Raw genomic sequence first — 569028 nt, forward strand, 5'->3', positions numbered from 1 at the left:
TGAACGCCCCCCTGTGGGTTACAATCGTTTGGGCCTCAGCTGTTTTCTCATCTACTGGAAGCTGCTGGTAGGCTTGTGCCAGATCCAGCTTCCCGAATATCTTTGACCCCGCCAGGGCGGCCAGGACATGGCTGACTACAGGCACTGGGTAAGGGTTGTCTTGGAGCGCCTTGTTGATCGTGCACTTATAGTCGGCACATATCCTCACGTCTCCATTTGGTTTGACCGGGGTCACTATGGGGGTCTCCCACATGGCGTAGTCCACCGGCTCAAGGACCCCTTGTGCTACCAGGTGGTCCAACTCCGCCTCGATTTTGGGCTTCAAGGCGAAGGGGACTCTCCTGGCCTTCAGCCGGATCGGTCTGACCGTTGGGTCGAGCGGTAGGGAGATGGCCGGGCCCTTATAGCTGCCCAGCGATCCATCAAATACCTCGGGGAACTCCCCGCACACCTCCCCGAATCCCCCAGCTGAGGCCTTTTGTGCCACCTCTATGCGGATTCCAAGGGGCCCGAACCACGTGAGGCCCAACAGGGTGGAAAGCTTTGGCTTCACCACTAGGATGTCTAGCGGGCCCCTGAACGCTCCCCGCTCCACTTGCACCTGGGTCCACCCCGCAACCTGTACTGGGTTCCGCTGAAAGTCCCGTAGGATTAGGTTGGCCGGCCGCAATGGTACCCTCCGGTTGGGGCACAACCTTCTCAGGGTCTCCTCCGAAATTATCGAAATGGAGGAGCCTGAGTCCACCTCCATGGTGCATGGGGCCCCTTCTATCTGGACCACCATCTCAATCTTATTGGGGGTGGAACTGGGCAAGTTCAGTACCTGGAGCTCGGTGGAGGCGGTGGAGTGGAACTCTGCAGCCTCGTGGTGCGCGGTTGGTCGGCTGCGGCTGGACTTGGCTCGGCAAGCCCGTGCTATATGGCTGGTCTTCCCGCAGTTCCGGCAGTCCCAGGTCCTGTAATGGCAGTCGCGGCGGTCGTGGAAGTCGCCGCAGCTGGCGCATTTCACTTTCTTGTTGTTGCGCTGGTTCGGTCTTTCGTTCGCTCGGGGGCGCGGTGGAGCTCTGGCGGCGGGTCCTGCGGAGCGGTGCATCTGGAATGCTTCTCCCTCGTCCTGGTGATGGAGGTCCAGCTCCTCGTGGTGGACGGCTTCTGACTTTGCCCTCGGGAAGGTCCGGGACGTGCGCTCGAAGGCCACGGCCTCGCTGAAGGCGGCCTGTAGGGTAAGCTCTTCCTTAGCGAAGAGCTTTTGCTGAAGCCTCTCGTCGCGGAGGCCCCAGGCAAAGCGATCGGCCAGGGTTTCTTCCAAGTTCGGGAAGTTGCAGCTCCCGGCGATCTGGCGTAGGGCGGCCAGGTAGTCTGCGGCTGATTCTCCCTGGGCCTGGTCCCTCTTGTGAAAGAGGAACCGACGGGCCACCCGCGATGGCTGTGGCAGGAAATGGCCCGTGAGGAGTCGGACGACCTCCCCGTAAGTCTTCTCCGTGAGGCGGTCGGGGGCAGAGAGACCCTTTGGGATCTCAAAGGTGGCGGCCCCACAGACGCTCAGAAGCACGTCCCGCTTCATGCTGTCCTCGGTTACGCGATTCGCCCTCAGGTAGCAATCGACTCTCTCCGAATAGGACTCCCATCCCTCGGGATTCGTGTGGTCGAAGGCTTCAATGTGACCGGTGTTTCCGCTGGGGCTGGCCATGCCGGCGGTCGTTGCGAAGTAGCGATGAGGCGATGTAGCGATGTAGCGGGGTGATGCTCGGTTGCCCGTGAGTCTCCTCCGTAGCCCTGTGATCGTCGGGCTAGAATCCCATCCTCGTCGCCACTGTAATGTACCAGACTTGGAGACGAGCGTAGGGCAACATGGTTTATTGTAAGGTACAAAACAAGATGGAGACTGGAGAACATGCGGTCCGGGGCCGCCTATATACAGTGCCGGAACTATTCGCCCTGCTGGCCGGTCCTATGACGGCCAGCCATATTTCCCGCCACGGGCTGTGATTGGTGGCTGACCCTGGCTCAGTGCGGAGGCTTCTGGGTGTCCCCAGTAGCCTCCACTGTTTGGGCGGACTTATGCTATTACGATATATCGTTATAACGAAATGGTTACGTTATAACGAAATGGTGGCGTTCGGCGAACGCCATATGTAACAAGAGTGTTGGACTGGATGGGCCACTGGCCTGATCCAACATGGCTTTTCTTATGTTCTTATGGCAACTCTGTGACCCAGAGTGTTGGACTGGATGGGCCACTGGCCTGACCCAACATGGCTTCTCTTATGTTCTTATGGCCACTGTGTGAGACAGAGTGTTGGACTGGATGGGCCACTGGCCTGACCCAACATGGTTTCTCTTATGTTCTTATGGCCACTGTGTGAGACAGAGTGTTGGGCTGGATGGGTCATTGGCCTGACCCAACATGGCTTTTCTTATGTTCTTATGGCCACTGTGTGAGACAGAGTGTTGGACTGGATGGGCCATTGGCCTGACCCAACATGGCTTCTCTTATGTTCTTATGGTCACTGTGTGACACAGCGTGTTGGACTGGATGGGCCACTGGCCTGATCCAGCATGGCTTCTCTTATGGCCACTGTGTGACACTGGATGGGCCATTTGGCCTGATCCAACATGGCTTCTCTTATGTTCTTATGGCCACTGTGTGACACAGAGTGTTGGACTGGATGGGCCACTGGCCTGATCCACCATGGCTTCTCTTATGTTCTTATGGCCACTGTGTGACACAGAGTGTTGGACTGGATGGGCCATTGGCCTGATCCAACATGGCTTCTCTTATGTTCTTATGGCCACTGTGTGACACAGAGTGTTAGACTGAATGGGCCACTGGCCTGATCCAACATGGCTTCTCTTATGTTCTTATGGCCACTGTGTGACACAGAGTGTTGGACTGGATGGGCCACTGGCCTGATCCAACATGGCTTCTCTTATGTTCTTATGGCCACTGTGTGACCCAGAGTGTTGGACTGGATGGGCCACTGGCCTGATCTAACATGGCTTCTCTTATGTTCTTATGGCCACTGTGTGACATAGAGTGTTGGACTGGATGGGCCACTGGCCTGATCCAACATGGCTTCTCTTATGTTCTTATGGCCACTGTGTGACCCAGAGTGTTGGACTGGATGGGCCATTGGCCTGATCCAACATGGCTTCTCTTATGTTCTTATGGCCACAGTGTGACACAGAGTGTTGGACTGGATGGGCCATTGGCCTGATCCAACATGGCTTCTCTTATGTTCTTATGGCCACTGTGTGACACAGAGTGTTGGAGTGGATGGGCCACTGGCCTGATCCAACATGGCTTCTCTTATGTTCTTATGGCCACTGTGTGACACAGAGTGTTGGACTGGTTGGGCCATTGGCCTGACCCAACATGGCTTCTCTTATGTTCTTATGGCCACTGCATCACACAGAGTGTTGGACTGGATGGGCCATTGGCCTGACCCAACATGGCTTCTCTTATGTTCTTATGGCCACTGTGTGACACAGAGTGTTGGACTGGATGGGCCATTGGCCTGACCCAACATGGCTTCTCATGTTCTTATGGCCACTGTGTGACACAGAGTGTTGGGCTGGATGGGTCATTGGCCTGATCCAACATGGCTTCTCTTATGTTCTTTAGGTTCACCTTCCAAAGCAGCTGACCTGGATAGCCCAGGCAAGCCCAATCTCATCAGATCTTGGACACTAAGCAGGGTCAACTCTAGCAAGTGCTTGGATGGGAGACCTCCTTAGAATACCAGCAGTTAGGAGGCGGGGGAGGGATTTATTCAACCATCTCTCTGAATATCCACCAGGCCCCCAGTAGGGTTCATGCACCAGAGGTCTCCATGACTTTCATACTTGCTCTCTCTTATACACTCTCTCTCATACACTCTCTCTCCCTCACCCTCTCCCTCTCTCTCACTCACTCACCCATACACACACAGATATTATCAAATGCAAAAAAATACCAAAAAGCAAACAACCTCCCCCCCAAAAAACCCCCCCAAAGTAGCTGTTTTATCCACAGGGATTTATCTCTGTAATCTGTTCAGTCATAATTCTGGGAGATCCCCAGGCCCCCCTGTGGAGGCTGAGAGCCAGTTTGGTGTAGTGGTTAAGTGTGTGGACTCTTATCTGGGACAACGGGGTTTGATTCCCCCACTCCACCACTTGCAGCTGCTGGAATGGCCTCGGGTCAGCCATTGCTCTGGCAGAGTTGTCCCTGAAATGGCAGCTTTTGTGAGAGCTCTCCCCGGTTTGGTGTAGCGGTTAAGTGTGCGGATTCTTATCTGGGAGAACCGGGTTTGATTCCCCACTCCTCCACTTGCACCTGCTGGAATGGCCTTGGGTCAGCCATAGCCCTGGCAGAGGTTGTCCTTGAAAGGGCAGCTGCTGTGAGAGCCCTCTCCAGCCCCACCCACCTCACAGGGTGTCTGTTGTGGGGGAGGAAGGTAAAGGAGATTGTGAGCCGCTCTGAGACTCTTCGGAGTGGAGGGCGGGATATAAATCCAATATCATCTTCTTCTTCTTCTTCTCAGCTCCACCTGCCTCACAGGGTGTCTGTTGTGGGGGAGGAAGATATTAATTAATTCATTCATTCATTTCAATTTTTAGCCGTAGAACAGGCTCAGGGTGCGTAACATCATAAAAACAGTCAACCCTAAAACCACAGAGGCCAGATGGACGTCTCTGGGGCTGGGCAATACCAAAAGTTGTTGGGTTGCTGATCATAAGGACCTACGGGGCTCATACAGGGAGAGGCGGTCCCGAAGTTCTCACAGTCACTGGCCCCTGGCCGTAGGGCTTTAAAGGTAAAGGAGATTGTGAGTCCCTCTGAGACTCTGAGATTTGGAGAGGAGAGTGGAATATAAATCCAATATCATCATCTTCTTCTATAACCAGCCATCCCCTAGTTCCTTAAACCCAGGGATAACGCCAGGATAATGAGAGAAAATGTTAACATTTTCAGGTTCAAAAACCAAGGCCCTCTTTGTCCGATTCACCGGGGTGTGTCCTTGATCAGAGAGGACATCAAGGCAATATCGCCCAGCCCCTGAGAAGACCCCTAGCACACACCCACACCGTCCTCCTCACCCACCCCTGCCCCTGATGGAGGAATGCCATAGCTATGCGGGCAAACGAGCACGGTATTGATGGGGAAATCGACAAGGCCCGGGGGCTAGCAGGCAGCCAGGGAGAAAGGGGGATCGAATGCTATTGATTGGGACAATTTGACTCCAAGGACGTAAGGGGGAGGAAGTAATTAATGGGAACGCGGCCACGTGTGTGGGGCTGAGGCCCCTCGACTGTGAGAACTGGCCTGTCCCTTTATGGGATGGGAGGGAGGGGACAGTATAGGGTTATAAAGTGCGTTCATCACTCGACGGCCCTCAGAATGCCAGGATGTCTGGGGCCAGCTTCCTGTCCACACAGGTAAGGCCTTGGAGAGATGTGGATGATTTGGGCTGGTGGGGATGGTTTTCCCTCCAAAGTGGGGTCCAAAAAATTAGAACCAGGGTTACCCCCTTTTTGAAAACAGAGGCAGAGCCATAAATCCCAAGAGTTGCCATGGAAATTTTCAAATAACCAAGAGTTTTGTGGCATCCAGAAGACTAATGCGTTGATGGAAGGGGGGACCAAAATTTCAGGGGTGGCCAAACTGTGGCTCAGGAGCCACATGTGGCTTTTTGACACATATTCTGTGGCTCTTGAAGCCCTCACCACCCCCATCAGCCGGCTTGGAGAATGCATTTAAAGTTAAAGTGGCTTTCTTTCTACCTTTCCCCCCTTCCTGCCCGCTTGCCGTCCTGTCCAGCGGCTCTTGAACACCTGACGTTCATGTTTTGCGGCTCTCAAACATTTGATGTCTATCTATGTGGCTCTTACATTAAGCAAATCTGGCCACCCTTGTCATAGTGGTTAAGTGTGCGGACTCTTATCTGGGAGAACCAGGTTCAATTACCCACTCCTCCACTTGCACCTGCTAGCATGGCCTTGGGTCAGCCATAGCTCTGGCAGAGGTTGTCCTTGAAAGGGCAGCTGCTGTGAGAGCCCTCTCCAGCCCCACCCACCTCACAGAGTGTCTGTTGAAGATAAAGGAGATTGTGAGCCGCTCTGAGACTCTTCGGAGTGGAGGGCGGGATATAAATCCAATATCTTCATCTACCTCACAGGGTGTCTGTTGGGGAGGAAGGGAAAGGAGATTGTGAGCTGCTCTGAGACTCTTCGGAGTGGAGGGCGGGATATAAATCCAATATCATCATCTACCTCACAGGGTGTCTGTTGGGGAGGAAGGGAAAGGAGATTGTGAGCCACTCTGAGACTCTTCGGAGTGGAGGGCGGGATATAAATCCAATATCTTCATCTACCTCACAGGGTGTCTGTTGTGGGGGAGGAAGGGAAAGGAGATTGTGAGCCGCTCTGAGACTCTTCGGAGTGGAGGGCGGGATATAAATCCAATATCTTCATCTACCTCACAGGGTGTCTGTTGTGGGGGAGGAAGGGAAAGGCGATTGTGAGCCGCTCTGAGACTCTTCGGAGTGGAGGGCGGGATATAAATCCAATATCATCATCTACCTCACAGGGTGTCTGTTGGGGAGGAAGGGAAAGGAGATTGTGAGCCACTCCGAGACTCTTCGGAGTGGAGGGCGGGATATAAATCCAATATCATCATCGTCCATGCAGACCAATTGGGATGGAGCAGGCCATAGTTTCCCAAACCTCACAACCACAGGGAATCTTTGGCTCCCTCTATGTCGTTAGGTTGTTTTTAAATTTATTATTTTTATTATTCAAAATATAATCCCTCGAGGAAAAGGGAATGGGGGGGGAAAGGTAGAGGGTAGTTTGGAAAAGTCCAGAGTGGCTAGGCTAGCAGGCAATTAATGTTTCAGATACTGTGTCAGGAGAAAAGCTGGCTGGAAAGTGTTTTAAATAAATTAGATTTATATTTAAAAATGTTAAAACACCACAGCAGAGGCAGCGAGTGTTGCCAGAGGAGATCACGCTAGAAGAAACAGAGCTGGATTTTTACCCCACACTTCACTCTAAGTTTTGGAGAGGCTTACAATCTCCTTCCCTTCCTCTTCGCACAGCAGCCACCCTGTGAGGAAGGCGGGGCTGAAATAGCTCTGAGGGAACTGCTCTTGAGAGAACAGTTCTGAGGGGAGAACTGGGGCTGACCCAAGGTCACCCAGTCGGCTGCATGTGGAGGAGGAGTGGGGAATCAAACCCGGGTCTCCCAGATTAGAGTTTGCCACTCTTAACCACTACACCACACTGGCCAGAGTGGTGAGAATGATCGACTAGGATCTTGGAGGCCCATGTTCAAATCCCCACTCTGCCATGGAAGCTTGCTGGGTGACCTTGGGCCAGTCACACAGCCTCACCTACCTTTCAGGGTTGTTGTGAGGATAAGACGAAGGAGAGGAGAATGATGTGAGTTGCTCTGGGCCCCCGTTGGAGAGAAATTTTAAACGGCGTTTAAAAAATAAAGACTAAATATCTTCCAGAATTATAGTGGATCTCCATACTACAGTGATCAGCTTCTCTAGAGAAAATAGCTGCTTTAGAAGGTGGACTCTCTGGCATTATACCCTACTGAGGTCTCTTCCTTCCCTAAACCCAGACCCCTCTAGGCTGCACCCCCAAAGCTCTAGGAATTTCCCAGTCTAGAGTTGGCAACCCTAGGGCAGGAGGAGCATAAAGAGAAGCAATTAAAGGGAAAAGAAGAGGTAATTTTGGATTTATGAGGGTATTATGGAGTCCAGGAAATGATTGGGCTTAGGCAGCAACACAAGAGGGGGGAAAACACTCTAGACCGGGCGGGGGGGGGCGGGGCAAACTGCGGCTTGGGAGCCACATGTGGATCTTTCATATGTATAGTGTGGCTCTTGAAGCCCCCACCACCCTGTATTCTTGGTGCTTGGGGGGCAACAGAGGGAGGGCTTCTAGTGTCCTGGCCCCACTTGTTGACTTCCTGATGGCACTAGGTTTTTTGGCCACTGTGTGACACAGAGTGTTGGACTGGATGGGCCATTGGCCTGATCCAAGATGGCTTCTCTTATGTTCTTATGGCCACTGCGTGACACAGAGTGTTGGACTGAATGGGCCATTGGCCTGATCCAAGATGGCTTCTCTTATGTTCTTATGGCCACTGTGTGACACAGAGTGTTGGACTGGATGGGCCATTGGCCTGATCCAAGATGGCTTCTCTTATGTTCTTACCCTGTCAGTCAGCTTGGAGAGGGCATTTCTCTCTTTAAATCACTTCTCCATGTCAAGCTTGAAAAATGCATTTAAAGTTAAAGTTGCTTTCTTTCCACCTCTCTCTTTCCCCCATCTATTAGCCTTCCTTCCTTCCCTCCCTCCCTCCCTCTCTTCCTTGCAGCTCTCAAACATTTAACGTTCATGTCTTGCGGCTCTCTGACTTTATTCTATGTGGCTCTTACTTTAAGCAAGTTGGGCTCACCCCTGCTCTAGACAGATTTGAAGGGTTTTTTTGTACCTGACAGCCATACATCAATTTAATCTCCTGCCTAGAATCTTGGGTAGTTTAGTTGGAAGAGGAAACTGAGAATGCTACCACTTTGATTTCTTGTCCTTTTTATTTTGTTTGTATATTGGTGGGTGTGTCTGTACCTGGAAGTCATGGCGACCTCTGGTGACTGACCCCATTAGGGGCCTGGAGGATATTCAGAGAGGTGGCTGAATAAATCCTGCCCCTGCCTCTTGACTGGGTATTTCAAGGACAGTCTCCCATCCAAATACTGACCAGAGTCGACCCTTCTTAGTTTCCAAGAACTCTGAGAAAACGGGGACTGCCCCAAGGTCACCCAGCTGGCTGCATGTGGAGAAGGAGTGGAAAATCAAACCCAGTTCTCCCAGCTTAGAGTCCACCACTCCTAACCACTACGCCAGGGGTGGCCAAACTGCGGCTCGGGAGGCACACGTGGCTCTTTCACACATATTGTGTGGCTCTCAAAGCCCCCACTGTCCCGTCGGCCTGCTTGAAGAAGGCATTTAAAGAATCACTTTTCCAAGCTGGCTTGGAGAATTCATTTACACTTAAAGTTGCTTCTTTCCCTCTTCTCCTTCCCCCATCTATTTAAGGCGCTGCTGGACTCCTTTTTTTCTACTGCTACAGACGGAATAACGCAACTACCCACCTTGGAAATCAATTGTCATTTGGGGAAATCGCCAGCCCCCACCGAGAAGTTGGGAACCCCACCTCCCGCCCCTCCATTAATTTAATTTCGTCTGCCCACCTGCCTGTCTTCCCCAGTCTATCTATCTGTCTTTTCGGTCATCCATCCACTCTGGTGTGACCGAGAACAAAGAAATGCATGCAACTGGCCGAGCCAATTAGGGATCCCAGTCGCTGAAGGAATCGCTTCCAATGAATCGCTTTTTGATGTCTCTGCCAGGGCAAATTGATCCACGGCTAAATGGGCATGAAATTGCGCCTCCTTTTAGCTTTCCATTAACTGTGGCGGAAAAGCATAAGGTCAATGGACAGTCCTTTCCCCCTTTCGTTTGTCCTGAGAAACAGTCATCGGGATGCAAAGACTCAGCCAGGGACTGGTTGGTTGTAGGGTTGCCAATCTCCAGTTGGGGGCAGCAGATCCACTGGTTTGGAGCCCCCACCCCTGCTTCAGAGTTATCAGAAAGTGTGGGGGGGAATGTCCGCTGAGCACTCAATTATACCCTATTGGGACTGGTTCCCTGTAGGGTATAACGGAGAATTGATCTGTGGGTATCTGGGGCTCTGGAGGGGCTATTTTTTTTTTTTAGTTAGAGGCACCACATTTTCAGCATAGCATCTTGTGCCTCACCTGAACACCTCCCCCAAGTTTCAAAAGTATTGGACCAGGGGATCCAATTCTATGAGCCCTCCAAGAAGGTGCCCCTATCCTTTATTATTTCCAGTGGAGGGAAAACATTTAAAAGGTGTGAGGTCCCTTTAAATGTGATGGCCAGGACTCCTTTTGGAGTTCAATTATGCCTGTCACAACCTTTCTCCTGGCTCCACCCCACTAAGTCTCCTGGCCCCACCCCCAAAGTCCCCAGATATTTCTTAAATTGGACTTGGCAACCCTACTCGACATTAGGCGATATAATAATTGAGTCCCACACTGCAATGTGTCTCAGCACAAGCAATCCATACGAAGTCCCCAGGGTTTTATTACTTGGTTTCAATTTTTCAGTCTTCCACACAGTGGTGTGGGCTCTTCGATCAGTCATCAGTTGGATAGAATGCTGACTTGATCCCATTGATTATATTGATTTGGATAAGTTGTAATATAAAGGGGGAAAAATCAGGAAATTAGGAGGAACGGTTTTTGGAGGTTCACACATAACTTGATTAAAGAGATTCATAAGTAAAACTGAAATTAATTTGGCATCCGAATTAACTTGATTGAAGAGCCCATACCACTGTAGAACAGGGGTGTGCTGGATGGGGCTGATGGGAGTTGTAGGCAAAAAAAACATCTGGAGAACTACCGTTGGCCACCCCTGCTGTAGAAGACTGAAAAATTGAAACTAAGTAATTAAAACTTGGGGTCATAAGAACATAAGAGAAGCCATGTTGGATCAGGTCAATGGCCTATCCAGTCCAACACTCTGTGTCACACGGTGGCCAAAAAACCCAAGTGCCATCAAGAGGTCCACCAGTGGGGCTAGAAGCCCTTCCACTGTGCCCTCCAAGTAGTCTTTGTATGGACTACTTGGGCTGAGACACATTGCAGCGTGGGACTCAATTATTATATTGCCTAGTGTCAGGTTGTTTATTGTTCAAACCATCACTCCATATTTTGCATTATATAACCCTACTACAGTATCAGATGAAGTCAGTATCAGATGAAGTCAGCCATCTCATACAGCATCCTATTTCCCACTGGCTAACCAGATAGCTCTGGGAAGCCCACAAATGGGACACGGAGGCAATAGTCTCCCTCTTTCCTTGGTTTCCTGGATACAAATTGAACACCAGACTCATGCAGAGACGCAAGAGGGACCCTCTTCTGAGGGTAAAGCATTCTATTACGATTCTAACTACCCTGCCTAGGAGGCTGATTGGGAAGGGACCATACCAGAGCAGCCACTCAAGTAAAGAGGCAACAGGCAGCCTCCTTGAAGGGTGGGCAAGTTCTACAGCATTTCCATGCCACAAAAGGTGTGTGTGTGCGTGAAGTGTCAATCGCTTCCAATTTATGGCAGCCCTATGAATTAATTACCTCCAAAATGTCTAGCCTGGAGAGGAGGCGGCTGAGAGGTGATATGATCACCATCTTCAAGTCCTTAAAGGGCTGTCCTATAGAGGATGGGGTGGAATTGTTTTCTGTGGCCCCGGAAGTTAGGGCAAGAACCAACAGGTTGAAATTAAATCAAGAGTTTCCGGCTCAACATTAGGAAGAACTTCCTGACCATTAGAGTGATTCCTCAGTGGAACAGGCTTTCTTGGGAGGTGGTGGGCTCTCCTTCTTTGGAGGTTTTTAAACAGAGGCTAGATGGCCATCTGACAGCAATGAAGATCCTGTGAATTTAGGGGGAGGTGTTTGTGAGTTTCCTGCATTGTGCAGGGGGTTGGACTAGATGACCCTAGAGATTCCTTCCAACTCTATGATTCTGTGTCCAGTCGTTAAGAAGAAGACCGCAGATTTATACTCTGCCCTTCTCTCTGAATCAGAGTCTCAGAGTGGTCACAATCTCCTTTACCTTCTCCCCCCACAACAGGCACCCTGTGAGATAGCTGGAGCTGAGAGGACTCTCACAGCAGCTGCCCTTTCAAGGACAACTCTGTGAGAGCTATGGCTGACCCAAGGCCATTCCAGCAGCTGCAAGTGGAGGAGTGGGGAATCAAACCCGGTTCTCCCAGATAAGAGTTTGTGCACTTAACCGCTACAGCAGACTGGCTCTCTTAACAACTTTACTCAAGGCTGTGGCTTCCTTTACAGAGTCGATCCATACGTTGTCTCTTCCTCTTTTCATGCTGAACATAAGAACCTCACAGAAGCCATATTGGATCAAGCTAATGACCTTTCCAGTCCAACACTCTGTGTCACACAGCGGAACCCCTTACAGCAGGTAAAACACCTTTGGGTGAAGAAGGATTTCCCTTTATCCATTCTAAACCTACTGCCCAGTTCCATTGAGTGTCCACAAAAGTTCTTGTCTTGTGGGAAAGGGAGAGAAAAAAGTCATTCTTTCTCTACCTTCTTTATCCCATGCATAATTTTGTAAACCTCTGTCACGTCTCTTCTCAGAGCCCTAACCGCTTTAACCTTCTTCAGAGGGAAAGTGTTCCATCCCCTTAATAATTTTATTTGCCCTTTTTTTTGCATCGTTTCCGGTGCTATAATATCTTCTTTGAAGTGCGGTGACCAGAACTGTACACAGTATTCCAAATGGGGCCGCGCCATCAAAATATATAGGGCGATTACGATACTGGCTGATACGTTTTCAATTCCCTTCCTAATAACCCCCAGCAAATTGTCGGCCTTTTTTATTACAGTCACACACTGCCTCGACTCCTTCAGTGAGTTATCTACCATGACTCCAAGATCTCTCTCCTGGTCAGTTACCACCAGTTCAAACCCCATCAACATGTTCTTATAGTTAGGATTTTTGACTCCAATGTGCATCACTTTTCACTTGCCCACATAGAACCTCATTTGCCACATTGATGCCCACTTGTCCAGCCTCAACAGATCCCTCTAGAGCAAGGGTCCCTAACTCCCGGGCCGTGGACCAGTACCGGTCCATAGCCTGTTAGCAACCAGGCCATGAGTTGTATAATTATTTCATTATATATTACAATGTAATAATAATAACAAGACGAAGACATTGGGATTATATCCTGGCCTCCACTTTGAATTTCAGAGTCTCAGAGCAGCTCACAATCTCCTTTACCTTCCTCTCCCACAACAGACACCCTGTGAGGTAGATGAAGATATTGGATTTATATCCCGCCCTACACTCTGAAGAGTCTCAGAGCGGCTCACAATCTCCTTTCTCTTCCTCCCCCCACAACAGACACCCTGTGAGGTAGATGAAGATATTAGATTTATATCCTGCCCTCCACTCCGAAGAGTCTCAGAGCGGCTCACAATCTCCTTTCCCTTCCTCCCCCACAACAGACACCCTGTGAGGTAGATGAAGATATTGGATTTATATCCCGCCCTCCACTCCGAAGAGTCTCAGAGCGGCTCACAATCTCCTTTCCCTTCCTCCCCCACAACAGACACCCTGTGAGGTAGATGAAGATATTGGATTTATATCCCGCCCTCCACTCCGAAGAGTCTCAGAGCGGCTCACAATCTCCTTTACCTTCCTCTCCCACAACAGACACCCCGTGAGGTAGGTAGGTGGGGCTGAGAGAGCTCTCCCCAGAAGCTGCCCTTTCAAGGACAGAGTCTCAGAGCGGCTCACAATTTCCTTTCCCTTCCTCCCTCACAACAGACACCCTGTGAGGTAGGTGGGGCTGAGAGAGCTCTCCCAGAAGCTGCCCTTTCAAGGACAGAGTCTCAGAGTGGCTCACAATCTCCTTTACCTTCCTCCCTCACAACAGACACCCTGTGAGGTAGATGAAGATATTGGATTTATATCCCGCCCTCCACTCTGAAGAGTCTCAGAGCGGCTCACAATCTCCTTTCTCTTCCTCCCCCCACAACAGACACCCTGTGAGGTAGATGAAGATATTGGATTTATATCCCGCCCTCCACTCCGAAGAGTCTCAGAGCGGCTCACAATCTCCTTTCCCTTCCTCCCCCACAACAGACACCCTGTGAGGTAGATGAAGATATTGGATTTATATCCCGCCCTCCACTCCGAAGAGTCTCAGAGCGGCTCACAATCTCCTTTACCTTCCTCTCCCACAACAGACACCCCGTGAGGTAGGTAGGTGGGGCTGAGAGAGCTCTCCCCAGAAGCTGCCCTTTCAAGGACAGAGTCTCAGAGCGGCTCACAATTTCCTTTCCCTTCCTCCCTCACAACAGACACCCTGTGAGGTAGGTGGGGCTGAGAGAGCTCTCCCAGAAGCTGCCCTTTCAAGGACAGAGTCTCAGAGTGGCTCACAATCTCCTTTACCTTCCTCCCTCACAACAGACACCCTGTGAGGTAGATGAAGATATTGGATTTATATCCCGCCCTCCACTCTGAAGAGTCTCAGAGTGGCTCACAATCTCCTTTCCCTTCCTCCCTCACAACAGACACCCTATGAGGTAGGTGGGGCTGAGAGAGCTCTCCCAGAAGCTGCCCTTTCAAGGACAGAGTCTCAGAGCAGCTCACAATCTCCTTTAGCTTCCTCCCTCACAACAGACACCCTGTGAGGTAGGTGGGGCTGAGAGAGCTCTCCCAGAAGCTGCCCTTTCAAGGACAGTCTCAGAGCAGCTCACAATCTCCTTTACCTTCCTCCCTCACAACAGACACCCTGTGAGGTAGGTGGGGCTGAGAGAGCTCTCCCAGAAGCTGCCCTTTCAAGGACAGAGTCTCAGAGCAGCTCACAATCTCCTTTACCTTCCTCCCTCACAACAGACACCCTGTGAGGTAGGTGGGGCTGAGAGAGCTCTCCCAGAAGCTGCCCTTTCAAGGACAGAGTCTCAGAGCAGCTCACAATCTCCTTTACCTTCCTCCCTCACAACAGACACCCTGTGAGGTAGGTGGGGCTGAGAGAGCTCTCCCAGAAGCTGCCCTTTCAAGGACAGAGCAGCTCACAACCTCCTTTACCTTCCTCCCTCACAACAGACACCCTGTGAGGTAGGTGGGGCTGAGAGAGCTCTCCCAGAAGCTGCCCTTTCAAGGATAGAGTCTCAGAGTGGCTCACAATCTCCTTTACCTTCCTCCCCCACAACAGACACCCTGTGAGGTGGGTGGGGCTGGAGAGGGCTCTCACAGCAGCTGCCCTTTCAAGGACAACCTCTGCCAGAGCTATGGCTGACCCAAGGCCATTCCAGCAGGTGCAAGTGGAGGAGTGAGGAATCAAACCCGGTTCTTCCAGATAAGAGTCCGCACACTTAACCACCACACCAAACTAATAGAAATAAAGTGCACAATTGTATAATCCCAAAATCATTACTCCCCCACCCCACCCCACCCCCAGTCCATGGAAAAATTGTCTTCCACAAAACTGGTCCCTGGTCCTAAAAAGGTTTGGGACCACTGCTCTAGAGTGCTTCATAGTCCTCCCTGGTTCTCACCGCCCTGAACAACTTAGTGTCATCTGCAAACTTAGCTACTTCACTGCTTCCTCCCAACTCCAAATCATAAATGAACAAGTTTAAAAGCACCGGCTCTAGTACTGAGCCCTGCTTACCACCTTCCACTGTGAAAACTGCCCATTTATACTCACTGCCTGTCTCCTGTTAATTAACTGGATTTTAATCCGCAAGAGGAGTTGTCCTCTTATCCCCTGGCTGCTGAGTTTACTTGATAAAGTTCTTGACGAAGAACTTTATCAAAAGCTTTCTGGAAGTCCAGGTAAACAACATGTATTGATCAGCCTTGTCCACATATTTGTTCACCCCCTCAAAGATTACAGGTTAGTGAGAGAAGATCTTCCTTTACAGAATCCATGCTGATTCTTCCTCAATAGCTTTTGTTCATCCATGTGCCTGCTAATTCTTTCCTTAATAACAGGTTCCACCAATTTAACCAGTATCAATGTTAGACTGACTAGCCTGTAATCTAGGATTGCCAATCCCCATTGGGGGGCAGGTTTGGAGGCCCATCTCCCACTTAAGGGTTATCAGAAAGCGGGAGGGGGGAAATATCCACGAGACACTCCATTATTTCCTATGGAGAACAAACATGTGGACAAGGGAGACCCGATAGATATTGTTTACCTTGATTTCCAGAAAGCTTTTCCATAAAGTTCCTCATCAAAGGCTCCTTAGTAAGCTCGAGAGTCATGGAGTAAAAGGACAGGTCCTCTTGTGGATCAAAAACTGGCTAATTAATAGGAAGCAGAGAGTGAGAATAAATGGAAGGTCTTCGTAGTGGAGGACGGTAAGCAGTGGAGCGCCGCAGGGCTCAGTACTGGGTCCCATGCTCTTTAACTTGTCCATAAATGATTTGGAGTTGAGAGTAAGCAGTGAAGTGGCCAGGTTTGCAGATGACACTAAATTGTTCAGGGTGGTGAGAACCAGAGAGGATTGTGAGGAACTCCAAAGGGATCTGTTGAGGCTGGGTGAGTGGGCGTCAACGTTGCAGATGAGGTTCAATGTGGCCAAGTGCAAAGTAATGCACATTGGGGCCAAGAATCCCAGCTGCAAATACAAGTTGATGGGGTGTGAACTGGCAGAGACTGACCGAGAGAGAGATCTTGGGGTCGTGGTAGATAACTCACTGAAAATGTCAAGACAGTGTGCGATTGCAATAAAAAAGGCCAACGCCATGCTGGGAATTATTAGGAAGGGAATTGAAAACAAATCAGCCAGTATCATAATGCCCCTGTATAAATCGATGGTGTGGTCTCATTTGGAATACTGTGTGCATTTCTGGTCACCGCACCTCAAAAAGGATATTATAGCATTGGAAAATGTGCAGAAAAGGGCAACTAGAATGATTAAAGGTTTGGAACACTTTCCCTACGAAGAAAGGTTAAAACGCTTGGGGCTCTTTAGCTTGGAGAAAAGTCGACTGCGGGGTGACATGATAGAGGTTTACAAGCTTATGCATGGGATGGAGAAAGTAGAGAAAGAAGTCGTTTCCTCCCTTTCTCACAATACAAGAACTCGTGGGCATTCAATTAAATTGCTGAGCAGTCAGGTTAAAATGGATAAAAGGAAATGCATCTTCACCCAACGGGTGATTAACATGTGGAATTCACTGCCACAGGAGGTGGCGGCTACAAGCATAGCCAGCTTGGCGTTGGCCTTTTTTAATTGCAATCGCACACTGTCTTGACATTTTCAGTGAGTTATCTGCCATGACCCCAAGATCTCTCTCTTAGGGTATAATGGAGAATTGATCTGTGGTGGCTGTTTTTTGAGGTAGAGGCACCAAATTTTCAGCATAGCATCTGATGCCTCTCCTCAAACCCCACCCCCAAGTTTCAAAAAGATTGGACCAGGGAGTCCAATTTTATGAGCCCCTAAAGAAGGTGCCCCATCCTTCATTATTTCCAATGGAAGGAAGGCATTTAAAAGGTGTGTGGTCCATTTAAATGTGATGGCCAGAACTCCCTTTGGAGTTCAATTATGCTTGTCACACCCTTGCACTTGGCTCCACCCCCAATGTCTACTGGCTCCACTCCCAAAGTCCCCAGATATTTCTTCGGTTGGACCTGGCAACCCTAAATTTCTCAGATCTCTCTGGAACCTTTTTAAAAAGATGGGGGTTACATTAGCTTCCTTCCAGTCCTCAGGAATGGAGGCAGATTTCAGCGACAGACTGCATATTTTTGTTGAAAGATCCACACGTTCACCTTTGAGTTCTTTCAGAACTCTTGGATGTATGTCATCTGGGCCTGGTGATTTGTCAGTTTTTAATCGGTCCATCTCTCATCACCTCAATCCGACGCAGGTCTTTCAATAAGCCTCCCAAAAATCAGCAGTTCTGGAGTGGGCAAACACTTTTCATCTTCCACAGTGAAGACACTTTTCATCTTCCACAGTATTCAATGCCTCTTCCATTTCACTATCATTGCTAAAGGATTGCTTCCTTCAGCTTTTCCGTCCACAAAGGACAGAACGATCGAACTGCACAGATATGGCAGAGCTGCCCCCCCGTAGAGGAGGCTGGTTGGAAAGAGGCAAAACCAGAGCAATAACTCATGCAGAGATCCAGCAGGCAACCTCTTTGGATGGCTAAGCACTCCGAGCTCTTGAGAGCTTTTCATGAGCACGTGAAATGATGTCTTGTGGAAGGCTGTTTCAACTGACTGCATTTGAACCCGGCACTCACTCTGTCTCTCTTTTTGCAGGCTTCCCACAACCGCAGCGCGATTGTCACACCACAGCCCCCCCTGGGTAGCCGCTGCTTCCCCTGCTTCTGTCTGATATGTTTGATATTAGGTTGTTCTATTGGGTATCCAACTAAATATCAAACATATTCTGACGGCGTCAGGTTTGTGTCGACGGCCACCTCCCAGCTGGGACCCATCTCTGGACCGACACTGAAGGCATCCCATCATCTGAAACCTCGGCGTCATGACCTCTCACTCTTCCCAGCACTAGGAGTTTATCAAAGGATCAGAGATGGGGGCGGGAGGGAGATGCAGCTGTGTAACCTTTCAAACCATGGTGCTTCCCAGAAGTTCAAGTCAAGTTGCACCTTTAAGACCAATGAAGTTTTATTCAGAATGTAAGGTTTGGTGTGCTCTAAGCACACTTCATCAGACGAGGAATCAGGTACAGTGAGCAGAGCAACATATAACAGGGGAGGGACGGTGGCTCAGTGGTAGAGCATCTGCTTGGTAAGCAGAAGGTTCCAGGTTCAATCCCCGGCATCTCCAAAAAGGGGTCCAGGCAAAATGGTGTGAAAAACCTCAGCTTGAGACCCTGGAGAGCCGCTGCCAGTCTGAGTAGACAATACTGACTTTGATGGACCTTTGAGGGTCTGATTCAGTAGAAGGCAGCTTCATATGTTCATAGCTGGTAGGCAGCGGTTTAGAATGCAAAATGGTACAAATTTTGGCTAATTAATAGGAAACAGAGAGTGAGTATAAATGGGCAGTCTTCGCAGTGGAGGACGGTAAGCAGTGGGGTGCCGCAGGGCTCAGTACTGGGTCCCATGCTCTTTAACTTGTCCATAAATGATTTGGAGTTGAGAGTAAGCAGTGAAGTGGCCAAGTTTGCAGATGACACCAAATTGTTCAGGGTGGTGAGAACCAGAGAGGATTGTGAGGGAGTCCGAAGGGATCTGTTGAGGCTGGGTGAGTGGGCGTCAACGTTGCAGATGAGGTTCAATGTGGCCAAGTGCAAAGTAATGCACATTGGGGCCAAGAATCCCAGCTACAAATACAAGTTGATGGGGTGTGAACTGGCAGAGACGGATCAAGAGAGAGATCTTGGGGTCGTTGTAGATAACTTACTGAAAATGTCAAGACAGTGTGCGTTTGCAATAAAAAAAGGCCAACGGCATGCTGGAAATTATTAGGAAGGGAATTGAAAACAAATCAGCCAGTATCATAATGCCCCTGTATAAATCGATGGTGTGGTCTCATTTGGAATACTGTGTACAGTTCTGGTCATCGCACCTCAAAAAGGATATTATAGCATTGGAAAAAGTGCAGAAAAGGGCAACTAGAATGATTAAAGGTTTGGAACACTTTCCCTATGAATAAAGGTTAAAACGCTTGGGGCTCTTTAGCTTGGAGAAACGTCGACTGCGGGGTGACATGATAGAGGTTTATAAGATTATGCAAGGGATGGAGAAAGTAGAGAAAGAAGTACTTTTCTCCCTTTCTCACAATACAAGAACTCGTGGGCTTTCAATTAAATTGCTGAGCAGTTGGGTTGGAACGGACAAAAGGAAGTACTTCTTCACCCACCAGGTGATTAACATGTGGAATTCACTGCCACAGGAGGTGGCGGCGGCTACAAGCATAGCCAACTTCAAGAGGGTTTTGGATAAAAATATGGAGCAGAGGTCCATCAGTGGCTATTCTCCACAGCATATTATTGGAACTGTCTGGGGCAGTGATGCTCAGTATTCTTGGTGCTTTGCGGGGGTGGGCAAAGTGGAAGAGCTTCTAGCCCCACTTGTGAACCTCCTTTCTTTTTTGGCCACTGTGTGACCCAGAGTGTTGGACTGGATGGGCCACTGGCCTGACCCAAATGGCTTCTCTTATGTTCTTAATGACAGAATAGTGAAATTAACAAACTGAGCAAACCTTTGACCTGGGTAACATGAGCGTGAGAAACCAATAAAACAGTAACAGGTCAAATTGTGAGAATGCCCACTTGGATCTACTTCCCGGAAGTGTTCTCAGTGAGTGACCTGCACTCAGTGCTTGAGTCTGCCCTAGCTAGGGTTGCCAAGTCTAATTCAAGAAATATCTGGGGACTTTGGGGGTGGAGCCAGGAGACTTTGGGGGTGGAGCCAGGAGACTTTGGGGGTGGAGCCAGGAGATGTTGGGGGTGGAGCCAGGAGGTGGTGGTGGTGGAGCCAGGAGACTTTGGGGGTGGAGCCAGGAGACTTTGGGGGTGGAGCCAGGAGCAAGGTTGTGATAAGCGTCGTTGAACTCCAAAGGGCGTTCTGGCCATCACATTTAAAGGGACCACTCACCTTTTAAATGCTTTCCCTCCACTGGAAAGAATGAAGGATAGGGGCACCTTCCCTTGGGGCTCATAGAAATTGACCCTCTGGCCCAAAGTTTTTGAAACTTGGAGGATGTTTTGAGGAGAGGCATCGGATGCTATGCGGAAAGTTTGCTGCCTCTACCTCAAGAAACAGGCCTCCCCACGGATCAATTCTCCGTTATACCCTATGGGAATCGGCCTCCACAGAGAATAATGGAGTGCCCAGCAGACATTTCCCTCCCACTCCTGCTTCCTGATGACCCCAAAGCGGGGGGAGGGCCTCCAAACCAGGGGATCCCCTGCCCCCACCTGGGGGTTGACAGGAGAAACCCCTACGGTCCCGTGACATAAAGAGAAATTCTTAAACGCAGAATGAAAATATTAATAATATTTCAAAACCCTCTCATACAACAGATATATTCAATAAACATACCCCGATGTGCAAAACACCCATACTAAGTGCAGCGGAAGGACATAAATGAAATCATTTAAAGACACACAGTCTTAACATGTATCCTTCCGCTTTTGAAGAATCCTCGGTCCGGGAGCTCCTGAGGAGACCACGTGCTAGTTCAAGAGCCAGTATTTTCAATAAGTCTTGTACACGGCAGTCTTGAAACACAGCGACAAGGTAGTACTTTGAATCCCCTCATTTCACTAGAAGCTTTGACCAGCTTTCCAATAGTAAACCAAATAGGGTTGCCAATCCCCAGGTGGGGGCAGGGGATCCCCCGGTTAGGAGGCCCTCCCCCCACTTCATGTTCATCAGAAAGGGGCGGGGGGAGGGAAATGTCTGCTGGGAACTCTATTATTCCCTATGGAGACCCGTTCCGAGAGGAAATAATGGCAAATTGATCCGCAGGTATCTGGGGCTCTGGGGGTGGGGTGCTGTTTTTTGAGGTAGAGACACCAAATTTTCATCACAGCATCCAGTGCCTCTCCACAAAATAATCCTCAAGTTTCAAAAAGATTGGACCGGGGGATCCAATTCTATGAGCCCCCAAAGAAGGTGCCCCTATCCATTATTTCCTATGGAAGGAATTTAAAACGTGCGCAGTCCCTTTCAATGTGATGGCCAGAACTCCCTTTGGAGTTCAGTTATGCTTGTCACACCCTTGCTCCTGGCTCCACCCCCAATGTCACTTGGCTCCACCCCCAAAGTCTCCTGGCTCCACTTCCAAAGTCAGAGCATGACAAGATTCCAACATTTTCACACACAATCAAGTTACCATCTCCAAGGTCTTCCTGCCAAGTAGATACTCTCCCTACTCAGCCACAGGCCCTTGGGCTTTAAATTCCAGCCTGAAGGGGGCATGAAGCAAGCGGGGCTCGGACAGCATTGTCTAAACAAATGAACGTTTTGGGCAGAGGGAGAATCAGGGCCTCACCACCTGTCCAGATTTAGGAACAGAATGCAGCCGGCCTTGGATGAATGCTCACTCTCCTTCCCTGGGCACAGCGGGTGGGCGGAGGTGCGGAATTGTTCTGGAGCTATTTAAAGAAGTGGAGGACGTGTCGGCAGGACAGGGACCTGGGTGGGTTTTGCAGCCGAGGGTTTCGGCACTAGGGGCACAGACACAGACTGCTAACTTTAGCAGTCCAACCCTGCAGTCATGGGCTAGGCCAGGGGTGGCCAAACTTGCTTAATGTAGGAGCCACGTAGAATAAATGTCAGATGACTGAGAGCCACAAGACACGAATGTCAGATGTCTGAGAGCCATAAGACACGAATGTCAGATGTCCGAGAGCCACAAGACACGAATGTCAGATGTCCGAGAGCCTCAAGACACGAATGTCAGATGTCCGAGAGCCACAAGACATGAATGTCAGATGTCCGAGAGCCACAAGACACGAATGTCAGATGTCTGAGAGCCTCAAGACACGAATGTCAGATGTCTGAGAGCCACGAGACACGAATGTCAGATGTCTGAGAGTCACGAGACACGAATGTCAGATGTCTGAGAGCCTCAAGACACGAATGTCAGATGTCCGAGAGCCTCAAGACACGAATGTCAGATGTCCGAGAGCCACAAGACACGAATGTCAGATGTCCGAGAGCCACAAGACACGAATGTCAGATGTCCGAGAGCCTCAAGACACGAATGTCAGATGTCTGAGAGCCACAAGACACGAATGTCAGATGTCTGAGAGCCTCAAGACACGAATGTCAGATGTCTGAGAGCCACGAGACACGAATGTCAGATGTCTGAGAGCCACGAGACACGAATGTCAGATGTCTGAGAGCCACAAGACACGAATGTCAGATGTCTGAGAGCCTCAAGACATGAACGTCAGATGTTTGAGAGCGGCAAGACAGGAAGGAAGAGAGGGAGGGAGGGGGGGAAGCAAATAGATGGAGGAGGGAGAGGTAGAAAGAAAGCAACTTTAACTGTATAAATGCACTCTCCAAACTGCCGGCTGGTTTGGCTTGGACAAGGGGTTTGAAGAGACAAATGCCTTCTCCAAGCTGGCTGACAGGGCAGTGGGGGCTTCAAGAGCCACGCAATATGTGTGAAAGAGCTACATGTGGCTCCCGAGCCACAGTTTGGCCACCCCTGGGCTAGACTGACACAGCAGAACAAGGCGGTACAGTCCTCAGGGGTGGACTGTACCACTTCAGACGGCAGTGTGGGGAAGCGTTGTGCCAAACTATCCCTTACGTTTAAAAGCCCTCACATGTCGAAAACCAGAGAGAAGGCTGTGATGGGCCTTTTGTCAGAAGAACAGACTGGTGATGTCTCTTGCTAAGTCCTCCAAGACTACAAACACCATAGAGCAGAGGTGCCAAACTGATCGGTTATGAGGGCCGGATCTGACATAAATGTGACCTTGTCGGGCCGGGCCATGTGTGTCATAAAATGTCATGCCAGGTAGGGGAGGTAGAAACTTTATAAAGGACACAGACAAACACACACACTCGACCTAATCCACCTCACTGGCTTGTTGAGCCTCAGACAACAGAAGGAAGAGAGGCTCGGCTCAGTAGCTCTGCTGTACAATTGAGAAAGCCTGGCAAAGCTAATTCTCCTTCCCTCACATCCTCCCCCAAGGGAGGATCTTTGCTCTGAAGCGCCTGTGCAATTGAGCAAGTCTGTGATGCAGAAGGAAGCAAGAGAAGGAGAAGGAAGCAGACAACAGTGAGTGGCTCACGGGCCTGGTAGGAGCCTTCCGGGGGCCTGATTTGGCCCTCGGGCCACATGTTTGACATCTCTGCCATAGAGCAAGCTAGATAGCTAGCTTCATATCAATTTCCTTCCTGTTCTGTTGTCACTCACCCTCTCTGATTGGTAGGATGTAATCGCAGGGAACTTCCTTCTTCCTGTTCTCCTTTCTTCTTCTTTCTTCTCTTCATGCATCAGGAGAAATAGCATGGTGTCTCTCATCTTCAACTGAGCTAAGCAGATGGCCTACTACAATCCAAAGCCATCCAGTTAGCTAGAATAGTTTGGACACTCTTTCTCTCCACTACAGATATATGTTATGTTTTCTTTTTACAATTACACCAGCATTGGTTTCTTAATGTAAAGCAAGAGCTCTCTGTGCAGTTTGTGAGATAGTGTGGTAACCATTAAACTAAGCCACGCTGTGTTGAAGGAGCTGGGCATGTTTAGCCTGTAGAGGAAGTGACTGACAGATGATATGATCACCATCTTCAAGTACTTGAAGGGCTGTCATCTAGAGGATGGTGTGGAATTGTTTTCTGTGGCCCCAGAAGGTAGGACCAGAACCAGCGGGTTGAAATTAAATCAGAAGAGTTTCCGGCTCAACATTAGGAAGAACTTCCTGACCGTTAGAGCGATTCCTCAGTGGAACAGGCTTCCTCGGGAGGTGGTGGGCTCTCCTTCCTTGGAGGTTTTTAAACAGAGGCTAGGTGGTCATCTGACAGCAATGCGGATCCTGTGAATTTAGGGGGAGGTGTTTGTGAGTTTCCTGCATTGTGCAGGGGGTTGGACTAGATGACCCTGGAGGTCCCTTCCAACTCTATGATTCTGTGACCTTCCTGACAGAGTGGTTCCTCAGTGGAACAGGCTTCCTCGGGAGGTGGTGGGCTCTCCTTCCTTGGAGGTTTTTCAACAGAGGCTAGATGGCCATCTGACAGCAATGCGGATCCTTTGAATTTAGGGGGAGGTATTTGTGAGTTTCCTGCATTTTGCAGGGGTTTGGACTAGATGACCCTGGAGGTCCCTTCCAACTCTATGATTCTATGCTGTGCTGAAGCTCAGAAAGGAGCACTCCACTAACTGAAGGTAAGGACGGCTGCCTGACCCGTCCAGCCATCCTAAAACTTTTCTCCTTGCTTTGCTAGTTTTTTACTTGTGGGGTTGACACTGTTTTCAAAGGACGGCTGCCTGACCCGTCCAGCCATCCTAAAACTTTTCTCCTTGCTTTGCTAGTTTTTTACTTGTGGGGTTGACACTGTTTTCAAAAATGTTGCCTTCCACCTGTACACACCTGCAGTCTGAAGTGGTACAGTCCATTCTCAGGCTTCTACCACCTGCTGCATGGGTAGATGCAGCTATCCCCAATACACTGGACCTCAAAGCAAAGAATAGGCTACCTAATGGTTTCATGCATTCATGTGTACCTGCAATCTGAAATCAGAAAAGAGAATGCCGGGCAGCAGGAGTTTGAGAAGCAATATAGTCAAAGGCCACACAAAGCTCAAATGGTGAGGAAAGGCATATCAGTAGGTTAAGGTTGCCAAGTCCAATTAAAAATATATCTGGGGGCTTTGGGGGTGGAGTCAGGAGGCTTTGGGGGTGGAGCCAGAAGCAAGATTGTGATAAGCATAACTGAACTCCAAAGGGAGCTCTGGCCATCACATTTAAAGGGACCGCACACGTTTTAGTCGCCTTCCCGCCACTGGAAATAATAAAGGATAGGGGCACCTTCGTTTGGGGCTCATAGAATTGGACCCCCTTGTCCAATCCTTTGGAAACTTGGAGGGTGTTTTGAAGAAAGGCACCAGATGCTATGTTGCAAATTTGGTGCCTCTACCTCAAAAAACCAGCCCCCACAGAGTCCCAGATACCTTCAGATCAATTCTCCATTATTCCCTATGGGAATCGGTCTTGATAGGGAATAATGGAGTGCCCAGCAGACAGTTCACTCCCCACCCCCCTGCTTTCTGATGACCCTGAAGCGGGGGAATGGCCTCCAAATCGGGGGATCCCCTGCCCCCACCTGGGATTGGCAACCCTACAGTGGGTGCTAGAATTGTGCAGGGGGTGGACTAGATGATCCTGGAGGTCTTTTCTGACTCTATGATTCTATTCATGTGCTTCTGGGAGAAATAAAGACACATGAGAGCCATGAACGCAGTTCACCTGCTTCCATCCAGAGCAGCTCCTGTTTCCTTGAAAAATGCCATCTGAGTGGCATGGTTGTATGGACGCAAGGTTGTTTTATTGTCTCCTACGCCACTGGAAAGGTCATTGGAGGGTGTGTGTGATCAGGTGACCTCATGTGACCCTCCTCAGCTGATGCCAAGAATAGCCTGACCCTTCCCAGGGCAGCTGGGGTTTCCCCACTCTGGAAATGCCACGAGAATTGAGCCGAGCACGCCACACCAGGACCAGGCCCGGCCGGTCGCTTTCCAGGGTCCTAGGACGACAACAGAGAACAAGGAGGTCTTTGGCACATGTATCCATCTTTTTGTCTCCACATGCAAACTGCAAGGACGGAGGGGAGCCCGACTCAGAGACGAAAGCAGAAATACAAGCAAGAGACCTGGATTGCCAACTATGCGCCAGTCCCCGCTGCCAAAACCCATACGTAAGATGTGAAAAGGGAGGTGCCACCAGAAGTCCCGCCCTCTCATTCCAGATGTGTGGGAACTGGCCAGTGCCTTGGAGAACAGCCCTAGAGATTCCCTATGTCCCCCCTTGGCACCCAACTCAATGTAGTGGTAGTGCCCAGTTATATGGGGGTGACCAAGGCCTCTGGAATTTTGTTTCCCTGGTCCACAGTCTCTTAAATGCTGCAGCAACACATTTGGAAGGAAAGGTTCTTCCTCCACTGTTCACAGCGGAGAGAGCTAACAGCAGTAACCATGGGGATTTTTGTAGAAAAAGCCCAGCAAGAACTCATTTGCATATTAGGCCACACCCTTGACATCACCATTGTTTCACACAGGGCTTTTTGGTAGAAAAAGTCCAGCAAGAACTCATTTGCATATTAGGCCACACCCTTGGCATCACCATTGTTTCACACAGGGCTTTTTGGTAGAAAAAGTCCAGCAAGAACGCATTTGCGTATTAGGCCACACTCTCTGACATCACCATTGTTTCACACAGGGCTTTTTGGTAGAGAAAGTCCAGCAAGAATGCATTTGCATATTAGGCCACACCCTTGACATCACCATTGTTTCACACAGGGCTTTTTGGTAGAGAAAGTCCAGCAAGAATGCATTTGCATATTAGGCCACACCCTTGACATCACCATTGATTCACACAGGGCTTTTTGGTAGAGAAAGTCCAGCAAGAACTCTTTTGCATATTGGACCACCCCCTTGACATCACCATTGTTTCACACAAGGCTTTTTGGTAGAGAAAGTCCAGCAAGAACTCATTTGCATATTAGGCTACACTCTATGATGTCACCATTGTTTCACACAGGGGTTTTTGGTAGAGAAAGTACAGCAATAACTCATTTGCATATTAGGCCACACCCTTGATATCACCATTGATTCACACAAGGCTTTTTGGTAGAGAAAGTCCAGCAAGAACTCATTTGCATATTAGGCCACACTCTCTGACATCACCATTGTTTCACACAGGGCTTTTTGGTACCATCGCTCTGACTATACCGACTTTTGTTGGCAGGGTGACGTCTCTACTTTTTATTGTACAGCCCAGGTTCGCCATAGCGGTCCTCCCAAGGAGCAAACGTCTTTTGATTTCATGACTGCTGCTCAGGCCGAGCTCTGTTTCCCTCACTAGTCTTGGAGGACAAGACTGGCTGGGCATGTGTTAACAGAACCGCAGGGCTTAAGCCACCTGGCAGGCTGCGAAAAGATGGGAGGGGACGGAGCTCTTTGCTGGAACAAAGCAACGCCCCCCCCTCCCGCTCCCAGCCCTGGCCAACTTCTCCAGCCTGGGGCTTTCTATAAGTGGCTCCCAGCTGCTCCCCGGGGAGCCCAAATATGGCCACGGCCCTGGAGTCGCTCTGCAAGCATCCTCCACACCCGCAGGCCGGCGCTGGGACAATAGGTCCCTGCGGAGGGACATTTTGGGAGCACAGGGAGGTGAGACGCTCCACCCCCAGTGGCCCAAGAAAGGCAAAGCCCCCTATAAAGGGCACTATAAAGGGCAGAGAGGCAGCGAGGAAGTCGCTCACTCCTCGGCCGGCTCTTGCTCTCCCGTGCCCCGCACGGACAGTTCTCTCCGGTCGCGTCTTTCGCACCCGCACCCGCCGCCATGGAGGCCATCAAGAAGAAGATGCAGATGCTCAAGCTGGACAAAGAGAATGCCCTGGACCGGGCAGAGCAGGCTGAGTCCGAACAGAAGCAAGCTGAAGAGAGGAGCAAGCAGGTAGGGGCGGGGCCGGCTCTGCCACGAGGCGAGCTAGGTGACTGTCTAGGGCGCCGGCCTTCTGGGGGCGCCGTATTGGAGGTCCCCCGTGTGACTCGGTGACATTATCGGTGTGGGGGGCACCAGAAGTTAGCCTTGCCTAGCGTGCCAGACAGTCTAGGGCTAGCTCTGGGGAGGGGTTTACTGGATTAGGGCCGCTGGGCTGAGCTGGAACTAGAGCCCTGGAGAATGGGGTGGGGGCAAGGGAGGTTTCCATACGAAGGGTCCGTTGCCTTTGCAAGAGGCACCACGGCTCAGTGGTAGAGCGTGCAGAAGGTCTCAGGTTCACTCCCTGGCATCTTCAGTTGAAAGGAAGAGGCAGCAGGTGACGCAGAAGACCTCTGCGGGAGCCCTGGAGAGCAGCTGCCTGCCTGAGTAGGGGCTGCGGCTCAGTGACAGAACTCTTACTTTGCGCGCAGAAGGTCCCAGGTTCAATCCCCGGCATCTCCAGATGAAAATCACCAAGTGGTAGGTGACGTGACAGAACTCTGAGACTCTGGAGCGCTGCTGAGTAGGGCTCAGTAGTAGAGCATCTGTTGGCATACATGTTTTGGGGAGGGATGGTGGCTCAGTGGCAGAGCATCTGCTTGGGAAGCAGAAGGTCCCACGTTCAATCCCTGGCATCTCCAACTAAAAAGGGTCCAGGCAAATAGGTGTGAAAAGCCTCAGCTTGAGACCCTGGAGAGCCGCTGCCAGTCTGAGAAGACAATACTGACTTCGATGGACCGAGGGTCTGATTCAGTATAAGGCAGCTTCATATGTTCGTATGTTCATGGTTCAATCCCCATCATCCCCAGTTAAAAAGGACCAGGCAGTAGGTGATGAGAAAGACCTCTCCTGAGACCCTGGAGAGCTGCTGCCAGTCTGAGCAGGGTTCAGTGGTAGAGTGCTCAGTGCTTGGCATGCAAAAAGTCCCAAGTTCAACCCCTGGTAGGGTTGCCAATCCCCAGGTGGAGGCAGGGGCTCCCCCAGTTTGGAGGGCCTCCCCCCACTTCAAGGTCATCTGGAAGTGGGGAGGGGGGAGGGAAATGTCTGCTGGGCACTCCATTATTCCCTATGGAGGCTGATTCCCCTAGGGCAGGGGTGGCCAAACTGTGGCTCGGGAGCCACGTGTGGCCCTTTCACACGTATTGTGCGGCTCTTGAAGCCTCCATCGCTCTGTCAGCCAGCTTGGAGAAGGCACTTGGTTGGTTGGCTTGGAGAATGCATTTAAAGTTAAAGTTGCTTTCTTTCCACTTCTCCCTCCCCCATCTATTTGCCTGCCTGCCTTCTGCCCTTCCAGCCTTCCTGATTTCCTGTCTTGTGGCTCTCAAACATTTGACATTCGTGTCTTACGGCTCTCAAACATCTGACAGTGTGGCTCTTACACTAAGCAAGTTTGGCCACCCCTGCCCTAGGGTATTATGAATTGATCCACGGGCATCTGGGTTCTGGAGGAGCTGTTTTTTGAGGCAGAGGCACCAAATTTGCAACACGGCATCCAGAACCGCTTCTCAAAACATCCCCCAAGTTTCAAAAAGATTGGACCGGGGGGTCCCATTCTATGAGCCCCCAAAAGAAGATGCCCCTATCCATTATTTCCAACATAGGGAAGGCATATAAAAGGTGTGCGGTCCCTTTAAATGTGAAGGCCTTTGGAGTTCTATCGTGCTTCTCACACCCTTGCTCCTGGTCCCACCCCCAAAGTCTCCTGGCTCCACCCCCTACGTCCCCAGATATTTCTTGAATTAGACTTGGCAACCCTAACCCCTGGAGTCTCCAGTTAAAAGATCCAGGCAGTAAGTGAAGGGAAAGACTTCCACATGAAATCCTGCATAGACACAGTCCTCTGATGGAGATACATGCTGCCCTTTCTAAGACGATTCCATCACCCCACCCCCAGGCCCCCAACCACTGTATTCAGAGATTTAACTTTTTGAGTTTCTGGGGAGGGAGTCCAGCCATGGGGAATAACAATACTAGCAATTCATGCTTACATTCCATTATACCCTATGGAGACTGATTCCCGTAGGGTATAATGGAGAATTGATCCACAGTTATCTGGGAGAGCTGTTCCTTGAGTTAGATGCACCAAATTTGCAGCATAGCATCTGGTGCCTCTCCTCAAAGGACCTTCCAAGTTTCAAAAGGATTGGACCAGGGGGTCCTATTCTAAGAGCCCCCCAAAAGGTGCCCCTAGCCATTATTTTCAATGGAGGGAAGGCATTTAAAAGGTGTGTGATCGCTTTAAATGTGATGGCCAGAACTCCCTTTGGAGTTCAGTGATGCTTGTCACACCCTGGCTCTTGGCTTCACCCTCAATGTCTCCTGGCTCCACCCCCAAAGTATCCTGGCTCCACCTCCAAAGTCTCTAGATATTTCTTGAATGGGACTTGGCATCCGTACCCCCCAAGCACCAAGAATACAGGGCATCACTGCCCCAGATAGAGAGTTCCAATAAAAAATAAGAACTGCCTCCAGTCACCCAGGATAGCTATAGCATACAGTATGAGCTTGAAGCTTTGAAGAGCAAAATGCCTATGCTCAGAGGCCTCCTTGATGATTCACAGCAACCAGCACTAGAACTCAGAACAGAAAGCTGATTTTCCCAGGACTCCTGATGGCAAGTCCTGGTTTAGATTAAACCAGGGCTCTTTTTTTGTAGAAAAAGTCCAGCAGTGACTCAGTTGCATATTAGGCCACACCCCCTGACGTCACCATTGTTTCACACAGGGCTTTTTGTAGAAAAAGCCCAACAGGAACTCAGTTGCATATTAGGCCACACCCCCTGAAGTCACCATTGTTTCACACGGGGCTTTTTGTAGAAAAAGCCCAACAGGAACTCAGTTGCCTATTAGGCCACACACCCCTGACGTCACCGTTGTTTCACACGGGGTTTTTTGTAGAAAAAGCCCAACAGGAACTCAGTTGCATATTAGGCCACACCCCCTGACATCACCATTGTTTCACACGGGGCTTTTTGTAGAAAAAGCCCAACAGGAACTCAGTTGCATATTAGGCCACACCCCCTGACATCACCATTGTTTCACACGGGGCTTTTTGTAGAAAAAGCCCAACAGGAACTCAGTTGCATATTAGGCCACACCCCCTGACATCACCATTGTTTCACACGAGGTTTTTTGTAGAAAAAGCCCAACAGGAACTCAGTTGCATATTAGGCCACACCCCCTGACGTCACCATTGTTTCACACGGGGCTTTTTGTAGAAAAAGCCCAACAGGAACTCAGTTGCATATTAGGACACACCCCCTGACGTCACCATTGTTTCACACGGGGCTTTTTGTAGAAAAAGCCCAACAGGGACTCAGTTGCCTATTAGGCCACACCCCCTGACATCACCATTGTTTCACACGGGGCTTTTTGTAGAAAAAGTCCAACAGGGACTCAGTTGCCTATTAGGCCACACCCCCTGACGTCACCATTGTTTCACACGAGGCTTTTTCAGGGCCGTAGCCAGGATTTCATGTTTGGTGGCGCTCACTGTAGGATTTGTTGTTGGGGGCGGGGGGGCCACCTGGTTTGGCAGCCCAGGTTTCTCCACACTGTAAGCTGCCTTGAATCCCACAGGCTAACCCCCCCTTTGTGTCTGGGCAGTCACAGCAGCTCTGCTCCCTCCACCCCTTTCTTATGTGCCCCTCTCTCGGAGAGACAGAGACCTCTTGACTCTCTCTCCTGCTCCCCTTTGCTCTGCACCCTGTGTTAGAGAAGGGGAGGGGGGGAAAGCGGAAAGACCATCAGCAATGCTACTACTTGTTCAGAGCGGTGGTAAGCAAAGGGGACAGATTGGGGGCCCTCCAGTGGAGGGGCCATATAGTTGGAAGGGGGGTTGAAAGGATGGGCCTGGCCCCTCCCAGGCCCCACAGTAGCTACTGTAGCAGGTAAATAACGAAGCCCCACACATTGCTTGCTTTGAAGCGAGGTATTTTACTTTGACATCAAAGCAGAACTTGTCAGCATAAGCTCAAGATGACTAAGTTCAAATCATCAGCCTTCTGACCATTTTTATTCATCCCCAAAACAAGCAGACAAAGCCCCCTCTTATCTAATTCAAATGCTCCACCTCCTGCTTTCCTTCCAGTAATTTCTTGTCGTTTTCCCCTGCTCTGTCCCTCTGTGTTATCAGCAAGAAGCTCCTTCTCTGTGGGGCCCCTGTTATCCTGGAGTCACACCCTCAGCCTGTCTGGTTTTAACAGTTTAGCAGAAGCTCCTCTTAGAGGCCTCTCAACAGTCACTCTAAATGTTGCGTCAGACATTCTCTTTTGAAGGCACAACCATATTTTCCATTATTATTATTATTATTGAGGTATTCATTAATTATTCAGGGGTCCCTCTTCATTACGGGCCTGGGTTTTTTGCATATTAGGCCACACCCCCTGACACCAAGCCAGCCGGAACTGTGTTCCTGTGTGCTCCTGTTTAAAAAACAAAACCCTGGGTCAAACTGTCCAGCTCCCCTCTTTCCTGGTTGTGGGTCCGAGGAGAGGCAGGGAGAGGAGGCTGAAAGAATCTGCGTGCGAGCCGGGTCCCTCGCTTCTCCAACGGGTTCCAGTTTCACATTCCTCGAGGCTGACAAAGGGATGGCAAACAACAGAGGGAAAGGCCAGTGCGGCTGTGCTCCGGATGACTCCAGAGTGACCAAAGTGCTGACAATAGGACAGGAAGGGGCATAGGAGGCTCAGCGTTCTGTATTTCCAGTCAGGCCTGGTTTATTTTGAGCTGGGTATTCAAGAACTCGGGTCAGCCCTTCCTGAACTGCACAAGCCGAGGGTTTGAAGACAGTAGGGATCGAAGAAGAACATTTATGCTCCCCACTTTTCACCCTCAAAGATTTCCAGGTAGCTTACAAGGTGTTAAGGAGCCCCGTGGCACAGAGTGATAAAGCTGCAGTACTGCTGTCCTAAGCTCTGCTCATGACCTGAGTTCGATCCCGGTGGAAGCTGGGTTCAGGTAGCCGGCTCGAGGTTGACTCAGCCTTCCATCATTCCGAGGTCGGTACCCAGCTTGCGGGGGGGGGGGGAAGCGTAGATGACTGGGGAAGGCAAGGGCAAACTAGCCCGTAAAAAAAAAAAGTCTGCCGTGAAAACATCGTGATGCCACGTAACCCCAAAGGGTAGCACAGGGGATTACCTTTTTACCTTTTACAACTTGTTAAAATTGTATCAAAGATTGACAATAGCTAATAAATCAGACTTCACAAAGGATTTTATTCATTCATGTATACCTTGCCTTTCTCCCCAGTGGGAACCAGAAATGGCTTGCAGTAGGGGTGGCCAAACTTGCTTAATGTAAGAGTCACGTAGAATAATTGTTTGAGAGCTGTAAGATATGAATGTCAGATGTTTGAGAGCTGAGAGGGAGGGAGGGAGGGAGGGAGGGAGGGAAGGAAGGAAGGAAGGAAGGAAGGAAGGAAGGAAGGAAGGAAGGAAGGAAGGAAGGAAGGAAGGAAGGAAGGAAGGGAGGGAGGGAGGGAGGGAAGGAAGGAAGGAAGGAAGGAAGGAAGGAAGGAAGGAAGGAAGGAAGGAAGGAAGGAAGGAAGAAAAATAGATGGGAAGGAGGAGAGAGGGAGAGATGGAAAGAAAGCAGCTTTAACTGTAAATGCATTCTCCAAGCCACCAGGCAGCATGGCTTGGAGAAGTTATTTAAAGAGAGAGATGCCTTCTCCAAGCCAGGTGACGGGGTGGTGGTGGCTTTGAGAGCTACACAATAATAGAGGCACATGTGGCTCCCGAGCCGCACTTTGGCCACCCTGTTTACATTGTTCTCTCTCCCATTTTATAACTGTTGTTTTGTCAGCTGCTTTGAGTTTTGCAAGGCAGAAAGGTGGCTTGTACATGTTTTAAATCAGTATCTTCCTAGCAAACTTGTGAGGTAGGCTAAGCTGAGATCTGCTGCCCCATACTCTACCTTTCCCAGGGTCCACCTCCAAACCTCCAGGAATTCCTGTACCCTGAATTCCCAACCCTACATGGCAGTAGGGCAGTTCTTTATGTTCTTATTGCATACTTTGCATTGGTTCTGGTTGATCCATTTCAGTTCTGTAAATGTGTAGGATCCACTGTGGGTTGACACACCTTGCAGTTTTGGGTCAGGCGGCTGAGAAGCACTGACCCATTGGAACTCTCTAAAATGCCCTAAAAGCTCAAATGAAGACAAAAATCTCCGTGCCGCACCCCCAGCCCCTCTTTAGGCTGGTGCACTTCTGTATTTACATTGCTAGATTTCGAAACGTTAAATAGAAAATGAACAACTGTGACAACTTGACTTAAACAAATGAGAAAGGAGGCTGAACATCCCCAACCCCCCCCCAGACATTATGGACAGTCTTAAGTCAATGCCACAGGTAGGGTTGCCAATCGCCAGGTGGGGGCAGGGGATCCCCCAGTTTGGAGGCCCTCCCCCTGCTTCAGGGCCATCAGAAAGCAGGGGGGGAGGGAAATGTCTCCTGGGCACTCCATTATTCCCTATGGAGACCAATTTCCATACTTAATAATGGATAATTGATCCGCAGGTATCTGGAGCTCTGCGGGGGCTGCTTTTTCAGGTCGAGGCACCAAATTTGCAAATTTCGAAAAGGTTGGTCCAGGGGTTCCAATTCTATGAGCCCCAAAAGAAGGTGCCCCTATCCTTCATTATTCCCAGTGAAGGGAAGGCATGAAAAGGTATGTGGTCTCTTTCAATGTGATGGCCAGAACTCCCTCTAGAGTTCAATTATGCTTGTCACAACCTTGTTCCTGGCTCCACCCCCAATGTCTCCTGGCTCCACCCCCAAAGTCCCCAGATATTTCTTGAATTGAACCTGGCAACCCTAACCAAATTCCTGCTTCCCTGGACCAATTGCCAGCCCCCTGATGGTTTGAATGACCCAATGACGTTCTAGCACAAGAATATAGTAGGCCCTACTGGGCCAGCTCCTCAGTCTTGGTTTGCCTATTACCATGTTGTAATCACTATTAAAGAGCTGTAATCAACTGCAACTAAGCCTCCCCATGTATCGAACCCACTATTTAACACTATGCTTTCTTCAAGACTGCTTATTATGCCATGTGAGCCAAAACCCACTTCATCACATGCGTGAAGTGCTGTTGGCACAGATATATATACCCAGGGCTTTTTTTTGAGCAGGAATGCAGTTCTGGCTGGCTTGGTGTTAGGGGGTGTGGCCTAGGGTTGCCAATCCCCAGGTGGGGGCAGGGGATCCCCCGGTTTGGAGGCCCTCCCCCTGCTTCAGGGTCATCAGAAAGCGGGGGGAGGGGAGGGAAATGTCTGCTGGGAACTCTGTTATTCCCTATGGAGATTTATTCCCATAGAAAATAATGGAGAATTGATCCGCGGGTATCTGGGGCTCTGGGGGGGGGGTTGTTTTTTTAGATAGAGGCACCAAATTTTCAGTACAGCATCTAGTGCCTCTCCCCAATATATCCCCTAAGTTTCAAAACGATTGGACCAGGGGGTCCAATTCTATGAGCCTCAAAAGAAGGTGCCCTTATCCTTCATTATTTCCTATGGAAGGAAGGCATTGAAAAGGTGTGCCGTCCCATTAAATGTGATGGCCAGAATTCCCTTCGGAGGTCAATTATGCATGTCACAGCCCTGATCTTGGCTCCACCCCTAATGTCTCCTGGCTCCACCCCCAAAGTCTCCTGGCTCCACCCCCAAAGCCCCCAGATATTTCTTGAATTGGACTTGGCAACCCTAGTGTGGCCTAATATGCAAATAATTTGGCGCTTGGGGGTCACAACAGCAGGGCTTCTAGTGCCCTGGTCCCACTCGTGGACCTCCTGATGGCACTTGGGGTTTTTTTGACTACTGTGTGACAGAGTGTTGGACTGGATGAGCCATTGGCCTGATTCAACATGACTTCTCATGTTCTTATGTCTGGGGCAAGTGATGCTCTGTATTCTTGGTGCTTGGCGGGGCGGCAACAGGGGGAGGGCTTCTAGTGTCCTGGTCCCACTGGTGGACCTCCTGATGGCACTTGGGGGTTTTTGGCCACTGTGTGACACAGAGTGTTGGACTGGATGGGCCGCTGGCCTGATCCAACATGGCTTCTCTTATGCTCTTATGGCCACTGTGTGACACAGAGTGTTGGACTGGAGGGGCCATTGGCCGGATCCAACATGGCTTCTCTTGTGTTCTTATGTGACACAGAGTGTTGGACTGGATGGGCCATTGGCCTGATCCAACATGGCTTCTCTTATGTTCTTATGGCCACTGTGTGACACAGAGTATTGGACTGGAGAGGCCATTGGCCTGATCCAACATGGCTTCTCTTGTGTTCTTATGTGACACAGAGTGTTGGACTGGATGGGCCATTGGCCTGATCCAACATGGCTTCTCTTATATTCTTATGGCCACTGTGTGACACAGAGTGTTGGACTGGATGGGCTATTGGCCTGATCCAACATGGCTTCTCTTATGTTCTTATGGCCACTGTGTGACACAGAGTGTTGGACTGGATGGGCCATTGGCCTGATCCAACATGGCTTCTCTTATGTTCTTATGGCCACTGTGTGACACAGAGTGTTGGACTGGAAGGGCCATTGGCCTGATCCAACATGGCTTCTCTTATGTTCTTATGCCCACTGTGTGACACAGAGTATTGGACTGGAGAGGCCATTGGCCGGATCCAACATGGCTTCTCTTGTGTTCTTATGTGACACAGAGTGTTGGACTGGATGGGCCACTGGCCTGATCCAACATGGCTTCTCTTATGTTCTTATGGCCACTGTGTGACACAGAGTATTGGACTGGAGAGGCCATTGGCCTGATCCAACATGGCTTCTCTTGTGTTCTTATGTGACACAGAGTGTTGGACTGGATGGGCCATTGGCCTGATCCAACATGGCTTCTCTTATGTTCCTATGGCCACTGTGTGACACAGAGTGTTGGACTGGATGGGCCATTGGCCTGATCCAACATGGCTTCTCTTATGTTCTTATGGCCACTGTGTGAGACAGAGTGTTGGACTGGATGGGCCATTGGCCTGATCCAACATGGCTTCTCTTATGTTCTTATGGCCACTGTGTGAGACAGAGTGTTGGACTGGATGGGCCATTGGCCTGATCCAACATGGCTTCTCTTATGTTCTTATGGCCACTGTGTGACACAGAGTGTTGGACTGGATGGGCCATTGGCCTGATCCAACATGGCTTCTCTTATGTTCTTATGCCCACTGTGTGACACAGAGTATTGGACTGGAGAGGCCATTGGCCGGATCCAACATGGCTTCTCTTGTGTTCTTATGTGACACAGAGTGTTGGACTGGATGGGCCATTGGCCTGATCCAACATGGCTTCTCTCATGTTCTTATGGCCACTGTGTGACACAGAGTGTTGGACTGGATGGGCCATTGGCCTGATCCAACATGGCTTCTCTCATGCTCTTATGGCCACTGTGTGACACAGAGTGTTGGACTGGATGGGCCATTGGCCTGATCCAACATGCCTTCTCTTATGCTCTTATGGCCACTGTGTGACACAGAGTATTGGACTGGAGAGGCCATTGGCCTGATCCAACATGGCTTCTCTTGTGTTCTTATGTGACACAGAGTATTGGACTGGAGAGGCCATTGGCCTGATCCAACATGGCTTCTCTTGTGTTCTTATGTGACACAGAGTATTGGACTGGAGAGGCCATTGGCCTGATCCAACATGGCTTCTCTTGTGTTCTTATGTGACACAGAGTATTGGACTGGAGAGGCCATTGGCCTGATCCAACATGGCTTCTCTTGTGTTCTTATGTGACACAGAGTATTGGACTGGAGAGGCCATTGGCCTGATCCAACATGGCTTCTCTTGTGTTCTTATGTGACACAGAGTGTTGGACTGGATGGGCCATTGGCCTGATCCAACATGGCTTCTCTTCTGTTCTTATGTGACACAGAGTGTTGGACTGGATGGGCCATTGGCCTGATCCAACATGGCTTCTCTTCTGTTCTTATGTGACACAGAGTGTTGGACTGGATGGGCCATTGGCCTGATCCAACATGGCTTCTCTTATGTTCTTATGTGACACAGAGTATTGGACTGGAGAGGCCATTGGCCTGATCCTACATGGCTTCTCTTGTGTTCTTATGTGACACAGAGTGTTGGACTGGAGGGGCCACTGGCCTGATCCAACATGGCTTCTCTTCTGTTCTTATGTGACACAGAGTATTGGACTGGAGAGGCCATTGGCCTGATCCTACATGGCTTCTCTTGTGTTCTTATGTGACACAGAGTGTTGGACTGGAGGGGCCACTGGCCTGATCCAACATGGCTTCTCTTCTGTTCTTATGTGACACAGAGTGTTGGACTGGATGGGCCATTGGCCTGATCCAACATGGCTTCTCTTATGTTCTTATGAATTCCTGCTGGGCTTTTTCTGCAAAAAAAAAAAAAAAAAGCCCTGAATATACCCAAACCTACAAACCTAAGAAGAGGGGTTTGTTGTTTCAAAGACATGCCTGAAGTTTCCCAAGAAAAGGTGTGTGACTTTACAATGCACACCACAAATGCAAATGAGATCCAGTCAATCCACTCAGAGCGGGTGTGGGCCAGCCCCAACAGCTGAATTAACAAACTGGGATGAACAGGAAACCATGTACATAGGGAGGGACAATTATTTTCTCTAGAGAACGAACCACTCCAGTCCTGTTGAGACAGTCCAGGTCTAAGAATATAAAATCTGCACTTGAATTCCTAATCAAGCAGCTTCTTGCTGGCACCTCCCTTTTGAAATCTGTGTGATACTAAGGGAGGATTTAATCAGGGGTGTTGAACAGAGGGCCGGATCTGACATAAATGAGACCTTGTCGGGCCGGACCATGTGTGTACCTATTTAAGTTTAAGTATCAGAGATACAAGCTTTTTAAAGGACACAGACAAACACGACTAAATATATATATATATTTAAAAACTGAAAACATGCTTAAAACATTAGCACTTGTCAGTCTTAAATGTGCTTTCTTTGTATTTCTCCCATGGGATCCAGGGAACTGGGCAAAGGAAGCTCGGGCTCTTTCCCTTCCTCCTCCCCAGAGGAACCAGGAGGAGGAGCCTCAACCAATGGAGAAAACTGAGGTTTTGCTCTGTAGCTCCTGTGCGGTTGAGCAAGCCTTGCAAAGCAAGCTGTGATGCAGAAGGAAGCAAGAGAGAGGGAGAAGGAAGCAGACAAGAGCCAGTAGCTTGGGGGCCTGATAGGAGTAGTTTGGGGGCCTAAATCAGCCCCCAGGCCTCATGTTTGACACCCCTGGTTTAAATATTAGGATACATCTGAGGAGTATGGAAAGAAAGTGAACAGGTATTCTATGCTGTGTCAATGCCCTCTTTCTATCTTTCTTGCTCATCCTGTAGTTGGAAGATGAACTGGCTGCCATGCAGAAGAAGCTGAAGGGGACAGAGGATGAACTGGACAAATATTCTGAGGCTCTCAAAGACGCACAGGAGAAGCTGGAGGTGGCTGAGAAGAAGGCCGCAGATGTACGTACCGCGGGAGGGGGGGTTGACAGCTATGTCTGAGAGGCACATGCGATAATTCACTAATTCACTTTTTAGGTGGGAGTTGGGGTACTGCTGTTGGGGTGATGGTAACGTGCTCCATATGGAGAGGGGCCTAGAAAAGGTGGCCTAAACAAAGCTCGTCTCGTCCCCCCCCAGTTGGCTAGCCGCGGTCAACGGGCATCCTTAAGAATCATACTGCTACAGCACCAACCCCAAATCAGACTTTTCCCTGCAGCCACTGTGGCCGGACCTGCCTGTCCCGCATTGGTCTTGTCAGCCACCAGCGAGCCTGCAGCAGACATGGACTACTGCACCTTTCTTAAATCTTCGTTCGCGTAGTCAAGCCGAGAGAGAGAGAATGTGGTATATTAGAACAGGGTCCCCATTGCCTTTCTGAGCCTGTGGACACCTTTGGAATCTGATGGTGGGTGCAAATACAAAATGGCTGCCACAGGAGGTGGGGCTAGTAACAAAATGGCTACCACAGGAGACATGGCCAATTACAAAATGGCTGCCACAGGAGGCAAGGCCAATCACAAAATGGCCACCACAGAAGACATGGCCGATCACAAAATGGCTGCCACAGAAGGTGAGGCCAATCGCAAAATTGCTGCCAGAGGAGTTGGTGTGCAACCACAGAGGAGGTGCAGTGTACCCACAAAATGGCTGCCAGAGGAGGCAGAACTAACTTGAAGTATGGAAACAAATCAGCAAGCAGAGAAACCCCCCCCCCCACCAAAGGCAGTACAAACAGTCCAATAATATTCAATTGAATATTAACTTGAATAGGAACTCACCGTTTGAGGCACAAGCTCTGTTAAACATGATACTTTTGAAAATGAAGATATTATTTAAAAATAATTTCTTGCATACAGACAGCTTGTTACTAGTCACACGGTGAAGACCCTTTTGCTGTGGTAGCAGCTGCTGCCGAAACCACTTAAAAAAAAATCTGCACAGCTAATGAAATCTCCAACAATCAATTAGAAGGCTTGCTGGATAAAAGCCCTACCTGGCTCCACCCCTCTTCTAAAAGCACTTGGCAGGTGCCGGAAAAGATATTGCTGGGCACCATGTGGGGACCTCTTGTATTAGGGTTGCCAGCCTCCAGGTGGGGCCTGGAGATCTCCAGCTTTTACAACTGATCTCCAGCTGGCAGAGATCAGCTCCCCTGGAGAAAATGGCTGTTTTGAAGGATCGACTCTATGACGGGCCAGCAATGGGAAGCTGAGAGGTGGGTTAGGCTGAGAGATAATGTCTGTCTGGCCTTTAGTCACACATGTTCAAAAAAGGGGATGCTGATTGCTGAATTTATAACAATATACCAGCCATGTTTTAACTGGATCTTTGGTCACTCAGCACAATGGGTCCATGAAAATTTTGTTCCCCTAGTTCTCGCCACCCCCCACTCCAAGGTGGAGAGCCAGTTTGGTGCGTAGAGAGCCAGTTTGGTGCAGTGGTTAAGTGTGTGGACTCTTATCTGGGAGAACCGGGTTTGATTCCCCACTCCTCCACTTACAGCTGCTGGAATGGCCTTGGGTCGGCCATAGCTTTCACAAGAGTTGTCCTTGAAAGGGCAGCTTTTGTGAAAGCTCTCTCAGCCCCACCTGCCTCACAGGGCGTCTGTTGTGGGGGAAGAAGATTTAGGAGATTGTAAGCCGTTCTGATTCTCTGATTCAGAGAGACGGGAGGGGTATAAATCTGCAGTCTTCTTGTTCTTCTTGTTGTTCTTCAATTCTTTGTTAGTTAATTAATGCAGAAAAAGAGAGAAAAGGATCAAACAACTGTCCTAAAGTCCTGTGGTGTTTTGGATGGAGCAAGCGGGTCACATCCTTCCATACCCTGACCTCTGTGGCCAGAAAAATGGAAAGTGCTGGAAGCTCCAGCCAAGGGAAAGGAAATGCTCTTGTTCTGAAAATAGCCTTATCTTTTCCAACAAACTTTGCGGTCAGGCCGATGACTGAAGCCTCACCAAACGGCCGCTGAACTTTTGCACAAGACTAACGTAGCCCCAGCTCCACCCCACTATCTTTAGATGGGGTTTCTCCTTGAAAACTCTGCGCTCTCACTTCAACTTTCCATGTCAATGCAAACTGACTAACTCGGCTAATAACCACAGTGAACACAGAACACTTGCTTGCATGCCTCGACTTTGCCAGTCGCCTGTGGCAAACTGTTGCCAGCTTCTGGGGGGGGGGGGGGGGCGGGCTGAAGATTTCCCAGAATAAGAATTACGGTACATCTTCCTTCCAGATCCCAGAGATCAGTTTCCCTGAAGAGAATGGCACTTTTGAAGGGTAGACCCCCCCACACACACATACACTGAGGTCCCTCTATGGGTGTCAAACTTGTTTGTTATGAGGGCTGGATCTGACATAAATGAGAACTTGGCTGGGCCCTGTGTGTACTTATTTAAGATTAGGTAGCAGAGATATAAACTTTATCAAAGACACAGACAAACATGACTAAGGATTATTTAAAAAAAAAAACCCTTAAAATGAAACATGCTTAAAACATTTAGCACTTGTTGGTCTTAAAGGTGCTTCTTTGTATTTCTCCCATGGGATCCTGAGAAATGGGTAAAGGAAGAGAGAAAGCCCCCAGATATTTCTTGAGTCGAACTTGGCAACCCTAGTTTTGGGGTCCTTCCTCAGGGGACCAGGAGGGGGAGGAGCCTCAACCAATGGAGAAAACCAAGGTTTTGCTCTGTTGCTCCTGTGCGATTGAGCGAACCCTGTAAAGCAAGAAGGAAGCAAGAAAGAGGGAGAAGGAAGCAGACAAGAGCCATTTGCTCGGGGTCCTGATAGGAGCCCTCCGGGGGACTGATTCGTCCCCCGAGCTGCGTGTTTGACACCCTTGGTCTAGGATTACCAACCTCCAGGTGGGACCTGGAGATTCCCCACTATTACAGTTGATCTCCAGATGGCCGAGATCAGTTCCCCTGGAGAAAATGGCTGCTTCGGAGGGTGGACTCTAGGCCACTGTACCCTGCTGAGGTCTCCCCTCCCCTCCTCAAACCCTGGTGTCCACAGGCTTCACCCCCAAAATCTCCAGGTATATTCTCCACCCAGAGCTCATTGGTAAAGCATGCATTTTGCACGCAGAAGGTCCCAGGTACAACTGGCATGACCTCCGGCTTAAGCATTTCAGGCTGAGGAAATTGTCTCCGAATACCAGGAGCGGCTGTCAGTCAGTGAAGATAGTCTGGAGCAGGTTAGCGCTGCTGAAGTGGAGAGGAGTTTCCTTTTCCAGTCAGTCAGTGAGTCTTGAGGTACCTTCAAGCAGGGCCAGTTCCAGGTTTTGGGTAGGGTTGCCAATCCCCAGGTGGGGGCAGGGGACCCCCCAGTTTGGAGGCCCTCCCCCTGCTTCAGAGTCATCAGAAAGATGGGAGGGAGGGAAATGTCTGCTGGGCATTCCCTTATTCCCTATGGAGATTGATTCCCTTAGGGTTAGGGTTGCCAAGTCCAATTTAAGAAATATCTGGGGACTTTGGGGGTGGAGCCAGGAGACATTGGGGCGGAGCCGAGAGCAAGGGTGTGACAAGCATAATTGAACTTCAAGGGAGTTCTGGCCATCACATTTAAAGGGACTGCACAAATTTTTAAATGCTGTCCTTCCATAGGAAATAATGGATTGGGGCACCTTCTTTTGGGGCTCATAGACTTGGACCCCCTGGTCCAATCTTTTTGAAACTTGGAAGGTATTTTGGGGAGAGGCACTAGATGCTATACTGAAAATTTGGTGCCTCTATCTCAAAAAACAGCCCCCCCCAGAGCCCCCGATACCCGCGGATCAATTCCCCATCATTCCCTATGGGAATCGTTCATAGAGGTGCATGATGGCTCTGGGGGCGGGTCTTCCTGTTCATAGAGGTGCATGATGGCTCTGGGGGTGGGGAGGGGGGAAGGCTGTAAAACCGTGGGATCCCCCTCTGGGACGTGGGGATTGGGAAGCCTACTTAGGGTATAATGGAGAATGGATCTGTAGGTATCTGGGACTTGTGGGGGGCTGTTCTTTGAGGTAGAGGCACCAAATTCACAGCACAGCATCCAAAGCCTCTCCCCAACAGACTCTCCAAGTTTCAAACAGATTGGACCAAGGGGTCCAATTCTATGAGCTCCCAAAGAAGCCACCCTTATCCTTCATTCTTTCCAACAGAGGGAAGGCATTTTAAAAGTGTGCGGTCCCTTTAAATGTGATGGCCAGAACTCCCTTTGGAGTTCAGCCATATTTGTCACAACCTTGCTCCTGGCTCCACCCCCAAAGCCCCCAGATATTTCTTGAGTCGAACTTGGCAACCCTAGTTTTGGGGTCCCCCTGGAGCAGAGAGTTCACAGGACCCCACCTCCCCACCACCAAGCACCGCTGGGGCCCTCCTTTCTTAACTCTCACTCGCCTGCCTGTGTGTCCTTTTCCTGCCGGCTAGCGTTGCCAGCTCTGGGATGTAGGGTTGCCAAGTACCTCTGTTAGGGTTGCCAATCCCCAGGTAGGGGCAGGGGATCCCCCGGTTTGGAGGCCCTCCCCCCGCTTCAGGGTCATCAGAAAGCAGGGGAAGAGAAGGGAAATGTCTGCTGGGAACTCTGTTATTCCCTATGGAGATTTATTCCCATAGAAAATCATGGAGAATTGATCCGTGGGTATCTGGGGCTCGGGGGGGGGCTGTTTTGGGGGGTAGAGGCACCAAATTTTCAGTATACCATCTAGTGCCTCTCCCCAAAATACCCCCCAAGTTTCAAAAAGATTGGACCTGGGGGTCCAATTCTATGAGCCCCAAAAGAAGGTGCCCCTATCCTTCATGATTTCCTATGGATGGAAGGAATTGAAAAGGTGTGCCGTCCCTTTAAATGTGATGGCCAGAACTCCCTTTGGAGTTCAATTATGCTTGTCACAGCCTTGATCTTGACTCCACCCCTAATGTCTCCTGGCTCCACCCCCAAAGCCCCCAGATATTTCTTGAATTGGACTTGGCAACCCTAACCTCTGTGTCTCAAGTGGGGGACTATCTTTGCGCGCGCATTGCATGCTTGGCACAATGACGTCACCTGGAAGTGACATTGTCGCGCTAGAAAACATTGCGCCGGCGTCCACTCTAGGCGTTTCCAGGAAAACTCTATGGTCTTCCCCGGACGCTTTAGCCATTTGGGACGGAGAAAACCCTATGGTACCTATTGTACCATAAAGCTTTCCCTCCCAAATGGCTATAGCATCCGGGAAAACCATCGTTTTCCTGGAAACACCTAGAGTGGACGCCGTGCAGTGTCGCTGGCATGATGACGTCACTCCCGGGTGATGTCATCGTGCATGATGACGTCACTTCCGGGTGAGGTCCCCCCCACCGGCTCAATGTGGGCCAGCGGGTTGGGAACCTCCCAGGCAGGGGAACCCCCGCCCGGACTGGAGGGTTGGCAGCCTTACTGGGGTGGGAACTACCTGGAGCAGGAGTGTCAAACATACGGCCCGTGGGCAGGATCTGGCCCCCACAGGGTTCCAATCAGCCCCTCCAACAACTGGTTGTTGTCTGCTTCATTCTCTCTTGCCTGCTTTGTCTGGTTGCCATTTTGTGTTTCTCTCCTGCACTAAGCAGCCAGTAAAGCAACCTCTCCCTGCTCTTTCCCTCTTCCCCCTCCCTTTTCCCAAAGGGAGAAGGAGGGAGGAGGAGCATCAGCCAATGAAGGAGCTTGGCTCTATAGCTCTGCTGTATTGATTAAGTTTGCCATACTCAACCAATCATCCTGCAGAGTTACTGAGCCTAGCCTCTCTTCCTTTTAGTGAATGAAGCTCCTCCCTCTCCTTGTCCCTTGGGAAAGGAAGGAAAGAGCTCCAGCTTCCTTTTCCTAGTCTTTACCATCAGGAGAGATACAAAGAAAGCACTTTTAAGGCTAGCGACGTTTTATTGAAGGTATGAGCTTTTTGCCTTGCTACACACACAGAAAGAGTGACTTTTGTTGGGCTTGTTATGGGTACAACTGGGTTCCCCTTCTCTTTTTCACTGTATTCATGCCCTCCAGTCTTTCTCAGTAGGAAAGCACGTGAACTATTTAGAAGAACAAGAACAAGTCAGCATTAGGCTGAGAGTGTGTGTGCAGCCCAAGTTTACTCAGCAAATTTCCCTTAATTTTTCTTTGACATTTTCCTATGATTGGTGATCTTGAACTTAGACCACCCAGATAGTAAGTAGGCAGATACTGAGCACTGTACATGGCTGTCTCTCTGTTCTTGCACTGCCACATAGGAGTTGTAGTTATTTTTCTGGGGAAGACTACAGTTTTGTAGACAAGCACATAGCCCTCAGTCTGTGCCATGGTGCCTTCCCATGTTCTTGACTAGCACATGAAACAGCTTCTGCACAAAAACTTACAATGCCCAGCTGCTTCATATTTTCCTCTGGGTCTTAGGCTCAAAGCATTGACGATGAGATCTTTGTATTGAATGTCCATAAATCAAAAGTAGGCTTGCAACTTACAAATGTGCACACCTGAACAACATATTCAAGATTGGTACGGCACAGACATTGTCTGCAGTTTTTGATGCAATAATTCGTAGCAAGAGGTGACATTTATCAGAGGCTGTAAAACAAAATATTGCAAGCGTGCTAATGTTTTAAGCACGTTCTATTTTAAGTTAAAAAATATCTTTAATTGTGTTTGTGCCCTTTATAAAGTTTATATGTCCGCTACACACACGGCCCGGTCCAACAATGTCTCATTTATGTCAAATCTGGCCCTCATAACAAATGAGATTGACATCCCTGACCTGGAGGGTTTTTCTTTGGGGGTGGGGGTGGAGCCTGGGGACTGCAGGCTTTGAGGAGGGATCTCAGGCAGAGGACAATGCCAGTGTCCAAAGCAGGGGAACTGATAGGGTTGCCAATCCCCAGTTGAGGGCAGGGGATCCCCTGGTTTGGGGACCCTCCTCCCACTTCAGTGTTATCAGAAAGCGAGGGGGGAGGGAAATGTCTGCTGAGCACTCCACTATACCCTATGGAGACCAATTTCCATAGAGCAGGGGTGGCCAACGGTAGCTCTTCGGATGTTTTTTTTGCCTACAACTCCCATCAGCCCCAGTCATCAGCCATGCTGGCTGGGGCTGATGGGAGTTGTAGGCAAAAAACATCCGGAGAGCTACCGTTGGCCGCCCCTGCCATAGAGTATAACAGAGAATTGATCCATGGGTATCTGGGGCTGGGCTGGCAGTGCCACGAGGCAAACTAAGTGATAGCCTAGGCCACTGGTCTCCTGGAGGTGCCAAACTGAGCTACCCCCGTGTGACTCAGTGATGTTATCGGTGTGGTGAGGGGGGCACCAGAATTTAGCCTTGCCTAGTGTTCCAGACAGTGTAGGGCTGGTCCTGGCTCGGGAGGGGGGGGGGGACTGTTTTTTGAGGCAGAGGCACCAGATTTTCAGCATAGCATCTGGTGCCTCTCCTCAAGAACCCCCCTTCCCCAAAGTTTCAAAAAGATTTGACCAAGGGGTCCAGTTCTACGAACCGCAAAATAAGGCACCCTCATCCTACATTATTTCTAATGGATGGAAGGCATTTCTAATGAAGGGAGTGCGGTCCCTTTAAATGTGATGGGCGGAACTCCCTTCAGAGTTCAGTTGTGATTGTCGCCTTGCCTCTGGCTCCACCCCAGAGTCTCCTGGCTCCACCCCCAAAATGCCCAGATTTTCCCTCAGTCAGACCCGGCAACCTTAGGAACTGATCTTTGTTGTCTAGAGATCAGTCATGACAGCAGAACAGTTATTTGTGTTAACATATTTTGCAGAAAATGCCTTCTGTATAGGAATTGGACTCTCAGTGGTGAGCTTTATATTCTGTGACACAGGAAAGTTTTTTCCATGTGGAACTGCTGCGTGTGAAGAATTAATTACGAATGCTATGCTAGTACTAAATATTGATTTAATGAGCACATATATAAAATAATAACCGTGGGATGGAATTAATACAAAAACAATGATTGATTAGTTTATTAAGAAGATTTTGGAAGAAGGTTTTGGATTTATATCCCGCCCTGTACCCTGAATCTCAGAGTCTCAGAGCAGTCACAATCTCCTCTACCTTCCCCTCGCCCCCCACAACAAATACCCTGTGAGGTAGGTGGGGCTGAGAGTGCTTTTACAGCAGCTGTCTTTTCAAGGACAGCTTCTATGGAAGCTATGGCTGACCCAAGGCCATCTCAGCAAGTGCAAGTGGAGGAGTGGGGAATCAAACCCGGTTCTCCCAGATAAGAGTCTACACACTTAACCACTACACCATTCAGAAGAAGAAGGTACTAGATTTATACCCTGCTCTTCACTTTAAATCTCAGAGTCTCAGAACGGTCACGGTCTCCTTTACCTTCCTCCCCCACAACAGACACCCTGTGAGGTAGATGAAGATATTGGATTTATATCCCGCCCTCCACTCCGAAGAGTCTCAGAGCGGCTCACAATCTCCTTTACCTTCCTCCTCCACAACAGACACCCTGTGAGGTAGATTAAGATATTGGATTTATATCCCGCCCTCCACTCCAAAGAGCCTCAGAGCGGCTCACAATCTCCTTTACCTTCCTCTCCCAAAACAGACACCCTGTGAGGTAGATGAAGATATTGGATTTATATCCTGCCCTCCACTCCGAAGAGTCTCAGAGCAGCTCACAATCTCCTTTACCTTCTTCCCCCACAACAGACACCCTGTGAGGTAAATGGGGCTGGGGGAGCTCTTAATAGCAGCTGCCCTTTCAAGGACAACCTCTGCCAGAGCTATGGCTGACCCGAGGCCATTCCAGCACCTGCAGGTGGAGGAGTGGGGACTCAAACCCCATTCTTCCACATAAGGGTCTATGCACTTAGCCACTACACCAAATTGGCTCTGGGCACAGTGTTTTTCCTATATCTTGTTGAGCCCACCTGGAGGTTTAGCAGTCCTATTGCCAGGTCGTGAGCCCTGTCAGCCAATGCTTACACCTGTCTGCAGTCCTACCTCAGGAGCAATGGGGAGAGTGTCCAGCAGGGAGCACGGCTAGTGAAGTGCTGGTGAGTGGGGCAATCAGCAGCTGTGGGCCCTGTCATAACCCTGGGCCCTTGGCAACTGCCCCTCCTCAGTGTACGCCCTGCCATCAAGTTTTTATTCTAGGATCACCTTTTGTGGGCTTCATGCTAGTCAAAGAACTTGGGTGCCTTGCAAGAGCCATGAAACTCAGGTACACGTTTTGCTGCAACAGGTGAACATGTCTACTCTTTGGAAATTCCTCCAAAGCAGCTATTTTCTCCAGGGGACCTGATCTCTATCATCTGTAGGTTTGCTGGGTCCACTTTGGAAAATGTGGGTGGATTCAGGAGAGGGTGGGGCTTGGTGAGGGGAGGGGCCTCAACATAGTACAGTGCCATAGACTCCACCCCTCAATGCAGCCATTTTCTCCAGGGGAGCTGATCTCGGCCAGCTGGAGTTCAGTTGTAAAAGCAGATCTCCAGGCTCCACCTGGAGGCTGAGAATACAATCCGAGCGAGGTCACTATAATGGATAACACAACAAAAAATGCAAGCTAGTGACCAGTTTACTAAGAAGTATATAGAAATCAGCACTGCCTTCGCACCATCCTCAACATCCACTGGAGTGACTTTGTGACCAACACTGAAGTCCTCAAGCGGGCAGAGGTTACAAGCATCGAGGCACTGCTGTTGAAGACACAGCTGCGCTGGGCAGGGCATATCTCCAGGATGGAAAACCACCGCCTTCCCAAGATTGCTCTGTATGGCGAACTCTCCACCGGCCATCGAAATAGAGGGGCACCAAAGAAGAGGTACAAGGACTCCTTGAAGAAATCCCTTGGCACCTGTTGCATTAACCATCACCAGTGGTCTGACCTAGCCTCAGATCGCAAAGCATGGAGGCACACCATCCACCAGGCTGTCTCTTCCTTTGAGAACGCACGCATAGCTGGTCTTGAGGACAAAAGGAGATTGAGGAAGAATCGTACTGCTGCAGCACCAACCCCAAATCAGACTTTTCCCTGCAGCCACTGTGGCCGGACCTGCCTGTCCCGCATTGGTCTTGTCAGCCACCAGCGAGCCTGCAGCAGACGTGGACTACTGCACCTTTCTTAAATCTTCGTTCGCGAAGTCAAGCCGAGAGATATAGAAATCATTCCAAATGTCCAAAACATGTGTATTCAAGTCCCAAAGTAGTGTGGTGACAAGCCAATATATTAAGTACTTGTTTCTTTCCAGTCTTCATCAGACCTGGGACCAATATTGATTAAGTTATATAGATTCTTTACACAATTTTCAAAAAAGAGGGACACAGAGCGTCTCCAGCAGCAATTTCACATCGGCTACAGCTCAATATGTGGCTTCTTGCGCTGTAGCCGATGTGAAATTGCTGCTGGAGACGCTCTGCGTCCCTCTTTTTTGAAAATAATAATAATAATAAATTTTATTTATACCCCGCCCTCCCCGCCGAGGCAATTGTGTAAAGAATCTATATAACTTAATCAATATTTGGACTGATTTCTATATACTTCTTAGTAAATTGGTCACTAGGTTGCATTTTTTGTTGTGTTATCCACCTGGAGGCTGGCATCTGGAGATCAGTTCCTTCCATTTTGCGTGTAACTGCTTGGGGTCACACAAAGCCCCTGCTACTGAAGGAAGCTTTGAGTCACCCATACCTCGGAGTTCAGCAAAGAACGAAACCTTGGGACTGCTCAGAGATTGACGCTCTGGTGTTCGGCCTAAGCAGACTCCAAATCGGTGCTGTCCCGATGCCTGGGCTGGGATGGGAAAGGTACGCCATGCCCCCCCACCCCCGCTCCCTCCCAAACCCACAATTCTTGTATTGATGACAGTGGTCTCTAGGAAAACAGTGGCATTGGGTTTCTCTTGGCATGAGGGCTGCCCCATTCATCAAATGGCAAAGGGCTGTCAGCGCCCTGCGCAGCTGTTGCCTGGCATTAAGAGGGGATTATCTGTACAGATTTATCGCCTGGAAATATTTGACAGACATCTGAGTGCTGGCCACCTCTGAAGAGCCCTCCCTTCCGGGGCCTGTTCGATTGAGCTGGAAAAAGCACAGAGGAGGGCGATTAGGGTTGCCAAGTCCGATTCAAGAAATATCTGGGGACTTTGGGGAAGGAGCCAGGAGATATTGGGGGTGGAGCCAGGGGCATAATTGAACTCTAAAGGGAGTGACGAGCTTAAGTGAACTCCAAAGGGAGTTCTGGCCGTCACATTTTAAGGGACCGCATACCTTTTAAACATCTTCTGTCTGCTGGAAATAACGGATAGGGGCACCTTCTTTGGGGGCTCATAGGATTGGACCCCCTGGTCCAATCTTTTTGAAACTTGGAGGGTGTTTTGGGGAGAGGCACTGGATGCTATGCTGCAAATGTGGTGCCTCTACCTCAAAAACAGCCCTCCTGAGTCCCAGATACCCATGGATCAATTCTCCATTATACCTTATGGGAATCAGCCCAACAGACATTTCCCTCCCTCCCCGCGTTTTTTGGTGACCGTGAAGTGGGGGGAAGGCCTCCAAACGGAGGGATCTCCTGCCCCCACCTGGGGATTGCGCAACCCGCAAAAAAAGAATCACGGCAATTATAGGCCGAGAAATCCAAAGCGCAAGGCTTTCCGTGAAAGCCAGCCTCCGTGCAACCAACAAACTCACTAAACAATATAAGAATTAACAAAAGCGTATATTAGTTCACGAAAGACCGTACAATTAGTCCTTAACAAAATAGGGAACGTGTTCGCCAAGAATCAATCCAGTCTTTATAGCAATCATCGTTCAGGGTTCCAGTACGACCTTGTTCTTTTCGGCCTTCTGGATCGCTGGCTGCATATATTGAGAGGCATTGATCATCTGCTACTGTTTGCTGATGATGCTGCACTTGTCTCCCACTCGGTATCAGCTCTGCAGCATATGACGTCCTATTCGGCCTAGAAGTTAGTCCGAAGAAGACAGAAGTTCTCCACCAGCCTGCACCCCAGGAAGATTATCACCCTCCTTGCATCACTGTGGGTGAATCAGTTTTGAAGACAGTCCAGCAGTTCAGCTACCTGGGGTGCATCATCTCCTCAGACGCCAAGATCGACAAGGAGATTGACAACAGGCTGGCAAAGGCAAACCGTGCATTTGGCCGACTGCATAAAAGAGTGCGGAGCAACAAGCATCTGAAAAAAGGCACAAAGATCAATGTTTACAAAGCGGTTGTGATGACAACCCTCATCTACGGCTCCGAATTGTGGGTGTTATACCGTCATCACCTGCGACTCCTTGAGTGCTTTCATCAGCGCTGCCTTCGCACCATCCTCAACATCCACTGGAGTGACTTTGTGACCAACACTGAAGTCCTCAAGCGGGCGGAGGTTACAAGCATCGAGGCATTGCTGTTGAAGACACAGCTGCACTGGGCAGGGCATATCTCCAGGATGGAAAACCACCGCCCTCCCAAGATTGCCCTGTATGGCGAACTTTCCACCGGCCATCGAAATAGAGGGGCACCAAAGAAGAGGTTCAAGGACTCCTTGAAGAAATCCCTTGGTACCCGTTGCATTAACCATCACCAGTGGTCTGACCTAGCCTCAGATCGCAAAGCATGGAGGCACACCATCCACCAGGCTGTCTCTTCCTTTGGTCTTGAGGACAAAAGGAGATTGAGGAAGAATCGCACTGCTACAGCACCAACCCCAAATCAGACTTTTCCCTGCAGCCACTGTGGCCGGACCTGCCTGTCCCGCATTGGTCTTGTCAGCCACCAGCGAGCCTGCAGCAGACGTGGACTACTGCACCTTTCTTAAATCTTCGTTCGCGAAGTCAAGCCGAGAGAGAGAGATCATCTGCGCAACTATTTCACCAGGATTCCTTGGAATGAACTGAGCAATGATTGCTATAAAGACTGGATTGATTCTTGGTGAACACGCTCCCTGTTTTGTTAAGGTCTAATTGTATGGTCTTTCATGAACTAATATACGCTTTTTTAATTCTTATAACGTTTAGTGAGTTTGTTGGTTGCACGGAGGCTGGTTTTCACGGAAAGCCTTGCGCTTTGGATTTCTCTGCCCGCTTGGGAATTGGCAACCTAAGGTCAACCAAGATGACGAGGGGTTTGGAGCACCTTCCACATGAGGAAAGACTGAAGGGACTGGGATTCTTCAGTTTAGAAAAGAGATGACCAAGGGGGGGGGGGGGAGGATACGATAGACATTTATAAAATAATGCACAGGCTAGAGAACGCTGACAAAGAAGAACTGTTTCTCCCTCTCTCAAAATATTAGAACTCGAGGGCATCCGATGGCACTGATGGGCAGTAGGTTCAGGAGCGACAAAAGGAAATCCTGCTTTACAAAGAGAGTACAAAGCAGTAGACAAGTGCACCTTTAAGACCAACAAAGTTTTATTCAGAATGTAAGCTTTCGTATGCTCTTAAGCAGACTTCATCAGACAGAATGGGAATGGCAAACAGCAGTTCTTAATATAAGTGGGCAGTGAGTTGGTACGTAGAATCATGGGAATGTTTTTAGCAGATCAAAAGAATCACAAATAGGGATCTGTGTTTGTTAGAACAAAGCAGGGCTGAAACAACACTGGAGGGTGATCAAAAGCGGACTGCTGTTGTAGGTGCGAAGTGCCATAAATCAAGGTAACATTCAGGCTTTGTTTAAATAGAAACCATGCCCTCTGTATGGCTCACAATTTTCTTTACCACAGGAATAAACAATTTAAGAAAGGGGATTAGACAGATTCGTGGTGGTAAGTCAGTCAACAGCCCTCATTAAAACTGCAGTTGCCAACTTCCAGGTGATGCAGGGAAATTAGCTAAAAACCTCTGTGAAGACCAGCCTCCTATCATATACAAAATACAAATTTACTTACAAGTGAGAAATGGCACAATTATACACAGTTGATGATACAAATAATTGATGCCAAATAAGGAACCTCAATGGCCCTGCCCGCAGTCATTTACGAGACGTATCAATGTCCACAATTCCTTATCAGTTGGGGGCAGGTCACGATTCCGATGTTGCAGTTTCCCACGGAGACCGAGGCGCCTATCGTTGGAATCATCTCTGTTCATCTAAGGATTTCCATGTGTCCTGAAGCCGGCCAGGAGAGGGGGCCAGAGAACACATTCCTTTCCCAGAAGACCAACGTTTTTTCCCTCTTGTTAATACAACAGTTGGCTGAAGAATGTAAGAAGCGCCCTGCTGGATTAGACAAAAAGTCAAGGGAGGCCAGCCTCCGGGTGGAATGTGGGAATCACCAAGAATCAGGGCTTTTTTTGAGCAGGAACACAGTTCTGGCTGGCAAGGCATCAGAGGGTGTGGCCTAATATGCAAACGGAACAGTGGCGACATCATGGGGTGTGGCCTAAGATGCAAATGAGTTCCTGCTGGACTTTTTCTACCAAAAAAGCCCTGCCAGGAATTATAGCTCCTTCCCAGACTACAGAGATCAGTTCCCTTGGAGAAGGTGGATGTATTGGAAGGTGGACTCTATGTAGGGTTTCCAATCCCCAGACGGGGGCAGGGGATCTCCCGTTTTGGAGGCCCTCCAGCACTTCCGGGTCATCGGAAAGCGAAGCGGGGGGGGGGGGGAGGAAATGTTTGCTGGGCGCCTACTATTCCTATGGAGATTGATTTCCATAGGGTGTCATGGAGAATTGATCTGCGGGTATCTGGGGCTCTGGGGGTGCTGTTTTTTTGAGGTAGAGGCACCAAATTTGCAGCATAGCATCCAGTGCCTCTCCCCAAAACACCCTCCAAGTTTCAAAAGGGTTGGATGAGGAGGTCCAATTCTACGAGCCCCCAAAGAAGGTGCCCCTATCCCTCATTCTTTCCAGTGGAGGGAAGGCGTTTAAAAGGTGTGCGGTCCCTTTCGATGTGATGGCCAGAACTCCCTTTGGAGTTCAATTCTGCTTGTCACAACCTTGCTCCGTCCACCCCCAGTGTCTCCTGGCTCCACCCTCAATGTCTCCTGGCTCCACCCCCAGTGTCTCCTGGCTCCACCCTCAATGTCTCCTGGCTCCACCCTCAATGTCTCCTGGCTCCACCCCCAGTGTCTCCTGGCTCCACGCTCAATGTCTCCTGGCTCCACCCTCAATGTCCCCAGATATTTCTTGAATTGGACTTGGCAGCCCTAGCTCTATGGCACTCCTTGTCCTCTCCAGGAATTTCCCAGCCTGGATCTGGCAACCCGACTTCCCCACCCCTCACTGGTGGCCAGGTAGCAACCCACTGAGGCTTTTTTTTGCAGCAGGAACTCCTTTGCATATTAGGCATATTGCATATTTGCATGTAGCCCGTCCTCTGTCCTGGCCCCTACCTGGTGGAACAAGCTCCCATTGGAGATTAGGGCCCTGCAGGGACTGTTGCCGTTCCGCAGGGCCTGTCAGACAGAGCTGTTCCGCCAGGCATTCAACTGAGGTGGTGGACATTTTGTTATCCTGTGGCTTCCCTGCTGAGGGCCCCATGGCTTCCCAATCCCCAGGTGGGGACAGGGGATCCCCCGGTTTGGGGGCCCTCCTCCCGCTTCAGGGTCATCAGAAAGTGTGTGTGGGGGGGAAAATGACTGTCGGGCACTCCATTATTTCCTATGGAGGCCAATTCCCATAGGGAATAATGGAGAATGAATCTGTGGGTATCTGGGGCTCTGGGGGGGGGCTGTTTTTTGAGGTAAAGGCACCAAATTTGCAGCACAGCATCCAACACCTCTCCTCAAAAGACCCCCCCTCCCCAAGTTTCAAAAAGATTCGACCAGGGGGTCCAATTCTATGAGCCCCAAAAGAAGGTGCCCCTATCCTTCATTATTTCCAATGGAGGGGAGGCATTTAAAAGGCGTGCGGTCCCTTTCGATGTGATGGCCAGAACTCCCTTTGGAGTCCCATGATGCTTGTCACAACCTCGCTCCTGGCTCCACCCCCAAAGTCTCCTGGCTCCACCCCCCAACGTCCTCAGATTTTTCTTGAATTGGACTTGGCAACCCTAAGTGCCCCCGATGAAATTTGTCAGCCCATTTATCTTATACCAGCTGGGGGGTGTATGGAAGGAGTGGAGGCAACTGATACCACCAACTGCAGAATTGGAGTTCGTTTTTAGACTGCTGTATTGTTTTTAGATTGTATACTGTTTTATTATATGTATCTGATTTTAACCTTGGCTTATCGACTGTTGTGACCCGCTCAGAGCCCATGCGGGAAAGGCTGGGCCATACATCAATAATAATAAATAAATAAATTGCTAGCTAGCTTACAGGGCTTTTCATACAGGGCCTAATGTAAGCTCCAGGAGGACTGGCTACATCAGGGGTGTGCCCCAGGGATGGAATTCTAGCAGGAGCTCTTTTGCCTATTAGGCCACGCCCCCTGGTGTAGCCAATCCTCCAAGAGCTTACAAAAATATGCAAAGGAGTTCTGACTAGAAAAATCTGGGGACTTTGGGGGTGGAGCCAGGAGACTTTGGGGGTGGAGCCAGGAGCAAGCTTGTAAAATCTTGGAGGATTGGCTACCTCAGGGTTGTGTGGCCTGAAATGCAAAGGAGCTCCTGCTAGAATTCCACCCCTGGTGTGGCCTAATATGCAAAGGATATTCCTGCTACAAGAAAAGCCCAGTGATTCAAATGTTAAGCCAGAGAGACCCATTTCCCACAGCCGGATGCTTCTGCGAAGCCCACGATCAGGGCACGAAAGCCAAGCCCTCCCCTAGCAACCGGAAGTCACCGATTGACTGAGTGCTTCCCCAAGTTGTTTCATTTCTCCCTCCCCCATCACAAAGAAAGGAAGAGACCTCTGGACGAAAGGGGAATGTTCCCACGGCTCGGGGTTCATTCCAAGTACTGTTCCCGAGGATTTCCCCATTAATGTGTGGAGGGGGGAAAAATCTCGTTTTTCTTACGATTGAAGGGGAATCTTTGGAGTGGCTGCGGGAGGGGAGTGTGGCTGTGTGGAAACTGTCTCTCCACAGACACTTTGGGGAGGGGAACAGAGCTAAATGCCGCTTTAAAAAAAATGTCCATAGGGCAGCTTACAGGGTTGCCATCCTCCAGGTGGCCGAGGACCGAATCTACATGTTTTTTGAGGGGGCAAAATTAAAAAATGGTGCCCTCTCAGGGGCCTATTCTACCTTATGGGCTTACAGAATAGAATGGACTCCATACCCAATTTGGCGCCCCCCCCCCCACTTCCAGTGGCGCCCAGGACAAGCACCCCCTTCTGCCCTCACCCAGATCCACCCCTGAGGTGGCGCCTGGAGACGGTAACAGAGATCAGTTCCTCTTAGGGCTACCAAGTTTCTCCTGCCCAGGAGGTTCCCAACCCGCCGGCGCAATGTGGACCGGCGGGGGGAACCTCCCCCGAAATCGCCAGCGTGATGACGTCAACCGCGAGTGATGTCATTGTGCCAGCGATGTCACACGCCAGCCGCTCTAGGCATTCCGGGAAAACTCTATGGTTTTCTCAGACGCTCTAGTATTTTGGAAGGGAAAACTCTATGGTACCATAGACTTGGCAACCCTAGTTCCTCTGGAGAAAATGGCTGCTTTGAAGGTGGACTCTATGGCGTTATACCGTGCTCGGGTCCCTCCCCTCCCCAAACCCCACCCTCTGCAGCAGGGCTGGCCCTAAACTGTCTGGCACCTTAGGAAAGGCTAACTTCTGGCGTCCCCCCCGTTCACTGATAACGTCACTGAGTCACATGGGGGTGTGCCCAATTTTCAGCCCAGAAGGTTGGCGCCCTAGGCATTCTCCTACTTTGCCTAATGGCAGGGCCTGCCGTTCCGTGGGCTCCACATCCAAAACCTCCAGGTGTCCCCCCACGTACAGCTGGCAGCACTGTGCTCATCTCCACACCGCTGACTACTGCTGCCACGTTTTGGTGCTATTGTGTGAAGGCAACCACTGTTGGAACACCAGGGCTTTTTTTTTGTAACAGGAACTCCTTTGCATATTAGGCCACACCCCTCTTATGTAGCCAATCCTCCAAGAGTTTACAGGAGTCTTCTTACAGGGCCTACTATAAGCTCTTGGAGGATTGGCTACATCAGGGGTGTGTGGCCTAATATGCAAAGGAGTTCTGACTACAAAAAAAGCCCTAGGACATGGGCGGCCAACGGTAGCTCTCCCCTTCGGCGGGGAGGGCGGGATATAAATAAAATGATGAATGAATGACTGATGAGATGTTTTTTGCCTACAACTCCCATCAGCCCCAGCCAGCATGGCCAATGGCTGGGGCTGATGGGAGTTGTAGGCAAAAAAAAACTTCTGGAGAGCTACCGTTGGCCACCCCTGCCCTCGGAGGACCTATTTAGTCATCTGGGTAATAGCCACTGATAGAATCTACATTAATTTTTTCCGACCCCCAGTTCAAATGTGGATTGCAGATTTGGGAAAGGGCTCCCAGCCTCAGGCTGGGAAATACTTGGAGATTTCAGGGGTGGAATGTGACAAGGGCAAGGTCTGGGGCATAATCAAAGAAAGAGAAGAGATAAATAAATAACGCCATGGAGTCCAACTTTCATTTTCTCTAGGGGAACTGAGAGTCACCTGGAGATCAGTTGTAACAGTGGGAGATCTCCAGCCACCACCTGGAGGTTGGCAACTCTAATTTGGGAGCAGGAAAAGAACTAGCAATACGTTGAATAAACTGAGTAGGGCCAATATGGACATGTGTGCACCTGAGGGAGTAGTGCAATTAGTGGATGACAGGACTTTTTTGCAGCAGGAACTCCTTACATATTAGGCCACACACCCCTGATGTAGCCAATCCTCCTGGAGCTTACAGGGCTCTTTGTACAGTAAGCTCCAGGAGGATTGGCTACAGCAGGGGTGTGCGGCCTAATATGCAAACGAGTCCCTGCTACAAAAAAGCCCTGAGGCCTCCTGCCCTTGAAACCTGGAGCCGGCCCTGATAATAAACAGGGAAACCTTTCTGCATTGATCCATTCACATGATACACACATGGGATTGAGGTAGGGTTGCCAAGTCTTTCCCCCCTGCCCCGGCCACTGGTAGGGGATGGGGGGGTGAAGTTGCCATTTCCAGGTGGGAAAACGCTTGGAGATTTGGGGGGGGGGGAGCCTGGGGAGGCCACAAAGTCCACCTCCTAAAGCATCCATTTTCTCCAGGGGAACTGATCTTTGTAGTCTGGAGATGAGCTGGAACAGATTTTGAGTCCAGTGGCACCTTTAAGACTCACAAAAGTTTACTCATGAAAACTCATACCTCGAATAAGCTTTTGTCGGTCTTCATTCATTCATTCATTCATTCATTCATTCATTCATTCATTTATTTAATGGACTTATATCCCGCCCTTCTCACCGAAGTGTCTCAGGGCGGCTTACAGCATAATAATTCACATAATTCAATTAAAACGTTTACAAGTACAATTAAAACCATAATTAATAAAACAAGATAAAATAAAACCAGCGGTCTGTAGTAGCATTTTGTTCCACCCAGAGATGTTCTCATTATCAGTTATAGGCCTGCCGGAAGAGGGCTGTCTTACAGGCCCTGCGGAACTGGCCTAGGTCCCGCAGGGCCCGCACCTCCTCCGGCAGCTGGTTCCACCAATAAGGTGCCGCTATTGAGAAGGCCCGGTCCTATTTATTTCAAGGTGCCACTGGGCTCAAAATCCATTCTGCGGCTTCAGACCAACGAGCTGCCCACCTGGAGACAAACTGTGATTCCAGAGGCTCCCCAGGTCCCACCTGGAGGCTGGCATTCCCAGCTTGGGAACAGGGCTCTAGGAGCTTCCGTGGGCTATGAGGAAACTCCCGCTTCACCATTTATTTCTGTGAAGCCCCACCAAGCTAGCCTTCGCTAACAAGGCATGCTGGGAAAAGTCCGGCCAAGTTTGACCCTGGCACAATGGGATGAGTCATGAAGGAAGCTTGGCAAGGTCTGTATCGATTACCCAGTGCCGGATTAAACCTTGTGGAAGCCCCGAGGCCAGGGGTGGGGAACAGTGGCGCTCCAGATGTTTTTTGCCTACAACTCCCATCAGCACCAGCCATTGGCCATGCTGGCTGGGGCTGATGGGAGTTGTAGGGGGGGGGGAAACGTCTGGAGAGCCACTGTTCCCACCCCTGCCCTAGGCGGTCGAAATCTTGGGGGCCCCCTCACAAATTATCTCAGAGTCAGAGCGCCTGCCCTACCACCCACGGCCCCCCACTGCAGCCTACAGGCACTTTTCTTAAAAGCCTCTTTTACTAAGCTGGGGGTGGGGGGAGAGGCAGAGAGTAGGGTTGCCAATCCCCAGGTGGGGGCAGGGGATCCCCCAGTTTGGAGGCCCTCCCCCCGTTTCAGGGTCGTCAGAAAGCGGGGGGAGGGGAGGGAAATGTCTGCTGGGAACTCTGTTATTCCCTATGGAGATTTATTCCCATAGAAAATCATGAAGAATTGATCTGTGGGTATCTGGGGCTCTGGGGGGACTGTTTTTTGGGGTAGAGGCACCAAATGTTCAGTATAGCATCTAGTGCCTCTCCCAAAAAATACCCCCCAAGTTTCAAAAAGAATTCTATGAGCCAATTCTATGAGCCCCAAAAGAAGGTGCCCCTATCCTTCATTATTTCCTATGGAAGGAAGGAAGGAATTGAAAAGGTGTGCGGTCCCTTTAAATGTGATGGCCAGAACTCCCTTTGGAGTTCAATTATGCTTGTCACAGCCCTGATCTTGGCTCCACCCCTAATGTTTCCTGGCTCCACCCCTAATGTTTCCTGGCTCCACCCCCAAAGTCTCCTGGCTCCACCCCCAAAGCCCCCAGATATTTCTTGAATTGGACTTGACAACCCTAGCAGAGAGAGGCAAACTTGGCAACAACGCCAGCAGCAGCCACACAAAGCAAATTGGGAAAACTGGGAGGGGGAAGCCAGCCCAGGGCCCCTAAAGGTGTAAGGACCCATAGGCCAATGCCTACATGGCCTAATTGTTAATCCAGCTCTGCGATCACCCCAGTATTGACCACGAGGTATAATATAGTTTGATGGGTCAGATCGTTAAAAACTGGTAGGTTAGCAACGCTGGAGGCACGGGAGTCAGGAGAGAACTTCGCAGCTTGCTCCTTGAGCATTTGAACCGTTTTAGACAGCGAGACGCTCCTCCTCGAGGACTCCAGGCCGGCCCGTGCCAAGGAATGTGTTACTAGCTGGTGCTAATTGCAAAGTCAGGCGAAGGATTGCTGTGCTGACCGCAGCAAGGAAGGAATAAGACTTGACAGATGCGAGGGCTTTACGGGAGACATTCAGCCGGCTTCCTCCGGGCCTGTCCAGATGGCAGCTCCTCTCCACCCCCCACCGCACGGCTGTATTTATTACCACAGTGCTAAGTCCAGAGTCGGGGGAAGAGAACTCAAGGAAGAGATACCAAGCGATATGCGTCACCCTGGCTGAGCATAACGCAGCCAGAGATTACTTGTCTCGAGTGTTTTTAATAAGTCGATATTTTGTCTTATTCTGCAGTTTTTGGCGTTTGGGGGGGGGGGTATTCCAGTTTGAGCCAGTTTGGTGTAGTGGTTAAGAGCGGTGGACTCTAATCGGGAGAACTGGGTTGGTTCCCCACTTCTCCACATGCAGCCAGTTGGGTGACCTTGGGCCAGTCACAAGTTCTCTCAAGAGCAGCTCTCTCGGCCTCACCTACTTCACAGGGTGTCTGCCGTAGGGAGAGGAAAGGAAGGAGAGGAAAGCAAGCCGCACTGAGATTCTGAGTGAAGGGTGGGGTATAAACCCAATCTCCTTCTCTTCCTCCTCTTCTTCCTTTATGTGTAGTACCAAAACCTCTTTAAACTGAGGCCTTTTCTCAACAGTTCTATGGGCTTTGCCGCAGATTTGCCTGTGATCACAAACAGGAAGGCTAGAAGAGCTAGATTGGAGTCCAATACCACCTTAAGAGGCCAGCAAAATATTGGGGTGTAGCTTTTAAAAGCCAAAGGTCCATTTGACAGATACTTGCTTTACCCTCGAAAGTTTATACTGCTCAGATCTTGTTAGTATCTATGGTGCTACAGGACTCAGTTCTAGCTTTTCTACTGTAGACTGATTATGTTGTTAGCCGCCCTGAGCCTGCTTCGGCGGGGAGGGCGGGATACAAATAAAAATTGATTGATTGATTGATTGACTGACATGGTTACCCTCTTCGTGAAGGCTAGAAATTCTTTTATAGAACCGAATGATTTTCAGGAGGCTGGATTCTGCAGTTTTCCTGCTTGCCTACAGAACGGGGACATGGACAGAACTTCGGACAATCTCTCCTTTTTTGGACTAGCGCAGGGGTGGCGAACCCATGAGGGCCGGATCTGACATAAATGAGACCTTGAGGGCCTTGTCAGGTTAGGCCGAGCCATATCGAGTTGGGCCATGTGTGTACCTTTTAAACATTAAGTAGCAGATTTATACATTTTATAAAGAACACAGACAAACACAAATATTTTTTTAAAAAAAAACGTAAAGCATGCTTAAAATGTTAGCACTCATTGGTCTTAAGGATGCTTTCTTTGTGTTTCTCCCATGGGGTTCAGGGAACTGGGCAAAGGAAGCTCTGGCTCAGGGGACTGGGGGGGGGGAGCCTCAGCCAATGGAGAAAATAGAGGTTTTGCTCAGTAGCTCCTGAGCAATTGAACAAGCCTTGCAAAACGAGCTGTGGTGCAGAAGGAAGCAAGAGAGAGGGAGAAAGAAGCAGATGACAGCCGGTTGCTTGGGGGCCTGATAGGAGCCCTCCGGAGGCCTGATTCAGGCCCCGAACTGCATGCTTGACACTGCTGGACTAGTGCAAAGCCTCTTTACATCTCGGGGTGTGGGGTGTGCATGCCAGCAATACTGGTCAATGTATCTGACCCTTGAGAAAACTCTCAGAGGGGAGGACGTCCAGGTTTTCCAAGATGACTTCTAGAAGCAGGAGTGGTTGCGAGAGGAAACATGAACTGATTCAACAAACCAGGAGTGTGGGGGGAAAAGGAGAAGGAACCATGCTGCTGTTTGAACAAGCTCTGTTTCTTTTTCTGCCGGCTTCGCTTCAGCAGTCAAATTCTTGTGTGTCTTCACACTGACCTGTCAGCGACTGCTGTTCCTCTCTGCTGCGCCCTCCTCTTGAGAAGAATACTCGTGCCCAGTTCAGTGTCGTTCTGCAGACAGTGAAAGATGAGGGAAGGTCAAAAAGGGCTCTCAGTCCCGACTGCATCTGGGTTGCCATCTGCCAGCTGTGAACTGGCAGAGACTGACCAAGAGAGAGATCTTGGGGTCGTGGTAGAGAACTCACTGAAAATGTCAAGACAGTGTGCGATTGCAATAAAAAAGGCCAACGCCAAGCTGCGAATTATTAGGAAGGGCACTGAAAACAAATCAGCCAGTATCATAATGCCCCTGTATAAATCGATGGTGCGGTCTCATTTGGAGTACTGTGTGCAGTTCTGGTCGCCGCACCTCAAAAAGGATATTATAACATTGTAAAAAGTCCAGAAAAGGGCAACTAGAATGATTAAAGGGTTGGAACACTTTCCCTACGAAGAAAGGTTAAAACGCTTGGGGCTCTTTAGCTTGGAGAAACGTCGACTACGGGGTGACATGATAGAGGTTGACAAGATTATGCATGGGATGGAGAAAGTAGAGAAAGAAGGACTTTTCTCCCTTTCTCACAATACAAGAACTCGTGGGCACTCGATGAAATTGCTGAGCAGTCGGGTTAGAACGGATAAAAGGAAGTACTTCTTCACCCAAAGGGTGATTAACATGTGGAATTCACTGCCACAGGAGGTAGTGGCGGCTACAGGCATAGCCAGCTTCAAGAGGGGGTTAGATAAAAATATGGAGCAGAGGTCCATCAGTGGCTATTAGCCACAGTGTGTGTGTGTGTGTGTGTATGTATATGTATGCCACTGTGTGACACAGAGTGTTGGACTGGATGGGCCATTGGCCTGATCCAACATGGCTTCTCTTATGTTCTTATACATTCCTGGAGATTTGAGGGAGGCATGGAGGAGGGGAAAGACGTGGACCTTATGGATGTAATCGGGGGGGGTTTTGTAGCAGGAACTCCTTTGCATATTAGGCCACACATGTAGCCAATCCTCCAAGAGCTGACAGGGCTCTTAGTACAGGACCTACTGTAAGCTCTTGGAGGATTGGCTACATCAGGGGTGTGTGGCCTAATATGCAAAGGAGTTCCAGCTACAAGAAAAGCCCTGGATGTAATGCCATAAAGTCCATCGGAGAACTGATCTCTGTAGACTGGAGATGAGGTGTGATTCTGGGGAATCTCCAGGCCCCACCTGGAAGTTGGTAACCCTAGTCCAGAAATTAGGGTTGCCAGCCTCAAGGTGGGGCCTGGAGATCTCATGCTTTTACAACTGATCTCCAGCTGGCAGAGATCAGCTCCCTGGGAGAAAATGGCTGCTTTAAAGGGTGACGTTGTACTATGCTGAGCCCCCTCCCCTCCCCAAACCCCTCCCTGAAGTCTCCAGTTATTTTCCAACACAGACCTGACAACTCTACAGACGGAGCTACACACAGCTCTGAATCAGGCTGCGTTCTCTCTTTTGAGCACTCCAAGAGAAGGAGCAAGTGAACTACCGCTGGATCTTCCAGGAGTAACGTAATACCACCGAACTCTTGCTTGCGAAATGAGAATCCCACACAGTAACTCAGGCGGGAAAGCATCAGAAACTGATTTCTCAGCTTTCCGCTGCAGAAAGGAAAGCGACAGGCCTACGGAGGGGCGTGTGTGCGCATTTGTGTGTTTTGCGTGTGCGCAGTGCGGGCAGGACCTCACTGGAATGGAATGTTACCCAGCCCGGCTCCTTCCCCCAGCAAAAGCCCCAGATGATACTTTGCAAAGGTTAATTCTGCTTCTCTTGCCCATATATGTACCTAATTGCTCTCCAAGCACTTCAGGCTTCACTTCCTATCTGGAGTTCTCAGTCAGTTGCTGGTTAACAGGCAACCTGCCCCATTCGGAGCCAAACAGCGCAAGAATAGGAAAGATCTGAAAAGTGGCTCAAAAACGAGACGATTAGGGGGCCGAGTAACTGAGGTTACAAAAGGTGGTCGGTGAAGATGGGAAGCCGTGTCAATCTGTCCACAGCAGTAGAAGAGAGCGACCGTCCAGAAGTTTAAATACTACTAAAATTTGTGGCAGAGGATGAACTTTCGTGAGTCACCACCAACCACCATCGCCAACAGTGGCCCTGTAAAGGCCGATGCTGGGAGAAGATCCGTCAGCCTTCACGGCTTTCAGCCCACAGTTTCACAATGACGGTGCACCGACTCGTTCCTTCAAGTGGCGTGAACAGCAATCCTGCTGACGCCCTGAAGTATTTTGCTGCCCTAGTGACACTAATGATTTATTTTGACCTCCATTAAGATCGTTTGCAGAGATGTGCCTTCCTAATGATGGCTGCTAGGCAGAGCCTCTTCTGTTGTGGTGCCTCTGCTTTAGAACTGTCTCCTCACAGTCCTTTGCCCGGTTTATCTAGCTCCAGCTGTATGAGTTAAGAGAGACATCAAGTGGTTCCCCACTTATGGCGACCTTACTAGCCATGGTGACTAAGAGGAATCTCCACATTCAGGGGCATTGCGCCTCTGAATCCCAGAGCCAGGAGGCAACATCAGGGGAAGGCCTCAGCCTCCATGCCCTGTTATTGGCCTCCAGAGGAACTGGTTGAGGCCACTGTGTGAGGCAGGAGGCTGGACTGGATGGACCCTCACTGGTCTGATCCAGCAGGGCTCTTCTGATGTTCTTATGAGGGGAAGGCCTTGGACTCTCTGCCCTGTGGTTGTCCCTCCAGAGGAACTGGTTGAGGCCACTGTGTGAGACAGGATGCTGGACTCGATGGACCACTGGTCTGATCCAGCAGGGCTCTTCTGATGTTCTTATAAGGGGAAGGCCTCGGCCTCTACACCCTGTTGTTGGCCTTCCAGAAGAACTGCCTGGCCTCTGTGTGAGGAAGGATGCTGGACTGGATGGACCACTGGTCTGATCCAGCAGGGCTCTTCTGATGTTCTTCTGTCCTCTCATTAACAGCCTTGTTCAGGTCTTGCAAACTGAGGGCTGTGGCTTCCTTCAGTGAGTCAACCCATCTAATGTTGGAACTCTTTTCCTGCTGCCTTTAACCTTTTCTAGCATGACTGGCTTTCACAATGACTCTTGTCTTCTCATAATGTGACCAAAATACAATAGCCTCAGTTTGGTCATTTCAGCTTCCAAGGAGAGCTCAGGCTTGGTTTGGTCTAGATCCCACTGATTGGTCTTGTTGGCAATCCATGATACCCATAAATCTCTCCTCTAAGACCACATTTCAGATGAATCTTCTTCCTGCCAGCTTTCTTCATTGTCCAACTTTCACACACATACATAGTAACGGGGAATCCTATCGTTTGAATTATCTTGATCGTCAACAAGCTATCCTTAAGAATCTTTTCTAAGTCTTTCATGGCTGCCTAACCCAGTTTCAATCTACTTCTGATTTCTTGGCTGCATGACTGAACCAAGAAACAGAAAATCTTAATCTCAGTTTCTTCATTATCAACCTTTAGATTGTATAATTCTCCAAGTCATTACTTTTGTCCTCTTGATGTTCAGCATTGGCATTCAACTTTCAGCAGTCTTCATTTCAAGTTGTCATGTTTTCTGCCAGTAATGAAGTGTCACCTGCATATCTCAGTTTGTTGATGTTCCTTCCACCAATTCTCACTCCACCTTCGTCCAAATTTGAATCCAGTTTTCCTTATGATCTGTTTTGCATATAAATTGAAGAGATAGGGAGATAAAATACATCCTGGTCTAACACCTTTGCTGAATTGAAACATTCTCTTTCTCTGGTGTGGAGAGCCAGTTTGGTGCAGTGATTAAGTGTGAGGACTCTTTTCTGGGAGAACCGGGTTTAATTCCCCACTCCTCCACTTGTACCTACTGGAATGGCCTTGGGTCAGCCATAGCTCTGGCAGAGGTTGTCCTTGAAAGGGCAGTTTATGTGAGAACCTCTCCAGCCCCACCCACCTCACAGGGTGTCTGTTGTGGGGGAGGAAGGGAAAGGAGATTGTGAGCCGCTCTGAGATTCTTCAGAGTGGAGGGTGGGATATAATCCATCTACCTCACAGGATGTCTGTTGTGGGGGAGGAAGGGAAAGGAGATTGTGAGCCACTCTGAGACTCTTCGGAGTGGAGGGTGGGATATAAATCCAATATCTTCTTCTTATTTCTCCATATTCTTTCCTAGCAGTAGCTTCTTGTCCAGAGTACAGGCTGCACATCAAAACAATCAGATGCCATGGCACCATCATTTCTTTTAAAACCGAGCATAGCTTTTCATGATCCACACAGTCCAAAACTTTGGTGTAATCTGTGTAACTTTTTTTCTTCTGAAATTCTCTGCAGCAGCAACCAACATAAATCTGAAACATGGTTTCTAGTGCTTCTTCCTTTTCTGAATCCACTTGAAAACCTGGCATATCTCATTGTGTATATGGTAGCAGTCTATGTTGTAAGATTTTGAGCAGCACGTTAATTGCATGCAAAATTAATGTGATGGCTCGATAGTTGCTGCAGTCTTTGATGTCTCCCTTTTTTTCTGAATCGGAACGTCCAGTGATCGTTTCCAATCTGTGAGCCATTATTTTATTTTCCTTATTTATTGATGTATTCTTGTTAAGATTTTGATGGAGTTTCTTTTGTCTTGGAATAGCTCTATTGATATCCCATCTACTCCTGGTGATTTGTTTGTTTGCTGTGGAGCTTTTATCTAACAAAAATTGCAGGTTCTTTTTTCCAAAAGAATTGTGTCTATTAATTCTATGTTTGTTCTGTTTTTATGACCAGATGTTTTATTATATGTTGTAAATTTACAACAAATTGTTTTATTATATGTTATAAATAAATTTAATTATAATAACAGTCTTCTTTAGCATTAGCTTTCAAGAAAAAAAAATGCTTCTCCCCTCTTAGGAGTGCTCCTCTTTAGTGCGGCTCTGACTACAATTTCCTTGTAGTTTTTAAAAATAGACTTTATTGTGGCGTTTGGTTTCAGGCCTTCTCATTTTATTCTTTTATTCCTTTATTTCCCTACAATACATTTTATTGTTCAGCTGAGGCATCTTGCATCTGAGGGGACGTCAGCAGGACATAAGTAGTTTCACAGAAACTTCGGTGCCTAAAGATTGCAGGTTCTTCCCAGCGCAGTTCCTCATGTGTGTTCACTATGAAGTTAAGAGCCCCGTGGCACAGAGTGGTAAAACTGCAGTACTGCAGTCGGAGCCCTCTGCTCACGACCTGCGTTCGATCCCAGCGGAAGGTGGTTCAGGTAGCTGGCTCCAGGTTGACTCAGCCTTCCATCCTTCCGAGGTCAGTCAAATGAGTACCCAGCTTGCTCGGGGGAAAGTGTAGATGACTGGGGAAGGCAATGGCAAACCACCCCGTAAAAAGTCTGCCGTGAAAACGTTGTGAAAGCAACATCACCCCAGAGTTGACAATGACTGGTGCTTGCACAGGGGGACTACCTTGACCTTTTTAAACCTCTGTAATCTCAATGGGTTTTCCCCTCACTGGTCAACAGGTGGTAGCAGCCCCTCCTTCCTTTTCTAGCTCCATTCTTTCCTCAAGCACCACCTTGTAATCAAACCTCCTCGTTGCTTGCAATAGGGCCTGTTCCCAGGTCAGCTTGCAACAGGCAGGGCACGCAGGTTTACTCAAAAGAAGTAAACCGCTTTATCCAAGGGGGCTTACTCCCAGGCAGGGGTCATTTTGTAGAAAAAGAGGTGCTGGAGCTCATTGGCACAACCCATTGGCGTATGCCACATACCCCCTAGCATCACCGGAAGGTGTACTAAATTCTGTCAGCTCAGCATCTATCTTAAAACGCTTCTTGAAATATAATAGTCATAATAAGATGTTCCTCCCATCATACTTTTTACATTTCTTTCTCCTATGTGGCTATGGTGGTCTGATGAAGATTTCCACCTGTCTGCGTTATATGTTTTGGTTATTTTCTCATTTTTTGTGGGGAGAAATATTAGAAAGTTTGCCAGATCTTAAGAGCAGTGTTCCCTCTAGGCCGAGTTAGCGTGAGCTAGCTCACAGACTTTTAGCCTCCGGCTCACAAATTTTTGTCTTTTTTGTTCAGTTGCAGTCGATTCTGACTCTTTGCGACCCCATGGACAAAGTCACGCCAGGCCCTCCTGTCTTCCACCATCCTTTGCTTAGAGAAAATGGCCCCACAGCACAATAATTTATGCAGTAGCTCACAACTTTTATACCAGTAGCTCACAAAGCGGAATTTTTTTGCTCACAAGACTCTGCAGCTTAGAAGGAACATTCCTTGAAGAGTTCAATAATTTATGCCGTAGCTCACAACTTTTATACCAGTAGCTCACAAAGTGGAATTTTTTTGCTCACAAGACTCTGCAGCTTAGAAGGAATATTCCTTTAAGAGTTCAATAATTTATGCCGTAGCTCACAACTTTTATACCAGTAGCTCACAAAGCAGAATTTTTTGCTCACAAGACTCTGCAGCTTAGAAGGAACATTCCTTTAAGAGTTCAGCAAAATTCTCACAGGGGGTTTGAACAATGGAGCCCAGAAGCAAGTATTTGGGGGAATAAGAACATAAGAGAAGCCATGTTAGATCAGGCCATTGGCCCATCCAGATATTTGGGGGAAGATATTTGGGGGAATAAGAACATAAGAGAAGCCATGTTAGATCAGGCCATTGGCCCATCCAGTCCAACATTCTGTGTCACACAGCGGCCAAATATATATATATATATATATATACACACACACACACACACTGTGGCTAATAGCCACTGATGGACCTCTGCTCCATATTTTTATCTAACCCCCTCTTGAAGGTGGCTATGCTTGTGGCTAAGAAAGAAAGAGTACAATAAAAGAGTGGGTAAGAAAGAAAGAGTACAATAAAATTTAGAGATTCTGGAGCTCTGCTCTGCTCCTGTGAGCTCCTGCCCAAAAGGAGGCCTGCTCCCAGGTAAGAGAATGTAAGGTGTGATCCTCAGCGCCACAGAGGCGAAGCTACCATCTTGCAGCACTGGAGATGGGAAGAATGTCATTGGCTCCAGGAGGCCGGCGCCCGCCCCCATAGCAACCCCGCGTTCGGGCCCTGAGCCGAGGGAGCCGCCCTCATCCGGGGCTTTCGCGCGGGGCGGCGTGACGTCACCGGGCGGGGCCCTGCGGGGCGGTGCCGGGACTGGGGGGGAGGGGCGGGTTCCGGTATTTCAGGGCGGGGCGCGAGGGTTGTCGGGAGAGGCGGCGGCGCGGACAGACTCGAGCGGGCAGAGAGCAGCAGCAGTCATGGCCGGGGCGACCACCATCGAGGCGGTGAAGCGCAAGATCCAGGTGCTGCAGCAGCACGCCGACGAGGCGGACGAGCGAGCCGAGAGGCTGCAGCGGGAAGCCGAGGCCGAGCGCCGCGCCCGGGAGCAGGTAAGGGAGGCGGCAGCCGAGGAGAGGAGCGCCCCGTCGAAAGGAAGGAGAAAAGCGGAGGGGGTTGGTTGGCGGGAGGGAGCCTCTTCGCCTGCTCCCAGAATCCTTTGCGCTTGGCCGGAGCGTGGCTTCTTGCTCTGCCCAAAGAATCCTTTGGCGGGGTAGCCTCGCCTGCCCCCAGAATCCTTTGCGGTTGGCCTGAGTGAGGCTTCCCTCCCTGCTCCCAGAGTCCTTTCTGCTGGTTCTAAGTGTTTGCCAGCCCCCAGACTCCTTTGTGTTTGGCCTAATGTGGCTTTTCTCTCTGTGCCCAGAATCCTTTGGTGGGGCAGCATTGCCTTTACCCAGAATCCTTTGCGCTTGGGTGGAATGTGGCTTCTTGACCTGCCTTCAGAATCCTTTGGCGGGGTAGCATTGCCTGTCCCCAGAATCCTTCACGGTTGGCCTGTGTTAGGTTTTCCTCTCTGCTCCCAGAGTCCTTTGGGGGTGTCTTTGCCAGCCTCCAGATGCCTTTGTGTGTGGCCTTCTGAGCCCAGAATACTTCGGCGGGGCAGCATTGCTTTTACCCGGAATCCTTTGTGCTTGGCCTGAGTTTGGTTCCCTTTCCTGCCCCTGAGAGTCCTTTGGGGGTGGCCTTGCCTGCCCCCAAAAGCCTTTGTGCTTGGCCTGAGTTTTGGTTTCCCTGTACTAGGCCTGAGTTTCAGCCCTTGGGGTCTGATCCAAAGTTTCTTTAATCTTCAGTTCGACGCCAGCCATTCTGCAGTTTCCTCCTCCATGCTGTGTCGTTCACTCTCAAGTTTCCTTTTCTCCCCTGCCCCAGAGGTCTTTAGTGTGGTTCACGAGGTCTTTAGTGTGGTTCACGACTGTTGAACATGGAGGTTCTTTTCTTGGATGCTGTGTGTTTGTTGCTTGTGATAGACCTTCTTGCTGTAGCTTTTTTTGCTTTTTTTCAGTGAGGATTCTCTGATTAGGTCAAGCCAAATATCTGACTCTCGGTTTCTGGTTTTCAGCAGCAGGGTGTGAATCCATTTTGCTGTACTCTTGTTTGTTCTGGTGTGTGGAGGCAGATGTTGGCTGAATGTTATTAGTCACAAAGGTTGATAGTACTTGCCCAACTGGTTGCTGTAAATGTAACCTAATTCTTTATAAGAATTGCCCCTTCTGGCTCAGACCAAAGGTTCGTCTTGCCCACGGAGGCCCACCAAAAGACCTGAAGCATTGCACAAAGGCCTGTTCATCTCCTCCGGTGGAGGTCTTTCCCCTCCCCTTCTGTGTATCTGTCAGGGGCTTAGCAATGTCCCTGTAATGCTCACAAGCAGTGCCCCCCAAAAAAGTAGCAGCATTCCCCATCCCAATATCTGATCAGGGGTATGCTGCTTCTAGGCATGAAGGTTCCCTCTAGTTATATTTAATTATAGCCTTTTGTGCTCTTCTCCAAGAACTTGTGTAATGCCTTTGCGTTTTTAAAAAAGGCTACGTAGCCAGTGGCTATTCCAACACTGTAATAGTGAAATCTTGAACTTAATTATGTGCTGTTTGAACGTGAGGGCCTGTGAGATCTGATAGGCAAGATGGGGAAATGGCTGAAGGATGGGTGGGGCACCACCGAAAGGGGAGTGCCTCTGGGTCAAGGGCAGGCAGAACAGCCTGGCACTCCAATCGGGGTGTTCTGGGGCCAGAGAAATCATGCAGAAACTGACTTGGAACCAGCAGAATGTAGTAATGGGGAGGGGAGGTTAATGCTAAAGAGAGGGCTCAGGACCATTTTTTTGTATGCAGAAGATCCCAGGTTAAGAAGACTGCAGATTTATACCCTGCCCTGCGGCTTACAATCTCCTAGATCTTCTCCCCCCACAACAGACACCCTCTGAGGGAAGTGGGGCTGAAAGGGCTTTCACAGCAGCTGCCCTTTCAAGGACAACTCCTGCGAGAGCAACGGCTGACTCAAGGCCATGCCAGCAGCTGCAAGTGGAGGAGTGGGGGATCAAACCCTGTTCTCCCAGATAAGAGTCCGCACACTTAACCAATACACCAGACTGGCTCTCTAAGCACGCTTCCTGTTACCAGACAAAGGAGGTGTTGGCCTGAATCTGTACAAACGGCTTCGTTCTGGGGGTTCTCTAAATGGGGTGATTATTCGAGGGGGCGGGGAGGAGATGTCTGCTCTTGGCGTCTCATCGCGTGGTCATTTGAGGCACTCGCCCTCTTAATGGCGTTGGGCAGTTCACAGTAACAGCAGTTAGTGGGGACTGTGGGGTGGGGCTGCGTTCAAACTGGCTGCAGGGACCTCGAGGGAGGGACTTCCTGATGACACCATCAGGAAGGAAGGGGGGCGGTCAGGGAGAGAACAGTGCTAGCTAGCATGGGGCTCTCTTTGTTCATGATGCCTTGGGGAAAGAGACATCCCTTAACATCAGTGTGTGTGTAGGGAGGGGGGGGGATGAGGCCAAGAGTGAGGGGTTTCTCAGCGCCCTTGGAAAGGCGCTTCCGGGAAAAGTGAGCTCCTCGAACGGATCTGGGTTGCAACTGGTGGCTTTCCTGCTGCCTGTTCAGGAAATGAAGTGGCGGTTGAGGTTGGAAGCCAGGGAGGGATGGGCGGGGATGAGAGAGAGGCGCTGACCCTGGCTGCTTGGTTAGAAGGAACTTGGGAGAGGGGCAGGGAAGATAGGCTGAGTTGCTTTTTCCTGCTGCTGCTGCACCCCGTTTCCCATGGAGTGCAATCCTGGTGGGTGGCCCCTGGGCTCCGAATTGGGAAATCAGGAGAACTTGTTGGGCAAGGAGGCATTTTGCCGTTGAGTGGGGGGGGCGGGGCCAAGGCTCAGCAGCAGAGCATCTGCTTGGCATGCAGAAGGTCCCTGCTTTTGTCCCTGGCAGTTCCAGTTTTTTAAAATGGATCTGGCTCGGTGTGTGTGAGAGAGATCTGGCTCTGTGTCCGTGCGAAGTGCCCTCAAGTGGTTTCCAGCTCAGAGTGAGCCTATGAATGAATGTTTTCTGAAGCCTCCTATCATTCACAGCCTTGCTCAAGTCTTGCAAGCCGAGGGCTGTGGCTTCCTTCATTAAGGCAATCTATCTTGGCCGTCGTCTTTTCCTGCTGCCTTTGACTTCTCCGAATGTTATTGGCTTTTTCATTGACTCTTGCTTTCTCATACTGTGCCCTTGGTTGAAACATTTTAGCTTCTTGGGAGCGTTCAGGCTTGATTTCATCTACAACAGGGGTAACTAAACTGCTTCGGGAGCCGCATGTGGCTCTGTCAGCTCTCTCTGTTGGCCGGCTTGGAGAAGTTGTTTGTCTTTTTAAATCCCTTATCCAAGCCCAGCCAGCCAGCAGCTTGGAGAATGCCGTTAAAGTTGCTTTCTTTCTACCTCTCTGCCCCCCATCTATTTGCCTCCATTCCTCCCTCCCTCAAACATCTGACATTCTATGTGGCGCTTACGTTACATAAGAGAAGCCATGTTGGATCAAGCCTATGGCTCGTCCAGTCCAACACTCTTGTCACACAGTGGCCAAAAAACCCAGGAGGTCCACCAGTGGGGCCAGGACATTAGAAGCCCTCACATTGTTGTCCCTCCCAAGCAACAAGAATCCAGAGCATCACTGCCCCAGACAGAGAGCTCCAACAATACGCTGTGGCTAATAGTCACTAATGGACCTCTGCTCCATAGGTTTATCGAATCCCCTTTTGAAGCTGGTTATGCTTATAGCCGCCACCCCTGTGAGTTTGATCAGCCCTGTTCTAGAATGCACTGATTTGTCTTTTGGGCAGTATATGGAATCCGTAAAACTCTCCTGCGACACATTTCAAATGAATCCGCTTTCTTTCTGTCTGCTTTCTTCATTGTCCAACTTTCACATCCATACATAGTGATGTGGAACACCATGGCATGAATTAACTTGATGTTGGTTGCCAGTGACACATCCTTACATAAGAATCTTTTCTAGCTCTTTCATGGCTGGCAGTAGGGGATGTGAAAGAGTAGGAGTATGCTAAATTTAATGGGCTAGTGCAGGGGCGTTGAACTCATTTGTTATGAGGGCTGGATTTGACATAAATGAGACCTTGTGGGGCCGAGCCATGTGTATCATAAAATGTAATGCCAGGTAGTCGACATATAAACTTTATAAAGGGCACAGACACACAACTAAAGATATTTTTTTTTGCTTAAAATAAAACATGCTTAAAATATTAGCCCACTTGCAATGTTTTGCTTTACAGTCTCTGATAAATGTTACCTCTTGCTATGAATTATTGCATCAAAAACTGCAGACAGTGTCTGTGCTGTACCAGTCTTGAATATGTGCTGTTCAGGTGTGCACATCTGTAAGTTACAAACCTACTTTTGATTCATTGACATACATTACCGACATCTCATGGTCAATGCTTTGAGCCTAAGACCCAGAGGAACATGAAGCGGCTGGGCATTGTGATCTTTTGTACAGAAGTTGCTTCATGTACTAGTCAAGAACATGCGAAGGCACCATGGCACAGACTGAGGGCTATGTGCTTGTCTACAAAACTATAATTTCCCCCAGAAAAATGACTACATCTAAAAAAACCCAAAACTTCCCCCCAAAAACCAACTACAAGAACAGAGAGACAGCCATGTACAGTGGTCAGTGTCAGCCTACTATCTGGGAAGTCTAAATTCAAGACCCCCAATCAAAGGAAAATGTGAAAGAAAAAAATAAGGAAAATTTGCAGGGGAAACCTGGGGTGGAACACACTCTCAGCCTAATGCTGATCTCTCTCTTCTAAATAGTTCACATGCTTTCCTATCGAGAAAGACTGGAGGGCATGAGTGCAGTGACAAAGAGGAGGGGAACCCAGTTACAAGCCCAACAAAACTCTCTCTCTAGCAAGGCAAAAAGCTCATACCTTCACTAAAATGTTGATAGTCTTAAAAGCACTCGTAGCTCTTCTGATGTTGCTAGTCTTAAAAGCACTCGTAGCTCTCCTGAACTGGGCAAAGGAAGCTCTGACTTTTTCTTTTCTTCCCTGGGGCACGAGGAGGGGGAGGAGCCTCAGCCATTCATTAGAAGGAAGAGAGGCTTGTCTCAGTAGCTCTGCAGTGATTAATTGAGCCTGGCAAACTTAATCACCCAGCAGAGCTATAGAGCCAAGCTCCCTCGTTGGCTGAGGCTGCTCCTCCCTTTGGGAAAAGGGTGTGGGGGGGGGGGGAGAGGGAAAGACTGCTTTGCTGCTCTGGCTTATCTGGGGAGAAACTCAAAATGGCGGCCGAAAAAAGCAGGCAAGGGAAAATGAAGCGGATGACCGCCAGTTGCTGGAGGGCCTGATTGGAGCCCTCTGCGGGCCTGATCCGGCATGCGGGCCGTATGCTTGACACCCCTGGGCAAGTGGTCTGGTTCAGTATAAGGCAGCTTCATGTTTTCTTGCGTGGCAAGTTCCAAACATGAAAGGGAGACAAAAACTTGTTTGCTGCTTCAGCCATCTGAGTCTTTGGTGTTTGATGGGCCAGCTTTTCCCATGAGTCTTGTCCAGAGAGATGAGATGGAGTTCTGGATAAGCAAAATTCGGCTTCATTTACTTTCTTATATGTACGTTCCTATATATATTGAGCAGAGGTCTATTGGTGGCTGTTAGCCACAACATATAGATGGGCCGCTGTGTCTAAGGCGGTGATATTCAGTATTCTTGGTGCTTGGGGGGCAACAGCAGAGAGGGCTTCTGGAGTTCCGGCCCTGCTGTTGGACCTCCTAATGGCCCTCGGGTTTTGGCCACTGTGTGACACACAGAGTTGGACTGGGTGGGGCTGTTGGCCTGATCCAGCATGGCTTCTCTTATGTTCTAACTTTAACTGTGGTTCAAGCAGGTGCTGCTTGGGAGTAAGGAATGCTGTGTGGAAACCACCGGTCAGCCTTTTCCTGCCTTCTTTCTCTCCCGGCAAAGCAGCGAACCCAGTATCACCAGTCTGGCCTCCCAAGAACTACAGGTGTAGATTTGCTTCATGGGCGCAGTTCACAATTTGATACTTTATCACCTGCCATTGGGCTCTCGGTTCAGGAGCTGCTCGGCAGGAAATCGTGTTTTTGCTTAGCAGCTGATCTGACACCTGATTACCTGCGAGGCGAAGCGTTGAGACTTAAGGAGCTGTATGTTTGCAGTCTCTAAGGTGTGGATCTGAAGCACTTTGGTCTCATTCCACAACCTTGGCTGAACTGCCTTACCTGTCTTTTTTAAGATTCAGAACACTAGTTTCCTGCATGCCACCAGTCTCTAATCGGAGTAGTATGTGATCGGTGCATGTTTGCTGTCTGCTGAACTTACTAAAAAATCAAACAAATGCATATCACTTTGAAGATGATAGTGGATTTATATCCCGCCCTCCACTCTGAATTTCAGAGGGGCTCACAATCTCCTCTACCTTCCTCCCCCACAACAGACACCCTGTGAGGTGAGTGGGGCTGAGAGAGCTCTCCCAGAAGCTGCCCTTTCAAGGACAACCCCTGCCAGAGCTATGGCTGGCCCAAGGCCATTCCAGCAGCTGCAAGCGGAGGAGTGGGGAATCAAACCCGGTTCTCCCAGATAAGAGTCCGCACATTTAACCACTACACCAAACATGCCAAATATTGTTTCTTGTGTGCATTTGGCAGCGCCCTTCCAGTTTCAGACCTGCCTGTTCAAATAGCTCCAGAAACAAAAAAAAAAAAATCTGGTTTCTGTATTTATCCTCACTGTGATTCCCCTGTTTATACTATGCTCAAATAGCTCAGCTTAGGGCTTGGCTTGTCAGCATTTGGGAACTGAGAATGGCTGGCCACAGTCAGAACTTGGTTGGGAGACACACACACACCCCAAACCAAAAGGTTTTAATAGATGTTACCTTGAAGCAGCCTGGTTAGTCCCCGTTTAGCCAGAGCTCATCAGATCTCAGCAGGGTTGGATGGGAGACCACCAAGTAAGGCCTGGGTTGGGATGTGGAAGGAAATGGCAAGCTACCCCAGCTTATCTCTTGCTTGAAATGCTCTATGGCAAGGGTGGCCAAAATGCAGCTGCTGGAATGGCCTTGGGTTAGCCATAGCTATGGCAGGGGTTGTCCTTGAAAGGGCAGCTTCTGGAAGAGCTCTCTCGGCCCCGCACATTTTGTGTGGCTCTCGAAGCCCTCACTGTCCCATCGGCCCGCTTAGAGAAGGCATTTGTCTCTCGAAATCACTTCTGCGCGCCAAGCCAGCCAGAGTCTTGATGAATGTGTTTAAAGTCAAAAGCTGCTTTCTTTCCACCTCCTCCTTCTTCCCCCGTCTATTTGCTTTCTTTACACCTACCTTCCTTCCTGTCTTGTGGCTCTCAAACATTTGACGTTCGTTCTGTGTGCATTTGAACAAGTTTGGCCACCCTTGCTCTACGGTTTGGGGTCCCCCTGAGTTGGTTGTGATCTGTTGGCGTGTCCTCCTTCTGCCTTTTCCCCTCATGAGGCTGGAAAGTTGCCTTGAGAAAAGGGACTTCCCTTTTGGGATGAGGGAGCCATCTACGTTTGACTTCCAAGTCCCAACTGGATGGGACTGGTCTTTACAGAAAGAGAGCAGATCAGCATTCTCCGGTATGATGAAAATGAGTTGGGCTGGGCATAAAACAGAAAACATTGCTCTGGGATGGCCCCGGCTAGCCGAATAAAGTCTTGGAAGCTAAGCAGGGTCAGCCCTGGATGGTACTTGGATGGAAGACTATCTAGGACTGGGGTGTTGCACTCATTTGTTATGAAGAAGATATTGGATTTATATCCCGCCCTCCACTCCGAAGAGTCTCAGAGCGGCTCACAATCTCCTTTCCCTTCCTCCCCCGCAACAGACACCCTGTGAGGTAGATGAAGATACTGGATTTATATCCCGCCCTCCACTCCGAAGAGTCTCCGAGCGGCTCACAATCTCCTTTACCTTCCTCCCCCACAACAGACACCCTGTGAGGTGGGTGGGGCTGGAGAGGGCTCTCACAGCAGCTGCCCTTTCAAGGACAACCTATGCCAGAGCTATGGCTGACCCAAGGCCATTCCAGCAGCTGCAAGTGGAGGAGTGGGGAATCAAACCCGCTTCTCCCAGATAAGAGTCTGCACACTTAACCACTACACCAAACTGGCTCTCCTGAATGAGGGCTGAATCTGACATAAATGTGGCCTTGTCGGGCTGGGCCACGTGTGTCATAAAATGTAAAGGCAGGTAGCAGAGAGAGAAACTTTATAAAGGACACGGACAAACACAATTAAAGATTTTTACAGAAACTTCTTAAAACGTTATTAAAACGTTGGCACTCGTTCATCTTAAAGGTGCTTTCTTTGCATCTCTCCCATGCAATCCAGGGAACTGGGCAAAGGCAGCTCTGGCTCTTTCCTTTCTTCCCCAGGGGACCAGGAGGGGTAGGAGCCTCAGCCAATAGAAGGAAGGGAGGCTTGGCTCAATAGTTCTGCTCTGTGATTGAGAGAGTCTGGCAAAGCAAGCTCTCTCTCTCTCCTCCCCAAGGGAGGAGCCTCAGCCAATGGAGAAAATAGAGGCTTTGCTCTGTAGCTGCTGTGCGTTTGAACAAGCTGTGCTGCAGAAAGAAGCAGAGAGGGAGAAGGGAGCAGATGACAGCCAGTTGCTCTTGGGCCTGATAGGAGCCCTCTGGGGGCCTGATTTGGCCCCCGGGCCACATGTTTGACGCCCCTGGCTAGGAAGTCTGGCGCTGTTATGCAGAGGCAAGAAATAATGAAGCACAGCTCTTTGTCCCTTGACTTGAAAACCCTTGAAGGGTTGCTGTAAGTTAGCTGTGAGTTGAAGAGGTTTTCCATCCCCAGCCTTAAAAAGATAGGTCGGGTTTTAGATTGCGCCGCTTTACACTGAATGATTGAAAGGTGGAATGCATTGCCGGAGGATATAGCGATGGCCACAGGAATAAGCAGATTCAAAAGAGGATTAGATAGGCTTATCCGCCATTAATCTATCACTGGCTACTGGCCATGGTAACTGAGTGGAACTTCACATTCAGAGGCACTAAGCCTTTAAGTCCCAGAGCCTTGAGGCAACCTCAGGAGAAGGCCTCGGCCTCTCTGCCCTGTTGTTGGCCCTCCAGAGGAACTGGTTGAGGCCACTGTGTGAGGCAGGAGGCTGGACTAGATGGACCCTCACTGGTCTGATCCAGCAGGGCTCTTCTGATGTTCTTATGAGGAGAAGGCCTCAGCCTCTCTGCCCTGTTGGCCCTCCAGAGGAACTGGTTGAGGCCACTGTGGGAGACAGGAGGCTGGACTAGATGGACCCTCACTGGTCTGATCCAGCAGGGCTCTTTTGATGTTCTTATGAGGGGAAGGCCTCGGCCTCTCTGCCCTGTTGTTGGCCCTCCAGAGGAACTGGTTGAGGCCACTGTGTGAGGCAGGAGGCTGGACTAGATGGACCCTCACTGGTCTGATCCAGCAGGGCTCTTTTGATGTTCTTATGAGGGGAAGGCCTCGGCCTCTCTGCCCTGTTGTTGGCCCTCCAGAGGAACTGGTTGAGGCCACTGTGTGAGACACGATGCTGAACTAGATGGACCCTCACTGGTCTGATCCAGCAGGGCTCTTTTGATGTTCTTATGAGGCGAAGGCCTCGGCCTCCATATCCTGTTGTCGGCCCTCCAGAGGAACTGGTTGAGGGCATTGTTTGAGGCAGGATGCTGGACTAGATGGAGCCTCACTGATCTGATCCAGCAGGGCTCTTCTGAAGCTCTTATGAGGGGAAGGCCTCGGCCTCTCTGCCCTGTTGTTGGCCCTCCAGAGGAACTGGTTGAGGCCATTGTGTGAGGCAGGATGCTGGACTAGATGGAGCCTCACTGATCTGATCCAGCAGGGCTCTTCTGAAGCTCTTATGAGGGAAAGGCCTCGGCCTCTCTGCCCTGTTGTCGGCCCTCCAGAGGAACTGGTTGAGGCCTCTGTGTGAGGCAGGAGGCTGGACTAGATGGCCCCTCACTGGTCTGATCCAGCAGGGCTCTTCTGATGTTCTTATGAGGGAAAGGCCTCGGCCTCTCTGCCCTGTTGTTGGCCCTCCAGAGGAACTGGTTGGCTACTGTGTGAGACAGGAAGCTGAACTAGATAGTCCGTTCCAGCTGGGCTCTTTATGTTCTTATTCTCCTTCCGCAAATGCAAACTGCTGAAAGATCTGGGTTAAAATACATGTTTTTTAGCTCAGAGTTGGCTCCTGAAATGAGATGCAAGAATCAGAGGTGCCAGAAATGGTAACTGAAAATTGCACAAATGTTTAAGGAGCAAAGTCTTGGTTTCCTCTGGTCCAGAGGTGGCCAGACTGCAGTTCGGGAGCCACAGGTGGCTCTTTCACACAGATTGTGTGGCTTCTGAAGCCCCCACTACCCCTTTGGCTGGCTTGGAGAAGGCATTTGTCTCTTGAAATCATTTCTCCAAGGCAGCCGGTGGCTTGGAGAATGCATTTAAAGTTGCTTTCTTTCCAACTCTCTCCCCATCTGTTTTCCTGCTTACTTTCAAACAGCTGACGTTCATGTTTTCTGGCAATCGAAAACTGACGTTTATTCTATGTGGCTCTTAAATTAAGCAAGTTTCGGCATCTCTGCTCCGAGGCGTGCTTGCTAGGGTCTCTCAGTGCCGGGGGCTGGGACCGAGAGTAGATGCTCGCTTCTCTTTGGATGAAGGCTGACCTACTCCTATTGAATCCAGCCCAATGTTAATAATTAAAAAGTACAGAATACACAGTCAATAGTCAAGTATCGGTGAGGTTGGCCGGGCCAGACAAAGGAAATCTAATCGATTTACCTGTCAAGTAGAAAAGAGCAGGAGTCCAGTAGCACCTTAAAGACTCAACAAAATTCGTGGCAGGGTGTGAGCTTTTGTGAGTCACCGCAGCTGTATCTGAAGAAGTAAGCAGTGACTCACGAAAGCTCATCCCCCTGGGCCAAATTTTTTCATTTTTGGGGTGCTGCTGGTCTCAGTGGTCTTGTGACCACTCTGGGATTCAGAGTATAGGGCAGGATTTAAATCCAATATCATCATTTTCTTCTTTTCCACTGCTGCAGACAGACTAACGTGGTTCCCTGTCGAGTATTTTTGAAGCAAGGAATGTCAACAGGGCCGCTGCTTATGCCATTTGAAGAAACAAGTCGGTGCACCTCTGTTATGAAACTGTAGACTGAAAGCCATGAGCACTGGTGAAACTTCCCCCAGCATCAGCCTTTAGAGCAGGGTTGTCAAACATCTGGCCTGGGGGCCAAATCAAGCCCTCGGAAGGCTCCTATCAGGCCCAGGAGCAACTGACTGTCATCTGCTTCCTTCTTCCTCTCTTGCTTCCTTCTGTGTCACAACTTCCTTAGCAAATCCTCTATTTTCTCCGTTGGCTGAGGCTCCTCCCTTGAGGAGGAAGAGCTTGCATTGCCAGGCTCTCTCAATGGCACAGCAGAGCTAATGAGCCAAGCTTCTCTTCCTTCTATTGGCTGAGGCTCCTCCTCCTGGTCCCCTGGGGAAGGAAGGAAAGAGCCAGAGCTTCCTTTGCCCAGTGCCCTGGATCCCGTGAGAGAAATACAAAGGAAACACCTTTAAGACCAGTGAGTGCTAATATTTTAAACATGGTTTAGAGCAGGGGTCCTCAAACTTTTTAAATAGGGGGCCAGTTCACTGTCCCTCAGACTGTTGGAGGGCCGGACTGCCGTTACTGTACAAGGCCGTGGGCCGTCAGTTCGCCGTCTTCTGCATCTCTCTTCCTTCCCCACACCACACACCCCGGCCTGGGAACTCACCTCACCTCGGTATCACCTCACACTGTCTCCGCCACCTCAGCCCAGTGCTGGAAGTGTGCGTTGCTAACGCGAGTTTAGGTCGAATGTCACTTCCAGTCTGATTTTGCCATAACCCGGCGGGCCGCATAAACGTCCTCAGCGGGCCGCAGCTTGAGGACCCCTGGTTTAGAGGGTTTAAAAAAAAAAAAATCTTGAATTGTGTTTGTCTGTATCCTTTATAAAGCTTATATCCCTACTACCTAATCTTAAATAAATACACATATGGCCCAGCCCAATATGGCCCGCCCTGCCAAGGTCTCATTTATATCAGATCCGGCCCTCATAACAAATGAATTTGACGCCCCTGCTTTAGAGAAGAAGGAGATATTGGTATATCCTGCCCTCCACTCCGAAGAGTCTCAGAGCGGCTCACAATCTCCTTTCCCTTCCTCCCCCACAACAGACACCCTGTGAGGTAGATAAAAATATTGGATTTATATCCTGCCCTCCACTCCGAAGAGTATCAGAGCAGCTCACAATCTCCTTTACCTTCCTCCCCCACAACAGACACCCTGTGAGGCAGATGAAGATATTGGATTTATATCCCGCCCTCCACTCTGAGTCTCAGAGCAGCTCACAATCTCCTTTCCCTTCCTCCCCCACAACAGATACCCTGTGAGGTGGGTGGGGCTGAGAGGGCTCTCACAGCAGCTGCCCTTTCAAGGACAACCTCTGAACATATGAACATATGAAGCTGCCTTATACTGAATCAGACCCTCGGTCCATCAAGTCAGTATTGTCTACTCAGACTGGCAATGGCTCTCCAGGGTCTCAAGCTGAGGTTTTCCACACCTATTTGCCTGGACCCTTTTTAGTGGAGATGCCGGGGATTGAACCTGGGACCTTCTGCTTACCAAGCAGATGCTCTGCCACTGAGCCACTGTCCCTCCCCTCTGCTAGAGCTATGGCTGACCGAAGGCCATTCCAGCAGCTGCAAGTGGAGGAGTGGGGAATCAAACCCGGTTCTCCCACATAAGAGTCCATGCACTTAACCACTACACCAAACTGGCCACGGGGGTGGGTGGGGGGTGGGGTGAGGTGGATCAAGTCCCCGTGAATCAGGGAAGGTCCACGATCCCCCTCCCTTGCCTCTGCTTTCTGGTGGGAGGAGTGGAAGGCGGGGAAAGGTCTGCCCCTGTTTTGTGGGATCCCAACCCCCTCGTTGCTCAAGAGCAGGTTGCCAGCTCTGGAGTCATTCGAGCAACGCCTAATAGAGTGATACGAATACAGCATTGACGACTCTTCATGACACATGCAGAAATGGCAGCGAGTCACTAAAGATCTTTCAGGATAAGAACGAGTCATAAAACCTGCAGACCGTAGGCCTCCACTTGGGGCATATATTTAAGTGGAAGGAAAGCCCAAGTCGGTGATTAAGAAAAGCAAACGTTCAGCATTTAAATGCAGCTGATTCTGCCGGCTGGTTTCTTCCTGCCTGGAGAAGCAAGCAGCTTTATGAAGCCAAGAGGAAAAGCTGCACTCTGCTGCAATGCTTGGTGTGTGTGTGTGTGTGTGTGTGTGTGTGTGTGTGTGTGTTAAGGAGGCCTTGCCTTTGCTGACAAATGACACCACCATGGGGTGGGGAGCCACCACCTGTGCAGGGGCACCTTTAGTTGGACTGTAGCCACATAGTGGCTTGATATGCCAACGTCAAATGCCGGGTGAATTGGTTACCCACGGTTCTGGTTCTCTTCCAGCTTCGTTGAGGGCCGACGCCGAAAGCAAAGAACCACTCCTGGAAAAAATGCTCTGCCTCAGCCTTCTTCAGCTGTAGGCTCTAATCCAGAGGTTAAACCTGCTTTTACTAGTTTAGCGTCGCTGACGTGCGGCAGGATGTTCGTTTTGTAGCTCTAAAGATGCTGGTGATGGTACATAGAGCAGACCTGGCCTGGTTTTCTCGCAGCCCTTCAGACACCCCCCAGCCAGCTGCGCTGTACGTCTAAGAACATAAGAGAAGCCATGTTGGGAGCAGGCCAGTGTGCCGCACCGTGGCCAAAACCCAGGTGCCGTCAGGAGGTCCAGCCGTGGTCCTGGAGGTCCGTTCTTGCCCCCGAGCACCAAGAATGCAGAGCATCACTGCACCACACAGGATGTTCCATCTAGACCAGGAGTGTCAAATATGTAGTCTGGGGGCCGAATTGGCCCCCCCAGAGGGTTCCTATCAGGCCCCCGATGACTGGCTGTCACCTGCTTCCTTCTCCGTCTCTCTTGCTTCCTTCTGCATCACAGCTTGCTTTGCCAGGCTTGCTCAATCACACAGGAGCTACAAAGCAAAGCCTCTGTCTTCTCCATTGGCTGAGGCGCCTTCCTTGGGGAAGAAGCGGGGAGGGATAGCTTGCTTCACCAGGCTCTTTCAGTTGCACAGAAAGGCTACTGAGCCAAGGCTCTCTTCCTTCTATTGGCTGAGGCTCCTTCCCCTCCTGGTCCCCTGGGGAAGGAAGGAAAGAGCCAGAGCTTCCTTTGCCTGGTTCCCTCAATCCCACAGGAGAGATACAAAGAAAGCACCTCTAAGACGAACGAGTGCTAACGTTTTCAGCGTGTTTTAAGTTTTTTTTAAAAAGCAACACTTTAATTGTGTTTGTGCCCATTATAAAGTTTATATCTCTGCTGCCTGATCTTACATAGGTACACACATGGCTCAGCCCGACATGGCCTGGCCCAACAAGGCCGCATTTATGTCAGATCTGGCCCTCATTGAGAGCCAGTTTGGTGCAGTGGTTAAGTGTATAGACTCTTATCTGGGAGAACCGGGTTTGATTCCCCACTCTTCCACTTGTAGCTGCTGGAATGGCCTTGGGTCAGCCATAGCTCTGGCAGGGTTGTCCTTGAAAAGGCAGCTGCTGTAAGAGCCCTCTCAGCCCCACCTACCTCACAGGGTGTGTGTTTTGGGGGGGAGAAGATATAGGAGATTGTAAGCGGCTCTGAGTCTGATTCAGAGAGAAGGGCGGGGTATAAATCTGCAAACTTCTTCATCATAACAAATGGGTTCAACACCCCTGATTCTAGACCTTGTGGCTAACAGCCACTGATGGACCTCTGCCCCATATTTTCATCCGATCCCCTCTTGAAGCTGTTTATGCTTACAGCCGCCACCCCTTCTCCTGGCAGTAGGTTCCATGTATTAATTGTCCAGAAGCCCTTTGGGGGTAGGGAGTACAAAAGAGGCACACAAAAGAACCAGGGAACGGAACAGATGCTGGGACTCCTGGTCGTGAGTCTTCTGTGCGAAACCTGGTAGCCTTTCTTGAGTCTGAATGATGTCATTTATTCTCTCCCCCCCCCCCCCCGCCGCCTTTTGGGGGAGTGGGCGGGGAGAGGGGGAAGCCTATTCCTGTGGGGTGATTAGCAATTCTGTGCTTAGGGGAAGCATAAGATGGCCAAGCAGCTTGGAGTGGATTAAGAGGCGGGCGAGGCTTCAATTCCCAAGTCGTTAATTTTTTTTTTCTTGGAAAAGCTTTTGACCTGTGTGCCCCTGACTTGGCCGATGCTGGCACAGAAGGCTTCTGTGTTCATGGAGTCTCAGTTCCCTTTTATTCTTCTGCGAGTACAGTAAGAAGGGGATAAGATTTAACCCCCCCTCCCAACGGCTTTAAGCCAGGAGTTCCCAACCCCTGATCCATGGACCAGTACTGGTCTCTGACCTGTTAGCAACTGGGCTGTGAGTTGTAGAATTATTCCATTATATATTACAATGTAGTAATAACAATAAGACACTAGATTTATATCTTTCCCTCCACTCCAAATCTCAGAGTGGCTCACAGTCTCTTTTATCTTCCTCCCCCGCAACAGACACCCTGTGAGGTAGGTGGGGGCTGAGAGAGCTCTGACAGAAGCTGTCCTTTCAAGCACAACCTACTGCAATAGCTATGGCTGACCCAAGGCCATTCCAGCAGGTGCAAGTGGAGGAGTGGGGGAATCAAACCCGGTTCTCCCAGATAAGAGTCCGCACGCTTAACCACCAACACCAAAATGAAGTGCACAGTTGTATCGTCCCAAAACCGACGTCGCGCCCCCCCCCCCCAAAGTGGAAAAATTGTCTTCCACAAAACTGGTCCCTGGTGCCAAAAAGATTGGGGACCACTGCTTTAAGCCATCTAGAACAAAGCAGGAGTGAAGTATCGCCTTTAAGGCCTTTAAGAATGGAAGCTTCCGTGCGCTCTAAGCACGCTTTATCAGACAATAGAGTTGAATGGCAACCAGTCCTAAATATAGAGGCTGTGGGTTAGTATGTAGAGTCATGGAAATGTTTTTAACAGATTAAAAGAATCACGAGTTGGGGTCTGGTGTTTGCTAGTTAGTGCTAACTGGGCTGAAACGACAACAAAAGGCAATACAAAGTGGATTGATGTCCATGTACTAAACCCATTAGTTATCCTGAGGCGAAGTGGAACAAAAGAGAATCCGCCGTGATGTTTCCGTTGCTCAGTCTCTGGGTTAAAATGAAGGCATGGGTTACTTAGAGGTTGGATTTGAACACGAAACGCACATATAAACATAATTCTAGTTTGCCATTAGGAAAAAAAAGAATACATTAAAATATAGCGGAAGATGGGTTAGCATGTGTAACGAGATAAACAGCCAGTATCCCTATTTGAATATGTCAATACAAAGAACATTATAATGATACACTATTCTAAAAGAGAGCTACATTGGAATGCTGTGGATATGTAGCTATATCTGGTGAAAGTTTAACCCCAACTGTCAACTCTCGCCCTGGGCCTCGGGGAAGGTGGCAAAAACCCTTAAACCGGGTAGCGAATATATCTAATCCGTCTCTTCCCTTCCCCCCTCTGGGTTGGGAAGGACGGCCTCCGCTCTTCTGGGAAAAGGAGCCCCGTCAGCAGACCCTTTAGCCAAGAAGGAAGATTTATAGCGAGCTCTCCTTCGGCTGTGCGAGGGAGACAGGGAGTCTAGAGAAGGAGGCAATCTGTCCATCTCCTTCGCTCTTCGGTCCCTCCTCCTCCAAAAAATTCCCTTTCAGGCTTTTTGAGAGCCCTCCAGTTGCACACGGGCTGATCCCTGGGAGTCTTGAATGGCTGTATGAAAGTGCGTGTGGGGGTGGGGCAAGTACAAAGCGGAGGGGGGGGGGTTTCCTGAAACTGTGAGCAGTGCAGGACTCCCTTGACCCACAGCTTCATGAGAGCACCGGGTCGTTAAAGCACATATCCAGCTGGGCCAGCTTCTCCTTCAGTGGCAGGCCGTCTGCTCTTGAGAAGCCCATATGAAGCTGCCTCATTCTGAATCTTAAGAGCCCCGTGGCGCAGAGTGCTAAAGCTGCAGCATTGCAGTCCTGAGCTCTGCTCACGACCCGAGTTCGATCCCTGGCGGAAGCTGGGTTTTCAGGTAGCCGGCTCGAGGTTGACTCAGCCTTTCCATCCTTTCGAGGTCGGTCAAATGAGTACCCAGCTTGCTGGGGGGAAAGTGTAGATGAAGAAGAAGATATTGGATTTATATCCCGCCCTCCACTCCGAAGAGGCTCAGAGCGGCTCACAATTTCCTTTCCCTTCCTCCCCCACAACAGACACCCTGTGAGGTGGGTGGGGCTGGAGAGGGCTCTCACAGCAGCTGCCCTTTCAAGGACAACCTCTGCCAGAGCTATGGCTGACCCAAGGCCATGCTAGTAGCTGCAAGTGGAGGAGTGGGGAATCAAACCTGGTTCTCCCAGATAAGAGTCCGCACACTTAACCACTACACCAAACTGGCTCTCCTAGTTTGACTGGGGAAGGCAATGGCAAACCACCCCGTAAAAAAGTCTGCCGTGAAAATGTTGTGAAAGCAATGTCACCCCAGAGTCAGAAACGACTGGTGCTTGCACAGGGGACCTTTGCTTTCCTATAATGAATCAGACCCTAGGTCCATTGAAGTCAGTATTGTCTACTCAGACTGGCAGCGGCTCTCCAGGGCCTCAAGCTGAGATTTTTCACACCTGTTTGCCTGGACCCTTTTTAGTTGGAGATGTCGAGGATTGAACCTTGGGACCTTCTGCTTACCAAGCAGATTCTCTACCACTGAGCCACTGTCCCTCCCCAAGTGCAGTGTGAAGACAATAGCGCACCCTCCCAGGAATCATAGAGTTGGAAGAGGCCATACAAGCCACCTAGTCCAACCCCCTGCTCAATGCAGGATCAGCCTAAAGCTGGGGTGTCGAACTCATTTGTTATGAGGGCCGGATCTGACATAAATGAGGGCTTGTCAGGCCTGGGCCATGTGTGTTTCTATTTAAGATTAGGTAGCAGAGATATACACTTTATAAAGGGCACAGACAAAACACAAAGATTTTTAAAAACCCTTAAAATGAAACGTGTTTAAAACATTAGCACTTGTTAGTCTTAGAGGTACTTTCTTTATATTACTCCCATGTGATCCAGGGAACTGGGCAGAGGAAGCTCTGGCTTTTTCTTTTGGTCCCCAGGGGACCAGGAGGGAGGAGTCTCAGTCAAAAGAAGGAAGAGAGGTTTGGCTTAGTAGTTCTACTGTGTGATTGAGGGAGCCTGGCAAAGCAAGTACTCCCTCCCCTTCCTTACAGGAGGTGCCTCAGCCAGTGGACAAACAGCAGTTTTGGTCTGTAGTTCCTGTGCGATTGAGCAAGCCTGGCAAAGCAAGCTGTTACGCAGACGAAAGCAAGAGAGAGGGAGAAGAAAGCAGATGACAGGCAGTTGCTCAGGGGCCTGATCAGAGCCCTCCAGGTGCTGAATCCAGCCCCCATGCCGCATGTTTGACACCCCAGACCTAAAGCATCACTCTTTTATTTCAGCCTCCCTGGCAACCAGAATTAAACGCTGCAGTAAACTGAGGTTCTATCTAGCATTTATTTTATTTACTTCATGTGTACCCTGACTTTTCCCCAGTGGGGACTGAAAGCAGATAAGAAATTTTTCTCCCATTTTATTCCCACAACAACCCAGTGAGGAAGAGCGGGTGGACTCAAGTTCAGCAGCACCTTGAGAATCAACAAGATTTTCAGGGTGTAAGCTTTCCAGAGTCAAAGAACCTTTTGTCATGGTCTGAAAATTTAGTGGGTTTTTTAAGGTGCTACAGGGCTTGAAACTAACCGTTCCAACCCTCTGAACTTCTGAGGTAGGCAAGGCTGAGATCGTGTGACTGGCCCAAGATCACTGCAAGCCTCCATGGCAGAGTGAGGATTCGAACCTGGGCTTTCCAGATAGTAGTCCAACACTGTACTACACTTGCTCTTTAGTGTTGACTTTATAGCCATACTAAAGAGAGCGCCAGTTTGGTGTAGTGGTTAAGAATGGCGGACTCTGCTCTGAAGAACTGGGTTTGATTCCCCACTCTTCCACATGCAGCTGCTGGTGTGACCTTGGGTTAGTCACAGTTCTCTCAAGAGCAGTTCTCAGAGCTCCCTCAGCCTTGCCTACCTCACAAGGTGTCTCTTGTGGGGAGAAGGAAAGGAAGGCGATCCTAAGCTGCTCTGAGACTCAGTGAACGGCGGGGTATAAATGTAGTCTCTTCTTCCAGCCATTGGTAGACTTTTTTTGCTTGCTGTTTCCTTCTTGAAAGCTATTGGCGATCACCATAACTTCTGGTGGTAGACCGCAGCTACGATAAATAAGTGGTTTTGGTACAGGGGTTAGTCTTTTGTGAAAGCATCTTTAAAAGAGCTGGGGGTAGGACCATGGTAAATCATGGTCATACCATGTCTTGTTAGCCTCCCTGAGCCTGCTTCGGCGGGGAGGGCGGGATACAAATAAAATTTATTATTATTATTATTATTGGAGAAGGGAAGAAAATGGCTTCTTTTCGTCCCCTTTCCTCCTCGCTCCCCGTTCTTTACTTGCTAGAGCAGTGGTGACCTGCCTTTTTGGAGCCTGTCAGCACATTTGGAACTCTGACAGGAAATGGCGCCTCCTCCAAAATGGCTGCCACAGGAGGCGGAACCCAGTGCAATACCTTCGTCCTTTTGCCAAAGCATCTCATGGCAGCTGTGTTTTGAACAGGTGTGTTTGTGTTAAGGGCTGTCATGAAGCTGCCTTATTCAGAATCTGATTTTTGGCATTATTTATACCTGTCCTCCTTATCTGCTAGTGGCTGGGATTGTCATGGAACAAGCCCCGCCTTACAGTGGCTCCACCTACTTCCTGAAAAGCTTGTTGGGCGCCACCTTGAGGAACCTTGTGCAGTGCCAAGCTTTATGGGGCAAGAAGCCAAATTCCTTTGTCTTTGCGGGGGGGGGGGGAGTCAAAAATAACACATCACTGCCTGGGGTTTCCTTGATGATGGTTCAAGCAATCTGGTTTATTACGGTCATAAGACCAGCCAGGATAAAAACAGATAAAAAGTCAGTTGATACATAAAAAGTAAAATCACATAAAAAGGAGATTTTTAAAACTCTGATTCATTTTTCAGCAGTTAGCACAAGGGTAGTCAAACTTTGGCTTGGGAACCACATGTGGCTCTTTCGTACATATTGTGTGGCTCTCAAAGCCCCTACTGCCTTGTCAGCTGGCTTGAAGAAGGCATTTCTCTTTTTAAATCACTTTTCCATGCCAAGCCAGCTGGCATATTTGGAAAATTTATTTCAAGTGGCTTTCTTTCAACCTCTTCCCCCATCTATTTGCTTTCTTTTCTTCCTTCCTTCCTTCCTTCCTTCCTTCCTTCCTTCCTTCCTTCCTTCCTTCCTTCCTTCCTTCCTTCCTTCCTTCCTTCCTTCCTTCCTTCCTTCCTTCCTTCCTTCCTTCCTTCCTTCCTTCCTTCCTTCCTCTGATGTTCATGTCTTGTGGCTCTCAAACATCTGATGTTTATACTCTATTGCTCTTATGTTAAGCAAGTTTGGCCACCCCTGCCACCTGGATTTAGTATTTCCTTAAACAATTTTGCTTTCTGAGAGCTAGCACACAAAATTTTGCTACCTCCTAAGATACACATTTCTGACTATTTTCTGACAGGATTTCAGGGCTGAAGTCAATGTAATATTTTAGTGGCTTAAATCTGGAGAGTAATCGGCTAAGTATTGTGTTTTTTTTTCTTGATAATATTCAGTCTTAAGACAGGGGTGGCCAAGCTCATTCACACATATTGGGGGGCTCTTGAAGCCCCCACTGCCTGTTTGCCTGTCTTGGAAAAGGCATATGTCTCTTTAAATCACCAAACCAAGCCAGCTGGGGGCTTGGAGAATGCATTTAAAGTTGCTTTCTTTGCCCCTTTCCCTCTGTCTCCCCATCTTATCTGCTTTCCTTCCTTCTGGATCTCAAACATCAGATGTCTTGTGGCTCTCAAACGTATGACATTTATTCTCTGTGGCTCTCACATTGAGCAAGTTTGGCCACCGCTGTTCTAAGAGTATATGTGTAATAGACTCAACCACATCACAAGGATAACAGGCGCTGCTGCATAGGCAGGTGAGAAAAATCCACCCTGTAAAACAGTGGAGGGAAATGCATTGGGTCGTGCTCTTGAAAAGGCTCATCTGTATCTTTCATAAGTAATATCTGAAAGATATTTCAAACTCCCGTAACTTAGAGAAGTATTGCCTCATCGTTTTGGGACTGTATATCAGTTAATCAAGATGGGAGAACATCCCTTAACTCAGTGCCTTCTATGCTGGTCTGAGTGGCTGCTGGATCTACTCTGGTTTCTCTTCAGATTGCGTAAATCTTTTTTGGGGTGGCTGCCGGCAAGCCTGATTTGTGGATGGAAGCTGCTTGTGGAATGGCAGGACACTGGGGTGCTTCGAAGAGGCTCAGCATAAGCAGTTCGTGAATAACTTGTAGGCACTTCCTTCGGATCACACACGTCGTTGTCCTCTCTGCAGCTTCTGGCGTTCAAATGTAACCAGCTGCCGTTGAGTCAGGCACCCGGGAGGTATCTGGTTCACAGTGCCGGAGGGCCTCCGATCGGACCGACAAGCAGTCTGGTTTCTGGTCAGGCCCTGTGGTCAGGGAGGGTGATTCCCTTATCTCCCGCCCTCCCTGAGGGCTTGTGGCTTTGCATTGACCTGTGAGCTGTACTTGCGTGTTGCGACACAAGGCAGAGAACCTCGGAGCAACCTTCTCTCTGGATGCCTCGTTGGTGCTGTCTGGGGCTTAACGGCAGGAGGAGATGGTATCAATGTGGTTATGCCAGGAATTGGGCAATTGAAACAGGGCTGTGCATGTTCTCGACTAGAAATTCTGTGTTTGAGCAGCTCAGATTGGTGTAACAGTTACAGAATGCTGGAGGAGGGCTTGGGAGATCTGGGTTCGAATCCCCGTTCTATCACGAAAGCTTGCTGGATGATCGTGGGCTGGTCACACACTTTCAGCCTAAGCTACCTCACCGGGCTGTAACATTGAGAGGGGAGAATGATTTAAGGCGCTTTGAGCCTCTGTTGAAGTGAGACGTGGGGTATAAATGAAGTAAAAGTAAATTCTACGAACAGGAAAGCTCTCCGTTATCACCAGCTAGGTTTGGTGATTTTGCCAGCAGGGAAGGGGAACTACAGAGTAGAAGATGACAAAGAGTTGGATTTATAACCCACCCTTCGCTTGGCATCTCAGAGCAGCTTACAGTCTCCTTTCCCTTCCCGCAACAGTCACCCTGTGAGGTTGGCGGAGCTGAGAGAGCTCTGAGAGAACTGCTGTTGAGAGCACGGCTGTGAGAGAACTGGGACTGACCCAGGGTCACCCAGCAGCTGCAAGTGGAGAATCAACCCTGGTTCTCCAGATTAGAGTTTGCTGCTCTTAACCACTACATTAAACTGGCTCTAGTATAGAACTACACTAGAAACACACACCCCCGCCCCCAACCACTAGGCAGTTTTACAGCCGGTATTGAGGGCATATGTTCAAGCCTCCCTTTGTGTAGGTGTTCTTTGGAAACTTTAAAGCCATGGAAAAAATAAAATTCATCAAGTAGTTACTCATTAAACCAGGGTATGGAAACAAAGGCCAAGATTGCCATCTCCTGGAGATTTGGGGATGGAATCTAAGGAGGGAGGGACTTCAACGGGATATGATGCCATAGAGTCCGCCTCCTAAAGCAGCCATTTTCTCTAAGGCAGGGGTGGCCAAATTTGCTTCACGTATGAGCCACGTAGAATAAATGTCAGCTGTTTGAGACCCGCAAGACATGAATGTAAGACGTTTGAGAGCCATAAAGACATGAACGAAGGAAGGTAGAAAGGCAGGCAAATAGGTGAGGCGACGGAGAGGTGGAAAGAAAGCAACTGTAACTTTGCATTCTTCGAGCTGCCTGCTGGCTTGGAGAAGTGCTTTAAAAAGACGAATGCCTTCCCCAAGCCAGCTGACAGGGCGGTGGGGGCTTTGAGAGCCACATGTGGCTCCCGAGCTGCAGTTTGGCCACCCCTGCTCTAAGGGAACTGATCTGTTCTCTGGGGATCTGTTGTAATTCCGGTAGATCTTCCGGGCCTACCAGGAGGCCTTGCTGTGGTATTGCCACCTGGCACTGGTAGTCAGAGGTTGACTGCCTGAATATGGAGGTTCCCTTCAGTCACCGTGACCAGTAGCCACTAATGGGCCTCATCCTCCATGCATGATCCGTAGGCCCTCAGCCGAACCTTCCGGCACAGAACAGCCGCGATAAAACGGGACAACCCTCAGCTCCTTTGAGGAAGAGAAGACTGCAGATTTATACCCCGCCCTTCTCTCTGAATCAGAGACTCAGAGCTGCTTACAGTCTCCTATATCTTCTCCTCCCCATCAACAGACACCCTGTGAGGTGGGTGGGGCTGAGAGGGCTCTCCCAGCAGCTGCCCTTTCGAGGACAACTCCTGCAATAGCTATGACTAACCCAAGGCCATTCCAGCAGCTGCAAGAGAAGGAGTGGGGAATCAAACCCGGTTCTCCCAGATAAGACTTAAGCACTACACCAAACTGGCTCGTAAGCAGAAGGCGTTTGGTCCTCGGGATTCCACAGCCAGGGCATGACCATGCAGCTGAACCATCCATTTCGCTCCCATCCAGCTTGCCCGCCTTCTGCGTGGTAGCAGCTGGACATGACGTGAAACTGAAGCTGATGCAGATCGTGCACGGGAGAGGGAGAGACACCCCCCCCCTCTCTCCCGCCCATTCCACTTGCCCGTCTTGGAGACAGCGGCACCGAACCAGCTGCGGCTCCGACTGGCACCCTGGTACAGAATCCCGGAGGGCGAACTGTGGGGGCCCTGTTAGAACATCTGCGGGCGAGCCGGCACTTTCCATGACCTCAGCTCGAAGCTATTTGCACCAAAGCGGAGTCTCCTTGTCTAGAATTTGGCTGGGTGGGGGGGATGGGGTGGGGTCTGCCTTCTGGGCTGAAACGCGGAGCTGACTAATGCTGCCTTGCTGAGTCCAGTCTTCCCCAGAGAAGGTTGTGTCGGTCCGTTAACAGAGAAAGCACCAGCCGCGCAATACCTTTCTGTTCCAACCGATGAAGCTGCCACAAATTGCAGAATAGCGGGGGTCGTTTTGTAGAAAAAGAGGTGCCGGGGCTCGTTCGCACAACTTATTTCCATATGTCACACACCCTTGACATCGCTGGAAGGTGTACTAAATTATATCAGCTCAGCATCTGCCTCGAAGTGTAATTGTCATAATAAAGCCTTACTCCCATCTTACTTTTTAAATTACTTTCTCCAATGTGGCCACAGTGGCTTGATGATGATTTCAGTCTGTCTGCTTTATATGTTTTGGTTATTTTCCCATTTTTGTGCGTGGGGGGGGGGAAATAGAAAGTTTGCCAAATCTTAAGAGTTCAGTAGAATTCTCACACAGGGAGTTTGAACAATGGAGCCCAGAAGCAAGTATTTTGGGGGGGGAGTAAGAAAGAAAGAGCACAATAAAATTTAGAGGTTCCGGAGCTCTGCTCCGGCCCAAAATGAGGTCTGCAGAACAGACTGTTGAGTTCCTTAGGGCTCTTCAGTAGGTTGGATGTTCACTTTAAAGGGGGAGGAGAGATCCAGGTGGGTCGCCGTGTTGAACGGAAGCAACAGAACAAAGTAGGAGTCCAATAAGCACCTTTAAGGCCAACAAAGTTTTTTTCAGAAAGTAAGCTTTTGTATGCATGGATACCCCATTCCATTGTCTGAAGAAGACCATGGATTTATAACCAGAGTCTAAGAGCGGCTTACAATCTCCTTTATCCTCTTTCCCCACAACAGACACCCTGTGAGGCGGGTGGGGCTGAGAGGGCTCTCACAGCAGCTGCCCTTTCAAGGACAACTCCTGCGAGAGCTATGGCTGGCCCAAGGCCATTCCAGCAGGTGCAAGTGGAGGAGTGGGGAATCGAACCCGGTTCTCCCAGGTTAGAGTCTGCACACCTAACCACTACACCAAACTGACCTGAAGTATGCATGCATACAAAAGCTTACATTCTGAATAAAACTTTGTGTTGGTCTTAAAGGTGCTACTGGACTCCTACTTTGTTCTAAAGAGTGAGGGGAGAGATTGGGCTTTTGCAAAGTACCCTACAATCAGCAAGTCAGCAGCTTTCCTCTTCCTCGAAATGGTGACCAGGAAGGTTTGCAGACCTAATTAGATTAAATGGCGCTCCGTGTAAAATAGACTCCCATGATGGATGGAAGGCTGATGGAGCAGAGAAGCAAAAAAAAAAAAAAAGACCTCTTTTCCCCTCGGAGAATATGAAAAGCCCACAGTTAATCATGTCCCTCCCTGGCAGTAATTGGAACTCGCAAGCCCCTTGTAAGGAAGGGACAGAGCAGCGGATAGCGTTGATGAAGCTGCATGAATTTCCAGCCGAAGGAAGCATTCTGGGGAACTTGAACCAGCAGTGGGCAAATTGTGTCCCTCTGGTTCTAAGAGTCTCTCGGACCATTCCTGTGTACAATTTGGGAACAAATCTCTTTGCTGTCAAGCCTGCTTTGTTCCAAGGTGCAGAAGATGCTCTATTAGCCGTTGCAAAATACCCATTTGTCACTTTAACGAAGCCACACGTGCTCGGATATTACCAAATAGCCTTTGTAAGTTCTGCCAGGGGTCCTCAACCTTTTTGAGGCCGTGAGCACCATTGGAATTCTGACCCAGGGTGGTGGGCACAGTCACAAAATGGCCGCCACGGGAGGCAGCGTCGCGTACCAAGAGAAAGCCGAAGTTCAGTAGAGGGGGGGGAACGTAAAAAAATACTCCGAGAAAGATAGAAGACCGTAGATTTATACCCCGCCCTTCTCTCAGAGTGGCTTACAATCTCCTTTATCCTCTTCACCCACAACAGACACCCTGTGAGGCGGGTGGTGTTGAGAGGGCTCTTCCAGCAGCTGCCCTTTCAAGGACAACTCCTACGAGAGCTATGGCTGACCCAAGGCCATTCCAGCAGCTGCAAGTGGAGGAGTGAACATTAGAGAAGCCATGTTGGATCAGGCCAATGGCCCATCCAGTCCAACACTGTATCACACAGTGGCCAAAATACGCGCATGCGCTAATAGCCACTGATGGACCTCTGCTCCATATTTTTATCCGATCCCCTCTTGAAGTTGGCTATTTTATCCAGTCCCCTCTTGAAGCGGGGAATCAAACCTGGTTCTCCCAGATAAGAGTCTGCACACTTAACCGCTTCACCAAACTGGGAGATAAGGGAGAAAGAATAGAACTCTGTGGTAGCTGGTACTGCTCAAACGTTATTTTAATCTGTACAACCAAAATGCTTGGTGGGCACCAAGAAAGGTGTTGGCAGCTATCTCAACGGAGCTAGCCACCGCAAATTTGAGATGATTGGAGGGAAAGGGAATGAAATAGCTGAACTGACAGGGATGCTGTCCAGTCAGCAGTTACACAGATCTTGCCGTCTTCCTAGCTTGTGTTAATAGACCTGCCTAATGAGGAAAGCAGACGGAGCTAACCAGAAGCAGGGCGGTGACCGGCTTCAGAGTTTTGAAGTTGGCAGAAGAAGGATTGTGTGGTAGTTCCAACAAGAATGAACTAAAAAGAGCAGCAAGCCAGTTAAGGACATTGGCAGGAAGAATGTGGATTATAAATTGCAAAGGTTCCAGTTGAGCAGCGATGGTGGGGCTCCACCCGTTAATTCCTCAGAAGCAACACATGCATTTGTGCCCAATCATTCGTGCTTCCTGAGCCCTGGAACAAGCAAGCCACAAATTGGCGGCTGCCTGTCTTGGGTAGCAAGTGGAAACGCCGGCCCTCGCTCTCCGTGCTGCCCTTCCTCTGGGGTACCAGATGTATCCTGCCTTCTTTCCTTCTGGGGTGCCAAACACTTCCCTGTCGCTGTTCTGCCACTGAAAAACTTCCTGGCCTGTAAAACCAGTTCTTTATGTTGCCCACCCATCTGAAATGTGGGAGGGAGGATTCCATGTGCGAATGGCACACGGTTCTGAAGATGAAGATGATACTGGAATTATCTCCTGTCCTCCACTCCGAGGAGTCTCAGAGCGGCTCACAATTTCCTTTCCCTCCCTCCCCCACAACAGACAGCTTGTGAGGTAGATGAAGATTTATATCCTGCCCTCTACTCCGAGGAGTCTCAGAGCCGCTCACAATCTCCTTTACCTTCCTCCCCCACAACAGACACCCTGTGAGGTAGATGAAGATATTGGATTCATATCCCGCCCTCCACTCCGAAGAGTCTCAGAGCAACTCACAATCTCCTTTACCTCCCTCCCCCACAACAGACACCCTGTGAGGTAGATGAAGATATTGGATTCATATCCCGCCCTCCACTCCGAGGAGTCTCAAAGCGGCTCACAATCTCCTTTCCCTTCCCCCCCCCACAACAGACAGCCTGTGAGGTAAATGAAGATATTGGATTTATATCCCGCCCTCCACTCCGAAGTGTCTCAGAGCGGCTCACAATCTCTTTACCTTCCTCCCCCACAACAGACAGCCTGTGAGGTAGATGAAGATATTGGATTTATATCCCGCCCTCTACTCCAAAGAGTCTCAGAGCCGCTCACAATCTCCTTTACCTTCCTCCCCCACAACAGACACCCTGTGAGGTAGATGAAGATATAATAATAATAATACCTTTTATTTATATCCCGCCCTCCCCGCCGAGGCAGGCTCAGGACGGCTAACAACATTAATCAATATAACAAATGATACAATACTTTAACAGTAGATAAAAATATTGGATTTATATCCCGCCCTCCACTCCGAAGAATCTCAGAGCCGCTCACAATCTCCTTTCCCTTCTTCCCCCACAACAGACACCCTGTGAGGTAGATGAAGGTGTTGGATTTATATCCCGCCCTCCACTCCGAAGAGTCTCAGAGCCGCTCACAATCTCCTTTACCTTCCTCCCCCACAACAGACAGCCTGTGAAGTGGGTGGAGCTGAGAGAGCTCTCACAGCAGCTGCCCTTTCAAGGGCTCTGCCTTGGGCTATGGCTGACCCAAGGCCATGCCAGCAGGTGCAAGTGGAGGAGTGGGGATTCAAACCCGGTTCTCCCAGATAAGAGTCTGCACACTTAACCACTACGCCAAACTGGCTCTTCTGATTGCTTCCCTCCTGGTTTTCATGAGACAAGAGGTTACAGTGGGGAAAACCCTTCTGGTTTCCAGTTTCTAATGGGAAATGAATGCTGTGGTGGAAAAGCGCGCTCCCCGAACTTGGGTTATAGTTTACGTACTTTGCAGCTGCATTCTAGTGGCAAAGATGTAGTTAAGAGGTTGTGAGCAGCTAGCTCAGGGGTGGCTAGGCTGCGGCTCAGGAGCCACGTATAGTTTTTTTGCACAAAGTGTGGGGCTCTCAAAAAACCCCAGCACCCCGTCGGCTGACTTGGAGAAGGCATTTTTCCTCTTTAAATCACTTCTCCAAGTCAGCTGGCCGCTTGGAAAATGCATTAAAAAGTTTCTTTCTTTCCACTTCTCTTTCTCTCATCCCTCCCCATCTATTTTCTTTCCCTCTTTCTTCTGTGTGGCTCTTACATTAAGCACGTTTGGCCATCCCTGTGGCAGCACTAACTGTCCTTGTAATCTGGGGGGGAAATCATAGTAAAAATAGATGAAATATTTTCAAGGTTGAGAGCCAGCATGGTTGTAGTGGTTAGTGTTGGACTAGGACCTGGGAAGACCCAGATTCGAATTGCTGCTCTGCCAGAGAAACTTGCTGGGTGACCTTGAGCCAGTCACACACTCTCAGCCTAACCTACCATACAGAGTTGTCATGTGGATAAAACAGGAGAGGAGGACAGGGTAAGCTGCTGAGGGGGGCCCCCCCCTTGGGGAGAAATGCAGGGTATAGTTTAAGTGAAATAAAAATAAAGATTTGGAAACATTTCCTGCCTGGTTACCTAGAGGCCGTTTCTGTTCACCATAGGCGAGTGACTCATCATAAGTCAGCACTAATACGGCTTTTGGTTTTGGGTGCAGAGGCTTCTGTCCCCTCAGGAATTCCAGCTTACAAAGCCGTCACAAACGCACCCTCCTTTCTTGCATCAGTGAATTTTTTTTATTTCTCCTTTCCCTTTGCCAGCAGAACTGGGAAGAATGTAGATCAGGGGTGACAAGCTCATTTGTTATGAGGGCCGGATCTGAGATAAATGAGGTCTTGTCGGGCCAGGCCGTGTGTATACCTATTTAAGATTAGGTAGCAGTGATAAAAACTTTATAAAGGACATAGATAAACGCAATTTAAAAAACAAACAAACGTAAAACATGCTTAAAACATTCGCTCTTGTTGGTCTTAAAGGTACTTTCTTTGTATTTCTCCCATGGGATCGAGGGAACTGGGCAAAGGAAGCTCTGGCTCGTTCCTTTCTTCCCCAGGAGCGGGAGGAGCCTCAGCCAATAGAAGGAAGAGAGACTTGGCTCAGTAGCTCTGCTGACTGATTGAGAGAGCCTGGAAAAACAAGCTCTGCCTTCTCCCAAGGGAGGAGGCTCAGCCAATGGAGAAAATAGAGGCTTTGCTCTATAGCTGCTGTGCGATTGAGCAAGCCTTGCAAAGCACGCTCTTGTGCAGAAGGAAGCAGATGACAGCCAATTGCTCAGGGGCCTGATAGGAGCCCTCTCAGGGCCTGATTTGGCCCCTGGGCTGCATGTTCGACACCTCTGGTGTAGATGCAACCCTGGCCCTTGTGCTGTGGCTGATTGCTGTGACTTGCCTGGATAATCTTGGGAAAGCTGAACGGCTGCCCATGCATGGTCGGAAGGTTGGCGTTTCACCTCCTTTGCAGACTGGTGGCTGTTTATTGGCTCCTTAAAACTATGGTTTGTAGACCTTGAAAAAGGGCTCATAAAGGGCTGAGTAACTTTCCTGTGTTGATTGCACGGCGATGGGTGTGACCGGATCATTCATCGTACTTGGAGGTGCTGCAGATCAGCTCTTTCAAGGAGAGCCCCATGCTGTGTCTCTGCATGAGTTGCTGATCAAGAAAGTATGCCCGGATCGTGGCGTTTTGTGGTCGAGAGATGACTGGCTGTCTCACCGGCTCAAGCAGCTGTGCAGCTGGTTGTTTATGTATTAAAAACCTTATTCACACTCTGCTTTACTCCGTGGGGGCCCAAAGCAGATTACACCATCTTTGCCTTCTCTCCCTTTAGCCTCGCAACATCGCCACTCTTAACCGCTATACCAAACTGGTTCTTTGCGAACGAGAGCGGCACGTGCTTCGAATTTTACTCCAGGCCAGCTTCGTGCTCCGGCAGTCGGAAATCTGGGGGACCCAAAATGGAGTCATTGATTGGTCTCATAGGGTAATAACCAGTGTTCCCTCTAAGCTGCGGAGCCTTGTGAGCAAAAATTCTGCTTTGTGAGCTATTGGCGTTCAACTCGTGAGCTGCTGCATAAATTAGAGTGCTCTGGGGTCATCCTTTCTGAGCAAAGACAAAAACGTGTGAGCTGGAGGTTAAAAATCTGTGAGCTGGCTCACACGGACTCAGCTTAGTGGGGACGCTGGTCATCCCCTGCTAAAGAAACAGGCCAACTGTCTGATGTTGAGAGATCCGGGTGGGCAGCCGTGTTGGTCTGAAGCAGTAGAACAAAGCAAGAGTCAAAGCTGCACCTCTAAGACCAAAGAAGTTTTATTCAGAATGTAAGCTTTTGTGTGCTAGAAGCACGCTTCATCAGACAGTGGGATGGAACAGCAAGCAGTTAACATAAGCGAACAAACACCAGACCCCAACTTGTGACTGTTAATCTGCTAAAAACATTTCCATGACTCTGCGTACTAACTCACTGCCCACTTTATATTTAGGACTGCTTGCCATTCCATACTTTTGCCTGACGAAGTGTGCTTCTAGCGCACGAAAGCTTACGTTCTGAATAAAACAGCTGTTCTACTGCAAAACGGATAAAAGGAAGTACTTCTTCACCCAAAGGGTGATTAGCATGTGGAATTCGCTGCCACGGGGTGGCGGCGGCTACAGGCATAGCCAGCTTCAAGAGGGGGTTAGATAAAAATATGGAGCAGAGGTCCATCAGTGGCTATTAGCCACTGTGTGTGTGTGTGTGTGTGTGTATATATATAAATTTTGGCCACTGTGTGACACAGAGTGTTGGACTGGATGGGCCATTTGCCTGATCCAACATGGCTTCTCTTATGTTCAAAAGAACTTCAAGAACAGGATGGAGAGAGAAATTGCTGAATTACAAATTATTATGAAACTTGGAACAAACACCTTCCCAGGATTGAACAGGGATGTGGGTTTTTTTATCTCATTGCATGTGCTAAACCCACTCTCACTGACTATAGCTATACATCCGCAGTATTCTAATGTATTTCTCTTTTAGAGTAGCGTATCGGAATAATGTGGTTTTTTTGCATTGTCATACTCAAATAAGGGATATCGGGGCCCTGTTCACACAGTGTGTTGAGTCCGTGTTAAACTGACCTGGTTCTGTTCCGAATATCTTTGTTCCGGATATTATCGATCAGACTGTCATACTGCAATTCAAATCGTTCTGCGGTGAAACCGTCTTCACCATGCAGTTCTTTTCCCCCCCTCCATTATTATGCACATGCATGCATGTGCACATAGGTTAAACCATTATGCGGTTATGCGCACATCGCTAAGTAGTAGGGAAAAAATGGTGACGGTAAACCGGATGTCTGAGGCTCCTTTTGCTCTGGGAAAGCCTTCAGACATCCGGAAGTTGGTTAATATCGCAGCAGAACTATCCAGACGGAGAAAACTACAAAGTGAAAACAGAGAACTCAAAAAACACCGCAAAGGAGCAGGTACCAAAATCTGGTTCTGAGAAGAATTGGGTAGGGGGTGGGGACCACGAGTTAATACCGGGAGGCAGAGGTTTCTATCTGATCAGCCGCTTTAAATCCAGAAGGAAACAGCAGCGACATCTGATTATACTGTGCGTCTGAACATGGCCTGGCTGTTTATTTCGTTACATATACTAACCCATCTTCCACTGTATTTCAATGTATCTTTTTTTTATAATGGCAAACTATATGATGTTTAAAGCTCTTGAGAAACTATTGCCCTCAAGTTAAGAAGAAGATGATGATATTGAATTTATATCCCGCCCTCCACTCCGAAGAGTCTCAGAGCGGCTCACAATCTCCTTTATTTAAAATGTATTTTAATGTTTATGTTGTGTTTATTGTTGCATCATGGTGTGACCCGCCATGTCCTGTAAGCCACCCTGAGCCTGCTTCGGCGGGGAGGGCGGGGTATAAATAAAAACTTATTATTATTATCTTCCTCCCCTACAACAGTCACCCTGTGAGGTGGGTAGGGCTGAGAGGGCTCTCACAGCACTGCCCTTTCAAGGATAACCTCTGCCAGGGCTATGGCTGACCCAAGGCCATGCCAGCAGGTGCAAGTGGAGGAGTGGGGAATCAAACCCCAGTTCTCCCAGATAAGAGTCTGCACACTTAACCACTACACCAAACTGGCTCTTCAGAACAACAAACTCTTACTTATGGCACTTTACACCTAATGCCTTCAGTCTGCTCTTTGTCACCCTTGGTTGTTGTTTCAGCCCACTTTAACAACACTGACAAACAGATCCCAATTTGTGATTCTTTTAACCTTCTAAGAAACATTTCCGTGACTCTGCAAACTAACTCACTGCCCGCTTTCTCTATATTTAGGACCGTATTGCCATTGCATATTTTTGTCCTACGAAGCATGCTTAGAGCACACGAAAGCTTCCATTCTGAATAAAACTTAGTCGGTCTTAAAAGGCGCCACTTGTCTACTCCTTGGTGGAATAAAACTTTGCTGGTCTTAAAGGTGCAACTTGACGCCTGATGTTGAAATCAGCAGCGGGGGTTGCTTAACTTCCACACGGCCCCCCTGGGGTGCATTCCATGCCTTCGGAAACTCCTCCTCCTGTGGAGCTTGGAGAAAGGCGGGCCTGGCGGTGGCTCCCCTCCCCCCAACCTCCTTACCCTTTCTGTGTAACTTGGCCTGTTCTGCTGATGAAACTGGGTGAGGTTTGCTGAAGGAGGAGGGAGCTCAGGAGACACAGCCTTGCCCCAAGGTAAACAGCTCCCGTCCCTGGTTTTGCAAACACCAGGAGGAGGGCGAGGCCCTGCAGTCTCTGCCGCTGTATGGGAACAAGGAGTTACGATCCACTTCTTTTCTCTCCCTGGGGGGAAGCCCTGTCCCCTTTCCCACGCCTGCCTGCACAAGACCATCGCTCTCTCTTCCTGCGTTCTTTGTGGCCAGAGTTCCCCTCCTGCTGGGAAGGGGGGGGGGGGGTTAGCTGTTGCTTGGACCAGCGGAAACGGCAGTGGGAATCCGGGAAGCGATCTTGGAGAGCCAGCTTTGCTTTGGGATAGGGTTGCCAAGGAATATCTGGGGACTTTGGGGGTGGGGCCAGGAGACATTGGGGGCGGGGCCAGGAGCGAGGGTGTGATGAGCATCACTGAACTCCAAAGGGAGTTCTGGCCAGCAAATTTAGAGGGACTGTACACCTTTTAAATGCCTGGAAATAATGAAGGATAGGGACACCTTTGGGGGCTCATAGAATTGGACCTTCTGGTCCAGTCCTTTTGAAACTTGGGGGGTATTTTGAGGAGAGGCATTGGATGCTGTGCTAAAAATTTGGTGCTTCTACCTAAAAAAAAGCCCCGCCCTCCCCCCAGATAACCGTAGATCAATTCTCCATTATATTCTATGAGAATCGGTCTCCATAGGGAATAATGGAATGCCCAGCAGACAGTTTCCTTCCCCCACCCCCTGCTTTCAGATGACCCTGAAACAGGGGGAGTGCCTCCAAACGGGGGATCCTCTGCCCCCACCTGGGGATTGGCAACCCTGCTTTTGGAGCTCAGTGGGGAACTTATAGTGGTCTCTTTGCAGTGACCACCGGACTTCAGGGCCTGTCCCTGCCGTATATGGCTTTGCGGGCACCACTGTCACTCCCCCTCTTTGGGGCTTTGTAGCCAAAACAGCAGCTTTCAGTTCACTGCTGGAATTGCCTCTCCCAAGTCTTTGCGGTTGAACAGGATGCGTCTCCTCTTCCCTCCCCCCAGTCTCCAGGAAATGACTGCAAGCATTTTCCCCTAAGTTTTCTCCCTTTCTCACGATACAGGAATTCATGGGCACTCAATGAAATTGCTGAGCAGTTGGGTTAGAACTGATAAAAGGAAGTACTTCTTCACCCAAAGGGTGATTAACATGTGGACTTCACTGCCACAGGAGGTGGCGGCGGCTGCAAGCATAGCCAGCTTCAAGAGGGGAGTGGAGAAACATATGGAGCAGAGGTCCATCAGTGGCTATTAGCCACAGCGTATTGTTGGAACTCTCTGTCTGGGGCAGTGATGCTCTTTATTCTTGGTGCTGGGTGGGGGCAACAGTGTGAGGGATTCTAGTATTCTGGCCCCACTGATGGACCTCCTGATGGCACCTGGGTTTTTTGTGACAGAGTGTTGGACTGGATGGGGCATTGGCATGGCTTCTCTTACATTCTTATGAGGGTGTCTTCCTCAAAGCCCCTTTTCCTCATCAGCCTGTCCTTGGGTGGTGTTGGCTTCCCATCTCTCATCCAGAGGGAGTTCCCTCGGGAACCGGAGCTGGAGGGGCATGGAGATTTCCCTCAACGGCAGTTCCCTCTGTTCATTGGCCGTCCTTCCTCTTCTGTCCCTTCCCCGGGGGAGGGGGGGAAGTTCCATCTCATTTGCATTTCTTGGACCTTGCTGCAATTCAGGGAAGCCCCTGTTGTGGAGGAAGGAAAAGGATCCAGAGGAGGCAGCCAGCCCAGAAGCAGAGAATGCTTCCTTGATCTTTAAGAGAACATAAGAGAAGCCATGTTGAATCAGGCCAGTGGCCCATCCAGTCCAACACTCTGTCACACAGTGACCAAAACCCCCCAAGTGCCATCAGGAAGTCCACCAGTGGGGCCAGGACACGAGAAGCCCTCCCCCTCCCAAGCACCAAGAATACAGAGCATCACTTGCCCCAGACATAAGAACATAAGAGAAGCCATGTTGGATCAGGCCAATGGCCCATCCAGTCCAACAGTCTGCATCACACAGTGGCCAAAAAACCCAGGTGCCATCAGGAGGTCCATAAACAATATCAGTGCACAGTCCAAGTCCACCGGTGGGGCCAGGACACTAGAAGCCCTCCCACTGTTGCCCGTCCCAGGCACCCAGAATACAGAGCATCACTGCCCCAGACAGAGACTACCAATGATAAGCTGTGGCTAATACCCACTGATGGACCTCTGCTCCAGATCTTTATCCAGTCCCCTCTTGAAGCTGGCTATGCTTGTAGCTGCCGCCACCTCCTCTGGCAGTGAATTCCATGTGTTAATCGCCCTTTGGGTGAAGAAGGGCTTCCTTCTATCTGTTCTAACCTGTCTCGCTCAGCAATTTCATGGAGTGCCCATGAATTTTCATATTGCGAGAAAGGGAGTAAAACCGTTCGAATATCCTGGGAGGCTGTTGCTGCCACCCCTTATTGGGGCACTGCGGCTCGAAGAGCGGCAGGGCGGACAGTCTTTCTGCAAGCGAATCTCCGCCAGCTTTTTGAGATCCAGCCGCGTCAGTCGGTTCTCCTCCCTGCCTGCGCGTTAGGGGGGAATCCTACAACAAAAGCCTTTTGCTTGGCAGGAGAGGTTTCTGCATTGGAAGATGATTTTTTTTCTTAGATCTTTGCGGCAAGCTGAACTCTGACTGGGGCGGGACCGTGGACGAGGCCTGCGTGGCTTGGCAGAACTGACACGAGGCAGTGCCACGTCTCTAATAAGAAATGTCATTACAGCAGTGTTTTAGCAGTAAGCGTAGTGCAAAAGCAGCAGCAGCAGCTGCCCAGGGAGGTGGAGAGCTCCTCTTCACTAGCCGTCTTTGAGCACCGGCTCGACTAACACTTGTCGGGGATGCTCTGTATCGGGTGGCCAGACTGCAGCTCAGGAGCCAAATGTGGCTCTTTCGCACATACTGTGTGATTCTCAGTCTCAGAGCGGCTCACAATCTCCTTTCCCTTCCTCCCCCACAGCAGTCACCCTGTGAGGTGGGTGGGGCTGAGAGAGCTCTCCCAGAAGCTGCCCTTTCAAGGAAAGAACGGCCTACAATCTTCTTTACCTTCCTCCCCCATAACAGACACCCTGTGAGGTGGGTGGGGCTGAGAGAGCTCTCCCAGAAGCTGCCCTTCCAAGGGCAACTCTGCAAGAGCTACGGCTGACCCAAGGCCATTCCAGCAGGTGCAAGTGGAGGAGTGGGGAATCAAACCTTGGTTCTCCCAGATAAGAGAGCTATGGCTGACCCAAGGCCATTCCAGCAGGTGCAAGTGGAGGAGTGGGGGATCGAACCTCGGTTCTCCCAGATCAGAGAGCTATGGCTGACCCAAGGCCATTCCAGCAGGTGCAAGTGAAGGAGTGGGGAATCAAACCCGGTTCTCCCAGATAAGAGAGCTATGGCTGACCCAAGGCCATTCCAGCAGCTGCAAGTGAAGGAGTGGGGAATCAAACCCGGTTCTCCCAGATAAGAGAGCTATGGCTGACCCACAGCCATTCCAGCAGCTGCAAGTGAAGGAGTGGGGGATCGAACCTCGGTTCTCCCAGATCAGAGAGCTATGGCTGACCCAAGGCCATTCCAGCAGGTGCAAGTGGAGGAGTGGGGGATCGAACCTCGGTTCTCCCAGATCAGAGAGCTATGGCTGACCCAAGGCCATTCCAGCAGGTGCAAGTGAAGGAGTGGGGAATCAAACCCGGTTCTCCCAGATAAGAGAGTTATGGCTGACCCAAGGCCATTCCAGCAGCTGCAAGTGAAGGAGTGGGGAATCAAACCCGGTTCTCCCAGATAAGAGAGCTATGGCTGACCCTGGCCATTCCAGCAGGTGCAAGTGGAGGAGTGGAGAATCAAATCCGGTTCTCCCAGATAAGAGAGCTATGGCTGACCCAAGGCCATTCCAGCAGGTGCAAGTGGAGGAGTGGGGGATCGAACCTTGGTTCTCCCAGATCAGAGAGCTATGGCTGACCCAAGGCCATTCCAGCAGGTGCAAGTGGAGGAGTGGGGAATCAAACCTTGGTTCTCCCAGATAAGAGAGCTATGGCTGACCCAAGGCCATTCCAGCAGGTGCAAGTGGAGGAGTGGGGGATCGAACCTCGGTTCTCCCAGATCAGAGAGCTATGGCTGACCCAAGGCCATTCCAGCAGGTGCAAGTGAAGGAGTGGGGAATCAAACCCGGTTCTCCCAGATAAGAGAGTTATGGCTGACCCAAGGCCATTCCAGCAGCTGCAAGTGAAGGAGTGGGGAATCAAACCCGGTTCTCCCAGATAAGAGAGCTATGGCTGACCCTGGCCATTCCAGCAGGTGCAAGTGGAGGAGTGGGGAATCAAACCTTGGTTCTCCCAGATAAGAGAGCTATGGCTGACCCAAGGCCATTCCAGCAGGTGCAAGTGGAGGAGTGGGGAATCAAACCCCAGTTCTCCCAGGTAAGAGTCTGCGCGCTTAACCACTACACCAAACTGGCTCTCGTTAAGGGCAATGGGCGACTTCCTTCTTGGCCTAATTTAGCAGCAGGGTAGTGTGTGTGTGTGTGTGGGGCTCATTTGAATACTTCTCTGCAGGGATGGAATTCTAGCAAGAGCTCCTTTGCATATTAGGCCACACACCCCTGATGCAGCCAATCCTCCCGAGAGCTTGCAAGGCTCTTTTTTGTAAGCTCTTGGAGGATTGGCTACATCATGGGGGTGTGGTCTAATATGCAAAGGAGCTCCTGCTGGAATTCCAACCCTGCTTCTTTCCCACCTGTGCCTGGTGGCACCTGTCAAAAGGAGTCAAACCAGACCAGGAAGCAGATTCCAGTCTCCCGACTGGCCTTGAAGAGCCTCGGAGAGCTCTGGCGCTTCGGCTCCTGGGGTGTTCTGTCACATTTGATCGATGGCCGTGACTTTCTCCTGCTGTTTCCTCTTCTGTGTCTGCCGGCTGCCCCAGTTGTCAGGGTTGGGCACCATGTTTAAAGTCTGCGCTTGGGTAGTCCTGCACCTGGAACAGCTGAACTCAGCAGCTTGTGTACTCAAACATGCAGATTGGCTCAGCAATTCTGCATAATTCTGTTTCCTGGTTTGGGGAGGCGGGTGAATTGTAATATAGCCCCAAGCGGGACCTGACTTGGCCCAGTTTTGGGGTCCTGCGAGGTTGGTCATGTGGGCTGGGTGAGGGGTGTGGCCTGAGTTGGCCGCTGTTGCGGTGAGGGGGTGGTTGCTGTGCCCCACCCCCATGCCTCCTTTTCCCAGTTTGGTGTAGTGGTTAAGTGCGTGGACTCTTATCTGGGAGAACCGGGTTTGATTCCCCACTCCTCCACTTGCAGCTGCTGGCATGGCCTTGGGTCAGCCGTCGCTCTTGCAGAGTTGTCCTTGAAAGGGCAGCTTCTGTCAGAGCTCTTTCAGGCCTGCGTTCCTCACAGGGTGTCTGTTGTGGGGAAGGGAAGGTAAAGGAGATTGTGAGCCGTTCAGAGACTCCTTTGGGTGGTGAAGGGTGGGGTGTGTGTGTAAACTCAGTCTCCTCTTCTCTTTCTGCTAGTGGCCTTCAAAGATCCTCCCAGTATGTTGATAAAGTGGTAGCCCTGTGACTGGATCTCTCTACTTGTAGGCCCCGGTATCTTGCCTCAAAAAGTCAGGCCGGATCTGATGGTGACTCTCCGAAACAGAAACCCATGAGGAAATAATCCTGCTAAATTAAAGGTCTGATCCGTGCCCGGCTTGCTGAAGACCCTCTGCCCCAACAAGAAGTGTTTAAGCCAGTTCTCTGGCTTACAAAAATCTAGAAATATAGAGCGGGAAGGGGTAATCTAGTCCAATCTCTTCCACAGTGCAAGAAATTCAGAGCTGCCTCTCCCCTCTCCAGTGTCCTCCTTGTATCCTCAGAGGAAGGCAACCCCCCCCCCCCTCCCAGAAACACTAGGCCAGGGGGGTGGCCAGACTGTGGCTCAGGAGCCACATGTGGCTCTTTCACTCACATTCTGTGGCACTTGAAGCCAAAGCATCCATCGGCTGGCTTGGAGAAGGCATTTCTCTCTTTAAATCACTTCTCGACACCAAGCCGCCCAGTGGCTTGGAGAACGCATTTAAAGTTGCTTTCTTTCCATCTCCCTCCCCCATCTATTTTCCTTCCTTCCCTTCCTCCCTCAAACATCTGACATTCATCTCTTGCGGCTCTCAAACATCTAATGTTTATTCTGTGTGGCTCTTACGTTAAGTGAGTTTGGCCACCCCTGCGCTAGGCCAATCTGACCTGCAGGACAATTCATTCCTGATCCCAAAGCTCATCTGTTCCTGTCCCTTCCGCAGGGTCGGCCTAAATTCCCAGGATCGGCGTTGCCGTCAGGTGGCTTTCCAGCTTCTGCTTCAAAACCTCTGAAGAATCAATGTGCTTTAGAGACATGAGATCAAGAAACTTTATTTGAGGGAAAGGGCAGGGGAAACATGCCAGTGAGATAATTAAACTATAGCTAACAAAACATTTCGTGTGATAAGATACGCAGGAAACTTGGTTACAAAATTCTATCCAATTGTACTGTTATAAATAAAATATATATATCTCAGGTTTCCATTAATCGATTTCATACCCGTCTGTGAGAATCAACTATCACTCGAAATTCTTAGCACTTCCTCGTCTGGTTTAATTAGGGCTGCCAGTCATAAGAACATAAGGGAAGCCATGTTGGATCAGGCCAATGGCCTATCCAGTCCAACACTCTGAGTCACACAGTGGCCATAAGAACATAAGAGAAGCCATGTTGGATCAGGCCAAAGGCCCGTCCAGTCAAACACTCTGTGTCACACAGTGGCCATAAGAACATAAGAGAAGCCATGTTGGATCAGGCCAATGGCCCGTCCAGTCCAACACTCTGTGTCACACAGTGGCCATAAGAACATAAGAGAAGCCATGTTGGATCAGGCCAATGGCCCGTCCAGTCCAACACTCTGTGTCACACAGTGGCCATAAGAGAAGCCATGTTGGATCAGGCCAATGGCCCGTCCAGTCCAACACTCTGTGTCACACAGTGGCCATAAGAACATAAGAGAAGCCATGTTGGATCAGGCCAATGGCCTATCCAGTCCAACACTCTGTGTCACACAGTGGCCAAAAAACCCAGGTGCCATCAGGAGGTCTATCAGTGGGGCCAGGACACTAGAAGCCCTCTCACTGTTGCCCCCTCCAAGCACCAAGAATACAGAGCATCACTTGCCTCAGACAGAATTCCAACGATAAGCTGTGGCTAATAGCCACTGATGGACCTCTGCTCCATATGCTTATCCAATCCCCTCTTGAAGCTGGCAATGCTTGTAGCCGCCACCACCTCCTGTGGCAGAAAGTTCCATGTGTTCGTCACCCTTTGGGTGAAGAAGTCCTTCCTTTTATCTGTTCTAACCCGACTGTTGGAAAACACCTGGAGATTTGGGGGTGGAGCCAAGAGAGGGCGGGGTTTGGAGCAGGGAGCGGTCTCAGCATGGTCCAATGCCATACCATAGAGTCCACCCTTCAAAGCAGCCATTTTCTCCAAGGGAAATGCCATTTTTACCAGCCATTTTCTCCGGCTGGAGATTGGTTTTAAAAGCAGGAGATTCCCAGACCCCACCTGGAGGCCGGCAACCCTAGGTTTAATCTTATTCCAGTATACAAATAAGGATGCTATGCCTGTTACATGGTTCCGTGACCGTCCCAACATTTCTTGCATTCCAGTATCTTCATTTTTAACAATTTCTTTTTAACGGTGGACTTAAAGGGAAGCCACGTCCCCTCCTGTGTGACAAGTTCTCTCCTCCTCTTCCCTCAGGCTGAAGCAGAAGTGGCTTCCCTGAACCGCCGCATCCAACTGGTGGAGGAGGAGCTGGACCGAGCTCAGGAGCGCCTTGCGACGGCCTTGCAGAAGCTGGAGGAAGCTGAGAAAGCTGCAGACGAGAGCGAGAGGTAAGGGCTGGGGAAGAACGGGAGCTGCTTGTGCCTGGTTTCAACGGAGAGGATAAATTGCTTGCTACACCGCATCACCCTCCAGGTAGTAGTTCACATAATGGAAGGTTCCTCTACAATTAAAAAGAATCCTTGCATGCAGAAAACTGGCATGTCGGAGAGAAGGGTTTTGGCCCACCGTTCGTGACACGCTAGCTTTCTGTGCAGGGGTTTTGGTTCACCTTTCCTGACACACTAGCTTTCTGCATGCAGGAGTTTTGGCTCCTCTCTGCAATTAAGAAAAGTCCTCACCTGTAGAAACCTGCTGTTCTGTGTGCAGGGAATTTGGTTCGCCTTTCCTGACACACTAGCTTTCTGCATGCAGGAGTTTTGGCTCCTCTCTGCAATTAAGAAAAGTCCTCACCTGTAGAAACCTGCTGTTCTTTGTGCAGGGAATTTGGTTCGCCTTTCCTGACACACTAGCTTTCTGCATGCAGGTGTTTTGCCTCCTCCATGCAATTAAGAAAAGTCCTCACCTGTAGAAACCTGCTGTTCTGTGTGCAGGGAATTTGGTTCGCCTTTCCTGACACACTAGCTTCTGCATGCAGGAGTTTTGGCTCCTCTCTGCAATTAAAAAAAGTCCTCACCTGTAGAAACCTGCTGTTCTGTGTGCAGGGAATTTGGTTTGCCTTTCCTGACACACTAGCTTTCTGCATGCAGGAGTTTGCCTCCTCCATGCAATTAAGAAAAGTCCTCACCTGTAGAAACCTGCTGTTCTGTGTGCAGGGAATTTGGTTCGCCTTTCCTGACACACTAGCTTTCTGCATGCAGGAGTTTTGCCTCCTCCATGCAATTAAGAAAAGTCCTCATCTGTAGAAACCTGCTGTTCTGTGTGCAGGGAATTTGGTTCGCCTTTCCTGACACACTAGCTTTCTGCATGCAGGAGTTTTGCCACCTCCATGCAACTAAGAAAAGTCCTCACCTGTAGAAACCTGCTGTTCTGTGTGCAGGGAATTTGGTTCACCTTTCCTGACACACTAGCTTTCTGCGTGCCGGAGTTTTGGCTCCTCCCTGCAATTAAGGAATCCTCACATGTGGAAAACTGCATTTGGAAAAAAGGATTTCGGTTAGTTCACCTTTCCTGACGCACCAGCTTTCTGTGAGCGGGAATTCTTAAAATTTGCTCACCTGCAGTCACTCAAGCCATTTTGAAAAGCAGTACGGCTGAAATAAAGGGTTTTACTAGTTAGATACCGCCCTTGAGCTCTACAGCCTATCAGGCCCTTTAAAAAAAAAAAGAAAGAAATCCCTTTTTGTGCATTCTGAACTTGCAGAAAGCCTCGTTTTGCATCTGCCCTTCTGTCAGTCTCAGAGGGACGATGCACCTCTGACAGCACTGAAGCATTGTGTGCTTCCCTTAACCTCTAGCAGGAGCTTGCTATGCTGCCTCTTGAAAGTCCCACGCGGATTTCTCACAGCCCTTTCTGAGTTCTCGGCCATCAAGAGTAGGTGCTCTAAGGTTCCATTGCAGCTTAGCTTTTAGTATCCCGGTTATGAGGCTGTGGAATAATGTGGCCTTGAACTCGCAATGCCTCGTTGAATTTCAGAGGACGGTGCTTGATTTGGGACTAGGGGGAGGTACTGGTAATGACTGAGGAGAACCTCCACATTCAGAGGCACTCAGCCTCTGAATCCCACAGCCAGGAGGCGACGTCAGGGCCTCTCTGCCCTGTTGTTGGTCCTCCAGAGGAACTGGTTGAGGCCACTGTGAGGCAGGAGGCTGGACTAGATGGACCCTCACTGGTCTGATCCAGCAGGTCTCTTCTGATGTTCTTCTGAGGGGAAGGCCTCCGCCTTTCTGCCCTGTTGTTGGCCCTCCGGAGGAACTGGTCGAGGCCATTGTGTGAGGCAGGATGCTGGACTAGATGGACCCTCACTGGTCTGATCCAGCAGGGCTCTTCTGATGTTCTTCTGAGGGAAGTCCTTGACCTCTCTGCCCTGTTGTTGGCCCTCCAGAGGAAATGGCTGAGGCCAATGTGTGAGACAGGATGCTGGACTAGATGGACCCCCACTGGTCTGATCCAGCAGGGCTCTTCTGATGTTCTTCTGAGGGGAAGACCTTGACCTCTCTGCCCTGTTGTTGGCGCTCCAGAGGAACTGGTTGAGGCCACTGTGTGAGACAGGATGCTGGACTAGATGGACCCTCACTGGTCTGAAAACAGCAGGGCTGTTATTCTTATGAAGGCCTCAGCCTCTCTGCCCTGTTGTTGGCGCTCCAGAGGAATTGGTTGAGGCTACTTTGTGAGGCAGGATGCTGGACTAAATAAACCCTCACTGGTCTGATCCAGCAGGGCTCTTCTGATGTTCTTCTGAGGGAAGTCCTTGACCTCTCTGCCCTGTTGTTGGCCCTGCAGAGGAAATTGCTGAGGCCAATGTGTGAGACAGGATGCTGGACTAGATGGACCCCCACTGGTCTGATCCAGCAGGGCTTTTCTGATGTTCTTCTGAGGGGAAGACCTTGACCTCTCTGTCCTGTTGTTGGCGCTCCAGAGGAACTGGTTGAGGCCACTGTGTGAGACAGGATGCTGGACTAGATGGACCCTCACTGGTCTGATCCACCAGGGCTCTTCTGATGTTCTTATGAGGGGAAGGCGTCAGCCTCTCTGCCCAATTGTTGGCCCTCCAGAGGAACTGGTCGAGACCGCTGTGTGAGACAGGATGCTGGACGAGATGGACCACTTGCCTGATCTAGCAGGGCTGCTGTTATGTACTGACTGTACTCTGAGCTGCCTTTGAATCGAATGCCTCTACAGCAGGAGGAAGTTCCGTACTGTTGATATTTGCCTCCAGCCAGAGCTGGGACTCCTTGGCATGTTCTGATACTAGTAGGCGGGGCTTTCCCAGAAGCCCTGCAGTAGAGGTGAAGTTCTCCCCACCTCAAAGAAACTGGGAACAATGGTCATCTTGGAACCGGCCACTTAATTGGAGCAGCATAGCGGCCAAGGGGCTTCTTGTAGGAATGTTTGGTAGTCTAGAAAGGAGGGAGCAGAAAACTGCCTTCTCTCAGTCTAGAAAGGAGAGAGCAGAAAACTACCTTCTCTCTTTTCATCTTAATGTGACCGAAGATGCCTGGGACCAGTGTTCCCTCTAAGCTGAGTTATGTGAGCTAAAAAGGTAAAGGTAGTCCCTCTGTGCAAGCACCAGTTGTTTCCGACTCTGGGGTGACGTCGCATCACGACGTTTTCACGGCAGACTTTTTACGGGGTGGTTTGCCACTGCCTTCCCCAGTCATCTACGCTTTCCCCCCCAGCAAGCTGGACACTCATTTTACCGACCTCGGAAGGATGGAAGGCTGAGTCGACCTTGAGCCGGCTACCTGAGCCCAGCTTCTGCCGGGATTGAACTCAGGTCGTGGGCAGAGAGCTTGGACTGCTGTACTGCAGCTTTACCACTCTGTACCACGGGGCTCCTAGCGTGAGCTAGCTCACAGTTTTTTAGTCTCCGGCTCACACATTTTGTCTTTGCGCAGGAAAAATGGCCCCAGAGCAACATAAGTTGTGCAGTAGCTCACAGCTTTAATGCCAGTAGGTCATAAAGTAGAACTTTTGCTCACAAGACCCCACAGCTTACAAGGGAGTGTTGCCTGGGACCTTCATACCAATGGGACTACCTAGGCCCCCATACTCCTTAGGCCATCCTCTTGGGGCTTTTGGCAGGTGCCCAGCCCCTAGATGGTTCAGTTAGCTGTTACCAGGGGAAGGGCCTTCTCTGTCAAGGCCCCCTGTCCTGTGGAATGCAGTTTGCGGTGACTCGCATCCTGTGGGATTCACTTAGTTTCCCACAGGGCTTGCATGGCCACATTGTTTAGGTTGGTCCTTTGGAGGGTAATTAGATGTTTCCAGCCGGTTGGATAGCGGCATGATGCAGAGTTAAATAGCTAAATATCTTTACTTATTATCTGATTTTGGTGATCCACTACATGGGGCTATCCTTGACCCTGACTCGGAAACGTCAGCTAGTGCAGAACACTGCAGCGCAGCTGTTAATGGGGCTCCCTCAATGGGGGCACATTCAACCAGTGCTGAAAGAGCTGTACTGGCTACCTATTGTGTTCGAGTCTGTTTCAAGGTGTTGGTATTGACTTTTAAAGCCCTATATGATCGGGGGCTGCCTTTCTCCATATGTTCCCCAGAGAGCACTGCATTCAGGGACACAACATCAATTGTCTATCCCCGGACCAAGGGAGGCCAGGCTGTGTTCCACAGGGGCCAGGGCCTTCTCAGTGGTAGCACCAGAAATGTGGAATGCCCTTTCAGAGGCCATAAGGGCCCTGCGGGATCTCTCCCAATTCCACAAGGCCTGCAAAACTGAACTATTTTGACAGGCCTTTAACACCTAAACCGGGAGAGGACTGCCACCCTACACTGCTGAGGAATTACGATCATTACGGGATCACTGTTAGAAAAGGAAGAACAAGCTGACTATCCCTGGGCCAAAGGAGGCGAAACTGCAGAACACCCGCGCACGGGCCTTCTCTGTTGCAGCTCCGTGCCTGTGGAACCAGCTCCCGGAAGAGGTGCGGGCCCTGCGGAGCCTAGACCAATTCCGCAGGGCCTGCAAGACCATCCTTTTTAGGCAGGCCTTTGCGGACTGCTGACAAAGGATGGCCGATCAATCCATCAAAATGATTCTATTTAGTGACCCTGCCACTATACAAATGGACGGAATAGCGCCAGGAACATCATTGCTGCTGTTAAATTATTAACCGGAATGGTTTAGATATTGCTGATTTAAATTATTATATCATTTTAATGCTGTTTTAAAAACTTACTCTATACTGTATAACTGTTTTAAACATTTACCGTATTCTGTATAATTTTTTATTTGAATCTGTTGTGAGCCACCCTGAGCCTGCTTAGGCGGGATATAAATAAAATTTATTATTATAAGATCCCGCCTATGCCGTAGTCGAACGGCACCTTAAAATGTTTTAATTGTATTTTATTGTTTTTAAACTGTAATTATAGATGTTTGAACTGATCGTCAGCCGCCCTGAGTCCTCTTGCAGAGAGGGCGGGATAAAAGTCTAAAGTAATAAAGAAATACATTCCGTTGGTTTTTAACTTAAGTTTTTGACGTTGCTGTGAAACCCTTCGGGTGAACGGTGGCTAAAAGAATGAAAATGAGCAGGCAGCAAGATACTCCCGCTGTAGGCCAGCTGGCGTACCCAAGATGCTTGGCTGCCTGCGTGGCCACGCCCAGGGTTTGCATTGCATTGCAAACTCGGGAGGCCGTGCCACTTGCGCGCGCAGCCTTGGGCGGCGTCCCTCGCTAGGGCAGACGTTCAACGGTCTCCACTCTTGTCTCGGGCAGGGGCATGAAGGTCATTGAGAACAGAGCCCTGAAAGATGAGGAGAAGATGGAGCTGCAGGAGATCCAGCTGAAGGAGGCCAAGCACATTGCCGAGGAGGCTGACAGGAAGTACGAGGAGGTGAGCGTCTCGAACCCTGTGCGCCCGCCTGGGGGACGTGGGACCCTCTACCATGCTAGCAGCTCAGTTTGTGCACTGGCGATTGGGATTGGCGCTAGCATGCCATGAGGGTGGGGCAGCTGCCACCCCCGGACTTCCCCGGCGCCTGCCTGCGCCTGTGCTTTCAGTTGCCCGCCGTCGTTGAGGAAGGGCATACGTGAGTGAGGCACACAGTGGCCCTCCTGGTGCCCACAGCGGCAGCACTCCTGGCTGCACGCGTCGGCTGGTACTGTTGGGGAAAGGGTACCCAAGGACCTGAGCTAGATGGTGGGAAGGCTTGCAAGCTGGGAAAGGAGGCACAAGCAGATGGGGGCCTGCAGGTGTAGGGGTGGAAGACGGGGCATGCAGGGAGACCTGGTGGTGGGCAGGGCGGGGAGGCCATGGGTGCTGTCTTCCCAGGGTCCCAAAACACCAGGGCCACAATGGCAGTCAATTCTAGCTGATTGTGGGTCCAACCATCAGACTTTCAGTGGGTTCTTCCAGTCAAGGGACCTGTCCTGCCCAGGGGAGAGAGAGAGAAAGCGTGAGAGAGTAGGCCTCTTAAATATCTCCAGCCAGTTTGGTGTAGTGGTTAAGCGGGCGGACTCTTATCTGGGAGAACCGGGTTTGATTCCCCCACTCCTCCACTTGTACCTGCTGGAATGGCCTTGGGTCAGCCATAGCTCTTGCAGAGTTGTCCTTGAAAGGGCAGCTTCTGGGCTCTCTCAGGCCTGCCTACCTCCCGGGTTGTCTGTTGTGGGGTGGGAAAGGAAAGTAAAGGAGATTGTCGGCTGCTCTGAGACTCTGTCCTTGAAAGGGCAGCTTCTGGGAGAGCTCTCTCAGCCCCACCTACCTCACAGGGTGTCTGTTGTGGGGGGGGAGGAAAGTAAAGGAGATTGTCGGCTGCTCTGAGACTCTGTCCTTGAAAGGGCAGCTTCTGGGAGAGCTCTCTCAGCCCCACCTACCTCACAAGGTGTCTCTTTTGGGTGGGGGGGGGGGAAGATAAAGGAGATTGTGAGCTGCTCTGAGATTCTGAGTGAAGGGTAAGATATAAATCCAATATCATCATCATCTTGTTCTTCTTCCCTACTGCCATTGAGTGCTGGCTGGGAGGCACGTTCAGAAAACTTACTGGACTGAACGCTCGGCTCACAAAGCCCTGTGCGGCGGCCTAGCCTACCGTGGCTCACGGAGCTGCCTCAGCCGTACGCCCAAGGTGCGCGTGTGTCTCCCCTGGCTGACCTTTCCTCCGCCTTCCTCAGGTTGCCCGTAAACTGGTGATCATCGAGGGAGACCTGGAGCGTACCGAGGAGAGGGCCGAGCTGGCAGAGTCGTGAGTATCCTAGTGCTCGGAGTTCCTTCCCTCTCTCGTGGGGCGTCTCTCGGCTGCATGGAAGCTGACGTCGGGCGGCTGTGCTTGCAAACCCGGTGAAACAAGGCCTGAAGCGTGGGGCGCCTGGGCTTTAGAAGCTGTGCCACCCCCTCCTCCTCCCCTCCCCCAAAGGGTTGTGGCGGTTTTGACTTTCCCAGTCGTTTCTTGTGGGGCGAATTCTTTCTCTCAGCTCGCCTTTTTTGAGGCACGGAGGATGCGGCCTCCTGGCAACATTCCCGGCTGGGTGAGCTTGAATGCTTTTTTGGCAAGCCTGGCGGGGGTACGCACACACGGATTGGATTTCTGCGACTCGCCACCAGCTCCGCGCTGAAGACTTGAAAGCAATCCTCTGAATTCAGAAAATCCTCTTAATTTCCTCCTAACTTCAGAAAATCCTCCTAATTTCAGAAAATTGTCCTCCTTTTTTTTTTCCTTTCCCCTTTCTTGGGTTGGTGATAACGAAAAGCCAACTGACAGATTTGGAAAGGGATGCTAAAATCACTCTCTGAAGGGTGCAAAATGAAGCAATGGCGCTGTGGAATGTTCCACTATTTCAGATGAGGGGGAGACGCACACACACATGCCCTGCGTGAAATCCATGGCGGGCAAGGCAGAGCTTTCTTTAGGGCTGGGTTAGTTCTCCCCCCCACCCCCGGTGAAGGCGTGTCCTCCATGGAGGTGGGGATGGTGTTTAAGAACGGTTGTGGTTACCACCACACCAACAGTGGTACTGTCCAGGGCTTTTTGTTGTAGCAGGGACTCCTTTGCTTATTAGGCCACGCCCTCCTGATGTAGCCAATCCCCCAAGAGCTTACAGTAAGCCCTGTATGCTCTTGGAGGATTGGCTACATCAGGGGTGTGTGGCCCAGGGATGGAATTCTAGCAGGAGCTCCTTTGCATATTAGGCCACACCCCCTGATGTAGCCAATCCCCCAAGAGCTTACAGTAAGCTCTGTAAGAAGAACCCTGTAAGCTCGTGGAGGATTGGCCACATCGAGGGTTTCTGGCCTAATGTGCAAAGGAGTTCCTCCTACAAAAAAACCCAAAACCCTGCTGGGAACTGTAGTTTGATGACGTTGCCGAGAATTTTCTGCAAAAGATCCCCCAACTATAATCTGGAAAAGATCCCCAAATTATAATCTCCAGAATTCTTGCAAAGGGGGGACTTCATGTTTTGGGGAGGGACGGTGGCTCAGTGGTAGAGCATCTGCTTGGGAAGCAGAAGGTCCCAGGTTCAATCCCCAGCATCTCCAAAAAAGGGTCCAGGCAAATAGGTGTGAAAAACCTCAGCTTGAGACCCTGGAGAGCCGCTGCCAGTCTGAGAAGACAATACTGACTTTGATGGACCGAGGGTCTGATTCAGTATAAGGCAGCTACATATGTCCATATGTTAAACCAGGTTAGTGCAGATCTGAGCAGGCAAATCACTCCATTTACACTAAACAGCGTAGAGACTGCCCGAATATGCAAAGGAGTTTCTGCTACAAAAAAAAAGCCGCGGCCAGAATTCTCCAGCGTCATGCTGAGTCGTGGGGGCAGACGGTTCTTCTGTCTCCAGCGTGGGAGCTCGCCAAGCACTAAGAAGCCAGAAGGGGGGCTCCTTTTCCCTAGCAGGGCAGGCAGCTGACTTTAAAAAAAAAAAAATGGCGGATTCCCTCCGCTCCATGGAGGCGGCTCTGTCCTGGGACCATTGCAGTAGAGCGGGCCTCCAGGCTTGTGCCGGAAGGAGCCTCCCTGGGCCGCCGGGCAGGGAGCGGCTGCCACGGCCGTGGAGCCCAGATGCTGCAGGTTTTTGGGAGGGGCGGGGGCCGTCTGCAGCAGCAGGGTGGTCCCGCATTCCAGATGGTGGGGCTACGTCAGGTCTGCGCCACATCTGGTTCCCTGATGCCTGAGTAGTGGGAGCGGGGGGGAGGAATGCCAAGCATTTCTTCACGGGGCTTGCCCGGGAGGGGGAATGGGAGAGGACAAAAGTATAGCTTCAATTACCTGTACCTTCCAGGAGCGCAGGGCGGGGGGGGGCTGTCAGTTTTCCCAGCCGCCCCTGCTCTCTAAACGCGAGGGTCTTCCATAGTTGCGAGCTATGAAGGCAAGCTTATTTTTACGGGCTTTTCAGAGACACGGATGATAACGTTGCTGAAAGATTAACGCTAAATGTCTGGCCGTTCTCTCCCTTCATCCTGTGCCTGCCTCTTAAAAACTGGGCGACATGGTGGCTGGTAAAATACATATATGCAAGCATGGCTTTTTTTTTTTTTTTGAGCAGCAACGCCGTTCCGGCTGGCTCGGCATCTGGGGGTGTGGCCTGATATGCAAAGGAGTTCCTGTTGGGCTGTTTAAACAAACAAACAAGAAAAGCCCGTGTGAAACAATATACTTTGAATAGATATAGGCAGGGCTGTTTTTTTGTAGAAAAAGCCCAGCAGGAACTCGCTTGCATATTAGGCCACACCTCCTGACACCAAGCCAGCTGAAACTGTGTTTCTGTGCATTCCTGCTCAAAAAAAAAAGCCCTGGATATTGATGTAACCAGTCCTCCTGGAGCTTACAGTAGACCCTGTACTAAGAGCCCTGTAAGCTCTTGGAGGATTGGCTACATCAGGGGTGTGTGGCCCAGGGATGGAATTCTAGCAGGAGCTCCTTTGAATATTAGGCCACACCCCCTGATGTAGCCAGTCCTCCTGGAGCTTACAGTAGGCCCTGTGCGAAGAGCCCTGTAAGCTCTTGGAGGATTGGCTACATCAGGGGTGTGTGGCCCAGGGATGGAATTCTAGCAGGAGCTCCTTTGAATATTAGGCCACACCCCCTGATGTAGCCAGTCCTCCTGGAGCTTACAGTAGGCCCTGAACTAAGAGCCCTGCAAGCTCTTGGAGAATTGGCTACAATAGGGGTTTATATATTTCCTCCTCACCTCCAAGACTCTGCCATGGGACCTGTCTCATTTCATGTCCTTTACCAGGGATGGCCAAACTTAATGTAAGAGCCAACCAGAACAGACGTCATGTTAAGAGCTGTAAGGAGGGAAGGAAGGCAAATAGATGCGAGGGAGGGAGAGGTGGAAAGAAAACAACTTTAACTTGAAGCGCATTCTCGAAGCCACCATCTGGCTCGGCTTGGAGAAATGATTTAAGGATAACAGATGCCTTTTTTCAAGCTGGCCAGCAGGGAGATGGGGTCTTCAAGAGCCACCCAATATGGGTGAAAGAGCCACAGTTTTGGCCACCCTCCGGGCTAGCCCGAACTCTCCAGATCGAGGGTCTCTTTTACTCGCATTGGAAAGAGCCCGCACAAGGGTAGGGTTGCCAATCCCCAGACGGGGGCAGGGTCATCAGAAAGTGGGGGGGGGGGAAATGTCTGCTGGGCACTCCATTATTCCCTATGGAGACTAATTCCCATAGAGAATAATGGAGAATTGATCCGCAGGTATGTGGGGCCCTGGGGGTGCTGTTCATTGAGCTAGAGGCACCAGATGTGCAGCAGCGCATCCAGCATCTCTCAAAAGACCCTCCAAGTTGCAAAAAGATTGGACCAGGGGGTCCACCTCAAAGAAGGTGCCCCTGTCCTTCGTTATTTCCAATGAAGGGAAGACGCTCAAAAGGCGTGCGGCCCCTTTAAATGTGATGGCCGGAACTCCCTTTGGAGTTCAATTCTGCTTGTCACAACCTTGCTCCAGGCTCCGCCCCCAGTGTCTCCTGGCTCCACCCCCAAAGTCCCCAGATATTTCTTGAATTGGACTTGGCAACCCTACACAGGGGGGATGTCCGGATGGCCCACCGCACATGCTCCTTTTGCTTTTGCACTTCTGGGCCTTGCGTAGCCAGCTCCTCCCCCCCCCCCCCCACGTAGCATGCGGCCTCGTGGCGTTGCACCGCTTCCACCCCCCTCCCCATCACAAACCTCCTCCTCCTCTGCCCCACCGCAGCATGCATGTTGTGACCGCCTTTTTTCCCCTCTTCTCCCCCCCCCCTCCCCTGTTTTGATGGCTTCGCTCTGTGAATTTTGTTGCTCTCCTTTCGACGGCCGCTCCCTCACCTGTCCCCTGTCCTCGCGGTCCTCCTTAACAGCCATTGCCGGGAGCTGGAGGAGCAGATCCGGTTGATGGACCAAAACTTGAAGTTCCTTGCTCAGGCTGAAGAAAAGGTACTAATCCTTCCCTCTCCCTCGAGTCCTGAGCCTCCCTAACCTGGTTTTTTTTTCCCCTTTCCCCCTCCCTTCCACACCTCGTAACGCCTTCGAGTGCTCCTTTGCCTCCCCTTTCCCTTTCCTGCTTCTCCGAACGCTCCGCTCGCTCTCCTCTCGCCGACTCGGCTCGTTTTTTACTTCCCGTCAAGCAGGTGCCGACGGGGCTGCTCCTCGGCCTGGCCGGCTTCTTCCGAAAGGGCAGCGAGGCGCGGCGGGTTCCTTCCGAGGCCGGATCCAGCGCTACAGGCAGCTCCCCCCCCCCGCCATCCCTGCTGCTTGCAGACTTTGTAGCCTCGCGGTGCCGACAGCCTTGATTTTGCTTCCCTCTCTGGCCTTTTGTGTGCCGTGCTGCGTAGGGGAGAGGGGACTCTTTTTGTCATTGCCCTCCCCCCCTGGGCTCTTTCTCCTGCTATCCAAGGGACAGTGCCCAAAGCATGGAGTCGTGCGTGTGGGGCGTCGTGTGCAAGAAGCACCTTTGTGGCTGCGGGAGGCACCCGATTTCAACTTCAGCTGCATAGGAAGGGCCTACTCTGCATTGGCCCCTAGTCGCCCTCAGGAGAGGGGCCGTGCCTCAGTGGCAGAGCAGCTGCTTGGCAATTCAGGATGTCCCAGGCTCAGTTCCCAGCATGCCGAGTTGAGTAGAAGAAGGTGGTTTTGGATTTATATTCCGCCCTATACTCTGAATCTCAGAGTCTCAGAGCGGTCACAATCTCCTTTACCTTCCCCTTCCCCCACAACGGACACCCTGTGAGGTAGGTGGGGCTGAGAGCGCTTTTACAGCAGCTGCCCTTTCAAGGACAGCCTCTATGAAAGCTCTGGCTGACCCAAGGCCATCTCAGCAGGTGCAAATGGAGGAATGGGGAATCAAACCCGGTTCTCCCAGCTAAGAGTCCGCGCACTTAACCACAACACCAAACTGACTCTCACCAGGTGATGTCAAAGACCTCAGCCTGAGGCCCTGAAGAGCTCTTGCTGATCTGGATACGAGGTCCTGGCCCTGAGGAGCCGAGGGGTCAGTTCAGTACAGGGCAACTGCATATGTTCCTAAGGGAGTAGCCGTGGCTCAGTGGTAGAGTGCCCGTTTTGCACGCAGGAAGTCTCAGGTTCAGTCTGTGGCATCCCATGGAAGACAGCTAGATTACCCAATGCTCGATGCCAGAATCACCGAGTTGGAAGGGCCCTCCAGGGTCATCTAGTCTGACCCCCTGCACAATGCAGAAAATTCACGAATACCTCCCCCCACACTCCCCTGGTGACCCTTGGTCCACACCCAGAAAGGCTGGGGAAAAAAAACCCCTCCAGGATTCCTGACCAAACTGGCCTGGAAAAAGCTGCTTACTTGACCCCTAAACGGTGATCAGCGTTTCCCCCGGGACATGTAAGAAAGGGCCATGAGAACGAAGCCCTAATGCAACCCTTCTTGCCCCCCCCCCCCCCCCCCCCATGATCAGACACCTCCACATGGTTGCGGTCCTCTCGACAACCGTAAGGGCTAGAAACCTGCTTTTTGAGAAAGAGCTGTCCTTGAACTCGCAGCTGCGACGATGCCTCCAGGGCCTGACTACACAGTCAGCAAAGCAGAGCATCGGGCCGGCTCCTGTAGCCCTGGGTCCCAAAGAGCCGGTCCCTCTTCTGCGACTTGGACCCCGTCGCCGGCCTCCGTCGACCCTGTCACCTGATGGTCACCGCAGTCTCTCCATTCCATACATTCACTCTCTTCTCTCTTTTCTCCTATCCTCTTTGGTTCCCACCCTTCCCTTTCCTCCCAACTTCTTTTGTTTTTTTTTGTCTCGCTCTTCCCCCCCTCTCCCTTGCAAACGTTTTGCAGTAAGTGCTCAGAGCTGGAAGAAGAATTGAAGAATGTCACCAACAATCTCAAGTCTCTTGAGGCTCAGGCTGAGAAGGTAGGGTGTCTTCCCCCGTGGCTGCTGGGGAGGCCTTTGGGCCCAGGAATCGTCCTGGAGATTTTCCCTTGAATACCAGAAGCGCTACACATGGGGTTGTGTAAGCTGCCCACCGAGTGGAAGGGGTCAGCCTTTGGCTCCGTGTAATGCAGCTTTTACTTTCCATACCAAGAATCCCCATGTTTAAGTCTTTAGTGGGTGGAATTCTAGCAGGAGCTCCTTTGCATATTAGGCCGCACCCCCCGATGTAGCCAATCCTCCAAGAGCTTACAAAAAAAAGTTACACACCCCTGATGTAGCCAGTCCTCTTTTTTGTAAGCTGTTGGAGGATTGGCTACATCAGGGAGGGTGTGGCTCTTTTTTTGTAAGCTGTTGGAGGATTGGCTACATCAGGGAGGGTGTGGCTCTTTTTTTGTAAGCTGTTGGAGGATTGGCTACATCAGGGAGGGTGTGGCTCTTTTTTTTGTAAGCTGTTGGAGGATTGGCTACATCAGGGAGGGTGTGGCTCTTTTTTTGTAAGCTGTTGGAGGATTGGCTACATCAGGGAGGGTGTGGCTCTTTTTTTGTAAGCTGTTGGAGGATTGGCTACATCGGGGGGGGGGGTGCGGCCTAATATGCAAAGGAGCTCCTGCTAGAATTCCACCCTTGGCCTTTAGTATCTCTGGTTAGGAGCAATGCTCCCTCTAAGCTGCGGAGTCCTGTGAGCAAAAATTCTACTTTGTGAGCTACCGGCTTTCAAGCTGTGAGCGAGCGCTTCGGCCACTGCATCAATTAGTTTGCTCCGAGGCCATTTTTCCTGAGCTAAGACAAAACTGTGTGAGTCAGAGGCTAAAAAACTGATCTAGCTCACACTAACTCAGTTTAGAGGGAACACTAGTTAGGGGGATCTCTGCCAGTGGGAGAGCTGCCGCCGGGTTGTGGTGGTATTATTATTATTATTATTATTTATTCCACCTGTAGCCAAAGCTCTCAGAGTGGTTTGCAATATGAATAAAATAAATAAAAGCAAAAAATGTTGCCCTGACCTAGGTAGTCCAGGCGAGCTCGAAATCTGGCAAGTATTTGGATGGGGACTTCCCAAAGAATACCTGGAGAGGGAGGCAGAGGCAGGCCCCTATTGGGGCATGGCGGACCTTCAGGCTCGCCAGAGGTTGCTGTGTCTTCCAGACACACACACAAAATGCAAAAATAACACACATACCCTCAACCCCCCCCCCCATTAAAAGTTAAAAATTAGTGGCATGGCTTGCTGTAAAGCAGGGGTGGTTAAACTTGCTTGACATAAGAGCCTCATAGAATAAATGTCAGACGTTTGAGAGTTGCAACGTCAGATGTTTGAGGGAAGGCAGGCAGGCAAACAGATTTGGGGGGAGGGAGAGGTGGAGCAGCTTTAACTTTAAATGCCTTCTCCAAGCTACGGACTGGCTTGGCTTGGAGAAGTGATTTAAAGAGACAAACGCGGTGGCGGCTTCGAGAGCCACGCAATAGGTGTGAAAGAGCTGCGTGTGGCTTCCGAGCCACAGTATGGCCACCCCTGATATAAAGCAGTGTCACAGTCCGCCATCTCCCGAAGGTCAAAATCGAAAGCCGCAAAAGATTCTCGCTGCCCCGCTGCTGGGCCGTGCCTTGTGCGGACTTCTGATTGAGTGGGAATTTATGGCGCAAAACACTTGCCATGCCATAGCAACCCCCCCCCCCCCGATGTACCTACAGTGTTCTCCCTCTATACCATTGACATGTGACGTTGCTTTATAGCAAGCGTTGCCTCTGAGATGTATGGGAAAGCACACTCGATGATTTGCTTTTAAGTCCAAACGGTTTGGAAACCCAGCTTCCTGCCTCTTCTTTAAACCAAGGAAAATGAGGAAGCCAGTGGTGGTGATCAGAGTGTTGGGTCATGACTCAGAAGAGAGGCGTAAAATATCTAGAGATGTTGAAGCCTCAGAGAAAACCATTTCCCTCCTTTAGGAAATAGCTATCCAAATTTACGTTGGACTTTATTTTTTAGAGCTAACTGTTGTTGATGCGGTAGACTCTTACCTAAAACGTTCTGTGCTGTCTGTTGAGTAAATGTTGGGAAACACTTCATTCATTCCAGAGAGAAATAATTTCACTGAATTATTTCCATAAATTTCCCAGGTTTTTTGATCAGAATACTAAACATTAACTTCATCCCACCCATTTTTCTGTTTTCTTTTTTTTTACCCCAGACGGTCACATCTTTAGCTGGGAATATCTTGGACATATATAAATATATGAAGCTGCCTTCTACTGAATCAGACCCTCGGTCCATCAAAGTCAGTATTGTCTACTCAGACTGGCAGCGGCTCTCCAGGGTCTCAAGCTGAGGTTTTTCACACCTATTTGCCTGGACCCTTTTTAGTTGGAGACGCTGGGGATTGAACCTGGGACCTTTTGCTTACCAAGTAGATGCTCTACCACTGAGCCACCATTCCTCCCCAATTCAAATAGCCCTTTAGGAACTCACTGGCTTGACCTGTGGGTTAGTCCCAGTCTCTTGGCTACAGAGGGTGTTTGAAGTACAAGATAAGGAGACTAAAGAGTGGGGCCCATAGCTTGGTGGTAGAGCATCTGCTTGGCATGCAGAAGGTCCCAGGTTCAATCCCCGGCCTCTCCAGTTAAAAATTCCAGGAGTAGGTGATGTGAAAAATCTCGACCTGAGACCCTGGAGAACAGCTGCCAGTTTGGGTAGAGGCCATGGATGAGTAGTAGAGCATCTGCTTTGCAAGCAGAAGATCCCAGGTTCAGTCCCTGGGGTTTCCAGTTAAAAGACTAGGCAGTGGTAGGTGATGGGGAGGGATGGTGGCGCAGTGGTAGAGCATCTGTTTGGTAAGCAGAAGGTCTCGGGTTCAATCCCCGGCATCTCCCACTAAAAAGGGTCCAGGCAAGTAGGCGTTCAAAAACCTCAGCTTGAGACCCTGGAGAGCCACTGCCAGTCTGAATAGACAAGACTGACTTCGATGGACCAAGGGTCTGATTCAGTATAAGGCAGCTTCATGTGTTCATATCTCCACCTGGGACCTGGAGAGCCGCTGCCAGTCTGAATAGCTTGAATAGTGTGAAGGAGCTTTTTGTGAGGTTTCCTGCATTGCGCAAGGGGCTGGACTAGATGACTCTAAGAGGTCCCTTCCAACTCCATGGTTAAGTGAAGCCGCTTTCTACTCAATCAGTAGAGTTGGAAGGGACCTTTTAGGGTCATCTAGGGTCATTTTAGGGTCGCCTCACAAAAAGCTCCTTCACACACATCCATCCCCAGTTGTCCCCTGCTCCATGCCCAGAAGATGGCAAAAACCTCCAGGGTCCTTCGCCAAAGTGGCTTGGACAAAAATTGCTAGCAGACCCCCAAAGCTGCAGTCAGCATTTCCCTGGGTGTGTAAGGGAGGGCTACAAGAACTAAGCACTGATGCAACCCTTCTCGCCCTCCCTTTCATGATCTGCTCAATTCAGCGTTGCTGTCAGATGGCCATCTAGCCTCTGTTTCAAAACCTCCAAAGGAGGAGAGCCCACCACCTCCTGAGGAAGCCTGTTCCACTGAGGGAACTGCTCAGAACGTCAGGACGTTTTTCCTAATGTTTAGCTGGGCATTCTTTTGAAGCAGTTTCAGCCTGTTGGTTCTGGGATGAGTGGGATCGGGGCTTTTTTTTTTTGTAGCAGGAACTCCTTTGCATATTTAGCTACACCCACCCCGATGTAGCCAATCCTCCCAAAGCTTACAGGGCTCTTCTTACAAGGAGAGCCAGTTTGGTGTAGTGGTTAGGTGTGCGGACTCTTATCTGGGAGAACCGGGTTTGATTCCCCACTCCTCCACTTGCAGCTGCTGGAATGGCTTTGGGTCAGCCATAGCCATGGCAGAGGTTGTCCTTGAAAGGGCAGCTGCTGTGAGAGCCCTCTCCAGCCCCACCCACCTCACAGGGTGTCTGTTGTGGGGGAGGAAGGTAAAGGAGATTGTGAGCCGCTCTGAGACTCTTCAGAGTGGAGGGTGGGATATAAATCCAATGTCGTCATCTTCAGAGAGCCAGTTTGGTGTAGTGGTTAAGTGTGCGGACTCTTATCTGGGAGAACCAGGTTTGATTCCCCACTCCTCCACTTGCCTTGGGTCAGCCATAGCTGTGGCGGAGGTTGTCCTTGAAAGGGCAGCTGCTGGGAGAGCCCTCTCCAGCCCCACCCACCTCACAGGGTGTCTGTTGTGGGGGAGGAAGGGAAAGGAGATTGTGAGCTGCTCTGAGACTCTTCGGAGTGGAGGGCGGGATATAAATCCAATATCATCATCATCATCTTCTTCTCTTGGAAGATTGGCTATTTCAGGGGTGCGTGGCCTAATATGCAAAGGAGTGCCTGCTACAAAAAAACTCCCTTGAGTGGGATCGTATGAATCTGTTCCTTAGTTGAAAGAAGACTTGGTTAAAGGGAATCCTCGGCTCTAGCCCAAGGTGGGCTGGGCTCTCCTGAGCTCTTTGGATGGCGGACAGGATGAAATGTGCCGGTTTCCAAAGCCTTGGACCTTCCTGTTACGCTTGTGCAATTCCCAAGAGACTGGCGGGATATGAAAAGAAAAGAAATAGAGGGCCCTAAGATGACCAAATCAAAAGCAGAGCTGATACCAATCTCACTGTCCACTGCTAGGCTAGCTATTGCAGCCAAGTGGATAGATCACTCCTCTCCCAAGTATAAACGTTTGGCACCAGAAGATACGGGAGCAGTTCGTTATGTACCAGCTGGATCACAGTCTCTCCAGTTCATCACCCAACCAATATCAAAACAAAGTTGTAGCGATATGGTATCCTCTGTTAGAATATATGGCCAAACGCGGTGGTGTTCCAAAAAAAAAAATCTCTGTCACAGAAGCTTGATATATTTTTTAGCTTTGCAAGAAGTTTCTGCTGTCGTAAACAAAAGTACTAAAAGTCTCTTGCTTTCGTCTTAGTTTCCCTTTGTGTTTTATGTTACCTCAATAAATGTAAAAAAAAAAATTAAAAAAGAAAAGAAATAGAGAAGTTCTGCCGTGAGGTTTGTCGATGAACGGGCTGCTTTGCTCAGGGCCTCAACGAAGTTCTCTTTCCCCCCTTTCTTGTCCCCAGTACTCCCAGAAAGAGGACAAGTATGAAGAGGAGATCAAGATCTTGACTGACAAGCTCAAGGAGGTAAGAGGTTGGTGTGAGGGCTTGTCATGACCCAGATTGGGGCGGGAGGGGGGTGCCACCTGACGCTGCCCCCACTCTGGAATTGAGGACCCCTTGGGAAGGCCAAGAGCCCCCTCCCAAAACCCTTCAGGTTATCCTTCACTTTGGCCAAGAAAATTGGCGTGTAGACCAGGCGGAGTAACAGAGAACAACAAAAGGGGTTTATTTTACACAGGAAAATCAGTTACAGGCAAGTGAACACAGAAGGTGCTTAAAACTATATAGTAACGTGGGTGAAGGAAAATTAACATAAAGTCCCTAATGTGACTAGGCTGAATTGTCCCTCATCTGTTAGGCCACCAGGCCTCGGCCTGCTCACTCTCTCCCTCAGAGGAAGGGTCTCCCTCCTAGATAGCAACCGTCCTTCCTGCTTGACCTCTCAGTAGGAAAGGACAGTGTCTGTCTCCTGAGAGAGCTCTTAACCAATTCCCCTCAGACCCTGCTTGGATGCCGATGGGCTGAAACCAGTGCCAAGCATTCTGGGGATAGTAGGATGTTTTTTCCCTACTGTGACACAGGCTTCACAGGCTCCCTAGGCCCGCTAGGCTCTGTCTCACAGGACAGCACAGATCACGGCAGGGCTGGTAGGCATCTCCGCAGTGGACACAAAGAGCATGTGTGTGCATGCTAGAAGGAGGGGCCATCGATGTTTAAAGTCTCCAGGTCCCTCCCCGTCCATCTCCAGAGGGACAGTCGGCCACCCGATGTTCCCTTCCATCCTTTGTAGCAGGTCTGGTCGGTTTCCTGACCGCTTCTCCTCCTCCTCGCAGGCTGAGACTCGGGCCGAGTTTGCAGAGAGATCAGTAGCCAAGCTGGAGAAGACCATCGATGACTTGGAAGGTAAGTTCAGACAGAGATGCCAAACTGGTGGCTGTCGGGAGCCGCTTTGTCGATTTACAGAACTTCGCTTAGTGTCCCCGAAAAACCATATGCGGTAGAATGGAGTAATTAGACTGGCGTTTGTATACCCTGTGGCAATGAGCAGCCAAACGAATTCATCCCAATCCCAGCTTGTTGAGACCTGATTGGGCCCCAGATAGGGCTGTCAAGTCCCCGGTCCGGGCGGGGGTTCCCCCACCTGGGAGGTTCCCAATCCACTGGCTCGCATTGCGCCGGCAGGTGAAACCTCCTCCTACGTCACTGGCACAACAGCGTTATCCGGAAGTGATGTCATGTCAGTGATGTTGCTCAGCGGCCACTCTAGGCGCCGGGAAAACACTATGGTTTTCTCGGGCGCTCTAGCCATTTGGGAGGGGAAACTCTATGGTACAATAGGTACCATAGAGTTTTCCCCTCCCAAACGGCTAGAGCATCTGGGAAAACGATACCTTTTATACATTAGGTATGTCGACCTGCCAGGTGTGGGCATTAGCTTTTTTGCCCCTTTTCTTGGCATTGAAGCATCCAGTTTGGTCAGATCAGCTGCAGAGGGCATCCTCCCGCCCACTGCATCGTCCCCCTTCCCCCGAACATATATTTTTTTGAAATGAGTTAAATTATAAATTACGGATGAGCTCTGTTCTGTGTGAGGATGGAAGGTTCAACTCAGACAGCTCCTTGGTAGGGATCGGCAGCTGGAGGCCCTTGGCCACTTCTGGTTCTCGAAATGTGACATTTGGCTGTTGAATCTCTAGCTCGGAACCATACGCTGAAGGAGCTAATTGGCAGGGGTCGTAGGACTACCAGCTAGCTCTCTACGTAGAATTAGTCCTTTAGCGGCCCTATTGCAGAACCGGTTGTCGTCGGCCAGGGCCCTGTTTGAGAATCACGGAATCATAGAGTTGGAAGGGACCTCCAGGGTCATCTAGTCCAACCCCCTGCACAATGTAGGAAACTCACAAACACCTCCCCCTAATTTCACAGGATCTTCATCGCTGTCAGATGGCCATCTAGCCTAATGTAGCTTACAAAAAAGAACAACCAAACTGGGAACTGAATGTTTGGGCTATAAAACTAGACCCAACGGGGACTAAGTTTCTCCAGCTGTACTGTCAGCTGCTGAGCGTACCTTAGCTTGTAACAGGCCCAACCGCATGTAGAAATCGTTTTGAACATGGCAACGGTACTGTGACACTCCTGATTTCCATGCCTCCTGCTTCTGGGGGGAGGGCATCAGTCGGCTTGCACCTGCACTCTCAACTCCTAATGGGTTAGACCAGAGCTTTTTTTGTAGCAGGAACTCCTTTGCGTATTAGGCCACGCCCCCTGATGTAGCCAATCCCCCAAGAGCTTACAGAGCTTTTCTCATGGGGCCTACTGTAAGCTCCAGGAGGACTGGCTACATCAGAGGTGTGTGGCCTAATACGCAAAGGAGGTCCTGCTAGAATTCCTTACAGGGCTCTTCTCACAGGGCCTACTGTAAGCTCCAGGAGGACTGGCTACATCAGAGGTGTGTGGCCTAATACGCAAAGGAGTTTCTGCTACAAAAAAAGAGCCCTGGATTAGACAGGTGTCGCCATGTTTTTGAGACGTCTTACTCGCTGAAAGAGTGCCTTCTGTTCTGTGGGACCTTTGGGCTGGATCCCGTGGATCCCTTCCGCTAAAAAGCATTGCTGCCCTGGAATCATAGAGTTGAGAGGAACTTCCAGGGTCGTCTAGTCCAACCCCTTTGCACAGTGCCAGAAATTCACAAATACCTCTTGGGCCAAGAAGCACCTTCCATCGGGGGAGAGAGCCACTGCTGGCTGATCTGTAGGATCTGGCCCATAGGGGTCTCTTTTCAGGTGGTCGCTTAAGAAACAAAATTCTGTTTTGGGAAGTGGCTTTGAAACCTTGAGCTTCAGTTCCTCAAACTTGGCATTTTTGGCGCTTTAAATGTAATGACTCCTGGAATGTTTTCTAGTTGGGGAGGGACGGTGGCTCAGCGGTAGAGCATCTGCTTGGGAAGCAGAAGGTCCCAGGTTCAATCCCTGGCATCTCCAAAAAAGGGTCCAGGCAAATAGGTGTGAAAAACCTCAGCTTGAGACCCTGGAGAGCCGCTGCCAGTCTGAGAAGACAATGCTGACTTTGATGGACCAAGGGTCTGTTTCAGTATAAGGCAGCTTCATATGTTCATAGTCCTTTAATATTCTCCCTCCTCTCCACCCCCCCCCCCCCCAAAAAAAATTGAATGATTTGCAATGTTTTATCCAAATGGGTTCTAGAATGTGGTGGGACGTTTGGGAAGTTGGAAGTATTGAATCTGACATGGATACCCTCAAAGTTAGATAACGTGCTGGGTATTTATTTTTTTTAATCGCTTCTCACAAAGATTCCCAAAGCGCTTTGCAATAAAATCATAACATAATTTGCTAAATATAGAATGTAATTGCTTAAACAGAACGTAGAACGGAGTGCTTAAAACATGCCATCCACGATTATCGTCTAACAGCTGTGAGGGCATAACAGAATGCTTTAAAAGACCATATAGGAACAGTCCGGCGATCAAAGAATTGGAGAAAATCCAAAGGGCAGGGGTGAAATGGGAATAACAAAAAAGTGAATCTCCTCAAAAGGCCCGAGGAAAGTGGAGTCTCTTCATTGGCTCCAAAATAGATACGTGGATGAAGGGAGAGTTTGGGCTGGATTACTTGGATGATCGCCAGATCTGGGTGAATAACTGGGGGTGGTTTTAGAGAAGGGACTCTGCATCTCCTCCAGGAATGGAGGAAGGTATAGCAGAGCCTCCAGGGGAAGGTATAACAGGGCAAATCAGGTGTGGCAGGGCCTTTGGGGTAAACCAGGGGGCTGTACTCCCAACATGTAGAATCGTAGAGTTGAAAGGGACCTCCAGGGTCATCTAGACCAACCCCTGCACAGTGCAGGAAATTCGCAAATACCGCCCCCCTCCACACACACACATCCTCATTCTTCAGTGATGCCTGCTCCATGCCCAGAAGATGGCAAAAACCTCCAGGACCCTTTGCCAATCTGGAGACCCCTGACCTGGAGAAAAATGGCTGGCTGACCCCAAAGTGGTGATGAGCATTTCCCTAGGCTTGTGAGAAAGGGCCCCAAGAACTAAGCCTGGATGCAACCCTTCCTGCCCTCCTTTGCCTGATCTGCCTAATTCATAGGATCCGCATTGCTGTCCGATGCCCATCTAGCCTCTGTTTAAAAACCTCCAAAGAAGGAGAGCCCACCACCTCCCGAGGAAGCCTGTTCCACTGAGGAACTGCTCTGACGGTCAGGAAGTTCTTCCCCCTAAATTCACAGGATCTGCATTGCTGTCAGATGGCCATCTAGCCTCTGTTTAAAAACCTCCAAGGAAGGAGAGCCCACCACCTCCCGAGGAAGCCTGTTCCACTGAGGAACCGCTCTGACGGTCAGGAAGTTCTTCCCCCTAAATTCACAGGATCTGCATTGCTGTCAGGAGGCCATCTAGCCTCTGTTGAAAAACCTCCAAGGAAGGAGAGCCCACCACCTCCCGAGGAAGCCTGTTCCACTGAGGAACCGCTCTAACGGTCAAGAAGTTCTTCCTAAAGTTTAGCTGGAAACCCTTTAGACTTAATTCCAATGCGGTGGTTCTGGTCCGACCTTCCTGGACAACAGAAAACAACTCCCGCTATCCTCTTATTTGACAGGCCTTCAAGTACTTGAAGATGGCGATCCTATCACCTCTCAGCCGCCTCCTCTCCAGGCTAAACATCCCCAGCTCCTTCAGCCTTTCCTCATAGGACTTGGTCTCCAGACCTCTCACCATCTTTGTTGCCCTCCTCTGGACCCGTTCCAGCTTGTCCATATCTTTCTTAAATTGTAGTGCCCCAAACTGTCCCTCTGCTAATCCCCTTAGTCTTGGGTCATTTAGGCCTTAAATTGAGGACAGCCATGATAAGGCAACCAGTGCCGGTAGAATGCTCCCTCAGTGAGGTGCTAGACAGTAGATCAGCAGCCACACATTGTGCTGTTTAGAATTCCTGACACAGGTTTTTGAATATATGCCCACGTACGGTGTGTTGCAATTAACCCAGATGGGATTGGCACACTTCAACTGTGGCTGGATCCTTCCTCCAAGAGTTTACAGTAGGCCCTGTAAGAAGAGTCCTGTAAGCTCAAGGTCCTACTGTAAGCTCTTGGAGGAATGGCTACATCAGGGGTGTGTGGCCTAATATGCAAAGGAGTTCCTGATGCAAAAAACAAAAGCACTGCGCAGCACCACGTCGGTTTCCTAGAGGCCTCTTCAAAGCGGCATATAAAACCAAGACGAACACAGAGCAGTCGCAAGCAGTTCTGCACCGTGAAACGGTCAGAGCAAGGGAAGAAAAACAGCCTGAGTAAACTTGTCAGAGGCACCTAAAAGCTCTTTCAGAACACGGAAGGTTCCCCATAACCCATTCCTGTTCAGGAGTTTGTGTCCACTCATTTTCCAGACAGTCTCTTTGTTCTGCCTCATAATCTGGGACGAGATTCCCCGCCCCCCCCCCAGCCCAAGAAACCACAAAAAGGAGAGATCTGTTTCTTCCTAACAGTAATAGTTTCCAGCAGTGGTGGGAGGCAGACCTCCCCCTCCCTCAAAGCCACACGAAATGCCACTCGTAGCAACTTGGCCTCTGCGAATGGAACTCAGCTGGCCGCTTTCCCGCCGTTTGACCAGCGGGATCGAGAGCTCCCGTTTTGCGGCCAGCCCTCTGGTGTCCCTCGAACTCGAAACGGCGCCTGGTCTGTGCCATGTGCCGCTGATCATCCCCCTCCCCTCCCGCCTTTCTCTCAGTCCTTTGTCGCTTCTGTGCCTGATGCGTGGACCGCACGCCCTCTTCCCTTCCCTTTTTTTAGATGAGCTGTATGCCCAGAAACTGAAGTACAAAGCCATTAGCGAGGAGTTGGACCACGCCCTCAATGACATGACTTCCATGTAAATAACAGTGCTTGGGCCGGGGCGGGGGGGAAACGGGGCTTGCGTGTCGACTCTCTGCTTGAGCGTGTCTTTGTGTGCTGCAGCAAGGGGGGGATACATGGCGGGAGGGGAGAATCATCACCGGGCGGCCTTGTGGGCACTGTGGCGACGGGCGGGGCCGGGTGAGGCTATGCTGCTGGCTTGCCAGTTCAGTTTTCCCTGCTGCCTTTCGGATCGGCGTTTCTTTATCGATGCAAAAGGAGACTTGCGGCACGCAGTGAGTTTTGTTAAGGAAGGTCCCCGGTGCGTTTTGGTAACGTGCAGCCCACGCTTGCTGATAAGAGAGGCTTCACATTTCACTTTGGCCATTGTTAATTTACAACCAGGGTTTTTTTTTTGTAGCAGGAACTCCTTTGCGTATTAGGCCACACCTGCCTGATGTAGCCAATCCAAAGGATTGCAAAGGACTTCCTGTGGCAAAAAAGCCCCGGCTTTACCACTTCTGCTATCCGTTCATCTCCCCTGTGGGTGGAGAAGATGATGATACTGGATTTGTATCCTGCCCTTCACTTTGTGAGCGCTCTGAGACTCAGAGATTCAGTCTTCTTTACCTTCTTCCCTCACAACAGGATACCCTATGAGGTGGGCGGGGCTGAGAGAGCTCTCACAGAAGCTGCCCTTTCAAGGACAGCTCTGCGAGAGCTATGGCTGACCCAAGGCCATTCCAGCAAGTACAAGTGGAGGAGTGGGGGGATCAAACCCGGTTCTCCCAGATAAGAGTCAGCCCACTTAACCACTACACCCAACTGGCTCTCTAGCAGATCCAAGGTACATCATACAAGGCACCTTGGCTGACATATGCAAGTTATTTTAGTGTTAATAGATTTTTATTTGAGTTTTTAAGGGGATACAGAATAGAAAAGGGAAAGGAGATAAAATGTGTAAAAATGTAACAACCGACAGGATGTACAGGGTAATTATATATATATTAAGGACATTCTTTGGTCAGAATGTATACATATACAACGACCACAAAAAGTAAGACAATATAGCTTTAAAACTACGACATAATATATATGGCTTGACTTACGATTATACTTGGCATCATAGCTTAAAGACATGAATGATGCACATGGATGCAAGTTATTGAACTGTTTGAGGCTCAGAATACAAGCCCTTGTATGCAGATTTTCCCAGTATTTATAGTGAGGACACCCGAACCAATTTAAATACTGTATGGCAGGAGTGGCCAACTGTAGCTCTCCAGATGTTTTTTTGCCTACAACTCCCCATCAGCCCCAGCCATTGGCCATGCTGGCTGGGGCTGATGGGAGTTGTAGGCAACAAAAACATCTGGAGAGCTATCGTTGGCCACCCCTGCTGTATGGTTTAGCTGCTGCTGCTGCATTCTTTCCTCTCCCCACCATCACCCCAGCATCTGCTTACCTGTGCAGGTGTGGTGGGCCGCTTCTGAATGTAGGATTAATATTATTGATAGTCCGTCTCACAGGGACTCAGGGCAGATTGCGCAGTGAGTCAACGCAGTCCACAAAGTAGGCCGTTCAATAAACAGCGCATTAGATTGCAGAAGCCTAGAACCATCCAGAAATCGAACAGATAGAACTGAAGCATTGCCCTCAGTGTTAACATGGCACATTAAACGGTGCAGAAGTCACACCCTTCGCGTACAGTAAGAATCACAGCAACGTGACGGGAGTTTAGGTCAGCACTACGTTTGGCAGCCGGAACACCACCCTGGAGAGAGACTGCACAGACCAAAATGCATTGGGGATTTTGAGGACCACACATTCTAACCTTCTGTGCATCTAGCAGTCTTCCTCTTGCGTTGGGTTTTGGGGGAAGTTTCCTTCCGTGTCTTTTTCTCCCGAACCGTATCGCCACTGCTTTGTGCCTTTTAGCGGTCTCTTGGGTTTGGTTTGGACCTTTGGCCGCTCCAGGCTAGCCTACCGGGTTGGTTCCGTTCTGCTGGCTGAGGCTCCTTCTGTCGGGTGCCCTCCGAGAATAGTTTTGCTGAGACCGAGGATTTGAGCTGTGCTGTATACGTGTTTGTGGAAGACGGCTTGGCCGAGGGCTGGGGCGGGGGGGGGGGACTTGCTTGAGTCCGACCTTTGAAGTGTTTGGCTTGACATAACCAGCTGCCTCCCTGCCTTGCGTTTGGTTTGTGGATTTGGTTTTAACCTTCCTTCTAACCCTAGAATGCCCCCCTCTTCCAGTCTCTCCTGGCTTGCTTTTTCTCCGAGCCTTTCTGTGCCCAAGCCCTCTGGGCTTCCTTAAACCTGATATCTTTTTTTTGTCTTCCCCCCCCCCTTTCATACAGATAAGATTTGTGATTCCAAAATACCACTTAAAGGCTTGGCCTCTGCACCTACTCTCTTCTCTCACTCCTTTTTTCACTTTGTCTTCCCTTCCCGTTGGCCGAAGTTCTCCCGCTCCGGGCCGCACACGCACCTCTCTCTCTCTGAGCCGCCCTGGGAACAAACATCCTCCATGTCCCCGGGGGTGTGTGTGACCTCACCAGTAGCTGGAGTCCTCTCCGCCCCTCCTCTTCCAGCCGGGCTGTGCTGTCTCTGAAACAAAGCCGTCTTTGTGACTTCCAACGTTGCCGGAGCCTTCTGGGCGCGGAGGTGCTCCTCTGACCATACAGCTGTGGGGAGGGGGGGGGGGGCTGGGAGGGTGCCAGATTCCTGTCCGCACAGCCGACGGGGCCTGCCGTTTCCCAGGGCGGGATGTTGGCACCACGTAGTAAGCGGTGGCAGCGAGAGACACGCAGCTGGGATTGGGCGCTTCCCGGCACTGCACTGATGTAGCGTCTCTCGCGCCGTGTGGCTTTGGCCAACCAGTTTGTAACCGTCGGTGGAATGTAATACAGACACTCTGCACTAAAACGGCAGCCCTGGCTTTGGATTTTCCTCCCCCCACCCCCACCTCCAAACAGCATATTTGTTGCCAAGCCCCCATTCCCAGCTGTTGTGGGTGGGCGTTCCAAGTTGGTGAAACACGGGTGGTTCTGCACGCTTTTTTAAAAAAAAAAATCCCTCTTGGGACTTGCTACACAGGCCTTGTGCCAAATTCAGTTCAGGAAGGAGATACCAACCAATGGGCAGTGACTCAACAGAAGAGCATCTTCTTGGCTCGCGGGAGGCCCCCCACCCCCGGTTCAGTCGCCAGCAGCCTCAAAGGAATTGGGTGGGAGGCAGTGTTCCCTCTGAGCTGCGGAGTCTTGTGAGCAAAAATTCTACTTGGTGAGCCGCTGGCATTCAGGTGGTGAGCTGCTGCGTAAATGAGTCTGCTCGGGTCATCTTTCCTGAGCCGAGACGAAAATGTGTGCGCCGGAGGCTAAAAATCTGTGAGCTGGCTCACGCGGACTCAGCTTAGAGGGAACACTGCTGGGAGGTGACATCAAAAACTTCAGCCCAAGGCTCTGGAAGAGTTGCCACCCGTCTGAGCAGACAGCGCTGACCTTGATGGACTGAGAGTCCGATTTGGCATAAGGCACGCGTGGCCAACGGTAGCTCTCCAGATGTTTTTTGTCTACAACTCCCCATCAGCCCAGCCATCGGCCGTGCTGGCTGGGGCTGATGGGAGTTGTTGGCAAAAAACATCTGGAGAGCTACCGTTGACCACCCCTGGCATAAGGCATGTACAAGCTGGAAAGAAGCATTAAGCCCTGCCAAAAAGAAGGCCCACGAACAGTGTTGCGGACTTGGGGGCCAGTGTGATGGAGCTAAGGAAGGTGGCCATTAATGGCGTTCCCTTGTTTGCAGCAGGCCCATCTTTGAACGCCTGAAGCTTTGGAGGTAAGAACTTAAGAGAAGCCATGTTGGATCAGGCCATCATCCCATCCAGTCCAACACTGTGCGTGTCACACAGTGGCCAAAAAACCCAGGTGCCATCTGTTGGTCCGCCAGTGGGGCCAGGACACTAGAAGCCCTCCCACTGTTGCCCCTCCCAGCACCAAGAATCCAGAGCATCACTGCCCCAGACAGAGAGTTCCAACAACATGCTGTGGCTAAGAACATAAGAGAAGCCATGTTGGATCAGGCCAGTGGCCCATCCAGTCCAACACTCTGTGTCACACAAAAAACCCAAGTGCCATCGGGAGGTCCACCAGTGGGGCCAGGACACTAGAAGCCCTCCCACTGTTGCCCCTCCCAGCACCAAGAATCCAGAGCATCACTGCCCCAGACAGAGAGTTCCAACAACATGCTGTGGCTAAGAACATAAGAGAAGCCATGTTGGATCAGGCCAGTGGCCCATCCAGTCCAACACTCTGTGTCACACAAAAAACCCAAGTGCCATCGGGAGGTCCACCAGTGGGGCCAGGACACTAGAAGCCCTCCCACTGTTGCCCCTCCCAGCACCAAGAATACAGAGTATCACTGCCCCAGACAGTTCCAACAACGTGCTGTGGCTAAGAGCATAAGAGAAGCCATGTTGGATCAGGCCAATGGCCCTTCCAGCCCAACACTGTGTGTATCACACAGTGGCCAAAAAAACCAGGTGCCATCAGGAAGTCCACCAGTGGGGCCAGGACACTGGAAACCCTCCCACTGTGCCCCCCCCCAAGCACCAAGGATACAGAGCATCACTTGCCCCAGGCAGAGTTCCAACAATACGCTGTGGCTAATAGCCACTGATAGATCTCTGCTCCATATTTTTATCCAATCCCCTTTTGAAGCTGGCTATACTTGTAGCCGCCGCCACCTCCTGTGGTGGTGAATTCCATAAATGGAGATGTTTTAAGAACTCCCTGAAGCACCCCGCTGCTTCTTTTGGAAGTGGGATGCTCGGCTAGGTAGCTGGCTTTGGAAGTCAGGTATGCTTGAAACGTGGGGTCCTTGGTCTCCCCTAACGGCTGCCGAAATGAGTCTAGGCTTTAAATTAGAAACTCAAATGAGTCATGTGCTGAAAGCGGTTAGCATGACTTGCTGTTGCAGCAAATTGATGAAACATACTAGTAACAAAGTCGAAATGAAAGGGGGACCCGAGTACGGCAGTGAGCATCTAAAGGGGCCACTGATAATCTTGCAACATGCATAGACAAAAATGTCCTTTATTCATTTGCAGTCTGGCCCCGTTGCCACAAAGAGCAAAATCAACGCACATCAGCGGTCCCTTTAAATGCCCATTGGATTGCCCTTTCATGTTTACTTTGGGTTGTGCGCAGGCTGGAATTCTAGCGGGAACTCCTCTGCATATTAGGCCACACACTCCTGATGTAGCCAGTCCTCCTCGAGCTTACAAAAAAGAGCCTTGTAAGCTCTTGGGCGATTGGTTACAGGGGGTGTGTGGCCTAATACGCAAAGGAGCTCCTGCTAGAATTCCACCCCTGGTCGTGCGTAACCTGTTACTACTTTGTCAAGTCACGTTATCCCTTTCAGTACTTAACATGGTGTTAGTTTTGGGGTTCTGCCTGCCTTCGCGCCGTGGTACCTCTTGTTTATTTCCATTGTGCTGCAAATTAAGCATAACGGCTTTGCAGCCCACCCTTCTGTCCTCTGCACAGAATGAAGCTGGATCTTGCAGAGCTGTTCCTCCAGTGGTGACCACTTTCCACCCATTCAGCAAGCTCCCCTAGATGCAGGGGGCTCAGGCCTTCTGCATCCGAGCGAAGCGTTTTGTGCCGAAGGGGGGAGAGGTGCCATTTGCAAACTAGCTCTGCGGGATTCGGCCCAAAAGGAGGCCGTCTAGGTTTCAGAGAAGATCCCTTGCACTAAGCTAAGCCTGGCCATTTGCTTGTCTGGTGGGCAAAAACCTCCCCCCCCCCCCCTGTCCTTGAAAAATTGGGGAGCAGGAAAGGGGGAGAAAAGGCATCCACAATGACACTCTAGGAATTTCCCCGTGTGTCTTTGGTCTTTACCATAAAGATTAGGGGGAATTCTTAGCATGTCAACCTGGGACTGACAAGCTCTGTGGGCCCCATCGTCAGAATCTCCTGTCATTGGCCAAGACAGTACTGGCAACTCTACCCTATGCTGCCTGGTGGGTTACCTTGACGTAAGACAGCAGGAAACTTTACAGGGTCTCCATCCAAACTGGGAGCATCATGCTGGCTTTCGAGGTACCTGAGAACAACCTTAATTCCATCACGGCGGGTGGGGGGGTGGTATACACTGATAGATTAATCCTACCCTACAACCTGTTAAGTGTCAGTCATGGGCCTTAAAGGAAAGTAGTAAGTACTTCAGACATGAGCCCAGTGCTTCTCCTGCTGTCGGATAACCACATTTCAGCACATGTGAGATTGGCATGGCTTCGCACAGTGCTACCTTGCTTGGTGCTAGGAAGAGAAAATGAAGCTGTGGCACTCTTTCCCCCACACCGAGGCTCCGTACACAACCACGTGCACTTGTACAGTCACAGTTGCGAACGAGGGATGGTAGCTCAGTGGTAGAGCATCTGCTTGGTAAGAAGATCCCAGGTTCAATCCCCAGCATCTCCCAACTAAAAAGGGTCCAGGCAAGTAGGTGTGAAAAACCTCAGCTCGAGACCCTGGAGAGCCGCTGCCAGTCTGAGTAGACAAGACTGACTTCGATGGACTGCGGGTCTGATTCAGTATAAGGCAGCTTCATATGTTCATATATGTTGGGGAGGGACGGTGGCTCAGTGCTAGAGCATCTGCTTGGTAAGAAGAAGGTCCCAGGCTCAATCCCCGGCATCTCCAACTAAAACGGGTCTAGGTAAATAGGCATGAAAAACCTCAGCTTGAGACCCTGGAGAGCTGCTGCCAGTCTGAGTAGACAATACTGACTTTGATGGACTGAGAGTCTGATTCAGTAGAAGGCAACTTTGTATGTTCATATGTTCAAATGGAAAGTAACATGTCCAGAAGAGGCCATTTTACTCCATGGTTGAAGGTAATGCAAGAAAGGCCTGGGGAGGTATACAGGAGCCGAACGATACACGTGTCTGATTCATGCCTAGACCCTGCATTTGTCCAGCAAACACTACCCGTATTGATCTGGGCCTCCTTTGTGTGCAGTGTCTCCCCCTCGTATCTTTCAAGGGGATTCAATTACGCCTTTAGTCTTTAGTCACATCCACAGGAGAGGTTGGCTTCACACACACCCTGTATGGGTAGGCAGTCCTGTTCCGGAGAGGAAGATGGTAACTTAATTCCATCCTTGACACTGGGGTAGGGTGGGGGCGGGTCCGGATCCTGAAGCGCTGAACCTTTTGGTGGGTTTGGAGATCATTCAGCAGTGTTGACCGAGGAGGGGGGTGGGAATGCCCCGACATGTTTGTCAGCTTGGAAGGAGAGGCTAAAACTTTTTTTTTAAAAAAAAAAACTAGCCTGCCTGTCTGCACATTCCCTACACTCTGTGGTGCCATGGAGCCTGACAACACTTTTCCTGGTGCTCGTGTGTCAAAAGGAAGTGCCACACTGCTATTTTTAGAAAGTGGGTGGGCCGCACGGGGCTTTCACCCAGCAAGGCATTTGATTGGCTGTACAGATTTATTTATTTTTTAAAATGTTGCTTTGGGAGCAGCTGCCCCCGCAACACAAGGGCCTTCATGTGTGACTGAGGGGAAGCTGTGGCGGCCATTTTGTGCCTGGCTTCGCCTCCTCTGGCCGCCATTTTGTGGCTGCACCTGCTGCGCTGTGTCAGCATTCCATCGGACCCGCAGGCTGGAAAAGGTTGTGAGGGCCCTTGCCCTGCGTTATCCATTGCTTGAAAGAGAGAGTAACAAGAAGAGAATCCAACCTGAGGTAGCTCTGAATTTCTTTAGGTGGGTCGCTGGGCCATTCCAAGATGAGACCGGGGAGCTTAGAGGGCTGGCTTTCCATTACTGCTGGGCTGTCCTTGGGCCTATATCTGTGTCCCCTCCCTGCTCTAAAACTAGAAGTTGTTGCATATCCTACAGTAGTTTCTTAGTAGCAAAGATCTGTTTCAAGTGGATGCTGCGGGCCTTTCTGTCCTAGGTTTTACATTGAGCGTTTGCCTTGCCGGTTAGACAGTCCGAGATTATTTGGATCTGTCTCCATCCCCACCCCCACCCGATGGGGTGCTTGTGGCGCTTGCAGGCTCCTTATGACCATGAGGACTTCCCTTGATGCCACAGCCCCAGTAGAGAGAACTTGGATTTGGGAGTGTTGCTTCCAGAGAGCCTGCATTTCTGTGGATCTCATCAGCACTGGAGGAGGTAGAAAAAAAAAAGTAGGTTTTTATACACACACCCCATTCACTTCCCATAGGAGTCTCAGAATGGCTTACAATCACTTTCCTTTTCTCTCCCCACAGCAGAAACACTGTGAGGCGGGTGGCACTGAGAGAGCTCTGAGAGAACTGACCTTGAGAGAACTGGTGACTGACCTAAGGTCTCCCAGCTGGCCGCATGTAAAGGAGTGGGGATCAAACCTGGCTCTCTAGAGTCCACCAGACTGCTACACCAAACTGGCTAAGAAGCAGCTTTGGCTTTTTCTTATTAGCAATATAAATCAAGCCCCCAAGCAAAAAGAAATAGCAATATAACTACAGCGGTGGCAAGTCTAGAGATAAGCCTCTATAAAAGCTTTCCAAATATCTAAAAATACATCCATGCACACTTGAAGAAGAATTGCAGATTTATACCCCGCCCTTCTCTTTGAATCAGAGACTCAGAGCGCCTTACAATCTCTTCTCTCTTCTCCCCCCCCCCCAACAGACACCCTATGAGGTGGGGGGGCTGAGAGGGCTCTCACAGCAGCTGCCCTTTCAAAGACAACTCATACGAGAGCTATGGCTGACCCAAGGCCATTCCGGCAGCTGACAGCGGAGCAGTGGGGAATCAAACCCAGTTTCTCCCAGATAAAAGTCCACGAACTTAACCACTACACCAGACTGGCTCTCTTGCTGTACATTCAGATATTAACATTGTAAGGTTCTCAATCCATTGGGTTTCTGGATGTGGGCATTTCCAGCGTTGTAATTGAAGTCCTAGGCTTTTCCGGTCTCATATCCCAGAAGTTAAGCAGGATAGGCCCTGGTTAGTCTTTGGATGGGAGGCCACCAAGGCAGTCCAGGGTCGCTATGTAACGGCAGGCAATGGCAAAACCACTTCTGAGCATCTCTTGCCTTGAAAACAGTACAGGGTCATAAGCTGAGAGTCAGCATGGCGTAGTGGTTAAGAGCAGCGGACTCTAATGGGGCTCCCTCGATGGGAGCACATTTGGCCAGTGCTGAAAGAGCTACCCTGGCTACCTATTGTGTTCTAAGACCGTTTCAAGGTGTTGGTATTGACCTTTAAAGCCCTTTATGGTCGGGGGCCTTATGGGACCGCTTTTCTCCACATGTTCCCTAGAGAGCACTGCATTCAGGGACACAAAACCTACTGTCCATCCCTGGACCAAAGGAGGACAGGCTATGTTCCACACGGGCTAGGGCCTTCTTGGTGGCAGCACCAGAAATGTGGAATGCCTTCCCCGGGGGCCATAAGGGCCCTGTGGGATCTCTCTACTTTCCGCAGGGCCTGTAAAACCGAATTATTTCGACAGGCCTTTAACATCTAAACTGGAAGAGGACTGCCGCCCTACATCACTAAAGAGCTACGATTATTATAGGATCACTATCAGGAAAGAAAGAGCCTGCCTATATTGAAGTTGTACAGCACCATGGAATGTTTTAATTGTAATCGTATCTTACTGGTTTTAAACTGTAACTATAAATGTCTGAACTGACTATTAGCCGCCCTGAGTCTGCTTGCAGAGAGGGCGGGATAGAAATGTAAAGTAATAAATAATAATCTGGAGATTTGATTCCCCACCTCCTCCGTGTGAAGGCAGCTGGGTGACCTTGAGCGAGTCGACTGCGGGGTGACATGATAGAAGTTTACAAGATAATGCATGGGATGGAGAAAGTAGAGAAAGAAGTACTTTTCTCCCTTTCTCACAATACAAGAACTCGTGGGCATTTGATGAAATTGCTGAGCAGACAGGTTAAAACAGATAAAAGGAAGTACTTCTTCACCCAAAGGGTGATTAACATGTGGAATTCACTGCCACAGGAGGTGGTGGTGGCCACAATCATAGCCACCTTCAAGAAGGGGTTAGATAAAAATATGGAGCAGAGGTCCATCAGTGGCTATTAGCCACTGTGTGTGTATATATATATTTTTGGCCGCTGTGTGACACAGAATGTTGGACTGGATGGGCCATTGGCCTGATCTAACATGGCTTCTCTTATGTTCTTATGAGTCCCAGTTCTCAGCACCGCCTACCTCACAAGCTGCCTGCCTTGGGGAGAGGAAGGGAAGGCCATGGAAAGCCGCTTTGAGGCTTCTTCTGGTAGAGAAAAGTGGGGTATAAAAACCAGCTCTTCATAAAGGTGGCTGCGGCTGGAGGAGATTTTCCATCACCAATCTAAGTCGGTAAGGGTGCGGAGGGTCCATTTCATAGGCCATGAGTTAGTCTCCAGGAGACTGGCAAGTGGCTTCAGAAGTGCATTCGCATCAAAAATCAGTGAATATTCTATTAACAGAATTGATCTTCCCAGAAGGACCAAACAACTGGACAGGCCTGCAGCATGTATTGAAAAGACACCTTAAGAGCCAGTTTGGTGTAGTTAAGTGCGCGGACTCTTATCTGGGAGAACCGGGTTTGATTCCCCCACTCCTCCACTTGCACCTGCTGGAATGGCCTTGGGTCAGCCATCGCTCTTGTAGAGTTGTCCTTGAAATGGCAACTTCTGTCAGAGCTCTCTCAGCCCCACCCACCTCATAGGGCGTCTGTTGTAAGGAAGGAAAGGTAAAGGAAATTGTGAGCCACTCTGAGATTCAGAGTGAAGGACGGGGTATAAATCCAGTATCTTCCTCATCATCTTCTCATGTGAGTTACGCGTGCTGCTGGACTTGAGGTAGAGCATTTCCAGGTCTGCCACGACCACTACAAAAGAGGAATTCAAGGGTCTTGGCTGGCACCAAAAATGAGCTCTGCGGCTTTCCCATGCCACTCTTCCTCTGGGAGGGCTGGGCTGAACCATTTTTGGGGAGGAGCAGAGTGAATGGCTTGCATACCGAAGTGCCCTGGTGTAATTCGCAAGACACTTCCAGTTTTGTTAAATCCTTCGGCTTTGGCCTGCTCTCCCCCAGAGCAGCTGCCCAGTCGAACAGATAATCCTGGACTTAAAACGGGTCAGTGGTCTTTTGGGCTGCTGGATGTGTCACACGCCCCCTTTCCCCCCTGTAGCTGGGAGCACTGAACTGTGTTGTTGAATCGATAGTTCCTTTTAAAAACGCCAAATAGCCCGAGCAACGTCCTGTTAGTCGCCTGTGGCCGTTTGAGTGGCAGTTGAGTGGTAATTGGGCTGAGCAGAAGGGGCTAGAGCAGCGGTGTCAGACTCATTTGTTATGAGGGCCGGATCGGACATAAATGAGACACTGGGCCATTTCGGGTTGGGCCAAACCATGTTGAGCCGGGCCATGTGTGTACCTGTATAAGATTAGGTAGCAGAGAGATAAATTTTATAAAAACACCCAAATACAAAAATATATATTTAAAAAACTTAACATGCTTAAAACGTTAGCACTCGTTGGTCTTAAAGATGCTTTCTTTGTATTTCTCCCATGGGATTCAGGGAACCGGGCAAAGGAAGCGCTGGCTCTTTCCTTCCCTCCCTGGGGGGCTAGGAAGGGGAGGAGCCTCTGCCAATAGAAAGAAGAGAGGCTTGGCTCTGTCGCTCTGCTGCAACTGAGAGAGCCTGGCAAAGCAAGCTATTCCTTTCCCCTTCCTCCCCAAGGAAGGAGCCTCAGCCAGTGGAGAAAACGGAGGTTTTGCTCTGTAGCGCCTGTGCAGTCAAGCAAGCCTTGCAAATTAAGCTATTATGCAGAGAGAAGCAAGGTATAGGGAGAAGGAAGCAGATGACAGGCAGTTGCTCAGGGGCCTGATTCGGCCCCCAGGCCGCATGTTTGACACCCCAGGGCTAGAGCTTTCTGAAGGGGAACCACAAGTCAGGGTGGTGTCATGCCACAGTCCCTTCGTGGCCCCTTAACTTGATCCTGTTTGTCGCTCCTGGGGAGGGCAACACTGCTGTCCTCCATCCTTGCTTATCTTCGGCATCAAACACATGGCTTCTAGATTCCGGGCAAGGGCTGCTGGTACGCATGGGCACAGACGTGCCGCGTCACGATGAACAAACCCAAAGACACCCTCTCGGCTGACTGGACTCTTCTTCCGGCTCGTTATCTTTGGCAACCCAGTTGCTTCCCCCTTCCTGCCCCTCTCCCTACAAAGCCGCATCAAAAGATTACGGGACGGAAGAATGAAGCAAGGGACCAGCACGCGCGGGGTGGGGGGGTGGGGCAAGTACTCCCGCCTACCAAGTTGGCATCTGCGTAGGGGCAGCTGCCAGCCTCCCCGGGGAGTTTTGCTCTGGAAGGACGCAATGGTCCCGGGTAACTCATGAAATTGCTGAGGGTATCCGTGCGAAGATAGATCAAGATGGGCAGCCATGTTTGTATCCCTGCAGCAGCAGAAGGGAGCACCTTAAAGACTTATCAAAATTTGCGGTGAGCTTTTGTGAGTCACTGCTCCCCTTTTTTTCTTTCTAGCACACACACGCAAGACAGGCTTTATTGGCATATGTAAGAATATAAAGGTAAAGAAAGAGCCCCGTGGCACAGAGTGGTAAAGCTGCAGTACTGCAGTCGGAGCCCTTTGTTCACGACCTGAGTTCGATCCCAGCAGAAGCTGGGTTCAGGTAGCTGGCTCCAGATTGACCTAGCCTTCCATCCTTCCGAGGTCGGTAAAATGAGTCCCCTGCTTGCTGGGGGGAAAGCGTAGATGACTGGGGAAGGCAATGGCAAACCACCCCGTAAAAAGTCTGCTGTGAAAACGTTGCGAAAGCAACGTCACCCCAGAGTCGGAAAAGACTGGTGCTTGAAGAGGGGACTGACTACCTCTTTACCTTTTTTTATAAGAATATAAGATAGAGTGTCAGCCAGGTTACATATTAAAAGAATACAAAATCCATACAGAATAAAATTAGGTTTGCAAGATAAAAACAAAGTAGCAACATAGTAAAACCTGATACATAGTACTAGTCACGACAAGTAACCCTAGCTCTATAAAAAAATTTCTGCTACTAATTCAGTTATTTCCGGATTATGAAGCAAAAAAAACCACCTTAAAATCATCAGAAATCCTCTAAAATTTGGGCCAGTATGGGGTGTAAAAGATCCCAGCGGGATGCCAAATAGAGAGGACACTGGAGAAGACCATGGGTGACAGTCTCAACACAATCCATCTTACAGGGACAGCACCAACCTGAATAGGGAGTCCCTTGGAATCTGCCAAATAAAATGGCTGACGGAAGGGCATTAAATCTGACCAAGGAAAAGGCTCTGCGCAAATTTGGAACTAGAAGTTGATAGAGGTACACAGCTACGTAGCTACAGTTAGGGGATGTGCCTCTCTGAAATGGCAGAGTGTTCTGGGCCATGTTCTTTCTTTCTGCTCCTGTAGAGCATTGGCCTCCAATGGATGGATCACGGCCTAATCTTCTGCCAGTTTGGTGTAGTGGTTAAGTGTGTGAACTCTTTATCTGGGAGAACCGGGTTTGATCCCCCTACTCTTCCACTTGCACCTGCTGGAATGGCCTTGGGTCAGCTGTAGCTCTTGCAGGAGTTGTCTGTCAAAGGGCAGCTTCTCTCAGTCCTACACACCTCACAGGGTGTCTGTTGTGGGGAAGGAAAGTATAGGAGATTGTAAGCCACTCTGAGACACTGACTCCCGAGATAAGGGCGGGGTATAAATCTACAGTCGTCATCTTTTGATCAAAGACTGAGGCAATGCGGCAAGCAGATTGTCCCATGTGAATAGAATAGAGTTGCTGGGGGGGGGGGGAGGTTGAGGGGGGGTAGTGTGTGTCACTTCCTTTATAAGCAGGATATGCCAAAATTCCCGGGGGGGGGGAGGGGGCGGTGTTCAATGGCGAAGCCTCTGGTTCGCATACAGAATGTCCCAGGTTTAATCCCTGGCATCGCCAATTAAAAGGATCAGGTAGCAGGTGACGGGAAAGACCTCAGCCTGAGACCCTGGAGAGCTGCTGCCGGTCTCAGTAGGGTCTGTGTGGCTGAGTGGCAGAACCTCTGCTTGGCACGCAGAAGGTCCCCGGTTCAATCCCTGCCATTTCTTAGTCAAAAAGACCAGGCAGTAGGTGATGGGAAAGGCCTCTACCTGAGACCCTGGAGAGCTGCAGCGAGTCTCAACAGGGGCAATAGCTCAGTGGAACGGGCTCTGCTGGGCACGTAGAAGGTCCCAGGTTCAGTCCCTGGCATTTCCAGGTAAATGGATCAGGTAGCAGGTGATGGGAAAGACGACTGGAAAACCTGGAGATCAGCTGCAGGCCTGAGTAGTCAAGCCTGATCTCAATGGAGCGATGGTCTGATTCAGCGTAAGGGAGCCTCACAAGTCCCAGACCAGTTGTCCCCTGCCCTCCAGAGCAGAGGTGGCCAAACTGTGGCTCGGGAACCACATGTGGATCTTTTGCACATATTATGTGGCTCTTGAAGCCCCCACTGTCCTGTCAGCTGGCTTGGAGAAGGCACTTGTCTCTTTAAATCATTTCTCCAGGCCAGCAAGTGGGTTGGAGAATGGATTTAAAGTTGCTTTCTTTCCACACCTCCCTCCCAGCCTTCCTTCCTTCCTTCCTTCCTTCCTTCCTGTGTGGTGGTGAAGTGTGCGGACTCTTACCTGGGAAACCGGGTTTGATTCCCCACTTCTCCACAAGCACTTGATGATGAAATGGCCTTGCGTCAGCTATAGCTCTGGCAGAAGTTGTCCTTGAAAGGACAGCTGCTCTGAGAGCCCTCTCAGCCCCACCCACCTCACAGGGTGTCTGTTGTGGGGGGAGAAGAGAGAGGAGATTGTAAACCGCTTTGAGTCTCTGATTCAGAGAGAAGGGCAGGGTATAAATCAATTCTTCCTTCCTTCCTTCCGGTGCAATGGTTAAGTGTGCGGACTCTTACCTGGGAGAACCGGGTTTGATTCCCCACTTCTCCACATGCACTTGCTGATGAATTGGCTTTGGGTCAGCCATAGCTCTGGCAGAAGTTGTCCTTGAAAGGGCAGCTGCTCTGAGAGCCCTCTCAGCCCCACCCACCTTCCAGGGTGTCTGTTGTGGGGGGAGAAGAGAGAGGAGATTGTAAGCCGCTCTGAGTCTCTGATTCAGGGAGAAGGGTGGGGTATAAATGTGCAATCCTTCCTTCCTTCCTTCCTTCCTTCCTTCCTTCCTTCCTTCCTTCCTTCCTTCCTTCCTTCCTTCCTTCCTTCCTTCCTTCCCTGATGTTTATTCTGTGTGACTCTTACGTTAAGAAAGTTTGGCCACCTCTGCTGCAGAGCATCTGCTAACTCTAAAGAAAGGGATGTGGGCAAAGCTGCCCGTATACAGTAACCGAGGTTAATGGCGGGCTGTGGATATAACCGCTGTGAAGCCTCCCGGCAGAGAGGTAAGAAAAGGAAATCCTCTGGCTCTTTACCCCTCCCCCCCCCCCCCCGACAGCATGCATCAGCTAATCTGTTAAAGCGCTTAATCCAGTCCACTCAACCCCTTCACTCCTCTAATTCTTTAAAACATATAACTTTCTCTCCTGGCTTTCCTTTGGTTGATACTGCTCTTCTTGAGCCAGTTTGGTGTAGTGCTTAAGTGTGCGGGCTCTTATCTGGAAGAACCGGGTTTGATTCCCCACTCCTCCACTTGGCAGCTGCTGGAAGGGCCTTGGGTCAGCCAGAGCTCTCTTATCTGGAAGAACCGGGTTTGATTCCCCACTCCTCCACTTGGCAGCTGCTGGAATGGCCTTGGGTCAGCCAGAGCTCTCTTATCTGGAAGAACTGGGTTTGATTTCCCCACTCCTCCACTTGGCAGCTGCTGGAATGGCCTTAGGTCAGCCAGAGCTCTCTTATCTGGAAGAACCGGGTTTGATTCCCCACTCCTCCACTTGGCAGCTGCTGGAAGGGCCTTGGGTCAGCCAGAGCTCTCTCAGAGCTGTCCTTGAAAGGGCAGGTGCTGTGAGAGCTCTCTCAGCCCCACCCACCACACAGGGAAGAAGATAAAGGAGACTGTAAGCTGCTTTGATTCAGAGAGAAGGGCGGGAAAGAAATCTAGTCGTCTTCTGCTTCTTGATCCCCCTCTCCCATCCCCTGTGTTGGTCTGGCCCTTTCCTATAAAGGCAAGCTTCCTTGCCTAAACCCTGCAGGGCTGGCCCGGGTCGCTGCGACGGGAGGAGCCGGTCTCTAGTCCTCAACTAACTTCCCTTTCTCTCTCTTTTTTTTCCTCTCTTTCTCATTCTCCCCCCATAATCTCCATCTCCTCCTCCTCCTCCCTCCTCCACGCTGCCGTCGCAGAGCGTCTGTACAGCCAACTTGAGAAAAACCGCCTCCTCGCTCACGAACTGAAGTTAACGCTGCATGATCTCTGTGACTAAGGAAGGGGGGGGGGTCCCGCTAATTCTCTTTTAAAACCCGGCTTGTTGCGAGTTCCCGGGGGAGGGGGGGGGACGGACCCCCATTGGATGCAGTTGAAACCAGAACGCACTTTTTAAAAAAGAAAAAAAAAATTTCCTTTGGCAGACTTTAACCAGGGCACCGGCTGTGCTTCCCTTTCGTAACGTACTTAAGTTTTGTAAGAGCTTTTTCTATATCTGTATTTAAAAAAAAAAATCACCACTTGTTTGAAGTGCAGTCAGCCACTCGTGAAAGTTGACCTGGACCTGGCCTTTCCAGTAGCTTCCACCTGCTTTTTTTCGGAAGCTGGAACAGCCCTGGCCTCTCCCTTTTTCTGCTGTCGAGGGGGGGGGGGGGGAGCCGTGCCACGGACTTTCCCACTCAGCTAGCTACTTCTGTCGACCCCTTTCCAGTCATCCGTAGTGGTATCTTCTGTACTCCGATGCTGTTTTCTTTCTGTAGGCTCTTATTTGCATGGACCGGCTAACGGAGTTGTTATTCTTTCCTGTAACAATAAACCACTGGCCCACTTTGTACGTGCCTTCGGGCTGTCTTTTCATCTCTGTGCTCGATCGTGTTAGCGACCAGACCGGGGGCGGGGGGGAAAATGGTCTGCAGAAGAGGCCGGGTACTTACCTGCCGCTGGCGTCGCCTCTCCCAGCAACGACGGTGATCTGGACCACGGGAACATGTAGGAAGCATGTTTCTTTTTCGTGTGGCGGGAGAAGAAATGAAAGCTCCGGGGAACGCACCCCTGCCCTCCAACTGTTCACCAGGCCTGGCTTGGAAGGCTGCTTCTGGCCCTTCTGTGTCACGAAGGCCTGGAAGCTTCTATTGGGAAACTTGGGTGTGCACGCTGTCTGATCCGCTCTCAGCTCCCCGCTGCACGCTTCTGCGCATGGGTGGTTGTGTACGAGGGCATCCCCTTTTTGCTAACATCGTCGAGGCCCGGATTTTGTTGAGATGTCTTGCCCCATTGGGTTTCTCATCCCGAGTTCAAATCCCGCTTGCTCAGATCTGATTTCTCCTCCTTTTCCTGTTTCCCCTGCATCTTTGGAACCCGCATAAGGTTCGTTTCCCTCCCATTGTGGACAAGGGGTTCGGAAACTACTTCTGGACCCCGATAACGATTGGATCACAAACCCGTGCATGCCATTTTGGCTGAGGAGTCCCTTTTGAAACACAAGAGCTTAACCTCTCCTGGTGGCTGGTGCTCGGCAGGATTGCGTGGCTGGGATTCACAGATGGCATGAAAGGCGTTTCCTTCAAGGGAGCAGAGGAGGAAACCATTAAGGGCCACGACTGAACGTAGCAGAAAACCTTGCAAGGCGTGGCATAAGGCGAAGGGTTTGGACCAGGGATGGCCAAACTTGTTTAACGTAAGAGCCACAAAGAATAAACGTCAAATGTTTGAGAGCCACTAGACATGAATGTCACATGTTTCAGAGCTGCAGGGAAAAGGAAGGAAGTGAAAGCAAATAGATAGGGGAGGGGAAGAGGTGGAAATAAAGCAACTTTAACATTTAATGAATTTTCCGAGCCAGCCGATGGGGTGGTGGGGCTTAAAGAGCCACACAATATGTATTGAAGAGCCACATGTGGCTCGCGAGCCACAGTTTGGCCACCCCTGGTTTGGACCAATACTCCAAGCTGTGGAGGCTCGTGAGCAAAGATTCTACTCTATGAGCGGCTGGCGTTCAAGCTGTGAGCTACTGCAGGAATTAGTTTGTTCTGGGGCCGTTTTCCCTGAGCTGAGGCAAAAACATGTTAGCTAGAGGCTAAAAAAGCCGTGAGCTAGCTCATGCTAACTCCACTTAGAGGGAACGCTGGTTTGGACTCACAAGAACCGGCGCTGTTTTACAAAAGGCCTCTTAAGCCCTTATGGCTATGAATACATACCAGAAACGCAAGGCTTTTTTTGTAGCAGGAACTCCCTTGCCTGTTTGGCCACACACCCCGATGTAACCAATCCTCCAAGAGCTTACAGGGCTCTTAGTACAAGGCCTACTGCAAGCTCCTGGAGGTGTGGTCTAATATGCAAAGGAGTTCTAGTTTGGTGTAGTGGTTAAATGCGTGGACCGGGTTTGATTCCCTACTCCTCCACTTGCACCTGCTGGCATGGCCTTGGGTCAGTCATAGCTCTCGCAGAGTTGTCCTTGAAAGGGCAGCTGCTGTGAGAGCTCTTTCAGCCCCACCCACCTCACAGGGTGTCTGTTGTGGGGGAGGAAGGGAAAAGAGATTGTGAGCCGCTCTGAGACTCTTTGGAGTGGAGGGCGGGATATAAATCCAATATCTTCATCTACCTCACAGGGTGTCTGTTGCGGGGGAGGAAGGTAAAGGAGATTGTGAGCCGCTCTGAGATTCGGAGTGGAGGGCGGGATATAAATCCAATATATAGATCCATCTTCTTCCTGCTACAAAAAAAAGTCCTGCCGGAAAGTGTGTCAGTGACACCTGTTCCGAGAGACTGGAGGGGTCAGACTTTATTTTTAAGGGAAATGCAGTTTGTCCCTCTGTGCGATTCACAGGAAAACAGACTACATTGAACCAAAACCGGAAACTTAAAATCTGTCCCCGTGCCAATTCCTTGGTGCTAAAGCTTACAGTCCCAAGCACAGGGCGTCCATTACGGCAGCGGGAAGGGAGGGTGGATGAGTTCTAAGCATAGCTGCATGCAGGTACGTCGAGAACGGTCACAGCGGCCGAGGATGGAAATACTAGTGGGTTTTTTTGTGGGGGGGGAGTGCACAAACCACACCCTTGCAAGTGAACGCTTTCTATGGCTGCACAGCTGTGACAAGCACCATGGTTGGGGTGGGCGGAGCGTGGATGAGCCAAGTTCGGGCAGTATCCCTTAAGCCTCGGGGCTAACCGAAACTCTCGTCTCTTTCTTCCCCAGATAAACTGAAATGCACCAAAGAGGAGCATCTCTGCACACAAAGGATGTTGGACCAGACCCTCCTCGACCTGAACGACATGTAAAAGACCCGCCAGCCAGCCAGCCAGCCAGCCAGCTTCCCCTTGCTCTCCCCTTTCCCCCCCCCCCCCAAAACTGCCTTTTTTTGTAGCCACTCGAACAGCGAGATCTCTGCTGGGGCAGGCTGTCGTCTTAAAAGCTGACCTCTAACCCTTGGAGGGGGTCGGGGTCAAAGGTTTAAAAAAAAACGCCACAACCATTGTTGCCAACTTAACCAAAATGCCAATCCACGCCCGTCTCCAAGGCTTACGGGCCACTGGGGTGGGTGGGCGAAGCCCCCCCCCCCCAGCAGTTCTATTAAGGGAAAACAAAAACAAAAAAAATCTGCGCACAAAACACAAATGCTCTTTTTTTAGGGAGGGCGTATCTGAGATGTAAACTTTTTGTAATAAACTGGGGGCGGGGCGTGTTTTTAGCGAACATTCCATGTGACTCCCAAAGCTCATAAAGCTGAAGGGCTAATTCTGGACTAATTCTGCTCTCTCTTACTCTCCCCCCCGCCACACCCATTGGATCACCAGCTTTATCAGGGGGTAGCTAATCTCTCTGTCCTCCCCCCCCTCCCCTCGAAGAGAAGGAAGCCTCACCTGTCTTTGGAATTCGCTAGGGGGAGCTCACCTCTGCACAAAATCAGTCTTTTCGACTTTTTTGGAATCTCAGAATCTTTGATTCGAGCGATGTTGCGGGTTTGGGGGTGGTGGCGGTGGTGGTATTTTTTTTTTTTTTTGCCAAAGTACAATATTAACTCCTGTGCTTTAAGGCTATCGCTAGTATGGAAAAACAGCCGTATCATTAATATGAAATTTCTTTTCTTTTTTTTTTAAATCTGCCATTCTCTTCCCCCGCCAACACATTCCTTACCTGTTCTCTGGGCACGTCCTCAGGTGCCCTCTTTCTTCGGTCACCATCTCGAGTTCTGTCACACCTGGTCAGTAAGTAAACTGCGATTCCCTGGCCTGCCTCATTCGATCCAGGAACTCTTCCCCCCCCCCCCCCCCCAGCTAGGCTTTCGCTTTCTCTGTGCTTGGTAAAAGCTTCGTAGCTTCTGCGTGGAGGCTGGAGGGGGCAGGGGGAGGATTTGGTCACGGCAAGGGCGGGGCTTCTCCCCCCCTCCTCCACCCCCCAGCCGGGAGCTATCTTAACTGTCTTAACTACACACGAAAAAAAAACAAAACTGGATGCCAGCTACCGTGTCGCTCTCGTGACTCTTGATCCGTCAAGGCGTTCTCGCATTTGTGTAACCCTCCCGTGGCTCGACAGAGGGAAAAAGCGCTCTGGCTGCGGTAGCTTTTGGGGCCAGCGTGGAGAAATAAGGAACCATATCAAGTGTTTTGATACTAAAAAAAAAGAAAGAAGAAAAACCTCTTTGTCTTTTATTGTGTCTTATATTTTTTTGGAAATAAACAGATGCATTCCCTCCATTGTTCTGTGTTATTAAACCTTTAGATCAGAAACGGTTGTAGAATTGTATGAGTTGGAAGGGACCTCCAGAGCCATCTAGTCCAGGGGTGGCCAAACTGTGGCTCGGGAGCCACATGTGGCTCTTTCACATGTACTGTGTGGCTCTCAACGCCCCCATCAGTTTGGAGAGCCAGTTTGGTGTAGTGGTTAAGTGTGCGGACTCTTATCTGGGAGAACCGGGTTTGATTCCCCACTCCTCCACTTGCACCTGCTAGCATGGCCTTGGGTCAGCCACAGCTATTGCTGTAGGTTGTGCTTGAAAGGACAGCTTCTGTCAGAGCTCTCTCAGCCCCCACCTACCTCACAGGGTGTCTGTTGTGGGGGAGGAAGGTAAAGGAGATTGTGAGCCGCTCTGAGACTCTTCGGAGTGGAGGGCGGGATATAAATCCAATATCTTCATCTACCTCACAGGGTGTCTATTGTGGGGGAGGAAGGGAAAGGAGATGGTGAGCCACTCTGAGACTCTTTGGAGTGGAGGGCGGGATATAAATCCAATATCTTCATCTGCCTCACAGGATGTCTGTTGTGGGGGAGGAAGGTAAAGGAGATCGTGAGCCGCTGTGAGACTCTTCGGAGTGGAGGGCGGGATATAAATCCAATATCTTCATCTACCTCACAGGGTGTCTGTTGTGGGGGAGGAAGGGAAAGGAGATTGTGAGCCACTCTGAGACTCTTCGGAGTGGAGGGCAGGATATAAATGCAGTATCTTCATCTGCCTCACAGGGTGTCTGTTGTGGGGGAAGAAGGTAAAGGAGATTGTGAGCCGCTGTGAGACTCTTCGGAGTGGAGGGTGGGATATAAATCCAATATCTTCATCTACCTCACAGGGTGTCTGTTGTGGGGGAGGAAGGGAAAGGAGATTGTGAGCCGCTCTGAGACTCTTTGGAGTGGAGGGCGGGATGTAAATCCAATATCTTCATCTACCTCACAGGGTGTCTGTTGTGGGGGAGGAAGGTAACGGAGATTGTGAGCTGCTCTGAGACTCTCTGGAGTGGAGGGCGGGATATAAATCCAATATCTTCTTCTTTATACCCTGTTGGCTGGCTAGGAAAAGGCATTTCTCTCTTTAAATCACTTCTCCAAGCCAAGCCAGCCAACAGTTTGGAGAATGCACTTAAAGGTAATGTTGGTTTCTTTCCACCTCCTCTCCCCCGTCCATTTGCCTGCGTTCTTTCCTTTCTGTCTTGCGGCTCCCCAACACCTGATGTTCGTGTCTTGTGCCTCTCAAACCCCTGACCTTTATTCTGTGTAGCTCTTACGTTAAGCAAGTTTGGCTACCCCTGATCTAGTCTAACCCCCTGCACAATGGAGGGAATTCACAAGCGCCTTCCCCCCACACACCCCAGTGACTTCTGCTCCTTGCCTAGAAGATGGCAAGAAACCTCCGGGATCCCTGGCCAAACTAGACCAGTAAAAAATTGCTGCCTAACTCCCAAAGTGTCGATCAGCATTTCCGTGGGCATGCAAGAAAGAGCCACGAGAACCGAACACTGATGCAACCCGTCCTGTCCTCCCTCTCATGATCTGCCTAAGCTCACAGAATCAGCATTGCTGTCGGATGGCCATCCAGCTTCTGTTTGAAAACTTCCGAGGAAGGAGAGCCAACCACCTCCCCAGGAAGCCTGTTCCACCGAGGAACTGCTCTGTTAGGAAGCTCTTCCCATTGTTTAACTGAGAATTCTTGCTTTAATGTCAACCCATTGGTTCTGTGGCAACAGAAAACAGTACGAGAACTTGTGGACATTAAATGAAATTGCTGAGCAGTTGGGTTAGAACTGATAAAAGATCGTCCTTCACCCAAAGGGTGATTTAACACATGGCATTCACTGCCACAGGAGATGGAGGCAGCTACAAGCATAGACTGCTTCAAGAGGGGATTGGATAAGCATATGGAGCAGAGGTCCATCAGTGGCTCTTAGCCATAGCGTATTGTTGGAACTCTGCCTGGGGCAGTGAGGCTCTGTATTCTTGGTGTTTGGTGGTGGGGGGGCACAGTGGGAGGTCTAATGTCCTGGCCCCACTGATGGACCTCCTGATGGCACTTGGGTTTTTTGTCCACTGTGTGACACACTGGTGGACTGGATGGGCCTTTGGCCTGATCCAACATGGCTTCTCTTATGTTCTTATGGCCCCTGTGTGACACAGAGCGTTAGACTGGATGGGCTATTGGCCTGTTCCAACATGGCTTTTCTTATGTTCTTATGGCCACTGTGTGACACAGAGTGGTGGACTGGATGGGCCACTGGCCTGATCCAACATGGCTTCTCTATGGCCCCTGTGTGACACAGAGCGTTAGACTGGATGGGCCATTGGCCTGTTCCAACATGGCTTTTCTTATGTTCTTATGGCCACTGTGTGACAGAGTGTTGGACTGGATGGGCCATTGGCTTCCAACATGGCTTCTCTTATGTTCTTATGGCCACTGTGTGACACAGAGTGGTGGACTGGATGGGCCACTGGCCTGATCCAACATGGCTTTTCTTATGTTCTTATGGCCACTGTGTGACACAGAGTGTTGGACTGGATGGGCCACTGGCCTGATCCAACATGGCTTCTCTTCTGTTCTTATGTGACACAGAGTGGTGGGCTGGATGGGCCATTGGCCTGATCCAACATGGCTTCTCTTATGTAAAACAACTCTGCGTCATGCTTTATATGACAGCCCTTCAAGTACTTGGAAGATGATGATCCTATCACTACTTTTCTTCCTTTTTTTCTCGAATGTTGCTGTGGCGACAGCCGCTGCCAAAGGCTGCCCTTGCAGTGCCAATTCAAAATTGGGGACCCCCGCCAACTCCCTCTGAGTGGATCAGCACTGGTGCTACGGAAGCCCACCAGGAGAGCGGCCACAGTCTCAGCCTAACCTACCTCACAGGGTTGTTGTGAGGGTGAAACAAGAGAGGAGAATGATACAAGCTGCTTTGGCACAGATCCTGAGGAGTTAGGTATGTTAGCCTATTGCTGCAAAATAGTAAGAGTCCAATGAGGTAGGTTGGGCTGAGTGAGTGACTGGTCGCCCTGTGAGAGCCAATTTGGTGCAGTGGTTAAGTGCGCAGACTCTTATCTGGGAGAACTGGGCTTGATTCCTGCACTCCTCCACTTGCAGCTGCTGGAATGGCCTTGGGTCAGCCATAGCTTTGGCAGAGGTTGTCCTTGAAAGGGCAGCTGCTGTGAGTCCTCTCAGCCCCACCCACCTCACAGGGTTTCTGTTGTGGGGGAGGAAGATAAAGGAGATTGTGAGCCACTGAGATTGGTTGTGTGTTGGGGGGGGGGGGGGTAGAAACCCAGTATCTTTTCCTTGGGCACTATTGGTGATCCAAACCTGGGTCTCTTCATCAGACGCATCTGTCAAAGAGAGCTGTGTTTCTGAAAAACTTACGCTACAGTAAAATTCGTTATTCGTAAAAGTGCTACTGAGCTCTTTACTATTTTGGTGAGAATGAGCAAGATGCAAGAAGAAAGGTAAAGCACACAAATGAATTATATATGTTCAGGTGGGGAAATCACTGACTTTTAAAACCACCAGCACTTTCCTGCAACAAGCAACCTCAATACAGACACAAACTTAGCTAAACTGCCCTACAACCCACTAGGATTGCCAGGTCCGAGTTGGGAAACAGTTGGAAATTTGGGGGGGAGACTTCAATGGGCTAATGCCAGGGTCCACCTTCCAAAGCTGACATTTCCTCCAGGTCGACTGGAGATCAGCTGGAAATCTCCAGCCACCACCTGAAGGTTGGCAAGCCTACAGCTGACCCTTCCGCCTCAAAAGCGTGGGCGGGCGTAACACCAGCCTTTTATCCTCATCCGTACGGAATGACGTAAGACGGCCAGTCAACCTCATCAAAGACCCGGATGATATACACGCTTCGCCTACTCAAGGCGGGGTGGAGGAGAAAGGCCTCCTAAAGAAGCGCATGCGCGTAGAAGAACAGGCGACGCGCGCGAGCCTCTCCGGCATGCGCACAGCTATGCCGCGCGCGTGGTAACGAAGAAGCGGCAAAAGGAGTTTGCAGCCTGCCGCCATTTTCTTCCAGCTCCGCTCTTCGCGGACGATGACGAGGCTGAGCGCCTCCGGGCTGGGCTGGGTCCCAGCGGCCGGGGCGGGTGTTTTCTTATTTGTTCTCGCGGCTCTGGTGGTGGGGCCGGCCGGTGCCTACAAGCTGAATGTGCCGAAGGTCCTGCTGCCTTTCAGCCGGGACAAGCGCGTCCCTTTCGTTTTGGGCGCCGAGGGCGGTTGTTACTCCTGGTGAGGGGAGGGGCCGTTGAGTATGAAGGAGGGGGGCGTGGTCAAGGGCGGGGCTTGAGCAGATTTATGAATGAGGGCGTTAGTAATAGGGTAGGGGAGAGAGAGGTTGTCGCTGGTGCTTTTGGTTGCCAACCTCCAGGTCGCGCCTGGATTTCTCCCGGGATTTTAATTGCTTTCCACATTAGTGCGATCAGGCCCCCCAGAGAAATGGCAGCATTGAAGGGTGGACTCTATACTTAAGACACCCTGCTGATCCTCCTCCCTAAACTCTTTCCTCCCCATGTAGATAGATCCAAGTGGGCAGCCGTGTTGGTCTGAAGCAGTAGAATAAAGTAGGAGTCAAGTGGTATCTTTAAGACCAACAAAGTTTTATTGAAAGTAGGAGTCCAGTGGCACCTTTAAGACCAACAAAGTTTTATTCAGAATGTAAGTTTTCGTGTGCATGCACAGGAAAGCTTACATTCTGAATAAGACTTCGTTGGTCTTAATGGTACACCTTGACTCCTACTTTGTTCTTTCCTCCCCAGATGCTCAAGACCCGCCCTGCAACAAACAGGAATAGTTAGCAATCGTTAGCACTTTAGCAATAGTTAGCACTTTAAATGTAGCAGCAGATTTCTGCAGCCGGTGAAACCGGTAAAGCTGTAGATTCTGGAAAGAGAAAAGAAAGTTGCTTCCGTACTAGGGTTGCCAAAACCAATTTGAGAAATACCTGGGGACTTTGGAGGTGGAGCCTGAAGACATTGGGGGTGGAGCCAAGACTTACGTTGCGGGAAGCATGACTGAGCACCAGAGGGAGTTCTGGCCATCATATTTAAAGGGACCGCACACCTTTTAAATGCATTCCCTCTATTGGAAATAATGATAGGGGCACCTTCTTTGGGGGTTCATAGAATTGGACATCCTGGTCCAATCTTTTTGAAACTTGGTGGGTGTTTTGAGGAGAGGCACTGGATGCTATGCTGAAAATGTGGTGCCTCTGTCTCAAAAAACAGCCCTCCCTGGAGTCCCAGACACCCACAGATCAATTCTCCATTATACCCTATGGGAATTGGTCTCCATAGGGAATAATAGAGTTCCCAGTAGGCATTTCCCTCCCCTCACCAGTTTATGAAGCAGGAGGAGGGCCTCCAAAGCTGGGGATCCCCAGCCCCCACTTGGGGATTTAGCAGCACTACCGGAAACGCCAGCCGATGGATTTGTTAACAAAAAGGCTCCTTGTGAAATACTCAAATATTCATTAATAACTCATTATTATTATTATTATTATTATTAGATTCACCAAGCTGATTTTTTATTTACAAACCCACCTGGGGATGGACAACAGATGGGAACACACTGAAGCTGATCTCCACGCAGTCTCGGAGATCAGTTCGCCTGGAGAAAATGGCTGCTTTGGAAGTTGGCCTCTATAGTATTATATATTCTGTTGGAAGTTCCTTCCCTCCCCAAACTCTGTCCCCCTCAGGCCGCACCCCAAAAATCTCCAGATATTTCCCAGCCCAGAGTTGGCAGTCCTATATGGAACTTTACTGCTACCTTCTTCCAAAATATTAGAACTCAGGGCTGGGCATCCAGTGAAGCTGGTAGGATGATAGTGAAGCTGATTCAGGATGGATACTTCTTTACGCAGTGAGTGGTTAAATTAGAATTCACTGCTAGGGGATGTGGTGATGGCCACAGGCATAGGTGGCTTTAAATGAGGATTGGGTAGATTGATGGAGGACAAGTGTATCAGTGGCTGCTAGTCATGGTGACTAAGGGGTACCTCCACAATCAGTAGCGTTGCCCAGTCCAATTCAAGAAATATCTGGGGGTGGAGCCAGGAGACTTTGGGGGTGGAGCCAGGAGCAAGGTTGTGACAAGCATCATTGAACTCCAAAGGGAGTTCTGGCCATCACATTTAAAGGGACGGCACACCTTTGAAATGCCTTCCCTCCACTGGAAATAATGAAGGATAGGGGCACCTTCTTTGGGGGCTCATAGAATCGAACCCCCTTGTCCAATCCTTTTGAAACTTGGAGGGTATTTGGGGGAGAGGTGCTGGATGCTATGCTGCAAATTTGGTACCCCTACCTAAAAAAAAGCCCCCCCCAGAGCCCGATACCCACGAATCAATTGGTTTCCATAGGGATAATGAAGTGCCCAGCAGACATCCCCCCCACTTTCTGATGACCCTAAAGCAGGGGGAGGGCCTCCAAACCATGGGATCCCCTGCCCCCCCCCCCCCGAGGATTGGCAACCCTAACATTCAGAGGTAGTGAACCTCTGAATCCCAGAGCCAGGAGGCCACATCAGGGGAAGGCCTCGGCCTCTGCTCCTTGTTGCTGGCTCTCCAGAAAAACTGGTTGGCAGCTGTGCGAGACACGGTGCTGGACTAGATGGATCACTGGTGTGATTCTGCAGGCCTCTTCTTTTGTCAGAGAAGTTTTTGGAGGAGAGGGCTGTTGTTGGTGAATAGGATTGACACCAGTGCTCCTTCTAAGCTGTGGAATCTGTGAGCAAAAATTTTACTTTGTGAGCTACTGGCATTCAAGTTGTGAGCTACTGCATAAATTAGTTTGTTCTGGGGCCATCCTTGATGAGCTAAGACAAAAATGTGTGAGCCAGAGATTTAAAAAGCTGTGAGCCAGCTCACGCTCAGAGAGAACACTGGTTGACACACACACACACACACACACACACACCCGGTTAACATCTAGAGATCTCCCATTATTACAATTGATCTCCAGGTAACGAAGATCAGGTTCCCAGGAGAAAATGGCTGCTTTGGAGGGATATGGTATACCAGGGGTGGCCAAACTTGCTTAACATAAGAGCCACATGGAATAAATGTCAGAAGCTTGAGAGCCGCAAGATTTTACTTTAACGATACTGTTCAAATAGCCAATTTGGCTCTGAGCAGAGAGAGCTGCGAGACATGAACATCAGATGTTTGAGGAGGGAAGGAAGGTAGGCATATGGGGGAGGTGGAAAGAAAGCAACTTTAACTTTAAATTAATTCTCTAACTGCCAGCTGGCTTTACTTGGAGGAGTAATTTAAAGAGACAAATGCCTTCTCCAAGCTGGCCAATGGGGTGGTGGAGACTTCAAGAGCCACACAATATGTGTGAAAGAGCCACATGTTGCTCCCGAGCTACAGTTTACCCACCCCTGTGAAGGGCCGAATTAACCAGTCCAAGTGAGATTAGTAAAAGGGAACACAGGCTGTGGCAAATCAAATGCAAGACTGTTATCAGGCAGGCAAAAAGGGACTATGAGGAGCATATTGCAAAAAACATAAAGACCAACAATAAAACTTTCTTCAAATATATTAGAAGTAGGAAACCAGCCAGGGAGGCAGTGGGGCCCTTGGATGACCATGGGGTAAAAGGATTACTGAAGGAGGATAGGGAAATGGCTGAGAAGCTAAATGAATTTTTTGCCTCCGTCTTCACTGTAGAAGACGAGAACTTTTTGCCCGCCCCAGAACCACTAATTTTGGAAGGGGTGTTGAAAGACCTGAGTCAGATTGAGGTGACAAAAGAGGAGGTCCTACAACTGATAGACAAATTAAAAACTAATAAGTCACCGGGTCCGGATGGCATACATCCGAGAGTTCTGAAGGAACTCAAAGTTGAACTTGTGGATCTTCTAACAAAAATCTGTAATCTTTCATTGAAATCTGCCTCCATTCCTGAGGACTGGAAGGTAGCAAATGTCACCCCCATCTTTAAAAAAGGTTCCAGAGGAGATCCGGGAAATTACAGGCCAGTCAGTCTGACTTCAATACCGGGAAAGTTGGTAGAAACCATTATCAAGGACAGAATGAGTAGGCACATTGATGAACACGGGTTATTGAGGAAGACTCAGCATGGGTTCTGCAAGGGAAGATCTTGCCTCACTAACCTGTTGCATTTCTTTGAGGGGGTGAACAAACATGTGGACAAAGGAGACCCGATAGATGTTGTTTACCTTGACTTCCAGAAAGCTTTTGATAAAGTTCCTCATCAAAGGCTCCTTAGAAAGCTTGAGAATCATGGAGTAAAAGGACAGGTCCTCTTGTGGATCAAAAACTGGCTGAGTAATAGGAAGCAGAGAGTGAGTATAAATGGGCAGTCTTCGCAGTGGAGGACGGTAAGCAGTGGGGTGCCGCAGGGCTCGGTACTGGGTCCCATGCTCTTTAACTTGTTCATAAATGATTTAGAGTTGGGAGTGAGCAGTGAAGTGGCCAAGTTTGCGGATGACACTAAATTGTTCAGGGTGGTGAGAACCAGAGAGGATTGTGAGGAACTCCAAAGGGATCTGTTGAGGCTGGGTGAGTGGGCGTCAACGTGGCAGATGCGGTTCAATGTGGCCAAGTGCAAAGTAATGCACATTGGGGCTAAGAATCCCAGCTACAAATACAAGTTGATGGGGTGTGAACTGGCAGAGACTGATCAAGAGAGAGATCTTGGGGTCATGATAGATAACTCACTGAAAGTGTCAAGACAGTGTGCGTTTGCAATAAAAAAGGCCAATGCCATGCTGGGAATTATTAGGAAGGGAATTGAAAACAAATCAGCCAGTATCATAATGCCCCTGTATAAATCGATGGTGCGGTCTCATTTGGAGTACTGTGTGCAGTTCTGGTCGCCGCACCTCAAAAAGGATATTATAGCTTTAGAGAAGGTGCAGAGAAGGGCAACTAGAATGATTAAAGGGCTGGAGCACTTTCCCTATGAAGAAAGGTTGAAACGCTTGGGACTCTTTAGCTTGGAGAAACGTCGACTGCGGGGTGACATGATAGAGGTTTACAAGATAATGCATGGAATGGAGAAAGTAGAGAAAGAAGTACTTTTCTCCCTTTCTCACAATACAAGAACTCGTGGGCATTCGATGAAATTGCTGAGCAGACAGGTTAAGACGGATAAAAGGAAGTACTTCTTCACCCAAAGGGTGATTAACACGTGGAATTCACTGCCACAGGAGGTGGTGGCGGCCACAAGTATAGCCACCTTCAAGATGGGTTTAGATAAAAATATGGAGCACAGGTCCATCAGTGGCTATTAGCCACAGTGTATGTGTGTATATAACATTTTTTGCACTGTGTGACACAGAGTGTTGGACTTGATGGGCCGCTGGCCTGATCCAACATGGCTTCTCTTATGTTCTTATGTTCTTAACAATTAGGCCAACTAGGCACTGGCCTATGGGCCCCCACACCTTTAGGGGCCCCTGGCCAGCTTCCCCCCCCCCCAGTTTCCCCCCTACTTGCAGCCCTTCCATCCTGCACACACAGCCAGCAACTGAGCAGCTCTTTGCCCAACTTGTCTGGTGTGGCTGCTGCTGGTGTCATTGCTAAGTTTTCTCTCCCTGCCTCTCCCCCACAGGTTTGTCAAAGGGGCTTTTGAGAAGGTGCCTGTATGCTGCAGTGGGGGCCACGGGTGGTAGGGGCAAGTGCTCCGACTCAGAATTTGCAAGGGGCCCCCCAAGATTTTGACTGTCTAGGGGCCTCCACAGGGTTTAATCTGGCACTGCTCCTGTGGTATACTCTGCTGAGGTCCCTCCCATCCCCAAACCCCACCCACCCCAGGCTCCTCCCTCCCCCAAAATCTCCAGGTATTTCCCAAACCAGAGCTGGCAACCGTACTAGAAAATTACCAAAAGGGAATGGACCTCTAACTGGCTGACAGGCAATAAAGTGGGGAGGGGCCTCTCTGTTCTCCTTTGTGGGCCTTCTGAGGCATCTGGTGTCATAAACAGGCTGCCAGACTAAATGACACTTGGTTCTGATTAGACAGACATTTTCACCCCTGTTCTCATACCACTGATAGCCGCCTTTCTATGCAATTCCCCTTACCCCCACCAATTACAAATTCCTGAATGCTTTGTTGACAGATTCTGCTGGTGAAGCCGCGTCTGTCCGTTGCAGCGAAAATTTTTAAAAAGGCTTGCAACAAAAACAGATTTATTGAATAAAGTTCTGTGACTTACCAGAGCCCACTTCAGCATGCGCACTTGCTTATATGGGTAGACAGAATTGTGAAAAGTGGCTTAAAAAGCCATGAAAGGCAAGAGGCATAGCTTGTGACTTTCCTATGCAAAACTCGAAGGCATACTAAGACAAGCATAGAGAGAGCATTCATGAGAGCCATATGACAGTCTACCTAGTTATATTGAAGTGTTTAGCTTGGGGGTCCCCAACACGTTGACTGTTGGGCTTTGGTTCCAGGAAAAAAAGCTCACAGAAAAACCTCACGGACATAAATGCTCACAGGAAAAAAGCCCATACAGAAAAAGCCCATACGGAAAGAAGCCCACATGAAAAAATAGCATATAAAGCACCATAGACATTTATAATTGTGGATAACCATGCATCTCCATTTATGAGAATGAACAGGTATTATCTAGATTTTATGTTGTTATTTTAGGATCAAAATATATTATACTCTCATGCAACAATTTGTTGAGCTCGGAGAAGAAGAACGTGCCCCACTCATCAAGACAAGAGCAGCCAGGCAGGACGCACTGTCCTCCAAGCCCGGCTTCACTTGTAAGGGCCTCACCAACACGCCATCCAGCCACTCACAGCTTCCCGGGTCTGTGACCCGGGAAGCCGAGAGCTGTGGGATGGGGGGTGGGGTGGGTGAGTTGGCACCCCAGGCCGCCTCCTACCTCTTCTACTCCCACGTGTCAGCTATTTGGCAAGCCAGGTCCCTCTGCAGTCCATCAAATATACAAATAGCTTAGCAAAAATATTATTTAATTATACTTCATAAAAATCACAACACAAATTGTTGCATGTGAATATAATATATTTGATCCTAAAATAACATAAAATGTAGATAATACCTGTTCATTCTCATAAATGGAGGTGCATGGTTATGCACAATTAGAAATGGCTATGGTGCTTTACACAGTATTTTTCCATGTGGGCTTCTTTCCATGCGGGCTTTTTTCCATGTGGGCATTTTTCCATGTGGGATTTTTTCCTGTGAGTATTTATGGCCGTGAGGTTTTTCTGTGAGCTTTATTCCTGTGGGCTGTTTTCCGGTTACCACATAGAAACTACAGAGCAAAGCCTCTATTTTCTCCGCTGGCTGACAAGCACACGAAGCAACTTATGTACAAAGTCTTCCAATGCCAAGCCATTTCGTGTTTTCCCCTGGGTCTTAGGCTCAAAGACCATGACCTTAGGCATTGACCATGAGATTTCTGTGATGAATCTCAGTAAATCAAAAGTAGATTTGCAACTTACACACACAAATTGTGTTTGTGTCCTTTATAAAGTTTATATCTTCACTACCTGGCATTACATTTTATGACACATATGGCCTGACCCGACAAGGTATCATTTATGTCAGATCCAGCCCTCATAACAATTGAATTTGACACCCCTGGTTTAACGTGTCACACTTAAAGGAGAGCCAGTTTGGTGTAGCGGTTAAGTGCACGGACTCTTACCTGGGAGAACCAGGTTTGATTCCATACTCCTCCACTTACAGCTGCTAGAATGGCCTTGGGCCAGCCATAGCTCTCACAGGACTTGTCCTTGAAAGGGCAGCTGCTGTGAGAGCCCTCTCAGCCCCACCCACCTCACAGGGTGTCTGTTGCAGGGGGAGAAGATATAGGAGATTGTAAGCCGCTCTGAGTCTCTGATTCAGAGAGAAGGGCAGGGTATAAATCTGCAGTCTTCTTATTCTTAAATGCTTACACTTCATTTCAGCTCTATTTCTGCTTGTTTTCAGATTCCTGCAACCCCAGTGCTATTGCATTGCTTATTAGGCACCTCTGCCTATTAAAAGCATTGATTTGTACTGCGAGTCACAGTGAGATAAATCAAACAAAGAGAGCATCACTGCGCCTGTTCTGTTTTGTAGGGACTCCACGCGCCACGATACCGTCACCATTGAGCCCATGTATGAGAACGGCACCGCTTGCTCGTGGAGAGCTTTGCTGACGACGTGCTCTACACAGGCGACAAAGTTAGCCAGCGTTGTTATAGCCGAAGAGATAGGTGGGTGGCGTAAAGGAAATGACAGGGGATTTAATTAGTAATGATAGGAAGGATGGGGTGGGGTAGAATCTAGTGCAGGTGTCCCCAGCCTTTTTGAGCATGCGGGGACTTTTGGAGTCCTGGCAGGGTGGTGGACACAAGAACAAAATGGCTGCCGCAGGAGGGCAGAGCCAACCACAGAATTTTAGGAAGCGAGGTTAGGCCTAATTCTATTTAGTGATTTCTCAACATTTGAGGCAGGAGCTCTGCTTGACAAGATGCCATTTAGTCTGCATCAGAAGTCATGCAGGGCACAAGCGCCACCTAGGGCTGCCAGTCCCCAGCTGGGGCAGGGAAAAAGGTAAAGAAACCCTCCGCGAAAACCAGCCCCCACAAATAATAATGCAGAAAAGTTATAAGCTATCCTAAACAGTTCATTCCAGTATAAGTATAAGAGTCAATTCATAAGGGGCCACAAACCCACACCCAGTCACTTGAGTACAAATAAATGTCCAAACTTTCAAAAAGGTGCAGGTAGTAGTTCCCACAGTAGAGTCATCCATGGAGCACATGGCTTCCGAAAGTTCTAACGTCATATAGCAAGGCACGATGAAATGAACGCGACGCAGCAGTACTTGATCCGTCGTTTCGCTATAGCTTCTACGAGTTAGGAAGTGTCCTTATAGATCAGTTGCGGTTGATCCTACATGTTTACTTAGAGGTGGATCTCATTCCATTCAAGGCAGGCTTGCTCCCCAGTAAATATCAGGGTTACCAAAGAGCCTGCTTTGAATGGAATGAGATCCACCTCTAAGTAAACATGCAGGATCAACTCTAACTGATCTATAAGGACACTTCCTAACTCGTAGAAGCTATAGCGAAACGACGGATCAAGTACTGCCGCGTCGCGTTCATTTCATCGTGCCTTGCTGTACGACGTTAGAACTTTCGGAAGCCATGTGCTCCGTGGATGACTCTACCATGGGAACTACTACCTGCACCTTTTTGAAAGTTTGGACATTTATTTGTATTTAGGTGACTGGGTGTGGGTTTGTGGCCCCTTATGAATTGACTGTTATACTGGAACAAACTGTTTTCTACATTATTATTTGTGGAGGCTGGTTTTCACGGAGGGTTTCTTTACCTTTTTCCCTGCTCCATTATCCACGTAGCTCTCTGTTGGTTTGCACAATCCCCAGTTGGGGGGCAGGGGATTCCCTGGTTTGGAGGTCCTCCCACCACATAAGGGTCATTAGAAAGCGGGGAGGGGGAGGGAAATGTCTGCTGGGCACTCCCATTATTCCTTGTGGAGAGTGATTCCCATAGGGTATAATAGAGAATTGATCTGGGGGTGCTATTTTTTAAGATAGAGGCACCAAATTCGCAGCATAGCATCTGGTGCCTCTCCTGAAAACACCCGCCAAGATTCATTATTTTTCATTATTTCCAGTGGAGGGGAGGCATTTAAAAGGTGTGCTGGCCCTTTAAATGTGATGGCCAGAACTCCCTTTGGAGTTCAATCATGCTTGTCACAACCTTGTTCCTGGCTCCACCCCCATGTCTCCTGGCTCCACCCCCAAAGTGCCCAGAGATTTCTTGAGTCGGGACAGGCAACCCTAGTGCCACCTGATCCTCCTCACTTTGTAAAAACACTTGGTGGGTGCCAGGAAAGGTGTTGGTTGCTGCCATTGCACCCTTGGGCACCATCTTGGGGACCCCTGGTCTAGTGTAAGAATGATTTTCAGTGTCTCACGCCACATATTACAGCCAGAAAAAATCCTTCTTTTAAATGTTGCTTCTCCTTTATGTGAATCTTCTCGCTGTTTTTGTTTTTCTTCTTTCTCACCAAATTTCCCCCATGAAATTATGCATCTTTCGACATCATGTGTGCGTTGGTAAATCAGCGTTATATACTGAATGAACCTGATAAATTGCGCGTGCCTGTATGTGTCATTGTGGGTTTAAAAAGTAGCTCAGAGTCCATAGTACAAACAAATCTATCAAAACCAACAAGAGAGAAGCAGAGCACTACAATCCCTACCAGAAATGTAAATAAATAAATTGCTTTCGTTGCTGAATTAGCTCAGCTAGCCCGTCCACTGATGATGATGTTCCCGTGGGAGTTCACAATCAAAACAACATAATTCCCCACCTCCCAAATCAATAAAACATTTTAAAACAACTTCAAAGCGACCTCCGAGAAAAAAAAAATACTTTCAGTTTGCTTGCTTGAGAGCCAATGAAGGCACCTGGAGTTGTGTACAGCTGAAAGAGATAGAGATGCAGAACACTGAGCATGTACAGTGTGCCTTTTTGCATTTAAGAACATAAGAGAAGCCATGTTGGATCAGTCCAATGGCCCATCCAGTCCAACACTCTGTGTCACATAAGAACATAAGAGAAGCCATGTTGGATCAGGCCAATGGCCCCTCCAGTCCAACACTCTGTGTCACATAAGAACATAAGAGAAGCCATGTTGGATCAGTCCAATGGCCCATCCAGTCCAACACTCTTAGTCACATAAGAACAGAAGAGAAGCCATGTTGGATCAGGCCAATGGCCCATCCAGTCCAACACTCTGTGTCACATAAGAGAAGCCATGTTGGATCAGTCCAATGGCCCATCCAGTCCAACACTCTGTGTCACAGAAGAACATAAGAGAAGCCATGTTGGATCAGTCCAATGGCCCATCCAGTCCAACACTCTGTGTCACACAGTGGCCATAAGAACATAAGAGAAGCCATGTTGGATCAGGCCAGTGGCCCATCCAGTCCAACACTCTGTGTCACACAGTGGCCATAAGAGTATAAGAGAAGCCATGTTGGATCAGGCCAAAGGCCCATCCAGTCCAACACTCTGTGTCACATAGTGGCCATAAGAACAGAAGAGAAGCCACATTGGATCAGGCCAGTGGCCCATCCAGTCCAACACTCTGTGTCACACAGTGGCCATAAGAACATAAGAGAAGCCATGCTGGATCAGGCCAGTGGCCCATCCAGTCCAACACTCTGTGTCACATAAGAACATAAGAGAAGCCATGTTGGATCAGGCCAATGGCCCATCCAGTCCAACACTCTGTGTCACACAGTGGCCATAAGAACATAAGAGAAGCCATGCTGGATCAGGCCAGTGGCCCCTCCAGTCCAACACTCTGTGTCACACAGTGGCCAAAACCCCCAGGTGCCATCAGGAAGTCCTCACACTGTTGCCCCTCCCAAGCACCAAGAATACAGAGCATCACTGCCCCTGACAGAGAGTTCCAACAATATGCTGTGGCTAAGAGCCACTGATGGACCTCTGCTCTGACGGACTTTAAAAGTGTAACCATCAGCACCCCTTTAATATATCAGAGCTGATGGTCGTCTAAGAGGAGGAGGTATTCAGCTTGGAGATCTGTGATCTACCTAGCAATGCATCCCACCAGTCATGTATAGTGACTTTGCAGGATCTCAGTAACCCTCCTGTATATGCTGCCTGCCAAAAGAATAAGCCTGTCAAATAGCAGGCAGGCTACGATACTTGCTTAGCACCAGGCTGGCTATGGCTCAGCCCTGACATCCCATCAGGCTTTCTGCTCTTCAACAGAGCAGCACCGTGAAAGCCCCAGGAGAGTCATTATCACAGCAAAAGTGCTTTTAAAAAAAAAATAATAATCCCAAGGCACCGCTTTAATTGATTAATTGCACCAGTTCTTAATTGACCAAGATTGCGGCTCCAACGTTTAGAAATTCAAAGTTAAGCCCTCAGTATTTTCCCCTGGAAAAATAGACAGCAATGGCTTGTTTCCGTGCTTCAGCACTCCACGAAAGGGGGAGTGGAGCAGGACAACAGCAAACGCAGTCCCAGTGATTCATAGTCTCAGAATGTGCTTATCACAAATTTCCATTGACTTGCGATTTGAAGTTTCCCCACAAACTCAGGGTGGCTTTCCCTCCCCCCCCCCCCACCCCAAAGCATTCAGGAAAGTCACACGGGGCTCCTATGGTACATTGTATTAATGGACCGCACGCTTTTATTCTCTCTCACTTCCCAGGGTTTGATTCCCCACTCCTCCACTTGCAGCTGCTGGAATGGCCTTGGGTCAGCCATAGCTCTCACAGAACTGTCCTTGAAAGGGCAGCTTCTGGGAGAGCTCTGTACCTCACAGGGTGTCTACTGCAGGGAAGGAAGGTAAAGGAGATTGTGAGCCACTCTGAGATTCAAAGTGAAGGGCAAGGTACAAACCCAGTATCGTATTTTTCTTCAGTGACAGGCCGCTTGCTGCGTTGCGACGTCATTGTGGACCTCATAGACCATGTGGAGATCATCTCCCGAACCCGAGAGATTTATGTTGAAGATTCCCCACTGGAGCTCAGTGTGAGGGCTCTGGATGCCGAAGGTACCATATCTGGGGAGCTCATAGTAATAATGAATGTTGCTTCTGAGGAAAAGAGCCCCATTGCACTCCACCTTTTACCCTCAGTCTTGTCCAGTGCCCAGCCATCAGGAGACTAGAAAGAGGGCTAACATTCCAGAAAGCATTTAGTTGATGTATTTTGCTCTTTGGCTCCATAAAGGCTGGAGTCATCCCACAGAATTGTGATGGTGGTGTCTTCCGCAGGTGCAAAGAGCCTTCCTCTGAGGCAAGAGATTCTGTTAGGAGGCAAAGCTCCTTGTGCCAGGAGAGATGCTACTGTTCGAGGAACAGATGTGTGGCTTCATCTCAGAAATGCAATGGACAATACAACCTCTGTTTTTACAGAATGTTGTAACATAGCTCCTTCCCTGTGCCATAAATTATGCTTGTGTCTTTTTCCCTCTGCTGCTTCTGAGAATGTTTGGATATACATTCTTCTCTGTTGTAGACTAAAGGAGCATGTTATGGGGAATGGTTTTGAAGCTGGTGGACTTCCTTCCTTCCTTCCTTGAATAGATTCATGGAGGAAAAAGGGATTTCTTTCTTTCTTTCTTTCTTTCTTGATTGGATAGATTTGTGGAGGAAAAAGATTCTTTCTTTCTTTCTTTCTTTCTTTCTTTCTTTCTTTCTTTCTTTCTTTCTTTCTTTCTTTCTTTCTTTCTTTCTTTCTTTCTTTCTTTCTTTCTTTCTTTCTTTCTTTCTTTCTTTCTTTCTTTCTTTCTGGATTGGATAGATTCATGGAGGAACAGGGATCCTCTCTCCCGCCCTCACATAAAATGGAACACTTTGTAGTTAGTGCAGGTGATCACAAAGATTAAACTTCATGTTTCCTTAAGTTGTATATAGGAAATGGACAAAGAGAACTTTTCCGGTTTGCCACAGAATGGGGTCATGATCATTACTTAAAATAGCTTCAAGGGGTGCCTAGACTTGAAACAAAGGTGCTTGAAGGCCTGTATTGTCCAGCCCGCCGGCAGAGATCCTCCAGTCCTGCTCTCTGTGGTCCCACTGGCAGAGAATATAAAAAGAGCCTGCTGGACCAGTGGTCTCTCTAGTCCGGCACCCTGCTACACACAGTGGCCAATCAGTTGCCCTGAAAGGTCAACAGGCAAGACGCAGAGACCAAGGCCATTCCCTCATGTAACCTCCTAGCACCAGGTTTCAGTTACTGAATACCGAATAAAGAATACTGTCTCTGAATATACATGTTGCCTTTACTCACCATGGCTATTAGTTATTGATGGGCCTATCCTCCATGAATCTAACTGACTTTTAAAGCTGACTGCTCACGGCCATCACTATATCCACTGGCAGTGAATTTTACAATTTAATTACTCAAGAAAGTACTTCCTTTTGTTTGTCCTGAACTTACCGCCCATTGACTGGACCTCATGGAGCTTTAGTCAGATCTAACCAGGCGCTTCTTACATTTTTCTTACATTCTCAGATTATTCCAGAAGTTACCCATAACTCTTCCACGCAAGCCTCAGCTCTGCTCTCATTACATACGTAATGCCTTTTACCAACCATACCTTTCAAAATTCAAGCTAAGCTAGTGCTTATTTGATGTTCCATCTACAGGGAACACATTCAGTAGCTTGGAAGGGATGGAATTTGAATGGAGCATCGCCAAGGACGATGAGATGGAAAACTTGGAGCTGTCCAGCAAGATTAGGTAAAAAAGACCCTGGATAAACAATATGGGGGGAAAGATACAGAAAGCTTGGCGCGATCTAGCAAGTGGAGGGATGTGGCTTCATTCCATACCCGCTTCGGGTTCCTTGAGCATCTCTGAGCAACTCTAACTTGTGATAGGTTATTCATTTACTCCCATCCAAGTACACTCTGGTTTGTAGAGTACAAAAAAGATTGGCCCTCGCCATGATGATCTTACGGTCTCACATTTGACATAAGGGTGGCAGCAAGGGTGGGATTTTAGCAGGAGCTCCTTTGCCTATTAGGCCATGCCCCCCTGATGTAGCCAGTCCTCCTGTTGTGTCTGGCGTTCTTCCCGGAAGGTACAGCCCAGCGCGCCTGTGGGCGGTGCCTAGAAGGGACGAACACAGCCCGCTTATGACGATCAGTGGCGGGAAGTTTAGCTGGCCAGGATTGGACCTGACCAGGAAGTAGGTTGTTCCAGGAAATGTATATAACAGGGGACCCGGCCACGCCATGTTGTCTTTGTGATGTACTCGCTAATAAAGCATGTTGCCGTCTGAACGTCTCCGACTTCAGTACATTACACCTCCCAAGAGCTTACAAGGCTCTTTTTTAATAAGCTTTTGGAGGATAGGCTACATCAGGGATGTGTGGCCTAATATGCAAAGGAGCTCCTGCTAGAATTCCACCCCTGTAGCCAATCCTCCAAGAGCTTACAGGGCTCTTGGTACAGGGCCTACTGTAAGCTCTTGGAGGATTGGCTACATCAGGGGGTGTGTGGCCTAGTATGCAAAGGAGCTGCTTCTAGAATTCCACCCCTGTAGCCAGTCCTCCAAGAGCTTACAGGGCTCTTCATACAGGGCCTACTGTAAGCTCCAGGAGGACTGGCTACATCAGGGATGTGTGGCCTAATATGCAAAGGAGCTCCTGCTAGAATTCCACCCCTGGGTGGCAGCAAAGGGAGGTGGAAACAGATATGCCTTTGTAGAGGTAATTTCAGTTTGAACAGGGGCTAAAGGCTTTGAGGGAAGGGTGGATCCTGAAGGATTCCAAGGAAGCAGAGAAGTAGTATTATAGCCAAGTGTTCTGAGAAGCACTTCCTGGCACAAGATGCTGCAAGGGAGGGAGGGCGTAGTTGCCTGATGGGGCAGGTATACCTTTATTTGGAGGCTGGATTTCCTTCGCTGGATATCTCTGTGCATGCTTTCATGTAGCTGATTGCAGATTTTCCCCCCACCTTCCTCTTCACACAGCAGCCACTTGCAACCCACAGAAAAGACATTGCCATGGGGACACCAGAACTCCACGCCCCAAAAGTTCCCAGGCGCAGAGGGCTGAAGCATTGCAGGGTGGGGGTGGAGTGGAATGGGATAAAACCATCCCCACCTCGCTACTGAACCCACCTGAAAGGCTGGCAGGAGAAGAATGGTGGAGGAAGAACTTCTTTGTTGTACAAACATCCCCCTCTTCAACCCACACCGGATGGCTTTTTGTCCACAGCAGTCTCATGAATACCAGCAGTGCCTTGTGGGAGGTCACGGATGGCTGATGTGTGTGCAGGGGTAGGTAGGGAAAGGTTCATGACTGTCTGTCGCGTGCACAGCCGTAGGATTTCTTGGGAGGTGGTGGGCGGGGAGGTTTTTAAGCAGGGGCTGGATGGCCACCTGACAGCAATGGTGATTCTGTGAATTTAGACCGATCGTGAGAGGGAGGACAGGAAGGGTTGCATCAGAGCTTCGTTCTCGTGGTCCTTTCTTACCCGCCCAGGGAAATGCTGATCAATACTTTCAGGAAGCAATTTTTCTGCAGGCCAGTTTGACCAGGGATCCTGGGTTGGTTTGTTTTTTGTTTTTGCCATCTGCTGGGCATGGAGCAAGGGTTACTGTGTGTGTCGTGGGGGTGTTATTGTATAGGATTGGAGTATAAGATTCCTGCCGGGCTCATTGGAGCCAGGAGAGCAGAGCTTGGGGACTTGGGAACAATGGACAGTAGGATCCAAATACCTGCTGTCCTACACCAATCACAGCCTCCCTGCCTGTTCGAATGAGCCAATGGCATGCTTTCGTGGGAACCGGGAGTTGTATATAGGCTTGGCCTTGTTGGAGTGGCCCTTACCATGCTGCTTCTAATAAAGAGCTGCTATCCCTGCTACCTCATCGCCTCGATGCTTTGAACACATTATATTATAGGGGGGAAAGTATTTTGAATTTCCCACATTGTGCAGGGGGTTGGACAAGATGACCCTGGAGGTCCCTTCTAACTCTGTGATTCTATGCTTTAATCCAACATCTGGGATAAGAAATGTATGATGTCTTGGCATTTGTCCTGACGAACGACAGATATCACTAAGAAGAGACATAGTAAGTATGAACAATATACAATTTTCTCTCTATTTTTCTGTTATATACATTCAGTCTTCTTCATCAGATGCTTTCCATTGGTATAAGCTAAGGACTGAGTCCCTGAGAAAAGGTCGAGTGGGAGCATGTTAAAGCAATTTTGCCGCACACTGAAGACTAAATATATATATAACAGGAAAAAAAACAGAAAATAATTGTCATAGTAGCATATAGGGATGGAACACGTCTTTTGTAAGTTAATAACAGTCCATAATCTGAGGAAGATCATCTTCAAAACGAAGCACAGAAATCTGGAACCTTCATCCCCATTTTTGTTGGACTGTACTTTCGGGCTCCGTAGTGATATTCTGAGAAGGTTGCTTGCAGTCTGTTTAAGTCCCACGCTATATGTAGTTTTATTGTAATATAAAAATGCTGGTAACTAATTGTAATTGTAAGCCGCCCTGAGCCACTTTTGTGGAAAGGGCAGGATATAAATCATAAATAAATAAATAAATAAAATAAAAAATTTTCTTGAGTCAGCCAAAAACATGAAAATTGAGTAATAGTAACCACAAGTGAGATTGTATTTAAAATTTCTTTATTGTTTAGTGCCAATTAACCACGTTTTTTTTCCTGTATATTGTTCTGACAAACAACAGTCCATGAATTGGAAAGTAGGTAGAGAAACAGTAAACACTTGTCATTAATATTATTTTTTGTTTAAAAAAAGAAACCGTAAACACAATGACACCTTGTTACGTTTGCCGTTTTGCTGGACTTTACTAGGGAGCCATGTGGGAGAGGCAAGGATTGCTGGCAATACTCCCTCTAAGCTGTAGAGTCTTGTGAGCAAAAAATCTGCTTTGTGAGCTACTGGTATTAAAGTTGTGAGTTACTGCATTAATCAGTTTGCTCTTCGGCCGTTTTTCCTGAGCTAAGACAAAAAAGCTAGCTCACACTCGCTCAGCTTAGAACAGGAGTGTCAAACGCAGCCTGAGGGCCAAATCAGGCCCTTGGAGGGGTCCTATAAGGCCCCCAAGCAACTGGCTGTCATCTGCTTCCTTCTCTCTCTCGTTTGCTTCCTTCTGCATAACAACTTGCTTTGCCAGGCTCTCTCAATCGCACAGCAGAGCTACTGAGCCTAGCCTCTCTTCCTTCTACTGGCTGAGGCTCCTGGTCCCCTGGGGAAGGAAGGAAAGCACCAGAGCTTCCTTGCCCAGTTCCCTGGATCCCATGGGAGAGATACAAAGAAAGCACCTTTAAGACCAATGAGTGCTAATATTTTAAGCATGGTTTAAGTTTAAAAAAAAAATCTTTAATTGTGTTTGTCTGTATCCTTTATAAAGCTTATATCCCTACTACCTAAACTTAAATAGGTACACACATGGCCCAGCCCAACATGGCCTGCCCTTCCAAGGTCTCATTTATATCAGATCCGGCCCTAATAGCAAATGAGTTCAACACCCCTGCTTTAAAGGGCCACTGGGGAGGGGTATTTTAAGCTTAAGTTTAAGTTAAAAAAAAAAAAAGCTTTAAGGTTGTTGTTTTTTTTAAAAAATAAAACTTTGTGTTTGTCTGTGTCCTTTATAAAGTTTATATCTCTGCTACCTAGTCTTAAATAGGAACACATGTGGCCCGACCCAACATGACTCGGCCCAGCAAAGTCTCATTTATGTCAAATCCGGCCTGTATAACGAATGATTTTGACATCCCTGACTTAGAGGGAACACTGATTGCCCAGCCCATCTCCTGTAGCCAAGCCCTTACAGACATGCATGAATTGTGGCCTGATCGCTTTCGTTTTCTGTTTTCCCCACTCCTAATCCCACGCGATCTCATATCTGAATTTTGTGGTGGGACTTCAAATGTGCCTTTAATCCAATAACAGTGAAAGAGTTACTTGGAAAAAAGTAGCACCTTAAAAGTCCCAACAAGATGTCCGGGGCATGAATTTTCGAGAGCCACAGCTCTCTTCTGCTACTGTAGACCCGCCTCCCCAGAGCTACTTCACAGTGGCAGGATCGTGAAGACAGAGCTTGGTTCTTTTTGTAAACATCCAACCTGGTCTCTTTAGGATTTTAAAATATTCCGAAGCAGAATATTCTCCGCCGGACTACATCGTCGAGATGGAAAGAGAGGAGAAACAAGGAGACAGAATTCTGGTCTCAGGAATAAAGACAGGCGCAGCGGTCGTAAAAGTCCGAATACAGGAGCTGACGTACAAGGTGGGTTCTCTCTCTGCTGACCGAAGGAGACTGGTACTCAGACGGCAGCCCAGGGTGAGGCCTATGGAGGCTGGAGGCAGTGAATCCTTTTCAAGGGTTTTAACAAAAGATGAAGATACTGAATTTATATCCCACCCTTCGCTCTGAGAGGAGCCCCGTGGCGCAGAGTGGTAAAGCTGCAGTACTGCAGTCGGAGCCCTCTGCTCACGACCTGAGTTCGATCCCAGCAAAAGCTGGTTCAGGTAGCCGGCTCCAGGTTGACTCAGCCTTCCATTCTTCCGAGGTCGGTCAAATGAGGACCCAGCTTGCTGAGGGGAAAGTGTAGATGACTGGGGAAGGCAATGGCAAACCACCCCGTAAAAAGTCTGCCATGAAAACGTTGTGAAAGCGGCGTCACCCCAGAGTCGGAAACGACTGGTGCTTGCACAGGGGACTTTTCCTTTCCTTTTTTCCTTCACTCTGAATCTCAGAGCGGCTCACAATCTCCTTTCCCTTCCTCCCCCACAACAGACACGCTGTGAGGTGGGTGGGACTGAGAAGGCTGTCCCAGAACCTGCCCTTTCAAGGACAACCTAGTGCAAGAGCTATGGCTGACCCAAGGCCATTCCAGCAGTTGCAAGTGGAGGAGTGGGGAATCAAACACATTTCTCCCAGATAAGAGTCCACACACTTAACCACTCCACCAAACTGGCTCTGAAACCAACTACTCTGCCAAGCTAAATGTGGAACTTCCCTCCATCAGAAGGAGCCTTTAGCATTCCCGGAAGGCGAGGGAATAAAAAGCGGCAGCATCAGTCAGTCTTCATTTCACTTGGGAAGAATGAAATAATTCTGATGAGTGAAATCACTATAGCTGGTTGGTGTGCTTCTCTCTGTTTGCTCACTCTCTGATCTCTTTTTTCATCAGAAAGTAGCGGCCGCCTTGGTACGTCTGCTGGTTCTGGAGAACATATTCTTAATACCCTCCTACGACGTCTCCCTATTGGTCGGAGCTTACATTAGGTACAGAGTTGGCAAAGTAGTTCAGGGGAAGATCACAGGTACGCCCATCAGTCATTTTTGCATTTTCCTGTATATGTGGACAGTCTGTTCCAAATGAGACTTACAGTGGAGTCCTCAGTAGAACTGTGCTCTTCTCAGCCCATTGACTTCAGTGGCCTTAGAAAAGCATAAACCTGCTTAGGATTGCAGTTAGGCTGATTCCACACTCACCTCGCATAGGGGCAGGCTTCCGTTTCTGTGCGGAGCAAGCTGGTGATTTCACACCAGTTTCTCTGCGCCGCCATTTTGCACGGGGCAACCCGTGATTCGCCACACCTCAGGGTGGACCTGTGTTTTCAGGTTTACACTGCAGCATGGCAAATCACGGGTTTGCCCCGCGCAAAATGGCAGCGCGGAGCAACTGATGCAAAATTGTCAGCTTGCTCCGCACAGAAACGGAAGCCTGCCCCAGAGAAATGTGAATGCGGAATCAGCCTTAGTCTATATCAGGGGTGGCCAAACTGTGGCTCAGGAGCCACATGTGGCTCTTTCACACACATTGTGTGGCTCTTGAAGCCCCCACCGCCCCATCGGCTGTCTTGGAGAAGGCATTTGTCTCTTTAAATCACTTCTCCAAGCCAACCAGCCAGTAGCTTGGAGAATGCATTTATAGTTAAAGTTGCTTTCTTTTCACCTCTCCCTCCCATCACCTATTTTCCTTCCTTCCTTCCTTCTGGCTCTCAAACATCTGTTCATGTCTTGCGGCTCTCAAACATCTGACATTTATTCTATGTGGCTCTTACATTAAGTAAGTTTGGACACCCCTGGTCTATATAATACCCTTAGTCAGTGGTGTTCAGCCTTTCTGGACCTAGGACTCATTTAGCTGCTACATAGTTTAGCTTCTAGATCTATTGTTTTTCTTTCTGTGTGATTGATTTATTTAAAACATGCTTCTGCTGCCTTTCCACCCGATCAGCAGGGTCCCCAAGACAGTGCACATGAAAACATTTGAACAACAACATTTCAAATTATATAATCTGTAAAAAACAACAACAACAACCAGAAGAATCAGGGAGGAGGCCAATTGTCATTATTTTGGGTTATGTTAGACAAAGCCAAAAAAGTCTTCACCCACTGACAGAAGACACCAGCAGAGGGAGGCAGACAAATCTCCCTGGGGAGGGAGTCACAAAGTTTTGGTGCTATGACAGAGAAGGCCCTTCCTTGGGTTGCCCAGGGCTTTTTTTGTAGCAGGAACTCCTTTGCATATTAGGCCACACCCCTCTTGTGTTGCCAATCCTCCCAAGAGCTTACAGGGAGGATTGTCTACATCAGGGGGGGCGTGACCTAATATGCAAAGGAGTTCCTGCTAAAAAAAAAAGCCCTGGGGTTGCCACCCGTCTAGCCTCTGCGGATGGCTAGAATGAACAGTTAGATTCTTTGGGGAGAAGAAAGTTGTTGTATCCATTTGTTTCCATGGCTGGCCTGTGAGCACTTCAGTGCCAAAAAGCAGCATAAGAATGTTTTGATAAATAATAAAGCGGAGGGCGATCGTAGGCCATGGCTTCTGTGCTCTTCTTCCGGGAGGCTGAATTGAGGGGGGTTTTTTTGGGTGGGAGGGAGAGACTCTTTAAGGAATATGCTTGTTGTAGCAACTCTGGCAGTGAAGAATCAATTGAGGTTAAGAACATAAGAGAAGCCATGTTGGATCAGTCCAATGGCCCATCCAGCAACACTCTGTCACACAGTAGCCAAAAAACCAGGTGCCATCAGGAGGTCCACCAGTGGGGCCAGGACACCAGAAGTCCTCCCACTTTACTCTGCTCTGATAAGACCTCACCTGGAGTCTTGTGTTCACTTTTGGGCACCATGTTTTAAGAAGGATATAGACAAGCTGGAATGGGTCCAGAGGAGGGCGACGAAGATGGTGAGGCATCTGGAGACCAAGTCCTTTGAGGAAAGGTTGAAGGAGCTGGGCATGTTTAGCCTGGAGAGGAGCCGGCTGAGAGGTGATATGATCACCGTCTTCAAGTACTAGAAGGACTGTCCTATAGAGGATGGTGTGGAATTGTTTTCTGCGGCCCCGGAAGGTAAGACCAGAACCAGTGGGTTGAAATTAAATCAAAAGAGTTTCCGGCTCAACATTAGGAAGAACTTCTTGACTGTTAGAGCGGTTCCTCAGTGGAACAGGCTTCCTCGGGAGGTGGTGGGCTCTCCTTCCTTGGAGGTTTTAAAACAGAGGCTAGATGGCCATCTGACAGCAATGAAGATCCTGTGAATTTAGGGGGAGGTATTTGTGAGTTTCCTGAATTGTGCAGGGGGTTGGACTAGATGACCCTAGAGGTCCCTTCCAACTCTATGATTCTATGCCGCCCCAAGCATAAATAGCCGCAGACAAAGAGTTCCATCAATACGCTGTGACAAATAACCACTGATGGATCTCTGCTCTAGGGCCGTCCCTAGACTGCCTGGCACCTTAGGTGAAGCTAACTTCTGGTGCCCCTCCCCTGCACTGATAACATCACCAAGTCACATGGGAGTACCCAATTTGGCATCCGCAGAAGGCCAGCACCCTAGGCAGTTGCCTAGTTTGCCTAGTGGCAGCCCTGCTCTGCTCCATATGTTTATCCAATCCCCTCTTGAAGCCGGCTATGCCTATAGCCGCCACCACCTCCTGTGGCAGTGAATTCCACGTGTTAATCACCCTTTGGGTGAAGAAGGACTTCCTTTTATCTGTTCTAACCCAACCGCTCAGCGATTTCATGGACTGCCCACGAGTTCTCCAACTGCTTTCTCCTACAGAGGCAGAGCTGCCTCTGGAACATTACGAACTCCAGCTGCGGGATGAACTGAAGGCGTCTGGTGCATCCGACCTCCTCCCGGTCGCCGAACTGAATGTGGAAACAGCCACCGTCACCGCCATGCAGCTGGGACAGGTTAACCTCGTCTTTGTCCACAAAAGTATCCTTACAAGCTCGCTCTTCCCTGCCTAAACATCCTCGTCCCACCGGAAGGGCCGAGGGCACCCTGTTGTCGAGCGGAGTCCGATCCCTCTTTCTTTTCTACTCTCCCACTTTACCATGAAGCTGAATTCCTTAAGAGAGAAAAATAAGACATCCACATGCGAGCAGCCTCCGGACTTCCTAATTGCAGCATATATGTCGTCGAGGCTGGATTTTTGGGTAAATGATTCCCTCCTACTTAATCCGTACCCAGCTCCAGTATATGCTTGTTTGTTCACCAGTGGAGAGGATGATGTGGGTGTTGGTATCAGCAAGGTTTTTGGGGTAGAAAAAGCCCAGCAGGAGCTCATTTGCATATTAGGCCACACACCCCGACGCCAGGCCAGCTCAAAGAAAAACCCCTGTGGTATCAGTGTGTATTTGGCACTTCTCTTGCGAGCCAAATGGAGAAGGGCGGAGATGGGCATACCCACTGAAAATGTTCAGGAAATTGTGATTCAGCGATCGAGGCATGCAACTGTTAACTCGCTTCATATCTGTTGGGTTGAGGGGTTCAAATTCCGTGTGACCTCTAGCTAACATGGAGCTGAGTTCTGTAGCAAAAAATATATATATATCCTGGGAGGGATTATATCTCATTAGTAAAGCTTATGTTTTATATACAGAAAGTACCAAGTTCTGTCACTGATGTACCATTTAAGAACATAAGAGAAGCCATGTTGGATCAGGCCAGTAGCCCATCCAGTCCAACACTCTGTGTCACATAAGAACATGAGAGAAGCCATGTTGGATCAGGCCAATGGCCCATCCAGTCCAACACTCTGTGTCACATAAGAACATAAGAGAAGCCATGTTGGATCAGGCCAACGGCCCATCAAGTCCAACACTCTGTGTCACACAGTGGCAAAAAATGTTATATACACACATACACTGTGGCTAATAGCCACTGATGGACCTCTGCTCCATATTTTTATCTAAACCCCTCTTGAAGGTGGCTATACTTGTGGCCGCCACCACCTCCTGTGGCAGTGAATTCCACATGTTAATCACCCTTTGGGTGAAGAAGTACTTCCTTTTATCCGTTTTAACCTGTCTGCTCAGCAATTTCATCGAATGCCCACGAGTTCTTGTATTGTGAGAAAGGGAGAAAAGTACTTCTTTCTCTACTTTCTCCATTCCATGCATTATCTTGTAAACCTCTATCATGTCACCCCGCAGTCGACGTTTCTCCAAGCTAAAGAGTCCCAAGCGTTTCAACCTTTCTTCATAGGGAAAGTGCTCCAGCCCTTTAATCATTCTAGTTGCCCTTCTCTGCACCTTCTCTAAAGCTATAATATCCTTTTTGAGGTGTGGCGACCAGAACTGCACACAGTACTCCAAATGAGACCGCACCATCGATTTATACAGGGGCATTATGATACTGGCTGATTTGTTTTCAATTCCCTTCCTAATAATTCCCAGCATGGCATTGGCCTTTTTTATTGCAAACGCACACTGTCTTGACACTTTCAGTGAGTTATCTATCATGACCCCAAGATCTCTCTCTTGATCAGTCTCTGCCAGTTCACACCCCATCAACTTGTATTTGTAGCTGGGATTCTTAGCCCCAATGTGCATTACTTTGCACTTGGCCACATTGAACCGCATCTGCCACATTGACGCCCACTCACCCAGCCTCAACAGATCCCTTTGGAGTTCCTCACAATCCTCTCTGGTTCTCACCACCCTGAACAATTTAGTGTCATCCGCAAACTTGGCCACTTCACTGCTCACTCCCAACTCTAAATCATTTATGAACAAGTTAAAGAGCATGGGACCCAGTACCGAGCCCTGCGGCACCCCACTGCTTACCGTCCTCCACTGCGAAGACTGCCCATTTATACTCACTCTCTGCTTCCTATTAGTCAGCCAGTTTTTGATCCACAAGAGGACCTGTCCTTTTACTCCATGATTCTCAAGCTTTCTAAGGAGCCTTTGATGAGGAACTTTATCAAAAGCTTTCTGGAAGTCAAGGTAAACAACATCTATTGGGTCTCCTTTGTCCACATGTTTGTTCACCCCCTCAAAGAAATGCAACAGGTTAGTGAGGCAAGATCTTCCCTTGCAGAACCCATGCTGAGTCTTCCTCAATAACCCGTGTTCATCAATGTGCCTACTCATTCTGTCCTTGATAATGGTTTCTACCAACTTTCCCGGTATTGAAGTCAGACTGACTGGCCTGTAATTTCCCGGATCTCCTCTGGAACCTTTTTTAAAGATGGGGGTGACATTTGCTACCTTCCAGTCCTCAGGAATGGAGGCAGATTTCAATGAAAGATTACAGATTTTTGTTAGAAGATCCACAAGTTCAACTTTGAGTTCAACATAAGAACATAAGAGAAGCCATGTTGGATCAGGCCAATAGCCCATCCAGTCCAACACTCTGTGTCACACAGGGGCCAAAAAAAAATAAAAAATCAGGCGCCATCAGGAAGTCCACCAGTGGGGCCAGAACTCCAGAAGCCCTCCCACTGTGACCCCCCCAGCACCAAGAGTACAGAACATCACTGCCCAGACAGAGAGGTTCAATCTATGTTGTTATTCAATCGCACAGTTGAGTCCAACTCTTTGCGACCCCATGGACAAAGTCACGCTAGGCCCTCCTGTCTTCCACCTTCCACCATCCTCCGAAGTCTGCTCAAATTCATGTTTGTTACATCAGTAACACTGTCCAGCCATCTCATCTTTTGCCGTCCTTTTCTTCTTTTGCCTTCTGTCTTTCCCAGCATCAGGGTCTTCTCCAGGGAGTGCTCCCTTCTCATTGGGTGGCCAAAGTATTTGAGCTTCACCTTCAGCATCTGACCTTCCAGGAAACAGTCTGGGATGATTTCCCTTAGGACTGATTGATTTTATCTTCTTGCAGTCCAAGGGACTCTCAAGATTCTTCTCCAGCACCACATCTCAAAAGCATATATTCTTCTGCGCTTGGCCTTCCTTATAGTCCAGCTCTCACAGCCATACATTGCTACTGGGAATACCGTCGCTTTGACTGTACGGACTTTTGTTGGCAGGGTGATGTCTCTACTTTTTATTATACTTCCCAGGTTCACCATAGCTGTCCTCCCAAGGAGCAAACATCTTTTAATTTCATGGCTACAGTCACCATCTGTAGTGATTTTGGATCCCAGAAATGTGAAGTCTGTCACGACTTCCATGTCTTCCCCTTCTATTTGCCAAGGTGTGATGGGGCCAGATGCCATGATCTTAGTTTTTTTAATGTTGAATTTCAAGCCTACTTTTGTGCTCTCCTCTTTCACCTTCAACAAGAGGTTCTTTAGGTCCTCCTCACTTTCTGCCATTAGAGTGGTGTCATCTGTATATCTGAGGTTGTTGATGTTCCTCCCGGCAATCTTAATTCTGGCTTCTGCTTCATCCAGGACAACATTCCATATGATGTACTCTGCATATAAATTAAATAAGCAGGGTGACAATATATATCCTAGTCGAACTCCTTTTCCTATTCTAAACCAATCAGTTGTTCCATATCCCGTTCTGACAGTTGCTTCTTGACCCTTATACAGGTTTCTCAGGAGACATGTGAGGTGGTCTGGTACTCCCATTTCTTTAAGGACTTACCACAGTTTGTTGTGATCCACACAATCAAAGACTTTAGCGTAGTCAATGAAACAGAAATAGATGTTTTTCTGATACTCCCGTGCTTTCTCCATAGGCCATCGAAAGTTGGCAATTTGATCTCTAGTTCCTCTACCTCTCCGAAACCCAGCTTGAACTTCTGGTAGTTCCCGATCTACATACTGCTGAAGCCTAGCTTGTAGGATCTTTAACATGACCTATCTATACCCTTCAATCTATACCCTGTGGCTAATAGCCACTGATGGACCTCTGCTCCGTATATTTCAGTCCCCTCTTGAAGCTTTCTGTGCTTGTAGCTGCCACCACCTCCTGTGGCAGTGAATTTAAAGGATCACTGATAGCTGGGCTAGATAAAAGAGAGAAACTGCCACCTGGATAACAGGGTTGGGCTACATAGATCAGGGAGGGGTGTAGCTCAGTGATAGAGCATCGGCTTGGCATGCAGAAGGTCCCAGGTTCAGTCCCCAGCATCTCCTGTGAAAGGTAGAGGGTAGGGTTGCCAAGTCCAATTCAAGAAATATCTGGAAACTTTGGGAGTGGAGCCAGGGACAAGGTTGTGACAAGCATAACTATACTCCAAAGGGAGTTCTGGCCATCATATTGAAAGGGACCGCACGCTTTCTAAATGTATTGGAAATAATGATGGATAGGAGCACCTTCTTTTGGGGCTCTTAATTTGACCCCCTGGTCCAATCCTTTTGAAACTTGGAGGGTTTTTTGGGGAGAGGCACTAGATGCTATGCTGAAAAGTTGGTGCCTCTACCTCAAAAAACAGCCCCCCCCCCCAGAGTTCCAGACAACTGCGGATCAATTCTCAGTGATACCCTATGGGAATCAATCTCCATAGGGAATAATTGAGTTCCCAGCAGACATTTCCCTCCCCCCCCCCCACTTTCTGATGACCCTGAAGTGGGGGGAGGGCCTCCAAACTGGAGGATCCCCTGTCCCCACCTGGGGATTGGCAGCCCTAGTAGAAGGTGATGTGAAAGAGCTCTGCCTGAGCTGCTGGGAAGACTCTGTCTGTCTGAGTAGACAGTGCTGATCTTCATGGGCAAGTGGTCTAAGAACGTAAGAGAGGCCCTGTTGGATCAGACCAGTGGCCCATCCCATCCAACACTCTGTGTCACACAGTGGCCAAAAACCAAGTGCCGTCAGGAGATCCACCAGCGGGGCCAGAGCTCCAGAAGCCCTCCCTCAGTGGCCTGCAAGGCACTAAGAACACAGAGCATCACTGCCCCAGACTTAGCATTTCTTCTGTACCTTATGGCTCATAGCAACTGATGCCTGTAGCCACCATCACGTCTTGTGGCAGTGAATCCCACATGTTAATTCCTCATTGGGTAAAGAAGCATTTGATTTAGTGTGAGTTCTGATTTTAGTACACAGCAGTTGCATATATTCGATAGTCTGATGCTATAAGGCAGGGGTGTCGAACTCATTTGTTACATGGGCCGGATCTGACATAAATGAGACCTTGTTGGGCCGGGCCGTGTCAGGTTGGGCTGAGCCATGTCAGGCCGGGCCATGTGTGTACCTATGTAAGATTAGGTAGCAGAGATATAAATTTTATAAAGAACACAGACAAACACAGATATATATATTTTTAAAAAACTTAAAACGTTAGCACTTATTGGTCTTAAAGATGCTTTCTTTGTATTTCTCCCATGGGTTCCAGGGAACTGGGCAAAGGAAACTCTGACTCTTTCCTTCCTTCCCCAGAGGACTGGGAGAGGGGGGAGCCTCAGCCAACAGAAGAGAGAGAGGCTTGGCTTAGTACCTCTGCTGTACAATTGAGAGAGCCTGGCAAAGCATACGCTTCCTCCCCCCTTCCTTCTCAAGGGAGGAGCCTCAGCCAGAGGAGAAAATAGAGGCTTTACTCTGTAACTCTGTGATTGAGCAAGCCTGGCAAAGGAAGCTGTGATGCAGAAGGAAGCAAGAGAGAGGGAGAAGGAAGCAGAGCACAGCCAGTCGCTCGGGGGCCTGATAGGAGCCCTCCGGGGGCCTGACTTGGCCCCTGGGCCGCATGTTTGACATTCCTGCTATAAGGGGAATCATACGTGATCCCTCTTTTTTGTTGAGGGCTACTTCCTACTGGAAACAGACTGCACACATATGCGTACATCAGTGTAAATGTAAGCATATTATGTTCATGCACCTATCCACGCAGCTCTTCTGTTGAATGGTCTAGGTGCTGCTCCCGTTTTAGAGGGGAGTAGAACGGCTGCCACATTCCAGGAATAATGTCTGTTATTATAAAGTGTAGCATTTAAAAAGATAAGTGCTTGTGCTTTCAGCAGAGCAGCTGAAGGAATCATCAAGTGGGCCATGGACCAATGTAGGTAATCAGTTCTGTGGCTGCCCAAGCAAACGTCATCGTGGACCATGCATGAGCTCACTGCCAAATATTGTTAGTAATCGTTAAAAATCACCCCATAATTTTTAAAACTTTTTTTTATTGGCTCCCTTCGGACTATCGCCTGTAGGTTTCTCAGTCCAGCCCGGAAACAGGTGGATCCTCGAAGTGAAACGAGCATACGCCATCACAGTTGAAGTGTATGATAAGTCAAGCTCTAAGATCTACCCATCTGATGTGAGTAGGTGCAAAAAAAAAGCTCAGGAGCTCCCAGAATCAAAGGTTGATTTGCAGTAGAATCACAGAGTTGGATGGGGCCCTAGAGGCCATCTAGTCCCACCCCCTGCTCAATGCAGGATCAGCCAAGAGCATCCCTGACAAGGGTTCGTCCAGCTGCTGCTTCAAGACTGCCAGCGAGAGGGAGCTCACCACCTCCCCAGGTGGCTGATCCATACTGTAAAAAAATTTTCCTAATATCCAGCCATACAGTCCTATGCATACCGACTCAGTCCTGTGCGTATTCCCGCTGCGTTCAGCTGGACTTACTTGTAGGTAGATGCTTTGCAGAAACAGCGAGGGAGTTTTCCTTGCCTGAGCTTCTCACTTGGATAGGGTAGCCAACGTCTGGGAGCCAGTTTGGTGTAGGGTTTAAGTGCGAAGAAGAAGAAGAAGATGGGGATATTGGATTTATATCCCGCCCTCCACTCCGAAGAGTCTCAGAGCGGCTCACAATCTCCTTTCCCTTCCTCCCCCACAACAGACACCCTGTGAGGTGGGTGGGGCTGAGAGGACTCTCACAGCAGCTGCCCTTTCAAGGACAACTCCTACGAGAGCTATGGCTGACCCAAGACCATGCCAGCAGGTGCAAGTGGAGGAGTGGGGAATCGAACCCGGTTCTCCCAGATCAGAGTCCGTGCACTTCACCACTACACCAAACTGGCTCTCTATTGGATGTATATCCTGCCCTTCACTCCGAATCTCAGAGTGGCTCACAATCTCCTTTCCCTTCCTTCCCCACAACAGACACCCTGTGAGGTGGGTGGGGCTGAGAGGGCTCTCAAAGCAGCTGCCCTTTCAAGGACAGAGTCTCAGAGCGGCCTACAATCTCCTTTCCCTTCCTCCCCCACAACAGACACCCTGTGAGGTGGGTGGGGCTGAGAGGGCTCTCACAGCAGCTGCCCTTTCAAGGACAACCTCTGCCAGAGCTATGGCTGACCCAAGGCCATGCTAGCAGGTGCAAGTGGAGGAGTGGGGAATCAAACCTGGTTCTCCCACACAAGAGTCCGCACACTTAACCACTACACCAAACTGGCTCTCAGGCTTCTGGAATTCTGGCCCAGCTAGTGGATCACTTTTTTGGCGGGGGAGGGGGAAGAGGGAGGGTGCCCCCCACAACAGACACGCTGTGAGGTGGGTGGGGCTGAGAGGGCTCTCACAACAGCTGCCCTTTCAAGGACAACCTCTGCCTGAGCTATGGCTGACCCAAGGCCATGCTAGCAGGTGCAAATGGAGGAGTGGGGAATCAAACCCGGTTCTCCCAGATAAGAGACCGCACACTTAACCACTACACCAAACTTGCTCTTATCTGGGAGAACCGGGTTTGATTCCGCACTCCTCCACTTGCAATGCTGGAATGGCCTTGGGTCAGCCATAGCTCTCGCAGGAGTTCTTCTTGAAAGGGCAGCTGCTGTAAGAGCCCCCTCAGCCCCACCCACCTCACAGCGTGTCTGTTGTGGGGGACGAAGATAGAGGAGATTGTGAGCCACTCTGAGTGGAGGGCGGGATATAAATCCAGTATCTTCTTCACCTGGAGATCTTCTCCTATTGCAACTGATCTCCAGATGACCAAGATCAGTTCCCCTGGAGAAAATGGCGACTCTAAGGAGTGGACTTTATTTGGAGGGTGGACTCAGTGGTATTCTACCCTCCTGAAATCCCTCCCCAGACCCCACCCTCCCCAGGCTCCACCCCGAAACCTCCAGGTGTTTCTCAACCCAGAGCTGGCAAAACGAAGGGCCCCAGTCATTGGATGCACACCCTCTGTTGTTTGGAACACTATTTTGACCCCGCAAGCTTCCCTTCCAAGCTTAGGGACAAATCACTCATTCTGAATTTCATTGGGTTGTGCTGGATCTGACTCACTTTCCCTGCAGGAAAAGCAGGGCCGGTGCCAGGCTTTCTGACACCCTAGGCGAATCACCCACTAGTTCCCCCCATTATTTAAAAAAAAATAATAAAGGGGAAATGAAGAGCGCCAAACTTGAAACTTTTCGCATTTGTAATTTAATGGTTTTTAATTTTTTTTTCCAAAAAGTTGTGATAAGTTATTAAAAAATTGTGAGAATTAAGCGCTTGCCGGCCATGCCAGGAAGGAGGGTGGTGGGATAGGATGAGGTGGGAGGCCAAGTCACACATCAGGGACAGCGGGGGGGTGGCTTGGCTTTGTTGAAGCAGCTTGGTGATGGGAGAGGACAAGGTGACAGCGGTCAGGAGCCGGAGTCATGTGTCGGAGAGGGGGCGCCCCCTGAACCAGGTGGCACACTAGGCGACTGCCTGCTTTGCCTATTCCCACACACCGGCCCTGAGGAAAAGGAATTTTTTAAGGGGAACCTAAACCCAACTTGCCAAAATTTGTAACACGTAGTTTGGCTCTAAGCAGGGGTGGAATTCTAGGAGGTGCTCCTTTGCATATCAGGCCACACACACACCCCTGAGGAAGCCAATCCTTCAAGAGCTTACAAAAAAAGGAGCCTTGTAAGCTCTTGGAGGATTGGCTACATCAGGGGTGCGTGGCCTAATATGCAAAGGAGCTCCTGCTAGAATTCCACCCCTGGCTTTTAGAACCAAGCTGCCTGATGCCAGGGCTGACACCCATCACGGTTCTATTCGTCTATGTCCTTTTTGGTGCACCTCTGAGAAAGGAATTCAGGAGCCACCAAGCTTTTTGTTTTTCCGGCAACGTAATTTTCCTCCATTTTTGCAGAACCTTAGAATAACACACCAATTTCCCATGGAACATTTTGAGGAGGTCACGTCTTCGGTGAACGGCACCTACCACATAGTTCGGATTCTGAAAGACGGGATCAGCGTTATAAAAGCCACTCTGGTGTCTGTTCTCCTTCAGGTAAAGAAAAACAATGATTGCAAAAAAAGAAGGAATGTTTCCCTTGTCTGGGCAGGAAAAAATGACAGAGCCTTAAAAAAATAGATGCTGGACCTAGGAATGTGATGTACATGTCTGACTCTGCACACTGCGATATTTCTTTCCTGGATTGCACAATGCTGGGAATTATTAGGAAGGGGAATTGAAAACAGGGGATCTGTTGAGGCTGGGTGAGTGGGCGTCAACGTGGCAGATGCGGTTCAATGTGGCCAAGTGCAAAGTAATGCACATTGGGGCCAAGAATCCCAGCTACAGATACAAGTTGATGGGGTGTGAACTGGCAGAGACTGACCAGAGAGAGATCTTGGGGTCGTGGTAGAGAACTCACTGAAAATGTCAAGACAGTGTGCGACTGCAATAAAAAAGGCCAACGCCATGCTGGGAATTATTAGGAAGGAAACTGAAAACAAATCAGCAAGTATCATAATGCCCCTGTATAAATCGATGGTGAGGTCTCATTTGGAATACTGTGTACAATTCTGGTCATCGCACCTCAAAAAGGATATTATAGCATTGGAAAAAGTGCAGAAAAGGGCAACTAGAATGATTAAAGGGTTGGAACACTTTCCCTATGAAGAAAGGTTAAAACGCTTGGGGCTCTTTAGCTTGGAGAAACGTCGACTGCAGGGTGACATGATAGAGGTTTACAACATAATGCATGGGATGGAGAAAGTAGAGAAAGAAGTCCTTTTCTCCCTTTCTCACAATACAAGAACTCGTGGGCATTCGATGAAATTGCTGAGCAGTCAGGTTAAAACAGATAAAAGGAAGTACTTCTTCACCCAAAGGGTGATTAACATGTGGAATTCACTGCCACAGGAGGTGGTGGCGGCTACAAGCATAGACAGCTTCAAGAGGGGGTTAGATAAAAATATGGAGCAGAGGTCCATCAGGGGCTATTAGCCACAGTGTGTATATATGTGTTTATATATATATAACATTTTTGGCCACTGTGTGACACAGAATGTTGGACTGGATGGGCCATTGGCCTGATCCAACATGGCTTCTCTTATCACTGCCCCACACAGTTCCAACAATATGCTGTGGCTAATAGCCATTGATGGACCTTTGCTCCAGATGTTTATCCAATCCCCTTAAGAGAGACCCCAAGATCTCTCTCTTGATCAGTCTCTGCCAGTTCACACCCCATCAACTTGTATTTGGATAGGGGCACCTTCTTTGGGGGCTCATAGAATCGAACCCCCTTGTCCAATCTTTTGGAAACTTGGAGGGTATTTGGGGGAGAGGTGCTGGATGCTATGCTGCAAATTTGGTACCCCTACCTCAAAAGAAAGCCCCCCCCCCGAGCCCCAGATACCCTTTACCTTTTACCTCTGAACATTCGGGTCCTCACTTTCCTTGTTCTTCTGCTTCAGAGTGGCTTGGAAGACTTCTTACTGACTCCAATCAGCCACGAACAAGAAGTGAAGATTTATCTTCCCATCCAGCTGACGCCCTCCTCTTTGGCCTTCCCACACCATCCTCTGGACATCTTATATCGGCACAGAGTGCAGGTGAAGTTGACCATGCCGCAAAGAAACAAATCTAGGGATGCCTTATATTTAGATCCACCCGTGGGCGCCGGTACCACTTCAGAGGTGAACTGAGGCCATCGAAAAAATGAAGCACAGGCCGGGACCTGATTGGGCCTGGAGTGCAACAGGACCTCGACGATCTCATTCCCGTGAAATAAAATTGCCTGGTCCTGCTGCACTGCGGGCCTGGTCAGGATCTAGGCGTCGTAAGTCAGCCTGAGCTGGAGATGCCTGAGTCTGACAGTTCTCTCTCTGACAAAGAGCTGCCTAGATTCCTGACAGGGGTGGAATTCTAACAGGAGCTCCTTTGCATATTAAGCCACACCCCCTGGTGTAGCCAATCCTCCGAGAGCTTACAAGGCTCTTTTTTGTAAGCTCTCGGAGGATTGGCTACATCAGGGGTGTGTGGCCTAATACGCAAAGGTGCTCCTGCTAGAATTCCACCCCTGAGTATCCTGACCTCGAACCTGTACTGACCCAGCTACCCAATTCTGACTACTGGACTGGACTGACCTCTCTGCTCTCTGGTGCCCCGACTTCAACCGGACTCTTGAATCCTGCTGCTGCCTTATTTGCTGCACACCCCTGCCTAGCCCTTTGGGACAACCAGACCATCACACTAGCAGCATTTTTTTTAAATGGCCTGAGTTCAGCTCTCAAATGGCACTCTTTAACATCTAGTTTGGCTCTTTTTTGACGTTTTTATATTACCATCTCCTGGTGAATAAAATGGCATTCTGTGTAATACAGTAGAACAGGAGTCCCTAACGTGCTGCCCACGTGCCAGCACCTTTTTTGCCCACCAAGTGTTTTTTGAATGCGGGCATAGAATCAGAAACACAGAGCTGGGAGGTGCTATAGAGGTCATCGAGTCCAGCCCCCTGCTCAATGAAGGACCAGCCTAGAGCACCCCTGACAAGTGTCTGTCCTGCTGCTGCTTAAAGACCACCAAGGAGGCTGCTGATTCCACTGTTGAACAACTCTTACTGTAAAAAGGGTTTCCCTAATATCCAGCCGGTACCTTCCTGCCCTTAATTTAGACCCATTCTTACGAGTCCTCTCCTCTGCTGCCAATAGGCACAGCTCCTGGCTCTCATTAAAGATTTTTATTGCGCGTGTGAGGAATTATCCATGGCCTACTTCATAAAGTTTCAGCAACCGCACAGCATACAAGAAAGCAACACCTGGCTTCAATTTTTATATATATTTACTTCTGAATGTGAGGAAGGAAGGGAGGAAGGAAGGAAGGAAGGAAGGAAAGGAGGGAGGAAGGAAGGAAAGGAGGGAGGGAGGAAGGAAAGGAGGGAGGGAGGAAGGAAAGGAGGGAGGGAGGGAGGAAAGGAAGGAAGGGAAGGAAGGAAAGGAGGGAGGAAAGGAAGGAAGGAAGGAAAGGAGGGAGGGAGGAAGGAAAGGAAGGAGGGAGGAAAGGAAGGAAGGAAGATGGGGGAGGGAGAAGTGGAATGAAAAGAATTTTAACTTTAAATGCATTCTCAAAGCCACTAGCTGATTTGGCTTGGCAAAGCGATTTAAAGAGAGAAATGCCTTCTCCAAGCCAGTTGACGGGGTGAGGGCTTTGGGAGCCACACAATAGGTGTGGAAAAGCCACAGTTTGGCCACCCCTGGCCTAGAGCATCCCTGACAGGTGTTTGTCCAGCCGCTGCTTGAAGACTGCCAGTGGGGGAGAAGCTCGCCACCTCCCTCGGTAGCAGATTCCACTGACGAACAGCTCTCAAGAGTTTTTTTCTGATATCCAGCTGGTAACTTTCCACATGAAACCCTTGATTGCGAGTCCTCTCCTCTCTCTGCTGCCAACAAGAACGGCTCCCTGCCCTCCTCTAAGTGACAGCCCTTCAGATACTTCAAGAGAGCCATCCTGTCCCCCCTCGACCTCAGGGCCAGGTGGCGCATGTCAGGTTTCTGATGTTTATAGTATAATGCAGATAGCAGCTTCATGTGAAGTATTCTACCTTCGCAAATAGAGTGATAGTCTGAAAACACAACGGAACTTGATTCTGACTATAGACAATCGACCTGCATGGGTAAAATGCTTAATGTACCTAACTGGGACTTCTGTTGAGGTTATCAGATCTTTACAGTTTTAATGTATCTTTCCAATTCAGATGGAAGCTGATAGTTATCATTGCATCAAATTTTGTTTACAGTTTTAAAAACATTTATGTTCCTATCAAAACCTGGCCAGAATCTTTCTGGTTACTGTCCACCCGTGCAAGGAACTCTCACCATACCACCAGCAGCACTAGCTGTTGAGGTTACAAGGAAACAGGGCAGGTTTAAAATAAGGACATAGAATATAAGAACGTAAGAGAAGTCATGTTGGATCAGGCCAATGGCCCATCCAGTCCAACACTCTGTGTCACACAGTGGCAAAAAAAAAAAAAAAATGCCATCAAGAGGTCTACCACTGGGGCTAGAAGCCCTTCCACTGTGCCCCCCTCCCAAGCACCAAGAATACAGAGCATTACTGCCCCAAACAGAGTTCCAACGATAAACTGTTGCTAATAGCCACTGATGGACCTCTGCTCCATTTGCTTATCCAATCTCCTCTTGAAGCTGGCTATGCTTGCAGCCACCACCACCTCCTGTGATAGTGAATTCCATGTGTTAATCACGCTTTGGGTGAAGAAGAACTAACTCGCTTTTATCCGTTCTAACCCAACTGCTCAGCAATTTCATTGAATGCCCACGAGTTCTTGTATTGTGAGAAAGGGAGAAATGGCTGGACTCATGAGGAAAGGGCTCATGTAAAGGGACATCCAGCAGAATAAGCGTTTCTGTTCTTTTCAGATGTGTGTCAGATGCCTAAAAATGAGGGCAGATACTTCCAGATGTTCTTAGCTAGCTCAGTATGCATACTTATTTTGTTCGTGTGCAAGATGATTTTTTTAAACAAAATGTTTTTAAACAAAATCAGCCAGTATCATAATGCCCCTGTATAAATCGATGGTGTGGTCTCATTTGGAGTACTGTGTGCAGTTCTGGTCGCCGCACCTCAAAAAGGATATTATAGCATTGGAGAAAGTTCAGAAAAGGGCAACTAGAATGATTAAAGGGCTGGAACACCTTCCTTATGAAGAAAGGTTGAAACGCTTAGGGCTCTTTAGCTTGGAGAAACGTCGACTGAGGGGTGACATGATAGAGGTTTACAAGATAATGCATGGGATGGAGAAAGTAGAGAAAGAAGTACTTTTCTCCCTTTCTCACAATACGAGAACTCGTGGGCATTCGATGAAATTGCTGAGCAGACAGGTTAAAACGGATAAAAGGAAGTACTTCTTCACCCAAAGGGTGATTAACATGTGGAATTCACTGCCACAGGAGGTGGTGGCGGCCACAAGCATGGCCACCTTCAAGAGGGGGTTAGATAAAAATATGGAGCAGAGGTCCATCAGTGGCTATTAGCCACAGTGTGTGGTGTGTGTGTGTGTGTGTATATATATATATATATATTTGGCCACTGTGTGACACAGAATGTTGGACTGGATGGGCCATTGGCCTGATCTAACATGGCTTCTCTTATGTTCTTATGTTTAAGCAGAGCTTCTGCCTCACAGGTTGAAGCGTTCCTGTTAGGGTTACTCATGACCTCACTTGCTGACCGATTTGTGCTTGACTGCCTCCAGCAGCAGACATTTTGTCATTGGCTCCGCCTCCTGTGGCAGCCATTTTGTGGTTGCACCTACCACCCTGTGTCAGAATTCCAGAAGTGCCCAGAGGTTGAAATAGGACATTGAATATTTCTGTGAATTTCTTCTCATTCAAAGGAATTGCAAATGGTCAGTCGTTTCCACTCGGTCCCCATTACATAGGTCACTGGTAGTGGAGCTGTTTTCTGAGTCACAGAAACATATGCAAACATTTTCACTAAGGGGCACTGCGGTTTCTCATCTGGAGGTACACACATAGCTTATCTGTTTCACCTTCTTCCTGTGACCAGGATCCTTGTGTGTATTGTTTTTGGTTTTGTCTTCCCCATTTGTCACAGGTCACAGGAGGCAGCGGCAACTTCACATGGACCTCTTCCAACCAGACGGTGGCCACCGTCACTGTGAAAGGGGTGGTCACAGCAGGGGCAGTCCAGGGACAAAGCGCAGTGCAGGCTAGAGATGTCCAGAATCCTTTCCATTTTGGAGAGATACAGGCAAGTCTCTAGCAGAGTTGCCGGCACTGCTTTAGTGTAAATGGAATGGTTTGCCTGGTCTAATCTGCACTAGCCTGGTTTAACATAAAGTTCCCCCTCGCAAGAATTCTGGGGATTTTAGTTTGAGGATCTTCTACAGAGAATTCTCGGCAATGTCATCAAACTACAGTTCCCAGCAGGGCTTTTTTTTGTAGCAGGAACTCCTTTGCCTATTAGGCCACACACCCCTGATGTAGCCAACCCTCCAAGAGCTTACAGGGATCTTAGAACAGGGCCTACTGTAAAGCTCCAGGAGGATTGGCTACATCAGGGGGGGCGTGGCCTAATATGCAAAGGAGTTCCTGCTACAACGAAAAGCCCTAGTTCCCAGGATTTTTTCATGTAAGCTTTGATAGCTAAAAGTTATTTTAAACCACTGTACATTTGCAGCGTGGCTAGGGCTTCTGAGGACAGATAATATCCTTTGCGTTCCTTGTACAAGGAGCTGTAACATGAAAAGGCTACCTTCTGCTCAAATTTCCCCTCCCTCCCCCCTCAGCAGCTGCTGGTTATGCATTCAGAACTTCAGACATTACGTAAGGAAACATCTGTGTATGCTTAATGGTTAAGGAAAATATGAACATTTTGGGGCTAAGTTAACCGAATTTCTGTATCAAGATAAGCTGCATTCTGCCCAGCAGAGTGCTAATCAAGCAAATTTTTGCTTCTTTTGTGCTTAGTTTGCATGATTTTTTTTTCGCTTTATCACCGAGCAGCAGGAAAAAAATTATGCAGGGCACTCTAGCCCCTCCCCAGTTCTCCTGAGCGACCCATTGGCTTTGAAGACCCAACTGAGTCATTTTAATGGCTAAAAACTTCCTTTAAAAAAACCCCAAACCCCTGGATTGTCAAGGAACTGGATTTTGTATTCACTACCAGATCCTGGACCTTTTCCTGTGTTCCTCTTGTCAGATCTTGGCACCCTAGGCAAGGTTTATTTCTGGCGCCCAGCCCCTCCCCCAGCCCCGCCACTGTCACGGAGTCATATGGAGGGCACCAGGTTTGGTCCCCCCAGAAGGCTGGCGCCCTAGGCAGTTGTCTAGTTTGCCTAGTGGCAGGGGCAGCCCCGGATCGTGGAAGCTAAGCAGGGTTGGCTCTGGTTACTGTTCGGATGGGAGGCCACCAAGGAACACCAGGGTCGTGATGGGGAGGCGGGCAATGGCAAACCACCTCTGAATGTCTCTTGCCTTGAAAACCCTACAGCGTCACCGTAAGTCAGCTGAAGCTTGAGAGCACCTTGCACACAGAGACACAGAACTGCGCTTGCACACTTGCGCAAACACACACACTGCTCAGCTATCCCTACTCAGAGAGCCAGTTTGGTTGCTACTCGAGAGCCAGTTTGGTGCAGTGGTTAAGTGTGCGGACTCTTATCTGGGAGAACCGGGTTTGATTCCCTACTCCTCCACTTGCAGCTGCTAGCATGGCCTTGGGTCAGCCATAGCTCTGGCAGAGGTTGTCCTTGAAAGGGCAGCTGCTGTGAGAGCCCTCTCAGCCCCACCTACCTCACAGGGTGTCTCTTGTAGGGGGAGAAGATATAGGAGATTATCGGCTGCTCTGAGACTCTGTCTTTGAAAGGGCAGTTCTTGTAAGAGCTCTCTTAGCCCCACCTACCTCACAGGGTGTCTGTTGTGGCGGAGGGGGGGAGGTAAAGGAGATTGTGACCTCCCTGAGACTCTTGAGATTCAAAATATAGGGCGGGATATAACTCCAATATCATCATCAACTTCTTCTTCCTCCTGGCAGGAAGGCACCTAGAGCTGAGGAGTAGACGATGGAGGGATTGGAAAGAAAGCCCCTACTTCATGATAGCTGGGAGGCCCATTTAAGGCCCTCTTTTAGAAGGATATCCATAACATACACTGAGAGCCAGGATGGCAGAGGGCAGCGTTTCCCATCTGCAGGGTCATGACTCAGCACCGGGCCACGCAAGCCTCAATGCCAGGTCGCCCAGGGGCAGCCCGACAGCCCCCTCCCCTCTTGTGCTCCAGCCCCTGCCCCCTTCCTATTTATGTTTGGCACCCCACTCCAGCTCCTGCCCCCCACATCGCCGCCTGTAGCACTCTGTGAGCGTCCAGGCGGAGGACGCTCAGAGAGCACTACAGAGACTGTTAGCTGGCCAGAAGCCCTCCCCCGTCCCTCTCTGATGTTTGGATGGTGTTGTGTCTTGCATTTCAATCCCGAAACTACAACACAGCGGACGCTATGGAGGTGGCCAGTGGAAGTCCACTGGTCCCCGGATGTAGCTCCGCAAATACGCTCCGCCAATCAAGATCTGTGGCGGGAAGTTTAACTGGCCAGGATTGGACCTGGCCAGACTGAGGGTTGTTCCGGAGTATGTATATAATCGGGAGCCAGCCCGTGTTGCCCTGCCTTGTGACGTACTCGCTAATAAAGCATGTTGCCTTCAACACGTCTCGTCACTCAGTACGTTACAGATGGAAACCTCAAAGAGGGGATGGGAAAGCTCCTAGCCAGCGCACAGTCTCTGTATTGCTCCCTGAGTGTCCTCTGCCTGGACCACGGGGGAAAAGTTTGGGAAACGCTGGCATAGAGGATCATGTGGGACTAGGATCCTGGGTGACCCAGGTTCAGATAGATCCCCGCTGCTACCATAGAAGCGTGTTGGGTGCACTTGGGCCTGTCACATACTCTCAGCCTGACCTACCTCAAATGGTTGTTATGAGAAACACGGAGGAAAGAAGAATTATGAAAAACTCCCAAATGAATATATTATACTTACCCAATGCAGAATATATTATACTTACCCAATATATTATACTTACCCAATGCAGCTAGATCATTCTCATTCTGCGTGTGTTGGGGGGGGGGGGGGAGGTGGGATCTTTCTGAGGTTGGAGACCTTCAAACGCATCGAGGGTAAATTTATTGAGTACGAAAAGAAGCCATATTGAACTTGTTTGAGCAGTATGCAAACTTCATAAGGCTTTGGTTGCTACTTGGATTTGCTGCTTTTTTCTTTTAAAGTTAAAGGTGCAAACACCAGTCGTTTCCGACTCTGGGGTGATGTCACATCACATTTTCACAGCAGACTTTGTTACGGGGTGGTTTGCCGTTGCCTTCCCCAGTCATCTACACTTTCCCCCCAGCAAGCTGGGTACTCCTTTGACCGATCTCGGAAGGATGGAAGTCTGAGTCAACCTCGAGCCGGCTACCTGAACCCAGCTTCCACCGGGATCGAACTCAGGCCGTGAGCAGAGAGCTCAGACTGCAGTACTGCGGCTTAGCACTCTGCGCCAGAAGGCTCTACTCGGATTTGCTTACAGTTTGTAATTATGCTAGTTAGATAGGCTGTTTAGTTGTTTTGTTGTGAAAACTGTTCAAAATTTAAAAAAATTTTTTTTAAAAAGAGCTCCCTTGGGGCATTCCAGTCCTTACCTGACTTATCCCTCCTTTCCCTGGGGTTTTGGCTGTTCCATGGTTCCTCAGGTGCACGTGCTGAAGCTCTCAAAGATGGAGTTCCTGCCATTCCATGCGGACGCCGAGATCGGGCAGATCTTGGAGGCCCCGCTCATGATGTATCACACGGTGAAGGAGACGGGAGAGACCATCAACTTCACCGACTGCTCCCTCTTAGCCCTGGTGGTCAGCATGGACAAGCAAGGGGTGTTTGCCTTGGATGAAGAGGGTAAAAGGGTAGCTTTCTCTGCTCCTCGCCCCCGCCCTCACATACAAACATCACTTTGTCCACACATCACAAATACGGCTCTGGTGGCCGCTGTTCGGATTACCGCATTCAGAAAATCCTGGTGCAAAACCAGAGGCCAGGTCTCAAAGAGACCATTGCCTGCAGCCACCCAGCCTTGCGGAACTAAACTCTTCTAGCTGCGGAAGGGAGAAATGAGAGCCAGAGCGTGAGGAGGAGGACTGCTGCTCAGCGGCAAAGCACTTACTTTCCGGGGGGGGAGGGTTGTAGAAAAAGCCTGGCAGGAACTCATTTGCATATTAGTCCCCACCCCCTGATGCCAAACCAGCCGGAACTGTGGTCCTGTGCTCAGGGCTGGCTCGCCCACTAGGCAAACGAGGCAGTTGCCTAGGGCATCAGGAGGGTGGAGGTGCCGAATTGGGCTCCCCCCAGTGTCCCTCCTCCGCCCACCCTCACCGCCACCACTTGACCCTCCTTTCCCTTCCCATCCCTTTGTCGCCGCCCGCCCCTCCTTTCCCTTCCCATCCCTTCGCCACTGTCCACCCTTCCTTTCCTTTCCCATCTCTTTGTCGCCGCTCGCCCCTCCTTTCCCTTCCCATCCCTTTGTCGCCGCCCGCCCCTCCTTTCCCTTCCCATCCCTTCACCACTGTCCACCCTTCCTTTCCTTTCCCATCTCTTTGTCGCCGCTCGCCCCTCCTTTCCCTTCCCATCCCTTTGTCGCCGCCTGCCCCTCCTTTCCCTTCCCATCCCTTCGCCACTGTCCACCCTTCCTTTCCTTTCCCATCCCTTTGTCGCCGCTCGCCCCTCCTTTCCCTTCCCATCCCTTCACCACTGTCCACCCTTCCTTTCCTTTCCCATCTCTTTGTCGCCGCTCGCCCCTCCTTTCCCTTCCCATCCCTTTGTCGCCGCCCGCCCCTCCTTTCCCTTCCCATCCCTTCGCCACTGTCCACCCTTCCTTTCCTTTCCCATCCCTTTGTCGCCGCTCGCCCCTCCTTTCCCTTCCTATCCCTTTGTCACCGCCCACCCCTCCTTTCCCTTCCCATCCCTTCGCCACTGTCCACCCTTCCTTTCCTTTCCCATCCCTTTGTCGCCGCTCGCCCCTCCTTTCCCTTCCCATCCCTTTGTCGCCGCTCGCCCCTCCTTTCCCTTCCCATCCCTTCACCACTGTCCACCCTTCCTTTCCTTTCCCATCTCTTTGTCGCCGCTCGCCCCTCCTTTCCCTTCCCATCCCTTTGTCGCCGCCTGCCCCTCCTTTCCCTTCCCATCCCTTCGCCACTGTCCACCCTTCCTTTCCTTTCCCATCCCTTTGTCGCCGCTCGCCCCTCCTTTCCCTTCCCATCCCTTCACCACTGTCCACCCTTCCTTTCCTTTCCCATCTCTTTGTCGCCGCTCGCCCCTCCTTTCCCTTCCCATCCCTTTGTCGCCGCCCGCCCCTCCTTTCCCTTCCCATCCCTTCGCCACTGTCCACCCTTCCTTTCCTTTCCCATCCCTTTGTCGCCGCTCGCCCCTCCTTTCCCTTCCTATCCCTTTGTCACCGCCCGCCCCTCCTTTCCCTTCCCATCCCTTCGCCACTGTCCACCCTTCCTTTCCTTTCCCATCCCTTTGTCGCCGCTCGCCCCTCCTTTCCCTTCCCATCCCTTTGTCGCCGCTCGCCCCTCCTTTCCCTTCCCATCCCTTCACCACTGTCCACCCTTCCTTTCCTTTCCTATCTCTTTGTCGCCGCTCGCCCCTCCTTTCCCTTCCCATCCCTTTGTCGCCGCCCGCCCCTCCTTTCCCTTCCCATCCCTTCACCACTGTTCACCCTTCCTTTCCTTTCCCATCCCTTTGTCGCCGCTCGCCCCTCCTTTCCCTTCCCATCCCTTTGTCGCCGCTCGCCCCTCCTTTCCCTTCCCATCCCTTCACCACTGTCCACCCTTCCTTTCCTTTCCTATCTCTTTGTCGCCGCTCGCCCCTCCTTTCCCTTCCCATCCCTTTGTCGCCGCCCGCCCCTCCTTTCCCTTCCCATCCCTTCGCCACTGTCCACCCTTCCTTTCCTTTCCCATCCCTTTGTCGCCGCTCGCCCCTCCTTTCCCTTCCCATCCCTTCGCCACTGTCCACCCTTCCTTTCCTTTCCCATCCCTTTGTCGCCGCTCGCCCCTCCTATCCCTTCCCATCCCTTTGTTGCCGCCAGCCCCTCCTTTCCCTTCCCATCCCTTCGCCACTGTCCACCCCTCCTATCCCTTCCCATCCCTTTGTTGCCGCCAGCCCCTCCTTTCCCTTCCCATCCCTTCGCCACTGTCCACCCCTCCTATCCCTTCCCATCCCTTTGTTGCCGCCAGCCCCTCCTTTCCCTTCCCATCCCTTCGCCACTGTCCACCCCTCCTATCCCTTCCCATCCCTTTGTTGCCGCCAGCCCCTCCTTTCCCTTCCCATCCCTTCGCCACTGTCCACCCCTCCTTTCCCTCCCCATCCCTTTGTTGCCGCCCGCCCCTCCTTTTCCTTCCCATCCCTTTGCCACTGTCCACCCCTCCTTTCCCTTCCCATCCCTTCGCCACTGCCCGCCCCTCCTTTCCCTTCCCGTCGCCTTCTCCCCTGGCCGCGATGCACGTGCTTCCAAAAGACGTGCTGGAGAAGGATTGGCTCCCCCTCCTTTTGGGCGTGTCCTTCGGAAGCACCCATGTCGCAGTCCGCAGGGCCCAGGCACGGCGCGCTGTGATCGCACCAGGGGGGAGGCGGCGGGAAGGGAAGAGGGGGGCGGCCGGCCGTGGCGGAGTGGTGTGGTGTGATGGAGTGTGTGGGGGGTGCGACAGCTTGAGAGTTGCGATGGAGCACGGTGGGGGGTGCAGCGGCTCAGGGGGTGCGATGACTGGGGGGGTGCGACGGAGCACGGCGCTGCGTTGCAGTGCTGCAGGGGGCAGCAGGGGAGTGACGGGGGGTGCCTTCTTAGGGCACCATGCGCCCTTGGGCCAGCGCTGCCTGTGCATTCCTGCTAAAAAAAAAAAGCCCTGCTTACTTTGCATGCAGAAGGCCCCTGCATGTTCAGCGTCTCCAATGGGGCAGCAGGACCGACAAAGAGTCTCTGCCAAAAACCCTGGAGAACTGCTCCTACTTGGAGACTGATCATAGTTCTTATGCTGCCTCTTGCAGAGCAACATGTAGCTGGTGGGCAGTGGTTAAGAATGCAAAGTGGTACAAAATTAGAATCCATGTTCTCAGTTTAACCCAGACTTGCCAAGCAATAGACGCAGGGGTGGCCAACGGTAGGTCTCCAGATGTTTTTTGCCTACAGCTCCCATCAGCCCCAGCCAGCATGGCCAATGTAGGCAAAAAAACTGTAGGCAAAAAAGCATCTGGAGAGCTACCGCTGGCCACCCCTGCGATAGAGCAATTAACGGACTGCATTTATTGCCTTGCGACACTCACCACCATTCTCCCATTCTGACGTTACTGTTTTTATTGGTTTCCCGCTCAGTTGCTATCCAGACCAAACGTTCTTTCGATTGGTTAATATCATTGTTTTGCCACTGGATTCTAACTTTGTACCGCTGTGCATTCTTAACCACTGCCCACCAGCTATATGCAGCTCTGCTCATCGTACCCCGTTTTCGTTGTCTGATGAAGCAGGCATGCATACGAAAGCTTACATCCTGAATGAAACTTCGTTGGTCTTAAAGGTGCTACTGGGACTCCTCCTTTGTTCAATAAACAGGGGAGTGCATCTGTCTCTTGCAGCTCATAGCACCAGCCTCCCCAGACCCTGATCCCCATCAGGTCGTGGTCATTTTCGCCCCTGTTCACCTGATCTTTCAACGACTATGGACCAATTGATGGTCAGTGCTGCATGATTGACACTCGTAAATTAGGTGGATAGGAACACCTCTGGGAAAGACGTGTCCTCAGTTTGACCCAGATTTACAAGCAATAGAGCAATGAACAGACTGCATTTATTGCGTTATGACACTCTCACTATCATTCTCCCATTCTGACATGTTACTGTTTTATTGGTTTCCCACTCAAATGCTGTCCGGACCAAATGTCCTTTCAGTTTGTTAATTTAAGTATTTTGCCGTTGGATTCTTTGTACCACTTAGCATTCTTAACCACTGCCCACCAGCTGTGTATAGCTCTGCTCACTGCACCCCCCTTCCATTGCCTGATGAAGTGTGCATGCCTACGAAAGCTTACGTTCTGAATAAAACGTTGTTGGTCTACTACTGGACTCCTACTTTGTTCTATTGCTCGGGGATCACTCACCCCAGGTTGGAGGAGTAGGAACCAGGCCCAGCAACTGGGCTGTCAGCAGGCCACTGAGCTGTAGCCATTGATGACCATGTGTAGAGAGAGCCAAGAATGTCACGCACCCTTGCAGACTTTTGAGTCTCCTGCTCTGTTTTTACAGGCAAGCCGAAACCTAGCCCAACGTCCTGCTCCTGCATCCAGCTGGCAGCAAAGTCCCTGGGACACACCCTGGTGACGGCCAGCGCTACGGTCTACGAGGAGTACTTTGAAACGAGCGCCACCTTTGCTGCGTACGAACCTCTCAAGGTGAGGGGGGGGTGCCCTCCCCTCGAGAAGGTGGAATTCACTGCCACAGGACGTGGCGGCAGCTATAAGCATAGCCAGCTTCAATAGGGGATTGGATAAAAATATGGAGCAGAGGTCCATAAGTGGCTCTTAGCCACAGTGTATTGTTGGAACTCTCTGTCTGGGGCAAGTGATGCTCTGTATTCTTGGTGCTTGGGAGGGGCCACAGTGGGAGGGCTTCTAGTGTCCTGGCCCCACTGGTGGACTTCCTGATGGTACCTGGGTTTTCTAGCCACTGTGTGACACAGAGTGTTGGATTGGATGGGCCATTGGCCTGACCCAACATGGCTTCTCTTATGTTCTTATGTGACGCAGAGTGTTGGACTGGATGGGCCATTGGCCTGACCCAACATGGCTTCTCTTATGTGACACAGAGTGTTGGACTGGATGGGCCATTGGCCTGATCCAACATGACTTCTCTTATGTTCTTATAACTGGAGTAGTGATGCTCTGTATTCTTGGTGCTTGGGAGGGGCCACATTGGGAGGGCTTCTAGTGTCCTGGCCCCGCTGGTGGACCTCCTGATGGCACCTGGGTTTTGGCTACAGTGTGACCCAGAGTGTTGGACAGCATGGGCCATTGGCCTGATCCAACATGGCTTCTCTTATGAAAGTGAAGTGGAACTGTGCATAAGATGAACTTTTTTCTCCGTATGTGACCACCAGGCGGTGAACCCCGTGGAGCTGGCTTTGGTGACCTGGCATTCCGTGAAGGAGATGGTGTTTGAGGGAGGCCCAGGCCCGTGGGTTTTGGAACCCTCCCGCTTCTTCATGGAGCTCGGGTTGGAGCACGAGGACAGAGTCCACGTGGTGGAGGTCCGGTTAACAGCCAAGAGGAAGCCGAACCAATACATTTACCGGATCACGTGCCTGGAGCTGGGGGAGCAGGTAGGAAAGTGTGCATGCTTCCTTCCCTCCCAAACAGTGGTCACCCATGAGAGTCCGACCGACTGACGAGGGATCTGCAAGTTCAGAACGTGAGCTGGGGGATCCCAGGTTCAAACATCACCTTGACCTGGAACTCAGAAGGTAATAGAGGGCGATGAAGATGGTGAGGGGTTTGGAGACCAAGTCCTGTGAGGAAAGGTTGAAGGAGCTGGGGATGTTTAGCCTGGAGAGGAGGCGGCTGAGAGGTGATAGGATCACCATCGTCAAGTACTTGAAGGGCTGTCCTATAGAGGATGGTGTGGAATTGTTTTCTGTGGCCCCGGAAGGTAGGACCAGAACCAACGGGTTGAAATTAAATCAAGAGTTTCTGGCTCAACATTAGGAAGAACTTCCTGACAGAGCAGTTCCTCAGTGGAACAGGCTTCCTCGGGAGGTGGTGGGCTCTCCCCCCTTGGAGGTTTCTAAACAGAGGCTAGATGGCCATCTGACAGCAATGAAGATCCTGTGAATTTGGGGGGAGGTATTTGTGAGTTTTCAGCATTGTGCAGGGGGTTGGACTAGATGTCCCTGGAGGTCCCTTCCAACTCTATGATTCTGTGAAAAGACCTGTGCCTGCAGCCTCCATAGCACTTGCCTGTGTTGAGAGAGGGCATCGCTGTGAGACCTGGATTTATGCTGGCTCCTCACAGTCTCCAGAGAATCACCCTGTTCAGCGCTCAGTAGTGTGGAGGCTTTACCTATCCCTTTCCCTGTGTTCCGTGAAATAAACTGACCGCGCAGGCGGGATTTGGACGCATCGGGAAACTCTCAAAGCCTGCTGGGCTGCCAATTCCTCCCTTTGCTCGCTCCCCAAAGGTACTGACATTTCAGGTGGGCAACCACCCCGGAGTGCTGAACCCCAGCCCCGCCGTGGAGATGGTGCAGGTGAGATTCGTTTGCGCCCATCCTGCCAGCATGGCCGTGACGCCCGTGTACAAGCTGGCAGCCGGCAGCCTGCCTTGTCCCTTGCCGCAGCACCACAAGCAGCTGGTGAGTTCTTCCAGGAAAGCGTTCCTTGGCGCTGCTGCTTTGACTCGGTTCTGCGCGTTGCGTGGGGAATATCAGGAAGAGGCTGGATATGCATCAGTTGCGGAGGGGTCAGGGCTCAGTGGAAGAGCCTCTGCTTTGCATGCTGAAAGCCTCAGGTTCAGTCCCCAGCATCTCCAGTTGAAAGGACCAGGTGGTAGGCGAGGGGAAAGACTTCTAACAGAGACTCTGGAGAGCTGCTGCCAGTCTAATTAGAGGCTGTGGCTCAGTGGTAGAGCCTCCGCTTGGCTCGCAGAAGGTCCCAGGTGCAATCCCCAGCATCTCCAGTTGAAATGATGGAGGCAGTGGGTGATGTGAAAGACCTCCACCCAAGAACCTTGCTGGACCAAGGGTCCAATTCAGCATAAAGACAGCTTCGTGAGTCTATTCTGTTTGGGGGGGGAGGGGTGTGGCTCAGTGGTAGAGCCTCTGCTTGGCATGCAGAAGGTCCCAGGTGCAATCCCCAGCATCTCCAGTTGAAATGATGGAGGCAGTGGGTGATGTGAAAGACCTCCACCCAAGAACCTTGCTGGACCAAGGGTCCAATTCAGCATAAAGACAGCTTCGTGAGTCTATTCTGTTTGGGGGGGGGGAGGGGTGTGGCTCAGTGGTAGAGCCTCTGCTTGGCTCGCAGAAGGTCCCAGGTGCAATCCCCAGCATCTCCAGTTGAAATGATGGAGGCATTGGGTGATGTGAAAGACCTCCACCCAAGAACCTTGCTGGACCAAGGGTCCAATTCAGCATAAAGACAGCTTCGTGAGTCTATTCTGTTTGGGGGGGGGGGGTGTGGCTCAGTGGTAGAGCCTCTGCTTGGCATGCAGAAGGTCCCAGGTTCAATCCCCAGCATCTCCAGTTGAAATGATGAAGGTAGTAGGTGATGTGAAAGACCTCCACCCAAGAACCTAGAGAGTCACTGTCAGCCTGAGTAGACAATACCGACCTTGCTGGACCAAGGGTCCAATGCAGCATAAAGACAACTTCATGTGTCTGTTCTGTTGGGGGGGGGGTGGCTCAGTGGTAGAGCCTCTGCTTGGCATGCAGAAGGTCCCAGGTTCAGTCCCCAGCACCTCCAGCTTTAAAAATACCAGGCAGTAGGGGATGTGAAAGACCTCAGCCTGAGACCCTGGAGAGCTGCTGTCAGTCTGAGTAAACAAGACTGAGCTTGATGGACTAAGGGTGGGGAAGGGCTCTGTGGAAGAGCCTCTGCTTGGCATGCAAAAGGTCCCAGGTTCAATCCCTGGCATCTCCAGCTATAAAAGGAGCAGGCAGTTGGTGATGGGAAAGACCGCAGCCTACGGCCCTGGAGAGATGCTGCCAGTCTTAGTAGACAGTGCTGCCCATGACAGACCAAGGGTCTGGTTCAGTATAAGGCAACTTCATGTGTGATTAAACTGGTGGGATGCTAGGGCTAGACTGGGAAGCCACAGATGAGCTGCTATGGGGAATCTAGTCTGGTAAGCTGTATGAATAGATATAACTGCATACCAAAGCCCTCTTCAGGCAAAGAACAGAACAGAGATTCCGGCCTCACTGACAGGGAAGCTGCAAGAAGCTTGGGGTTGTTCCAGGCTGGAGTTAAACCAGGGGCGGCCAAACTTGCTTAGCATAAGAGCCGCACAGTATAAATGTCAGATGTCTGAGAGCTGGGAGGGAGGAAGGAAAGTGGGGAGGAGGGAAGGAAGGAAGATGGGGGAGGGGGGAAGGAAGGAAGATGGAGGAGGGAAGGAAGGAAAATGGGGAGGAGGGAAGGAAGGAAGATGAGGGAATGAAGGAAGATGGGGAGGAGGGAAGGAAGGAAGATGGGGAGGAGGGAAGGAAGGAAGATGGGGAGGAGGGAAGGAAGGAAGATGAGGAGGAGGGAAGGAAGGAAGAAAAATAGGGAGAAGTGGAAAGAAAGCAACTTTAAATGCATTCTCCAAGCTGCCAGCCATCTTAGCTTGGAGAAGTAATTCAAGGAGAGAAATCCCTTCTCCAAGTCAGCCAATTGAGCAGTGGGGATTTCGAAAGCCACACAATATGTGTGAAAGAGCTCCTGAGCCACAGTTTGGCCACCCCTGAGATAAACACTCCAAACTGGGCTGCAGGTCAGCAGAGCAGAATCCTTCTGTATTGTTCCTGGCTTAGGAGTCCAGTTCCCTGTACTGTTTGTAACTTTTAACCCCAGGCTTCTGTTCCCAACATGGCTCCGGCTTCTGCCCTAGTGTTTGCCATCTCCCATCATGCCTTGCAGTTGCCCCAGTTTGGCATAGGAAAGCCAACCCAATACTTGGCAACAACAAAAACAATATCCCCCAAATGTGCCCCTAAATGGAATTCCTTTCAGCCGGGCTCAGCATGATCCCTGTGCATCCCAGCAGAAACGCCTGTGCATTGTGGCAATTGTGTGTGAGTGCTCCGTGTTGGCCTTAATCCCAGAAAGAGGGTAACTTTCCATCGGAATCCAGCTAATTGGTGTTAAATGCATGTCCGTGGGCTGCTGGGATTCTCGTAGGTCCCCGTGTCCAGTTTGAGGAACACAATCTTGGAGCTAGCTCTGTTTGACCAGCACCGGAGGAAGTTTGACAACTTCAGTTCCCTGATCCTGCAATGGATGTCAGCCAATGAAACCCTGGCGCACTTCACTCACCCGCAGACCATGCAGATGGTACCAAAGGACGACGGGACTGGACAAACCAGGCTGCACGGTATGGCTTCTCATCACACCCTGAACAATTTAGGCAACTGTGTGTGTGTGAAAGAGAGAGAAAGAGAGAGAAAGGCGGAGGGAGAGAGTGAAATAATTACATCTTATCTCTAATGCTTAGAATCATAGAATCACAGAGTTCAAAGGAACTATACAGGCCGTCTAGTCCAACTGCCTGCACAGTGCAGGACCAGGCTAGAGCTGCTGCTTGAAGACTGCCAGTGAAAGGGGGTGTAATGTACTGGGTTTGGGCTCGAGTAACAGGCAACATACGTTATTAGCTAGTACATCACACAGACAACATGGCGGGGCCAGGCCTCCGATTATATACATTACCTGGGACAACCCCCTTCCTGGTCAGGTCCAATCCTGACCCGTTAAACTTTCCGCCACAGATTGGTGGATTGCATTTGTCCCTTACTTCAGGTGACCCTTCGGTTTTCCCCTGGCCACCTCAGCGCACATAGCCACGCTGGGTTGGAAATTCAGGGAACCGAAATGCAAGACGCAACAGGGAGCTGCTCACCCACCTCCCTCGGCAGCCGATTCTGCTACTGAACGACTCTCACTTTAAAGAAATGTTTCCTAATGACCAGCCAGTACTTTTCCACCAGTAATTTAAACCCATGATTGCAAGTCCTTTGCTGCCCACAGGAGCAGCACCCTGCCCTCCTCTAAGTGACTGCCTTTCGAATACTTAAACAAGAGCAATCATATCCTTTCTCAGCTGCTTGTTCTCCAGACTGAATATTTCTTAGTCCCTCAGCCTTTCCTCATAGGGCTGGGTCTCCAGGCCCCTGACCCTCCTCCTTGTGCACCTGCTCCGTTCTGTCCACATCCTTCTCGAAGCGAGACCTCCAGAACTGCGCACAGGTGTGGCCTGACCAGTGCAGTGTACAGTGGCGCTATGACATCGTGTGCTTACAGCAGTCCTCCACGAACCTCATCTGCAAGGGTCTCAGCCAGTGTTCCCTCTAGGCTGAGTTCGTGTGAGCCAGCTCACCGTTTTTTTAGCCTCTGGCTCACACATTTTTGCCTCAGCTCAGGAAAAATGGCCCCGGAGCAAACTAATTGATGCAGTAGCTCCCAGCTTTAATGCCAATAGCTCACGAGGTTGATTTTTTGCTCACAAGGTATAATATAGTGGGTTCAGTGCAAGGAAGAGACGCGGTTGCAGCCATCGTAGCTCTTTATTGAGTTACAGCATGGAAATGGCTGAACTAAGAAGACTGGTCCAAGCGGGCAGCCGTGTTGGTCTGAAGCAGCTGAACAAAGCAGGAGTCAAGTTGCACCTTTAAAACCAACCAGTTTTTATTTAGAACCTAAGCTTTCGTGTGCTCTTAAGCCCACTTCATCGGACGAGGAATCCAGCACAGTGAGCAGAGCCATACATAGCTGGTAGGCAGTGGCCCAGAATGCAATGTGGTACAGATTTAAGAACCAATGACAGTGAAATAAAATTATCTGGTAGGCAGTGGCTTAGAATGTAAAATGGTACAATGTCAGAATAGTAAAATTAACGAATTGAGCAAACCTTTGATCTGACTAGCGTGAGCATGCGAAAGCAACAAAACAGTAGTATGTCAAAATGTGAGATTGTCTGTCAATGACAATGGGAGATGGGTTCAATATATATAATAGGATAAGCAACCAAAGTCCCTGTTTGAGTGTGTCAATACAGCTAAAAGAGAAATACATTGGATAGTGATTTTCTTGTCCACCTAATTTACTTTTTAACATGTAAACATCATTCTAGTTTGCCATAGGAAAAAGGAATACAATAAAATATAGTGAAAATGGGTAAAACGTATGTAATGAGATATACAGCCAATATCCCTGTTTTGAGTATGTCAATACAAATAATTATACTGATACACAATTCTAAAAGAGAAACACATTGGAATACTGTGGATGTATAGCTATACTCACTGAGAGTGGGTTTAGCATCTGTAATGAGATTTAAAAAAACCCCAATATTCCTGTTCAGTCCTGGGGAGGTGTTTGTTCCAAGTTTCATAATAATTTGTAATTCAGCAATTTCTCTCTCCATTCTGTTCTTGAAGTTACTTTGCGGTAAAACAGCTACCTTGAGGTCACCCACTGAAGAAGACTGGAGAACTGGGCCAACGGGGCCAACTGTATACAGTTCAAAGTTCCCGCACTAGGGCGCCATTGGATCATTCAAACCAGCAGAGGGCCCCTGATTGGAGCAGGGCAGCGGGGATTTGGATCCTACTGCCTATTGTTCCTGAGTCCCCAAGCTCCGTTCTTATGGCTCCAGTGAGCCAGGCAGGAACACTAGTAATATCTAACATTAGTCCACATGCACAACACAAGATGTTATGCTTACAGCATTGTTATAGGATGGGGGAGACTTGTCTTAGCAGTAGTATGTGCGAAAAGGATCTTGGGGTCTTAGTGGACCATACGCTGAACATGAGTCAACAGTGTGATGTCGTGGCTAAAAAGGCAAATGCAATTTTGGGCTGTATCAACAGAAGTCTAGTGTCCAGATCACGTGAAGTGATGGTATCGCTTGACTCTGCTCTGGTAAGACCTCACCTAGAGTATTGTGTTCAGTTTTGGGCACCACATTTTAAGAAGGATATAGACAAGCTGGAACGTGTCCAGAGGAGGTCGACGAAGATGGTGAGGAGACCAAGTCCTATGAGGAAAGGTTGAAGGAGCTGGGGATGTTTAGCCTGGAGAGGAGGCGGCTGAGAGATGATATGATCACCATCTTCAAGTACTTGAAGGGCTGTTATCTAGAGGCTGGTGTGGAATTGTTTTCTGTGGCCCCGGAAGGTAGGACCAGAACCAATGCGTTGAAATTAAGCATAGCCACCTTCAAGAGGGGTTTAGATAAAAATATGGAGCAGAGGTCCATCAGTGGCTATTAGCCACAGTGTGTGTGTGCGCGCGTGCGTGTATATATATATGTGTGTGTGTGTGTGCGTGTATATATATATATATATAAAAAAAAATTTGCCACTGTGTGACACAAAGTGTTGGACTGGATGGGCCATTGGCCTGACCCAACATGGCTTCTCTTCTGTTCTTATGTGACACAGAGTGTTGGACTGGAGGGGCCACTGGCCTGATCCAACATGGCTTCTCTTATGTTCTTATGTGACACAGGGTGTTGGACTGGATGGGCCATTGGCCTGATCTAACATGGCTTCTCTTATGTTCTTAAAAGAGTTTCCGGCTCAACATTAGGAAGAACTTCCTGACCGTTAGAGCGATTCCTCAGTGGAACAGGCTTCCTCGGGAGGTGGTGGGCTCTCCTTCCTTGGAGGTTTTTAAACAGAGGCTTGATGGCCATCTGACAGCAATGAAGATCCTGTGAATTTAGGGGGAGGTGTTTGTGGGTTTCCTGCATTGTGCAGGGGGTTGGACTAGATGACCCTGGAAGTCCCTTCCAACTCTATGATTCTAAGACTTCACAGAGAGGGAACATTGGTCTCGGCCCCCTAATTCTGCTGTTCCTTCTTAAGAACTGGCATTGCCTGTTGTTTCAAACTCTGTCTCTTTCTCCTCCCCTGTGCCCGTTCTCAACGCCAGGGCATCAGCTCCTAGAGGTGCATCAGATCAAAGGGACCGTTCTGATCGCAGTCAACTTTGTGAAATACTCCGAAAGAGGCAGCCCAAAAGTGAGTCTAGGAGAAAAGTTTCCGAATGTGGGGGGGGGGCCTCTTCTGTTCATTCGTTTTATTCCAAAAGGACCTGTGCAGTGTTCAGCTAAGGGAGGCTGGATCACTCAGGAGGCATTGATGGGAATGTTTCCCATGTGGTACCCCGAATGCTGCATTCCTTCAGAAGGGAAAGGAGTCCACTGAAGGATAAAACCCCAGTGCACATGTGAACTAGAGCTGCAGGAATTTGTTCCTGTAGGAAAACAGTGGCTTTGCTGGGAGCCGGGTGGTGGCGTTTCCCTGGTGGTTGGCCCGGTTGTGCGAAAGCACCCTCTGAGGAAGTGTTTTCTCTGGCTTGCATTTGTGAACTTAGGAGGTCTCTAACTCTCCCGCCTCTGCAGCTGTGGAACTGTTACTGGTCGAGGACGTGACAGTGGTTCCCGATAACGTCACCATGTACAACCACCCAGATGTAAAGGTAGGACCAAAGGAGCGCTTGAGAGGGAACAGGTTCTCTGGCAGTAGAGGAGGAAATCTCAGCCTGAGGACTCCTTCTCCATGCTCTGCAGGTGGGACCATGCTAACTGGCCAAGGCTTTAACCAGGGCTTCTTTTGTAGCAGGAACTCCTTTGCATATTAGGCCACACAGCCTTGATGTAGCCAATCCTCCTGGAGCTTACAGCAGGCCCTGTACGAAGAGCCCTGTAAGCTCTTGGAGGATTGGCTGCATCAGGGGTGTGTGGCCTAATAGGTGAAGGAGTTCCTGCTACAAAGAAAGCTGTTAGGCCGCACCCCCCTGATGTAGCCAATCCTCCTGAAGCTTGCAGTAGGCCCTGTAAGCTCTTGAATGGCTGCATCAGGGGTGTGTGGCCCAGGGATGGAATTCTAGCAGGAGCTCCTTTGCATATTAGGCCACGCCCCCTGATGTAGCCAATCCTCCTGAAGCTTGCAGTAGGCCCAGTAAGCTCTTGAATGGCTGCATCAGGGGTGTGTGGCCCAGGGATGGAATTCTAGCAGGAGCTCCTTTGCATATTAGGCCACGCCCCCTGATGTAGCCAATCCTCCTAGAGCTTACAGTAGGCCTTGTACGAAGAGCCCTGTAAGCTCTTGGGGGATTGGCTACATCAGGGTGTGTGTGGCCTAAGATGCGAAGGAGTTCCTGCTGCCAAAAAAGCCCTGTTACCCAGTGTGGGGAGGAACAGCCCTAGCTCCACAGCTAGGTTCCTCTTCTTCGACGACATTCTAGAACAGGAGTGTCAGACTCATTTGTTATGAGGGCCAGATCAGATATAAATGAGACCTTGTCGGGCCAGGCCATGTGTGTCATAAAATGTAATGCCAGCTAGCAGAGATATATAAACTTTATAAAGGACACAAACACAAAAGATTTTTTAAAACCTTAAAATAAAACATGCCTAAAACATTAGCACTCATTTGTCTTAAAGGTGTTTTCTTTGTATCTTTCCCATGCGATCCAGGGAACTGGGCAAAGGAAGCTCTGGCTTTTTCCTTCCTTCCCCAGGGGATCAGGAGGGAGAGGAGCCTCAGCCAATAGAAGGAAGGGACTTGGCTCAGTAGCTCTGCTGTGTGATTGAGAGAGCTTGACGAAGCACGCTATTCCTCCTCCCTTCCTCCCCGAGGGAGGAGCCTCAGCCAATGGAGAAAACAGAGGCTTTGTTCTGTAGCTCCTGTGCAATTGAGCAAGCCTGGCAGCCTATGATGCAGGAGTCAAGAAAGAGGGAGAAGGCAGCAGATGGCAGCCAGTTGCTCAGGGGCCTGATAGGAGCTTCTGGGGGCCTGATTCTGCCCCCAGGCTGCATGTTTGACACCCCTGTTCTAGAGTGTTCTGTTTCTTTCCTTAGTTTTCCCCACCCCCATAACTTCTGACATTGATGGCCCAGGCTAGCCTGATCTCATCAGATCTTGGAAACTAAGCAGGGTCGGCCTCGGTTAGTACTTGGGATGGGAGACGACCGAGGAAGTCCAGGGTTGCCAGGCAACGGCAAACCTACCCCGTTCATCTCTTACCTTGAAAACCCCACGAGAGGTTGCCCTAAGTCGGCTGCCTCTTGATGGGGCTTCTAATAAAATTCTCTTCCTGTGGAAGGCACTGGGAGAAACGGATCTTACCCACTTCTCCCCAACAGCAACTGAAGGGGTGGGGTGGGGAACCATATGGCCAAATAGCCACCAGCAGCGGCCAGCTGTAAGGAGGATGGAGATGCAGGCAGTTCATTGGCTTGGAGCCGCAGGAGAATTTAGGATTTCTGCATGGGGGGGCAGCAACATTTGCCAATTCCCCTTGCCCGCCACAAGCCAGTAACTCCTTCATATGTTGTTCTGGGGGGCAGCACGGGGAGGGCACTTTGTGGCTGCGGGGGGAGGGCGGAGGAGTTAAGGTCACGGTCTGCTTATAGAAACGTTCCCCCTGCCGCCCCATCAGCAGAATGTTCTGGTGGATCCAAGCCCTTGGCAGCATATACAACCACCCAGGTATAAAGATGACTTATAATTTATAATACGTGACACTTTCTTAGTCACAACGCCCATCTCATTTAGTAACCCGACTCAAATAGACCCCCAGCCCCAGTGACCCTTCTAAGCTGAGTTAGCGTGAGCTAGCTCACAGATTTTTAGCCTCCGCCTCACACGTTTTTGTCTTGGCTCAGGAAGGATGACCCCAGAGCGCAATAATGGACGCAGTAGCTCACCACTTTCATGCCAGCAGCTCACAAAGTAGAATTTTTCCTCACAAGACTTTGCAACTTAGAGGGAACATTGACTCCACCTTTAGTTTAGGTGTGAACAAGAGGATGCGCCTCTATAAATACAGGCAGTTCTTCTCATCATCTCTAGTTTGACAGTCAGGTGTACTTAAGACTTCCTGGAGTGGATCCAGTCAAAGAACCTTCCCCCAACTAAGTAGCCCTTAGCCACTTTGGCCATAGAATCATAGAGTTGGAGGGGACTTTGGCCATAGAATCATAGAGTTGGAGGGGAACTCCAGGGTCATCTAGTCCAACCCCCTGTACATTTCAGGAAATTCACAAAGACATCCCCCCCCCCCCACAACACACACCGTGACCCCTGCTCCATGCCCGCTATTGCTATTGTTTTGTGTATCTTCCATGCGTTTGTGTGATTAACTACGTTGATCTTCTTCGTGGTCTCTGTGCAGTCCCACACATGGGTTTTCCCGTCAGGACGAACCCTACCTCGGAGATTTTAAAAGCTAGCCTAGGCGTTATTTTTGGCGCGCACTCCCTTCCGTCCTGGGGAGCAGGCATCCACTGCGCATGCCTGGAACGGGAGGGAGGCGCCCCACCCAGCCAGTTTCTTTCCAACCGTCGCCCGGGATAGTCTTATATTCTTATACTCTTCATTACTCTTCAAAAAAAAAAGAAAAGAAAAGAAAAAAATATCTTTCCTGCTTTTACCTCAGACCTCCCTTCCCCTACCCCCCCTCCCCCCCGGGCGTATGGAAGGAAGGGATAGTAGAATAACCTTTAAAAGGTGTTCGCGTTGTAGGGCAAAAATCCCTACATCGGACGGACATTCACTTTGTTTATTTTGCCTGGGAGAAGCCCATAAAGTAGACGCCTGTGCGCATTGCCTTCAATTCGGCAAACAGGCGCGGAAAAACAGGGCCGCTAGACTGAGAAGTCATCTTATGGAGTCTGTGCTTCACCCTGAAATGTCGCAATCCTCTACTACAAGTAAGTCGCCTCCCCTTCTGTCTCCCCAAGGGGACGGCGCAAGGTCGGCAGCTTCAGTGGCCACTGTTCCCAGCAAGCATAAGCCCGGCGATGTCGCGAAAACCGGCGACGGCGCGAAGACGTCACAACAAACGGTCGCGCCTATTAAATTGAAAACTGGGAAGCACACCAAGAAACACAAGCACTCCGATCCGAAGGGCCCGAAGGATTCGAGAAAACCTACCGACCCGAAGGAACCGAAAAAATCTACCGACCCGAAGGACTCGAAAAAACCTACCGCTCCGAACAAACCTTCGGAACAACACGAGTCTGACAGACATTGTGATCCGTCCACACCCGGATCCGATACCCAGGAAGCGGCCACTCCGCTTACGGACTCACCGCATCAGCAGACGGAGGAAGTTATCCCGGTTCCGTCCCGATCCCCTTCTTTGCAAGGATCCATACCAGACCCTTCGCTGGAGAAGATCCGAGACCCGCTGCAGTGGACTCAACAACACATCAACCCCAGATCGTTCCGCGATATGTCGAATCCCATCCAATATAGACACGATGCTCATCGCTACTTTGATACTCATCGATTCCCAGCCAGATCTCCGAGCATCGAGAGACATTGGTACCATCATACACGTTTCCCGGAGAGATCCCCTAGCAGGGGGAGGGACCGCTATCGCTACAACCCGAGATCTCGGTCTCCATCCATGTCCCCGAGAAGACTCTACTACACCTCGAGGTCTCCATCAATGGATTCCCATCAATGCTGCGGTTACCACCACTCTCGGTACCGTGCAGATCACCACAGGAACCAATCCAAGGAAGCAACTCCCGTCCAACGGAGTAAGCAGCCAACGAAACAGCCATCTCCGACTCCTTCCACTTCGACCTCTAAACCTAAGAACACGAGTCCAACCAGACCGGACCCGCAAGCACCCGAACCTGACAACTCCGATGTCGAATCCGACGCGTCATCGGACTCGATGCAATCGATGTCCGCTCCTGGATCCCCAGCTTCAGATATTGCAAAGCCTGCAGATTTGTCACCATCCGACGGAGCCAAAACATATCTGGACTTGGTCGCAAACATGGCTTCTGCTCTTAATGTAAAGCTGACATCGGACGCGCCCAAGGTCACGGATGTAGTTCACGATTTGGTCCATTCGGACCTACCTGCTGGTTCCTTTCTGCCAATGCTTCCGGTGCATCTAGATGCCATTAAAGAAGCCTGGGACAAGCCGGCATCTATTCCTCCCACGTCAAAGCGCATCGAATCCCTATACAAGATCCAAGCTACGGAGTCGAAGTTTCTTTTCAGTCACCCGGCTCCGAACTCGATGATAGTCCACTCTTCCTCCAAATCGAAGCAGACTCGTCATCCTGTACCCCCGGAGAAGGAGGGCAGGAAATTGGACACACTGGGAAGGAAGATGTATTCCATCTCCACAGCAAACGCCAAAATCAATAATTATTTGGCATATTTTGCTGCTTACTCCCACAATCTGTCCTCCCAACTGGGCACGCTTGTCTCGGCTCTACCAGAACCTGCTCAAAAACAGGCATGCACATTATTACAGGAGCTCAATAGAGTCTCCAAACAACAGATAAATACCATTCGTCACTCCGTGGGATGCACCTCCAAGGCGATGGCTGCCTCCATTGCCTTGAGAAGGCACGCCTGGCTTCGCTCCTCTTCCCTACAACCCGACATTAAATTCAAAATCGAAGATCTCCCTTTCGACGGCCAAGGCCTTTTTAATGCCACGACAGACGACATACTCACCACAGTCGACGACAGCCGCAAACGGGCAAAAAGACTTGGTGTGACCCAACAGCAACAGCAGGGCTACAAAGCCAGACCATGGAAGCCAATGCCATTCAAACGCTCCAGGTCCCCTCGACAATCGGAATACTGGAAGCGTAAGGCTCCACCATCTAAGCAACCTTTTAACCAGCGGCAGCAAAGACCACAACAACCTAAAAAGACTGCAACTGCATCCAAGCAGTCTCTTTGACTCTCCACCTCTGCCACCTCACAACACTTCCAGACTCCTACCGTTCTACGAGAGCTGGAAGTTAATTACCACAGACAAATGGGTCCTGAATATCATTTTAAGAGGTTATTCAATAGAGTTTCATTCTCCCCCTGCAAGACACCACTTTCTTGCAACCCCTCCATCCCCTCCCCTCCAAGAAGAGATCATCACTCTTATGGCCAAGGCGGCCATAGAACCTGTCCCAGATCAGTACCATCGGACAGGCTTCTACTCCCGGTACTTTCTAGTCCCCAAGAGGGATGGAGGTCAGCGCCCGATTTTGGACCTCAGGGCTCTCAACAAGTTCATCCACCACAGAAAATTCAGGATGGTCACCCTCCAATCCATTTTGCCCCTAATCCCTCAAAATGCTTGGATGGCGCTGGTAGACTTACAGGATGCCTATTTTCACCTAACAATCCATCAAGGCCACAGAAAGTTCCTGAGATTTGCCGTGGGAAACAGACATTATCAGTTTCGAGCGCTTCCGTTCGGACTCTCCACAGCACCCAGGACTTTTACAAAGTGTATGGCGGTGGTCGCTGCATACCTCAGACAGCGCGGAATTGCAACTTACCCATACATAGACGATTGGCTCCTTGTGGGGCCTTCAAGGCCACAACTGGAAAAAGACATTGCTATAACCCTTGCACTCTTAGCAGACCTGGGTCTCCAAGTCAACCAGCAAAAATCGAATTTAATCCCCTCACAGGACATTCAATTCATAGGGGCTCGCCTCTGCACCACGGACCACAGGGCGTACCTCCCAACAGACAGAATAGCCTCTATTCACACACTAGCCACAGAAATAATGCAACAGCCAAAACAGACAGCTTTCACCATTCAACGCATGTTAGGACTCATGGCAGCGACAACGGCGGTCCTACCACATGCAAGACTCCGTATGAGGCCCCTACAAATCTGGTTTGTTCGTGCATATCGTCCCCAACACCAATCTCAACAAACCCTCCTAACTGTCCCAAACAACATCCTTCCCTCTCTGGGATGGTGGACAGTTCGAAATCATTTGCTGACAGGCATGCCATTCTTAAGACCAAGCCCGTCAGCGGTAGTCACAACAGATGCATCAAGGTGGGGCTGGGGAGCCCATCTAAACACCCTCTCAGTCCAGGGGCAATGGACGCCATACGAACAGTCGCTCCATATCAACTGCCTGGAGCTCTTAGCCGTCCACAGAGCTCTGAAATCATTCCTGCCAACTCTTCACGGCCGTCACGTTCAAATAGCGTCCGACAACGTGGCGACTGTGTTCTATATAAACAGGCAAGGAGGGACTGCATCTACCCGTCTTTGCAAGCGAGCAATGCACCTCTGGCACTGGAGTATCGCGCATCAGATCCATCTCACTGCAGTACATCTCCCCGGTGCCCAGAACACACAAGCGGACACATTGAGCAGGTATCTCATCAACGACCACGAGTGGTCACTCCACAGGCAATACCTCCTACCAGTGTTCCAGAAATTCGGAACACCATCAATAGATGTGTTTGCTGCACCAGACAATGCACAATGTGCTCTCTTCTTTATGAGAGGTCCGCCCTCACCACAATCTGCAGGGGATGCCTTCATTCAGAGATGGACAGGTCCATTACATTTCCTCTTCCCACCGTTTCCACTGATAACACGATCAATACAGAAAATTCAACTGGACAATACAAATTGTATTCTAATCACACCGTGGTGGCCTCGCCAACCATGGTTCACAACGCTCCTTTTCCTATCGGACAATACTTACCATCACTTCCCCCGGGCCAAGAATCTCCTCTCACAACAGAACGGCAGGGTTCTTCATCACGACCTGGACAGACTCCGCTTGACAGCTTGGAGGATACTTTCTCAGAATTCCCTGAGGGAGTGAGAAACGTCCTATTAAATGCACGAAAACCATCAACGAGAAAGTCATATTCCATGAAATGGAAAAGATTTTCCATCTACGCAACCAAGCATAACTTTAAACCTTTGTCTGCCTCTATGCCTCAAATCTTGGCCTATACATTGTCATTATCTGAAAAGGGGCTAACTCATTCGTCTTTAAAGGTGCACCTGGCAGCAATCTCAGCTTTTCACCCTCACATACAAGGACGGTCTGTATTCTCACACCCCGCTGCGAAATCCTTCTTGAAAGGAATTTTACACCTGCATCCACCATCACGACAACTGTACCCCAGTTGGAGTTTATCTCTAGTATTAAGCCAGCTAATGAAACCACCTTTTGAACCCATGGCTTCAATCCCTTTGCATTTCCTCTCGTGGAAAACGGCGCTGCTAGTCGCACTTACCTCCGCTAAAAGAGCCAGCGATATTTGTGCGTTTAGAGCAGACACGCCTTATACCATTTTTCATCACGATAGGGTAGTGTTACGACCAGATCCTACCTTCTTGCCTAAGGTAGTATCCACGTTTCACCTCCACAGGATCACAACTCTACCCGCTTTCTTTCAACGTCCTACGGATAAGGGCCAAGAAGCCCTACACTGCCTAGATGTTAGACGGGCACTCGCCTATTACATAGATAGAACAGCATCATTCAGGAAGGACTCCAGACTCTTTGTGGCCTATGGACGGCACAATAAGGGACAAAAGATATCTACGCAGAGACTTTCGAAATGGTTGGTTGCTGCTATAAAGCTGTGTTACAGACTAGCAAAGCAGCCGGTTCCAACTACACTACGAGCTCACTCTACAAGAGCTTTGTCAACATCATCTGCCTTAGCCAGAGGGGTCTCCATGGAAGACGTCTGCGCTGCCGCCGCCTGGTCTTCCACCTCGACCTTTGCTATGCACTACGCTCTGGACGTTCGTGCTAGGCAAGATGCCTCCTTTGGACAGGCAGTACTCCGCTCTATCTTCGACTAAGATACGATCTGGATCCGGTAAGTACCAACTTACCTTGGAGTCCAATACTTGCTTGACTGATTTGCATTAACATTGCATTAATTTTTCTCTCCTACTCTACTGCCAGCACCCACCACCGTGCAGTTCAGCTTATCAGTCACCCATGTGTGGGACTGCACAGAGACCACGAAGAAGATAAACAGGTTACTCACCTGTAATTGATGATCTTCGAGTGGTCATCTGTGCAGTCACACACGCCCGCCCAACCATCCCCGCTGCTGGCCACTGGTACTCTGCAACCGCTCATCTACTATGTCGGCGGCGGGGAAAGAAACTGGCTGGGTGGGGCGCCTCCCTCCCGTTCCAGGCATGCGCAGTGGATGCCTGCTCCCCAGGACGGAAGGGAGTGCGCGCCAAAAATAACGCCTAGGCTAGCTTTTAAAATCTCCGAGGTAGGGTTCGTCCTGACGGGAAAACCCATGTGTGTGACTGCACAGATGACCACTCGAAGATCATCAATTACAGGTGAGTAACCTGTTTTTTTCATTGAATAAGGGCGATATCTGGTGTTTGGTTGCTTAGTCTTTCTCCCCATCCTTGTTTTTTCATTGTTCCATGCCCAGAAGATGGCAAAAAACCTCCAGGATCCCTGGACAAACTGGCTTGGAGAAAAATTGCTGCCTGACCCCAACTTCCCTGACTTATTTCCCTGGTGCAGTGTTTAAGAGCAGTAGATTCTAATCTAGAGAACCGGGTTTGATTCCCTACTCCTCTTCCACAAGCAGCTGCTGGTGACCTTGGATCAGTCCTAGTTCTCTCAAAGCTGTTCTGCTCAAGAGCTCACCTCCCACACAGGGTGTATGTTGTGGGGAGAAGAGGGGAAGGCGATTGCAAGCCATTCTGAGACTCCAAGTGAAGAGTGGGGTATAAATCTAGTCTCTTCTTCTCTTCCTCCAATAGAAGGCTCCCTAGGAGGGCGATGGAGGGCCACAACCTTTTCTCAGTGGAGTGGTAGGACCCACCCCTCTGTTTTTGCCAGAGGTGGCCAATCTGAGGCTCTTTCATGCAGATTGTGCAGCTCTCGAAGACTCCATTGGCCAGCTTGGAGAAGGCCTCTTTAAATCACTTCTCCAAGCCAAGCCAGCCAGCTGCTTGGAGAATACATTGGAAGTGAAAGTTGCTTTCTTTCCACCGCTCGCTCCCCCATCTATTTGCTTTCCTTCCTTCCAGCTCACAAACATCTGACATTCACGTCTCGCAACTCTCAAAACATCCGACATTCATGTCTTGCGACTCTCAAAACATCTGATGTTTGTTCTATGAGGCTCTTACGTTAAGCCAGTTGGTGTAGTGGTTAAGTGTGCGGACTCTTATCTGGGAGAACCGGGTTTGATTCCCCACTCCTCCACTCGCACCTGCTGGAATGGCCTTGGGTCAGCCATAGCTCTGGCAGAGGTTGTCCTTGAAAGGGCAGCTGCTGTGAGAGCCCTCTCAGCCCCACCCACTTCACAGGGTGTCTGTTGTAGGGGAGGAAGGTAAAGGAGATTGTGAGCCGCTCTGAGACTCTTCAGAGTGGAGGGCGGGATATAAATCCAATATCTTCATCTACCTCACAGGGTGTCTGTTGTGGGGGAGGAAGGTAAAGGAGATTGTGACCACTCTGAGTCTCTTCGGAGTGGAGGGCGGGATATAAATCCAATATCTTCTTCTTCATCTTCTAAGCAAGTTTGGCCACCCCTGGTCTTTGCTTTTCTGCCTCAACGTAACCTGTAGAACCTCGGCCCTTCTTGTGCTGCCATTGAGCAGCCTGAACTGATCAAACCTGGGGGGGTCGTTTCACTGGAGGACAAGAGCGAGAGCCCTGGGTAAGCCAGTGCTTTATGGCAGAAGAAGATCTGAGAAAGGGCTGGGCTTGATCCTGCTCCAAAATCTTGTTTTATGTTCATTCCCGTCCAGGAAATATTTGCCTTGGTGGAAGGCTCCAGCTACTTCCTTGTCAACAGCAGCGCAGAGGAGTTGGTGAACATCAGTTACTTGGAGGCAGAGAGCACGATCCACGTGAGTGTCCTAACACCAGGAATCTCCCACAAAAAGCAACCACGGGGTTACAGGGTCTTAATCTCTAGAACTTTGCCAGAGGTCCCCTCTTCTGCGTCCCTCTTTCTTTCAGAGGCAACGTAGGTGTGGGCCAGGACAGAGCCTTATGTGCAGTGGCCCTGTATCTTTGAAATGCCTACCCGAGAGGCTGCCAGGTTAGGGGTCCCAACCCTCCCGCTCTGGCGGGGGACCCCAGAATTTCCACCCTCTTCCCCCGCTCCCCAAAAAAACGGAAGCGGGGGGAGGGGAGGAAATGGCGAGCCGCCCCATCCCGGAGGGTGCGAGGCCGCCGCACCGCTGCCGCTCCCTCCCCGCCCAGTGAGGCCGTAGGCAGCGGACCCGCCGGCGCCCAGCAGCAGGAGGAGGCGGCGGCGGCAGAGGAGCTGTCGGCAAAGCGGGCGCAGGCCTCGGGCGTGACGTGGTGGCAAGAGCACAGGTCGATGAGGGAGAGGCGAGGGCAGCGGCGGAAAAGGGGCAGACACTGATCTGTCAGCCGGTTGCACCCTGCGAGGAAAGGACGGAGCAGATGAGTCAAAAGTCTGTCACAGTCATGTAGCCGCAACTGTGATTCACCTCAGAGGGCCCTGCGTTATGTGGAAGGAGATGGTAAGCTCAGCATGAGGGAAGCCCCCGTCCCTCTCCACACAGGCTATCTAAGGCAGGGGTGTCAAACTCATGAGGGCTGAATTTGGCATAAATGAGACCTTGGCGGCGTTGGCGCAGCAGAGGGGCAGCAGGAGCGCAGCGAGGAGAACGGGAGCGCCGGAGCAGCGGAGGCGGCGGAGCCAGGCGCGGCCCAGGGCGGTGAGGGACCTCTTGAAGGGGTGCAGCACAGCCCCGCCAGCACCAGCGCGGCAGCGCCAGAGGCCGAGGAGGAGGCCCCGAGCCCCCGGCCCCGCTCTCCATGCCCGCGCCACCGCCCTGCTTCACCCAGGCCTCCAGCCTCAGGTGGCCTCCAAGGGGCAGGGAGGACGAGCGGGAGGAGGAGGGAGGGACAGCTGCTAGTGCGGCTGTGGTGCGGGAACCTGCGGCTGCGGCGCTTGTCACAGCCTTGATATTGGCTCCACCCCTAACATCTCCTGGCTCCACCCCCAAAGTCTCCTGGCTCCAACCCCAAAGTCCCTAGCTTTTTCTTCAATTGGACTTGGCAACCCTATGCCAGGCGCCTACATTGCTGGCATCTAGGCTTTAGGCACTTTCATTCCAAGATGTCGCCTCAGTTTGCTGGTTTCAAATAACTCAGACAAGTTCCAGCTTTGGAGAGGTTGAAGGCTAAGCAGGGTTGGCTCTGGTTAGCGCTTGGATAGGAGACCCCCCCCCCAAGCACAGGGGCTACCCGACGCCCCATGGTGCCCTAGGCAGACTCGCGCCTCCCCAAGCACCCTCGCGCCTCCCCCCTCTCCATTGTGGCTCCCCACCGCCCCCCATGCCTCCTCCTCCTCCCTCCCTTCGGACCCTTTCCCACCCACCCCGTGCCAATTTCAATGCCAGAACCGGCTCTTGCGCCGCGTTCCGGCTCTCTAAAGCACACACCCCCCCCGGCCGAACACTCGAATCGTGGGTAAAACCGCACCGCGGTGCCGGGCTGCACTCACCGTCTCTCAGGAACAGCGTCATGAAAGGGCGACCCCCGCTGCCTCCTCTCCCATCCAGGAAGTGGGGAGGGGAGGAGTTCAGCGGGGGTTGCCCTTTCAGGATGCTGTTCCTGAGAGACGGTGAGCGCAGCCCGGCCCCACGGCGCGGTTTTACCCGCAATTCGAGCGTTCGGCCGGGGAGGGAGGGGCTTTAGAGAGCCGGAACGCGGCGCTAGAGCCGGTTCCGGCGTTGAAATTGGCATGGGGTGGGTGGGAAAGGGTCCGAAGGGAGGAAAGAGGAGGCGCAGGGGGGGAGGCGCAGGGAGGGAAGGAAATGGAGGGGCGGGCGGTGGTAGTGAGGGGCGAAAGGCAAACTAGGTGCTTGCCTGGGGCACCGTACGGGGGGCAGGGAGCCCAATTTTGGGTACCCACCCTCCTGGCACCCTAGGCAGCCGCCTAGTTTGCCTAGCGGGAGGGCTGGCTGTGCCAAAGACTGTCTGGCATCCTAGGCAAGGCTAACTTCTGGCCTAGGTAAAGGGTGATCACGGCTGGCCTAATTTAACCCAATCCACTATCGCTTTTTCTTGAAGGTTATTCCTCTCCTCCCTGGCTCTCTGACCTTGGAAGTCTACGATCTCTGCCTGGCCTTCCTGGGACCTGCTACAGCTTATCTGCGGGTATCTAACATGTTTGAACTGGAAGTGGATCTCATTGACAAGGTGAGCCCAGCTTCAGGCTAGCCAGAACGTAAGAATGGCCCTGGTGGATCAGACCAGTGAAGGTCCATCTAGTCCAGCCTCCTGTCTCACACAGTGGCCTCAACCAGTTCTCTGGAGGGCCAACAACAGGGCAGAGAGGCCGAGGTCTTCCCCTCATAAGAGCTTCATAAGAGCCCTGCTGGATCAGACCAGTGAGGGTCCATCTAGTCCAGCCTCCTGTCTCACACAGTGGCCTCAACCAGTTCCTCTGGAGAGCCAACAACAGGGCAGAGAGGCCGAGGCCTTCCCCTCATAAGAACATCCGAAGGGCCCTGCTGGGTCAGACCAGTGAGGGTCCATCTCACTGCAGCATCAGTGAGACCAGCAGTTCATCTAGTCCAGCATCCTGCCTCACACAGTGGCCTCAACCAGTTTCTCAGGAGGGCCAACAACAGGGCAGAGAGGCTGAGACCTTCCCCTCATAAGAATATCAGAAAAGTCTTGCTAGATCTTACCAGTGGTCTATCTAGTCCAGCATCCTGTCTTGTTCAGTGGCCGACCAGTTCCTCTGGAGGGCCAACAGCAGGGCACAGAGGCCGAGGCCTTCCCCTCATAAGAACATCAGAAGAGCCCTGCTGGATCAGACTAGTGAGGGTCCATCTAGTCCAGCATCCTGCCTCACACAGTGGCCTCAACCAGTTTCTCAGGAGGGCCAACAACAGGGCAGAGAGGCCGAGGCCTTCCCCTCATAAGAACATCAGAAGAGCCCTCCTGGATCAGACTAGTGAGGGTCCATCTAGTCCAGCATCCTGCCTCACACAGTGGCCTCAACCAGTTTCTCAGGAGGGCCAACAACAGGGCAGAGAGGCTGAGACCTTCCCCTCATAAGAATATCAGAAAAGTCTTGCTAGATCTGACCAGTGGTCTATCTAGTCCAGCATCCTGTCTTGTTCAGTGGCCGACCAGTTCCTCTGGAGGGCCAGCAACAGGGCATAAGAGGCCAAGGCCTTCCTCCGATATTGCCTCCTGGCACTGGGATTCAGAGATTGACTGCCTCTGAATGTGGAAGCTCCCTTTAGTCACCATGGTTAGTAGCTACTGATAGACTGTTCCGGTAGACATGTTGGTGGTCAGCTACGTATGCTGAATTTTCAGGTGGCACCTTCCAGAGCACATGCACAGAGCTGGCAGGAAGAAAAGGAGAGCGTGTGCGATCTTGGAACCAGTTCTCTGTGCTACAAGTTTGAATGTCTCTGTGGCTGAATCTCAGATTTACTATTTCAGTTGGGTTTTTTTTTAAACTCTCTTTCTTCTTTCCAAGATTGAGATTGGTAAATCCGTGCTGGTCTCAGTCAGAGTCCTGGGATATCATCGACACCCCTTCCGGAGTAAATACTTCAAGTACATGCGACTACAGTTGAAAGCAGCCTCTCCTATTGTTACTTTGACGTAAGTTCTTCATTAGAACTTGTAAGCAGGGCTGGATTCGCAATCAGGCCAAGTGGGCACTGGCCTATGAGCCTCCATACCTTTAGGGGCCCCAGGCTGGTTCTCCCTGTTGATGCGCCAGTGTTTAGCGAGGGTGGTCTTGAGTGACGCAAAGAATGAAGGCTTGCACACAGCAGCGGTAAAACTACTATATGCAATTGATTTACACCTCCACTCTCCAAACCGACAGAATGCTCCGCTGCAACACCACCATACATAACCCACACACAGTAAAGTGTCTCTGTGCATTTATACAATTCATCTCCCCAGGTGACCAATCAGCTCGCTGCTGAGTCATGCTGACATTGTCCAGGCTGATGCAATCTGGCAAGCAGCTACCTCCTGTCACCTGGATGATCTATCTGGCAGATCAGTTGCTTTCACTTTCCCAGCATGTGCTTAGAAGAAGAAGAAGAAGATATTGGATTTATATCCCGCCCTCCACTCCGAAGAGCCTCAGAGCGGCTCACAATCTCCTTTACCTTCCTCCCCCACAACAGACACCCTGTGAGGTAGATGAAGATATTGGATTTATATCCCGCCCTCCACTCCGAAGAGCCTCAGAGCGGCTCACAATCTCCTTTACCTTCTTCCCCCACAACAGACACCCTGTGAGGTAGATGAAGATATTGGATTTATATCCTGCCCTCCACTCCGAAGAGTCTCAGAGCGGCTCACAATCTCCTTTCCCTTCCTCCCCCGCAACAGACACCCTGTGAGGTGGGTGGGGCTGGAGAGGGCACTCACAGCAGCTGCCCTTTCAAGGACAACCTCTGCCAAAGCTATGGCTGACCCAAGGCCATGCTAGCAGGTGCAAGTGGAGGAGTGGGGAATCAAACCCGGTTCTCCCAGATAAGAGTCCCCACACTTAACCACTACACCAAACCGGCTCTCCTGTCAATGTCTTCCACAATACTGACACTCCCCCCCCCCGCCCCCTCCAGTTTTCCTCTTGCTTGCAGCCCTCCCAGCCAGCACACGCAGTCAGCAACTGAGCCATTCTTTGCCCAGCTTGCCTGGTGCGGCTGCTGTCGGTGTTGTAGCCAAGTTTGCCTCTCTCTGCCTCTCCCCCGCAGCTTTGTCGAAGGGGCTTTTCGAGAAGGTGCCTGCAGGCTGCAGCGGGGGCCACAGGTGGCGCTCCAACTCTGAGATAATTTGCGAGGGGCCCCCCAAGATTTTGACCCCCGAGGGGCCTCCGCAGGGTTTCATCCAGCTCTGCTTGTAAGCCACCCCTCTGGCTTTTTTCTGTAGAGACTGACTCATCACTCTATCTTCAGACACTACCGTGGCACCAGTGGCAGCACATTACCAGCATAGCGACTCGCTATTGGTCATTTTTCTTAGCAGAAAAAAGAAATGCAGAAGAGGAGGAGGAGGAGGAGATTGGATTTGTACCCTGCCCTTCACTCTTATAATCTCCTCCCCTTCCTCTCTCAACAGTAGGTGCCCTGTGAGGTAGGCGCAGCTGAGAGAGCTCTTTCGAGAACTGCTCTTGAGAGACCAGCTCTGAGAGAACTGTGGCTTGCCCGAGGCCACCCAGCAGCTGCATTTGGAGCAGCGGGGGAACCAAACCCGGTTCTCGCAGATTAGGGTCCGCTGCTCTCAACCGCTACACCAAACTGGCTCTCAGCTCCAAGGAGCTGGGAGCACAGCAGCAGCACTAGAAGCCGCAGCAATGCCACTAATGCACAAATCACAGGATGGCATGATGATAGTGCCCCTGTGCCACACATGGAAGCTCTTTCCCCTTCTTCGCCAACAGTGGCAAACTTCCCTGACATCACTCTGCTTTTCTCACATGCGCAAACCAGGAAGAGGGCAGGGAGAAAGGAAACAAGCACAGCGCCCCCCCATGGTAGGGAGGACTGTTGCATCCTCAGCAGGAGCAGCTGCCCAAGAACGGGGAGTTCTGCAGGACGGAGGGCTAAAATCCCTTTGGTGGGCAGATGCCCAGGGAAGGAAGCATGGCCGCTTTAACCCTGTCATCCAGAGACCTCCACTCTTCTCTCAGCAGAAGGAACCCTCACAGGAAGGCCAGAAGTGAGGTCTAACCAGAGCAGAGTAAAGTGATATTTTGGACCAGGGATGGTCAAACTTGCTTAACATAAGAGCCACATAGAATAAACATCAGATGTTTGAGAGCAACAAGATATAAACATCAGATGTTTGAGGGCAGGCAGGAAAATAGATGGGGAGAGAGAGGTGGAAAGAAAGCAATTTTAACTTTAAATGCATCCTCCAAGGTGCCAACAGATGCTTTCTCCAAGCTGGCCAAGGGGGCAGTGGGGACTTCAAGAGCCACACAATATGTATGAAAGAGCCACATGTGGCTCCTGAGCCACAGTTTGGCCACCCTTGCTCTGGACACTATACTTCTGTTGATACAGCCCAAAATCACATTTGCTTTTTTTTAGCCACCCCATCTCACCATTGACTCGTGTTCAGCGTATGGTCTACTAAGACCCCTAGATCCTGTTTGCACAGGCTACTGCCCAGACGAACTTCCCCCATCCTATCGTTATGCATTGGATTTTTCCCACCTAAATGCAGAACTTTATGCTTATCCTTGTTAAAATTCATTCTATTTGTTTTAGCTCAACCTGTCAAGACCATCCTGTATCCTGTTCCTCTCTTCTAGTGTATTTGCGACCCCTCCCAATTAAGTATCATCGACAAATTTAATAAGCGTTCCCCCTGTTCCTTCATCCGAATAATTTATAAAGATGTTGAGCAAAACAGGCCCCAGGACAGATCCACTTGTCACTCCTCTCCCAAGAGGATGAGGAACCGTTCACGAGCACTCTTTGGGCATGATTTGTCAACCAGATCCACCTAACGGTAACAGGAGCCAAACCACATTTTACCAACGTCAACAAGAACAGTATTTATTTATTTATTTATTTATCTATCTGGGATTTACGTATATCCCGCCCTTCCCACCGAGTGGCTCAGGGCGGCTTACAACATATGTAAACTAACATAAAAATAAATTACACTTTAAAATTAACATTTCATATTAAATAATTAAAATCCAACATTTGTTATAAATATACATATCGTTAAAAATCAGACAGCGGTCGTGAAGCTACACTCTATTCAAATTCAAATACTGATTCGGTATACCGTCTTCAGCATTCCGGTGTTCCATATTCAATATTCAGTAGTCAGTATACAGGGATACAGGGCTACAGGGCTGGTTAGTTGTGGGCCAGCCGGAAGAGGGTTGTCTTACAGGCCCTGCGGAATTGAGTAAGATCCCGCAGGGCCCTTACCTCCTCCGGCAGCTGGTTCCACCAAAATGGAGCCATTACAGAGAAGGCCCGGTCCCTTGTGGTCTTCAAGCGGGCTTCCTTTGGCCCGGGGACAACCAAAAGATTTTGAGATCCCGATCGCAGTGCTCTCTGGGGAACATGCGGGGAGAGACGGTCCCTCAGGTAGGCAGGTCCTAGACCATATAGGGCTTTAAAGGTAATAACCAGCACCTTGTACCGAACTCGGTAGGATATTGGCAGCCAGTGCAGAGCCCGAAGTCCCGGCTGAATGTGCTCCCGTCTTGGGAGCCCCAATAACAGCCGGGCGGCGGCGTTCTGCACCAGCTGCAATCTCCGGGTTCGACACAGGGGCAGCCCCATGTAGAGGGCATTGCAGTAGTCCAATCTCGAGGTGACCGTAGCATGGATCACCGTATGTGGAACCTTATCAGAAGCCTTACTGAAATCAAGATAAACGATGTCTACAGCATTCCCCTGATCCAGTATTCAATAAATACTTTATAACTGTTGATCTTCTTCGTGGTCTCTGTGCAGTCCCACACATGGGTTTTCCCGTCAGGACGAACCCTACCTCGGAGATTTTAAAAGCTAGCCTAGGCGTTATTTTTGGCGCGCACTCCCTTTCGCTCTGGGGAGCAGGCATCCACTGCGCATGCCTGGAGCGAGAGGGAGGCACTCCACCCACTCAGTTTCTTTCCAACCGCCGCCCGGGATAGTCTTACCTCGCTGCGCTCCTCGTTTACCTCAGACATCTAGCCTTCGTTCTTCTCTTTTCATCTCGCTATTCCGTCTCAAATTTTTTTCTTCTTACTATATTTTTCCTCAAAAAAAAAAAAAAAGTTCTACCCTTCTTTTTACCTCAGACCTCCTTTCTCCTACCCCCCCCCTCCCCCGGGCGTATGGAAGGAAGGAACACTAAAATAACCTTTAAAAGGTGTTCGCGCTGCAGAGCGAAAATTCCTACTTCAGACGGGCACTCGCTTTGTTTGTTTTGCCTGGGAGATACTCACAAAGTGGACACTTGTGCGCATTGCCTTCAATTCGGCAAACAGGCGCGAAAAAATAGGGCCGCTAGACTACAAAGCCACCTCATTACGTCTGCGCTTCGCCCTGAGATGTCGTAATCATCTTCTACAAGTAAGTCGCCTCCCCTTCTGTCTCCTCAAGGGGACGGCGCAACGCCGGCAGCTTCAATGGCCGTTGTTCCTAGCAAGCATAAGTCCGGCGACGCCGCTAAAACAGGCGACGGCATGAAATCGTCAGAATCAACAGCCGCGCCTACTAAAATGAAGAGCGGGAAGCATACTAAGAAGTCCCATGACCTTAAGCATAAGCATTCCGATTCGAAGGATCCGAGGGACTCGAAGAAAACTACCGACTCGACAAAGCACCCCGATCCGAAGAATCCGAAGGAGTCGAAGAAAACTTCCGACTCGACCAACCCTACGGATCAACACACGAAGGTCCATCAGTCCGACGGCAAGCAATGCGATCCCATAGCGCATGGATCCATTGCCCATGAATCCGTTCTGGTGCCTATGAATCCGACACCACCTCGGCAGCAGGAAGAAGTTATACCGATCCCTTCCAGATCTCCTTCTCTCCACGAATCCAACCAAGAGCCACTGACTGAAGAAGTCAGGGACCCGATGCAGTGGACCCAAAAACATCTCGACCCCAGATTCTTTTCTGATATGTCGAATCCAAAACATCTCGACCCCAGATTCTTTTCTGATATGTCGAATCCTACTCAGCAGTATCTACAACACCGTTACTCCGAACCTCGTCGGTTTCGACCCAGGTCTCCTAGTATCAGCAGCCGATACCATCGTACCAGAGTTCCAGAGAGATCTCCAAGCAGGGGGAGGGATCGCTACCGTTACGACCCGCGATCTCGGTCTCCATCTATGTCCCCCAGACGACGTTACTATCATTCGAGATCTCCATCTATGGACTATCATCAGTGTTGCGGATACCATCACTCTCGGTACCGCTCAGAACACCGTAGCGACCGATCGAAGGAGACAACCCCTGTTCAACGGGTTAAACACTCATCGGATCCAACATCTCCGACTCCCTCCGCTTCGACTTCCAAGCTGGGGCCGAAGCCGGGACCGAAGCAACAGAGCCCAATCAGACCTGACCCGCAGATACCCGCACCGGACAACTCAGACGCTGAAACCGAAGCAGAATCCTCGGAGTCGATACAGTCGATGTCCCCTCCTGGATCCCCTGCCTCAGATATCGCCAAACCCGCGGATTTGTCACCTTCCGAAGGGGCCAAGACATACCTGGACTTGATTGCCAACATGGCTTCTGCGCTTAACGTTAACCTTACCTCAGATGCACCCAAGGTAACAGACGTGGTACACGACTTGGTGCACTCCGATTTACCTGCTGGTTCCTTTCTGCCGATGTTACCGGTACACCTAGAAGCCATCAAAGAAGCTTGGGACAACCCAGCATCTATTCCCCCAACTTCAAAACGAATTGAATCCCTTTACAGGATCCAAGCAACGGAGTCAAAATTTTTATTTAGCCACCCGGCTCCGAACTCTCTAATAGTTCATTCTTCCTCTAAATCTAAGCAGACCCGCCACCCTGTACCTCCTGAGAAGGAAGGCAGGAAATTAGACACCCTAGGAAGGAAAATGTATTCAATTTCTACGGCAAATGCCAAAATCAACAATTACTTGGCATACTTTGCCGCGTATTCCCACAATATCTCCTCCCAACTAAATACGCTAGTCTCTGCCCTGCCTGAACCTTCCCAAAAACAAGCCTACAAACTGCTACAGGAGCTCAACAGGGTTTCAAAGCAACAGATAAATACTATTCGTCACTCAGTGGGGTGCACTTCAAAGGCGATGGCTGCCTCAATTGCCCTAAGAAGACACGCCTGGCTTCGGTCCTCTTCGCTGCAACCTGATATTAAGTTCAAAATCGAGGACCTCCCCTTCGACGGCCAAGGTCTCTTTAATGCAACAACAGACGATATACTTACCACCGTTGACGACAGCCGCAAACGAGCAAAAAGGCTCGGGGTAGCGCAACAACAACAGCAGAGCTATAAGCCCAGACCATGGAAGCCAACGTCGTTCAAACGTTCCAGATCTCCTCGACAATCTGAATACTGGAAACGTAAGGCTCCTCCTCCGAAGCAATCCTTTAACCAGAGACAGCAGAGACCACAACCACCTAAAAAGGCTGCGTCTTCATCAAAGCAGTCTCTTTGACTTTCTACCTTTACCAATCCAACACATTTCCAGACTTCTTCCATTTCACGAGAACTGGCAACTAATAACCACGGACAAATGGGTTTTAAACATCATTTTGAGAGGCTACTCGATAGAGTTTCAAACACCACCAACGAAACATCACTTTGTTCCAACCCCCCCATCCCCTTCCCTTCAGGAAGAAATCGACACCTTAACAGCCAAGGCGGCTATAGAGCCTGTCCCAGACCAGTACCATCGGACGGGATTTTATTCCCGGTACTTTCTAGTTCCCAAAAGGGATGGTGGACAGCGCCCGATTTTGGATCTAAGAGCCCTAAACAAATTCATCCGTCACAGAAAATTCAGAATGATCACCTTACAATCGATTCTACCCTTAATCCCTCGGAACTCTTGGATGGCACTGGTAGATTTACAGGACGCATACTTCCACCTGACAATACACCAATGCCACAGAAAGTTCCTGCGCTTCGCCGTGGGCAACAACCACTATCAGTTTCGAGCCCTACCCTTCGGACTCTCCACAGCACCACGGACATTCACGAAATGTATGGCGGTAATTGCAGCATACCTCAGACAACGCGGAATTGCAACTTACCCATACATAGACGATTGGCTCCTCGTGGGAGCTTCGAAGGCACAGTTGATGAAAGACATTTCAACAACACTTGCGCTCTTAGCAGAACTGGGCCTCCAGGTCAATCAACAAAAGTCACACCTGACCCCAACTCAAGACATCCATTTTATAGGGGCTTGCTTATGCACCACGGACCACAAGGCATACCTTCCTGTAGACAGGATATCCTCCATTCAGACACTGGCCACACAAATAATACAACAACCCAAGCAAACAGCCTTCAACATTCAGCGCATGTTAGGACTTATGGCAGCGACGACTGCAGTTTTAACACACGCGAGACTACGCATGCGAACCCTGCAAATCTGGTTCGTCCGTGCATTTCGGCCCCAACGCCAGTCTCAACGAACCGTCCTCACTGTTCCAAACCACATCCTCCCCTCGCTCGAATGGTGGACAGTACGAGCTCACCTGCTTGCAGGAATGCCATTTTTAAGGCCAAGCCCATCAGCAGTAGTTACAACAGACGCCTCGAGGTGGGGTTGGGGAGCCCATCTCGACACACTCACTGTCCAGGGGCAATGGACGCCGTACGAACAGTCGCTCCACATCAATTGCTTAGAGCTTCTAGCTGTTCACAGAGCTTTAAAATCGTTCCTCCCATCTCTTCAAAGCCGACATGTACAAATCGCTTCAGACAATGTGGCGACGGTGTTTTATATAAACAGGCAAGGAGGGACTGCATCCACCCGTCTTTGCAAAAGAGCAATGCACCTTTGGCACTGGAGTATTGCTCACCGGATCCATCTCACTGCGGTACATCTTCCTGGCGTCCAGAATGCTCAAGCGGACAGGCTGAGCAGATATCTCATCAACGACCACGAGTGGTCACTCCACAGGTCATATCTTCTGCTAGTATTCCGGAAATTCGGAACCCCCTTAATAGATGCGTTTGCTGCACCAGACAATGCACAGTGTGCTCTCTTTTTTATGAGAGGTCCGCCCTCACAACAGTCTGCAGGGGATGCCTTCATACAGACATGGACGGGTCCACTACACTTCCTCTTCCCACCTTTCCCACTGATAACACGATGTATACAGAAAATTCAATTGGACAATACAGATTGCATTCTAGTGACACCATGGTGGCCACGCCAGCCATGGTTCACAACCCTCCTTCTTCTGTCGAAAAATACTTACCATCACTTCCCTCTGGCACAGAACCTCCTGTCTCAGCAGAACGGCAGGGTTCTCCATCACGACCCGAACAGGCTTCGCTTAACGGCTTGGAGGATATGTTCTCAGACTTTCCTGAAGAAGTGAGACATCTTCTCTTAAATGCGCGGAAACCATCAACGAGAAAGTCATACTCCATGAAGTGGAAAAGATTTTCTATCTACGCTACCAAACATAACTTCAGACCTCTCTCTGCTTCCATACCTCAAATCTTGGCATATACATTGTCTTTGTCGGAAAAGGGCCTCACTTACTCATCTTTGAAGGTGCACCTTGCAGCAATCTCAGCTTTTCACCCGCATGTACAGGGTCGAACTGTCTTTTCACACCCTGCTGCGAAATCCTTTTTAAAAGGAATCTTACATTTGCACCCACCATTGCGGCAAATGTACCCTAGCTGGAGTTTATCACTAGTGCTAAGCCAGCTAATAAAACCGCCCTTTGAACCTATGGCTATGATACCGCTTCACCTTCTCTCATGGAAAACGGCACTATTAGTCGCACTCACCTCTGCTAAGAGAGCAAGTGATATTTGTGCGTTCAGAGCAGACACACCTTACACCATTTTTCATCACGATAGGGTGGTGTTACGGCCAGATCCTGCCTTCTTACCCAAGGTGGTCTCCACATTTCATTTGCACAGAGTCACAACCTTACCTGCCTTTTTCCAACGTCCTACGGACAAGGGTCAAGAAGCTCTACACTGTCTAGATGTTAGAAGAGCACTCGCTTACTATATAGATAGAACAGCATCGTTCCGTACGGACTCCAGACTTTTTGTGGCCTACGGCCGCCATAATAAGGGAAAAAAGATATCTACACAGAGACTATCAAAATGGTTGGTTGCTGCTATAGAGCTGTGCTACAAACTCGCAAAGCAACCAGTCCCAGCTGCCGTACGAGCTCATTCCACAAGAGCTTTGTCAACGTCATCTGCCCTTGCCAGGGGTGTATCCATGGAAGACATTTGCGCTGCTGCCGCCTGGTCTTCCCCTTCGACCTTCGCCATGCACTACGCTTTGGACGTTCGTGCTAGGCGAGATGCATCCTTCGGACAGGCAGTACTCCGCTCTATCTTTGACTAAGGATGCGGTTTCGGTTTGGTGAGTAATTGCTTACCTTGTAGTCTGCTATGTGCTGACTGTGTTGCACTAACCTTTGCATTTTTTCTTTTCTTCAACTCTAGTGCCAGCACCCACCACCTTGCAGGTCAGCTTATCAGTCACCCATGTGTGGGACTGCACAGAGACCACGAAGAAGATAAACAGGTTACTCACCTGTAATTGATGATCTTCGAGTGGTCATCTGTGCAGTCACACACGCCCGCCCAGCCATCCCCGCTGCTGGCTACTGGTCCTATACAACCGCTCACCTACTATGTCAGCGGCGGGGAAAGAAACTGAGTGGGTGGAGCGCCTCCCTCTCGCTCCAGGCATGCGCAGTGGATGCCTGCTCCCCAGAGCGAAAGGGAGTGCGCGCCAAAAATAACGCCTAGGCTAGCTTTTAAAATCTCCGAGGTAGGGTTCGTCCTGACGGGAAAACCCATGTGTGTGACTGCACAGATGACCACTCGAAGATCATCAATTACAGGTGAGTAACCTGTTTTTGCTGATAGTGGTTCTCTGTTCCGGAGGGACCTCCGCCATCTCGGGACACGCTATTTTCAAAGGAATGCCAGGGGGAGGGCAGGCAGTTGTAAGTGGCTATTCCTCCAGGGGTGCGCAAAGCAGTAAACCGTCGCCATGGTGACCAGATACTCTTTTTGACTGCCTAGGGGCCTCCGCAGGGTTTAATCCAGCTCTGCTTGTAAGCCACCCCTCTGGCTTGACCAGAAGGGCAGCAAGAGACACAGGCAAGACCTCAAAACTTGGAAGGGAAGCTGAGAGTCCTGACCCTCCCTGAGGGCAATTCCGTACAAAGAACGGGCAGTGGTGGTGGTGGTGGGCTACCCAAGAGTGTAAGAAAAGCCTCCTCCAGGCGGAACCCTAGAAGGGCAGGGTGGAATTGAGCCCGCAGGTCTGAGTGGGCACATTCTGCCACAACAGTATTACTAATTTTAACACTGCCACAGCTGTATACGATCAAAGACCTGAACCCCAGTGGAAGAAGCAATGCAAAAGATTTGACTCACTAAATAAACCCATGCAATATCTGACAAAGGGAGCTTTGGCTCTTGGAAAGCTTATAGTCTGGGGATCTTGTTCGTCTTTATGGTGTTGCTGGACTCAGATCTTGCTCCTAAACGATGACTGAGGGGTGACATGATAGAAGTTTACAAAATTATGCATGGGATGGAGATGGTAAAGAAAAAAAGTACTTTCCTCCCTTTCTCACAATACAAGAACTTGTGGGCATTCAATTAAATCGCTGAGCAGTCAGGTTGGAATGGATAAAAGAAAGTATTTCATCACTCAAAGAGTGATTAACACATGGAATTCACTGCCACAGGAGGTGGTGGCAGCTACAAGCATACATGGCTTCAAGAGGGAATTGGATAAACATATGGAGCAAAGGTCCATCAGTGGCTATTAGCCACAGCGTATTGGTGGAATTCTCTGTCTGGGGCAAGTGATGCTCTGTATTCTTGGTGCTGGGAGGGGCAACGGTGGGAGGGCTTCGTGTCCTGGCCCCACTAGTGGACCTTCTGATGGCACCTGGTTTTTTGGCAATTGTGTGATAGAGAGTTGGACAGGATGGGCCATTGGCCTCATCCAACATGGCTTCTCTTATGTTCTTCTTAACAAGTGTTTTTCTTACAGGCTGATGGAAGAAGTGGGTGAATATTCTGAAGTCTACTTTCTCCGAGCTGTGGCCGTGGGACAAACAACTTTGGTGGCCACAGCCTGGGACAAGACAGGGACCAAATTCACATCTGCTCCTCGGAAGGTGGAGGTGAGACATCCCAGCTGTTTGCGTTTGCTTACCGTGGCCTCTGAGGAAAGCCTTTTCCCCTCAGAAATGCTGTCCAAAAACAGCTTGAAAAGATGTTCTAAAATTAACACAGACAAGAAATTTTGTATGGAACAACCGAGTTTCCAGAAGACTTTCTAGTGTAAAGGTGGAAGCTGACCTTATTTTTCAGTAGGCAGTGCCGAATCAAATGAGATGTCTGCTTGTTTATATTTTAAATGTATGAATTGCTTAATCCCTGAGCACACAGGGTTCTGAGCGATATACACCAGGAGTTCAAAACATCGGTATAACAGCGTTAAAACTAGTAAAACAGTCTTTCCTATACATTAACTAGTCTCTAGATGGCGTCTCTAATTTAGTTCTAAACCCGCTCTGAATTGTGCCAACTGTCTGGCAGGCAAGGCAAGAAGGAAGCCAAAGCAAAAAAAAGACGGGAGAAAAGAGAAACACGCCAGCCATTAGGGAAACGATGGCAGTCCTCATCCACACGCCTGACAGAACATCTCTGCCTTACAAGCCCTGCAGGATTACATTAAGTCCCACAGGGCCCCAGTGGTATTTGGCAGAGAGCTCCCCCAAGTTGGAGCTAGGGCAGAAAAACCCCTGGCTCTGGTTGAGAGGCCCCGTGGCGTAGAGCGGTAAAGCAGCAGTACTGTGGTCTGAACTCTCTGCTCACGACCTGAGTTCGATTCCAGCGGAAGCTGGATTCAGGTAGCTGGCCCAAGGTTGACTCAGATTCGATTCCGGCGGAAGCTGGATTCAGGTAGCCGGCCCAAGGTTGACTCAGCCTTCCATTCTTCCAAGGTCGGTCAAATGAGTCCCCAACTTGCTGGGGGGAAAGTGTAGAGGACTGGGGAAGGCAATGGCAAACCAGCCCGTAAAAAAGTCTGCTGTGAAAACGTTGCAAAAGCAACGTCACCCCAGAGTCGGAAACAACTGGTGCTTGCACAGGGGACCTTCCCTTCCCTGTCCTGGTTGAGAGGACAGCCGGATATCTTTGGGACGTTGCTCCTGCATCTTCTTTTACTTGTTGTTTTTTATGGAACAAAAGTATTATTATTGTCCCATTTTGGTTAAGAGAACCATGAATCACAAACTTTGTTTCTGTTGTCTGCGGCAGGTCTTTCCACCATTCAAACTCATCCCAAAGAAAATGACCCTCATTCCACATAACATGATGCAGGTGAATTAAGAATACTGGGCTGGTTGAATCTGACTGTTGTCTGTCTCCTTCTCTTCCTGCCTCCCCGACTTTCCTCTCTGACTCTCTCTTTCTAAATCTAATACTCCAGGGGGTTGGAGCCTGTGACACCAGATAAAAGCACATCTTTTGATCCAAGATTTAACGAGGGCTTTATGAGCCAGTTTGGTGTAGTGATTATGAGCGGTGGCCTCTAACCTGGAGAGCCTCGTTGGATTTCCCCAGTGCTCCAAATGCAATTGCTGGGTAACCTTCAGTCAGTCACAAGTTCTCTCACAGCTGTTCTCTCAAGAGCAGTCCTCGAAAGATCTCTCTCAGCCCCACCTACCTCACAGGGCATCTGTTGTGGGGAGAGGAAGGGAAGGGGATTGTAAACTGCTCTGAGACTCCGAATGAAAGGCAAGGTATAAATCCAACTCCTCCCCCTTGTTGCACAATGGCAGAGTCCCCTTTTCCTCTAATTAAGAGACTCAACAACAGAGGTGCAAAAGAGATGAATGTGCAGATCTTTAATGTTTTCACCTTCATGTGGGAAGGAAAACTAACCCTTCACCCCCTCCTCCATTCTCCTCCGAAATCATTCAGCGTAGTCATAACATTTTATACCTTCCTGTAAACAAAGGCCATCTTACAGATTGGCTGCACCAATCATTTCTGACATTTTGATTACATTCATTGATCAAATAAACATCCCATCTCCCAATTCAGAAGCGAAAGATGAATTGATATTTCCCAAGGTCTCTGATCTGGACCTCCGAGTCTCACTTCCCCATACCTCATACCTGCAGTTTCTCCCCCTTCCCTGTTCTACTCTAGTGTAGACCTCTAGCCCAGTTCCAGAATGTGCTAGAACAGAGATTTTGCTGTAGCAGGGGGGATTTGATCTTCTCCGAGAAATAGGCTTCCGGAGGTAGAAAAGATAGCTTACTTTCCACCGAAAGATGTTTACAGAACAAATGGTGTTAAGAAAGTTCTGCTAAACAAGAGGCTTCCTCTCTAAGCTAATATGCTCAGCAAAGAATCTAATAGAATCCATTGTTCTTTGTTCCTCAGACTACTTCAGGCCTAGAAAATCCATAGCAAAGGCACTACATAAGGCAAATTATGCAGATATAATACTTTGAATGTATTAGAGCCAGTTTGGTGTAGTGGTTAAGTGTGCGAACTCTTATCTGGGAGAACCGGGTTTGATTCCCCACTCCTCCACTTGCACCTGCTGGAATTTATTCGGGATTTATTCGGGAATGGCCTTGGGTCAGCCATAACTCTGGCAGAGGTTGTCCTTGAAAGGGCAGCTGCTGTGAGAGCCCTCTCCAGCTCCACCCACCTCACAGGGTATCTGTTGTGGGGGAGGGAGATAAAGGAGATTGTGAACCGCTCTGAGACTCTTCGGAGTGGAGGGCGGGATATAAATCCAATATCTTCTTCATCCTCTGAATGTAATGGTTTAGTTATAACTGTTAAGGCAGGTTAGTGCAAATGAGTTCTATGATCAGGATTAGTGCAATTCTATTTGGCATTCCGTCCATGTCCTAGAGCAATTCTGAATCTATGTCCTACGCCCTCTCCCCTCCTCCTTGTTTTCTCCAGTGTTTTTTAATGGTCTGCTTTTTTAAGAGCCCCGTGGCGCAGTGTTAAAGCTGCAGTACTTCAGTCCTAAGCTTTGCTCACAACCTGAGTTCGATCCCCGGTGGAAGCTGGGTTTTCAGGTAGCTGGCTCGAGGTTGACTCAGCCTTCCATCCTTCCGAGGTCGGTAAAATGAGTCCCCAACTTGCTGGGGGGGGGGGAGTGTAGATGACTGGGGAAGGCAATGGCAAACCACCCCGTAAAAAGTCTGCCGTGAAAACGTGAAAGCGAGGTCACCCCAGAGTCGGAAACGACTGGTGCTTGCACAGGGGACCTTTCCTTTTCCTTTTTTATGGGTTGTTTTTACACAGCTGGTGTTTCTAATTGTAAGCCGCCTCGAACAGCACCGTGAAGAGGCAGCACTGAAATGTTGTGAATACTGTAAATAAATCAATAAATGAACTTCCCGCGTGTTCATTTGCACCCGACGGCAGGTCATGTCAGAAGGCGGCCCGCAGCCACAGTCCATCATTCACTTCTCAATCAGTAACCAGACGGTGGCCACGGTTAATGGACTCGGGCAGGTCACCGGCAAGACCGTGGGCACTGCCACCATACAGGGGACTATTCAGGCTGTGAATGAAGACACAGGGAAAGTCATTGTCTTCTCGCAGGTATTTTCTATAGCGGAGTTTTGCCCAGTGACAGAAGCGTGATACCAAATGCAGTAAATAAATCTTCCGATAAGTATATTGCAAAAAAAGAAAAAGGTAAACTTACATTTATTCAAGCAGATTATCTTGGCTGTCGTAGATTTTCCGAGCTGTGTGGCCATGGTCTTGGCATGGTGATGAGACCTGACGTTTTGCCAGCAACTGTGACTGGGACCCCCAGAGGAGAGAGAACCAGAGAGAACTCCAGTTTTCTGGGTTACACCTCTGAGGATGGCAGTCACAGTTGCTGGCGAAATGTCAGGTCTCACCATGCCAAGACCACGGCCACACAGCTCGGAAAATCTACAACCGCCAATGGACTCTGGCCGTGAAAGGCTTCGACAGCAAGTAGATTCTGTTCACGTCCAGGATGCAGTCAAAGGAAGAGAGAAGCCTAATCTGAAGAGTACTTTCCCTATCACAGCTTGTCTGGGATCACGTGTGTATGACGACATTGCATCTACAGAGACATGTGTTTCCATGGAAGGCCATGTGTAGAAAGGGAGAGGACAAAGCGAGAGAGGGGAGGGGGTCAGAGGGCAGCTCCCAGGTTAAGGCAAAGAAAGGCATCCTGTTCAAGGAGATAATACCTCTACAGCAGTGTTCCCTCTAAGCTGAGTTCACGTGAGCTAGCTCATAATTTTCTAGCCTCTGGCTCACACGTTATTGTCTTAGCTCAGCCTGCTCAGGAAAGATGAGCACGCTAATGTATGCAGTACCTCACAACTTGAATGCCAGTAGCTCACAAAGTAGAACGTTTGCTCACAAGACTCCACAGCTTAGAGGGAACGTTGCTCTACAGTACACCTTTAGAGTGATGTCCAGGCAGTTTGGCCCCTGGTATAGAGATTCAAAACATCCCCAGTCTTTACCTCTGTCACACAGCAGGGGCCTGGTAAGGGTCTGCATGGGAGGGCCCCAGAGCAGCCAACCACCCTTGTCTTCCTTATTAACAAATCCTCTTAACTGTGACAAAAGAGATGTAAGAACCGAGGCAGTCTAACAACAAAAAGAAGTTTATTATTAGTGGTCTAAAACCAGTAAGTGGGCGACAAAGGTTTAGGGCTATAGTGAATATGAAACATTAAAGGTTGGTGTAAATAAACGAAAGCTCTGATACGTTTAGCTATACAGTCCCAGCTCTAATACCAGAACTCACCACCTCCCTTGGGTGAGGGATCTTTCTACTGCCTGTTCCAGAGAGCCCTCCTTCTCTGCAACCTCTCTGGAGAATCTTCCCCACCTGCAGCCTCTCCAGGAAAGAACACCCCCTGTCTGGACTTGGCCCTTTTATGCTCTCCTCCCAGGCCCCACCCCTCTCTGGGCTGGTTTCCCTCCTAAACCTTGCCACCCAATCAGAGGGACAGAGGAGATCCTAGGAAATGTAGACTTTTGGCAATAACTCCGATTCAGGCTTCTCTGGAGCCTGTAGCAGCTACCCTAGAACCTTTCCCCACTTGGAAGTGGGGAAGCGGTCACCGGATGTCGGCTCTCCAAGGAGGGCTCTCAGTCAGCCTGGGCATTCCTTGAGAGGCACGTTCTCCCCTCTTGCTCGTCCCGCCGTGCGTTCCTATCTGAGTGCCTCTTGCTTTGCCTGCACAGGATCAAGTGGAACTAGAAGTGGTTCAGCTGAGAGCAATCAGGATCTACACCCCTGCCACCAGGCTCATCACAGGCACGGAGGTGAGTCTCCCACGCAACGCCTGTCTCAAAACCCCTCCGCCTTTGGAACAGGCCCTTTCTCCAGCCTTATCTCTCCACGTCTGGTCACCACTCACTGATGTGCAAGTGTCGTCAAGTCGCACAGTGGGTTTGTGGTGACGGTCAGGAGCAAGTCCCTGACAAGTGTGCGTGCACTGCACTAACCAGTTATGAATCTCGCTGGACTCCAGGATAATGTTGTTGCCGCTTATGAACCTATTATCGTTGGCTTTATATCACGATATAGTCCTAACTTACTAGGGTTGCCTAGTTCACTTCAAGAAATAGTTGGGGACTTTGAGGGTGGAGCCAAGAGGCATTGGGGGTGGAGCCAGGAGCAAGGTTGTGACAAGCATAATTGGACTCCGAAGGGAGTTCTGGCCATCACATTTAAAGGGACCATGCTCCTTTAAAATGCTTTCCCTCCATTGGAAATAATGAAGGATAAGGGCACTTTCTTTTCGGGTTCATAGAATTGGACCCCTGTGGTCCACTCCTTTTGAAACTTGGAGGGTATTCTGGGGGGAGGCACTGGATGCTATGCTGAAAATTTGGTGTCTCTACCTCAAAAAAACAGCCCCCCCCCCGAGCCCCAGATACCCATAAATCAATTCTCCATTATGCCCTATGGGAATCGGTCTTCAAAGGGAATCATGGACTGCCCAGAAGACATTTCCCTCCCTCCTCCCCGCTTTCTGATGCCCCTGAAGCAGGGGGAGGGCCTCCAAAACGGGATCCCCTGCCCCCACCTGGGGATTAGCAACCCTATAATTTACTAATCCACATATATGGACTGCTTAACCATTTAATATTTTATGTATACGATTTAATATTATATGTATACGCCATGCAGAGCCCCGTGGCGCAGAGTGGTAAAGCTGCCGTACTGCAGTCAGAGCCCTCTGCTCACGATCTGAGTTCAATCCCAGCAGAAGCTGGTTCAGGTAGCCAGCTCCAGGTTGACTCAGCCTTCCATCCTTCCGAGGTCGGTCAAATGAGTACCCAGCAAGGCTGAGGGGAAAGTGTAGAGGACTGGGGAAGGCAATGGCAAACCACCCGTAAAAAGTCTGCCGTGAAAACGTTGTGAAAGCAACGTCACCCCAGAGTCAGAAGCGACTGGTGCTTGCACAGGGGATGACCTTTACCTTTTTAGCAGCTACATTTGATATCCAGGATTTGTAACAGGTGAAGGGAAACAACGGGCCGCGGGAACGACCAGTCTAATCTTGTCTCCATTAGCAACAGTGATTGTGCCAATCAAAGATGTCTGTGCCTGACCTTGACAGTGTGCAATTTAGAAAGCAACACCAAGGCCCGAGATTATAATTCAAGGAGACATTGGGCAGGTTAAGGTTTTGGGCAGGAGAATGAGCCAAGACATTAATCAGAGGTTAATAATTGAGATGTAACTTTTGATTCATCTTTAGTCAGGCAAGGCCAAGCCTTGGGCGTGCATGCTACATAGCGTTTGCCTTCCTTCATTAAAGCTTCTTTGAATCCATACAAGAAGTCTTGTGAAAGATTTTGGGCAAAACCTTGTGGTGACCCCATAGAGTTTTCAAAGCAAGAGATGGTCAGCCATCGCCTGCCACCATGTAGTGACGCTGGACTTCTTTGGTGGTCTCCCCTCCAAGATCTGATGAGATCAGGCTACCTTGGGTCATGCAGACCCACCTGCTGAGAAGACAGTGAATATGGGTCCCAGGAACCGCTCACATTATGGATGGTGCTGACCTTCCGCCTGGCACCAACCAACCCCTGCCTAGGTTGCTACCCAAACATGGAACATCCCCCCATCCCCGGTAATAATCCATGTCCCTGAGAAGGCGGGAGTCACAGGAAAAGACAGCAACGCTAGGAAAAGTTGAAGACATCAGGAAAAGAGGAAGACCCAACAGGAGATGGATTGACTCAAACCGTTTTCGCACACAGCTCACCTCGCAGTCACAATCCCGTTCCCTCCGCAGCGTCTGTCGGATTTCCCACCATCTGCACAGGAGTTACAGGAAGTGCCGCGGCTTCTGCGTAGCAAACGTAAACTGGGTTTTAGCGGTTTACGTTTGCTACGCAGAAGCCGCGGCGCTTCCTGTAATTTCGGCGCAGATGGCGGGAAATCCGACCGGACGCTGCAGAGGGAACAGGATTGTGACTGCGAGGTGAGCTGTGTGCGAAAACGGTTTCAGTCAAGGAAGCCAGGGCCTTCGCTTTGCAAGACCTGAGCAGGCTGTTAACAAGAGGACATTTTGGAGGCTAATTCGTAGAGTCGCTCTAAGTTGGAAGCCACTTGATAGCATTTAAAACACACACACACACAAATGCACAGAGGATCAAGCCTCAGAATGCTGATACCACAAGAACGTAAGGGAAATTTGCCTTTGCAGATGCCAGTGTACGTCGTGGGACTGACCAGCACTCTGACGCCGTTCTCCTTCGGGAACGCCAACCCAGGGCTGACATTCCATTGGACTATGAGCAAGCGTGATGTCCTGGACCTTCTTCCCAGACACTCAGAGGTACAGAGGATGGAACACCATAATTTCAATCAAAAAAAAGGTTTAGAGGGAGACTTCAGCGTGAAGCTGCTGAGTATTGATAATTACCTTTGAGGCTGCAGAACCTAGACTTAACCCGAGACTGAGAGTGGCTGTTTTCCACTACAGAAAGTAGCTTGCCCCCTGTCCAGTTTGTTTTACTCTTAAGGCCCAACCAGATGAGACACCGGGAGATCTGTGGTGAGAACATCCCAGCTAAACTGCACGTGTGTTTATATAGAAACCCGACCTAAAATCGGAGACACAGTGTGATGTAGTGCTCAGAGTGCCAGGCCAGGATCTGGGAGACAGCAGGTTTTAATCCCAGTTAGAATAAAGGAGTTTGAAGGCAACTCCAGGGTCATCTAGTCGGGCTCTTTTTCGCTGGAGTTGTGGGGTTGTGGAGGGGAGGCAGTTGTGAATTTCCTGCATTGTGCAAGGACATCAGGGCTCTTTTTCTGGCAGGAGCTCATCTGCATATTAGGCCATGTCCCCTGATGTAGCCAGTCCTCCTGGAATTTACAGTAGGCCCTGTACTAAGAGCCCTCTAAGCCATTTTGGTGTAGTGGTTACACCAAAGTGTGCGGACTCTTATCTGGGAGAACCAGGTTTGATTCCCCACTCCTCCACTTGCACCTGCTAGCATTGCCTTGGGTCAGCCATAGCTCTCACAGAGGTTGTCCTTGAAAGGGCAGCTGCTGTGAGAGTCCTCTCAGCCCCACCCACCTCACAGGGTGTCTGTTGCGGGGGAGGGAGATAAAGGAGATTGTGAGCCACTCTGAGACTCTTCGGAGTGGAGGGCGGGATATAAATCCAATATCTTCATCTCCCTCACAGGGTGTCTGTTGTGGGGGAGGAAGGGAAAGGAGATTGTGAGCCGCTCTGAGACTCTTTGGAGTGGAGGGCGGGATATAAATCCAATATCTTCATCTACCTCACAGGGTTCTGTTGTGGGGGAGGGAGATAAAGGAGATTGTGAGCCGCTCTGAGACTCTTCGGAGTGGAGGGCGGGATATAAATCCAATATCTTCTTCTTCTTCTCTTGGAGGATTGGCTACATCAGGGGGCGTGGCCTAATATGCAGAGGAGCTGCTGCTAGAAAAAGAGCCCTGATGTCCTTGCACAATGCAGGAAATTCACAACTGCCTCCCCTCCACAACCCCACAACTCCAGTGACCCCTGCTCCATGACCAGAAAATGGCAAAAAACAAAACCCTCCAAGATCCCTGGCCAAACTGGCCTGGAGAAAAATGACTTCCTGACCCCGAAGTGTCAATCGGCATTTCCCTGGGCGTGTAAGAAAGCGCCAGGAGAATTAAGCACTGATGCAACCCTTCCTGCCCACCCTCTCACAATATGCCTAAATTCATGAATCCCTTGTGTCAAGGAAACTCTCTGGGTGACCTTGGGCCAGCCGCTCCTTCTCAAACTAACCTACCTCACAGGATTGTTGTGAGAATGAAGTGGAAGAGCAGAGAACAAAATCGGAAGCTGCTTTTTATCCCCATTGAGGGAAGTCGGAGGTATAGATTTTAAAAACTCAGAGGCAGTTTTGTGTGTTTAACAAATTGCGGTGTGGCCTGTGAAAGCTTATGCAAGAATCCATTTCAGAATTTCAATGGCTTTGTTGCTTTAACAGTCAGGCTATGTTGCACACTGCTAGAGATTCCCTTGGGTTTGGATAAGCTGTATTTAGGAAGAATAGAGCAACTCAGCTGGGTGAGCTATATTTCCTGCCATTTTAGCCCAGAGGTGAAGAAATGGTACATGTCCTCCAGCAGGACATGTCAATTTGACAACAGGTAGCTTTTTTAACACCTGGGGGTGCATTCCTCCCAATGCAGCTTTTCCCAGCTTTCTTTCCACCTCTCTCTCCCTCCTCCTTCGCCCATCTATTTTCCTGCCCACCTCCCTCAAACATCTGACATTCATGTCTTCCGGCTCACAAACATCTTATATTTATTCTATGTGGCTCTTACATTGAGCAAGTTTGGCCACCTCTGGATAGCCAGTTTGGTGTAGCGGTTAAGCGTGTGGACTCTTATCTGGGAGAACCGGGTTTGATTCCCCACTCCTCCACTTGCACCTGCTGGAATGGCCTTGGGTCAGCCATAGCTCTGGCAGAGGTTGTCCTTGAAAGGGCAGCTGCTGTGAGAGCCCTCTCGGCCCCACCCACCTCACAGGGTGTCTGTTGTGGGGGGAGAAGATATAGGAGATTGTAAGCCACTCTGAGTCTCTCATTCAGAGAGAAGGGCGGGGTATAAATCTGCAGTCTTCTTCTTCTGTTTGCAAGCCTAAAAGTAACCCTGTATAACTCCTTTTAAAGGAATGAATGTAAACCTTACAATCTAGCTGAATACAAACCAGGCAGGGGGAAAAAAACACCTGTGATGGGGGGAAAGGGGCTTTCTGAATCCTTAAACAATCTGAAACAGGAGAAAAGGGTAAATACCTAAATCAAGGGTGGCCAAACTTGTTTAATGTAAGAGTCACATAGAATAAACATAAGATGTTTGGGAGCCAAAAGACATGAATGTCAGATGTTTGAGGGAGGAAGGCAGGAAGACAGGCAGGCAGGAAAATAGATGAGGAGAGGAGAGAGAGGTGGAAAGAAAGCAACTTTAACTTCAAATGCCTTCTCCAAACCAGCTTGTGGGGCAGTGGGGGCTTCAAGAACCGCACAATATGTGTGAAAGGGCCACATGTGGCTCCTGAGTCGCAGTTTGGCCACCCCTGGTTGAAACCTTTCCCTTCTCCGCCAGGTTTCCCTACAGCTGGCTCCAGAAAGCAACTTTGCTATGGTCGTTCACACAAGAACTGCGGGAAGGACAAGCATCAAAGTGACGGTGCAGGCTTCGGATGTGAACGCCAGGCAGTTCGAAGGGAAGCTCGCCGAGCTCTCAGACGAAGTGCAAGTGCTGGTAAGGGCCCACAGGCTTCCCTGAGCACCTTCGTTAATTCATCACAGCCATACCCTGATCTGCCCCCGAGAGGCTCCGAGCATCACATAGGGGGTCCGTTTTCCCTTCATTACAACCCAGTGAGGGAGGTTAGGACGAGAGGCCGTTGCAGCTGAGCAAGGGAATGGAATCCGTAAGCCATTCTAGCCAGGGCTTTTTTGTAGCAGGAGCTCCTTTGCATATTAGGCCACACACCCCTGGTGTAGCCAATCCTCCTGCAGCTTCCAGGGCTCTTAGTGCAGGGCCTCCTGTAAGCTCCAAGAGGATTGGCTACATCCGGGGTGTGTGGCCTAATATACAAGGAGTTCCTGCTACAAAAAAAGCACCCTGATTCTAGCTCTCTGATTTGGCCACACTTGGCCCACTTTTCAGAAGACACTACCAGGCTCCACATGCTTCCACGTAATCCCGAACAGCAGTCTTGTTTTTACATACCTCTATCCCCACCAATCTCAGTCTTGCTTTGTTCCTAGCCCAGATTGCATCCCCACCATTTGATCCAGCCCGTCCATCTGTGCTTTTAATAATGATTTAATGTGCAGACATAAAAAATATAATTGCACTGATCTTCGTTCCATTAAGAACATCAAAAGAGCCCTGCTGGATCAGACCAGTGAGAGTCCATCTAGTCCAGCCTCCTGCCTCACACAGTGGCCTCAACCAGTTCCTCTGGAGGGCCAACAACAGGGCAGAGAGGCCGAGGCCTTCCCCTCATAAGAACATCAGAAGAGCCCTGCTGGATCAGACCAGTGAGGGTCCATCTAGTCCAGCCTCCTGTCTCACACAGTGGCCTCAACCAGCTCCTCTGGAGGGCCAACAACAGGGCAGAGAGGCCGAGGCCTTCCCCTCATAAGAACATCAGAAGAGCCCTGCTGGATCAGACCAGTGAGAGTCCATCTAGTCCAGCCTCCTGCCTCACACAGTGACCTCAACCAGTTCCTCTGGAGGGCCAACAGCAGGGCAGAGAGGCCAAGGCCTTCCCCTCATAAGAACATCAGAAGAGCCCTGCTGGATCAGACCAGTGAGGGTCCATCTAGTCCAGCCTCCTGTCTCACACAGTGGCCTCAACCAGTTCCTCTGGAGGGCCAACAGCAGGGCAGAGAGGCCAAGGCCTTCCCCTCATAAGAACATCAGAAGAGCCCTGCTGGATCAGACCACTAAGGGTCCATCTAGTCCAGCATCCTTTCTCACACAGTGGCCTCAACCAGTTCCTCTGGAGGGCCAACAGCAGGGCAGAGAGGCTGAAGCCTTCCCCTCATAAGAACATCAGAAGAGCCCTGCTGGATCAGACCAGTGAGGGTCCATCTAGTCCAGCATCCTGTCTCACACAGTGGCCTCAACCAGTTCCTCTGGAGGGCCAACAGCAGGGCAGAGAGGCTGAGGCCTTCCCCTCATAAGAACATCAGAAGAGCCCTGCTGGATCAGACCAGTGAGGGTCCATCTAGTCCAGCATCCTGTCTCACACAGTGGCCTCAACCAGTTCCTCTGGAGGGCCAACAACAGGGCAGAGAGGCTGAGGCCTTCCCCTCATAAGAACATCAGAAGAGCCCTGCTGGATCAGACCAGTGAGGGTCCATCTAGTCCAGCCTCCTGTCTCACACAGTGGCCTCAACCAGTTCCTCTGGAGGGCCAACAGCAGGGCAGAGAGGCTGAGGCCTTCCCCTCATAAGAACATCAGAAGAGCCCTGCTGGATCAGACCAGTGAGGGTCCATCTAGCCCAGCCTCCTGCCTCACACAGTGGCCTCAACCAGTTCCTCTGGAGGGCCAACAGCAGGGCAGAGAGGCTGAGGCCTTCCCCTCATAAGAACATTAGAAGAGCCCTGCTGGATCAGACCACTGAGGGTTCATCTAGTCCAGCCTCCTGCCTCACACAGTGGCCTCAGTCAGTTCCTCTGGAGGGCCAGCAACAGGGCAGAGAGGCCGAGGCCTTCCCCTCATAAGAACATCAGAAGAGCCCTGCTGGATCAGACCAGAGAGGGTCCATCTAGTCCAGCCTCCTGCCTCACACAGTGGCCTCAACCAGTTCCTCTGGAGGGCCGACAACAGGACATGGAGGCTGAGGCCTTCCCATGCTATGAACGTAAGAAAAGCCCTGCTGGATCAGACCAGCAGTCCACCTCCTCCAGCAGCCTGTCTCACAACGCAGCCACCCAATTCCTCTGGACGGCGAATGATAAAAGCATAAAGGCTGATGTTGCCTCCTGGCTCTGGGATTCAGAGGCTTAGTGCCTCTGAATGTGGGGGTTCCCCTCAGCCGCCATGGCTAGGGGCTGAGGGGAACCCCCACATTCATCATGCTCCATGAAGCTATCTGATCCCCTTCTAGAGCTGTTTGTTCATGTGGCCATCACTACATCCTCTGGCAGCTAGTTCCGACATTTTTTTCCTCCCTCTCTGCAAAAAGCAGTATTTCTTTTTTGTCTGTCATGGACTTCCGCCCATCGCTCTCATTGGATGCCCTCCCTGTGCCACAGCTGGCTTTGCCAGGATTTCTCTCAAAGCCTCATGAGCAGTTCTTGGAGAGCTCTCTCAGCCCCACCTTACCTCACGGGAGGGTGCCTGTTGTGGAGAAGGGAAGGGAAAGGAGATTTGTAAGCCGCTCTGAGACGCCTTTGGCTAGCGAAGGGTGGGGTATAAATCCAATCTCGTCCTCCTCCCTCCTCTTCTTAGTTAATGTGAACGTCGGGGGAGGGGTGTTCCCGCCCTTCCCTCTCTCCTTACAGGTATTTGACAAGCTTCGGCTCCACTCCCCAGAGTGCCCCACGGAACAAATCTTGATGTCCATGAATTCACAACTCAGGGTGCTCTCTAACAGGTATTGGAGTAGAGATGGGCAGGGGCGGGGAGGGAGGAGGGCAAAGGTCAGAAAAAACAAGGCCGCGTTTGCAGCCCAGAAAGACACTGCAGAGCAAAAAAAAAAACTGAGCCAGTTTCAGGGAAAGCGGGTTGTAAATCAAAAGAAATAAATAGAATAAATAATTCTGCTGTAAAGAGCCGGTATTGTCTACTCAGTCAGTATTGTCTACTCCGTATTGTCAGTATAAGTCAGTATTGTCTACTCAGACTGGCAGCAGCTCTCCAGGGTCTCAGGCTGAGGTTTTTCGCACCTTACCTTAGGGACCGTCTCTCCTCACATTTTCCCCAGAGGGTAATTAGATTGGGGACGCAAAATCTATTAGTGATCCCCGGGCCGAGGGAGGCAAGATTGAAGTCCCCCAGAGAGAGAGCCTTCTCGACTACTGCCCCCTATTGGTGGAATCAGCTGCCGGAAGAGGTTAGGGCCTTGTGGGACCTCGCCCAATTCCGCAATACAACACTATTCCGGCAGGCCTTTAATTGATCTGGAATGACTGTTATGGTAGTTGGGAATGACACCTCATATATACTGAACGCCATCTGAAATGAAACAATATCAAATTCTATTAGCACCAGACTGTTTTAACTGTTTAATTTTAATTTATTATGTAAGTAATGTGAGTGAGTTGCTTTGATTTCACTGGTTGTGAGCCGCCCTGAGCCTGCTTTGGTGGGGAGGGCGGGATATAAATCCAATAAACCTCAAAACCTTGCTTGCCTGGACCCTTTTTAGTTGGAGATGGGTCCAGGCAAATAGGCGTGAAAAACCTCAGCTTGAGATCCTGGAGAGCCGCTGCCAGTCTGAGTAGACAAGACTGACTTTGATGGATCCAGGGTCTGATTCAGTAGAAGGCAGTGTCATTTAGGGGAGGGACAGTGGCTCAGTGGTAGAGCATCTGCTTGGTAAGCAGGAGGTCCCAGGTTCAATCCCCCACATCTCCAACTAAAAAGGGTCCCAGGCTAGTAGGTGTGAAAAACCTCAGCTTGAGACCCTGGAGAGCCGCTGCCAGTCTGAGTAGACAAGACTGACTTTGATGGACCCAGGGTCTGATTCAATATAAGGCAGCTTCGTACTGTATGTTTCCACTTCAAGTCACGTTCAGGCTTCCCCTCTGATTGGTTATGACTGGTGCGTTGTAAGTCTTCCCTGTTCTTTCAAATTACTCCTCAGGAGGTCAGGAAAAGTCCTATGGCTAACCAGATTCGGCAACGGCTCTCCATTGCCTTGCTCCCCAAGATTGCCAAGAACAAACTGAGTTACAACCACTGCCAACAGTGACTCTGAGAGTATCTCCCGGTAAACATATACATCTAGCGCTCTAGCTGTGTTGCCTTTTAAAGCGTTGCCCACACTTCCCGCTTCACTCCTGCAAACTAGAACAGGGACAATCTATCCCAGCTTCGCAATTTCAAGCTATCACACACTCCACAGGTAGCAAGTTTCCCCTCTGCCTCTCCCCATTACCTGACTACAGATAGCAAGTCCATAGGTGTGGTGAATTTCCAGAGATAAGACTTCTAAAGCATTTGAAATATAACATCGTTCGGTAAATGAATAAAAAGAATACATGCGGTCCGCTCAAGCATTCAAGTTGAGCAAGGCCACAAAGAAAAGGTGGGTCACTGGATTTGAAGAAGCGAGCAGCAACTCGCAAAAGCTCATCCCCCACCACAAATTATGTTAGTTTTTAAGGTGCTACAGGACCTTTTGATCTTCTTCGTGGTCTCTGTGCAGTCCCACACATGGGTTTTCCCGTCAGGACGAACCCTACCTCGGAGATTTTAAAAGCTAGCCTAGGCGTTATTTTTGGCGCGCACTCCCTTTCGCTCTGGGGAGCAGGCATCCACTGCGCATGCCTGGAGCGAGAGGGAGGCGCCCCACCCACTCAGTTTCTTTCCAACCGCCGCCCGGGATAGTCTTACCTCGCTGCGCTCCTCGTTTACCTCAAACATCTAGCCTCCGTTTCTTCACGTTTTCTTCTTTATTCTATTTCTCTTGCTATTTTTTCTTATATTCTTATACTCTCTAAAACTCTCTGTCTGGGGCAGTGAGGCTCTGTATTCTTGGTGCTTGGGAGGGGCAACAGTGGGAGGGCTTCTAGTGTCCTGGCCCCACTGATGGACCTCCCGAGGGCACCTGGAGTTTTTGGCCACTGTGTGACACAGAATGTTGGACTGGATGCGCCATTGGCCTCATCCAACATGGCTTCTCTTATGTTCTTATGTCTGAGCAGTGATGCTCTGTACTCTTGGTGCTTGCGTGGGGGGCAACAGTGGGAGGGCTGTCCTGGTCTCACTGTCCTGGCCTCACTGATGGACCTCCCGATGGCACCTGGGGTTTTTGGCCACTGTGTGACACAGAGTGTTGGACTGGATGCGCCATTGGCCTCATCCAACATGGCTTCTCTTATGTTCTTATGTCTGAGCAGTGATGCTCTGTACTCTTGGTGCTTGCGTGGGGGGCAACAGTGGGAGGGCTGTCCTGGTCTCACTGTCCTGGCCTCACTGATGGACCTCCCGATGGCACCTGGGGTTTTTGGCCACTGTGTGACACAGAGTGTTGGACTGGATGCGCCATTGGCCTGATCCAACATGGCTTCTCTTACGTTCTTATGTTCTGCTGCTACAGACAGACTAACACAGCTACCAATCTTGATCTACTACCTTAAGCGTAGTCAGTGGGAAGTCCCAGGTCTTTCTGCTTCCTACGGCTTACCTCCCCAACACTGGCCATCAAGTGTTTTACTTCCACCGCCCCACGCTGGGGCACGCTCACTCTTTTTTCCTTCCCTAATGCAGGGACGGGGCAGCCTTTGTGAGCTCCCAGCTCCTCCAGTGCTACCCCAACTCCTCCGTCATCGAGGAGGACAGGCATGGCCTCCTCAAAGCAGGAGCTGTTACAGGGACTGCCGTGTTGGAGCTGACCTCCTTGGAATCTTTCGGCGTCAACCAGACTATCATCACTGGAGTGCGGGTAAGAACACTCTGTGGGTGGCAGGGTAAGCCCTGCCGGTAGGCGAACTAGGTGATTGCCTAGGGCGCCAGCCTTCTGGGGGTGATGAATTGGGTGCCCCCCCATGTGACTCGGTGACATTATCAGCGCATGGAGTGGGGCGCCAAACGTTAGCCTTGCTTAGAGTGCCAGAGTGTAGGGCTGGCTCTGGTGGGTGGGCGTGGGATCAACAGTAGTACGGCAAAAGTGCCGGAGGCCCCAGTGCAAATCCGCACGCTGCCACAGAAAGTTACTGGGTGACCTTGGGCCAGGCATACACCCTCAGCCTAACCTACCTCACAGGGTTGTTGAGAGGATAACATGGAGGAGGGGAGAAGGGTAGGGGCAGGGGTCGTTTTGTAGAAAAATAGATGGTGGAGCTCATTAGCATAACTCATTAGCATATGCTGCCGCCCGCCCTCAGCCAACAGGAACCTGATGCCAGAAAGGAGAGCCCCAGGCAAGCGAGACCTGCTTGGGTTGGCTAGAGATCCAACCAGCCCAAGCAGGCCTCACTCTCCTGGGGCTCTCCTTGGCTGCCCCCACTCACAGTCAAAAAGCCAGCAAGCCACCTGCTGCCCAATATCATATAAGAAGTGGAGAAAAGGTGGCACGGGCTTCTCCAGGTGTTAACGAGGGCCTCTGGGGGCGTGGCAAAGCTCCTGGTGGCAGGTTGGCTGCCTGCTTTCCTAATCCAAGGACTGTTATGCAGCTGTACCTCCTATTCAATGGACAAGGTAGGTGGGGTGGAGGAGGGGGAACCCTCAGAAAAGTTTAGGAGCTGTGCTCCTGCTGAATTCAAGGTCTGGGCCGGGGTATAAACAAGTTAAGTAAGTATATCTTGGTCGTGGTTGATGGGGCTGCAAGACAGATGGGGACATGCCATGGTGGGTAGGGGAAAGGAGGGCCTGCAGCTAGTATCCTATGCTGTGGCTGGATTGCTGGGTGGGGCCAGCAGTCAGGAGCATACGACCCTGATTCCCCCCCCCCCCCTTGCAATTTCACTGGCTACTAATACACTCCCCGAGCACGATTCAAGGTGTTGGCTTTTCCCTTTGAAGCCCCACATGGCTTGGGATGGGGTATCTGAAGGACTGTCTTCTCCTACGTGTTCCTGTCCAGGAATCAAGATCCCAGGGAGGGGCCCTCCTGACTGCCCCATCAATCAAAGAGGCTCGTTTGGTGGGAACACAAGACAGGGCTTTTTTGGTGGTGGCTCCACAGTTTTGGAACGTCCTCCCTAGGGAAGTGCACATGGCCCGCTCAGTTTTGAACTTTAAGACACAGTTAAGAGCAGTTTTATTTAGGCTTGTGTTTGGTTATTTTTAGCTGTGGTCCTGAGAAGTGATTTGAAATCTCAGTTTTATTCATTTGATGTATTTTATTCTACACGTGTAAGCCACCTTGAGCTCTGTAAGGAAGAAAGGCAGCTAGTAAATGTTCTAAATCAGGGGTGTCGAACTCATTTGTTATGAGGGCTGGATCAGACACAAATGAGACCTCGTCACACCAGGCCATGTCGGGCCGGGCTGTGTGTGTACCTATTTAAGATTATGTAGCAGAGATACAAACTTTATAAAGGGCACAGACAAGCACAATTAAAGATTTTTTTAAAAAAACCCCCAAAATAGAACATGCTTAAAACATTAGCACTCATTGGTCTTAAAGGTGCTTTCTCTGTATTTCTCCCATGGGATCCAGTGAACTGGGTAAAGGAAGCTCCTTCCTTCCCCAGGGGACCAGGAGGGGAAGGAGCCTCAGACAGTAGAAGAAAGAGAGGCTTGGTTCAGTAGCTCTGCTGCGCAATTGAGCGAGCCTTGCAAAGCAAGCTGTGATGCCGAAGGAAGCAAAAGCGAGGAAGAAGGAAGCAGATGACAGCCAGTTGCTCGGGGACCCAATAGGAACCCTTCAGGGGCCTGATTCAGCCCCCGGGCCACATGTTTGACACCGCTGTTCTAAATAAATCAATAAAATAAAAACAATTCTTGTGAAGGTCTCACAGCACCGCTCTGGTACTGAAAAAACCGTGAGTTGCTTGCCATGGAGAACAGCGTGGCTGGATTTGTAGAGGCACTCTATATCTGTAGCAGTCAAGCAATGCAATCGAACAGCGTCTGATACAGAAACAAAGACATCTTTTCCTTTCCAGGTGGCCCCGGTGTCCTACCTGAGGCTCAGCAGCTTTCCCAAGCTCTACACGGCCAGCAGGATGCCCCTGCATGCCTTTCCCTTGGGCATGACCCTGACCTTCACCGTTCAGTTCTACGACAGCACCGGGGAGAAATTCCACACTCAGAACACTCAACTTTACCTGGCCTTGAACAGGTACTGTCCCAGAAAGACACACCAGACAAAAAAAAAAGGCGGGGAGCATGTTTTTGATTTTAGGGCCACGTTTGGGGAGCATGATTTGATTTCAGGGCCATCGTTCCTCAAGCTGTGGAGAAACTGTCTCCTGGATTCAGTAGCTCTCAAGCGTCCGCTAGCCACAGCTTTGAAGAGTCCACGCCGGTTTGGCATAATGGGTCAGAGCGCAGGCTTTAATCCGGAGAACCGGGCTTGATTTGCCATGCCTCTATATGCAGCTGCCGATGTGACCTTGAGTCAGTCACGAGTTCTCCTAGAGTTGTTCTCTCAGAGCTCTCTCAGCCCCACCTGCCTCACAGGGTGTCTGTTGTGGGGAGAGGAAGGGAAGGAGACCGTAAGCCGCTCTGAGACTCCGAGCGAAGGGCAGGGTATAAATTATATATAAATAAATGATTGACCCTCAGGGCGGGGTATAAATAAATGAGTGACCCTGGAGGTCCCTTCCAGCTCTATGATTCTATGTAACATTCCCTGAGCCTGTTCTACAGGAAGGGCAGGCAAGAAGTCGAATAAAATAAATAATAAATACTGTTAATCCAGTCTCCTCCTCCTTTCGCTCCATAAGGGCATATTGGTTCTCCATAAGAAGAGCCCTGCTGGATCAGGCCAGCGAGGGTCCCTCTTGTCCAGCATCCTGTCTCACACAGCACTTTCTGTGGAGGGTGAACAAGAGGGCAGAGAGACCAAGGCTTTCCCCGACGTTGCCTCCTGTCTCTGGAATTCAGAAGACTGGTGCTTCTGAATGTGCAGCTTCTCCTCACCCACCATGGCTAGTAGCCGCTGATAGCTGGGTCAGGTCCAGAGGAGGGCGACGAAGATGGTGAGGCGTCTGGAGACCAAGTCCTATGAAGAAAGATTGAAGGAGCTGGGCCTGTTTAACCTGGAGAGGAGGCGGCTGAGAGGTGATATGATCATCATCCTCAAGCACTTGAAGGGCTGTCGTCTAGAGGATGGTATGGAGTTGTTTTCTGTGGCCCCAGAAGGCAGGACCAGAACCAACGGGTTGAAATTAAATCAAAAGAGTTTCCGGCTCAACATTAGGAAGAACTTCCTGACCGTTAGAGCGATTCCTCAGTGGAACAGGCTTCCTCAGGAGGTGGTGGGCTCTCCTTGGAGGTTTTTAGAAGATAAGAAGAAGAAGATATTGGATTTCTATCCTGCCCTCCACTCCGAAGAGTCTCAGAGCAGCTCACAATCTCCTTTACCTTCCTCCCCCACAACAGACACCCTGTGAGGTGGGTGGGGCTGGAGAGGGCTCTCACAGCAGCTGCCCTTTCAAGGACAACCTGTGCCAGAGCTATGGCTGACCCAAGGCCATTCCAGCAGGTGCAAGTGGAGGAGTGGGGAATCAAACCCGGTTCTCCCAGATAAGAGTCCGCACACTTAACCATTACACCAAACTGGCTTTAAACAGAGGCTAGATGGCCATCTGACAGCAATGAAGATCCTGTGAATGTAGGGGGTTTGTGAGTTTCCTGCATTGTTCAGGGGGTTGGACTAGATGACCCTTGGAGAGGTCCCTTCCAAGTCTATGATTCTGTGATTCATCCTCTGTGAATCTACCTTATCCCCTTTTAAAGCTGTCTGTGCCTGTGGCCATCACTACATTTGCTGGCAGTGAATTCCACCTTTTGATCACTCTCTGTATAATAAGGCATTTCCTTTTGTCTGTCCTGAACCTACTGCCCATCATTACCCTCAAGTTCCTTCAAGTTCTAGTATCCTCAGGTTCTAGTATCACTCAGCAGTAGACCCTGAAACACTGTTACTCACATTGAACATTAATGCATCTGCAGCATTTATCGGCATTCAGAGGGACTAATAAAGCTGCCTCAAACTCTGGTAGAACAATGAGTCCAGTGGCACCTTTAAAACCACAAAGTGTAATCCTGGGTATAAATTTTAGTAGTAGTAGTAGAAGAAGACGACATTGGATTTATATTCTGCCCTCCACTCACAGTCTCAGAGCAGCTCACAATCTCGCATATCTTCTCCCTCCGCAACAGACACCCTGTGAGGTAGGTGGGGGCTGAGAGAGCTCTGACAACAGCTGCCCTTTCAAGGACAACCTCTGCCAGAGCTATGGCTGACCCAAGGCCATGCTAGCAGGTGCAAGCGGAGGAGTGGGGAATCAAACCCGGTTCTACCAGATAAGAGTCTGCGCGCTTAACCACGACACCAAACTGGCTCTCTAGTATACCTGCACACAAAAGCTTATACCCAGAATTAAACTTTTGTTGGTCTCAAAGGTGCCACTGGACTCGAGCTTTGTTCTGTGGCTTCAGACCGACACAGCCGCCCCTCTGCATCTGTATTGAACATATATATGAACATATGAAGCTGCCTTCTACTGAATCAGACCCTCGGTCCATCAAAGTCAGTCTTGTCTACTCAGACTAGCAGCGGCTTTCCAGGGTCTCAAGCTGAAGTTTTTCATGCCTACTTGTCTGGACCCTTTTTAGTTGGAGATGCCGGAGATTGAACCTGGGACCTTCTGCTTACCAAGCAGATGCTCTACCCCTGAGCTATTGTCCCTCCCCTATTCTTTGCTATTCTCTGCAGCGACACTGTGCAGGAGCCATCCCCCCCGTTTTTACGGATTCCCCTTTTCCGTCTCCAGAGACGACCTGCTCCTCATCCGTCCCAGCAACAAGAACTACACCTACGTCGCCCAAGCTGTGAACAGGGGCGTGACCCTGGTGGGCGTATGGGACGAGAAGCACCCCGGCATGGCGGATTACATCCCTGTCCCCGTGGAGCATGTCATTGAGCCAGACCTCTCGGAGCCGCTCGCTCTGGGGGACGTGGTGTGTTTTAACACACCCCTCGTCGACCAGGAAGGTCAGTCGGGTAGCCTTTGGCCGACATGGCCTCTGTTCAGCAGGCACTGGTTAATAAGCTCCTCCATCCGGCTGCTAAAACATGGCTGTTTTGAGGACACTCTGCTAACTCAGAGTCCTAGCTGTTGTCCCAGGGAGGTGGGTCTGCTGGTGATGGACAAATGGAAGCATGTACAGCTGCCTTGTACTGAGTCAGACCATCGGTCCATCAAGGTCAGTATTGTCGACTCAGACTTGCAGCTGCTCCCCAGGGTCTCAGGCTGAGGTCTTTCACATCACTTGCCACCTAATCCGGGGATTGAACTAGGGACCTTTTGCACAACAAGCAAATGTTCTGTTTCTGAGCCACGGTCCCTTCCCTAAACTACCTCTTCCCATTTGCAGGGCTTTTTTGGTAGCAGGAACTCCTTTGCATATTAGGCCACCCCCCCCCACCCCAGATGTAGCCAATCCTCCTGGAGCTGACAGTAGGCCCTGTACTGAGACCCCTGTAAGCTCTTGGAGGACTGGCAACATCAGGGGTAGAAGAAGATATTGGATTTATATCCCGCCCTCCACTCCAAAGAGTCTCAGAGGGGCTCACAATCTCCTTTACCTTCCACCCCCCCACAACAGACACCTTGTGACGTAGATGAAGATATTGGAATTATATCCTGTCCTCCACACCGAAGAGTCTCAGAGCGGCTCACAATCTCCTTTACCTTCCTCCCCCACAACAGACACCCTGTGAGGTGGGTGGGGCTGGAGAGGGCTGTCCCAGAAGCTGCCCTTTCAAGGACAACCTCTGCCAGAGCTATGGCTGACCCAAGGCCATGCTAGCAGGTGCAAGTGGAGGAGTGGAGAATCAAGCCTGGTTCCCCCAGATAAGAGTCCGCACACTTAACCACTACACCAAACTGGCTCTCCAGGGGTGTGTGGTCTAATATGCAAAGGAGCTCCTGCTACAAAAAAAAAGCCCTGCCCATCTGTAAACTCTTTCTGTGACTTAGTATGCTCTGCTTCTCCCATAGGTCTTGACTCCTCCTTCCTTGGAGGTTTTTCAACAGAGGCTGGATGGCCATCTGACAGCAATGAAGATCCTGTGAATTTAGGGGGAGGTGTTTGTGAGTTTCCTGCATTGTGCAGGAGGTTGGACTAAATGACCCTGGAAGTTCCTTCCACCTCGATGATTCTATGACTCAAATAAAACTTCTCCCCCCCCCCCGCCGCCCCCCACTGCTCAGGGTGCTTTTGATTTCCACCCTCTCTCCCCACAGTCCCCAGCCCACCTGCTTTGTTGTTTCTCCATCCCTGGCTTGCCACAGGCAAGGGAAGATGGGAATGAAGAAGCCCTCCTTTGCAGCACGTGCGTTTAAAAACTCTCGCACACAATGGGGCCTGCCTCCAGTCCGTCAGCCTCTAGAGCGCATTTAGACTTGGGACAAAAGAACATCCTGGAGCACATGTGCCGGAATGTGGAGCATTTTCCATCTTCCTCCCGCCCCTCCTCCAAAACCCGCTCTTAGGCAAGCCTTTCTCTTTAATCAGCCACCCTTAAAATGGCCCTGCATGAGCTCCGAGGGGGGCTGTCTCAGTTGCAGAAACACAAGCCGCAATCTTCTGGCTTTGAATAGGGGAGGACTCTTTTCACTCTGATGAGCTGCCAAAAGCTTGGAGAAGTCATCTGTCTCTTTAAATCACTTCTCCAAGTCAAGCCAGCCGGTAGCTTGGAGAATGCATTTAAAGTTAAAGTTGCTTTCTTTCCAACTCTCCATCATCTTCCTTCCTTGCTGTCTTGCGGCTCTCAAACATCTGATGTTTATTCTATGTGGCTCTTACGTTAAGCAAGTTTGGCCACTCCTGGTTTAAGCTGATGGCTCTTTTTGGATTCTGTACTCAGAACCAGCAGGGAGCTTACAGTGCCACCTGAAGCTCGTAGACACCGAAGTAAACCCCTGTTAAGTTTAACCACTTGCCAAAGCTTGCATGTCCACAGACTAAAATAAAAAGTACACAAAGATTTAGAGCCAACGTCAATTCAGTGATAGATCCGGGTGGACAGCCGTGTTGGTCTGAAGCAGTAGAACAAAGTAGGAGTCAAGTAGCACCTTTCGGACCAACAAACTTTTATTCAGAATGCGAGCTTTTGTGGGCATGCACGCTTCTCGTCTCGTCTGAAGAAGCGCGCATGCACACGAAAGCTTGCATTCTGAATAAAAGTTTGTTGGTCTTAAAGGTGCTGCTTGTCTCCTGCTTTGTTCTATCGGTTCAGTGCGTTAAACACTAATTGCAGCTTGGAAGAAGGGGAATAACGGTATCTTCAACTGGAGCCTCAGAGCCATCAGCTTAAACCAGGAGTGGCCAAACTTGCTTAATGTAAGAGCCACACAGAATTAAACATCAGAGGTTTGAGAGCCGCAAGACAGCAAGGAAGGAAGATGGAGGAGAGGTGGAAAGAAAGCAACTTTAAATGCATTCTCCAAGCTACCTGCTGGCTTACTTGGAGAAGTGACTGAAAGAGACAAATGCCTTCTCCAAGCTGGCCGACAGGGCAGTGGGGGCTTTGAGAGCCACACAATATCTGTGAAAGAGCCACAGTTTGGCCACCCCTGGCTTAAACATTAGCCTGATAGGCGTCGGGACAGCATTTGCAGAGTGCAGGGCCACAACAGAAAAGGCCCTGTCCCTGGTAGTCACCTACCCGGACTCACAACACTTTGAAGGTGGGGGTATCAAAGAGACAAAGGTTCTGCCCTCCTGGCCACCAGTGGGGGATGGTGGGTAGGGCTGCTAGATCCAGACTGGGAAACACTTGGAGATTTGGGAGTAGAGCCTGGGAGAACAGAGCCCTCAGCAGGGTACAGTGCCATAGAGTCCACCCTCCAAAGCATCCATTTTCTCCAGGAGAGCTGTTCTCTGTAGCCTGGACGTAGGCTGTAATTCCGGGGGATCCCCAGGTCCCACCTGGAGGCTGGCATCCCTGCGATCCGGCTCACGTTCACGTGAGAGTAGGTGGTCCTGCTCAGGCAGATGCACATAAAGCTGCTGTATGCTGAATCAGTCCCTTGGTCCATCAAGGTCAGCATGGTCTACTCAGGGCCAGCAAACTAGGCAGTTGCCTTCTGGGGGTGATGAATTGGTGATGTTATCAGTGCTGGGGGGGCCGGCAGGGCGCCAGAAGTTAGCCTTGCCTAGGGTGCCATACACTCTAAGGCCGATCCTGTGTCTACTCAGGCGGACAGTGGCTCCTCGGTGTGTCACTTAAAGGTCTTGCGCATCGCCTATTGCCTGATCTTTTTAACTGGAGATGCCGGGGATTGAACCGGGGACTGTCCACACGCCAAGCAGAGGCTCTACCGCTGAGCCATGGCCCCTCTGCCCCAAGGATGTACAATCCCAGACCATTTGGGGCTTTCTAGATAACAGCTGCCAAAAATAAGCCAGAAGCCAGTGAAGCTCTCGTGTGGCTGCTCCTTGTTCCGGTTTATATCCTTGTACTTGTCCTTCTGATCTGTGTTTACTGTCAGCCCCACAAAGAACTCATTGTAGCAATGTTACCTTAATTTTTTAAAATGTGTTTCCTTAGTAGCCCTTTTCCCTAGGGCAAGGAGCTGTCTGGTGACAAAGGGCAGTCTGACATCTGGGGAGGGCTTCTTGTGCAGTTAGCGGAATGAATCCATGGGATTCAGCCAGGCCTGTAGCCACGGGGCTGCATTTGGGTGCAAACGCCCTCCTCCCAATGGATTGTGGCATGTCTGCTCCGGTAGGATAAAAAAATCCCTTTGTAGGTAAACATTGACTGCGGGGTGACATGATAGAAGCGTCGACTGTGGGGTGACATGATAGAGGTTTACAAGATTATGCATGGAATAGAGAAGGTAGAGAAAGAAGTGCTTTTCTCCCTTTCTCACAATACAAGAACTCGTGGGCACTCCATGAAATTGCTGTGCAGTCCAGTTAGAATGGATAAAAGGAAGCCCTTCTTCACCCAAAGGGTGATTAACATGTGGAATTCACTGCCACAGGAGGTGGTGGCGGCTACAAGCATAGCCAGCTTCAAGAGGGAAATGGATAAGCATATGGAGCAGAGGTCCATCAGTGGCTATTAGCCATAGTGTATTGTTGGAACTCTGTCTGGGGCAGTGATGCTCTGTATTCTTGTGCTTTGGGGGGGCAGTGGAAGGGCTTCCAGCCCCACTGGTGGACCTCTTGATGGCACTTGGGGGTTTTTGGCCACTGTATGACCCAGAGTGTTGGACTGGATGGGCCATTGGCCTGATCCAGCATGGCTTCTCTTATGTTCTTATGGCCACTGTGTGACACAGAGTGTTGGGCTGGATGGGCCATTGGCCTGATCCAGCATGACTTTTCTTATGTTCTTATGGCCACTGTGTGACACAGAGTGTTGGGCTGGATGGGCCATTGGCCTGATCCAACATGGCTTCTCTTATGTTCTTATGGCCACTGTGTGACACAGAGTGTTGGGCTGGATGGGCCATTGGCCTGATCCAACATGGCTTCTCTTATGTTCTTATGGCCACTGTGTGACACAGAGTGTTGGACTGGATGGGCCATTGGCCTGACCCAACGTGGCTTCTCTTATGTTCTTATGGCCACTGTGTGACACAGAGTGTTGGACTGGATGGGCCATTGGCCTGATCCAACATGGCTTCTCTTATGTTCTTAAGGCTTCCTAGGTGGTCTCCCATCCAAATACTAACCACGGTTGACTCTACTTAGCTTGCAGGTTGCGACAAGATAAGGTTAGGTTGGGCTGCCAGGCTACTGCAGAAGAGGGTGGCCGATGCTCATCATTTGCATATCTCTTGTAACAGGAAAAAAACACATTTGGAAGTTTTACATTTGTTCCTTTTCCCAACCCCCTTCCCCACAAAGTAATTCCTTCCAGCCTACAGGCAGAGGTTCTGAGGCTCAGAGGCGAACGCCTGAGGTTATCCAGACAGGTTTCCTCTGGAGTGGGATTTGATCTGACTACATCCATACCAACAGTAGCAATGTTCCTCCTAAGCTGCACAGTCTTGTGAGCAAGAATTCTACTTTGTGAGCTACTGGCACTAAAGTTGTGAGCTGGCATGAAAGTTGTGAGCTGCTGCATAAATTATTGTGCTCTGGGGTCATCCTTCCTGAGCTAAGACAAAAATCTGTGAGCTGGAAGCTAAAAATCTGTGAGCTAGCTCATGCTAACTCAGCTTAGAGGGAACACTGGCAGTAACTAGACCACCGGTTCTTTATATTCTTGGGATCTTTGGAACACAATGGAGAATGAATGAAAATGTAAAGGGGGGAACATTGTTCTTTGGCTTCCTTTTTTAGGAGAAGCTGGCACATGGCATATCTCGCTCAACGACGTCCTTGAGTTAGATACGACGACTGGAGCCGCGTTTGCAAAGAATGCTGGGAAAACGACCGTCTTCCACGATATCCCGGGGATAGTGAAAACCTACCGAGAGGTGCGCTCTTCTGTAACGATGGGTCAGCTGGTGCTCTGCGTGGGTCACAGGAAGTAGGTTGCTTCATTCTAAAGTCACAGGTTCCGCCTTCCCCTCCACCACCAGAAAGGGAAGGCTGAGAACTAAAGACTGAGGATGTAGATTCAAGGGTGTCGAACTCATTTGTTATGAGGGCCGGATCTGACATAAATGAGACCTTGTCGGGACAGACCGTGTCGGATTGGGCCACACCATGTGTGTACCTACTTATGATTAGGTAGCAGGGATATTAACTTTATAAAGGACACAAACACAATTTAAAAAAAAAACTTAAAACATTAGCATTCATCGGTCTTAAAGGTGCTTTCTTTGTATTTCTCCCATGGGAACCAGGGAACCGAGCAAAGGAAGCTCTGGCTCTTTCCTTCATTCCTTCCTTCACCGGGTGACCAGAAGGGGGAAGGAACAGAGGCTTGGCTCAGTAGCTCTGCTGTGTGATTGAGAGAGCCTGGAAAAACAAGCTCTGCCTTCCTCCCCAACGGAGGAGCCTCAGCCAATGGAGAAGAAGAAGAAGAAGATGATATTGGATTTATATCCTGCCCTCCACTCCAAAGAGTCTCAGAGCGGCTCACAATCTCCTTTACCTTCCTCCCCCACAACAGACACCCTGTGAGGTGGGTGGGGCTAAGAGAGCTCTTACAGCAGCTGCCCTTTCAAGGACAACTCTGCGAGAGCTATGGCTGACCCAAGGCCATGCCAGCAGGTGCAAGTGGAGGAGTGGGGAATCAAACCCGGTTCTCCCAGATAAGAGTCCGCACACTTAACCACTACACCAAGACAGAGGCTTTGCTCTGTGGCTCCTGTGCGATTGAGCAAGCCTTGACAAAGCAAGCCGTGAGGCAGAAGGAATCAGGAGAGAGGAAGAAGGAAGCAGACAAGAGCCAGTTGCTCGGGGGGGGGCTTGATAGGGGCCCTCTGGGGACCTGATTCGGCCCCCAGGCCGCACGTTTGACACCCCGATGTACCTGGTGGCAGCAACATATAGCAGTCCTGTAGGGTTTTCGAGGCAAGAGATGTCCAAAGGTGGCTTGCCATCGCCTGCCTCCCATCCAAATACTGGCCAGGGCTGACCCTGTTTAGCTTCCCAGCTCTGATGAGATCAGGCTCGCCTGGGCCAGCCAGGTCAGGGCAAGAGTGTTGTCCACCTACGGTCACTTTTTTTTTAAAACGAAGACGGAAAAACAGAACATCGGAAGCAACCAATAAAAGCGCACCCGCACACGAAGCCAGCCTCCCATATCTACACACCCATGCGATGTAGCGGTTAAGCGCGCGGATGGTTATCTGGGACACCAGGGTTTGTTTATTACTTCGTATTTGTATCCCGCTGTCTCCGCAAACGGACTCAGGGCAGCTAACAGGCCAAACGGCATCTAAAGCAAATACGTCGTTATAAACGCGACCGTTACAAGAACGCTGGGCATAAAAACTCTGCAGCGCTGTGTACTTCAGTGTAAAAAAACAGGTGAGCTCTCGAAAAGTTCTTCCGTTATTTCGTAATATTTGATTCCCCACTCCTCCGCTTGCAGCTGCTGGAATGGCCTTGGGTTAGCCGTAGCTCTCGCGCAAGAGGTGTCCTTGAAAGGACAGATGCTGTCTCAGCCCCACCTAATTCACGGGGTGTCTGTTGTAAAGGGAGGTGGCTAGAGATCCAGCCAGCCCAAGCAGGCCTCGCTCGCCTGGGGCTCTCCTGGGCCACCCTCCCCAGTCAAAAGGCCAGCAAGCCACCCGCTGCCCAAAATCACATAAGAAGTGGAGAAAGAGTGGCGTGGGCTTCTCCAGGGGTTAATGAAGGCTGCTGGGGGTGTGGCAAAGCTCCTGGTGGCTGGCTGGCTGGCTGCCCGCTCTCCTAATCCAGGGATCGTTATGCGACTGCACCTCCTATTCAATGGACAAGGTAGGTGGGGAGGAGTGGGGGGCGTCAGATAGGTTCAGGAGCTGTGCATGCGAAACAGCCTCTTTGACTGTATGTGCATTAGGGTCTAGGATCCTGTATCTCTTCCACCAGTAGCATAGCCCACCAGTATACCAAGTTCTGCTCTGGGGTCAAGTTTTCCCCTTTTCTCCTTTGGCACATATGCATATGCTTTAGAACCGAATGGTCTTAAATGCTTTAAACCTGGCCGTTTCCCATACCAAATCTCAAATGGTGATCAACCTGTGACTCTGGAAGGCACTCTGTGATGCAGCTATACAGCAGTAGTCACAGCTTCAGCCCATATATAGTTGGGTAGCCCGGATCGTATTAGCATAGAAGGAGCCATTTCTTGAACGGTCTTTCTTCCTTTAGGTTTTCGTCAGCAGCTCCTCAGAACTGAGCCTCCACCTCGGTCCCAAAGGCTACTTAACCAACACTCCAAACGCCTCCGAATTCCGGGTTTTCATCGCCACAAGCAGCACAGGGACAACCCTTCGAGGTAGGGACTTCCCCCACCCCGTCTTCTCCTTGCTGCAAACGTTGATGCCAGAGAAGGGGGAAACATCCATCCATCTTGGCCTGACGATTGCCAGCCCCTTCTTCCACCTGGAGAGCCGTGACTCCCCCCCTGCCTAAAGATGACAGAAAGGCCTGGGAATGGGGAGGGAGAGGCTGCTGACCACTTTGGCCTGCCAGGGGATTGTATTTTTTCCCCGTTTTGAATTTTCGTTCCGTTTTTGTTGTAATGGGTGTGAGGACGTTTTGGTGCATTTGAATTTTAATCTTGAATTTGATGTCCGTAAGCCGTTCTGAGCTTGCATTCCAGGCAGGGCTGGCCCCACCCCTAAGCAAAGCAGGCAATCGCCTAGGGCGCCAGCCTTCTCGGGGCATTGAATTGGGCACCCACCTGTGTGACAGTGATGTTATCAGTGTGAGGAGGGGTGCCCGAAGTTAGTCTTGCCTGGGGTGCCAGACAGTCTAGAACTGGCATAATATAAGAGCCACACGTAATACAGTTCAGATGTTTGAGAGCCGCAAGACGTGAACGGCAGACGTTTGAGAGCCACGAGGGAAGGAGGGAGGGAAGGGAGGCAGGCAGGCAAATAGATGGGAGAGGGGGCAAGGAAGCAACTTTCACTTAAATACCTTCTCCAAGCCGGCCAATGGGATGGGGGTTGGGCTTAGCCACAAAAAATGCATGAAAGAGACACAGTTTGGCCGCCCCTGGTCTAGAGCCAGCCGTGGTCCCAGGAGAAAAGTGGCAGATAAATATACAGGAAGAAGTAAGGCCTGTAAAGCTTTCTGCGGGTTATCAGAGAGGCAAAGACAGGATGAGGATAAGCCCTGCAGCAGCCCCAAGGGATGAATTTTAAACTTTTAAAAAGTTATCTGTTTCTGTCCTCTTAAAAATGGAAATGTTTGCTTCCTTCCTTCGTACTCCACCTTTCTTGCGCAGGCTCAGGGGAGGGGGCAGGGAGGGATGCTAACTGCGCTTCGGCACACGGGATGCCTCGTTTTCAGAGGCGCAGCAGTTCAGTGCTGAATCGTGTTTGGGTCCAGGTTATCATTGCCTGATGAGAAAGAGAGAGAGAGTGCTGAAGGGATTCCATTTTGCCAGTCCTTCAGTCCGAGTGCCCGGGGTTTCTGCCTCTTCCTCTCCTCTCAGGTCCTTGCACTTCTCTTCAGCTTCAAGCGATCAGGGACAGGCTTTCCCCAGAATCTCATCTGATTTGCCAAGTGGACTTTCTCAAGAACATCCCAGACGTTGCGGCAAGCAAGGTTTTCCACGTTCAGCCAGAGTTCTACACCGACAAAGGTGGGCACACAATATATCTTGCGCTAGATACCGCAGGTCCACTCAGCCAGCAGTGGTGATGGTCTCTGCTGACAGAAGGGCTTTTTGTATCAGGGTAGGCATTGGTGTTAGCAGAATCCACTCCAGTTTGGAGTAGCGGTTAAGAGCGTGGACTCTAATCTGGGAGAACCGGGTTTGATTCCCCACTTCTGCACTTGCAGCTGCTGATGTGACCTTGAGTCAATCACAAGTTCTCACAGAGCTCTCTCAGCCCCACCTACCTTGCAGAGTGTCTGTTGTGAGGAAGAGGAAGGGAAAGGCGATCGTAGGTGCTCTGAGATGCCGAGTAAAGGGCGGGGTATAAATAATAGTCTCCTCCTCCAGTATGGTGTAGTGGTGAAGTGTGCGGACTCTTATCTGGGAACTGGGTTTGATTCCCCACTCCTCCACTTGCACCTGCTGGAATGGCCTTGGGTCAGCCATAGCTCTGGCAGAGGTTGTCCTTGAAAGGGCAGCTGCTGTGAGAGCCCTCTCAGCCCCACCCACATCACAGGGTGTCTGTTGTGGGGGAGGAAGGTAAAGGAAATTGTGAGCCACCCTGAGACTCTTTGGAGTGGAGGGCGGGATATAAACCCAATATCATCTTCTTCTTCTGGGAGAACTGGGTTTGATTCCCCACTCCTTCACTTGCACCTGCTGGCATGGCCTTGGGTCAGCCATAGCTATGGCAGAGGTTGTCCTTGAAAGGGCAGCTGCTGTGAGATCCCTCTCAGCCCCACCCACCTCACAGGGTGTCTGTTGTGGGGGAAGGAAGATAAAGGAGATTGTGAGCCACTCTGAGACTCTTCGGAATGGAGGCTGGGATATAAATCCAATATCTTCATCTACCTCACAGGGTGTCTGTTGTGGGGGAGGAAGGGAAAGGAGATTGTGAGCTGCTCTGAGACTCTTCAGAGTGGAGGGCGAGATACAAATCCAATATCTTAATCTACCTCACAGGGTGTCTGTTGTGGGGGAGGAAGGTAAAGGAGATTGTGAGCCGCTCTGAGACTCTTCGGAGTGGAGGGCGGGATATAAATCCAATATCTTCATCTACCTCACAGGGTGTCTGTTGCGGGGGAGGAAGGCAAAGGAGATTGTGAGCCGCTCTGAGACTCTTCGGAGTGGAGGGCGGGATATAAATCCAATATCTTCATCTACCTCACAGGGTGTCTGTTGTGGGGGAGGAAGGTAAAGGAGATTGTGAGCCGCTCTGAGACTCTTCGGAGTGGAGGGCGGGATATAAATCCAATATCTTCATCTACCTCACAGGGTGTCTGTTGTGGGGGAGGAAGGTAAAGGAGATTGTGAGCCGTTCTGAGACTCTTCGGAGTGGAGGGCAGGATATAAATCCAATATCATCTTCTTCTTCTTCTCTACCTGTTCCTCCCCTGGACTGTGAGAACGACACCGATTGCAACAGAGGGCACAGATCTTTTCCCCTTTCTGTTTTCCAGCTTTACAAAGCTGACTACACAAAATCAAAACCACCCTACTGCATGGCAAGCCCATGGACTGGATGGGCCATTGGCCTGATCCAACATGGCTTCCCTTATGTTCTTAAGCTAAGCGGCCAAGTCCTTGGATGGGCGACCTCCAAGCAACACCAGGGTTGTGACACGGAGCAGGCAGTGGCAAACCACCGCCGAATGTCTCTTGCCTTGAAACCCCTGTGGGGTCGCCTTAAGTTGGCTGTGCCTCGATGGCGAGAAAAGAAAAACCTGCAATCAGAAACCAAAAGTAGCAAAGGCGCCTTTTGGAGTCCGACCGCAGTTAATCATCGCAGGCCATTTTGATCGTTCACTGCCGCTAACCGATAGGCATCTCTGGCGATTCCCCCACCCCATTCACAATCACTCCGGGATCCCTCCTGTCCCCCGCCAAGGTCTCTACGGCTGCACCGTAACGGCTAAACCCCAGCCAGAGGAGGACCTGCTGGTGCTGAGCACAGCCGAAGCCTCGGTGTATGTGACCGCCTCCCTCCGCAGCGAGCAGAGCCAAGAGGTGGCGCTAGGAGTCCTCGTCCCCTTCTTCCCCGCCTTTTACGTCAATCAGTCAGAAGTCGTCTTCAGCAGCTGGCAGCTGAGCAGCGAGATCCTAGTGCTGGGCGCTAGGAGGGTGACGGAAAAGATAGAGGTACGTTGGAAGCCTGCGGGACGAACGCATGCACCTGCTACAACTGGGGAGTCAGACCTGCAGCCTGGGGGCTGAATCAGGCCCCCGAGCAACTGGCTGTCATCTGCTTCCTTTTCTCTCTCTCTTGATTCCTTCTGCATCACAGCTTGCTTTGGTAGGCTTGCTCAATGACACGGGAGCTACAGAGCAAAGCCTCTATTTTCTCCATCGGCTGAGGCTCCTCTCTTGGGGAGGAAGGGGGGGAGGGAGAGCTTGCTTTGCCAGGCTCTCTCAATCGCACAGCAGAGCTACTGTGCCAAGCCTCTCTTCCTTCTGTTTGCTGAGGCTCCTCCCCCTCCTGGTCCCCAGGGGACGGAAGGAAAGAGCCAGAGCTTCCTTTGCCCAGTTCCCTTGATCCCATGGGAGAGATACAAGGAAAATTAAGTTCAACAACTGCTAATGTTTAAGCATGTTTTAATTTTTGTTTTTAAACATCTTAATTGTGTTTGTCTGCGTCCTTTCTAAAGTTTATATATCTGCTACCTAATCTTAAATAGGTACACGCAGGGCCCGGACCAACAAGGTTTCATTTATGTCAGATCCGACCCCCATAACAAATGAGTTTGACACCCCTGCACTAGAGATTCGGGGCCCTCCCTTTTTTCAGATTCAGCCCGTGTTTAAAATAAAAAGTATAACTGAGATCAACGTGACCGGGAGGGAGCAGGAAAAATGGAGAGAAGGCCCTGGTCCCGAGATTGACAGTCCAGACCGCAAAGGACAAGTTCACCCCTCCCTGAGTCGGTTGTTATCTGAGCAGCCCCAGCCAGGTCACCCCCTTGTCCCCAATGTATTTGTTTATTACTTATTTATGACATTAGATTTATATCCCGCCCATTCTACAAAGACTCAAGGCAGCTCACAACATAAGATAAACAGTGTTAAAACTGCGTTAAAACAGTAAAAGAGTAAAACAATCAGATAAAATGCTGCTCCTTCAGCTATTTGGGCAGGATCATGTCGTATTTTCCTTTCTCCAGTCGGTACTAATGCGAGATAGATCCAGGTGAGGCGGCAGCCCTCTCCCGTTCAGATGTCACACGCCATCCGAAACAGTTCAGCCTTGCAGGCCCTGCAGAACTGCAGGAAGTCCCGCAAGGCCCCGATGGCTTCTGGGAGGGAGTTCCAGATTATCGGGGCTGCCACCGAGAAGGCTCTCGCTCTGGTGGAATTTAGCCTAGCAGCGTCTTTTAGGCCAGGGACGACCGAAAGATTTTGAGAACTCCATCAAAGCGCTCTGTGGGGAACATGTGGGGCAAGGCGGTCCCGCAGATAGCTAGGTCCCCTAGGCCATATAAGGCTTTGAAGTTTAATGCCAGGACCTTGAAATGGTTTCAGTAGGCAACAGCAGCCAGTGCAGCGGCCTCAGCACAGGTTGGATGTGCTTCTGCCGGGGATGCTGTAGCCGCAGGAAGGAGGGGCTCAGGTCTCCAGGGCAATCCTCAGGACTGACAGGTGTGGCCCAGTTCCTGGCTGACAGACCACCGGTTGGTCCATTTGCTCCACATCCACTATTTGGTTCAGATCTCCATTTTGAATAAACACACACATAGGCAGGGCTTTTTGTTGTAGCAGGAACTCCTTTGCATCTTAGGCCACACACCCCTGATGTAGCCAGTCCTCCAGCTTACAGTAGGCCCTGTACTAAGAACCCTGTGAGGTCTCGGAGGATTGGCTACATCGGGGGGGCATGGCCTAATAGGCAAAGGAGTTCCTGCTACAAAAAAAAGCCCAGTTCATAGGAATCCTAGTCTAGGATTCAGGAAGGCGGGGGAAAAGGACATCCAGGTGCTGGGAGCCGGACATTACATTGAACCAGTTTTGAGTTAAGGTTTCCCCCAAATAGGCACCCAGGGGCACCATAAGGAGCTAAGAAAATTCCTTCCTAGCTGTGTTTTCATGCATCAGAGGCTCGCTTCAGCAGATGTATTTGCATTAAAGGCTGCAAATAACCACAGGAGGAAGGAGGGGAGAGATGTTATAAAGAGGAAGACAGTTAAACGAGATCTGAACAAGAGTAGCCAGTGCGTTCAGAGTAGGTGAGAACAACTTGCACCTGCTGGGATGGCCTTAGGTCAGCCATAGCTCCCGCAGAGGTTGTCCTTGAAAGGGCAGCTGCCGTGAGAGCCCTCTCAGCCCCACCCACCTCACAGGGTGTCTGTTGCGGGGGGGGGGGAGAAGATATAGGAGATTGTAAGCCGCTCTGAGTCTCTGATTCGGAGAGAAGGGTGGGGTATAAATCTGCAGTCGTCAGTCTTCATTGCTGACCTAAGAGCAGCAGTCCTCAAAAGAAAAAAAGAAGCTTCAAGGGGAGATTACAATGTGAGATTGCAGAATTTGAGTCCATTCACAAATTCAGAACTATGGTCCCTGCCCCCACCCCCCGTCCCAGGATCTAATAGTGACCTAAGATTCTTATCTCACTGTAGATTCTGATTTTCTGCCCCATGGCATTTCTCTCTTGCTCTAATGAAGCTGGTTGCATTTTGCATGGCATATCTCTGCATCTTGACAAACCTCTGCTTGATCTAACAACTAAAATGCAACTATTATGATTCTCCTGGCAACAGATTTTGGAGGCTGCAGAGGTGGGGTTGCCAATCCCCAGGTGGGGGCAGGGGATCCCCTGGTTTGGAGGCCCTTCCGCCCCCCCCCCCCCTGCTTTAGGGTCATCAGAAAGCAGGGAGGGAGAGAGAGAAATCTCTGCTGGGCACTCCATGATTCCCTATGGAGACCAATTCCCATAGGGTATAATGGAGAATTGATCTGTGGGTAACTGGGGCTGGTAGGGGGGCTGTTTGTTGAGGTAGAGGCACCACATTTTCAGCACAGCATCCTATGCCTCTTCCCCAAATACCCTCCAATTTACAAAAGGATTGGACCTTTTATGAGCCCCCGAAACAGTGCCCCTATCCTTCATCATTTCCAATGGAGGGGAGACATTTAAAAGGTGTGCTGCCCTTTAACTGTGATGGCCAGAACTCCCTTCAGAGTTCAGTTATGCTTGTCACACCCTTGCTCCCGGCTCCACCCCCAAAGTCCCCAGATGTTTCTTAGGCTTGGTGACCCTATGTGGGGATAGAATGCTTAGCCTGTACCTGAAAGACCCTCCCAAGTCAGGGGTGGCCAAACTTGCTTAACATAAGAGCCTCATAGAATAAATGTCAGATGTCTGAGAGCCGCAAGACATGAACAGATGTTTGAGAGCTGTGAGGCAAGGGAAGAAGGCCAATAGACGGGGGTGAGAGGAGGGAGAGGGAGGTGGGAAGAAAGCAACTTCAACTCTAAATGCATTCTCCAAGCTGCCAGCTGGCTAGGTTGTAGAAGGGATTTAAAGAGACAAATGCCTTCTCCAAGCCAAGATAGGGCGCTGGGGGCTTTGAGAGCCACACGATGTGTGTGAAAGAGCCACATGGGGCTCCCGAGCCGCAGTTTGGCCCCCCCTGCTCCAAGTCTAACATTCCTATGCAAACCTCAGAATGTATTCCAAGGAGATAATTTGCTTGAGACCGTTGCGTGCAGCTATCAAGGCGGAGTCTCCTCCTCCACGCCAGCTCCAAGCCCCTCCTTGGTTTCTGCTGCAGTATACAACTTAGCGGAGCTTTGGTGCTTCCGTGCTCCGCTCCCGTTGGCTGAATCAGCTTTTGCTCTCCGCTTGCCAAGGTCCAGCCCAGTTCCCCAGTCATCGAAGTGGACAAGCCCTTCCACCTGCCAGACAAGCCCGGGCATGTTCTGTTCTCCGTCAGCGTGGTCAACCTGACGTCTCTCCAGCAGATGGCAGCACCCATCTTCATCAACCTCTCCTGCAGCCTGACAAGCCAGAGGGCTGCTGTGCTGGTGCGGGTGCCACCGGGGAAGTATTTACTGGGTAAGCAGGGCCCGACTCTCGGGCTGTGACGCTGTGCTATAAAATTCCCCATCAAGAACAAAGCCCTGCTTTATGCTTTTTGCCAGGCAGAGAGAGTGTGAGAGGAGAAAATGCAGCATCAACCAGAATAGTGTTCAGGTTTGTCAATAGGACACAATAGTCTTGTTTTTGAGCTTTTGTGAGTCACAGCTCACTTCTTGTTAGTGGTTCACAAAAGCTTATCCCCCACCAGCGTTCCCTGAGAGTTAGCGTGAGCTAGCTCACAGATTTTTAACCTCCAGCTCACAGATTTTTTTGCCTTAGCTCGGGAAAAATGGCCCCAGAGCAAACTCATTGATGCCATAGCTCACAACTTTAATACCAGAAGCTCACAAAGTTGAATTTTCACTCACAAGACTCTGCAGCTTGGAGGGAACGTTGTCCCCCACCACAAACGTCATTAATCTTTAAGATGCTACTGGACTCTGTCTCTTTTCTGCTGCTACAGACTATCTTCCGCTCTTGTTGGTTATCACCCAAGGGTGTTTAAAAAAACACAAAACCCCTCTCTCTGGCCCATCTAGGTCAGTGTGCTGAAGCTGGAATTGTCAGTCATCTGGTCGGCTCCTACCAGGTCCTCCTCTTCACCATCTTCGCTATCCTAGCATCTACCTCTGTCATCTTTCTCAGTAAGTAGTAGATGTGTGAACTTTATTCAGGGAGATGGGTAAGAACCTGGGGGCGGGGGAGGCTTTGCTTCAAACGATTACCAGACTTGGAACCAACAACGATGTGTCTATTGTTTAGATTTGAGGGGTGGGGAATCACATATTAGCTGCAATACTGGGGGTGGGGGGTGTTTACTGGTCTTACAGGATACTTAAGGACTCCTGAGGTAGCAGAAAGCTTTTTCTCCCCTTCCTAAATACAAAACTCCAGGGCATCCAATGAAGCTGATGAGCAGTAGGTTCAGGACAGACAAAAGGAAATCCTACTTTAGATATAGATTCATGGAGGATCCATCTATCAGCCATGGTGACTGAGGGGAACCTTCATGGAGGATCCATCTATCAGCCATGGTGACTGAGGGGAACCTTCATGGAGGATCCATCTATCAGCCATGGTGACTGAGGGGAACCTTCATGGAGGATCCATCCATCAGCCATGGTGACTGAGGGGAACCTTCACATTTAAAAGCACTAAACCTTTGTCCTGTTCTTGACCCTCCAGAGAAATGGGTTGGCCACTATGCGAGACAGTATGCTGGTTTGATCCGGTTGGCTCTTCATATGTTCTTGTGAATATTAATGCACCATGAAGCAAGTATTAACTGGCAGAACATTCAGCTCCATATCAGAGCTGGACATAATCAGGGTACCAGGATGTACCCATTTAGCACATTTTTGCTGTCACTGAGCGTATCCTAGCTCTGCTGCAACTTCATTTCTAATAAAGCTCCCCGTGAGGCCCATTGTCCTGACCCGGCTAGCCCGATCTCATCAGATCTGAGAAGCCAAGCAAGGTCAGCCCTGGTCAGTATCCAGATGGGAGACGATCAAGTTCATGAGGCCTTGAAAAGCCTGAGGGGGTCACTATAAGTCAGCTGAAACTTGATGGCAAAAATAAGGTTCCTGCTGCCATAAATCGTAAAGGTTAGAGTGGGGCCTCATCCTGATGCGATGATTTCCTCCCTTGCAGCTTATAACGCTTTTCTGACAAGAATCCAAACTGTGCCCCTGGTGTATGTTCCCACCTCGACGCTACAGACAGGTGAGTGCAGCTAAAGGCTTCCTGCAGCCAGAGGTGCCGTCTCACGTCAGCTCCGGGAACATCCCAACCCGAGCAGGACAGATCAGTGGCATCTAACCCGGTGGCGGACTTTCCTGAGGTTCGTCTAAATAATCCCAAGGAAAGCCAAAAAGTTTAAGAAAACCCCCAATTTTTATCCCCAATCCTCAGCATTCAGTTTTGTCACCCAAAACCCAGCACAGTTGGAACTGCGAGGTGAAACCTTGCTTCTTGAATAACGTCTGAAGTTCATGCGCAGCAGAGGAAAGCCTCAGGCCTCCCTTCTGCATCTGGCTTTTGCTCACCCACATCTGAATTTTGCTCTCGAAACCCGCCTCAAGCACAAGTTAGCTACCCCAAATGCTTGGCACCCAGCCTGTGCTCTCTTTGGGTCCCCCCCCCACCAGGCTAGGAAAGGAAAGGTCCCCTGTGCAAGCACCAGTCGTTTCAGACTCTGGGGTGACGTTGCTTTCACAACGTTTTCACGGCAGAATTTTTACGGGGTGGTTTGCCATTGCCTTCCCCAGTCAGCTACGCTTTCCCCCCAGCAAGCTGGGTACTCATTTGACCGGCCTCAGAAGAATGGAAGGCTGAGTCAACCTGCAGCCAGCTACCTGAACCAGCTTCCGCTGGGATTGAACTCAGGTCATGAGCAGAGGGCTCTGACTGCAGTACTGCAGCTTTACCACTTGCGCCACGGGCCCCCTGCTGACACACACCTAAAATAGGCACCTTTTCCCCTGCCGCTGAAGTAACCTCTCATCACATTTAGGAAAGCAAATTTGGTGCTTAAACAGACTCCAACTCAATTTAACCTGCTCTAGCTCCACCTCCTTCCCTGTATTCAAGAAGGTCTTCCAAACTGTTCTCTCTCCCTCTCCTCCTTCCAGCATACGGCTATCCTCAATATCACGGGCAGCCTCAGCACACCAGCGCAAGGAACAGGACCCAGGCCTGGCTGTGGAACATCAGGAGATGAAGCACCTCGGGCACCATGTGAAGAGTAAAGCGATGAAGCTAGCGGCTGGTCTGGCCTCCTTCTTAATCAACGGCAGCCACTTCCTCGGTGTTGAGGGAACGCAGCAGCCTCTGCGCAATAAGCCTGCCGCATTTTACTCCTACAGAGGGTGGGAAATCTCTTTACCCTTAAATTGCAGAGGGTGTTTTGTTGATAGCCCCCTGTCCATTGTTTCAAGGAGCCACGGCTCTCAAAAGCCCATCACCTGTAGATGTTTTAGCCCCAACATATGAAGCTGCCTTCTACAGAATCAGACCCTAGGTCCATCCAAGTCAGTATTGTCTGCTCAGACTAGCAGCGGCTCTCCAGGGTCTCCAGCTGAGGTTTTTCACACCTATTTGCCTGGACCCTTTTTAGTTGGAGATGCCGGGGATTGAACCTGGGACCTTCTTACCAGGTAGAAGCTCTACCGCTGAGCCAACGTCCCTCCCATCTCACTCCAGAGCAGCTCCCAGCAGTTCTGCTCACTGTCAAGAACCCATCCTTGAACTCGCAGGCGACTCCCAGGTAACACACACACAGCAGACTGAGTTTTTATCCAAAATTTATTGAGTCAAATGGGTGAGGCTACAAGGACAGTGCGCGTTTCCTCCTCGTATGCCATCGCGAGCGGCTGAAGCCTCAGGGGCTACCCAGCTGCAGCCTGCGTTTCTCGCATCCCCTGAATGGCATTCTTGAGCCTTCGGCCCTCGAGCCGGCAACTGTGCGCGTAGCCCCACCCATCCGGGACAACCAGCTGCTGAAATCTAATGCTGCTTTCGCCTGAAGGAGCATCCTAGAAAGGGAAAAAGGACAGGCCGTGAGACAAAGGCAGCCCAGACAAAAGACAAGAACTGCATGTGCATTCGGAAGCCGCTTGTGGAACACACGCAGCCTGCCAAAAGCAGCGATACCTCATCACCATTTAAGCCAAAAAGTGAGAGCACAACAGTTATCCATCACACACACAGATGCCTTATACTGCATGTCAACACTAGTGTTGTCTACTCATGATTGGTACAAGATCTCCAACGTTACAGTCACCACCTACCGCTTGGCCCTTTTCAATTAGAAATGCTGGGAAATGGAAGCTGGGACCTTCCGCATGCTAAGCTCCAGCCCCTACTTCCATGGCCACTGGGTCTCAGGTCAGGTCTTTCACATCACCTACTGCCTGGCTCTCTTTAACCGCAGATGCTGGAGACTGAACCTGAGACCTTTTGTATGCCAAGCAGAGGCTCTTCCACTGAGCCACAGCCCCCACTCAGACTGGCAGCAGCTGTCCGGAGTCTCAAACAGGAATCTTTTGCAATACCTACATTCTGGTCTTCACTGACTGAAGATGATGGAGATCAAACTGGGGACCCCCCTGCATGCAAAGCACGTGCTCTGCCACTGAGCAACGGATCCACCCCCAGCAGCCACTAGCCTCACACAGAGAAAGCGACCTAGAAGAATTGCAGATTTATACCCCGCCCTTCTCTCTGAAGCAGAGACTCAGAGCGGCTTACAATCTCCTATATCTTCTCCCCCCACAACAGACACCCTGTGAGGTAAGTGGGACTGAGAGGGCTCTCTCAGCAGCTGCCCTTTCAAGGACAGAGTCTCAGTGTGGCCTACAATCCCCTTTACTTTCCTCCCCCACAACAGACACCCTGTGAGGTGGGTGGGGCTGAGAGAGCTCTTACAAGCAGCTGCCCTTTCAAGGACAACCTCTGCCAGAGCTCTGGCCGACCCGAGGCCATTCCAGCAGGTGCAAGTGGAGGAGTGGGGAATCAAACCCGGTTCTCCCAGATAAGAGTCCGCACACTTCACCACTACACCGAACTGGCTAAACTACCATTTAAGAATTCTCAGTATTATTGTTTTCTAAGGAGCAGCCACATAAAACAGCTGCTTCTCTCGTAGAAGCAAAACAGGGCTCACACCCTGCTTTAGAGCAGATAACAGAAAAACAACAACCCCGACGGCATTTCCCCGGGGGAGACTTGTGTGGGTTCCTGCTCCCATCTGCTCAGCAAACAGGGCTTGGCAGTCAACAGCAAGCAGCTGTGTACTCCCAGAGGCACCAATAAATCCCTCCCCGTCCAGCTCTGCGCACAACGGTTTGTCTTTCCTGCAACCTGAGCCCCTACAACTGGAGGGGGGGGGGAGAATATTTCTCTCTCACAAGTCTCTTTCCAAGTTCTCTCATTCAGACTAAAAATAAAAAGGAGGAAACCTTCCTTTTTATACCATCAATATGTCTGACAAATGTACTACCACAAAAAAAAACCCACTGTAGTGGAGGAGAGAATACACATATAAAAACATTCACTAGACTTAATGCCACACCCTTTATTGCCCCTTCAACCCATCATTATACAAGACCAGGCATGCAGCTCACAAGTCCTTCTTCTCCCCTCGCCCGTTACCTTCTGTCAACCTCGCCTTCCCTCCAGTGGGCTGGCACAGGACAGTTGAGCAGCCGACACAGAGAACCACCGTCTGAGCGTGACTGAACACAGTGGTGATTTTGTAGCAACCTACGAAGAAAGGGGGGAGACAATCCAGCTCAGGTCTGCTTCATGAGAGGAGGAGTGCGTACTGTTCAAATACTGGCAAGCGCAACATCCCTGTCTTCTAGAACTAGGCAGCTGCTGGGATAGCAAGTCAGCCCTGGACAGTCTAAGTTCCCCCCCCCTCCTCTTGCAGCCCCATTTCTTCAAATACCTTGCATGAGCTTCCGTAATAATAATATGGATTTATATCCTGCCCTTCACTCTGAAAGCGGCCCTGTGGCACAGAGTGGTAAAGCAGCAGTACTGTGGCCTTGAACTCTCTGCTCACGACCCGAGTTCGATTCCGGCAGAAGCTGGATTCAGGTAGCCAGCCCAAGGTTGACTCAGCCTTCCATCCTTCCGAGGTTGATCAAATGAGTCCCCAGCTTGCTGGGGGGAAAGCGTAGATGACTGGGGAAGGCAATGGCAAACCACCCCGTAAAAAGTCTGCCGTGAAAACGTTGTGAAAATCACCCCAGAGTCGGAAACGACTGGTGCTTGCACACGGGACCTTTCCTTTCCTTTGAATCTGAGTTTCAGAGCGGCTCACAATCTCCTTTACCTTCCCCCCTCCACAATAAACACCCTTTGAGGTGGGTGGGGCAGAGAGAGCTCTCCCAGAAGCTGCCCTTTCAAGGACAAGAGCTATGGCTGACCCAAAGCCATTCCAGCAGCTGCAAGTGGAGGAGAGGGGAATCAAACCCAGTTATCCCACATAAGAATCCATGCACTTAACCGCTACACCAAACTGGCTCTCAAAAAAATAATAATATAAAAATAAAAGACTGCACATTTCCTATAAAGGGCGCAATGTGCACTGGCACATCTTTCTCTCTGCCCCCAGGCTAAGAGGTGTTCTAAAATCAGCCCCTGGTCCTACCTGCATCCCTGTCCAGACCCCTCCAACTCCAAGGCAGCCTCCGAATAACCCGGACTGCGTGACCCACCCCTTTCTCATAATCCCAGCACAGCAACATCGCATGAGCTTCAAACCCAAATTTCTGTCCCCAAAGCAGCAAGGAGGCTGGTAAGGGCCTTCAACGCCGCCTCCTCCTCCCTCTTCACCTGGACATTTCACATCCATGAAGTAAGAGTTGGGGCTCTGAACCAAACGCTTCTTCTTATGCTTCCTCTTCTCCTCCTCGGGGGAGGGATGCAGGAGATCCTTTGCCAGCTGCAAGGACAAAGGGCAAAGTAAACACACAGAGCTAGAGAGTTCTAAGGAAGCAGGTGATTCAGCCACGCTGGACCCAGGTCAAGAAAGCCAAAGACGGCAGCTTGCCAACATGGTTCCAGACCGCCAGCAGGACGTAGCAGGTGAAAGAGCAAAGCTCCGCTTCAAAGGAGTCCAAATCTCCCCCTCGGCTGCAGACGACATTCGGAACGTCAACATCTCTCCTTCCCCAGCCCCATTTGCAATACAAGATGCCCCCTGCCTACCTTACAGGGCCACTGCAACAAGATGATGATGATATCGGGTTCATAGCCCACTCCCGAGTCTCAGAGTGGCTCAAAATCTCCTTTCCTTTCCTCCCCCCACAACAGACACCCTGTGAGGTAGGTGGGGCTGAGAGAGCTCTGACAGAAGCTGCCCTTTCAAGGACAGAGCCTCAGAGCGGCTCACAATCTCCTTTATCTTCTTCCCCCACACCAGACACCCTGTGAGGTGGGTGGGGTGAGAGAGCTCTCACAGCAGCTGCCCTTTCAAGGACAGAGCCTCAGAGCGGCTCACAATCTCCTTTATCTTCTTCCCCCACACCAGACACCCTGTGAGGTGGGTGGGGCTGGAGAGGGCTCTCACAGCAGCTGCCCTTTCAAGGACAACCTCTGCCAGAGCTATGGCTGACCCAAGGCCATTCCAGTAGTTGCAAATGGAGGAGTGGGGAATCAAACCCGGTTCTCCCAGATAAGAGTGCTATGGCTGACCCAAGGCCATTCCAGCAGCTGCAAGTGCGGAATCGAACCCGGTTCTCCCAGATAAGAGTGCGCACTTAAACCACTACAAGTGCCAAGATTAAGGTCTGCAAAGGCTTAAAAAGATCTTTCTAGAACGGCCACAAACCATTAGGCCGGCATCCAGCACGGGCATCCTCCACGAGGCGCAGCAGTAAAAGACAACCCCCTCCCCCAGCAAAATATATATATGTTCTTAACCCAGGGGTTGGTGTTTTTTTTGGTCGTTTAATTGGCAACGGCCGTTCTTTGCAATCGCCGCAAAAACACCGAACCGCCAGGGGAGAAAAAGACGTCTAACCAAAAGGAAGCCCAGGAAGGGGGAGAGGCAGTCCCTCTCGCCTCCCCTCCCCTCCCCGTCCGCCATTTTGAGCCTCGCGTCCCCGCGCGAGGGGGGTGGAGAAGCCCAGCTGCGTCCGAGGCGAGCCAGGGCGGCCCCCCTTCCTTCCTTCCCTCCTCCCGCGAAGTCCCGAGGCGGGGGCCTCCCGCGACCTCCCCTCCCGCTGCCGCGCCAGGCCCGAGGCGGACTCACAGGCATGTTCGCGTGGAGGCAGCTACGGCCGAAAAGGAGTCAGACCGGAAAGAGAGGGCACTATATCCGCTCCGGGGTTTCCCGCACGGGCGGAAGCCGAACTCAAAAGAGGCGGGCCCAATTAGCGCTCGTGGGAGACTTCGGGACGCCATTTTGGGAAGGGAGCCCCCGTGACTCAAACGGCGCACGCGCGGTCCGGGTGTGCTGCCATGCTAGGAAGGTCGCAACTCTGCATCCCTTGAGGCCGAGGAAGCCATGTTGGGAAGGGCGACCCTTTCCCTTTCGGGCCTCCATTTTAAGGCTTTACAAGAGCTGGCGGGGGAGGTATGAGTGACTAGGGTTGCCAAGTCCAATTCAATAAATATCTGGGGACTTTGGGGGTGGAGCCAGGAGCCTTTGGGGGTGGAGTCAGGAGACACTGAGGGCGTCATTGAACTCCAAAGGGAGTTCTGACCATCACATTTAAAAGGGCCACACACCTTTTTAAAATGCCTTGCTTCCATAGGAAACAATGAAGGTTAGGGGCACCTTCTTTGGGGGCTCATAGAATTAGGCCCCCTGGTCCAATCTTTTTGAAACTTGGGGGGTATTTTGGGGAGAGGCACCGGATGCTATACTGAAAATTTGGCACCTCTATCTCAAAAGAAAGCTCCATCCCAGAGCCCCAGATACCCATGGATCAATTCTCCATGATTTTATATAAGAATAACTCTCCATAAGGAATAACAGAGTTCCCAGCAGACATTTCCATCCCCACCCCACGCGTTCTGATGACCCTGAAGCGGGGGAGAGTCTCCAATCCGGGGGATCCCCTGCCCCCACCTGTGGATTGGCAACCCTAGACGTGACGTCAGCGCCTTGTTTCGTCATTCTTGGGTGGGGGTTGTGTGAGTTCACTCCGGGGATGTTATTGAGGTGTGGCGGTGTTACGTCAGTGACGTCACATCATTGGGGGTATTAAGAAAGCCTTTTTGCCCGATGACGCCATAGTTGCAAGATGACATCATACTCCCATGTTCTTTTCCAGTCAGCTTGGGATGTTAAAGGCACCTAGGAAAACTCTTCAGCAGGTCTGGGATGGCAATAGTCCTCTTCCTCTCTCTCTTTACAGATCCCCAGTGCAATAATACACTGCCTCTGACCATGGAGGCTCCATTATGCTGTCTTTTGGGACCAAAGTTGGGCATACAACTGTGCAATAAACACATGTCATTTGGGGGAGGGGGCGGTCATATCTGCACCAGGCAGTCCTTTGCCACTTTTGGAGGCAACAAATCCCAACATTAAATCTGTGTTGTATAAGAATGAATGAAACAGAACAACTTTTGAGTCCAGTGGCACCTTTAAATAGGGTTGCCAACCTCCCCCCCCCCAGCCTCTGGAGGGGAACTTGTTTGCACATGCGGCACGATGACATCACCCACGAGTGACGTCATCGTGCCGGCAATGTCACGCACTGGGCACTCAAGGCGTTTCTGGGACCCCAGGAGAAGCCCGCACCACCCTTTCTCCACTTATGTAATTTTGGGCAGCGGATGGCTTGCTGGCCTTTTGACTGGGGGGGAGGGGGTTGCCAAGGAGAGCCCCAGGTGAGCGAAGCCTGCTTGGGCTGGCTGGATCTCTAGCCAGCCCAAGCAGGCCTCACTCGCCCGGAGCTCTCCTTTCTTGCGTCAGGTTGCTTTTGGCTGGGGGGGGGGAGCATGTGTCAGTGGTGATTCTGCTAATGATTATGCTAATCAGCTCCACCACCTGTTTTTCTACAGAACAACCCCTAGTTAGCGGGGTGGGGGGGGGAGAGATGAATAAAATAGAAGCTGCAGATGTGACTGGGCTGCTGCGGCTGACTTCCCAAGTGCAAGCTGCAGTTCTGCAGGCGTTGTTCCTAGGAGCGCAGTCTTCACTGGACGGAGGTTCTGTGTCTGACACTGCTTCCTTCGCAGGCAGAAACCGGCAAGTGCGCTTACCCTGACATCGCAAGCCTCCATCAGAGGAGCATGTAATGCGGCTGCTTCACCGGATGAATGGCTGCTTCTTTTGCAGAGTCTCTCTCCGCACATTTTTTTAAAAAGTGATTGAATCCCGCGCCCCTTCCCCGTCTGTCTCTCAGGCAGTCCCTTCCAGTTCAAACGCCAACTGTGGACAAGTAAAACTTGTGTATCTTTGGCCCCACATTTCTGTCCTTTTGCATAACATGAACAGGATTGTTCAGGGGGGCCTTCTTGCTGCAAGGGTCCACAACTTTTTGGAGCCCGCGGGCACTTTTGGAATTCCAACACAGTGTGGTGGCTACAGCTGCAATATTAGGATTGGCCATCCCCAGGTGGAGGCAGGGGATCCCCCGGTTTGGAGGCCCTCCTCCCGCTTCAGGGTCATCTAAAAGCAGTGGGGGGAGGGAACTGTTTGCTGGGCACTCCATTATTCCCCATGGAGACCGATTCCCATAGGATATAATGGAGAATTGATTCATGGGTATCTGGGGCTCTGGGGGGGGGTGCACCAAATTTGCAACATAGCATCCGGCGCCTCTCCGCAAAACGCCCCCCCCCAAGTTTCAAAAAGATTGGAGCAGGGGGTCCAATTCTATGAGCCCCCAAAGAAGCTGCCCTTATCTGTTATTTCCAAGGGAGTGAAGCCGTTTAAAAGAAATGTGCTCCCCTTTAAATGTGTTGGCCAGAACTCCTTTGGAGTTCAATTATGCTTTTCACAAACTTGCTCTTGGCTCCACCCCCAATGTCTCCTGGCTCAACCCCAAAGTCTCCTGGCTGCACCCCCAAAGTCTCCTGGCTCCACCCCCAATGCCTCTTGGCTCCACCCAAAGTCTCCTGGCTCCACCCCCAATGTCTCCTGGCTCCACCCCCAAAGTCTCCTGGCTCCACCCCAAAGTCTCTTGGCTCCACCCCCAATGCCTCCTGGCTCCACCCAAAGTCTCCTGGCTCTACCCCCAAAGTCTCCTGGCTCCGCCCCCAATGTCTCCTGGCTCCACCCTCAAAGTCTCTTGGCTCCACCCAAAGTCTCCTGGCTCCACCCCCAGTGTCTCCTGGCTCCACCCTCAATGTCTCCTGGCTCCACCCCGATGTCTCCTGGTTCCACCCCAATGTCTCCTGGCTCCACCCCCAAAGTCCCCAGATATTTCTTGAATCAGACTTGGCAACCCTATGCAAAATAGCCGCTGCAGGAGGCAGAACCAGCCACAAAACAGCTGCTTCAGCTCCCTTTGGGTCACACCGTGAAGATCCTTGTTGCTTCGACAGCAGTCCCCATAGCACATTTTTTTAAAAATCTGCACAGCCAATCAAATCTCCAGTGGCCAATCAAAAGCCTTGCTGGGCAGAAGTGCCCTCCCCCCGGCTCTACACATTTCTAAAAAAACTTGTTGGGTACCAGGACAGGGGTTGGCAGTAAGGCTGCCAGTTCTGGGTTGGGAAATACCTGAACATTGAGGGGAGGGGGGGCAGTGCTGCTCTGTATTCTTGGTGCTTGGGCGGCACAATGGGAGGGCTTCTAGTGTCCTGGCCCCGCTGATGGACCTCCTGAGGGTATCTGTTTTTTTTGGCCACTGTGTGACACAGAGTGTTGGGCTGGATGGGCCATTGGCCTGATCCAACATGGCTTCTCTTATGTTCTTAGCCACAGCATATTGTTGGAACTCTCTGTCTGGGGCAGTGATGCTCTGTATCCTTGGTACTGGGAGGGGCAACAGTGGGAGGGCTTCTAGTGTCCTGGCCCCACTGGTGGACCTCCTGATGGCACCTGGGGTTTTTGGCCACTGTGTGACACAGAGTGTTGGGCTGGATGGGTCATTGGCCTGATCCAACATGGCTTCTCTTATGTTCTTATATGGAGCAGAGGTCCATCAGTGGCTATTAGCCACAGGGTATTGATGGAACTCTCTGTCTGGGGCAGAGAGTGTTGGGCTGGATGGGCCTGATCCAACATGGCTTCTCTCATGTTATGTTCTTGGTGCTTGTGGGGGGGCAACAGAGGGAGGGCTTCTAGTGTCCTGGCCCCACTGATGGACCTCCTGATGGAGCCTGGGTTTTTTGGGCCATTGTTTGACACAGTGTTGGACTGGATGGGCCATTGGCCTGATCCAACATGGCTTCTCTTATGTTCTTATGGCCACTGTGTGACACAGAGTGTTGGACTGGAGGGGCCATTGGCCTGATCCAACATGGCTTCTCTTATGTTCTTATGTGACACAGAGTGTTGGACTGGATGGGCCATTGGCCTGATCCAACATGGCTTCTCTTATGTTCTTATGTGACACAGAGTGTTCGACTGGATGGGCCATTGGCCTGATCCAACATGGCTTCTCTTATGTTCTTATGTGACACAGAGTGTTGGACTGGATGGGCCATTGGCCTGATCCAACATGGCTTCTCTTATGTTCTTATGTGACACAGAGTGTTGGACTGGATGGGCCATTGGCCTGATCCAACATGGCTTCTCTTATGTTCTTATGTGACACAGAGTGTTGGACTGGATGGGCCATTGGCCTGATCCAACATGGCTTCTCTTATGTTCTTATGTGACACAGAGTGTTCGACTGGATGGGCCATTGGCCTGATCCAACATGGCTTCTCGTATATTCTTATGTGACACAGAGTGTTCGACTGGATGGGCCATTGGCCTGATCCAACATGGCTTCTCTTATGTTCTTATGTGACACAGAGTGTTGGACTGAATGGGCCATTGGCCTGATCCAACATGGCTTCTCGTATATTCTTATGTGACACAGAGTGTTCGACTGGATGGGCCATTGGCCTGATCCAACATGGCTTCTCTTATGTTCTTATGTGACACAGAGTGTTGGACTGGATGGGCCATTGGCCTGATCCAACATGGCTTCTCTTATGTTCTTATATGGAGCAGAGGTCCATCAGTGGCTATTAGCCACAGGGTATTGATGGAACTCTCTGTCTGGGGCAGTGATGCTCTGTACTCTTGGTGCTTGTGGGGGGTCAACAGAGTGAGGGCTTCTAGTGTCCTGGCCCCACTGATGGACTTCCTGATGGCTCTTAGGTTTTTTTGGCCACTGTGTGACACAGAGTGTTGGACTAGATGGGCCATTGGCCTGATCCAACATGGCTTATCTTATGTTCTTATGAGGGACCTCAGTAGGATATAATGCCATAAAGTCCACCCTCCCAAAATGCCATTTTCTCCAGAAGAACTGATCTTGGTTGTCTGGAGACCAGTTGTAATAGCAGGAGATCTCCAGAGGCCACCTGGAGGTTGGCAGCCCTAGCTGTTTTAACAAGATCAGAACACCATCTGATCTTGTTCTGACCCCCGTTTTAACAAGATCAGAACTACAGTATAATGCTTTTGTCATTTCCCAGGGCTTTGGCCCCAACCCTGCTGCACTGTTTTATTAATCAGAAGTCTTGGCTATTTAACTGGATTGTTTTTTGTCATATTTTGTAACCCACTTCCTGTTGAACTGATTTTGCAATTTGCTTTGAGTCACAAAGAGAAGGGTACACCACATAAATAATACTAATAAACGCAGTATTGCAATGGGCTTTTTTCAATACTTTTGCTAGGAAAAACTGGCTTCCTGGCAAAATATATATCCTTTAGGGTTGCTGCCTAGGGTTGCCAAGTCAATTTAAGAAATATCTGGGGACTTTGGGGGTGGAGCCAGGAGACATTGGGGGTGGGGCCGGGAGACATTGGGGGTGGGGCCAGGAGCAAGGGTGTGACAAGCATAATTGAACTCCAAAGGGAGTTCTGGCCATCACATTTAAAGGGACTGCATGCCTTTTAAATGCCTTCCTTCCATAGGAAATTACAAGGGATGGGGTACTTTTTGAGGCTCATAGAATTGGACCCCTTGGTCCAATCTTTTTGAAACTTGGGGGGCATTTTGCGGAGAGGCCCTGAATGCTATACTGAAAATTTGGTGCCTCTACCTCAACCCCCCCCCCCGAGCCCCAGATACCCGTGGATCAATTCTACATTATTTCCCATGGGGATGTCTCCATAGGGAATAATGGAGTTCCCAGCAGATATTTCCCTCCCCCCCACCACTTTCTGATGACCCTGAAGCAGGGGGAGGGCCTCCAATCCGGGGGATCCCCTGCCCCCACCTGGGGATTGGCAACCCTACACTAGGAGCAGCCATGTTCTTCTGCTTATTACTCCCCCCCCATCCCCATTCAGCCCTAAAGACACAGACACACCATCTATTCAGCCATCTCTTCAGACACAAGAGGAAGCCTTTCCAAGTGGAGCCTGAAGCGTCCGGAGGTGGAAAGGCACATGGGGACTGTGTGGGCGGGGCTTCCCCCCGCCGGCCAACTGACTGGGAGCGGGAAGGAGCCTGGGAAAGCGGGAGAACCCCAGCTAGGACCTGGGGATTGGCAAGCCTCGTCTCAATGGTACTACTGGACTTGAATGTAACTGTTGGAGACAGGGGTGCCAGCCTCCAGGTGGGCCCTGGGGATCCCCCAGAATTACAGCTTATCTCCAGACTACTTGGTCTGGAGACCAAGTCCTATGAGGAAAGGTTGAAGGAGCTGGGGATGTTTGGCCTGGAGAGGAGGCGGCTGCGAGGTGATAGGATCGCCATCTTCAAGTCCTTGAAGGGCTGTCCTATAGAGGATGGGGTGGAATTGTTTTCTGTGGCCCCGGAAGGTAGGGCAAGAACCAACGGGTTGAAATTAAATCAAAAGAATTTCCAGCTCAACATTAGGAAAGACTTCCTGACCGATAGAGCGGTTCCTCAGTGGAACAGGCTTCCTCGGGAGGTGGTGGGCTCTCCTTCCTTGGAGGTTTTTAAACAGAGGCTAGATGGCCATCTGACAGCAATGAAGGTCCTGTGAATGTAGGGGGGGTGTTTGTGAGTTTCCTGCATTGTGCAGGGGGTTGGACTAGATGACCCTGGAGGTCCCTTCCAATTCTATGATTCTACAGAGATTCGTTTCCCTGAAGAAGAGGCCTACTTTGAAGGGTGGGCTCTGTTGGCATCGTACCCCACTGAGATCCCTGCCCTCTCCAGTCTCCATCCCCAAATCTCCAGGAGTTTCTCAACCTGAATCTGGCAGCCCTCCCTCCGTATCCTGCCCATGACCGGCAACCCTAGGGGGGGACAGGAATCCCCCCCCCTTGCAGTTGGAACAAAGACTTGGGATTTCTCCCACTTATTTGAGAGTACAACATAGGGTTGCCAATCCCCAGGTGGGGGCAGGGGATCCTCTGCTTTGGATCCCCTGCCCTCCCCCCCCACTTCAGGGTCATCAGAAAGCAGGGGGGGGGAAATGTCTTCTGGGTACTCCATTGTTCCCCACGGAGAACGATTCCCATAGGGCAGGGGTGGCCAAGGGTAGCTCTCCAGATGTTTTTTTGCCTACATCAGCCCCAGCCAGCATGGCCAATGGCTGGGGCTGATGGGAGTTGTAGGCAAAAAAAAATATCTGGAGACCTACCGTTGGCCTCCCCTGCCATAGGGAATAATGGAGAATTGATCCACGAGTATCTGGGGCATGGGGGGGGGAGCTGTTTTTTGAGGTAGAGGCATCAAACTTGCCGAATAGCATCGGATGCCTCTCCTCAAAACACTCTCCAAGTTTCAAAAGGATTGGACCAGGTGGGCCAATTCTATGAGCCCCCAAAGAAGGTTCCCCTATCCTTCATTATTTCCAGTGGAGGGAAGACATTTAAAAGGTGTGCAGTCCCTTTAAATGTGTTGGCCAGAACTCTCTTCGGAGTTCAATCATGCTTGTGACAGCCTTGCTCTTGGCTCCACCCCAATGTCTCCTGGCTCCACCCCCAAAATCCTCAGAAATTTCTTGAAATGGATTTGGGCAACCCTAGTACAGTACAGTTTTATTGTTACGATCCAAGATCAGACAGTGCCTTAATATATAACAGATGCATTAATTACAGAAACACAACTAAGCAATTAATCCAGAAAAGAAGTTTGATGGATAAAATTAGATGGATTAAAATTAAGATTTATTTATTTAAAATTTATTTAAAGTGGCAGTAATTGTCTGTCTGAATAAGCTGGTGACAAAATCATGCAGCCTTGGCAATAGTTTCATTACCAGAAGCAGCTGAATGGAGAGAGCCACAACGTCGTCGATTAGACCTGCCTGGGCAGACGGCGATAATGAGAGTAGTTTATCATTTGAAGGTTTCACTGGCTTGGCAGAGCTGTGGATGGCCTCTGTATTTAACTTGATTCAATCTGAATTGTTGAGGTTTCCAGATCCCCTTTGCCTACCGCAGGGTATGGGGGTATGGTTGTCACATCCTAGAGATGTGGGGGGGAAATGTGGGGAAGATGGAGATCCCTGTGGAGCACAATGCCACAGCGTCCCCCCTCCAAAGCATCTATTTTCTCCAGAGGATCGGATCTCTGTAGTCTGGAGATGAGCTAGAATTCCAGGGGAACCCCAGTTCCCACCTGGAAGCTGGCACCCCGATTGAAACTAATTCCCTTCCCTCCTCCTTCATTTTGTGTTTCATTTATTTTCGCACCTCCTACCTAAAACATCCACCGAAGGGAGAAGGATCCACGTACTGCTTGAGAAGAACTGGGCCCCAAGTCCATTAATATTTTTTTGGGGGGGTGTGGATGGGGGAGTGGGTGTGTTGGACTCAAGTTTTGTGTGCTGCTAAACTTCTGCGCCCACGCTGCACTAATATTTTGTGTGTGTGTGTGGGACACAAGTTGTATGCGCTGCTAAACTTTTGCACCCACGCTGCACTAATTGTAGTGTATCAAGAAATGTCATGCGACCCGACGGGGGGGCAACTGGGCAGTCCCAGGAGCCCCAGCGCCGGGAGCCTGTCCCCGCCTATCTACAGCTGTGGCGGGAAGTTTAAAGGGGCTGGATTGGCCCGACCAACCCAGTAGGCAGTACCCGGGATTGTATATAAGCGGGACCCGGCCCGCGTGCTCGCTCTCTTGCAACGTGCTCCTAATAAACCATGTTGCCCTACTCTCGTCTCCGCTTCGAGTACGTTACACTGGCGACGAGGATGGGATTCTAGCCTCAGCGGCTACGACGGAGATCTGGGCAACAAGCGACCGCCGCCGCCATCATGGCCAACCAAGGCGGGATCACCGGCTACCTCGAGCCCTTCGACCCGACCAACCCAGAGGGATGGGAGTCCTACGCGGAGCGGGTCGAGTTCTACCTCCGGGCCAACAAGATCACTGACGCCGGAGCAAAGAGGGACGTTCTCATGAGCGTCTGCGGGCCTGCCACGTTTGAGATCGCCAAGGGTCTCTCGGCACCCGCCCGTCTGACAGAGAAATCCTACGACGAGATCATCCGACTCCTCACGGGACACTTCTCACCACAGCCTTCGCGGGTGGCTCGCAGGTTCCTGTTCCACAAACGGGACCAGATCGCGGGCGAGTCCGCCGCGGACTACCTGGCGGCCCTCCGCAAACTCGCCGGGAACTGCAACCTTCCCCAACTGGAGGAAGCCCTGGCGGACAGATTCACGTGGGGCCTCCGCGACGAGAGGCTCCAGCAGAAGCTCTTCGCCAAAGAAGAGCTCACTCTCCAGGCCGCCTTCAGCGAAGCGGTGGCATGGGAACGAACCGCACGAACGTTTCCCCGGGCCAAGATGGAGGCTGCCCACCACGGAGAGCTGGACCACGACGGCCCCGAGGAGGAGGAAGCCCATCAGCTACACCGCCCAGCCGGGCCACCCAACAGAGCGACCCAACGCCCCCGAGCGACCGACCGACCACCAGCGTCGGAGAGAGCCCCGGCCACCAAGTGCGCCAGCTGCGGCGGCCCCCACGAGCGGAGAGACTGCCAATACCGGACCTGGGACTGCAGGAGCTGCGGAAAGACCGGCCACATTGCCAGGGCTTGCCGAGCCAAGCCCAACCGCAGGAAGCCGACCACGTACCACGAGTCCGCGGAGTCCCACGCGGTAGACTCCACGTCCCTACAGGTACTGAACTTGCCCCACGATTCCCCCGATAAAATCAAAGTGGCGGTCCTTATAGAGGGGAACCCCTGCCAAATGGAGGTGGACTCAGGGTCCTCCATTTCCCTTATTGCAGAAGAAACCCTAAGAGAACTGTGTCCCCGCCAGCGGCTGCAACTTCGGCCGGCAGACTTCATACTCCGGGACTTCCAGAAGAACCCGGTGCAAATTGCGGGGTGGGCGCGGGTACAAGTCGAGCGGGGGTCCTTCCACGGCCCGCTGGACATCCTGGTGGTTAAGCGCCAGCTGGCCACCCTGCTAGGTCTGGCCTAGTTCAAACCCTTGGGAATCCGAGTGGAGGGGGTGGGCCAGACCATCACGCCCCGGGGGTTCGGGGAGATTTGCAAGGAATTCCCCGAGGTATTCGATGGGTCCCTAGGGAGCTACCGGGGGCCGCCCATCTCCTTGCCCCTAGATCCCGCGGTCAGACCGATTCGGCTCAAGGCCAGGAGGGTTCCATTCGCCTTGAAACCTAAGATTGAGGCAGAGTTAGACCGCCTCACGGCACAAGGCGTCCTCGAGCCGGTGGACTACGCCACCTGGGAAACCCCCATAGTTACCCCCATCAAGCCGAACGGGGAGGTGCGGATCTGTGCCGATTATAAATGCACCATAAACAAGGCACTACAGGACAACCCCTACCCAGTGCCGGTGGTGAGCCATGTCCTGGCCGCCCTAGCGGGGGCTAGGATATTTGGGAAGCTAGACCTGGCCCAGGCCTACCAGCAGCTCCCAGTAGACAATAAGACGGCGGAGGCCCAAACGATCGTGACCCACAGGGGGGCTTTCCGGGTAAAGAGACTTCAGTTCGGGGTTAGCGTCGCTCCGGGGATTTTCCAGAGCCTAATGGACGCTCTCCTTAAAGGGATCCCAGGAGTCCAGCCGTTTTTCGACGACGTTTTAGTCGCCGCCCCAGACCCCGAGGAATTCGGCAACCGCCTTCGAGAGGTGCTCCGCCGGTTCCAGGCAGCGGGGCTCAAGGTCAAGAGAGAGAAATGCTTGCTGGGGGTTCCACGGGTGGAGTTTCTGGGGTTCGCCGTCGACGCAGCAGGCATCCACCCCACGGAAGAAAAGACCCGAGCCATAGTGCAAGCTCCGGCTCCCACTTGTAAAGCGGAGCTCCAAAGCTTCTTGGGGGTGCTCAACTTTTACCACTCCTTCCTCCCCCACAAGGCAGCCTTGGCGGAACCCCTTCACCGGCTGCTGGACAAAAAAGCCCCTTGGGTTTGGGGCAAGCGACAGGCCGCGGCGTTTCAGGCGGTCAAGGACGTCCTGGTGTCCAATGCGGTGCTCCACCATTTTGACGAGGCCCTCCCCGTCATCCTGGCCTGCGATGCGTCGCCGTATGGGGTGGGAGCAGTCCTGGGGCACCAGCTTCCGGACGGGAGGGAGGTACCGGTCGCATATTACTCCCGCACACTCACTTCAGCCGAGCGCAACTACGCGCAAATAGATAAAGAGGCCCTGGCAATCGTGGCAGGGGTCCGGAAGTTCCATGAGTATCTATATGGGAGAAGGTTCACCATTGCCACGGACCACAAGCCCCTCTTAGGTCTACTGGCCCCAGACCGACAAACCCCCCAAATACTCTCACAGCGCGTGTTGAGGTGGAACCAATTCCTCAACTCATACACGTACACACTGGTTCATAGGGCCGGCAAGGCTATGGGACACGCGGATGCGCTTAGCCGTTTGCCGCTGCCGGAGACGGGTCCGGACCCCGCACCCGCACACCAGGTCATGATGATAGAGAGCCTCCCAGAGCCGCCCCTCCACGCAGCGGAGGTGGCCAAGGCCACCCAGAAACACAGGACACTGGCACGGGTGCTCGACTGGGTGGTGAGGGGGTGGCCAGAGGGAAACATGGGGGAAGAATTCAAGCCTTACAAGGCGAGGAGGGAGGAATTAGCCGCACACAAGGGCTGCATACTTTGGGGCAGTAGGGTAGTGATTCCACCCCCGCTCCAAAAGCGTGTTCTAGAATCCCTACACGAGACTCATCCCGGCATAGTGCGGATGAAGGCTCTGGCCAGGAGCTACGTCTGGTGGCCGGGAATGGACGGGGAGATCGAGGGCTGGGTCCGCGGGTGCCAGACCTGCCAGGAATCACGGCCCGAGCCGCCCAGCGCCCCCGTCACTAGGTGGGAGTCCACCCGGAAACCATGGTCGAGGCTCCATATCGACTTTGCGGGCCCATTCCAGGGGCAGACCTTCATCATAATGGTGGACTCCTACACCAAATGGCTGGAGGTCATCCCCGTAGGGTCCACCTCGTCCACAGCCGCGATCAGAGCTCTGCGCAGGGTCCTATGCACACATGGCATCCCGGACACCATAGTCTCTGATAACGGGGCCGCCTTCACCTCAGCCGACTTCCAGGCGTTCCTGCAAAGATATCTGATCAGGCACATAAGGTCGGCTCCCTTCCATCCGGCCACCAACGGCCAGGCGGAGCGGATGGTCCGCACAACAAAGGAGGCCCTCGGCCGGATTGTACAGGGGGACTGGGACCACAGGCTGGCCGCGTTCCTCTTCGATAATCGGATCACCCCTAACCCGGTCACAGGAGTCAGCCCGGCTGAGCTCCTCATGGGACGCAAACTCATAACCCGGCTGGACCGGCTGCATCCCGACCGAGCTTCAGACACCCGCGGGAGCCCCGAAGTCCGAGACGCCGCCCGGGGCTTCTTCGCGGGCGACCCAGTTTTCGCCAGAAACTATGCTAGGGGCCCCGATTGGGTGGCGGGGCGGGTACTGAGGGTAACCGGGTCCCGCCACTACGACATATCAACGGAGGGGGGCCAGGTACTACGGCGGCACATTGACCAGTTGAGGCGCCGCACCCTTCCGGAGGCCCCCACAGACACGGACGAGGCTATATCCAGCGAGGAGCCTAACGGTGACCGCCTAGAGGACGCGATCCCAACATCCGTGATGCGGGCGCCGGAGGGACCGGAACCGACTGAGCCCGAGGGATCCGCTGAACCGGACGGGCCGCCCCCGTCCACCCCAGGACCTACCGAGGCACCATCCTCGGCGGCCGCGCCGCCGACACCGGGACCCCCCCGACGGTCCACTCGGGAGCGCCGGCCCCCCGCATACTTACAGGACTTTGTACATTAACCAGGGGGGGAGGGGTGTAGTGTATCAAGAAATGTCATGCGACCCGACGGGGGGGCAACTGGGCAGTCCCAGGAGCCCCAGCGCCGGGAGCCTGTCCCCGCCTATCTACAGCTGTGGCGGGAAGTTTAAAGGGGCTGGATTGGCCCGACCAACCCAGTAGGCAGTACCCGGGATTGTATATAAGCGGGACCCGGCCCGCGTGCTCGCTCTCTTGCAACGTGCTCCTAATAAACCATGTTGCCCTACTCTCGTCTCCGCCTCGAGTACGTTACACTAATAATATTTTGTGTGTGTTGGACACGTTGTGTGCACTGCTAAACTTCTGCGCCACACTGCACTAATATTTTGTGTGTGTGTTGGACACAAGTTGTATGCGCTGCTAAACTTCTGCGCCACACTGCACTAATATTTTGTGTGTGTGTGTTGGACACAAGTTGTATGCGCTGCTAAACTTCTGTGCCACACTGCACTAATACTTTGTGTGTGTGTGGGACACAAGTTGTATGCGCTGCTAAACTTCTGCAGCTATGTTGCACTAATATTTTGTGTGTGCATTGGACACAAGTTGTGTGCGCTGCTAAACTTCTGCGTCCACGCTGCACTAATATTGTGTGTGTGTGTTGGACTCAAGTTTTGTGCGCTGCTAAACTTCTGCATCCACACTGCACTATTTTTGTGTTTTTGTGTGTATGTGTGTGTGTGTGTTGGACACAAGTTTTGAGCACTGCTAAACCTCTGCGCCCACGCTGCACTAATATTGTGTGTGTGTGTGTGTGTGTGCTGGACTCAAGTTTTGTGTGCTGCTAAACTTCTGCACCCACACTGCACTAATATTGTGTGTGTTGGATTCAAGTCATTACCTTTAAAGCCCTATATGGCCGAGGACCTGCCTACCTAAGGGACCGCCTCTCCCCATATGTTCCCCAGAGAGCACTGAGATCCAGCTCTCAAAATCTTTTAACAATCCCTGGGCCAAGAGAGGCTAGATTGAAGACAACCAAGGAGCAAGCCTTCTCAGCAATGGCCCCTCGATGGTGGAATCATCTCCCAGAGATGGTACGAGCCGTGCGGGACCTGAATCAATTCCGCAGGGCTTGCAAAACATTTCTTTTCCAACTTGCCTTTGAAACAGAACCTGGCTAAACTGATGTGTAGCCACCCAGCCATCTTGTGGATATTATGACTCATAGTAATTTAGCACCTATTTTATCTATTTTAACTAATTTATTATGTAATTGATTATTTAAAATTGTTGTTGTACTGTATTGTTTTATTGAACCATGGAATTCCATGCCTGTGAGCCGCCCTGAGCCCGCCTTTGGCGGGGGAGGGCGGGATATAAGAATACATTTATTATTATTATTATTATTATTATTATTATTATTATTATTATTATTATCATCATCATCATCATCATCAAGTTTTGTGCACTGCTAAACTTCTGCGTTTACACTGCACTAATATTTTTGTGTGTGTTGGACAGAAGTATTGTGTGCTGTTAAATTTCTGCACCCATGCTGCACTAATATGTGTGTGCTGGACACAAGTTTTGTGCACTGCTAAACTTCTGCATCCATGCTGCACTAATATTTTGTGTGTGTGCGTGTGTTGGACACAAGTTTTGTGCACTGCTAAACTGCACTCATGCTGCACTAATATTGTGTGTGTGCGTGTGTTGGACACAAGTTTTGTGCACTGCTAAACTTCTGCGCCCACACTACACTAAATATTGTGTGTGTGTGTATGTGTATTGGAATCAAGTTTTGCGCGCTGCTGAACTTCTGCACCCAACTGCACTAATATTTGTGTGTGTGTGTGTGTTGGACAGAAGTTTTGTGTGCTGCTAAACTTCTGCGTCCACGCTGCACTAATACTGTGTGTGTTTGTGTGTTGGACTCAAATTTTGTACCCTGCTCAGCTCCCGCCCCCACGCTGCACTAGGCTCCCAGGGCTCCAACGAAAACCCTTCTTGTGTGTCTCTTTTCCCTTCCAGCTCGAGATCTCCTTCCGAATGAATGAACGCCAACCCGGGAGTTGCAATTCAGCCCTTCGGTTAACCCCTCCCTGTCCGGGAGGGAATGTGCGTGTTTTTCCTGTTGCCTTCCAGTGAAAAGGAACAACCCAGGAAAAAAAAAAGGGGACAGGAGGGAGTGGTCCGTCTGGCCGGAGAGAAGGAGGAAGAGGAGGAAAGAGCTGGTGTGGCGGGGAGGAGCCAGCCAACCAACCAGCCTGAGCAAAAACACTCTCTCCCAACTTTTCTCTACTTTTTCCTCCCCCTCTCCCAGGAAGAAAAAGAGAAAAGACACTCCCTTTCTCCCTCGGGGCCATGGCCAAATCCTACGACCACCTCTTCAAACTCTTGCTGATCGGGGACAGCGGCGTGGGCAAGACCTGCCTGATCATCCGCTTCGCCGAGGATAACTTCAGCGGCACCTACATCAGCACCATCGGTGAGTTCTTGCGGGCCAGGCATCCCCGGGAAAGGCTCCCCTACGGTCCCGGGGCCCTTCCAGCTTCAGATCGACTGTGCAGACAGTCCCTCACTTCAGGCGTTTGCTCCTAGGGGACCCCAACGGGCTGTGCTCGCAAAGAGAGCCAGTCTGAGTAGAACAGTGGTAGAACAGAGCCTCTGCTTGATGTGCAAAGAGTCCCAGGTTCTATCCCCGGCATCTCCAGTTAGAAAGTTCAGATAGTATAGGTCAGGGGTGGCCAAACTGCAGCTCCAGAGCCACATGTGGCTCTTTCACACATATTGTGTGGCTCTCAAGGCCTACCCCACCAGCCAGCAGCAACTTTAATTTTAAATGCTTTCTCCAAGCCAGCCAGCGGCTTGGAAAAAGCGTTTAAAATTAGTTGCTTTCTTTCCACCTCTCCCACCCCATCTATTAGCCTTCCTTCCTTCCTTCCTTCCTTCCTTCCTTCCTTCCTTCCTTCCTTCCTTCCTTCCTTCCTTCCTTCCTTCCTTCCTTCCTTCCTTCCTTCCTGCTCCCAAACAGCTCACATTCATGTCTTGTGGCTCTCAAACATCTGACATTTATTCTATGTGGCTCTTACATTAAGCAACTTTGGCCACCCCTGGTATAGGTGATGTGAAAGACCAGAGACCCTGGAGAGCTGCTGTCGGTCTGAGTAGACAGTACTGACCTCAGTGGGCCAACGGTTTGATTCAGTAGAAGGCAGCTTCATATATTTTTATAGATAGCTATACAAAGAGCCCCGTGGCGCAGAGTGGTAAAGCTGCAGTACTGCAGTCGGAGCCCTCTGCTCATGACCTGAGTTCGATCCTGGCGGAAGCTGGGTTTTCAGGTAGCCGGCTCCAGGTTGACTCAGCCTGCCATCCTTCCGAGGTCAGTAAAATGAGTACCCAGTTTGCCAGGGGGAAAGTGTAGATGACTGGGGAAGGCAATGGCAAACCACCCCATGAAAACGTTGTGAAAGCAACGCCACCCCAGAGTCGGAAACGACTGGTGCTTGCACAGGGGACTACTTTGACCTTTATACAAAGAGGTATACATTGAGATATTTATTTGATTTATATTTATTGATTTGATTTATATCCCATCCTCCCGCCGAAGCAGGCTCAGGGCGGTTCACAATACACAGTAGAATAACAATAAAAACATTAATTAAACAATAAAACGTTAAAACATTAGATTAAACCGTTTAAAAAAACATTTTGGTGCTAATTTCAGCATCGTTCAAGGATGGCATTCAGTGATCTTAAAACATCCATTTCGACCTAAATCTCGGCGGTGGTCGTCATTTCAGTTAAAAGCGAGCGGAAATAATATTGTCTCACAGGTCTTGCGGAACTGGGCGAGGACCCGCCAGGCTCCAACCTCGATGGGCAGTTGGTTCCACCAATAAGGGGAAGCAATAGAGAAGGCTTTCTCTCGAGTTGTTTTCAGTCTTGCCTCCCTCGGCCTGGGGATCTATAGTATGTTTTGTGCTCCTGGCCTAAGTACCCTGACCTTAGGATGTTTTTGGGAAGCCCAAAAACTGGTCACGGAGCTACGATCCCCCTTCTTCCAGTACAGTAATGACGATAAATAAATCGATGGTGCGGTCTCCTTTGGAATACTGTGTGCAATTCTGGTCTATTACCTATTACGACACAGTTTTTACGTTTAGCCGCTATCTTTAATCCTTCCGTCATATTATAATCGTCCTCTATCTTTTGATTTGGTGGGCGATAACAAACTCCCATAGTTAAATTTCCTTTTGGGCCTTCTATTTCAACCCAAAGCATTTTTAGATTCCCTTCTAGAAATGCTTTGGGTTGAAATAGAGGGCCCAAAAGGAAATTTAACTATGGGAGTTTGTTATCGCCCACCAAATCAAAAGATAGAGGACGATTATAATATGATGGAAGGATTAAAGATAGCGGCTAAACGTAAAAACTGTGTCGTGATAGGTGATTTTAACTACCCGCAGATTGATTGGGTCAATATGTGTTCTGGTCGAGAGAAAGAGATTGAGTTTCTTGATGCTCTCAATGACTGTGCTATGGAGCAGATGGTCTCAGAACCTACCAGGGGTGGGGCGATCCTGGATTTGGTCCTAAGTAATGCCCAAGACTTGGTGAGAGATGTGAAAGGGATCGCACCGCTTGGGAGCAGTGACGGTAACGTTATTGATTTCACCGTTTGTATAAATGGAGAGTTGCTCCAAAAGACCAGCACGACCACGTTTAACTTTAAAAGGGGTAAATTCTCTGAGATGAGGAGGCGTGTGAAGGGAAAACTGAAAGGAAAGGTAAATACGGTCAAAACTCTTGGGGAAGCTTGGAGGCTATTTAAAACTACAATCCTAGAAGCTCAGATAAAATATATACCACCAGTTAGGAAAGGTACAAACAGGTATAAGAAAAGGCCTGCATGGTTAACAAACAGTTCTCAAACATCACGTCTTGTGGCCAGGGGTCATTTTGTAGAAAAAAAGGGTGCAGGAGCTCAGTAGCATATCTCATTTGCATATGCCCCGGGATCTGTGTGCAGCTGGGAGAGAACTCCCCACTGCATGCAGACCTTGGCTGGTGGTTCAGGAGCTGTGCTCCTGTGAGCTCCTGCTGAATTCAAGCCCTGCTCCTCGCGATCAAAGGTTCATTCTATGGGGCTCTTACGTGAAGAAAGGGCGGCCACCCCTGTTCCATTTTGAAGGTGCCCTCCTGGGCGATTCCATCCTGCTTTCAGGTTTCTTTGAAAATGTTTCCTTGAACATCACCTCTTGGTCCTGTGCTGACCCAAACCATGTCCCCACAGCCAATGGAGTTTTGGTTTGGACCTGGCTGGGGGTGACGAAGCAGGGATGGGCGTACCGGGCCTGGGATGATGAAAATACCTTGAACCAGCCCTACCTAGTCCCAGGTGTGTTATGGCGTAATTAATCCCATTTGAAGAACCTTGACGATGTACCCCTGGCCTCGTTCACAAGCTGATTTTCCAGAACCTCCTCCACCTCCCCCTAGGCATGTCACACCCAGGATACACTTCCCATGGGATATTTTCTTCTTGGTTCTGACAAGATTACCAGAATCAGCTCAGCCTTCGGGGACGGAGCCCCTATTCCTTTTCTCACTGGATAGGGTGGTGGGTGGCTCTCAGAAGGAAGGAAGCCATTACAGCAACAGGGGAAATGAATCCATGTTCAACATAAGTGCACTTCTCCACACCAGTCAACGGGGGCGCTACTATCACAGAATCATAGAGTTGGAAGGGGGGATGGGGAGGGAGAAGTTGAACGAAAGCAACTTTAACTTTAAATGCATTTTCCAAGCCGCCAGCTGGCTTGGCTTGGAGAAGAGATTTAAAGAGAGAAATGCCTTCTCCAAGAGGGAATGGGTTCGGGGCTTCAAGAGCCGCATAATAGGTGCAAAAGAGCTGGCTCCCAAGCCATAGTTTGGCCACCCCTGATTTATAGTGTACCTGCCTTAGATAGTTTGTTGTCTGCCTTGTTCTCCAATCCTGTACTCCGTCCCATAGTATTATTCATTGCTTGCCTTGTGCTGCCTAATTGCACTGCTTGATATTTCATGATCCACCTTGAGTCTCAAAGCAAAAGGAGGAGTATAAATTAATAAAGACTGATGGCTAGGTGGGAACCCGAGCTCCTGCTACATTCATTTGCTCGGTTGCCTTGGCTGAAGCATCCGTCCTGACACCTAAAGTTTGGGTGTTCCTTTGAAGGAACCTTTCACCCAAAGGGTAATGAACACGTGGAATTCCCTGCCACAGGAAGTGGTGGCGTATACAAGTCTAGACAGCTTCGATTGGATGAACATCTGGAGCAGAGGTCCATCAGTGGCTATTAGCCTCAAGGTATAGAGGGAACCCTCTGTCTGGGGCAAGGAATGCTCTGTCTTCTTGGTGCTTAGGGGGCAACAACGGGAGGGCTTCTGGAATTCTGGCCCCAATGATGGACCTTCTGGTTGTGCCTGGGTTTTGGCCACTGTGTGACACAGAGTGTTGGACTGGATGGGCCATTGGCCTGATCCAACATGGCTTCTCTTATGTTCTTCTGTGACACAGAGTGTTGGACTGGATGGGCCACTGGCCTGATCCAACAGGGCTTCTCTTATGTTCTTCTGTGACACAGAGTGTTGGACTGGAGGGGCCACTGGCCTGATCCAACATGGCTTCTCTTATGTTCTTCTGTGACACAGAGTATTGGACTGGAGGGGCCACTGGCCTGATCCAGCATGGCTTTTCTTCTGTTCTTATGTGACACAGAGTGTTGGACTGGATGAGCCACTGGCCTGATCCAACATGGCTTCTCTTATGTTCTTCTGTGACACAGAATGTTGGACTGGATGAGCCACTGGCCTGATCCAACATGGCTTCTCTTATGTTCTTCTGTGACACAGAGTGTTGGACTGGAGGGGCCACTGGCCTGATCCAACATGGCTTCTCTTATGTTCTTCTGTGACACAGAGTGTTGGACTGGATGGGCCACTGGCCTGATCCAACATGGCTTCTCTTATGTTCTTCTGTGACACAGAGTGTTGGACTGGATGGGCCATTGGCTTGATCCAACATGGCTTCTCTTATGTTCTTCTGTGACACAGAGTGTTGGACTGGAGGGGCCACTGGCCTGATCCAACATGGCTTCTCTTATGTTCTTCTGTGACACAGAGTGTTGGACTGGATGGGCCACTGGCCTGATCCAACATGGCTTCTCTTCTGTTCTTATGTGACACAGAGTGTTGGACTGGATGGGCCATTGGCCTAATCCAACGTGGCTTCTCTTATGTTCTTCTGTGACACAGAGGGTTGGACTGGATGTGCCATTGGCCTGATCCAACATGGCTTCTCTTATGTAAGGCAATCATGCCACAAGAAGATTCATGTTGGCTTGCAACAGCAAAACAAAGTCTCACAACACCTTAGAGACTAACAAAATGTCATTTGACCCAGAGAGAACTCCAGTGTTCTGGGTTACACCTCTGCGGATGCCAATCACAGTTGCTGGCAAGTCTCACAATTCCAAGACCACGGCCACACAGCCCAGAGAAGTCTATAACCACCGCAATGTCACTTGGCAGAAAGTTTGTCAAGCTGAAGCCCTTTTATCCCTGCACCTGATGCGGTGCTCTCTGACTCCCCCAAGCTTCTGCCAGAAGAAATTTGGAAGAACCACTTTAGTTTTCCAACCTCCAGGTGGTGCTTGGAGATCTCCTGGGAGTTGACCTTCACTCCAGGCAACAGTCAGAGATCAGTTCTCCAAAACGGCTTCTTTGGAGAGTGGACTGTTATACCCTGCTGAGGTCCCAACCCTCTCCCAAACTTTACCTTCCATCAAGTCCACCCTCAGAATCTCCAAATGTTTCTCAACACAGAGAACTCAGTGCCACTGGACTCCTAACAGCTGGATAACCCCAACCACCCTTGTCTCAGTGGAGTTTGGAAGCTAAGCAAGATTGGTTCTGGTTAGCACTGGGATGGGAGACCACCAAAGAAGACGGGGGCTGCTATGGAGAAGAAGGCAACGACCGCCTGGACAACTGGGCTAAAAGCAATAAAATGCATTTTAACAGGGATAAATATAAAGTTCTGCATTTAGGAAGGAAAACTCCAATGCATTGTTAAAGGATGGGGGTAGACTTGTTTTAGTATGTAGGATCTAGGGGTCTTAGTGGACCATAAACTGAACATGAGTCAGCAGTGTGATGTGGTGGCTAAAAAGGTAAATGCAATTTTGGGCTGTATCAACAGAAGTTATTTAGAGTTGGGAGTGAGTATGATTTAGAGTTGGGAGTGAGCAGTGAAGTGGCCAAGTTTGCGGATGACACTAAATTGTTCAGGGTGGTGAGAACCAGAGAGGATTGTGAGGAACTCCAAAGGGATCTGTTGAGGCTGGGTGAGTGGGCGTCAACGTGGCAGATGCGGTTCGATGTGGCCAAGTGCAAAGTAATGCACATTGGGGCCAAGAATCCCAGCTACAAATACAAGTTGATGGGGTGTGAACTGGCAGAGACTGACCAAGAGAGAGATCTTGGGGTCGTGGTAGATAACTCACTGAAAATGTCAAGACAGTGTGCGTTTGCAATAAAAAAGGCCAACGCCATGCTGGGAATTATTAGGAAGGGAATTGAAAACAAATCAGCCAGTATCATAATGCCCCTGTATAAATCGATGGTGCGGTCTCATTTGGAGTACTGTGTGCAGTTCTGGTCGCCGCACCTCAAAAAGGATATTATAGCATTGGAGAAAGTGCAGAGAAGGGCAACTAGAATGATTAAAGGGCTGGAGCACTTTCCCTATGAAGAAAGGTTGAAACGCTTGGGACTCTTTAGCTTGGAGAAACGTCGACTGCGGGGTGACATGATAGAGGTTTACAAGATAATGCATGGGATGGAGAAAGTAGAGAAAGAAGTACTTTTCTCCCTTTCTCACAATACGAGAACTCGTGGGCATTCGATGAAATTGCTGAGCAGACAGGTTAAAACAGATAAAAGGAAGTACTTCTTCACCCAAAGGGTGATTAACATGTGGAATTCACTGCCACAGGAGGTGGTGGCGGCCACAAGTATAGCCACCTTCAAGAAGGGTTTAGATAAAAATATGGAGCACAGGTCCATCAGTGGCTATTAGCCACAGTGTATGTGTGTATATAAAATTTTTTGCCACTGTGTGACACAGAGTGTTGGACTTGATGGGCCGTTGGCCTGATCCAACATGGCTTCTCTTATGTTCTTGTTCTTAAGTCTAGTGTCCAGATCCTATGAAGTGATGGTATCCCTTTATTCTGCTCTGGTAAGACCTCACCTGGAGTATTGGGTTCAGTTTTGGGCACCACATTTTAAGAAGAATATAGGCAAGCTGGAACGGGTCCAGAGGAGGGTGACAAAGATGGTTAGGGATTTGGAGACCAAGTCCTATGAAGAAAGGTTGAAGGAGCTGGGCATGTTTAGCCTGGAGAGGAGGCGGCTGAGAGGTGATAGGATCACCATCTTCAAGTACTCGAAGGGCTGTCATCTAGAGGATGGTGTGGAATAGTTTTCTCTGGCCCCAGAATGTAGGACCAGAACCAATGGGTTGAAATTAAATCAGGAGAGTTTCAAGCTCAGAAAAAGAGAAGAAGATGATGATATTGGATTTATATCCCATCCTATACTCTGAATCTCAGAGTCTCAGAGCAGCTTATAATCTCCTTTATCCCCTCGCCCACAACAGACACCCTGTGAGGTGGGTGGGGCTGAGAGAGCTCTCCCAGAAGCTGCCCTTTTGAGGACAGCTCTGCGAGAGCTATGGCTGACCCAAGGCCACTCCAGCAGGTGCAAGTGGAGGAGTGGGGAATCAAACCCAGTTCTCCCAGATAAGAGTCCGCACACTTAACCACTACACCAATCTGGCATTTAAAGTAGTCCCTGGGTGGAACAGGCTTCCTTGGGTGGTGTTGGGCTCTCCTTCCTTAGAGGTTTTTAAACGGAGGGTGGATGGCCATTTGACAGCATTGCGGATCCTGTGAACTTAGGGGGAAGTACTTGTGAATTTCCTGCATTGTGCAGGGGTTTGGACTAGATGTCCCTGGAGGTCTGTTCCAACTCTATGATTCTATAATCTGTGCTCATCTGTTGCCTTTCCCCCAAAGTCCTGGAGTTGTCTTGAGGTGGTTGCAGTTTTTGGGGAAAGGCTTCAGGTGGTCAAAAAAGGAGATAATCACTGCCCCTCCTTTCTATTGAATACTTCCTCTTGTTGAATGTTGGGTGGAGCATTGACTCAGGAGGTGGTGTGTATGCACACTGGAACCTGATGAATAAAGCAGAAGCAAAAGGCCCCTACGTGAAGCCTCTGATGCCTTTCTTACAATACAAGAACTCATGGGCATTCAATGAAATTGCTGAGCAGTCGGGTTAGAACAGATAAAAGGAAGTCCTTCTTCACCCAAAGGGTGATGAACACGTGGAATTCACTGCCACAGGAGGTGGCAGCGGCTACAAGCAGAGATGGCTTCAAGAGGGGATTGGATAAGCATCTGGAGCAGAGGTCCATCAGTGGCTCTTAGCCACAGCTTATCGTTGGAACTCTCTGTCTGGGGCAGTGATGCTCTGTATTCTGGTGCTTGGGGGGGCACAGTGGGAGGGCTTCTAGCCCCACTGGTGGACCTCATGATGGCCCTTGGGTTTGGGTTTTTTTGGCCCCTGTGTGACACAGAGTGTTGGATCGGATGGGCCTTTGCCTTGATCCAACATGGCTTCTCTTACATTCTTATGTCTTCTTTTCCCATCGAGGGATCGATTTCAAAATCCGGACAGTGGAGATCGAGGGCAAGAGGATCAAACTGCAGGTTTGGTAAGTGCTGGGGAGGGGTGGAATCTGAAGCAAAGGTCCCTGCCCCGAGGAGCTTACCATTTAACGTTCCACAGCGGGATGTGCGTGTTCAGTTGAACTCCGAGCGCATGGTATTGTTTTGGGTTGAGCATAAGGAGGAAGGGAGAAACGGCATTGGAAGGAAGGTCATCTTATGGCCTCGAATGGGTGACCCTGGATTTTGTTTCCTTACAGGGACACTGCTGGACAGGAACGCTTCAAAACCATCACCACAGCATATTACCGGGGAGCCATGGTAGGAAATTGGCCCCTGATCCTCCTATTCTCTGAGCAACGATCTTTTCAGGGAGAGGAGGGGTCTCTCTTTCAGTCAGAGCGGGTTCCTCAGTGGAACAGGCTTCCTCAGGAGGTGGTGGGCTCTCCTCCCTCGGAGGTTTTTCGACAGGTGCTAGACGGCCGTCTGACAGTAAGGCTCATTCTGTGAACTTAGAGACAAAGCCCCCTTGAGTAAGCCCCCTAAAAACCAAGGCCATAAGAACAGCCTGTTTGTTGGACTGGCACCTAGATCCGTCTGCGCTAGATGTCAGGAAGTTCTTCCTAATGTTGAGCCGGAAGCTCTTCTGGTTTAATTTCAACCCGCTGTTTCTGGTCCTTCCTTCTGGGGCCACAGAAAAGAATTCTGCACCATTTATTCAATCGAAGCAGAAGACATCCAGGTTTGCAGAAGAGTGATGCTTTGCTTGCTATAAGCATCACCCTGAAAGGCTCAGAATACAGGCGGCTCTTTGAGTTTCTGTTGTCTTAATGCACTTTGTAATGGATTTGCGCAGATTAAATGCAGGCTGTGCCACAAAGGGGTAGTCTTGAGAGTGGAGGTGTGGGGTTTGAGGGGGTTCAAGTGGGAATCTGGGGGCAGATAATTTCCAGCGAGGGGCGGAAGAAGTCCATTCCTTGAAGGAGAGCCTCTGCCAGTGCCAGATTAAAGAAGAAGAAGAAGCAGGATTGCATATTTATACTCCGCCCTTCTCTCTGAATCAGAGACTCAGAGCAGCTCACAATCACCTTTACCTTCCTCCCCCACAACAGACACCCTGTGAGGTGGGTGGGGCTGAGAGGACTCTCACAGCAGCTGCCCTTTCAAGGACAACCTCTGCCAGAGCTATGGCTGACCCAAGGCCATGCTAGCGGGTGCAAGTGGAGGAGTGCGGAATCAAACCCGGTTCTCCCAGATAAGAGTCCGCACACTTAACCACTACACCAAACTGGCTCTAAATACTAAACCCTGTGGAGGCCCCTAAGCAGTCAAAATTCACTGCCACAGGAGGTGGTGACAGCTGCCAGCACAGACAGCTTCAAGAGGGGATTGGAGAAACCTATGGAGCAGAGGTCAATCAGTGGCTATTAGTCACAGAGTATTGTTGGAACTCTCTGTCTGGGACAGTGATGCTCTGTATTCTTACTGCTTGGGGGCACAGTGGGAGAGCTTCTAGTGTCCCGACCCCCCTGATGGACCTCCTGATGGCACCTGGGTTTTTTGGCCACTGTGTGACACAGAATGTTGGATTGGATGGGCCATTGGCCTGATCCAACATGGCTTCTCTTATGTTCTTAGCCACAGGATATTGTTGGAACTCTCTGTCTGGGGCAGTGATGCTCTGCATTCTTGGTGCTGGGAGCGGCAACAGTAGGAGGGCTTCTAGTTTCCTGGCTCTGCTAGTGGACCTCCTGATGGCACCTGGGTTTTTTGGCCACTGTGTGACAGTGTGTTGGATTGGATGGGCCATTGGCCTGATCCAACATGGCTTCTCTTATATTCTTATATCTGGGGCAGTGATGCTCTGTATTCTTTGTGCTTGGGAGGGACAACAGTGGGAGGGCTTCTAGTGTCCTGGCCCCACTGGTGGACCTCCTGATAGTATCTGGGTCTTTTGGCCACTGTGTGACACAGAGTGTTGGACTGGATGGGCCGTTGGCCTGATCCAACATGGCTTCTGTTATGTTCTTATGGCCACTGTGTGACACAGAGTGTTGGACTGGATGGGCCACTGGCCTGATCCAACATGGCTTCTCTTATGTTCTTATGGGCCCCCTTATCTCAGAGTCAGAGCTCCTGCCCCACCACCCGTTGCCTCCGCTGCAGCCTGCAGGCGCCTTCTCAAAAGCCCCTTTAACAAAGCTTTGAGGGGAGAGGCAGAGAGAGGAAACTTGCTAGCAGCAGCCTCACCAGGCAAATCGGGCGAAGAGCAGCTTAGGTGCTGGCTGTGCGTGGAGGCTCCGAGGGTTACAGGAAGGGCTGCCAAGCCCCCGGTCAGGGCGGGGATTCCCCTGCTTGGGAGGTTCCCAACCCGCCGGCCCACATTGAGCTGGTGGGGAGAACCTCCCGCGATGTTGCCAGCGCTGTGACGTCACCCGGAAGTGACATCATCACGCCGGTGATGTTGCGTGGCGGCCACTCTAGGCATTTCTGGGGAAACTCTATGGTTTTTTTTTCTCCTGACGCTCTAGCCATCTGGGGGGGGAAACTCTATGGTACAATAGGTACCATAGAAGAGAGTCCCCTGCCGGAGGCTGCGAGGGACTTGGCAACCCTAGTTACAAACAGGGGGGGAAACTGGGGTGGGGAGCCAGCCTGGGGTCCTTAAAGGCGTGGGGACGCCTAGGCCAGTGCCTGCTTGGCCTAATTGTTAATCCAGCCCTGGCCTCCTCGGCCCTCCACAACTTGTGTCTTCTTCTCAGGGGATCATCCTCGTGTATGATATCACTGACAGCAAGTCCTTCGAGAACATCCAGAACTGGATGAAGAGCATCAAGGAGGTAAGGGGGCAAAAGGTGAGAGGGTGGGGAGATGATGGGGTGAAAAAATGTTTATTTTATTTTATTACATTTGCATCTCACCCTCCCCTGATGGGATCAGGGCTGCGAACAACAGGTAAAACAACATAGCGTTAAAACCGCGTCGTCTTCAAAATAGAATCGCGATAAAATCATTTAAAAACATTTCGTACCGTTTCGGTTTCACTCCCTAGAATCCAAGTTGGTGTGATTTTTTGGTTCTTCGCTAGCGCTACGCAGGGGTGGAATTCTAGCAGGAGCTCCTTTGCATATTAGGCCACACACCCCTGATGGAGCCAATCCGCCGAGATTTTACAAGGCTCTTTTTGGTAAGCTCTTGGCGGATTGGCTCCATCAGGGGTGCGTGGCCTAATATGCAAAGGAGCTCCTGCTAGAATTCCACCCCTGGCGCTACATATACTGATGTTGTTAGATGTTATTTGGCTCTCTACATTTGTACATTTATAAAAAGAAGAGGGTAGAGTTTGGTCAGGAAAGGCTTCAGGTGGTGTCTGTGCCATTTTACCTGCTAACCCAGAGGTGTCAAGCTCGTTTGTTATGAAGGCCAGATCTGACATAAATGTCGCGTTGTGGGGCCGAGCCATGCGTGCCATGAAACGCCCCTCGCGGCGGCCATTTTGTGGAGGGGAACTTTCCCCCCTATATGGTCTGTGCCTCTTTTGCAGAATGCTTCCGCCGGCGTTGAGCGCCTTTTGCTGGGGAACAAGTGTGACATGGAAACCAAGCGCAAAGTGCCCCGGGATCGAGCAGAAAAGGTATCAAAATTTATACACCTGAATGCATGAAGTTGCCTTATATTGAGTCAGAATTCTAGCAGGCCACCGTCTCTGATGTAGCCAATCTTCCGGGAGCTTGCCAAGGCTCTTTTTTGTAAGCTCTTGGAGGATTGGCTACATCAGGGGGTGTGGCCTAATATGCAAATGAACTCCTGCTAGAACTCCACCCCTGAGTCAGGGCATTCGTTCATCCAGGTCACTGTTGTCTCTTCTGACTGGCAATGGCTCTCCAGGGTCTTAGGTGAAGGTCTCTCGCATTGCCTGGTAGCAGATTATTTAATTGGAGATGCTGGGGAATTGAACCTGGGACCTTCCGTTTGTGAAGCAGGGGCTCCGCCACTGAGCTATGGTCCCTCATCCAAACAGCAGCAGTAGTACAGATGTTCATTCGTGACCAGCAAACTGGGGTGTGGTGGGGGCCATCAAGTCACAGCCAACTTATGGTGAACCCCTAATAGGGTTTTCGGGGCAAGAGGCCAACAGATGTGGTTTGCCGTTGCCTGCCTCTGCACAGCAACCCTGTACTTCCTTGGAGGTCTCCCATCCAAGTCCTAACCAGGGATGACCACACTTATCTTCCACGATCAGACTAGCTTGAGCCATCAAGGTCAAGTCAAGAGATGAGCAGAGGTGGTTGGCCATTGCCTGCCTCTGCGTAGCAACCCTGTACTTCCTTGGAGGTCTCCCATCCAAGTCCTAACCAGGGATGACCACACTTATCTTCCATGATCAGCCTAGCTTGGGCCAAAAAGGTCAAGGCAAGAGACGTTCAGAAGCGTTTTGCCATTGCCTGCCTCTGCGTAGCAACCCTGGACTTCCTTGGTGGCCTCTTATCCAAGTCCTAATCAGGGATGGCCCTGCTTATCTTTCAGAATCACGCTACCTTGGGCCATCAAGGTCAAGGCAAGAGACAAACAGAGGTGGTTGGCCATTGGCTGCCTCTGCGTAGCAACCCTGGACTTCCTTGGAGGTCTCCCATCCAAGTCCTCACCAGGGCTGACCGTGCTTAGCTTCCATGATCAGACTAGCTTGGGCCATCATGTTTAAGGCAAGAAATGCCTCTGCCTCTGCATAGCAACCCTGGACTTAAGAGCATAAGAGGAGCCATGTTGGATCAGGCCAATGGCCCATCCAGTGCAACACTCTGTCAAACTGACTTCCTTGGTGGCCTCCCATCCAACTTCTAAGTATTAACCAAGACTGACCCTTCTTAGTGAGTGAGATCTGATGAGATCGGGCTAGTCTGGGCCATCCGTGTCGGGGCACAGGGGTGGAATTCTAGCAGAAGCTCCTTTGCTTATTAGGCCACACCCTCCTGATGTGGCCAATCCTCCAAGAGCTTACAGAAAAGAGCCTCGATGGATTGGCTACATCAGGGGTGTGTGGCCTAGTATGCAAAGGAGCTCCTGCTAGAATTCCACCTCTGGCGGAACAGATGTTCCTTCTTGATTACTGGGATCTGGGATGTGGGTTTTGTTTTGCCAGGGGGTTCGAGGGGTTCTGGCTCTGAGTGTGCCCTCATTTGTTCCCAACAGCTGTCCAAGGAGCACGGGATCCGGTTCTTTGAGACGAGCGCCAAATCCAGCTTGAATGTGGAAGAGGTGAGTCGTGAATGCATGCGAGCCACTAGCTGTGTGAGGGGAAAATCCTTCCTCCCCCCCCCCCATTTAAAAACAAACTTTATTTAATGCTTACAATTACAAACATGACATGTCCGCACAGTTCACATAGCCAAGATCAATCTAATGTTGAAAACAAAGTACAAGGTCTTAAAGTCAGTTGCGCAGAATAGACAAAATAAATCCAAATCAAAAATACATCAGTTTTCTGTAAAATGAATTCTGAGGTACGATATCATGTTCTCTTAAATACGATATTAAAGGAAACCAAACAGAAACAACACATTCTTCATACTGCTTTAAATTCAATTCGAATGAGTTGTATCTTACTGATTACAAGCAGTTCCCATCATTTCTGAAACCAATATTCTAACGATGGGAGAGAGGAGTTTATCCAGTTAGCCGCTATTGTAAGTCTAGCAGCTGCAATAAGATTGTTGATTAAATTGGAAGTGCATTTCCTAAGTGAGAGGTCTTTCCAGTTGTGCAATAAAAAAATGTCTGGTTCGAAAGGCAAGAGGTACCCTGCAATTAGTAATAATAATAATAATACTTTTTATTTATATCCCGCCCTCCCCGCAAGCAGGCTCAGGGCGGCTCACAACACGTAAATACAATGAACAATAAAACCATATACAATAATTACAATTTCAATTATAAAATCATCCTTAAAATCATTAAAACTTGCATTAAGATTAACATTATGGTGCTATAGTTAAGATCTTCCATAAAATTCAGCGACTAAAACGTAAAGCATATCCAGCAAGACTTTCTTGGCTCGGTATTAAGTGAAGGCTATTTTAAAGAGGTGGGTCTTGCAGGCCCTGCGGAATTGGTCTAAACATCCCAGGGCCCGTACCTCCTCCGGGAGTTGGTTCCACAGCAGGGGAGCTGCTATGGAGAAGGCCCGATCCCGGGTGGTCTTCAATCTGGCCTCCCTTGGCCCAGGGGTATTCAGCTGGTTCTTTCCAGCTGACCTCAGCGCTCTCTGGGGTTCATACGGGGAAAGACGGTCCCTCAAGTAGACAGGTCCTCGGCCATATAGTCTTATCTGGGTTTGAATTTGATGCCAAAATTGATAAGTATGCTTACAATTCCACCAACCATGCATAGAAGTAGCTATTGCTCCACATTTTTTAATACGTAGGTGCAATAGTAGGGACAAATTCATTCATTTATTTATTTTTCACATTTATATCCCGCCCTCCCTGCTGAAGCAGGCTCATGGGCGTCTAATGGGAGGCCGGCACCACCTTGTAAGTGCTTTGACAGATCGGAATTTAATTTTAAAAATGTCAGCTCTGTCGCCATATGATTTCCAAACTAGATTCCATTGAAAATCCTTCCTAAAGAGTCACGGCTATCCCTTGGGATTAGCTCCAGGCCTTGCTAACGACAGGCGCAAGCTGAGACGGTGGAAGGCTTATCTGGATTTAGAGAGTTCCCGTCACCAGAGAAGGAACTGAAATGGAGTTGTGCGATTTCCTGCCATGCTCTGACGGTCTCAGCTCGGATGGCTTTTTAAAAATGGATTCAGTCAGCTTATAGAAGAGAAAAGAACAACCAGGGACTTCTTGCAGGGCCGTCACCAGGATTTCCTGTTTGCTGAGGCCCACAACAGGATTTGTGGTTTGGGGGGGGCCACCTGGTTTGGCAGCCCAGGGCTCTCCACACTCTAAGCTGCCTTGAGCCCCACAAGCTAACCCCCCTTTGTGTCTGGGCAGTCATAGCAGCTCTGCTCCCTCAGCCCTTTCTTATGCGCCCCTCTCTCGGAGAGACAGAGACCTCTTGACTCTTCCCCCACCCCTTCGCTCTGCAAGGTGTGTTGGGGAAGGGGAGAGAAAAAAGCGAAAAGACCTGCAGCAGTGCTGTTACTCATTCAGAGTGGCAGTGAGCAAAGGAGCAAAGGAGACATATAGTTGGAAGGGGGGGGGTTGACAGAATGATAATGATGTTGATGATGATGATGATATTGGATTTATACCCCGCCCTCCACTCCGAATCTCAGAGCGGCTCACAATCTCCTATATCTTTTCCCTATACAACAGACACCCTGTGAGGTGGGTGGGGCTGAGAAAGCTCTCCCAGAAGCTGCCCTTTTAAGGAAAACTTCTGTCAGAGCTATGGCTGACCCAGCTGCAAGTGGAGGAGTGGGGAATCAAACCCAGTTCTCCCAGATAAGAGTCTGCACACTTAACCACTACACCAAACTGGCCCTCCCAGGCTCCACTGTAGCTTCGGGCCTGGACTTCTGTGTTTAGCTCCATATTTTTATCCAATCCTCTCTTGAAGCTGTCTGTGCTTGTAGCTGCCACCACCTCCTGTGGCAGTGAATTCCACGTGTTCATCACCCTTTGGGTGAAGAAGTACTTCCTTTTATCCGTTTTAACCTGACCGCTCAGCAATTTCATCGAATGCCCACGAGTTCTCGTATTGTGAGAAAGGGAGAAGTACTTCTTTCTCTACTTTCTCCATACCATGCATAATCTTGTAAACCTCTATCATGTCACCCCGCAGTCGATGTTTCTCCAAGCTAAAAAGCTCCAAGCGTTTTAGCCTTTCTTCATAGGGAAAGCGTTCCAAACCTTTAATCATTCTAGTTGCCCTTTTCTGGACTTTTTCCAATGCTATAATATCCTTTTGGAGGTTCCGGTGACCAGAATTGTACACAGTATTCCAACACAGATCTCAGCAATACGATCTGTCACTGGCCCATAAGCAAGTCAATCTCTGTGCACCCCTGCTGACTGATAAGGGACTACTTTTCAAGGGTGTTGTGGGGGGAATGTGGAGAAACACCATTTTAGGCCTGTGTTTGGGAGTTGGCTGGAGAAGTCTCTCAAACTGGAGGCAGGCTTTGGCCTAGTATCTTCCTCCTTCCCCCTCCCCTCCTGTCTGGAGGGGGCAATTCTGTGTGGGGGGGGTCCTCCTAGAGAGACAAGAAGTCCTTCAGGCCTGTCTCCCAGAATGCTGCAGGAAGGTATATTGGTTCCTGGGTGGGGGGGACTGGATTTTATATAGGAGATTTTGGGCAGGAAGCCCTCTGTTCAGTTAGTTCAGTAGGTATGGTCAGGCTTTCAACAATCTAAGTGAGGTGCCTCGTGCCTGCCCTGCATGACATCCAGTTAGGGCAAGTATAACAGGGAGAGAAGGAGCGTTTTCCCCCCTACTTTGATTTGTTTCTTCTATTCAGTCTTTTTTAAAAAATGCCTGTAAATAAATATTTTGTTATAATCTTGAGTCCCTCTGTGCCACATTCCCCCCCCCCCCAAACCGCTTGGAACTCTAGGAGTGGGTTGGAAAGTCCTTAGGGTGGAGAGACGTGGCAAAAGAACTGGTTGCCAACTCTCCAGGGGGTCCCCAAAGTTCCATGGGAAGCCCTGAGCAGCGTTCCTTGTGAGTCCAGAGGGAGGTTAGGAGGCTGTCTCGCCTAACTAGAGCTCCAGAGATGGACAGTGGTGGCAGCGAATACCCAGAGGCTGCAAAGAGGAAGAGCCCTTTCAGGTCAGGATACCAGGAAGGGCTGGGCAGGATCGGGGCCAGCTAGCAGACGCAGGACTGGTCTGCCACAGGGAGCAAAGAAGATTCTCAGTCGCTTTGTTGATAAGGAAATCATAAAATCATAGAATTGGAAGTGACCTCCAGGGTCATCTTCTCCAACCCCCTGCACAATGCCTCCTCCCGCAACAACCCCTTCCTGCTCTCCTTCTCATGATCTGCCTAATTCACAGGATCTGTATTGCTGTCAGGTGGCCATCTAGCCTCTGTTTAAAAACCTCCAAGGAAGGAGAGCCCCCCCCCACCTCCTGAGGAAGCCTGTTCCACTCAGAGACGGCTCTAAGTGTCACAAAGTTCTTCCTCGTGTTTAGTCAAAAATATTATAGGATAGGGGAGACTTGTCTTGGCAGTAGTATGTGTGAAAAGGATCTAGGGGTCTTAGTGGACCGTACGCTGAACATGAGTCAACAAGTGTGATGCAGTCGCTAAAAAGGCCAATGCAATTTTGGGCTGTATTAACAGTATAGTGTCCAGTTCCCGTGAAGTGATGGTATCGCTAAGTCCTCTTCACAGATAATACTACCAAGACAAGTCTCCCCCATCCTATAATGATGTATTGGATTTTTTTCCTACCCAAATGCATCAGAATAATTCACGGAGCTCTCCCATCATTCTTCCCCCCCCCCTTTCCTTTTTTTCTCAGGCCTTCAATACTCTGGCCCGGGACATCCTTCTGAAAACAAGCAAGAAATCGGTGAGCGGCCGTCTCTCAGGAACGACTCTCAAGGGGAGGCCCAGTCAAGCCAGGGGCGGGGAGGGGCAGGGAGGACATACCTTCTGAGCTCTGGCCCTTTCCCTGGTGGGTAAGGCAAGGGCCTCCAAACGGGGGGATCCCCTTCCCCCACCCGAGGATTGGCAACCCCGTGGTCTACTCAGAATGCTACTGAAGTACACTCCGAGGAAAGTATTCTTAGGACTGCAATGTCTGGCGCTCTGATACATCACCTCTGGTTTCCACATAGGGTTGCCAAGTCCAATTCAAGAAATATCTGAGGACTTTGGGGGTGGAGCCAGGAGACTTTGGGGGTGGAGCCAGGAGCAAGGATATGACAAGCATGACTGAACTCCAAAGGGAGTTCTGGCCATCACATTTAAAGGGACCGCACACCTTTTAAATGCCTTCCCTCCATTGGAAATAATGAAGGATAAGGGCACGTTCTTTTGGGACTCATAAAATTGGAAACCTTGGTCCAAACCTTTTGAAACTTGGAGGGTGTTTTGAGGAGAGGCACTGGATGCTATGCTGATAATTTGGTGCTTCTCCCTCAAAAAACAGGGGCCCCTCAGAGCCCCCAGATACTTGCAGTTCAATCCTTCATTATACCCTCTGGTCTCCATAGGGAATCATGGAGTGCCCAGAAAACATTTCCCTTGCCCCCCCCCCACTTTCTGATGACCCTGAATTAGGGGGAGGGCCTCCAAACCAGGGGATCCCCTGCCCCCACCTGGGGATTGGCAACCCTATTTCCACAGCTGATGGATCTCAGGGTAAGATCGCACCGCTTCCCTGCTGCAGCTTGTATCTCATCTCGTTTTTTTCCCCTTACCTTTTTCAGGCTCAAAGCAACAAGGGGCCCTTGGACTTGAAAGGACCACAGAAAAGCAGCAGCAAATGTTCCTTGGTGTAGCAGCCGGCTGCTGAAAAGCTGCTGTTTGCTACTCTATAGCACCTGGGGCCTTGGCATTGGGCCCCAGCGTGCCGGTTCCTCCCTTCCATTCGAAACGCCTCCAGGTTCTTCCCCGGACAGCACGGGAGGCTAATTTTTTGCTTCATAAAACCTCCGAGCTTGCAAGCCAGTATAGGGCTGGATCCCCGATTCTGGCAGCAGGATGAGGCTTGGAGGCTGGGACTCCCTCCCCTCAACATTCCCTCCTGCTTCCTCAATATGCCTGCAAATGTATATTAAGGGGATTATGTGAGCCAGGATGGAAATTGATCTTAAGAGTGGGGGAATCCGCCGGGGGGTGGGGGGAATCAGCCACCCTAGGGCCAGAACGTAGTGGGCTGCAAACGAACCCCCCCAGAATTTCAGGGACGCCACAGGATGGCGCTCTCTTGTCCTTTGAGCCAGCCTGCTCTTCTGCTTCTTAGCAGGATGCCTTCACACAACAATGTGACACAGAGTGTCGGGAGAATTTGTTCACACTACAGTGAGACTGGGTACTGTACAGTTCATAGGCTCAGAGGTGGGGACTCCCTCCCCCACAACATTCCCTTCTGCTTCCTCAATATGCCTGCAAAGGGAAGACTTTGACCCGCTTCAGGATCCTTTGCGGGAGAGGGCCAAACAGCCTCCACCCTAGAAGGTCTCTCCAATAGGCCCACGTGGAATCCTCAAACACGTACGTCGGAATCTTCAAATTACATAACCCAATTTGTGTCTCCCGCTCCCCTTTTGTAATTCTTTGACAGTATTAAATATTTGCAGTGAACCTCCGTGCCAAAACTTGTTGGGACCGCAGCTTCGGGGCGGGTGGAAGGAACTCCTTCCTGACTTCTCGAACCCTTCCCTGACTTCTCGTGACAAGATGGGAGGGGTTTGGGTGTGTTGTGGCATCAGCACGCTGGGCCTTGGCTGTAGCCAGAGGGCAACGCGTATGCGAAGAGGGGATTTAATACTTGCTATTTCCGCCACACATTTCCGCCACACCGTCCATACCTGTTATTTCCGCCACACCATTCAGAGCAGAACTGCTTGTCAGTTGTTTAAAGGTGCCTTTAGGAGTTTTAAAAACAATAATGCCTCATTGAGCGTCCTTTTTAACATCACGGGGCAGCGGGGGGGCATCTTTCACAAGTTCACAGCAACTGTTGATAGGCTCGTTTGAAAGCGGTTTTTTGCTATTCGAAAGGAAAGCACTCTGAGTATGCTGAAAGCCCTCATCATAAAACAAGGTGTCTTCATTTATTAATTCAGTTTCCATCCCGCCCTCCCCGCAAGCTGGCTCAGGCATTCTCCACTCTGAGCCAAGTTGGCGTAATGGTTGAAATGTTCAGACTAGGGGGTGCCCTGGAAAAAAAATCCCCACCTAACAGGGTGGGGTTACAGGTTGGTCTTGTGCAAATCAATACGCCCCAGCATCACAAGTTTGTCGCAGGTATTAAAAAAGAGGGCCTTTTATGCCTCCCCAGGCTTTTTGGAGAAATGTAAAGATTGTATAAGAACGTAAGAGAAGCCATGTTTGATCAGGCCAGTGGCCCATTCAGTCCAACACTCTGTCACACAGTGGCCAAAAACCCCCAGGTGCCATCAGGAGGTCCATCAGGGGGGCCAGGACACTAGAAGCCCTCCTACTGTTGCCCCTCCCAAGCACAAGAATCCAGAGCATCACTGCCCCAGACATAATAACATAAGAGAAGCCATGTTGGATCAGGCCAATGGCCCATCCAGTTCAACACTGTGTCACACAGTGGCAAAAAAAACACAACAGGTGCCATCAGGAGGTCCACCAGGGGGGCCAGGACACTAGAAGCCCTCCCACTGTGCCCCCCAAGCACCAAGAATACAGAGCATTACTGTCCCAAACATAAGAGAAGCCATGTTGGATCAGGCCAATGGCCTATCCAGTTCAACACTCTGTGTCACACAGTGGCCAAAAAAACCTCCAGGTGCCATCAGGAGGTCCACCAGTGGAGCCAGGGCACTAGAAGCCCTCCCACTATGCCCCCCAAGCACCAAGAATACAGAGCTTCACTGCCCCAGTCTGAGAGTTCCATCAATACCCTGTGACTAATAGCCACTGATAGACCTCTGCTCCATATGTTGATTCAATCCCCTCTTGAAGCTGTCTATGCTTGCAGCTGCCACCACCTATGGCAGTGAATTCCATTAGTTATGTGTATTCATGTATCCATGTGTATCTTTATGTATTCTGCCCATGCTTAGGTCCTTTTACTTTAGGGTTGCCAACTCTGGGTGGAAATTTTGGAGGGTGGAGCTTGTTTCAGAGGGTAGCCTTTGCAGCTGCTGCAGCAGCAGCAGTTGGGTTTTAAACCCTGCTTTCCTCTATCCTGAGGAGTCTCAAAGTGGCTTGCAATTGCCTCATTTGGGATCAGGAAGCGATTTTTCTCCAGGCTGGTTTGGCCAGGGATCCTGGAGGTTTTCTGCCATCCTCTGGGCATGGAATCACTGGGGGTATATGGGTATTAGGGTCTGGAGGCCCTCCCCCCACTTCAGAATCATCAGAAAGCTGGGCGAGGGGAGGGAAATGTCTGCTGGGCAGTCCATTATTCCCTATGGAGACTGATTCCCATAGGAAAGAATGGAGAATTGATCCGCAGGTCTCTGGGGGGGGGGGGAGTGTTTTTTGAGGTAGAGCCACCAAATTTTCAGTATAGCAGCCAGTGCCTCTCCCCAAAATACCACCCAAGTTTCAAAACGATTGGATCAAGGGGTCCAATTCTATGAGCTCCAAAAGGAGGTGCCTCTATCCTTCATTATTTCCAATGGAGGGAAGGCATTTAAAAGGTGTGTGGTCCTTTTAAATGTGATAGCCAGAACTCCCTTCACTGTTCAATTATGCTTGTCACACCCTTGCTCCCAGCTCCACCCCCAATGTCTCCTGGCTCCACCCCCAAAGTCCCCAGATATTGCTTCAATTGGACGGCAACCCTCATGGGTATTTGTGAATTCCCTGCATTGCTCAGGGGGCTGGACTAGATGACCCCGGAGGTCTCCTTCCAACTCTAGGATTCTCCAGGAGAGCCGATCTCTGTAATGTGGAGATGAGCTGTCATTTCCCTAGAGGTCTGCAAGCAGACCCGGCTGGGGGTTGGCAGCCTAACAAGAGTTCTTTGAAGCACTTCCCAAGTAATGCATACCGGCTCGTATTACCGGAGGCAACGCGTTTATTTATTCAAATTGCCAAAAAGAGCCTGCCAAGCTGCAGCCGCGCCTTCCAGGCTCCGTCGCCATGGCAACGCGATCCAGGCCCTTTAAGAGAAAGGAAAGAGGAAGTCCGTATTGGCACGGCCTGGGAAACGCCTGTCGCTCTAGCCGCTATCATCTCTATGGTGGAAAACTTCCTTTTTGAAAACTTGGAAGGCTAGAGAAAAGTTATTACAGACACTTTCGGTTCAAAACGGAAGTGCTTTCTCAACGCCTAGTCTAGGGTTGCCAAGTCCAATTCAAGAAATATCTGGGGACTTTGGACGCGGAGCCGGGAGTCATTGGGGTGGAGCCAGGAGCAAGGGTGTGACAAGCAGAATTGAACTCTAAAGGGCCATCACGTTTAAAGGGACCGCACACTTTTTAAAAATGCCTTCTCTCCATTGGAAATAATGAAGGATGGGGCACCTTCTTTGGGGGCTCATAGAATTGGACCCCCTGATCCAATCCTTTTGAAACGTGGAGGTTATTTTGGAGAGAGGCACTGGATGCTAAACTGAAATTTTGGTGCCCCTAACTTAAAAAACAGCCCCCCCCCGAGCCCCAGATACCCGCGGATCAATTCTCCATTATTTCCTGTGAGAATAAGTATCCATAGGGAATAATGGAGTGCCTGGCAGATATTTCCCTCCCCCCCACCCTCTGCTTTCTGATGACCCTGAAGTGGAGGGAGGACCTCCAAACCAAGGGATCCCCTGGCCCCACCTGGAAATTGGCAACCCAAGCCTAGTATAAAAAGCAAATTGGTCGCTAGCCTTTCAGCCCATGAAGAACCTGGCGCAGGCGTGCTTCTTAACTGCGACCTGAATTCCAGGCTGTGCGACCGCCTTTCATCGGTGTCAAGACACAATCACTGTTGAGTGCAATCATGCTAGGACAAAATACGGGACTGGGCTTTGGGGAGCCAGTTTGGTGTAGTGGTTAAGTGTGCGGTCTCTTATCTGGGAGAACCGGGTTTGATTTCCCACTCCTCCACTTGCACCTGCTAGAATGGCCTTGGGTCAGCCATAGCTCTGGCAGAGGTTGTCCTTGAAAGGGCAGCTGCTGTGAGAGCCCTCTCAGCCCTACCCACCTCACAGGGTGTCTGTTGTGAGGGAGGAAGGGAAAGGAGATTGTGAGCCGCTCTGAGACTCTTCAGAGTGGAGGGCAGGATATAAATCCAATATCTTCATCTACCTCACAGGGTGTCTGTTGTGGGGGAGGAAGGTAAAGGAGATTGTAGGCCACTCTGAGATTGTCCTTGAAAGGGCAGCTGCTGCGAAAGCCCTCTCCAGCCCCACCCACCTCACAGGGTGTCTGTTGTGGGGAAGGAAGGGAAAGGAGATTGTGAGCCGCTCTGAGACTCTTCAGAGTGGAGGGCGGGATATAAATCCAATATCTTCATCTACCTCACAGGGTGTCTGTTGTGGGGGAGGAAGGGAAAGGAGATTGTGAGCCGCTCTGAGACTCTTCGGAGTGGAGGGCGGGATATAAATCCAGTATCTTCATCTACCTCACAGGGTGTCTGTTGTGGGGGAGGAAGGGAAAGGAGATTGTGAGCCGCTCTGAGACTCTTCGGAGTGGAGGGCGGGATATAAATCCAATATCTTCATCTACCTCACAGGGTGTCTGTTGTGGGGGAGGAAGGGAAAGGAGATTGTGAGCCGCTCTGAGACTCTTCGGAGTGGAGGGCGGGATATAAATCCAGTATCTTCATCTACCTCACAGGGTGTCTGTTGTGGGGGAGGAAGGGAAAGGAGATTGTGAGCCGCTCTGAGACTCTTCAGAGTGGAGGGCGGGATATAAATCCAATATCTTCATCTACCTCACAGGGGGTCTGTTGTGGGGGAGGGGAAGGTAAAGGAGATTATGAGCCACTCTGAGACTCTTCGGAGTGGAGGGCAGGATATAAATCCAATATCTTCATCTACCTCACAGGGTGTCTGTTGTGGGGGAGGAAGGTAAAGGAGATTGTGAGCCGCTCTGAGACTCTTCAGAGTGGAGGGCGGGATATAAATCCAATATCTTCATCTACCTCACAGGGTGTCTTTTGTGGGGGAGGAAGGGAAAGGAGATTGTGAGCCGCTCTGAGACTCTTCGGAGTGGAGGGCGGGATATAAATCCAATATCTTCTTCTTCTTGAATGAGGGAGCTGCCTGTGCTTTCGAGAAACTGCCCAGCAGACTACAATTCAACAGGTGCAAGGCTCCGGGATGGGAAGGCTGTGCCTGATGAATTTGTTTGTCCCACTTTCTTCTGAAAGGCACTGTGGGGCTGTTTAAGGGCTTCTTTGTAGATAAAGCTCAATAGGAAGTCATTTGCATATTAAGCCACATCCCCTGACATCACCAGTTCCACACCGGGCTTTTTGTAGAAAAAGCTCATCAGGAACTTATTTGCATATTGGGCCACACCCCCTGACATCACCATTGTTTCACACAGGGCTTTTTTGTAGAAAAAGCCCATCCGGAACTCATTTGTATTAGGCCACACACCCCTTACAACAATCCAGCAGGAACTGCGTTCCTGCTCAAAAAAGCCCTGGATACTCCCCACGATTTATGTGCCTCGATTCCTACAGCAGTCCGTTACAAGCTTGTGCCGGGCTTTTCGTAACCTAACGTCGCAGGAGTTTTTATATAAACTCCTATACATTTCTCCCTCTTATACCCCGCCCATGGAGGAACGCAGCCGCTGCAATCGGGGACCGGAAGTTTTTGTTCAGAACCAGGCGGGCTGTTTCCCTTGGGCAGACGGCCCGGTGTCAGCGTCCCTTCGGTAGCGCCTGCGCAGAACTCTTCCTCTTTCCCTATCCCAGAATGCTGTGTGTCGCCCAAGATGGCGTCACCCATGGAGTGAGGCGGAAGCAAGTCAGAGGAGGGCCGGTTTGCAGCGACGATGGGGCCAAGATGGCGCCTTGTGGTGGCTACGCTTGTGGGGCTCCTCGCTCCACCTCTTCGGTAAGGGCTGTGGAGGGGGGGAGGAGGAGGAGGAAGAAAGGCGATACTAAAAGTACGGTTGGCATCCTCCAGGTGGGACCTGGAGATCTCCCGCTTTAAAAATCCATCTCCAAACTGCTGCAATCAGCTCCCCTGGAGGAAATGGCAGCTTGGAAGGGTGGTCTCTAGGGCACTGGACACTGCTGAGGCCCCTCCCCTCACCAAACCCCGCCTTCTCTTGGCTCCACCCCCAAAGTCCCCAGATATTTCCCAGCACAGACCTGGCAACCCTGTGTTTTAGTAACGTATTCAAAGCTTAAGAGACTTATTGTGGTCTCGAATCTGGGGAGCTAGAATCCACATCAAGCGCATGAAGGATTTTTTTTTTTTAACCAAGCAGGTACTGTAGCGCAAAAAACAGATACCATAATGGGGGAAAAGAGCAAGTAGTGGGGTTAAAAGTCAATGAAATCCCAGAGGTGCCGCCCTGTGACAAAGTTAATTGTTAATTTTGTTTATATTCTGCTTTTCTCCACAGTGGGGACCTAGAGGGGCTTACATGGTTTTCTTCTCCTCTGTTTTATCCTTGTAGAGGTGGTGGGCTCTTCCTCCTTGAAGGTTTTTAAACAGAGGCTAGATGGCCATCTGACAGCAATGAAGATCCTGTGAATTTAGGGGGAGGTGTTTGTGAGTTTCCTGCATTGTGCAGGGGGTTGGACTAGATGACCCTGGAGGACCCGTCCAACTCTATGATTCTATGATTGTAACCAAGGGTGGCCGAACTGTGACTCAGGAGCCACATGTGGCTCTTTCGCACATATTTTGTGGCTCTTGAAGCCCCCACTGCCCCATCAACTGGTTTGGAGAATGCCATTAAGGTTAAAGTTGTTTTCTTTCCACTTCTCCTTCCCTCATCCCACCTGTTTTCCTCCCTCCCTCCCTTTCCTTCCTTTTCTCCTGTCCTGTGGCTCTCAAGCATCTGACCTTCATATCTTGTGGCTCTCAAACATCTGATATTTATTCTGTGTGGCTCTTACGTTAAGCAAGTTTGGCCGCTCCTGCTCACAACAACCCTGTGAGGTAGGTGAGGGTGAGATTGTGTGACTGGCCCAAGGACACCCAGCGAGCTTCCATGGCGGAGAGGGGATTTGAACCTGGGTCTCCCTGATCCTGCTGTGTCTCTTTAACTGGTACACCGCGCTGGCTTTCTAAGTACAGTATTTGGTGACAGTGCAAAACTCTTCAGCTTTGTTGTGCTGACTTGCTTTATGGTACGAGAGAGAAAGACCAGGTCTGAATTGAGGCTTGTACATGAGTAGAAGCGGGCTTGATGACGTATGATGTTTTAAAAGCTAATTGTTGTATTGAGTAGAGTATACTTCAGTGCTCGCTTTGACTGATACATGAAGTGAAGTTGGAAATGGATTTGGAAACAGCGATGCAGCTTGCAGTGTTCCTTTGCGAAGCTCAAATTTATATAAGATAAATATTTATTTATTTAAATGTATTTAAATTACTTTAAACCTCTCTCTCTCTCGGCTTGGCTTCGCGAACGAAGATTTAAGAAGGGTGCAATAGTCCACGGTGACTGTATATAGCAGGGGTGGCCAAACTGTGGCTCAGGAGCCACATGTGGCTCTTTCACATTTATTGTGTGGCTCTCCAAGCCCCACCACTCTGGTAATTGACTTGGAAAAGGCATTTCTCTCTTTAAATCAGTTCTCCAAGCCGGCGACTTGGAGAATGCATTTAAAGTTAAAGTGGCTTTCTTTCCACCCCTCTCCCTCCTATCTGCCTGCCTGACTTCCATCTATGTCTTATGGCTCTCAAACATCTGATATTTGGGGAGAGATGGTGGCTCAGTGGTAGAGCATCTGCTTGGTAAGCAGAAGGTCCCAGGTTCAATCCCTGGCATCTCCAACTAAAAAGGGTCCAAGGAAATAGGCATGGAAAACCACAGCTTGAGACCCTGGAGAGCCGCTGCCAGTCTGAGTAGACAATACTGACTTTGAGGGACCCAGGGTCTGATTCAGTAGAAGGCAGCTTCATATGTTCATATGTTTATTCTATGTGGCTCTTACATTAAACAAGTTTGGCCATCCCTGGTATATAGTAATTAAATACCAACTAAGCATCGTACTAAGCTTTCTGGTGGATTTTAATTAGCAAACGCATGTGGAGTCCTTCTTAGAAATGTTTTGTCCTTGTTGAAGAACGGAGACTTCCAGGTTATCCTGAGAAACCGAAATGCTCTGTCTCCAGTTTCAGATTTTGGCCAATTTAAAAATCAGATTTGCATGTTTTTCTCGCACAGACCACCTTGTTCTGTGTAATCCACAGGTGGGCATAGTTGGTGTTCCCCATTATAGAATCATAGAATCATTTTGGGAAGAGATCCCCCTAAGGTCATCTAGTCCAGTCTCCCTACACAGTTCAGGAAATTCACAAATCCCTCCCTTAAATTCACAGGATCCACATTGCTGTCCGATGGCCATCTAGCCTCTGTTTAAAAACCTCAAAGGAAGGAGAGCCCACCACCTCCCGAGGAAGCCCGTTCCACTGAGGAACCGCTCCCAAACAGTTCTTCCTAATGTTGAGCTGGAAACTCTTCTGATTTAATTTCAACCCATTGGTTCTGGTCTGACCTTCTGGGGCCACAGAAAACAATTCCACACCATCCTCTAGAAGATGACAGCTTCAAGTACTTGAAGATGGTGATCTCAGCCGCCTCCTCTCCAGACTAAACATGCCCACCTCCTTCAGCCTTTCCTCATAGGACTTGGTCGCCAGTCCTCCATTGTTGGATGAGCAACTGAGTGAGGTCCTAAAGGTACGGCTGATGTGATTTAAGGCCTCTCCTGGCATGACCTTGAGTATGGATGGAGTTGCCAGCCAACCCCTGGGTTCAGCTAGGCGGCCAGTTGCTGGTATGTAGCGATTTTAGATTTGTGGAGGGTGTCTGTAGGCGAGGACAGGCCTACGGCTTAAGGACTGGGAAAGCAGGATTGCCCAGACAGTACGTTGGAGCGATTTTATCTGAGAGTTGAACAAAGTAGCTGTGTTGGTCTGAAAGAGCAGAACACCCGAATCTGTGGGACTGAGGGCTTCAGCTATTTGCAGCGTGGAATGTATATCAGGGCTCAGGCTCGTTAGTATTTTAGGGTAGATTATTTGTTTGGTGGATTTTTTTTTCTCCTTCAGATTTCCCACAGACAGGGCCGTGCTATAAGTAGCTTTTCCCTTCAGAGGACGACTACCGATTGACCAAAGAATTTTAATTCTACTTTCCGAGCCTCAGATTCAGCAGGAGCTCACAGGAGCACAGCTCCTGAACCTTTCTGACGCCCCCACACACACACCTTGTCCATTGAATAGCAGGTGCAGCTGCATAACAATCCTCGGATTAGGAGAGCAGGCAGCCAGCCAGCCACCAGGGGCTTTGCCAAACCCCCAGAAGCCCTCATTAACACCTGGAGAAGCCCACGCCACCCTTTCTCCACCTCTTATGTGATTTTGAGCAGCGGGTGGCTTGCTGGCCTTTTGACTGGGAGGGATGGCTGCTCCCATTTCCCACAGATCATCTGACATCTTCTAACACGTCTGCTCTTTTCCTTCTTCCATTTGCAGATCGGCTGCGGTGGCTTTGGAGAGCGATGGGAAAACGACAGGTGAGGGCCAGCAGTAAAATTGCCATCTCCAACTGTCAGGAAGTTCTTAATGTTGAACCAGAAACTCTTCTGGAGATAAGCTTCTCCTCCATGCATCTACGTCGTCCCTTTTAAAAGTTGTTTGTTCCTGTGACCGTCACTGCATCCTCGGGCTGTGAAATTTTATTTGCTCGCTAAAACGCTACCTTGTGGTTCAAGGGGGCTTGGAGCAATTGTTAAAAATTCAGCCTAACTCTGGAAATAAAACAACAAACGTCAGTTGTCTGCCTCCTCTCCTCCTTACAGAGGTGGGGCACCTTTTTTTCTGCCAAGGGCCATTTGGATATTTATAACATCATTTGCAGGCCATATAAAATTATCAGCTTAAAAAACAGTGCTCCGCCAAGGGAGAAGAAATGGAAAGAAAGAGAAAGAAAGGGAAATAAAGAAATGTGGGAAAGAAAGGAGAATAAAAAAATGGGGAAAGAAATTGAAAGGGGGGAAGAAAAGGAAATAAAGAAATGGGGGGAAGAAATGGAAAGAAAGGGAAAGAAAGAAAGGGGGGAAAGAAAGGGGAATAAAGAAATGGGGGAAGAAATGGAAAGGGGAAAAAGAAAGGGGAAGAAAGGGAAATAAAGAAATGGGGGGAAGAAATGGAAAGAAAGGGGAATTAAGGGAAACAAAGAAATGGGGGGAAGAAATAGAAAGAAAAGGAAATAAAGAAATGAGGGGGGAACTTACCTGAACTGTGACAGTGACTTTTCCAGGCCCCACAGCAATCCTGGCTGGCCAGCCAGGTCCCAGGGAGGCTGCCGCAAAGCACAGCTAGGCCCACAATCCCAGCCAGCCGGGCCCTGGGAAGGCTGCTGCACAGCACAGCTGGGCCCCATGATCCCCACCAATGAGCCAGGCCCCAAGGAGGCTGCCACATGGCTTGGCTCGGCCCAGCAATCCCCGAGGGCCAGACCAAGAGATCTCGAGGGCCGTAAATGGACCTCGGGCTGGATGTTCCCCATCCCTGGTATAAAAGATGCCAGCCCCTTCAAACTCTCTCCAAAGCCCTTGCAAAAGAGGCCGGCCTTGGGGCACCTCCTGAAGGTCACCAAGGAGGGAGCTGCTCTTGTCTCTTCAGGGAGCCCCTTCCGCAGAGTTGGAAAAGACTTGTTCTCTGGGCAGCACCAGACAGGCCACCTGAGATAGCTGACAGGTGGAGCACAGGGATACATGAACATATATATATGTGAACACATTGAGAGAGCCAGCTTGGTGTCGTGGTTAAGCATGCAGACTCTTACCTGGGAGAACCGGGTTTGATTCCCACTCCTCCACTTGCACCTGCTGGAATGGCCTTGGGTCAGCCAGAGCTCTGGCAGAGGTTGTCCTTGAAAGGGCAGCTGCTAGAAGAGCTCTCTCAGCCCCACCCACCTCACAGGGTGTCTGTTGTGGGGGAGGAAGGGAAAGGAGATTGTGAGCCGCTCTGAGATTTGGAGTAGAGGGCGGGATATAAATCCAGTATCTTCTTCTACTCATTGGATAGACTCTTTAGGTAAATGATACTGGATGGACGCTTTTACAATACTGTACTTCCTTTTTATGTGATAGATAGCCTTTATAAGATTTTTGATAAGGGTTTACAATGTGTTAGCCAGCGTGTCACAGTGTTTGGTTTTCTGTTATTTCTCTGTTATGAACTGTGATCCCATGTTGTCCCACGTTGCTTTTAAACCATCAGTCCGTCACAGTCACCGACTTCCTCGGGAGGTGGCGGGCTCCCCTTCCGTGGAGGTTTTTAGGCAGAGGCTAGACGGCCACCTGACAGCAGTGCTGATTCTGTGAACTTTGGCAGAGAAGGAGGGCAAGAAGGGCTGCACTGGGGCTTAGATCTCGTGGCCCTTTCTTACACGCCCAGGGAAATGCTGATTAATGCTTTGGGGTCAGGAAGGAATTTTTCTCCAGGCCAGTTTGGCCAGGGATCCTGGAGGGTTTGGTTGTTGGTTTTTTTACCACCTTCTGGGCATGGAGCAGGGGTCAATAGGGTTGTGGGGGGGGGGAGGAGAAACATTTGGGAATGTCCTGCATTGTGCAGGGGGTTGGACTAGATGACCCTGGAGGTCCCTTCTGGGATTCTACTGTCTGGTCCTTTTGAACTGGAGATATCAGGAATTGAGCCTGGGACCTTCTGCATGCCAAGCAGAGGCTCTGCCACTGAGCCACGGACCCTCCCAGAAGAAGGAGACCGTCAAAAGATTGAGACAAGGCGTGCCCTAAATTAAGAAGTATTTTTTTATTTTAAAAAAAAAAACATCACTTTTTAGGTGTTATCAGGAGGCTGACCATCTGTTTTGGTTCCCACAGTGAACGTGTCCAAGGCCCCTCCGTGCGGACAGACCGAGGACTTTGTGGTAGCCCAGCCGTGTTCTCCGTGCTCCAGTTTCGAGGCGGTTAGTGGGGCTTTCCCAAGCTGTGCCAGTTTAGCAGGGTGGGCAGGTGAAGGCTGGCCCCAATCTAGCTCTGGGGTGGCCAAAGTACAGTTCAGAAGCCCCGTGTGGCTCTTTTCACACATGTTGTGTGGCTCTTGAAGCCCCCACTGCCCCATAGTCTGGCTTGGAGAAGGCATTAATGTCTTTAAATCACTTCTCCAAGCCAGCCAGCTGGCAGCTTGGAGAATGCATTAAAGTTAAAGTTGCTTTCTTCCTACCTCTCCCTCCCTTCCTCTCACCATCTATTTTCCTCCCTCCCTCCCTCCGAAGCCATGTTGGATCAGGCCAATGGTCCATCTAGTCCAACACTTTGTGTCTCACAGTGGCCAAAAAAACCCGGGTGCCATCAGGAGGTCCACGATGCTAGAAGCCCTCCTATTGTGCCCCCACCCAAGCACCAAGAATACAGAGCATCCCTGCCCCAGACAGAGAGTTCCAACAACATGCTGTTGCTAAGAACATAAGAGAAGCCATGTTGGATCAGGCCAACACTTTGTGTCACACAGGGGCCAAAAAAACCCAGGTGCCATCAGGAGGTCCACCAGTGGGGCCAGGACACTAGAAGCCCTCCCACTGTTGCCGCCCCCCCCCCCCCCCAAGAATACAGAGCATCCTTCCTCCCTCCCTCCTACATCTGATGCTCATGTCTTGCAGTTCTCAAACATCTTATTCTACACGGTTCTTGCGCTAAGCAAGTTTGGCAACTTCTGAGCTAACTACTGTGCTAAGCAAAGTCTCGCCTCTGCAGTCCCTGTGCATTCTTGGCAGCCTTGGCTTGCTCGATCCCAGGGCTGGATCCCACAGGTGCAGGAAGAGAGCTCCGGGCTCTCTCTCTCACCTCGCTTAGCCAGCAGCGCCCTGATGCTCCCCCTTCCGTGGCCACCAGCCGGCTGCTTGGGAAGGGTCGGCAGCCCCCTTAACTTTCCTTAAGTTTGCTCCTACAAACTGCTCTCCCTTGGCTTCTCTGACCTGTTTTGTTTGGAAAGGTGTGGTGTAAATACATTGACTGCTAGATGGCCATATCATACCTTTAACAGGAGGGCCTCTAGATGGAGTGAGCCTTTGCCTTCTGTTTCTGCATGAGTCACTTGGGGGCACGCCTCCTAGTCAGGAGAAGGTGAGCCTCAAACAGCAACTCGTGCAGAGGCACAACAGGCAGCCTCTTCTGAAGATGGGTAGGTCTTAACAGAGGATTGGTGGTATCTTAATGGGAGGTGAATGAACCAATCCCATCGCGTGCAGAGTGGCTGCAGAAAAGCTCCCTTCCATCTTCTTCCAGTTTGGTGTAGTGGTTAAGTGTGCAGACTCTTATCTGGGAGAACCAGGTTTGATTCCCCACTCCTCCACTTGCCGCTGCTGGAATGGCCTTGGCTCAGCCATAGTTCTTATAGGAGTTGTCCTTGAAAGTTTGGTGTAGTGGTTAAGTGCGCGGACTCTTATCTGGGAGAACCGGGTTTGATTCCCCACTCCTCCACTTGCCGCTGCTGGAATGGCCTTGGCTCAGCCCTAGCTGTTATAGGAGTTGTCCTTGAAAGTTTGGTGTAGTGGTTAAGTGTGCGGACTCTTATCTGGGAGAACCGGGTTTGATTCCCCCACTCCTCCTCTTGCTGCTGCTGGAATGGCCTTGGCTCAGCCATAGCTCTTATAGGAGTTGTCCTTGAAAGTTTGGTGTAGTGGTTAAGTGCACAGACTCTTATCTGGGAGAACCGGGTTTGATTCCCCCACTCCTCCACTTGCCGCTGCTGGAATGGCCTTGGCTCAGCCATAGCTCTTATAGGAGTTGTCCTTGAAAGAGCAGCTGCTGTGAGAGCCCTCTCAGCCCCACCCACCTACCAGGGTGTCTGTGGTGGGGGAAGAAGATATAGGAGATTGTGAGCCGCTCTGAGTCTCTGATTCAGAGAGAAGGGTGGGGTATAAATCTGCAGTCTTCTTCTTCTCCACCTCCTCCCCCAATGTGATTGTTGATTGGGCGTAGCCCGGAACAACGCGTAATTCCTTTGGGCTCAGTTATATCGAAAGATGAGAGGACGGATTCTGTACCCAACCCCATAGATTTGTCTACAAATGAATCTGTGTTAAGTGGTTAGAAGGGCAGAAAGAAAGGAGTGGGGGCTATTCTGGGCACCTTCACCCCTGAGTGGTAATTCACTACTAAATATTCACACTTGATTGCAGAGAAGGAACCCCGAGTGCCGTGCGACCGGCTTCATTGAGCACCTCAGCTGCGGCGGGAAGCAGGAAACCAGGAGGTGAGTGCACTGCTAGGGTGGCGTTTTTTTTTTTTTTGCAGCCCCCCAGTATCCTGCCTCTGGAAGCGGGCAGCAGCTGCGCTGGCGAAGGGACAGACTCAAGAGAGCTGGGGCGCGGAAGAGAGACAAAGAGGGATGTCTGTCTGCGCTCAGTCGACCTTTCAGTGACCCAAAGGCCCTGTTAAAAGTGGGGGGAGCATGAATCTCTAGGGCAGGGGTGGCCAACGGTAGCTCTCCGGATTTTTTTTTTTTTTTGCCTACAACTCCCATCAGCCCCAGCCAGCATGGCCAATGGCTGGGGCTGATGGGAGTTGTAGGCAAAAAAAACATCTGGAGAGCTACTGTTGGTCACCCCTGCCCTATTTATTTATTTGTAATTTGTATCCCGCCGTTCCCACCAGGTGGCTCAGGGCGGCTTACAGCATATAAAATCTGACATGAAAATATAAAAGTTTAAACATTTCATAGAATTTACATGATTAAAATTTAAACAATTCAGACAATTTACATAATTAGAATATTAAAACATACAGCAATCTTATAAAACTACGCTCGATTTCAAGTTTCAGTGCCGGTTAGTTGTAGGCCTGCCGGAAGAGGGCTGTCTTACAGGCCCTGCAGAATTGAGCAAGATCCTGCAGGGCCCTTACCTCTTCCGGCAGCTGGTTCCACCAAGAAGGGGCCATTACGGAGAAGGCCCTATCCCTCGTAGATTTCAAACGGGCTTCCTTTGGCCTGGGGACAACAAGGAGGTTTTGAGTTCCCGATCTCAGTACTCTCTGGGGAACATGTGGGGAGAGACGGTCCCTCAGATAGGCAGGTCCTAGGCCATATAGGGGAAAGGGGTTTGGCATCATGTAGAAGCCCCAGGTCAAGGGTGTTGAACTGACATAAATGAGACCCTTAGAGGCTGGCCGATGTCGGGCCGGGCCGTGTGTGTACCTGTTTAAGATTAGGTAGCAGAGATATAAATTTTATACAGAACACAGACAAACACAAACATATATATTTTAGAAACATAAAACATGCTTAAAATGTTAGCACTCACTGGTCTTAAAGATGCTTTCTTTGTGTTTCTCCCACGGGATCCAAGGAACTGGGCAAAGGAAGCTCTGGCTCTTTCCTTCCTTCCCCAGGGGACTGCGGGTGGGGGAACGTCAGCCAATAGAAGGAAGGGAGGCTTGGCTCAGTAGCTCTGCTGTGCAATGGAGAGAGCCTGGCAAAGCAAGCTATTCCTCCCCCCTTCCTCTCCAAGGGAGGTTTTGCTAGTAGCTCCTGCGCTATTGAGCAAGCTGTAATGCAGAAGGAAGCAAGATATAGGAAGAAGGAAGCGGATGACAGCCAGTTGCTCGGGGGCCTGATAGGAGCCCTCCAGGGGCCTGATTTGGCCCTCAAACTGCATGTTTGACACCCCTGCCCTATTGAAGGGGGGGGATCATGAATCTCTAGAGGAAAGGGTCTTAGCATCATGTAGAAGCCCTAGGTAGTAAGCTAAGTAGTAAGAGCTGTAAAGCTGATTTTGGATAAGGCAGACTTCAGCTAATGCTGACAAAACATGAATGGGTGGTGGTGACCAGTGTTCCCTCTGAGCTGAGCAAGTGTGAGCTAGCTCACCGATTTTGAGGCTTCAGCTCACACATTTTTGTCTTGGCTCAGGAAGAAGAGCCCCAGAGCAAACTAATTGATGCAGCAGCTCACAGCTTTCATGCCAGTAGCTCGCAAGGTAGAATTTTTGCTCACAAGACTCCGTGGCTTAGAGGGAACATTGGTGGTGGTGGTGGTGGTTAAAACTAGCTTGACTCATAGAATCACAGAGTTGGAAGGGATCTCCAGGGTCATCTAGTCCAACCCCCTGCACAAGGCAGAACATTCACAAGTACCTCCCCCTGTCGGTTTGGTTTAGTGGTTAAGGGTGCGGACTCTTATCTGGGAGAACCGGGGTTAATTCCCCACTCCTCCACTTGCACCTGCTGGAATGGCCTTGGGTCAGCCATAGCTCTGGCAGAGGTTGTCCTTTAAAGGGCAGCTTCTGGGAGAGCCCTCTCCAGCCCCACCCACCTCACAGGGTGTCTGTTGTGGGGGAGGAAGGTAAAGGAGATTGTGAGCCGTACTGAGACTCTTCGGAGTGGAGGACAGGATATAAATCCAATATCTTCATCTACCTCACAGGGTGTCTGTTGTGGGGGAGGAAGATAAAGGAGATTGTGAGCCACTCTGAGACTCTTTGGAGTGGAGGGCGGGATACAAATCCAATATCTTCATCTACCTCACAGGGTGTCTGTTGTGGGGGAGGAAGATAAAGGAGATTGTGAGCCACTCTGAGACTCTTTGGAGTGGAGGGTGGGATACAAATCCAATATCTTCATCTACCTCACAGGGTGTCTGTTGTGGGGGAGGAAGGGAAAGGAGATTGTGAGCCACTCTGAGACTCTTTGGAGTGGAGGGCGGGATACAAATCCAATATCTTCATCTACCTCACAGGGTGTCTGCTATGTTGGGGGGGGGGAGAAGATATAGGACAGGGGTGTCGAACTCATTTGTTACAACTCTTGGCACACAACTCTTGGCGCATAGGCTCTGTCGTTACTTGATCAATTCTGGACCGCGTGGCATACAAAAAAACACTGAATGCTTTAGGTATGCTCTTGATTAAGACATAAGGCTATAGAACAAGAGGCCTCAAGAATATCTCTAAGCCGTTGTCGCTTCACTAAATTTCCTTGTGGTTCAGCATTGTTCTGTTGTTTTATTCTGTCCTGTATTATGAGCCAATAGGTGTACTTACCTTTCTGACCTCTGAAGAAGACCAATTTAGGTCGAAACATGTCAGGTCAAGTTGAGTGGGTTCCCATTGAGGTTTTATGATTTTACATAGGATAGAGGCTTATGATGGGCCCTAAAATGGTTTGAACAATAAATACATGTATGTTGATTTATGATTTTTTTTTACACTTTGTTTTTAACGTTCGGCCCTTTAATTGCATATTAACCTTTGAGGTTTCTTACTCCAGTTTTTGGGTTAAGTTTCTTTCCCTCCTTTGTTTTTCTTTATGGCTCTGGGTCAGCCATAGCTCTGGCAGAGGTTGTCCTTGAAAGGGCAGCTTCTGTCAGAGCTCTCTCAGCCCCACCCACCTCACGGGGTGTCTGAAGATGATGATGAAGATGAAGATGATATTGGATTTATATCCCGCCCTCCACTCCGAAGAGTCTCAGAGCGGCTCACAATCTCCTTTACCTTCCTCCCCCACAACAGAAACCCTGTGAGGTGGGTGGGGCTGGAGAGGGCTCTCACAGCAGCTGCCCTTTCAAGGACAGAGTCTCAGAGTGGCTCAGAATCTCCTTTCCCTTCCTCCCCCACAACAGACACCCTGTGAGGTGGGTGGGGCTGGAGAGGGCTCTCACAGCAGCTGCCCTTTCAAGGACAGAGTCTCAGAGTGGCTCACAATCTCCTTTACCTTCCTCCCCCACAACAGACACCCTGTGAGGTGGGTGGGGCTGAGAGGGCTCTCACAGCAGCTGCCCTTTCAAGGACAGAGTCTCAGAGTGGCTCAGAATCTCCTTTCCCTTCCTCCCCCACAACAGACACCCTGTGAGGTGGGTGGGGCTGGAGAGGGCTCTCACAGCAGCTGCCCTTTCAAGGACAGAGTCTCAGAGTGGCTCAGAATCTCCTTTCCCTTCCTCCCCCACAACAGACACCCTGTGAGGTGGGTGGGGCTGAGAGGGCTCTCACAGCAGCTGCCCTTTCAAGGACAGAGTCTCAGAGTGGCTCAGAATCTCCTTTCCCTTCCTCCCCCACAACAGACACCCTGTGAGGTGGGTGGGGCTGAGAGGGCTCTCACAGCAGCTGCCCTTTCAAGGACAACCTCTGCCAGAGCTATGGCTGACCCAAGGCCATTCCAGCAGCTGCAAGTGGAGGAGTGGGGAATCAAACCCGGTTCTCCCAGATAAGAGTCCGCACACTTAACCACTACACCAAACTGGCTCTCCTTGTCTGTTGTGGGGGAGATTGTGAGCCACTCTGAGATTCAGAGTGGAGGGCGGGCTATAAATCCAATATCATCATCATCTTCTCGGCCATGCTGATCCTCCCTTTTCTTTCCCAGCTGTCGCTCCGTCGAGATGGAGGCCCACGCTTTTTGGAAGTTCGAGGGAGCCATGATCGGCATGGCTGCCCTCTTTGCCCTGATGGTGGTCTTCCGGCAGCGGATGCTGGACCGGAAGGCCCTGGAGAAAGTCCGCAAGCAAATCGAGTCCATCTAGCCACGCTGGCGTCTCTCATCGCAGAAGGTGGCAAAGGAGCGGTGTGGACTCCTCGAAGGTGAAAGGGATTTTCTTCCTCCTTGGCCGGAGTTCCTTCTCTGGCCACTGGGGTGCGCTGTTCCACATTCACAGGGACTCCAAAGTTTTTACTGGCGCTTGGAGGGTGTATGAGAACAGATGCCCCAGTCCTGGATGCCCAAACAGAGGACTGCGGTTGTTCCCATTTCCACCCCTCCACGCCGGGTGACTGTAATCCACCACGAAACTGGTCTGGTGCATGCTGGGCTAGGAACGCCGGCCCTTCTCCGCTGTACACCTGTCGCTATTTATTAAACCAAAGCCACAGAGGGATCTCACGGCCCTGCCTGCGTTCAGAGAGGAAATGGGGCAAGCAGTTGGGTTGGGATACTTTCTCTGTGAAGAAAGGTTAAAGCGCTTGGGGCTCTTTAGCTTGGAGAAACAATGACTGAGGGAGGTTTACAAGATTATGCCTGGGATAGAGAAGGTAGAGAAAGAAGGACTTTTCTCCCTTTCTAACAATATGAGAACTCGTGGGCATTCGATGAAATCGGTGAGCAGTCGGGTTAGAACGGATAAAAGGAAGTCCCTCACCCAAAGGGTGATTAACATGTGGAATTCACTGCCGCAGGAGGTGGTGACGGCTACAGGCATAAACAGATTCAAGAGGGGATTGGCTCAACATCTGGAGCAGAGGTCCATCAGTGGCTATTAGCCACAGCGTATTGCTGGAACTCTCTGTCTGGGGCAAGTGATGCTCAGTATTCTTGGTGCTTGGGGGGTGGGAACAGTGGGAGGGCTTCTAGTGTCCTGGCCCCAGTGGTGGACCTCCTGATGGCCCCTGGGGTTTTTTGGCCACTGTGTGACACAGAGCGTTGGACTGGATGCGCCATTGGCCTGATCCAACGTGGCTTCTCTTATGTTCTCATGTTCTTAACCTCATAACCTGGGTCATACCAACCATCACCCTTTTGGCTTCTTGACAAATTAAAAAGCATACAGCCTCACGTCCCGTCACCTGCCTTTTCTGGTGCAGCCACATCCACTCGATATGTTGTTTGAGGTTCCCCTCCATCATTAAGATGTATGCAATTCAAGGTGATTAAAAAAACATACTTCCCGTGTATCACAAGCACCCAGCTTCATCAAGCCTGTTTTCGGCCAGTATTTGGATGGGAGGGCTTCCGGGGACCACCACCCCTGCCGACACTGCCTGATACAGGGCCTACTGTAAGCTCTTGGAGGATTGGCTACATCAGGGGGTGTGGCCTAATAGGCAAAGGAGTTCCTGCCACAAAAAAGGCCCTGGAGACAGCCAAGCATGACAGCAGAAGTGTGGGGGTCTTCTCAGTTTAGAAAAGGGGGAGGGGGATGATGCAGGTTTATAAAATTACATGCAGAGGAGAAAGAGTGGAACGAGAGAACTTTTTTTTCTCCTGTTCCCAAAATACTAGAGAGCCAGTTTGGTGCGGTGGTTTAGTGCGCGGACTCTTATCTGGGAGAACCGGGTTTGATTCCCCCACTCCTCCACTTGCAGGTGCTGGAATGGCCTTGGGTCAGCCATCGCTCTGGCAGAGGTTGTCCTTGAGAGGGCAGCTGCTGTGAGAGCCCTCTCAGCCCCACCCACCTCACAGGGTGTCTGTTGCGGGGGGAGAAGATACGGTAGATTGTCGGCTGCTCTGAGACTCTGTCCTTGAAAGGGCAGCTGCTGTGAGAGCCCTTTCAGCCCCACCCACCTCACAGGGTGTCTGTTGTGGGAGGAGAAGATACAGGAGATTGTCGGCTGCTCTGAGACTCTGTCCTTGAAAGGGCAGCTGCTGTGAGAGCCCTCTCAGCCCCACCCACCTCGCAGGGTGTCTGTTGTGGGGGGAGAAGATACAGGAGATTGTCGGCTGCTCTGAGACTCTGTCCTTGAAAGGGCAGCTGCTGTGAGAGCCCTCTCAGCCCCACCCACCTCGCAGGGTGTCTGTTGTGGGAGAGAGAAGATATACGAGAGTGTAAGTCGCTCTGAGTCTCTTGATTCAGAGAGAAGGGCGGGGTATAAATCTCCAATCGTCTTCTGCTAGGAGGTAGCATCCGGGAAGGCTTCTATGCCATGTGTGTTGACCTTCAGGACTACCGGTTGCAGAACAACGTGTTGGACTATGCGGACTTGATCTGCCCTAGCAGGCCCACATTTATATTCTGCTGAACAAATTCTGAGGTTGCCCCTTCTCAGGTGCAGAAGCTAGAAGCGAACTGGCAGGGTCATTTCTGTTGCTAAAATTGCCAGCTTGCATCCCGAAGTGGTCCCAAGAGGCGAGTCTTTGCATCCAAGGAACAGGTGCTGCCTTGACGTGGAACGTTGCGCCTCAGCATTGTTCAGCTGTGTAATAAAGCTAACAGTGTGATCCTCGGGAGAATTACTCATGGGATAGAGAAAGTAGAGAAAGAAGTATTTTTCTCCCTTTCTCACAATACGAGAACTCGTGGGCATTCAATGAAATTGCTGAGCAGTCGGGTTAGAACTGATAAAAGGAAGTCCTTCACCCAAAGGGTGATTCACACATGGAATTCACTGCCGCAGAAGGTGGTGGCGGCTACAAGCATAGCCAGCTTTGAGAGGGGATTGGATAAGCATATGGAGCAGAGGTCCATCAGTGGCTATTAGCCACAGTGTATTGTTGGAACTCTCTGTCTGGGGCAAGTGATGCTCTGTATTCTTGGTGCTTGGAGGGCAACAGTGGGAGGGCTTCTATTGTCCTGGCCCCACTGGGTTTTTTTGGCCACTGTGTAACACAGACTGTTGGACTGGATAGGCCATTGGTCTGATCCAACATGGCTTCTCTTATGTTCTTAATAGAGCTAACAGTGCAATCCTCAGGAGAATTACTCCAGTCTAAGCCTGCTGCAATGAACAGGCATAGACTGGAGCGACTTTCCTTAGGATTATGCTAGCATGTGGGTTTTTAAAATGTTCTGTATTGTCCTCTTCCAATCAAAGAGCCCATGTGATTAGCCCTGACCTGGATAGCCCAGGCAAGCCCAATCTCGGAAGCTAAGCAGTGCCGACTCCGGCAAGTACTTGGATAGGAGACCTCCTTGGAATACCAGAGGTGGGAGGCAGGGGCAGGCTGTATTCAGCCTTCTCTCTGAATATCCTCCAGGCCCCCAGTCGGGGTCAGTCTCCAGAGGCTGCCGTGACTTCCAGGTGTGCTCACACACACACACACCCATGTGATTTTGAATATGTTGTTGAAGCCAGTTAGTTGTAGTGGTGAAGTGCGCAAACTTTTAATCTGGGAGGACCAGGTTTGATTCCCCACTCCTCCACATTTACCTGCCGATGTGACCTTGAATCAGTTACAAGTTCTCGCAGAACTTTTCCTCTCAAGAGCCATTTCTGTCAGAGCTCTCTCAGCTCCATCCGCCTCACAAGGTGTCTGTTGTGGGTAGGGGAAAGGAAAGGAGACTGTAAACCGCTCTGAGAGTCCTTCAGACAGTGAAGGGTATGCATCCAATCTCTTCTCTTCTGCTGCTTTTATACTTCAGTGACTGCCAGAGTTGGGGCGTCAGAGTAAGAAGGATGCTTGTTCTTACATAAATAAACACGAAGCTACCTTGTCCTGATGGTTGGTCCATTAAGTTCCGCGTTGTCTATGCAGACTTGCAGTGGCTGCCTTGGCTTTCGGGCAGAGGCCTGTCATGCGACCTACTGCCAGATACTTTTTTAAACAGAGATGTCGGGGATTGAACCTGAGACCTTCTGCGTGCCGGGCAGAGGCTCTGCAGCTGAGCCACGGCCCCTCCCTTATGAATATATGTAGCTGTCTTCTGGTGAATCGGACCATCGGTCCGTCAAAGTCATTGTCGTCTGCTCAGACTGGTTATGGCTGTTCAGGGTCTCAGGCAGAGAAAAGTCTTTCCCATCACCTCCCGCCTGGTTCTTTTTAAGTTGGAGATGCTGGGGATTGAACCCAGGGACCTTCCGCCTGCAAAGCAGAGGCCTTTCCACTGAGCCACAGACCCTACTTAGACCACTGCAGGAAAAAAGGGGGCTCCCTGAGTTTAAGCAAAGCTGTAATAGAAGAAACATCAGTGTGAAACAACTATACTATCCAAACGTTTCTTACAAGAAAAGAATGGGGGGAAGAGAAAACCTGTGGTCTCGACTTGTAAGTAGCCTCTACTTCTAAACCAGGGGTGGCCAACGGTCGCTTTCCAGATGTTTTTTTTTTTTGCCTACAACTCCCATCAGCCCCAGGCAGCATGGCCAGTGGCTGGGGCTGATGGGAGTTGTAGGCAAAAAACATCTGGAGAGCTACCGTTGGCCACCCCTGCTCTAAACAGTCAATAATGACAAATATCAGCCGTGTTGGTCTGAAGCAGCAGAACAGAGTAGGAGTCAAGTGGCACCTTTAAGGCCGACAAAGTTTTATTCAGAATGGAAGCCTTCGTACGTGCGCGCGCTGTATTTCATTGCAATCCGTCCAAACGGTAGAGACTTTAGAATGTGAAGGTTCCTGGGGGCGCACTTATATTTCTCATTATTGACTGTTTAGGCTACTTAGAAGTAGAGACCACAGGTGTTTCTCTTCACCCCGTTATTTCCTTGCAATCAATGTTTCGATAGTGTAGTCTTTATTGTTTCACCCTGATGTTTCTTCTCTTATAGCCCTACGCAGACTGGCAGCAGTTCTTCAGGGTCTCAGGCTGAGGTTTTTCACATCATCTGATCCTTTGAACATATGAAGCTGCCTTCTACTGAATCAGACACTCGGTCCATCGAAGTCAGTATTGTCTTCTCAGACTGGCGCGGCTCTCCAGGGTCTCAAGCTGAGGTTTTTCACACCTATTTGCCTGGACCCTTTATTGGAGATGCCGGGGATTGAACCTGGGACCTTCTGCTTCCCAAGCAGATGCTCTACCACTGAGCCACTGTCCCTCCTCCTCCTCTTTCTACCCGGAGATGCCGAGGACTGAACCTGGCACCTTCTGCGTGCGAAGCAGAGTCGCTGAACCAGAGCCACGCCCTCGATTTCCCCCTCCTTCCATCTTCCACTGCCTGTCTGCTTTCCCCTAAAACTTTGCCCCCTCATCCCTAGAAATTGGGAAATATGCTCTGCACATGCTCACAACCTTATGTTTTTTTTATTAATCTCCATGCCCCAAGGCTGATTTCAGGGAAGCCCTCAATTGCCTTTCCATCCTCAGGACCAAGGCATGGTGATGACGTGGGGAAGCAGGAGAGGGACGTCGTTCCTTGGGGGAGGGGGCGTGTGTATCGAGACATGTCTCCAACCAGCTAAGCGCCGCCCCTGGTTTTTCACAAGCACTTGAGGAGGAAAGTGTTGCAGGCGGATCCGCGGGGGCAGTCACACAGCTTGCCGATCCGGGCCCCCTTCTTCACGGCGCAGGGGTCACCGAAGGAGCACTGTGAGGGAAAGCGGAGCGTTAGGATCGGCAAAGCTTCAGGGGGGCCCTTCTCAACCGACGAGGCTGCTGGCAGATCTCGGGCATATGCCTGGCAGCTGGCTGGGTAGAATCAGAACCATAGAGTTGCAAGGGACCTCCAGGATTATCTAGTCCAGGGATGGCCAACGGTAGCTCTCTACATGTTTTTTTTGCCTACAACTCCCATACTTCACCCAAAGGGTGATTAACATGTGGAATTCACTGCCACAGGAGGTGGTGGCAGCCTCAAGCATAGCCACCTTCAAGAGGGGTTTAGATAAAAATATGGAGCAGAGGTCCATCAGTGGCTATTAGCCACAAAAAAAATTTGCCACTGTGTGACACAGAGTGTTGGACTGGATGGGCCACTGGCCTGATCCAACATGGCTTCTCTTATGTTCTTATGGCCACTGTATGACACAGAGTGTTGGACTGGATGGGCCACTGGCCTGATCCAACATGGCTTCTCTTATATTGTTATGGCCACTGTATGACACAGAGTGTTGGACTGGATGGGCCACTGGCCTGATCTAACATGGCTTCTCTTATGTTCTTATCAGCCCCAGCCAGCACGGCTGATGGCTGGGGCTGATGGGAGTTGTAGGCAAAAAGCGTCTGGAGAGCTACCGTTGGCCACTCCTGATCAAGTCCAAGCCCCCTGCACAATGCAGGAAGTTCACAAACGCTCCCCCCTAAATTCACAGGATCTGCATTGCTGTCAGACGGCCATCTAGCCTTTCTTTAAAAACCTCCAAGGAAGGAGAGCCCACCACCTCCCGAGGAAGCCTGCTCCACAGAGGAATCGCTGTGTCAGGAAGTTCTTCCTAATGTTGAGCGGAAACTCTTGGTTTAATTTCAACCCACTGGTTCTGGTGCAACCTTCTGGGGCCACAGAAAACAATTCCGCACCATCCTCTGTATCAGGGGTGGCCAACGGTAGCTCTCCAGATGGTTTTTGGTCTACAACTCCCATCAGCCCCAGCCAGCATGGCCAATGGCTGGGGCTGATGGGAGTTGTAGGCAAAAAAACATCTGGAGAGTTACTGTTGGCCACCCCTGCTCTATATGACAGCCCTTCAAGTACTTGATAGTGATCCTATCACCTCTCAGCCGCCTCCTCCTCTCCAGGCTCAACATCCCCAGCTGCTTCAACCTTTCCTCATAGGACTTGGTCTCCAGACCCCTCACCGTCTTCGTCGCCCTCCTCTGGACCCCTTCCAGCTTGTCTATATCCTTAAAATGTGGTGCCCATGATTCTATGAAATGCTTCCCTCCACCCCCCGTCTCTACTCAAGTGCACTTCCACACATACTAATGCACTTTCGATCCTCTGTCAGTGCACTTTGCAACTGTATTTACTTTGTGAAATGGCAAGAATCCGCTTGCAAACAGTTACCGGAGTGGATTGAAACGGCCTTCTTGAGCACCCGTGAAAGCATGGTGAATCTTCCGCCTCCCCTTCCCCCCAGCATCAGTGGCCCTCCATTCGACTCGCCTACCTTGGGGACTTGGTTGAACTTCTTTTCCCACGTGGAGGCTGTTTTGTGCTGCAGCTTCTCCAGCACATTCTGCAGTTCTTCCAACTGGAGCGGAGGGAAAAAATGGAAGTTCCCAGATTAGTGAGCCACAAAAGAAGTCCCGCCAGCCCCCATTTTGCATCTTGCACTGGACATGAGCTTTGTTCCGTGTGGTAGGAAGGGGTACCTTGACTGGTAGCCATTCTTTACTGAATTCATGTAGAGCAGAGGTATTGAACATACAGTTCGGGGGCCGAATCAGGCCCCCAGAGATCCTGTCAGGTCCCTGAGCAATTGGCTGTCATCTGCTTCGTTATCCCTATATCTTGCTTCCTTCTGCATAACACCTTGCTTTGCAAGGCTTGCTCAATTGCACAGGTGCCTCAGAGCAAAACCTCTGTTTTCTCCATTGGCTGAGGCTCTCAATTGCACAGCAGAGCTACTGATCCAGGCCTCTCTTCCTTCTATTGGCTGAGGCTCCCCCCCCAGTGTCAAGCATCGGTATTTCGAATAATCAAGCTTTTGTTTAAATCAAAGACTCATTTTATTGATAATCCAATACTTGCTCCAAGGTCTGATACCTTGGAAGTGATGCATAGTTTCACACAGCATAGAATCTTAAAGGCTACTTCAAAGGCAAAGTTGTACATAACTTCTAAAGCATAACATACAGATGTAAATTGCATAGAGGGTTCAAAGGGTACTATCAACTAGCCATTTGGTCACTACAACATCTCCTGGTTCCCACACATTCCTAGTTTACTGCTAATGCATGCGGATGGGAACTCAGGGGAGAAGCATTTCGCTTTACAATGGCAAGGTTACTTGCATATCCTGAATCATTGAGAGTTACCAGGTAGGGGGGTGATTTGACGAGGAGTCTTTATGTAGAAAAGCAAGAGCGAGGGGGGAAGGGTGAGCATAGAATACATATTGATTCAATAATCAGAAATATCATGCTTGACACCCAGTCCCCTGGGGAAGGAAGAAAAGAATCACAGCTTCCTTTGCCCAGTTCCCTGGCTCCCACAGGAGAAATACAAAGAAAGCATCTTTAAAACCAATGAGTGCTAATGTTTTAAACATGTTTTAAGTTTTAAAAATATATATTTAGGTTTGTCTGTGTTTATTATAAGATTTATATTTCTACTTCCTAAACTTAAATAGGTACACACATGGCCCAGCCCGACAAGGTCTCATTTATGTCAGATCCGGCCCTCACGACACCCCTGAACTGTTGAGTCCATCTTTCTTATAGTGGCTCAAGGTGGATTACAGAATTATCCACACAGTGCTAAAGCACCTGGTATAAAATGTAAAACATGCAGCACGCCTGCCGTTTAAAAACTGTGAAATAAAAACTCGTAACTAGATTACAATAAATTAAGGACAGTATTGTGCAGGGGTGTGGAATTCGTTTGTTATGAGGGCCGGATCTGACATAAATGAGGCCTTGTCGGCCCGGGCCATGTGTGTATTTATTTAAGATTAGGTAGCAGAGATCGGAGTATGGTGGAAGACAAGAGGGCCTGGCGTGACTTTGCCCATGGGGTCGCAAAGAGTCGGACTCGAGTGTGCGACTGAACAACAAAAGCAGAGATATAAGCTTTATAAAGGACACAGACAAACACAATTAAAGTTTTTTTAAAAAAAAAAAATAAAAACATTAGCACTTCGTTTTAAAGGTGCTTTTCTTTGTATCTCTCTTGTGGGATCGAGGGAACTGGACAAAGGAAGTTCTGGCTCTTTCCTTCCTTCCCCCAGGGGACCAGAAGGGGGAGGCGCCTCAGCCAATAGGAGGATGAGAGCCTTGGCTCAGTAGCTCTGCTGTGCAGTTGAGAGAGCCTGGCAAAGCAAGCTCTCCCTCCCCCCTTCCTCCTCAAGAGCCAGTGGAGAAGATAGAGGCTTTGCTCTGTAGCTCCTTTGTGATTGAGCAAGCCTGGCAAAGCAAGCTGTGATGCAAAAGGAAGCGAGAGAGAGGGAGAAGGAAACAGATGGCAGCCCGTTGCTTGGGGGCCTGATAGGAGCCCTCTGGGGGCCTGATTCAGCCCCTGGGCTGCATGTTTGACATCCCTGGTATAGTGTGTACCAAAACCAGTAATAACGTTAGATTATAAAATAGAAGAACAGTGAAATGCAGTTATAATACATTGGACGGGGAGGCAGGCTGGTATAGCCGAATCTCGGAAGCTAAGCAGAGTTGGTACTTGGATGAGAGGCCACCAAGGAAACCTCTGCAGAAGGAGGCCATGCTAAGCCACCTCTGCTTCTCGCTTGCGTTGAAAGCCCTTTGCTGGGGTCATTATATGTTGGCGCCTAAGCAGTGTTGGTGCTTGGATGGGAGACCACCAAGGAAGGCTCTGTAGAGGAAGGCAGCGGCCAAATACCTCTGTTTCTTGCTTGCCTACTTCTTGCTGGGGTCATTATATGTCGGAAGCTAAGCAGAGTCAGTACTCGGACGCGAGACCACCTTGGGAGGCTCTGCAGAGGACAGCAATGGCCAGCCCCTTCTGCTTCTCGCTTTCCTCGAAAGCCCCTTGCTGGGGTCCTACGCTGGACGCTAAACAGGGCTGGTGCTTGGATGGGAGGCCACCAAGGAAGGCTCTGCAGAGGAAGGCAGTGGCAAACTACCTCTGCTTCTCACCCACCTCGGAAGCCCCTTGCTGGGGTCCTACGTTGGAAGCTAAACAGGGCTGGTGCTTGGATGGGAGGCCACCAAGGAAGGCTCTGCAGAGGAAAGCAATGGCCAGCCACCCCTGCTTCTCACTTGCATTGAAAGCCTTTTGCTTGGGTCATTATATCTTGGAGCCTAAGCAGCGTTGGTGCTTGGATGGGAGGCCACCAAGGAAGGCTCTGTAGAGGAAGGCAGCGGCCAAATATCTCTGCTTCTTGCTTGCGTTGAAAGCCCCTTGCTGGGGTCATTATACATTGGAAGCTAGCAGGGTCAATACTTGGATGGGAGGCCACCAAGAAAGTCTCTGCAGAGGCAGGCTGTGGCAAACCACTCCTGCTTCTCACTCACCTTGGAAGCCCCTTGCTGGGGCCATTATATGTTGGAAGCTAAACAGGGTCGGTGCTTTGATGAGGGACCACCAAGGAAGGCTCTGCGGAGGAAGGCCAAGGGCAAACACCTCTTCTTCTCGTTTGCCTTGAAAGCCCCTTGCTGGGGGATCCAAGTCAGGGCCCCGAAGACTGTTGGGAAACTCCAGCTGAGCGTAGCCCGCAACCTCTAAACTATGTGTTGGCAACCTTTCGTAATGAGAGAACTCCCCAGGCCGTGTCTAAATTCAGAGCAAGAAACCAAGAAGGAGCCAGCACAATCGAAGTCTATTTGCATAATTGAAAATATGCCTCTTGAGCGGCCAAGGACGTATCGGTTAATCGTGTTAAAAGGTTCTGCAGCTCCAAACACTGGAGGCTGCAAGTTCGTCATCAGGAAGAGGCATTCATGGATACACCACGTGTGACTTTTTCAGTGCACCTGCAAAACACGGCACATTGTCTGAGCAGCAGAGAACGGGCCTCTTGGGATGTGGGTTTGCAGGGCTCTTCGTTCAGGGCCTACTGTCAGCTCCAGGAGGATTGGCTACATCAGGGGGTGTGGCCTAATATGCAAAGGAGCTCCTTCTAGAATTCCACCCCTGTAGCCAATCCTTCAAGAGCTCACAGGGCTCTTAGTACAGGGCCTACTGTCAGCTTCAGGAGGATTGGCTACATCAAGGGTGTGTGGCCTAATATGCAAAGGAGCTCCTGCTAGAGTTCCATCCCTGGGCCACACAACCCAGGGATGCAGCCAATCCTTCAAGAGCTTACAGAGCTCTTAGTACAGGGCCTACTGTAAGCTCCAGGAGAATGGGCTACATCAAGGGGATGTGGCCTAATATGCAAAGGAGCTCCTGCTCCAGAAAAAAAACCCTGATCGAAACTCATTTTCCTTTTAAGCACCAAGCACAGACAATCTTATGGAGAGCCAGTCTGGTGTAGTGGTTAAGTGTGCGGACTCTTATCTGGGAGAACCGGGTTTGATTCCCCACTCCTCCACTTGCACCTGCTGGAATGGCCTTGGGTCAGCCATAGCTCTGGCAGAGGTTGTCCTTGAAAGGGCAGCTGCTGTTAGAGCCCTCTCCAGCCCCACCCACCTCACAGGGTGTCTGTTGTGGGGGAGGAAGGGAAAGGAGATTGTGACCCGCTCTGAGACTCTTCGGAGTGGAGGGCGGGATATAAATCCAATATCTTCATCTACCTCACAGGGTGTCTGTTGTGGGGGAGGAAAGTAAAGGAGATTGTGCGCCGCTCTGAGACTCTTTGGAGTGGAGGGTGGGATATAAATCCAATATCTTCATCTACCTCACAGGGTGTCTGTTGTGGGGGAGGAAGGTAAAGGAGATTGTGAGCCGCTCTGAGACTCTTCGGAGTGGAGGGCCGGATATAAATCCAATATCTTCATCTACCTCACAGGGTGTCTGTTGTGGGGGAGGAAGGTAAAGGAGATTGTGAGCCGCTCTGAGACTCTTCGGAGTGGAGGGTGGGATATAAATCCAATATCTTCTTCAATATCTTCTTCTTATTCCTTCCACGTTTGATGCCCCCCTGCGGTTGGATTTAGCTCTCTCCTACAGAGTTACTCCCATCTCAGCCCTTTGATAATACGCCGATGTGCTTTAAGGACGTTACTTCATCTGTTCGCTGCTTTGGTGGAAAAAATGGATCTTTATTTGATGTTTCATTCTGTATTGCAAACTGCCTTGAAGGCCGAGGAAGGGAGGATAAAAGCAATTCCCAGGTGCCGCCCTAGGCAGTTCTACTCAAAATCCTACTCAGGTCTATTCAGTGGGGCTTACTCCCTGGAAAGCATTCTTGGGATTGCACTGTTCAATATATAGACGAGTAATGTTACACCCAGGGATCATTTTGTAGAAAAATAGGTGGCGGAGCTCATTAGCATCACCACATCTGGATCTAACGCATTAGCACATCTGGATCCACGACTGTGGTGGCATTAGCACATCTGGATCCATTGCGCTTTAGTGCTGACTCCCTAGGATATGTGCGCATGAGAAAAAAAATATTAACGCGATCCGCCTGAAGTAGCACGATTGCCGCCATTTATCTGATTGTTTTATTGTTTTAATATTGCTTTTGTTTATGCATTTAAAGTCTGTATAGAATGGGCAGGATAGAAATATTACGTAAGTCAATTAGCATAACTCATTAGCCTATGCCACCCCTCCCCCAGCCAAAAGCAACCTGATGCAAGAAAGGAGAGCCCCGGGCGAGCGAGGTCTGCTTGGGCTGGCTATAGTTCCAGCCAGCCCAAGCAGGCCTCGCTTGCCTGGGGCTCTCCTCGGCTGCCTCCCCAGTCAAAAGGCCAGCAAGATACCCGCCACCCAAAATCGCATAAGAAGTGGAGAAAGGATGGCATGGGCTTCTCCAGGGGTTAATGAGGGCTGCTGGGGGCGTGGCAAAGGCCCCGGTGGCTGGCTGGCTGCCGGCTCTCCTAATCCAGGGATTGTTATGCAGCTGCACCCACTATTCAATGGACAAAGTAGGTGGGGAGGAAGAGGGGGGAACCCTCAGAAAGGTTCAGGAGAATGGGTTTAAATTAAGGGCGGGAAGGGACCATCTGGATATGCAGAAAACCTTTTTCACAGTCAGTGGTGTTCAAGGGTGGACTCCTCTACCAAGGGAGGTGGGGAGCTCCCCCTCACGGCAGTTCTGAAGCAGCGGCTGGATGAACACTTGGCAGGGATGCTCTAGGCCGGGGGGGGGGGGGGCAAACCTGCTTAATGTAAGAGCCACAGAGAATAAACATGAGATGGCTGAGAGCCAAAAAACATCAACATCAGATGTTGGAAGGAAGGAGGGAGGGAAGGGAGGAAGGAGGGAAGGAAGGAAGGAGGGAGGGAGGGAAGGAAGGAAGGAAGGAAGGAACCAAATAGGGAAGGGAGGGAGGGAAGGGAGGAAGGAACCAAATAGGGAAGGAAGGAAGTAAAGAAGGAACCAAATAGGGAAGGGAGGGAGGGAAGGAAAGAAGGAACCAAATAGGGAAGGGAGGAATGAAGGAGGGAGGGAAGGGAGGAAAGAAGGAACCAAATAGGGAAGGAAGGAAGTAAAGAAGGAACCAAATAGGGGAGGGAGGGAGGGAGGAAGGAGGGGGGAAAGAAGGAACCAAATAGGGAAGGGAGGGAGAGAAGGGAGGAAGGAAGGAACCAAATAGGGAAGGAAGGAATGAAGGAGGGAAGGAAGTAAAGAAGGAACCAAATAGGGAAGGGAGGGAGGGAAGGAAAGAAGGAACCAAATAGGGAAGGGAGGAATGAAGGAGGGAGGGAAGGGAGGAAAGAAGGAACCAAATAGGGAAGGGAGGGAGGGAAGGAAAGAAGGAACCAAATAGGGAAGGGAGGAATGAAGGAGGGAGGGAAGGGAGGAAAGAAGGAACCAAATAGGGAAGGGAGGGAGGGAAGGAAAGAAGGAACCAAATAGGGAAGGGAGGAATGAAGGAGGGAGGGAAGGGAGGAAAGAAGGAACCAAATAGGGAAGGAAGGAAGTAAAGAAGGAACCAAATAGGGGAGGGAGGGAGGGAGGAAGGAGGGGGGAAAGAAGGAACCAAATAGGGAAGGGAGGGAGAGAAGGGAGGAAGGAAGGAACCAAATAGGGAAGGAAGGAATGAAGGAGGGAAGGAAGGAAGGAAGTAAAGAAGGAACCAAATAGGGAAGGGAGGGAGGGAAGGAAAGAAGGAACCAAATAGGGAAGGGAGGAATGAAGGAGGGAGGGAAGGGAGGAAAGAAGGAACCAAATAGGGAAGGGAGGGAGGGAAGGAAAGAAGGAACCAAATAGGGAAGGGAGGAATGAAGGAGGGAGGGAAGGGAGGAAAGAAGGAACCAAATAGGGAAGGGAGGGAGGGAAGGAAAGAAGGAACCAAATAGGGGAGGAAGGGAGGGAGGGAAGGGAGGAAAGAAGGAACCAAATAGGGAAGGAGGGAAGGAAGGAAGGAACCAAATAGGGGAGGAAGGAAGGGAGGGAGGGAGGAAGGAGGGGGGAAAGAAGGACCCAAATAGGGGAGGGAGGGAGGAAGGAACCAAATAGGGAGGGAGAGGTAGAAAGAAAAGGAACTTTAAATGCATTCTCCAAGCTGCCGGCTGACTTGGCTTTATGCTTGCCATGGCTTTCCTCTGCAGAGCCTTCCTTGGTGGTCCCCCATCCAAATACACACCCTGATTAGCTTCTGTTTTATGAGACTGGCTGTACTGTGTTGCCTTCCCTCCTCATTAAAGCCTAGGGGAGGATAAATGTTTCATCCTGACACCTAAAGGAGAGCAACCAAGTCACCAGGCGAGCCAGAAGGGGAAGGGCGTTCCAAAGGCGAGGTGCCACTGCTGAAAAAACCTTGCCCCTGCTTGCCCACCCCCTTCACCCGTGAGTACCAGTTTGATGTAGTGGTTAAGTGCGCAAACTCTTATCTGGGAGAACCGGGTTTGATTTCCCCACTCCTCCACTTGCACCTGCTGGAATGGCCTTGGGTCAGCAATAGCTCTCGCAGAGTTTTCCTTGAAAAGGCAGCTTCTGGGAGAGCCCTCTCAGCCCCACCCACCTCACAGGGTGTCTGTTGTATGGGGAGGAAGGGAAAGGAGATTGTGAGCTGCTCTGAGATTCAGAGTGGAGGGCGGGACACAAATCCAGTGGCGGCGTCTTCTCACCTCTGAAGGCAGGGGCACAGAAAGCAAAGCTTGCGAGGCAGATCTATAGCTGGCAGGGCAGTGCTAGATAAGAGGAGGTGATCGCTTAAGTATCCAGAGGCCAAGCCATTTCTTTCCACACCAAACTGGCTCTCAAATAGCTCAAGCAATAGAGCCCTTGCTTCATATGCCAAAGATTGTGGATTCAATCCCCGACACCTCCAGTTAGAGAGAGAAGAGGCTGTTGGGCTGTGAACCCGTCAGTTCAATGAAAAATAAAATAAAAGCCAAAAGCCATGCCTGAGAGCCATGAGCAGTCATAGAATCGTAGATTTGGGAGGGACCTCCAGGGCGATCTAGTCCAGCCCCCTGAACAATGCAGGAAATTCACAAATGCCTCCTCCCGCATACCCCCAATGACCCCTGCTCCATGCCCAGAAGACAGCAAACAAACCCTCTAAGATCTGGCCTGGAGAAGAATTGCTTCCTCACGCCGAAGAGGCAATCAGCATTTCCCTGGGCAGCTAAGAAAGGACCGACTAAACCCTGGCTCACCCCTCCCTGCCCTCATCCTTGCGATCTGCTTAAGGATCAGCATCGCTGTCGGATGCAGTGCCAGTTTCAGCCCTGTGGAAGCCCCTGGGCAGTTGAAATCTCCCTTGCAAATTATCTCAGAGTCTGAGAGCCCACCCCACCGCCCACGGCCCCTGCTGCAGCCACCTTCTCCAAAGCCCCTTTGACAAAGCTGCGGGGGAGAGGCAGAGAGAGGCAAACTTGGCGACGACGCCAGCAGCAGCCGGACCAGGCGAGTCGAGTAAAGGATCAGCTCAGTTGCTGGCTGCGTGTGCAGGCCGGGAGGGCTGCAAGCAGGGGGGAAACACGGGGAAAGCTGGCCTGGGGCCCCTAAAGGCGTGGGGACCAATAGGCCAGTGTCTGCTTGGCCCAATTGTTGATCCAGCTCTGGTCGGATGGCCAATCTCGCCTCTGTTTGAAAACCTCCAAGGAAGGAGAGCCCACCACCTCCTGAGGAAGCCTGTTCCACTGGGGCAGGGGTGAGGAACAGTGGCTCTCCAGATGTTTTTTTTTGCCTACAACTCCCATCAGCCCCAGCCATTGGCCATGCTGGCTGGGGCTGATGGGAGTTGTAGGCAAAAAAACATCTGGAGAGCCATTGTTCCCCACCCCTGCGACTGGGGGAACGGCTCTGTCAGGAAGTTGTTCCTGACAGAGCCAAGAACTCTTGATCTAATTCTAAGATGGGTGGTGCAAGGCCTTCATTCGGTCGGGTCTGCTTTGTATGTTCACCACCTGTCCTGTCCGCTGGGAGGAGGGTGGAAGGGGAAACGGCTCCCAGGAAGCAAACTTTTGTGGGCTTTTAAGGTCAAACCCACAGGTGTGAATCCGCAATTCAGCAGGGCGCTAGACAGGCGACTAATCCCAGCAGCTGTGCAATGCCCCATGGATCAGAACAACCCATCCTTCCCATTTCTGGCACCCCCAGCTGACATGTGAAGCTCTCTTATACTGAATCAGACCCTTAGATCAAGATCGGTCTTGTCTATCAGGGTCTCAGGCGGAGATCTTTCCCATCAGCTACTGCCTGGTCCTTCAACTGGAGATGCCAGGGATTGAACCTGGGACCTTCTGCATGTCAAGCAGAGGCTCCACCACTGAGCCACAGCCCCTCGCCGTGGCTCCCCAGTGTCCCAGGCAGAGGTCTTTCCCATCACCTACTGCCTGCTCCTTTCAACTGGAGATGCCGGGGATTGAACCTGGGACCTTCTGCATGTCAAGCAGAGGCTCCACCACTGAGCCACAGCCCCTTCCCATGGCTCCCCAGTGTCCCAGGCAGAGGTCTTTCCCATCACCTACTGCCTGCTCCTTTCAACTGGAGATGCCGGGGATTGAACCTGGGACCTTCTGCATGCCAAGCAGAGGCTCTACCACTGAGCCACAGCCCCTCGCCGTGGCTCCCCAGTGTCCCAGGCAGAGGTCTTTCCGATCACCTACTGCCTGGTCCTTCAACTGGAGATGCCAGGGATTGAACCAGGGACCTTCTGCACGCCAAGCAGAGTATCTTCCCACTGAGCCTACTCAGTCTGAGTGTGGCTCTCCAGGGTCTCAAGCAGAGGTCCTTCCCATCACCTACTGCCTGGTCCCTTTAACTGGAGATGCCAGGGATTGAACCAGGGACCTTCTGCATGTCAAGCGGATGCTCTGCCACTGAGCCACAGCCTCTAATCAGACCAGCAGTGGCTCACCAGGTCTCAGGCTGAGGTCTTTCCCATCACCCACTGCCTGGTCCTTTTAACTGGAGATGCCGGAGATTGAACCGGGGACCTTCTGCATGCCAAGCAGAGGATCTACCTCTAAGCCACAGCCCCTCTCCATAGCTCTCCAGGGTCTCAGGCTGAGGTCTTTCGAAACACCTCCTGCCTGGTCCTTTTAACTGGAGATGCCGGGGATTGAACCTGGGACCTTCTGCACGCCAAGTAAAAGATCTACCACTGAGCCGTGGTACTCAAGACTGGCAGCAGCTCTCCTGGGTCCTTAGCAGAGGTGTTTGACATCCTCTATTATTGGCCCTTTTACCTGGAGATACCAGGGATTGAACCTGGGACCTTCTGCATGCCATGAAGAAGAAGACTGCAGATTTCTACCCTGCCCTTCTCTCTGAATCAGAGACTCAGAGCAGCTCACAATCTCCTATATCTTCCTCCCCCCACAACAGACACCCTGTGAGGTGGGTGGGGCTGGAGAGGGCTCTCACAGCAGCTGCCCTTTCAAGGACAACCTTTGCCAGAGCTATGGCTGACCCAAGGCCATTCCAGCAGCTGCAAGTGGAGGAGTGGGGAATCAAACCCGGTTCTCCCAGATAAGAGTCCGCGCACTTAACCACTACACCAGACTGCCAAATGAAGAAGACATTGGATTTATATTCCGCCCTCCACTCCGAAGAGTCTCAGAGCGGCTCACAATCTCCTTTCCCTTCCTCCCCCGCAACAGACACCCTGTGAGGTGGGTGGGGCTGGAGAGTGCTCTCACAGCAGCTGCCCTTTCAAGGACAACCTCTGCCAGAGCTATGGCTGACCCAAGGCCATGCCAGCAGGTGCAAGTGGAGGAGTGGGGAATCAAACCTGGTTCTCCCAGATAAGAGTCCGCGCACTTAACCACTACGCCAGACTGCCAAATGCTCCCCCTCCCCCGCCCATTGCCTGTCCGCTCTGCAGCATCGGTGCCTGTCCTTATGCCAGGAGTGGCACCCCCCAACCAACAGAGTTGGCCTTGTGCCACTTTGTCCCTCTCTTAAACATCCTTTCCATTTTCTAACAGAAGGGCATGTCTTGATGCTGTTGGCATTGGTAAAGTTGGGTAAGGTTTGCCGCAAAAAAGACCAATGAACTCAGGTCTACTCACCAGCTCCTTCTCGTGCGCCCGGTACGACTGCTTGGAAGAGAACTCCCGGGACGACCGGACAGCTGTGCCGAATCCTCCTTGAGCCGCCCACAGCAGTAGAAAGAGCAGGACCACTGAGCCCACGGGGGACCCGCCCATGGTGGCCAATATTCCGGAGAGCCCAATCAGGGAGCCTGGCCGGGAGCTGTCCTCGGTGCTGAACGGTCCTCGGTGCTGAATGATGAATCCTGCCTGCCTTTGCGAAACAGAATAAGCCTGCCTGCATCCAGCATCCAGCCCGCCTGCCGTGGGAGGGGACTCTCTGCTCTGAAGAGTCTCCCACCCTCTAGCCTGTCTCCTCCCCACCCAGGGGGTAGAGGCTGGCAAGGGCTGGAAGCAGACAGGTCAGGACACAAGGCTGAGAGCGAGAAAGGAGTCAGCAAGCGCCCCCGGGGTGCTTTCTGCCAGTGGGCTGCCGTGGGTCGGATATTTATGAGCGGTTGACTCCAGCGATATCAATTTGGCAAGAGAAAGAGAGGCATTAAATGGAGCAAAGAGACTCATTCATCATCTCAGGCCAGACCCAGCAGCTGCCCCGGGCGAAAACTCTCTGGGAATTCGTTCCATCTCTGTCCAATAACTCTTGCGCTAGCCATTGATTGCGATGTCTCTCGATCTAATTACAGGCGGTGTTTGCTTATTATGAGAATTAATCATTCCGGCAGGATGTTTTGGGCGCTCAAGAGCACTCTGCCGTGCTAAGTTCACGTAGTCTTTCTTGGGTCCTGTGTCTTTATATTCTATCCTTGCCCTCTCCTCCATCTGTGGGAGTGATTCTACAGGGGAATACGTTAGCCTGAGCCCCACTGAAATTAAGGGAGCCGTTGATAGGGGGCTAAGGTCCCGTCCCCACATATTGCTGCCTTGCACTGGAACAGACCCTCAGTCCAAACCGGAGAGCCAGTTTGGGGTAGTGGTTCAGCGTGCGGACTCTTATCTGGGAGAAACCGGGCTGGATTCCCCACTCCTCCGCTTGCAGCTGCTGGAATGGCCTTGGGTCAGCCGTAGCTCTCACAGAGCTGTCCTCGAAAGGGCAGTTTCTGTCAGAGCTCTGTCAGCCCCACCCACCTCACAGGGTGTTTGTTGCGGGGGAGGAAGGGAAGGGAGATTGTAGGCCTCTCTGAGACTCTGTCCTCAAAGGGGCAGCTTCTGTCAGAGCTCTGTCAGCCCCACCCACCTCACAGGGTGTCTGTTGCAGGGGAGGAAGGGAAGGGAGATTGTAAGCCACTCTGAGATTTGGAGTATAGGGCGGGGTATGAATTCAGCATCTGCTTTTTCACTGAAGGCACTCTGGCTTCTAACTTTTGTTTCTCTCCGGAAAGAATTACTAGAATTGTAGTTGAGTGACATATTGAGGTAAACCTGCGCAGCCTGATTTAAATGGGCCTCTCTCTCTGCCTCTCTCTCTCTCTTGCCATCCGGTCTCAGCTGGATTTCCTCAGCTTAGAATGATCTCACAGGATTTCCAAGGCCAGAGACCTTCAGAGGTGGCTTGCCCTTCCTCGGTGGTCTCCCATCCATGTCCTAACCAGGGTCGGCTCTGCTTAGCTTCTGAGATCGGATGAGGTCAGCCCAGCCTGGGCCGTTGAGGGTTCTGGCAAGGCAAACCTCTTCTCTGCGCCGCTTTGGCCAGCCTCGGTGCCTCCTTTAAACTGCGGTGCAATCGTGCAAAGTGTTAGCGTGAGCGTCTTTTCTGCTTGAGCTGCGGCCCTTTGATATGCAAAACGAGTTATATCAAAGGCTTTTGACGGGTCTCTCAGCCTGCGCTTGCGTAGATGTTTATCCTGCCCTTCCTCCAGGGGGTTTAGATCAGTAGAGGCGGCTCTCCTCCGTTTAATCCTCATGACAACCCTACAAGAGAGGGTAGGGGCCGAGGAAGACCAAGAGGTCTAAGGTCCCACAATGAGTCATAGAATCATGGAGTTGGAAGGCACCTCCAGGGTCATCTAGTCCAACTCCCTGCACACTGGAAGAAACTCACAAATACTTCGCCCTAAATTCACAGGATCTTCATTGCTGTCAGATGGCCATCTAACCTCTGCTTAAAAACCTCCAAGGAAGGAGAGCCCACCACCTCCCGAGGAAGCCTCTTCCACTGAGGAATCACTCTAACGGTCAGGAAGTTCTTCCCCCTAAATTCACAGGATCTTCATTGCTGTCAGATGGCCATCCAGCCTCTGCTTAAAAACCTCCAAGGAAGGAGAGCCCACCATCTCCCGAGGAAGCCTCTTCCACTGAGGAATCACTCTAACGGTCAGGAAGTTCTTCCCCCTAAATTCACAGGATCTTCATTGCTGTCAGATGGCCATCCAGCCTCTGCTTAAAAACCTCCAAGGAAGGAGAGCCCACCACCTCCCGAGGAAGCCTCTTCCACTGAGGAATCGCTGTAATGGTCAGGAAGTTCTTCCTAATGTTGAGCCGGAAACTCTTTTGATTTAATTTCAACCCATTGGTTCTGGTCCTACCTTCTGGGGCCACAGAAAACAATTAATAATAATAATAAATTATTATTTATATCCCGCCCTCCCCGCCAAGGCAGGCTCAGGGCGGCTTACAAGACATGATAAATATACCATGATATAACAATAAAACACAATTAATACAATAAAATACAGTTAAATACAGGTTTGTAAATTTAAGTTAGATAAATAATTTAAAACCGATATAAATTAATGGTGCTACAGTTTCAGTACATATATAAAGATGGCTAGGTATCATTGCCAAGATTGCATCTTGGAAGGCAAGTTGGAAGAGGGCGGTTTTACAAGCCCTACGGAACTGATTAAGATCCCGCAGGGCCCGCACCTCCTCTGGCAGCTTGTTCCACCGTTGGGGAGCCATTATCGAAAAGGCCTGCTCCCTTGTTTTTAGCTTGGCCTCCTTTGGCCCAGGAATTTTTAGAAGATTTTGCGAACTAGATCTCAGTGCTCTCTGGGGAACATATGGTGAGAGACGGCCCCTTAGGTAGGCAGGTCCTCGGCCATATAGGGCTTTAACACCATCCTCTATATGACAGCCCTTCAAGGACTTGAAGATGGTGATCCTATCACCTCTCAGCCACCTCCTCTCCAGGCTAAACATGCCCAGCTCCTTCAACCTTCCTTCATAGGACTTGGTCTCCAGACCCCTCACCATCTTCGTCGCCCTCCTCTGGACCCGTTCCAGCTTGTCTATATCCTTCTTAAAATGTGGTGCCCAAAACTGAACACAAGACTCCAGGTGAGGTCTTACCAGAGCAGAGTAAAGCGATACCATCACTTCAAGTGATCCGGACACTACACTTCTGTTGATACAGCCCAAAATTGCATTTGCCTTTTTAGCCGTCGCGTCACACAGCAAGTGATTGACCTGGGCACCAAATTGTCTTCCTAGTGTGTAATCTGAGTCTAAGACTGCAAGCCTCAGAGAGCGTTTAGCATCCCACGAGGCGCAATAAAATGGCAGATGAAATCAAAGGGACCATTGAAATGCCTTGAAGGAAAAGGCCTTAACCTGGCGCTGAAATCGTTGGTAGGGTGGCCCCTGGCATGTAAATCCATAGGACAGAGTTGGAAGGCATCATAGAGGCCATCTAGTCCAACCCCCATGCTCAATGCACAATCAGCAGGGGTGGCCAAACTGCAGCTTGGGAGCCACATGTGGCTCTTTCACACATATTGTGTGGCTCTCGAAGCCCCTGCCGCCCTGTTAGCAGACTTGGAGAAAGCATTTCTCTCTTTAAATCACTTCTCCAAACCAAGCCAAATGGCAGCTTGCATTTAAAGTTACTTTCTTTCCTCCTCCTCTCTCCTTCCCTTCTCCTCCTATTTTCCTCCCTCCCTGTCTTGTGGCTCTTGAACAGAGAGCCAGTTTGGTGTAGTGGTGAAGTGCGCGGACTCTTATCTGGGAGAACCGGGTTTGATTCCCCCACTCCTCCACTTGCACCTGCTGGAATGGCCTTGGGTCAGCCATAGCTCTCTCGCAGGAGTTGTCTTTGAAAGGGCAGCTTTTTGGAGAGCTCTCTCAGCCCCACCCACCTCACAGGGTGTCTGTTGTGGGGGATGGTGATTAAGGAGATTGTGAGCTGCTCTGAGTTTATGGTTCAGAGAGAAGGGCGGGGTATAAATCTGCAGTCTTCTTCTTCTTATCTGATGTTCACGTCTTGTGGCTCTCAAACATTTGAGATTCAGGTCTTGAGGCTCTCAGACATCTGATGTTTATTCTATGTGGCTTTTACGTTAAGCAGGTTTGGCCCACCCCTAGCCTAGCCTAGAGCATCCCTGACAAGGGTTTGTCCTGCCACTTCTTAAAGACTCCCGGGGAGGGGGAGTTCACCACCTCTCCAGGGAGCTGATTCCACTGAGAGAGCCAGTTTGGTGTAGTGGTTAAGTGTGCGGACTCTTATCTGGGAGAACCGGGTTTGATTCCCCACTCCTCCACTTGCACCTGCTGGCATGGCCTTGGGTCAGCCATAGCTCTGGCAGAGGTTGTCCTTGAAAGGGCAGCTGCTGTGAGAGCCCTCTCAGCCCCATCCACCTCACAGGGTGTCTGTTGTGGGGGAGGAAGGGAAAGGAGATGGTGAGCCGCTCTGAGACTCTTTGGAGTGGAGGGCGGGATATAAATCCAATATCTTCTTCTTCTGCAGAACAACTCTTACTGTCAAAAAGCTTTTCTTCATATCTAGCCGGTACCTTCCCGCCCTTCATTTAGACCCATTCTTGGTGTCCTTCGTCTGCTGCTAAGGGGAAGAGCTCCCTGACCTCCGAAGTGACAGCCCTTCAGATGCTTCAAGAGAGCCGTCGTGTCCCCCCTCAACCTCCTCTTCTTCAGACTGAACATTCCCGAGCCCCTCTGCCTTTCTTTATTGCGTTTCCCAAGCAGAGACTCCACCGGCGAAGCATTTCCCATCACAGCAGTTCCGTGCCGGGGCAAAGAGCTTCACCCGTTGAATTCCTGCCCGCCTTGGTCAGGAGGCTGCCGCCTTGCCAACAGGATCCAAGACTGTGGGGTCTGTGGTGACTCCTCCCGTCTCGGCTGAAGCCTTTTTCCCCCTCTGCTTCCCAGACTGAGCCCTGACCTATTTCCAGCCCCACCCTGGGCTTGCTTTCGACATGCGGAGGGTTACGTAAAAGACGGATGAATTGTAATCCCGTTTTCTGACGGGGGGATTAGGATTAATTTCATCTTCCTCCAAGCCACAAAACGGACGGGCTGTCCTCTGGGGATGGGTGGGGGAGAGAGAGCTGCAGAGTTCCTCGCTGCTTGGCCGACCGTAGAGAAAGATGTCACGCTCAAATCCCTTCAGTGCATAACATCTCAGGAGCTGGATCGCCATCTCCTACGTTTTTTATCCCACCCTTACAGTGTCAGATTAAACCCTGTGGAGGCCCCTAGGCCAGGGTTGTCAAACATGTGACCCAGGGGTCAAATCAGGCTCCTGGAGGGCTCCTATCAGGCCCCCAAGCAACTGGCTGCCATCTGCTTCTTCTCTCTTCCTTCCCTAGCAGAAGAAGATGAAGATGATATTGGATTTATATCCCGCCCTCCACTCCGAAGAGTCTCAGAGCGGCTCACAATCTCCTTTCCCTTCCTCCCCCACAATAGACACCCTGTGAGGTAGATGAAGATATTGGATTTATATCCCGCCCTTCACTCCAAAGAGTCTCAGAGAGGCTCACAATCTCCTTTCCCTTCCTCCCCCACAACAGACACCCTGTGAGGTAGATGAAGATATTGGATTTATATCCCGCCCTCCACTCCGAAGAGTCTCAGAGCGGCTCACAATCTCCTTTACCTTCCTCCCCCACAACAGACACCCTGTGAGGTAAATGAAGATATTGGATTTGTATCCCGCCCTCCACTCTGAAGAGTGTCACAGCGGCTCACAATCTCCTTTACTTTCTCCCCCCACAACAGACACCCTGCGAGGTAGATGAAGATATTGGATTTGTATCCCGCCCTCCATTCCGAAGAGTCTCAGAGCGGCTCACAATCTCCTTTCCCTTCCTCCCCCACAACAGACACCCTGTGAGGTGGGTGGGGCTGGAGAGGGCTCTCACAGCAGCTGCCCTTTCAAGGACAACCTCTGCCAGAGCTATGGCTGACCCAAGGCCATTCCAGCAGGTGCAAGTGGAGGAGTGGGGAATCAAACCCGGTTCTCCCAGATAAGAGTCCGCGCACTTAACCACTACACCAAACTGGCTCTCCACAGCTTGCTTTGCCAGGCTTGCTCAATAGCACAGGAGCTACAGAGCAAAACCTCTATTTTCTCCATTGGCTGAGGCTCCTCCCTTGGGGAAGATGGGGGAGGGGGATGCAGAGCTTGCTTTTCCAGACTCTCTCAATCACAAAGGAAAGCTATGGAGCCAAGCCTCTCTTCTTTCTATTGACTAAGGCTCCTCCCTCTCCTGGCCCCCTGGGGAAGGAAGGGAAAGAGCCAGAACTTCCTCTGCCCACTTCCCAGCTAACCAGGGCCATCGACGAAATAGCACCCCGGCGCCCTCTGCGCCCTCGTATGAGGCTGGCCCCATGGTACACCTTGGAATTGCGCCAGCTGAAACAAGGGCTCAGACGACTAGAGAGGCAGTGGAGACATACTCGGGACGAAGCAATGAGAACATCCTACAGAACGTTTATGAAGTCGTATGAGATGGCAGTCAAGGCTGCAAAGAAAAATTACTTTGCAACCAAGATTGCATCTGCAAATTCGCGCCCAGCACAATTATTTAGAATAATTGGGGACCTGATAACATTGCCACAAGGCAAACCAAATATTAGAGAATTGGAGATTGGCTGTGAGGCATTTGCGAAATATTTTGCAGATAAAATCTCATTGCTCCGCCAAGACCTGCCTACCACCTTGGATACAGTGAGCGAAATTGAGGCTCCGGGCCTGTCTTCGGATTTGGTGCTGGACCATTTCGACCCACTCAACCTGGAGGAAGTCGATAGGATCCTCTCTGCTGCTCGCCCAACAACATGCGATCTGGATCCTTGCCCCTCTTGGCTGATTAAATCCTGCCAGAGGGAGCTTAGATGTCCTTTACGGGACATCATAAATAGATCCCTCACCGAGGGGCACTTTCCAACGCCCTTGAAAGAGGCGCTGGTTCGCCCTCTTTTAAAAAAATGTACAGCAGACCCGGCCGAATTGGCGAATTACCGGCCGGTGTCCAATTTACCATTTTTAGGTAAAATCATTGAAAGGGCAGTGGCGTTGCAGCTTCAGAGGTTCCTAGATGACGCTTCCATCCTTGACCCGTGCCAGTCTGGGTTCCGACCGGGCCATGGGACGGAGACGGTGCTGGTCGCCTTGGTAGATGACCTCCAGCGACATCTGGATCGGGGCGGCACTGCGGTACTGATGTTACTAGACCTGTCGGCGGCATTTGATACAGTCGACCATCAGTTGCTAAAGTGCCGCCTCGCCGACATAGGGGTTGGGGGGTTGGCCTTGCAATGGCTTTCCTCCTTCCTCTCCGGTCGGGGACAAAGGGTGGCTATTGGGGGGGAGCGATCCCAGAGGCGCACACTTGATTGTGGGGTGCCTCAGGGGGCAGTTCTCTCCCCAATGTTATTTAACATTTATATGCGCCCCCTTGCCCAGATTGTCCGGAGGTTTGGGCTGGGTTGCCATCAATATGCTGATGACACCCAGCTCTATCTGCTAATGGACGGCCGGCCCGACTCCGCCCCGGGGAATCTGGATCGGGCTTTACAGGCTGTAGCGACGTGGCTCAGGTTGAGTGGGCTGAAGTTGAATCCAGCGAAGACAGAGGTCCTTTGCGTGGATCGCGGCGCTCTAGGAGGGGAAATAGCTCTCCCAACCTTCGACGGCGCGCTATTGAAACCCGCGCGCCAGGTAAAGAGTTTGGGCATTTTACTGGAGCCTTCATTGTCAATGGAGGCCCAGATAGCAGCCACTGCCAAGTCAGCATTCTTCCATCTGAAGCGGGCAAGGCAGTTGGCCCCCTTCCTGGAGCGTCGCGACCTCGCAACAGTGATCCATGCAACGGTCACCTCAAGACTGGACTACTGTAATGCCCTCTACTTGGGGCTACCTCTGTGCCGGACTCGGAAGCTGCAGCTGGTGCAGAACGCGTCGGCCAGGCTATTATTGGGGCTCCCAAAATGGGAGCACATACGGCCGGGACTGCGCGAACTGCACTGGCTGCCAATTACCTACCGAGTCCAGTACAAAGTGTTGGTTATTACCTTTAAAGCCCTATATGGCCGAGGACCAGCCTACCTAAGGGACCGTCTCTCCCCATATGAACCCCAGAGGGCACTGAGGTCGATGGGCAAAAATAAATTGACTATCCCTGGGCCGAGAGAGGTCAAACTTCAAGGCATCAGAACTCGGGCCTTCTCGGCCGCGGCTCCTGTACTGTGGAATCAGCTCCCGGAGGAAGTGCGGGCCCTGCGGAACCTTGACCAGTTCCGCGGGGCCTGCAAGACCGCTCTTTTTAGGCAAGCCTATGCTGATATCTGCTGAGTTGCTAAGAATAAGGAGCCGCCATCTACTATACGATTATGGAACCATCTAAACTGGCAGAACCAGCGCCAAACAAGTTTACTGCTGCCAGATTTATTCTATGTAATGAATTATGTATTTTAAATATTTTAACTTAATTAACTGGTTTTTATGTTTAATTTCTTTAATTGTTAAATTTTAAAGTTTTATCCTTTGTTAAATATGTGAAATGTTGTTAGCCGCCCTGAGCCGCCTAGGCGGGGAGGGCGGGATATAAATGTAAATATAAATAAATAAATAAATAAATTCCCTGGATCCTGTGGGAGAAATACAATGAAAGCACCTTTAAGACCGAGTGCTAATGTTTTATTTTATGTTTTAAGTAAAGCATGTTTTATTTTAAGGTTTTTTTTGGGGGAAAATCTTTTATGTCTGTCTGTGTCCTTCATAATGTTTATATCTCTGTTGCTTAATCTTAAATAGGCACACAAATGGCCCAGCCCAACATGGCCCGACCCGACAAGGTCTCATTTATGTCAGATCTGGCCCTCGTAACAAATGAGTTTGACACCCCTGCCCTAGGCAGTCGAAATCTTGGAGCCCTCCCTCCCCCCCCCCCCGCAAATTATCTCAGAGTGAGCGCCCGTTCCACCACCCACGGCCCCCACTGCAGCCTGCAGGCCCCTTCTCAAAAGCCTCTTTTACTAAGCTGCAGGGGAGAGGCAGAGAGAGGCAAACTTGGCAACAACGCCAGCAGCAGCCGCTCCAGGCGAGTCAGGCAGAGAGCAGCTCAGTTGCTGGGGGAGAAACCAGTGGGGGGAGAGCCAGCCCCAGGGCCCCTAAAGGCCTAATTGGTAATAGGACTCTGCACCCTTAGGACAGCGTAGGTGGCTTTCGTTCCCTCCCTTTAATTTTCACAACATCTCTGCAAGATTGGGTAGGTTGAGAGAGGATAGCCTGAATCGATCCAGTGAAAAATGTGGCTGCGTGGGGATTTGAATTTGGGTCTCCCCAACCCTTTTTTTGACTCTTGAGCAGCTATTCAAGAGTCAGCTTTAGGACAGAAAAGGAGAAGAGATTGGATTAATACCCCACCCTTCACTATCCAAAGGAATCTCTTTCCTTTCCCTTCCCTTCTCCACAACAGACTCCTCATGAGTTGGGTGGGGCTGAGAGAACTCTGACAGAAACTGCTCTTGGGAGAACAGCTCTGAGAGAAGTGGGACTGACCCAAGGTCACCCAGGTAGCTGCACGCAGAGGAGTGGGGAATTGAACCCGTTCTCCCAGAGAAGAGTCCATGCACTTAACCACTACACCAGTTCCCACTGAGGAACTGCACTCATAAGGTGGGATATGAATGAAATCAGTAAATATTAAAACATTTTGACTCCAGTTTTTCAATGGAAATTCCCATCCAAATCCCTTTATTGTCATAGAAATAAAAAGTTGTTGTTGTTCATTCGCTCAGTCGAGTCCGACTCTTTGTGACCCCATGAACCAAGTCACGCCAGGCCCTCCTGTCTTCCACCATCCTCCGAAGTCTGCTCAAATTTGTGTTTGTTACATCAGTAATGCTGTCCATCCATCTCTTCTTTTGCCGTCCCCTTCTTCTTTTGCCTTCTGTCTTTCCCAGCATCAGGGTCTTCTCCAGTGAGTGCTCCCTTCTCAATGGGTGGCCAAAGGATTTGAGCTTCAGCTTCAGCATCTGACCTTCCAGGGAACAGTCTGGGTTGATCTCCCTTAGGGGACTAACTGATCTGATCTTCTTGCAGTCCAAGGGACTCCCAAGTTTCTTCTCCAGCACCACAGCTCAAAAGCATCTATTCTTCTGCGCTCAGCCTTCCTTATGGTTCAGCTCTCACCGCCATACATTACTACTGGTAATACCATCGCTTTGACTATACGGATTTTTGTTGGCAGGGTGATGTCTCTACTTTTTATTATACTGCCCAGGTTCACCATAGCTGTCCTCCCAAGGAGCAAACATCATTTAATTTCATGGCTACACCATCTGCAGTGATCTTGGAATAAAAACTACAGCATGACAAATTTACAGAGAGTTTCAGTTATAAACACCAGTCAAACATCAAGGAAGGGAGCTAATCTTTTGCTCCCTGATGATTATAGCAGCCAAAAGGTACTTTGCAACTAGGCTTGTGATATGGGAACATTGGTCAGATAATAAAAAGAAAACTCACTTTGCCTCAGGTAATCCATAAAGGTTAGACAGGATAGGTTTGATTATACAGTCCCACACTTTACCGTAAAAATCGCAATGAAGCAAGACATTGAAAGTTTATCAACTCTGTCTGCTTTGTAAAAGAGAGGATATTTCCCCCCTCCCTCCAACAAAGACAGGAAACAGCTTACACTGCTCACCTCCCCTTCACTGTATCCTCACAACAACCCTGTTAGGTGGGTCTGATAGAGGGCATGTGACTGGGGCAAGGTCACCTCGCAGCCTTCAGTGGTAGATTGAGGATTTGAACCCAGCTCTCGATAGTCCTGTCCACAGGTGGCCAAACTGTAGCTCAAAAGCCACACGTGGCTCTTTCACACATATTGTATGACTCTTGAAGCCCCCACCACTCCATCAGCCAAAGAAGAAGAAGATATTGGATTTATATCCCACCCTCCACTCCGAATCTCAGAGTGGGACTGAGAGAGCTCTCACAGCAGCTGCCCTTTCTAGGACAACCTCTGCCAGAGCTATGGCTGACCCAAGGGCATGCTAGCAGGTGCAAGTGGAGGAGTGGGGAATCAAACCCGGTTCTCCCAGATAAGAGACTCTGTACTTAACCACTACACCAAACTTGCATTTGTCTTTTGAAATCATGTCGCCAAGCCAACTGGCAGCTTGGAGAATTCATTTAAAATTAAAGTTTCTTTCTTTCCACCTCTCTCTCCCCATCTATTTTCCTTCCTTCCTTCCTTCTTTCCTTCCTTCCTTCCTTCCTTCCTTCCTTCCTTGTAGCTCTCAAACATCTGATGTTTATTTGATGTGGCTCTTACATTAAGCAAATTTGGCCACGCTGTCCTAGTCATACCACACCAAACCTTTAATGGCATAACAGTTGCAAACAAAAATACACTGAATATAAAAAATTTAAACATTGGAGATAAAATCAAAATGAAACCGAGCTTACAGATGCATTCATACTTGGTCAGATTTAAATTTAAGGACGTCAGCCAAAAATTTTGCCACCGCCTCGCTAACCTCCCCCTCAGTATCGTTCAATAAATAATAACAGGGTGGAAGAATAGACAAATCTGGAGAGAAAGAAAGCTTGCAAAATAAAATAAACGGAGATTATGATAAAAGGAACAATCAAGCAATATATGCTGAATTGAGTTGGGAATATTCGCTCCACAGGAACAGAGTCTGTCGCCTCAAGGGACTCGATATCTCCCTTATAAAACTTGGGAGGGAAACGCATTTAGTCTAGCCAACATAAATGCCCTCCGATGACTTGGAATGGTCACGTTTGATAGATAATGGGACATATTGCCGCAGAAAGCATAAAGATCTAAGGGAGCTGGGGAGCAGATATAAGGCTCTGTTGGACGTAGTTTCATTTCCTCCAACTCCAACAGTCTCAATTTAATACATCTGAAGATATATGACTCATCAGAAGTACAAAAATCATCAACTTCTATCCCCAACTGGTGAAGTTTGGACATAGGATCTGCTGACCAGGATGAAATATATGGGTCTCTTTTCATACAATCAAGAAGGCTGTTAGGATCTGTTCTAAAGTGGATTTTGAGCCAGAATTCAAACACTGCAATCCAAGCTTTTGTCTCCACCAAAGACCCACTTCAGAGCAGAGAGCAAAGTAGGACACACATTTTGGCATACCAAGAACTTGTTTAAAGAATGAGGCTTGAATGCCCTCCACTTTCCTGGTAAATGCTGAGATCCATATAGTTATACCATAGAGAATTTGGGCTAGCGTTTTAGCTTTGAACACCTTAATTGCTGCGGGAACGAATTGGTTGCCCCTTGCAAAGAAAAACTGTTTAATTTGAGCAACCGAACATTTTGCCAAGTTGACGGTGTTGTTACGATGTGAAACCCAGCTTGACTTGTGATTAAAAGTGATCCCCAAGTATTTAAAAAAAATTGTTTGCTCAGTTGTCGAGTTGCCAATAAACCATCTCTGTGGGCGCCAGCAATTTGAAAAGACAACTGCTTTAGATTTGGCATAATTGATAGAGAGTGAATTACAATTACAGTAGTCATAGAAGGCATTCAAATACCTTTGCGGGCCCACGCTTGTGCAAGAGAGGATGGTAGTATCATCGGCATAAAGTAATAAGGGGACCGCTCGGCCTGCTAGTTGAGGCGGATGACCATTAATAGGGTTCAAAAATTGTACCAGGTCAGTTAAAAATAAATTTAAAAGATGCGGGGCCAGCACGCAACCTTGTTTAACCCCCTTTAACACTGGGATTCTGCTAGTCAAGTCACCGCTAGAAGAAAATTTCACTTGGCAAAAAGTATTAGAATGAAGTTTCCTCAAGAGAAACAGCAGACGAGGGTCCATTCCCAGGTAACCTAGCTTAATCCATAGTTGGGCTCTATCTATTGAATCAAATGCGCCCTTCAAGTCGATGAAGGCAGCGTATAATTTTTTTGTCCCGGTATGCCTATATTTTTCAGCAAGGAAGGCCAGAGTGCAGCAATGGTCCATAGCAGATTTGCCTTTGGAGAAGCCAATTTGTTCAGGACTGATGATGGTGCCGAAGCACATCCAGTCAGTTAACCGGAGTTCTAAATGTTTGGCATACAATTTGCCCACTGTAGATGATAAACTAATAGGGTGGAAATTTTCTAGTAACTCCAACCCCCCCCCCCCACCCTTTTTGTAAATTGGGATAATTATAGAATCAAGCCAAGAGTCTGGGATGGAGCCATGCAGATCAATGAAAGAGAACAATTTTGCAAGGGGCAAGAGCCACCGATCGGCAGACTTTGTAAATACCTCAGCGGGAAGGCCGTCAGGGCCTGGTGCTTTACCCGCTTTTAAATCCTTCAATAAATCACTGATTTCCTCTAGAGTTACTGGAGGCCAGACCAATATATCAGTAACTGGGGTTTGCTAAGATAGGAGGGGATACACACTTAACCACTCCACCAAACTGGCATTTGTCTCTTGAAATCATGTCTCCAAGCCAAGCCAGCTGGCATCTTGGAGAATGCATTTAAAATTAAAGTTTCTTTCTTTCCACCTCTCTCTCCATCTATTTTCCTTCCTTCCTTCCTTCCTTCCTTCCTTCCTTCCTTCCTTCCTTCCTTCCTTCCTTCCTTCCTTCCTTCCTTCCTTCCTTCCTTCCTTGTCGCTCTCAAACATCTGATGATTATTTGATGTGGCTCTTACATTAAGCAAGTTTGGCCACGCCATCCCAGTCTGACATTTTGGCAGGGCTGCTAATTCCTTCCCTTGCCACTGGCAGGGGTTAAGGGCCAGGTAGGGATCTGGGGATCCTGGAGGTTTGGGGAAGAAGCCTGGGGAGAACAGGGACCTCAGTGGGGTACCCCTCCCCCCAATGCTTGTTTCACAGTGGGGGTGCTTTCCTCCCTCCCTCCCTCCCTCTCTCTGCTGCCAGCACATTCTTGGCTTCTCACGAGCAAACGTTTGCTTCCATCGCAAATAGCAGAGGGATGTTGTGGAGCTGAACTGTGCCAAGACGATCTGATTCCCTTCGGATCTTGGCACTGCCAGTCTCAACAGCATCCTGAAGTGGGTGTCCGATTTTGAGACACCATCGCTTGGTTTTTCTGAGGACTGACGCCTGCCAAAATCTCTTCCTGTACAAACACTGGGAGGGAGGAAGCTCTGGCAGTAATGTGGGGCAGGATGTTCTGAGCCCCCCTGTTTTGAGCCCGGCAACTCCCACTGCCATCCTGAAGCGAGCGGCCAGTTTTGAGGCCCCTGCCCTTATTTGCAGAAGAGCTGTGCCTGCCACAGACAAAGATAACTTCTGATACAAACTTGGGGCAAGGGGGAGGCTTCTGCAGATAACTTAAACCAGGATTTTCCAATTTGTTTCACATTTGGCACTGCCACTCCCAGGACCATCCTGAAGCCAGCAGCCAATTGAGGAAAAGAAGAAGAAAGAGGAGGAGGAGGAAGAAGAAAAAGAAGAGAAGGAGGGAAAAGAGTAGGAGGAGGAAGAAGAGGAAGAGAGGAGGAAGAAGGGAGGAGGAAGAAGAAGAAGGGGAGGAGGAGGAGGAGAAGAATAGAATTGCAGATTTATACCCCGCCCTTCTCTCTGAATCAGAAACTGAGAGTGGCTTACAATCTCCCATATCTTCTCCCCTCACAACAGACACCCTGTGAGGTGGATGGGTCTCACAGAAGCTGCCTTTTCAAGGACAACTTCTGCCAGTGAAGGAGTGGGGAATCAAACCCGGTTCTCCCAGATAAGAGTCCATGCACTTAACCACTACACCAAACTGGCTCTCAACTGGAGGAGGAGGAGGAAGAAGATGATATTGGATTTATACCTCACCTTTCAGTCAGAGTGGCTTACAATCTCCTTTCCCTTCCCCTCCTCAAAACAGACACCCTGTGAGGTAGGTGGGGCTGAGAGAGCTCTCCCAGAAGCTGCCCTTTCAAGGACAACTCTGCGAGAGCTATGGCTGACCCAAGGCCAGTCCAGCAAGTGCAAGTGGAGGAGTGGGGAATCAAACCCAGTTCTCCCAGATAAGAGTCTGTGCACTTAAACACTACACCAAATTATCTGTCTTTATTTTTCTCAGGGGGAGGGGGAAGACATGCCTGCCACAGACTGATGGAAGATATGTCTTTTGAATGTCAGGCCACTCCATACGATTCTTTAAAGATTCATAGCTTCGGTTTTGGCCCTCCCAGATCAACCCCTTCACTAAAACCCTGGATTTTTAGAGTTCTCCAACTGTGGATTCGGAATCAGCTCCCCAGAGAGGTGGCAACCAATGCTCCCTCTAAGCTGTGGAGTCTTGGGAGCAAAAGTTCTGCTTTGTGAGCTTCTGGCATTCGTGTTGTGGGCGACCGATTTGGTTACGCGTTAATTAGTCTGCTCTGGGGGCCGTCCTTCCTGAGCTGAGACAAACATGTGTGAGCCGGAGGCTAAGGAAACTGTGAGCTAGCTCACACTAACTCAGAGGGAACACTGGTGATTGCTCCCCGTCTCTGGCAGTCTTTAAGCGGAGGCTGGACAAACACTTGTCAGGGATACTCTAGGCCAGGGGTGGCCAAACTTGCTTAATGTAAGAGCCACATAGATGTTTGAGAGTTGCCAGACACCACCATCAGATGTTTGAGGGAGGGAGGGAGGGAAGGAAGGAAGGAAGGAAGGAAGGAAGGAAGGAAGGAAGGAAGGAAGGAAGGAAGGAAGGAAGGAAGGAAGGAAGGAAGGAAGGAAGGAAGGAAGGAAGGAAGGAAGGAAGTTGTTTTAACTAATTTAATTTAATGTTTAATTTAACTGTTCTATTGTGACTATTGTATATTGTGAGTCGCCCTGAGCCTGCTTCAGCAGGGAGGGCAGGATATAAATAAACTAAACTAAACAGATGGGGAGGGGAGATGGAAAGAAGGCAACTTTGATTTTAAATGCATTCTCCAAGCTGCCAGCTGGCTTGGAGAAGTCGCATTTTCACAGCCTGAGCCTGCCTCGCAAGGTTGTGAGGCTAATAAATCTGAAGAGGGGAGAAACGTGGGCACCACCCTTCACTCTTGGGAAAAAATGAAGTTTGGACAGAGAGAGAGATGCCCAATCAAGCCAATGATAAAGGCAAGATTGCCAACTGGTGACATTTGACTGGCTCCTAGGCCTTTACTCTCAAACTTGATAGTTCGAGAGAATTTCATCTGATACATGTCATTTTCTCCCTTTCTCACAATACGAGAACTCGTGGACTTTCAATGAAATTGCTGAGCAGTCCGGTTAGAACGGATAAAAGGAAGTCCTTCTTCACCCAAAGAGTGATTATCACGTGGAACTCACTGCCACATGAGGTGGTGGTGGCTACAAGCATAGTCAGCTTCAAGAGAGGATTGGATAAGCATATGGAGCAGAGATCCATCAGTAGCTATTAGCTACAGTGTACTGTTGGAGCTCTCTGTCTGGGGCAATGAGGCTCTGTATCCATGCCCCCAGAAGCCCTCATTAACCCCTGGAGAAGCCTGCACCACCCTTTCTCCACTTCTTGTGTAATTTTGGGCAGCGGGTGGCTTGCTGGCTGTTTGGGGGGGGTGCGGCTGGATCTCTAGGCAGCCCAAGCAGGCCTCGCTCGCCTGGGGCTCTCCTTTCTTGCATTGGGTTGGTTTTGGCCGGAGATATGCTAATGAGCTCCGCCACCTGTTTTTCTACAAAACAACCCCTGATTGTACCCATATGTATCTGAATTCCAAAAAAGGGAGGGCAACAGGTTGAGGGCTTCTAGTGTCCTGGCCTCATTGGTGGACCTCCTGATGGCACCTGGGGGTTTTTTGGCCACTGTGTGTCACAGAGTGTTGGACTGGATGGGCCACTGGCCTGATCCAACATGGCTTCTCTGATGTTCTAATGGCCACTGTGTGCCACAGAGTGTTGGACTGGATGGGCCACTGGCCTGATCCAACATGGCTTCTCTGATGTTCTTACGTTCCCTTGCTGTGAAGCTGCAGATCGAGTAGGGAAAGGGTTGGCAACTGGAAGAAGCCCAGATTCCCTGGGATGGGGGGATCCTTATAGATGCAGGGCACAGCTCGCTTCAGATAAATTCAATTCAAGTTGTGCCAGGGAGAGAGGAGGAGGGGAGGCAAGCTGAAAAGAGACCCCCCCCCCCGGTTCTGCATCTCCTTCGGCTCCCGAATCATTAAACTTCTTTGCTGCAAGCAGATCTGAGGATCGATTCATCCTCCTCAGAGCCTGATTGACTTCTTCTTGGGGCTGCGGAAAGCCCTTTGTAGCTGGTGGCTAATGAGGCCTCTCACTACGACAACTCCCTTCTCACCGCCCCCCTTCTCACCCCCCCTCACCCCGTGTTGTCTGTGGCTGGCTGGCTTGGCAGAATGGCTGGAGCCTCGACGCTTCTTCGCCATTTTGTCATTCCTGCCGAGGGAGCCATTGGCCCTCATGTGGGGTGGGAGAGCTCTTGCAATCCAAACAACAAAAGATGTTTCTTTGTAGAGAACGAAGAGGAGGGAAGGAGAAGGGGAGGAGGAGGAGAAGAAGAGGAGGGGAAGATATTAGATTTCTATCCCGCCCTCCACTCCGAATCTCAGAGCAGCTCACAATCTCCTTTATCTTCCTCCCCCCCAACAGACATCCTGTGAGGTATGTGGGGCTGAGAGAGCTCTCCTAGAAGCTGCCCTTTCAAGGACAACCTCTGCCAGAGCTATGTCCGACCCAAGGCCATTCTAGCAGGTGCAAGCGGAGGAGTGGGGAATCAAACTCGGTTCTCCCAGATAAGAGTCCGCACACTTAACCACTACACCGAACTGGCATCACTCCAATATCAGGGGGAGGCGAGACTCGCATTCAGGTTTGGTTGGTACATTCTCCTGGGCTGCCCAGTCCTGGAGGTGGTATGGGAGTGATGTGCGTTAGGGTTTCCAACAGAGGGTCACAAAATTCCTGGATATTTGGGAGTGGAGCCTAGAAAGGGTGGGGTTTGGGGAAAGGTGAGACCTCAGTGGGGTTCAATGCCATAGAGTCTGCCTTCTTTTAAACATGTGGGGGGCATGTAAAAAAGCCAGGGGGCTCTTAGTGGTTCCCTTCCCTCTAAGCTGAGTTAGTGTGAGCTAGCTCACAGTTTTTTCACCTCTGGCTCACACATTTTTGTCAACTCAGGAAAAATGCCCCCAAAGCAAACTAATTTATGCAATACCTCACAACTTCAATGCCAGTAGCTCCCAATGTTGAATTTTTGCTCCCAGCTTAGAGGTAGTATTGGTTGGAGAAACTACTAGTCCAGCATCCTGTATCACAGTGGCCTCAGTCAGTTCCTCTGGAGGGTCAACAACAGGGCAGAGAGGCCGAGGCCTTCCCCTCATAAGAACATCAGAAGAGCCCTGCTGGATCAGACCAGTGAGGGTCCATCTAGTCCAGCCTCCTGTCTCACACAGAGGCCTCAACCAGTTCCTCTGGAGGGCCGACAACAGGGCAGAGAGGCCGAGGCCTTCCCCTCATAAGAACATCAGAAGAGCCCTGCTGGATCAGACCAGTGAGGGTCCATCTAGTCCAGCATCCTGTCTCACGCAGTGGCCTTAACTAGTTCCTCTGGAGGGCCAACAACTGCGCAGTTTCTCCTCATAAGAACATCAGAAAAGTCCTGCTGGATCAGACCAGTGAGGATCCATCTAGTCCAGCATCCTGTCTCACACAGTGGCCTCAACCAGTTCCTCTGGAGGGACAACCACAGGGCAGAGAGGCCGAGGCCTTCCCCTCATAAGAGCATCAGAAGAGCCCTGCTGGATCAGACCAGTGAGGGTTCATCTAGTCCAGCATCCTGTCTCACACAGTGGCCTCAACCAGTTCCTCTGGAGGGACAACCACAGGGCAGAGAGTCCAAGGCCTTCCCCTCATAAGAACATCAGAAGAGCCCTGCTGGATCAGCCCATTCGTTCATCTAGTCCAGCATCCTGTCTCACACAGTGGCCTCAGCCAGTTCCTCTGGAGGGCCAACAACAGAGCAGAGAGGCTGAGGCCTTCCCCTCATAAGAACATCAGAAGAGCCCTGCTGGATCAGACCAGTGAGGCTCCATCTAGTCCAGCATCCTGTCTCACACAGTGGCCTCAACCAGCTCCTCTGGAGGGCCAACAACATGGCAGAGAGGCCGAGGCCTTCCCCTCATAAGGACATCAGAAGAGCCCTGCTGGATCAGACCAGTGAGGGTCCATCTAGTCCAGCCTCCTGCCTCACACAGTGGCCTCAAACAGTTCCTCTGGAGGGCCAGCAACAGGGCAGAGAGGCTGAGGCCTTCTCCTCATAAGAACATCAGAAGAGCCCTGCTGGATCAGACCAGTGAGGGTCCATCTAGTCCAGCATCCTGCCTCACACAGTGGCTTCAACCAGTTCCTCTGGAGGGCCAACAACAGGGCAGAGAGATCAACACCCCCCCCCATCAAAAGAACATCAGACGAGCCCTGCTGGATCAGACCAGTGAGGGTCCATCTAGTCCAGCATCCTGTCTCACACAGTGACCCCAACCAGTTCCTCTGGAGGGCCAACAACAGGGCAGAGAGGCCGAGGCCTTCATAAGAATATAAGAGCTGTGCTGTTATCCGACCAGTGAGGGTCCATCTAGTCCAGCCTCCTGTCTCACTCAGTGGCCTCAACCAGTTCCTCTGGAGGGCCAACAACAGGGCAGAGAGGCTGAGGCCTCCCCCTCATAAGGACATCAGAAGAGCCTTGCTGGATTTGGACATAGAGGCTGAGTCCTTCCCCTTTTGCTACCTCCTGGCACTGGGATTCAGAGGCTTAGGAGGTTCCTTTTAGTCCCCCGGCTAGTAGCCACTGATAGGCCTCTCCTCTGTGAATCTGTCTAGCTCCCTTTTGAAGCCTTTTAAGCCTGTGGCCATCAACACAAGCTTTGGCTACAATTTCCACATTTTAGTCACTCTGGGCCAGTTGCTTTCTCCCTGCCTGGCCTGCCTCCCAGGGTTGTTGGTGAGGGAGGGGGGGTGAAACAGGGAAGGAAGGATCATGTACACTGCTCCAAGCCCTTTGGACGAAGGGCAGGATAAAAGTACGCTCGATTTAGAAAGGTTGTCTCTTCAGCTCACGCCACTCTGAGTGCCTTCTCCTGGGAGATGACTTCATCTTTGCGGCTGGCGCTGCCAGCTGTCCTCTCCTCATCCACCGCTCCCCCTCCCCAGCAATCCACACTGATCTTCCACAATTAAAACATCTTTTTCCTCTTGATGCATCACAACGAGAAACAGAAGTGTAGCGCTCAGGCCTCATCGTGCACATAGAACTTCATATAGACGAGAGCATGATTTGCCTAATTCACAGAATCGTGCACATTGAACTTCAAATAGACAAGAGCATGTAGCAAGAAGACATTAACGGAAGACAGTCTGTAAGATTTCCGGGTTCTCTTACAGACATGTTCTGAACCTTGGTGGTCTCCTGTGAATGCATTGCAAAGATTGGGTTCCAGTGATAAATCAGCCTCCAAACCGAAGAAAGACGGATGAAACGTCTTGATATCTAGAACAGACATCTTTGGAAGGGCTTCTTTTAGTTCCATGAAGTAAATACTGGAAAATTGTCACTCCTTGGTGATTGGAAAGACTTCTTTTGAACTGGCTTCCGTTAATGTCTTCTTGCTACATGCCCTTGTCTATTTGAAGTTCTATGTGCAAGCTCTGTCGGGACACCACTGACCTTTACATTACACTGTTTTGTTGTTTAAAATGTATGGTGTCTCTTAGCGTTTTTTTATTTATTTACACTGCTGTACGCTAAGATCCTATAGTTTCGCTAGTTCACAGAATCAGCATTGCTGTCAGATGGCCATCTAGCCTTTGTTTGAAAACCTCCAAAGAAGGAGAGCCCACCACCTCCCGAGGAAGCCTGTTCCACTGAGGAACCGCTCTAACGGTCAGGAAGTTCTTAATGTTAAGCTGAAAACTCTTTTGATTTCATTTCAGCCCGTTGGTTCTGGCACGACCTTCTGGGGCAACAGAAAACAACTCTGCACCATTCTAGATGACAGCCCTTCAAGAGTCAAAAGAATTACACAAATAGTTATTTGTAGTGCGTTCCCACATGCTGGGCCTGCTTGGAAACACTGTACTCTATAGTCCAATTCCTTCATCCCAGATGTTCTGTTCAATGCAACGATTGGGCAGGGAAGGGGAAATGCCCTTTGCACATGCTTCGGAGCGCTCCTTATTATTTCTTCACACATTTCAGGGCTCATGAGGCAATGGCACACCCAGCAACGTATCTCAGACGAAAACATGGATGGGTTTTTGACTTCCCGGTTCTCAGTCCAGCAATCCCCGCCCCCCTCAGCCCTCTCCCCTGCCTGTAAACTGCCAACAGCGTAGCGCCATCTGTGAGACTCCTTTATTCCGTAAAATCCTGCTCCAAAACCAAGAAGGTGTTTGTGTGGTGAAAGCAGGGCCGGGGGAAACACAGTTGCCCTGCGGTGTGCAATCCCCCCCGTTCAAAATCAGCTTCATCGGCACGTGAATGATCAGACAGGGTATTATAGCTCACCTTAATGCTAGGGTTGCCAATCCCCAGGTGGGGGCAGGGGATCCCCCCGTTTGGAGGCCCTCCCCCCGTTTCAGGGTCATCAGAAAGTGTGGGGGAGGAGGGAAATGTCTGCTGGGCACTGCATTATTCCCTATGGAGATCGATTCCCATAGGGTATAATGGAGAATTGATCCACAGGTATCTGGGGCTCTGGGGGAGGGGGGCTGTTTTTTTAGGTAGAGACACCAAATGTTCAACATAGCATCCAGTGCCTCTCCCCGAAATACTCCCCAAGTTTCAAAAAGATTGGACCATGGATGGATGTGTGGTGGCGGCCACAAGTATAGCCACCTTCAAGAGGGGTTTAGATAAAAATATGGAGCATAGGTCCATCAGTGGCTATTAGCCACAGTGTATGTGTGTATATAACATTTTTTGCCACTGTGTGACACAGAGTGTTGGACTTGATGGGCCATTGGCCTGATCCAACATGGCTTCTCTTATGTTCTTATGACCAAGAGAACCAATTCTATGAGCCCCCCAAAAAGGTGCTCCCCCCATCCTTCATTATTTCCTATGGAAGGAAGGTGTTGAAAAAGGCATCCGGTCCGTTTCAATGTGATGGCCAGAACTCCCTTTGGAGTTCAATTCTGCTTGTCTCTCACGCCCTTGCTCCTGGCTCCACCCCCAAAGTCTCTTGGCTCCACCCCCAAAGTCCCCAGATATTTCTTGAATTGGACTTGGCGACTCTACTTAATGTTCATGCTCACGCATTTCCATGCATAATGCACACTAGAGACGCGATGCATCCACCACAATCGGAACTTAACTTCTGGAAGGGGGAACCAGAAGAGTGAAAGACTGAGGAACGTGGTTTGAACGAGCTGTTGCCGAAACGGGGGTGGGGATTGGGAATGTGATTTATTGGGGACAAAGGCCAGAAAATTAGGATGGCTCCTAACAAACAAGAAGCAGTGGAGTGTGTATGGTCCACACCAGGGGTGGCCAAACTGCGGCTAAGGGGCCACATGAGGCTCTTTCACACGTATTGTGTGCCTCTCAAAGCCCCCACCGCCCTGCTGACTGGCTTGGAGAAGGCATTTCTGTCTTTAAATCACTTCTGTGAGCCAGCTTGTGGCTTGGAGAATGCATTTGCAGTTAAAGTTGCTTTGTTTCTACCTCTCCCTCCCTCCCCATCTATTTTCCTTCCTCTCTTCCCTCCCTCCAACATGGATGTCTTGTGGCTCTCAAACACCTGACATTTATTTTATGTGGCTCTTACGTTAAGCAAGTTTGGCCACCCCTGCTCCACACTATACTTGGAAGTGAGTTCAGTGTCCTTCGAAAAAGCAGGGAGCTCTTCTTGCTTCATTGGGTTGCCATACGTAGAACCATGGAGCTGGAAGGAACCCCGAGGGTCATCTAGTCCAACCCCCTGTGTAATGCAGGAAATCCACAGCTACTTCTCCCCCCCTCCCCCAGTGCTTCCTGCTCTATGTCAAGGGGAAGGCATTCGCAGATGCACAGCCGATTGCTTCAGCCTGAAAGGGGCTTGGGTTGTACAAACGGCGCCAGAGAGTCCCAAGTCGGATGTTTCGAATACGTGGCCTCGTTCCATAGAAGCTCTCTAGCTCTCACATCTCATCCGCATGTAATTGCTTGGCCGGGTCTCTTTCAGGCACGGGCTTCTCTGCTTTGGCCAGCAGAATCTCGTTCGGCTCCGTCTTCGAGTTCCCAAAAGGGCCCGCAGTGGATGCGTTAAACAATCTCTCCCCACTGCTCTCTTGGAGCCCACTGCTGGCATCTGGATCCACCCAGCTTTTCGGCAGTGGTCCAGTTTCCAGAAGACTTGGTTCTGGTTCGTCAGCACCAGGGGGCTCCTCCGGATCAGAGAGCCCTCCCTCGGTCAGGATCGTTCTGGAGATCACTGGGGGAGAAGGAGAGGAGCGTGAGGAGACCCAGCAGGGGGTAGAGGTTAGACCAGGGGTGGCCAAACTGTGGCTCTCAAAGCCCGCACTGCCCCATCGAATGGCTTGGAAAAGGCATTTCTCTTTAAATAATCTCTCCAAGCCAGCTGGTGGCTAAGAGGATGCATTTAAAGTTAAGGTTGCTTTCTTTCCACTTCTCCCTCCCTCCCTTCAAATCATAGAATCATAGAGTTGGAAGGTACCTCCAGGGTCATCTAGTCCAACCCCATGCACAATGCAGGAAACTCACAGACACCTCCCCCTAAATTCACAGGATCCTCGCTGTCAGATGGCCATCTAGCCTCTGCTTAAAAACCTCCAAGGAAAGAGAGTCCCTTCCTTCCTTCCCTTTCTTTCCTTCTGTGCAACTCTCAAACATCTGATGTTTATTCTAGGAGGCTTTTACATTAAGCAGGTTTGGCCACCCTTGGGTTAGACTTTTGGACTAGGATTTGTGAGAGCCATGTTTGAATCCCCACTCCACCATGGGAGCTCGCTGGGTGACCTTGGGACAGTCACATGATCTCAGCCAGAGCTATCTCGCAGGGTTGTTTTGAGGATAAAATAGGGGAGAGGAGAATGAGGTAAGCTGTTTCAGAGACCCCATTGTGGAGAAATTGGTTTTTAAGGTACTATAGGACTTTAATCTAGTTAGTTAGGGAAAGGAGAACCATGTATGCTGTGCAAAACTCCTTGCTAGAAACAGAAACTTAGACCTGGAAGGTATCTCCAAGGGTCATCTAGTCCAACTTGAGAGCCAGTTTGGTGTAGTGGTTAAGTTCGTGGACTGAGTTTGAGTCCCCACTCCTCCACTTGCACCTGCTGGGATGGCCTTGGGTTAGCCATAGCTCTCTTGGAAGTTGTCCTTGAAAGGGCAGCTGCTGAGAGAGCCCTCTCCAGCCCCACCCACCTCACAGGGTGTCTGTTGTGGGGGGAGAATCTCCTATAGAGATTGTAAGCCGCTCTGAGTCTCTGATTCAGAGAGAAGGGTGGGGTATAAATCTGCAGTTCTTCTTCTTCTTCAACTTCCTGTACAATGCAGGAACTCTCACAGCTACCTCCCCCCTATTCCCCGTGACCCCTGCTCTATGCCCCGCTGAATGGATGGATGGAAGAAGAAGAAGATGATACTGGATTTATATCCTGCCCTATACTCTGAATCTCAGAGTCTCAGATCAGTCATAATCTCCTTTACCTCCCCCCTCACTGCCCCACAACAGACACCCTGTGAGGTAGTTGGGGCTGAGAGAGCTCTCCCAGAAGCTGCCCTTTCAAGGACAGCTCTGCGAGAGTGATGGCTGACCCAAGGCCATTCCAGCAGCTGCAAGTGGAGGAGTGGGGAATCAAACCTGGTTCTCCCAGATGAGAGTCCGCGCCCTTAACCACTACACCAAACTGGAAAAAAGGAGATGATTGAAGATTTATACCCCGCCCTTCTCTCTGAATCAGAGACTCAGAGCGGCATACAATCTCCTATATCTTCTCCCCCCACAACAGACATGCTGTGAGGTGGGTGGGGCTGAGAGGGCTCTCCCAGCAGCTGCTCTTTCAAGGACAACCTCTGCCAGAGCTATGTCTGACCCAAGGCCATTCCAGCAGGTGCAAGTGGAGGAGTGGGGAATCATAAGAACATAAGAGAAGCCATGTTAGATCAGGCCAGTGGCCCATCCAGTCCAACACTGTGTCACACAGTGGCCCCCCAAAATTACACACACACACACACACACACACACTATGGCTAATAGCTACTGATGGACCTCTGCTCCATATTTTTATCTAAACCCCTCTTGAAGGTGGCTATGCTTGTGGCTGCCACCATCTCCTGTGGCAGTGAATTCCACATGTTAATCACTCTTTGGGTGAAGAGGTACTTCCTTTTATCCGTTTTAACCTGTCTGCTCAGCAATTTCATTGAATGCCCACGAGTTCTTGTATTGTGAGAAAGGGAGAACAGTACTTCTTTCTCTACTTTCTCCATCCCATGCATTATCTTGTAAACCTCTATCCTGTCACCCCGCAGTCGACGTTTCTCCAAGCTAAAGAGCCCCAAGCGTTTCAACCTTTCTTCATAGGGAAAGTGCTCCAGCCCTTTAATCATTCTAGATGCCCTTCTCTAGACTTTCTCCAATGCTATAATATCCTTTTTGAGGTGCGGCCACCAGAATCAAACCCGGTTCTCCCAGATAAGAGTCCGCGCACTTCACCACTACACCACACTGGCTCTCAGCTGATCCTAAGGATATCGACAGGGGCATGGTTCAGCTGCTAGAATTATTTCTGACGCTTCTATCTTTTGAAATGCAGTTTGGTCCTTCACCGAGTCCTGAATTTTGCTTCAGAGGTGCCCCTGGAAACTCACAAGTAGATCTGTCTGGGGATGGCTGCCGTTTGTTCCCAGCACTCACAGGCAGACTAGAGAGAACTCGACCCATCTCCTTCCCCCGCCTGACCTCATGCCTCCGCCTCCACTCCCACCAAGTTACCTCCAGAGGGTCGATATCCTTCCTGGCTTATTTGGGTCCCCCCAAGCAAGGAACTGCAGCTGGGAAGGATGAGCAGTCCGAGAGAGAAGATGAGGATCTGTGAGGGGAAGGGAAGACTTTAAGCAATTACCCCGGAAGGCGTCGCAGAATCACGAGAACAAAACGAAGAGTCCCGTGGCACCTCAGAGACAAATTAATTGCACCCGGCGCTTTCGTAGGCTAAAGTCCACGAAAGCCTCCCCGGTGAAAAACCTCTTGAGTCAGAAGAGAGCAAGACGCGGTTAGACAAAGGCGCCGGTTTGATTTATGTATGGCGTTTACTGGGAAACAGATTTCTCGCCCAGCCAAATGTATTTCTGAAATCGTCCGTCGTGGTTGCTTTCGAAACCCCTGCCCGGTAAGGAGCACAGTGTTGCCAACAGAAATGGAAATCCGTGCTTTGCACGCAGAGGGATTTGCGCTTTTGATATACCTACCAAAGAGCTTGATGACATGATATAATTTCCTCCCCCGCAGGGATGTCCTCAGGCCAAGCCTGCAGGGGCGTTCTGGGACTCAGTCTCCCAGGTGGAGTTTCAGCCTTCTCTATAGATTTTCTCAACCTGAGACGGCTCTGGCTGGCTCTACACGCCCCAGTAAGAGATTCAGGGGCTCAAGCCCCCTCTCCCTGCATGACGTGGCCCCAGGGCTTTTTTTGAGCAGGAACACAGTTCCAGCTGGACTTTATGATACCCCGCTCGCAGAGTAGGGTGGGATAAAAGTTCCAAGAAATAAATAAAACCAGACTATTGAGGTCAGTATTGTCCTGGCAGTGGCTCTTCCGGGTCCTTCCGAGAGCCAGTTTGGTGTAGTGGTTAAGTGTGCAGACTCTTATCTGGGAGAACCAGGTTCGATTCCCCACTCCTCCACCTGCAGCTGCTGGAATGGCCTTGCGTCAGCTATAGCTCTGGCAGAGGTTGTCCTTGAAAGGGCAGCTTTTGTCAGAGCTCTCTCAGCCCCACCCACCTCACAGGGTGTCTGCTGTGGGGGGGAAAGATATAGGAGATTGTGAGCCGCTCTGAGTCTCTGATTCAGAGAGAAGGGTGGGGTATAAATCTGCAATTCTGCTTCTTCTTCCCAGCAGCTGTGACCAGATTCTTTTAAGCTAGAGATGCTGGGGATAGAACCTAGGACCTTCTGCGCAAAAAGTTAAAACTCTTCCACTGAGCCATAGTCTGTAGTCTGACTAGTAGAAGCTCTCTGGGGCCTCAAGTAACCATCTTTAACATCACCAATCGCTTAGACCAAGGGTTTCGAACTCATTTGTGATGAGGGCCAGATCTGACATAAATGAGACCTTGTCGGGCCTGGCTGTGTCACGTGTGTGTACCTATTTAAGATGAGGTAGCAGAGATATAAACTTTTAAAAGGACGCAGACAAACATGAGTAAAGGGTTTTTTTTAACTTAAAACATGCTTAAAACATTAGCGATTGTTGGTCTTAAAGGTGTTTTCTTTCTATTTCTCCCAAGGAATCCAGGGAACTGGGCAAAGGAAGCTCTGGCTCTTTCCCTCCCCCCACCCCGGGACCAGGAGGGGGAGGAGCCTCAACCAATGGAGAGAATTGAGGTTTTGCTCTGTAGCTCCTGTGCGATTGAGCAAGCCTGGCAAAGAAAGCTGTGATGCAGAAGGAAGCAAGGGAGAGGGAGAAGGAAGCAGACAAGACTCAGTTACTCAGGGGTCTGATAGAAGCCTGTTGGGGGCCTAATTTGGCCCCTGGGCTGCATGTTTGACATCCCTGGCTAAGACCTTTTAGTTGACGATATCAGGGATTAAACCTGGGAACTTTTGCATGCCAGACAGATGCTCTGCCACTGAACAGCCCCTCTCTACTAGAGATGCCGCGAATTGAACCGGGGACCTTCTGCATGCAAAACAGATGCTCTGCCTCTGAGCCACGGCCCCTCCCCACCTTTGGACCATCAAAGTCAGTATTGTCCACTCAGACTGGCAGCTGCTCTCCAGGGTCTCAGGCAGAGAGAGGTCTTTTCCGTCACCTGCTACCTTTAACTGGAGATGGTGAGGATTGAACCTGGGACCTCCTGCATGCCACGTGGAGGCTCTGCCCCCGAGCGACAGCCTCTCGCTACCCTGATACTCCCTTAGGGGTGTAGCCATTGCAGTTCTTCCAGATCAGGCTGTGTAACTTTGACCCTGCTCAGCAAGCCTATAGCCTCCTCACACGTCCACCTCCCCCCCCCCCACGTACCACAAGGCAAGTGCTGGTCTGGGCGGCCTTGGTGGACGTCTGCTTGATGAGGCCCTGCATTTTCTGGAGCTGGCTGACCAGGGATCTGTGGAGAGAAAAAGCATCAGAGGAGGGTGTGAGGCAAAGCACCCCTGGCCCCCCAGCTCAGAGGTTAATGTAACCAGTTATGGGCTGGACCCAGGCTGCAGTTGCTGCTATAGGGTTGCCAATCCCCAGGTGGGGTCAGGGGATCCCCTGGTTTGGTGGCCCTCCCCCCACTTCAGGGTCATCAGAAAGCAGGGGGAGGGGAGGGAAATGTCTGCTGGGCACTCCATTATTCCCTGTGGAGACCAATTCCCATAACGGTGAATTGATCTGTGGGTATCTGAGGCCATGGTGAGGGCTGGTTTTTGAGGTAGAGGCACCATTCTCAGCATAGCACCAAATTCTCAGCATAAACACCCTCCAAGTTTCAAAAAAGATTGGACTAGGGGGTCCAATTCTAGGAGCCCCAAAAGAAGGTGCCCCTATCCTTCATTATTTCCAAAGGAGGGAAGGCATTTAAAAGGTATGCAGTCCCTTTCAGTGTGATGGCTAGAACTCCCTTTGGAGTTCAATTATGCTCGTTAAAACCTTGCCCCCGGTTCCACCCCCAGTGTTTCCTGGCTGCACCCCTAAAGTCTCCTGGCTGCACCCCCAAAGTCCCCAGATATTTCTTAAATTGGACTTGGCAACCCTATTCTGCTATGTAGTCTCTTGGCCTACACAGCCCTTATCATCTTCAAGGCCAGAGCTGGAAATGTGGTAATTAGCTTCACATGAAAACTTGCGCCCAGAGGCTGAGAGTGAGAGAATCGGGCTGATGAAGTAATTTTCTATAGCGTTCCAGCAAGAATGTGTCCTGATTGCATGCCATCATCACCTGAGGTGGCTTGGCCAAAAAGCTACAATTGACCTCATGCCTGCAGAAAAGAGGCCAGTTTGGATTCTGATGGATTGAAGACCTGGACTACGACATGCTTATATTGCAATAGACTGCAACTCAGAGAATTTACAGCCTTTGACTCCTGGGCTTCAGGTTTGTGCTAATTAAGCTAGTTTTCTTGTTTTTCTGCTCTGTGACCCTTAAGAGTATTGTGTTGCCTGTAGATTACATCTTTCATTTGGCAGAAATGAAATAAAACCTCATATATTTTTAATAAATGAAAGAATGGTTTGGTTGCTTGTGTACAAGAACCCTCACTCAGCAAAACGTGGCTCTCTCTTGAAACGTTGTCATTTTTAATCACACCTTGATTAAATTTTGGCAAGAGCTAACTAGGGACACAGGATAAATGATTTAGCAGACTGGAGTAAGTACCCCGGCTGCTTTAGATGAACTCATGACGAAAGAGTTGTCTCTGAATGACTTTGTATTAGCTAGGATAAGCAAACAGGACCTCCATGTTCTGAGGCAATCTTTATTTCTGAAATTTCAGACAGTGGGGACAGGGGAAATCTCCTTTATGTGTGTGTGTGTTGTTGTTTAATGCTGGAATCGACAGACTTCTGGTTCAATTTAACAGCTTTCTTCTTGTTGCTGGTTTCCAGTGGAATATGCAGGGATACCCTATTTCTGGGGGGGGGGGGGTGTATTTCTGTAAAATGTGCGTGTGTGTATATGAACCTGGAACGAATCTTGGTGGTGACTGACCCCTAGTTGGGGCCTGGAGGATATTCAGGGAAGTGGCTGAATAAATCCTGCCCCTGCCTTCACGACTGCTGGTATTCCAAGGAGGTCTCCCATCCGAGGACTTCCTAGAATTGACCCTGGTTAGCTTCTGAGGTTGGACAAGATAGGGCTGGGCTATTCAGGTCAGGGCGAGATGCCCTGTCTTTGTGGAGGCTGTGGGCACCTTTGGAATTCTGAAACAACATGATGGTCGCCAAGTCCAATTCAAGAAATATCTGGGAACTTTGGGGGGTGGAGCCAGGAGACATTGGGGGGTGGAGCCAAGAGCAAGGTTGTGACAAGCACCAATGAACTTCGAAGGGAGTTCAGGCCATCCCATTTAGGGACCACACTTTTAAATGTCTTCCCTCCATTTGGAATAATGAAGGATGAGGCACCTTCTTTGGGGGCCCATAGAATTGGACCCCCTGGTCCAATCTTTTTGAAACTTGGGGGTTCTTTTGAAGGGAGGCATCAGATGCTATCCTAAAAATTTGGCGCCTCTACCTAAAAAAACAGCACCCCTCTGAGCCCCAGATACCCACGGATCAATTCTCCATTATACCCTATGGGAATAATGGAGTGCCCAGCAGACATTTCCCTCGCTCCCCACTTTCTGATGACCCTGAAGCGGGGGGAGGGCCTCCAAACCGGGGGATCCCCTGCCCCCACCTGGGGATTGGCCACCCGATGATGGCCACAGCCACAAAACGGCCGCTCCAGGAGGTAGCCACAGCCACACCATGGCTACCGCAGTTCACCTTAAGTCATGCAGCGGAGGTCCTTGTGCTGAGGCAGCAGCTGCAGCCAAAACATTTTTTAAAAATCTTCCCAGCCAATCAGAACTCTTGTTGGGCGAAAAGACCCACCTGGCCTCACCCACTTTCTAAAACACTTGCTGGCACCGGAAATGGTTTTGGTGGTTGCCAGGGGTGGAATTCTAGCAGGAGCTCTTTTGCATATTAGGCCACACACCCCTGATGTAGCCAGTCCTCCAAGAGCTTACAAAAAAGAGCCTTGTAAGCTCTTGAAGGATTGGTTACAACATGGGGGTGTGGCCTAATATGTAAAGGAGCTCCTGCTAGAATTCTACCCCTGGTGGTTGCCATGACGCCCATAGGCACTACAGTTAGGGATCCCTGTGGCACAGAGTAGGCCCAAGAGCACCTGATTTCTCTCTGAGGAGAACGGCAAACTCACACGTTGTGTGTCTGAAGCTCCTGCAGTTTCTTCTTCAGTTCCTGGTTCTGGGATGAATACGCTGCCACCCTGCCGAGGGATAATCCAAAGAAACCGATGGTTAGGGTTTGCACTGCTGACGAGGACCCTCAGGTTACCTCAGGTAGGCTTCCCAACCTCCAGGTGGTGGCTGGAGATCTCCTGGGATTATACAACTGATCTGCAGGCAACAGAGCTCCGTTCCTGAGCCTGCCTCGGTGGGGAGGGCAGGATATAAATAAAAGTTTATTATTATTATTATTATTATTATTCCTCTGGAGAAAATGGCTGCACTGGAGGGCGGAATCCACGGCATTACACCCCCTTTATGTCCCTCCCCTCTCCAAACCCCTCCCTCTTCAGGCTCCACCCCCCAAATCTCCAAGTATTTCCCAGCTTGCAACCCTAGTGGGTGAATGTCAAACTCAGGGATAGGTGACAGAGAACCAGGGCTTCTTTGGTAGAAAAAGGCCAGCAGGAATTCATTTCCATATTAGGCTACATCCCCTGACATCACCATTGTTTCACACAGGGCTTTTGTTGTAGAAAAAGGCCAGCAGGAACTCATTTGCCTATTAGGCCACACCCCCTGGCGGCATCCTTGTTCCACACAGCTTTTTCATAGCAAAAGTCTGGCAGTGATTCATTTGCATATTAGCCACACCCCCTGATGCCAAGACAGCTGGAATGGCATTCCTGTGCGTTCCTGCTAAAAAAAAAAAAACTGGACAGAACCACACCTGCTGTTGAAGGCTCTGAGTTGGATGCCAGCCCTTCCTTGCCCTGGGTAGAGGACACGGCTGTTTTTTGTAGCAGGAACTCCTTTGCCTATTAGGCCACAAACCCCTGATGGAGCCAATCCTCCAAGAGCTTACAGGGCTCTCAGTATAGAGCCTACTGTAAGCTCCAGGAGGATTGGCTACATCAGGGGGGTGTGGCCTAATAGGCAAAGGAGTTCCTGCTACCAAAAAAGCCCTGGCGGAGAGCCACATGTCACCCACATGCCACGAAATGGGGATTGCGCACTTCTCTGAAGAAGAAGAAGATATTGGATTCATATCCCGCCCTCCACTCCGAAGAGTCTCAGAGCAACTCACAATCTCCTTTACCTTCCTCCCCCCTCCCACAACAGACACCCTGTGAGGTAGATGAAGATATTGGATTTGTATCCCGCCCTCCACTCCGAAGAGTCTCAGAGCAGCTCACAATCTCCTTTCCCTTCCTCCCCCACAACAGACACCCTGTGAGGTAGATGAAGATATTGGATTTATATCCCGCCCTCCACTCCGAAGAGTCTCAGAGCGGCTCACAATCTCCTTTCCCTTCCTCCCCCACCCCACAACAGACACCCTGTGAGGTAGATGAAGATACTAGATTTGTATCCCGCCCTCCACTCCGAAGAGTCTCAGAGCGGCTCATAATCTCCTTTACCTCCCCCCCACCACAACAGACACCCTGTGAGGTAGATGAAGATATTAGATTTATATCCCGCCCTCCACTCCGAAGAGTCTCAGAGCGGCTCACAATCTTTTTTACCTTCCTCCCCCCCCCCACAACAGACACCCTGTGAGGTAGATGAAGATACTGGATTTGTATCCCGCCCTCCACTCCGAAGAGTCTCAGAGTGGCTCACAATCTCCTTTACCTCCCCCCCCCCACAACAGACACCCTGTGAGGTGGGTGGGGCTGAGAGAGCTCTCCCAGAAGCTCCCCTTTCAAGGACAGAGTCTCAGAGCGGCTCACAATCTCCTTTCCCTTCCTTCCCCACAACAGACACCCTGTGAGGTGGGTGGGGCTGAGAGGGCTCTCACAGCAGCTGTTCTTTCAAGGACAACTCCTGCGATAGCTATGGCTGACCCAAGGCCATTCCAGCAGCTGCAAGTGGAGGAGTGGGGAATCAAACCCGGTTCTCCCAGATAAGAGTCCACGCACTTAACCACTACACCAAACTGGCTCTGAAGGCCCATCTCCCTCTTTGCTCTGCCCCACTTTCCTGCTGTTGATGCTTTCCTCTCATTTAGTTTGCTTGGGGGCTTACTAGGAATCAAGCCTTCTAAAAGAAAATAGCTGCACAATCTTTCCGGACTGGCCTCTCCAAAGCCATGCGCCAGATAATTTCTGTATCGTAATATGTCTGCTTTTTCAGCAGCCTTTTTGCTGGCCTTGCCGTGTAGCGGGTATAATATCAGACGAGGATCTGGGAGACCCAGGTTCGAATCCCCACTCTGCCATGGATGCAAGTTCCAGGGCTTTTTTCATAGCGGGAACTCCTTTGCATATTAAGCCACACACTCTTGATGCAGCCAATCCTCCTGAAGCTTACAGTAGGCTCTGTACTAAGAGCCCTGTAAGCTCTTGGAGGATTGGCTGCATCAGGGGTGTGTTGCCCGGGGATGGAATTCTATCAGGAGCTGCTTTGCATATTAGGCCACACCCTCCCAATGCAGCCAATCCTCCTGGAGCTTACAGTAGGCCCTGTAAGAAGAGCCAATCCTCCTGGAGCTTACAGTAGGCCCTGTAAGAAGCTCTTGGAGGACTGGCTGCATCAGGGGTGTGTGGCCTAATAGGCAAAGGAGTTCTTGCACTGGATGCAACCCAGTGAGGTAAATTAGGCTGAAAGACTGGCCCAAAGACACTCAGAGAGTTTCTATGCGGGGATTACTTGCCTTTCTCCGAAAACTGGGAGACTACCGAAACAGAACAGGAGGCGGCGGAGGAGAGGAGATTGGATTTATACCCTGCCCTTCACTCTGAGGCCGTTTTCCCACTCAACATATTCCACTCTGACATTCCTCTTTTCAGCGTGGCGTCCTTCTGATTTCCCACTATCTGCCCCAAGACTTCAGCTTGCGTCAGGCATTTTTGCACAGCAAACCGCTAAAAGCCAGTTTCTCTTTGCCATGCAAAAATGCCAACACAGGATGAAGCTCCGGGGCAGATAGGTGGGAAATCGGAAGGATGCCACGCTGAAAAGAGGAATGTCAGAGCGGAGTAGGGTGAGTGGGAAATCAGTCTGAGTTTCAGCGCGGCTTACAATCTCCTTCCCTTCCTCTCCCCACAAAAGGCACCCTGTGAAGTAGGCGGGGCTGAGAGAGCTCTGACAGAAACTGCTCTTGAGAGAACAGGTCTGAGAGAACTGGGACTGACCCAAGGCCACCCAGCTAGCTGCAGAAGTGGGGAATCAAACCCGTTTCTCCAAATCAGAGTCCGCCGCTCTTAACCGCTGCACCACACTGGCTCTGAACCAGTCCGCCAAACTGGGATTAGGATGAGGATGGGAACAGCTCCCCAGCTCTGCTCTCACCGGTTCTCCAACCCGTCGATATACTCCTTCTTCCGTCGGCGGCTGTCCTGAGCCGACTGTTTGTTCCGGATTTTCCGCCGCACTTTCTTCAGGACCCGCTCCTCCGCCTGTGCGTTTGGGTGGGAGAGGAGAGAAGGTCTGTCATCCGCTGGTCCCGTGCCGAGGCATCCCCCTGTATGCTCTCCCAGTTTCTGCAAACGTGCCAATTGTTGGCGGCACGCAGGACTTTCTTTGTAGCAGGAACTCCTTTGCATATTAGGCCACAGCCCCCCTGATGTAGCCAATCCTCCAAGAGCTTGCAGGGCTCTTAGTACAAGGCCTACTGTAAGCTCCAGGAGGATTGGCTGCATCACAGGGGCGTGGCCTAATATGCAAAGGAAGGTTGGAACACTTTCCCTATGAAGAAAGGTTAAAACGCTCGGGGCTCTTTAGCTGGGAGAAATGTCGACTGCGGGGTGACATGATAGAGGTTTACAAGATTATGCATGGGATGGAGAAAGTAGAAAAAGAAGGACTTTTCTCCCTTTCTCACAATACAGGGACTCTTGGGCATTCAATGAAATTGCTGAGCAGTCGAATTAGAACAGATAAAAGGAAGTCCTTCTTCACCCAAAGGGTGATTAACGCATGGAATTCACTGCCACAGGAGGTGGCGGCGGCTACAAGCATAGGCAGCTTCAAGATGGGATTGGATATGGAGCAGAGGTCCATCAGTGGCTCTTAGCCACAGCATATTGTTGGAACTCTCTGTCTGGGGCAGTGATGCTCTCTATTCTTGGTGCTTGGAGGGGGCCACAGTGGGAGGGCTTCTAGTGTCCTGGCCCCACTGGTGGACCTCCTGATGGCACCTGGGGTTTTTGGCCATTGTGTGACACAGAGCGTTGGACTGGATGGGCCATTGGTCTGATCCAACACGGCTTCTCTTATTTTCTTTTGTACAAACCAAGTTTGACTATGCTTAGCTTCTAAGATCAGATCAGATCAGATTGGGCTAGCCTGGGTCATCCAGATAAGGGTAAAAGACATACAGAGATTGCTACTGCTTGCCTCTCTGTAGCACCCCTGGACTTCCTTGGTGGGCTCCCATCCAAGTATTAACTGGGGCTGACCTTGCTTAGCTTTCAAGATGTGGCCAGCTCGGGGCATCCAGGTCAAGACGATAGACATTCAGAGGTGGTTTGCCATTGCCTGCCTCTGCGTAGCAACCTTGAACTTCCTTGGTGGTCTCTCATCCAGGTACAAACCAAGGCTGACCCTGCTTAGCTTCCAGGATCTGATCGGATCGGACTAGCCTGGGCCATCCAGGTGTGGGTAAAAGACATAGATGGATTGCCCTTGCCTGCCTCTGCGTAGCAACCCTGGACTTCCTTGGTGGTCTTCCATCCAGGTACCAACCGCAGCTACCCTGCTTACTCTCTCAGAGCTGACGAGATCAAGCTAACCTGAGCCCCATCCAGGTCAAGGCAAGAGATGGGCAGAGGTGATTGGCCGTCGCCTGCCTCTGCATAGCAACCCTGAACTTCCTTACAGGCCTCCTAAAGTACTGACCAGGGCTGAGCCTGCTTACCTTCCCAGAGCTGATGAGATAGGCTAGCCTGGGCCAGCCAGGTCAGGGCACTGCAATCGATAGCCCGTATATTTTATTGCTTAAAATATTTCTGCATGCAAAGCAGCAGTCCAGCACTGCTCCATCTCCACATCTGTATCCCGAAGAGTCCCTTGATCACCTGGGAACCCTTAATCAGCCGGAGAGGCTGCAAGCAGAGCCAGCTTCAAGAGGGGATTGGATAAACATCTGGAGCAGAGGTCCATCAGTGGCTCTTAGTCACAGCATATTGTTGGAACTCCCTGTCTGGGACAGTGATGCTCTGTATTCTGGGTGCTTGGGGGGGGCACAGTGGGAGGGCTTCCAGTGCTCTGGCCTCACTGGTGGACCTCCAGATGGCACCTGGAGTTTTGGCCATTGAGTGACACAGAGTGTTGGACTGGATGGGCCATTGGCCTAATCCAGCATGGCTTCTCTTATGTTCTTAAGACACCAACTCTCTATCTGGGGCAGTGATGCTCTGTTTTCTTGGTGCTTGGGGGGGGGGCACAGTGGGAGGGCTTCTAGTGTCCTGGTCCCACTGATGGACCTCCTGATAGCACCTGGGGTTTTTTGGCCACTGTGTAACACAGAGTGTTGGACTGGATGGGCTATTGGCCTGATCCAGCATGGCTTCCCTTATGTTCTTATGCCTGGGGCAGTGATGCTCTGTATTCTTGGTGCTTGGGGGGGCACAGTGGGAGGGCTTCTAGTGTCCTGGCCCCACTGATGGATCTCCTGATGGCACCTGGGTTTTTTGACCACTGTGTGACACAGAGTGTTGGACTGGATGGGCCATTGGCCTGATCCAACATGGCTTCTCTTATGTTCTTAAGACACTAACTCTCTATCTGGGGCAGTGATGCTCTGTTTTCTTGGTGCTTGAGGGGAGCACAGTGGGAGGGCTTCTAGTGTCCTGGCTTTACTAATGGACCTCCTGATGGCACCTGGTTTTTTGGCCACTGTGTGACCCAGAGTGTTGGACTGGATGGGCCATTGGCCTGATCCAACATGGCTTCTCTTACGTTCTTATGTCCTTCCGTTCGCACAGCCACTTACCTTCGTGAGGGGCAGGTTGCCTTGCACTGACACGCCTTCCTGGCTCAGCAGCCGCCTCTCCTCTTCCGTCAAGAAGAAGCCCAGGTGGTGACGCTGCAGGAAGGAGCCCTGTCCCACCACCCACCCAGAGGCAGAGAAGGTTATTTTATTTTATTTTTTAAATTTTTGTTGCCGTATATTCTGCCCTTTCCCGTAAGCGGGCTCAGGGCAGACGACAACATGATTTATACAGCAATTAACACAGAATAAACCATAAATAACAATATGATCAAACCATTATAACAATAATATACAAACATGGGCGGCAATTCCGGTTGGGTACACTCAACATATCAATACAGCCATAGGCCTAAGGATACAACAAGATGGTGGAAGCAATGTTCCCGCTAAGTTGCCAAGTCTTGTGAGCAAAAATTCTAATTTGTGAGTTACTGGTATTAAAGTGGTGATCCTCCTGGCATTAAAGTGGTGAGCTGCTGCATAAATTATTGTGGGGTCATCCTTCCTGAGCTAAGACAAAAAAAATGCGAGCTGGAGGGTAAAAATTTGCGAGCTAGCTCACGCTAACTCAGCGTAGAGGGAACACTGGATAGAAGTAAAGATGGCGTCACAGCAAGGGCGGCCAGTATAGATGAGGCATGGACGTTTCCTCTCTGGAATGGCATAAGAACATGAGAGAAGCCATGTTGGATCAGGCCAATGGCCCATCCAGTCCAACACTCTGTGTCACACAGTGGTCAACAAACCCCAGGTGCCATCAGGAGGTCCATCAGTGGGGCCAGGACATCAGAAGCCTTCCCACTGTGCCCCCCAAGCACCAGAAAGATAGAGTATCACTGCCCCAAACATAAGAATGTAAGAGAAGCCATGTTGAATCAGGCCAATGGCCCATCCAGTCCAACACTCTGTGTCACACAGTGGCCAAAAAACCCCAGGTGCCATCAGGAGGTCCATCAGTGGGGCCAGGACACCAGAAGCTCTCCCACTGTGCCCCCCAAGCACCAAGAATAGAGAGCATCACTGCCCCAGACGGAAAGTTCCAGCAATACGCTGTGGCTAATAGCCACTGATGGACCTCTGCTGCATATGTTGACCCAATCCCCTCTTGATGCTGGCTATGCTTGTAGCCGCCGCCACCTCCTGTGTTGTAGCTGCCACCACCTCCTGTGTTATAAGTCCATCCATTACCACCCTCTTCTATATTTCACACAACACTTATAACCGACAGTTCTGGTCAGCAAATTTCAAGAAGGCGGAAAGATTGCAGAGCTAGAAAAAGTAAAGAGGAAGGAACTAAGAGGATGAGGGGGCATGGAGCACCTTCCCTAGGAGGAAAGGCTGAAGAAGAGTCTGGGACTTTTCCGTTGTGAAAAGAGACAACTAAGTGGAGACACGACAGAGATATGTATAATTATGTATGAGGTGGAGAGAGAACTTGAGGGCCTCCAGTAAAGCTGAGGGTAGTAGATTCAGGGGGAACAAAAGGAAATACATTTTTACAAAGCAAACGTTTAAAGTGTGGATTTTGCTGTCAGAGAATGTCGGGATGGCCACAGGGGGAAAAAAAAGATTTTAATGGGGATTACATAGACTCATGGAGGATAGGTCTATCAAAGGCTACTTGCCATGGCAGCTGAGGGGAGATTCCTCATTCAGAGGTACTGAGTCTCTAAACCCCAGATCCAGGAGTCAGCCTCAGGGGAAGACATTGGCCCTCCGGAAGATCTGGTTGGCCATTGTGTGAGTCAGAATGCTAGACTAGATGGACCCTCACTGGTCTGATCCAGCAGGGCTCTTCTGATGTTCGTATGAGGGGAAGGCCTCAGCCTCCGTGCCCTGTTGCTGGCCCTCCAGAGGAACTGGTTGAGGCCACTGTGTGAGGCAGGATGTTGGACTAGATGGACCCTCACTGGTCTGATCCAGCAGGGCTCTTGTGATGTTCTTATGAGGGGAAGGCCTCGGCCTCCATGCCCTGTTGCTGGCCCTCCAGAGGAACTGGTTGTGGCCACTGTGTGAGACAGGAGGCTGGACTAGATGGACCGTCACTGGTCTGATCCAGCAGGGCTCTTCTGATGTTCGTATGAGGGGAAGGCCTCAGCCTCCGTGCCCTGTTGCTGGCCCTCCAGAGGAACTGGTTGAGGCCACTGTGTGAGGCAGGATGTTGGACTAGATGGACCCTCACTGGTCTGATCCAGCAGGGCTCTTGTGATGTTCTTATGAGGGGAAGGCCTCGGCCTCCATGCCCTGTTGCTGGCCCTCCAGAGGAACTGGTTGTGGCCACTGTGTGAGACAGGAGGCTGGACTAGATGGACCGTCACTGGTCTGATCCAGCAGGGCTCTTCTGATGTTCGTATGAGGGGAAGGCCTCGGCCTCCATGCCCTGTTGCTGGCCCTCCAGAGGAACTGGTTGAGGCCACTGTGTGAGGCAGGAGGCTGGACTAGATGGACCCTCACTGGTCTGATCCAGCAGGGCTCTTCTGATGTTCGTATGAGGGGAAGGCCTCGGCCTCCATGCCCTGTTGCTGGCCCTCCAGAGGAACTGGTTGAGGCCACTGTGTGAGGCAGGATGTTGGACTAGATGGACCCTCACTGGTCTGATCCAGCAGGGCTCTTCTGATGTTCTTCTGAGGGGAAGGCCTCGGCCTCTCTGCCCTGTTGTTGGCCCACCAGAGGAACTGGTTGAGGCCACTGTGTGAAGCAGGAGGTTGGGCTAAATGGACCCTCAGTGGTCTGATCCAGGAGGGCTCTTCTGATGTTCTTATTAGGGGAAGGCCTTGGCCTCTCTGCCCCGTTGTTGGCCCTCCAGAGGAACTGGTTGAGGCCACTGCGTGAGACAGGATGCTGGACTGAATGGGCCACTTGTCTGATCCAGCAGGGCTCTTATGATGTTCTTATGAGGGGAAGGCCTTGGCCTCTCTGCCCCGTTGTTGGCCCTCCAGAGGAACTGGTTGAGGCCACTGCGTGAGACAGGATGCTGGACTGAATGGGCCACTTGTCTGATCCAGCAGGGCTCTTATGATGTTCTTATGAGGGGAAGGCCTTGGCCTCTCTGCCCCGTTGTTGGCCCTCCAGAGGAACTGGTTGAGGCCACTGCGTGAGACAGGATGCTGGACTGAATGGGCCACTTGTCTGATCCAGCAGGGCTCTTATGATGTTCTTATGAGGGGAAGGCCTCAGCCTCTTTGCCCTATTGTTGGCCCTTCAGAGGAACTGGTTGAGGCCACTGTGTGAGGCAGGATGCTGGACTAGATAGACCCCCACTGATCTGACCCAGCAGGGCTCTTCTTACCATTCTTATGTTCTTATGACTTGCACAACTCACTGCCACAAGATGTGACAGCAACTCACTTAGATGGATTGAAAGGGCGGCGGGACGAATGGCAAAGACCAATCACTGGCTGGTTGCTACGACAATTGGATGACACCCCCAGGTTTCTGAGGTAGAAAGACACATATTGTCAGGGGCTGGGGGCAGCCAGTGGGGAAGGGCTACTGCCCAGGGAGGGGGCTGTTTGAGGGCTTCCCTGGTGCATTTGACTTATGTACTTATGTGTGTTTGCTTCAAAACATGCTTAATTTTACTACAGTTCACCATCTTAAGTCCTCAAAGCTCACTTTGAGATTCATCAGTATTAAGACCTGGAGTTCTCCTTCTTTGTGTCATTTATTCAGAACTTCCCCCCTCCTACTGGCATGGAAGGAAGAGCACCACTGAATACGTACAGAGTGCTCTTTCCACAGCCAACCTTCATGTCTCTCTTAGTTTATGGCCTGTAGCTTTTATTGAACCAAATATCAGCCTATGCACTAGCACCGACTACTGGCAAAAGGAGAGTAGTACAGAGGAATCAGCCTGACTAATAGAGGAAGCTCTTAACTGGGATAGGTCAGAGCAGGTCATGTGGTACTACATGATAGTAGCAGGATCTTGGTTTGACCATCTGAAGTTCAAGGGGAGGGACGGTGGCTCAGTGGTAGAGTGTCTGCTTGGTAAGCAGAAGGTCCCAGGTTCAATCTCCGGTGTCTCCAACTAAAAGAAAAGGGTCCAGGTAAATAGGCATGAAAAACCTCAGCTTGAGATCCTGGAGAGCCGCTGCCAGTCTGAGTAGACTATACTGACTTTGATGGACCCTGATTCAGTAGAAGGCAGCTTCATATGTTCATATATGTTGGGGGAGAGACAGTGGCTCAGTGGTAGAGCATCTGCTTGATAAGCAGACGGTCCCAGGTTCAACCCCTGGCATCTCCAACTAAAAAGGGTCTAGGCAAGTAGGTGTGAAAAACCTCAGCTTGAAACCCTGGAAAGCTCCTGCCAGTCTGAGTAGACAAGGCTGAGTTTGATGGACCCTGATTCAGTAGATGGTAGCTTCATATGCTCATATATGTTCTAGCGGAGGGATGGTGGCTCAGTGGTAGAGCATCTGCTTGGCAAGCAGACGGTCCCAGTTTCAATCCCCGGCATCTCCAACTAAAAAGGGTCCAGGCAAGTAGGCATGAAAAACCTCAGCTGGAGATCCTGGAGAGCCACTGCCAGTCTGAGTAGACAATACTGACTTTGATGGACCCAGGGTCTGATTCAGTATAAGGCAGCTTCATACGTTCCTATGTTCTAGTCTTAGAACCTTACCTGGTCCATGGAAATCTCTGCCGTATTGGGCTGCATCACGTTCTCAAAAAGGACTGGTGAAATTTCGCTCGTAATGCAGGCCTCAGGATGCATTAGAGGAGGGCTCCAGTTTCCTGTGGAACAAAAAACACGGAGTTTCAGTTGTGAGGGGAACAGGTCTTGGGGCAGAGGTGGGACGGGTTACTAGTTGCCTGGAGGAAAAAGATATGGTGGGGGAAAGTGCCATCAAGTCATGGCTGAATTATGGCGACCTCATCGGGTTTTCAAGGCAAGAGACGTTCAGAGTAGGGTTGCCAAGTCCAATTCAAGAAATATCTGGGGACTTTGGGGGTGGAGCCAGGAGACTTTGGGGGTGGAGCCAGGAGACTTTGGGGGTGGAGCCAGGAGACATTGGGGTGGAGCCAAGAACAAGGGTGTGACAAGCATCATTGAACTCCAAGGGAGTTCTGGCCATCACATTTAAAGGGACAGCACACTTTTTAAAATGTCTTCCTTCCATAGGAAATAATGAAGGATAGGGGCACCTTCTTTTGGGGCTCATAGAATTGGACCCCCTGGTCCAATCGTTTTGAAACTTGGGGGGTACTTTGGGGAGAGGCACAAGATACTATACTGAAAATCTGGTACCTCTACCTCAAAAAACAGCTCCCCCAGAGCCCCCGAAACCTCCAAATCAATTCCCCATTATATCCTATGAGAATTGATCTCCACATAGGGAATAATGAAGTGCTCAGCAGACGTCCCCCCCCCCCCCGGTTTCTGGCAACACTGAAGCAAGGGATTGGCCTCTCTATTCACGAGTTGCTGCCAACTTCCCCCCACCCCCCCTTTTGGGGAAGCCCCGCCCCCAAAGCCACCATGTGACTTTCCCCCTTCGGAGGCTCTAGTCTCCCATTGGAAAGGCTTCCTCTTGGGATGAGGTGTCTGTGTTACTTGGAAGAAGTTGGCTGCAGCTTGTGAGTAGAGATGCCAATCTGTCGCTTCAGAGTTGCCAAAACTGGGGTGGGAGGGGGGAATGACTGCTGAGCACTTCATTATTCCCTATGTGGAGATCGATTCTCATAGGGTATAATGGGGAATTGATCTGGAGGTTTCAGGGGCTCTGGGGGAGCTGTTTTTTTAGGTAGAGGCACCAAATTTTCAGTAGAGTATCTAGTACCTCTCCCCAAAGTACCCCCCAAGTTTCAAAACGATTGGACAAGGGGGTCCAATTCTATGAGCCCCAATAGAAGGTGCCCCTATCCTTCATTATTTCCTATGGAAGGAAGACATTTTAAAAGGTGTGCTGTCCCTTTAAATGTGATGGCCAGAACTCCCTTGGAATTCAATTATGCTTGTCACAACCTTGTTCCTGGCTCCGCCCCCATGTCTCCTGGCTCCACCCCCAAAGTCCCCAGATATTTCTTGAATTGGACTTGGCAACCCTAAATGGATCTACCTGACTGACTTCGTTTTTCTTTTGGAGGTCCAAGGAGAACCCTTTTATCACAGGCTCCACCCCCCCCCATCTCTGATTATTTCCCCCTTCGAAGCTGTCAACCCTTCTATTGGCAGACTGGTGCCCCTTCACCTGCCCCACGTTTACCTAGGCCGGAGAAGATGTTAGCTGGCAGAGTCTCCCCCTCCGTCAACGCAGAGTCACAGATGACCTCGTAAATGGCCCCGGGGGACAAATCCAGGGAGGCCGCCTCGTGTTGTAAGGGGGTGTCCGCCCGGGGGTCCTCAGAGATGCCGCTGTCGCTCTCCGGGGAGGCCAGGGGACTCCTCGAACTGTAGACATCGTTGGGGTTGATGAACATCTGCAAGAGGTCTTCCGGGTCGCTGTCGTTCTGGACCTGGTGGAGCAGAGACACAGGGCTTCTTTTGTAGCAGGGACTCCTTTGCATATTAGGCGCACCTCCCTATTGAAGCCAATCATCCAAGAGCTTACAAGGCTCTTAGGACAGGGCCTACTGTAAGCTCCAGGAGGATTGGCTACATCGGGGGGGTGCGGCCTAACAGGGCTTTTATTGTAGCAGGAACTCCTTTGCATATTAGGCCACACCTCCCTGATGTAGCCAATCCTCCAAGAGCTTACAGGGCTCTTTGTACAGAGCCTACTGTAAGCTCCAGGAAGATTGGCTACATCAAGGGTGTGTGGCCTAATATGCAAAGGAGTTCCTGCTACAAAAAAAGCCCTGGACACAATAGAAGCCCCGGGGCGGACGTGCCTCTGTAGGGTGGGGGTGCTTAGCAAGCTGAGGAGAGGTCATTTGTCCATGCTGACCCTCCCCCCCCAAAAAAAATTCCTGGAGCAGGTGGCAGGGAAAGAACTTTGATCCCACACTGGGCTACAGGAACTATCTCACTGGCAAGTTACTTCACTCTGCCTCCATGCCCATCCATTTGTGCCATACGTAGGCTTGCCAATCCCCAGGTCCCAGTGGGGGATTCCCTGGTTTTAGAATCATAGAGTTGGAAAGGACCTCTGGGTCATCTAGTCCAACCCCCTGCACAATGCAGGAAACTCACAAACACCTCCCCCTAAATTCACAGGATCCTCATTGCTGTCAGGTGGCCATCTAGCCTCTGTTTCAAAACCTCCAAGGAAGGAGAGCCCACCACTTCCTGAGGAAGCCTGTTCCACTGAGGAACCGCTCTAACGGTCAGGAAGTTCTTCCTAAGGTTGAGCCGGTTTTACAGGCTCTTTCCTGCCTCCAGTCCCGCCCCCACAGCCTGCACTTGCGTTTCCACTTTAGAACCAGAGGGACCTTGGAAAGGCTTGCTTTTTGGATGGTTAAATCTAGGACCCAGCCAGGCTGAATGGGGGTGGCGTGAGCCGGCAGAACAAGATGGCTGCTCCCAGTTAGCTGTGAAGCTGAAGCAGTCCAGAGACCCTTCGTTCGTTTCACAATTGTGTCTTGCATTCGTCCCCGGATAGTACAGCGCAGCGCACTTGCGGGCAGTGACTAGAAGGGGCGAACGCAGCCCGCCTACGATGATCAGCGGTGGGAAGAGGGTTGTTCCAGGAAATGTATATAATAGCGGACCTGGACCTGCCATCTTGTCTTTGTGATGTACTCTTCAATAAAGTGTGTTACCTTCTGAATGTCTCCGAACCCAGTACATTACAACAATCCTTTTAGGAGACATTTGCACAGTAAAGGAGAAACTAGAACCTTTGCTTTCCCTGTGTTAGTCTGATAGAACTTGGAACTTCAGCAACTTGTGAGTAAATTGCCCCAGTGAGACCACTCAAATGTGGGATCACGGACTGTTTATTGTGACTGCTCTCTCTTTCTGTTAGGGTTGCCAATCCCCAGGTGGGGGCAGGGGATCCCCCGGTTTGGAGGCCCTCTCCCCCGCTTCAGGGTCATCAGAAAGCGGGGGGAGGGGAGGGAAATGTCTGCTGGGCACTCTGTTATTCCCTATGGAGATTTATTCCCATAGAAAATAATGGAGAATTGATCCGTGGGTATCTGGGGCTCTGGGGTGGGCTGTTTTTTTAGGTAGAGGTACCAAATTTTCAGTACAGCATCTAGTGCCTCTCCCCAAAATATCCCCCAAGTTTCAAAACGATTGGACAAGGGGGTCCAATTCTATGAGCCCCAAAAGAAGGTGCCCCTATCCTTCATTATTTCCTATGGAAGGAAGGCATTGAAAAGGTGTGCCGTCCCTTTAAATGTGATGGCCAGAACTCCCTTTGGAGTTCAATGATGCTTGTCACAGCCTTGATCTTGGCTCCACCCCTAATGTCTCCTGGCTCCACCCCCAAAGTCCCCAGATATTTCTTGAATTGGACTTGGCAACCCTACTTTCTGTGTGTGTGTGTGTGTGTGTGTGTGTGAGAGAGAGAGAGAGAGAGAGAGAGAGAGAGTGTGTACAGGGACATAGGCTGCTTGGGTATGAGGAAACTGCTGTATTTTTATGTATTTATTTTGGGAATGGGAAAGTCTCCTGGCTCTGCCCTAAGGTCTCCTGGCTCCACCCCCAAAGTCCCCAGATATTTCTTGAATTGGACTTGGCAACCCTACCCAGAAACCCAATGTCCTTTCAATTCATAATAGAAGTTCATAGTCTTTACGGTGGAGATCTGGGAAAGAAGTTGGCAAAGCCGTGAATGGAGAGTCCGATGCTCCAGAGATTTCTTTCAATACATGCCAGTGTAGGGACAATTGGCAGCCTAGCACGAGAACGCAACAGGGAGGCGCGCATTGCCCTGTTTCACCGAAGGCTTTTACAAGCTTCAAAATACATTCACAATTTTACAAGAGGCACAAAGGTCAAACATTCTGCAGAGTACAAATGGCCCATCTGGGATTGGCAAACCTAGCTAGCAGGGAGATGAAAACAGTTTTTACCTACAAAAGGTTTTTTTCCCCCCCTCAGCCTCTCTGTCTCTCCTATCAGAGCAGATAAGGCGCAACCAATCTTATGGCTTGGCTGGACAAATTGGAGAGGGGGCGTTTTCGGGTGAGCTTGGACTTCAGCAGGCTATAATGCCATTCTGCATGTCCCTGAAATGCCCCCACAAGATATCCTAACTTCACCTCTCAACTCACCTGTTCCCTGCCGGGCGCCCACATCTCATAAGTTTTCTCCGAGACGCATCCGTAAGCATGGTCTTGGAGAGGGAAGCTGAGTCTGGGGTCTGCTCCAGAGAAGGTGCCGCTGGGGTACAGGTCTTCTCGCCGCTCAAAGAGAACATCCAGGAGGTTGGAGCTGCCCGGCTCCATGTCTGGAGACACCCAGAAACGGTGTTAGGAAAGACACGTAGCTTAGCAGCTGTGCAACGGAGCTGTGCATTCGGTTCCCAACTTCGACCTTCTCTGAGGCCTGCTGCCCACATTCAGTGGCCAAGCCAGGTAGGGGAGCCAACTTCTAGGTGAACAGCTAGATTTGAGTCCATTGTTACCCACTATACCAGGGGTGTCTAACTCATTTGTTTTGAAGGCCGAATCTGACATAAATGGGACCTCGTTGGCCTCACCCATTGGGCTGGGCCATGTGTGTGCCTATGTAAGATTAGGTAGTAGAGATATAAACTTTATAAAGGTCACAAACAAACACAACTAAATATTTAAAAAAAAAACTTAAAAGCATATGAACATATATATGTAACTGTGAAGCTGCCTTATACTAAATCAGACCCTGGGTCCATCAAAGTCAGTATTGTCTACTCAGACTAGCAGTGGCTCTCCAGGGTCTCAAGCTGAGGTTTTTCATGCCTACTTGCCTGGAGCCTTTTTAGTTGGAGATGCTGGGGATTGAACCTGGGACCTCCTGCTTACCAAGCAGATGCTCTACCACTGAGCCAACATCCCTCCCCTAACTGGCAATGGCTCTCCAGGGTCTCAAGCTGAGGTTTTTCACGCCTGTTTGCCTGGACTCTTTTTTGTTGGAGATGCCGGGGATTGAACCTGGGACCTTCTGCTTATGAGGCAGATGAGCTACCACTGAGCTGCCATCCCTCCCCTGAATGAAGCTGCCTTCTACTGAATCGGACCCTCGGTCCATCAAAGTCAGTATTGTCTACTCAGACTGGCAGCGGCTCTCCAGGGTCTCAAGCTGAGGTTTTTCACGCTTACTTGTCTGGACCCTTTTTTGTTGGAGATGCCGGGGATTGAACCTGTGACCTTCTGCTTACCAAGCAGATGCTCTGCCATTGAGCCACTGTCACTCCCCAGCATGCTTCAAACGCTAGCACTTGTTGATGTTAAAGGTGCTTTAAAGGCTCCACTCCCAAATCTCCAGGAATCTCCCAACTTGGAGCTGGCAACAGTAAGCCGGGGTGGAGCTGGGGCTCATGTTCTCTCCTGTCCTCCTGAAGCCAACCAAAGTCTGACCTGACGTCTGACCCAAAGCTATGCTTTGCATCAGCACTGTGGAATCCTGCTCAGGGGAGGGGATTGAATTGATTGCTTTAAAAGGCACAAGTTGCAAACATGATGTTTCCCTTCAGACTTGCGGGGAGGGGGGAAGAGTGCATAAAAGCATGTAGGATTGCCGGGTCCAACTCAGGAAATATCTGGGGACTGTGGGGGTGGAGCCAGGAGACTAGGGGGGTGGAGCCGGGAGCAAGGTTGTACATATCCATTCACTGCTTTGCACTTGCCCCGTGCTGGATGGCTGAGCCATCTGTGTATGTCTGTGTGTGTCAGGGCTGCCAATCCCCAGGTGGGGGCAGGGGATCCCCTGGTTTGGAGGCCTTCCCTCCGCTTCAGGGTCATCAGAAAGCAGGCGGTGGGAGGGAAATTCCCACAGAGTATAATGGAGGATTGATCTGTGGGTATCTGGGGCTCAGGAGTGGGCGGCTGTTTTTTGAGGGAGAGGTGCCAGATTTGCAGCAGAGCATTCTCAAAACACCCTTTCCTCAAAACACTCCCCAAGTTTCAAAAGGATTGGACCAGGGAGTCCAAATTCTATGCGCCCCAAAAAGAAGGTGCCCCAGTTTGGTCCAGATCCAGTTTGGTGTAGTGGTTAAGTGTGCGGACTCTTATCTGGGAGAACTGGGTTTGATTCCCCACTCCTCCACTTGCACCTGCTGGAATGGCCTTGGGTCAGCCATAGCTCTGGCAGAGGTTGTCCTTGAAAGGGCAGCTGCTGTGAGAGCCCTCTCCAGCCCCACCCACCTCACAGGGTGTCTGTTGTGGGGGAGGAAGGTAAAGGAGATTGTGAGCCGCTCTGAGACTCTTCGGAGTGGAGGGCAGGGTATAAATCCAATGTCTTCATCTACCTCACAGGGTGTCTGTTGTGGGGGAGGAAGGTAAAGGAGATTGTGAGCCGCTCTGAGACTCTTCGGAGTGGAGGGCGGGATATAAATCCAATATCTTCATCTACCTCACAGGGTGTCTGTTGTGGGGGAGGAAGGTAAAGGAGATTGTGAGCTGCTCTGAGACTCTTCGGAGTGGAGGGCAGGGTATAAATCCAATGTCTTCATCTACCTCACAGGGTGTCTGTTGTGGGGGAGGAAGGTAAAGGAGATTGTGAGCCGCTCTGAGACTCTTTGGAGTGGAGGGTGGGATATAAATCCAATATCTTCTTCTTCTTCTTCCTTCGTTATTTCTAATGGAAGGAAGGCATTTAAAAGGCATGTGGTCTCTTTAAATGTGATGGCCAGAACTCCCTTTGGAGTTCAGTTGTGCTTGTCACAACCTTGCTCTTGGCTCCACCCCCAAAGTCTCCTGGCTCCACCCCCAAAGTCCCCAGATATTTCTTTGAATTGGACTTGGCAACCCTAGTATGTGTGTGTGTGTGTGTGAGGGGTTATATTTGCAGCATTGCCTTTGCATGTTGTGTTAGGCATATGTAGAGAAATGCCATCAAGTCGCAACTTAAGCCATATAACATGTGCCCAACTGAGCCACCCCCTATAACTGTTTATGATTAAGTTGTATTGCTTTATTGCTATGATATGTTTTCATTGTTATTTATATTGCTTTTATACCGAGCCCTTTCTGGGATAGGGCGGAATATAAATAGCCTAAATAAATAAAAATAAAATACACTGAATTACGCCGACCCCAGCAAGGGACTTTCAAGGCCAGCTTGAGGCAGGGTGGTTTTGGATTTGCCAACCTCCAGGTGGCCCCTGGAGATCCCCCTTTATTTACAGCTGCTCTCCAGATGGCCCCAAATCAGTTCCCCTGGAGAAAACGGATGCTTAGGAATGTGGACTCTGCGGCATCACCCTCCGCTGAGGTCCCTCCCCTCCGCACAACCTCGCCCTCTGCAGGCTTCACCCCACCCACCCCAAAAATCCAGGTATTTCCCAATCCAGACCTGGCAACCATAGGCTGTCTGGTATCGTAACAAATGGGGAAAAAACTGTATAAAAGTTAACAACTGTTGATACAAGTCTTGGCTTGCTACTCTATATTTTGAAACAAACAATATTTCTTTGAATTGGACTTGGCAACCCTAGTATGTGTGTGTGTGTGAGAGGGGTCATATTTGCAGCCTTCTCCGTAATGGCTCCATCATATTTGCAGCCGGGCCTTCTCCGTAATGGCTCCATCTTGGTGGAACCAGCTGCCGGAAGAGGTAAGGGCCCTGCGGGATCTTACTCAATTCCGCAGGGCCTGTAAGACATCCCTCTTCCGGCTGGCCCACAACTAATTGGCACAGAACACTGAGTACTGAACATCGAACACGGAACATCGAATATTGAACATGCAATCGATGAGTGTAGCTGTAGGTCCGCTTTGTGATTTTAATGTCTATGTATATAACAAATGTTTAGATTTTTAACTATAACTTATGAAATGTTGATTTTAATGCTTAATTTTAGATTTTATGTTAGTTTTATACGTTGTAAGCCGCCCTGAGCCACCTAGTGGGAAGGGCGGGATATAAATCTTAGATAAATAAATAAATAAAATTATCAAGATTATTGACAATATGCACACCAGATGCCGGATTTTAACAACATTGGCAAAATTGCAAGAGAAGGTCGATGTTATAGCAGCAGCAGCAGCAATGGATTGCCTTAGGGAACTCTCCGTTTCGTTTGTCTTCTTCAGGCCGCGGTACGCTCGGTAAAGCCTTGACTTCGATCATGGAATGCCCAGTGTTCCCTACAAATTGGCATTCCGACACTTTCCAGCTTTTACAATTGTTGCATAGGCAGTTGCCGTCGGAGCCTCAGAGATCAACAGTCTTCCACCAGGGGTTACCCTTTGTCGGATTCAAAACGCCCCTGAGGTATGCCTGACACAAGGCTATCGAGACCAAATGGCCAAGACGCACTGCTTTATGTGACCATGTGATCAGTTAGCTTGCCCTCTTAATCAACAAGCTGCATGTATTCCAGCCACAGTACCTGATCCCCTCGTCTGATGAAGTGTGCTTAGAGGGCACACGAAAGCTTACGTTCTGAATAAAACTTGGTCGGTCTTAAAGGTGCCACTTGACTCCTGCTTTGTTCAGCTGCTTCAGACCAACACAGCTGCCCACCTGGATCTATCTACAAGGCAATACCTAATTGCCTCGCGTTAGGCATACGTGCACAAAAGTCATAGGTTGCTCCACGCCCTCCAGAAATCCATGCGAAAATAAGTGCCCGATTTATACAAAGCGTGATTAATAAGCGCACGATTTATGCACAGATGCATAGAAATCATGACTGCCCCGAGCCCAGCCCCTTTCATGGGGGTCACCCTGCAGACGTTCACGCCACAAAAAGTTTCCTTGTCGCCCTGAAGATGCCACAAGATGTGTTGTTTCGTTTCGGCTGCAACAGACTAACATATATTTCTTGGGGACAAGATAAATATCCGGAAAGGAAAAAGTTCTCTCCCTTTTTCTTACCTTTTCCTTTGGTCCCTTCGAACCCCTGCAATGGAAAAGAGGGTGCCTCTTATGGAATCCCAGCGTTGCCCTGAAGCTGCATTGTAGGAGGAAACGCTGGGCACTTCCGTACAGGATCTTGGCATCCTGGAATGCCCAGGCAAGACCCACCCCCAGGCCTTCGACCAATTAAAAGGGCCGGAGGAAAAACAGGTATGCAGCTTACCTGCTGAGGTCGGACAGAACCAGAGAAGCAGAATTCTAGCCGTCGTCGGTTGCCTCTCCCAACAAATATTTTTAACAATGCAAGTTTACTCAGGAGCAGTGTTCCCTCTAAGCTGAGTTAGCGTGAGTTAGCTTGCAGATTTTTAGCCTCTAGCTCACACATTTTTGTCCCAGCTCAGGAAAAATGGCCCCAGAGCACACTGATTTCTGCAGTAGCTCATCGTTTTAATGCCAGCAGCTCCCAAAGTAGAATTTTTGCTCACAAGACTCTGCAGCTTAGAGGGAACATTGCTCAGGAGCGAGTCCCCTTAAATTCATCAGAGCTTGTTTCTGAAAGAGTGTGTCAAGGGTGGGGGTGACCAAACTTGCTTCACGTAAGAGCCACACAGAAGAAATTGATGTTTGAGAGCTGCAAGACATGAATGTTTGAAGGAGGGAAAGCAAATGGATGAGGGAGAGAGAGGTGGAAAGAAAGCAACTTTAAATGCATTATCCCAGCTGCCAGCTGACCTGGCTTGGAGAAATGATTTAGAGACTAATGCCTTCTCCAAGCTGGCTGGTGGGGTGGGGGTTTCAAGAGCCACATAATATGTGTGAAAGAGCCACACGTGACTCTTGAGCCACAGTTTGACCACCCCGGTCAAGGATCAGGCTGCAAGGAACCTGGTTTCCTTGTTTCCCTCACTCCTATCTAGATATGAGAGAGAAGACTGTGAAAACAAGGGCCACATATATGAGAAAAGGCGGTGGGTGCACACTCTCTGTTTTCATTGGGTAAAGGCAGGGCTTTTTCGCAGCAGGGCCAACCCTCCAAGAGCTTACAGGGCTGTTCTTACAGGACATACTGTAAGCTCTTGGAGGATTGGCTACATCAGGGGGTGTGGCCTAAAATGCAAAGGAGTTGCTGTTACACAAAAAGCCCTGGGTAAAGTTAAAGGTAGTCCCCTGTGCAAGCACCAGTTGTTTCCGACTCTGAGGTGACATCGCTTTCAGTACATTTTCACAGCAGACTTTTTGCCATTGCCTTAAAGAGCCCCGCGGCACAGAGTGGTAAAGCTGCAGTATTGCAGTCGGAGCCCTCTGCTCATGACCTGAGTTCGATCCCAGCGGAAGCTGGTTCAGGTAGTCGGCTTCAGGTTGACTCGGCCTTCCATCCTTCCGAGGTCGGTCAAATGAGTACCCAGCTTGCTGGGGGGAAAGTGTAGATGACTGGGGCAGGCAACGGCAAACCACCGCTTAAAAAGTTTGCCGCGAAAACGTTGTGAAAGCAACGTCACCCCAAGGCCATTCCAGCAGCTGCAAGTGGAGGAGTGGGGGATCAAACCCGGTTCTCCCAGATAAGAGTCCGCACACTTAACCACTACACCAAACTGGGTCTCCAGTTTGGTGTACTATAGAGGGATGAAGATGGACGGTGCTGGGGTGGGGAACCACTCTGGGTAGGCTCAGAGGCCTGTTTTTATCTTCTAGCTCAGGGGTCCCTAACCAGATCGAGCCTGGAGGCAGCTTTGGAACTCTGACACTGGAGTGTGGACGTAATCCCAAAATGGCTGGCACCAACTTCAACATGGTTGATGGACCTAGTCACAAAATGGCTGGCACAAGAGACGGAGCAAGTTTCAACATGGCTGCCACAGGGGGCGGAGCCAAGCACAGAATCTCAGGGAGCGAGGTCACGTGCAGCTCTAATAGTAATTTGTCAGCTTTCCAGGCAGGATGATGCTGAACAATTCGTCTTGCACACCCACAGCTTATCTCCAGTCATACAGTGAAGAAATCAGGCGTGTCGAACTCATTTGTTATGAGGGCCGGATCTGACATAAATGAGACCTTGTTGGGCCAGGTCATGTCAGGCTGGGCCATGTGTGTACCTGTTTAAGATTAGGTAGCAGAGATATAAATTTTATAAAGAACACAGACAAACACAAATATATATATTTTTAAAAACTTAAAACATGCTTAAAATGTTAGCACTCATTGGTCTTAAAGATGTTTTCTTTGCATTTCTCCCATGGGAACCAGGGAACTGGGCAAAGGAAGCTCTGGCTCTTTCCTTTCTTCCCCAGGGGACTGGGGGTGGAGCCTCAGCCAATAGAAGGAAGAGAGGCTTGGCTCAGTTGCTCTGCTGCGCAATGGAGAGAGCCTGGCAAAGCAAGTTTTAGAGAAGGTGCAGAGAAGGGCAACTAGAATGATTAAAGGGCTGGAGCACTTTCCCTATGAAGAAAGGTTGAAACGCTTGGGACTCTTTAGCTTGGAGAAACGTCGACTGCGGGGTGACATGATAGAGGTTTACAAGATAATGCATGGGATGGAGAAAGTAGAGAAAGAAGTACTTTTCTCCCTTTCTCACAATACAAGAACTCGTGGGCATTCGATGAAATTGCTGAGCAGACAGGTTAAGACGGATAAAAGGAAGTACTTCTTCACCCAAAGGGTGATTAACATGTGGAATTCACTGCCACAGGAGGTGGTGGCGGCCGCAAGTATAGCCACCTTCAAGATGGGTTTAGATAAAAATATGGAGCACAGGTCCATCAGTGGCTATTAGCCACAGTGTATGTGTGTATATAACATTTTTTGCCACTGTGTGACACAGAGTGTTGGACTTGATGGGCCGCTGGCCTGATCCAACATGGCTTCTCTTATGTTCTTATTAAGTTGTGATGCAAAAGGAAGCAAGAGATAGGGAGAAGGAAGCAGATGACAAACAGTTGCTTGAGGGCCTGATAGGAGCCATCCAAGGGCCTGATCCGGCCCCCGAACTGCATGTTTGACACCCCTGATATAGGAGATTGTAAACTGCTCTGAGTCTCTGATTCAGAGAGAAGGGCAGGGTATAAATCTGCAATTCTTGTTCTTCTTCTTAAGCAAGTTTGGCCAACCCAATGTAGATCATTGTGTGACCATGGGGCAGACCCCTTTCTCAGCCTACTCTTCCTTGCAAATATTCAAGTGGAAAATGAATTTTGTTCTTAGGTTCAGAAATGAAATTAAGGCCCTGACCTGGATAGCCTAGGCAAGCCTGGCCTCACCAGATCTCAGAAGCTAAGCAGGGTCGACTCTGACAAGTACTTGGATGGGAGACCTCCTTGGAATACCAGAGCTGGGAGGCAGGGGCAGGATTTTTTCTGCCACCTCTCTGAATATCCTCCAGGCCCCCAGTAGAGGTCAGTCACCCGAGGTTGTCATGACTTCCAGGTGCACACGTGCATGCACACACACACAAAAATACCCCAAAAGGAACAAAAACAAAAAATTAAAGAAGAAGAAGAAGAAGAAGATATTGGATTTATATCCCGCCCTCCACTCCGAAGAGTCTCAGAGCGGCTCACAATCTCCTTTACCTTCCTCCCCCACAACAGACACCCTGTGAGGTGGGTGGGGCTGAGAGGGCTCTCACAGCAGCTGCCCTTTCAAGGACAACCTCTGCCAGAGCTATGGCTGACCCAAGGCCATGCTAGCAGGTGCAAGTGGAGGAGTGGGGAATCAAACCCGGTTCTCCCAGATAAGAGTCCACACACTTAACCACTTCACCAAACTGGCTCAAAAAAGGAGATTCCCCAATATGTTGCAGTTCTACAAAACTGCATGAAAGCCATCACCTTTAGCAATGGCTTTCCGGGGGGGGGGCATGGCAAACCTCTGCCTGCAAGCTAGGGTTGCCAACCTCCAGGCGGGACCTATCTTGGAATTACAGCTCCTCTCCAGACTACAGAGCTCAGCTCTCCTGGAGAAAATGGCTGCTTTGGAGGATAGACTCCGTGGCACTAAACTCTATAGATGTCCCTCCTTTAATTCTGCCCCACCAAGTTCAACCTCTAAAATTCCAAGAATTCCCCAGCCAAGAATTGACAACCATACTACAAGCCCTACCCTTGAGCTTTTTTTCCCCACCGGAGTTGAAAGGATGGCTTTCGTGGGTGAGGAGGGAGATGCTGTCTGCGCATGCTCAGAAGAACTCTGTTTTTGGAAACAATATCAGATGGAGGCCTCAGGGGGGTCCTACCACCCACCCTGGATGTAGGGTTACCGGCTCTGGGTTGGGAAATACCTGGAGATTGGGAAGGGGTGTGTGTGAAACCCAAGGGGGGCAGGGTTGGGAAAGGAAGAGACCCCAAGCAGTATATAATGCAGGGATGTCAAACTCATTTGTTATGAGGGCCGGATCTGAGTCGCCCCAGCAACAGCCGCACAGCTCTACGCACGGAGTTTTCATGTAGTGCTGTGTGGCTGTGGCCTGTGGGCGAGTTGATAAGTGGGAGAAGCCTCTTCAACAAAAGACCGGGGTCAGAAACGGTGATGAATGCGCGTCCCCGTCAGAGGTTTTCACGCGCTCGCTTGTTTATATTTTTTCAAGAATCAAAGCCATCCTTTTGGCCGCATTATATCGTTTATGAAATCATCTCTCCACAAATAAGATCGATATTGGCCCCGGGACTCGCACTAGCACTTTAATCCACCAGCGGCGGGATCGTCACGTTAAACTTTTGGAAGTCGACCGGAGAAACGACATACTCCAGGACATCGATGTGAACTGACGAACTGTTTGTAATGGTTTAGAATTGATGTTATTCATTGAAATGTTGTGATTATGGTTTAAGAGATACCGTAGGGCAGGGGTCCTCAAACTACGGCCCGCGGTCCAGATGCGGCCTGCTGAGGACGTTTATGCGGCCCGCCGGGTTATGGCAAAATCAGACCGGAAGTGACGTTCGACCTAAACTCGCGTTAGCAACGCACACTTCCGGCACTGGGCTGAGGCGGCGGAGACAGAGTGTGAGGTGATACCGAGGTGAGGTGAGTTCTCAGGCCGGGGTGTGTGGTGTGGGGAAGGGAGAGAGATGCAGAAGACGGAGAACTGACGGCCCACGGCCTTGTACAGTAACGGCAGTCCGGCCCTCCAACAGTCTGAGGGACAGTGAACTGGCCCCCTATTTAAAAAGTGTGAGGACCCCTGCTGTAGGGAGTAGTGTTTTGTGTATTTTCGGTATAGCAACTACGAAAGTTTTGTATGAAATTATCGTTGCTGCTGCTTTTTGAATTTTTGTTTTAAGTATTTTTAGTAATTGGGGTGGGGGTGGGGGGGTGGGGGGGCTTTCTGGGTTGATTGGAACTAGGGTCTAGTTAGACGGAGTGAGAAGAGGGAGTAACTAGATACCAACTTTGTTTGTGATTTCATTCCAGCTGCTACCGGCGAGGAATGGCCGGCTCAGGGATTCCAGTGCTCCTGGGGAGGGGGAGGTATGGCGGTGGGAGCAGATATTATAAGGGAGGAGGACAGAGACAAGTCGGTGCTCGGCCCTCCTCCAATCTGCGGCCCATCCCAAGGGTGACAGGTAGTAGGACCAGGTGTAACCCGCCTCCGTCATTGGTGCTATGCAACGCCAGATCCATTAACAATAAGACCTCAATTCTCCGAGAGTTCATGCTCGAGCAGAATATGGATCTGGCTTGCGTGACCGAGACCTGGACCCGGGAGGGTGATACAGTAGCCCTCTCGCAAGCTGCTCCCCCAGGTTACTCGGTCTTCCACCAATCGCGGACTAGCGGGCGGGGGGGAGGGGTGGCACTATTTGCACGGGAGGCTTACTCCTTCAGGGTGCTCCCGGCCCCAAAGATTGAGGGCATTGAATGTGCCGGTCTGGCGTGGGGGGGTGGAGAGGGGTTGGCGATTTGGCTGGTGTACCGTACGCCTAACGCACCGGCCAACGCCTTACCGTCCCTGCTCGAGGCGGCGACAGGCTGGGCGCTGGAGCACCCAAGGCTGATAATCCTGGGTGACTTCAACGTCCATGCTGATGACCCGTCCTCCAGTCAGGCGATGGACCTAGTGTCTTCCATGGCGACACTGGGACTCTCTCAATTTGTTGTAACCCCCACTCACCAGGCAGGACACATGTTAGACCTGATCTTCGCGGCCGGGATCGTAGTGAACGATATAACCGCAGAGGTAGTGCCATGGTCGGATCACTTCTCCCTCAAGGCCCGTGTAAGTATGCCCCCCCAAACCTGTTTAGGCGAAGAGCCGATTATGGCTCGCCCGCGGAGCCAAATGGACCCGGAACGGTTCCAGATGGCTCTGCGGGATCCCTGGCCCTCTGGCGACTCCCTCGATGGCCTGATTGAGACCTGGAATAGCCGGCTCTCTAGGGCCATCGAGGAGATCGCACCTCGGCGCCCTCTGCGACCTCGGACTAAGCTGGCTCCGTGGTATACCCCGGAATTACGCCAGCTGAAACAAGGCCTCAGACGGCTAGAGAGGCAATGGCGGCGTACCCGTGACGAGGCGATTAGAACATCTTATAGGAAGTTTATGAAGTCCTATGAGATGGCAATCAAGGCCGCAAAGAAAACATACTTTGCGGCTAAGATTGCATCTGCAAATTCGCGCCCAGCCCAATTATTTAGAATAATTCGGAACTTGACTACATTGCCTCAAGGCAATTCAAAAGCTAAGGAATTGGAGATAGGCTGCGAGGCCTTTGCGAAATACTTTGCAGATAAGGTCCAATCGCTCCGCCAGGACTGCCCCGCCAATTTAGAGGCAGTAAGTGGACTCGAAGCCCAATGCGTGTCTTCGGATTTAACTCTGGATTGCTTCGACCCGCTCAGCTTGGAGGAAGTCGACAGAATTCTTGGCGCTGCACGATCCACGACCTGCGACCTGGACCCATGCCCCTCCTGGCTAATTAAGGCCTGCCAGGAGGAATTAAGATATCCTATACGGGATATTATAAATCGATCCCTTTCAGAAGGCGTTTTTCCAACACCTCTGAAAGAGGCATTGGTCCGCCCTCTCTTGAAAAAACCGTCATCAGACCCGGCCGAATTGGCACACTACCGGCCGGTCTCAAATCTGCCCTTTTTGGGCAAGATTATCGAGAGGGCAGTGGCGATGCAGTTACAGGAATTTCTGGAGGACGCTTCCGTCTTAGATCCATGCCAGTCCGGCTTCCGCCCGGGTCATGGGACGGAAACAGTCCTGGTCGCCCTCATGGATGACCTCCGACGACAACTGGATCGAGGCGGCTCGGCGGTATTGCTGTTGTTAGACCTATCGGCTGCGTTCGATATGGTCGACCATCAGCTGCTGACCCGCCGCCTCGCCGACGCAGGAATTCGGGGGCTAGCCTTACAGTGGCTCTCCTCCTTTCTTGACGGTCGGGGACAAAGGGTGGCAATCGGGGGGGAGCTGTCCCAGAGGCACCCACTTCATTGTGGAGTGCCTCAGGGAGCAGTTCTCTCCCCGATGTTGTTTAATATCTTTATGCGCCCCCTTGCCCAGATTGCACGGAGGTATGGGCTGGGTTGTCATCAATACGCAGATGACACCCAGCTCTATCTACTGATGGACGGCCGGACTGGTGATGTCCCAACAAACTTGGACCGGGCATTACAAGCCGTGGCTGACTGGCTCAGGCTGAGCGGGCTGAAGCTGAATCCGGCGAAGACTGAGGTCCTTTGCGTGGGCCGCGGCGGGCCGGGAGGGGAGATTACCTTACCGGCCTTTGACGGTGCGCCACTGGTACCAGTGCGCAAAGTCAAGAGCCTGGGAGTGCTACTGGAATCCTCTCTATCAATGGAGGCCCAAGTAGCTGCCACTGCTAGATCCGCCTTCTTTCATCTCAGGAGAGCGAGGCAGTTGGCCCCCTTCCTGGAACGCACCGACCTAGCAACTGTGATCCACGCAACGGTCACTTCGAGATTAGACTACTGCAATGCCCTCTACATGGGGCTGCCCTTATACCGAACACGGAGACTTCAGGTAGTCCAGAACGCAGCGGCCAGGCTGTTGGAGGGACTACCACGGTGGGAAACTGCACGGCCTGGGCTGCGGAATCTACATTGGCTGCCGGTTGTTTACCGTGTCCGCTATAAGGTGCTGGTTATTACCTTTAAAGCCCTATATGGCCGAGGACCTGCCTACCTAAGGAACCGCCTCTCCCCATATGTGCCCCAGAGAGCACTGAGATCCAGCTCACAGAACTTACTGACAATCCCTGGGCCAAGAGAAGCCAGGCTGAGGGCCACTAGGGAGCAGGCCTTCTCGGTGATAGCCCCTCGTTGGTGGAACGATCTCCCGGAGATGGTGCGAGCCCTGCGGGACTTGAACCAGTTCCGCAGGGCTTGCAAAACATGTCTCTTTCAGCTGGCTTTTGAGATGGAACCCGACTAATCTGATTAATGGACAGCTAGTCATCTTGTGGACATTACAACTATAGCATTTAGCACCTATTTTTATATGTATTAATTTTTAAATAATTTTACTGTACTTGATATTTATAATTGTCTATATTGTTTTATGATTCATGGGATTCCCATGTCTGTTAGCCGCCCTGAGCCCGCCTCGGCGGGGAGGGCGGGATATAAAAATAAAATATTATTATTATTATTATTATTATTATTATTAATATCGTATTGTATTTCGTGAATTGCCACAGTTGCTTGCCTGTTTGCTACGAACCCTTACTGTGGTTCTCTAGTTTTTCTAATCCCCAGGTGGGGGCAGGGGATCCCCCGGTTTGGAGGCCCTGCCCCCACTTCAGGGTCATCAGAAAGCGGGGAGGGGGGGAGGGAAAGGCCTTCTGGGTACTCCATTATGTCCTATGAACACTGATTCCCATAGAGTATAATGGAGACTTGATCTCTGGATATCTGGGGCTCTTAGGAGGGATGTTTTTTGAGGCAGAGGCACCAGATTTGCAGCATAGCATCCAATCCCTCTCCTCAGAATACCCTCCACGTTTCAAAAGGATTGGACCAGGGGATCCCATTCTGTGAACCCCCAAAGAAGGTGCCCCTATCCTTCATTATTTCCAATGGAGGAAAGGCATTTAAAAGGTGTGCCGTCCCTTGAAATGTGATGGCCAGAACTTCCTTTGGAGTTCAATTCTGCTTGTCACAATCTTGCTTCCGGCTCCATCCCCAATGTCCCCAGATATTTCTTGAGTTGGACTTGGCAACCCTAGAAGGAGAAGAAGAAGAAAGGAGGAGGGGAGCTGGTTTTAATACCCAAAGGAGTCTCAGAGTGGCTTACAATCTCCTTTCCTTCCTCTCCCCGCAAGAGACACCCTGTGAGGCAGGTGGAGCTGAGAGAGCTCTGAGAGAACTGCTCTTGAGAGAACAGCTCTGAGAGAACTGGGACTGACCTAAGGTCACCCAGCTGGCTGCAAGTGGAGGAGGAAAGGGGAATCAAACTCAGTTCTCCAGATTAACCACTACACTAAACCAGCTCTCCAGGTGAACTGATGTTTATTGCCTTGAGATCAGTCGGAATAGTGGGACACATCCAGCCTCCAACTCCGCTTGGATGCCTTGAGACTTAAGCCTGTTGGAGATTATGTAGAGGAAAAGCACTCTGCACATGCTCATATGCTCACTCTTAAACAGGGCTTTTTTTTGAGCAGGAACGCAGTTCCAGCTGGCTTGGCATCAGGGAATGTGGCCTAATATACGAATGAATTCATGTCGGGCTTTTTCTGCAAAAAGCCCTATGCGAAACAATGGTGATGTCAGAGGGTGTGGCCTAATATGCAAATGAGTCCCTGCTGGGCCTTTTCTATTAAAAAAGGCCTGCTCTTAAAAATATGATTGCATGAATTCCAAGCCTGAGTTTTAACCCAGGCTAAACAAACACACAGAGCCCCGCGGTGCAGAGTGGTAAGGCTGCAGTACTTCGGTCGGAGCCCTCTGCTCACGACCTGAGTTCGATCTCGGCGGAAGCTGGTTCAGGCATCTGGCTCCAGGTTGACTCAGCCTTCCATCCTTCCGAGGTCGGTCAAATGAGTCCTCAGCTTGCTGGTGGGAAAGCGTAGATGACTGGGGAAGGCAATGGCAAACCACCCCGTAAAAAGTCTGCCGTGAAAATGATGTGAAAGCAACGTCACCCCAGAGTCGGAAACGACTGGTGCTTGCACAGGGGACTACTTTGACCTTTTTAAAACAAACACAGTCCCGCCTTGTTTCTTACTCCTCCCTGCTCCAAGGCATTTCCCTTTTAAATACTTTTGAATCGGCTTGGGGGTTGGACATTGACCCTTAGAAAGGTGGGGCCAGGCCGGCTCCTCCTTCCTTCCCAGACACTTTTCGGACTTTAGAAATCATCTGAGAGGAGCAACCGAAAATAAAGCACACTCTTCTGGCCCCTTAACAGCGTCGTTTGATTCCAGTGTTGGGGAATTTTCTTTTTATATAATTCATCAACACTTTCTCTTACCACAGTTCCTCAAACAACCCGATGCTCTCAGGATCTAATACATGAAACCCAGAGACTTTTTCAAAACAACAGATAAGCTTTATTATTCTCCAGTTCTCTCTCAACAGTTCTGGGTCTAGAAATATTGGTTGAGACCCAATAGATGTTGTATACCTTGACTTCCAGAAAGCTTTTGATAAAGTTCCTCATCGAAGGCTCCTTAGTAAGCTCGAGAGTCATGGAGTAAAAGGACAGGTCCCCTTGTGGATCAAAAACTGGCTAATTAATAGGAAGCAGAGAGTGAGTATAAATGGGCAGTCTTCGCAGTGGAGGACGGTAAGCAGTGGGGTGCCGCAGGGCTTGGTACTGGGTCCCATGCTCTTTAACTTGTTCATAAATGATTTGGACTTGGGAGTAAGCAGTGAAGTGGCCAGGTTTGCAGATGACACTAAATTGTTCAGGGTGGTGAGAACCAGAGAGGATTGTGAGGCACTCCAAAGGGATCTGTTGAGGCTGGGTGATTGGGCGTCAATGTGGCAGATGAGGTTCAATGTGGCCAAGTGCAAAGTAATGCACATTGGGGCCAAAAATCCCAGCTACAAATACAAGTTGATGGGGTGTGAACTGGCAGAGACTGACCAAGAGAGAGTTCTTGGGGTCGTGGTAGATAACTCACTGAAAATGTCAAGACAGTGTGCGATTGCAAGAAAAAAGGCCAACGCCATGCTGGGAATTATTTGGAAGGGAATTGAAAACAAATCAGCCAGTATCATAATGCCCCTGTATAAATCGATGGTGCGGTCTCATTTGGAATACTGCGTACAATACTGGTCACCGCACCTCAAAAAGGATATTATAGCATTGGAGAAAGTCCAGAAAAGGGCAACTAGAATGATTAAAAGGTTGGAACACTTTCCCTATGAAGAAAGGTTACAACGCTTGGGGCTCTTTAGCTTGGAGAAACGTCGACTGCGGGCTGACATGATAGAGGTTTACAAGATTATGCATGGGATGGAGAAAGTAGAGAAAGAAGTCCTTTTCTCCCTTTCTCACAATACAAGAACTTGTGGGCATTCAATGAAATTGCTGAGCAGTCGGGTTAAAATGGATAAAAGGAGGTACTTCTTTACCCAAAGGGTGATTAACATGTGGAATTCACTGCCACAGGAGGTGGTGGCGGCTACAAGCATAGACAGCTTCAAGAGGGGGTTAGATGAAAATATGGAGCAGAGGTCCATCAGTGGCTATTAGCCACAGTGTGTGTATGTGTGTGTATACAGTAGCTACTAAATGTAAATACAGATTGCGTTTTCTTCAGGGGAGTTGATCTCTGCTGGTTGGAGATCAGTTGTAAAAGCAGGAGATCTCCAGGCCCCACCTGGAGGCTGGCAACCCTATGTAAAGTTTAGTGGCATTACAGTAATAATACTGGAACTATTATATTTTCAAGCCACTAAAAGGTCATTTACATTTTTAACATAGGGCAAACTGACACCCTGGCCAGTCTGCCACTGGCACTCAGGCTATATAGAAAAGCCTTTAGTTTCCCATTCCATTTTTAGAGAGGGTGGATTGTTCCCAGAGTGGTAAAGCTGCAGTACTGCAGTCGGAGCCCTCTGCTCACGACCTGAGTTCGATTCACGGCAAACCGACCCGCAAAAAGTCTGCCGTGAAAATGTCGTGAAAGCAACGTCACCCCAGAGTCGAAAACGACTGGTGCTCGCACAGGGGACTGCCTTTACCTTTTACTTTATTGTTCCCTTGCTGAATGCCCTCCTTCTAATTAACGTAGGCTTGCCAACCCCCAGGTGGGGGCAGGGGATCCCCTGGTTTGGAGGCCTTCCCCCTGCTTCAGGGTCATCAGAAAGCTGGATGGGGGGGAGGAGGGAAATGTCTGCTGGGCACTCCATTATTCCCTATGGAGACCGATTCCCATCGGGTATAATGGAGAATTGATCCGCAGGTATTTGGGGCTCTGGGGGAGCTGTTTTTTGAGGTAGAGGCACTAAATTTGCAGCATAGCATCTGGTGACTTTCTTCAAAACACCCTCCAAGTTTCAAAAATATTAGACAAGGGGGTCCGATACTATGAGCCCCCAAAGAAGGCGCCCCTATCCTTCATTATTTCCAAATGGAGGGAAGGCATGTGCGGTCCCTTTAAATGTGATGGCCAGACCTCCCTTTGGAGTTCAATTCTGCTTGTCACACCCAGGATCCCGGCTCCACCCCCAATATCTTCAGGCTCCACCTCCAAAGTCACCAGACATTTCTTTAATTGGACCTGGCAACCCTAAATTAACGCAAGCCTCTGCTGTAATTAAAAAATTCTCAGATGTCACAAGATGCCTGTTTTCCCTGCAGCATCGGCTTGCAGACTTCTGCCTAGAAAATTCTGGGAGATTTGGGAAGGGAGGTTGCAAGGGCAGTTTTGGGAGAACTGAGAGCTTGGCGGGTATATGACACCACACCTGTGCAAGGGCTGCCTATCCCCAGGTTGGGGCAGGGTATCCCATGGTTCAGAGGCCCTCCCCCAACTTCGGGCCATCCGAAAGTGGGAGGGAAATGTCTGCTGGGCACTCCATTATTCCCTATGGAGATCTGTTCCCATAGGGTATAATGGAGAATTGATCTGTGGGTATCCAGGGATCTGTGGGGGCTGTTTTTTGAGGTAGAAGCACCAAATTTTCAGCGTAGCATCTGATGCCTCTCCTAAAAAAATCCGCCAAGTTTCAAAAAGGTTGGATTGGGGGTCCAATTCTATGAGCCCCAAAAGAAGGTGCCCCGGCCATTATTTCCAATGTAAAGAAGGCATTTAAAAGGAATGTGATGGCTAGAATTCCCTTTGGGGTTCAATGATGCTTGTCACAACCTTGTTCCTGGCTCCACCCCCAAAGTCTCCTGACTTCATTCCAAACTCCCCTTGCTGCACCCCCAAAGTCTCCTGACTCCTCCCCCAATGTCCCCAGATACTTCCTGAGTCAGACCTGGCAACCCTAAACTGTGCCTCCCACGCTGTGCTCCTTCAGGAAGGGCTCTGCAATAGATAGCTTAACTATTTGAGTGCCAGCTGTGACCCCCCCCACCATTGGTTAGGTAACAAGTTGGATCCAGTGTTAGTTGTCTGGTCAAGTCTAATTTCCATTATTCCCTATGGGCAAGTGTGGTCCCTATTATATGAAGCTGCCTTATACTGAAACAGACCCTGGGTCCATCAAAGTCAGTATTGTCTACTCAGACTAGCAGCGGCTCTCCAGGGTCTCAAGCTGAGGTTTTTCACACCTATTTGCCTGGACCCCTTTTTAGTGGAGATGCCAGGGATTGAACCTGGGACCTTCTGCTTACCAAGCAGATGCTCTACCACTGAGCCTTCATTATTCTCTATGGTCAAGTATGCATTCTCTATTGGCAACCACACAGGGTTTTTTTTGAGCAGGAAGGTACCGGAATGGAGGTCCGGCTGGCTTGGCACCAGGGGGTGTGGCCTAATATGCAAATGAGTTCCTTCTGGGCCTTTTCTACAGAAAAGCCCTGTGTGAAACAATCGTGACATCAGGGGGTGTGTCCTAAAATGCAAAGGAGTTCCTGTTCGGCTTTTTCTACCCCAAAAACCCTGTAAGCTTGTATAGCCTATGGGCAATCGCTGTTCCTAGTTTTAGTATGTCCCCTCTTAAAGGTTCTTTATTTTTACGGCTACCTCTCTGAAGCTACCACTGAGCCGTGGCGCAGAGTGGTAAAGCAGCAGTACTGCAGTCTGAACTCTCTGCTCACAACCTGAGTTCGATTCCGGCGGAAGCTGGTTCAGGTAGCCGGCTCAATGTTGACTCAGCCTTCCATCCTTCCGAGGTTGGTAAATTGAGTACCCAGCTTGCTGGGGGGAAAGTGTAGATGACTGGGGAAGGCAATGGCAAACCACCCCGTAAAAAAAGTCTGCTGTGAAAACGTTGTGAAAGCAACGTCACCCCAGAGTCGGAAACGACTGGTGCTCGCACAGGGGACTTTTCCTTTCCTCTGAAGCTAGACCAGGAATGGCCACCAAACTCGCTCAGTGTAAGAGCCACACAGAATAAATGTCAGACACAAGATATGAACGCCAGATATCTGAGAGCTGCAAGACGGAAGGAAGGAGGGAGGGAGAAAAAAAATAGATGGAGATAGAGAGGTGAGAAGAAAGCAACTTTAAATGCATTCTCCAAGCTGCTGGCCGACTCGGTTTGGAGAAGTGATTTAAAGAGACAAATGCCTTTTCCAAGCTAGAAGATGGGGCGGTGGGGCTTGGAGAGCCACACAATATGCGTGAAAGAGCCACATGTGGCCGTCTCTGAGTTAGACCAATGGTCCCGACAGTTTTAAAAAGGAATTAGGAAAAAAATCAATGGGAGAGGAGAGAAGTCCTGGCCACCACGCTGCAACGCGGCCTCCGTGTGCAGAAGCAGCGCACTCTAGCGGACAGCAGCAACAAGCTCTCCGACTTTTCACTTGGCTTTTCAGCAGCTACTCCTCGGGGCAGCCTCGCTTCGCCCTTATTGGCCAAGTCGGCCGCGCATCACCACTTCCGCCCGCCCCCTCTCCCGCAGTAAACTCCCATTGGACGAGAAAGAGAGAGGGCGGCTCCGTCGACCCTGACGCCCACTTTGATCCGAACGTTCGGAGGGCAGGAAGCGGCGCCGGGGCCTCCCATTGGCTGAGAGCGCGGGTCGCTCTTCGTCTTTCCCTTACGGCCCCGCCTTTTCGAACGTTCTCCGGCCCAGCGACCGAAGTCGCGGCTCCCATTGGCCGAGCGGGCGGACTTTCCCCCTTTGAGGTCCCTCCCTTTCGAATGTTGAGACTAGGGCCCGGGGCGTTGAGTTGGAAACAGAGGAGCCAGTACCGAAGGTGAGTGGGGTTTTTTTGGCTGGGGAGGCGAATTTTGCGTGTTTGGGATCTGCGAGGCCTGGAAGGCTGGGGGGGAAATGGGATCCAGGCTCCGGTTTCTGAGACGCAAAGGGGACGTGGCATAGCGATTGGGCGCGCAACTGCATTCCTGTCCCGGTGTCCTATTTTCCCCGGGGAAGGTGTGAGCTTGTGCACGTTGTTAGGCCCCCCCATAGGAAAGAAAAGAGCCGATAGGTCCAGGAAAGAGCTCTCGAGATGATCAAGCCTTTGGGAGGCATGTTTGCAAAGACCCAAATGTGGACGCGATGGGGATTCCCCCCCCCCCCCCTGCTCGGTTCACTTGCGGAATTCTCTCTGCCACGAGCTGTGACGTAGGTTTGTGATTGAGGCGGCGTTTTAATTCACGAAGTAGGAGAGGTCTTTTTGGTAGACTGGATCCCTTGGAGGGGTAACAAGGGGGCAGATCTGTACCCCAGGCCCCCAGTTTGTGGGTCCCTGAAGACCATCTGCTCAGCCGGTGTGGGAAACAGTATGCAGACCTGATCCTGCGCATATAATACTCCTGAAATCGCTGAAATGAAATGTGTGTGTGTGTGGGAGGGAGGAGGGGAAGATCTGGAAGGAATGAAAGGAAGCTCCGTTTTCGTGCAAACCTTATGAAACTCACCGCCACAGTACAGAGCGGAGGTGGCCAAACTGTGGCTCGGGAGCCACATGTGGCTCTTTCACATGTATTGTGTGGCTCTCGAAACTCCCACTGCCCTATTGGCTCGCAGAGGCATTTGTCTCTTTAAATCACTTCTCCAAGCCAAGCCAGCTGGCAGCTTGGAAAATGCATTTAAAGTTAAATTTACTTTCTTTCCATCTCTTCCTCCTTCCCTTCTTGTTTGGTGTAGTGGTTAAGTGTAGTGGTTAAACCTGTTTGGTGTAAGTGTGCGGGTTTGATTCCCCGCTCCTCTGCTTGCTGGAATGCCTTGGGCCAGCCACAGCTCTTGCAGAGTTGTCCTTGAAAGGGCAGCTTCTGGGAGAGCTCTCTCAGCCCCACCCACCTCACAGGGTGTTTGTCGTTGGGGAGGAAGGGAAAGGAGATGGTGAGCCGCTCTGAGACTCTGAGTAGAGGGCAGAATATAAATCCAATGTCGTCGTCTTCAGTGTCTTCACTCAAACATCTGACGTTCATGACTTGCGACTCGCAAACATTTCACATTTATTCTGTGTGGCTCTTACATTAAGCAAGTTTGTCCACCCCTTTCAACAAGGGTTACCAGACAGGCCTATGGATGGTTATTGCGTAACCAGTTCAGACTCTTTTTACATTCAAGTCCAGTAGAACCTTGGAAACTGACAAGATTTTGAGAGTATGAGTTTTTGAGAGTCAGGACCCCCTTCCTCAGGTAGCAGTAGGGATGGAGAGATTCCCATCTGAAGGTGGGAGGGCTGTTGTAAAGGACACAGCAGTCCCATGCATATTGTAATCGGCTTGATTGGATCAGGGGGGAGATGCTTGGGGGCAGAAAAATTGCCATCTGTAGTGAGATAAAATATTCTGCGTCCCTATTCAGCCTTGGTGTGGGGGTGGGGTCTGTTTGTCCTGAACTTGTGAATGAACTTCAACTTTAGCAAGCTCACATTGCAATCTCCTCTTGAAGTTTCTTTGTTTGAGGACTGCCGCTCTTAGGCCAGCAGTGGAACAACCTGGGTGGAATCCTGGTTCTTTACAAGGCCCCTCTCACCTTCTCACTGGAATATAGAGAGCAGTGTTCCCTCTGGGGAGTCAGTTTAGTGTAGTGGTTAAGTGTGCAGACTCTTATCTGAGAGAACCGGGTTTGATTCCCCACTCCTCCACCTGCAGCTGCTGGAATGGCCTTGGGTTAGCCATTAGTTCTGGCAGAGGTTGTCCTTGAAAGGGCAGCTGCTGTGAGAGTCCTCTCAGCCCCACCCACCTCCCAGGGTGCCTGTTGTGGGGGGAGAAGATATAGGAGATTGTAAGCCGCTCTGAGTATCTGATTCAGAGAGAAGGGCGGGGTATAAATCTGCAGTCGTCTTCTTCATCTAAGCTGATGGTAGTGCAAGCTAACTCTCAGGCTTTTAGCCTCCGGCTCACACATTTTTGTCTTAGCTCAGGAAAAATGACCCCAGAGCAAACTAATTGATGCAGTCGCTCGCAACTTTAATGGCAGTAGCTCGTGAAGTAGAATTTTTGCTCGCAAGACTCCGCAGCTTAGAGGCAACATTGATAGAGACTCAGATCTGACAAAGGGAACTTTGGCTCTTGAACGCTGATACCTTGAAACCTTGGTTGGTCTTAAGGTGCTACTGGATTCGAATCTAACTGTTCTACTACAGACCAACACGGCTCCCCTATGGCAATAACTCAGTCTGACCTTTGATAGATTCGGGTGGGCAGCTGTGTTGGTCAGAAGCAAGAGAACAACAGCACCTTGGAACACGGGTGGCCAAACTGCAGCTTGTGAGTCACGTGTGGCTCTTTTACGCATGTTGTGTGGCTCTTGAATCCACCCCCCCCCCCCCATCAGCTGGCTTGGAGAAGACATTTGTCTCTTGAAATCAGTTCCCCAAGCCAAGCTAGCCCTTAGCTTGGCGAATGCATTCAAAGTTAACATTGCTTTCTTTCCATCTCTCCCTCCCAGTTTGGTGTAGTGGTGAAGTGCGCGGACTCTTATCTGGGAGAACCTGGTTTGATTCCCCACTCCTCCACGTGCACCTGCTGGAATGGCGGGTCAGCCATAGCTCTGGCAGAGGTTGTCCTTGAAAGGGCAGCTGCTGGGAGAGCCCTCTCCAGCCCCACCCACCTCACAGGGTGTCTGTTGTGGGGGAGAAAGGTAAAGGAGATTGTGAGCCGCTCTGAGACTCTTCAGAGTGGAGGGCGGGATATAAATCCAATATCTTCATCTACCTCACAGGGTGTTTGTTGTGGGGGAGGGAGGTAAAGGAGATTGTGAGCCGCTCTGAGACTCTTCGGAGTGGAGGGCGGGATATAAATCCAATATCTTCATCTACCTCACAGGGTGACTGTTGTGGGGGAGGAAGGTAAAGGAGATTGTGAGCCGCTCTGAGACTCTTCTGAGTGGAGGGCGGGATATAAATCCAATATCTTCTTCTTCTTCCTTCCTCCCCCCCATCTATTTTCCTGCCTGCCTGCGTACTCTCAAAACATCTGACATTCATGACTTGCAGCTCTCAAACATCTGATGTTTGTTCTATGTTGCTCTTACATTAAGCAAGTTTGGTCACCCTTACCTTAGAATCATAGAGTTGGAAGGGTCCATTGAGACCATCTAGTCCAACCCCCTGCTCAATACAGGATCAGCCTAGAGCAGAGGTATTGAACTCATTTATTATGGGGGCTGAATCGGACATAAATGAGACCTTGTCAGACCAGGCCATGTGTCTACCTAGTTAAGATTAGGTAGCAGAGATATAAACTTTATAAAGGACAAACATAATTACATATTTTTTTTCAAAAAAACCTTAAAACATGTCTTCTTTGTATTTCTCTCATGGGATCCAGAAACTGGGCAAAGGAAACTCTGGCTCTTTCCTTCCTTCCCCAGGGGACCAGGAGGGGGAGGAGCCTCAGCCAATAGAAGGAAGAAAGGCTTGGCTCAGTCGCTCTGCTGTGCAATTGAGAGAGCCTGGCAAAGCAAGCTCTGCCTCCCCCCCTCCTCCCCAAGGGAGAAACGTCGGCCAATGGAGAAAATAGAGCTTTTGCTCTGTAGCCCCTGTGCGATTGAGCAAGCCTGGCAAAGAAAGCCGTGATGCGGAAGGAAGCAGGTGACAGCCAGTTGCTCGGGGGCCTGATAGGAGCTCTCTGGGGGCCTGATTCAGTCCTCGGGTCACATGTTGGACACTCCCCCGGCCTACAGCATCCCTGACAAATGTTTGTCCAGCTGCTGCTTGAAGACTGCCAGTGAAGGGGAGTTCGCCTCCTCCCTTGGGAGCTGATTCCGCTGCTGAATGACTCTTCCTGTAAGAAAGCTCTTCCTAGTATCCAGCTGGTGCTTTCCTGCCCATAATTTAAACCCATTGTGGCGAGTTCTCTCCTCCGCTGCCAACAGAAACAGCTCCCTGCCTTCCTCTAAGCGACGGCCCTTCAGATACTTCAGGAGAGTTGTTGCAATAATTACTGTGGTGACGTATGCAAAGACTTTTGAACACACTGAGACGGGTGGTGTGAACACCACCTTCTCCCTGTGATACGTTACATATCTTATGAGGAAGATACTCTATAGCTGTGTGTGGTTACTGCATATGCATTTTGGGTTGTGTTCTGTAACCTGTGAAGGGTAAGGTGAGTGTTGCATTAGCACCTGGGAGGCCTGAGTTCGAATCCTCACTCATGCCATAGAACAGGGCTGGCCAAATGTAGCTCTCCAGATGTTTTTTTTTGCCTACAACTCCCATCAGCCCCAGCCATTGGCCATGCTGGCTGGGGCTGATGGGAGTTGTAGGCAAAAAAAACATCTGGAGAGCTACCGTTGGCCACCCCTGCCATAGAAGCTTGCTTGAATGACCGTGGGCTGGTCACATTGTCTCAACCTAACCTGCCTCACAGGGTAAAAGAGACGAGAATACTATACGCCACTTTCGGCCCCTGTTGGGGAGAAAGGTGCGGGTATAAATTAAGTAAATAACTCTTCTCCCAGAGTGTGCGTCAAGGGATCTCTAAAGACTCATATGGGAATTCATTGCCCTATGATACTAGTGAGAGTTTAGGTTGCTTTTAAAAAGCAAATTTATTTAGGGAGATGCTTATCACAGCTAAATAGCTGCCCTGATAAATTTGGAGCAGAAGATGGAGGATCATACCCAATTTCAGATAAATAATCTGGTGCAAAATACCCTCCTTGTGAGCAAAAATTCTACTTTGTGAGCTGTTGGCATTAAAGTTGTGAGCCACTGCAGCTGGAGGTTCTATTTTAACCTTTTGTAGCCAAGTCATGGATAAAACCTGCACTGCTCCACAATGTTCTCTCTAAGCCAGGGATGTCAGACATGTGGCCCAAGGGCCGAATCAGGACCCGAGCAACCGGCTGTCATCTGCTTTCTCCCCCCCCCCCCCACACTTGCTTACTTCTGCATAACAGATTGCTTTGCAAGGCTTGCTCAATCACACAGGCGCTACAGAGCAAAACCTCTATTTACTCCATTGTCTGAGGCTCCTCCCTTGGGGAGAAAGGGGGAGAGGCGGAGCTTGCTTTCCCAGTCTCTCTCAATCATACAGCAGAGATACCAAGCCAAACCTCTCTTCCTTCTATTGGCTGAGGCTCCCTCTCTCCTGATCCCCTGGGGAGGGACAGTGGCTCAGTGGTAGAGCATCTGCTTGGGAAGCAGAAGGTCCCAGGTTCAAACCCCGGCATCTCCAAAAAAGGGTCCAGGCAAATAGGTGTGAAAAACCTCAGCTTGAGACCCTGGAGAGCCGCTGCCAGTCTGAGAAGACAATACTGACTTTGATGGACCCAGGGTCTGATTCAGTGTAAGGCAGCTTCATATGTTCAAAGAGCTTCCTTTGCCCAGTTCTCTGGATCCCATGGGATAAATATAAAGAAAGCACCATTAAGACCAATAAGTGCTAATGTTTTAAGCATGTTTTACCTTTAAGATTTGGGGTTTTTTTAACTTTAATTGTGTTTGTGTCTTTCATAAAAGTTTATATCTTTGGTAGCTAATCTTAAATCGGTACCCATATGGCCCGGCCCAACAAGGCCCTCATTACGAATGAGTTTGACACCCCTGTTCTAAGCTGCAGAGTCTTGTGAGCAAAAATTCTACTTTGTGAGCTGCTGGCATGAAAGTTGTGAGCTGCTGCACAAATGAGCGTGCTCTGGGGTCATCCTTCCTGAGCGAAGACAAAAATGTGCGAGCTGGAGGCGAAAAATCTGTGAGCCGGCTCACGCTAACTCGGCTTAGAGGGGACACTGCTGCCCTATAGAGCTGACGGAGAGAGGTGTTTATCAGTAGTTTATGCGACAATAAATTTGTTGGTCTTAAAGGTGCTACTGGAGTCTACTATTTTGCAGCAATAGACTTAACATGGCCGACTCCTCTGGATCTATGCCCTGTAGCTGTGTCCTTATTTTGGAGAGGGAAACTCTAGGGCTGGTCCTTTGGTTTTCTATCTTGGGTCTGAAAGAAAATATAATAAACCATGGATTCTAGCAGTGAAGGCGTGCAGTTCAGTTTCATTATAGAGTAGGGTTGCCAGTCCCCAGATGGGGGCAGGGGATCTGCTAGTTTGGAGGCCCTGCCCCCGTTTCGGGCTCATCAGAAAGCAGGGGCGGGGGAGAGAGAGAAATGTCTGCTGGGCACGCCATTATTCCCTATGGAGAGTGATTCCCATAGGATATAATGGAGAATTGGTCTGTGGGGCGGGGGCTGTTTTTTTAGGCAGAGGCACCAAATTTGCTGCATATCTTCCAGTGCCTCTCCCCAAAATGCCCTCCCAAGTTTCAAAAGGATTGGACCAGGGGGTCCCAATTCTGCGAGCCCCAAAAGAAGGTGCCCCATCCTTCATTATTTCCAATGGAGGGAAGGCATTTAAAAGGCATGCGGTCCCTTGAAATGGGATGGCCAGAACTCCCGTTGGAGTTCAGTTACGGTTCTCGCAACCTGGCTCCACCCCCCCCCCCCAAATGTTTCCTGGCTCCCCCTGCAATCTCCCGGCTCCACCCCAAAAGCCACAGATATTTCTTGAATTGGACTGGCAACCCAATTATAGAGCAGCAGTAGATAGGCACGGGGCTGGTCCCAAGTTCGTGCGTTTGTTTTGCTGGTGCAAATTTAAATCCTGCCTTCGTTCTTGGGCTTGTGACGCTGAGCAGGACAAGAATAGCACTAACTGGAAATTACAGACAGCCTTTTTCTTTTTAAAATGCTTTCTCCTTTCCACTTCCTCTTTCACCGCTAGAAGAGCAGCAGGGTGCATCCCAGCTGGCCACTAAGCTATCTTTGGGAGGTCCCCACCCCGCCCCTGGAATTCGCCCTCCCCCCCTTGGAGGTAACAAGGGGGCTCAATCTGAGTGCTCAGAAGTAAGTACCCCTGACTTCTGTAGGCTGGCTGTGGGGGGGAAGTGTGGAAGCTCGCACCCATTCTTTGGGCCTTGTGGGGGGGGTAACGTCCCCTCCACTCAGGGGTGGGGTGGGATTGGAGGGAAGGGGGAGGGAACCTTCCAGGAATCTAGTTGGTGACTCACTCGCTGGTGGCATCGTCCAGGAAGTTCACAAGAATTGGGAAGGGATTATCTGGAAGGCTGTTTTAAGTTAGGGGCCAAAAAGAGTGTATTTCTCCAACCCCTTGGTTGGCAAACAGGGGAGGGGAGCAGAAATCCTTTTTCCTGGAATGTCTTGTTTTCCTTGCAGTGAGTAGAATAAGATAAGGAGAATGCAAGATAAGGAATCGATAGGGTATGAAGCTGAAATGGTACCTATCTGGATTGGGGCAAACCGAATGCCAGAAGAAGAAGACGACTGCAGATTTATACCACGCCCTTCTCTCTAAATCAGAGATTCAGAGCGGTTTACAATCTCCTATATCTTCTCCCCCCACAACAGACACCCTGTGAGGTAGGTGGGGCTGAGAGAGCTCTCCCAGAAGCTGCCCTTTCAAGGACAGCTCTGCCAGAGCTATGGCTAACCCAAGGCCATGCTAGCAGGTGCAAGTGGAGGAGTGGGGAATCAAACCTGGTTCTCCCAGATAAGAGTCCGCACACTTCACCACTACACCAAACTGGCTCTCAGGAACCATGAAACAGGAACCATGTTTTTTTAGAGTAGGTCTTAGCGGTGGTGGGGACTTCCCGGACGGAAGGGGCATGGCATAAAATGCCTTTCTTCCGGGAAGCTGAGGGTGGCCTACCCAGCCCTTCTTTCCTAGGTGTTTTATTTATTTACTTACTTTATTTATACCCAACCTTTCTGCCCAATAGGGAACCAAAGCGTCTTAGATTGTTCTCCATTTCGATCCTCACAACAACCCTGAGAGGTAGGCAGGCGGAGAGAGTTTGTGACTAGCCCAAGGTCAGCCAGCAAGCTTCCATGGCACAACCCGTGGGCATTCAATGAAATTGCTGAGCAGTCGGGTTAGAACGGATAAAAGCAAGTCCTTCTTCAGCCAAAGGGTGATGAACACGTGGGATTCACTGCCGCAGGAGGTGGCGGCGGCTACAAGCACAGACAGCTTCAAGAAGGGAATGGATAAGCATATGGAGAAGAGGTCCATCAGTGGCTAGTAGCCAAAGTGTATTGTTGGAACTCTCTATCTGGGGCAGTGATGCTCTGTATTCTTGGTGCTTGGCGGGGGGGGGGGGCACAGTGGGAGGGCTTTTAGAGTTCTGGCCCTGCTGGGAGACCTCCTAATGGCACTTGGATTTTTTTGGCCACTGTGTGACACAGAGTGTAGGACTGGATGGGCCATTGGCCTGATCCAACATGGCTTCTCTTAATGTTCTTATGTGACACAGAGTGTTGGACTGGATGGGCCATTGGCCTGATCCAACATGGCTTCTCTTATGTTCTTATGTGACACAGAGTGTTGGACTGGATGGGCCATTGGCCTGATCCAACATGGCTTCTCTTATGTTCTTATGTGACACAGAGTGTTTGGACTGGATGGGCCATGGGCCATTGGCCTGATCCAGCATGGCTTCTCTTATGTTCTTATGTGACACAGAGTGTTGGACTGGATGGGCCATTGGCCTGATCCAACATGGCTTCTCTTATGTTCTTATGTGACACAGAGTGTAGGACTGGATGGGCCATTGGCCTGATCCAACATGGCTTCTCTTATGTTCTTATGTGACACAGAGTGTTGGACTGGATGGGCCATTGGCCTGATCCAACATGGCTTCTCTTATGTTCTTATGTGACACAGAGTGTAGGACTGGATGGGCCATTGGCCTGATCCAACATGGCTTCTCTTATGTTCTTATGTGACACAGAGTGTTGGACTGGATGGGCCATTGGCCTGATCCAACATGGCTTCTCTTATGTTCTTATGTGACACAGAGTGTAGGACTGGATGGGCTATTAGCCTGATCCAACATGGCTTCTCTTATGTTCTTATTCAGCTTCAAGAAGGGATTGGATAAATGTATGACGCAGAGGTCCATCAGTGGCTATTAGCCAAAGCGTATTGTTGGAACTCTCTGTTTGGGGCAGTGATGCTCTGGATTCTTGGTGCTTGCTGCGGGGGGGAGGGGACAGTGGGAGGGCTTCTAGTGTCCTGGATACACTGATGGACCTCCCAATGGCAATTGGGTTTTTTGGCCACTGTGTGACGCAGAGTGTTGGACTGGATGGGCCATTGGCCTGATCCAACATGGCTTCTCTTATGTTCTTATGTGACACAGAGTGTTGTACTGGATGGGCCACTGGCCTGATCCAACATGGCTTCTCTTATGTTCTTATGTGACACAGAGTGTTGGACTGGATGGGCCATTGGCCTGATCCAACATGGCTTCTCTTATGTTCTTATAGCCAGCTTCAAGAGGGGATTGGAGAAACCTATGGAGCAGAGGTCCATCGGTGGCTATTAGCCACAGCGTATTGTTGGAACTCTCTGTTTGGGGCAGTGATGCTCTGTATTCTGGGTGCTTGGGGGGGCACAGTGGGAGGGCTTTAGCCCCACTGGGGGACCTCCTGATGGCACCTGGGTTTTTTTGGCCACTGTGTGACACAGACTGTTGGACTGGATGGGCCATTGGCCTGAAGCCAGTTTGAACTTGGATCTTCCCAGTTCTTAGTCTAAAATTTCAGCCACTACACCACAAGATCAGCAAAAAGATCTCTCGAAAAGTACGCATATTATAATACGGGTGGGGGGGCAGGGTTTGACGTGTAGTTTCAGTGAGAAAGACGGTGGAGCAAGCTTTGATGGCATGAGTGGGGATTCAAACCTTGGTCTCTGATCCTACTTAAGATTGAAGCCACTACGCCATGCTGGGTTTTGGCCACAGTGTGACACACAGTATTGGACCGAATTGCTGCCATATTGAGGATGGCGAGGAGTTGTTTTCTGTGGCCCCGGAAGGTAGGACCAGAACCAGTGGGTTGAAATTAAATCAAAAGAGTTTCCGGCTGAACATTAGGAAGGACTTCCTGACCGTTAGAGCGGTTCCTCAGTGGAACAGGCTTCCTTGGGAGGTAGTGGGCTCTCCTTCCTTGGAGGTTTTTCAACAGAGGCTGGATGGCCACCTGACAGCAATACAGATCCTGTGAATTCGGTAGATCGTGAGAAGGAGGGCAGGAAGGGTTGCATCCGGGCTTGGTTCTGGTGGCCCTTTCTTACACACCCAAGGAAACACTGATCACCACTTTCGGGTCAGACAGCAGTTTTTCTCCAGACTGGTTTGGCCAGAGATCCTTTTTTTTTTTGCCATCTGGGGCATGGAGTAGGGGCCATTGGGGATGTGTGTGTGGGAGAGGTATTTGTGAATTTCTTGCATTGTGCAGGGGGTTAGACTAGATGACCCTGGATTTCCCTTCCAACTCTACGATTCTGTGGGCCATTGGCCTGATCCAACATGGCTTCTCATATGCCCTCTTCTGGTACAATCTTATATAACAGCGCTGGTTTGTTTTTGCACAGCGAGGGTTCTTTTAATTGTTTATGCAAATGCAGAATGTATTCCCACTGACAACGGAGCACCCCCATGGAACCTGAGATGCGTGGCAGGGAAAGTTAGAGTTGTGTGGTGGTTAAAGTATTGGACTCAGATCTGGGTTCGAATCCTCACTTCTGCCATCGACGCTTGCTGGGTGACCTTGGGCCAGTCACACACTCTCGGCCTCACCTACCTCACGGGGTTGTTGTGAAGATAAAACGGAAGAGAGGAAAATGACATAAGGTACTTTGGGTTCCCACTGGGGAGAAAGGAGAGATATAAATAAAGCAAGTAAATAATATAAAAAAAAACCCTGGGCAGGACTAATGAAAATGGGGCATGTTGCCATTTAGATGACATAATGCGTTTAGGATGCACTCTTCCCCCCCCCCCTCCCCCAAGTCATAGCAGGTTTGGGATAGAGCAAGGGTGGCCAAACTGCAGCCACTGTGGCTCTTTCACAGCCCCCAGTGCCCTGTCAGCCAGCTTGGAGAAGGCATTTCTCTCTTTAAATCATTTCTCCAGTGCATTTAAAATTAAAGTTTCTTTCTTTCCACCTCTCACCCACTCTTCCCTCCCCATCTATTTTCCTCCCTCCCTCCCTTCCCCTTCCTTCCCCTTCCTCCCCCACTTCCCCTCCTTCCTCCCCTCCCCTCCCTTCCCCTCTCCTCCCCTTCCTTCCCCTCCCCTTCTTTCCTCCCTCCCTCCCCTTCCTTCCTCCCCCTCCCTTCCCTCCCCTTCCCCTTCCTTTCTCCCCCTCCCCTCCCCTTCCTCCCTCCCCTTCCCCCCTTCCCTCCCCTTCCTCCCTCCCCTTCCTTCCTTCACCTTCCTTCCCTCCCCTTCCTTCCCCTCACCTCCCATTTCTTCCTCTTCCCCTCCCCCTTCCTCCCTTCCCTTCCCCTCCCCCTCCCTTCCCCTCCCCCTCCCTTCCCCTCCCCTTCCTTCCTTTCTCTGCCTCCCCTCCCCCTCCTTCCATCCCCTAGTCTCCCCTTCCTTCTTCCCCTTCCTCCCTCCCCTCCCCTTCCTCCATCTTCCCTTCCCTCACCTTCCTCCCTCCCCTTCCTTCCTTTCTCCGCCTCCCTCCCCTCCCCTCCCTTCCCCCTCCCTTCCTTCCCCTCAGCTCCCCTTCCTTCCTCTTCCCCTCCCCCTTCCACCCTCCCCTTCCTTCCTTTCTCCGCCTCCCCCTCCCTCCCCTCCCCCTCCTTCCTTCCCCTCGTCTTCCCTTCCTTCTTTCTTCCCCTTCCTCCCTCCCCTTCCTCCCTCTCCCCCTCCCTTCCTTCCTCCCTCCCTGCCCCCTCCTTTCCCTTCCCTCTCTCCCTTCCTTCCTTCCCTCCCCTTCCTTCCTCTCCCCTTCCCCCTCCCCTCCCCTTCCTTCCTCCCTTCTCTTGCAGTGCTCAAACATGTGACACTTTTTTCTGTGGCTCTTACATTAAACAAGTTTGGCCACCCCTGGGATAGAGTATGCATAGGAGAAGACAAATACGATTGGGGCATGCTTGCCTTATGATGTTGCTCCCAAACACTACAATTTGGCAGTACTCAATAAATGCTGGTGGTCAGTGAGTGGTTAAAATGTGGGATTCGCTGCCAGAGGATGCAGTGATGGCCATAGGCAGAGATGGCTTTAAAAGGGGATTTGACAGATTTATTTTTATGCATTTATTTGTACCCCACCACTTCCCCAGTGAGAACCCAAGTGGCTTTCATCTGTCATTCTTTTGTCCGCCACCAGGGGTGGAATTCTAGCAGAAGCTCCTTTGCATATTAGGTCACACCCCCCTGCCATAGCCAGTCCTCCAAGAGCTTACAAAAAAGAGCCTTGTAAGCTCCAAGAGGATTGGCTACATCACGGGCGTGTGGCCTAATATGCAAAGGAACTCCTGCTAGAATTCCACCGCTGTCCGCCACCATATCTTCGCAACAACCCTGTAAAGTAGGTTAAGCTGAGAGTGTGTGACTAGCCCAAGGTTACTCAGCGAGCTTCAAAAGAAAAAGTGCAGATTCAGACGTGGGTCTTCCAAGTACTAGTCCAGGATTCATAACCAATGCACCATACTGGCTCTCTGGATTCATGGAGGAGGAAGAAGAAGAATTGCAGATTTATACCCCGCCCTTCTCTCTGAATCGGAATCTCAGAGTGGCTTACAGTCTCCTATATCAGGGGTGGCCAACGGTGGCTCTCCAAATGTTTTTGCCTACAACTCCCATCAGCCCCAGCCACCATGGCCAATGGCTGGGGTTTATGGCAGTTGTAGGTAAAAAACTTCTGGAGAGCTACCGTTGGCCACCCCTGTCCTATACCTTCTCCCCCCACAACAGACACCCTGTGAGGTGGGTGGGGCTGAGAGGTCTCTCACAGCAGCTGCCCTTTCAAGGACAAACTCTGCCAGAGCTATGGCTAACCCAAGGCCATTCCAGCAGCTGCAAGTGGAGGAGTGGGGAATCAAACCGGGTTCACCCAGATAAGAGTCCACGCACTTAACCACTACACCAAACTGTCTCTGAGGAGACATCTCTCACTGGCTTCTAGCCCTGGTGACTAAAGGGCAACTAGAATGATTAAATGGTTGGAAGGAACACTTTTCCTATGAAGAAAGGTTAAAACGCTTGGGGCTCTTTAGCCTGGAGAAACATTGACTGCAGGGTGACATGATAGAAGTTTACAAGATTATGCACAGGATAGAGAAGGTAGAGAAAGAAGTAGTTCTCTCCCTTTCTCACAATACAAGAACTCGTAGACATTCAATGAAATTACTGAGCAGTTGGGTTAGAATGGATAAAAAGAAGTTCTTCTTCACCCAAAGGGTGATTAACAGTGCAATCCTAAGAAGAGTTACTCCAGTCTAAACCCATTGAAATGAATGGGTTTAGACTGGAGTAACTCGGTTTAGGATTGTACTGTAACACGTGGAATTCGCTGCCACAGGAGGTGGCGGCGGCCACAAGCATAGATAGCTTCAAGAGGGGATTGGGTAAGCATATGGAGCAGAGGTCCATCAGTGGCTATTAGCCACAGCGTATTGTTGGAACCCTCTGTCTGGGGAAGTGATGCTCTGTTTTCTAGAGTTTGCGAGGGTCACAGTGGGAGGGCCCCACTGATGGACATCCTGGTGGAACCTGGGTTTTTTGGCCACTGTGTGACACAGAGTGTTGGACTGGAGGGGCCATTGGCCTGATCCAACATGGCTTCTCTTATGTTCTTATGTGACACAGAGTGTTGGACTGGAGAGGCCATTGGCCTGATCCAACATGGCTTCTCTTCTGTTCTTATGTGACACAGAGTGTTGGACTGGATGGGCCATTGGCCTGATCCAACATGGCTTCTCTTATGTTCTTATGTGACACAGAGTATTGGACTGGATGGGCCACTGGCCTGATCCAACATGGCTTCTCTTATGTTCTTATGTGACACAGAGTGTTGGACTGGAGGGGCCATTGGCCTGATCCAACATGGCTTCTCTTATGTTCTTATGTGACACAGAGTGTTGGACTGGATGGGCCATTGGCCTGATCCAACATGGCTTCTCTTATGTTCTTATGTGACACAGAGTATTGGACTGGATGGGCCACTGGCCTGATCCAACATGGCTTCTCTTATGTTCTTATGTGACACAAAGTGTTGGACTGGATGGGCCATTGGCTTGATCCAACATGGCTTCTCTTATGTTCTTAAAGGGAACTTCCATGTTCAGAGGCAGTAAAACTACCAGTCCCATTTTACGGCATACGCTGGAGTTATAATTCCCTGATGTATTATTATTCTCGCGTGTAGTCTGCTTTTCTTACTGGGACTCACGGCAGATGACAAGTATGATAAAGTTTGGTCAATCCGTAAGCGGATTATAAAACAGGATGACATCAGTCATTGTCTTGGGTATTTAATCTTCGGGCTATGCATTTGGCGTGAGTAGAACCTTGCCTTTAACAGCACTTCAGTCATTCCAAAAGAAAGACTATTTCATGAGAGGTTTTTTGCCCCAGAGCTCACCAAAAATTCCATTTTTCCTCCTTTGGAAAAAAACCAAAAAATGGTTTTTTGTGGAGGGTTGTTTTTATCTCCTGAATTTTGTCTCCTGAATTTACCGGTATCCTGAATTTTCCACATTTTTCCATCTGGCTCCACATTCCTAGTTGTAAATGTAATCCAACACTATTAACCCTGCACTCATATATCCCCCCCCCCTCCTCATTCTTTTTACACCCTGTCACCCAGGGGGTTGGTGGACACAAGATTTTTCCATTATCTGGATCGTATATTGATTTCCTGTTGGTGTTTTTAGTATTTTAATGTTGTTTTAATTGTATTATTAATTGTATACATTCTCAATGTAAGCTGCCCTAAGCCCTGTTTTTTAGGGAAAGAGGGCCAACTAATCAAAACAAATAAATTAACCACTATTTGCCATAATCTTGCTTATTTGTCTCTTTTTTTTTCATTAACAGAAATTGTTACTTTTTTAAAATTAATGTGTTTGTGTATCTACATTCTTGGCGTGGTTTTGAGCTGGCCGCTGCCTTTGATTTTTAATTGTGGTCTAATTATTTTTATCAGCTTTATAGCATATTGAGAGCTCTGGGGCAGCTGTTTTTTGTTCCCTCGGGGGTGGTTTCTAATAAAGACGACTACATATTTTAATATGTGGGCTGCCTTTGAAATGTGAAGGGGTAGAAAAATGGTTTCCATGTGCGATTGCACTCAGATCTGTCCGGAAAAGGTGGTTTCTGAATTCATGTTTTAAGTTGGGGGGGGGGGGGCAACAGAACAGGCAGACGGACATGACACATCACAAAGGTGGAGTAGTTAGTTCAGTTAACCTTTATTGCCATTAAAGGAGAGATAAAAGAGAGGGGAAAAATAGATGTACACACATATCCGTAGAAATAGATAAAACGTGCCAACATGAGTCAAGACAAAAGAACATTCTAACAGGGTCTAAATAAGTCAAAAGTCAGTCTGTCTAATACAGATTTAAATTACAATACATTACTGTGTATAAAGAGAAGCAGCCTGCAAAAACTTTGCCACAGCATTAGCTGTGTTCCTATCTTGGTAGTTTAATAGATACAACAGTTTATATGAATCCAGAAGCTCTAAGATACTATCAAGCATTATATAGGGTTGCCAAGTCTAATTCAGAAAATATCTGGGGACTTTGGGGGTGGAGCCAGGAGACTTTGGGGGCGGAGTCAAAATTTCCCCATTTTCACAATAAATGCATAAAAATACAGCAGTGCAGTTCACCGGAATAGTCATCGTTTCCTCATCCCCCAATAGCTGCAATTCTAGTAAATGAAAGTGTAAACGCACAGAAAGCAGCCCAAATGCAAGCTCACATTTTTGTGATCTCACTGGGGCTTTACTCACAGGAACTGCTGTTCTTCAGCCTAAAACAGGCAAACAAAAGAGAGAGAGGTGGAGTTTTCCTCTATCCCATAAACAGACAAAGACTCTGAAAACAATACAAAACAAGCACAGACACACACTATTACTGCCTCCCCTACAAAGACTTCTGAAGAGTACTCTCTCTCTCTGTCTGTCTGTCTCTCACTGGGTCTGGTTCCTCCACAATGACATCTGACAGTTCCTCTCTAAATGATCGCTGTGCGTAGTGCCATCCATGGCAGCAGGTGCATCTCAGAATGTCTTCCTTCCTCCCCTCTGCTCACCCAACACTTTGGTTCCTACCCTCTTTTTTGCTCTGTCTCCTCTTCCAGGGCGAGTTCTGCCAAGCCTCGGTCTCTCTCGACTTCCTGAAACAGATCGATCAGACAGCGATGGCATGTGCCATTTGAAGGCACCCTTCGGTTGGCTGTGCTGCAGATAAGAAGGAGAAGAGAGCAAGCCTCTTGGGGGTCATGCAGAAGCTGGGTTCGAAACCTCTGTCCGCAGCAATGGCTGAGCCGGGGGGACCTGAGCCTGAACTGGACCCGTTGGTGTGGCACCCCTATAGTCAGCCTGTGGTATTGCAGTCTCCGGTGGGTTTGGAGGTGAAGTTGGGATCGCTGGTGCTGCTGCTGTTGGTGACTCTGCTGTGTGGGTTCTTGCCTCTGTGGGTTTTCCATCGTCCCGGGTCTGCAACCAGCTCCTCAGGTAAGGATGAAGAGCCAGTTTGGTGTAGTGGTTAAGTGCATGGACTCTAAGCCTGCTTTGGCAGGGAGGGCGGGATACAAGTCTAAGAAATGAATCAATCAGGGAGAACTGGGTTTGATTCGCCACTCCTTTTTCACGTACAGCTGTTGGGTGACCTTGGGTCAGTTCTCTCACAGCTGTTCTCTCAAGAGCAGTTTTCTCAGAGAGCTCTCTCAGCCGCACCTACCTCACAGGGTGCTATGGGGAGGGGAAGGGAAAGAGATTGTATGCCGCTCTGAGTGAAGGGTGGAGAATAAATTCTTCCTCTTCCTTCTCCTTCCGCTTCTTCCTCTTCCTCCTCTTCTCCATCCCTCCTTAACAGGGCCTGGTGTTTGTTAGTTGAGTTGTTCCTTTTTCTCCAGTTGGGACCCAAAGAAGAAGAAGATATTGGATTTATATCCCGCCCTCCACTCCGAAGAGTCTCAGAGCGGCTCACAATCTCCTTTACCTTCCTCCCCCACAACAGACACCCTGTGAGGTAGATGAAGATATTGGATTTATATCCCACCCTCCACTCCGAAGAGCCTCAGAGCGGCTCACAATCTCCTTTACCTTCCTCCCCCACAACAGACACCCTGTGAGGTAGATGAAGATATTGGATTTATATCCCGCCCTCCACTCCAAAGAGTCTCAGAGCGGCTCACAAACTCCTTTACCTTCCCCCCCTCACAACAGACACCCTGTGAGGTAGATGAAGATATTGGGTTTATATCCCGCCCTCCACTCCGAAGAGTCTCAGAGCGGCTCACAATCTCCTTTATCTTCCTCCCCCGCAACAGACACCCTGTGAGGTGGGTGGGGCTGGAGAGGGCTCTCACAGCAGCTGCCCTTTCAAGGACAACCTCTGCCAGAGCTCTGGCTGACCCAAGGCCATGCTAGCAGGTGCAAGTGGAGGAGTGGGGAATCAAACCCGGTTCTCCCAGATAAGAGTCCGCACACTTAACCACTACACCAAACCGGCATCATAGGAGCATATGAAGCTGCCTTATACTGAATCAGACCCTCGGTCCATCAAAGTCAGTATTGTCTGAGTAGACTGGCAGCGGCTCTCCAGGGTCTCAAGCTGAGGTTTTTCACACCTACTTGCCTGGACCCTTTTTAGTTGGAGATGCCGGGGATTGAACCTGGGACCTCCTGCTTACCAAGCAGATGCTCTACCAATGAGCCATCCCCTAATTCTCCTCTCCTCTATTTTATCCTTACAACAACCCTGGGAGGTGGGTTAGACTGAGAGTATGTGACTGGCCCAAGGTTCCCTGGTCAGCTTCAACAGCCGGATGGGGATTCACACCTGGGTCTCCCAGACTTGTTTAATGTAAGAGCCACATAGAATAAATGTCAGATGTTTGCGAGCCACAACATGTGAATGTCAGATGGTCGAAAGCTGTAAGACAGGGAGGAAGGAAGAGTGGTAAGAAAGGTGGAAGGAAAACAAATAGATGGGGAGAGGTAGAAAGAAAGCAACTTTAACTTTTAATGCATTCTCAAAGCCACCAGCTGGCTTGACTTGGAGATGTGATTTAAAGAGAGAAATGCCTTCTCCAAGCCAGCTGATGGACTGGTGGGAGCTCTGAGAGCCATATAATGTGTGTGAAAGAGCCATATGTGGCTCCTGAGCCACAGTTTGGCCACCCCTCCTCTACCCTATGGAGCTTTTCTCTGGCTTATAGAATCCTAGAACCCCAGAGTTGGAAGGGGCCACAGAGGTCACCTGGTCCCACCCCCTGCTCAATGCAGGATCAGCCTAGAGCGTCCCTGACAAGGGTTTGTCCAGCCGCTGCTAAAAGACTGCCAGTGACTTAAACGGCTCTTCCACCAATGGAAGGCTTGGAAGCTGTTGAAAGGAAAGATGGGCTATAAACGTCCTAATAAATTGCTCAGCGGGCTGGTAGGATTGGGGTAGGATCTACCCCACCCTTTTCCTGCTAAACACTTTCTTTCTCTTCTGACAGCTACTCGGAAGAAAGCGTTAAGCCTGGTGAGCTGTTTTGCCGGCGGAGTCTTCCTGGCGACCTGTCTCCTGGACCTGATTCCCGATTACCTCAGCAGCATCAACGAGGCCCTGGCTGAATTGGGGATCACGGTAAGTGAGGGCCGGGACAGGAAATCGGCTTCTCTGACTTTTGGGGAGTCTTGTCACACCATAATCTCTGTACTGGAGACCAGAAAGTTCTACCAAACGTGGCCTGGGGGAACAAAAAACGCATGGCATGTGACCCTAGTAGTGTTATCTGTTGTCATTATCAAGGCTTTTTTTGAGCAGGAACCCACAAGAACGGCTCTGTTTCAGGGGGTTTGGCTTACTATGCAAACGAGTTCTGTGGAACGATGTTGAGGTCAGGGGGTGTGGCCTACTATAACAAAAAAGCCCTGCATGAAACAATGGTGGTGTCAGAGGGTGTGGCCTACTGTGCAAATGAGTTCCTGCTGGGCCTTTTCTATAAAAAAAGCCTTGTGTGAAACAATGGTGGTGTCAGGGGGTGTGGCCTACTATGCAAATGAGTTTTTACAGAAAAAGCCCTGTGTGAAAAAATGGTGTGTTAAGGGGTGTGGCCTACTATACCAATGAGTTCTTGCTGGGCTTTTTCTACAAAAAAGCCCTGCGTGAAACAATGGTGGTTTCAGAGGGTGTGGACTATTATGCAAATGAGTTTCTACAGAAAAAGCCCTGTGTGAAACAATGGCAGTATCGGGGTGTGGCCTGCTATGCAAATGAGGTCCTGCTGGACTTTTTCTACAAAAAAGCCTTGTGTGAAACAATGGTGGTGTCAGAGGGTGTGGCCTACTATGCAAATGAGTTTCTACAAAAAAGCCCTGTGTGAGACAATGGTGGTGTCAGAGGGTGTGGCCTACTATGCAAATGAGTTTCTACAGAAAAAGCTCTGTGTGAAACAATGGCAGTATCGGGGTGTGGTCTGCTATGCAAATGAGGTCCTGCTGGACTTTTTCTACAAAAAAGCCTTGTGTGAAACAATGGTGGTGTCAGAGGGTGTGGCCTACTATGCAAATAGGACCCTGCTGGGCTTTTTCTACAAAAAAAGTCTGTGTGAAACAATGATGTCAGAGGGTGTGGCCTATTATGCAAATGAGTTCCTGCTAGGCTTTTTTTTCTACAAAAAAAGCCCTGTGTGAAACAGTGGTGCCATCAGGTGGTGTGTCCTGCTATGCAAATGAGTTCCTGAGCTTTTTTGTAGAAACAATGGTGATGTCAGGGGGTGTGGCCTACTATAACAATGAGTTCCTGCTGGGCTTTTTCTACAAAAAAGCCCTGCGTGAAACAATGGTGGTGTCAGAGGGTGTGGCCTACTATGCAAATGAGTTCCTGTGGGAAACTGGTGATGTCAGGGGGAGTGGTCTGCTGTGCACATTCCGGGTCCCCATCTTCTGAGCCTCCTCCTTTTCCTTCCCTCCTGCAGCTCTTCTTCCCCCTGCAAGAGTTCATCTTGGCCATGGGCTTCTTCCTGGTTCTCGTCATGGAGCAGATCGTCCTGGCCTACAAGGACCCCGCGGGTTCCCTGGAGGAGACGCAAGCCCTGCTGAGCTCAGCTTCGCAGAACTCTGGCGCCCTCCAGGACCAGGGCTGGCCGGACGGGCCCCTGCCCCGCCAGCTGCCTCGGGACGGCCCCCTCCGGGAGCGCCCCCACTTCCACGTGGACTTCAACGCCCACTCGGCCATCCGCTGCTTTGTGCTGCTGCTGGCGCTCTCCCTCCACTCCGTCTTCGAGGGGCTGGCTGTGGGGCTGCAGGAAGGGAGCGCCCAGGCCCTCGAGATCTGCCTGGCGCTGCTGATCCACAAGGGGGCCATCGCCTTCAGCCTCAGTTTCAAACTGCTCCAGAGCCGGATGCGGGTCCGGGCTGTAGCTGGCTGCCTGATTCTCTTCTCCATCATGTCCCCCTTGGGTGTCGGGCTGGGCGTGGTCCTGACGGAGACCCCCTCAGTCGTCCTGCACGGCCTCTCGCGCAGCGTGCTGGAAGGGCTGGCGGCTGGCACTTTCGTCTACATCACCTTCTTGGAGATTCTGCCCCACGAGCTCAGCTCCTCTGAGCAGCGGATCCTCAAAGTCATTGTCCTGTTGGCCGGATTTGCCGTTGTGACCGGCATCCTGTTCATTAAGATCTGAGGACCACGTCAGGAACAGGAGCAGCATTTCACCAGCTTGGGAAAACGGGGTGGAGAGGAATAAGGAATGAAAAACCCTCACTGTTCTGGTTTTTCCCCTCCGGCGAGGGGTTAACTTCCAAGTGTCCCCCCGCTTCCTCGTTATTTCCCCTTTGAATCCCAAAACTATTAACCCCGAAGCAAAAACTGGGAATGGATTTTCCTTCTTTCCCTTGGAGACCACCCTGGGAACGGTTATTCTCAAAATGAGCAGGCTCGATCCTTTTAAATATACCGCTGAACGGTGCCAACGACTTCCTCATTCCAGAAGTCCAGCGAGATCCCACAATCCTAAGTCTGGCTTCCCTAGATGTGATCTTGAGTTGATTGTTACACGTGATCTTAGAATTGTGGGCAAAACTGGCTCGCGTTGCTTTTGGGACGGGAAAGGAATTTGGCCGGGACAAGTAGCATTTTGCCTGATTTTGATTGCGTTTAGAGGATATAACCAGGGTTCAGATTTTCAACGCGTGCATAGGGTTTTTTCCACCAGGGGTTTTCTTGTGCAACGAGGACAGCGGGAAAGTAGGAGGGTTTTTTTTCCCCTTCTTCCAGACGTGATTTCTGGTGCCAAAATGCTGGAGCTGTCCCCGTCTCCGGCTCCACTTTCTTGCCTTAATCTCTTGGGTGCCTTGAATGTCCCTTGCTTTCAGTTTTTTAAAGGGGTCAGTCTCCTTAAATTGTGTGCGAGAGAGGAGAGAATCCCTTCTCTAAAGTCTTTCTTGTTACAAGTATTTCCGGACCGGGGTCCTTCCATGTTCACCAGCTTAGTTGTGCGTATGCCGATTTCAATACTACGTGCCAAAGCATTCTCTAAGCCCCAATCCTCAGCTTTACCTGAGCTTCTGTGAAGTTCTGAAGGGGGAATGTGCAGATGGTGTGTACTCTTGTAACGTGCAGTGACTCCTATGCAAACAGAATACGCGTCTCTGAAACAGGCGGTTTCACACACGACCTTTCGCGATGCGTGCACAAGTGCAAATCGGTAATAACCCTGGCTTGTGAAAAAATCTGGATTCCGTCATTAGCTTGCCCAACACAGAGAAAATTGACGAACTCGTGCTGGAGAAATTGCATCCAGTTTTAAATATATAATTTTTTAGTTAACACAGAGCTCTGTCTCCAAGTAGAGCTCATTCTGAGCTACACGCAGACGTTTTTGGGAGCAGGAGCTCCTTTGCATATTAGGTCACACTCCCCTGATGTAGCCAGTCCTTCAAGAGCTTACAGTAGGCCCTGTAAGAAGAGCCCTGTAAGCTCTTGGAGGATTGGCTACGTCAGGGGGGTGCGGCCTAATTTGCAACGGAGTTCCTGCTACAAAAAAAACCCCTGGCTATACAGACATGCACACTAAGCAGTGTTTCTTAAAAAACACTTGTCGGGCATCAGGAAAGATGCCAGCGGGCACTGTGGTGTCCGTGGGCACCGTGCTGGGAACCCACTGTATTAGCAGTTCTAGGGGTGGTATCAGAAACTTGATCTTGTAGGCGGGGCCCATTTTGTAGCAGGAACTCCTTTGTATATTATGCCACGCCCCCCTGATGTAGCCAGTCCTCCCGGAACATAGGCCCTGAACTAAGAGCCCTGTAAGCTCTTGGAGGATTGGCTACATCAGGGGTAAGTGGCCTAATATGCAAAGGAGTTCCCACTACAAAAAAAGCCCTGCTCGTAGGCCTTTGGTAGACAAAAAAATGTAACCATGGTTGTCATTAAGCATGGTTAAAGGTGACGAGCATATCCATACTCTTTCCACCTGGAAGGACTTCCACACGTGGAATCATTGGTCAAAGCGCTGCGTGTTTGGAAATCTTCCCCACGGTTGATGCGGCTCTGCTTCCTGCACCTCTTTCCTCGTCTGAAGAAGCGTGCATGCCCACGAGAGCTTACGTTCTGGATGAAACTGTTGGTCTTAAAGGTGCAATCGACTCCTATTTTGTGCAGCCAACCGTAGTTAAACGTCAAGCTTCCAGATACGCATTGTAGCATGTTATCGTTTCAGTAGTGTGTACCATTCCGACCGGAAAGGGGTATAAGCCTGTGTCAACTTCAGAACTGTTTGTTGTCTTCAGCCTGGGTTAACACTGACTGTGATCAGCCATGCTAACCCTGGTTAAGATTTCAAGTTTTGCAGTAGTTTTTAACTGCAATTGGTTTTCGTTCTGGATTGGCCCTATCCAGGGCCTTTTTTTGTAGCAGGGACTCCTTTGCATATTAGGCCACATCTCCCTGTTTTCGCCATTCCCCCTGGAGCTCACGAAGCTCTTAGCATAGGGCCTACGGAATGCTCCAGGATTGGCTACATCAGGGGCATGTGGCCTAATATGCGAAGGAGCTCCTACTACGCAAAACAGCCTTGGCCGTAACTGTGGTTTGCTGCGCAAAGCCTGGTTCAGACCTCAAGCCGTGTCGTGGTTTTGATTGTACGAATCCTTCCCACTGGATAGTCTACGGACCTGCCTGTTTTCTCGCGAGCAAAGGGGCAGGGAGCAGAGTAATGCGCTTAACCGTGGTTCAGTTCGTTGTGTTAACGAGGAACAACGCAAATTATGGATTGCAAACTAAATCAGTTTCACATCCTCTCTTGCAGCCGATCCTTAACCACGATTCTAGTAGTCATGTGGAACACCTTTCCCCCAGAGCAAAGTATCATGTTTTTATTCTGCCTTTCCTTTAAGGAACACACAACAGTTAACCATTCGCTGCTCCATTTGATTGGCACCAAAATCCTTTGGGGGTAGGTTAGGCTGCCAGTATGCCGTCTACAGCCTTTAGCGCTTCCAACCTTCATGTGGAATGGTATTAGCCAGCAGCTTCCGGCGTGTGCCTGAATTTCCTTTGGTTTCACCTTGCCTGGCTTTCAGCAGTGAATAGTGTATGAACTCACGCATTGTCCTAAGCATGAGGCTTACCCCTGGCTTGGGGAAATCAGCTCTTGGAAAAGTTGCTATAGCCTGTTGTAAGGGCAGATAAGGAATAGGCGTTACTAGAGCCAGTTTGGTGCAGTGGTTAAGTGCGCGGACTCTTATCTGGGAGAACCGGGTTCGATTCCCCACTCCTCCACTTGCACCTGCTGGAATGGCCTTGGGTCAGCCATAGCTCTGGCAGAGGTTGTCCTTGAAAGGGCAGCTGCTGTGAGAGCCCTCTCAGCCCCACCCACTTCACAGGGTGTCTGTTGTGGGGGAGGAAGGTAAAGGAGATTGTAGGCCGCTCTGAGCCCCTGTCCTTGAAAGGGCAGCTGCTGTGAGAGCCCTCTCAGCCCCGCCCACCTCACAGGGTGTCTGTTGTGGGGGAGGAAGGTAAAGGAGATTGTGAGCCACTCTGAGACTCTGTCCTTGAAAGGGGAGCTTCTGGGAGAGCTCTCTCAGCCCCACCCACCTCACAGGGTGGCTGTTGTGGGGAAGGGGGAAGATAAAGGAGATTGTAAGCCACCCTGATTCAGAGAGAAGGGCAGGATATAAATCGATGGTCGTCTTCTACTAGGCCTAAGGTACAATAAATCACCGAAAACAGAGATCATCGCAGTTCCCTGCTGGGCATTTTTGATGCATTTTCGGTTGTTTGAACCTGCATTCCCCCCCCCCCCCCCCCGCCTTAACCTGTTTCCTTTTGTGGGGGGGATGCTTTTATTATTGGGGGGGTATTTTGCTGTTGACATTTGCTGCACAAGTGGATTTTAATGTCTGTATTCCCTGGAAAACTCTCTCATCGGGAGAGCTGCAAGAAAATTATTTCTTATCCAGAAAGGATGTTAGTGTATCTCTTTATTAGTGTTATTGTTACTAAATAAACTTGGTGTAGCCTTTTAAGCAATGAGCCATCAAAGATCTCTCTTCGGGTGCTTGAGCATAACTCCTCTGGGCCTGTTATGTACCAGCTGTGTCTGTCACCATCCCATAAGAAAAAGTTCTGTTTTCGAAATTGTAGTGATCAGCCTTCGTGGCCTGAATATCTCCCTCTCCCCTCTGGACTCCAGTAAAACGTACTGACTCTGTCTGGGGTCTCTGAAGACATTCAGCGCTTCCCAGCGAAGGAGAGGGGGAATAAAGTGTGAGAATTTTGGAGACAGACAAAAGGAAGCGATCCTTCGCTCCTGGAGTAGCTTGGGGAAGTTAGTACCACAGAAGGTAGAGATGGCTACTAGGTTAGGTTGTCTTGAAAAGGGGATTAGGCAAACCCATGGAGAAGTCTGCCTCTATAGCTGTTTGCAGGGCTTTCTCTTTTTTTCTTTTTTTTGTAGCAGGAACTCCTTTGCAAATTAGGGCCCGCCCCCCTGATGTAGCCAATCCTTATGGAGCTTACAGGAGAGGAGGCGGCTGAGAGGTGATAGGATCACCATCTTAGGATCAGCCAGTTTGGCGTAGTGGTTAAGTGTGCGGACTCTTATCTGGGAGAACCGGGTTTGATTCCCCCACTCCTCCACTTGCACCTGCTGGAATGGCCTTGGGTCAGCCATAGCTCTGGCAGAGGTTGTCCTTGAAAGGGCAACTGCTGTGAGTGTCCTCTCAGCCCCATTCACCTCACATGGTGTTCGTTGTTGGGGAGGAAGATAACGGAGATTGTGAGCCACTCTGAGTGGAGCACAGAATATAAATCCAATGTCGTCTTCATCATCTTCAAGTCCTTGAAAGGCTGTCATATAGAGGATGGTGTAGGATTGTTTTCTGTAGCCCCAGAAAGTTGGACTAGAACCAGTGGGTTGAAATTAAATCAAAAGAGTTTCTGGCTCAACATTAGGAAGAACTTCCTGACCGTTAGAGCAGTTCCTCAGTGGAACAGACTTCCTGGGGAGGTGGTGGGCTCTCCTTCCTTGGAGGTTTCTAAACAGAGGCTAGATGGCCGTCTGACAGCGATGAAGATCCTGTGAATTTAGGGGGAGGCGTTGGTGAGTTTCCTGCATTGTGCAGGGGGTTGGACTAGATGACCCTGGAAGTCCCTTCCAACTCTATGATCCTAGAACTCTTCTTACAGGGCCTACTGTAAGCGCTCGGAGGACTGGCTACATCAGGGGTGTGGCCTAATATGCAAAGGAGTTCCTGCTACAAAAAAGACACTGGCTATTTGTCATGAGGATAGAATGGAGGCTCCCCCGTTCAAGAGCAGTGTTGAGTTGAATATGAGTTCCTGGAAGGGGGGGGGGGCGATGACAAAGGGAGGCTGTGACCTTCCTGCTCTTGCTTGTATGCCTCCTAGGGGCATCTGCTTGGCTGCAGTGCGGCCCAGGATCCCAAATGAGAGGGCCACGTGAAGCTGCAATATACTGAATCAGACGCCCCCCCCAGTCCATCACAGTATTTTCTGCTCAAATTGGCAGAGGGTCTCCAGGGTCCCAGGCTGAGGTCTTTCCCATCACCCTCTGCCTGGTCCTTTGAACTGGAGATGCCGGGGATTGAACCGGGGACCTTCTGCATGCCAAGCAGAGGCTGTTCCCCAAAGCCACAACCCCTACTGCAGCTCTCCGGGGTCTCAGGTAGAAGTCTTTCACCTCTCCTACCCCCTGGTCCTTTTAACTGGAGATTCCAGGGATTGAACCTGGGACCTTCTGCATGCCAAGCAGAGGCTGTTCCCCTGAGTCACAACCCCTTCTGCAGCTCCCCGGGGTCTCAGGTAGAAGTCTTTCACCTCACTTATTGCCTGGTCATTTTAACTGTAACTGAAAACACAAAGGACTGAACCTGGGACCTTCTGCATGCTAAGCAGAGGCTGTTCCCCTGAGCCACAACCCCTACTGCAGCTCTCCAGGGTCTCAGGTAGAAGTCTTTCACCTCACCTACCCCCTGGTCCTTTTAACTGGAGATGCCGGGGATAGAACCTGGGACCTTCTGCATGCCAAGCAGAGGATCTACCTCTAAGCCACAGCCCCTCTCCATAGCTCTCCAGGGTCTCAGGCTGAGGTCTTTCCCATCACCTCCTGCCTGGTCCCTTTGAACTGGAGATGCCGGGGATTGAACCGGGGACTTCCTGCGTCCCAAGCAGATGCTCTACCACTGAGCCGTAAGCCCTGCTCAGACTGGCAGCAGCTCTCCGTGGTCTCATGCTGAGGTCTTTGACATCACCTACTGCCTTGTCTTTTCAGCTGGGGATCGAACCTGGGACCTTCTGCATACAAAGCAGAGGCTGTTCCACTGAGCTATAGCCTCTGTTGAGACTAGCTGCAGCTCTCCAGGGTCTCAGGTAGAAGCCTTTCGCCTCACCTCCTGCCTGGTCCTTTGAAATGGAGATGCCGGGGATTGAACCAGGGACCTCCTGCATGTTAAGCAGAGAGCCAGTTTGGTGTAGTGGTTAAGTGTGCAGACTCTTTTTTTATTTTCTGGGAGAACCAGGTTTGATTCCCCACTCCTCCACTTGGCAGCTGCTGGCCTTGGGTCAGCCATGGGTCTCATAGTTGTCCTTGAAAGGGCAGCTTCTGGGAGAGCTCTCTCAGCCCCACCCACCTCACAGGGTGTCTGTTGTGGGGGAGGAAGGGAAAGGAGATCGTGACCGCTCTGAGACTCTTGAGATTCAGAGTCTAGGGCAGGATACAAATCCAATATCATCATCATCATCTTCTCCCACTGAGCTATGGCAGCAGCTCTCCAGGGTCTCAAGCTGAGGTCTTTCCCATCACCTACTGCCTGGTCCTTTTAACTGGAGATGCCGGGGATTGAACCTGGGACCTTCTGGACGCCAAGCAGAGGCTCTGCTACAGAACCTTTGGTCTAGAATGGCTCCTGTTATGTTTTTATGGCAGATCAGTGGTGGTTAAAGGCTCACACTGAAGGTGATCTCCATTCATTTGGGCCCAGCTTATAATACAGGAATAAAGGACAAAAACCGAAGAGACAAAACAGAAGAAGGAGGACCAAACACCAACCAGCCTCTCCTAGGTTTCCAAAGAATTCCCCGATTCTCTTGAAACAGCATTTGAAAACCCCCGGGGCCTCTGGCCTAATGCGATAGCCAAGTTGATCTTTGGTGTGGCTTGACTCACAACAGAGAGATGAGTTCACAGCTAGTTTTGTAGCATTATTTGACGTTCAGCAGTTCCCTGTGGGTTGCCTGTACAGAGCTGCCATTTACAGCTCTGATCTGTTTCTTTGCAGTGATTCTGATTTCAGGGGTCATGAGTGGGAGGGGAGGGGAGTTTGGGCAGTCGTGGCTGGCAGAACTTGCTTTGCGTGAATAGCAGGAGTTCGAATCACGTGTCCTGTGCTTGTTTCACCAGCTGGAAAAACACAAATGTATCATCCTCGTGTGCCAAAACTGCTAATCAGATGAACCAAATAAAAAGGCTTGTGCAGAGATCCGCTGTCTGTCTGTGGCCTTCTGTATCTCTCTCCCACCTAGAAATTCATGGAATCCGTATGCGATTTCACTGGCTTATAAAACAGTAGTTCTCAGCCTTTTGAGTCTAGTGACCCACAAGTCTGAATTTACTTGGTGGGGTGACCCATGTAGGTCTGGCCCGAGCTTTTTTGTCAAAGTATTTCTGGGGCACGCACCTGGTTCAGCATGCCATTTCCCATTGCGTACAACCACATGCCTTCAAGAAACCAACACACTTTGTGCAAACGGCATAGCTGCCCCCAAGCCTCACTTGGGGCAGATCACAGAAGCGGATCTTCAGAACCTCTAAATTGTATTGTGCTCTTTCTTACCTCCCCTCAAAATACTAGCTTCGGGGCTCCGTTTTTCAGACTCCGTGTGAGAATTTCACTGAACTCCAGGATTTGACAGATTTTTCTAATATTTTTCTCCACAAAAAAATGGGGAAATAACCAAAACAGAGAAAGCAGACAGATGGAAATCTTCATCAAGCCACTGCGGCCACCTAGGAGAGAGTAATTTTAAAAGTATGATGTTCCCTCTACGTTGTGGAGTCGTTGCGAGCAAAAATACTTTGTGAGCTACTGGCATTAAAGTTGTGAGCTGCTGCATCAATGATTGTGCTCAGGGGCCATCCTTCCTGAGCAGGCTGAGCGAAGACAAAAATGGGCGAGCCAGAGGCTAAAAAAACTGAGCGGGCTCATATGAACTCGGCTTAGAGGGAACACTGGATGGGAGTAAGGTTGCTTTATGACAATTCTAATTCAAGAATTTTACGGGAGATGCTGAGCTGATATAATTTAGTACCCCTCCCGGTGATGTCAAGGGCGTGTGGCATATGCAAATAATTTGTGCTGAGCTCCGGCACCTCTTTTTCTACAAAATGAACCCTTGCTGCTCCCAGTATAGGATCACAGAGTTGGAAGGGGCAGATCTTCAGTTTATGAAGTGCTAAGCGTGAAGATTGAGCCTCTGGTGTGGAATGAGCCATCATCAGCTCCCCTCTATTTAAAAAACATGTTTTGAAGGTTCTGGATATCCGACCTAGCTAGGAGGTGAGTGCATTGATTAGTTGTGAAACAATAGCTTCAGCTATCAACCTCCGTACTTACCTTTGGCCCCAAGGGTCATCGCAGAGGTCCCTCAGCCCTTTTTGAGCTTGTGGACACCTTTGGAATTCTGACGCATGGCAGTGGACACAAAATGGCTGCCAAAGGAGGTGGAGCCAAAAGCAAAAGCAGGTAGCAAGGTTAGATATAACTCTTAATAGCAGCACTTCAAAACTTCATAAGCTGTTTAACAGGATGCCTTGATCTGCAAAGCCAAATCAATTTTTTTTTAAAGCAGGAACACAGTTCCAGCTGGCTTGGCATCAGGGGATGTGGCCTAATATGCAAACGAGTTCCTGCTGGGCTTTTTCTATCAAAAAAAGCCCTGCGTGAAACAATGGTGACATCAGGGGCCATGGCCTAATATGCAAGTGAGTCCCTGCTGGGATTTTTCCACACAAAAAAAAAAGCCCTGCAGATCATGAACCTTTAACGTAGCTTGAAGGGAACTGAATTTCACGGGCGATCCCTCCCGCTCCTCTATTTATGGATCCAAATTGATCCAAGCTTGGCTTTGCAGTGGCTTTCTTCCCTACCCCATCGTGTTTTATCCTAGCAACCCTGCGGGATACTTTAGCTTCAGGGAACGTCTGACATAAAACTTTCTCTGAACAGAGATTTGAACTCGGCTCTCCAACTTCATCGTTTTCCGCAGCTCGCTGGCTTGGGTATGCTGCACCCTTTTCCAAGTCTGCTATTTTACAGCCAGCTACACACATCGTTCCTCATAATTCCTCACTCATGAGCTTTGGCATGTCCCAGCACCAGGGCAGATGCTGTCCTCTCGTTCATTGCTTGAGGGTACGTCCTGCACGGATGTGTTATCCTCTTTATGTCTGCCATCCTTCATTTTCCAGTTTCCCTTGCACAAATCCCCCCCCCTTTAATCCCTTAATCCCGTTTGCAAAACCTCATCTTCTAAACTGTTTCTCGTTTTTTTCTTTCGAAGTTCCGCTGGGGACGTGCCAACAGCCAGAAAAGCTAGGCAAGAAACGTCCTTTCTTCCTCAGGTCTGGCGTGAGCGGGGCATCCATTTTCTTTTCCAGCAGAAAAATCTGTCATGTCCACTCCTCTTCGACTTGTTAAATTGACTGAGGCGATCTCTTTACTTTTGTAAGTTTAGCAAAAGGTGTGGCCCTTAAAAAGCAGAAGATTGAGGGCCACGCAATCGCATAGAAAATTACAGTTCTAATTGAGTTTAAGAGGTACAAAAAAGGGTAAAGGTAGTCCCCTGTGCAAGCACCAGTCATTTTTGACTCTGAGGGTGACGTTGCTTTCATAACGTTTTCATGGCAGGGCGGTTTGCCATTGCCTTCCGCAGTCATGTCTTTCCCCCAGAAAGCTGGGTACTCATTTTTCTGACCTCAGAAGGATGGAAGCCTGAGTCAACCTTGAGCCGCCTACCTGAACCCAGCTTCCGCCGGGATCCAACTCAGGTCATGAGCAGAGTTTAGGGTTGCAGTACTGCAGCTTTACCACTCTGCGCCACGGGGCTCTTTTAAGAGGTACAGGTCCTCCATAAATGGCGTGTTAGAAGGGTGTGCAACATGGCTGTGTAACAAAATTTCCACTGCAGAAAGCCAGCCAAAAAGTTCCTTGAGGGTCATCTAGTCCACCCCCCTGCACAATGCAGGAAATAGGGTTGCCAATCCCCAGGTGGGGACAGGGGATCCCCTGGTTTGGAGGCCCTCCCCCGGCTTCAGGGTCATCAGAAAGCGGGGGGGGGGAGGGAAATGTCTGCTGGCACTCCATTATTTCTTATGGAGACTGATTCCCATAGGGTATAATGGAGAATTGATCCATGGGTATCTGGGCCTCGGGGGGGGGGGGCTGTTTTTTGAGTAGAGACACCAAATCTGCAGCATAGCATCCGATCCCTCTCCTCAAAAGACCCTCCAAGTTTCAAAAAGATTGGGCTGAGGGGTCCAATTCTATGAGCCCCCAAAGAAGGTGCCCCTTTCCTTCGTTATTTCCAATGGAGGGAAGGCATTTAAAAGGTGTGCGGTCTCTTTAAATGCGATGGCCAGAACTCCCTTTGGAGTTCAATTGTGTTTGTCACAACCCTGCTCCTGGCTCCACCCCCAAAGTCCCTCAATATTTGTTGAATTGGGTCTGGCAATCCTAGCAGGAAGCGACCTCTTGCCCACTCCCTCAGTAACCCTTGCTCTCTGCTCAGAGGAAGGCAAAAACCCTCCAGGATCTCTTGGCCTGTCTAGCTTGGAGGAAGTTTCCTTCCTTACCTTGAAGCAGTGATCGGCTTTACCCTGGGCATGTAGGAAAAGGCCACGAGAATCAAGCACTGGCTCATTCCTGCCCTCCCCACTGCTGGAGCCAGTTTGGTGACGTGGTGAAGTGCACGGACTCTTATCTGGGAGAACCGGGTGTGATTCCCCACTCCTCCACTTGCACCTGCTGGAATGGCCTTGGGTCAGCCATAGCTCTCGCAGAGGTTGTCCTTGAAAGGGCAGCCGCTGGGAGAGCCCTCTCAGCCCCACCCACCTCACAGGGGGCGAGAAGATATAGGCTTGTAAGCCGCTCTGAGATTGATTCAGAGAGAAGGTTAAAAAAAAGGTAAAGGAAAGGTCCCCTGTGCAAGCACCAGTCGTTTCCGACTCTGGGGTGACATTGCTTTCAAAGCGTTTTCACGGCAGACTTTTTTAATGGGGTGGTTTGCCATTGCCTTCCCCATTCATCTACACTTTCCCCCCAGCAAGCTGGGTCCTCATTTTACCGACCTCGGAAGGATGGAAGGCTGAGTCAACCTGGAGCCGGCTACCTGAACCAAGCTTCCGCTGGGATCGAACTCAAGTCGTGAGAAGAGAGCTCGGACTGCAGTACTGCAGCTTTACCACTCTGTGCAATGGGGCTCTTTTTAGAGAGAAGGGTGGGGTATAAATCTGCAATCTTTCTTCTTCTTTCTCTCCTCCCCCTCTTTAAATATATATTTTTTTATTTCTCATTTAAAAAACCAAGAATTATGACAGTGGACGATAATTATACAATGCAAGCATAAGAGAAAACCAGCAATGCGACAATATGAAAATCGCAACATAATAATTAACATGTTTGTGAAACAATTATCTATGCATAATATTTTGAATAACAACAACCAGGGTTTTTTCAGTCACTCTCTTGTTTAGGTGCTGTTATACAACAGAAGCGAGCTATAATTCTGTTCCTTTCTGTCTTGGTTCACTTTCTCACGTATTCTTCCTCTCCTAAAGGAGAATCGTTTCTGCTAAATCAGAAAGCCAAGGGGGGGTATGTTGGTTGGCAATAAAAATAACAAAAGGAAACCAAACCAATCCAAAATTAGACATAAAAGTACCTTTTTCAGCCTTGTGAACATTGGTATAATACACAACAGGTTCCGATGTATGCAGAGGAAAAATACAAAAACAATCACCAGATAACAATACCTTCACACTCTCATTGTGTACATCAGCTCTATTTAAGGTAAAGGTAGTCCCCTGTACAAGCACCAGTCGTTTTTGACTCTGGGATGACGTTGCTTTTGCAGTGTTTTCACGGCAGACTTTTTACGTGGTGTTTGCCATTGCCTTCCCCAGTCATCTACGCTTTCCCCTCAGCAAGCTGGGGTCTCATTTGACCGACCTCGGAAGGATGGAAGGCTGAGTCGACCTCGAGCCGGCTACCTGAAAACTCAGCTTCCACTGGGGATCGAACTCGGGTCGTGAGCAGAGATTCAGACTGCAGCTTTACCACTCTGCGCCACGGGGCTGTAGGCTCTGTTTAGCGTAACACAAATAAACACGTGAAATACAATCGTACGTTACTTACAGCCGCTCAAGGCTGAAACTCGGTGCTCTTCTCTTCTCCAAAAGTCTATTCCAAACTAAATTCAATGTTCGATATTCCAAGGCAAATGCCTCTGTGATATCAGCTCATATATCTGCCATTGTAGGTGGGGCATTGGAAGCTGCCCGCCATCTCTTGGTCTGCCTACATTGAACATATGAAGCTGCCTTCTACTGAATCAGACCCTGGGTCCATCCAAGTCAGTATTGTCTACTCAGACTGGCAGCGGCTCTCCAGGGTCTCAAGCTGAGTTTTTCACACCTATTTGCCTGGACTTTTTTAGTTGGAGATTGAACCTGGGACCTTCTGCTTACCAAGCAGATAGATGCTTTACCACTGAGCCACTGTCCCTCTCTCAATTCACAGGGTGGGTTTTTTTTTTTATTTTTATGTGTGCATGTGTGTGTGTGCACCTGACAGCCATGACAACCTCTGGAGACTGACCCCTACAGGGGACATGGAAAATATTCAGAGAGGTGGCTGAATAGAGCCTGCACCTGCCCTCCTGACTGCTGGTATTCCAAGGAGGTCTCCCTTTAAGGACTTGCCAGAGTCAGCCCCGCTTAGCTTCTGAGAACTGATGAGATCAGGCTTACCTGGGCTATCAAGGTCAGCGCCACGGAAAATAATTTCAAACACGGAAAAAGATTTCAATCTTAGCAGCAGTGTGCATGAAAAGGATCTAAGGGTCTTAGTGGAGCATACATGAGTCAACAGTGTGACGCGGGTGGCTAAAAAAGGCAAAAGCGATTTTAGGCTGTATCAACAGAAGTATAGTGTTCAGATCACGTGAAGTGACGGTATTACTTTACTCTGCTGTGGTAAGACCACACCTGGAGTATTGTGTTCAGTTTTGGGCACCACATTTTAAGAAGGATATAGACAAGCTGGAACAGGTCCAGAGGAGGGCAACGAAGATGGTGAGGGGTCTGGAGACCAAGTCCTATGAGGAAAGATTGATGGAGCTGGGGATGTTTAGCCTGAAGAGGAGGCGGCTGAGAGGTGATAGGATCACCATCTTCAAGTATTTGAAGGGCTGTCATAGAGGATGGTGTGGGATTGTTTTCTGTGGCCCCAGAAGGTAGGACCAAAACCGATCGTTGAAATGAAATCAGAATAGTTTCTGGCTCAACATTAGGAAGAACTTCCTGACCGTTAGAGTGGTTCCTCAATGGAACAGGCTTCCTCATATTTGTTATTATGACCAGACTTATAATTATTATAATAATAATTATTAATTTAGAATAATTCCCCTCCCCTATAATGCAAAGCAGGGGCACCTTGTAGAGCAAGCAGACCTCTGTCCTACCATCAAGGAAAGCTGATGGGAAAAGCACTCTGCGCATGGGCAGAGGTCTGTTTGCTTTACAACCTCGTGAATGCGTTGATACAAAAATAGGGCTTTTTAAAAGCAGGAACGCAGTTCCAGCTGGCTTGGTGTCAGTGGGTATGGCCTAATATGCAAATGAGTTCCTGCTGGGCTTTTTCTACAACAAAAGCCCTGTACAAAAACCATCCTGTTGGCATGGGTTGCCAATCCCCAGGTGGGAACAGGGGATCCCTCAGGTTTGAGGCCCTTCCCCCACTTCAGGGCCATCAAAAAGCGGGGGGCGGGGAGAGGGAAATGTCTGCTTCATTATTCCCTATAACTTCATTATTTCCTATGGAAACGATTCCCATGGGGTATTATGGAGAATTGATCCGCGGTTAACTGGAGCTCTCTGGGGGGCTGTTTTTTGAGATAAAAAGGAAAAGGAAAGGTCCCCTGTGCAAGCACCAGTCGTTTCTGACTCTGGGGTGACGTTGCTTTCACAGCAGACTTTTGGACGGGGTGGTCTGCATTGCCTTCCCCAGTCATCTACACTTTCCCCCCAGCAAGCTGGGGACTCATTTTACCGACCTCGGAAGGATGAAACCAGCTTCCGCCGGGAACGAACTCAGGTCCTGAGCATAGAGTTCATTTTTTTTTTTTGAGTTTTACTTTTATTTAATCCATCATTACATACAATGCTTTCAAAGACCGATTAATGCCATACAAACAAAATATCCAAGACAGTTATCGAAAGAACATTCAAATAACATCACGGACTTCTTACCGCTTCCAAATGGAGGTGAAACTGTGGAAAACACCGAAATCTAGTATTGTACTACCTTTCACGCGATTAACATACTGTATCTAAAAAAAAAGGCTTCCTGAACTAAAATTAATCATTCCTGATTTCGTTTTGATCAATTTCTAACCATGAATAAACCTTATTCCATTAGCTTTTTCCTTTGTGTCTCCCTTGATTATGTTTGCTAATATGTCCATTTCCACCATATTTAAAATCTTTTGAGAGATTTCTTCTCTTTCAGGTATAAGTTTAGTTTTCCAGTACTGAGCGAATAAAATTCTAGCGACCGTTATGATATATACTGTAATAGTTTCGTCCTCACGTGGTACCATATCTCTAACTAATGACAATAACATAAATTCTGGTTTAAGAGGAAATTTTACCTTCAGTATCTCACTTAAAATTTGATGGATTTCCTTCCAGTATTTTTTGGACACATTACATGACCTCCATAGGTGAAAGTATGTTCCTACTGTTACATCACATTTCCAGCAAATTGGTGAGAACGTTTTATTAATTTTGTTAAGTACAATCGGGGTAATATGCCATCTATAAAAAAGCTTTATAAATTTTCTCGCATATTAACTGGCTTTATAATCTTAAAGTTATTCCTCCATAGAATTTCCCATTGTTCTAACGTGATACTACAGTCGAAATTCTGAGCCCATTTTATCATTACATGTTTAACAGTCTCCTTCTCAAGTTTTATTTGAAGAAGATAATTATAAACTTTCTTGATCGTTTTACCAGTTCTAGCTATTAATATTGTGTCGAAATCGAAGTTTGATTTTGTAAATCCCCTAATTTTGTCCTCATTAATTTAGCTGCGATTTGGATCAATGTCCACCAATCTACAGAAAACCCTCTGGCTTCTAAATCCTCCTTCTTTCTCATCCTATCATTGTCATCTAAGATATCGAAGTATCTGACTGTTATCTCGGGGTGCCACAATTGCGGGCGGATTGTAGCTTCCACCGGAGATATCCATCTAGGTGTCTTATCATAAATTATCTTTTTTATCTTCATCCAAGTTTTCAGTAAAGCTTTGCGGACCAGGTGTCTTTAGAAATAAGTTTGAGGCTTAGGAACATACCACAAATTAGCATGCCAGCCAGCTTGTAAATCAGCCCCCTCAATTGTCAGCAAACGAGTGTCTTCTAACATAACCCAGTCCTTTAACCACACCGCGGCACAGGCTGTATAGTAGATCTCAAAATCCGGTAAACCAAGGCCACCATTTTCTTTTATGTCGGTTAAATTTTTCCAGCTAATTCTTGGTTTCTTCCTTGCCATATAAAATTTTTAACTAAATAATTCAATCTAGCAATAAAATTTTCCTTTACTGCGAAATTTGCCGTTTGAAACAAAAATAAAACTTTTGGGAGAATCGTCATTTTGATAAGCGCCACACGTCCCATAAATGATATTTTCAAATTTTCCCATTTTTGAAACAAAATAGCTATTTCTTTCAAAAGAGGTGCAAAGTTATCTTCATAAATTGAACTGCATCTTCCCGAAATTGTTAAACCCAGATATCTTATTTTTTTAACCCTTTGGAATCCTGATCTCCTTTCCAGCTCTAAGATATCTTGATCTGACAAATTTTTAGCTATGAATTTTGACTTATTTTTATTGATCTTTAAACCGGCTACCCGGCCATATTCGGTTAAGTGATTTAAAACCGGGTCCCACGATTCCAACGGATTTTGCAAGACAAGTAACATGTCATCTGCATAGCTTAACACTTTGTAATTTTCCTTTCTAATTTTTATACCTTCCACTCTTCTGTCTTGCCTAATAGTTTCAATTAGTAATTCTAGGGTTAAAATGAATAATAAAGGAGACAAGGGGCAGCCTTGTCTTGTGCCTTTTTTTTAAACAGATTTCCTCCGTCAAATCTCCGTTAATTATTATCTTTGCATATTGTTTATCATAAATCATTCGAATGTTACTTACAAACTTATCTCCAAATTTGATTTTCCAATAATTCCAGCAATAAACTCCAGTCTGCATTATCGAATGCTTTTTCCGCATCAAGAAACAAAAAGGCCAATTTTTTATCATTGTTAAACTCGGCATACTCTAGAAAATTAAATAACAATCTGGTGTTTGTCCGTAAATGTCTTCCGGGTATAAACCCTGTTTGATCAGGGTGTATAATATCCTTTATAATAGATTTCAATCTATTTGATAGGATTGTTGCGAATATTTGTAGTCTATGTTTAATAATGATATGGGGCGATAATTTGCGATGTCATCGGCCTCCTTACCAGGTTTAGGTATAAGCACCACATTGCTGTGGCGCCAGGATTCAGGGATAACAGCCTTGGTCCAGACCTCCTCTAATAAATCCTTGAATGGATCTATCAAAGATTCCTTGAAAGTTATATAATATTCTGGCGGTATGCCATCAGGTCCCGCCGCCTTATGACTTTTAATTTTACTCCACGCTGATACAATTTCAGCCATTGATATCGGACCCGACAGTAAATCTCTCTGTTCAACTGTTAGCTTCATCCTATTTTGGTTAATTATATATTCTTTTTGTTCTTCTACGTTTCTCTCCTCCTTACTATATAGTTTTTTGTAAAACTCTTGCACTATATCTTTCATTTCCTGTAAATCGGGTATTCCGTCCATTTTTATCTTTAATGTTTTAATCACTTTCTTTTCTCTCTCCTTCCTAACCCTGTAGGCTAACCACTTTCCCGGTTTATTTGCCTTGTCGAAAAAATATGCTTTAGCATAAGCTATCTTTGCCTCCATCTGTTCTAAATAAAGTAAATGTATCTTATGTTGTAAATTTCTGATTTCCGATCTGAGCTCCTTCAGTGAGGGATTTGCCTTTAACTGTGACTCTTTACTCTTAATTAAAGCTGTCCAATTTATTACGTTGTTCTTCTCCTCCCTCCGTTTTTTGGCATTGTAACTAATAACCAGCCCCCTAAAGTAAGCTTTACTGGCTTCCCAAGTTGTTATCTGCGAAACCTCCTTCTGTGTGTTTATTTTTAAAAAAATCTTCATTTCCTCCCCTATATATCGGATGAAGTTCTTATCCTTTAATAAATATGAATTCATTCTCCAGCCCGTGTTCCTTCTGCCAACATTGAATGCTATCATAACAGGGGCATGATCTGCTATTGTGGAAGGGAGAATATCCGTTTCTCGTACCAGTTTCATTAACCCTGGGGAAATCCAAATTGCATCAATCCTTGACCAGGATCTGTGTCTAGCTGAAAAAAACGTGTAATCTCTTTTCTTTGGGTTAAGAGTGCGCCAAACATCTACTAGAGCAAATTCGTCCGCTAATCTCAGAAAGTTTTCAGATAAAATATTACCCCTGTTTTTCTTGGATTTCTTTTTCTCACTACTAAAGCTTCGATCAAACTCTGGGTTTTCCACGGCATTAAAATCTCCTATAATACAAATATTCTCATATTGGGCCGAATTTACTTTAGCATATAATTCTTTAAAGAAAGGTCTTTGATTCTCATTGGGTGCGTACAAATTGACCAGGAGAAACTTATTTGAATCCTTTATTATCTCTATACCCTGCATTCTGGCGTCTTTACCCTCGAAAATTAATTCCGCATGCACACCTTCTTTGACATAAGTCACCAGCCCTCTCTTCCTCTTATCGTCTTCCGAAGAAATTATAGCTTTGCCAAGTTTTTTGTTATTTAAAAGAAATTCATCCTTCTTCCTCATATGAGTTTCTTGAACACAAACAATATCTGCTTTAAATTTAATTAATTGTAAAAAAGTTCGTTTCCTTTTTCTAGGCGAATTTAGACCATTCACATTGATCGAAATAATCTTTAGACTGTGTGCCATACTGTTTTCTTAGTTATTCTCTAGAGTTTTTTTCTTTTTCTGCGACCTAGTCTCCCTTTTTGAGTCTTCAGCCTGCGGGACCTCCCCCTCTTCCCTTTCCTCTAAATCCAGTAGTTGCTGTTCTTTTTATGTATCTATAAGTGTTCGCTGCGTCTCAGACTGTTCCACCCGGAATTTCTCTTTTTGCCGATTAATGCTGTACGTTTTAAAAAACTCCTCCAGTTTGGCCGGTGAATCTATCCTAAATCTGTTATTAAGGTACGTGAATATCATACCCTCTGGCACTAACCACCTATAAGGGATACCTTTTCTCTGTAAAGTCAAAGCCAAATGACTATACTCTTTTCTCTTCAGTCTGATCTGCCAGGGAGTATCTTTCATAACCTTTATCTTAGTTCCTTTTATAATTAACTGCTGTTCCCTGGCTTCCCGCCAAACCTTTTCTTTAACCGTCCTTCGGACAAATCTCACATGGACCTCTCTGTTAAGTCCATTCCTTCTAGCATACATAGTACTGACTCTGTGAACCCAATCTATTTCTCTTTCAGCTTCAGTCTGTTCTATCGACAAAAGATCTGCGACTGCCTCCGCCATTACTTCAACCAAGTTTTCATTCTTTTCCTCTGATATATTTAGGAACCTTAACACATATTCAGCTTGGCCCATTTCCATCTGCATACTTTTATTCTCTAATTTAACCTGATTTCCTTCAAGTTCATTTATTTTCCCTTCCAGTGATTTAAGTTTACCGTCTATGGATTTGGTTACTTTGACTATTTCAGTTATATCTTGCCTTGTTTCTCCAAATTTGTCATCTAATCTGTCCATTTTGGCTATCATACCCTCCATCTGTTTAGTTAGGGTTTCCTTCATTAGGTTTAATGCTTCTGAAAAATTTACTTGTATGTCTTTCAATGCATCCTGTGACAGAGCTGTTCCAACCGCCTTCGGTTGACCTGGCGAAAATTTACGCCTCCCTGCCTGAGACATTATCTTAGAATCAGTCAACAATTAGTCTTGTTATCCTGATTCTTGTTTCTTAAGCTCCGTACCTTCAAGAGCTCAACAAAATCTTCCACAGACTTTGAACTGTTATTAATATGTATCTTATAACGAAAATTGTCTCTAACGACTTATATCAAGTCTGAAAACCCAATGAGTAAGGACCTTCCCAGCAGTTAAAGACGCCTCTTGTCAGTCTGCAGAAACTGTCACATTCTAGGCTGTTCAATCGGAAAAAAGGAAAACAGCGTGAGGCACAAAGCGAGACACAGTCCATTGGTGTTGCCAACCTCCGGTCCTCCGCCCTTTCAGATCCCTCTCGGCAACAGCCTCCCTTCGCATGCGCCCTCCGGCTCACCGAACACTTCTTACTCTTCACCGTCCCGAGCAGACCCGAATCAATCAAATTGTAACCAACAACTTACAGCTTCAACAATTTGGGGCCGTTAGAAGCTGAGTGTCCTCGCCCCCGCACGTCGGCTTGGAGACGTAACTCGTCCTTACGTACTGCGTGAGACGTCACCTCTCCTGCAGCTTCGGCTTAACCCTTTACAGACAGTCTTCAAGCCTCCACGCCTCCTCAGCGAGGGGGTCTCGACAAGAGCGAGTATTAGTCCACCCAGCTCCCCATGTACCTCGGCACCTCAGCAAAGCAAACTGTCCACTCTTGGCTGTCAGCTCCCAGCGACTGCCTCTGCCTGTTGCAAGACTCCCGCTACACTCGGCGCCTCCGCCTTCTCTCCGTCAAACGCCCGGGTCCTGTCGTCTAGGCTTGGCTCAGACTGTCTCGTTTTTCAGTTCTTCGTTTCGGCTCCGTTTCAGCCCCTCCAAGCTTTTAAACTGCCGACGTAACCTCCGACACGTCCAAAAACAAACCAGTTTTAGCCAATTACAGCATAAGAATGAAGAAGTCCCCGCCGAGTAATTAACCAGCTGCTGTTCTCGACACCAACTAACTCTCCTCCTTCGCCATCCACGGCTCACCTCCGATAACCGGTGGCTGGGGCTAGTTCGCCATTACGCGCTTCCAACCTCGGCGTTTGAAGAGAAGGTAGAACACTTGGAGGCTACCACTTCGAGCCCCCACTATTCACCGCGCTCTTCTTACACACCCCCTCCTCAAACTGGAGGTGGTGCAGACCCGAAGGCCCCCCTAAAAGGTTGGAAATTTGGCTCGTCTTGAGGAGCTCTCTCAAAACGCTGCCGCACCGCCCCGCCGGAACCGGAACCTCCAGCATGTGTTTTTCCTCCTGAGCATAGAGTTCAGATTGCAGTACTGCAGCTTTACCTGGGGTGCATCATCTCCTCAGATGCCAAGATCGATAAGGAGATTGACAACAGGCTGGCAAAGGCAAACCGTGCATTTGGCCGACTGCACAAAAGAGTGTGGAGCAACAATCATCTGAAAAAAGGCACAAAGATCAATGTTTACAAAGCGGTTGTGATGACAACCCTCATCTACGGCTCCGAATCGTGGGTTTTATACCGTCATCACCTGCGACTCCTCGAGCGCTTTCATCAGCGCTGCCTTCGCACCATCCTCAACATCCACTGGAGTGACTTTGTGACCAACACTGAAGTTCTCAAGCGGGCGGAGGTTACCAGTATCGAGGCACTTCTGCTGAAGACGCAGCTGCGCTGGGCAGGGCATATTTCTAGGATGGAAAACCACCGCCTTCCCAAGATTGCCCTGTATGGCGAACTCTCCACCGGCCATCGAAATAGAGGGGCACCAAAGAAGAGGTACAAGGACTCCTTGAAGAAATCCCTTGGCGCCTGTCGCATCAACCATCACCAGTGGTCTGACCTAGCCTCAGATCGCAAAGCATGGAGACACACCATCCACCAGGCTGTCTCTTCCTTTGAGAACGCACGCATAGCTGGTCTTGAGGACAAAAGGAGATTGAGGAAGAATCGCACTGCTACAGCACCAACCCTAAATCAGACTTTTCCCTGCAGCCACTGTGGCCGGACCTGTCTGTCCCGCATTGGTCTTGTCAGCCACCAGCGAGCCTGCAGCAGACGTGGACTATTGCACCCTTCTTAAATCTTCGTTCGCGAAGCCAAGCCGAGAGAGAGAGAGAGAGACTGCAGCTTTACCACTCTGCGCCACGGGGCATTCAGTGCCTCTCTTCAAAACACCCTCCAAGTTTCAAAAGGATTAGATTAGGGGGTCCAGCTCTATGAGCGCCCAAAGAAGGTGCCCCTATCCTTCATTTTTTCCAATGGAGGGAAGGTATTTTAAAGGTGTGTGGTCCTTTTAAATGTGACGGCCAGAACTCCTTTCAGAGTTTTAATTATGCTCGTCACACCCTTGCTCCTGGCTCCACCCCCAAAGTCCCCAGATATTTCTTGAATTGGACCTGGCAATCCTGCATCCTGTTGCATTATTAATGCTAATGTTCAACTGGCACGGTCTGGGGCCTAGCCCTGCTCTTTGCAGCCAAGGCTCCAACTGCCACTTTCCATCCCCTCGAGCTACCGCCTCTCCCTCGCTCTCCCGGCGGCTCCCTCCCCACCCAATTACAACATGCGCCACTTTCCAACAGGGGAAACTCCCCAGCTCGGGCCTCTGTAGGGCCAGGCGCAGCGCGCAACGCACGCCGGGAGCGGGAGTCCGCCGACCCTCTCCCAAGCCTCTTCCGCGCTTCAAACGTACTCGATTTCCCAGCATCCCCTCCTCCCCCACCGCCTCTGAGGCGCGATGCCCGCCGGGAGCGGTAGTCTCCGCTGGTTTCCGCCGCTGGGAGTCCCCCGTGCGGCCGGGAGGGAAACCAACTCGCTTTCCCGTGGTGCTCCGCGGCCGGGCGCCGTGTTGTGGGAGCGCGAGCGAGGCGAAGGCCGCGACCCGGTCGGGGGCGGCCCAGGGCGGGTGCGTGAGGCGGAGGCGGCGGACCCAAGATGGCGGCGTCTGGCTCGGGGGCCGCGGCGGGAGCCGGGCCGAGCTCCTCCGCGTCGTCGTCCGCGGGCGGCGGTGGCGGCTCTTGCTCCGCCGCGGCCGCCTCCAACCCGCGCAAGTTCAGCGAGAAGATCGCCCTGCAGAAGCAGCGGCAGGCCGAGGAGACGGCGGCCTTCGAGGAGGTGATGATGGAGCTGGGCACCACCCGGGTAAGAGGGCGAGGGACCGTTGGGGGGGGGGAGAGCAGGGGCGGGGGCACCCCTCGAGGGGGCCACATCCGGTGGGCGGACGGTTGAGGGGGCAACAACAACATCCGGCCGCGAGGCGGGGAGGGCGATGGAACGGAGCGAGGGGGCTGGTGCAGGAGCCAATGGGAGGCGGCCTTTGCGGGGGGCGGTTGGGGATTGGCTGGGCTGCCTGAGCCCCTTGCAAGAAGGGGAAATAATGCCATGGCGAGGGAGATAAGACCATGGGAGAGGGACGGTGGCTCAGTGGTAGAGCATCTGCTTGGTAAGCAGGAGGTCCCTGGTTCAATCCCCGGCATCTCCAACTCAAAAGGGTCCAGGCAAATAGGTGTGAAAACCCTCAGCTGGAGACCCTGGAGAGCTGCTGCCAGTCTGAGTAGACAAGACTGACTTGGATGGACCCAGTCTTCTGTTTCAGTAGAAGACTCACATGCGTTCATATGTTCTAGGGTAGAGCATCTGCTTGGTAATGAGGAAGTCCCAGGTTCAAGCCCCAGCATCTCCAACAAAAAAAGGGTCCAGGCAAGGAGGCGTGAAAAACCTCAGCTTGAGACCCTGGAGAGCCGCTGCCAGAGTAGATAATAATGACTTTGATGGACCCAGGGTCTGATTCAGTAGAAGGCAGCTTCGTATGTTCATATATGTTGGGGGAGGGATGGTGGCTCAGTGGTAGAGCATCTGCTTGGTAAGCAGAAGGTTCAATCCCCGGCATCTCCAACTAAAAAGGGTCCAGGCAAGTAGGTGTGAAAAACCTCAGCTTGAGACCCTGGAAAGCCGCTGCCAGTCAGAGTAGATAATAATGACTTTGATGGACCCAGGGTCTGATTCAGTAGAAGGCAGCTTCGTATGTTCATATATGTTGGGGGAGGGATGGTGGCTCAGTGGTAGAGCATCTGCTTGGTAAGCAGAAGGTCACAGGTTCAATCCCCGGCATCTCCAATTAAAAAGGGTCTCCAGGGAACCTCAGCTTGAGACCCTGGAGAGCCGCTGCCAGTCTGAGTAGACAAGACTGACTTGGATGGACCCTGATTCAGTGGAAGACAGCTTCATATGTTCAATGGAGGAGAGTGAGGCTTTTGGATGGAGGTCATTAGGAGGGTTATGGCGGGGGGGGGAAGGGTTGTTAATTCAATAGGAGAGGCACGTGCAAGAGGGAGCCCTGTAGATTGCTTGGGGTTGAGTATTAAAGCAGTTGTGGGGATGGCAACCTCCAGGTGGGACCTGGGGATCCCTAGCACATAAGAACAAGAGAATCATAGAATTGGAAGGGACCTCCAGGGTCATCTAGTCCAACCTCTTGCACAATGCAGGAAACTCACAAACACCTCCCCCTAAATTCACAGGATCTTCATTGCTGTCAGATGGCATCTAGCCTCTGTTTAAAAACCTCCAAGGAAGGAAGCCATGTTGGATCAGGCCAATGGGGAGGGACGGTGGCTCAGTAGTAGAGCATCTGCTTGGTAAGCAGAAGGTCCCAGGTTCAATCCCCGGCATCTCCAACTAAAAAGAGTCCAGGCAAATAGGCGTGAAAAACCTCAGCTTGAGACCCTGGAGAACTGCTGGCAGTCTGAGTAGACAATACTGACTTTGATGGACCCAGGCTTTGATTCAGCTTCATATGTTCAGTCCAACACTCTGTGTCACACAGTAGCCAAAAAAACAGGTGCCATCAGGAGATCCACCGGAGGGGCCAGGACACCAGACGTCCTCCCACTGTTGCCCCCCCCAAAGAACAAAGGATACAGAGTATCACTGCCCCGGGCACAGTGTTCCAACAATACATCTCTAGGCAACAGATTGATTATTAACAATTTTCCCCTCTTCCCCCCCCCCAATGCAAAATTACCATCAAGGACAGTCTGTGGGAAAAGCACTCTGCACATGGGCAGAGATCTGCTAGCTCTGCAACCTCGTGAATGCATTAATAATGATACAAAAATAACCTTTTTAGCATTATTCATATTGATTTTCAAATCATACAGTCCCCGGTCAGTTCCCCTGGAGAAAATGGCTGCTTTGGAGGGTGGACTCTCTGGTGTTGTACCCCTCTGAGGTCCCCGTCCTCCCCATGCTCAACCCCCAAATCTTCAGGAGTTTCCCAGCCAGGATCTGGCAACTCTGACTGGGAGGGCGGGTTCCTTAATGGGAAAATGTTAGAGTGGGGATACGGAGAGGGGGGGACTTTGCATTGAAAGGAAAAGGGTTTCTTTGGAGTGGGCGGTCTTTGACCAGTGGGTACTCAGAAGTGGAGCATAAAGAGGCTCACAAAGAAGTATTTGGCGGTGGGGAGGTGATGAGGCAATTGGGGAGGCGATAGCAATTGGGGAGGGGATATATGAGATGAGGGGGGATATATCTCTGTTCCTTTAAATATATCTCTCTGTGTTCTGAAATAATTGGAGGGCAGTTTCTCCTAAGGGAGGGAGGCCAGTGTGGGAATAATTGAAGGGGGAGAGTTGTAGATGAATGGCGGAGGGTTCTCTCTTGAAAGGGAAGGGGGGATGTCTTGGAGGGGATTTAAGCAATTGGGCCTTGGGAAATGCAGGGACGGAGCTTTACATGGGGTGGTCTTGGGCATGGCGCTTGGTCAGGCAATCGGGCGGGGGCTGTTTCCAGAAGAGGAGTGCTACTGTGGGAGGGGTGTGTAAATAGATGAGAACTGATGGAAGCAGAATTTTGTCTTTGAAAGCATCGCTGGTTGTCGAACCCTATACCAGGCACAGCCAAACGTGATTAACATAAGAGAATTTAGTTGTCTGAGAGCCGCAAGACAGGAAGGAAGGGAGGGATGCTCTGTATTCTTGGTGCTTGGGGGCGGGCATGTTGGGAGGGCTTCTCGTGTCCTGGCCCCACCGATGGACCTCCTGATGACGCCTGGTTCTTTTGGCCACTGTGTGACACAGAGTGTTGGGCTGGATGGGCCGTTGGCCTGATCCGACATGGCTTCTCTTACGTTCTGAAGGCAGGCAGGCAAATAGATGAGGGAGGTAGAGGTGGAAAGAAAGCAACTTTAACTGCATCCTCCAAGCCTCTGGCTGTATTGGAAAAGTGATATAAAGAGACAAATGCCTTCTCCAAGCTGGACAATGGGGTTGGGGGGGGGCATTGAGAGCCGCACAATGTGTGTGAAGGAGCCACAGTTTGGCCAATCCCTGCCCTGTACTTTCTACCTTGACCGGTACTGATTGTACAAGGGTTCGAGTAGAAGTCTTCTGTATTGTGCTTCGTGTTTGGAGGCGCCAGGAATAGAACCTGGGACCTCTTGCATGCGAGGCAGGAGTTCTACCAGTGAGCCACAACCCCTTTCTAATGCGACAGTAGGCAGGATTCTATTGAGGCGAGGGAAGATGCTGCAGAGGTGTTCTCACAGCACGGGGAGGTATCCACAGGGTGTAGCTGTCTGATGAGCTGACGGGGGTGGGTGGGGACACATCTGGTGGGGGGGAGAATCTAATGGGAGCAATTAGGTTCAGGCTGAGTGTGTTACGCCTAGAGAATTAATTTGGGGTTAACTGGGACGTGCTTCGAGTGGGCTGCTGCAGTAAACAGGATAAAGTGTATAATTATAGAGCGAGCGCCACTGTGGGGTAGCGGTTAGGGTGGCTGGCTAGAATCTGGGCGATCCGGGTTCAAATCCCTGCTCTGCCTTGGAAGCTCACCGGGTAATCAGGAGGCAGTCGCTATTGACCTTATCTCCCCCCCCCCCCCCCGTAGGATTGTTGCAGTAGAAAAGTGGAAGAGCCCAGTAGCACCTTCAAGACTAGCAAAATTTGTGGCAGGGTAGGGGAAACGTCGACTGCGGGGTGACATGATAAGAGGTTTGCAAGATTACGCACGGGGTAGAGAAGGTAGAGAAAGAAGGACTTTTCTCCCTTTCCCACAATACGAGAACTCGTGGGCATTCGACGAAATCGCTGAGCAGTCGGGTTAGAACGGAGAAAAGGGAAGTATTTCTTCACCCAAAGGGTGATTAACACATAGAATTCACTGCTGTAGGAAGCGGCGGCAGCTGCAAGCACAGACAGCTTCAAGAGGGGATTGGATAAGTATATGGAGCAGAGGTCCATCAGTGGCTATTAGCCTCAGCTTATTGTTGGAACTCTCTGGGGCAATGAGGCTCTGTATTCTTATGCTTGTGGTGGGGGGCACAGTGGAAGGACTTCTAGCCCCACTGGTGGACCTCTTGATAGCACTTGGGTTTTTTGGCCACTGTGGGACACTGTGCTTATTGTAAAACAAAGCAAAGCAAAAATCTTTGCACAACAGCCAGTCTCGTCTTGTTTGGTGCTCCCAGTCTTCCGTTGGAAGCAACCACCACACCTTAGAGCAGGGTGTCGAACATGCGGCCCGGGGGACCAGACCAGGCCCCCAGAGGGCTCCTATCAGGCCCACTTGGAAGTCTGCTTCCTTCTCCCTCTCTCTTGCTTCCTTCTGCGTCACAGCTTGCTTTGCCAGGCTTTCTCAATAGCACAGGAGCTACAGAGCAAAGCCTCTGCTTTCCCCATTGGCTGAGGCTCCTCCCTTGGGGAGGAAGGGTGGGGGGAGGAGGGAGAGCTTGCTTTGATACTGACCACAGTATTGCAAGAGCACTAATGCTTTAAGCATGTTTTATTTGTGTCTGTGCCCTTTATAAAGTTTATATCGCCGCTACCTGGCATTACATTTTATGACACCCACGGCCCGGCCCGACGAGGTCTCATTTATGTCAGATCCGGCCCTCATAACAAATGAGTGCGACACCCCTCTTCTAAAGCTCTGAAATGCGGCGTGAGAAGAAGTGTAGATCGATCCAAGCGGGCAGCCGTGTTGGTCTGAAGCAGCAGAACGAAGTAGGAGTCGAGTGCACCTTTAAGACCAACAAAGTTTTATTCAGAATGTCACCTTCCGTGTGCTCCAAGCTCACTTCATCAGACGAGGAATCGGGTGCAGTGGGCAGAGCTGGTAGGCAGCGGTTTAGAATGCAAAACGGTGCAGATTTAAGATCCAGTGACAGGATAGTAAAATTAACAAATCGAAGGAACCTTTGATCTGGGTCGCATGAGTATGAGAAAGCAATAAAACGGCAATCGATCACTGTAATGCTGTCTACATGGGGCTACCCTTGGCGCTGACTCGGAAACTACAGTTAGTACAGAACGCTGCGGCACTGCTGTTAATGGGGCTCCCCCCGGTGGGAGCACATTCGGCCAGTGCTGAAAGAGCTGCACTGGCTACCTATTGTGTTCCGAGTCCGTTTCAAGGTGTTGGTATTAACCTTTAAAGCCCTCTATAGTCAGGGGCCTGTCTATCTGCGGGACCGCCTTTCTCCACATGTTCCCCAGAGAGCACTGCGTTCAGGGACAAAAAATCTATTGTCCGTTCCTGGACCAAATGAGGCTAGGTTGCGGCTGACTCAAGCTAGGGCCTTCTCGGTGGCAGCACCAGAATTGCGGAATGCTCTCCCGGAGGCCATAAGGGCCCTGTGGGATCTCTCTACTTTCCGCAGGGCCTGTAAGACCGAATTGTTTTGGCAGGCCTTTGAGATCTAACTGGGAGAGAGCTGCCACCCTACATCATTAGAGAGTACTATGTGATCACCGCTTATATTATATTGCAGTGATACAGCACCATGAAATGAAATGTTTTTAAAATAATTTTAAATTGTAATTATCTTTTATTGGTTTTAATCTGCAAAAATGAATGTTGTTAGCCGCCTTGAGTCAGCTTGCGGAGAGGGCGGGATAGTAGAGGTCCATCAGTGGCTATTAGCCACAAGGTTAGATGGAACTCTGGGGCAGTGATGCTCTGTATTCTTGGTGCTTGGGAGGGGCAACAGTGGGAGGGCTTCTAGTGTCCTGGCCCCACTGGTGGACCTCCTGATGGCTCCTGGAGGTTTTTTGGCTACTGTGTGACACAGAATGACATATAATTATCGGGGAGGGACGGTGGCTCAGTGGTAGAGCATCTGCTTGGGAAGCAGAAGGTCCCAGGTTCAATCCCTGGCATCTCCAAAAAAGGGTCCAGGCAAATAGGTGTGAAAAACCTCAGCTTGAGGCCCTGGAGAGCCGCTGCCAGTCTGAGAAGACAATACTGACTTTGATGGACCAAGGGTCTGATTCAGTATAAGGCAGCTTCATATGTTCATATAATAATACGTCAAAATGTGAGAATATCTGTTAATCACTCTATTGTTATATGTCTGGGCCAAAAAGAGGGCATTTCTTTCTCAATAGGTTTTTCCCTTCCAACAAATTTACCTTTTAACATGTAACATCCATATAGTTTGCCCTTCGAAGAAAAATACGTTAAAATATAGTAGAAGATGGGTACATAATGAGATAAACAGCCAGTATCCCCCAAAGCCTGATTTGAAAGATTCTGGGGGCTCGTTGATTATAAAGCTCGATCTGCAGAAGTTCTTCTGGCTTGTTAAATGTCGAGCAAGATCTGGATGCTGTCGGAACACTCCCCCGTGGGAAGCGAGGGAAATCTCGTTCCTCGAAGACGGGTTAAAATTAGCCTGGGCGGGCTATGGGAAAATGTCCACCAGAAGTCTGGCCTGGTCAGAGGGGACCGATGGAGGGGCGGTGGTGCCGTTATTTTGAGGAGCGGAGTAGGTTTCGCCTGGTGAGGTTGGTTCTGCCAACGACCAGAACATGCATTACCCAGACCTCAGGGTCATCGCAGTGTAGCAGAAGGCTGAAGATATCCAACGCAGCAGGCAAAAGATACTGGTCGCTTGACCAGGCGAGGACACAAGGGCCAGGCATCTTATACTCCTGCTGGATTTAACAACGTAAGAACATAAGAGAAGCCATGTTGGATTAGGCCAGTGGCCGATCCAGTCCAACATTCTATGTCACACAGTAGCCAAAAAACCTCCAGGAGCCATCAGGAGGTCCACCAGTGGGGCCAGGACACTAGAAGCCCTCCCACTGTTGCCCCTCCCAAGCACCAAGAATACAGAGCATCACTGCCCCAGAGTTCCATCTAACCTTGTGACTAATAGCCACTGATGGACCTCTGCTAATAGGCCCAGTGGCTAATGGCCACTGATGGACATTTATCCAAGCCCCTCTTGAAGCCATTTATGTTTGTAGCTGCCGCCACAAGTGGCAGTGAATTCCAGGTATTAATCACTCTTTGGGTGAAGAAGTGCTTCCTTTTCTCCGTTCTATCCCGACTGCTCAGCAATTTCATTGAGTGCTCACAAGTTCTCGTATTGTGAGAAAGGGAGAAAAGTTCTTCTTTCTCTACCCTCTCCATCCCATGCGTAATCTTGTAAACCTCTATCATGTCACCCCTCAGTCGATGTTTCTCCAAGCTAAAGAGCCCCAAGCGTTTTAACCTTTCTTCATAGGGAAAGTGTTCCAAACCTTTAATCATTCTAGTTGCCCTTTTCTGGACTTTTCCCAATACTTGTGCAATCCGGGGGCTTCCTGCTGCCTGCCAGCCACAGGGGCTGACGATGCACACGCCTACTTTCCCATGCGTTCGGAAGGGTCTCTGGGACCCGTGGGCACAAGTAGCCTTGAGTTCATTGCAAGGGCAGCGTCAAAACACTGTTCTTGCATCCTGCCAACCAGGGGGTCAGCACGGAGAGGGGGAGTCAATTTTTTATTTAAAGGCTAGCGTCCTGTCTTTAGACACCCTGGTAACCACCAGCTTCCCCACCCCCCCCCATCCCAGCCCCAATGGAGAATCACAAATGCTTCTTCTATAACATCCCACATACGTACGGCTCCGGCTCTGTCCTACTGATCCGCTTTGGATAAAAGGAAGTCCTTCTTCACTCAAAGAGTGATTAGCATGTGGAATTCACTGCCACAAGAGGTGGCGGCGGCTACAAGCACAGACAGCTTCAAGAGGGGATTGGATAAACATATGGAGCAGAGGTCCATCAGTGGCTTTTAGCCACAGAGTATTGTTGGAACGCTCTGTCTGGGATAGTGATGCTCTGTATTCTTGGTGTTTGAGGGGGGGCACAGCGGAACGACTTCTAGTCCCACTTGTGGACCTCCTGATGGCACTAGGGTTTTGGGTTTTTTTGTGGCCACTGTGTGACACAGAGTGTTGGACTGGATGGCCCATTGGCCTGATCCAAGATGGCTTCTCTTATGTTCTTATGGCCACTGTGTGAGACAGAGTGTTGGACTGGATGGCCCATTGGCCTGATCCAACATGGCTTCTCTTACGTTCTTACGGCCACTGTGTGACACAGAGTGTTGGACTGGATGGACTACTGGCCTGACCCAACATGGCTTCTCTTATGTTCTTATGGCCACTGTGTGACACAGAGTGTTGGACTGGATGGGCCATTGGCCTGATCCAACATGGCTTCTCTTATGTTCTTATGTGACACAGAGTGTTGGACTGGAGGGGCCATTGGCCTGATCCAACATGGCTTCTCTTATGTTCTTATGTGACACAGAGTGTTGGACTGGAGGGGCCATTGGCATGATCCAACATGGCTTCTCTTATGTTTGGTGATAGACTGTGTGGGACGTGTGTTGTTGGAAGCTAACCTGGAGGGAAAGGTGGTAGACCGGGGGTGGGGTGGGGGACCAGCAATCTGGCTTCCGGTAGGCAGCCCCTGTCCTCCATCTCTTATCTTCTAGAGACAGTGGAACATAATTCTCCCTCCATGGTTTGGTGACATTGTCAGACCACCGAACACCTCTTCCCTTCTCTGGAGCCTGTTTTGTGCGCCTAGCAACCCACACACTTCACAGTCGGGGGAGGGAGACAAAAAGCTGTTACTGCTTTTCAGGCTTGGAAGCGAGAGCTCGAGGGCAGACGTGGGCTAACGATGGAAATAATTCACATAGCCCTTTCCACAGCCGGGCAGGCAGCTGAATGCCCATGTGGTTTGGGTGTCTTGAGCGGCAGGAAGAGGGGAGGCGGGACCTAAGGTCAGTCGTGAGCCGTGTTCCTTCTAAGTTGTGGAATCTTGTGAGCAAGAAATCCTACTTTGTGAGCTACTGGCAATCAGGTTGTCAGCTGCTGCAGAAATCAGCGTGCTCTAGGGCCGTTTTTCCTGCACTGAGACAAAACTGTGTGAGCCGGAGGCTAAAAAAACCGTTGAGCTAGCTCACACTAAATCAGCTTAGTGGCCAAACTTGCTTAACGTAAGAGCCACGTAGAATAAACGTCAGACGTTTGAGAGCCTCAAGACATAATCATCTGATGTTTGAGAGTCGCAAGGGAAGAAGGAAGGAAAGCAGATAGATGGGAGATGGAGAGGTGGAAAGGAAGCAACTTTAAATGTGTTCGCCAAGCTGCCAGCTGGCTTGGCTTGGAGAAGCGATTTAAAGAGACAAATGCCTTCTCCAAGCTGGCCAGTGGAGTGGTGAAAGCCACACAGTGTGTCTGAAAGAGCCACAGTTTGGCCACCCCTGGCTTAGAGGGAATGCTGGTCGTGAGGGCTTTTGAACTGCCTTTATTTATTGCGTTTGTAAATTTTATCTTGTGTGATTTATTGTCTGGCTTTCTCACTTGGATTCAAGGCAGGTTACGCAGCCCGAGTCAATACAGTCAATTCAGTAAGCAGCTCATTAGGATTAGGCTCGTTGAACCGACCAGAAGTCTCAAGACAGAACTGGAGCAAAACAGAAGCGTTAACGTGACATATTAAAATAGGGGTGTCAAACATGTGTCCCGGGGGCCAAATCAGGCCCTCAGAGGGCTCCTATCAGGCCCCCGAGCAACTGGCTGTCATCTGCTTCCTTCTCCTTCTGCAGCATAGCTTGCTTTGCAAGGCTTGCTCAGTCGCACAGGAGCCAAAGAGCAAAGTCTCTGTTTTCTGCATTGGCTGAGGCTCCTCCCTTGGGGAGGAAGGGGGAAGGGAGGGAGAGCTTGCTTTGCCAGGTTCTCTCAATTGCACAGCAGAGCTACTGAGCCAAGCCTCTCTCCTTTCTAACGGCTGAGGCTCCTCCCCCTCCTGGTCCCCTGGGGAAGGAAGGAAAGAGGCAGAGCTTCCTTTGCCCAGTTCCCTGGATCCCGTGGGAGAGATGCACAGAAAGCACCTTTAAGACCAACGAGTGCTAATGTTTTAACCATGTTTTATTTTTTAAAGTTTATTTTAAAAGACTCTTTAACTGTGTTTGTGTCTTTTAAAAAAGTTTATATTTCTGCTAGCTAATGGTACATAGCTACACATACAGCCTGGCCCAACAAGGTCTCATAACAAATGAGTTCGACACCCTTGCATTGAAAGATTGTGGGATCCTCGTTTCTGCAAGCTCTGCGCAGTCGTCTCGATCGCCAGTCCCTAATTGTTTTCCGAAGTAACTTTGTGACTCATTTAGAACAGTGTACCTCCGTTGCCTGCACAGAAAAGCCCTTTCGTATAATTCAGTCTTGAGTAGTTTGCAGAAAGCCAGGAGAGCTCAGGAGCCTTTCTGACTTTCTCAGACCTTGTTTCACAAGGCGGGGGCCACAGCGGAGAAGGCACTGGCGCAGACAAGCGGTTGGTTTTGCCCAGTTGTGATTTGTCACCTGCAGAGGCAACTGTTCAGATGAGGTAGAATCCAGTGGCGCCTTTGAGACCGGCAAAGTTTTGTTCAAACTGCGAGCTTTCGTGTGCAAGCACGCTTTTTCCATTTTCAAATGAAACGGAAGAAAACCATTCAGACTGATAGACAGAGTTGGAAAGCAAATTCGCATACGGCTCGACGAAGACATTTTGAGACGTACGTTGAACGAAGCTGTGTTGGTCTTAAAAGCGCCACTGGACGCTTTCTTTATTGCTCCGGACCGAGGGATGTCAAACTCGCTTAATGTAAGAGCCGCAAAGAATAAACATTAGATGTTTTAAGAGCTGCGAGATGTGAATGTCGAGATGTATGAGAGCCACAAAACAGGAAGAAGGGAAGGCAAATAGATGGGGGAGGAGGGAGAGGTGGGAAGGAAGCTAAATGCAGTCTCTAAGCTGCTGGCTGGCTTGGCTTGAAGGAGTGGTTTAAAGAGACAAAGAGAAGCGGTTTAAAGCTGAGGTGGTGGAGGCTTTGAGAGCCACACAACAGGTGTGGAAAAAGCCACACGTGGCTCCCGAGCCACAGTTTGGCCACCCCTGCTTCAGACCAACACAGCTACCCACCTGGATCTGTGTTCAGGTGAGTGAAGCTGTCATGGTGGAGCGTAGGGGGGAGAGGCAGTCTCAAAGATTATAAAGGGTCCAAGGCCATGAAGGGCTTTGTATAGGATAGCCACTCCCTTAAGTTGATCCCTTAAATTGAGGAACTGGAGCGTCAGTGAAGATTGTTGAGTGGGGAGAACAGGTCGGTGAAGGCCGGCTGAAGGCGGCCCAGTGTGAATGCAAACTCCAGCCTTCAGAGAGGAGAAGGAGGAAGAGGATAAGCAGGAGCAGAAGAAAAGTAGAAGATGGTATTGGATTTATATCCCGCCCTATACTCTGAATCTCATAGTGGTCACAATCTCCTTTACGTTCCTCCCCCCCCCCCCACAACAGCCACCCTGTGAGGTGGGTGGGACTGAGAGAGCTCTTACAGCAGTTGCCCTTTCAAGGACAACTCCTACAAGAGCTATGGCTGACCCAAGGCTATTCCAGCAGGTGCGGGTGGGGAATCAAACCCGGTTCTCCCAGATAAGAGTCCTCACACTTAACCACTACACTAGTCTGGCTCTCATGTGAGGTTGGAGGACAGATCCACTAAAGGCACTCTCCAGTTTGAGAGCCAGTTTGGTGTAGTGGTTAAGTGCGGGGACTCTTATCTGGGAGAACCGGATTTGATTCCCCACTCCTCCGCTTGCACCTGCTGGAATGGCCTCAGGTCAGCCATAGCTCTCGCAGGAATTGTCCTTGAAAGGGAGAGCCCTCTCAGTCCCACCCACCTCACAAGGTGTCTGTTGTGGGGGAAGAAGATAAAGGAGATTGTAAGCTGCTCTGAGTCTCTGATTCAGAGAGAAGGGCAGGGTATGAATCTGCAGTTGTTCTTCTTCTCCCGTAACAACTCTGCCTGTTTTCAAACTGCTCAGTTTCTGCGAGCGTTGGCCAGTAGCTACTTACGAGCCTACCATGATCGCAGGGACTCCCCCCCGCCCCAGATGCTTCAAGCCCAAACTCAGAAAACATCAGCCTCGATGCCTAGAAATTGGATGCTGTCTAACAAGAATCGGCGATAGTAAAGGGCAGGAGTCCCATAGCGCCTGGAAGCGTTATCAAAATTTGTAGCAGGATGTGAGTTTTCGTGAGTCACGGCTCCACTTCTTCAGAATTGGTGAAGTTTCTTTTGGGGACCTACACGCCACACCTGAAAATGTCATGCCTTGCTCTGGGAAAGGGATGCAGGTGACTGGGATTAGCGTTGGGTAGTGGTTAGAATGTTCAGAACCAGGGCCCGCCCTGCCACTAGGGAAACGACGCTATTGCCTAGGGTGCCCGCCTTCTGAGGGGGTCAGTTTGGGTGCTCCCAATATGACTTGGTGACATTATCAGTGTAGACCTGGGGCGGGGGGAGCACTGGAAGTTAGCATGGCCTAGGGTGTCAGGCGGTCTAGGGCTGGCCCTGTCTAGAACTGGAATCTGGGAGACCCAGTTCGGGATCTCTGCTCTGAAGAAGAAAAGACTGCAGATTTATACCCCACCCTTCTCTCTGGATCAGAGACTCAGACCAGCTTACAATCTCCTATATCTTTTGGCCTTCCTCCCCCACAACAGACACCCTGTGAGGTAGATGAAGATATTGGATTTATATCCCGCCCTCCACTTCGAAGAGTCTCAGAGCGGCTCCCAATCTCCTTTCCCTTCCTCCCCCACAACAGACACCCTGTGAGTAGATGAAGATATTGGATTTATATCCCGCCCTCCACTCCGAAGAGTCTCAGAGCGGCTCCCAATCTCCTTTCCCTTCCTCCCCCACAACAGACACCCTGTGAGGTAGATGAAGATATTGGATTTATATCCCGCCCTCCACTCCGAAGAGTCTCAGAGCAGCTCACAATCTCCTTTTCCTTCCTCCCCCACAACAGACACCCTGTGAGGTGGGTGGAGCTGAGAGAGCTATCCCAGAAGCTGCCCTTTCAAGGAAGATGAGGATGATATTGGATTTATATCCTGCCCTCCACTCCGAAGAGTCTCAGAACGGCTCCCAATCTCCTTTCCCTTCCTCCCCCACAACAGACACCCTGTGAGGTAGATGAAGATATTGGATTTATATCCCGCCCTCCACTCCGAAGAGTCTCAGAGCGGCTCACAATCTCCTTTCCCTTCCTCCCCCGCAACAGACACCCTGTGAGGTAGATGAAGATATTGGATTTATATCCCGCCCTCCACTCCGAAGAGTCTCAGAGCAGCTCACAATCTCCTTTCCCTTCCTCCCCCGCAACAGACACCCTGTGAGGTAGATGAAGATATTGGATTTATATCCCGCCCTCCACTCCGAAGAGTCTCAGAGCGGCTCACAATCTCCTTTCCCTTCCTCCCCCACAACAGACACCCTGTGAGGTAGATGAAGATATTGGATTTATATCCCGTCCTCCACTCCGAAGAGTCTCAGAGCGGCTCACAATCTCCTTTCCCTTCCTCCCCCGCAACAGACACCCTGTGAGGTAGATGAAGATATTGGATTTATATCCCGCCCTCCACTCCGAAGAGTCTCAGAGCGGCTCACAATCTCCTTTACCTTCCTCCCCCACAACAGACACCCTGTGAGGTAGGTGAAGATATAGGATTTATATCCCGTTCTCCACTCTGAAGAGTCTCAGAGCAGCTCACAATCTCCTTTACCTTCCTCCCCCACAACAGACACCCTGTGAGGTGGGTGGAGCTGAGAGAGCTATCCCAGAAGCTGCCCTTTCAAGGAAGATGAGGATGATATTGGATTTATATCCTGCCCTCCACTCCGAAGAGTCTCAGAACGGCTCACAATCTCCTTTACCTTCCTTCTCCGCAACAGACACCCTGTGAGGTAGATGAAGATATTGGATTTATATCCCGCCCTCCACTCCGAAGAGTCTCAGAGCGGCTCACAATCTCCTTTCCCTTCCTCCCCCGCAACAGACACCCTGTGAGGTGGGTGGGGCTGGAGAGGGCTCTCACAGCAGCTGCCCTTTCAAGGACAACCTCTATGAGAGCTATGGCTGACCCAGGGCCATTCCAGCAGCTGCAAGCAGAGGAGTGGGGAATCAAACCCGGTTCTCCCAGATTAGAGTCCACGCACTTAACCACTACACCACACTGGCTCTCATCTGTCCATCAAAGCTTGCCGGGGTGACCTCAAACGGATTCCACACAGAGCCGGTTAACAATTAGGCCAAATAGACACTGGCCTATGGGCCCCACACACCTTTAGGGGCCCTGGACCAGTTCCCCCCCCCCCTCCGTTTCCCCCCTGCTTGCAACCCTCACAGCCATCAGGCACAGACAGCCACTGAGCCGCTCTTTGCCCAGTTTGCCTGGCATGGCTGCTGCTGGCATCGCCGCCAAGTTTGCCTCTCCCCCGCAGCTTTGTCAAAGGGGCTTTTGAGAAGGGGCCCGCAGGCTGTAGGGAGGGCCATGGGCAGTGGGGCGGGCCCTCAGGCTCTGAGATAATTTGCGAGGGCCCCCCCCTCCCCGAGATTTCGACTGCCTAGGGGGCCTCCACAGGGTTTAATCCGGCCCTGGTTCCGCACTCAGCTGCTTGGCTCGTCCCGTTGGGAGAAAGCAGCTTTGTGTGTAGGGGAGAAATCTGCAGCGTCAGCCGCATCTGTTGTCCAGCGGGGAGAGAGGCAGAGGGTATAAACAAACATATAAATCTGAACTCCGTTCCCGGGCCTGGTTTTTGTCGTATCCACTCTCGTCTTGTGTAATCCCGAGATAGGATTGCTTCACTTTTAAACAATGCTCAAGGTTTCCTTTTGGCGCCCGAATTCTCCGCTTGCCTGCGACTGTCGGAAGACGGAATGTCGACTGTATCGGCCTGTCCTCTCCGTGCTGGAGAGCCAGTTTGGTGCAGTGGTTAAGTGTGCGGACTCTCTTATCTGGGAGAACCGGGTTTGATTCCCCACTCCTCCACCTGCAGCTGCTGGAATGGCCTTGGGTCAGCCGTAGCTCTGGCAGAGGTTGTCCTTGAAAGGGCAGCTGCTGGGAGAGCCCTCTCCAGCCCCACCCACCTCACAGGGTGTCTGTTGTGGGGGAGGAAGGTAAAGGAGATTGTGAGCCGCTCTGAGACTCTTCGGAGTGGAGGGCGGGATATAAATCCAATATCTTCATCTACCTCACAGGGTGTCTGTTGCGGAGAAGGAAGGTAAAGGAGATTGTGAGCCGTTCTGAGACTCTTCGGAGTGGAGGGCGGGATATAAATCCAATATCTTCATCTACCTCACAGGGTGTCTGTTGCGGAGAAGGAAGGTAAAGGAGATTGTGAGCCGCTCTGAGACTCTTCGGAGTGGAGGGCGGGATATAAATCCAATATCTACTTCTTCTATTATTATTATTATTAGCAGGGGGTGGGTTTTGTGCAAATAAGAGGGACGCAGCGAGGTTAGGAACAAGAGAGAACAGTGTTCTACTAAAGAATGAGTTACGTGAAGTTGTTTCTGAACAATGCTGAAACCCTTTGCAGGATATACTTCTGAAAACGAGATGCAATAAATGCAGGATGTATCATTACCTTCAGCGCTTAGCACTGCACCGTTTATAACTTACAGCAAACATTGTCGCAGTTTACAATATACATTTACATAAAGGCTTTTTTTTTGTAGCAGGAACTCCTTTGCACTTTAGGCCACATCCCTGACATAGCCAGTTCTCCCAAGAGCTTACAGGGCTCTTTGTACAGGGTCTACTTCAAGCTCCAGGAGGACTGGTTACATCAGGGGTGTGTGTGGCCTAATATGCAAAGGAGTTCCTGCTACAAAATAAGCCCTGGTTTTTTTGCCGCCTGGTCAGAAGGAACTTGCTTGGGCCTCCGTGTTTACGCGGCTAATAGCTGGTTAATTTTCAGCCCCAGAGAGGTGGGCTGATGTCTGGGGCTTTCGGCTTGCTAATTCTGTGCCCTGAAGGGACAGGACTGCGTGCCTTGCCCTAACCAGTCCTTCCAGAAATGTTTGTGGCCTGCTAGATTCCCCAGCGAGATAAGATTGGTCCTTTCGGCTGTAAAAGCACGCAGGCTGCCTTGAAAGCTTGCTCAGAGCTGCTGGGCGCAAGAATGAGAAGTAACTATCAGCAGTAATTCTTGCAGATTGTCTTTTCGAGGCATTCGGTCGATCAGGTTCCAGTTACAACTCTGCTCCGGCCTAAGAGGCTGAACCGGACTGTTTTGTGACTTGCCTTGAGGCGCCAAGAGAAAGGCGGGCTGTGGAAACTGAAACCTAGAATCATAGAATCTTAAGAGTTGGGAGGGACTTCCAGAGTCGTCTAGTCCAATGCAGGAATCTCACAAATACTTCCCCCTAAATTCACAGGATCCTCATTGCTACTTTTGTTAGTCTTTAAGGTGCTCATGCTCTTTCTTACTGCTACAGACAGACGGACGTGGCTACCTTTCTTGATCCTGTACCAGTTTAGGATGGGTGAAGAGGGGCAGCAGGAACACACTGTGCCCCTACCAGCGATCTAGCATGGCATAAGGAGAGATACCTAGATATGCTTTTGGAGGCTGGAATTTCCCCCCCCCTTTTAAACATGTGGAGCCAATTCAAATACCCCCCCCCCCGTTGTAACTATAAAATCAGTCCAGCAAACCCCCACCCTCAATGTTTGAATAAAGATTGGAAGATTATATATGAAGTTAGGCTTTTTATCTCCCGATCCCAGATAACTGACCGAGAGAGTACTCGGCTCGCAGCTATGAAAATACAAAGACTATATTATCAAAGATTTCAGGTTTGCACGGTTGGCAACATCATAAGGGTTTGTAGAATCTTTCGGGCTCAAGTGCCGTGTTCTACTGGAGAAAGTTTTTTTCCCAGACGTTTCGTTCTCCGCAGCTGAGAACGAAACGTCTGGAAGAAAAACTTTCTCCAGTAGAACACGGCACTTGAGCCCGAAAGATTCTACAAACCCTAAAGACTATATTGACCTTGGTGCAATTAAAAAAAAAAATGCGCAGCTTCAGAATAAAGAAAACCTGGTCGAAGGATGGTTACCTTGTGAATTTCTGTAGGTTTGGTACTATGTACATACATTGATTACAAACTATGTACAAACATTGATTCCCTCAGCACTGTAAATGATAGGTAGATAGGTAATAGTTTTATTGTATGTGGCCATTCGCCATTACAATATGAAATTGCAGTATAAAAATTTACATTCAAAGGATCATATGCATCGCCTTACATTACGTACACTGAAATTCATTCGCCATGTTGTTGCTATGCCTGAAGTTACCTAATCTGCAGCAATCGCTCAAGTCAAGTTTAATACGGTCAGAGACCCATCCAAAAAGAAAGAAGAAGAAGATATTGGATTTATATCCTGCCCTCCACTCCAAAGAGTCTCAGAGCGGCTCACAATCTCCTTTACCTTCCTCCCCCACAACAGACACCCTGTGAGGTGGGTGGGGCTGGAGAGGGATCTCCCAGCAGCTGCCCTTTCAAGGACAACCTCTGCCAGGGCTATGGCTGACCCAAGGCCATTCCAGCAGGTGCAAGTGGAGGAGTGGGGAATCAAACACGGTTCTCCCAGATAAGAGTCCGCACACTTAACCACTACACCAAACTGGATCTCCTAGAAAAATAATGTGGCGTTAAAAAAACCCCAAGCTATACAATTTGGCTTGGGCACAGTATAAAATATTATACATTTTAGTTTCCATTTCTAATTTTAGAACCAAGTAAATTGAAATGTTTCATAGACATTTAAATATTTTTATCCATTAGTGATGGGATGGGAGAGAGAAACAGAAGGGGAAGGCATGGATAAGGCAAGGGAAAGAAAAAGTAAGGTAGAGAAGGAAAGGGTGTATTGGAGCGGTGGCGAAAGGCAAAGGCTCCCAGAGGGAGAAATGTGGAGTGGGATAAAGCATTGTAAATGATAGATCCAGGGGGGCAGCCTTGTTGGTTCGGAAGCAGCAGAACAAAGTAGGAGTTCAGTAGCACCTTTAAGACCAACAACGTTTTATTCAGAATGTGAGCTTTCGTATGCATGCACACTTCTTCAGACGAGGGAATGGGCTACGGTGAGCAGAACTTACATATAGCTGGTGAGCAGTGGTTAAGAATCTAAAGCGATACAAGGTTAGGAGCAAATGGCAAAACAGTGTAATAGATGATGTTAGCTTTGTGACGCTTGTTGGAATTGAATTAGAAAAGCCGTACATTCGTCTGCATTAGTTCGTGGATCTGTAAAGTTTTATGTCAGCAGCTGTAAGACCTGAAGAAGACACATAAAATGGGATTCCTAACAGGTCCCTGTTGTCTCTTGACCCTCAGTTTGTCTCAGCAGTTTGTCTCAACATGTGAACCAGCGTAGCCTAGGAGCTGGGCTATTGTATTGTTTTTCATTGTTGGATGTTTGTATTGTTTGTTCATTGTATATTTGAGTCGTATTGTGCAAAGAGTGTTAGGCTCGTACAGGTTTTTGTTGTTTTATTTAAGTTTGAGACTAATACAGAGTTTGCAATTCATTTTGTTGAAATAATACGTCATTTCAATTTTTGGAAATGCTAGCGTCTTTCACACCTGTTATGTGGCTCTTGAAGCCTTCGCCACCCCATCAGCCACTTTGGAGAAGGCATTTGTCTCTTTAAACCCCTTCTCCAAGCCAAGTCATCCAGCAGCTTAGAAAATGCATTTAAAGTTGCTTTCTTTCCACCTCTCTTTCATCCTCCATGTATCTTCCTTCCTTCCTTCCATCCTTCCTCCCTCCCTCCCTCCCTCCCTCATCTGATGTTCATGTCTTGCTATTCTCAAACATCTGATGTTTATTCTGCGTGGCTCTTAAGTTATGCAAGTTTGGCCACCCCTGTTCTAGACCAAATCAAGCCTGAACTGTCCCAGGAGCCAAAACGACCGATCCGAGGCTGTTGTACTTTGGCCACGTTTCCATATTATGGAAAAGACGGAATGCTAGGAAAACTTGAGGGAAGCGGGAGGAAGGGAAGAGCCACATTGTGCAGAGGGTTGGGCTAGATGACCCTGGAGGTCCCTTCCAAATCTAGGATTCTAGTAGGAGATGAGTTAATTCATTCGAAGAAGTAGCGGCCCTCCGTTTGCAAGGCACAAGTGAGGCTGTTAACGAGAGGACGTTTTGGAGGCCTTTAATTCATAGGGTCACCCCATAAGTCAGAGGCAAGGCTTTTTTTTGAGCAGGAACACAGGTCCGGCTGGCTTGGCATCAAGGGGTGTGGCCTCATAGGCAAATGAGTTCCTACTGGGTCTTTTTTCTACAAAAAAGCCCTGTGCAAAACAATGGTGATGGCAGGGGGGGGGGATGATCTAGTATGCAAATGAGTTCCTGCTGAGTTTTTTCTACCAAAAAAAATCCCTGTGTGAAACAATGGTGATAACAGGGTGGGCTTAATATGCGAATGAGTTCCTGCTGGGCTTTTTCTACAGAAAAAAACCCTGTGCGTAACAATGGTGACAACAGGGGGTGTGGCCTACAATACTCCCTCTAAGCTGTGGAATCTTGTGAGCAACAATTCCAAACTTTGTGAGCTACTGCATAAACCGGGGGGCCTGGGGCCATTTTTCTGTAGCTAAGACAAAAATGTGTGAGCCGGTGCCTAAAAGACTGCGAGCTAGCTCACACTAACTCAGCTTAGAGGGAACACTGGTGGCCTCATATGCAATTGAGTTCCTGCTGGGCTTTTTCCTACAAAAAAAAGCCCCGGTCAGAGCTGACTCAACAGCGTCTAACCCATGCGCGTTTGAGGGTATGCTGCCTTGGCAGAGGGAGGTTCCATCTAGCTAGCGGGGCCGTTGATCTAACGCTTTTGTTTCATCCGTTTCCTGAAACCTGTCGTAAGCTAGTGACCAGGACATCCTGGTCCAGGACATGATGTCTAGGGATGTTTCTTTATCCCCTCTGAAACTTAAGACGCAGTGGCTCAAAAGGGAAGGTATGCGCATAATTTCTGGCATTCCCTAATACCAGAAACTTTCCCCTGTTGCTGCATGCTTAGTCTAAATTATGCAAATAAAACACGTTGACATGTGGTCCCTTGCTTTGCAGAGTTTCTCCTGCCTCTAAAGGGCTTGGGAGTCTCTTGACCGGTGCGAAATGTGGGAAGGGATTATAGGCTGCGACGAGATAGCTGGTTAGATCCCCAGCGTGATAAGGATGGGGCAGGGAGGCTGAGATTAAGGGGCGAGAGAGCACTAAATAGCTGTTTTATTGCTTATGGGGCTTTGTCGCAATCTCTGCCGTGCTCGCCCTCGCCTCTCCGGCTGGTCAGGCTCCGCAGGACGCTCTGCACGTCACGGACTCAGCATATTGGCCGGGCATGCGATTTTTCTTCTTCAGGGGGCCTGGTTCGAGTCTCACCTCTGCCAAGGAGTTTCGTGGCTCAGCTGCTTCTTCCTCAAATTCTCCTCCCCCAGCTTCAGGAGAGCCAGTTTGGTGTGGCGGTTAAGTGTGCAGACTCTTATATGGAAGAACTGGGTTTGATTCCCCCACTCCTCCACTTGCAGCTGCTGGAATGGTCTTGGGTTAGCCATTATCGCAGGAGTTGTCCTTGAAAGGGCAGCTTCTGGGAGAGCTCTCTCAGCCACACCCACCTCACAGGGTGTCTGTTGTGGGGAGGGGGGAAGGTAAAGGAGATTGTGACCGCTCTGAGATTCAGCGTATAGGGCAGGATATAAATCCAATATCATTATCATCATCAATCATCATCTCCTCCTCCTTCTCTTTCGCCTCCTCCTCCTCCTCTTTCTCCTTTCTTTCTTATTCTCTTCCTCTTTCACCTTCTCCTTCTCTTTTTCTCTTTCTCTTTCTCCTCCTCCTTCTCTTTCACTTTCTCCTCCTTCTCTTTCTCCTCCTCCTTTTTCTCTTTCACCTTCTCCTCCTCCTTCTTTCTCTTTCTCCTTCTCCTTCTCCTCCTTCTCTTTCTCTTTCTCTTTCCCCTCCTCCTTCTCTTTCTCTTTCGCCTCCTCCTTCTCTTTCTCCTCCTCCTTCTTCTCTTTCTCCTCCTCCTTCTTTTTCTCTTTCACCTTCTCCTTCTTTCTCTTTCTCCTCCTCTTTCTCTTTCTTCTTCTTCTTCTCCTCCTTCTCTTTCTCTTTCTCCTCCTCCTTCTCTTTTTCTCTTTCACCTTCTCCTCCTCCTTCTTTCTCTTTCTCCTCCTCCTTCTTCTCTTTCTCCTCCTCCTTCTTTTTCTCTTTCACCTTCTCCTTCTTTCTCTTTCTCCTCCTCTTTCTCTTTCTTCTTCTTCTTCTCCTCCTTCTCTTTCTCTTTCTTCTCCTCCTTCTCTTTTTCTCTTTCACCTTCTCCTCCTCCTTCTTTCTCTTTCTCCTCCTCTTCTTCTCCTACTTCTCTTTCTCCTCCTCCTTCTCTTTTTCTCTTTCACCTTCTCCTCCTCCTTCTTTCTCTTTCTCCTCCTCTTTCTCTTTCGCCTCCTCCTTCTCTTTCTCCTCCTCCTCCTCCTCCTTCTCCTTCTCCTCCTCTTTCTTCTTCTCCTCCTCCACCTCCTCCTCCTCTGCTTCCCAGATCTGACAAGAACAGGCTAGCCTGGGCCAGCCAGGTCAAAGCCGAGACAAAAAGAGGTGCTTTGCCGTTGCCTGCCTCTGCATAGATACCCGGACTTCCTTGGTGGTCTCCCATCCAAGGGCTCACCAGGGCCGACACTGGTCAGCTTCCCAGATCTGATGAGATTGAGCTAGCCTGGGCCTACCTTGCAGGGCTGTTTTACTGCCCCTTCCCCGTAGCTTGGAAGCATCACACCCCCCCCCCCCGCGATCAGTTCCAAGCCCCTTTGCAAAATGGCCTTGTGTTTATCTCTCTCCGCCCCCGGGACAATTGTCATGCTCTGAATGACTCACGCTGGAGTGCGTGGGCAGGCCAAGTACCCTTTTTCGTGTGTGGGGGTTACTAATGTTGATGGACTCATTAGACCTTGCAAAGTATTGTTATGACTTCCTCGGAGGTTTTGGCGCCGAACTGCGTGCGCGTTCCATAAGATAGGGCCCTCAGCGTGGCACGGCAGGGCTGACCAGCTCTCTGCCTCTCGGCAAGCGGAAGCTGCCGCTCTCAGAAGAGTTGCCAACCTCCCAGCGACACCTGGAGGCCTCCTGGTATTACAGTGATCTCTCCAGCAGGGCTGGAATTCTAGCAGGAGCTCCTTTGCATATTAGGCTACACACCCCTGATGTAGCCAATCCTCCAAGAGCTTACAAGGCTCTTTTTTGGAAGCTCTTGGAGGATTGGCTGCATCAGGGGTGTGTGGCCTTATATGCAAAGGAGCTCCTGCTAGAATTCTACCCCTAGTCTCCAGGAGAGTTCTCCTGGAGAAAATGGCTGCTCTGAGATTCAGAGTATAGGGCAGGATATAAATGGGCTCTATGGCATTAGACTCCGCTGAAGTCCCACCCGTCCCGTCTGCAAGCCCTGCCCTCCCCACCCTCACCCCTCCAAATCTGTTATCTCCCAGCCCAGAGCTGGTGATTCTTAATTCCCAGCAGTGCTCTCTCTAATCTGTGAGCAAAAATTCTACTTTGTGAGCGACTGGCATTAAAGTGGTGAGCGACTGCATCAAATCGGTTTGCTCTTGGCCCGTTCTCCCTGAGCTGAGGCAAAAAATGTGTGAGCCGGAGGCTAAAAACCTGTGAGCTGGCTCACGCTAGCTCAGCTTAGAGGGGAACGCCTTTCAGCCTGTTCAGAAAGAGCATAAGAGCTGGTCTTTGGTGGAGAACACTTGCTGGGAACGTTCTAGGCCAGGGGTGGCCAAACTTGCTTCATGTAAGAGCCACATAGAATAAACGTCAGATGTTTGGGAGTTGCAGGGAAGGAAAGAAGGAAGGAAGGAAGGAAGGAAAATAGATGGAGGAAGGAGGGAGGCGACACCCCTTCAAAACAGTGATTTAAGAAACCCAGGGGGTTCTTCTAAATCAGGGTGGCCAAACTTTCTTAACATAAGAGCCACATAGAATAAATGTCAGACGTTTGAGAGCCTCAAGACATAAATGTCAGATGTCGGAGGGAAGGAGGGAGGGAGGACCGAATGAATGAGCAAACGAACAAACGAAAATAGATGTGGGGAGGGAGAGGTGGAAAGAAAGCAACTTTAAATGCATTCTCCAGTCTGCCAGCTGGCTTGGCTCGGAGAAGTGATTTAAAGAGACAAAAGCCTTCTCCAAGCTGGCTTATGGGGCGGTGGGGGCTTTGAGAGCCACACAATTATGTGTGAAAGAGCCACATGAGGCTCCCGAGCCCCAGTTTGGCCAGCCCTGCTCCGGGCTGACGCTGCACTGAACACTTATCAGGGATGCTCTAGGCTTCCAACTCTGTGATTCCACGAGATGTGGTGGCTGCAAGGTTATGTTTTGTCTCTCCGGAGCAGTGGTTTGGGAAGGGCTTCCCAGTGATGCCTTGAGAAGCGTGTGCCGGGATGGACGGATCCAGATTGAGTTTGGGCAGGATGGCTCCAAGCACCACAGAAGCCAAATAAGTCTATCAAGAATTACTCATCTTCAAGACAGTTGGCTGTCGCCCTGACCTGGGTAGCCCCAGGCAAGCCCAGCCTCGTCGGATCTTGGAAGCTAATCAGGGTCGACTCCGGCAAGTACTTGGATGGGAGACCTCCTTGGAATACCAGAGTTGGGAGGCAGGGGCAGGCTTTTTTCTGCCACCTCTCTGAATATCCTCCATGCCCTCAGTAGGGGTCAGTCACCAGAGGTCGCCACGACTTCTAGGTGCATGTTTACCCACACACAAAACAAGCTGCATTTGTATTGCAGTACTGTGATCTGAACTCTCTGCTCATGACCTGAGTTCCATCCCAGCGAAAGCTGGGTTCAGGTAGCCAGCTCCAGGTTGACTCAGCCTTCCATCCTTCAGAGGTCGGTCCAATGAGTCCCCAGCTTGCTGGAGGGAAAGCGGAGATGACTGGGGAAGGCAATGGCAAACCACCCCGTAAAAAGTCTGCCGTGAAAACATGAAAGTGACATCACCCCAGAATCGGAAACGACTGGCGCTTGCATAGGGGACCTTTCCTTTCCTTAATTCTGTTTTTGACGGGAGAGGTGAACTGTTGTTTGTTTAAAGCCTCTGAATTTGGGGGAGGGACTGGCCTGATCCAACATGGCTTCCCTTAGGTTCATCATCATCATAGTTTATTACAGTCTCAAGACCAGGATACAGTATAAACATTATATAGAGAAGTAAAAACAGACATAATATACAGCAATAGCGATCTAAATTTAAGAACTTTTTAAAATGCAAATCCCGCTGTCTAAGAATTAGTGCACAAAACTCAACAACTGAATGTGTGACTAACAAAATTTGTGGCAAGGGATGAGCTTTTGCGAGTCCCAGCTCACCTCTTCGGATACCTGAGTATCTTTTCTTGCTCTTTTCCTTCATGCCAGTCCTTGGTCTTCTTTCCAGCAGAGTCCGTTCAGCAATGATGGCAGTGGAGTCTTTTGGTACTCTTTGGTAGCTATGGCCCCATGCGCGAAGGCCAACAGAGTGAAACGTGGGGGAAGGGGGGGGGGCTAGTGTCGCGAATGGAGGAAGCTCTTCAGCTTGGAGAAACGTCGACTGAGGGGTGACATGCTAAAGGTTTACAAGATTATGCACGGCAGAGAAGGTAGAGAAAGAAGTCCTTTTCTCCCTTTCTCACAATACAAGAACTCGTGGGCACTCCATGAAATTGGTGAGCAGCGGGGTTAGAGTGGGTAAAAGGAAATCCTTCTTCATCCAAAGAGTGATGAACACGTGGAATTCACTGCACAGGAGGTGATGGCGGCTACAAGCGTAGCCAGCTTCAAGAGGGGACTGGATCAACATCTGGAGCAGAGGTCCATCAGTGGCTATTAGCCGCAGGATATAGTTGGAACTCTCTGTCTGGGGCAGTAATGCTCTGGATTCTTGGTGCTTGGGAGGGGCAACAGTGTGAGGACTTCTAGTGCCCTGACCCCACTGGTGGCATCTGGGTTTTTTGGCCACTCTGTGACCCAGAGTGTTGGACTGGATGGGCCATTGGCCTGATCCAACGTGGGTGCTCTTATGTTCTTATGTGACACAGAGTGTTGAACTGGAGGGGCCATCGGCCTGATCCAACGTGGGTGCTCTTATGTGACACGGAGTGTTAGACTGGATGGGCCATTGGCCTGATCCAACATGGCTCCTCTTATGTTCTTATGTGACACAGAGTGTTGGACTGGATGGGCCATTGGCCTGATCCAACGTGGGTGCTCTTATGTTCTTATGTGACACAGAGTGTTGGACTGGATGGGCCATTGGCCTGATCCAACATGGCTCCTCTTATGTTCTTATGTGACACAGAGTGTTGGACTGGATGGGCCATTGGCCTGATCCAACATGGCTCCTCTTATGTTCTTATGTGACACAGAGTGTTGGACTGGAGGGGCCACTGGCCTGATCCAACATGGCTCCTCTTATGTTCTTATGTGACACAGAGTGTTGGACTGGATGGGCCATTGGCCTGATCCAACGTGGGTGCTCTTATGTTCTTATGTTACACAGAGTGTTGGACTGGATGGCCCATTGGCCTGATCCAGCATGGCTCCTCTTATGTTCTTATGTGACACAGAGTGTTGGACTGGATGGCCCATTGGCCTGATCCAGCATGGCTCCTCTTATGTTCTTATGTGACACAGAGTGTTGGACTGGATGGCCCATTGGCCTGATCCAGCATGGCTCCTCTTATGTTCTTATGTGACACAGAGTGTTGGACTGGACGGGCCATTGGCCTGATCCAACATTGCTCCTCTTATGTTCTTATGTGACACAGAGTGTTGGACTGGAGGGGCCACTGGCCTGATCCAACATGGCTCCTCTTATGTTCTTATGTGACACAGAGTGTTGGACTGGAGGGGCCATTGGCCTGATCCAGCGTGGGTGCTCTTATGTTCTTAAGCTGCCACTGCAGGCTGCTCTGGTCTGAGGATATGGCTCTGTACACTGGCATGCAGGGATGGAATCATGTTAAACCAGGGCTTTTTTTGTAGCGGGAACTCCTTTGCACATTAGGCCACGCACCCCTGATGTAGGCAATCCTCCTGGAGCTTACGATAGGCCTTGCAGTAAGAGCCCTGTAAGCTCCTGGAGGATTGGCTACATCAGGGGTGTGTGGCCTAATATGCAAAGGAGTTCCTGCTGCAAAAAAAAGCCCTGACTATACCATACCATTAGGAAATATCAACAAATTCACAGCCGCCCACTTCCCTTGGCGGCGGGAAGTGGGTACTTGGCGGCTAACAACCGTCTTGTTTTCGGATTTAGTTGCAGGCCCAGAAGCTGCGCTTGGCACACCGACGGGGACCTTACTATGGCGGCTCGCTGCCCAACGTCAACCAGATCGGGAGCGGCACTTCTGAGTTTCAGGTATTTTGTTCTTTATCGTGTAGTCGATAAAAACGTGTATTTCTCCTTTCCAAAAGAAGATAGAACTATAATTTGGTACTTGCTTTCAGCTGCTAGGACATTATATGCGCAGTTGCAGAAGCAAGAAAAAAATACCAGAGAAATGGGACTGGATTGTAAAAGTTATGACGTGGAGTGAAATGGACAAATTAACAAGAATTCTAAGAGACTGTGATTTAGAAGTTTTAAAGATGGAGTGGAAAAAGTTCAGAAGATATGTAGAAAAAGAGTGGAAAGTGAAAGGATGTTGGACAATTTTTGATAATGATTAGGTTTTAGAAAAAAGGATAATATTAATTTTTTGTTTTTATTAGTTAAGGGTACCTTTAAATATTAATATTTTAAGTAAATAACACCAGCGGGGGTCAAGTAACGGGGGAAGGGGGTGGGTAGAAAGTAATATATGGGATAGATAAAAGAAGTTATTAATAATGCAAGAAATATAACTTGTTACCATATGTTATCAAATAAAATTGTTCTAACAAAAACCCCCGTGTATTTCTCCTTTCTGATGCCGAGGCCGTTAACGAATTGGGAGTGCAGAGGGCTTTTTTTGTAGCGGGAACTCCTTTCCATATTAGGCCCCACACCTCTCTTATGTAGCCAAACCTCCAAGAGCTTGCAGGGCTCTTAGCACAGGGCCTACTGTCAGCTCCAGGAGGATTGACTGTATCAGGAGGGCGTGGCCTAATATGCAAAGGAACTCATTCTAGAATTCCACACCTGTAGCCAATCCTCAAAGAGCTTACAGGGCTCTGCGTACAGGGCCTACTGTAAGCTCTTGGAGGATTGGCTACATCAGGGGGGGTGTGGTCTAGTATGCAAAGGAGCTCCTGCTAGAATTCCACCACTGTAGCCAATCCTCAAAGAGCTTACAGGACTCTTAGCACAGGGCCTACTGTCAGCTCCAGGAGGATTGGCTACATCAGGGGGTGTGGCCTAATATGCAAAGGGGCTCGTTCTAGAATTCCACCCCTGTAGCCAATCCTCAAAGAGCTTGCAGGGCTCTTAGCACAGGGCCTCCTGTAAGCTCCAGGAGGATTGGCTACATCAAGGTGTGTAGCCTAATATCCAAAGGAGCTCCTTCTAGAATTCCACCCCTGTAGCCAATCCTCAAAGAGCTTACAGGACTCTTAGCACAGGGCCTACTGTCAGCTCCAGGAGGATTGGCTACAACAGGGGGTGTGGCCTAATATGCAAAGGAGCTCGTTCTAGAATTCCACCCCTGTAGCCAATCCTCAAAGAGCTTGCAGGGCTCTTAGCACAGGGCCTACTGTCAGCTCCAGGAGGATTGGCTACATCAGGGGGTGTGGCCTAATATGCAAAGGAGCTCCTGCTAGAATTTCACCCCTGTAGCCAATCCTCAAAGAGCTTACAGGACTCTTTTTTCATAGCCTCTTTACGGGGTGGTTTGCCTTTGCCTTCTCCATTCATCTACACTTCCCCCCCAGCAAGCTGGGTACTCATTTTGCCAACCTCGGAAGAATGGAAGGCTAAGTCAACCTCGAGCCGTCTACCTGAAAACCCAGCTTCCGCCGGGGATCGAACTCAGGTCGTAGCAGAGCTTAGTACTGCAGGTTTAACACTCTGCACCACGGGGTGCCCCGTGGCACAGAATGGTAATGCTGCAATACTGCAGTCAGAGGCTCTCTGCTCACTAACTGAGTTCGATCCCAGCGGAAGCTGGTTTCAGGTAGCCGGCTCAGGTTGACTCAGCCTTCCATCCTTCTGAGGTTGGTCAAATGAGTACCCAGCTTGCTGGGGGGGGGGAAGTGTTGAGGATTGGGGAAGGCAATGGCAAACCACCCCGTAAAAAGTCTGCCGTGAAAACATTGTGAAAGCAACGTCACCCCAGAGTCGGAAATGACTGGTGCTTGCACAGGGGACCACCTTTACCTTTAAGGATAACTGAGGGGAGGCCAAACGAAGCACAGTAGTCTTTGCCCATTGGTGGAAGAAAGAAGAACAATTATGGGATCATAGTTGAAATACACTACAGTAGGGGTGGCCAACGGTAGCTCTCCAGATGTTTTTTGCCTACAACTCCCATCAGCCCATAGCCAGCATGGCCAATGGCTGGGGCTGATGGGAGTTGTAGGCAAAAAACTTCTGGAGAGCTACCGTTGGCCACCCCTGCAATACAAGAACTTAACTGAAACGTAACTGTGATATATATAGGCCAGCATACTTGTGAATTTCACAAAAATAGACAGTAAGAAACAATTTTCAACAGAGCTCATTGTTGTTTAGTCATACAGCAACAAATTAACTAGTTCCAATAACACGCGTTTTGTGTTGCCACTTCGTCAGTATTGTTCATGTCGTCTTGTTGAGCTATATGTAGTGAAGCAAAAACACGCGCAAAACCTTCTATCTCGTTGCTGGCCCAAACACTCTCTGTGAAGGGTTACGCCAGCTTTAGAACTGAAGGCTTTGTAGCAGATAAGAGAGAAATGATTGTCTGCTCCGTATAGAGACGTATATTGCAACAATGGGTGGTTCCTTCATGGAGAGTGTTTCGGCCAGCAATGAGATGGAAGGCTTTCCACATGATTTTAAAAAAAGATACGGGCTTACTGTGGCCCCAGGTCGGACCAGAACCATCGGGTTGAAATTAAATCAAAAGAGTTTCCGGCTCAACATTAGGAAGAACTTCCTGACCGTTAGAGCGGTTCCTCAGTGGAACAGGCTTCCTCGGGAGGTGGTGGGCTCTCCTTCCTTGGAGGTTTCTAAACAGAGGCTAGATGGCCATCTGACAGCAGTGAGGATCCTGTGAATTTAGGGGGGAGGTGTTTGTGAGTTTCCTGCATGGTCCAGGGGGTTGGACTAGATGACCCTGGAGGTCCCTTCCACCTCTGATTCTGTGATTCTACTCCTTCACTACATACAGCACAACTAGAAGACAACGTTAACAATACTGATGAAGTGGCAACATGAAACGCATCCGTTATTGTAACCCATTGGTGGAAGAAGGCCACAGAAGGGGATAGGCGAGGCTCCCTGGGGAGAGAGTGCCAGAGGCCACCACCAAGAAGGCTCTCTCCCGGGTTGCCACTCGCCTGATCTAGGGGAAAACCCGTTTCTGAGCTGCAGAGCCTATATATAAGTGGGGCAGGCCTGCAGTAAGATGCCTTTTGTTTTTCTAGTGCAGATTCTGTGGCTTGCATGGCCACGTGATGGGCAGATATTAAACAGGGGCAGCTTTCTCAGTGACTGCCATCTCCGTGCCTGTTGAATTTCTGTTCGAAGCAGCCATGGCAGCCATGACGGAGTGGGAGTGGGAGAGGGTGAGAACAAGGAATCCTAGACTCACAAGAGTTGGAAGGGGCCATAGAGGCCATCTGGCCTATCTCCCCTGCTCAATGCAGGATCAGCCTAGAGCAGGGCTGGGGAACAGTGGCTCTCCGGATGTTTTTCTTGCCTACAACTCCCATCAGCCCTAGCCAGCATAGCCAATGGCTGGGGCTGATGGGAGTTGTAGGCAAAAAAAAACATCCGGAGAGCCACTGTTCCCCACCTCTGGCCTAGAGCATCCCTGGCAAGTGTTTGTCGAAGATTGCCAGCGAGGGGGAGCTCTCCAGATCGAACATTCCCCAGTCCCTCAGCCTTTCCCCCTAGGGCTTGGTCTCCAGGCCCCCGATTATCCGAGGGACACATCACTTCGGCCCTTGTCAGTTTGGTGTAGCGGTTATCTGGGAGAACCAGGTTTGATTCCCCACTCCTCCGCTTGCACCTGCTGGAATGGCCTTGGGTCAGCCACAGCTCTCGCGGAGCTGTCCTCAAAAGGGCAGCTTCTGGGGGAGCTCTCTCAGCCCCACCCACCTCACAGGGTGTCTGTTGTGGGGGAGGAAGGGAAAGGAGATTGTGAGCCGCTCGGAGACTCTCCTTGAAAGGGCAGCTTCTGGGAGGGCTCTCTCAACCCCACCCACCTCACAGGGTGTCTGTTGTGGGGGAGGAAGGGAAAGGAGATTGTGAGCCGCTCGGAGACTCTCCTTGAAAGGGCAGCTTCTGGGAGGGCTCTCTCAACCCCACCCACCTCACAGGGTGTCTGTTGTGGGGGAGGAAGGGAAAGGAGATTGTGAGCCGCTCTGAGACTCTCCTTGAAAGGGCAGCTTCTGGGAGGGCTCTCTCAGCCCCACCCACCTCACAGGGTGTCTGTTGTGGGGGAGGAAGGGAAAGGAGATTGTGAGCCACTTGGAGACTCTCCTTGAAAGGGCAGCTTCTGGGAGAGTTCTCTCAGCCCCACCCACCTCACAGGGTGTCTTTTGTGAGGGAGGATAGGAAAGGAGATTGTAGGCTGCTCGGAGACTCTCCTTGAAAGGGCAGCATCTGGGAGAGCTCTCTCAGCCCCACCAACCTCACAGGGTGTCTGTTGTGGAGAAAGGAAGGTAATGGAGATTGTGAGCCACTCTGAGATTCAGAGTGAAGAGCGGGATATAAATCCAATATCATCATCATCTTCTTCTCCCTCCCTTAGTGAGCAGGCCCCATGGCCCTATCCCAGGTTTCATTCCTCCGCCACCATCGACTAGAGCGGGACTTGTTCTCTCTTTAAAGAAAAAAACGCAATATGGTGTCTTAAATGCCGGGTCTGGGTTCTGCAAGGGCATCTCTGTTCTGTTTCCCTTCCCTGCTTGGAGCGCCTGTCCTAACGCTGGCTTTTCTTCCTCTCTATCCCTGCAGGGCCCCCTCCATTCGCCTCTGGATTCGGCCCGGGGCACGCGGCACCACGGCTTGGTGGAGAGGGTGCAGCGGGACCCCCGGCGCATGGTGTCTCCGGTCTCCCGCTACATGCGTCAGATATCCTTTTGGGCCGCGTTGGATGCTCTTCTCCCCCTCCTTCCCTCCTGCTCGCTTTCCTCCCTCCCTCTTCCCGGCTCCGGGGATGAAAGCGGCTTCAGCAAGAACTCCCCCCTGCGTTTGGGGCGTCTGCTTTCTCACACTCGCAGCCCTTCCTCCTCTCTCCTGCCCCGCCTCGAAACCTGTGTCTTCCTTAACGCCTCCCTCCTCACGTGGACAGCTCCCCCTACAGCCCCGCATACCTGTCGCCTCCTGCCGAGCCTAGTTGGAGGAGGTAAAGTTTGCCCTGTCTTTTGTTTGTGGGTTCAAGCAGGTCCCTCACGCCCGTCCCCCCATGCCTCTGTTTCTATTCCAGCACCCAAGTTTGGTGCGAGCAGGGACTGTGACTCCTCGCATTAGGATCTGGGTCTGAGCTCTCAGAATTCCCGGTTTAAGGTTGGCTATAAACAAAAAAACCCCAGCTCGTTCGCTTTGAGTCCTGACTTCGGAGGTGAGCGGGGTCAGCGCTCTTCCTCGTCTGTTATTTGGGTGCCCGCGAGAGCTGATGTGGTGTAATATCTAGAATATCCAACTAGGGTCCGGGGGACCCAGGTTCGAATCCCCGCTCTGCCATTAGAAGCTCACTGGGTGACCTTGGTCCAGTCACACGCTCTCAGCCTCATGTACCTCGCAAGGTCGTTGTGAGGATAAAATGGAAGGGAGGAGGACGACATCAGCCGTTTTGGGCCCCCCGTGCGATGATGTTAGCCATTTTGGGCCCCCGTGGGGAAGAAAGGCAGGGTATAAACAAAGTAAATAAAGAAATGGAAGGGGGAAAGGGGCTTTGCGCCCGATCAGGAGCGCTCTGCTTTTGTTACGCCTTTCCTCGTTCGAAGGCCGAGTCGTCTCCCAGGCCTTGTCTCCAGATGGTTGTTTCCAGGGCTTTTTTTTTTTTTTTGTAGCCCCTCTTACGTAGCCAATCCTCCAAGAGCTTACAGGGCTCTTCGTACAGGGCCTGCTGCAAGCTGCAGGAGGATTGGCTGCATCAGGAGGGCGCGGCCAAATATGCAAAGGAACTCCTGCTAGAATTCTACCCCTGGGCCACACACCCCTACTGTAGCCAATCCTCCAAGAGCTTACAGGGCTCTTCGTACAGGGCCTACTGTAAGCTCCAGGAGGATTGGCTACATTAGGGAGGTGTGGCCTAATATGCAAAGATGCTCCTGCTAGAATTCCATCCCTGGGCCCACACACCCCTGCTGTAGCCAATCCTCCAAGAGCTTACAGGGCTCTTAGTGCAGGGCCTACTGTAAGCTCCAGGAGGATTGGCTGCATGAGGAGGGTGTGGCCTAATATTCAAAGGAGCTCCTGCTACCTGGTTATTTCTGTGAGCGGAGCCTTTCGCTGAAGACAGGGAGGTGCTTTCAAAATCTGCCTCCTCCTCAAGCCTGTCCTGTAATTCTAGTCGGGCCTCAACAGCAGAACCCGGGAGAGCTGCTTTCTCATTTTCCCAGCGGCGGCGGGTCGGCCTCCTGCGAGGCTCTTGAGGCAGCTCGTTTGAGACAGGCCGCTTCCGAGGCCAAGGTTTAGGAGGAATCCGAAGGAGACTCTGTCCTCCTCCCCGTGCTAAGCACCACTAAGAACATCAGAGAAGCCAGGTTGGATCAGGCCAGTGGCCCCTCCAGTCCAACACACACAGAGGCCAAAAAAACCAGGTGCCATCGGGAGGTCCACCAGTGGGACCAGGACATTAGAAGCACTCATATTGTTGCCCCTCCAAAGCACCAACAATGCAGAGCATCCCTGCCCCAGACATAAGAACATCAGAGAAGCCCTGTTGGATCAGGCCAATGGCCCATCTAGTCCAACACTCTGTGTCACACAGTGGCCAAAAAAACTAGGTGCTATCAGGAGGTCCATCAATGAGACCAGGACACTAGAAGCCCTCCCACTGTTGCCCCTCCCAAGCACCAAGAATACAGAGCATCACTGCCCCAGACAGAGAGTTCCAACAATACCCTGTGGCTGATGGCCACTGATGGACCTCTGCTCCTTGTATTTATCCATTCCCCTCTTGAAGCTGGCTATGCTTGTAGCTGCCACCACCTCCTGTGGCTGTGAATTCCATTTGATCATCTGATGCTCAGGTCCTGCAGCTCTTAAGCATTTGGCCATGTTGGATCAGGCCAATGTTGGATCAGGCCAATGGCCCATCCAGCCCAACACTTTGTGTCACACAGTGGCCATAAGAACATAAGAGAAGCCATGTTGGATCAGGCCAGTGGCCCATCCAGTCCAACACTCTGTGTCACACAGTGGCCATAAGAACATAAGAGAAGCCAATGTTGGATCAGGCCAATAGCCCATCCAGTCCAGCACTCTGTATCACACAGTGGCCATAAGAACATAAGAGAAGCCAATGTTGGATCAGGTCAATGGCCCATCCAGTCCAACACTCTGGGTCACACAGTGGCCAAAAAAACCCAACCAGGTGCCATCAGGAGGTCCATCAGTGGGGCCAGGACACTAGAAGCCCTCCCACTGTTGCCCCCCTCCCCAAGCAGCAAGAATACAGAGCCTCACTGCCCCAGACAGAGAGTTCCAACAATACACTGTGGCTAAGAGCCACTGATGGACCTCTGCTCCTTACGTTTATCTTATCCTCTCGTGAAACTGTCACTAATGGTACATTCCTAGGTTTTGCCAGGTCCTTGCGCTGGCGGGAGCAGGAGGGAGCTTTCTGGGAGTGGGGAGGCCATGCCCCCAGTGTGATGATATCGTGCAGAAGTGAAGTCATCGCGCCAGGGGACATCGCATGGCAGCGCTGTGGCTTTGGGGTGAGCTGTGGTAAGATGGTTTTTTGCCCCAAAACTAGAGTTGTCATGCAACGTCCCCGGCATGATGATGTCACTCCCCCATGATGTCATCCCATAGCGGACACTGCACGGGGGCTTGCTTGATTGGCGCGGGGTCAGTGGAGGGCAGGAGCCCATGAAATTGAGCCAATTGGGAAGTCTGTGCCCCATCTGGATGACTGTTCTGTTCTCGAAGGTCATGGCTGGGGGGTGGGGCGGAACTGGGGGGATCAAACCCTTTAGCAGACAGTGATGTGAGGAGCAGCCCTCCTCAAATGTCCTAGGACAGGGCTGGCCAAACTGCAGCCTGGGAGCCACATGTGGCTCTTTCACACATATGGTGTGGCTCTGGAAGCCCCCATTGCCCCACTGGCTGGCTTGGAGGAGGCATTTGTCTCTTTAAGTTCCTCCTCCAAGAAGCCAGGCCAGTTGGTGGCTTGGAGAATGCATTTAAAGTTGCTTTCTTTCCTTCCTTCCTTCCTTCCTTCCTTCCTTCCTTCCTTCCTTCCTTCCTTCCTTCCTCCCTCCCTCCCTCCCTATTCTCTCTCTCCCTCCCTCCCTCTCTCTTTTCCTCCTTCCTTCCTTCCTTCCTTCCTTCCTTCCTTCCTTCCTTCCTTCCTTCCTTCCTTCCTTCCTTCCTTCCTCCCGCCCTCCCTCCCTCCCTCCCTCCCTATTCTCTCTCTCCCTCCCTCCCTCTCTCTTTTCCTCCCCTCTCCCTTCCTCTCTCCCTTCCTTCCCCCTTCCCTCCTTCCTCCCCTTTTTCTTCCCTCCTCCCTCCCTCCCCCCTTCCCTCCCTCTTTTCCTCCCTTCATTCCTCCCTTCCCTCCTTCCTCTCTCCCCTTCCCTCCCTCCCTGCCTCCCTCCCTTCCCTCCCTCCCTCCCTTCCCCTTCCCTCCCTCCCTCCCTCTTTTCTTCCCTTCCCCCTTCCTCCCTTCCCTCCCGCTTTTCCTTCCTTCCTTCCTTCCTTCCTTCCTTCCTTCCTTCCTTCCTTCCTTCCTTCCTTCCTTCCTTCCTTCCTTCCTTCCTTCCTTCCTTCCTTCCTTCCTCCCTCCCTCCCTCCCTCTTTTCCTCTCTCCCTTCCTTCCCCCTTCCCGCCTTCCTCCCGCTTTTTCTTCCTTCCTTCCTCCCTTCATCCCTCCCTTCCCTCCTTCCTCTCTCCCCTTCCCTCCCTCCCTCCTTCCTCCCTCCCTCCCTCCTTCCTTCCTCCCTCCCTTCCCTCCTTCCTCCCTTCCCCTTCCCTCCCTCCTCCCTCCCCTCCCTCTTTTCCTCCCTTCCCCCTTCCTCCCTCCCCTCCCGCTTTTCCTTCCTCCCTCCCTCTTTTCCTCCCTTCCCCCTTCCTCCCTTCCCTCCCACTTTTCCTCCCTCCCTCCCTTCCTTCCTTCCTTCCTCCCTCCCTCCCTCCCTCCCTCTCTCCCTCCCTCTTTTCCTCCCCCCTCCCTTCCTCTCTCCCTTCCTTCCCCCTTCCCTTCTTCCTCCCTCTTTTTCTTCCTTCCTTCCTCCCTCCCTCCCCCCTTCCCTCCTCCCTCCCTCTTTCCTCCCTTCATCCTTCCCTTCCCTCCTTCCTCTCTCCCCTTCCCTCCCTCCTTCCCCCTTCCCTCCCTCCCTCCTTCCTTCCTCCCTCCCTTCCCTCCTCCCTCCCTCCCTCTTTTCCTCCCTTCCTCCCTTCTCCCTTTCCTCCCGCTTTTCCTTCCTTCCTTCCTTCCTTCCTTCCTTCCTTCCTTCCTTTCTTCCTTCCTTCCCTCCTTCCTTCCTTCCTTCCCTCCTTCCCTCCTTCCTTCCCTCCCTCCCTCCTTCCTTCCCTCCTTCCTTCCTTCCTTCCTTCCTTCCCTCCTTCCTTCCTTCCTTCCTTCCCTCCTTCCTTCCCTCCTTCCCTCCTTCCCTCCTTCCCTCCCTCCTTCCTTTCCTCCCTCCCTCCTTCCTTCCCTCCTTCCTTCCTTCCTTCCCTCCTTCCCTCCCTCCTTCCTTCCCTCCCTCCCTCCTTCCTTCCTTCCTTCCCTCCTTCCTTCCTTCCTTCCCTCCTTCCCTCCCTCCCTCCTTCCTTCCCTCCTTCCTTCCTTCCTTCCTTCCTTCCTTCCCTCCTTCCTTCCTTCCTTCCTTCCTTCCTTCCTTCCTTCCTTCCTTCCTTCCTTCCTCCCTCTTTTCCTCCCCCCTCCCTTCCTCTCTCCCTTCCTTCCCCCTTCCCTCCTTCCTCCCTCTTTTTCTTCCTTCCTTCCTCCCTCCCTCCCCCCTTCCCTCCTCCCTCCCTCTTTTCCTCCCTTCATCCCTCCCTTCCCTCCTTCCTCTCTCCCCTTCCCTCCCTCCCTTCCCTCCTTCCCCCTTCCCTCCCTCCCTCCTTCCTTCCTCCCTCCCTTCCCTTCTCCCTCCCTCCCTCTTTTCCTCCCTTCCTCCTTTCTCCCTTTCCTCCCGCTTTTCCTTCCTTCCTTCCTTCCTTCCTTCCTTCCTTCCTTCCTTCCTTCCTTCCTTCCTTCCTTCCTTCCTTCCTTCCTTCCTTCCTTCCTTCCTTCCCTCCCTCCCTCCCTCCCTCCCTCCTCCCTCCCTCCCTGCGATGTTTATTTCTGGTGGCTCTCAAACATCTGACGTTTATTCTGCGTGGCTCTTACATTAAGCAGGTTTCGCCACCCCCGTCCTGGGACAATCCTTGGCCTGCTCTTTGTTGTGGGGGGGGGGGGTGAGGGGGGACAAGGTCTCCTGGGTCAGCAGAAGGGGTCTATCAAACTGGTGTGAAGGCGTCCTGCAGGTATTTTTGTGTTGCCTCCGCTCATCCGTTCCTTTCTCTTCTCCTCCACCGCTTCCAAGCTTCTTTCACGCTTCGGTGGTGGGTCGGGGATTCTCAGTAGGGGGTCTCCGTGTGCCTCTCAACCCTCCTATCCCCTCCGCAGAAGCTTGCAGCTTTTCGCCTGCCACACATACCCTGCGGCAAGAGGGTTCAGCGGGGTCTTGTCCACACGCTGAGGGGTGGCGTGGGTTGTGCCAGCGGAAGCAGGGGAGGGAGGGAGCTACAGGGAGACGGGGGGGGGGGGGCGCGGGAAGAAGAAACGAAAACGCTTTCGGTTCTTAAGCAGAACAGAGTGCTTAAGAAACGTCTTTGCACGCCTCCTTCAGAAGAAGTTAACTTATCTGAGGAGGGTATAGGACCTCTGCACCCCTCATTACACGTGTGTAGCCTCTGGAGTTTTCAGGATGTGGCCCTGGGCTGTGGGCAGGAGAGGACTCCAGCTTTGCTATCCGTTTCCTTCTCCCGCCCCCTTAACGTTCTTCTCCCACTAGCTCTCCTTCCCCCTCGCTTATTCCGTCTCTCCCTTCTGCCCCAGTGGCCTTTACATTCCACCCCCGTTCTTCTCTCTGTCTGCATTGCCAAACTATTAATCCCCTAGCGGGGAGGGGGTCTTCGCTCTGCCTCCCCCCCACAACCAAGTAACCCTCCTGTTTTTTGTTGTGAAGGACCATGCCCTGGGGTAAATTTCCCACGGAGAAAGGACACCTGTTTAGGCTGCCGACGGTACTCAACAGGTGAACCATTTTTCGATTCCATATTTTTTTTCCTCCCCTCTCATCTCTTTCTCTCTCAACCATTCCAAGCTGTTGATGATTGGACCTTTGTGCGTCCCGTCGCTTAAGAGAAGACGTGGTCTCTGTGAATTTGCGGGGAGGGGGAAACGCTGAGTGTAAAGGGTGAACACATGAAACCGCTGTAGACAGATACACCGTATCAGACCTTTGGTCCATCTAGTCAGTCTACTCAGAATGGCAGCAGCTCCCCAGGGAGAGCAGTTTGGTGTAGTGGTTAAACGTGCAGACTCTTATCTGGGAGATTCCCCACTCCTCTCGCAGCTGCTGGAATGGCCTTGGGTCAGCCACAGCTCTCGTAGGAGTTGTCCTTGAAAGGGCAGCTTCTGGGAGAGCTCTCTCAGCCTCGGCTACCTCACAGGGCGTCTGTTGTGGGGGGAGGGAGGGAAAGGAGATTGTGAGCCGCTCTGAGATTCAGAGTGAAGGGCGGGATATAAATCCGATATCATCATCTTCTTTTTCTTCCTCATTACCTGCTACCTAATCCTTTCACTGGAGGTGCCTGGGATTGAACCTGGGACCTTCCGTATGCCGAGCAGATGCTCTGCCGCTGAGCCACAGCCCCTCCCCAGGCTCTCCAATGTCCAAGGCAAAGGTCTTTCCCATCCCCTAGTGCCTGGTCCCTTTCTTAACTGGAGGTGCCTGGGATTGAACGTGGGACCTTCTGTATGCCGAGCAGATGCTCTGCCACTCATCCATAGCCCCTCCCCAGGGCTCCCCAGTGTCCCAGGTAAAGGTCTTTCCCATCCCCTAGTGCCTGGTCCTTTTCTTAACTGGAGATGCCGAGGATTGAACCTGGGACCTTCCGTATGCCGAGCAGATGCTCTGCCGCTGAGCCACAGCCCCTCCCCAGGGCTCCCCAGTGGACTCCTAAGCCGCAGTCCTTCCCTTATGAACATATGAGGCTGTCTTTTACCGAATCAGACCCTTGATCCCTCAATCAGCCTTGTTTACTCAGATTGGCAGCCGCTCTCCAGGATCCCTCTTCAACTGCCGCCTGGTCCTTTTAACTGCAGATGCCGAGGATTGAACCTGGGTCCTCCTGCATGCCAGGGAGATGCTCTGCCTCTGAGCCACAGCCCTTACTCGGGCAGACAGTGGTTCTCTGGGATCTCAAGCTGAGGTTTTTCCCGTCACCTTGATCCGTTCTAACCCTCGGCGATTTCATTGCTCAGCAATTTCATGGAGTGCCCACGAGTTCTCGTCTTGTGAGAAAGGGAGAAAAGCCCTTCTTTCTCTGCCTCCTCCATCCCATTCATAATCTTGTCAACCTCTATCATGTCACCCCGCAGTCGACGTTTCTCCAAACTAAAGAGCCCCAGCCGTTTTAACCTTTCTTCACGGGGAAAGTGTTCCAACCCTTGTATCCTTCCAGTTGCCCTTTTCTGCGCTTCTCCCAATGCTATAATATCTTTTTTGAGGTGCGGTGTCCAGAATTGTGCACAGCGCTCCAAATGAGGCCGCACCGTCGATATATATTGATTTATTTTGTTATATCTGCCCTCCAAGTCTGCAGAAGGGAGGGCATCCCACCTCGTCAGGGTAAAAATTCTCCTGTACTCATAATTTTACAGGCAGGTTTCAGAGGAGGCAGGTCAGTAACAGACCATTGCAAGCTTTTAGACCACTCAATAGCTAAATATGCTTCCACTTGGGAAGCAGAAGGTCCTCAGTTCAGTCCCCAGCGTCTCCTGTAAACGGCTGTGAAGTAGCAGCAGGAACTGAGGAAGGCGGTTCCTCTGTGTGAGACCCCAGAGAGCTGCTGCTGATCAGAGTACACGGTGCTCTGTCGGATAGAGTGCCCTCAGCGCAGTGGCGTGTCCTGTGTTCTAAAACCCTGTCGGGATCCGATGCCAAACAAGTCCAGATCCTTGAGGCTGGTTTATCACAGATCCCTTGGGTTGCACCTTTAGCATCTTCTCCCATTTTCTTCTTTTAAGAACCTAAGAACAGAACAGAAGCCATGTTGTATCAGGCCAATGGGCCATCCAGTCCAACACTCTGTGTCACATAAGAACAGGAGAGAAGCCATGTTGGATCAGGCCAATGGCCCCTCCAGTCCAACACTCTGTGTCACATAAGAACAGAAGAGAAGCCATGTTGGATCAGGCCAATGGCCCCTCCAGTCCAACACTCTGTGTCACATAAGAACAGAAGAGAAGCCATGTTGGATCAGGCCAATGGGCCATCCAGTCCAACACTCTGTGTCACATAGGAACAGAAGAGAAACCGTGTTGGATCAGGCCAATGGCCCATCCAGTCCAACACGCTGTGTCACATAAACACAGAAGAGAAGCCATGTTGGACCAGGCCAATGGCCCCTCCAGTCCAACACTCTGTGTCACATAAGAACAGAAGAGAAGCCATGTTGGATCAGGCCAATGGCCCCATCCAGTCCAACACTCTGTGTCACATAAGAACAGGAGAGAAGCCATGTTGGATCAGGCCAATGGCCCCTCCAGTCCAACACTCTGTGTCACATGAGAACAGAAGAGAAGCCATGTTGGATCAGGCCAATGGCCCATCCAGTCCAACACTCTGTGCTACACAGTGGCCAAAAAAACTCAAGTGCCATCAGGAAGTCCGCCAGTGGGACCAGGACACTAGAAGCCCTCCCACTGTGCCTTCCCCAAGCACCCAGAATACAGAACATCACTGCCCCAGACAGAGTTCCAACGATAAGCTGTGGCTAATAGCCACTGAGAAAGAGCCCCGTGGCGCAGAGTGGTAAAGCTGCAGTACTGCAGTCCTAAGCTCTGCTCACGACCTGAGTTTGATCCCGGCAGAAACTGGGTTCAGGTAGCCGGCTCCAGGCTGAAATCTGCCGTGAAAACATTGTGAAAGCAACATCACTCCAGAGTCGGAAACGACTGGTGCTTGCACAGGGGCCTACCTTTACCTTTTGAATAGCCACTGATGGACCTCTGCTCCGTATGCTTATCCAGTCCCCTCTTGAAGCCGTCTATGCTTGTAGCTGCCACTACCTGCGGCAGTGAATTCCTCGTGTGAATCACCCTTTGGGTGAAGAAGGGCTTCCTTCGATCCGTTCTAACCCGACTGCTCAGCAGTTTCATTGAACGAGTTCTCATATTGTGAGAAGGGAGGAAAAGTCCTTCCTTCTCTATCCCATGCATTTTTGGCAGCTTATCAGTTGCCCTGGTAGGACGGATGCTTCCCAATGCAGACATCGACAATAACCCTCCCCAGTGGGCAACGTCCAGAGGTCAGGGCTGGCCCTAGACTGTCTGGCTCACTAGGCAAGGCTAATTTCCGGCACACACACATCCCTTGTACTGATAACGCCACGGGGCACCCAATTTGGCACCCCCCAGAAGGCCGGCACCCTAAGCAGTCGCCTGGTTTGTCTAGTGGCGGGGCCGGCCCTGCTGGAGGTAGACTGCCTCTGGACGTGCACGTTCCCTTGAGTCGCCCTGGCGAGCGATCGCTGATAGATCTGTCCATGAATATGTCTGATACCTGTTTAAGGCAACCAAACAGAGAAACACGGGGAAACGGAGCAGGGGAAAAAAAGGTAAGGATACCTCCGCAAAAGACCAGCCTCAGAAACTGATACAAAGCTTATCAGTGCTTCATAAGTAAGAAACGACACCTAAATATATAGTGAAACCAATCGCAAAGTAGAACATTAGCCGTTTTCGCGAACCCAAGTCTCACAGAAGGCAAATCAAGGCCAGTTTGTCCAAAAGAACAGAGCTTAGGAAGAATCAGCCTTTGCCATCGCCTGGACCTTTCTTTTGGACAAATCGGCGTTGATTTGCCTTCTGTGAGACTTGGGTTCGCGGGCGCGGTCGGTGTTCTTTTTTTGCGATTGATTTCACTGTACATTTATGTATCGTTTCTTACTTACAAAGCACCGATAAGTTTTGTGTTGGAGGTATCCTTACCTTTTCCCTGCTCCCTGTTTAAAGCTGCCCAAGCGTTGTTTTTGGTGCGTTGTTTGCAGCGCCGAAGTTCCACCTTGGAACACAGAACAACCGTTCTGTCCCAGTCAGTCCCCACAGGGCTTTTTCTGAACAGGAACCCAGTTCCGGCTGACTTGGTGTCAGGGGGTCTAAAAAAAAAAGCCCTATGTGAAACAATGGTGACATCGAGGGGGTGTGGCCTAATATGCAGATGAGTTCCTGCTGGGCTTTTCCTACAGAAATAAGCCCTGAGTTCCCATCTTGGAATGTTGAGACGGACCATCCTTGGAGCACACAGCTCCCCGTCACGGTGCCCCTTTCCCCGTTGGCCTAGCTTTACCCCCACCCCGTCTCGGACAGCCGTGGCTTCCCAACCTCCTCCTCCCTTCCCTGATTCTGTGCTCGCTTCAACGGACAAGGGGAATGAAAGCCCGCTCTTTCGTTTGTTGTGGGCGAGCGCAGCACGCAACGGGATCCTCCGACAATGGCCCCCTTGTTCTTCCCCGGGGAATGCTGGCAGTTTCCTTTGCCTTTCATCTTTCCACCCCAGCCCCCGGAAGGCGTCCTTAAAATGCTGGCGCCCCAGCCCACGGAACAGTCCCTCTCTTGTCCGGGCCTCTGGGGTTTTTTTTTGTTAATTCGGCATGGCTTCCCACCCCATCTCCGGCCCCCTCCCTCTTCTCTCCAGTTGGGAAAAAGCAGGAGTCCAGTCGCACCTTTAAGACCGACCAAGTTTTATTCAGAATAGGTCCGGGCGGGCAGCCGTGTTGGTCTGGAGCAGTAGAACAAACCAGGAGTCCAGCGGCACCTTTAAGACCAACAGAGTTTTATCCGGAACGTAAGCGTTCGTGTGCACGCCGACTTCTTCAGACGAGCGGACAGGGTATAGTGGGCTGAAATACGTGAAGTTGATGGGTTAAGAGTGTAAACTGACACAAAGGATCGAATGGCAAAATAGCGTAACAAACGGGAAGGTCCTTTGGTCTGGACAGCGATAAAAGGTAATAAAAGTTGCCTGTTAATTGATGTTGCTCTAACAGGCAACTTTTATTGCTGTCCAGACCGAATGGCCTTCCCGTTTGTTACGCTATTTTGCCGTTTCATCTTTTGCGTCAGTTTGCACTCTTAACCCACCAACTACGCGTATTTCAGCTCACCGTTCCCTATCCCCTTGTCCGACGAAGCGTGCGTCCTTTCGGAAGCTTACATTCTGAATGAAATTTTGTTGATCTTAAAGGTGCAACTTGGCTCTTATTATATTCAGAAAGTAAGCTTTTGTGTGCACGCACACTTCGTCAGACAATGAAATGGGGTACAGTGAGCAGTTATATATAGCTGGTGGGCAGCAGGTAAGCTTTCAGCTGGGAATGGTGGGGGGGGGGGGTTGAACCTGGGACCTTCTCTGTGCAAAGCAGATGGTCGGCTTCTGAGGAACCACCCTTCCCTGTGTCCGGGGCGCAGTGGTATAATCCACAGTCCCTTTCCCTTGTTGAACCATTAATTCCCTTAAAGGATAGCTCTATTGGCTTTCTAGAACAGCTCTCCCAAACCACATGGGAGAGAAGCGTGTGATTTTCTCAGACAGGCCATCTGGCAAGGTGGGAGGCCAACACCTCCCTGTGATGGATCTCCAGGACACAAAGACCCTTCTCCTGGGTTCCCGATGAAGGCTGCCAGTTTAACCCAGACTTGCAAGCAATAGAGCAATTAAGCCAGTTTGGTGTAGTGGTTAAGAATGTGAACTGGGTTTGATTCCCCACTCCTCCGTTTGCACCTGCCGGTGTGACCTTGGTTCAGACATAACTCTCACAGAGCTCTTATGCTCAAGAGCAGTTCTGGGAGAGCTCTCTCAGCCCCACCTACCTCGCAGGATGTCTGTTGTGAGGAGGGGAAAGGAAAGGAGATTTGTAAGGCGCTCTGAGACTCCTTTGGATAGCGACGGGCGGGATATAAATCCAATCTCTTCTAAGGTGCTTCTGGGCTCCGTTCTAAGCATTCTAAAGACCAGCCTGGCTCTCCTCTAGGCTTAGCAGCTCTAGTATTTCTTTTGACACAGGCAAGAGACGTAGGAGAGCCCTGCCTTCCCCTTAGCAGTCCTTGATTCTTACCAAAACCTGTAAGCAACCGGGGGGAGGGGGAGTGAAAGAAGATAACAGCACTAGTAGAAAAGAGCAAGAGATCGGTAACACCTTAAACATTAACGACGTTTGTGACAGGGCAGGAGCTTTGGCGAGTCACCGCTCACTTCTGAGAGCCAATGCGGTGTAGCGTGGTTAAGTGCGCGGACTCTTGATCTGGGAGAACCGGGTTCGATTCCCCACTCCTTCACTTGCAGCTGCTGGAATGGCCTTGGGTCAGCCATAGCTCTTGCAGAGTTGTCCTTGAAAGGGCAGCTGCTGTGAGAGCCCTCTCAGTCCCACCCACCTCACAGGGTGTCTGTTGTGGGGGAGGAAGGTAAAGGAAAGATGAATTGTGAGACTCTTCGGAGCGGAGGGCGGGACATAAATCCAATATCTTCATCTACCTCACAGGGTGTCTGTTGTGGGGGAGGAAGGTAAGGAGATTGTGAGCCACTCTGAGATTCAGAGTGAAGGGCGGGATATGAATCCAGTATCATCATCATCTTCAAAAGCGACTCAATGACAATCTTGAAGCAGGCAGCTAGACAAACCTTGTCAGAGGTGCTCTCGTCTGATCCTGCATTGAGCAGGGGGGTTGGACTAGATGGCCTCTAGGGCCCCTTCCAACTCTGGTGTGCTATGGTTCTATGACTCATGAAAGCTCCGTCCACTGCCACAGATTTCGTTAGTTATTAAGGTGCTGCCGGACTCTCGCTTTTTTTCTACCGCTAAGAACAGTCTTAACACAGCTACCTGTCTTGTTCTAGAACTGGGTGCAAGCGTGAAAGATGGACAGACGCTGCCTGTTTTGGAAATCAACGCAGCGGTCGGCATCAGGACGACCTGCTAGGTGTAGGGGTGGGGAAACAGCTACGGAACTAGCAAGCGCGGCTGCATTTAGCAGTAGGGAGGCTTTTTGGTGTCGCACCCTCGCGTTAACGAGTCGCACAGCCCGCTGCCCTGTTGCCATAGCGACCTGGCAGCTCACAGCTGATGTCAAACCTGGGGATTCGACTTGGCTCTTGTTTTTTAAAAAATAACAATTATCGCAATAACGGTTTTTCTTTGCCTCCAGAACAAATTCCGACTCTGCCCTGCACACAAGCGTAATGAACCCCAACCCACAGGACGCGTACCTGGGCCCCTCCCAGGGCGTTCCCCCTCCGAATCGCAAGACTGGTGAGCCCAATTCCCCTTTTGGCCTTTATTTATTGACTTTATTTAGATTTATATGCCGCCCACTCTAGGCGGAGAACGGTCGTGGTGAAACAATTTAAATGACAGTTATAAAAATAAAAACATATGAACAATTTAAACTACGTAAAAGGTGCTCTAAGAAAGATTTTTTTATAACAGGGTGGTTTATCAATATCAGTATCTCAGTTCTTCGATCCTTTGTTGCTCGGTTGGCAGACTTACAGATAATATCGTTCAGCGACATAGCACATTAGTTGTTACAGGCCTGTCGAAAAAGTTTTGGTTTTTACAGGCCCTGCGGAACGGGGAGAGGTCCCGCAGGGCTCTTGTGGCCTCTGGGAGAGCATTGCATAACGTCGGTGCTGCCACTGAGAAGGCCCTGGCCTGTGTAGAACTTAGTCTGCCCTCCCTTGGTCCGGGGACGGATAACAGATTTCGACCTCCTGAACACAGCACTCTCTGGGGTATATATGGGGAAAGGCGGTTCCTTAAGAACATAAGAGAAGCCATGTTGGATCAGGCTAATGGCCCATCCAGTCCAACATTCTGCGTCACACAGTGGCCATAAGAACATAAGAGAAGCCATGCTGGATCAGGCCAATGGCCCATCCAGTCCAACACTGTGTCACACAGTGGCCATAAGAACATAAGAGAAGCCATGTTGGATCAGGCCAATGGCCCATCCAGTCCAACACTCTGTTTCACACAGTGACCATAAGAACATAAGAGAAGCCATGTTGGATCAGGCCAATGGCCCATCCAGTCCAACGCTCTGTGTCACACAGTGACCATAAGAACATAAGAGAAGCCATGTTGGATCAGGCCAATGGCCCATCCAGTCCAACACTCTTTCACACAGTGACCATAAGAACATAAGAGAAGCCATGTTGGATCAGGCCAATGGCCCATCCAGTCCAACGCTCTGTGTCACACAGTGACCATAAGAACATAAGAGAAGCTATGTTGGATCTGGCCAATATATGTGTGTGTGTGTATACACACACACACACACACACACACACACACACACACACACACACACATATATATATATATATATATATATCACTAATAGCCACTGATGGACCTCTGCTCCATATTTTTATCCAGTCCCCTCTTAAAGCTAGCTATGCTTTAGTTGCCACCACCTCCTGTAGCAGTGAATTATAAGATAGATCCTCGGCCATAGACAGATAGACAGATCCTCGGCCATATAGGGCTTTGAAGGTCAGTACCAACACTTTGAAATGGGTCCGGTGCACAATAGGCAGCCAGTCCTTGGAGAAGGAGGGGAGGACTTAAAGTATTGGGGAAGGGGACTGGGGGAAGAGGTTAGAAGAGTTTTAGGCAAGGATGCCAGAACGGGTGTCCAGATCGCCCTCTGCCTTTGCATGCGAAGAACAAATGCATCAGATGGATCTTTTCGCTTCCAAGACTTTGAACGTAGAAAGATGAACATGCCCGCCTCCGGTCAGTCAATTTTTGGTTCCCCCGCCCCCCCCAGCTTCTACCTCACTACCTTGGTGTATTTTGAGGTATTTATAGCTTCCTGAGAGATGCGTCAGATCTCCACGCTCCATATCGTAGTGACTTACGGTGCAGAGCGGTAAAGCTGCAGTATTGCAGTCCAAGCTCTGCTCACGACCTGAGGCCAGCCCCGGCAGAAGCTGCGTTCACGTAGCCCGCTTGAGATTGACTCCGCCTTCCATCCTTCCGAGGTCGGTCAGATGAGTCCCCAGCTTGCGGGGGCGGGGAAGCGTAGATGACTGGGGAAGGCGATGGCAAACCACCCCGTTAAAAAGTCTGCCGCGAAAATGTTGCGATGCGACGTCGCCCCAGAGTCGGAAACGACTGGTGCTTGAATATGGGGGGACCACCTTTACCTTTTTATGGAGCATATCTGCCTTCTTGACTTGAATTCCTGTAATAATTCGCTTTCCCTGGAAAATAGTGGTTGTGAGTGAGAGGGGGGCTATGACTGAAGGATTCTGCGTTCTCATTCCCACTCAGACAATATTTTATTGTTTTTAAATTGTTTTATTTTTGTCTATTTTTAACCTGATGTACATTGCCCAGAGCCTGGCCTTGGCCCAGATGGGGCGATTAATAATAACAATAATCATCACCACCTTGAGAGTGCCAGTTTGGTGTAATGGTTAAGTGTGCTGACTCTTATCTGGGAGAACCGGGTTTGATTCCCCGCTCCTCCATTTGCAGCTGCTGGGATGGCCTCGGGTCAGTCATAGTTCTCATAGGAGTTATCCTTGAAAGGGCAGCTGCTGTGAGAGCTCTCTCGGCCCCGCCCACCTCACAGGGTGTCTGTTGTGGGACGAGAAGATAGAGGAGATTGTAAACCGCTTTGAGTCTCTGATTCAGAGAGAAGGGCGGCGTATAAATCTGCAGTCTTCTTCATAATAATAATAATAATAAATCGGGCAAGTTGTTCAAAGCTTAAGCCCTACCTTGCAGGGATGTTGTGAGGATGAAACAATGGAGAAGGAGAACTGCATAAGCCCCCCACTGAGAGCACTGAAATAAAAGCCCCACATTCAGTCCCTGCCCCTGACAATATTCTTTCATCTTTGTTTTCAGGTTACCTGGATGGGGACGTTGACAGCAAAGGTAAGTCTCCGCTTCTTCACCAGCCCAACTGGTGGACCTCCTGACGGCACCTGGGTTTTGGCCACTGCGTGACACAGAGTGACGGACTGGATGGGCCACTGGCCCTGATCCAACATGGCTTCTCTTACGTTCTTACATTCACCCTCTTTGGGCTCACCTTTTAAGAGCCCTTTGGCTTCTTTGTAAGAGCTGGCTTGGCTCAATTTTAAGCATTCATAGTGCTGAAGGCAGGCCTAGCTGAAAGATGTCATGAGCCCTGGGTGGGAATCCCACCTGCTATCCACTTGTGGCCTCAGGGACCCACAGACCACAGTTTGGAGGTGACTGGGGGAAGGTGAAGAAAGGGACTAGGTTCTTACTAAGATAATGTACAGGAGAGTTTCCAAAAGTTCTTCATGGAAGTCCTCAACATCTGTCATTGCAAAGAACAGCTTTTGCCGCTGGCAAGATCAGGGCTTCTCTTAGGTACTTTTGCCCAGGGCTTTATTGGTAGCAGGAAATTAACAAAATGAATAATTTGCCTATTAGGCCAGACCTCCCTGGTGTAGCCAATCTTCCAAGTGCATACAGTAGGCCCTGTACTAAGAGCCCTGTAAGCTCCTAGAGGATTGGCTACAACAGGGAGGTCTGGCCTAATATGCAAAGGAGTTCCTTCTACCAAAAAAAAGCCCTGCTTTTGCCTACACTCAGCCCAACGGTGGGTTGCTCTCTGCTGAAGCCCCAAAAGCATCATCCGGAAGAGCAGGTTCAGTCCCCCCAAACCTACAAATCCTCTAAGAAAATGAGCTTATAGCCAGCTTCAAGAGGGGATTGGATAAACATATGGAGCAGAGGTTCATCAGTGGCTCTTAGCCACAGCGTATTGTTGGAACTTTCCGTCTGGGGCAGTGATGCTCTGGATTCTTGTGCTTGGGAGGGGCAGCAGGGGGAGGGCTTCTAGTGTCTTGGCCCCACTGGTGGACCTCCTGATGGCACCTGGGTTGTTTCAGCCCCTGTGTGACACAGAGTGTTGGGCTGGATGGGCCATTGGCCTGATCCAACATGGCTTCTCTTATGTTCTTATGGCCACTGTGTGACACAGAGTGTTGGACTGGATGGGCCATTGGCCTGATCCTACATGGCTTCTCTTATGTTCTTAGCCACAGCATATTGTTGGAACTCTCTGTCTGGGGCAGTGATGCTCTGTATTCTTGGTGCTAGGGAGGGGCAACAGTGGGAGGACTTCTAGTGTCCTGGTCCCACTGGTGGACCTCCTGATAGCACCTGGATTGTTTCAGTCGCTTTGTGACACAGAGTGTTGGGCTGGATGGGCCATTGGCCTGATCTAACATGGCTTCTCTTATGTTATGTTCTTGGAGCTTTGGGGGGGGGGCAACAGTGGGAGGGCTTCTGGTGTCCTGGCCCCACTGGTGGACCTCCTGATGGCACCTGGGTTGTTTCAGCCCCTGTGTGACACAGAGTGTTGGACGGGATGGGCCATTGGCCTGATCCAACATGGCTTCTCTTATGTTCTTATGGCCACTGTGTGACACAGAGTGTTGGACTGGATGGGCCATTGGCCTGATCCAACATGGCTTCTCTTATGTTCTTATGGCCACTGTGTGACACAGAGTGTTGGACTGGATGGGCCATTGGCCTGATCCAACATGGCTGCTCTTATGTTCTTATGGCCACTGTGTGACACAGAGTGTTGGACGGGATGGGCCATTGGCCTGATCCAACATGGCTTCTCTTATGTTCTTATGAGCTTGCGCTCCCCTGAAGTTAAAATAGCTTCTTCCTTCTGCTCTGGACAGCTCAGCCTTATCTTAGCAAAAGGGACTGATAGGGATTGCACCCCCACCCCCACACACCATGCCCTTTTCTTTAGTTTTTAGCTCCTCTAGCATTTGCAGGGGGGTGGCTGGAGCATGCTGGGAAATGTAGTTTCCATCCAGTGGGTTGATTGCTTTCCGTCGTTTTCCTTGCCCCGGCTGCTAACGGGTTGTCTTGTCTCCCCCTCCTGCTTTCCAGTGTTTGTTTTCCAAGTGCCTTCCATCGAGGAGAGCCTCCCAGACGACGGCAAGCAGTTGCTGAAGCCCTGGGACACCAAAAAGGTGGGTGGAAGTGCGCATTTGGGAAAGGGGGACTCATCGGAGTCAGGGGAACCGTATGGCCGGAGGCAGAGGTGCGGCTCTCCGGACGGAGCAGTTCTCAGGGGGTCCGTTTGCCCCTGCCCTTCAGCAAAAGCGGCTAGCCTGAGAAAAGAGAGGTGCACACTTCTTTAATTCGTTCCCTCCTTTCAAAGAAAGAGGGAGGAAAGGTGGAAACTCCAGTACCTAAAAAAAATCCAAACTCCAGTACCTAATTGTAGTGCTTTCCGTGGACCAGGGAACATTGTACCTTACACGTTTCTGACACACTCAGGAAAATGCTGATTGCCACTTTGGGGTCAGGAAACAATTTTTCTCCAGGCCAGATTGGGCAGGGATTGTGGAGGGGTGGGGGTGGGGGTTGCCATCTCTTGAGCACAGAGCAAGCATCACTGGGGGTGGTGGTGGGGAAGTGTTTGTGAATTTCCTGCATTGTGCAGGGGGTTGGACTAGATGACCCGGGGAGGAGGGGGGTCCCTTCCAACGCTACGATTCTGTGCCTTGGAGGCCAGAGGGGGGGTCTTGCCATCCCAAGCCCTGTCACTGTTTCCTTATGCAGGTTACTTTCTTAATCAGCTTAGACCCCTGATGCGTATGGTTTGCCTCATGACTGCGAGGTGACGTGATCGAGGTTGATAAGATTATGCGCGGGATAGAGAAGGCAGAAAAAGAAGTCCTTTCCCCCCTTTCTCACAATACGAGAACTCGTGGGCATTCGATGAAATCGCTGAGCAGTCGGGTTAGAACGGATAAAAGGAAGTCCTTCTTCACCCAAAGGGTGATTAACATGTGGAATTCACTGCCACAGGAGGTGGTGGCAGCTACGAGCATAGATAGCTTCAAGAGGGGATTGGATAAGCATATGGAGCAGAGGTCCATCAGGGGCTATTAGCCACAGCTTATCGTTGGGACTCTCTTCTGGGGCAAGTGATGCTCTGTATTCTGGGTGTATTCTGGGGGGGGCCACAGTGGGAGGGCTTCTAGTAACCTGGCCTCACTGATGGACCTCCTGATGGCACTTGGGGTTTTTTGGCCACTGTTTTGCACAGACTGTTGGACTGGATGGGCCATTGGCCTCATCCAGCACAGCTTCTCTTATGTTCTTAAGTTACCCATCTCTGGGTTACACATGGGAAGAGTCACAACGCTGCAACCTGCTCCTGCCTCCTTTTCCTCCTGCTAGCCTCCTCCCATTTCATCTCCCCCTTCCTCCCCTTTCATACCCCCCCGTTAAGCTCCACCCTCTTCTCCCCTGTTCTCTGCCTGGCCTCCAACCCCGTGGGCCCAGACAGCTGCTGTTCTCCCAGCCAGGCCAGCTCACAGCCTCCTTTGAGCTTCTTTGGCCAGGCTGCATCAGCTGCCCATTGGTGGAGGCTACTGCGCTTTTCTGTCCTGGTTCCTGCCCTGCTTGTTCTTGCGAGTGGGCCCCAGGGCTTGTCTTGCCCTCAGGCGCTTTCCCGCCCTAAAGATCACCTGACTGGGAGGAGGGGCGCTACTCCCTCAGTTCTCTCCATGCCGCCGCCCGAGAACCTAAGACACTGAGGTGACAGAGAATTCACAGCGGGGCAGGAGGGAGGGATGTGTGTCTGCCCAGAAGACCACTCGGCGAACAATGTTTGTTTACAGGTAAATGCAACCCCGTTTTCATCTTCATGGCTTCTCTGCAGCCCCACATGGGGAGAGTAGCAAGCTCACTGAATGAAGGAGGTGGGCATGAACCTCTCAAAGGAGGAGACCACAGAGGACCACCTTCCTAATGGGTGCTTAGCATCACATAATGACCTTCACCCAGAGCAGCGTTAGAACAGAACAGCGAGCTTTGAACAAGTGTCCCAAATGAAATACCTGCAGGGACATGTTTTCTGTGGCCCCAGAAGGCAGGACCAGAACCAACGGGTTGAAATTAAATCAGAAGAGCTTCCGGCTCAACATTAGGAAGAACTTCCTGACCGTTAGAGCGATTCCTCAGTGGAACAGGCTTCCTCGGGAGGTGGTGGGCTCTCCTTCCTTGGAGGTTTTTCAACAGAGGCTAGATGGCCACCTGACAGCAATGAGGATCTTGTGAATTTAGGGGGAAGAACTTCCTGACCGTTAGAGCGGTTCCTCGGTGGAACAGGCTTCCTCGGGAGGTGGTGGGCTCTTCTTCCTTGGAGGTTTTTAAACAGAGGCTGGCTGGCCACCTGACAGCAATGAGGATCCTGTGAATTTAGGGGAAGGTATTTGTGAATTTCCTGCATTGTTCAGGGGGTTGGCCTAGATGACCCTTGGAGGTCCCATCCAAGTCTACGATTCTATTCTATGAAATAAAACGTTATTTCGGAGAGGGCTGTGACACCTGAAGTAGCATTGAATAGCCCTGCAGTCAAGGCAGAGTGTGAGGGCCCCTGCCAGTCCCCAAGGATGGGATTGCACGAGGACCCTGGCCATGTGCGACATGAGAACTGAGAGACGATCCCTGGCAAACGATCCCAACCAGGGCATCACTTTGTGAAACTTCGTGAATGGAAAGGGCATAAGTGAGAACCCCTCGCTGTCTCCATGCTGCAGTTGGAATCGTTGCATACTTAAAAACCAATATTCTGAACGAAGCACCAGGGCAGTGCAAAAACAAAAAGGGGGTGGGGGCAGAGAAGGATATGTAAGGTAGAAAGAAAAATAGAATAGCGGTTCCTCAGTGGAACAGGCTTCCTTGGGAGGTGGTGGGCTATTCTATTTTTCTTTCTACTTTACATATCCTTCTCTGCCCCCACCCCCTTTTTTTTTTGCACCCTGTCAGGAAGGTCACAGAATCATAGAGTTGGAAGGGACCTCCAGGGTCATCTAGTCCAACCCCCTGGACCATGCAGGAAACTCACAAACGCCTCCCCCTAAATTCACAGAATCTTCATAGCTGTCAGATGGCCATCTAGCCTCTGTTTAAATGATCTGCCTGAGTTCGCAGAATCAACATTGCTGTCAGAAGGCCATCCAGCGATACACAGTTGTTGTCTATATGCCATGGATTCAAATATTGCTAACGTTGTAAGGCCCTTAATCCCCTGATTTATAGGAGGTGGGCGTTTATCTCTCCCATGTTGTAATAGGAGTCTTTTAGCAGTAGTAAGGTCAGGGAGCGTCCGTTTCCATCTGCTGTCGGATGGCCTCCAAGAATCGGGCAGGCAGTTTGAAAGTACGTAAGCATCCTCGGTCATCAATAAACATTCTAATGCAGAATTGATCTGGGCCATCGCTTCCTCGCAAAAAAAGCCAAACGATGGGACATGGTGTGTGTTTGAGGGACACGCTGTGTGAGTTACGAATGAGATGGATGGAATGTTTTCTTTTTTTTCTCTGACAGAAAAGCAGGGCAGGATCTTACGCAGCTGTGGCTCTTTCACACATATTTTGTGGCTTTCAAAGCCCCCGCCATTCTATTGGCTGCCTTGGAGAAGACATTTGTCTTTTTAAATCACTTCGCCAAGCCAAGCCAGCTGGTGGCTTGGAGAATGCTCCTTCCTTCCTTCCTTCCTTCCTTCCTTCCTTCCTTCCTTCCTTCCTTCCTTCCTTCCTTCCTTCCTTCCTTCCTTCCTTCCTTCCTTCCTTCCTTCCTTCCTTCCTTCCTTCCTTCCTTCCTTCCTTCCTTCCTTCCTTCCTTCCTTCCTTCCTTCCTTCCTTCCTTCCTTCCTTCCTTCCTTCCTCCCCTCCCCTCCCCTCCCCTCCCCTCCCCTCCCCTCCCCTCCCCTCCCTTCCCTTCCCTTCCCTTCCTTTCTTTAAAGTTACTTTCTTTCCACCTCTCTTTCATCCCTCCCCCATTTCCCTCTGATGTTTGTGTCTTGCAGCTTTCAATCCGACATTTATTCTATATGGCTCTTATGTTAAGCAATCTTGGCCACTCCTAATCTTAAAGAGGAAGATAATAATGAAGGCTCTCTCCCCGCCACACACACAAGCTTGAGGGACCTTCTGCTAGCTGGATTTGTGTCATCAAACCCCCAAACCTCTTGCTTGCTTTTGGATATGCGTATTGTGGGGGAGGGGTGTGAGTGTTGTGAGGCGGAGATCTGTCTGGAGGCCTGGAGGGATGTTCCCAGCAAACCCTGCTGGGTGGTTTGTCCTTTCTAAGCTGCAGACTACCTGAAGCCCTCCCTTCAAGTAGTTCATAATCAAATAAAAACACAGAGAGACCAATTACTCCCTGCTCTCCCCCCAGGACTATATTTTCCCTGGTGCAAACAATCGATTCCCCACCAGTTGCTCTGCAGGAGCCTTTTAACCTGCGACTCCCTCCGGTTCCCCTTGCGGCTTTGTGATGCTGTCTTTTAAGGATTAAGAAACCGCAAGGGTAACTGGAGAGGGTCCAAATGCGCCCGCGTGTCACGTTCTCAGGGCGCAGGCAGGCGGGAGTCCAAAGCCAGTCTAAGGTCAGAGTCCACGGAGTCAAGCAGGGGCCAAGTCACCAGAGCAGAATCGCAAACTGGAATCCGAAGTCAGTGTCCAAAAGCCAAAGGGTTGGGGACTCAATGTTCCCTTTAAGCTGCAGAGTCTTGTGAGCAAAAATTCTACTACCAGCATTAAAGTTGTGAGCTCCTGCCAGTGCCGGATTAAACCCCGTGGAGGCCCTAGGCGGTTGAAATCGCGAGGGTCCCCTTGGAAGTTATCTCCGAGTCGGAGCGACTGCGCCGCTCGCAGCCCTTCTGCAGGCGCCTTCTCAAAAGCCCCTTTGACACAACTGCGGGGGAGAGGCAAACTTGGCGACAGCGCCACCAAGCGCCAGGCAAGTCGGGCAAAGCGACGCTCAGGTGCTGGCCGCACGTGCAGGCTGGGAGGGCTGCAAGCAGGGGAGAAATTGGGGTGGGGTGGGGAGCTAGCCCAGCGCCTCTGCCTACTTGGCCTAATCGTTAAATTAGTTTGCTCTAGGGTCGTCCTTCCTGAGCCGAGGCAAAAACCCGCGAGCCTGCGCTAGCTCGCGCTAACTCGGCTGAGAGGGAACACCGGTCGTAACGGTTACAAGCCGGGTGGCTGCGTTTGCCGTTTGCGGCAGGAGCTGAGGAAACGCAGCGAGGCTTGCGTGTTCTTCGGCGAACCCTCTGGCCGCTGGACAACCCTTGGATTGTTGCCGGCTGCGCTCTCTACTCTCGCCGGTTACTTCAGGCGCGGCGAACCAGGCTCGGTAGACCGACCCCTTGGCACTCGCTCGTAACAGCCAGTATCCTAATGCCCCTGTATAAATCGATGGTGCGGTCTCATTTGGAGTACTGTGTGCAGTTCTGGTCGCCGCACCTCAAAAAGGATATTATAGCATTGGAGAAAGTCCAGAAAAGGGCAACTAGAATGATTAAAGGGCTGGAGCACTTTCCCTATGAAGAAAGGTTGAAATGCTTGGGGCTCTTTAGCTTGGAGAAACGTCGACTGCGGGGTGACATGATAGAGGTTTACAAGATAATGCATGGGATGGAGAAAGTAGAGAAAGAAGTACTTTTCTCCCTTTCTCACAATACAAGAACTCGTGGGCATTTGATGAAATTGCTGAGCAGACAGGTTAAAACGGATAAAAGGAAGTATTTCTTCACCCAAAGGGTGATTAACATGTGGAATTCACTGCCACAGGAAGGTGGCGGCGGCCACAAGCATAGCCACCTTCAAGAGGGGTTTAGATAAAAATATGGAGCAGAAGTCCATCAGTGGCTATTAGCCACAGTGTGTGTGTATGTATAAAATTTTTTGCCACTGTGTGACACAGAGTGTTGGACTGGATGGGCCATTGGCCTGATCCAACATGGCTTCTCTTATGTTCTTAACAGCTCCACCTTTCTCTCTTCCTCAGCTTTCCTCGTCGTCCGCCCGTCCACGGTCCTGCGAGGTTCCTGGGATCCAGTAAGTCCAAAGTCGAGGCTCCGTTTCCCTGGGGGGAGGCTCGCTGCAAAACTCGACCGTCTCTTCTCACATAGGCTGCATTGGATACTGGTTAGGGCTGGGGGCAGGGAAAACTGGATTCCAATCCTTATCTGGATGACTTTGAGCCGGCCTTTCTCTCTCGGCTCGACCTGCCTCCTCACAGAGTGGTTGTAGAACATATGAACATATGAAGCTCCCTTATACTGAATCAGACCTTCGGTCCATCAAAATATTATCTACTCAGACTGGCAGCGGCTCTCCAGGGTCTGAAGCTGAGGTTTTCCACGCCTATTTGCCTGGACCCTTTTTAGTTGGAGATGCCGGGGATTGAACCTGGGACCTCCTGCTTACCAAGCAGATGCTGTACCACTGAGCCACCGTCCCTCCCCTAAATGAAGCTGCCTTCTACTGAATCAGACCCTGGGTCCATCAAAGTCAGTATAGTCTAATCAGACTGGCAGCGGCTCTCCAAGGTCTCAAGCTGAGGTTTTTCACGCCTACTTGCCTGGACCCTTTTTAGTTGGAGATGCCGGGGATTGAACCTGGGACCTCCTGCTTACCAAGCAGATGCTCTACCCCTGAGCCATCATCCCTCCCCTAGAAGAATAAAGCAAAGGGAGAAAGAAAGCATGCATGCCGCTCTGAGTTCTTTGAATGAGGGACGGGATGGCAGCGTTGCAGATGGGATGTGCAGATAAATGGCAGTCCCGGAGTCTGTGGCGGAGCTGCTGCTTGGCATGCAGAAGGCCCCAGGTTCAGTCCCCGGCATCTTCAGTGAGAAGGACCAGGCAGTAAATGATGGGAAAGGCTTCTGTCTGAGACCCTGGGAAGCTGCAGCTACTCTCAGCAGGCTCAGTGGAAGAGCCTCTGCTTTGCATGCAGAAGGTCCCCGGTTCTGGCATCTCCCGTTAAAAGGACTAGACAGTGGGTGATGAGAAAGACCTTGGCCTGAGACTCTGGAGAGCCACTGCCTGTCTGAGTAGGGGCTGTGGCTCAGTGGCAGAGCATCTGCTTGGCATGCGGAAGGTCCTGGGTTCAATCCCCAGCATCTCCAGTTAGAAGGACCCCGCAGTAGATGATGGGAAAGACCTCTGTCTGAGACCCTGGAGAGCCAAGAAGAGGGGCTCAAGCTAAGGTTTTTCACGTCTACTTGCCTGGACCCTTTTTAGTTGGAGATGCCAGGGATTGAACCTGGGACCTTCTGCTTACCAAGCAGATGCTCTACCTCTGAGCCACTGTCCCTCCTCTAAATGAAGCTGCCTTCTACTGAATCAGACCCTGGGTCCACCAAAGTCAGTCTTGTCTACTCAGACTGGCAGCGGTTCTCCAGGGTCTCAAGCTGAGGTTTTTCACGTCTACTTGCCTGGACCCTTTTTAGTTGGAGATGCCTGGGATTGAACCTGGGACCTTCTGCTTACCAAGCAGATGCTCTATCTCTGAGCCACCGTCCCTCCTCTAAATGAAGCTGCCTTCTACTGAATCAGACCCTGGGTCCACCAAAGTCAGTCTTGTCTACTCAGACTGGCAGCGGCTCTCCAGGGTCTCAAGCTGAGGGTTTTTTCCCATGCCTACTTGCTTAGACCCTTTTTGTTGGAGATGCCGGGGATTGAACCTGGGACCTTCTCATTTCCGGACACGCGCAGCCCGGGCTAAAATCTCCTGCCTCGAATAGGAGGGCTGGGGCGCTCTTGTCTTTCTCCTGAGACGCCTCTCTTGTCTTGCAGTATCTTTCCGTCCCCCGACCAGCCTGCCAACAACCTGCCTCTGATCCCCACTGCCCTTAACACGGGGGGCTCTCTCCCAGACCTCACCAACCTGCACTTCCCGCCCCCACTCCCCACGCCCCTGGACCCGGACGAGTCGGCGTACCCCAGCTTGAGCGGCGGGAGCAGCACCGGCAACCTGGCCAGCACCATGACGCACCTGGGCATCAGCGGCAACCTGGGGCTTGGGCCCGGCTACGACTCGCCCGGTGAGTTATTGGCTCCTGGGGCAGGTTTTGGTTTGGCCAGTAGAGGGCGAAAGAAAGGAACCGCAGTGTTAAGAACTGGGGAGCAAATCACAAAAGCTCCGCGTCGGTATGATTTCTGTGACTTACGGAGAACCAGTGTGGTGTAGGGGTTAAGAGCGGCAGGCTGTCATCTGGAGAACTGGGTTTGATTCCCCCGCTCCTCCTCCACGTGTGCAGCCGGCTGGGTGACCTTGGGTCAGTCACTGCTCTCTCAGAGCTGTTCTCTTGAGAGCAGTTCTTTTGGAACTCTCTCAGCCCTGCCTGCCTCACAGGGGAGAGGAAGGGAAGGAGATTGTAAGGGAAGATTCTGGGTTTGATTCCCCGCTCCACTCCATGCAGCCATCTGGGTGACCTTGAGCCGGTTCCAGTTCTCTCAGAGCTCGCTCAGCCACACCTGCTTCACAGGGTGTGTTTTGTGGGGAGTGGAAGGGAAGGAGATTTGTTCAGTTTCTAGATCAGGGGTGGGGAACCTGCGGCCCTCGAGGTCACTCGGGGATTGCTGGACAGATACATAGATTGCCATGTGGCAGCTTCTCTAGGGCCTGGCTGGCCAGCGAGGATCGTGGGGCCCAGCCGCACTGTGCAGCAGCCTCCCCAGAGCCAGGCAGGGATCACAGGGCCCAGATGTACTGTGCGGCAGCCTTGCTGGAACCTACCTAGCTGGCCAGAATTGCTGCAGGGCCTGGAAAAGTTACTGTCACAGTTCAGTTTGCACTTGCTTATCCCAGATGGTGTGGCCTAATATGCTACTCGGTTCCTGCTGGGCTTTTTCTACAAGAAAGCTCTGGACCTATGCATTTGCCTAGGCCGGCGGGCTGGGTGTGTGTGTGTGCGCGCGCGTGCCAGTTTGGGCTCTCCCCACATGACTTCAAATAGAAAAACAATTATTTGCGTTAATTTTGCTGGCCTGAATCATTCTTCCTCGGCGGAGCAGTGTTTTTTAAGTTGATAATTTTTTATGGCCCGCCAATGATGTTATAAATATCCATATGGCCCTTGGCAGAAAAAAGGTTCCCCACCCCTGTTCTAGATAATATGCTCATTTCACCATGGAGATTTCTTCAAGCCATAGTCTTATTTCTGGAACTCATATTTATTTATTTTATTTATTTATTTCAATTTCTATCCCACCCTCTCTGCAAGCGGACCCAGGGCGGCTAACAAATCAGTTCAGATATATAATTACAATTTAAAACCAGTAAAATACAATTTCATTTAAAACATTTTAAAAATATTTTATGGTTTTATACAACTACGATAAAGGCGGGATCATGAAAGAGAGATCCCGCAGGGCCCTTACGGCTTCCGGGGGGGGCATTCCACATTTCTGGTGCTGCCACCAAGAAGGCCCTAGCCCGTGTGAAACACAGCCTGGCCTCCTTTGGTTCGAGATGGACAGTAGATTTTGTGTCCCTGAACGTAGTGCTCTCTGGGAACATGCAGAGAAAGGCGGTCCTGTAGATAGGCAGGCCCCCGACCATAAAGGGCTTTAAAGGTCAGTACCAACACCTTGAAACGAACTCGTTGGTTCTGGTCCTGCCTTCCGGGGCCACAGAAAACAATTCCGCACCATCCTCTATAGGACAGGCAGTTTGGTGTAGCGGTTAAGTGCGCGGACTCTTATCTGGGAGAACCGGGTTTGATTCCCCACTCCTCCACTTGCATCTGTTGGCATGGCCTTGGGTCAGCCATAGCTCTATCAGCTGTTGTGAGAGCCCTTTCCAGCCCCACCCACCTCACAGGGTATCTGTTGTGGGGGAGGAAAGTAAAGGAGATTATGAGCCGCTCTGAGACTCTTCAGAGTGGAGGGCGGGATATAAATCCAGTATCTTCTTCTTCAAGTACTTGAAGATGGTGATCCTATCACCTCTCAGTCGCCTCCTCTCCAGGCTAAACATCCCCAGCTCCTTCAGCCTTTCCTCATAGGACTTGGTCTCCAGACTGAAATCTGATTTAATTTCAACCCATTGGTTCTGGTCCTACCTTCCGGGGCCACAGAAAACAATTCCACACCATCCTCTATAGGACAGCCCTTCAAGGACTTGAAGATGGTGATCGTATCACCTTGCAAGATGTGTAGTCCTAGCAGGGAAACTTGTGTGCTTCTTCTGAATCACAGAATGATAGAATTGGAAGGGACCTCCAGGGTCATCTAGTCCAACCCCTTGCACAATGCAGGCACTTCAAAAATACCTCCCCCACATACATATAACCCTAACGACCCCTGCTCCATACCCAGAAGGTGGCACAAAAACCAAGCCCCAGGGTGGGCCTGGAGAAAAATTGCTTCCTGATCCCAACACTGGAGATCAGCATTTCCTTGGGCATGTAAGAAAGGGCCACGGGAACAATGGGCATATCCACAATTTAAGAAGGATATAGACAAGCTGGAACGGGTCCAGAGGAGGGCGACGAAGATGGTGAGGGGTCTGGAGACCAAGTCCTATGAGGAAAGGTTGAAAGAGCTGGGGATGTTTAGCTTGGAGAGGAGGCGGCTGAGAGGTGATATGATCACCATCTTCAAGTACTTGAAGGGCTGTCATATAGAGGATGGTATAGAATTGTTTTCTGTGGCCCCGGAAGGTAGGACCAGAACTAACGGGTTGAAATTAAATCAAAAGAGTTTCCGGCTCAACATTAGGAAGAACTTCCTGACTGTTCGAGCGATTCCTCAGTGGAACAGTCTTCCTCAGGAGGTGGTGAGCTCTCCTTCCTTGGAGGTTTTTCAACAGAGGCTAGATGACCATCTGACAGCAATGAAGATCCTGTGAATTTAGGGGGAGGTATTTGTGAGTTCCCTGCATTGTGCAGGGGGTTGGACTAGACGACCCTGGAGGTCCCTTCCAACTCTATGATTCTGTGATCCTTCTGAACTGTTGATTGCTTCAAAACTGGTTTTTCCTCCTCTTGGAGGAGGGATCCGATGATAACCCCAATCCTAGCGTAACAGATACACTATTTTGTTTCAGAAAAAGGTCTCTGTTTTTAGAAGAAGAAATTGAGAAAGTTTTGTATGAACAAGGTTGTTGTGTCTAAATAGCTGTGACTTTAAATCGTTTTTATCCCACAGCGCAACTGAGGTGGCATACCGTTGGTCCGAAACAAGGTAAAAAAAAAAAAGGGACGAAATTTGTAATTGTGGTTCGCAGAGCAAAACACAGCCAAGCGAGGCAAGAACAATGTTGCTCGCCAAGGTCCAAATAAAGGGAATAATTCTTTGCCTGGTGCAGAGTGAATATTTCAGGAGACCATTCCACTGTCAGGGCGCCACCACCAAGAAGGCCCCGCCTTGCATTTTACATGAGATAATCCCTGTGTATCTCTTCTGCCAAAGTACTGCTATTGGCAGAACAGGTCTCTAGCAAACATCCATTCATCCCAGTTGCTATCTGCTTTATCTCTGAAGGCTAGTACAATGATGAAATTCCAGCTGCGTAACACTATAATAAAATGTTTTTTATTTGCATTAAGGCACAATGTTTCTGTGTGACGGTGTTCCCAAATCTGGTCAATGTTTCCAAACTTCCTCAGACCCGGAACGTCATTACATTAACTGGAATTAATGTTATGAAGCAATAGTCCGGGGGGTGTCAAACTTATTTGTTACGAGGACCAGATCTGACATAACTGAGATCTTGTTGGGTTGGGTTGGGCCGGGCCAGGCCAGGCCATGTGTGTATCTATTTAATAATAATAATAATAAACTTTTATTTATACCCCGCCCTCCCCGCCTAGGCAGGCTCAGGGCAGCTAACAAGACATGGTAAAACCATGATACAGGTAAACAATAAAACCAATAAAACAGTATGACATTAAAATATAATCGAATGGCGTATGATGGCTCGGTATTACTGATCTTATCAGGAGTTCTGTCTTAAAAAGCTAGCTGGAAGAGGGCAGTTTTGCAGGCCCTACGGAACTGGTTAAGATCCCGCAGGGCCCGCACCTCTTCCAGCAGTTGATTCCACCATTGGGGGGCCTTTGTAGAGAACGCCTGTTCTCTGGTAGTTTTTAATTTGGTTTCTTTTGGCCCAGGGATTTCAAGAAGATTTTTTGAGCTTGATCGCAGTGCTCTCTGGGGAACATATGGAGAGAGGCGGTCCCTAAGGTAGGCAGGTCTTCGACCATATAGGGCTTTAGAAGAAGAAGAAGAAGAAGATATTGGATTTATATCCCGCCCTCCACTCCGAAGAGTCTTAGAGCGGCTCACAATCTCCTTTACCTTCCTCCCCCACAACAGACACCCTGTGAGGTGGGTGGGGCTGGAGAGGGCTCTCCCAGCAGCTGCCCTTTCAAGGACAACCTCTGCCAGAGCTATGGCTGACCCAAGGCCATGCCAGCAGGTGCAAGTGGAGGAGCGGGGAATCAAACCCGGTTCTCCCAGATAAGAGTCCGTGCACTTAACCACTACACCAAACTGGCAGGTGATGACCAGCACCTTGTAACGAACCTGGTAAACAATTGGCAGGCAGTGCAACTCCCGCAGCCCAGACTGCACATGTGCCCACCGAGGCAATCCCAGTAGCAGCCTGGCTGCTGCATTTTGCACTAGCTGCAGTTTCCGGGTTAAGATTAGGTAGCAGAGATATAAACTTTGTGAAGGATACAGACGAACACAATTTAAAAAAAAAAAAAAAAACACCTTAAAATATGCTTAAAACGTTAGCACTTATTGGTCTTAAAGGCACTTTCTTTGTATTTCTCCCATGAGTTCCAGGAAACTGGGCAAAGGAAGCTGTGGCTCTTTCCTTCCTTCCCCAGGGACTGGAGGGGGGGGGAGGAACCTCAGCCGATGGAAGGAAGAGAAGTTCAGCTCAGTAGCTCTGCTGCGCGATTGAGAAAGCCTGGCAAAGCAAGCTCTCCATCCCCCTCCCTTCCTCCTCAAGGGAGGATCCATCCAGTGGAAGAAAATAGAGATTTTGCTCTGCAGCTCCTGTGCGATTGAGCAAGTCATGCAAAGTAAGCTGTTCTGCAGAAGGAAACGAGAGAGGGAGAAGGAAGCAGACGATAGCCAGTTGCTCATGGGCCTGATAGGAGCCCTGATTCTGTATGTTTGACACCCCTGCACTGGTCATTAATGTTACAAAATGTTTGAACTACCGCCGACTTTATTTATGACTGGTGCTTCGTAACATTAGTTCCAGTTAATTCCAGGTCTGAGGAATTCAGGGTCTGACGTTCCGGGTCTGGGAGCAGCGTCACACAGAGACATTGTACTGTAAGGTGATTAAAAAATCATTTTATTATAATGCTACATAGTTGGAATTTCTTCCTTGCGTTGGCTCTTTGCAACTGTGGATTCCTTGGTTGGTCATATAAGGCATGTGTCCGAAAAGACCCTTTCTTCCCCAGGTAATGCAAGCCTTCGCCCCTTTTTCTCATGGTTTCTTGATCTTTTTTGGGGAGGACTCTTTCCCTCTACTGCAGTTACAACAACAAAACCCACAGCTGTGTCTCATTTTTTAGGGGGAGGTGTTTGTGAGTTTCCTGCATTGTGCAGGGGGTTGGACTAGATGACCCTTCCAACTCTATGATCCTAGGACTTCCACAACCTCCTCGTTGGGGCAGGGTGTTGGGGGCGGAGCCAGGGAGAGGAGACATGGGTGGGCGGAGCCAGGAGAGGCCACTCCCCCCCCATGCCACAGCCCCGCAGTCTAGCGGACGTTCCATTCCATGTTTTACGTTCCCACCTCCATCAGCGTGCGCTCGAGCCCCTCCGCCGCATCCCTCCCCCTCCAGGCCGGGGAAGGCAACGGTGAGGCAGGAGCGTTGTGTGGCTCGTGGGTAATTGCGGCATGCGTGTGTGTGCGTGTGTTTTTCACCTTTGGTTTTCTTTTTGTCCCCACAGGGCTGTGCTCACCTATGCAGAGCTCCCTCAGTAACCCCTGCATCCAGTCCGCGCTCGGCAACCCCTGCCTGCAGGGCTCCCTCAGTAACCCCTCGCTGCGCTCCTCCCCCAGCAGCTCTTCCATCCCCTCCTCCATGAGCAACCAGTCCCTCCCCTCCTCCCTCAGCACCCCCTCGCTCTCCTCCTCCCTCAGCAACCCCTCCCTCCCCGCCGCCCTGAACAGCCAGACGGGGCCCCCTGCCCCCAGCAACCCCGCCGTCCAGCAGCCCGGCTTCAGCGGCTCCCCCTCCGCTTCCTCCCCCCCCGCCTCTTACGCCCCCCTAAACGCCTCGCCCCGGCGCAGGGTCCCGCTCAGCCCCCTCACCCTCCCCATGGGTGGAGACTCGAGAAGGCAGCACCCAAAACAGTTTTCGCCAACTATGCCACCCACATTGTCCTCCATCACACAGGTACGCATGAGCCGCAGACGGGCGCCTGGGCGCCCCCCTCACGCGCCCTTCTGCTGCTCTCTCTTGGTGTTTCCTTTCTTTCTTTCTTTCTTTTCTGTTGTGTCTTGCTGCCATCTCATCTCCACTTTCGAGGGGGGAAAGCCCCACCCCCTTTCTCCCGCCTGTCTTGTTTCTTTGGAGTAGAGGTAGGGTTGCCAAGTCCAATTCAAGAAATATCAGGGGATTTTGGGGGGTGGAGCCAGGAGCAAGGTTGGGACAAGCATCCTTGAGCTCCAAAGGGAGTTCTGGCCATCACATTTCAAGGGACCGCACACCTTTTTAACACCTTCCCTCCATTGGAAATAATGAAGGATAAGGGCACCTTCTTTGGGGGCTCATAGAATTGGATCTCCTGGTCCAATCTTTTTGAAACTTGAAGGGTATTTTGGGGAGAGGCACTGGATGCTATGCTGAAAATATGGTGCCTCTATCTCAAAAAAACAGGGCCACCCCCCAAGAGCCCCAGATATAGTGTTGCCAAGTCCAATTCAAGAAATATCTGGGGACTTTGGGGGTGGAGCCAGGAGACTTTGGGGATGGAGCCAGGAGACATTAGGGGTGGAGCCAAGATCAAGGCTGTGACAAGCATAATTGAACTTCAAAGGGAGTTCTGGCCCTCACATTTAAAGGGACGGCACACCTTTTCAATTCCTTCCTTCCCTAGGAAATCATGAAGCATAGGGGCACCTTCTTTTGGGGCTCATAGAATTGGACCCCCTGGTCCAATCTTTTTGAAACTTGGGGGGTATTTTGGGGAGAGGCACTAGATGCTATACTGAAAATTTGGTGCCTCTAGCCCAAAAAAACAGCCCCCCCAGAGCCCCAGATACCCGCGGATCAATTCTCCATGATTTTCTATGGAAATAAATCTCCATAGGGAATAATAGAGTTCCCAGCAGACATTTCCCTCCCCTCCCCCCCTTTCTGACGACTCTGAAGCGGGGGGGGGAGGGCCTCCAAACCGGGGGATCCCCTGCCCCCACCTGGGGATTGGCAACTCTACCCAGATACCCTTGGATCAGTTCTCTATTATACCCTGGTTCTGGGTATAAATCAGTTCTGGGTCATTAGGAACGTCAGATGGGCCTCCCCGCTGTTCCCGGTAAGTCCCCCTCTGGCCCCCTCCCCATCGGTTGCCAGGAAGGACTTTGGCAACCCTGGTCCAAAATCACCCCACAAACTTAATGCGGTCCTTTGGAATAAAAGCATTCCTGCTGTTCCAGCAGCAGCTCGTTCTGCCTAGTCAGGCCCGATAAGCTGCTGCCAGAGCGAACGAGGCACCATTTCATTAAACGCAGAGCCCTGCCTGCCAAGTGGAGAACGAGTCGATCTGGGGCTCCTTTCTCTAGGAGGAGGGAAACGCCATCCGCTGCCCAAAACTTTTCCGGGTCTGCTGATGTTCCCAGAATTCTGAAAAAAACAACAACAAGAGACTCTTGTTGATCTTCACAGCGGGAAGAGCTCCCTAACCACAGCCTGAGTCCTCTTGACCCTCCAAATCCTGGGTTGGGGACGTATCGTGGACTTGGCCGCAGTCCTCCACCTCACTTGCTAGTTTTCTCCTCCGCTTTCTGGTTTTCGGACCAGGGCTTGTCTCCAGGGTCTGAATTTGCCAGTCTGTAGTCAGCTTCCAAATCCACGACCTACGATCAGGGCTGGCCGAACTTACTTGACATAAGAGCCACATAGAATAAATGCCAGTTGTTTTGAGAGCCTCAAGATACGAACGTCAGATGTTTGAGAACCGCAAGGCAAGGAGGCGGGCAGGCAAATAGATGGGGGCGGGAGGTGGAGGTGGAAAGAAAGCCACTTGAACTTTAAATGCATTCTCCAAGCCGCTGGCTGGCTTGGCTTAGAGAAGTGATTTAAAGAGACAAAAAAAATGCCTTCTCCAAGCCAACCGATGGGGCAGGGGGGGCTTCGAGAGCCACACGATATGTGTGGAAGAGCCACCTGTGGCTCTTGAGGTGCAGTGTGGCCACATGTGGCCTAGATTCACTTCTGGGTTTATGCGGAGTGGAACCAGGAAGGCCAAAGCGGGGGAACAGTAGCACGTTCTCAAACGTAGAGCCACGGTTTGGAGGGCCGGCACAGTTGCACCTGAACTGGGCCCGAGTACCAACCTTGGCCACTTAAACGTATAAAATGGGAATCGTGAAATTCATTTCTGTTCACGGCGGGTGGTCTAGCAGACAAAGGCCCTGTTGAGATAGGCCTCGGTGTATCAAGCTAACCAGGGCTTTTTTTGGTAGCAGGAATTCTTTTGCATATTAGGCCACACCCCCTGGTGTAGCCGATCCACTGACTCTTGAGAGAGGCCTCGGCGCATCAAGCTAACCGGGGCTTTTTGTAGCAGGAACTCCTTTGCATATTAGGCCACACCCCCTGGTGTAGCCAAGCCTCCTGGAGCTTACAGGAGGCCCTGCACTAAGAGTCTTGTAAGCTGTTGGAGGATTGGCTACATCAGGAGGGTGCGGCCTAATACGCAAAGGAGTCCCTGCTACAAAAAAAAAGCCCCAAAGCTAACAAATCCAGAGTAGGAAAAGGGAGGGACCAAAAAGTTCTCCGCTTCTCCCTGTGGATCGTTTGGGCTCACCGGTCTGATTTCTCTACTTCTCTGCAAAACAACATGCCTTCATTTTTGACACTGGTCTGTTTTGGTAAACCCCCAACGAATCCTGATTAACGTTGGGGGTAGACATGGATCTCAGGCAGTCTCCATTCCCCCCCCAGTCTTCGGGGCAATGAAGCAGTCAAGGATGAAATATTTTTTCCCTCCCGGCAGTGTCCACTAGATGGGGCTCTCTTGCTGGGAGTCTCCTTGGCACAAGGCCTCCTTTCTTGGCGCCAACCAAAGTAGGAAGGGAGGGAGGGTGCGAGAAGGTCTCCTTCGTGCCCCGTGCTGCAGCCTTTCTAACCGGTGCCCCCTGCCGTGCTTTCTCTCCCAGGGGGTGCCGCTGGACACCAGCAAGCTGCCCGCCGACCAGAGGCTCCCTCCGTACCCATACAGCCAACCCGGCTTGCTCCTCCAGCAGAGCCCGAAGCCCCACCATCACCAGCAGGCTCAAGGCGCGGGGGCCTCCCAACCCGGGCGGCAGCTGCCCCCTCCTCCGCACGTGCCGTCGCAGTGCCCGTACCCCTCGCCCTACCAGCCAAACTCTGCACTTCAGCACCAGCTCAACCAGCCGCTGGCTGACTTCGGCCTGGGCAGTGTAAGTCTCTCTGTCTGTTTTTATTTATTTAAGAGAGCCAGTTTGGCGTAGTGGTTAAGTGTGCAGACTCTTCTCTGGGAGAACCAGGTTCGATTCCCCACTCCTCCACTTGCAGCTGCTGGCATGGCCTTGGGTCAGCCATAGCTCTCTTATCTGGGAGAACCAGGTTTGATTCCCCACTCCTCCACTTGCACCTGCTAGCATGGCCTTGGGTCAGCCATAGCTCTGGCAGAGGTTGTCCTTGAAAGGGCAGCTGCTGTGAGAGCCCTCTCCAGCCCCACCCACCTCACAGGGTGTCTGTTGTCGGGGAGGAAGGGAAAGGAGATTGTGAGCCGCTCTGAGACTCTTGATTCAGAGAGAAGGGCGGGGTATAAATCTGCAATTCTTCCTCCTCTTAATCAAATTTATATCCCATCCTCCCCTCACGGGCTCAGGGCAGCTAACATGTTAAAAACCACATCGAATATTAAAAACAACATATAATAAAATCAATTCCACACATTTTAACCATAAAATCCAAGATGCACGTTGATGTTTCTGAATATTTGTCCAGTGGGCTTGTCGCTGCTGTAGGGCATTTCCTACCTCCCCTTAAGAAGAAGAAGAAGACGACATTGGATTTATATCCCGCCCTCCACTCAGAGTCTCAGAGCGGCTCACAATCTCCTTTCCCTTCCTCCCCCACAACAGACACCCTGTGAGGTAGATGAAGATATTGGATTTATATCCCACCCTCCACTCCGAAGAGTCTCAGAGCGGCTCACAATCTCCTTTCCCTTCCTCCCCCACAACAGACATCCTGTGAGGTAAATGAAGATATTGGATTTATATCCTGCCCTCCACTCTGAAGAGTCTCAGAGCGGCTCACAATCTCCTTTACCTTCCTCCCCCACAACAGACACCCTGTGAGGTAGATGAAGATATTGGATTTATATCCCGCCCTCCACTCCGAAGAGTCTCAGAGCGGCTCACAATCTCCTTTACCTTCCTCCCCCACAACAGACACCCTGTGAGGTGGGTGGGGCTGAGAGGACTCTCACAGCAGCTGCTCTTTCAAGGACAACTCCTGCCAGATCTATGGCTAACCCAAGGCCATTCCAGCAGGTGCAAGTGGAGGAGGGGGGAATCAAGCCTGGTTCTCCCAGATAAGAGTCCACGCACTTAACTGTGGAAGGCAAGCTTAAATACTTCGGTCTTACAAGCCCGGCAGAACTGTGCCAGGTCCCGCAGGGCCCTGATGTTTTCAGGGAGGGCATTCCACAGAGCGGGGGCTGTTGTTGAAAACGCTCTGGCTCTAGCGGTGGACAGTCAAACTTCTTTCAGTCCGGAGATCTGAAGGAGATTTTGAGACTCTGAATGTAGTGCTCTCTGGGACAGATACGAGGAGAGGCAGTCCCGAAGGCAGACACATCCCAGGCCTGTGTTGCGCCTGGAGGCTCACTCAGTTTGCAGCATTTCGAGTCGAAAGGTTTGGGCGGCAGGCAACGGGAAAGACCTCTTCCTGGAGCGCTATCGCTAGCCCAAGTGGACAATTCTGACCTTGATGCACCAGCGGTCTGATTCAGTATAAGGCAGCTTTATGTTTGGCGTAGCGGTTAAGTGTACGGACTCTTAATCTGGGAGAACCAGGTTCGATTCCCCCACTCCTTCACTTGCAGCTGCTGGAATGGCCTTGGGTCAGCCGTCGCTCTCGGAGAGCTTGTTCTTGAAAGGGCAGCTGCTGGGAGAGCCCTCTCAGCCCCACCCACCTCTGTGAAAGCTCTCTGTGAAAGGAGAACCAGTTTGGTGTAGTGGTTAAGTGTGTGGACTCTTATGTGGGAGAACCGGGTTTGATTCCCCACTCCTCCACTTGCACCTGCTAGCATGGCCTTGGGTCAGCCATTGCTCTGGCAGAGGTTGTCCTTGAAAGGGCAGCTGCTGTGAGAGCCCTCTCCAGCCCCACCCACCTCACAGGGTGTCTGTTGCGGGGAAGGAAGGTAAAGGAGATTGTGAGCCGCTCTGAGACTCTTTGGAGTGGAGGGCGGGCTATAAATCCAATATCTTCATCTACCTCACAGGGTGTCTGTTGTGGAGGAGGGAAATAAAGGAGATGGTGAGCCGCTCTGAGACTCTTTGGAGTGGAGGGCGGGATATAAATCCAACATCTTCTTCTTCTCTCAGCCCCACCCATCCCTGTGAGAGCTTTGGCTGACCCAAGGCCATTCCGGCAGCTGTAAGTGGAGGAGTGGGGAATCAGATAAGAGTTCTCCCAGATAAGAGTCCACACATTTAACCACTACACCAAACTGACTGTCCTTGGTTACAATCCTGTACGCTTGGGTCATCATTTACAACCCCAGGCAAGAGAAGCTTTGGAGGGCCAGGGCAAAGGAGCTGAGATTCCCATCCGTCTGGATCCTTCAGCTTGTCCAGTCCCTTCCTATCAAAAAGCATCTTAGGGGAATCTGCCTTAATCCAGAGATCCTCCCACTGGCCAGATTTTCCTTACTGTTCCAGCGTCTTCATGCCGAAAGACTTTGGGGCACAAACAGTATAGAGAAGGGGGAGCAGGAGAAAGAAATGTTATCATACAGGATAGAACAGGGGTGTCCAAACTTGCGTAACGTAAGAGCCACACAGAATAAACGCCAGATGTGCCACGTTCTCAGGGCGCAGGCAGGTAGGAGTCTAAAGCCAGTCCAAGGTCAAAGTCCACGGAGTCAAGCAGGAGCCAAGTCACCAATGCAGAATCACAAACCGGAATCAGAAGTCAGTGTCCAAAAGCCAAAAGGTCAGGGTGCCAAGGAAATCAAGCAGGTCAGGATCAGGAAGGAACATGGATGCAAGCCAGAGAATAGACTTGTTGCTTCCACAAGGTTACCAGGTCCTGGGCGGGAGCTATATGGGAGCCTCAATCAGCCTGCTCCCTGTGTGGCAGTGACTCTGCTAGAACTCAGGGCTGAGAGATTGGAAGCATCGGCATGCCTCACGTCTTCGCTCTGAAAGTTCTTTCTGGAGCCTGCTTTGAACTCTTGAGATGGGAGGAGGAGAGCTTGGAGGAGATTGATCGTCAACAGCTGACACTGGTGCCTGGAGAATGATTGATGGGCCAGATGTTCAGCTGAGGAACTGGCTGGCAACTCTTCCAGGTCTGTTAACCCTTCCAGCTCCTCCTCGTCAGGGCTCATGACAAGATGTTTGAGAACCACATGACATGAACATCAGATGTTTGAGAGCCACAAGATGGAGGGAGAGAAGGAAGGAAGAGAGAGAGAGAGGTGGAAAGAAAGCAACTTTAACTCTCAATGCATTTTCCAAGCTGCCAGCTGGCTTGGCTTGGAGAAGTGATTTAAAGAGAGAAATGCCTTCTCCAAGCAGGCTGAAGGGGCATCGGGGGCTCCAAGAACGACATAATATGTGTGAAAGAGCCACATGTGGCTCCCCACACACTCAATCTTTCCTTCTTTCTCTCCCTGCCCCCCCCCCCCAGTTTGATCAGTACAGCATGGTCGAGAACACACCGGGGGCTTTGGATTCAACAACAGCGCCTTCCCAGAAGACCTGGGTGCCTTAAACTACCCCATGGGGGACAACATGGGCCTGTCGGGAGGCGGCAGCAGCACGCACAGCCCTCATCCGCTCAACCGCCAGAACCTGAGCCACTGCAGCCGCCACGGCCCCATTCCCAACATCATCTTCACAGGTATTTGGGAGGGGGTTGATGGAGGGGAGGACTGGGCTTTTGCCGGAGGCGCTGACAGAGTCGATCAGGCCTTTCCTTTGTAGCAGGGACTCCTTTGCATATTAGGCCACACACCCCTGACATAGCTAATCCTCCAAGAGCTTACAGGGCTCTTCGTACAGGGCCTGTTGTAAGCTCCAGGAGGATTGGCTGCATCAGGGGTATGCGGCCTAATATGGAGAACAAGAAGAAGACTGCAGATTTATACCCCGCCCTTCTCTCTGAATCAGAGACTCAGAGCAGCTTACAATCTCCTATATCAGGGGTGGCTAAACTTGCTTAACGTAAGAGCCACACAGAATGCACATCGGATGTTTGAGAGCCTCAAGACATGGACAGATATTACACACACACACACGTGTTTATGAAAATTCTTAAATACTTTATTTGCACAGACAAATCCAATTAAAGTTATATATATATATATTTTAATTTTAAAATACAAACATGCTTAAAACTCTTCCAGTGGTTTAAGCTGGAAAGATGGGGGACTAGTGGAATTTGGCAATGCAATTTTTAAAATAAAACATCCAGAAAAAAGCACAAGGCTCTGACTCTGTGGAAATAATGAAATGGCAATGTAAACTTCTCCCCACCAGTCTACTCAGATTGGCAAAGCCTTTCCAGTATAATATCCCCCTTTGGCTGGGGGTTCCCACGTTAAAGAGTACTCAATAGGTTAGGTCCATTCAGGAGAGATAAGCTGGCTGAAATCATCAACCCTTGTTTGCAAGGACACAACTCCGGGAAGCGTGAGTTCCAGCTAGCTATAGGAAAGCTGAAAATGTAACCATCTCCACTCCATTTGAAACCATTGCATAGTTCAGACAAAGCTGCAAGGAAAATGTGGAATGGATCTTGAAATCCACGCCGCATTTTCCTTGCAGCTGCCAGCAAAGAAAGGCAGGAAGAACTTGGGACTCAGCCTGCAAGCTTCAAAAGCTACTTCAAAGAACCTTTGAAGCTCCTAGGCTGAAACCAAAAGAGTCTCAGCCTGCAAGCTTCAAAGAGCCTGGGAGCTGTAGGAGCCTGGGAGCTTCAAAGGGTAAGGACAAGAGGGGGGGGAGGAAGAGCTCCGCGGGCCTGATCAAAGCCTTGGACAGGCCGCATCTGGCCTACGGGCCGGGTGTTTGACACCCATGAAAGAGCCCTGTTGGATCAGACCACTGAGGGTCATCTAGACTTGCCTCCTGTCTCACATAGTAGCCAGCCAGTTCCTCTGGAGGGCCAACAACAGGGCAGAGAGGTCGAGGCCTTCCCCTCAGAAGAACATCAGAAGAGCCCTGCTGGATCAGCCTAGTGAGGGTCTATTTAGTCCAGCCTCCTGTCTCACACAGTGGCCTCAACCAGTTCCTCTGGAGGGCCAACAACAGGGCAGAGGGGCTGAAGCCTTCCCCTCAGAAGAACATCAGAAGAGCCCTGCTGGATCAGACCAGTGAGGGTCCATCTAGTCCAGCCTCCTGCCTCACACAGTGGCATCAACCAGTTCCTCTGGAGGGCCAACAACAGGGCAGAGAGGCCGAGGCCTTCCCCTCATAAGAACATCAGAAGAGCCCTGCTGGATCAGACCAGTGAGGGTCTATTTAGTCCAGCCTCCTGCCTCACACAGTTGCCTCAACCAGTTCCTCTGGAGGGCCAACAACAGGGCAGAGAGGCTGAGGCCTTCTTTTCATAAGAACATCAGAAGAGCCCTGCTGGATCAGACCAGTGAAGGTCCATCTAGTCCAGCCTTCTGCCTCACACAGTGGCCTCAACCAGTTCCTCTGGAGGGCCAACAACAGGGCAGAGGGGCTGAAGCCTTCCCCTCAGAAGAACATCAGAAGAGCCCTGCTGGATCAGACCAGTGAGGGTCCATCTAGTCCAGCCTCCTGCCTCACACAGTGGCCTCAACTAGTTCCTCTGGAGGGCCAACAACAGAGCAGAGAGGCTGAGGACTTCCCTTGATGTTGCCTCCCAGCTCTGGGATTCAGAGGTGCCTGTGAATCTGGAGGCTCCCCTCAATCACCATGACTAGTAGCCGCGAGAGACCTATTGCCCATGAACCTATCTAATCCCCTTTTAAAGCTCTTTATTCCTGTGGCCATCCTTACATCCCCTAGCAGCCAGGGGATGTAATCCCTCTGTACTGTTTCCTTTTGTCCATCCTGAGCCTACTGCCCATCGGTTTCACTGGATTTAATTTAATTTAATTTTTCAATTTATACCCCGCCCTATCCCACAAGCAGACTCAGGGCGGCTCACAGCATTAAAACAGCTTTAAGCAAACCACATCGAATGAAACAATACTGTAAGCACAAAACGTCATGTAAAATCAATCCACACCATTGGCAGCGAACCAAACAACAGCGTAGAGGCTGGAAGCTTTCAGCAGAAACTTGAGCACCTTGTTAATAGGGGAAGCAGTGGCTTCAGAGGATTCCCACTGGACCAATTAAAAGGATGCAGAGGCCAAAGCCTGCCCCTGATGCTGGTATTCAGCCATTTGCCACAGCTGGATTTGGGAGAGTCCCTTGGGAGAGGCCAACGCCATGCTGGGAATTATTAGGAAGGGAATTGAAAACAAATCAGCCAGTATCATAACGCCCCTGTATAAATCGACGGTGCGGTCTCATTTGGAGTACTGTGTGCAATTCTGGTCACCGCACCTCAAAAAGAATATTATAGCATTGGGAAAAAGTCCAGAAAAGGGCAACTAGAATGATTAAAGGTTTGGAACACTTTCTCTATGAAGAAAGGTTAAAACGCTTGGGGCTCTTTAGCTTGGAGAAACGTCGACTGCGGGGTGACATGATAGAGGTTTACAAGATTATGCATGGGATGGAGAAGGTAGAGAAAGAAGTACTTTTCTCCCTTTCTCACAATACAAGAACTCGTGGGCATTCGATGAAATTGCTGAGCAGTTGGGTTAGAACGGATAAAAGGAAGTCCTTCTTCACCCAAAGGGTGATTAACATGTGGAATTCACTGCCACAGGAGGTGGTGGTGGCTGCAAGCATAGCCAGCTTTAAGAGGGGGTTAGATAAAAATATGGAGCAGAGGTCCATCAGTGGCTATTAGCCACAGTGTGTATATATATATAATTTTTTTGGCCACGGTGTGACACAGAGTGTTGGACTGGATGGGCCATTGGCCTGATCCAACATGGCTTCTCTTATGTTCACCACAATGGGCCCCCTCTGTGAATCTGTCTGCTCCCCTTCAAAGGTTAATATGCAATTAAAGGGCCAAACATTAAAACAGAGTGTAAAATAAATCATAAACCAACTGGCACAGGATTCCTCATGAATAAACAATTTTTATTAGTAACATATGGTAGCAAAACTATATCTACAACTTATAAAAACTTAAAGTAAAAGAAAAAACTTTCTACCCCATATCTTACTTTTCCCCCACCCCTCCCCCGTTACTTGACCCCCGCCAGTGTTATTTACTTAAAGGAAACAACTATTAAAGGTACCCTTAACTGTTAAAAAAACCCCAAAAGTTATATTCTTATTTTAAAAACCTTAATCATTATCAAAGATTGTCCAATGTCCTTTTATGTTCCACTCTTTTTCTACGTATCTTCTGAATTTCTTCCACTCCAACTTAAAAAGTTCCATATCATAGTCTCTTAATTTTCTTGTTAATTTGTCCATTTCACTCCATGACATAACTTTTGTAATCCAATCCCATTTCTCTGGTATTTTTTCTTGCTTCCACAGCTGCGCATACAATGTCCTAGCAGCTGAGAGCAAGTACCATATTAAAGTTCTGTCTTCTTTTGGAAATTTTTCCATTTGTAATCCCAGCAGAAAAGTCTCCGCCACTTTGTTGAATTCATATCCCAGAATCTTAGAAACCTCTTGCTGAATCATTTGCCAAAACATTTTAGCCCTTTCACAAGTCCACCACATATGGTAGGAAGAAGCTTCGTGCTGATGAAGTGTGCTTAGAGAGCGCACGAAAGCTTACGTTCGGAATAAACAGGACCGGATCTACATGTTTTTTTGAGAGGGGGGGGGCAAAATTAAAAAATGGCACCCCCTTATGGGCCACTCTGTCTTATGATCCCATAGAATACAATGGACTCCATACCCAATTTGGCGGGGGCCCCCCCTCCATTGGCGCCCAGGGCAAGCAGCCGCCTCTGCCCCCACCCCTAGATGAATAAAACTGTGAATAAAACTAAGTTGGTCTTAAAGGTTCGACTTGACTCCTATTTTGTTCTACTACTTCAGACCAACATGGCTGACTACTTGGATCTATCAACATGCATGTATTTATTGTAGAAAGCTAAAACCATTTAAGGGCCCATCGCAAGCCTCTATCCTCTGTACAAATCATAAAACCACAATGGGAACCCACTCGACTTGACCTGACGCGTTTCGACCTTGACTGGTCTTCTTCAGAGGCCAGAAAGGTAAGCACACATATTGGCTCACAATGCAGAATAGAATAAAACAATAGAACCATGCTGGACCACAAGGAAATTTAATGAAGCGGCAAAGGCTTAGAGATATTCTTGAGGCCTCTTATTCTACAGACTTGTGTCTTAATCAAGGGCATTCATATTGCATCCAGCGTCTTATTGTATGCTGCATGGTCCAGAATTGATCAAGATAGGTGTAAGGTCAGAGCCTATGTGCCAAGGGTTAAGTCTAGGTCGAAACACGTCAGGTCAAGTTGAGTGGGTTCCCATTGTGGTTTTATGATTGTACATAGGATAGAGGCTTATGATGGGCCCTTAAATGGTTTTAGCTTTCTGCAATAAATACATGTATGTTGGTTTATGATTTACTTTACACTTTGTTTTTAATGTTTGGCCCTTTAATCGCATATTAACCTTTCAGGTTTCTTACTCCAGTTTTTGGGTTAAGCTTCTTTTGTTTTTCCTTGCTCCACTTCAAAGCCATCTATGCCTGTGGCCACCGCTCTGCCACTGGCAGAGTCCCACGGTTGGAATTACTGTGGAACTCATTGCGACTTGATTGGAGAACAACAACAAAAGGACAAACGGCAGTGTGAAGGTATACCGCAGCAAAACAACCGAGTCTTGTAGCTGTAACAGTTTATGATATACAAAATTACTACTACACCTTTGTAATGAAATCCAGTATAATGGAAGAGTAGTCTTTATATAATAATAATAATAATAATTTTTATTTATATCCCGCCCTCCCCGCTGGAGCAGGCTCAGGGCGGCTAACAGGACATGGTATACCACGATCAGTTATACAATTCATAAAAAATACAGTTAAAATACAGTAAAATAATAATAGTAGTAGTCTTTATATAATAGTATATACTATTTATTATATACTATATAATAGTAGTCTTTATATAATAGTAGTCTTTTTATAATGGTATAGTAGTCTTTATTTAATCATTTAAAATGAATTAGACGGATAAAAAAAATTTATCACACTGTATGTAAATATTCACTTTTCCAAATGAAAAACTTTGAAGGTTATTTCTCTAGTTTCTGATTGGCAGTTTCGGTCAGTAGGTTTGGACCAATTTGACTTTGAATATACAATGTGACTTGCAACAAGACCTGACCAACCCCTGTTTTCATTGAAACAGGACGGGGAAGCAGCCGCCTGTCTTGAATGATCGAGTCATGGTGTGTTGGGGCTTACAGACTTGGTGTGACAGTGCTTGATCTTTATTAGTGTGGTTTTCTAAGGTATTTCACGTATACTGATGTTGCAAGTCTGAGTGGCCAAACTGCGTCTCAGGAGCCACATGTGGTTCTTTCACGCACATTTGGCTCTCAAAGCCCCCACCGCCCCGTAAGCCAGCTTGGAGAAGGCATTTGTCTCTTTAAATCACTTCTCCAAGCCAAGTCAGCCAGTGGCTTAGAGAAGGCCTTTAAAGTTAAAGTTGCTTTCTTTCCGCTCCTCCTCCATCTATTTTCCTTCCTTCCTCCCTCCCTCCCCAAAGAGCCAGTTTGGTGTAGTGGTTAAGTGTGCGGACTCTTATCTGGGAGAACCGGGTTTGATTCCCCACTCCTCTGCTTCCACCTGCTGGCATGGCCTTGGGTCAGCCATAGCTCTGGCAGAGGTTGTCCTTGAAAGGGCAGCTGCTGTGAGAGCCCTCTCAGCCCCACCCACCTCACAGGGTGTCTGTTGTGGGGGAGGAAGATAAAGGAGATTGTAAGTGGACTCTTATCTGGGAGAACCGGGTTTGATTCCCCACTCCTCCGCTTCCACCTGCTGGCATGGCCTTGGGTCAGCCATAGCTCTGGCAGAGGTTGTCCTTGAAAGGGCAGCTGCTGTGAGAGCCCTCTCAGCCCCACCCACCTCACAGGGTGTCTGTTGTGGGGGAGGAAGATAAAGGAGATTGTGAGCTGCTCTGAGATTCAGAGCGGAGGGCAGGATATAAATCCAATGGTAACTGGAAAAAAACCCAAAGGGAAAATGCCCAAAGAAAACACTCCGCTGACATAAATGCTCACAGGAAAAAAGCCCCCATGGAAACATGCCCACATGGAAATAAACTCACATGGAAAGAAGCCCATAGTAAAAGTAGCCCACGTGGAAAAATATATAAAGCACAAACGTATAATTGTGGATAACCATTAGTAATATTTTGTTGCTGTTTTTGGATTAAAATATGTCATATTCACATGCAACAAAAAGTGACCGTTTTGTTACCAATGCACTTTATTAAGAAGGAAAAACAATAATGACAGAAATTAAAGCTCTCCATAGAAATATATTTAAATAAAATTAAGTAACTTTATTAATTTACAGTTTGTCAAACTTTTAAAATGTTAATACATTGTGGTGTACCCAGTGACCGTGACAAAAGGCTATCTAAACCTAATAGTAAAAGCAACAATTATTTAACACTAACAACTCGTATAATTCTTCATTGAAAATTAGCCGATCTCTTTAAGTACCTAAGTTTATTTCCCACCTGCTCATAACGCTGCACAGAAGTGGCAACCATGGCATGTAGTGCCTCATATTTCCTCTTTTTCACCTCTTAGCGACCTGCCTGCGCATTGGCGGGGGGGGGGGGACTAAACCACAGACAAACGATCACCAGCGTTCCCTCTAAGCGAAGTTAGTTTGAGCTAGCTCACAGTTTTTTAGCTTCCAGCTCACACATTTTTGTCTTAGCTTAGGAAAAATGGCCCCAGAGCAAACTACCCGTATTTTTCAGACCATTAGACGCGGGTGCCTGGCTTGGAGACAAGCGGCGAGATTGCTCCCTCCGCCCGCACTGCAAACCCAGCACTTCGCAGGGAGCGATCTCGCCACTTGTCTCCCAGCCAGGCACGCAGGCGCGGGGGAAGCACGCCGCCCCCTCCACAGCCGGCGCTCGCGAAGCGCTGGGTTCGCGGAGGGGGCGGGTGCTTCCTCCGTGCCTGTCTGCCTGCCTTCAGCTGATGCTTACAGCAAGCGCCAGGATCGCTCCCTCCGCCCTTCAATCCCAGCGCTTGCTTTAAGCATCAGCTGAAGCCAGGCAGACAGGCACGGAGGAAGCACCCGCCCCCTCCGCAAACCCAGTGCTTCGCGAGCGCCAGCTGTGGAGGGGGCGGCGTGCTTTCTCCGTGCCTGTCTGCCTGGCTTCAGCTCTGATGCTTAAAGCAAGCGCTGGGATCGGAGGGCGGAGGGAGCGATCCTGGCGCTTGCTGTAAGTGTCAGAGCTGGAGCCAGGCAGGCGCGGGCGAAGCGCCAGGATCAGAGGCGGAGGCAGCGGATCGCCCCCCCCCCCCGAGGAAGGTACATACCTTCGTTCCATAAGACGCACACACTTTCCCCCCCACTTTTTTTGGGGGGGGGGGAGTGCGTCTTATGGTGCGAAAAATGCGGTAATTTATGCAGTAGCTCAAAACTTTTAATGACAGGAGCTCACAAAGAAGAACTTTTGGTCACAAGACCCCAGAGCAGCAAAGATATAAGTAAACCAGAGGTCCTCAACCGCCAGTCCACGGACCCAGACAAAAGAGGCAGCGCAGGAGAGGCAGCCTCAGAGCAAGCCGGAGTAGCCCCACTAGGACCTGGGCAGATGGAAGAGGCAGGGCAGCCTCACGTGCAGGGGAAGCAAAAGGGGCAGCGTGGCAGTGGCCTTCCCGTCCCCCTCATTTAAAGACCCCTGCTGATCAGCTCACACCTCATCTACGGACCACCAATGTGGGGGGCAGGGATGGGGAGGCAGCCTGGGGTGGCGAGAACCCCAGTGCTGCCCCCCAAGTCCCTGGGAAAAATTGTCTTCCAGGAAACCAGTCCCTGGTGCCAAAAAAGGTTGGGAACCACTGAAGTAAACCACATTTCTCAAAATGCGTTCTAAAGAAGTACAAAAAAAGATACCTGGCTGCTTTGAAGACCTTTCTGCAGACAATACTGTTTTTTATATTTCCCCCCCCCCAAAAAAACTATGAGCGAGAAACAGAATGTGAAAAACCGTGCTTTACTAAATCAAACCCGTGCTACTTCTAAATAAATTCTTCCCAATATCTATTTTTCCCCCCTCAGCATGGTGAACTTACCTAAGTAAAAAGTCTTGCTTTCTTCAGGATCTGGATAGTAAATGGCCTGGGTCTCATCAGGCTAATACTTTTATATCTCTGGTCCCCAATTATAGAGACTGGTGTGATCCAGCAGGGTTCTTCTTGTGTTAATTATACCTTCCCCTTCAGCTTCCCCCCTGCCTCCTTCTCCTGCTTCTCTTTCTTAAATAGCAGAGGTAGTGAAGGCCTCATAGATCTCAGAAGCTAAGCAGGACGGACTCTGGCAAGTATCTGGAAGGAAGAAATAAATAAACATAGTTGGAATGAATTGAAAAATGGTATAATGTAGAATTGATCCATGGGTATCTCGGCTCGGGGGGGGGGGCTGTTTTTTGAGGTAGATGCACCAAATTTGCAGCATAGTATCCAGTACCTCTCCCCAAAATATCCTCCCAAGTTTCAAAAGGATTGGACCAGGGGGTCCAATTCTTTGAACCCCAAAAGAAGGTGCCCCTGTCCTTCATTATTTCCTATGGAGGGAAGGCATTCAAAAGGAGTGTGGTCCCTTTAGATGTGATGGCCAGGACTCCCTTTGGAGTTCAGTCGTGCTTGTCACAGCCTTGCTTCTGGCTCCACCTCCAAAGTTTCCAGATATTTCTTGAATTGGACTTCGGCAACAAAGTATTATTAATGGTTATCCACAATTATAAAAACCTATGGTGCTTTACATATTTTTCCATGTGGGTTTATTTCCATGTGGGCATGTGACCAACACTGAAGTCCTCAAGCGGGCGGAGGTTACCAGCATTGAGGCACTGCTGTTGAAGACGCAGCTGCGCTGGGCAGGGCATATTTCTAGGATGGAAAACCACCGCCTTCCCAAGATTGCCCTGTATGGCGAACTCTCCACCGGCCATCGAAATAGAGGGGCACCAAAGAAGAGGTACAAGGACTCCTTGAAGAAATCCCTTGGCACCTGTCGCATCAACCATCACCAGTGGTCTGACCTAGCCTCAGATCGCAAAGCATGGAGGCACACCATCCACCAGGCTGTCTCTTCCTTTGAGAACGCACGCATAGCTGGTCTTGAGGACAAAAGGAGATTGAGGAAGAATCGCACTGCTACAACACCAATCCTAAATCAGACTTTTCCCTGCAGCCACTGTGGCCGGACCTGCCTGTCCCGCATTGGTCTTGTCAGCCACCAGCGAGCCTGCAGCAGACGTGGACTACTGCACCCTTCTTAAATCTTCGTTCGCGAAGCCAAGCCGAGAGAGAGAGAGAGATGTTTCCATGGGGGCTTTTTCCTCGTGAGAATTTATGTCAGTGGGGTTTTTTCTTTGGGCATTTTTCCTACAACCAAATCCAAGATCACCTTCTTCTCTCTCCCTCCCTTCGCTGTCGTTTATTCTTTGCGGCTCTTACATTAAGCAAGTTTGGCCACCCCTGTTCTAAAATATTTACATGTCATATAATACAGGTTATCTATACTGGGTAATGAAAATGATGAAATGAGAACTACTGCACACTTATTGAATTATATCAGACTTTATTACAAAGGTGTTATAGTGATTTTGTATATCGTACTGCTATAGCTACGAGATCCGGTTGTTTTACTTGATAGGGTTAGGCATGCCTAAAGGATGCAAGGAAGACTGACTGTCCTTCTTCTTCCCCCATCTCTTTCTCTGTCCACTCCAGAGGATTCCCCGCCAGGGATCTCCAAGGAGATCGCCAACGTCTTGGCCAGCATGCCCGGTTTCGAAGTGGACTCCTCCCTGGGCTTGGACGAGGACCTGAAGATTGAGCCGCTCACGTTGGACGGACTCAATATGCTCAATGACCCCTACACCCTTCTGACCGACCCGGCCGTCGAGGACTCCTTCCGTACCGACCGGCTTTAGTGGGGGGGGCGGAGGCGTCCCCCAGAACACCCAGCGAGGTCACACCCTCGCGAGCCACAGAGAAACAAAAGGCCAGTTCCCGCTCCCAAAATTCTGGGTGTCGGTTGAGCAGGACATTTGGGGGGAGGGAGAGCAGAGATTAAGCCCTCCTCCTCCGATCACAGTGCCCTTCCTTAGAAATACCTGGGGCTTCTAGCTCACAGTATGCTCCGGAATCAGATTTTACAGGGAGCGAGCCCGGATTGCAATGTACTTGAGGGGATAGGGGGGAAATCGGTCCTGGAGCTGAGATGCAAGATCGTGAGAGCCCTACTGGATGAGACCAGTGTTCCATCTAGTCCGATGCCAATAACAGGGCATAGAGCTCGAGACCTTCCCCTGATGTTGCCCCCCCCCCCCCCCGGCGCCAGGATTTAGAGGTTTAGTGCCTCTGAATTTGGAGGTTCCCCTCCGTCACTGGCTAGTAGCTGCCAATAGACCTGTCCTCAATGACTCTGTCCGCTTCCTTTTAAAAACCATCTGTCCCCCATAGCCGTCACTACATCCTCTGGCAACAAATTCCGGGGGAAGGGAAAAGGCTTCCGGGCAGCAGAGAGGGGGCGAGCATTGCAAACTGTGGTTCTCTTGGTCCTCAGCAAGTGAGAAATTCTGGCAGTTAAAATCCTCCAAATTGTGCATTTTTGGGGTGGGGTGGGAATAGACTGCGTCGGAGAGTAGCGTTTTGGTCTCCTTGCACCAAGGGATGCGTGTCGTTTGTGTACGCGAGTGTGCGAATCTGAGGCCAGTGTCCGTCCCGAGTCCCGACCGGTTCCAGCCATTTCGTTGCCCCTGTGTGTGTGCGTGCGTGTGTATGTACACCTACACAGTTAGATCCAGGTAGTCAGCCGTGTAGGTCTGAAGTAGTAGAACAAAATGGGAGTCAGGTTGCACCTTTAAGACTATACTGCATGTATGTTACATGTTAAAAGGTAAATTAGTTGGATGGGAAATCTTCTGAGATATAAATGCCTTCCTTTTGACCCAGGCTTAATGCAATAGAGTCATTAACAAACATTCTCGCAATTTGATATATTACTGTTTTGTTGCTTTTGCATGCTCATGCTACTCAGATCAAAGATTTGCTCAATTTGTTAATTTTACTATTCTGATCAAATGCTTGCTCAATTTGTTAATTTTACTATTCTGACATTGAAGAGAGCCAGTTTGGTGTAGTGGTTAAGTGCGTGGACTCTTATCTGGGAGAACCAGGTTTGATTCCCCACTCCTCCACTTGCACCTGCTGGAATGGCCTCGAGTCAGCCATAGATCTGTCAGAGGTTGTCCTTGAAAGTGCAGCTGCTGTAAGAGCTCTCTCAGCCCCACCCACCTCACAGGGTGTCTGTTGTGGGGGCAGAAGATATAGGAGATTGTAAGCCTCTCTGAATCTGCAATTCTTCTTCTTCGTCTTCTTAAATTTGTACCATTTTGCATTCTAAACCACTCCCTACCAGATAATTTTACTATACTGTCATTGACTCTTAAATTTGTACTAGTTTGCATTCTGAGCCACTGATTACCAGCTATATGTGGCTTTGCTCACTGTCCCAGATTCCTCGTCTGATGAAGTGTGCTTAGAGAGCACACGAAAGCTTGCGTTCTAAATAAAACTTAAGTTGGTCTTAAAGGTGCAAATTGACTCCTATTTTGTTTTACCTACACAGTTAGCTATCAATCTCTTTGTCACGCGTCGAGGGGTGGGGTGGGGTGGCAGTCTTGGGGGAGGGTGGGTTCTTTTGCAAATCATGTTTTTAAAATTCTGTACATAACTCTTCCATCTAATCTCCCCTCTCGCCCCTCCCTCCCTTTCAGCTGCCATGTACAGAGGGGAAAGGAGAGAAGGTGGTGGGGGGGAGAACTTCTCTTGTAAAGCACTTGTAACTTTGTATTCTTATTGTCCGGCGTCTGTACTTGAGTTGAGGGGGGGCCGGGGAGGATGCGGGGCATGGGGTGTGTGGCACTTGCCCCCCCTCCGCGCCCTCCTCCTCCTCTCCCCCCGCTACGAATGAGAAATACCAGAGTGATTTTATTATTTTTTTTAAATATATTATATGTTAATTATAATAAGTCTCTGCCTGTGTGTGTGTGCTTCATTGGGACGGGCTGGTGGGATTCCATCCAACCGTTTGGGGACGGTCTAATCGAAAGCGGGGCTCAACAGGCGTTCAGTTTCCAGCAGATGACTCTTTAAGAAGCCGATAAAGAAGGCAGGAAGGATCTGGCCTTCCCTTGGCTGGTTTGTCCCAGCAGCCAATACCATTCAGAAGACTGTTTCCAAACATGGAAGTTCCTTTGACAACCTCAAAAGACTCACCTCTGTTTCCCTTCCCATCAGTATTTAAAGCAGGGGTGTCCAACATGCGACCCAGGAGCCGAATCAGGACCCCGGAGGGCTCCTCTCGGGCTCCCAAGCAACTGGCTGTTTTCTGCTTCCTTCTCCCTCTCTCTCGCTTCCTTCTGCATCACAGCTTGCTTTGCCAGGCTTGCTCAATCACACAGAAGCTACAGAGCAAAACCTCTCCATTGGCTGAGGCTCCTCCCTTGGGGAGGAAGGGGGAAGGGAGAGCTTGCTTTGCCAGGCTCTCTCAATCGCACAGCGGAGCTACTGAGCCATGCCTCTCTTCCTTCTGTTGGCTGAGACTCCTCCCCCTCCTGCTCCTCTGGGGAAGGAAGGAAAGAGCCAGAGCTTCCTTTGCCCAGTTCCCTTGGATCGCACGGGAGAGATACAAAGAAAGCACCTTTAAGGCCAACGAGTGCTAACGACTTAAGCACGTTTTAATTTTAAAAACAAAAAAAATCTTTTGTGTTTGTCTGTGTCCTTTATAAAGTTTATCTCTCTGCTACCTGATCTTAAGTAGGTACACAGATGGCCCAGCCTGACGTGGCTCAGCCCGACAAGGCCTCATTATATTTGACCTGGTCTTCATAACAAATTTATACCCCTGGTATAAAGTCGTCTGAGATAGCAGCCATCGTGACACTTTGTAAGAAAACACCTCAAAGCCTCTTGGTGTAACAAAAAATCAAATGATACTCCTTTTTGTTCCTGCTTATCCAGTATTTACTAATAAGAGACACAGGGCTTACAGTGATAACCAAACATAATATAAACGAGCGTATTTGTACAACGCAAAATCCTTCCGGAACCGAAAGCACACGCTGCTCCTACTGTACGATGGATCGGTGTCCTATAGAAAAAATATGGAGCTGTGATACAAGTCCGACAGTATCCAAGACCAGTCCAATATTGTTTCGAGCGCAGAGACTCCTCTTCTTGGGACCGTCTTCTTTGTTACTGATTCAGTAGGTAAGTGGTGCTTCTTTTAAATTTTGCTGTAAAGTATACCAAACATTTGCGAGAGTCTCATGTAAACTGAACAAGCATTTCTACATAAAAATCAGCCACAAATATTACATGCTAGGCAACCAATTATATATAAATAAAATGTGCCGCATTGTAAACTCACTCTCACTTTCGTGACACTCTGTGGCAGTGAGTTCCTGAAGTTTCGTAATGCACCTCTCTGCTCATGCGTACATTCTCTGATTTTCATTGAGGTTTCCTCGTGGAGGAGGAACATTTGGAACTGGGGTTTAAGTATACTGTGGTAGATGATGCTGGTTAAGAACATAAGAGAAGCCGTGTTGAATCAGCACTATGGCCCATCCAGTCCAACACTCTGTGTCACACAGTGGCCAAAAAACCCCACCCCAAGTGCCATCAGGAGGTCCACCAGTGGGGCTAGAAGCCCCGCCACTACTGTGTCTCCCCAAGCGCCAAGAATACAGAACATCGCTGCCCCAAACAAAGAGTTCCAACAATACGCTGTGGCTAATAGCCACTGTTGGACCTCTGCTCCATATGTTTATCCATTCCCCTCTTGAAGTTGTATATGCTTGCAGCCACCACCACCTCCTGTGGCAGTGAATTCCATGCGTTAATCATAAGAACATAAGAGAAGCCATGTTGGATCAGGCCAATGGCCCATCCAGTCCAACACTGTCACACAGTGGCCTATATGTGTGTGTGTATACACACATATACATACATATACACACACACACATATATATATACTGTGGCTAATAGCCACTGATGGACCTCTGCTCCATACATTTATCCAATCCCCTCTTGAAGCTGTCTATGCTTGCAGCCACCGCCGCCTCCTGCGGCAGTGAATTCCACATGTTAATCACCCTTTGGGTGAAGAAGGACTTCCTTTTATCAGTTCTAACCTGACTGCTCAGCAATTTCATTGAATGTCCACGAGTTCTCGTATTGTGAGAAAGGGAGAAAAGGACTTCTTTATTCCAACAACTGGGCACATTTGGAGGCTTGGCTGTTATAACGTGGGATTGATTGCTAACAATATCCAAAGGTTATTTGCATCAGGAAAGCACTGCTGTTAGTGGAAAAGACGTGCAGGGAAGCCTGACACACATTTGCCGAGTCCCAGGCCTTGATTTAAGGGCAGCGTTGGCGAGCTACGACTCTGCGCTTGCCCACACGCCTTCTCAAAGCTGCCCTTATTTAAACTTCCAGCATCTTACCCAGTGCTGAACCATTTGTCTGCGCTTCGGAGAGCTGGTGCGCTAACAGCAGCTCCAGTCTAAAGGAGGTGCCGGAGACATAAAAGAGCGCACAAGGGAAATTCTCACTGTCAGCATCGTGTTTAAATCGGGTCACAGGTTCAGAAGAACATAAGAGAAGCCATATTGGATCAGGCCAATTGCCCACCCAGTCCAACATTCTGTGTCACACAGTGGCCAAAAAACCCCAAGTGCCATCAGATCCACCAGTGGGGCCAGGACACTAGAAGCCCTCCCACTGTGCCCCGCCCCCAAGCACCAAGAATACAGCATCACTGCCTCAGACAGAGAGTTCCTACGATAAGCTGTGGAGGGACGGTGGCTCAGTAGTTGAACATCTGCTTGATAAGCAGAAGGTCCCAGGTTCAATCCCCGGCATCTCCAACTAAAAAGGGTCCAGGCAAGTAGGCGTGAAAAAACTTAGCTTGAGACTCTGAAGAGCCGCTGCCAGTCTGAGTAGACAAGACTGACTTGGATGGACCAGGGTCTGATTCAGTATAAGGCAGCTTCATATGTTCATATGGACCTCTGCTCCATATGTTTATCCAATCCCCTCTTGAAGTTAGCTATGCTTGTAGCCGCCACCACCTTCTGTGGCAGTGAATTCCGTTTGTTAATCACCCTTTGGGTGGAGAAGGACTTTGTTCATTGCAGCCAAAGGACAAAGGAAATCAAGTTTCAGGTTAGCGGCTCTGTCAGTCTGCAGTAGAAGACCAACAGTACCAGGCTCAGTTGTGGGCCTGGTACTTTAAAAATATTTTTATCAATGATTTAGATGAGGGTGTGGAGGGTACTTATTAAATTTGCAGATGACACCAGATTGGGAAGACCAGCGAACCCACCAGAATTCCAGGGCTTTTTTTGTAGCAGGGACTCCTTTGCATATTAGGAGGTTAGGCGGCTAGACTCAACTCCACCAGAGCAAGAGCCTTCTTGGTTGCGGCCCCAATACTTTGAAACACCCTTCCAGAAGCCCTCAGGGCCCTGCGGGATTTATCGCAGTTCCACAGGGCCTGCAAGACTGAACTGTTTCGGATGACATACTGGATCCATAGCGCTTTGATTACTAACTGCCTAGGATCTGTGCGCGTGAGAAAGAAAATATTACATGATTTGCCTGAAGTAGCACCATTGTCATTTATCAGATTGCTTTATTGTTTTAATATTATGAACATATGAAGCTGCCTTCTACTGAATCAGACCCTCGGTCCATCAAAGTCAGTCTTGTCTACTCAGACTGGCAGCGGCTCTCCAGGGTCTCAAGCTGAGTTTTTTCACGCCTATTTGCCTGGACCCTTTTTTTTTAGTTGGAGATGCCGGGGATTGAACCTGGGACCTCCTGCTTACCAAGCAGATGCTCTACCACTGAGCCAACGTCCCTCCCCCTATTGTTTTTGTTTACTGTCTATTTTATGCTGTTCGCCGCTTTGAGTCTGTATGGAACGGGCGGGATATAAATATAATGTAAATAAATATAAGGCCACACCCTCCTGATGTAGCCAATCCTTCAAGAGCTTCCAGGCCTCTTTGTACAGAGCCTACTGTAAACTCTTGGAGGATTGGCTGCATCAGGGGGTGTGGCCTAATATGCAAAGGCCTTCCCGCTACAAAAAGCCCTGCAGAATTCAATGAGATCCAAACATGCTGGGAAAGTAGGCAGATGTGAACAAGTTGTAATTGAACAAAGATAAGTGCTGAGTTCTACATCTGAGTAACAGAAGTTAGTAATGCGCATACTGGATGGGAGATATTACTTCCGGACAGCAGTGAGTGTGAACAAGATCTTGGGGTACAGGCGGACTGCCTTAAAAACCCATTGCTGGGTTTGCCATAAATCTAAGCTAAGCAGGGTCGGTATTTGGATGGGAGACCACCAAGAAAGGCTCTGCAGAGGAAAGCAAAGGCAAACAACCTCTGCTTCTCACTTGCCTTGAAATCCCCTTGCTGGGGTCATTATATGTTGGAAGCTAAGCAGGGTAAAGAACCTAAGAGAAGCCATGTTGGATCAGGCCAATGGCCCATCCAGTCGGACATTCTGTGTCACACAGCGGCCAAAAAAACCCCAAGTGCCATCAGGAGGTCCACCAGTGGGGCTAGAAGCTCTCCCACTGTGCCCCTCCAAGCACCAAGAACACAGAGCATCACTGCCCCAGACAAACCTCTGCTCCATAGGTTTATCCAGTCCCCTCTTGAAGCTGTCTATGCTTGCAGCCACCACCACTTCCTGTGGCAGTGAATTCCACGTGTTAATCACCCTTTGGGTGAAGAAGGACTTCCTTTTATCAGTTCTAACCCGACTGCTCAGCAATTTCGTTGAGCGTCCACGAGTTCTTGTATTGTGAGAAAGGGAGAAAAGTACTTCTTTCTCTACCTTCTCCATCCCACTCATAATCTTGTAAACCTCCGTCATGTCACCCCCTCCGTCGACGTGGCCCCGGAAGGTTGGACCAGAACCAATGGGTTGAAATTAAATCAAAAGAGTTTCTGGCTCAACATTAGGAACAACTTCCTGACCGTTAGAGCAGTTCCTCGGTGGAACAGGCTTCCTTGGGAGATGGTGGGCTCTCCTTCCTTGGAGGTTTTTCAACAGAGGCTAGATGGCCACCTGACAGCGATGAAGATCCTGTGAATTTAAGGGGAAGTGTTTGTGAGTTGTGCTGGGAGTTGGACTAGATGACCTTGGTGGTCCCTTCCAACTCTATGATTCTGTGACCTTCCTGACAGAGTGGTTCCTCAGTAGAACAGGCTTCCTCAGGAGGTGGTGGACTCTCCTTCCTTGGAGGTTTTTAAACAGAGGCTGGATGGCCATCCGACAGCAGTGAAGATCCTGTGAATTTAAGGGGAGTTGTTTGTGAGTTTCCTGCATTGTGCAGGGGGTTGGACTAGATGACTCAGGAGATCCCTTCCATAGAGTTGGAAGGGATCTCCAGAGTCATCTAGTCCAACCCCCTGCACAATGCAGGAAACTCACAAACACCTCTGTGACGTTTCTCCAAGCTAAAGCATAGCCACTTTTGCAAGGGAGAAGCAGCGTTCTGTGGCGCTCGGAAGCTTGCAGGGCCGGGCCGAGGCGGCGAGGCTCCCCAAGCCGTGGCTGGGCCTCCCGTCCGGCAGCGGGCGCTGGAGGAACCTCACCGCGGGAGGGAGAGAGGGAAGGAGGGAGGGTGCGGAGTGTGGAGCCGAGCGGGGAGCGGAGCAGCTGAGCCAGGCCGGCCCGGGCTATGGCGTGGGCTGGAGGCTAGCAGGAGCCCGAGCGGAGGAACCAGCCCTGCAAATCCAGCCAGACTCTTGCAAGCTGCACAGGTACGGGTAGGGGGGTGGAGGGCTAGCCTCGCTTTTAGCCAGGACCCCCTCCCCAGTTCCCCTCCCCCCCCCAGACATCTCCCTGTTGCACCAATCTGGGCATTGCAACACCCCTCTGCGCCCCCCCCCCAACCCCCTATGCATTGCAAATTCTTGCAAATTGGAATGGTATTCTCGCTCTCTATTTCTCTCTTTTCAGAGGCGGGAATCTATCTCAAGGTCCCCCTCCCCAGTTCTGTTGCCGCCGCCTCCCCCCCCCCCCCCGTGATCCTCTCCCCCCCCAGCTGTCTTCATGGCCTCACGCCCCCTCCCCCCCCCCGCCGCCTCCCGTCCCAGGTCGTTGCGAAAGAGACCCGTGGCAGTGTGACTTTGCTGTCCCTTCCCCAGTATCCAGGGCCAGGCATCCTCCCTCCAAGTTTTATTTATTTATTCCCCCCCCCCCCTATTTTGTATCCCGCCCTCCCTGCCAGCAGGCTCAGGGCGGCTAACAGCATAGGGACATCATCAAAGACGGCCATCTATCATAAAACAGTATTAGAAGAAAACATGGAAGCAGTGATTAAAACCGTAATCTGTAAACTTAACTTCTTTGAGGCTGTATCCGCGGATAGGTAATGTATATGATCGATAGATAGATAAATAAATGGACGGCGGGCCCGTAGTTCTTTGTAGTTATCCAGTTATGCTAATGGCCTAGTTTTTGAGGACTAGACCATGGGAAGGCCAGACTGTGGCTCGGGGGCCACATGTGGCTCTTTCACACATACTGTGTGGTTCTTGAAGCCCCCGCCACCCCATCTGCCAACTTGGAGAAGGCATTTCTCTCTTGAAATCACCTCTCCAAGCCAAACCAGCCAGCAGCTTGGAAAATGTATTCAAAGTTAAAGTTGCTTTCTTTCCACCAGTTTGGTGTAGTGGTGAAGTGTGCGGACTCTTATCTGGGAGAACCGGGTTTGATTCCCCACTCCTCCACTTGCACCTGCTGGCATGGCCTTGGGTCAGCCGTAGCTCTGGCAGGAGTTGTCCTTGGAAGGGCAGCTGCTGTGAGAGCCCTCTCCAGCCCCACCCACCTCACAGGGTGTCTGTTGTGGGGGAGGAAGGGAAAGGAGATTGTGAGCCGCTCTGAGACTCTTCGGAGTGGAGGGCGGGATATAAATCCAATATCTTCATTTACCTCACAGGGTGTCTGTTGTGGGGGAGGAAGGGAAAGGAGATTGTGAGCCGCTCTGAGACTCTTCGGAGTGGAGGGCGGGATATAAATCCAATATCTTCATTTACCTCACAGGGTGTCTGTTGTGGGGGAGGAAGGTAAAGGAGATTGTGAGCCGCTCTGAGACTCTTCGGAGTGGAGGGTGGGATATAAATCCAATATCTTCATCTACCTCACAGGGTGTCTGTTGTGGGGGAGGAAGGTAAAGGAGATTGTGAGCCGCTCTGAGACTCTTCGGAGTGGAGGGTGGGATATAAATCCAATATCTTCATCTACCTCACAGGGTGTCTGTTGTGGGGGAGGAAGGTAAAGGAGATTGTGAGCCGCTCTGAGACTCTTCGGAGTGGAGGGTGGGATATAAATCCAATATCTTCATCTACCTCACAGGGTGTCTGTTGTGGGGGAGGAAGGTAAAGGAGATTGTGAGCCGCTCTGAGACTCTTCGGAGTGGAGGGTGGGATATAAATCCAATATCTTCATCTACCTCACAGGATGTCTGTTGTGGGGGAGGAAGGGAAAGGAGATTGTGAGCCGCTCTGAGACTCTTCGGAGTGGAGGGCGGAATATAAATCCAATATCTTCTTCTTCTTCTTCTTCCCTCCATCTATTTGCCTTCCTTCTTTCCTGCTCTCAAACATCTGATGTTCATGTTTTGCGGCTCTCAAACGTCTCACGTTAATGTCTCTTGCGGCTCTCAAACATCTGACATTTATTCTACGTGGCTCTTACGTTACGCAAGTTTGGCCTCCCCTGGGCTGGACACACTTCCCCAGGCGTCTCCATAGGACTGCTTGTCCTAATATGTAAAGGGATATTTAAGGACACCCCCGCAAGTACCTGTTGCGTCCCCCAAACAAGTGTTAATTTTCCCGAAGACTCTGCCCTATTTTCCCCCTGGCCAGACACCCTGATATCCCCCCTTTTCCTTCTCCCCACAAGATCTGGTTCACTTCACTCACCCCCACCCCTCCTACAAATGCTGTTCTGAGGGAAATATTTACTCCTTCCATGTCTCCCTCAGACCTGTTGAAGACACCCCAGTTGTTAGGCAAATACAGAGCAACCCCCTGCCAGGGGGCCTAGGGGGGAGCTGAGGGGGGCACAAATACAGGGTGACCCCCTGCCAGGGGGTCTAGGGGGAAGCAGAGGGGGCGCTTGCCTTGGATGCTGCCAGAATGGGAGCACCAAATTGGGTATGGAGTCCATTCTATACTATGGGCCCATAAGATAGAATGGGCCCATAAGGGGGCATCATTTTTTACTTTTTTACTTTTGCCCCCCCCCTCAAAAAACATAGACCTGGTCCTGCCCCCTTTGTCTCTTTCCATCACTTCCCTTTCTGAGAGCGATTTTGACTGGACCCCCCCCCCCCGATGCCCTGCACCCCTAATGCCATCTGTTTCCCTTTGAACTCTCCCTCCCCTTTCACATTTTTGTCTGGGTTTTCTGTGCAATTGGGACATGGCACACACACAAATACCCCCCTCATTGTGTTGGCTTGCAGTTTTTAAGGGGCACCTCCCCAACCCCAAAATTTCTGACAAAGGCATTGATCCCTATCGTCTGCCCCCTCACCAATCTCCCCCCCTCCTTAATTCTTGCAAGAATACTAGTTTGATAATCGGTTCCTTTCCTGTTCCTTTACCACCACCCCAAATCTTTCACAGGTTTCTTATCTAGTCCCTCTTTTCCGTTTACCTATTTGACTTCCCTCCTCTTTAATTCTCTCCGGAATACGGATTTCTTTGCAAAACCGATGACTTGAACCATTCCGGTGGCTTTGGTGTATTGAGGTGTATTGAGTATTGGAAGTGCAGGGAAGTTATTCCAGGTTATTTTAAATGTATTTGACTTTCGGGACTCACTGCCACAAGATGCGGCGGCCGCTACTAGCTTAGATGGGTTTAAAAGGGGGTTGGGCACATTTCTGGGAAAGTCCACCAGTGGCTACTCAGCCATCATTGCTGAATGGGAGCTCTCTGGGTTCAGGAGCAGAATTCCTCTGTTAGATTTATGATGGCCCTGCGAGGTTTCCAAGGCAAGAGGGATTCAGCTACGCCATTGCCTGCTTTTGTGTAGCGACCCTGGACTTCCTTGGTGGGCTCCCATCGAAGTACTAACCAGAGCTGACTCGGCTTAGCTTCCAAGATCTGATGAGATCAGGCTAACCTGGGCCATCCATGGAAGGGCGATGGTTAGATGCTGGGAAGTAAATTACTGGGTGAGGCCTTCAGCCAGTGGTGCTTGCCCGTGGACTCCGCTGTGCTATTTGGGCTCTTTAGCTTGGGGAAACTTCGACTGAGGAGTGACATGACCGAGGTTTACAAGATTATACACGGGACAGAGAAGGTAGAGAAAGAAGGACTTTTCTCCCTTTCTCACAATATGAGAATTATGTGGACATTCAATGAAATTGCTGAGCAGTCGGGTTCGAACGGATAAAAGGAAGTCCTTCTTTACCCAAAGGGTGATTAACACGTGGAATTCACTGCCACAGGAGGTGGCAGCGGCTACAAGCAGAGATAGCTTCAAGAGGTAATTGAATAAATGTATGGAGCAGAGGTCCGTCAGTGGCTATTAACCACAGTGTATTGTTGGAACTCTCTGTCTGGGGCAGTGATGCTCTGTATTCTGGGTGCCTGGAAGGGGCAACAGTGAGAGGGCTTCTAGTGTCCTGGCTCCACTGGTGGACCTCCTGATGGCACCTGGGTTTTTTGGCCACTGTGTGACACAGAGTGTTGGACTGTATTGGCCGTTGGCCTGATCCAACATGACTTTTCTCATGTTCTTATCTGATGGAGCACAGGATGCTAGACTAGATGGCCTGCCAAGTCCAATTCAAGTAATATCTGGGGACTTTGGGGGGTGGAGCCAGGAGACATTGGGGTGGAGCCAGGAGCAAGGTTGTGACAAGCATAATTGAACCCCAAAACATAGACGTCTTCAAGAGGGGATTGGATAAGCATATGGAGCAGAGGTCCATCAGTGGCTATTAGCCACAGTGTATTGTTGGAACTCTCTGTCTGGGACAGTGATGCTCTGGATTCTTGGTGCTTGGGGGGACAGTGGGAGGCCTTCTAGTGTCCTGGCCCTACTGATGGACCTTCTGATGGCACCTGGGTTTTTTGGCCACTGTGTGACACAGAGTGTTGGACTGGATGGGCTATTGGCCTGATCCAGCATGGCTTCTCTTATGTTCTTATGTCTGGGGCAGTGATGCTCTGGATTCTTGGTGCTTGGGGGGACAGCGGGAGGCCTTCTAGTGTCCTGGCCCTGCTGATGGACCTTCTGATGGCACCTGGGTTTTTTGGCCCCTGTGTAACACAGAGCGTTGGACTGGGTGGGCCGTTGGCCTGATCCAACATGGCTTCTCTTATGTTCAGACAGGATGCTGGCTAGATCCACAGCCCTTTAGACTGTCCCCGTCAGGGCTTTTGTGCGATGTTACGCAAAGGTGTCAAATTGAACCTGCACACAGCCTGCGGCTCTGCCCCAAATACTGGGGGCTGTTTTTTGGAGGAACGGGGTGGCGGGGCTGGAGAGACCAGATGGGCCAGGTGCGCGGATGTGGGCGGGAGGGCGTAACCGCCTTCTGCCCGGTTTTGGGGCGTGGGTTAGCAGCCTGCATTTGCTGTGTCGGCTTCTTTCTGGTTTCTCCTTCCTCTTGCCTTTTCTTAAATAGCTTGTGCAGCTCCGTAGCTACATCCTTTCACTTCCTCCGGATCTTCAAGCTTCTGAATGGGGAAAACCTGACCCAAAGTGACCCCCTCTCTTTCTTTGGGACTGGTACATTCTTTTCTTCCAAAACTCTTCCTCTTCCTATTTCCTAATAGAAACGTTGACCCCACCCAGCTTTGAATCGCTGTATCATTTTCATTTTTAAGATAGCAGCTTCAACAGCTTTTTCTCCCCTCCCCTCCAGAAAGTGTGTATGCATGTGGGGGGAGGCAGGGAAAGATAACTTCCCTTTCTAGGCTTGCAGGAATTTCCCCTCTTGGCTTATTCTTGCTTTCTCTGCGGACTTTCTCTGGGTCTGTTCTTGGCACTGGAGAGGAAATGGAAATGCGATGTTCTTTTCTTGGCCTGGGAGGAAACCTTGTGCTTGCGACAGGATCCAGTACACAGAGCCCGGCCTGTCCCCTTTACAGACTTCAAGCCACTGAGCAATCTTGTAATTGGCTGCTGCTGATATCCAGGAGGGAAATAATTTCATGTCATAAGAAGAGCCCTGCTGCATCAGCCCAGTGGTCCATCTCGTCCAGCATCCTCCCTGACACAGTGGCCTCAGCCAGTTCCTCTGCAGGGCCTACAACAGGGAAAAGAGGCCGAGGCCTTCCCCTCATAAGAACATCTGAAGAGCCCTGCTGGATCAGCATCCTGTATCACACAGTGGCCTCAGTCAGTTCCTCTAAAGGGCCAACAGCAGGGCAGAGAGGCTGAGGCCTTCCCCTCATAAGAACATCAGAAGAGCCCTGCTGGATCAAACCAGTGAGGGTTCATCTAGTGCAGCCTCCTGTCTCACACAGTGGCCTCAACCAGTTCCTCTGGAGGGCCAACAACAGGGCAGAGAGGCCGAGGCCTTCCCCTCATAAGAACATCAGAAGAGCCCTGCTGGATCAGACCAGTGAGGGTCCATTTAGTCCATCTTCCTCTCTCACACAGTGGCCTCAGCCAGTTCCTCTGCAGGGCCTACAACAGGGCAGAGAGGCCGAGGCCTTCCCCTCATAAGAACATCTGAAGAGCCCTGCTGGATCAGACCAGTGAGGGTCCATCTAGTCCAGCCTCCTGTCTCACACAGTGGCCTCAACCAGTTCCTCTAGAGGGCCAACAGCAGGGCAGAGAGGCTGAGGCCTTCCCCTCATAAGAACATCTGAAGAGCCCTGCTGGATCAGACCAGTGAGGGTCCATCTAGTCCAGCCTCCTGTCTCACACAGTGGCCTCAACCAGTTCCTCTGGAGGGCCAACAACAGGGCAGAGAGGCCGAGGTCTTCTCCCCATAAGAACATGGAGGCCAAGGCCCTCCCCTCATAAGGAGATAGAGAAACCCCTGCCGGCTCAGCCCAGTGAGGGTCCATCTAGTCCAGCATCCTGCCTCACACAGCAGCCAACCAGTTTCTCTAGAGGACCACCAACAGGACATAGAGGCGGAAACCTTCCCCTCATAAGAAGAGCCCTGCTGGAACTGACCAGTTGCCCATCCAGTCCAGCATCTCGTCCAGGGCCAGCATCTCGTCCAGGTGCCCAAGGCGAGCTGCTCACTAGCCCCGCCCCCATAATGAAAAAACAACAACATTGAATTGTAGATGAAATGAAGAAACTTAAAACTATTTACCTTTTTAATTTACAATTTTTTATTTTAAACTTTAATTTTTTTTAAAAAAAATTGAGATTAAGCAATAAAAACGGTGAGAGTACTACTTGATCCTTTTAGGTGGAGGTGCCAGGGCCAAGACCTTCACATGGCCATTTCTACTTTATCCTTTTAGCTGGAGGTGCCAGGGACAAGACCTTCACATGACCATTTCTACTTCATCCTTTTAGCTGGAGGTGCCAGGGACAAGACCTTCACATGCCCATTTCTACTTCATCCTTTTAGCTGGAGGTGCCAGGGACAAGACCTTCACATGGCCATTTCTACTTCATCCTTATAGCTGGAGGTGCCAGGGCCAAGACCTTCACATGGCCATTTCTACTTCATCCTTATAGCTGGAGGTGCCAGGGCCAAGACCTTCACATGCCCATTTCTACTTGACCCTTTTAGGTGGAGGTGCCAGGGCCAAGACCTTCACATGGTCATTTCTACTTGAGCCTTTTAGGTGGAGGTGCCAGGGCCAAGACCTTCTCATGGCCATTTCTACTTGAGCCTTTTAGGTGGAGGTGCCAGGGCCAAGACCTTCACATGGTCATTTCTACTTGAGCCTTTTAGGTGGAGGTGCCAGGGCCAAGACCTTCACATGGCCATTTCTACTTGAGCCTTTTAGGTGGAGGTGCCAGGGCCAAGACCTTCACATGGCCATTTCTACTTGAGCCTTTTAGGTGGAGGTGCCAGGGCCAAGACCTTCACATGGTCATTTCTACTTGAGCCTTTTAGGTGGAGGTGCCAGGGCCAAGACCTTCACATGGCCATTTCTACTTGACCCTTTTAGCTGGAGGTGCCAGGGCCAAGACCTTCACATGGTCATTTCTACTTGACCCTTTTAGCTGGAGGTGCCAGGGACAAGACCCTCCCATGACCATTTCTACTTCATCCTTTTAGCTGGAGGTGCCAGGGACAAGACCTTCACATGAACATTTCTACTTGAGCCTTTTAGTTGGAGGTGCCAGGGCCAAGACCTTGTGCATGCGAGAAAGATGCGAGAAAGAGCACATCTCAGAGAGGCCTGAGAGGAGCAGAACAGAGCAGAGCAGCTCTGATAAGCTGAGACAGCTGGAGAAGTTGCTAAGAATTTCTGCGTTTTGAAAGACTTCATTCTGAGGCTTGGGTGACTGCTGAAAAGGCTGAGTTGTGATAGCTGGGGAACTGCTGTATGTTTGGGTGAGTGGGCTAAAGGTGAAAGTGATTGATTGATTGATTGATTGATTGAGAGTAATTGTTGATGATTGCTTAGGAGTGGTCTGCTCCACCCTCTTTGCATTTTAAGCTGCGCCTTGCCAAAGGCGCGAGCCTTTGGCGAGAGCTAAAGGGCTCTTGGCCTGTGGCTCTTTGCCTGGGGGCTTCCTAAGGACCAGGAACCCAGATCCCTGATTTCCTTGTTCTCCCAATAAGGTAAGTTGACCTTCCAGAAGGGGAGCCACGTAAACAACAGCATTTAAAGAGGACTGTATATTTAATATATATATCATGAAGGTAGAATGCCAGCAGGGGGGTGGGGGCTTTCCAGTGTTTTGCACTGAGTGTCACATGTATGACTATCTGCCCACAGGACAGAAGTCTTGGGTATGTGCTCGATGCAAAGAGTTCCTCGTCCTCAGGGAACAAGTTCGTACCCTTGAGGCCGAGGTGACTGCCCTGGAGAAGCAGAGACGGTCAGTTAGGCAATTGGGGAAGACTCTCGGGGGCGTATTAGATGAGCCCCACTCTGAATGTGGCAGCCCCGTTGCTGCCAGAGAGCGTGAGGGTCGAGAGGGAACAGGGCACCCTGCTGAGGATAAGGGGAATGCGCCCTCAGAAGGGACCTCTTCTTCGGTTGGTGAGTGGGTATCCTTTCGCGCCAAGGAACCATCCCTGGGCAGGGGGAGAGGGGGGGTCTTGGTAGTTGGTGATTCGATCCTTAGGCAAGTAGACAGCTGGGTGGCAAAACCGTGTATTGACCGTATGGTGACTTGCCTGCCTGGTGCGAAGGTAGCGGACATTACGCGTGTAGTAGATAGGCTGATAGACAGTGCTGGGGAGGAGCCTGTGGTCATGGTGCATGTTGGCACCAACGATGTGGGGAAATGCAGTCGTGAGGTCCTGGAGGAGAAATTTAGGCTGCTAGGTGGGAGACTTAAGGCCAGGACCTCCAAGGTGGCCTTCTCGGAAGTGCTACCTGTTCCACGTGCAGGGCAGGAGAGACAGGCGCAAATTAGAAGTCTCAATGTGTGGATGAGACGATGGTGTAAGGAGGAAGGGTTTAAGTTTGTTAGGCACTGGGATGCTTTCTGGAACAAGCCGGAGCTGTACAAAAGAGACGGTCTCCACTTGTCTCCGGATGGAACCAGGCTGCTGGCGCTTAAAATCAAAAAGGTGGCAGAGCAGTTTTTAAACTAAATCTTGGGGGAAAGCCGACAGGAGATGGAATGTCTCTGGTTCGGGAGGACTCGTCTCAAAGAGATGAAGGGTTGGCTTCTATTTTTCTACCGAGTAACGGATCAGAGTTGTCCACTGTGATGGTGACAAACAGTATGGACTGTCTGCTAGAGTCTCGAGGCGGCAGGAGAGAGGTGGCGGGCCTAGCTTGCTTGGGAAATTATAAATGTTTGTATGCAAATGCTAGAAGTGTCCCAAGTAAAATTGGTGAATTGGAATGTTTAGTGTTGGGAGAAAACATAGACATTGTGGGAATTTCAGAAACTTGGTGGAATGAGGAGAATCAGTGGGACACGGTGATTCCTGGATATAAGTTATATCGGAAGGATAGGGAGGGAAGGGTTGGAGGTGGGGTGGCTCTGTACGTCAGAGAGGATATACGGTCCAGTAAGACTGAGGTCAGAGAATTAGATTCCCTTTTAGAAATGCTTTGGGTTGAAATAGAGGGCCCAAAAGGAAATTTAACTATGGGAGCTTGTTATCGCCCACCAAATCAAAAGAGAGAGGACGATTATAATATGATGGAGGGATTAAAGATAGCGGCTAAACGTAAAAACTGTGTCGTAATAGGTGATTTTAACTACCCGCAGATTGATTGGGTCAATATATGTTCTGGTCGAGAGAAAGAGATTGAGTTTCTTGATGCTCTCAATGACTGTGCTATGGAGCAGATGGTCTCAGAACCTACCAGGGGTGGGGCGATCCTGGATCTGGTCCTAAGTAATGCCTAAGACTTGGTGAGAGACGTAAAAGTGATTGTGCCGCTTGGGAACAGTGACCATAATGTTATTGATTTCACCATTTGTATAAATAGGGAGTTGCCCAAAAAGACCGCCACAACCACATTTAACTTTAAAAGGGGTAAATTCTCTGAGATGAGGAGGCATGTGAGGAGGAAACTGAAAGGAAAGGTAAATACGGTCAAAACCCTTGGGGAAGCTTGGAGACTATTTAAAACTATAATCCTAGAAGCTCAGATAAAATACATACCACAAGTTAGGAAAGGCACAAACAGGTATAAGAAGAGGCCAGCATGGTTAACAAACAAAGTAATGGAAGCTGTAAAAGGTAAGAAGGACTCCTTTAAGCGGTGGAAAACCAGTCCAAGTGAGATTAATAAAAGTGAACACAGGCAGTGGCAAATCAAATGCAAGACTGTGATCAGGCAGGCAAAAAGGGACTATGAGGAGCATATTGCAAAGAACATAAAGACCAACAATTTCTTCAAATATATTAGAAGTAGGAAACCAGCCAGGGAAGCAGTGGGGCCCTTGGATGACCATGGGGTAAAAGGATTACTGAAGAAGGATGGGGAAATGGCTGAGAAGCTGAATGCATTTTTTGCCTCCGTCTTCACCGTGGAAGATGAGAAGTGTTTGCCCGCCCCAGAACCACTAATATTGGAAGGGGTGTTGAAAGACCTGAGTCAGATTGAGGTGACAAAAGAGGAGGTCCTACAACTAATAGACAAATTAAAAACTAATAAGTCACCGGGTCCGGATGGCATACATCTGAGAGTTCTGAAAGAACTCAAAGTTGAACTTGTGGATCTTCTAACAAAAATCTGTAATCTTTCATTGAAATCTGCCTCCGTTCCTGAGGACTGGAAGGTAGCAAATGTCACCCCCATCTTTAAAAAGGGTTCCAGAGGAGATCCGGGAAATTACAGGCCAGTCAGTCTGACTTCAATACCAGGAAAGTTGGTAGAAACCATTATCAAGGACAGAATTAGTAGGCACATTGATGGACATGGGTTATTGAGGAAGACTCAGCATGGGTTCTGCAAGGGAAGATCTTGCCTCACTAACCTGTTACATTTCTTTGAGGGGGTGAACAAACATGTGGACAAAGGAGACCCGATAGATGTTGTTTACCTTGACTTCCAGAAAGCTTTTGATAAAGTTCCTCATCAAAGGCTCCTTAGAAAGCTTGAGAGTCATGGAGTAAAAGGACAGGTCCTCTTGTGGATCAAAAACTGGCTGAGTAATAGGAAGCAGAGAGTGAGTATAAATGGGCAGTCTTCGCAGTGGAGGACGGTAAGCAGTGGGGTGCCGCAGGGCTCGGTCCTGGGTCCCATGCTCTTTAACTTGTTCATAAATGATTTAGAGTTGGGAGTGAGCGGTGAAGTGGCCAAGTTTGCGGATGACACTAAATTGTTCAGGGTGGTGAGAACCAGAGAGGATTGTGAGGAACTCCAAAGGGATCTGTTGAGGCTGGGTGAGTGGGCGTCAACGTGGCAGATGCGGTTCAATGTGGCCAAGTGCAAAGTAATGCACATTGGGGCCAAGAATCCCAGCTACAAATACAAGTTGATGGGGTGTGAACTGGCAGAGACTGCCGAAGAGAGAGATCTTGGGGTCATGGTAGATAATTCACTGAAAATGTCAAGACAGTGTGCGTTTGCAATAAAAAAGGCCAACGCCATGCTGGGAATTATTAGGAAGGGAATTGAAAACAAATCAGCCAGTATCATAATGCCTCTGTATAAATCGATGGTGCGGTCTCATTTGGAGTACTGTGTGCAGTTCTGGTCGCCGCACCTCAAAAAGGATATTATAGCATTGGAGAAAGTTCAGAAAAGGGCAACTAAAATGATTAAAGGGCTGGAACACCTTCCCTATGAAGAAAGGTTGAAACGCTTAGGGCTCTTTAGCTTGGAGAAATGTCGACTGAGGGGTGACATGATAGAAGTTTACAAGATAATGCATGGGATGGAGAAAGTAGAGAAAGAAGTACTTTTCTCCCTTTCTCACAATACAAGAACTCGTGGGCATTCGATGAAATTGCTGAGCAGACAGGTTAAAACGGATAAAAGGAAGTACTTCTTCACCCAAAGGGTGATTAACATGTGGAATTCACTGCCACAGGAGGTGGTGGCGTCCACAAGCATAGCCACCTTCAAGAAGGGGTTAGATAAAAATATGGAGCAGAGGTCCATCAGTGGCTATTAGCCACAGTGTGTGTGTGTGTGTGTATATATATATATATATATATTTGGCCGCTGTGTGACACAGAATGTTGGACTGGATGGGTCATTGGCCTGATCTAACATGGCTTCTCTTATGTTCTTATGTACAGCTCCCACCCCATGGCTCCATTAAAGTAGAGTAGGAAGGATGAGTGGCAGCAGGCAACTTCAACAGGAGCCAATTTTTAGAAAATGTAATTGGCTCTTCTTCAGCTTTTACATTTGGTTAATTTATCCCTACCGGGCTCTGAGGAGCGCACTGCACAGGCGCCGTCTGCTTTCGCCCGGGTCTGTGACAGACCTAGGGAATGCAAAACAGGCTGGGCAGCGTCTGCACTCCATGGAGCCTGCTTTCCATTGGGAAAGGCAGGCTTCAAGGAGCACACATACTGCGCATGGGGAGAGGGGGTGCCTGGTAGCACACCCTAGGCCAGGTGGTACCCTAGGCGGCTGCCTACTTGGCCTACTCCCACTTGTCGGCCATGATCCCATTTCAGAAAGTGACCAACCAGTTCCTCTGGAGGGCCAGCAACAGGACAGAGAGACCGAGGCCTTCCCCTCATAAGAACATCAGAAGGGCCCTGCTGGATCAGATCAGTGAGGGTCCCTCTAGTCCAGCATCCTGTCTCACACAGTGGCCTCAACCAGTTCTCCTGGAGGGCCAACAACAGGGCAGAGAGTCCAAGGCCTTCCCCTTATAAGAAAGAAGAGCCCTGCTGGATCAGACCAGTGAGGGTCCATCTAGTTAAGCCTCCTGTCTCACACAGTGGCCTCAACTAGTTCCTCTGGAGGGCCAACAACAGGGCAGAGAGGCTGAGGCCTTCCCCTCATTAGAAGATCAGAAGAGCCTTGCTGGAGCAGACCAGTGAGGGTCCATCTAGTCCAGCATCCTGCCTCACACAGTGGCCTCAACCAGCTCTTCTGGAAGGCCAACAACAGGGCAGAGAGACCGAGGCCTTCCCCTCATAAGAACATCAGAAGAGCCCTGCTGGACCTGACCAGTGAAGGTCCATCTAGTCCAGCATCCTGCCTCACACAGTGGCCTCAACCAGTTTCTCTGGAGGGCCAACAACAGGGCACGGAGGCTGAGGCCTTTCCCTCAGAAGAGCCCTGCAGGATCAGAGCAGTGGGGGTCCATCTAGTCCAGCCTCCTTCCTCACATAGTGGCCTCAACCAGTTCCTCTGGAGGGCCAACAACAGGGTATGGAGGCTGAGGCCTTCCCCTCATAAGAACATCAAAAGAGCTCTGCTGGATCAGACCAGTGAGGGTCCACCTAGTCCAGCCTCTTGTCTCACACAGTAGCCTCAACCAGTTTCTCTGGAGGGCCAACAGCAGTACACGGAAGCCAAGGCCTTTCCCTGATGTTGCCTCCTGGTACTGGGATTCAGAGGTCGATTGCCTCTGAACATGGAGGTTTGATTTATTTGCCGTGACTGGTAACCCATGTTAGATCTCTCCTCCATATCCCTCAGCATCCCATTCCAACTGAGCTGCGTTATGGGACTGCTTCTGTAAGAACAAAGAACCCTACTGGATCACCATTCACCAAGTCCACTCTGGCTAGTGAGGCACCTCAGTTTTGTTCACCCCCTCGACAGGTATCCTGAGATATACAGCCTTGGAACGCGGAGGTTCCATTTAGCCACCACGCACCATAAGCTTGTTCTCCCTGAATTGGTCTTCGGTTCCCCTCTGAAGCCTTCGGAGCTAGCGGCTGCCCTGTGGCAATGAGTTCCTCACATCGATGTTGTGACTGTGCCAGATGGTGAGAGAGAGGGCGGGAAGGGATGAGCCAGCTCTTGTAGGCTTTTCTTAAGTGCCCAGGGTAATGCCAATTGCCACTTTGCGGTCAGGCAACAGTCCCCAACCCCCGATGGTGCCATCAGGAGGTCCACCAGTAGGGCCAGAACTCCCACTGTGCCCTCTGCCCCCAAGCACCGATAATACACAGCATCACTGCCCCGGGCATAGTGTTACACCTCAAAGGGGGCTCTCCTGTTTGGAATAAGAAGTAGCAGGAAATGCAAAGAGCGCTTGTGAATGGTTCCTCATCCTCTTGGAGAGGAGTGCCTCAAGGATCTGTCCTGGGACCTGTTTTGCTCAACATCTTTATAAACGATTTGGCTGAAGGAATAGAGGGAATGCTTATTGAATTTGCCGACGATGCTAAATTGGGAGGGGTTGCAAACACAGTAGAAGGCAGAAACAGGATACAGGATGACCTTGACAGGCTGGAAAACTGGGCTAAAATCAATAAAATGAATTTTACCAGGGAGAAATGTGAAGTTCTGCATTTAGGTAGGAAAAATCCAATGCGTGGTTATAGGTTGGGGGAGACTTGTCTTAGCAGTAGTCTGTGCGAAAAGGATCTAGGGGTCTTAGTGGATCATATGCTGAACATGAGTCAACAGTGTGACGCGGTGGCTAAAAAGGCAAATGCAATTTGGGGCTGTATCAACAGAGGTATAGTGTCCAGATCTCGTGAAGTGATGGTATCGCTTTACTCTGCTCTGGTAAGACCTCACCTGGAGTATTGGGTTCAGTTTTGGGCACCACATTTTAAGAAGGATATAGACAAGCTGGGTCCAGAGGAGAGCGACGAAGATGGTGAGGGGTCTGGAGACCAAGTCCTATGAAGAAAGGTTGAAGGAGCTGGGCATGTGTAGCCCGGAGAGGAGGCGGCTGAGAGGTGATAGGATCACCATCTTCAAGTACTTGAAGGGCTGTCATTTAGAGGGTGTGGAATTGTTTTCTGTGGCCCAGAAGGTAGAGCCAGAACCAGTGGGTTGAAATTAAATCAAAAGAGTTTCCGGCTCAACATTAGGAAGAACTTCCTGACTGTTAGAGCGATTCCTCAGTGGAACAGGCTTTCTTGGGAGGTGGTGGGCTCTCCTTCCTTGGAAGTTTTTAAACAGAGGCTAGATGGCCATCTGACAGCAATGAGGATCCTGTGAATTTAGGGGGAGGGGTTTGTGAGTTTCCTGCATTGTGCAGGGGTTTGGCCTAGACGACCCTGGAGGTCCCTT

The 569028-nt window shown here is 50.2% G+C and overlaps 9 protein-coding genes and 2 non-coding genes across 25 annotated transcripts; 6 read left to right on the plus strand and 5 right to left on the minus strand.

The window, feature by feature from the left end:
* Positions 1-27611: 27611 nt before the first annotated feature.
* Positions 27612-155447, plus strand: TPM3 (tropomyosin 3). 15 transcript variants are annotated; one of them, XM_060255529.1, is made up of 10 exons: positions 27612-27763; positions 39135-39260; positions 110522-110655; positions 116008-116125; positions 117406-117476; positions 123523-123598; positions 128698-128760; positions 129570-129639; positions 134551-134629; positions 153949-154033. In XM_060255529.1, exons 1-10 carry the CDS (start codon positions 27650-27652, stop codon positions 153950-153952), a joined length of 855 nt encoding a protein of 284 aa, XP_060111512.1. In that variant the 5' UTR covers positions 27612-27649; the 3' UTR covers positions 153953-154033. The 15 variants fall into 15 exon arrangements, with proteins under 15 accessions (XP_060111512.1, XP_060111480.1, XP_060111472.1 ...); XM_060255497.1 differs by lacking the exons at positions 123523-123598; positions 153949-154033 and adding exons at positions 121577-121652; positions 150951-150987; XM_060255489.1 differs by lacking the exon at positions 153949-154033 and adding an exon at positions 150951-150987.
* Positions 155448-159542: 4095 nt separating this feature from the next.
* On the plus strand, positions 159543-279137 carry NUP210L (nucleoporin 210 like). The gene is made up of 40 exons (XM_060253906.1): positions 159543-159736; positions 167578-167714; positions 171940-172071; positions 173671-173764; positions 178165-178315; positions 179223-179355; positions 182102-182260; positions 182413-182481; positions 188379-188485; positions 191232-191372; positions 192788-192925; positions 196950-197105; positions 200595-200793; positions 205190-205335; positions 206040-206261; positions 207117-207290; positions 209818-210010; positions 213574-213662; positions 214018-214122; positions 224203-224304; positions 226508-226636; positions 227937-228064; positions 239184-239316; positions 240458-240520; positions 242600-242779; positions 244421-244501; positions 246901-247032; positions 249813-249971; positions 252735-252826; positions 255667-255841; positions 258009-258184; positions 260847-261067; positions 266380-266516; positions 268846-268972; positions 270140-270289; positions 272193-272443; positions 276146-276350; positions 276914-277018; positions 278028-278099; positions 279008-279137. Exons 1-40 carry the CDS (start codon positions 159543-159545, stop codon positions 279094-279096), a joined length of 5646 nt encoding a protein of 1881 aa, XP_060109889.1. The 3' UTR covers positions 279097-279137.
* Positions 279138-279662: 525 nt separating this feature from the next.
* On the minus strand, positions 279663-284408 carry RPS27 (ribosomal protein S27). The gene is made up of 4 exons (XM_060255622.1): positions 284140-284408; positions 282720-282828; positions 281529-281639; positions 279663-279910 (listed from the first exon to the last, which is right to left on the minus strand). The coding sequence occupies exons 1-4, from the start codon at positions 284143-284145 to the stop codon at positions 279882-279884; spliced, it is 255 nt and encodes an 84-aa protein (XP_060111605.1). The 5' UTR covers positions 284146-284408; the 3' UTR covers positions 279663-279881.
* A 15104-nt stretch (positions 284409-299512) lies between these two features.
* RAB13 (RAB13, member RAS oncogene family) lies at positions 299513-319230 on the plus strand. Its single transcript, XM_060260727.1, has 8 exons — positions 299513-299672; positions 307952-308012; positions 308226-308286; positions 310728-310805; positions 311510-311599; positions 313156-313221; positions 317441-317491; positions 318354-319230. Exons 1-8 carry the CDS (start codon positions 299549-299551, stop codon positions 318423-318425), a joined length of 603 nt encoding a protein of 200 aa, XP_060116710.1. The 5' UTR covers positions 299513-299548; the 3' UTR covers positions 318426-319230.
* Positions 319231-324441: 5211 nt separating this feature from the next.
* JTB (jumping translocation breakpoint) lies at positions 324442-337604 on the plus strand. The gene is made up of 5 exons (XM_060260738.1): positions 324442-324625; positions 328232-328272; positions 330607-330692; positions 332907-332980; positions 337084-337604. Exons 1-5 carry the CDS (start codon positions 324564-324566, stop codon positions 337238-337240), a joined length of 420 nt encoding a protein of 139 aa, XP_060116721.1. The 5' UTR covers positions 324442-324563; the 3' UTR covers positions 337241-337604.
* A 4889-nt stretch (positions 337605-342493) lies between these two features.
* Positions 342494-355437, minus strand: LOC132588372 (cocaine- and amphetamine-regulated transcript protein-like). The gene is made up of 3 exons (XM_060260750.1): positions 355299-355437; positions 344191-344274; positions 342494-342671 (listed from the first exon to the last, which is right to left on the minus strand). The coding sequence occupies exons 1-3, from the start codon at positions 355434-355436 to the stop codon at positions 342564-342566; spliced, it is 330 nt and encodes a 109-aa protein (XP_060116733.1). The 5' UTR covers position 355437; the 3' UTR covers positions 342494-342563.
* Positions 353495-353566, minus strand: TRNAV-GAC (transfer RNA valine (anticodon GAC)). Its single transcript has one exon. It is a non-coding gene; the product is annotated as a tRNA-Val (tRNA).
* TRNAV-GAC (transfer RNA valine (anticodon GAC)) lies at positions 353633-353704 on the minus strand. The gene has a single exon. It is a non-coding gene; the product is annotated as a tRNA-Val (tRNA).
* A 23095-nt stretch (positions 355438-378532) lies between the features above and the next one.
* Positions 378533-401869, minus strand: CREB3L4 (cAMP responsive element binding protein 3 like 4). The gene is made up of 9 exons (XM_060255842.1): positions 401696-401869; positions 398740-398989; positions 397155-397267; positions 392528-392635; positions 389884-389990; positions 386562-386630; positions 383672-383756; positions 381424-381520; positions 378533-378900 (listed from the first exon to the last, which is right to left on the minus strand). The coding sequence occupies exons 1-9, from the start codon at positions 401867-401869 to the stop codon at positions 378608-378610; spliced, it is 1296 nt and encodes a 431-aa protein (XP_060111825.1). The 3' UTR covers positions 378533-378607.
* A 36358-nt stretch (positions 401870-438227) lies between these two features.
* SLC39A1 (solute carrier family 39 member 1) lies at positions 438228-442871 on the plus strand. Its single transcript, XM_060260761.1, has 3 exons — positions 438228-438426; positions 440418-440548; positions 441882-442871. The coding sequence occupies exons 1-3, from the start codon at positions 438228-438230 to the stop codon at positions 442584-442586; spliced, it is 1035 nt and encodes a 344-aa protein (XP_060116744.1). The 3' UTR covers positions 442587-442871.
* A 21819-nt stretch (positions 442872-464690) lies between these two features.
* CRTC2 (CREB regulated transcription coactivator 2) lies at positions 464691-546148 on the plus strand. The gene is given in 16 exon segments (XM_060255790.1): positions 464691-464912; positions 491270-491371; positions 496094-496210; positions 496423-496484; positions 502486-502554; positions 509730-509833; positions 512444-512473; positions 514487-514569; positions 520409-520458; positions 522204-522451; positions 525561-525596; positions 528339-528787; positions 531775-532038; positions 535508-535541; positions 535544-535720; positions 545904-546148. Coding segments are annotated over 16 exon segments (2235 nt in total). The 5' UTR covers positions 464691-464705; the 3' UTR covers positions 546107-546148.
* The last annotated feature ends 22880 nt before the right edge of the window (positions 546149-569028 follow it).

The sequence above is a fragment of the Heteronotia binoei genome, chromosome 1 (genome assembly GCF_032191835.1).
Source record: "Heteronotia binoei isolate CCM8104 ecotype False Entrance Well chromosome 1, APGP_CSIRO_Hbin_v1, whole genome shotgun sequence".
Taxonomy (NCBI): domain Eukaryota; kingdom Metazoa; phylum Chordata; class Lepidosauria; order Squamata; family Gekkonidae; genus Heteronotia; species Heteronotia binoei.

Bases quoted from the DNA above. Each gene is read 5' to 3' on its own strand.
- TPM3 (XM_060255497.1), top strand. From the start codon at position 27,650: ATGGAGGCCATCAAGAAGAAGATGCAGATGCTCAAGCTGGACAAAGAG. The intron at 116,126-117,405 runs GTGAGCGTCTCG...CGCCTTCCTCAG, and splicing joins CTGACAGGAAGTACGAGGAG to GTTGCCCGTAAACTGGTGAT. The intron at 134,630-150,950 runs GTAAATAACAGT...CTGCCGTCGCAG, and splicing joins CTCAATGACATGACTTCCAT to AGCGTCTGTACAGCCAACTT.
- NUP210L (XM_060253906.1), top strand. From the start codon at position 159,543: ATGACGAGGCTGAGCGCCTCCGGGCTGGGCTGGGTCCCAGCGGCCGGG. The intron at 167,715-171,939 runs GTGGGTGGCGTA...ATTTTTCTTCAG, and splicing joins TGTTATAGCCGAAGAGATAG to TGACAGGCCGCTTGCTGCGT. The intron at 179,356-182,101 runs GTACGCCCATCA...TTTCTCCTACAG, and splicing joins AGTTCAGGGGAAGATCACAG to AGGCAGAGCTGCCTCTGGAA.
- RPS27 (XM_060255622.1), bottom strand. The intron at 281,640-282,719 runs GTGAAGAGGGAG...CTTTCTTCGTAG, and splicing joins CATGGATGTGAAATGTCCAG to GTTGCTACAAAATCACCACT. The intron at 279,911-281,528 runs GTAACGGGCGAG...TTCCCTTTCTAG, and splicing joins GAAGGCGAGGTTGACAGAAG to GATGCTCCTTCAGGCGAAAG.
- RAB13 (XM_060260727.1), top strand. From the start codon at position 299,549: ATGGCCAAATCCTACGACCACCTCTTCAAACTCTTGCTGATCGGGGAC. The intron at 311,600-313,155 runs GTATCAAAATTT...TGTTCCCAACAG, and splicing joins CCCGGGATCGAGCAGAAAAG to CTGTCCAAGGAGCACGGGAT. The intron at 317,492-318,353 runs GTGAGCGGCCGT...TACCTTTTTCAG, and splicing joins TGAAAACAAGCAAGAAATCG to GCTCAAAGCAACAAGGGGCC.
- JTB (XM_060260738.1), top strand. From the start codon at position 324,564: ATGGGGCCAAGATGGCGCCTTGTGGTGGCTACGCTTGTGGGGCTCCTC. The intron at 328,273-330,606 runs GTGAGGGCCAGC...TGGTTCCCACAG, and splicing joins GAGCGATGGGAAAACGACAG to TGAACGTGTCCAAGGCCCCT. The intron at 332,981-337,083 runs GTGAGTGCACTG...TTTCTTTCCCAG, and splicing joins GGGAAGCAGGAAACCAGGAG to CTGTCGCTCCGTCGAGATGG.
- LOC132588372 (XM_060260750.1), bottom strand. From the start codon at position 355,436: ATGGGCGGGTCCCCCGTGGGCTCAGTGGTCCTGCTCTTTCTACTGCTG. The intron at 344,275-355,298 runs GTGAGTAGACCT...CCTCCGCTCCAG, and splicing joins GGGCGCACGAGAAGGAGCTG to TTGGAAGAACTGCAGAATGT. The intron at 342,672-344,190 runs GTAGGCGAGTCG...TTTCCCTCACAG, and splicing joins AGTTCAACCAAGTCCCCAAG to TGCTCCTTCGGTGACCCCTG.
- CREB3L4 (XM_060255842.1), bottom strand. From the start codon at position 401,869: ATGGAGCCGGGCAGCTCCAACCTCCTGGATGTTCTCTTTGAGCGGCGA. The intron at 383,757-386,561 runs GTGAGTTTGCCG...TTCTCTCCACAG, and splicing joins GAGCTTCAGACACACAACGT to ATCCCTGGTCAGCCAGCTCC. The intron at 378,901-381,423 runs GTAACTTGGTGG...CTTCTCCCCCAG, and splicing joins AGGATATCGACCCTCTGGAG to TGATCTCCAGAACGATCCTG.
- SLC39A1 (XM_060260761.1), top strand. From the start codon at position 438,228: ATGGCTGAGCCGGGGGGACCTGAGCCTGAACTGGACCCGTTGGTGTGG. The intron at 438,427-440,417 runs GTAAGGATGAAG...CTCTTCTGACAG, and splicing joins GTCTGCAACCAGCTCCTCAG to CTACTCGGAAGAAAGCGTTA. The intron at 440,549-441,881 runs GTAAGTGAGGGC...TCCCTCCTGCAG, and splicing joins TGGCTGAATTGGGGATCACG to CTCTTCTTCCCCCTGCAAGA.